Source organism: Anas platyrhynchos, chromosome Z (genome assembly GCF_047663525.1).
Source record: "Anas platyrhynchos isolate ZD024472 breed Pekin duck chromosome Z, IASCAAS_PekinDuck_T2T, whole genome shotgun sequence".
NCBI lineage: Eukaryota > Metazoa > Chordata > Aves > Anseriformes > Anatidae > Anas > Anas platyrhynchos.
Genome location: NC_092621.1, coordinates 34,748,492 through 35,315,000, shown reverse-complemented (window position 1 = coordinate 35,315,000; position 566,509 = coordinate 34,748,492). Strand labels below are relative to the sequence as shown.

The window sequence follows — 566,509 nt, the reverse complement described above, 5'->3', positions numbered from 1 at the left end:
AGCTCCTACTGAATTTGTGGCTGAAAATGTGACCTGCATGACCTGAGTATCTCAACTATTTTCCAGAGAAGAGAGAATCCTGCCATTAGCTTTGGAGCTGGAGACAGAGGTGGGCAGGGCAATGAGATTGACCTACTCAGAAATGGTTCTAGGATATCCAGTTGATGCTTGTGAGGCTAACATTTGCAGAGAAGGTTAGCACCACGATGTGATCCCAGTGCAAAAATGGTGGTTTGCAATATGTTGTACAGGACCCTGTCCCCACTCTCCCTTCCTCATGTAACACTAGTCTTTACCAACATCCTTTTCCCATTTTCATCAGTGCTAAATATTTGCCAACCTCTAACAAAATAAAAGCACACACAAAAATGAGGTGAGTGGAGCTGTTAGTTCAAATGCTGCTATTTGAGAGCTCACATAGCTCTGGGGAAATAAGTACTGAGTATGTAATCCCAGCAATGACACTAAAGGTAAATGGATTTGGGGATTTTTGTCATGTACAGAGGTAGCAATAACAGCAGTGACAGGGCATTTGTATCCCCCCATCACATCTGGTGAAAATAATTCATCTGGGAAGCATGGCTTTTATCACATAATTTGGTCCCATTGTTTTAGTGGCTAATGTTTCACACAGCTTGTGATCCTCACCTGAATCCTGGCTTCAAGGTGTCACTTCACTCCAGATTCGGGAAGCTTGGGATATAAATTGAAGCCAATACATCCACTATTGGAGAAACATGTATTATTATTAAAGCTCATTCATCACACACTGAAGTAAATACCTTGCATGGGGGAATTGGAATCATTCTCAGTGAACTAGATCCATCACCTTCTAAATCAGGTACATCAGCTAGTGAATCAAATGCATCACCTTTGAATTAGATGGACTCCCGGTTGAATTAGATGCATCACCTATTGAATCAAATACATTACTATTGAATCAAAAATGGTACGTCACCCAGTAAATCATGTAAATATTACCCACACTGCACGTTGAACAGCTGCATCACCAATAAGTTTAACAGATGACATGTTAAAGCTGCTATAACATTTAAACAATTACTGTAAGGGCCAAATTCAATATATCAGTCACTAGTCCTGGTAGATCAACATTTCAGAGCCAGCAAAAACACCATAAAGAAGTTTTGCATTTTTTTGTAACATGTTAAACCAATAAATGAATGGTGAAAATCAGAAGGAAAAAGAAAAAAAAAAAGAAAAAAAAAAAGGAGGAAAACAAAATTAACTTCAACTATTGCCAGTATAGCTTACAGCAACTGTGAGATGCTAATGTGTCAAGACCGAAAGCACCAGGATTGTTTCACAGCATCTTTAACCACTGTGTCATGTGGCTTAGAGAGTACTGAGAGCATTGTTTAAAGTGATAATCACCTTCCACCTCTTACAAGATTTCCAGCCTTGACAGCATCATAGGGTTTAAGCAGTGACCACCAAAGGTGGGAGTTTATTTGTTTTATTTATTATACATTCAAAAAACCCCTACCCCTAGGGTAGGCAAGGATACCAAAGGTAGTATCAGGTAAAAATGGGCAACATAAGAGAAGATGTGCCTTGATGTGTGGTCAAATTCAGACCTCAGAAGATATGATCTTCTATGAATTACGATGTCTGAGAAAGTCCAGCAAACTTTAAAAAAATGGACCTATTAACGGATGCTTTACCTAATTTGTATTGCTCCCTGTCTGGAATTCCAAGCACAGTGATGACATCAAGATATAACATCTCATGTAATCTCACTCTGAACTCAACCTAGATAGGTTGGAATAATCAAGAAGGGAGCCTTTTAGTGAACCCCTTCTTTCACTTTCTACCCTCCTTTACGTTGCACCAGTCAAACAATGAATGCATTAGTTAGATGGAGGAGCTTTTGATTATGCCACTGACTGGCATGTTTTTGGCAGAAGATCATACCTTCTTATCTGTCCCAGGTTATCTGAAGTGCTGGAACTCTGGCTAGACCTTGCAGAAACACGATTAAGATGCAGCCGTAGTTGTGTCTGATATAGTGAAGCACAGATGACAAATAAGCTCAAAAGCACTGCAGCAGCATTGCTCTAAATGAGTGAGAGCTGAGTCTGTGTTGTGCTTTCCTCCTGAATTAGAGGAATTTCTTTATGTTTCCCTTTTGCTCACAAACCAATGAAGGAGAAGCATAGAAGACCAGAATTAGTAGTGAAGACAGATAAAGGCTTGGTGCAGCCTGGATCTATAAAAAAGAGAGGGAAGAAGGGGAAGGACATTTCAGTAAGGACAGAAGTACAGGGAGTTACTGGAATATTAAAATCCTTCAGTAATGGTCAGCAAGACCAGTAGCTCCTTTGTTCATGCTCAGGAAGAGGATGAAGGAAACAAATAAATGAAGGGTGATGAGCTGGAGAAAAGTTGATCTGCAAATCTTGTGGCACCTAATCTGCGGTGGACATTTTTAGCCAATAAGGGTATCACTACCACTTCAGACTTTCTGACGGTGAGGCATGGAGAGCATTTCCTTACCACTGCAAGCAACACCAAGGAAAATGGTAGAAAGACTACTTGACAAAGGGACATGTAGGTGTGTGTGTGTTTCCTGAATTTGCACAATATTTAGTATTTCACAGACAGCTTAAGCTGGGCTCACTGTATCTTATTTTCCCAAGCACTGTCATACTTCAGAAAAAGGAAAGCATAATACTAGCCTCACAAAAATCCCCCTGATAAGTCCTTAATGAGAATGGCTTGCCTTTCCCATCCTTTGTCATCCTTGTGACAATCATAGTAAGGAAGCATTGGGAACAAGACATCTGAATTGCAATGCCCAGTCATCTGTAACAGACAGAAGTTGCATGCTCTACTCCTTAACCTTTGAAATAGTCTGGGGTTTTTTGAGTGGCTGGTTGTTCCACCTTTTTTCTCCTAGGTTCCCAGAGCTGCACAAGGGGAGAACAGGAATCAGTCAGCCAGTCAGACCAATTACAGCACATGGAGTCTACTGCTGTCTTTCACGGAGGGCATGAGTGAAGAATGAAAAAAAAACAAAAAAACACCTCATTTGTGCAACAAGGGTTGCAGAGATAAGAGAGAATGGGACTATGGGACTATAGCAGCACATGTTTCTGAAAGTAGCTAGAAGCAGACAGGAAAATAGTTTGAGCTTCTATCCATTACTTCTGGATAGAGGAAAGCGTATCTTTATATTCCTCTTTTGATGTATGTTATGCAAATGTCTTCCCTGGATAAAATTTTTTTGCTCTTTGTGCCTTTAGGGTACAGTGCCCTGACAGGCATTCCCTGGCAAATCAAGTTCCAGCAGCTTACAATGGTACCGCCCTGGCTGTCTGTGCCATCCCCGCCACTGGGGTTATGGTCTTTCTGCAGAGTCAGCAAAATGGACAAAGTGGAGGGTGTGCCGATGCCTCAGCTGCTTCATTTCACATCTTGGCAGTTTAAATTAATACTCCAGACATGGACTGGAGCACCTGAGGTATGGGCACACATCCCTGCAGCTGGAGGGGGTGATTATCTTTCAAACTGCTGCAAGTAGGTTTATGAGATAGTATCTGTCAGAGTGATTACCGTAGTGCTTGATGAGTCTCATTGTCTACACAGGCAGGCCACCAGCAACCTGCCTGGGTATTGTCTGTGCCCAGCCCTTGAAGCAATAACCCATGGGAGATACTGTAGTACTTCCTCCATGTAATAGTTGGTTTGTAGAGCTGTTCACTTTGCCGTGTACTGTATTCGATTCAATATGGAGATGATTTAGTAGATGATCTGCCGATCTAATTTATGAGGAAAGCCATCTGTTTCAAAGGGTGACTTACAGCACAGGAGTCAATAGATGATGTATCTGATTTAGAAGGCAAGCTTGACACTTCAGTATGAAATACTGTATATCCATTGCAATTCCTTGTGCAATGCATTTACTTCAGTGCATGAACATATATGTTTGCATGCTTTTGGGTGTGAGAAGGAGAGGCAAGGGGGGAAGATATTCAGTTTGAATAGTGAAAAGATGTAGCAGCCTTTATGACTGTTCTGTATAGATGCTTTGTTAAGAAAAGCAAACTAGTAAGCATGATGCTGAAAGGGAGCCTAGGCTCAGGGAAACACAGTGCTTTACCCTCTCAGGGACTCATATCACTTAAAGTAGACATTGAACCGAAGAGAGCCTCAGACGGATGATGGCTGAGGTTCTCAGCATTGAGTCCATTTCACTGTGGCAAGCGTGGGTTCAACTTTCAGCTCAGAAGTCAGATTATCCAGAACTCAACTGTATCTGAAGATACTCTCAGAGAGAGTATCTCTCTCAGTGAGACTTAGCATGGACTCAGACTCTTGAGTAAGAGTGATCAGTAGGAATAATTCCTGTTTCCAACGACATATGCATGCTGGGGCTGTTCCTGGGTGGATCACATGCTGTTGCTGATTTGCATGCAGAAGAAAGTTAAGCACAGCTAGTAAAGACATGCTCTGCCAGCAGCAACACTGTGGATTGTGGTGGACATTCAGAAAAAAAGAAGGAGCCACAGGATTTTTTATTTATTTGTTTATTTTTAACCAGTGCAGAACAGGTCTAGACTTTGAAATGGGATCAAGCAAAGACTAATGTACACATGATTTTTAGGAATTGGCAGCTCTTTTCAGATAATAATTCTTTTTGGGGCTGTGGGCAACTCATTTTTTTCTGCGTTGTTTTATTCTCTTCTGTCTGTGAAATAACACATGGACCAAAATTTACTAGGGCTTTATGGTCTCTTATGGAATAAAGACATTGTAACATGATTCATTGTCAGGGAGAAGACAAAGCTAACAATGTTTAAAACAGTGATGTAAATCAAGAAGGATTTGGCCTCCAGCAAAATGCCTGTAAATGCAGTGGCAAGATTTGCATGCTAATCACCTTTTACCAATGAGATCCATGTACTTAGTCCAGCTTTACATGGGAGCAAATTGGAGAACCCTTTCCTTTAGCTGAACTTCTCTGAGTTTATCCTAGGAGAGTTAGGCAAAGACTATCATCCCCAATGTGCTATGGAAGACCTCCTAATTAAAGATGAAACACAAGGTTCCTCTAATTAACCTACAGAATTTTTCATTCTTTCATCCTCCTTTCTTGCTACACACCTTTCCTGTTTTTATTGAGTGATTATATGATTTATAGGACAAATGCAACTGCATTTGCAGCACAGTACTTAGTGATTACCAAAAAATAATAATAATAAAAAAGTAAACATTTACTTTCCTTGTCTACTTCTTTATCTGAAGGCGCCCCCAGGAGAAGAGATGTGGAAATCTAAAAGTCCTCTTGATATTATACCCCTTGCTGCTTCTCAGAAATATGTCTCTAAATGGGATCAGCTATCACTTCCTATTAGTACAACCAGCCTTTTCAGTGATGACATTACACAACGGGCAAGACTGTGATTACTTAGAGTCATAAGACTGGTCTTGTGAATATACTCCCATGTCCTACTGTGTTCTGACAGGAGAGTGTTTTGCTTTGCAAAACTACTGCAAAGATTTTAAATCTCAAGTGAATGTGGAATGGTATACAGCTGCTTTCAGATCTTTTCTAGCCTCTTTGGCATTATGCACCACATCTTAGTCTCTTCCACACAGTTGTTTTTTTTTTGTTTTTTTTTTTTTTTGTAAACACTACCTAGTTCACTGCACCCTTCCTGCTGGATAGGAGAAAATGATCAGATTGTCATGCTGCTGTGAAGACTAAGAAGCCTTTGGAGGAACTATTTCAGGGCTATGGGAACAGGTATCAGGTGGTGCAGTTCAGTGTTATTCCAATGACAAGGGTGTGACCTAAATGGTAGGCCATATGTGTTTGGTCTGTGGTATTTCCTTTCAATGCTTTTAGTACTCTACCATACCCTTTTTGAAATACTAAGGATGTTTTTCATCACTCACACATCCCCAGCTTGGGTAATGATTACCAAGGAGTGTCTCTCTGGGAGATGTTTCAGAGAGAGAGGATATTGGAAAAGGAACAGGAGATGCAACCAGGTGGATGAGGTGGAGATGTGAATTCATTTCAACACATAGACAAAAAAAAAAAAAAAAAAAAAAAAGTAAGTCTAGATGTAGGATTGAATGAAAGATGTGATGGTTATCTCTCAGATGAATACTAAAACATGGGCCACCTCATTTGCCAAGAGGCCAGGAGGAAACAGAATGCCTCTTCTGCTCCTACTGTCCTAGAAATTATTCCCTTAAGCTAGCTGCTGACTTCCATGACATTCTTCAGAAGTTAGATGACAATCCACCCCTCTCCCACCACTCACAAAGTGTATTTCCTTCCATCATGCATGCTGTTCTAAGAAGAAGGGCTGGCGTGGCCAGTGGAAGACCTCCCTTCAACATTTGGGTTGTTCATATACCAAGTACATGTATTGGGAAAACTGCAGAAAACCTGAGGATATTCAGGCTACTGGCTAGAACTGAGCAGTATTCACTTTAAAACTTTACATCATTATAAAGCACTAGCCAGGGCAGGAGTTTCTTAAAATCCCTATGTGCCTAAGCTGTCTTAGTGGATTAGTGGCCAGGTATTACCAGTGAAGCAGATGCCCTCAGTTTGACTTTTTGTCTGGTCTCCTTTTCTTCCAACTGGATAGAAGTAGGGAATGCTACAGAGGAGAGAACAATGTGCTTGCTACCTTTTATGGGAGAACGGACACAGATTTGCAAGTCACTAAGAAGTATTTATTCCCTCCAGCAGCATTCAAATGCAGTTCTGCATTGTGCTGGCTCTCTGCCCCAAAGGAAATTTTACTCTGGGCAGAGCTATAGCAGGGGATTTCAGGGAGTCCTTGGACAACAGAACAGTATGTATGACTGGCTCTGGGAAGAGAGGGTGCACTAAAGTGGGCTCATAAACACCATGTAGTAAGACCTCTGTCAAGAATATGGAAGAAGATTTCCTTCCAGGAAAACAAACCTATGCCTTTAAGTTCTTCACTCTTAATGAAACTGAACTATTCCAATTTTTAGCAAGAGCAGTTTTTAGATTTTGAGTTTTCTCATGCTATATAGGCCTTATTTAAAAATGAAAAAGCAGCCTCCTCCAGCAAAGCCCCATTCTGATCTCACTATACAAATCTGGGATAGATCGAAGGAAGTCAGTGACCTAATGTGGGCGTAAAGTCAGTTTGAGTGAAATAACAGACAGTCCAGCAGCAGTTAGCTCAGCTGTGTAGGTGCTTGTGTACACAGTTATTATTGAGACCCCAAAAGGAAGCATATATGATGAGGCAATCATTTCACAGAATATCTGTGAAACCTTCCTCATAAATGTTTAAATAGTCAGCATTGTGGTGCAGTCCCTTAAGAAAAAAGAAAAGAAAAGGGGAAAAAAGAAAAAAAAAAAAAAAAAAAAAAAAAAAGGCATTAACACAGAGGAGAATTGCTTGTAGATGAGGTAGGGTATTGTAGAGTGTTCCCACCTTCCCTCAGTTCTTGTCCATTACCATGGCTGTGATAACCCTTCACCCCTTCATTCCTTTTGTGTTAATTTCTTTCTTAAGGAGACCAAGTGCTGCAAGAAAAATAAGCAGTTAGTTTAAGTCATCGACAACAATAAGAATGTGGAAAAATTAACCCTAAAAATATTGTTAAAAGCCCAGAGATCATAAGCCTTCTGGTGGACCCAGAGCAGGAGACTTCACCCACAGTAGTGAATTTCCAGAGAAACAAGTTTGCCAGGGGGCCAAAATGTGGGTGCCAGTGGTAGAGGAGTCAGGGAACCGTTGGTCAAAAACTGCAGTAGTCCTCCAATGATTCAAATCTCTCCCTAGAAGCCCCAGAAATGTTGGCCACAGTGTCTGTGATTTGGCCCCTTTCTCGGATGAGCCTGAGCAAACCACAGGGAGTAAATCCAGGAGAGTGCTGCCCAGGGTAGCATATACAGTCCCCCGTGCTATCCCACAGAGCATTCTTGCTTGAGGTCTTAAAAGCAGGATAACTGTATCAGAAGAACACACCCTGCATCCAGCATAGTTTATTAGTTTGGGCTGAGTAACCCACCAACCTAGATTATTATTTCCCCTTCCAGACCTGGGTATGACCACAATAGCTTGCATCTCCCTGTACTGTGTTCCACTGTCTCATTAAACCTCATTTTCCTGTGTGTGTAACGGGCACAACTCTTGCTGGTTCTGTTTTCTTGAAAGGTCTTCTTTGTCTTGCATAAGTGGTACAGATATGCAGAAAGCTACTTGGACTGTAATAACAGGGTATGCATTGGCAACTTTGATAAATTCAAAATGTTCTCTGTGCTTTATCATCAACCATCTTATAATAATGGCAGAGACTATTTTCTAGAATAAGTGCATGCTCTTTCCATACCAATTCAGGTAACGCTATATGATATCCTCAGTAATTCTGGAAGAGTGTGCACTGGGTTTCCCTGAGCTGCAGTATTTCAAGCTGTCTGTCCCTCACTCCTGTGGGGTAAGATCAGGAACTTTGGAGCTTCTGCACCAAGCAATACTGTGCAACAGCTCATGCTGCTCCTCAGGTCAGCAGTGTTGAAACATGCATACTTCACTTCTGTTGCCAAAACATAGATGTCTCGTGAGTGTCATTTCAGATATTGTCTGTCATTGTCTGGCTTTGCAGCTGCTGCTTTGGAAAGTCATACACGTAGGTCTCCCATAGTCCCTGTGTCAGATCTGCCAGCTCCCTGTGGATGTCACGGGTATACCAGCATGGGTACACCAAAGACCCGTGTTAAGCAACTGAACTGTGTCAACGGTGCTAGGGCAATTGAGGAGGCAGGAAACAGGTGGTAGCTACAAAAGAGTCTGAGAAAAGTAGAAATGACGAAGGTAACTGTAAGACTGCAGAGGAACAACCTCTGGCCTAAGACAATCGTTTGAGTCAGGTGGCTTTCATGCAGTACACTGTCATGAACTACTGAATAATTGAAGCAAATTAAATTGTTAAATAATTCTTAAGTAATTTTTCTCTGTCTTGCTTTTGCCCTCTGTAAGACAAGAGATAGTAATTCTCCTTTTTCAACAAATTTGTTTAGCGTGGGGCTCAAAACATTATAATAAAACTGCACAGTACAACATGGATCCTCCTGTTCCATTCTTCTGTTCATTTTCTCACAAACAACAGAGGGAGAGGGAAGAGAGATAGGACGGTTACCTCCTAGTCTACCTCCATGTCTTCAGTCTTCATCTGGGGCTGACTCTCAGGAAACATACCATAGCACAATGGAAGCATGGCTGTTCTCCATTACAGTTAAGGTTCTATAGTTGTATTTGAACCATTAGGATAGTCCTTTATCACAGGCACCAACACCACACTGAGTTTCACTTTTTAATTTCTCCCTTGATTAGCTGATTTATATATTTTTTTAATCTTAAACTAGAACACACTTCTCTCTTTCTCTAATACATCTTCCCACTTTTAAAAGTGTATCTGTTGCCCCAAGTGCAGCTGAAATGAGCAAACACGTTATGTGGTGCTTCAGGGAATTCCTGACGAATTGATTCAATTCTTCTGGGATCTGCATTCTCAGAACTGAGAGCATAAGTGCTGCAAAACCTGTTTGTGAATCAAACCCAGACACTAATATATATTAATGTGTGTGTGTGTGTGTGTGTGTGTGTGTATGTGCATGCGTGTGTTAAAGAAAAAATAAAGGTTGGCACAAAGGAAGAAAAGAGAGGAAGGAAGAAAGAAAGAAAGAGAGGAAGAAAGAAAGAGAGGAAGAGAGGAAGAGAGGAAGAAAGAAAGGAAGGAAGGAAGGAAGGAAGGAAGGAAGGAAGGAAGGAAGGAAGGAAGGAAGGAAGGAAGGAAGAAAAAAGAAAAGAAAGAAAGAAAGAAAGAAAGAAAGAAAGAAAGAAAGAAAGAAAGAAAGAAAGAAAGAAAGAAAGAAAGAAAGAAAGAAAGAAAGAAAGAAAGAAAGAAAGAAAGAAAGAAAGAAAAAGAAAGAAAGAAAGAAAGAAAGAAAGAAAGAAAGAAAGAAAGAAAGAAAGAAAGAAAGAAAGAAAGAAAGAAAGAAAGAAAGAAAGAAAGAAAAAGAAAGAAAGAAAGAAAGAAAGAAAGAAAGAGAGAAAGAGAGAAAGAAAGAGAAAGAAAGAGAGAAAGAAAGAGAGAAAGAAAGAGAGAAAGAAAGAGAGAAAGAAAGAGAGAGAGAGAGAAAGAGAGAAAGAAAGAGAAAGAAAGAGAGAAAGAGAGAAAGAGAGAAAGAAAGAAAGAAAGAAAGAAAGAAAGAAAGAAAGAAAGAAAGAAAGAAAGAAAGAAAGAAAGAAAGAAAGAAAGAAAGAAAGAAAGAAAGAAAGAAAGAAAGAAAGAAAGAAAGAAAGAAAGAAAGAAAGAAAGAAAGAAAGAAAGAAAGAAGCCAGGATCCTCAGGGTTTTGGGGTATGTCTTTTTTAAGTGAAAGCTTAATGGAATCCAATATAACTGCTGAAACCTTGTCATCCTTGCTATCAGTGAGAGCCTTTGAATAAGCTAAATCCTTAATCAGTATACCCTAAGACCCCAATGACTATGTGTAGAAGTGTTAGTCCAGATAAATCCTTGAAGGTTTCAAAGATTTGAAGAGCACTGGCACTTTTCTGTGTAGTGCCTGCCCTTTGTCCTTTTCTCCATGATGTCATTATTGAAGTTTTACACTCACTATGCATGGTGTAAGTTGACATTGACAGTTTCAACACTTTCACACTGACTCTGGAGGATTGTTAGCTTTGAAGCTATTTGGCCTTGAGCAGTGAATTCTTTTTTTGAGCTCATACTGGCTTATAATATCTGAGAAGGTTTGCATCAGTATAGCCCCAGCTTGAATTATGAGAGGAGGCTCATTTCCAAGTTGGAACTGATACCCACATGATAGGAATAGAGAACATTATCCCATTTCAGATGGGCAACAAAGTCAGTGTTCCTGAATTCCCCTGGGATGCAACAATGAGTTTCATTTAAACATCACAGTTAAAGCAACATCGGCAGCATGTTTTTTTTGTAATCAGAATTCTGAAGAGCAGTTAGGCTTGGAAGTGACTATAAGAATAAGCACTCTTCTGCCCTGTGATCTGTTTGTTATTAGGCTTTTTGGAAACATCTGTATGGGGCCAGAGGCATAATTCATATGAGTGTAATTCAAGTATTTTATGAAAATAAAAATAAAAATGCTGTGTGGTGATTTAGACACATTGCATATCAAAGCACACAAGCACTGACAAGCAACACAAAGAAAGTGAGCTGTTCAGATGCTTACATATGTGAGTTGTCCTATGCAGCTTGATCAGGATGACAAACATGAGCAAAGACTTAAAGACTGGGTCCAAGGCCTCAGGCGCTATTGGACCCATTTGTGGTAGGTTTTGAGATTCCTTCAGCTGCAGCAAACCTACTTTTCTATGTACTTACTTATCTGTGAGGAGTTAGGCCCTGGCACCCTTGAGGATGAGGGGTTGGTGTAACAAGGAGGGTTGTGGGAGAGAAAGTCTGCCAGGAACTGTGAGATGAGTCTGTGCCTGTACTTAAAATTTCCAGCTTTCTTTGGAAATTCCTGGTGGAGGTAAAACAGGATGGTGGGACATACAGATACCTGAAAACTTACTAGGTCAGCAGGTAAAATGTCATCAGCTGATAGCTTCATTGAATACAAATGGCAACATAGAGTTCGAAATAAAGTTTTCCTTTTTCCAGCTCTCAACAGACCATGTCAAGATTAAATTCAGATAAAAGTGGAAAGAGTAAGGAACTTAAAACTGATTGTTTCAGAAACCTTATTCAGCCTTTAAAGTAAGTCACTGAATCCAGATAAAAAGTATTTTCTATAACCGCATGTGTATTTAAATGTAATCCTTCAGCCAGATATTGTGAGCAGTCACAACACTTATTTAAACAGCCTTGAATCTCTGCTATAGCCACAAACATGGCTATCTTGAGCCCTTCTCCAGAATTCTTATGAATCGGTCAAAACTTTTGTTGGATATCCTAATTTTCCCCATTGAAAATCCCATGGAAAACTTCAGCTTTTGAGGAGACACCAAAATCTCAACACAGAAACAGCACAGTTGTATGAATGATAAATAAATGTCTCCTCTGAAGAAACTCTGGTGGTTGTTCATGCTCTCTGCCTGCACATCCCAACAGCTGCCCTATCCATGAGCCTGTCCTGAGTTGCCCTTACTTGACCACACTCAGTTCACATTGATTAATTACTACAGTGCTTAGGAGGAAAAAAAAAAAAAAAAAAAAAAGTCGTCTGAGTAAGGAGAGATAAAATGGTAGTTCCCAAAACACAAACTTCAGTCCTCTAAAAGAAAAGGTCCTTTCATTTTCTTCCCTAGTCATTTCCACTAACAAGAAGTTACGTAGGATGCATTCTTAGATGAATCTGTTTCTGTAGCCTGCTCCAGGAGGTGCAGAGTTTCTTCCTCTCCTGAGCTCCTGCCTCTGGAGCTTTGCCATCTATCGTTTCTTCTGTCTGAAGGTCAATCTTCCCATATATTATTTATACATATAAAATAGGGGATTCAACCTTAATGATCAGTCATAATGGGCAAATCCATTTTCTTGTATACTATTTTTGAAAATAAACACATTTCCAAATGTTTCCTGTTTCACCATATGCAGTCTTGCTAGGACAAATAAATGAATAATGTCAGCAAACATGTCAGTTAAGGTATTTTACTACTTTTGGTCATGACAATCCACACTCAAAGCAATGACCTCACATTGGTATAAAATCTTCCTGAGGTGTAACAATCTTACTAATTGTATTATAACTTTGACCAGCTTCAGTGCTGAAATTACTTCAAACTTCTATGACTGCAAGTAGAACAGAACTCAATTCACTGGTTATTCTGGACTCTCTTCCACTAAAGCTAGAAACTCCTGCACACATAAGGGAATGGGTTGACTGTTTCTGAAGGATGGAGAGAATATTAAGGTCTTAGAGGTACAAGGAAAAATGACCATCTGAAGCAAGTATAAACTTGCTAAAATTCTGTAAAATGACAGCGTGCATTTCATTATTTAACTTTTTTACTTGAATACTGGGTAAAATAAAATGAAGTCTGCTCCTTAAAGTATTTCAGGCCAGATCTTCCGCCAGTGTAAATCACCATAATTCCACTGAAATTAAAGGGCTTACACTGAATTTCACCCACATAGGGTAAGGTTAAGGAATTGCACTGAATTATCCTTGCATCCTCTGTGACCTATGGCACTTCAGTACCAGTGCTCTGGAGTCTGTTAGTGTTACTGTACTTATAAATTGCTTCTGGCTATCTTCTCAGTAAGTCACGAGAAATGTAACAAAAATCAATACAGGGGAAAAAAAGTCTTCCTGCTGCTATGATTTTCTTCTACTTATATACAACCTAGGAAGACTGTATATAGCACATTCATATGAATACTACCTCTGAAGCTTCAAATCATCATTTTTTCTTTTCAGTAACTTAGTTTCTCAATACCTAATTCCTTTTACTTTTCAACTGCATCATTCCAAGGCACAGTTTTTGCCTGTTTGGTTTAGTGATGTTTTTGTGGGCATGGAAATAATCTCATTTCTTTGTTCAGAAGGCCACCGCTCTGTAGTAAAAGGCAAGAAACTCTTAGAGAGGTTGGTTCAAAATGTTTTTGAAAGCGGCTTGACTTGGCCCTGTGTGACTTCAGTCCAGAACCTGGCTCATGGTTAGGGAAGTTTAGATAAGGCAGCATAATGTGTCAAAATCTCTGCTCAGAGCAAATTTCCTTCTCTTGTTAAGTTAAAGATAAAAGTATTTGCTAGATAAGAACTTAGGAATATGTATATGCTGCCGGTGAGAGCTATGATAAAATTCCTATTGACTTTCCATGACAGCTACTGTATCATTTATTACAAAAACTCTCATTCAATTTCTCAACATTTTCTCTTGTCTCTTGACCAAATAATTCTGTACAGAACTTCATTCCCAGTTCCTTTATAACTACTGTTTCCACTCAGTGTTGCATTTCCACAGATGCAGGGTGGGCAAATGGTTGACAACAAGCAGTAATGAACATTTCCCAAACAGTAGTGTGGACTAGCATCTACTCAGACATGCAAAAAAAAAGTGCTTTTTCTCTGAAGTGCCAATCTTTCCCCAGAAGAAATTCCCATTTATTTATTTATTATTTTTTTTCCCACAGTGCATTTTTGAATGGTAAAACATCATGAAATGTAACATGGAGCAAACACTGACTGGTCCAACATCCCCCTGTATGAGCTGTATGACTATTATTTGAGTGCCAGTGCATATCTGGGGGTCAGAAGAGCAACCTGAGGTGAACTTTTAACAGTGAGATACCTTTGACTATGAACACGAAAAGGGAATGAGACTTAATTACCTTAGAGACAAAGAAGGACCTGGATCAGATTTGGGGTTTTCATCATCATGCCATTTTTAACAGGGCCAAGTGGTGGGGGAGTGGAGCAGAAGACATCTGAAATATTTAGAGTTTGGGAATAGTAAGGGGAGAAGATAGGATAGAAGGTTAATGCCATATTTAATACGGAAAAACGACTCCTTTCCTGTGACATATGCCTATGGGATAATCTTGATATATGCACGAGTGTGTTCAAAATGTCAGCCAGACTTTTATTAGTTTTTGCCTCCCCCTTGAATGCTCTCCTACAGTCTAGAAGTTGCCTGCAAGAGTCTAGAAGTGGAGATTATTCACATTATACAGCCACCAGGTCAGTTTTTGGAAGGAAGCAAGAGATTTTTCATAGAATTCTTTTACCCCTGTAACACTAACAAATGTGAGTCTCCCACTCTCTGAATGTGCACACGTTCCAAAGCTTGTCTCAGGGCCATGCTGCACAGGATGCATCTTGTTGCATCAACCTACTGACTGCAGGGCTTGGCAAAGCTGAAGTTTTGGCTAGAAACAAAAGGGATACTTTGCTGTTTTTTGTTGTTGTTGTTCTTGATGGTTTCATTCTTCCTTTTTTTTTTTTTTTTTTTTAATACCAGAACTGTAAATAACGTCTACAACTTTACTTCTTTCACTGTTCCTAGTTAGGAAACTTGCCAGTTTATTCCATTCTGTAGTATGATAGCATAAGGATGTTTAAGGATACCTTAAAGTGATCGATGTTACAAAGTAAAAGGCAACCCCAAGAAGTACTCAGGACTTTTCCAGAGAGACTTGAGTGTCCTTAGCTGACAGTTTTCAAATGTTAGTGACTTTTCTGGGAGAAGAGCTTCTTCTCCTGAGATCAAGAAGCCTCTTACTGTATTTGGCCTGTAAAGACCCTCTGTGTTTTACTTTGTGCAAATCCACCTGCCTTGTTTGGACAGGATTTATCTCATCATATACTAATTTCTCTGAACTCTGGGGTTATGCTTGAGGGGCATCTGAAAGAACAAGAGAAAACTTTTAAATCAGGCTTCTTGTTAATACTATAGCAGTGGGATTTGGTTGCCATCTGCTTGCTGAACACTGATAAGTCACATGCAGCCTTGCTGGGATACCTGAGAAGTCATCCCTGTTGCTTTCCTGTCTCTCTGCATGGAAGGCTCCATTGATTACCCACAAAGGAGCTGGTGCTAGATAAACAAATAAATGTAAGGCTGTCTTTCAAAGCTTTGTAATATTTATAGTGCCAAATTCCTGAGGCTGCCTTATCACAGACCTGTACAGCCACTTACAGTAAAATGAGGGTCTCCTGATGTTTTATCTATTCCAGAACCTAAACTCTCTCCAAATCCACATTGCAAATGTCAGCATTAACTTGTCAGTGGAGAAGGGAAGTGCAGTTGGGACCGTCTTGTAGCTACCTCAGGAATCAGTGAGAATTGTGTGGTGGTTTTATAACCATTATAGTTATTAATAATAATAGTAGTGATTATTACAGTAGTATATATTGATGCTTTACATACTAGGTCAGCTGGCCCCTGCCTCAGTGAAATCACTGTATCAGTTACATTGCAGAGAGATTTTTAGAAAGCTTTGGAAGACACAGAGATGAAGTGTGTGAGTGAGAGAACCTCAGTGGCAAGAGAAAAGGAAGAGGTACTAGGTTTGGTGGGCACACAGCAGACATAATATTATCAGGGCAGAAGGGTAGAGGTTCATGGGGGAGAAAAAAAAATTGATTCTTCTCACCCCACACAGAGCAGTTTGGTGTGTGCCCAGTACAGTTTCCCCAGAGCACAAAGGACTTGCAAAAGCAAAGGAAGGGGAGAAGATACCTGGAGAAGAACATGGAGGCTGAATTTGCTGTAAGATTATGTCACAGGTTTTTAACATTTTGCATAATGGAACATAAGATGTAGAGCATTAAAAAAAAAAAATAAAAATGTGGACACAAATCTTGGAGTAAAGTGGAGAACAAGAAGGGACGAAAGATAAAGAGTGTTGATAATAAAAGTGACCAAAGCATAGTGGAATAGTAGTCTCTGAGGGAAAGTGAGAAATGACAAGGAATGGAATGAAGGAATTGCATGAGCAAAACATAGTGAGTACCTGCATACATCGGTGTATACTAAGCAAAGGAGCACATCTCTTCCCTATTAGTGTATGTACAAAAGCCAAGCCATGGTTTGCTATCAACACAGTATTATAAACAAGAAGGAATGGGAGAGTAGGACACAAAAGTTACAGTGCATTAGAAGAAGAATATAGGGTGATCTCTTAAAGCCTGGGATCACGTATTTCTCACAATAAAGCAAACAAGGCAACTGGCAGAGTTCTATAGGGAAAATGACATCACTGCAGATTTTTAGGGATAATCATTTAACTGGATTAGCCCCAAAGTGCTGTGTCTAAAATCAGCATCCCTGTCTCTTTATGTACTCCAGATGAAACACATTAGCAGAAATATGGCAAGGGACATTCACAATGCACTGTTCTACATTATCAGCATTTTTTGCAAATCTGCAATTAGTCTAAAGGGCCTGGGTAAATTAGGCCTCTTGATAAATGAAGCACCTAGACAGGTCTCAGATTTATTGGATCTAGCTGTCCTGCTGTCCAGAGCCTGTCGGCTAGGCTGTGGAACAGAGAGGGTACAGTGGGAAAGTCTATGAAGCCAACATAACCATGAACTGCTGAGCAAATGGTGAAAAGCCCCAACTGGGGCAGCTGACTGATTAGCTTTGAAAGTTTCTGCCAGGAATAGTGTTAGGTATAGGGATAAAACAAAGCATGGAGGAATTAAGGGGTCTTCTTCTAACTTCAGTATATATATGTGAAATCCTTTGTTAATGTAGTGAGAAGGACATATAGTTCCTGAGACATAGATGCATGCTTATGAACACTATGCATGTGAATGTAAATGTGTCTGGGGGCAGGGGTGGGGAGAGGAACACTTACTGGAGACAAAGCTAGTAATTTCATGTTGCATGAAAATTGGGAAAGATATATGCAATATCATTAACACTTCTCCTTCCTGACCCCTGTTTCAGAGGTGATTATTTGTACCCCTGAAAGGAAGACTGGTGATTTCTGTTATTTTTTATCCCCTGAGCCACTTTAAAGAAAGCTGTAAACTACAGTAGGACATCTTTGAAAATACAGCTATTTAAGCACATGCACACCCCTGCTCCCAGCTATCGTCATACCTCCCACAGCTATCCAGCATACAATGCAGTTGTTGTCTCCTGGGAAGGAGAAATAGTCTAGAAAAGCACGGGAGGTGGAGGGACTGTCCAGATTATTCTCATTTATATCTTGAGATCATCTGCTGCAATTTCCAACTAAAGTGTGGCGACACCTGCCAACTCTTCTGCTGTTGCTGTTGCTCTTGCTGAACTCAGCTGAACAAACCAGTTAGGATTTTCCAGCAGATGTTCAGATGTTTCTCTTCTCTCCCTCTCTTTCTTTCTTGCCTTCTGTTTATAAAAGCCCTGTAGGACCCCAGAAAAGGCTTGCAACCGTCCCTAGCTTCTCTAAACCAGCCCACATCCAAAGTTCCAGCTTCCTATTAGTTACTGCAGTGCTCAGATCAGCAGAGCTAGTAATTGAGCATACAGACACGCTATACTGGTTTTGGGAGGAGAGAACAGCAGTGGAAGGATCTGAAATACCTGGACCCAGTTGTTTCTGAAGGAAGTGTGGTATGCTGCCACTTCTCTCTAACTGCTTCCCTGCTCCCTGATCACTTGCTGTTCTTTAGTAAACCCAGATTGATTTTCCTGTCAATAGCATTCCCGCCAATCACAAAGAAAAACATCAGTGCCAAACAAACAGCCTGTGCTTCTCTGCACCACTCTTAGCTCTTCCTCCTTGTAAAAGGCTTACTTCACTGCTGCATCTCTCCTTTCAAGTGAGTACTCTGTATGTGATCTTAGAAGAAAGAAAGAGAGAAATCTCTTGTGCCTACCAGGGACCCAAATTCACCCTGGAAGTGCACAGTGTATCCAATTACGCTGCAGTTTGATCCTGCTACTTTTCAAGGCCTTCTAAATTATGGAATTAAAATGGTTTAGTGGAAAAAAGGACTGGTGACACTAGCAGTGTTAAGAATTTAGAATGTGCCTTCTCATATATTAAAAAAGGCTCTTTGAATATCATCAAAGAGATTTAAGAATTTTTATTCCTTTTTAAAGTTGTTTTAAAACTGATTAGACTTTTTAGAATAGGCTTCATCTTATGTCTATCTGTCGCTCTCTCTCTTTTCCACTCCCTTTTCCCCCATGTCTTCCCTCCTGCTGATTAATCAAACTTTTCTTTGTTAACGTAAGGCACTTCTGCCAAAATATTATCATTTTGCCAAAGACTGAAGCAGGCAGCCCAGCACTAAGACCTGGAATTGTTTTGTGTTGTCTCCTAAACACTGTAGATATAAAAGACTAGGGAGAATCAGCACTTTTCCAACCACTTACTTTTTCCAACAACAAAAATCCCTGACATTAGTTTTGTACCGGTACTAAAATAAGTACAATAAGAAAACAACAAAAAAAAAAAAAGAAGAAAACAAACAACAAAAAAAAAACAACAACAACAACAACAACAACAAACACCACCAACAACAAAAAACCTGTAAGTTTTGGTGTCCTGTGCACCTGAAGATGATAAAGGATCCTACTTGGAAAATGTCTGTGGGTTCATCGGTGGGAAGGTGAGACCAGATGAATGTGTGTTTGTCTGTTCACAAATGTGCATTTACCTATGTTGAGGCTGAGGGCATCTGTGTCCATGAAGCTTAGCCTATAGAGCAACACCTTGAAAATGTTGACATTCACCATTTGAAAGTAATTAGCTGTGCTGTTGTCTTTAAAGTATTCCCTATGTTGAAAATGCTTACAATAATAAACACTAATTGCTTTCAAATGGTAAATTGGAAGCACAGCATCTGGGTGGTGTTCCACTCATGCGTGTGAAGGCATGCATATATGTGAGTGCATGTGTAAATGTATGTGCACGCATGTGCATGCATGTGTGTATGTACGAGCCTAACATTTAATGCCCAGCCGTGCCTGCCAGAAACAGCAACCTTCTGCATACATTATTCCCAACCAGGAAAGAAAACAAAAGATAAAGTGACTTGCAAAAGGTTGAAGAGAGAGAAAAGCTGGCAGGCTCTCCTGCAGTATTTAGAGGGGAGAAAGCACAGTCTTGTGGTTCAGGCACAGAACTGCATATGGCCTAAACCGAGCTCTGGGCCCACTCCTGCCAGAGAGGGACGTTTGGCAGCTGCCCCCGGCACTCCGGGGGCCCCAACAGGGGTTTTCAGCAAACGTGATTTTCAGGAGGAGGAGAGGTGAAGGGGAGCCTGCCTTTTTCCAAACTGCAGGAAACCAAGGTGGACAATGAAAAAAATGTAGTCTCCAAACTTGGTAGGTGCTTCTTAACAGTCTAGCTGATGACCTTTATCCACTGTAGAGGACCTCCTGGGGCTAGTCCTGAGGCTTTGTTCATAAATGCTTATCAAATATATTGACATTCTCTGCTGCTCTGAGCTAAGTTACAAAGTATTCTCACTCCATGAGGGACAGGTTGCTAACAAGCCTGAGTCTCTTCTCACACCGGTGTAAATCAGAAGTAACACCAAAATAGCCAACCTAAGCCATGCTGTCATCAAATTAGAATGAGCGAGGGGAAAATCATGCCTCATTCTGCTTGTCAGTTTACAGCTAAGTTGGAAATCACATGCTTGGCCCTAATTAAACCGTTTTAAGTGAAACAGAAGTTCAGCTCAGCTCCTTCAAACCCCCCAGTAAAAATGAACCTACCCCACACTGCCAGCAATAATTAAGTAAAGTCCTGTGGGCCTGTAAAGTTCTTGGTGAAAAAAAAAAAATTCCTCCCAGCAAAGATGGCATTACCCTTACCAAGACCAGCAGAAGCTGAAATCAGAATATGCCCTCAGGAGCAGGGCTTCCAGAAATGCCAAGCTTTGTAGACACCAAAGGTGGAGATACCGCCGCCTGCCATGGCAGCTGTGGTGGGCCAGACAGTGAGCGCTTCAAGAGGAGTGCTTGAGACAGCCACCCACACATCTGTCAACAGTAATCTGGAAGGCAGATTGGGGTTGGATCTCCAACACGTTGTCATGGGCCTACTGTCACCCTGAGATAGGCGCTGCTCTGGTACGGACTCACGTGAGGTCTTTGGGTGGCAGCAGAGGGCCTGTGTTGCCCTTCTCTGTTTCAGTGTGTGGGTACCCATTCAACTGCCTTTGGGGTGTAACTGGTTGAGAAAAGGGTCCTTATAGAGAGGTACAGCTAACTTTTTTGGTCAGCAGGAATCCTCAGAAGCAGTAAGGCTTACAGTAGCATGTCACTGCTTTACCTTCCTCTGAGAGGGGGAGAACCAGGTGTCCCAGCTTGTCACACTCCCCATAAAAGCATACCTGTCTCCCTGCTGGTGTCCGCACCTTTGCTGGCTGCTGGCATTGCCTTTAGACACCAGCACCAGCAAAGGCTTTGTATCTTCCCATCTGAAGTGCTGTAAAACATGACCGAACAGGGAGTATCAGAGGCCATTAAACATGCTTTAAAAGTTCTTTAATTTGTTGTACCATGATAACTGCACTTTAATAAAAGCAATCTCTGGTCTTAATAGCCATACAATAAACTGTTATTTATATGAGTCAATGTGCCAGGCAGAGCCTTCCAGGTGTGCCCCAGATTTTGAATCATCGGAGCGATCCAGAGGGAGGAAGCTGTCTGACAGAACCCAAACAAGGCTTATAAACAGGTGCCATTTTGCCTAGTCGCATCTAGGGGTATGCTAGCTATATTAAGCGCCTGGCACAACATGGCACTTTCAGTGCTTTGATTTATTTCAGTATTACATTTAATTGTTTCCTTCTTGCCGAAGCTTTAACATGCAATGCTTGTAAATATAACCTGCGCCCTCCATATGGCACTCTGGTTTTCCATTTTCAAATGCAATCGTCCTGGAATAATGACTGTGGTATAACTCAATTTGAGTTCTGCTGCTGGGGACTTTATTACATAATGCTTTCTAATTGACCCTCATAGTTTAATAAGACAGAACATTTCGCCAGAACATTGACAAAAGTTATTAATTTTCACTTCAGCAGAGACCAGTGTCCCAATTAAATCCCATGATAATGCCTGACTGACTGACTGACCTCATTATGGCTAATGCTTATTAGTCCTGCAGAGAGGATAACATCACACACTGTTAAAATGCCTAAATGAGCACATACAACTATTCAGCATGATTATAATTTACATACATGACTAATTTTACTCCACCAGTCCTTGTCTGGTGAAACTAATGCCATAAACTCCTGTCACACAACAAGATAGCTGTTGAGAATTTTGAATGTATCGTAAAAAGAGTCCTGATGTGTTTTAGAAGGAAACAACACCCAGTTAAATTCTACCTGCTGTCTTGAAAAACGATTATAAGTACACATGCTATGTGTACTTGAACTAGTAATGTGCTTGTGCATGTTTCTTTCTAAAAAGTAATTACTTCATTTTCTTTAATGAACTAAAATAATGGCTGAGATCAAGCCTCTGCGCAAGCATTTTTACATGCCTTACGGTTTAACTGTTGTTCTTCACACAGGGCTGTGTTTTTACATTTTCTTAGAAGCTTTTCTAATGTACTGTAGGTAGCAGTTTCAGAACTCTTCCCCCTGTCACCCTTCCCTCTGCCTCTTTTAATAGTTCCTCTCTAGGAAAGCATTTAACACAAAAATCTTTATTAATATATGGTATACTATAGCAAGCACATGTTTAACACATCACTTGCCTTGACAGAGCCCTTCTGAAAGTTGAGCCAGAATGGCTGTATTTTTCATGTGCTTTTAGAAAGCAGTAGGGTAGGAGAGTATATGGTGTATTTTTATGGGGCATAAGAAGTTCGCAGAACTTTTTGCTACATTTCTAAGTTACTTTAAATATGTACAGTTTACAGTATGATGCATGTACCAATACTCTATCCTCAGGATTTTCTTCAGGTTTGTTTTATCCTTTTCCCATAAGATCACAGTACTGCCTATTTGACAAAGGATAACAGCAAAACAGTCTGTCTCCCAGACTTTGGTTCACTCAGACACAGGGTGATGGGAAGTTTCAGGAGAGGAATTTACAAGACACAACAAGCTGCTCGTAGATCAAGATAAATATCAACACCCACTACCACACAAACATATGCAACTCCACCAGGGCCAGGCAAAGGCATGGATTTTAAGGTTAACTTTTTCAGACATACACCAGTGACGCCAGATTCTAAGTCCCATTGCCTTCCTTTGAGATTTATCCTCTAATAGTGTATGCCTCTTTGAAAAGAGGACTTCAGAGCCTGGTGGCATGGACCTAGAGTTCATTCTTCTTCAAAACAACCATGAGAGCACAGCCAAGGTCAGCCGCAGTAGCTGCTGCTGCTGCATAAATGCTGGATGCATGAAAAAGACTGTCAGGGAGCAGTCCCTTTCCTTGTACCCATCCCTTCAGACACGTTACTTTTTCATTCATAAATCCCTTAAGCCATGAGACTGTGTTGAGTCTTTCAGCCTCATTTTCAACCACATTTTCTGCTTTCATTGCTTCCAGTCACATACCTCACAGTGATGCCTTCAATATACCTACCTCTTAGTCCCCATCTTAATCACATTTCATCTTCTGCCATCACACTTTGGAAATGAATATGGCAGACATTGTCTACAACACTGAAGTGCAAACACAGCAGAAAATTAATTCTCAGACAGCACAATAGACACTTGCATGGCTACAACTGAGCAAAGAATTTGGCCCAGCATATTTGTATATAAACCTGGAAAGTGCTGAGAGGTGCTAATTAAGTTGATAGCATACTCTTGATTTGAGAATAATTATTTGTCTTTTGCCATTTAGCTGTCACCTTTAATTTCCAGTATTGTGTCATGTTTGATAACAACATGATGAGACATAGCAGAGACAACATCCTTCACTATGTAAAATAAGCCAAGCAATTGTGAATGTATTAAAGAAACATCTGATCACACCGTGCACAATATAAACAATGCCTCCAAAGAAACATAAGGTACTGTAAAACAAATCTTCAGTTCTGGTAGAAATCTTCTCCATAGCCTCTTTTGCTGCTACTTTTAAGAGTTGCTTTTAGTTCAGAGAGGAAAAGAAAAAGAGAAGAGGAAAGGTGGGCAGAGGAGGGGAGGAGAGGACAGGACAGGACAGGACAGGACAGGGAAAGGAAAAAGGAGCTACCTGCATGAGTCTGGAATTTGTTTAAAAGTCTTCATGAAAGTTGCTGATTTCTGTGTGAGCATTAGATAGCTCTGTCAAGGAAATCTGAGAATATGCGAACAAAAATGGCCAAAGGGACTCCAGCTCACTAAATGAAGGATCACAGGGACTGTCAATGAATCACTTTTCTTTAACTGAGCCTTGTTAGGAGGAGAAATAATGGGATTTTAAGCCACCTGTGGTCCTGTGTGCTAATGTTTTTATTGTGTTTTGTTGTTGTTGTTGTTTTCCAACTAGCAGTCTTTCTGAAATCATTCATAAAGGGATCTACCACAGTTTAAGCATATTGTAACAATACAAAATCAGTACAGGTAGAGGGGTAAGTCCGATAGCTACAGTGAAGAACAGAAGCAACTATAAAACTGCATTCAGGGTAGCAGAAAGGAGAGTCCAAAGATGTCTGTGATATGTAAGTGGTCCCAGTCACACAACAGCAGAAGGCAAGAAATAAACAATATGGGTGAGCAGGTGCAAACCAGTGAAACAGGTAATATATAGAGAAACACATACAGAGATATATTGAGAGATATATAGAGAGAGATAGTATAGAGAGATAATACATAGAGAAAGGGAGGAAGGCAAATGAAAGTTCATGAACAGTGGTTAGGCAAAGGCCCTGCATCTTCTCTTGGTTTCTGAAGATAATGCTGCAGAGGGCAAGCAAACCAGAATATGAGTTCAGCAAGGCTTGCAACAAAGGAGGGAATAGTATTATTTTTTTTATTTTTATTTTTTACAACACCTCAGAAGTCAGAATCCTACACAGTGAAAGAAAGTAAAAAAGCGGTCAAGGAACTTGTGATAGAGGACTTCTTCTGGGGTGAGTCAAATGTTGCCCTCCAGTCATTTCTTGGCAGAAGCCATGTGGGCAGGATGTGGCTCCTAGTAACAATAGGAATTCAAAAAAGAACAGTTTTGTCCATTTATTTCAGAAAAATAAAGAAGAGCATAAAGGTCACAAACCAGTCATGGGAGTTGAACCCAAATAAACTGCTGCCTTATTAGTTCACTCTCAATCTTAAGGGATGCTTTCAGCACTCTTAGAAATGTTTTCTTTCTGGCTCTTGTCACTCACACAGTCTTTCTCCTACACATATTTTGAAGAAACAGACTGCTGCTTTCATTTATGCTATATGGACCAACGGTGTGAGCTTTACACCTTACTGTGCTTTCCATCTCCTCTTCACTGACCTCCCCAGGCACTTCCTATGCATGAAGTCATGGGAAGAATCTTTGGGTTGGAAGCCCTTTTATGAGCGCTGCATCTCTTCTTAAAGATCTATACTACTGAAGACTATTACATGAAGTGCTATATGAGGCTGCTTTTGTGTTGTTTGATGTAAACAGTCTGATCAGAGCAGGCAATAACAGTGTAAACAATGAGGATGCTGCATGTCACTGTTAAGCAGTACATTCCACATGGGAATGGAAAAGGGAGAGGAGAAGGGGGATCAAGAATTGCCTGCAGGTAGAACACTGGCTGTGCAAAAATTAAGAAAAAATTCTGGCTATAAGTCACTGGTAAGAAACATGGAACAATAAAGATTATCAGTACCTTTCTTCATAAAATGTTTTCACTGTGAGATTAGAAAAGAACTTTCTGTAGCAGACAAAGAACCTCAATCCAGTCACCTTTGGTGTAGAAAGTGGTATGTGCTGATAGCAGTGCTCTTCTACAGGTTGAAATTCCAAAGTAAAGATTAATCTATCCCATCGCAACAACACAGGGAGCCCAGGCAGGCAGAAAGTAATCACTCCATTTGGAATTGGGCCAGGATGCAGGGGTTAATGCTCCTGTTCTTGCAAAATGTATCGTAAGACCTTTAACAAGCAGAGTGGACAGAATCACATCTTAGAAAGGTGTCTAAGTGCTCTCCTGACATCATTCTGGGCTGTGCTTCACCATGGGCTAGGGATAAGGGAAGGGAGAGAAAAAGGGAAAATGCCACCTACAGTACTGCATTGCCAACACCTAATAAAGAACAAGGAAATGAAAAACTAATCAAAGGTGAAGAAAGGACATGTGAAAAATTTAAAACATCAAGTCCAGAGTGGACTGTAGAAAGGGCTGCATGGACAAAATAAACCAAAACAAGAAAGGAAAACTGAAGAATGGAAAGTAACTTGCTACCTAGATAAAAATTAATAAGATGTTATTTTAAATTATAAGAAATATAGGGGTCAAAGGAAGAGACAGTGGGACCCTAGGATGTGGCAAGAGTAATTTATTGACAGAAGAAGACTTTGCTGAGGTAAAATAAATAAATAAATAAATAAAATAGAGGCAGGAGAGAGGAGAGAGAGAGAGAGAGAGAGAGAGAGAGAAAGAAAGAAATGAAATGAATTTTTCCCTTCTGTGTTCACAAAGGAAGATGGGAGACAAATGCCAGGAACAGACATAAATTTCCCAGGGGTGGAAGATGAAATATTGAAGAAAATCAGGATCATGTCAAACCAGGTGATTGAGAAATTAGAACATCTGAGGACTGACAAACCTTTACAGTCAGATTAGTTCCGGCAAAGAACTGTGAATGAAGGACAGGGTAAAGAAATGAAGGGAATCTTCAGTTTGCAGTTTGGTATAGCAAACGTGGGCTAAAATGGTTCATGGAAAGTTTAGGAACTGTTGGGCCAAATATCTAAGGAATGGCAGTATCTGTGTTTAGTATTGACTGTGACTCTAGCCTGGAGGGGCAGAAAGCAGGAGAGCCTTCAAAAGATTTGCTCATAGCCAGAGAGCCCACCATCTGCTTGTTTTCTGAGTTTTAAATACCTGGCATTCGGGATCTACTGGCAGCCATTTCAGTGTGGCTGCAGTGATAGGGTGGGCCAGTAACTTTACATTTGCAGTGTCAGGAAGAACTATGTTCCCCCTGCCCTTTAAATCAACATTGTAAATGTGTCAACATCACCCGTAGGAAGCATTAGAAAGTGTTATTTTAAAGTGTTTAGAAGGGAGCTTGGATTTTTTCCATTTGAGCTTTGTGTAAGCAAGGGCTTTCTACTACCTGGGGTTCCTGTGAGAGGCACCCAGCCATCACAAAGAGAAAGTACATGTTGGAAAAAACAGAGCAAAGCCAGATCCAGTGAAGACAGCTGTATGTGCCATGGATGCCTCTAGGTCAAATTCAGCAGAGAAGTAAACAGGGGCCAAAGCTTGCTTGAAAATGTAAAGGGGTACATTTCATGCTATAGTTTGGCGTTTAGTGTTTGTAATATTCTGTGCTGAAGGGAAAGAAAGGTATGGAACAGACTACATGCATGTGAGGGAATCAGATTAACACAGGACATGGAGCAAATTAGAGAATGTTATGTGGTTTTGCTACTCACAACTTCTCCTCAGCAATTTACATGCTAGCTATTTGTTCAGTTGCTGCTTTTGTCACCAGTGTATTTGCTCTGGGGGGCAACAGTCCCAAGACTCACATGCAAAAAAACACACACTGAAGTTAATGGGACAGATATGCTGCAAGAGAAGGGATAATTAGGACCGGGGGGTGGGGTGGAGAAGGACAGGATTGCTTTGCTCATTTATTTTGTCTTGCTCATTTATTACCCATTGTATGAAACAGCTGTAATTCTTTAGCTACATATAAACTACAAATCTGCCGATTACTAGCACAGAGCCTTACACCATGGACTGTTGCTCTGTGCCTTGGACTGCTAGATCTGCCTCAGACATTAGTTTAAGGAATAGATGCTGTTAATGGCTTTGCTTGGCAGTAAGCAGATGTCCTGACATTAAGGTCTGAGTAACTGTGAAGTTTCCATTTTGCCAAAGCAGTCAAAATTCCTGGTATTATAAAATTTCAGTAAATTCTTTCAGCACATTTTTTAATTTTTTTTTTTTCTTTTTAATGTAAAAGGCAATATAAGTGTAGTTTGTTCATAGCATTGCAAAGTCTTCATGCACTGGATTCCCATTGCAATTACAACAGCCTATTTATGGTTTGGCTCATTTCAATAGACTTATTATAAAATGTCTACAGTCTGTTAGAATGACAATGTCCAAGTATTTAACAGTCTCTTAAGAACATATTTTTCTAACCTGGATTATTGTATCAAGCTTCAATCTTGCACACAGAAGTAGTCATCTATTGTCCAAATTTCCTTATGTAAATCTGCAAATAGCCAGCTAGCTTCTCTGTTTTCATCAAATTACAAAAAGTTTGATCAAATAACAGAAGTTAATGAGATTGATATAATTTTATTTTCAAAGACACTGAGGTTTGCATATTAGTATATTGCTGTATATCACTTTCAGTAAAAGCAGGAAGCTTCAAAAGGAACTGCTGCCAACAGGACAACAGAGCTTGTGATTTTAACCTTTGCCCTGTAGTCTGTAAGTCAAAGATCAAAGTTACTTAGTTCCAAAATTGTTTGCATACAACCACTCAACACAACATATGCTTTCAAGGAATTTCTTTGGAGGTATGACTAAAATGCACACACACACACACAAATAAAATAAAATAAATAAAAAAGCAATCACCTATTTTCGTTTTGACTGAGGGTTAAAGCAGTAGAATGCAGTAGGTCATTCACAGCTGCAGTTTCCTGGGATTTTTGTTATGTCAGATGATAAAAACTGCACTTTGCAGCAGAAAGCATGTAATAACTAAATTTAGGAAGAAGTTTAATTGGTAGTTCTCAGGATTAACAGCATAAGTGTGAATATGTATGTGAAGTGTGTTAACTTAAAAAAAAAAAGTTACTAAAAAAAAAAAAAAAAGAGTTACTCAAACAATGCACAAACTTAATATGATTGTAGTAGTGCCTGCACAAAAGGAAAGGTATTGTCACTTTTAGCTATGGTGGGAAAGTGTTTTTCCACAACAGTATTATGTGGGAAAATATTTCATTAGCTATTAACTAGCATCTTTCATACTCATGAAGCTTTGTGTGAATTCTTTTAAAATAATCATTTTAATTACTTAATGCTTGTCATGTACTGCTACCTAGGTGCAGACAAATGTGGTACACAGTTTTTTTCACCCATCACCTTGAAAAGTGGATTGCATATAACGTGTGGTATGACCAGAGAGCACAATGCTGGCAAGGACCCTAAGCTGCTGCCAGTATTTTTACTGCTTGATTATCAGCAGATCTATGTGGAGCCTGGTGCCTCTTCTAAAGAACAGCAGCTCTAAAAGCGCACTACATCCTTCATGATGACATAGACAGTGAATGTCTATTGCCAAAGCTAGGTCCTTAAGGAGGACACAAAACACCAATTCTTTTTTGTCCCTTTGGTGTCAATGAGCAGATTGTGCTGCTCGATGATGTTAATCTAATTTGAGAAAACAGATTGTTCAAAACCTCTTGTCATTGCTTATAGTGCTGTACGCATAAATGTGCTATACTCTTAGAATGCAATTTGCAAGAACCTTTGCTTGTGTGTTTAAAATTGTGTAAGATCTGCAATGAAGTGCACAGACAGTTGTTTTGCACTTTTTCTAGTGCCAGAGGGACTGGCAAAAAATAAATATACACATATATATAGCCCAAGTCCTAAATTCATACACTGACTTTCACTGAAAGCTGAGCTTTTTTTTTTCTTTTTAATAAAGCATTTTTTCTATGCCTTCATTTAATATATACATATATGTATGAAAGATTTGCTTGTGTCATAGAATAGATTACATTTTATCATTCAAATGAATTAAAAACTATGCACTTTCTATTTTTTCCTTTGTTTCAGAAATCACTTGTGGAGTATTTCTGTTGCTCACGTTGTCTGCTCACTAGATCTGCATCTTTGTGAAGTTTTAAAATTCTTGCATATCCCACCCACTCATTAAATGTAACCTACACATTCCTAGTTATCACTGGAATAAAAGTGCTCAAATACCAAAAGAAGCTCTGGTATTTCTGGCCACAAGTTCAGCTATGAAGTCTATGAAATCCTGCAGGAAAACATATTCCAGCTAAATTTCCAGCCTAGTTTTGAAGACTCCGCAGATGTAGATGGTTTAACTAAGCATCTGGATGTTTGATGTTTGCATAAAATCGGGTGCTGGCTTTCTGAGGTTCCACAGTTCTGGAGACCTCCCTGCATCTGTTTACAAATTCTGACCCAAATCTAAAGCAACATGTGCAACTGACAGGTATCAGTTGGTTGAACCAAACCCATGGACAAAAAAAAAAAAAAAAAAAAAAAAAAAAAAAAAAAAAAAAAACATATCTAAAAAATACTAAAAGCTTTTTAGGGTGTTCAAGTCTAGAGGCAAGCCTGGCATCTCTGATTGGTATCAGGGGCCAAGGCTTCAGCTGTGGTAAATGACCATTACACCATTGACTTCCTAGAATTTCTGGATGGCTTTGAAGTGAATTTATTGCTTGCTGAAAATACATATATATATACCCACAAGTAAATTTTGGGAGGAAAAAAAGAAAAAAAAATAAAAAGAGAACTCCTTAGTTGTATTACCAGTCTCTGGATTCAATTAATTTGTAAGAGTGGAGAAAAGCCCTTTTCTTTTTTAAACCAGACGTTTATTTTTAACAAGGGATGAAATCATTGGAGAACAAAAACTGAGACATCTGTTGTTTTATATCTGTTTATTGTAAGTGCTTAAATGTGAGTTTGGTTTCACACAGTTTTGACATTGTTGCTTCATTAATAATGATTACGTAATTGCAACCACAAAACAAGCTGTAAGGCTGTAACATTTTCATTACTTATTAGCAAAGAATTCAAAACAAAAGACAGGATCAGCAAGGAGGTAGCAAAGATTTGCATGTTGAACGTTGGTCATATATAGAATTTCGTAGCAACTATGTTCTGGATCAAACTGGTGAAAATAATTATTATAAATTTCTGTCAAGGAATGTGGTTAAAGTAAAAAAAAAAAAATCAAAACTCCTTCCAAGAACAAGTTAACTCAGTGACATAAAGGAAGTATTTCACTCTTACTGTTTGCTAATGTTGACAAACAGTATGCTGATCAAGTAAAAATATTTTGTGGTGTTTTCTGTTTAATTTTTGATTAATTTGGGTTCACTTTATGTTCATACAAATAAGTAATAAAATAGTAAGTCTAATCTACTACTGAGGTGAAATTTAAAGCAAATCACTTGATTTATGTAAGATATTGTGGAATTTGACATTTTTGGAGTAAAACACTCATTAATATTTTTAATTAAAAATACTGCATTAGAAAATTTGGAAAATTTCAATTTTCTGAAAGTTTAAATTTTGAATTAGAATTAAAAACTACTTTCAGATTTTTTCAGGAGTTTGAGTAAACTCAAGTTTTTTACTACCTGCCTTGACATAACCTCACCTGCGTAGACTACATGGCACAGACCATTTTCTTTCATATATTTCCTAGACAGGAATAATTAGCTATGTGGTAAAGACAAACTGTGGTGGCATCAAGCAACAGGGTTGTGAATGAGGGAAGCCAATGTCTGACAAGTGTTATATCACATCCACACAGGCAGCAGAGACGCCACTTACCAGAGCAGTAACTGACCACAGTGTATGGTATATTAACCACACTCTATTTTTACATATGGGATGAACGCATTCTGGTTTTAACTTAGAATTTATACAGATACATAAATTTTCTGCTCTGCAGGAGCCATGCCAGTGCAGACAGTTGCTATGGTGTTCTGAATCAAAGTAGCAGCCACATGTTTTTCCCCACATGCTTTGCAGGTTTCACCATATGCTGACCTCTGCTCTGCTGGCACCCCCTAAGTTGCCACCCCAAACTGTCAATACTCTGGGCACATAAGCTTTCCTAAGCAGCAGCAAGCTTATGAGAAATAGAAGTGCTCAGTGTTCAGCACATCTGTAATTGCAAACACAAAGTTTAAACCAAATGAAAGCCAAGATGCTGTGGTGTTATATCATCAAAACTTTGCAGGCTCAGATGGAAGGACTAGGGAGGATTGGCAGGCATTTTGAAACAGAGCTATAATAGAGAGAAACAGGGAGTCTTAAAACTGAGGATGGAGAGCAATTGACTCTGCTAATGGAAACACAAGCAGTATTAAATGAAAGTGTTCTACACCTTCTTCATAAGGTGGCACTTGGGATCCCAGTCTGTGCGTCCTGTAGGGTATGTTTCTATCACAGCATGAGGGGAAAATCAGCCATGTGATTCCAGCTCCAGTTAATGGGAGCTGTGCTCCTAATCCACAGTGCACAGTGTAAAATATTTACCTATGCCTTCCTAGTGAGGCTACTTGTGTAATTTCAAGGGAGGAAGTAGCCAAGGGGAAGCTGCTTTATACCAATTAAATGGAGAAGAACTGGATGGAGGGCAATTCAAGGTATTCACCCTTACAGGGAGATCTGTGTTTAAACATCTCAATGGGACATTTTTTAATGAAGAACTAAACTGCACACTCCGTGTATGTCAGAAAGGGATAGCTGGGGCCCTCAACGCTGAATTTCTCTCTGAGGAAGACTCATGTGCAATGTAGCCTCCTGCTGGGTGATATATTTACCTTATCAAGATGCTCACAGAGAAATGTGTAAGCATGTGTATTCATAAATCACTTCACCTCTGGACTATTGATGGAAAAATGTTACAAGGCTAGAAGGTTCAGAAAATACCTCGAAGTATGTTGAGGCTTTTGTCAAAGTCTATCAGATTTTGTCTGACCCTGTGGCACTTTCCTATGCCTCCTCTTCACCATGCCTTTAAACTTTTCTCCACACTCCTCCCATTCCTTTCATTCTCTATTTGCTCTTCTCTAGACCCTTCTTCAGTTTACTACAGTGCTGCAGCTTTTCTGTCTCCAAACATAAACAACTCTTATAATGATCTTCAATCTGAGTCTGACCTGAAGGAGCCAAATCAGAAAATGGTAGAAGATAGTTGTATAAAATGCCAATATCTTAAGCCACTTTGACCCATTTTGCTAAGGTACAACTAAGTCTAACCTGGAACCAGCCAGTTTGGATTTGTCTTTGGTTAACCTGGTCTAGTGAAAGGTAAGGTCTCACAAAGTTCGGGTGAGCATGAAAGTACTTTGTTTGCCAACTATTCTTGGTTCATCATACAAAGTTCACTGTAGGAAACAGTTTGGATGCATCTCTTCCTCATGCAGGGCATTAATGAAACTCCAGCTCAGGCCACAGGTAGACAGCTTTTAGGTTCACACTTTGGCATCTGTGAAGTTACTCTGCATTGGCAAAGGTGTAAATAAGGTCAGAATCTGGCTTGTGCTGTACCACTGCAATCATACTTGAGAGCTGAGCTAAGACTCACAGACAAGAATGTATGTTTATCTGCCAAGCCTATCAGCTTGTTGAACCTTGGGTTACATATGTTTGCAGATTTTCTACATGAGCTGTAACAGAGATGATCATCTGGTGTAGGACAACTGCAAAAGATAATCACTTATACTGAGTTCTGCTACACAGTTTCAGCTACATCTGATTTTGCAGCTATGAATGCATTGTCTCTTTTTTTTTTTTTTCTTTTCCAGTGTCCCTATAGTTTTCCCAGTCAGCAACAGTCAGCCAGACTGAGCCTGAACTGCCAGATGCTTCCATCCAACTCACTAGAGTAAATTCAATTTATGCAGAAGTGGTAAAGAATGACCACTCATGCCTGCCATACTTCCAGGCAAGAGAGGGCTTCTGTTGTTCCCACAGAGTAAGAGAGGCTACAGCTGCTGGGTGGGCAAAGAGAAGACAGCTGTGCAGAGCTTGGGGCAAAAGAAAAGGGTACAACCCCTGATCCTAGTTCTGAATTTGCCAAAACTAGCTCTACCCAGTGACCTGCCTTCATGCAGAGATCCGCAATGGGTTGCCTAGGGCACCCCCATGGCCTACTCTCTTATGCAGGCTTTCTTTTCTTCTTTTGCTTTCAAACTCTTTTATTTCTTTTCTGCATCTCAAAATAGGTCGTTCAGAGAGACACTATACACTAAGAAATATTGTGTGCTCTTTCTCACATGAAATGATAGATCCTTCTGTACATTCCGTAGCTTAGGACCAGTATCTACTATTTCCTAGAAAAGCTGGGACACCTGAAGAAGCTAGACTAGCATGCACTTTTGCACACTACTGGACTGACAAGAAGATGGAGAATTTGAGACACGACTGCCTTACTCTCCTTCCCAAGTCCTTTTCTCAGCTGTAGTCACCTCCTTCAAGAGGGCAGACAGCAGTAAAGACAATGAAATGGTAGGTCTGTGAGTGTTGCAACACATAGATGTCCCAGCATGTTTCTGATCAATTGCTTAATTTAGGACCTTTGACTACTGATGCAACGCAGTCTGGATCCCATGCAAATAAATAGAGTGACGTGTGAAAAAAAAAAATAATCATCATCATAAAAAAATTCTTTGGCTTTTTAAGTAGAGAATAGCTTTTTTTTTTTTTTTTTTTTTTTTTTTTTTTGTATCTATGTATTCAAGATGCCAGGAGATCACAAGGATAATGATGGTTTGGGAGGCAAATCTTACTATCAAAACCCTTCTGCATTTTGGAACATTGAAATATGCTGAAATGTGAACAGAGGTATCTTCACAAAGCCCAACAAGAATAGCACTTCCACTGAAAATTCAAAGTACTTTTTATTATTTTTTATATATAACAATTATATTATATTATTATATATTATATATAATTATTATATAATTAATATATATATATATTATATAATTAATATATATAAATAATATATTATATAATATATATATTATATTATATTATATTATTATATATTATATATAATAACAATTATATTATTGTTAACATATTTGTTAACACAAACTATTTCAGTTTTAAATATTACACTTTATTATCCTATCTTCATGAGCTCATTCCTACTACTGTCCAGCTTTAGACAGCTGTCCTTTAACTTTACATCTCTTTTAAGCTGTTTGGGCAGCTGGGAGAGAATTTGTTCCCTCTATATATCCACTCCCATTCAGCTAGGACCCATATTGAAAAGGCTCAGCTTGTGAACCACTTTCCGTCTGCTGCAGAACACAAGGCCATGGAAAATGAAAAGGGGTGATTCAGTTCAATGGCAGAGAGACAGAACTCAGGCAGCAAGGAAAGGCTCAGAAATGTCTTCTCAATATAAGTGACAATAATAAAGTCTGCAATCTCTATGCAAGTATAGAGAAAAGTCAGAGAGAAGGCAGATGGCTGGTCACCTTTGGGTTCAAGAGTACTGGGCTGTACTGGGGCCATCGGGAAAACCCATGTTGCTACCCCACTTCCACTCAAGACTGCAGCAGTTATTCTGGTAACAAGAAACAGTCTCTGTAACACAAGGACATACCAACGCACTTGAAGAAATGCACAGCCAGCCACATTAGCCATGCCTACAGTGGCCACCTTAGCATTCTTGTGCTGAGCCACACTCCTGTGCAAGTGACAGTGGCCCTTTGGGCTCTGCAGTACCACCCATGGCAAGCATACATGTAAGAGGGGAAAAACTACAGGTAGTTCATTACATCCTCTTGTTCAGGCCTGCATGCTCACCTGGGTCAGATTTCCCTGCTCTCTTACAACAAAAACACCTCTACTCCTCATTTGGAATAATAATTAAAAAAAAAAAAAAAAAAAAGTAATGGCTTTATGCATTTATTAGCACTCAGCTGTGGTGTGGTAGAACAGTGGATGATTCCCTTCTCTCCTCAAAATAGCAATTGCTTCAGAAAATGTTCCTCCAGGAAGAATGGGCAACCACTCTATGTACACCCAAATGCAAGATGTACCTGAGCACATCAAGTAGCCAGTCTTTTCTCCCTCCCTTCTCTAACTTCCTTGTCTTCTGCCCTGTTCTGTATATACCTTGTTCTTATATACCAATATATATTCTTTATGCAACAACCCCACCAGCCTTGTGTTCTTGAAGTGCCATGTCTCCCTATAGAAACTAACAAAGAGTAGAACAGGCACAGGACATGGGCCTCCCAAGCTCCATGTGGAGAGATGGGAAGGAGAAAAGAGAGAAATGAGAGAAATAAAGACCTTCCCCACGGATCTGCAGATATATGCTATAAAGTGCAAAAATATTGTCATGTGCAGAAACCTCTTCCCGTTGTCAAGTGCAAGCAAGCTGAATTGGCTTCACAGAAACAGGCTGCTAGCCAGGAGTAAGCCCTGAAAGCCAGCCCATGCTTAACAGCTCTCAAGAGGCTGCCTGCCCTATTGGGAGACCAAAAAAACAAGAGAAAACATTTAAAAGCAGCCCATCCCTTCTCACTGGGAGCTGGCTCAAGTAAGCTAAAGTGCAGTCACAGTGCTCAAGGAAAGCCCCCGCCCCTTGTTTATTGGGCCATCTTCAACCTGGCAGAGGCCCACGAGGGAGAAGGGAGACAGCTTCCCACCCACTGTCTCTTGTTTATGGGGCCCAGCTCAGATTCAGGCAGTTGTGTCAGAGGACAGAGGGGCAGACCACCCCTGCCTGCATGGGCCAGCTGGAATCCCTCCGAGTCCACCGAGAGAGACACAATGCACCCAGGGACCCTGCTTGGGCTATGGCCTACAGTGGATTACTTAGAGAAAGACAGGGAACATAAACACTGGCTTTGTTCTGGTAAGAGGCATGTGAGAAACAAAGAGAATTTCCTTGCAGCATAGTCCTTCTATGTCTGCTGAAGCAGAGTAAGCAAAAAATGAGGGCCATAAACTGGCTGTGCCATACACTTTTGGGCCACCAGTCTGTTTGCCAGGTTTCTGTCTGTGAACTTGTTAGGAGAGTGTTCATTATCATGGTCTGGAAGAGAAGATGCAGAGCATGTTTTGCCTTATGTAAAAATAAATAAATAAATAAATAAATAAATTAAGAACCTCCAGAGAGTCACAGCACTGACAGAAAACCTCTTCATAGTAGGCCACAGCCCCACCAAAGCATTTACTTTCTTCACCCTCCACTGGTAGGTTAGCCGTTAGTGCAGGTTCATGCACCACAGTGATGGAGTACTCTGGGTGAGATCAGACTTCATGCAGTTATGTGCACATGCACAAAGCTGTGCAGCATGCTGCCTGGATGTTCTTGCTCACTGGTACCTGCCAAATGGTATTATTTGTAAAGGTGCTTGGTGACAGTACAGTGGTGGCTGGCAGTGGCAAATGGTCATAAGAGGGAGCAAGTGGTAGAGCTCATTTTGTTTGTCCCACCCTCGTAAGGATTCACTCTGGAGATGTCTCTGCGCTCTTGTGAACTAACCTCCTGTTGAAGGGCTTCAAACTGTGCCCAGGAGACTTACAGCTGCTCCTTGGCACACCATCCTGGTTGTGCTACCACCTCTCAGTGATACCTTTAACTGCCTGGGTGAAATGCCTCAAAGGCCTTTCTGTAGCACTCAGAAAGCTCTGCAGACCCCCAGTAAAGTGGGCAGTATCTTCTCTCTTGCCCATGTGCCTTGAGCTGCAGCTGGCTCAGACTGCCCAGAGGAACAGCAAAGTCCCTCTGGGTTTGACAAGAAGGGCACAGAAGGGGCTACACTCTTGAATGGGTTACTGTGCTCACTCTGTGAGACAGTGCAAGGCTTTTCTAGACATGCCTGCAAGGCAGATGTATCTGCCTGTCTCGTCTGAGCCCTACACGTGGCCATCAAATACAATTCCCAGGCAGGTCTGAATCCCTTCTCATACCTGTAAAATCATAGTGACATGGAGGAGGTGCATAGCAATAAATTGTTGTCTCTCTTTTTCAAGTTAAAAACTAGGGAGTGGCAAGTGGAGTTAGTGGGAGGTAGGTTCAAAACAAACAGAAGTCGATCACACAGGGAGTACGGAGACTTCTTATGGAGCAGGACCAAGCCCAGGGTATTCTGTGATCAGATGAGCTTTTGATCATACGTTGCTCTCCACAAAATTCAGGAATTTCTTCTAAAGAAAAGCACCAAACCAGACTAACTCTACTGATCTACTAGTGCAACATGAATACCATGCATGAATGTAACTGGGGTAACTTAGACATTTTATAATTGGCTAACTCAGAGCTTTACTTCCTGCAGGAAAGAATCTGAGAAAGTCTTGACAGGCACATTAGTGATCCCCCCAACACTCCCCTCCCCCCCACCACACACACACACTCTTCCCCCACCCCCACCCCCACCCCTTTAACCTATAGGCACTTAGCAAAAAATAGTAACCATTTTCCATAGTTCCACAGCAGATGTGGGTACCTCTAAACAGTATTTTCCAGGAATATGTGAACAAGTTATTATCACCTAAAGCACAAACACTTCGCATTTCTTAGTTGTTCCTTTTTAGCTCAGGCTCGTCCTATGGCCCTCCATGGAGGAATAATTTCAAAAGGTGGCAGAGCAAGCTCACATCCTCTTTCAGCTCAGCTGTGAAGTGCAGGACCCAGGAAATTATTCCAGTAACATATTCTCATTGCTGTATTGTTGATGCCCAACTTTGAATTATATTGCTGGCAGGTACAAGGTTTTTATTCCCCCAATATAAATAGGCCTCCTTCTGTGCTAAGTTGTAGGCAATTGATTTGCTGTGAGGTCTGACTTTAAATAGAAAACAGAAAGAAAGGGAAAGGAGGGAGGGACACAGAGAAGGAGAGACAGAGAGGGAAGGAGAAGGGGAGAAGGAAGGGGAGAAACAAAGGAGAGAGGGAGGGATAGAAGGGAAGGAGGAAAGGAAGAGAGGAAACAAATAAGAGAGGGAAGAGAGGAGAGAGGGAGGGAGGGAGGAAGGGGGGAAGGAAGGGGGGAAGAAGGGAAGAGGGGAAGGAAGGAAGGGGGGAAGGAAGGGGGGAAGGGGGGAAGGGGGGAAGGGGGGAAGGAAGGAAGGAAGGAAGGAAGGAAGGAAGGAAGGAAGGAAGGAAGGAAGGAAGGAAGGAAGGAAGGAAGGAAGGAAGGAAGGAAGGAAGGAAGGAAGGAAGGAAGGAAGGAAGGAAGGAAGGAAGGAAGGAAGGAAGGAAGGAAGGAAGGAAGGAAGGAAGGAAGGAAGGAAGGAAGGAAGGAAGGAAGGAAGGAAGGAAGGAAGGAAGGAAGGAAGGAAGGAGAGAGCAGGAAAAAAAAAAAAAAAGTTCTTTCAGCCTCCCCAGGAGGTCTACAAGGTCTTATTGCCAGTGATAATTTAGCTAACAAACATCTGACCTGAATCAGCTTTTGCAGCTATTTGGGTCCTTTCTTTACTTTAAAAATAAATCCTCGAGCCCCAGTTGGGAAAGCTTGCATGGCAAGGGAGATTTAATCCATACCAAGATTTTGGTCAGATATTTTTCAAACACTGGCATAAATTTTTAATTTGGACTTTGATATCCAAACAGGCCCAGCTGTAGTCCTCCTGGGGATACTTCCAGAGGCCTGGACTTTGAACAGGCTCTGAAGCAAACAGCAGAGACTACTGAAAATTCTGACGGCTGGTGCTGAACTACTGAACACTACAATAAACTGGAAATCAACACATCCTCTCACTTGGAGGGACTGTTTAGAAAGAGTTTCTCAGAGGAGAACAAATGGAAATATAGTACATAGAGGCAGGAAATGCTGGTGCATTTGTGTCTCCATCTGGGAAACATTCTGGGAGTGTACTCAGTAACACAGGATTAACACCTTGAAATGAGAAAAAGCAAATAAACATGACTGGATACGATTTCACTATTTGCTTCATTCTGTTTTGATTTCCTCTTCACATTGCATGTGTCATGAACACTTTTTTTTTCCTTGATGTGGCCCTAGATAACCATATGTTAACTCTTTGGATGCTGACCAACAAAACAACCTAAAAATTGATTTCTCCTCTTTATAGCAAGTCTTTTTAGATCTTCTGAGATCTTCGCTTAACTGCAAGTTGTGGCCAGCTGTGCCTTTGTGAGATGTCCACATTTTAAAGATGTTTTCCTACTGCTTGATGTCCAATACCCATTAGAAGTAGAAGGCTTGGATATGCTAATATCCGATCTTACCAGCAGAAATTAATTGTACAGACACCGCTCCAGGTACTGTCATTATGATATGTTGAACACAACCTAGCCTAAAGTTTCACTAGAAAACTGCACTTTGGATAAATATTGAATGCAATGTCATTACGACTTAGTTAACTATGAAAATTTGGATCACCTGGGCTTGAAACGGGGATATTCAACAGTGCTGTGACATTCCAAAATTGAGCTGATTTGTGTCAGTATTTGATTATCACACTCTGAAGCTATGTGGTCTCTGCCACCTCTAGAAGATGGCAGATTTGGCCTTCTTTCCCAATATTATAATAGACTGAGTCCTTTATGTAACCATGTTACTGTGTTTCAGAGAAGATTCCTTAACCTTTTCACTCCATAATGGAAATATATTTTCCTAATAGTAAATTTATACGCCATGGAAACACAATATGTCACTGTGAATACAGAAAGTGATATTGTAAGATAGAACGGAAATACAAAAAGAATCTCAGAAAGATGTCCACCCTCTTTTTTTTTTGTATTGTGCCTGGCTTTAATCAACCATTACATGTCTTCTGTTTCATGAACACAAAATTCACTAATACAAATAAGATGTAGTAAGTAGATATGTCCGCACCGAAATAAATAAATAAATAAATAAATAAATAAATAAATAAATAAATAAATGTACAAAGGCAGCCAGATAGGAGAGTACTTTATTTTTAAAGACTCTGATAATAAGAAGAAGCTCTAGAGTGGAAGCTTGGGAGAACGAAGTTCTTTTTACTGCAGATTAAAACACGTTACAGCAACAATGCCAGCTTTCTCAGCAAAATGACAACTAACCTTCTGCAGAGAGGCTACAAGGACCTTCTTACTAAGATTCTGCTGGTCTGCTTTTGTGATATCAACTTACATCATCAGGAGCTGTACTGTATCCATCAACTCACTTCAGGGGATCTGAATTGACAAGAAATTTCAATAATTATTAGCTTGAACTGATCTGAAACAGTAAAAGTTTTCCCTGTCCATGATTGAGCATACTGGTGGTATAGTCCACTGACAGTCTGTTTCTGTGGATCCTGAGTTTAAAAAGTGGACGGTCCCAAAATACTCTAAATCACTTGAATTTAATCTTTGCTTATTAAGCCCACCAACCATATTTCACTGAAGATCCTGATTGTCTCATGAAACTAGGGGGAAATGAAAGAAATGTCAGGTCTGTGCAATACAGGAAATTCCCTTGAAGCAAGCCAGAGTTCTTCAAAATCTTGTATTGTGGAGAGGGCCAAGAAAATACTGTAAATGGAAATCGGGCTTTCCAAAGTAGCTGACTTTATGCAAAGCAGGCAAGTGCAGTCAAAACACTTACAGCAATCAATTGAAGTTGTTGGGTAAAGTTTTTTTCCATGTCCCATAAATTATTGAACAGTTAATTTCGTCTTTGTGCCTGCAAGACATTCTAGCTTTAGGATGACAGCTTTATCCATTAAAGGGAGTGTGGTGACAGCAGTACAGAGAGTGCTGAGAACGCAGGGAGAGGAGGCCCATTCTCAGCTGCATTACCACTGAGAAATACTGGGACACATCAACATCTTAATCAATATGCGAGAGTCAATTACCGGGGAAGCACAAGGCTTAAGCAGGATCTGATTATTAGGTTCATGTTTAGTCTACCAAATGGGTGAAATCGATATGATGCTGAGTATCATATAGAAAATACATAACCATCCACTCCTCTCCAACATTTCTACCCTCCTTCATTCCTCCTGGGCCAGATTCACACATGCCACTTCCCTCTTTTTTTTTTTTTTTTTTTTTTTCATTGTGCAAGGATGTATCTTAAGGCAGGCAGCAAAAAGGACAGGAACAGAAGAGACTGCAAAGGGTCAAGCTCTGTCTACAGAGCTAGGGACACAACCCCTGAGTTGTTCCAAAGGTACAGTTCTGTGGAGGAATATCCATTACGAAGAAGTGTGTAATTCTTCAGAAACCTGTGTTTCTATTTTTCCCCCTTCAGAGGATTCAGCAGATCAAGACCCTGAGTACTGGCAATGCAAGCAGTACAGAGAGCTGTTTTTTTTACAGATGGGAGCTAGGATGCTATCTAGGTCACTCTGTTTCTTGATTTATATTCTGCGTAGCTCCATGGGTTTGAAAGTGGTGAGGATGCATGAATGAAAACAAGAATAACATTTGATGACTTAACTTTAATGTAGACTTCAGATATTTTGTCTGCTCCCTTTGCTTGTTGGTTTGATTATTTTTGGTAGCAAAATCATTAGAGCTGAATCACTCTTTTTGCAGGCACAGCATGAATACATTGGTCTTACCAATTGCCAGGCATTGTATGCCTTTTTTTTTGCCCAGGTGTGGTGGTCTGTTTTAAGAGGAAGGACCTGAAGTTGAAAGCAGTAACATTACCTTGGAAAGTGAATCCTTCACTTGCTGAAGAGGCTCAGTTTACAGTGGAAGCAACTCAGCCTTAAGCCCTTGAAGATTCAGAAATGTATGGAAAATATAACAATTAACAAAGGTGATTTTTGTAAAGTGTGAAAAGAATGAATAGTATAATCTGAGCAGCCAGTACAAAAGACTGTCTATGGCAGGTGCTTGTTACACTAAGGTAAAGACCTAAGTTTGGAAAAAAAAAGAACAGAGACAATCTTTAGAACAGGCACTATGGACCTGCACTGGACTTAGCTGTAATGCTAGGGTTCACATTCATGGTGCAAGGTCGGACTGTCTACTTAGTCTTTAAAGTCATTTTCAGGTGTGACTGTACTCTCAGTGACGACCCTTCAGAGCAGGGGAAATAAAAAGACTCAGTCTTTCCTGCACTAGGGAGGCCTCGGCACAGGGAACCCCCTGAATTTAGATTAAAATCCCCAGTCTTCAGGTGACAGAGAATGGCATGGGAAAAGCAGAAAAAGGGTAAGGTGTGGCTGGAATGCAAGCTCCACTTGATATCTGGTGTTAGGAGGAGCACAGCTGACTGACCCTGCTGCAGTGCAGTTGTAGCCTGCACCATGTGCAGCTTGAACAAGCCACTTGATCTGGAGATTTGAGGTGAGAGCCTGAGAAACCTCCTATTTCTAGTTATGTGGAGTGGAAAACTTGCTGTGGTGTGCTGAGGAAATGCATATACCTGGCAGGTACTGTGCTCTTCCTCTTTTTTTTGCTACCAAGTGTTACAAAAACAGTATAGAGCAACAGTTTAAGGGTGGAAAAGGTGTGTCCCAGAAATTTGAAAAGCAAACAAAAATAGGCTGATGTCAGCCGCTGCTTGGAACTTTCTCACCTTTGTTTTTATCAGAGAAAAAATGTGAGAAAAAATTGGCCATGTAAAGGGATATTGAAAGCATGACTTATTTGTCCGTTAAGTATAAATATGAACAGCTATGGAGATCTGGTGCTATGGTGCTAGGTTTTAACTCCAGTAACATTCATCTAGTGCCAGGAAACACTAGATTTAGTACCTGAGGGATTGCAGTCTCAAATACCTTCTACATTTTTTTTAATATGCTGCCAAGAATTTAAATTGGTAAAAGCTGGGGACTGACAAAAACTTGATCCCCAAGAGCTTTTCTGGCACTGGTTTATCAGGGAATATGGTACCATTATTTTTATTATAATTATTTTTTTTTTGGTGGTGGTCAGGGAGCTCATTTATAACTCTGTGACTTCTAATCCCACATGTATTTTTTAAAATCCTAAATAAACAAAGGGTTTGATTTTCCTGGTGGTGCTAGGAGCTGTCATTCATTTTATATACAATACGCCGTCTTGGATTGTAGTCATTTTAACATATTTCTTGAAAGGTCAAGAGCAGGCAACAGGAAAAAAAAAAAAAAAAAAAAAAAAAAAAAAAGACTGCAGGGTACACATTCCCTCCAAACCACTGCCACCCATCTGTTGCCTCTCCATTCCAGGGAGGGATGGTCCTATGTTATATAGCAAAGTAAGCTAGGTAATTCTCTCAGGCCCAGTCCTGCTTTCACTGAAGCCAACAACCACCATGTTTTGCTGTACATGGGTAAGGGGCGCAGACGTTTTTCAGCAAAATGTGGACTTGCAAAGGAAAGACTTCTGTTGGAGACAGGCATCTAATGAAATGACACTTACCCTTTATAGGATTAATAGCACACTTTTTATTCTTTCACTAGATAGAAGGTGCTTCTAATGCCTGACTGAAAAGGGAAACCAGGAATCCCGCCCTTACATTGCAGTCATGACAGTAGGACACGAGTTAGTTGATGTGAAGTCTATATTCATCTTACAATTTGGGGTAGGAAAATGAAGGGGGTTTTAACTTGCACGTTGATTGTGTTGTCTGTATGACAGGCCCAGGAAACTGCCTTGGCCTATGCAGTGGAGACTGCTAGGGTAGTCTCAATGCCAGCTCTGTGAAGATGAGGAGTGGTTTCAGCCTTCTGTTGCCTCCTTCAAGCTTTATGCATCTTCCATGCAACCCTGTACATGTATCAAACAGGCAACTACAAATAAGACCTTTGCTGAAAACATTTAGTCTCTTACTCAAGGTGATATAGCAAATAAATAGAATAGAGAGTAAAACCAAAAAAGTTTCTAATTCCTAGATTTAAGCTCATTTCTTCAGGTCAGGTTGCAGCCAACAACAGCACATATGAAATACGATGTTTATATATAGAGTACTATCTTTATGGTCCCACATTGCTCTCAAATGCCATAACCAGATCTCCTTAAATTTACTTTCAAGTTCACTAACAATTTACAGGGTCTGGTGGATTTTTTTTGTGTGAAAAGAATTTGTCATGTTGTCTCCCGAACAGAGTGGCATGGCTTGTACTGCTTGGAACACCTTCAGTTTTACTGCACAATTAAGTTAGATCTCCTAGGATTTGTACTCCTTCTGATACCTATGGATAAACTATCCATTGGATTATATTTTCCCCTTTAGCTCAAAGTACCAGATAAAATTTCTCCCACCTGTTGGAGAGTAATAAAAAAATTCTGGTATACAGAAAGAAGGGCAGCTTTTGGTCTTCCCTTGCATTTTGCTGTTAAAAGAACAAGCACAATAGTTTTCTTATTAAAAGAATTATTGCTTAGGTTTATAGTATGCCTTTTACCTTGAAGGAACACAAAACACTTTTCAAATTGCTGCTTGGACCTGGCAAGCTTCTGTGCCCTCACAGCGTCCCGTTGACTTGAATGATGTTCCCAACACATAAAGATTTCTCCATATGGATCCACTTGCAGATCTGGCCCTCAAGGCACAATTTGTCCCTGTGCCAAGAGAATAAAAGCACTTTGAAGAAAAGAAACTTTATACATTTCAGCTCAGAGTTTCCACCTGGGCTTTGTTCCTTGTGGAAAGAGAGGGGTTATGAGCTTCCAAGAGCGATGGGTGTTCTCAGATCTGCTGAAGAGCCCAATGCCAGAGCCCCATTTCTTTCTGGCCTTGCCATAACGCCACTTTCTGAGTAGCCATGATGCCTTTTCTGCATCCTGCAGCACATGAATGTTACTTCTTTTCCATCCTCCTTTTATTCACCTAAGGGAATGTGCACATCCACATGGGTACATGGCATTCACCATCCATAGTGGTGAGGAACACCGGATTATTCCCTGAGCACAAGGGGACACTGGCAGTGCTATAGATGACAGTACTGCAGCAGGGAGTTTGTCCCCAAAGCAGGAAGAATGCCTCAATAGATGACTGACCAGAATCTCAGCCAGGGCCCCAAGCAGTCTTCAGCAGAACTGAGTGACAGTGAGGATGCAACTGCAGAGTCAGTACCTTCCCCAGTCTCCTTCCCAGAGGTGTAACATATGGATGCGTTTCTCCGGCTCTCCAAAACCAGAAATAATTCCCAGGCCACTTGTAAACTGTGCTCAGTCTGTGTGACACCCTGCAGAAATTCAGCCACCTTTTGAGAGAGTGATTTGATAAGGAAGAATTGTCCTTTCTTGCTGTCATGGGTGGAATAAAATAGACTGAATACACAGAAAAGTTTATTTTTGATGCCAAATTAGCATTCCTACTCATTAAAAAGATGTGCAAGATATCTGGAGACTTTAAGGACAAACACTTTTACTTTGAGCTAGCTTCCAGCTATGGTCTGCATAAAACCCTCAGACATTTGTTCATTTCTTTCTCTGTGTAATGGTTATACATAGCTGTTAGTTTATGTAATTGGTCATACCCTAAATATGCAATTGTATAAACTGGTGGCATAATTTCCTGCAGAGTCTTCATTTACACTGAGAGTTTCTATTGCAAGCAGGAAGCAGGTATGTCTACCTCAGCATCTGGGCATCTGAAGAGGTCTCAGATATAAGAAATATGCCTTTAAAACAGAAGAGTTAAAATCTTACTAAACAAGTTGCAAATTAGCAACATGGGGAATAAATCCTCAAATTTTGGCTTCTGAAAATTGTTTGCAGGCATGACATAGTGCAGCTTGTCCCCACCCTAAGTGTATAGTGAATTTGTGGTAACTTGAAGCATAGCTCCTTTTACATAAAATTATCTAACAAATAGCTTCACAGTGTTTTATAAATAGCAAAAATATACTTTTGCCAATTAATATGGGCCTTTTGTTACTCTGGATAGGTAATATATCTAAACAAACATACATAAAAATGTATTCTTTCAGAATACATTTAGTCTGCGAAACATGCACATCCAGTTAAATCCCTTGTTCAGTCTTTCTACTTGAAGCATGTGTTCATTAATTGCTTGAATGTTTCACATTGTCATAACTAGCTAGAAGCATCCTAACTGAATATGCTCCACACAATCACCTCAGATCAATGCGGTGGTAGGTCTCCTTTCATCCCTAGTCCAATAACCCCCCTCCAACAACAGAGGTCCTTTGCAGACACAGGGCCCTGATTTATGTTTAATGCAGCAGTGTTTTTACTGCTTTTGGCACAAGATGTTTGAAAGAGGTGAAAAAGACACACAGGCAAAAAGTCTGTTTAGAAAACAATTCCAACATAAGCACCATATGCCTTCAACTCATAGGTTCATTTCTAGGCAAGCCACCACAGCAAGCACAACAATTTAGCTCCCCTTTTAATTTTTTCCCTTTTTAAAGGGGGTGGAGAGGTGGGGGATGTGGGGTGTGTGTGTGTGGTGGTGGGGGTGTCATTTCCTTCCTATAGGATTTTTTATTAGTTTATTTTAACTGTTTTTCTTTCCCTCTGCTGGTTTACTGCCTTGTATCTATCTACCCCTCAGGAGTTTAAAAGCCTCAAGTAAGTATTATTAGATTTTTAAAGTGTATTTTCTGATTGCATGTGTGTGTTGGAGAAAGTCGAACCCTCATACACTAAGGAGCAGACCAGCTTAAATTGTCATTGGTCCACTGGCTTCGGTGTGGGGATGGCAATTTACCTCATCTGGGAACATGCCTCCATGGTGTCTCATTGATTCCTGGAAGTGCAGAGACCAAAATAATGTTGCACATAACTTTCTTATTCCATTGAATGTTTTGATGTGTACATAAACTAGATTTCTCTGGATTGGGAAAAGAAACCCCATATTGCTAAAATAAAGGTAAACGCCATAAGAGAGAAAAACAGAACTAACTAATAAAACTCATTAGTTCCCTTACCCCTTTGTTCTGTGTTGGTGGTGGTCAGAATTAATAATTTCACCAGAACAAGGCATTTTTGTTAAGAAGGTTTTGTCAATGCACAAAGGGGATATGGCTTTACACAGGAGTGTTGCTACTATCTCTGCATGAGCTGTGAAGTTAAAGACTCCACAACTTTTAAGAATTAAAGTTGATTTTATTTTTCCAGGAATTCAAAGTCCTGTGCTCTCTTGAGCTGTACAGCACCAGGGAGTAAAAAAAGTCTACTATGTGTTTCACACAAAGGGAAGGAGGTGCTTAACTCTGAGTAATAGTGATCACCAGATACCTGGAAAAAACACAAGGTTTAAAATTTATACATTATCTAATGTGGTATGTACAGACACAGGTTATCCGTTCCTCTAGCACAATATGTTTATCACTGTCATTTGAACAATAATGGTTGAATAGCTGTTTGTAACCTACATAATTCAATGAAAAATATACAATGCTGTTTGTCTATTTTCATAATATGGTCAAAGCCCGTGTGTGGAATAATATTCACTGGCTACTTTTTTTTTTTTATTGAGTCACAATAAATGATTAGCAAATAATTAAATATTTTTTAAAGTTTCTTGGTCAGTTCCATTGCCTGTGGACTGCAGAGCTCTCACTGGGTATCCATGTTCTTACAACAGCACCTTTCTAGGTCTGAGGAATACCCACTTCTAAGAGCATGTGGAGCCATGTTAAAGTTGCTGTTGGATCTGCAGAAAATAGCAAGGTTTATATTATGAATGGAGGGACTTAAATGTGAATTACAGCTGTTTATCACTTCTGCCATTATTTGTACTTAGTAATCATCAGATATTTCTACCTTCTTATTACAGGAAGCGTCTTTTCTTTTTCAAAATAAGTTATGATAAAAATCAGGAGAATTGAAAAGGGGGGGGAGGAGGAGCAGTGGGGAGGGAAGAGCAACATGCTTTTTCCATTTTTGTTGAAACTTGATTTGAAACCCCAAAAGCTAATGCCAGTGACACCATCTGCCCAAAGCTCCCAGAGCACTGTACAAACACCAGCAGACATATCTGGTGCAGACTGAGCATCACAAGCCAGGCAGGAGTTAGCTCTGGATTAATGAAGTGCTGGAAGGTTAGTTGGCACATTGAGGATCAAGGCTGCCACACTGAATGAGTGGTCGTTTAAGGAACAGAGCCCGATGAGTTTTCTGCACTAACGCTATCAGCCCTTCCAATGCCCTCCACTAAATTCCTACCTGACAGCACACACACTGAAAACAACCTGTTTAAAAGCAAGGTTTTCTTTTGTGTAAAAGGCAGCAATCTTTTTGTGCAGACTCTCCTTCTCTTTCACTGTGACAGAGATGTCAACCCAGGGTAAAAGATGACAGGGTGATCCTGAGAGATCGTCCAGTCACATCCACCAGTGTGCAATGACTGTGCTGGAGTACTGTGCTGCACCAGCAACTGCAAGCAGAAAACATATGTGAGGTTAATAATATGACACCAGGAGAGAGGGGAGTTGGGGACAGAGAGAAAATTTCTGGAATCAAGGGGGTTAGCTGGGGGCCAAGGGGTAGGACCAGAAATGGTGAGGTGGAGTGATACAAAGAAATACAGCTGGGCAAGACATTTTCTCTGACCTGTTTTGTTTGGTTGGTTGTTTTTTGTTTGTTTGTTTTCTTGTTGGTTTGTATTGCTTTGTCTTTAAATTTTAACTTTGGGTTTGTTGGGATAGTTTTTTTGTTTTGTTTTGTTGTTGTTTTTGTTTTGTCTGCCACTTCTTGCCTGGAAGCTGGAGATCGGCAACTCAGGTTTTGAACTTCCCACTAAAAAATACACAAGATGCAGATCCAAACAATACAGTGCTGCTATTGAAAAATCAAATTTTCCTATCTCTGGACTCCATGCCTGCCTTGACTTTTGCAGCCTCTGCCCCTTCTTACCCAATCTGCCTTTCAGTCTGTATCTGGACAATACTTCATGTTGGATCATGAAATCCTATCAACCCTTATTTTTTTCTTTCCAAAGTATCATGCTAGCAATCACGTGCCTGCCCCATTGACCACAAACTCATATATCCTCCATCCTCCTCCTTTTTCTTTTTTTTTTCTTTTTTTTTTTTTTTTCCTGGCAATTAAAAAAGTAAAATCTAAGACCAAACAAATCAATGTTTACGGATTTGTAATAAGTTTCTTTCTACTTATTTATTTATTTCCTCTTTAGTCACTAAAGAAGCAGCAGCAACTTGCAAGGAGCAGTTGTTGCCAGAGGGTGAATCATAGCTATATTGATTTGATTATGTAAAAGCTCAGAGGAACCTAAAGCCAGATACAGAAATATCTCATAGTCCAAACCCTGTGGGACACACACTAGTAAAAAAGCAATCTTTATATTGTTCCTGATAAAAGCATCATTAGTTTCCTCACAGTGAAACCATTTCTCTGCTGATACAGTATATGGTTTTCCTTTTCTCTAGAATCCACTCAGACATAATTAACACTCAGTTACGAGACTTCAGCTTCCCTCTGGAGTGCGTGCTTTGAGGCCGGCAAGAGCGCGGGCGCACAAGCTGGAGCGCCTCTGAATCACTCGCTCGCCCCTCTGCCATCACTCTGCCGGCTCCTCTGCCTCTCCCTCCCTCCTTCTCTCCCTCTCTACTTCCCTCCCTCCCTCCTTCCCTTCCAGGCTTTACACCACAACAAAGGCACGGAATCACACAAACACAGGCACACAGACCTGCACAGGCAGACAGCTTTCCAGCTTGTCACAACAAAGCGCTCACATGTGTGGTTTTCTGCGGCAGCTCCTTGCAGGCTCCCAGCACAGGGGGGAGCACCTTGCTGCCACTGCCACATTGGAGGTAGGGTGGAAAACGGTAGGGGCAAAGGGGCTCAGTCAGAACACTACAGAGAGCTAAGATAATGCAGTCTTACTCAAGCTTCGCTTTCCCCGTCTCGCAGGTAATATCCGGACAGGCTGAAACCAACATAGGCACACTCATTAACTTCATGTTTTTCAGCGTACCATGAGGGGATAATATAATACTGCCATTCAGAGACCTATCCTACGTGGATAGAATGGACTTTGTGATAGGGAGAAGACGTATTGTGAGTCAATTTACTTCATTCACCTCTGTTTGTTTGGTTTTGTTTGGTTGGTTGGTTTTGTTTGTTTGTTTGTTTGTTTGTTTGTTTTCCAATTTCCATCTTCTTTTGGCCCAAGCAAAGAAAAGTGTCCATGAACTTGATTATGCCTGATTTGAATCTGCAGCACCGGACTTTGCTGTAAGATAATGTAAAGTGTTACCATGGTTGTTGAGAAGATACTAGATAGACATGGCACAGCTATGCTACTTTCTAAAAGACTAATTGCTTTAGAGAGGAAACCTTACGTAGGTGAGAGAGGGAGAAAGAAAGAGTCATTTCAGTCCTTGCACCTGTCTTCTCTTCAAATCAATGTGAAGACTCCTTAAGGAAACTTTAAGGCATCTGGGAGTTTCACCGACAACTCTGAAGGATTCACACACACACGATTTGAAACAATGCCAGAAAACTCTAAATGTCTAAATGTGATGATTTTGGGGGGTCAGTTTACTCAACTGCAAAGGCCTTTAACCTTAGTGCAGCATCACTAACATGACAGTGGTTAACATATCATCCTTTCAAAATGCCCCAAGACTGGGATTACTATTAAAAAGAAAAATATTTTTTTTCTTTCTGTCTGGGACCAATTCTTTTGTTTGTTCATTTTATTATTATTAATTTCTCAGAACTGTTCAGTGGCTGCAATCCTGTCTAGCATACCCCTCGAACTCTTCAGAAATTGCCACATAACTGCATGCAGGCTCAAGCACAATATTTAGTAGACTTGTAAGATCAAGACTGCTGAGCACTGAATTGCAGAGCCACTGCTTAAGAGGAAAGGCTGTTCAGATTAATAATTTATTGACTACCATTTGCAGTGATTTTTTGCATTATCAACATAGGAATAACTCCAGCGGTTTCAGATCTCTTCACCTGCTTCTGCAGCACCCACAAAGGTAGATGTGAGACTATGTAGTACAGTGAGTGTAGGATAGCAACCTGACTGCCTGATTGACCTGTTCAAGTAGGCTGGAGTGTCGCTGGGCACAACCTCACCTGTCTTCCAGTGTTACACTGTGCTGAATCCAAAAGAGTGCTGGGTGGGTGCCTTCAGACACATGAAAGCTATAAAATACTGTCATCAGCAACTGGAGATCAGTTCACTGCATTTCTCCCATGAATCTGGAGACCTGGTGCATAGTGTCTGAGTATCTTTCAACACAAAGGTGAGAACAGATCTCATTAAAAGAGTGCTTTAGTTACTGGATAGATGATGCTCCAATCTTTTACTTATTAAAAAAGTGAAGTTTTTAAGTAAATATTACTTACAGCATGATAGGTTATTTTTTTTATTCTGTATACAAAAACAAGTATGTGAATGAACCATGTGAATTAAGAGCTGTCTCCTGATCCATATATGGCTTTTGGTGATTTTAATGGTAACTTAAGAGAAGAGTCAGCCTTTTGCTATTTAATTGAGGTGTTAACATGGCCTACAGCACTACAAGTCTGTCCAAAACATCAGTAGATATCTGTCCCTTCAGTTCTCTAAGCATCAGAAACAGATGAACTTGCCACCTCACTTGTGGCCAGGAAGAAGTGCTCACATTTTATGGATAGTGTGTGTGATCTGAACAACTTTGTGCTAGAAGTCCCAAGAGCCTTCCTGGGTCCATCCTACCTGAGGTAGTCCTCAAAAAAAAAAAAAAAAAAAAAAAAAAAAAAAAAAGACCCAAGAGAGCAGCTGAAATATTCAGAAATCAGTCATGTAGGAGAACTTTGTGTGAGAGACAGTAAAAGAAACAAATGTTTTTTTAAGCGAATGTTGCAGTTTTGAAGTAGCTGACACACAATTTTGTTTTTAATAGATTTACTTACTGAAATACTAATTAGAACAGTTTTAATTAGAAATCACTTCCATAAATTATTAGCCACAAAGCCAGATTCCACTTTAACATATCTGAAAATATCAGCATTTCTATTTTTGAGAATATTTGTGTTACTGGAATTAAGTTACTCCAATCGTCTTTCTTCTGTAAAACAATCCGTGACTTTATATCTACATAAATCAGGCATCAATGAGAGCATCAAGAAAAACCTGGGACAAAAATCATGAACATCAGTGGGATTATATGATTGCTAAATGTAAGCTTTCATACTGGGAAGTCTTTGCAACTGAGAAGGTGGCTAAACACAACTGGTTAAATTCATACAACACCCATATGTTTTGTTTTGTGCTGTCTATATCTATTCATCAAAAAAACCTTCCTCTTACAAAAGGTGTTCTCACACTGAAAAATGTTCAGTTCATTGGCTTATTCTCTATAAGAATTAATAAACCCCTGAAAAATTGCTGTGTGTAACAGCTTTAATAGCTCTGTCCGGCTGCTTCCTAGTCTCTACCCCTTGAAAATAAAACAAACTCTAACTATAAATCAAGGGCACTGAAATGAAGGCCAGTCTCACATCACAGAGAATGGTTTTATAGGTGGAACGTGGGCTTGCTAATTTCTAGAATAAATTATTGTGCTTTATTGGATGCAGTTCCATTTACACACTTTGGGTTACAAAGACTTAAAAACAAGATCACAAACCCTGTAACAGGCTGATTCTAATATGTTTAATTCTTTTCCAGGCAGTTCCCAGTCTAAAAAACATTTAGCTGACAATGTGCCAGGAAATCCCTTTCATTAAAATAAACAGTGATGCACACATTGAGAAGTTATCTCTCTTATAATATCAATGATCTTTAATAGAGTTGTTTTATTACCAGAATAACATTTCTGCCTGACAGGTCTGGAGTCAATATTTAACAGATTTAGGTCATATTTAGCAATAGGATTTTGCAAAAACCTGGCAAGACTAAATTCTGACTGCAAACTCATAAAGTAGGTTTACAGATTACAAAATGAGCATTTTCATAAATATGCATGTCTCATAAATATTTGAGAAAAAAATGAAATGCGATCCAATATCTAAATGATTCTCTAATTAATAATTCTTTTGATAGGACAGTCTTGAATACATATTAAATACATTAGAAGAAAGAGAGAAAAAGAGAGAAAGAAAGATTGAATGAAGGGGGGAAGGAAAGAAAGAAGGAGGGGGAGAAGCAGAAAGAAAAGAAAAGGAAAAGGAAAAGGAAAAGGAAATGGAAATGGAAATGGAAATGGAAATGGAAATGGAAATGGAAATGGAAATGGAAATGGAAGTGAAAATGGAAAGGGAGAGAGAGGGAGAGGGAGACAGAGAAGGAGAAAGAGAGGGAGAGGCAGAAGAAGAGGGGGAAGGAGAAGGGGAAGGGGAAGGGGAAGGGGAAGAGGAAGGAGGAAGAGAGAAGGAGGGAGGGAGGGAGGGAGGGAGGGAGGAAGGAAGGAAGGAAGGAAGGAAGGAAGGAAGGAAGGAAGGAAGGAAGGAAGGAAGGAAGGAAGGAAGGGAGGGAGGGAGGGAGGGAGGGAGGGAGGGAGGGAGGGAGGGAGAGAGGGAGGGAGGGAGGGAAAACATCTTGAAATGGTAGCAAGATTTTTAAATCATACTTGTCCATTTTAAAGTTTGAAAATCAGTGAAGAAGACCCTTTAATCTTGTCAATATTATACAAAGGTCCTCACATGTACAGCCTGTTGCACATGAAAGATTGCTGTTTGATTCCCAGCACAGCTGGGGTCCAGGGCTTCAGGCAGCAGGGCTGCATGAATTTAAGAACACTATCTACTTCAGGATGTGAAAATCCTGAGGAAGAGGAGGTCAGAAGAGCATGCTGATGATCAGACACTGCTGAGGTGCAGTTTTGAGAATCTTTTTGGATGGGCAATTTACATTGGTTGCTCCAACTATAAAGGTCAAATTGACTTACAATATTTAAAAGGTATAAAAAGTGATTCACAATTGATTTCAAAAATACAAGTGACAAGTTCACTCTGAGGTTAATTCTGGAGCTCTAGCTTCCATACTTTGTAAGTATTTTGATAGTTGGTTGGCAAAGAATTGAGAAATCCCTCTCTTATGAATAGGTGATCATTCCCTCAAGAATTTAAGGGATATAGTAATTATTATATTTATGTTGTTGTCCCACTGAAAATTTTTTATCATCTACATAGACAGCAGTAACAAGGATGTCGAATTACCACACATAGTGAGTGTTCTATGAAGTCATTCATCTGACTTATTAAGCACCCAAGCAGATTTAAGGAGAGTTAAAGAGAGGAGCTACCTCAGCATCCTGTACACAGCTTTTACACTGAAGATTTGTTGGTTCTGCCTCTCTTGGCTGGCACGGCTGAGCCACAGATATACCTGTGAAAAGCCTGGCTAAAATTTATTTTCCTCAGTGCAAGCAGCAGAAATGTGATTCATAAACTGGCAGTCTGGCTCCTGCCCCATTCCTGAAGTTGAAGTAAGTCTTCATAGTCCCTTGCCTCACACCCATAGATCCCATATCTAAGGAATTTCACCAGCAATGCAAAATCCAAAAAAAAAAACCAATGGATAGACAGGTTTGTATAAGTCTGACTCACCTTCCTTAGCTTGTGGTTTTCAACTAAGCTGAAGAACTTTTGTTGACATTCACCAGTACTGCTGTTTGTGAAGTTGATGTTCACCTGTGCAATTATTGGCTACAAGAAATTTTTGCCTTTTACACATACCACATAACCATACTCTTTCATTCCCTGGTGGAAAAAGAATCTGCAGTTTTACTTAGAGCCACTCAACAATTACAGCTTCTGCTGCATTTTTCAAAATAGTTAAGAGAATGGGTTTCTTTCCAAAGGAGTGGCGTTAAAGATTCAAGAAATGATATTAAATCTCTGTTCCACATACAGAACAACATGCCTAGCAAAATGCAGCCAAGGTGCATTAAAAATAAACAAGAGATAAGAGAGGAATTCAGCTATTACTCTTTCAGGGAATTCTAGTTAAGAAGTTGAGAAAAAGAACTCCTACCTTCGTGGTTTGTGAAGTAAGAAAAAAAAATATTTCCAAGTTACTGAGGTTAAGAAAGTTTGCATTTATCTGTCATATATTACATGCAGGGACATTGAGGCTGCTGAACACATCAAAGTGGCCAAGTATTTGCCACCTACAAGGCTCAGGCCTGAACCCCTTCTTTATTATGAAATATGTATCCAGCCTTTCAAACTATAGCCAGGATATTTTTTCCTGTGAATTGTGTAAATGCGAAGATCACATTTGCTCACCTTCCAAGGAGTTTGTACGTGAAATGTTAGTGGTTAGCTCAGAAATAGTTTCATCTAAAAACTAAAGAGGACAGGTTTTGTGAACACAAATATGCATTTGCATAATTTTAGAGATGGAAAGTTAGAGTGCAGTTTTGATCATTTGGTCTATGGCTGTAACCATTGTTTTTCTAAAGTCCTTACAGCAGCAGAAATATTTTTTTTTTCTTCCAGACAAAATTGAATAAAGTTTGAACTTCTTGAAAATGCACTCCATTCTTCCTAATTTTCCCTAATTAGAAGACAAAAATGTATATTTTTTTTGGTCTCACATCCACAGGAACTGAAAAATTGACCTCCCAACAGTATTCCTAGTAATAAAGTGACAGATAACCAGCACTTACACACTACAATGAATGACATTCTACAAGTGCTTAGGTATAATATTTACATATTAGCAAAATAAATGAAATACTAGAAGCACCTCTAGATGTGTTACAGTGCTAAAGAATGGATGTTCAGGATTAGAAGAGGCAAGAATGGCTGGGATCAGAAGAAAAAAAATGATAAAGAAAGAACAATAAGCTGGACATAGAACACTGCTAAAGAAACTACTACAAATGCTAAAGCAGTGATGAAAACAGGGCACTGACAGCTGGAAGAAGGAAGAAAATCAAAAAGCATATTGTAAGAAAAGTTTCTGGGAGAATGGGACAAGGGAGTCACTATCTTCTCCATTAACCGAACAGAAAATGTGGGTATTAAGATGAGCAAAGTGCTAACTTTCCCACTTGGAACTTCTGTTGAGAAGATATTTTACCTGTTCACAGATATGTATTTATACACATTGTTTAGCCTCAGTGCAACATAATGATTAAGCAAATCATTCACTGCAATGAACAAAGTAATGTCCTCAAAGTATCTGCAAATTTTGCAGTGGAAATAAATCATAGCACCTCACATTATTGTAGCCACTAGTGTCAAATGGAGGAAAGATATCAAAAGAATCCCAGAGTTTCTTTTCTCCACTAATATTTCTCAAAGGGGTGAGGAGTGGGGAGGGGAGGGGGGGGAGAAGACAAACCATAATCAAATTGTGAATGAAATTTTGTTCAGCAACTTCAAGGGAAGGCATGGAGTCTGAAGTACTGGCATGAAAAGCAGCACTTTGACTGGGGCAGCAAAACTGCTCTTACATTTGTGAGGTTAAATTGAGGACCTTCCATAAGTTACCACCTTTGACTAATATAAAATCCATATGAAAAAAAATATTCAATATTTACAGAAAGAAATGGAAAAAGGGCAATATACCATATACTTGCATGTTCCTTACTATCACAGATTGAAAACATCAGTGTCCCTCCTCCACTTCATTAGTGGAACTGTGAAGTTGATAAAAGACTAAGATCACAAAAAATGTTAGGTGCCTGAAGAATGAGCAAACATTTGTCAGGATCTTTTACTTACATGTACATACAAACATGCAAAAACAGAAAGCTAAAATAATTTGTACAAATGAGATGCCCACCCAGTATCATTTTCTGATCAACTTCTGGTTTTACAAGGGTTTCATTATTATATGTCCTTGAAAATTCAGAGTCTGGGGAGCTGCAGAGGGCATGCAATATTACTTAATAACACCTGAATTGTATATTAGTGTATTGATCTGCCACGTATGCCGTTTGTACAGTCTGGTGCTCAGTTTAAAGAAAAAGCAGACAGATTTCTGTTCCAAATTCTGATGCTCACTTGCTATGCGACATAAGGACAATTCCTTACTTATCTATGATAGGGCTGAAATTAAAAAGACTTACTTGACTCAACAGATTTCAAGCAGTCTAAAGCAGTGTGACGATTATTGGGTGAAATCTTCAATACTTTCTGATCTTGATAGATATTCAAATAGCTCCCAAAGATATGCTATGTGAGTGTCTACAATGCATAGATGCTATTTTATCTGTACTGATAAGGAATTTATATTCAAGCCAATTGAAGAAGCAAACCCTAAAACAAACAAAAAAGTACATTCTGCATAATAGAAAAGGACATGAAGAAATCCAAGCCAAATGAAAATTAACTTTAAATGTTCACACTCTGCAGTATATCGTGTTCACACAACCAATTAAAAGAAATGCCATCTCGTTTGGAAAATATCTATTGATTTCTCAGTTCATCAGATCAGCTTGATGTGTCCGGCAATGGCTCCTATGACATCATCAATATTTTTCTATTTAGAATAATGACTTATTTTATATGCCAAGAGCTATAAAAAAGACCATATACATATATTTCTAAGGACATCAGCTTAAAAACCATCTCGATTTCCCCCTTTAACACACAATATTTTTTATCCACCTTTAAAGAAAAAAATTTGGATCTTGCCATGAGATTCATTTATGGAACTCGGTAAATTTGTTTAGTTTATAAACCGAGCACTAAATCATGTTTCCCCTATTAGATGCTGTCGCTTTGGCCTGCATTTGGGGTCCAAATTACACACATTTTTCTTTTAGAGTATGCAGAATACATTTCAGAGAAATCCTCCCAGCCCTGCTGCCCCCCTCCCCTTTTCTTCTCTTGCAGCCTCCTGTATCTTTTAACTGTCTGGATTCCAACTGCTTCATATTATCTCTAAATCTTTATACAGAGTCTAAAAGGCATCCATTTAGCTACATGATTATTCTGTTCAATTCACTCATGTATGTTTTTCAAGCTAGACTTACAGCTGAATCTCAGCCCAGTTTCCAGCAATGGGAAGGAATATTTATATGCCCTGGACATAGATGTGCCCTTAATCAGAAGTCCCTATACGACCAATTGGCATTAAAAAAAAAAAAAAATCAAGCAAGATCTGAGCCAGGAACCAGAAATGAGACAATGAGACAGTTTTGACATCTAACCCCATGTAATTCTTTCTTCTAAGAGTTGCAGTCTGGGAATGGAGAGGGCAGAAAGAATTCCTTGCCTTTCCCCCTCCTTTCCAGCCTACTCCACATGGAGGGCTCCCAGACTCCACTGGGACATCATTTTGCCATGGACATAAGACCTTTCAGAGATCCTGGAAATCTCCTTGCAGAGAGCAAGGAGAGCTAATGGAAAGGAGAGCTAAAGGAAAGTACAGCAAATGGGGTTGTATTGCTACTTTCAATTATTCCTGGTTTTCTTTAATAAAATTCTGTCTGTTTTAAAGGATGCTGCCCACGTGGCTCTGCACTAAACAGAGTAAAGCAGAGAGTTTCTACTCTCTCCATAGGGTTGAGTGACACAGAACTTGCTCTTCACCAGGGGCAATGCTGTCACCTTCTCAGACTCTGAACTAGGGGTGATTACAACACTCTGAATAAACAAAGCAAAACACACGGCCCCAAATCCCCTAATTCACCATACCACTTCAGTAGTTACTGGAATGTGGTTTGCTGACCTCTGGTGGTTATCAAAGCTACGAGAGTTCACTTGCCAGCCGGACCTGGAAAGTCTAAATGAGAAATACATAAATGTTTAAAGCCTGTGCAGCTGTGGTGTTAGACAGTGGGAAAAGCTTAATATTTAGATCCCAAAGTTCACGAGCCACTGTACTATGCTACATGAAGACTAAATCACTGCACTTTTTATTGTAAAACATTATCTTGGTATCATTTTACTTAACAAAAAGATCTGAAGTAAAATATAGAGCAGCAGCTTCTGCCTCACATGGGCTCTCACCTAACACGTCTCCCTTACTCTTCCTGCCTGTGTGACCCTTCAGTCCAATCCCTGATATGTCCCTCTGTCTCCTGAAGAAAATTCATCTCTCCTTTGGCACCAGGCTCAGAAGGGAAGCCTGTGCGGGCAGGTGTTTTAAGGTGTTGAGGCAGGAAGAGCATAGACAGGTGATGTCCTCTGAAGGGTCACATGGAGAGCCTCTGGAAAAATCTGGATAAGGCTCATTGTTATCTCTACTTTTTTTTTTTGGCTTAACCCTCTGGTTTGGATTTCCCTTTGAAAGCAAGTCCAAGGTGAAACTGAGCCTGTGGCACTGTGCAAAATGTTTGCGGAGGGCCAAAGCCCTGGACCTGCACTCAGTCCATGTAGTTACACTAATTCCCGGTCTGTCCCATTTTACCCATCACACAATGTTCAGCAAGTCAGAGAATGGACCAGGATGGCACTGAACTCATCCTCTGAAAATTAAAAAAGTAAAAAAGGCAAGCCTTCCATCTCAGACATTAATAAAGTCTGCTATGAGTCATCCTTGTCCTTGGTTATATTCCTTCCAAGGAAGTGTTTTCCTTTGCCCATGGAAATGTACACTAAATATAAACACAGCTTTCACAGTGACGTTTCACCAGTTTAATGACTATACCATCTTCAAGGACACTTTCTGTTGCTACGTACTGTATCCATATTGTTCCTATTTGCCTTTCTTTGACAGAATAGTGGCTAAAACAGACCACAGTCTATTTGAGCCTGAAATTGTTTCTGGCTACATGACTGCCTGAAATTTTGCATTTAGTAAGTGACAAACATTCTCTTTGTCTTCATGTTACCAATCAGATGCATTACTCTGTTCAACACTGTGCTGTCTTATCCATTCTTCCAGCTTTGTCACTGATCCCCTGAGCCATCTAACTGTGAGCACTGGTCCACGTGATTTGTTGAAATTATGTTGAATTAGTTGATAGAGATATACCAAAAGGGATTCAAATAACTTTCCTCTTAAGACCAACCTGCTGTGGAAAGCTTGCTCGAAATGTCTCTTCCTGACCCAGTCTTGAGTTAGTTAGACATGACTCTCTTCAGTGTTAGAAAATAAGGTAACAGATGTTCAAGATTACGTCTGGTTAGCATGCTTCTGGAAAATGAAAAACCACATCCACACTAACCATGCTACAAATGAGATTAAATGCAGGTTATGTTAAAGCAATGTAAAAACATTGTGTGAATATGGCTTCAGGGTGACTGCCCTGACTTCCTTTAGACTGAGTGTGTAAAGAATCAATAAAATACAACACTTACAAAGGACTCTTGGGACAAATGATCATCACAAGCTGTTGGTTCTCAATTCTCTTGTGTAAGCAGGTGTAGGCTGGCATTTCCAGTATCTGCTTGGTGAAACAATAGTTTCTTTATTAAGGGCTAAAATTTGTCCTCTGATATGTGTGAATGACTCCCATTGAAGTAAATGAAAATGTCAATTAATTATTTAGCTTAGTTACAGGGGTATAACTACAGCAATAATGAGAAGAAATTAAAAGAAGAAAAATGTAGATTGACTATCAGAAGAAAATCCCAGGCAGTAAGACTGTTTCTAGCACTGAAGCACGTGTGATTTTAAAAATGTGATTGATACTGTTTTTTTTCCTAAGGTTGTATACATGTATATTTCAGTTCTTAAACTGGATCCAGACTACACTTTTCCCATCATCAAAACATTACAGGGTGAAATAATTTCTCAAGGGAAAAGAACACTTGGGAACATTTAAATTAGGTTGGAGAAACATCAGGAAATATAGCACAGAAATCAATTCCACATTAACAGGAAGATGTAGTGGTTGATCTTTATCATCCCTGCATTCCACGTAATATTTATAATTTGGATCTTATAGCTTATTTACAACTGCAGGATACAGAGGTCTGAGGCATTTGTAGGTCACTTCATTACACATGTAGGCCAGGTATATGCCATTGTTTGGATAACTGATCCTGCTCCTTACCACATCCTGTACTCTTGTGTGCAAAGTACATGAAGCCTACAGAAGGTGGTTTGCCATGTGCCCTGTCTTTCTCAGCAACAAGAACAAGCAGACTGATCACACCTGATCAAGTACATTTGTATTGTACAGCCTGGACTGTCCCTTACCTGTAGGACACACAGTATTTACAGCTATTGTTGGTGAAGTCTAACACTGAGTGACAGTGTCTGTGTGTGTTTCCGTGCTGTGTCCATGGATGAAGACATGCATTGCCCTTCCTATTGGAGTCAGTCGGAGTGAGCTTGCTGATCATTTGGGTCATCCTATGATGTTTAAGCCAGTGACAAGACACATTAAAAAGCAAAGCAGCAACCCCACAATTGTATTATGGAGCTCCACAAATTTTTCAACCTGTTTTCTTGAGACAGAAAAAGCACAAGCTTCACTTGTGCAGTCTATGAAACCAGAATATCATCCAAAAAAGTACCGCTAACCTTGCCTTCAACAGAAAATCTGTAAAAAGAGAGAAAGAGAGAAAGAGAGGGGGGGGGGGGGGGGGGAGAGAGAGGGAGAGAGAGAGAGAGAGAGAGAGAGAGAAAGAGAGAGAGAGAGAGAGAGAGAGAGAGAGAGAAAGAAAGAAAAAGAAAGAAAGAAAGAAAGAAAAAGAAAGAAAGAAAGAAAGAAAGAAAGAAAGAAAGAAAGAAAGAAAGAAAGAAAGAAAGAAAGAAAGAAAGAAAGAAAGAAAGAAAGAAAGAAAGAAAGAAAGAAAGAAAGAAAGAAAGAAAGAAAGAAAGAAAGAAAGAAAGAAAGAAAGAAAGAAAGAAAGAAAGAAAGAAAGAAAGAAAGAAAGAAAGGAAGGAAGGAAGGAAGGAAGGAAGGAAGGAAGGAAGGAAGGAAGGAAGGAAGGAAGGAAGGAAGGAAGGAAGGAAGGAAGGAAGGAAGGAAGGAAGGAAGGAAGGAAGGAAGGAAGGAAGGAAGGAAGGAAGGAAGGAAGGAAGGAAGGAAGGAAGGAAAAGAGAGAAAAAAAGAGAGAAAGAGAGAGAGAGAAAGAAAGAAAGCTCAAATGATATGCCCTTAGTATACGGAAGGTGAAAATCACAGATACAGAGAGTAATATGTGAATCGTAGTAAAAACTGTTCAGCAAATGCACTGGCAGCAGAAATGATGGCAAAGCCTTTATGTTTTCTGATAATGCAGCTCTTTGAAACACTGTGAGCACACTCTCTCTCTCTGCATCATGTCACCCAGGACACGGAATGGGACAGGGCCTCTGTGCTTCTCAGTTCGTAGATGTGCCATACAATACAACAAACCAGCTATATAAAAGCATACTGAATGAGGCTCTGTGCCTGCAAGGGAAATTTAATTGGATTTCTTTATAGGTTGCAACAATCCAATGAAAGATTATGTAAGAATAGCATGATTCAATTTCAGCATGCACTTGAATAATAATATTTTTTTAATAAAAAAAAAAAAAAAGAGAATTCTTCATGTACATAGGAAAAAAAAAAGGGGGGGAGCTGGTGCGGGAAAGGGGGGTAAAGATGAAAGCAACCTAAGACAGAAGTTTTCAACCCAAATAGGCTACATGGTCCAACTTTATTCACAGTAGTATGGATATTGTGTGTGTCGTTGTCCCAACTTAGGATATAAAAGCACAAATTATAATCCATTTAATGTGAATATATAGGCTTTCATGGCTCTGGCTTTGACTTTTTGGAAGAATAATGGTGTCTTTCATTCTGTCCCCATACTCTGAATCAAAGTGACTGAGAAAAGAAAACAAAATATTGCTTCATGCAGCTATCAGATCCACCTCAATGAATAATGATGAGTTCAAGCATTACAGGTTTGAGTTGCTTGGGTGTAACTTAAACATTTCTGTGCCTTTCTTCATATTTTACATATATTTTCACATTAGGTAGCAGCCACATAAAATCATATATTATTTGGATTTTTTAAGGATACATAAGGTGCAAGTGTGCATTTGTATGTGTTTGTGTATATAGCATATATACCTGTAGATACATGCTGTATACCTGTAGATATATAGCATATATGCCCATCAGTCAAACTTAAATACTTGGTGAGAAGTGGCACCTAACTTGAATACAGCCTGTTGATTTCTGTTACAGTCAGATACAGCAATTATATACCCTTTGTTAACTTCAAATAAACTTGTAAGGAAAGCTTTTATTGTGTTTAATGTGAAAATGAAGAATATAACTCAAAAAAATAATCTGTGTTACTTTATTTCACAGTAAGTCTAACCTATTTATGATCTTAGTTATTAGTGCAACACAAAGTTTCAGACTGGGGACGTAAAAGTACTCTGTATGATTTTCAGGGACTTTAAAATAAAAAGTAAGGGACAAATGAGTCTTAAGGCTCCCAGAAAAGAGCAAAGAGGAGTCTGAAATTGTAGAATAAACATGTTAGTTTTATACTTCTGCCAAAATTATCAGCAATCAAAACAAGATCAATATTGATATTAAAGATTTATCATTACTTTTAAAAAAGAACACTGTATTTCATACTCAACTGGGTTCTTGTTTTAGAAATTATGGTTTGAAAGGTAATGACTCTAAAATAAAATGTTATATACCAAGCACATAATTTACCAGGAAAGGGTAAATTTCATGACCAAGTACCTAACAGGGACTTGCAAAATACACAGCCTAGTCAGTATTACAGCAGAGGTCTACCTGTGCTATAGCTAACCTCTTATTAATGGGATTTTTAAATTTCTTCTAAGTTTTCTTTAACCATATCACAAGAGTCATATCATGTAAGCCAGAAGTTCATAGTATTTGGCCTGCTTTGGATTGGTGCCAGGATGGTTTGTTGTCCTGAATTAGTTGATACTTGAAGGAAGGTTTCCTTCGACAGCATGACCCCACCTTCTCAGGTACAAAGGCTGTCATAGGTTTGACAAATTCCTCCGGCAATTTTTGATGGCTAATCAGAGGATTCAGGCCCCAAGGTGCCTGATGTTTTTCCCATAAAAATAACTTTTTCTCCTTCTAATGCTCAATGTTCTGCCCCTTTGCTTTGGAGAAACTATATGAAAATTAATTATCCTAAAAGAGTTTAAGTTTCAGAAAAAACACAAATCAGAGTTACAGGCAAAGTGGGTTAAATGAGCCCATGCACCATCCAAGCAACTGAAAAGCTTTCAGGCTGGTAGCTCAGCTGCTGAAAGCACCATATAACTGCTACGGGTTATTTTGCATTTGTCATTAAGCAGGTCCTTGAAAATAAAAATGAAAAATAACTAAACTAAACTAATTAAAATACAATACAATACAATACAATACGATACAATAAAAATGTTAAATTAAATTAAATTAAAAACAAGGAGGTCCATTGTTGCAAATTCCTGCTGTGATAAGGTGAATTTCTTATTTTGGGGGAAAACTAACCTGAGTACAATATAGACTTCTGAAGGGGCTCAGGCTGTTTCATCAAAGAAAATAATTGACACATTGATGTGTAGGGGAAAGGGGGTTAAGGGAAGTATGAGGAGAGATGATTTTGAAGATAATCTCTTCTTAATCTCTTCTGGTAAGAGAAGGAAATGGCTATGCATGGATAAAAAGGATGGAGGAAAGAGGCTAAAGGAAAGGATGTTGATTAATGCAAAGTGGGAATAACAGGACCACTGTGATAAATGACATGGGAAAGAGTAGGTGCTGGGGACTTAGAGTCTAGAGCAACTGCTGTTGCAGGGGTCTAGACAGGATGGAGGAAAAAGGAGAAATAGAAGTCTGCAAGAGGCATAAGACCTTTGCCTTCTGTTTCCTGCCTCATCTGAATTAAGGAGCCTCTTCACACATAGACTGCTCCTGGGAAGACCTGATCATCTAGGAAAAATATAATAATATAGCAATTTTAATAGCAATGCCAACCTGAGACATTCCTGGTATTTCCTGCCACTGGTCATTTTCCTGCCATTTTTACCCGGTGTTTTGTGGACCTATTCTATAATATATCATGGGGCTGTCACAGAACTTAAAAGATGCTTGCAAAGTAAAGGCTTATTCTTAAGCTGGATCTACTCATTGATTTTTTCTTACTGTAAAATGATGTCCTTGGTCCCTCTCTGATGATATCCTGTCCCTCATGCATAGGAAGAGCTGCAAAGGAAGTATGTATCACATGCACAGGTACCAGACTGAGGCCAAAAACTGAGAGCAGATGTATTTCACACATATCAGAATCTCTCAGCCTTTCTAGATAGAAGGCAGTGAGAGGAGAACACACACCAGCATGTATAAAGCATTTCACAGTTCTCTAAGATGTTCCCTGACAGCATTCCCATCCACACAAGAAATTCAGAAAAGTATGGGAAAGCCTTTTCACAACTCTCTGAATGCCCTTGTTTTATGTAAAAAACATTTCTTTCAGCTGTTTTAAAATTACTGACATTCTTGAATTCCCCTTGCATTTGACATGTTGCATTGTACATGGTGTTTGTTTAGGTCTGGCCTTGCCATGCGAGGGAGTTTAGGTGGGAGAGCAGTGAGTGGATCAGGGACTCTTCCAGTTTATCACCAAGTGAACTGTCCAAGCCATGAGCAAACAGTTTCTCCAGGAGAATACTGAAGAAAACAGTGTCAAATGTTTTACTAGAATGCAGGTAAAAAGCATCCACAACGGAATTTTAAATACTGTAGTATTTTAAATACTATATAGTTTCTTATTACACCCATCTTCATATTTTTGATAAAATATTTGCCTATTTGGAAAAGTAATCTAGAAGGTTTTTCCTATTTTATTAGTTTACTAGTTTATTAAAGTAAAAGAAGGTAAAGAACAACTGTCCTTTAAACATTTACATCTCCCCACAGATATGAATTAAACTTTTGCCACAAAAACTCATAAGTCAACATTGGTTATGAATTTCAGAGCCTTCTAGCTTTTAAATCTATGATCATTTGTTTTTTTATTTCTTACTGCTTTTTATTTAGAAAATGATGGACAAATTCAGGTTCTTTCCTGATCTAATTCTGTCTTCAGGAACATTTATCTGCAAGCAGGGATCTCTGATGATATTAACATCCATCTGCCCCAACCTTCCATCCACAGTATCACTCTCAAAGTTGCTGTTTGTTACAAAGCACACATGTTATCCTATTAATGTCAAAGAATAATTCACTTACGCCCTTTCCCTCTGCAAGGAATGTAGAATACGGGTTTCCATTTGTCTTTGTTTGGCATGGCAGCCACAATCTGATTGGAGGGTAGATGTGTAGGTTGATAATATAATTGTTTTCTGTATAAATACTGTCATGAAAGCAAAGCGTGCAAGAGCAATAGTCTATGTCTGATGATTGGACAGATCTAACTTGTACAAATAGAGCATTTAGTAAGTAATTACACTTGAGAAAGATTTCTTCAACATCAACTTAAAAGCAGACTCCTTCTATTGAATCTGCACTCATCTTTGTGTTATTTTGATAGCATAGACCTTGTTACGCTAGTTTGTATTGCACCAATATTTCCAGCATAACTAATATTCATTCTTTAGATGTTTAACTCTAAGAGTTAACTCTAAAATAAAATAAAATAAAAAAGTTCTTTGATGATGCTTGCAATACATTTAGTAGCAGAAACAAACAGCACAGCCTTACAGTTACCTGTTTGTGTACTTGAACTGTCCCATGTTATGAGATATAATTTTGAAGATATAGATTGTTCCTCTGTATTTAGAAATCCAGAGCACAAAACATTCACCTAGCAGCCATTTCTTTTCCTTTGTCAAAATATTAGTGAAGCTGGTTTCATGTTAGGCAAATATACTTCACCCAACACGTACTTTAGCCAGAACTGGTGATTAAAGATTAATGGAACAGTTCAGCTTTTTTTCTTTTCTGTCAACACAGAAGTCTTCCTTGGGCAACTGCTTTAGCTTTCTTGACACCTTTCCTTTTTGCTTCAACAGCAGAGGAAAAGAAATAGAATTAGAGTAGGTTGGGGGAAAAATGCTGAAATATTTCAGCCCTTCAATCTCAGCAGCTTCACAGAATAAAAATATCAGGGGTGGGAGTGGGAAGCTCTGATGGACTATCAGCATCTGCTGGAGATGGAAATGTACACCCAATTAGAGGTCAGACCATGCTCCCTGGCTGGGATATTTGGGGAAAACTGAAAAGATATTTAGCAGTTCCACATCAATCTTTGCTCGGTGTTCAAGCTGGGGAAAGCTGAACCAAAGTGAACAGGCAAGCCTGTGACTCCAAATGGAGAGCTAGTAGACACAAATGTCTTGAGCATTACAGTAAGAATGTCTATTACTAGTAGCACTGATTACAGTTCAACAAACCCTGAGATAGATGGAACACCTTGTAAAATGTATTCACATTAGAATGGAGGCTACAGTATAAAGATAATTCGAGCAGTGTTAAATTGTTTCTGAGGCCAACTGACCACAAACTTAACACTGAACTCTCCTAACATACAGGATAAAGTGACTCAGTTTGTGCTAGCTCCTGACATCTCTGGTAACCTCCAGAGAGAGAAATGCTTACCATGGACCAGGGACCACTCACTGTCGCAGTTTATCAGAAAGGGCACCACTATTCCAATGCATAGAAATGTTTCCTGACACTGTTAAATCAACTAATGAAGATTTGCTAATAAAATCCATGCCTCAAGGATAGATAAGTCCCTGTGTCTTAAAACCTTCTGTTTGAATGACTGAAATACTGATGTTGTCTGCTATATAATCTACTTGGCAGTAGGTTGTTTTTCCTTACCCTTGAACAGGTCAACATATTCTAGGGAAACTTCTCCCACCCAATTTGCAACAATGCTCCAAAAAATAAGCAACATAGGAGAAATATCTGTATTCACAGAACACAGTTTCACAGTGTAGGATGAGCTAATCTACCATTTCGGTGTTGAGAAAGGAGAAGATAATGCTCTCCCTCTGCCTTTTTCATTGACAACCTCACACTGCAGCTGCGCACCTTGCATCAGCTCAGTCATCCATGCCTCTGTGCAAGCCAGTACCAGCCATGAGTTTGGAAGATGAGCAGAAGAGGAAATGAAGAAGACTTCCTTTGTCAACGGTGGTAAGCTGCTGTCTTGCATGACCATTTTGATACATTGATGTATCTTGTACTTTCTTTACTAACAGCATCCATAAATACATCTTTTGGGGGGAAAATATGAAATAAATAATGGACTGAGAAAATATGTCACACATTAAATATCACAGAGTGCCTTGGGTTGGAAGGGACCTTAGAGATCATCTTTCTCCTTAATGAGGCAACATAGTACAGGTGATTTCAGACTATAAGTTATCCACGTATTAACCAGACAGTGATTCTAACTTTACTGTTTGCTTACCACAATAGATGAAACTCAACTGTGTTGTGTAAAGTACTTCTGTGAAACAAAAGGAAGAGAACAGTTATCAGAACTATTGGGAATCATCACAAGCTTTTATTCTGGTGGATGTCACTGAGAAAGAGATATTTCACAATGCAATCAGCTCAAGCTGCATCAGCTAGGTCAGCTAATTATTTAAGAATAAACAGGCAGAAAGAAACCTGAATCAAATATCTTACTAATAAAAAGGACTAGATCCTTGGCTAATTTTGGTAATCACAGATCCACATGAATCAGTAAAGATATCCCAAATAATACTAACAAAACTATTTAAATCTAGGAAGTTCTTGCTGATGAGGCTGACTTTCTTGCTTCTCCGTTCAATCTTTGTGCCGTGTTATCATCATTCACAGGACAAAAGTGTTTTGTTTTGTTTTGTTTTAATTTCTGGCTTGTTGTACTCTGATTTGTCATACTTTCACAGCATAGGTCTGGAATCTGTTAATAGAGAAATGTTTATCATCTCAAAACTGATTTACATGGAATAGATCCTGAAAACTGTAGAGTTAATAGGACTTAGGGAAAAGGACTCTGAACAGCTTGCAGAAGCCAAATGACCAGACACTGGGCTTTTCTGAAGCAAATTGTGTGACCTAGGTACTCAATTTCCATTAAACTCCTGCAAGACTTTATCTCTGAAGGCTGTTTTCCTTAAGAAGACTCCATTGCCCTGGTCTCTGAAGTTTTCAGCAGGAGCTAGTGGTTGCTGACTGCTTTTAGAAATAGCTCTGTCTGCCACCTGAACCTCTTTTTAGAGAAATCTGAGTTAATTTCTTGACAGCTATTGTTAACGATCCTAAAATTCTATGATAAATGAGGTAACTGTTTCATAAACTGTTCTACAGAAAACATCTTACAGGGTTTTACTTGACTAATTTGTTATAGTTTATTTCTGGAATGTAAAGAAGGTTCTGTTGTGCTCTGGTCTCCCTAGTTTGTGCTCTGGTCTCCCTAGTTCTCATGTAGGCTGCTTTAAGCATCCACCATAAATGTTCACAGTAGTGAGGAAGAGCTTTAGAACCTCCTGAACCCAATAGACTATGTGTGTTACTCTGAGCAGAGGGATAATAACCTCCTCTGTGCTTGGTAAATCTCTGTTGGACTCCAGGAGATAACATCATCAACAAGTGGTCTTTACAGACTTTAACACAAATCTCATACATTGTCACATGAATAGTTATTTACTTAAGTCAATCCTGTACCCTCAGATTTCCATTCAGAATTGTAATGGCAAAATAATAATAATAACAACAATAACTTTTGTAATTCTTGTTATAAATTTGATTCATCCTCTGATTAAGCTCAAACCCTTCTAACCCTTCAAACCCTTCAAAACAAACTTCGAAGTGATTCCCTACAATCAAATCCATCACCCTCTGAACACAACTTTTTAAATGTGCAGAACATTCCAGATGCTGACACATTTAAAACAGGTACATTTTCTTTAACGAGAAACACCCTGAGTATCATACTGTCTCCAGCAGAAAACAAAATCCTTTGCTATTTTCTTAGCTTTCTTGATGGCAAGATAATTGCAAGAGAGAGCATGTTCTTTGCAGCAGCTGTGATTATTGGAAACACTATAGGAAGCAAACACATATGTATAAGTTTTTTTTAATGTACTGGAATAACAGAACAAAATGTGTGTGATCCAGCCAAGTCAGGTCCTTATAGGCTGTCCAACACTGATGTGTAAGGGCCAGACAGTCCTCAGTGGATCACTACAGTAGGAGTGTGACCAATAGATGGAAGATGCTCCAAGACAAATCATGTCTGTAGCTGACAACCCCTCCCAGGGCATCGCATGGCAGGGAGATTTTCATGCCACCGTGAATCATGGAGAGTAGCAATGGACTTCTTCTTCTGTTTGTGTCCTTTAACCTCAGTGTGAAAGGCAGATGGAGAGCATACCTCCTCCTCTTCAGCTTCTGGCTAAAGTGTCCCCTCATGGGATGGCTGGCAAGGGACAATTGTTGCAGCCTCCACAGGTGCAAGAGCTCTCACAGTAGCAATTCATTGCCAATACTTGACGTGCTGCTGATGCAGTGGGACATGGGATCGTATAACTGCATATTATGTGTATCTTCTCTTCAACAGAAAGAGACAAACAGGGAACTGTCCTCTCTTCAAGCTGCTGAAAGAGACAGAACAGAAAACAGGTTGATTTGTAATAAATCCCTAAGTTCCTGGGTACCGAACATACTTACATGGCAGACACAAAGTTGAATCTTTGCTGTTTAAATCTCCTAGGCTATAACTAGGCTCTAAATTGCAACTCAGAATTTGTTTATACTTGGTGTCTGAGTTGGTTTTGGTTAATTACTTGCTTCTTTTTTTTTTTTTTAAAAACAACCTTTTTAATGAATATCATTTCGGTGTTATACAGATTTTTGTTCAGGCATTAATGTGCTCTTATTTTTCTTGAAGAGTAAAGGTAGCTACTCAAAGTGTATTCTCAGAATCTAATTCAGGATTTCAAAAGCTGTTTTGTACTATTAGAAAAAAGATGGAGAAGTAAGAATTGATATCAGTGATAATTGCAATCAGAGACCTTTCACTTTCCTCCAACTCTCTTCCAACTTACAGGCTAGAGAAATCTTCACTCCTGAACACCTTTGCCACCATACAGAATCAGCCTCTGTTTATGCTTTTGTATACCAACATTCAGTGACTCCTGTAAGGAAAGTTGGAAAAGGGCAAGTAAACCTCATAAGTCCCCAACACATGACCTATTTGCAGTTTCACAAACCCAAATAGAATTAATGTGCATTGTGGAGCCATAGTCCCTGGAAAACATCAACACTCTGACAGTTTCTTCCAGTCAGCCGTTCTAAACATAACAGTTTCTTCCAGTCATCTAATCAGAAATTAAGTGTCTACAAACCAGAGCACAGAATCTCTTAATCTCATTTAGCAGAGCAATTGTACGTCAGGACATCAGTATTTAGGCTAATATTGTCCTGTGATTTTTTCTAATCTATCCATTTCAAAATGATGACCTAGAATAGGATAATAATAATATTTTTGGCAGTTACTGTCAGTGGATGATCATTGCTAGTTGGCATTTCATTCTTTTATATTACCATAGCAGAAAGTTCTTGTCTGTATCTGTCTATACCAAAATGTTACAAGCAAGTTGTTTTCTGTTAAGTTAGGCATTCTTCTTTGCTATCATGAACATTGTATTTTAGCAAAACAGTAAATATTCTTAATGATGTTTATATGTACAGATACAGTACAGGGAACTGTCTTGAAAACAAACATTAATTTAAAAGTAATGTAGTGCTTAGATTCTGTCAAAACTGTTTGATGGACTTTCATTCTTCAGCTTCACTTTTTCCACCAGCACAATCCAAAATGGATGTGAGTGAAAGCCTTTATGAAAAGTGAGGGGAAATTTAATGTCACAGGATTACATGAACTTTTGTCTAAGAAGAATGCTCTGCAGGAAAAAGAATGAAGAAAGTAGTTCTCTACATGGAATTACTTTTCAGGAATTAAGCAGTACGGAAGAGTGTGAATAGATAATTTCTGCTTCTTCAGAGACATTAATAATAATAATAATAATAACAATAAATTGTCATCATCAGAAGAAATAAGACTCCTGTCCCAGTTTCAAATACCTTGATAGGTATTTGAGGCATGCAAGAGATACACAACTGGGTCCCATGTTTTCAGAGCCACTACAGTAAGATTTATATACTCTCCAGCACAATAAATAATCACAAAACTTGAGGAGTATAGGAAGAGAAGGGAAGGGAAGGCCATTTTTTTTTTTTTTTTTTTTTTTTTTTTTTTTTTTTTTTTTGGTTTTAAAGAGTATGGCTCTTTAGACAAGGCAGGTACTTTATTTCATTATTTTTTATTTTTTTATTTTTTTTTTTATCCTGATGCTGTTATCATAATGGATGGGAAGAAGTGTGTTATTTACAGTTTGGGTTATTCTTGCAGAGAACTAAAAGCTTTGTTCCAGCTAATGTTTTTTACACTACAATGATGGGTGGCCACTGTGTATATTCTTCAGTAGAGGTTGTCATTGATAAAATTTATCTTCACTAATAATAGTTTCCTCTAGTTTTCTAATAGTTAGCACTAGTTTTCTAAAAGAAATAAACTGTCCTGGCAGAGTAAAATTAGAGGATGGTTTTTACTCTTTCACTATTTAACACATTGAAGTGATGCATGTGCATCATTTTTGGTGTGAAAGAACTTGGAGTATACTGAATGAACTTCAACAAGCCATGTAAATATTTTGCATCTTTTTTCATTCATGATTAAATAATTATCTCCCATTTTAACTCTAAATTTTCTGAGTTTCAATAGGAAAATCTGAATGGATATAAAATAAATAAATAAAAAGATATAACCATAGATATATATACATATTTGTGTGTGTATGTGTTTGTAAAACAAAGTTGCTTTGCTAGATTTCAGGCTTATTCCCTACTACATATAATACAGCTGATGTATTGCTGTAACTGTTAAGAATTACTACAACTATATGAAAAAAAAATAGATACTCTTTTAGCATATATTTTTAAGAAGGGACTTGCCTGGAAACACAGGTAAAATGTTCATTCGGGCTTTTCATGGAAAGACAGGAAGGTTAGAAGAAAGTTAGGAATGTGAATTTGCTTTTCTACAGAAAATCAGAAATATTGTTACTCTGAGAAAAGAGAATAACATCATGCTGTCATTTAGTGATGGGTCATGCTGGAGGGAGTGTCTGACTTATTAAAATGCTCCCTATGGATTCAATGGATAGAAACATTTCCTTAAGGAAATATCTATGGGAACATAGCCAGAACATTTCTGTATCACTCCTCATTGGGAAAATTTAACAGCTCCTTAGAGACAGTTTGGAGTGTGAAAATTGTGAGTCTTTTGGTGTGCTTTGCATACTGTTCTAACATTTACTAAGTACTTAGAAAAAGTTCCATGAAATGCCTTCAGAAAACTGGCTTATTATTCCTCAACTGCTCTCTAGTGTTTCTGTCAGATTGAAAAGCTACTGATTACAGAATGATCCCAACTTAAGAGAAGATCTAGTAGTGGGATAAAAAGTCCATAAAATCCCTTAATACAGATATGGGAAGTGAAACCAAAAAGCATGTATCAAAAAGGAAAATATAGTTATTGTTATCACATCCGTCAAAGGAATTACTCTGTTTCAGTGAAACTCTTTTGCAGTAGTTCCTGTGATAAAGGATCTAAAGGATGGCTCCAGGAAGAGATCAACTTGTTAACAGAACACCATGTATTGACTGTGTTCAAAAAGTCTGTATATTCAGCAAATCTCCATTGTAACACACCCTCTGCTATTGTAAGAACAGTAGTTCCTGTGGTGAGTATTTGACTTCACAGTGAACTGTATCTTTTGCACTACAAAACTTCAAAGTTAGACACTTCAGAGAAAAGAGATGGAAATGCTTTCCCTTTAACTTTGTGCTTAACTGTTTAATGAAGAGTTCTGTCTTTAATAGGTCAGTGAAGCTATAGTGGTAAAAAGTGGCAGCTTTGTCTAACAGGGTAGAGGCTTTCCTTTAAATATTTAAGGTTATTTAAAAAGTTTATTTCAGTTATATTGCAAATATAATCCAATCTGTCCATAAGTAAGACAGGTTCAAGCCTTTCATCACCTGTATTGTGTTGGAATTTGAGCAACTCTGCTGAAGGCCACAATTAGGCGGAACTACCTGATACTAGATTTAAACCTGGGCTTCCACTACCTGAAGTATTTTTCTAAAACTACGGAAGAAAAAGAGGTGCTTCATTTGCTCCTTCATGCTCTTCCCCTACAATAGAAAGGATTAAGTAAACTAACTAAACCCAGTTTGCTTTAGTTCAACAGTCAGCAAAAGCAGTCATTTTCTGGGTACTTGACCTTTGCTTTGTCACTTTCTAATAAAAAAATAAAAAAGGAAACATAAGGAGGACATTTATGCAGGAGCTGTAAACCGTTGACTTGTGCTTTTTATGCATGTACTTAATGTTCTTGTTTTACAACCTTAACTCTCCCAGAAGAATTTATAACAGTCACTAGACACATGCGGTTGACATGTGCCATTTGTGATGCTAACATGAAAATGGCTACAGCAAAATGTTCTGGTGAATAAAGGATGAACTCTAAGCTCTGCGTCAACAAATATGTCTGGGGCAAGTTTGACAATTCTTTTTACAAAACCAAAGCTCTAAAATTATAGGTAAGATATATGATTCTGTCCTTGCTTCTGTATTTTTTATGCTGGACTTAGTGAAAAACTTAGGAAAAGAAGGATCAGTCAGAGATCTGGTATGTATTTATGTATGTGTGTGTATGTACATATGCATATATAGAGATGTGTGTTTCCTGATCACGTACAAGATCCATTATTATTCTTGGTTCTGATTAAATGAAATTTTAAAATGACAGGTGAAGTCCTATCTTTATCAAGAATTACTTTAAAGAAAAACAGAGCCTTTGTTTTTATGGTAATTCTTTACTTTTCCTCTCTTTACAGTAGGCAGGAATTAGTTATCATAACTACATCAATGTATCATTATAGAGATTACCATACTGTTTACGTATTGGAGATCTAGAGTGCAGCATGTATGACATAGGACTGCAAGGTCCTAACCCCCTGAAATCAATGTAAAGCCTTATAAATTTATATATATGTATATGCCATGTATGTATTTTTACCATAGCAAGTAATGCAAAATATTGAAACAATATCTGCAGAGGCCAAATGTTTAGCTGCTGTAAAGCATGATAGCCTCCTTCCAGTTAAGAGAGCTATGCTAATTGGCCCCAGCTGGTAATCAAGATGTCTTTAGTCTTGAGGATACAGCTCAGTGTGCACTTGTTATTCAAAGCAAAAGGACTGGGCCAAACATATAAGTTGTGCAAATGAACATAGGTTAGCTGACTTCAGTGGAGCTTTACCAGTGTGTGTCAGCTAAGGGTTTTGTACAAAGATTTCAGGCGAAGAAGATACATTCCTTTCAGAAGATTAATTATGTTTTATACACACTTACTGGATACTCTTGGAGTATGTTGGCTACATAATAAAAAGCAAGTAATGAAAAGAAAAAAAAAAAAAAGAATTTGCAGGTGGTCCATTTTATTGGACTGAAAACAAAGGGCAAGCATTTGAGATTCACAATTCCTTAAGAGCTAGGGAGGAGGGCAAGTTGGGGCAGCAGAAATGAGAGCGTGGTTCTGATTCAGGTTTCATAATTATATTCAGAGACAGAGATCAAAGCAGGAGCTGAGCAGGAAACAGCAGAGGGGAAAGTCAGGTGTAGATATCACACCCTGCTCCATCACCATCATCAGCCAAAATCTGGGAGTCAATCCAGTGTGGTGAACGAATGTGTTTGTTTAAAATAATTGCCTTGACTGAAGCTCATTATTGTTTTCTTCAGACGATTTTAGTTCAGCTACTGCCAGCTTATTTCTGATGGTGCAGTTAGCCAGGCTAAAACAGTTGCCATCATTAACACTATAAATATCCTGGAGTTTTTTTCAGCTTTTACTCAGTCTTTACCAGTAAAAGTGGTGCAGAAATGGGAAAAAAGTGGACCCGAAGTCAATGAAGACATAACTCCATCTTCCAGAATATCCTAGCAGATAGCAAAAATACCATACAGAGGTTTCAGCAAATTGACTCAGAGTGAAGCATCAGCCTGTAGGAATTCAATAACTATGGGGAGGGTCTTTTTTTTTTTTTTTTTTTACCTATCCAACATTGTGTAGTATGTTGGATTAAGATGCCATTTTGGCAACATAATAGTGAAATAGATCAGTTTTGCATACCTGCAATTTTCTAATTGGTAAGAAATCTATCAAAAGAACACTGTGGTTGCATTCCAGACTTAACAAGTATCAGTGCAAAGACTACTAGTTTTCCTAGTCTTCATTCTAACCTACGCTGTTTTTTCCATGGGGTGTTTGCCCTACCAAATGCAGTGGGTGGACATGTCTAAGTAAATGCGTTGTTTCTATCTTGGAAGATTAAATGCAAAATTTTGACTTTGTATTGGTTGAAAACGCAGCAAAAACTATTGAACTTTGGCATCCACAATTTTTAAATCCCATCCTCAGATATATAAGCATATTAAATATATATATTTCAAACATCCAAATTTGAACAACTTAGTTTTATTTGCTTTGGTGTCACATTAGTTTTTACATTAACTTTTATATTAATTAAATTTATATTTAATAATATATTAAATATAATAATATATTAAATATATTTATATTAATTTTATATTAACTACATTAAATCTGAATTTGTGATCCTGGCACCAGACAAGTGAGTAGGTCATTTGCTGGGAAGGAGCAAATAACTGGTTTAGGGATACTATCTGACCTGCGCTATCTGTTTTGAAGCTAACCTGCTCAGGCAAAAGTCCCAGCTAAAGACTACAGACTTAGCGAAGCCTCTGCTTTGGTTCTCCCCATTAAGGTTTCCTTCATGAAGACAGCTATCCAGAAACTCTTTCTATGGGTTCACAAGGGGTTTTGAACAAACCCAAAAGACTGTGAGAACACAGCAGCTGCTCTTTGAAGAGGAAGCAGGGGTAGTAGTCACTGCATTGAAGAAAGTATGATGAATGATACGAAGAGAAAGCCCAGACAAAATCAGAGAAAGTCTGACAGTGAATGCAAGAGAAGAATATTTAAAGATAGGTAGTATTTAGCTTATAGAATAGGGTAATTTTATGAATGATCAGAGCATGGGTAATCACATTTTCTCACATACAAGTTTCAATCTTGATCTTATAAGAACATAAAACTTTCAGAATCTTTTGTGAATGGTCTTAGAGCAGGTTTCATTCCCATTCCACTTTTAAGCACAGTCCATACAAAGCTGTAGAGTCCAAACTGAACCCTTCAAGGGAACCTGGTTCTGCTCACACATTAATTACAGAAATACAGAGATCTTGTTTGAGTTTTCCTCCTTGGCTTCCCTAAAGCCAGAGCTATTCTGAAATGCTTCTTCCTGCTCAGTCTGTTCCTCAGATTTTCTCCCTTTCTTTCTGCCATTCGTGGCAGGTAGTCCACAACAATTATGAAAAGGACAAAGGAGTCATTTGGTTCATTATGTCAAAAGGTGCATTTCTCATCCATCACTGGGAGCAACGTCTACTGTTTGGAGAATAATGTCAGACATGCAACTACGTAATTGTACCAGAGGAAGAGCAGCAGCCAGGAGGCAGGTTACTGTTTATTGAAAGTAATCTGGCACTGACACCCGTCAGGAACCAAGTTTGGTCTCCTGAGAGGAGAGTTACCTGAGAGCTGTATCAGTTTGCCTGGACTTTCGCCAGCTCCTGTGCCAGCTGAAGATTTTTCCTGCTGGCAGCTCTCCAAAAATGAGCATACAGTATGCCTAGTAGTCAGTTGACTCACTTATCTTTCTCTTTGGTGTAAATATATAAATCACAACACAAATAGTTGCTTCAAGTCATTCCAAAATACATGCTGAATTGTATTTAAACTGTCCAGTTTTTGAATACAGAGCCAGCTATCTATTTGAGTACCTATGACCCAGAACTTTGGTGTCCAACAGATAGAACAACATATAAAATTATTCATGTTCATTAACAAAATGATATAACTCAAACTACATACAGAATAGAATACTGAAAGTTATTGTCTAGGATCATTGTGGCCTCATCTCTGAAGATATTTATTCTATAATTTTTCCAACCAGTAAGTTCCAGGCTTGAAAAGTATTGTTGTGATAAACTTTTAATTTCTTCTTTCCTGTTACTTCAAGAAAAGACATGCCAAGTTCTAGGACACTGACCTTGTTCTTTCTTTCTTGTTCTTTTTTTTTTTTTTTCCTGCATAAGAAAAAATTGTGTACATTTCAGTAATCACTCCTGAATCCAAATAAAATTTCCTAAAGGAAATTCCTATCACATATAACAGATGTATCACAGAATCACAGAATCACAGAATTTCTAGGTTGGAAGAGACCTCAAGATCATCAAGTCCAACCTCTGACCTAACACTAACAGTCCTCACTAAACCGTATCCCTAAGCTCTACATCTAAACGTCTTTTAAAGACTTCCAGGGATGGTGACTCCACCACTTCCCTGGGCATCCTGTTCCAATGTCTAACAACCCTTTTGGTAAAGAAGTTCTTCCTAACATCCAACCTAAAACTCCCCTGGTGCAACTTAAGCCTGGTGCAACTCGTCCTGTCACCAGGCACGTGGGAGAACAGACCAACCCCCACCTCGCTACAGCCTCCTTTGAGGTATCTGTAGAGAGCAATAAGGTCGCCCCTGAACCTCCTTTTCTCCAGGCTGAACAAACCCAGCTCCCTCAGCCGCTCCTCGTAGGACTTGCTCTCCAGGCCCCTCACCAGCTTCGTTGCCCTTCTCTGGAACCGCTCAAGCACCTCGATGTCCTTCTTGTAGCGAGGGGCCCAAAACTGAACACAGTTCTAGAGGTGCGGCCTCACCAGAGCCAAGTACAGGGGGACAATCACCTCCCTAGCCCTGCTGGTCACACTGTTTCTGATACAAGCCAGGATGCTGTTGGCCTTCTTGGCCACCTGAGCACACTGCTGGCTCATATTCAGCCGACTGTCCACCATCACTCCCAGGTCCTTCTCTGCCTGGCAGCTCTCCAACCACTCATCTCCCAGCCTGTAGCTCTGCTTGGGGTTATTGCGCACCAGGTGCAGGACCCGGCACTTGGCCTTGTTGAACTTCATGCAGTTGACCTCAGCCCATCGGTGCAGCCTATCCAGTAGGAAGGCTCCTGCAGAGCCTTCCTACCCTCAAGCAGATCGACACACATGCACCTAACTTGGTGTCATCTGCAAACTTACTGAGGGTGCTCTCAATCCCCTCATCCAGATCATCGATGAAGATATTAAAGAGGACCGGCCCCAGCACCGAGCCCTGGGGAACGCCACTAGTGGCTGGCCTCCAACTGTACTTGACTCCATTCACCACGACTCTCTCTTCTACGTGCACAGTTGTACTGGGTCTGGCTGGAGTGTTAACTTTCCCTGCCCACACAGTGCTGTGCTCTGCACTTGTAGCTGGAACAGCAGTGTTATCACACCAGTGTTGTGTTTACTGCTGAGCAGTGCTGGCACAGCATCGGGCCTCTCTCTAACCCTCCTGGGGGGTGGGCAAAAAGTGAGAAGAGAAACATCACCAGGGCAGCTGACCTAAACCAGCCAAAGGGATATTCCATACCATGTGATGGAATAAAAGGTGAAAACAGGAAGAAGAGGGGAGGGGTGGGCTCTCGTTGTGAAAACGTTGGTCCTCCTCCCGAACACCGGTTACATGTGTTGAGGCCCTGCTTCAAGGACGTGGTCGATCATCACTCATTTGTGGGAAGCAGAGAGTAATTTCTTTCCTCTGCACTTCCACATAGCCTTCATTTGTTTTATTTGTTTGTTTTCCTCCTTTTTTTTCCTTTCCCCCTCCCTTTTCCCCTTTCCCTTTCTTTTTCCCTTTAGTTAAATTGTTTAGTTCATAATAATCTTTCTTTAATTATTATTATTATTATTATTATTATTTCACTTTAATTAAATTATCCTTATCTCAACCCGTGAGTCGTTCTTTGCTTTACTTCTTCCCCTCCTCATCTAAGGAGGGGGAGTGAGAGAGCGGTTGTGGTGTTTAGCTGCCCAGCATGGTAAAACCACCACAACAGTTAATGCAGAAACTTAAAGGATGACAGCGAAATGTAATCCTGTAAAATTCATAATCACAATTATTGAAGGGCTTATAAAATGTGCAACAAGAGCACAGTTTTCAAAAGGTAGTAATTTCATGATACATCCTTACTAAACCTAATTTTTAAAGAGGTTATGCAACTTGCAGTATCCAACAGATAATGGGACATGTACCTACATTTATTACTAATATTTTGATTAAATATTGCTTGCAAGAAATACATGCACTTTCTTCATTATCCCTTGCAGCTGTGTAAACTGTAGCAAAATCAGTGTAAACTAAGTGTAAGAGATACATTTTTGGGACCCGGAGAATTCATGCAAGCCCAAGATCCATCTGGTGAAGGTGTCAACCTACTGCTGCTGAGGAGATTGTGCCAAATATGCATTTATTCTCACAAAAAACACTCTGGAGCATTATTGTGAACATTCAATCCAGCCAGCTGGTGAGAATAAGCTGAGTCTGGATTGCACCGCTCAGTGGCAAGTGAATGAAATGGGCATCCAGATCCTAGCACCTATTCAGAATCCACGAAGACCTACAGGATTGACAGTAATGCTTTTGTTCTTGGTAGAAATTACCTCAATTTGTGCTTTCAGAATCAAACAACATTGAATTCAGAGAACCTAAAGCCTGTCAACAACCCACATATTTGACAACCAAATCTTGGGAATGTCATGTATCTCTAGCCTTTACCTCTGCTCTCATTTGGCTTTCACCTGACTTATCATACATTTCTGCTGTTCATTGAACTCAAGTGTTTCTCAGAGTTTCTGTTTTTGTTTTCATGTTCTTTTCCCTGTGAATGTCAGAATTATGCCTTTTCTCTAATAAATGGTACATTTGAATCACTCAGACAGAATAGTTGCTCTTCTTTTCAGGTTCACTGGCAGTGGCAGAAAGGGACAGTATGTCTTGCCACCGTTTACTTTTGCAGATGTTTTCTCCTGGCCTCTATGGTTTTAGTCCTTGTTTCTCTCACTAACTGAAATTCCCAATGAACCTTTTATTAGTGTCCCAAAAATACCATTTTTCCTCACAGTCTTTCAATCCTTCATCACTACTAAATCATCCAAACCATTGGATTAATTTAACAGTTGTACTAACAGACAGGATAAAGCAGGGAAATCCCTTCTTCTGCCACATGGCTATTACAGCAGTAACATATATACAAAAAAAAAAAAAAAAAAAAAAAAAAAAAGAGAGAGAGAGAAGAAAGAAAGACAAGAAACAGAGAAAGAAATAAAGAGAAGGAAGAAGGAAGGAAGGAAGGAAGGAAGGAAGGAAGGCAGGAAGGCAGGAAGGAAGGAAGGAAGGAAGGAAGGAAGGAAGGAAGGAAGGAAAGAAGACATGAGTGTTAACATCCCATTCAGTTCATGTTTTCCCTTCCTGGTCTTCAGCAAGAGCAGAGTGCCTAGTGTTTGTGTCCACTTTCTCTCTGCAGTGGAGATCTGGCAGATGCCACTTAAATTATTTCACTTTCTTTTTCCCTAGTAAAATCATTAATATTTTCCTAGCTTTTACATAGTCATCAAAGCATCCTTTGCTGACACTATTCTTCTTTCTTCCTTCTTTACTTTTGATCGCCTGGAGACCTGGGAGGAAAAGGGAGATGAGAGAAAGGCTACCAGAGAATATAGTGATGGGAACCATTTTTATGGACAACAAAGAAAGGAGCAGATCCTTGGCCACTTTTAAATCTCACTTATTTACCTGTGTTTTATTTGTGCTTTTTCCCTTAATTTAGACTTTTTTTCTGTTCTGCAGAGCAATATCTCTTTTTCCCTTAATTTAAACTTTTTGTCTGTTCTGCAGAGCAAGATCAGTCATATCTGTCTACATCAGAATTCTCAGTATTATTAACCTGATGCCCGCCCATGCTGTAGGATAGATGCACGATAAGTAAAAAAAGACAAGTCCCCACACCAAAGATTTTGCATTCTCTATTCCCCATGCTGCAGACATTTGAGACTAGATGTATGTGAAGGCCAGTATTTTCATTCCTAAATGAGCAGAGTCAAGGGACTTCCTTTGGAATTAAGGGCTATGCATTTGGAAGTAATAGTGGAAACACGGGCATGGAGGGCTTGAAGGAAGCTCCTAAATCACCAAAACTGGTCCACTGCATCCACACAAGAAGTTGTTTTCCCTGAAAGGATCACAAGACAGCTGCTGTTCATATCAGCAGTAAAATATGCCTCAACACATCACAGCAGACTTCCGAGCTACCAAATAGACAAAAAGCCATGTTGTACCACCAGAGAAAGACAATAGTAGGGATAATATGAACCCCAAAATCTTTGCAGTAGCAGGCAGCTAGCTGAACAAAACACACAAGTGTTTTTAGGCTGCAGGCTACATTCACTTTCTCCACAAATACTGAATACTGAGAAGTCCCTCTCAGTCTGATATAGAAAATAAAAATCTAATTTGATGCTAATCCTGCTAGGTGATGAACCTGAAGGGTCAGGCAAGTCACTTTCATCAGGAACTGGGTTGCCAACAGAAGCAGCAGCACAACTCAAAATCAAATTAAAAAATAATATATTGACTTTGTATAAACCTCATAATGCTGTTTACTTTTGATTTCATTTTATATATTTACTTCATGCAAACTCTATTGAGGGATGTTATCATAGTTATTTAGTCATTTTCAAGAGACAGAAAGAAATTACAGAAATCTCTAAATACAAACATAAATAAATACTATGTGTAAAATCTCTGATTTCATGGTCCTGGGATAAAATAAAATTTAAATATTTTTAATAAAATAGCCCTTCATATATGTATTAAGGGACACCTTTCTGCTTGCCCTGTTCACCTCCTAAAATGGAAGACACTGCTATGAATGGAGGCCTTCTCTATATTTTAGATGAAGAAGAAAAACTAAATCTATTTCTTTATTCACACTGAGTTTTTTCTAAACCCACCCATACAGAAAACTTTCATATTTGCATAATTTCTCTGCACACATGCTTAAAATAGTACAAAATTGGCCACTGTTCAGATGAGTCAAAATAAATGATAGCGCCAGCAATAAAATGATATTAATATGTCTAAATAGTGACTTTCCCCAAGCTCTGCAATCTGTGAGTTCAAGCCAACAGACCACCACCCATCTCCCTGCTGTACGATATGTTCAGATCAAACTCTTCATTGCAATGCTTGAAAGGCTCCTGATCCCCTAGGAAAAACATAGATGGTCAGGAAACTGTGTGCTAAGTTCAGATACTATTTCAGATGTAGTGTACTGTGCCTGAAAAGAAAGCAAACTTATTACTCACAGCTGCATTGCAACAAATTCAGAGATGAAGCTAGTGAGGGCCCCTTTGTATTTTTTTTGGCCTCCACACAAATTGTTGACATCATTTCAGTCTTCACCATTCATCTACTGCTGTTCTGAGTTTAAAGCAGTATTTCAAAGTTGGGAGAAGTACTGGTCAGTCAGTGGGGAAATTCCTGTGAGAACTCCTGCACCTTTTGCTATTGCCTGAAGAAATAGACCCCATGCAAAAACTGCTTCCAGTAGCCATGTATACCTTTAAAATTTTCACTCATTTAATTCAGGACTTTGAGAATTCAAATAAATCTACAAATAAAATAAATAAACAAACTCTAAAGTAGAAACAGAATTCCACAATAACTGTGAGTATATTTACACTCTTCATGTTGCCTCACTGTATCACAGAATAGTTGAAGCTGGAATGGACCTCCAGAGGTCATCTGGCCCAAACCCTTTGCTCAAGCAGGACCACCCAGAGCTGTTTGTCCAGGACCCTGTCCAGACTGCTTTTGAAGATCTCCAAGGAGGAACACTTCACAACCTCTCTGAGAAATCTGTGACAGGGCTCAGTGTCACCCACACAGTAAAGAAGTGCTTCCTGATGTTCTGATGGAACCTCCTGCATTGCAGTTTGTGCCCTTTACTTAGCCATGTAGAATCCTTGGTTTTCTTAAATTTGAGCAATCAAGATTTCATGGATGAAATTCTAGGCGAGCTGAAACACAGCTACTCACACTGACATTCATAATGCACCACACAGAGAAAGAGAGAGAAATCAGAGAGCAGCAGACACGAGGAGAAAAAACCTCTGAATGTATGGCTCTGACATTGATTCAAACAAACCATTTACCACAAACTCTTGTGTGACCACTTTACAGAAAAGTGAGGGCTCAGATATAGGTTGGTTTAGTTATGCTGTAACTTTCACCACCTCACCTGTGGCTCTCAGTTAAGTGCTTGAAGGATGCTGAAAGTATTGATTTAGCTGGTTAAATTGCTGCTTATTTTAAACTTAAGGAGTAATGATTACTCCTTATGCTACAGTGGTTCAGCTGGTTACTGGTTCCTTTTTGGGGAGAGTGAGATTTCACCTCTCATAGGGGTGAAATTTACCTTGGTGTGGAGGAAGAGGACAAACTTCATTCAGTCTGTGGCAGTGCCTGCGTTCAAACCCGCCTTTGAACGAGCTTCACTGGGAGAGTGCCAGTGCTTCACTTGAGATTACACAAAAGAATACTCAAAGAAGGGTGGAAGTGGTTCACCAGTCTGCACAAATATAGATTTCAGTCGCAGTGAAATAGCAGCAGCATCAGAAATACAGCTCTTGGCTTCTGCCATTTCCAGAGGTACATCTGAAACTCTCTCCCCCTTTCCATTTTGGCAAAATTTTCTAAGGTGCTGCCTTTTGCAAAGTCTCTTTTTCATTCAAATGTAGCCTTTTTCTAATAGATGTATATGTGTTTGCAGTAATTACAGAAGATGTTGTCCTTTTCATTTATGCCTGCGTGATCCAGTTTGACATCATGTCATAAAAGTTTATGTGTTGTGTTCTCTGAGCTCCTTACTAATATCCTTGGCATTCTCCCTGGCTATCCAAAATCAATACCATTGCTCCTCTCTCAATAAAAAATGGAGTGTTGAACAGAGTCCAAATGTGCACACTGACAATTTGCAGCAATTAGATGCTGTGCTAACAAATGGCCATCCCGCAGGTGATAAAGCGGGACCAGAAGGATCACTGACATCTTTCACAGGGGTGCCTACAAATAGCTGGGATGTTTAAAAAGTGGGTTAACTTTCCATCCCTGTGTCTCTCATTGGATAGCCACAGAAACAGAGAAACTAGGAAGAGAGGCATTCAAATTAGGAACCTTGGCGATCAATTTTTACTTGCAGACGGCTGATTGTAATCAATGTTAATTAACCAGACTCCTTTTCAGACCAAGCTACACCAAGACAGTAACTGCATATATTTTTGCCCGAGACAACTGATTTCGCTGGTCTTCAGAAAAGGATAGAGTGATGGTTTTGTGAGCTGCAACAGAATACAAGATTGGGGGGGGGGGGGTTGGGGAGGGGGCAGGGAGTGGAGTGAATTAAAGTTCTTAGGAGCACATACCTTTAAGGATAGAGAGTACAGCAGCAAATTTGTCATTTGTGGAGCTGCCAGTGGGATGGTGCACCACAGGCCTTGTAGCTCCTAGTGTTAATTCAATTTTCATTGTGGAGACCAGAAATTCAGGGGTTTTTCAACTAGCTATGTAAAATAGACATTAGCTCTGAGGTTAAGTTCAGGAGAAGAAGTGCTGAGTCAGAAATGGCATCCACGGTGTTAGTTTTCACAGGTTTTTCTTATGGATTTGATACTGTTAGTTAAAACATATTTCTTTTAAGGCTGCAATTAAAAGAGATTTTAAATTCTAGCCTATTAAAAACTACAAAAAAATATTTCAATTTTCATTGTTTTAGAAAGTTTGTGAATGTGACTAAAATGTACTCCATAGGTTAGAAACTGGAAGATGATTGTAAGCATATCACAGAATCATAGATGGTTTGGGTTCTGTGGGACCTTAAAAAACATGTGATTCCAACCCCTCTGCCATAGACAGGGACACCAACCACTAGTTCAGATTCCCCTAACCCCATCCAGGCTGGCCTTGAACACTTCCAGGGATGGGGCATCCACAGCTTCTATGGGCAACCTGTTCCAGTGCCTCACTGCCCTCTGAGTAATGAGTTTCCTCCTTATACCTAATCTAAACCTACCCTTGTTTAGTTTAAAGTCATTCCCCCTTGTCCTATCACTCCATCCCCCCAACAAGGAGTCCCTCCCCAGTTTTCCTGTAGGCCCCCTTTAGGTACTGGCAGGCCAGTACAACATCTCCCTGGAGCCTTCTCTTCTCCGGTCCGAGCAGCCCCAACTCCCTCAGACTGTCTCCATAAGAGAGAAGCTTCCCTTTGATCATTTTCATGACCTCTTCTGGACTTGCTCTAAAAGGTCCATGTCCTTCTTGTGCTGGGGGCTTCAGAGCTGAACGCAGGGCTCTAGTTGGGGTATCACAAGAGCAGAGCAGAGGGGGAGAATCACCTTCCTCAACTTCCTGGCCTCGCTGCTGTTGATGCAGCCCAGGATATGGTTGGATCTGAGAGCTGCAAGTGCACACATCCCCCTTTTTATTTTCAAAAAGGGTGTGAGAATGTTGGAGAAGGATTGCATCCAGCTATTTGGACCCATGGTTGACAGCACTGAACTCCTGGGGAAAAATAATAAATAAATAAATACATGTAAATAAAGCTAATGACTAAACAAACATACAGGCTCAGTAGTCTTCTGAAATGCTTGCTGAAGTGCCCACCCCAGATTGGTGGGCACAGTCAGAGAAAGCTGATACTACTCCTGAATGGGCTTTACCTGTACCTCAGATAAACAAAGGAGTTCATTTTCTAGTACTGTCAGACTATTGCCTCTTCCTGACGCAAGACTCTTTAAAAATTCAGACTGCAAGAGAAGGAAAATATACTGGTGAGGCAGGATTTATATACTTGCCTATATGCAAATCTTGCTGCATTGATCTGTGAATTTAGTGAATAAAGCTGTCTTTCCAGGGATCTTTGACTAGAATAAAAATTGAGGTTTTCAGTGAACCCTGAATGCCACAAGAATAAACTCTAAACATCAAAAATACTGTTGTTCCTCAGGCTTAGAGGTGCCTTGATTGTAAGCTAACTGTGTCAGGGACTTTTTTGTTCTTCATCTGTATCCTGGAAGTGAGTAGGACATGGTTTCCAAATAGTTCTTCTAAGCATGGCAGTGATACATAAGCATTAATGCAAAATTAGTAAGACTTACTCGGGCAAATAAAAATACAAAAATGCTGTTATGATTTGCTGTGCTATATGGATGGTAGCACGTAAAGCTCTGATTTGCTTGTTGCAGTTATTGCAGACAAGTCAGTAAAACAACTGTTGCCCAGTTCCCCCTATGTGCAATTTGAATACTAACTCCTTCTTTCTGTTCTTCCTCTTGTCATTTAAGATGCTATCTTGCAGAAAAGGATACATACTTGTATGTACAGCATCTATGACAGCCAGCAGTGAAGGTGTACAGGGACGGATGTGTCTTGACTCCAGGAGGAGTTGTTTGGATTGTTTAGACTACATATGAAACTATTAGATGAAAGAAAGAAAAAAAAAATACAAACAAACAAACAAAAACCTTTTAACTAATCTGTGAGTTTTATAAAACACAGAATTACTAACTCAAGCTTTGTAGGTAATTTCTTTTTCTAGGACATTAAAGGGAATATGGAGACCACATGCCAGGACTGTAATTTAATCCAGCTTTATTGAAGACATAGCCTACCACCACCAAGAGAAAAAGGTAGTCTCTGTGCAATCCTACTGTTACAGAAGATAGCAGGGACATCCCCTGTGCTTCATGGAGTATGGCTGCCCAAACTGATGGTGGAACAAATCAGTACAGAGCTCAGAAGTACAGGAGCAATAATGACTGCAGATGGCCTTCCAGTGCAAAGTTCTGGAAACCATTCCTGCTTCAGCAGAAGGATAAATAAATCAATAAATAAATAAACAAATAAATAAATGGAATCTCATTTTCCCCACTTATACATGTATGTTCTGACAATAAATATCATGTTCCAGGTACTCCTGTAGCAGTCAGTATACAAACCATGCAGAAGAAAGCAAGCTTCCTTTTCTCTTTCTGTTGTTTAAATGAGCTGGTTTTCAGCTTTCCATAAAACAGAAATTTCAGTCCTAACTGAGCACATAGATCATAAGCTGTGGTAAAATAGGTGTAACCACAATGCACAGACATAGTTTTTACTAAGGAGAAAACAAACTTAAGTGATCTGCAATAGGGAACTTTTAGTCTCTATTTTACAATACACAACAAAAAAAAAGGTTTCAAAGAACGTATTACTGTAAAAGCCTTAGATATCATCAACCTTCACTTAATCCTTGACCTTAAACATATGGTCTCTAACTGGCATAAGTTGATCAACAGGGGCAACAGTGAAACTTTTAGTGTAAGAGAAATGATCTTTCATAGCTTTTCTGTATGGTTTGCTTCTTAATGTGAGTTTTAGTAAGCACTCTAAGCAACTCTTCAGTTGACAATGCATCAGCTAGTGCATATAATGCCCACTGCATCACCACAAAGACTTCTCTAAGCCACAAGTTGTTTGTTAAATGTCACATCAGCTGAAGTGCAACTTGCAACAGCCATTTAAATTGACGACAGCACAGAATGTCCTAGTGTAAGTGAATGTCCTGTGCCTAATGTAAACAAATAAGATCACGGTTGTTTGGACAGCAGAACAAATGTCTACTGACAATAAGATTTGAAAAAGTCTGGCTTGTTCCAAGCTCAACACTGAAGCTAGGTTCATTTGTAAAGTTTGAATCTTGAATTATTTCCAAACAAATTTAAACCAGCTTCTACATCTGAGATTCAAGAAAGGCATTCAGATCCTCCATTTAGGATTTGCTTCAAGATTTTGTATGCATTTGAGAACAGCAGTAGTCAGTGCATGCCAAATTCCAGCACATGCCAAATTCCAGCAGTAGAAGGACAGTTTCACATGTGAGCCATCCAATGATATGCAATTCTAGTAGTCAGATAAGCAGAAAAGTGAAAAAGCAGAAAAACACCATTAATTTCATCAGTGCAACTGGGATTTGCCCCATAAAGAAAAAAAAAAAAAAAAAAAGATTTAATTTTAACCAATGTCTAGAGAGAAGAAACTGTCACTGATGACTCAGTTTATCATAAATTGTGAATTGATTACACAATGATAATAATAATCTTAGGTTGAATTCATTTCACATGTCTTTTGATTTTACAATACTTCATTTTTTTACTAACTGACAGGTGCCAAAATTTAAAGTTTTAAGTCAGTGAAGGTTATATGCACTCCCAGGTATTTCAGACTTGTGAGCATTGCCAATTTTCAGACTTCTCCTGGATTCCCCAGAAACACAGCAGTGTAGGGGATGAAAACTTTTCTCATTTCTGCAGTCACGTTATCCATGAGAGTTCACTGATGGAACATTTTACTGAACTGAACTCAGAAGACTGTCCCCTATTCTCCCCCAAATACATGTACACACATACACACACACACACTCCCACACAGTAACATCCCATTTCTTCCAGCACAGCTGAAATCTATACCCAAATATTAGTGAAGGATTAAAAAACTCTGCAGTGAAACATGCATTCAGAGCTGTCCTAGAATATGTCAAGTATTTAAGAGACACTTGCAAAATTAATTAATTAATTAATTAATTTAAAAAAAAATCATTTTTTATTCACCAAAGACAGAACATTCAGCACCTTGCAAAATCTAGCCTTTTCAGTGAGTAACATTCTGCATAGGCATCACTGCAGAGCATCCCAGAGATTCAACCTATACTGAAGACCACCTTGTCTAAGCAACTGATACACATCTTGGTCCCTCAAATGGTTCTTCAAGATATTTGTGCAAAGAGATCCAACACTGAGTGTGACATAACTTGGCTACTATTTAATGACATAGAGTGATGCTGTATGAGAGGTTAAAAATGGAAAGTGAAGGCCATGAGACAACCACCTTCTATTAACAGCAAACCTAGACCTAGACCTAGACATTTTCATGCTTATACTAGAAAGCATTCATTTTCAGTCGAGTATAACTCATCATGGTGGGTCAGACATCACAGCTATGTTGATGAAATTAATATTAAAACACAAGGAACAAATGAGGATTGACTATATACATTCATTCTTTAGCATTTGTTTTTCTTATTTTCTGTGCACAAAATATTTCTAGAGTTTGTCACACAGGAAATGCACTTTGCTGAGGAGCAGAGTCAATGTATATTTGGAAGCCAAGGACTGTTTTTTGAAAGGATACCAACAGGTATACCAAGATATTATTCGTTTTTTTCATTAAAGTGGACTGTCCTAATTCTTTTCAGAACAGTCCTAATTTTCTAATGCCTTCAGCAAGAAAAATCCTTTTGGCACAAATGCCTGTCAGGTTTGCCATTGGATGAGCTCATTACCATGCATTTATCCAAGCAATATTCCAGTGATATTTTCAAAGAAGGCAATGAAAGTGAGTTTTCACTTTGCTCACACAGAGTCTGGTGTTAACTGCAGGCTCTGTGGAACGGCAAACTTAATTCAAATTAAAAAAAAAAAAAAGTTTGGATTGCATGACAACTTTTTGCTAGGGCTCACATGACAGACAGACCTACTTGCAAGCCAGTTTTCTGCTGGTGAACTCATTTAACATTTGCTGGAGGAGAATAAATTGTCAGAGCCAGATGTTCTCCACTTTCATTCCCTTCATGTTGCTCCTTCAGGTGTCTCAGACTTTGAACAGTGCTGATGGCCAGTTTGGGATGTAAACTCTGTTATCAACCATCTGACTTTCAGAGAATTCAGAAAATTCAGGAAAGGCATCTTAAGGGCTCTTTACAGTTGATGAAGTGGATCAGGCATTTTCAGGGGCAATTTGGACCAGAAAGAAATGTAGCTATCCTTGCCATCAGGGCCAACCTGAGGTGACAAAGCCCCTTAATTAGATGCTTCTACCTGAGTGTCTGAAATTGGGTAGGATGAACATGGACCAAGACATAGATTACCATTTCAGAACATACATTTTGCTTCCAGCAACTCAGAAGTTAGCTTTCCATCTACAAATGTAATATCACCAATCATTGTAAAGAAGTCAATTTCCCAACACAATCAACATCTCATTAAAGCATATATTTGTTATACTTTTGCTATTGCATTATGTTATACATAAAAAACTGTGAAAGCAGACAGGGAAACATATTCAAATATAGTTTCATACACAATACATACATGATGGCAGAACAGTCTGCAGTGGTGAATGGAAGCAATGAAGGAGATACAAAATAAAAAGTGTCCCCAGCACCAGTTGTCTGAAAGAAAATGAACAACATGAAAAATAAAATCTGTAAAAACTTTGGATTCAGATCTGATGGAGGAAAGAAATGGAAATGGAGTTTTTCTGGGAAAGGAAAGGAAAGGAAAGGAAAGGAAAGGAAAGGAAAGGAAAGGAAAGGAAAGGAAAGGAAAGGAAAGGAAAGGAAAGGAAAGGAAAGGAAAGGAAAGGAAAGGAAAGGAAAGGAAAGGAAAGGAAAGGAAAGGAAAGGAAAGGAAAGGAAAGGAAAGGAAAGGAAAGGAAAGGAAAGGAAAGGAAAGGAAAGGAAAGGAAAGGAAAGGAAAGGAAAGGAAAGGAAAGGAAAGGAAAGGAAAGGAAAGGAAAGGAAAGGAAAGGAAAGGAAAGGAAAGGAAAGGAAAGGAAAGGAAAGGAAAGGAAAGGAAAGGAAAGGAAAGGAAAGGAAAGGAAGGTGGGTGAGTGGAGCCTGGTCGTGATGAAAACAAAAGCAAAGAGACATGCTAGAATTGACAATGACAAAAAATATATATCTGTAGAAAGAAACTAAATTCAAAATAGAGTTAAGCAAAAGTACCTCATAAAGCCATCGACTCTGAATATTTTGAGGCTGAAATTTCATTTTCTCTGTATTTTGCCAGCGGTGAAATTAACTTTCTTTTAGAAAGCATTGCTATTAAATAACTTCTTCCTAAAAGGAATAGTCTCCTTATTAAAAATGCAGTGAATACACTGAACAGTGGGTTCACAGCGTCCAGAAGATATCCTTGGTTAAGATTCTGGTTTGTTATTTTCTTTTTCTTTCTTTCTTTCTTTCTTTCTTTCTTCCTTTCTTTCTTTCTTTCTTTCTTTCTTTCTTTCTCTCTCTCTCTCTCTCTCTCTCTCTCTCTCTCTCTCTCTCTCTCTCTCTTCCTTCCTTCCTTCCTTCCTTCCTTCCTTCCTTCCTTCCTTCCTTCCTTCCTTCCTTCCTTCCTTCCTTCCTTCCTTCCTTCCTTCCTTCCTTCCTTCCTTCCTCCCTCCCTCCCTCCCTCCCTCCCTCCCTCCCTCCCTCCCTTCCTTCCTCCCCCCCTCCCTCCCTCCCTCTCTCCCTTCCTCCCTTTCTTCTTTGTGTGGGGGGATGTTTTTCTGTTGTTTTTGTTTAATTTTTATTGTTTTTCATGATCTCACTTTCTAATAAGGAGTATATTCTGACCTTTTATCCACAAAACAAATCTTGTTATATACATACAGTCCTGTGCAAGGTAATCAGGGATTGTTCTGCTTGATATATCTAGAAATTAAAATGCAGCTGTTGCAAAATTTGTATAAACTAACTACAGTAGACTGGAGTTAAATATTTATGTAATAAAAACTGGACTAACTTTTGAGTTCCTCGAAGATCAGAGTTAGCTTTTAGTTTGTGATCAAGTGTAAAACAGTGCCGTTTTCTATTCTTAAGCCAGCAGACAGCTCAAGACACCCCTGGGGAGACATGGTGCTTTTAATGAAATATTCTTCACTGAGTCTTAAGTCTGAAAGTTTCGTATGACTTTGTGTGAGTCCTTATTGTTATTTATTTCACCACCAGATGAAGGAAGATGAGGGAAAACGTTATAGAATCCTAGAATGGTTTAGGTTGGAAGGGACCCTAAAGATCATCCAGTTCCAACTCCCCTGCCATGGGCAGGGACACCTTCCCCCATACCAGATTGCCCAAAGCCCCATCCAGCCTGGCCTTGAACATTTCCAGGGATGGGGCATCCACAGCTTCTCTGCACAACCTGTGCCTCACCACCCTTTGATTTAAGAATTTCTTCATAATATCGAATACCTTCCAGCTTAAAGATCTCACCCCTTGTCCTGTCACTACTCTTCCTGATAAAGCATTTTAGCATATTAAAAAAGGCCTCTTCTTTAAGTACTGGAAAGCCATTATAAGGTCTCTCTGAAGCCTTATCTCCTCTAGACTGTAAAAAAAATAAAAGAGCAAGAGTGAGAAAAAGAGGAAAGAGAGAGAGAAAAAAAGAATGAAAAGAAAGGAATGAACGAGTGAATGAACAAATGAACAAAGGAAAAGAAGAAAAACATCTTAACAAGACCAAGGGAACTATGATGCTTAAGCAACATAAAGCACAAAGAAACAATAAAAACTGAAATGGACAAGCAGATTTGGATTTCTCTCTCCCCATTTAAATAATAATTTAAATAATGAAATTGCAGTAATTTTTGGTAATCCAAAGCACCGATATGCTTGCAAAATTAAAATGTTATTTTCATCAGGAAAGCTGAGTTTTTTATAACATAGCTGCTGCTGGACAAGAGTCAATATAAGGAATAAATGCTGAAAGAGGTATTGCGAAGTTTGATACAAACATCTACTTTATTTACACTCTCACAGATAATTTAGGAAAAAAAAAAAAAAGAAAGAAAAAAAGAAAGAAAGAAAGAAAAAAAAAAGATCTTGAGTATTCTATCAATAGGAAAGATGCCATCAAACTTTCCTGAAAACAGAGCAAAAATTAAAAGCCATGTCAACTTTGAACCACATTTAACAGAAATTAGTGACTAAATATTCTTTGTTTGGAAAGGTCTTAGTCAGACCTTTAAGCTGTTAAATATACAGACTGCAAATATAACAAGGAGGCTCAAATTGGTAACATGTTTAGCCAGCATAAATTGAGAAAACAAAAGTTGACATGAACAGGGGACAAGTTTGGCACAAGGCTGCATTTACCAGGATGGCACACATTGGCTAAGGGCTTGTCTGGAATCCACAGCTTCTGGGTACAGAATAGAACTGCAAATGCTGCTCTTCATAGTCAGTGTTCATTAGTTCCTTTCAGGCTGGTGCATGCCCTGAATTTTATTTATTTTTCAAATCCCAGTGAAAGGCAAAGCAGGAGTTATTTTCAAACCAGAATATTTGTTTAATGTTTTTTGTTTGTTTGTTTGTTTGTTTGTTGTTTGTTTGTTTGTTTCAGTATTAAGCCTATTTGAGGATGAACACTTGGCTATTTTTAAATGAAATTCACAGAATCTTGGGAAGTTTGTGTTTAATTATTTTAGATGTGAGATGTGCTAGGAAGGATAAAATTTTAGGTTTTGTGAGCCCCAAATAAAACCAGCTTCATCTATTTCTTTCTTTTTCGTAGAAAATTGTATCCACAAAGTTCTTCAAGCATACTTTTTGGGAAACACTTATGATGGGTTTGCCATTTAATGACCTCACTCCCAGAAATCTCTTTGTAATGAGTAATAATAATGAAGATGTCATCAAGCAGTAAAATATTCTGGAGAACTGGAGGCTGTGCTCAGCTCACAGTGTATGTAAACAGTGAAAATATATGTAGCGTTGCAATATCCTATGGTCCTGCCTGCAAAAATACAGCAGTGTAAGATTTTTCTCCTCACAGAACTGCATTAAATTGTGAGAAGAAAACTGTGCTTGAAATTCTGTTATCCTTCTTACTCTGCTGCATAGGAAATACTGGGCTAATGTCTAATCCTTCAGGTTACAGGCAGTGTCCCTTGTCCATTTCAACAGGAGGACATGCTCTCTTAGACAACATTTGTTGAGGCTGCAAGTCAAAACCACTGATGAAAGCCAAGCTTCCTGTCTGTTGTGCGGTAAGCAGTAGTCTCGCCCTGTCTTATCTGACTTTTTGTAGACGTTTACGACTTCTGCAAGGGAACAGAATTTCTGAGTTTTCATTCCTCGTCAGCTTTAATTTCACAGCACATGTGTTCTCTGTTTATAGACCTGTCTACAAGAGTTCTAGAAACAAATTTCCTGATCACCCATAACATCTATCTTTGGAAGTAACTCTTTGCCTAGAACCATGTTATCATCACAGTGTTCTCAGACTAGCTGTTGTCTAACAGATGTATATGGGGTGCAGAACAACGGGACCAACAAAAACTCCTGCTAGGCTCTAAGATAAGATAAGAAAGCTTATTCATATTTTCCCAACAAAGACTGGAGTAACTGTTCTGGAGGGAAATTAAATCCTGTTTAGGAGTGAATATTCATATCATTATCCATGAGTGATCTTGCAAGACTGACAGGCCTCCATCAGTCACAGAAAGGGAAAAAAAAAACACACACACCAAAAAAAAAAAAAAAAAAAAAAAAAAAAAAAAAAAAAAAACAGTGCTAAGAACCTCCAAGTTTGAAGATATCTATAGGAAGAAGAGTAGTAAAGTATTTTGGTTAAGATGTTTAGCTCCACTGAACTTCCAGTGGGGGAAATCAGGCAGGAGGCTTGAATTTTGAGATGACTGTGACCATCCTGGTGGTGCCTGGAGGCACCTGGAGGGCTGAGCTAACCCAGCTGGCAGATGAGGAGATGAGTAGGCAATCCTCAGCAGCAGCAGGATTCCTTGGAATTTTCCACACTGGTTTCCATACTTCAATTTGCCACATGCAAATTGAGATGTCTTGTTTATTTCCCTACAGAATGGTCAGATCTGGCTTTTTGTTTGCTTGTTTCTTTGTTTGACTCTTTGTTTTGAGAGAAAGAGAAAGAGAAAGAGAAAGAGAAAGAGAAAGAGAAAGAGAAAGAGAAAGAGAAAGAGAAAGAGAAAGAGAAAGAGAAAGAGAAAGAGAAAGAGAAAGAGAAAGAGAAAGAGAAAGAGAAAGAGAAAGAGAAAGAGAAAGAGAAAGAGAAAGAGAAAGAGAAAGAGAAAGGAAGGAAGGAAGGAAGGAAGGAAAAGGAAGGAAGGAAGGAAGGAAGGAAGGAAGGAAGGAAAAGGAAGGAAGGAAGGAAGGAAGGAAGGAAGGAAGGAAGGAAGGAAGGAAGGAAGGAAGGAAGGAAGGAAGGAAGGAAGGAAGGAAGGAAGGAAGGAAGGGAAGGAAGGAAGGAAGGAAGGAAGGAAGGAAGGAAGGAAGGAAGGAAGGAAGGAAGGAAGGAAGGAAGGAAGGAAGGAAGGAAGGAAGGAAGGAAGGAAGGAAGGTGTCTCTCAGCCAGACTCTGGGAACCAGAAAAATGGTTTGATGTGGTCTCAGGTCAGAATAAAGTTTAAGAACTGAATAGAAAGCAACTTCCAGACTGGTCCTGGGAAGGGTGTTCCTTGGTGGAGATAGGGAACAGGTTTGGTTTAAGATGAGCTCTGAACTCTTTACACTAATCAAGACCTTCTGGAAGGAGAGGATGACACCTCCAAAACTGGAAGTGATACGCCTTCCAAGACTCGTGTCAGCTGCCTACACCAAGCTGAAAAAGTTACATGCATTTGTACAGCTTACTAGTCACCCTACATCTGGGGAGATTAAGTGTCTGTGAGTGACACCAGCAGGGTGGAGAGAGCCAGGGAACCAGGCAGTGGAAACACCAGGAATCCAGCTGCTCTGCTGCCCACTTATCAGTGTGCCATGGTGATGCCGGCCTACTGCTTATGGCAGTCTCCATTCCTGGGCCCCTGACCACAGAATGTAACTGAGGGGGGAGGTTCACCTCCTCCCTTGTCTGGGATCTCTTGGTCCTTCTTTTACTGCTTCCTAGACACATAAATCTTAGTTTCCTGTAAGTGGTGATACAGTAAAAGTGATGTCAGTCCCTGGGGTGGCAGGACACTCTAGGGAGGACAAGGAGGAGGACCTTTTAGGAAGGGTTTCCTCTTGCTGTGCAGTGTGGCCAGAGCCAGGGTGCTGCAAACTGAGATTGGACCCTTCCAAGGCTGCAGACTTGAGCTGGGAGCAGCACTGCCTTTAACAGGCAGAGCCAGGTGGCCACTATGGTGTCTGACTTCGTATCATACAGCCTGAACAAAAAGTCAGACCTCCAGCTCCTGCAACCTATTGTATTTGTCTGTCAATCAATGATCTGAAACCAATAGGAAATTATTCAAAGCCAACATACATCTTCTTACCTCTTTGGCTTGCCACCCCAAGATGGGAATAACACTGAACTGAAGGATTGAGTCAGGTATATGCCAACATTTTTTAGGAAGTTCCTCCATCATGCCTGAATCTCCAGTGACACTCCTTGTGTTAATTTCTAAATCACAGCTAACACATTCAGTTTGTGCCTTCAGAAACTTAGAGTAGGTGATGAATTTACATCCTATATTTATGTTTTTCATATAAGAAAATAGATTTCCATGTAAACATTCTCAAGGAAACACCATTATGACTGCACAGCACAGAAAGCTTAGAGGAGAATGCAAAAATACTGTCCCTCTGTAGATTTGTCACAAACCATTTCACACAACCTGGCAATTACTATGGGAAAATATTTTCTACATGTAAATACACGAATGATTTCCAGGGGTAAGACCTCTGATGAAGAAGATGAGTGAGCAGGGAGGGAAAAAAAAAATCCCTTTAACATGGATTAAAGAGGGGAGAAGGTTTGTGGTTTGTGGGGGCAAGGGATTGTATGTTTTTGGGGGAGTTTTGTTTTTGGTGTAAGATGAGAATTCAGTAAAGCAACCCTAGTAGCCCCTGGATTGGTTTAATGCAAGTGCAAAAACAGGGAACACCGGTCATGGTGGTGAAACACCTGCTATCTTACATAAACCTCACAGAGTCCTTATGCTGCAGAGCAAGGTGCAATCACCATCTAACTGGCTAACCTAGGGTAGTCTGACCTCCAGTGAAGCTTGTTCCCACCCACCTGTCCCTCATACTCCTCACCTTCCCCCAATTAACAAGCGATTTTTTGCTTTAGAGCATTAGGGTTTATAAGATTTGCATTTGTTTTTGCTCACCTAATAAAGATGGATCTTCTAATTATCTGTGTGCTGTCTGACGCTTTAATAGAGCTCATTATGCTCTTAATCTTGTGTTTTACGGAGTGGAAATAAGAATTCCACCTCCCCACACACCCCCAGGAAGGTTACACTAATGGCACAAACCCTGAAATAGGCTATTTCCTCCAGCCCTGAAATCTTCCCTCCCCTCAGCTCCCTCATGCTACACCCCATGGGCTCCCCCATCCTTCCTTCCTTTAGGGCAGGAGGCTGCTCAAAGCCCAGCCAGGCACTCTGGGAGGGATGCCCAGGTCCACAGCATAGCCTGTAAATATGGGAAGGATTTTTTCAAGGCTTCCTATCTGGGAAGAGGAAAGAAAACTGACCTGAACAAATAACCAGCGATAGTTAAAAAGAATGTTACCAATATAGCAGTAACTTCCACCACATAAAAAGGTATTCACCACTCTCTCACTTTTCAGCTTCTCTGAAACGTCCTTTTTCTTTTAAGGAAAAGTGTAAGCAGAAACCGACAATTTACTTTCTTCAATCTTTAAAGATTTTGCTTGTGTTCTTGCACTGTGGACTACTTTGAGGCCTCTGCCCTGGCCTTCTGCTGCTCTTCACAAAGCGGATTTCTTCGTGCAAGTTGGCAGGTGTTATTCACACGCTCTGCAGATAACGTGCTGATCACACAGAACTGCTTTAATTCCTTGCTTCCAGCTGCTTGGTTGTGTTAAACAGCAAAAGGTACATTTCTGAATACTCATTGCCCATGTAAGCAAACACTGCAGTTGCTACAAGGATCTGCTGCAGCTCAAGAACAGAAAACAAACTGAGCAATGAAACATGCTATTTAAAGTGTGATGTGCCATATACTAAAATAATAATAGTAATAATAATAAAATCTTTGAACATATTACATAAAATAAAAGTACAAGTAGAAAAGGAAATCTATTTGTTTTTATTAAATGTTTGCTAATCTGGAAATAGCTTTTTAAGAATTTTCAGCGTTTGTCTGCTAGCAAGTTATTTGGAATGATATTGTTAAATGTAGTTTAGAACCATCATATCAATTTTGGAAGACTTATGAAACATGCCTCACTGCTGTCTCACCAGAAAAATTTCTTCTGCTCATCATTTATCATAGTGGTCACACATGTTGCTGAAAGGCCACAACCTCCTGTTGCAGCTTGGGGTGCATTATCAGGACCTTAACATGATGTGGAGGATGGTGAGTTATTGAAAGGTAACTTTTTGAAGCAGACAAATGTTATTGATCTGTGGGGGAAGAAAATCTATTTAAACTTTTTTGGTACAATCTCAGAGTTAATACAGTATTCTCAAAGCAATGCAATCAACGTAGGACCAATGATTTTTTAATTGAAGCTGGTACTCTCAGATTTGTTTAGGTCTATAATCTCAGTGATCTTTTTCCTCAGCAAGTCATGAAACCCTTAAAAATGTCTAGCAGATTACCAATGAGTTCTTATTTTATGAAGAACAGCTACAACCTCATAAGAACTGTTTGCATCTCTAATTCTGAATCCAGTCATGCTATCAGCAGATAAAAGGCCATAATTTTCATTCCCTTTGTTATTTGTTTATTTATTGTTAATTTTGGCACTTTTTATTTTCATTGCTAGTTTGTTTTGCATTACTCCACATCACACTGCTCTAAAACTAGTTTTAATTTTAGTACATACTATATATTTTACCACTATATCCTGGGAACGATCAATGACCTTTCTTAATAATGTATCACTTTACCGAACGTTACATGTAATTAAAAAAAATGAACACATGCTATATTTATATTTGGTAGTAAAAATTCCTTCTCAAATAATGCTGCTATCAACACAATCATATAGACAGACATTGCTATTAATGGTAAAGTATGAACAAAACCACAAATGTCAAGATTTAGAGGTACTGATCTCTCAGTGGTGTAATCATAACAACATGTGTTTTTTGTTGTTTTTTTTTTTTTAGTTGATAGACTCCAACTTGCAGCATTTCTACTGCTTTGGGTTTAACCTATCTCATTGCCCTGTCTCCACTGCTTTGAACTGAATATTGTCAGTCTGGAGACAGAAGGATGTTAAGAATAGTCACTAGTAAATTAGCTTATGTATTGTTACAGAATTGGAAAAGTAGTGGAGGAACTCTTGTGATAAAATAAAGAGAATAGAATCATCCTCCATGTAAGAGATAGGACAATTTATTGTCAGGACTGAAGGTGCCCTCAGATCCTTCCACTTTTTCGACACAGATTATTTTAGCATTTCTAAATATATTCTGTCTCATACTAGCACATGGAGATGATCATCATCAGTCCTTCCTAAAGTTTATTACCCCTTTATGTCCCATTTTCCCTAAAAAAAAATAAATCAAGAGAGAGATTACAGAAGTCCATGAGATCTGGTTAGTTGTTTTCCTACACTCCTGGCTGCAAACTGATGTGAAGACCTGCTATCTCCACTACAGCGTCAGTACTGCCCACCTTCCTGTTCTTTAACAAGATTTCCATGAACCCAAGCCCCTTGGTTCCCATCACTGTGAATGCAGTCTCCAGTCACCTGTGACTTTGCTGGGTAAAGTGTTTGTGGCCAGGCACCTTCTGCACTGAACTGTGGGCTGGGGAATTTGTTCTTCCTTTGTTTCAGGAAAGCCTTGCTGTTTTGTTTCCCCTGGTATAAGATAGGGACTCTTTATTTGGAAAGGTTTGATAGTTATTCTTTTATACATATTTTGTAGATATATTAACATCTTAAAACATTTGGCATTTTAGACAGATTTTAGTTGTATTGCAATACAGTAAAATGTGAAAGGAAAGGAAGAAACACTATCCTTGCCTTTACAGGTTTGTTTTCCTTTTTATGATTATTATAATGCTAAATGAAAAGAAACTGGATTTTTTTTTCTTTTCTTTTCTTTTTTTTTTTTTAAGGGGACCCTTTTCTTCCATTGTTTATTAGCCATGCGTAACTGCTTAAATGGCAGGGTCACCTTTCCAGGTCAGGCATTTCACATAGTCCCTCTTTGTGTATAAATATGACTTTAGCCTTCAAACTCCAGCACACACTAACTCATGCTACAAGTAGTGTTTGTTTCCTTTCTGCAGGCATTCCATTTTAGACTGTGATGCCAAAGTTTACATTTTAGAAACAGCAAACTGCCTCCTCTACTTAGTGTAGGAAAGGCCCCATGACAGCCTCGAAGTAAACTGAATTAAGAAAATAATCGGGTCTTTGTAAGAGCTAGCCTCCATTTTCTACAGTTTCTTTCCAGTGTTTATGCTAGGTTACAAACCAGGCAGGAAACGATGTTGTGAGCAGTAGGTGACAGCCAACGCGATGGGTCCTTGCCACAGCAGAGTGGATGACTGCACACTCCTGCATTTACCACGAACTGCCAGAGCTCCCTGATACCTTATGGACTCACCTAGAGACATGCAGATTGCTGTATCTAGCAGCAATCACCCCTCTCTTGTGATGCGCAGGCTGCATGCAGAGTTGTCTTGTACTACCAGAACACTGTCTGAACAGAGGCTCCAGACATCTTTTAAAGATAACCAGCTCCTATGACCTCTGTGTCTACAGCCTCTTTTTTCTTCTCTGGTGTGTCACACTTCTGTCATCTGGTCAGTTGAGAGGGTACACCTCATTCAATATGCAGTGCAAAGAAAATTTAATGATATTGTGTAGACTCAGTGTGTTCCTGGGGAAAGGACAGCATCTAGAACTTTATGTGTTTGTCTGTGTAAATATTTTTTTGTTCAATACTTAGGGTTATTTTTTTGCAAATAAACAGCAGCTTGCAATGACAGTTGGTGCTTTGCAATTAAATAATTTACCATCTGTATGATCTCCTTCCTTATTGCTGATACTCTTATTCGAGCCACTGCCATTGAATATGTGCTGTGTAACACTAAGCACAGTGACTGGGCTCACTACCGAATAGATGATAATAAGAGGTTTGCTTGGTCACTTTCAGACCATAAGAATAATCTCAAGCTGATCGGCGAGTGTATTATTTCATCTCCCCCTCTATTTATTTTTGTACAGGTGGGAGTGATCCATTGTCTCTAAAATCAAGCTGCCCTTTGCAGTTGACTTCCCACTGACATGAAGAGCAGGCAGTGATTTTGCTTCCAGATGAAACCTGAGGAGATCAAACATCTGTGAAGAAGGGAGGATGGTGGCAACCCAGTGAAGTGCCTGAGAGCAAAGTGTTCAACATGCTCACTAATAAGTGTCAGCTTGATTTGAATCACTTGCTAAAGTGCAGCCTGGCTGAAGCCAAAAGAACATACCTTTCTTCAATGAAATGGAATCCCAACACATAAATAAAAGATTTCACCTGGGAAGAGTGATTTATTATCTCCATCCCAAGAAAGATGCCTGTGATTTACCACACCTCCTTGCTTTAAAGCAAAAGCAAAAACAATCCCTCCCAACAAAATAACCCCAAACCAGCAACCAACATCATTACCTCCATTAGTTGGCAGAGAAGTCTGAGATACTTTTATACAAGTGATTTAGCTGAAGTCAACAAAGTCATACAGATGGGAGAATAAGTGAGAGACATACTTGGTTCCTGATTCCAAACATCATGAGAAATTCACTGATATTCATTAAAAAATAAGAAAAGGAGGAGAAAAAAAAAAAAAAAAAAAAAAAAAAAAGACCATATCACAGTGGGCTTCTGTCCAATCTAAAATTCTGATCCCATATCCCACTGAAAGGAGCCAGCTAATTTATTCCTGACCATATGGATGTTGTAAAGTTGTAGAGATCAAAACCCTCTCTGACAGAACCTTGGATCAACCAAAGAATACATTTCTGTTCCCTCCTGAGCAGCCATTTCAGGTTTTACAGGGAGCCTGATCCATGTTGGGACAATGCTTTGGACAGCTTAGTCAATGCTAAAGAACGCTCATGTAGCAGACACAATCAATAGAGCTTATAATTTATTTACTTCATTCCTGAGTCTGAGGGGTTTGATTTAAGGAGCTGACACAGGATGTCAAAGTGAGGAGGGGCTTTGAGGGGTGAATGGCAGGTTTAAAATACTGTCTAGGTCTTAGGTAGATTCTCCATAACCTCTTGCTCAGGATTACATTGAAAACAAGACACTATTCATAGACACCCTTGGCAAATCACTACACCTCGTCTGCTGCTAGCTGCTGCCATAAATTACACATACAAAATTCAAAACCACTGGACAGTGATGACTGGGCCTCTCTCTAACTCTACTTGCTCTTGAAGTCTGAGCTCCTGTGAGTTGTGGGAGATGCAGGTAGAATAAAAGATATTTACATATATTTGCTAATTACATCTTCCCTACCACTACTGCTTGAAGTTAGAAAAAAAAAAAAAAAAAGAATGATTGGGAATTCAGGGTTGTCACAAGTCAGGAAAAACTGACGGTACTTGTCACTTATTTTGGCTGAGTACTCTTGCTTATTCCTAACCTGAAAATTTCAGGGAAGATGCTAAGTAAGTGGCTGTCTGGGTCAGCATACTTATCTTGATCAGGCAAATTTACTGAGTTCCTCTGCAACTTTGCCTTTCCTTGCAGTATGAAATAAATTATCTGTAGTGCTTACAGTGTTGCTTGGAATGAAGAGTACTTGCTGAGACAGTAGAATATTTGCAGGTGAAACAGTCCCATACTGGAAAAAATCTTTGCTTCAACCTACCCAAGCTTTTAGCCAAAAACAGGAAGCCACTTCTGCCACAGGAACTGGTTAGTGTCTTTTTCTTTTCAGTCCACAGCAAAGCATCAGCCAGATTTCACATGAACTTATCACTGGTAGGGACATGTCTGAGTGCATGACCAGCCTTGAAAATTCTCATGCAGCAATGAATATGTTGAAGACACCACATGAAAAGACAATTGAGTTACTTGCCTCATTTGCTCCTTCCAGGGTTTTATGGTCTCTAATAAAGGTGAAAATATGATATGAGTATGACATACATGTATCTTCTATTTACAAGATGCAAAATATTGCCTAAGCCTATAGTCCCGCTTATATTATGAAATATAAGCATAAATTCAGGGAGATAACAAAATGTAAGCTTTTGCAAGTGCTGTACTTATACCACTTCTGCCTTAATTTAATTTCTCGGGATTTCCTCCTGATGGGAGGGGTTTACAGAGTAATAACATCACAGGAATGGAAACCTTTCTTGGTTCAGAAATAGAGTGATGGGCACTGGCACAAAGCAATGCCCTCATCCTCTGAGGCTACATCCTTTTAGACAGGAGTACACTGCCAGCATTTGGCTAGAGGGCGCCTGCACAGGGGGAACTAGAGCAGGAAGACAAGTAAATCAATGTTTGTCACCCCTGTTTTCTGTCTCAGAGCAGGAGTTACAACACTGCACAGCAAGGAAGTGGAGCTGAGGCTTCTCTGAGATCCCCTCTAAGTTTTGTCAGAAACAATTGCAGCAGGTTTTGCAATACAGGGCAAGTAATGTACTGTATGGTAGTACAAGAATATCAAACCATAAGTGATTTTCTCTGTAAGGAAGAGAAGTTAGAGCTAGATGTTGTACAAAAGGAAATACAAAAAGACACAAAGGGAAGAAAAGACCACTTGAGATATTCCATGCATTCAGAAATACAAATGGCAGGGGCAAGATATATAAAATATCAGACCAAATATATCAAATGTATCAGACCAAAGTATACTTCTTTCCTGTTCATAAAATTATACTTAAAAGGTACTGTTTTGTGTTTCACAACTCAGGCACACGTTAATAAACTCCCACCTCTCAGCCATCTCTGTCTGAAAGGTGCTCCTTGGTCCTGTCTGTGTGAGAAGAAGAATGATTTGTTTGTCAGGGAACGTTCTGGGGAAAAAAGGGAAGGGAAGGGAAGGGAAGGGAAGGGAAGGGAAGGGAAGGGAAGGGAAGGGAAGGGAAGGGAAGGGAAGGGAAGGGAAGGGAAGGGAAGGGAAGGGAAGGGAAGGGAAGGGAAGGGAAGGGAAGGGAAGGGAAGGGAAGGGAAGGGAAGGGAAGGGAAGGGAAGGGAAGGGAAGGGAAGGGAAGGGAAGGGAAGGGAAGGGAAGGGAAGGGAAGGGAAGGGAAGGGAAGGGAAGGGAAGGGAAGGGAAGGGAAGGGAAGGGAAGGGAAGGGAAGGGAAGGGAAGGGAAGGGAAGGGAAGGGAAGGGAAGGGAAGGGAAGAAAGATAATAAGAAAAATGAGAAATAAGAAATAAAAGAAAATAAATTGTGCTTCTACTTTTTCTTCTATAGAGCTAGGAAAAGTACAACTGCACAACATGATCACCAGTCATCACCACCATTTCTGGCAACTTCAGAGCTGCTGGTATTTTAGAAAGAACTGGAAAATTGTAGTGAATTTCTAACTTCTGGTATTAATGTAGCAGGAAAAAAGACACTGCAAGTCTGCATCACCCAGTGCTGATTCTGTCTGGAAATACTGTTGTTGGTTTTAACAACATATATTACATTTTTTAAGAATGCTTCTGCCTGCTAATGGAATCCAAGTAGAATGACAGCCATTCCGTGCTTGAGTGAGATTTTATTTTACCCTTGACAAGAAGTCTCCTGTTTATCTGAGGGGGAATTAAACGTCTGTTTACAGAATTGGGGAGTGGTCGGGGGAGGGCGGGGTGAGGGAGGAGGGAGGAGGGGAAGCGGGGGGAGCAGATACTCTTTTGTGTCCAGATTCAGAGCTTTTACAACTGTTTTACGTTGGAGAAAAGTTCTGGAAATCCCACCTCCATGTAAGATGATGTACTAATATAATTCAGGTCTGCTTGCTTTTACTCATTGTATTGCCTGTCTGCTACATTACGGCTGGATTATTTCCAAAAGTCATCATCATCATCATCATAAAAGAACTTGTTCAGAAGATGTTTATCCAAATATCTAAACATTTTTTTTGAGGAACGACTCCATATTGAGGAGAGATATCGTTTGCAGCAATAATGTCTGGAAGAAAAGAAAAATGAAAAGTGTCAGTCAAAGTAAACAGATTCTATATTGCAGCCCCCAGGAGGCCGTGCTACGGTGTATAATATATTCAGTTGCTCACACCTAGACCTATTTTCAAAGTCATAAACTGGTGTGGATTTGTCAGAGTTTCAACAATATAATTGTTTAGCTGTAAATTTTCCTGCTGGCAAGTTCCAGAGTTTTCAGAAAATCCCAGGGATTCAGGCTTGCAGTCACATACACAATAGATGGTTCACAGGTAGCGTGTGGAGCTCGCAAACCATGCTGCCACAGAAGTTTGCAGGGGATCATGAGCTCCCTCAAGCACAGAGTGTAATTTGAATATATGATACATGGATACTTTCATCATGCAGCACAAAGACAGTGACATTGTTGTGGATTGTGTATGATTAATGGTGGATGTGCAGCGTAGGTTTAGAACTGTGTAAATCACTCAAATTTTTTAGCATCTTGAGCAATAAGACACATTCCCACTTGAAGCTATGTGGAGAGGGCTTGGCTCAGGCCTCATTTTGAAATAGTCAAGGGAAACACCTGTGTCTCTGTTAGCATGAGGCATGGCCCATAGCTTCTTACTTTGGCTATTTTTCTCCTGACTGCACAACTTATGTCCTGGCAGCAAGATCTCCTGAGGTCTTTTGTTTCATTTGAATGCTTATTTAGCTTCCATCTGAGTTATACAACAGGGCTTGAAGTGTTTATAGTAAAAGCTACAAAGATAGCAGTCATACTGAAACCACTTCGCAGGTAAACATGATGAGAGCTGATGTACATAAACTAATGAACAGGAAGGGAGAGAGAAGAGCATTTCCATTTCTCACTGGATTAGTAAGTCAAAGACTATATCCCTGATTGAGCCAGTTTTCTCTCTCAAAGCACCATACACAGAGGCTTTTACTTATCCTTAGATGGAAAAAAAACAATGCTGGAAGACTCCAGAGCACAGTGCTGTGTCCCATTTCTCACACAGCTTTTCCCTTCTATTGTTTGAAGAAGAGCACAAATCCTACCAACTTATTCTTTCCTCCCCCAGAATTCACTGCTAATAACCTTCACAGCCTAACTCTTACAATAATTAATAATAATAATAATAATAATAATAATAATAATAATAATAATAAATATTACAGTAAGTACTACCTTCTGAATTCCAAAAATGGTGAAAAAGCAAGAGAGTGGTTCTTCCACAGCTGATCCATCAGAAAGGGTCTCCTAACACCACCATTCACTCATACTGTTTGGGCCAAATACTGCAGACTCTGTGGTGGGATCTACTTTTTCATCTTGAAGGGCTGCCTGCTGTGTCAGTTGGCCCTATTGTGCAATGGCAAATTATACAGCCCCTTTATATTCATGACCGTTCTCTTCCTCACCATTTCAGCTTGCTGGAGTTTAAAAGACATAGCTGGAAGGAGCTCATCTAGAACATCCTGGTGAGCAACTCATTCTGAAATCACTAATGCTGTTTGCCCATCTCAGTATTATTTAAAAAATAGAAACAAAAATATTTTCTCAGCTTTTTGAATAGCAAAACTATGTCAGATATTATCCCTCCACCCTTAAAAATTTGTGGCAAGGCAGTAGGCAGAACTCAGGAGAAAAACTGAGGAAACTGGTTAGCTCAGAGGGCCAAAACAGGGCTAGACTGGGAAAAAAACATCTGGGGTCAAGTCAAAGTAGCAAGCACTTTCCTCAGGTGGTCCAGAATTTTCACAGATCTTGCAGCGTGAGCCTTGCTGGAGACCTCAGTGGTGCATGGAGATATAGCACCGCTGGCCCACACCCAGGGCCTACAGTGTTGTTTATCCTGCCCTTTACAGCTTCTGCCTTGTTTAAGTGCAACAGGGCAGTTTGTGAACTCCTAGCAGATCACCACAGTTCAACCTTCAGGATTTGTTGGAGGAAGTGGACAGAATATTGAATGCATGCAGTTTTTCTTCTGGAAAGTTACATGCTTCTTCAAAAATAATTGGGAGTAGAGCACAATTTTAGAGCATAATACTGAGTGCTAGAGAGAGAAACAGATATAAGCATTTGCTGCCTCCTTTTCCTCCCCTATTGAAAACACACAGAAAGAATTGCCTTATCTCCATCTTCCTTGAATATCCCTGAAGATCAAGAGGCTGATAGTCAAAGGTATTATAAATTCCTCTGTAACTCAGCTTTCTGGCTGGTATCTGTAACTGTGTGCTTGCCTCAAGCTTTATCCAATAATTAATCAGATTGCCTTGGTCACACATACTTGGACTGTAAAATTCCTCTGCAAGAGACACTCACAACCAGCCCTGACTCCATACACACAAGGGTCTGATTTATTCATCACTTTGGCCTGAGTAGAAGCAAAGCTATTGTTTTTCACCTGGGGTCTGAGCCGGCACTCATTGATGTCAAAGGCAGCGCTCCCATTGACTTCCATGGGACGCAGGATCAAGGCTTTCGCCCACCAGCAACTGACAGTAAGTCGTGCTAGTAGGGAGGGCAAGTCTCCCAAAGGCAATTTAGAGTGAAACAAATTTACCATTGTGTGCTATGTTACAGGAGATGCTCTTTATAATCAAACCATCCAGCCTCAGTATTAAGGTACCTATGCTGAACAACTGTGCCACAGTGGCTAAGTTCCCAAACATCCAATACAGCCTCTGTTAAATTCAGTATAAAACCCTGAGGTCATTTCCATCTTTTCTTTCTCTTTTTCTCTCCTTTCTTTCTTTTACCTTCCTTCCTTCCTTCCTTCCTTCCTTCCTTCCTTCCTTCCTTCCTTCCTTCCTTCCTTCCTCCCTTCCTCCCTTCCTCCCTTCCTCCCTCCCTCCCTCCCTCCCTCCCTCCCTCCCTCCCTTCTTTCCTTCCTTCCTTCCTTCCTTCCTTCCTTCCTTCCTTCCTTCCTTCCTTCCTTCCTTCCTTCCTTCCTTCCTTCCTTCCTTCCTTCCTTCCTTCCTCCATTCTTCCCTTCCTCCCTTCCTTACCTCTTTCCTCTCTCCCTTCCTTTCTTCCATCTTTCCTTCCTTCGTTCCCCTCCTTCCTTCCAGTCTCTCTGCTGTCTGTATCCTGCCAGCCCCTCTACCACTTCCTCTCTCTTCCTTTCCTGCTTTCTTTCATAGGGAAATTGTTCTGGTTTTGCTTCAAAATGCAAGACAACAATTCAGAATTTCATAATTTTGATTATTAGTCAAATACCTTTTCTTTAGTCACAATGTGAGATTCTGCTTTCTTCCACATGTTCAATAGGGCTAGCTATCCTTGTGGTTTAATTCTGCTTTTTTCCTCTCTTTGCTTGGCTCCAATGTACTAAAATGTCCCATCTCCCATCATTTGAAGGTTAGAGGTGACTGGTTTATCTGGAGTTCACTTCAGTTATATTGACGCACACACGCTGAAGCTGGCATGCTTGGGCCTCCGATCTCCAGCTCTGAAAGCTGTTTCCACACCATAAGAGGAGGGGAGGTAGGCTGTGACCCATCATAGGCTGTCTATACTCTAAAATAATGGAGAATGTGATAAACTGTCACCAGAAGACAGTCTCAGCTCCCTGACTCTTAATGGTAGGATAACACAATAGGGTCAGACTAAAAAGGTTTCCTTATGAAAATTTTATCAGCAACTTTGGTAAATTGCTGTGGGAAAGGTGCTTTGCTCTCAGGCAGACCTGGAACCTGTTTTTACAAGGTACAGCTCGCATGCATTGCCTCACCCCCGCAAGATATTAAGGGCACTCAAATTGAATTAACACCAAATCAGGCCGGTGCACTTAACAATACAAATGCACTTAAGGGATGCCTCAGAATGATTTGTGACTAAAGAAAGCAAAGAAGAAATCAGCCTTCAAGACCACAGGGGTGGTGTTGTGTGTCATATACAGGAAAAGCCATAAGCAGAACTTAGAATACCGGAAAACCATGAACTTCAAGGGCTCTCAGATACCTTAGACCCAGCCATAAAGTAGATGGTCTCTTTTGTGGTATGCAGAAACAATTGATAAATAAATTACAGCCAATTTTCTTAGTGGGACAGTCTCCATTACCTCTGACAGCAGCATAACTGCTTTGCTAAAATGATAAGAGGTGAATAATGGTGTATCAGGTAACAGCAAAGGAAATTCTCCTAGTTGCCTGTTCTCTCCGTAAGAGCAATGACACAATGCAGGAGTGAATGGGATGGGATGTGGCAGCTGACGGGGAGTTCTATGTGAACTGCTGCTAAGGTCAAAGCAGACGGAACTATAATTCTGGTAAAAGAAGGGAAGCAGTGGTGTTTTGTTTATCTGTTGAAGTGTCATTCATTTTTTCAGGAAGCCAGCTTTGTTTGCCACCATTTTCCATCAGGTTATTTAATTACTTCTGTCTCTGAGCTTGCGGGCCATATTCTCCCTTAAGTTAGGGCATGACACCACAAAGTTTAGACTACAGCCAAAGAAAAGACTCCAGATAAGTTTCTGAGGCCAGAATCTCTGTCTTGTGACTAAAGTGGTGTTCGTTCTGGTGGGGTTTCTGCTGTTTTCTTTTGCTGTTGTTGGAAAAATAAAAATAAAAATGGCTGACTCAGCACAACCCTCAGATTTTCCTTGGATTAGAAGGAGGTTTAATACCGACTATTTCAGCAATCCATTTGTAAAATCTTGAGGATGATGTGAAAAGCAGGATGAAGTTTGACTTGATATTTACACAGAATACAACTGGAAGTTCTGAAACAAGGAAGGATTTGTGAAAACTACACGACTGTTGAACAAGACACATACCTATTGTAGCATTCGGCATCAAGGAAAACATGAGGAAGTGCCATTTGTCTGAGCCTGAAATGGCAGGATGGCTCACAGACTGAGGGCTGCATATACCCACTTCATCTGCTGAGTGCTAAGAGGTAAGAGAGGGGTATCCCACATACCTACAAAATCCAGCAAGGATCCTAGCATCCTGTGGACAGAGGAAGAAAGAAAACATGACATTGAGCATTCAGGCCCTGGGTGGTGGGTCATCACTGGAGAGGACTCTCCGCACACACCTTCCCCCCACACTTGGTGCTGCCAGCCCACAGTGTATGTACCTCATCCCTTCAGGAGAAAGCCAGTCCAGCATGGCAGGGAGTCTGCTATGGAGCAAACACAGCCTGTTCCTTTTGCACAGCCTGAAAAACAAGTCCTAGAGAGGAGTCAGCTGGAGGCATTCAGGACAGAACAGACCTTTTTCCCATTCCTGCATCCCATGGGAAAGCAGAGTAGCCAGGACACAGGCTGATGGTCTCAGGGAGCCAGACTCCCAGCACAGGAGGGCAATCCCTTACAGAGGCGAGAAAGGCAGACACTTCTCCAAATATTCATCCAGGCCTTACCCTTACTAGGGTAAAAAACATGCTGTGGCTGCTGAACCGTATGACCCACTAGATGTCCTTCTTAACAAATGTTTTTATGAAATTAAAAAAAAAAAAAAAAGACTGTGAAAAAGGACTGTGCAGCAGTTTCCCTTTAATTCAGACCCAGCTTCATCTTCTACTCGTGGTATGCTTATTAATACCTCTCAGAATATTAATCAAATATGTCCCTTAATTTTTATTTTTATTTTTATTTTTTTGTTAACACTCGAGAGATATTTGAATTAACATCTAAAAGAAAAGGATCAAAACCAGAATTTCACTTGTGGTTGGTTTTTTTTGTTTGTCCCTGGAGAAAATTCAATGCTTTTTTTTTTAACTTGGGTTTTTGAAACATTTCTGGTGACAAACTAAGCTTTATAAATTGGCAGACTGAAATACGATTGTACACGTAATAAATAATCCGTGTGAGTCAAAACTAATCAAACTAACAGATACAATATAGAAAGACTAATGCACAAAAAATAATCATTAAAACTCAATGTTTTCTTATATAAGTCAGATTCCAATGATCTGCTTTAACTTCGGTTTCTTTATTTTCATTTGAGGCACACTTTTATATCAAGTTTCTCTGTAAAACCAGTGAATGGAAACTTACTAAATGATTAATAACAATAAATGATTAATAGGTGTTGAAATAAATGATCAATTGTTTTAAAATTGAGTCAGTCAATAGGCTGCTAACCATTATTAAAAACTATGCATTACACCTCCTGGCATAACCTTCATATCACTTGTTACTACAAGGCTTGTAGCTTTTTTTCAACTCTAGAAAAAGTTTATTAACCATTTACAAACTAGATAGGAATTAAAGCATATAGAATGTAACAGGAGCACCATGTGATCAAGTGATCAGTGGCAGCTGAACTGGATTCTCTGATGATGCAAGAAATAAAAGTCCAGAAATCTCACGTGTGTAAGAGAACCACAGAACCTCAGCTGAGGTCAGATGGGGCTTTTGAAGGCTGTCTGATCCAACAACCCTGCTCAAGCCAGGGCCACACAGAGCAAGCTGCCCAGGACCATGTCCAGATGGCTTCTGAATATCTCCAGGAAGGGAGACTCCACAACCTCTCTGGGAAACCTGTTTAGTTCTCAATCACCGGCACTGTGCAGAAGTGTTTCCTGATCCTGATCTTTCAGTTTGTGCCCGTTGCCTCTTGTCCTGTCACTGGACACCAATAAAAGGAGCCTGACTCTATCTTCTTTGCACTTCAGGTACTTGTACACATTAATGAGATCCTCCTTGAGCCTCCTCTTCTCTAGGCTGAACAGTCTCAGCTCTCTCAATATTTCCTCATACGAGGGATGTTTCTTCCATTCTGTTCTCCATTTTGAGGCCCTTTACTGGACTCTCTTGAGTAGTTGCATCTCTCGCTTGTACTGGGGAGCCCAGAACTAAGCAAAGCACTCCAAGTGTGTCACCACCAGTGCTAAGCAAAGGGGAATGCAATACTTATGCTTAATGCAGCCCAGGGTACCATTCACCTTCTTTGCAGTGAGGGCACGGTGCTTGCCCATATTCAGTTCTTTGTCCACTAGGACCCCCAAGACATTTTCTGCAAAGTTGATCAACACACAGGTTTATCAAACACCTGACCAAAGTTCTATAAAATACTACCTATTCTACAGTACATTTCAGATTAACTTGAATTAACAGTGAAAAGGCATCCATTGAACTCAGAAAGTTCAAACTTTGTTCAAGAGAAAACTAATGAGAACTTCAAGATTCTAGTCTACTCCCTTGGAACTGTCACTTAAGTGAAAGTTGCTTAACTTTGTCTAAACACATTTTTATTAAGTATTCAATGGGCCATTAGAATATGACAATAGATCCCAGCAACTTTATCCTCCAGGACCAATTTAAATAACCACAACTGAGGGGAAAAATTAATGTGTTGCTCACCCTAAGAGTTAACAAAAGTTAGTAATACTAAAAGTTAATAACTGCGAAACAAGGAGACAAAACATTGTTTGGTTTGGAATAAATCCTGTCCCATATTCTGTGGCACTTTAAATTAGCTCATTGTATTTTATGAGCATTGAAGCTTCCCCCTCCATCAGTCAACCCCTTCTATTGGTTTAATTTTAATACATGCTGTGAAGTTATATCCCTTGAAATCGTTGGCTTGTCTGAAGGTCCCCAGACACTCCGTCCTCAGTTCTCTCTCACAGTAACATTTGCTCTTCTCCACTCACGTCTTAAGTCATTACTTAGCTGTTTCTAGACCACAGAAACTTATCAGTCACAACAGGAGAGTTTTCTCTCTCTTGTATTCATACTCAGCAGGAGAACACAGAATAAATTTCCTCTAATGTGCATCTGTGTATGTGTACATATAACCTACACACTCTGGTGAATGTAACAATCTAATTTAGGACTTACATTGGCTCATGAGGTGGTTTGCTCTTTTTTTTTTTTTTTTTCTTTTTTTTTTATTGCCTGTAAGTTCTCCCTCCAACCAAGAAACAGGGAATATAGTTTCTCCCCCATCTCTGACCACAAAGCTGGGCAAGAGTTTCACATTATATTTATCACATTACATATGGAGGTAAATTTCACATTACATCCAAAATGTATTCAGCAACTGGGTAAATTTGCATGGACTGCTACACTTCCATAAACCCCCCTGATATTAAAATATAAATATCTGTGTCACTGGAAATTCTTGTGGTTGCAATAGTCAGTGTCAGTGTCACCACCTAACTGTTAGGCAGATCAGTCAAAATCCTATTATGACAAGAGAGAAGATATATTAATCTTTCTACCATGCACAAAGTTTCTGAGAGCATAGGCCAATGGACAGTGGTGAGCTACATTTAGTTAACCAGTTCTCATGTTGAAAGGAGATGGCACATGTATACAAAACTATGTGAAAGACTAGATTTCCAACTCCATTTCAGAAAAGAAAACATTTGAATATTTTTGTGTTTTTAGACTGGGGAGGAAATAAAAGGAATAGAAAAAATGGAAAAAAATACACTCTTACATTGACTAAGTCATTGCTAAAGCTACATTTTTTGTCATTGTTCCTGAGTCAGACAAGGAGTTCATGTTTTTCAGAAAATTATCCATGAGTGCTGACACTTTGGGACTTTTTGGATGTGGGTGGGTGGCTGCAATGCTAACCAGTGGAATCCATTTCAGAGAAACCCTTTGCTGCTGCTGTCAAGTCCTAGTCTGCAATGGAATATGACAAAGAACAGGAGCCCAGCACAACCAACACAATGACAAAGTGTCCTGGAACTGTGAACTCTCCCTGAGATTGCCTGGAGCTTTCTCCCTCCCATGAAGAAAACAAAAGGTCTATTTCTTTTTTTCTTTTTTTTTTTCTTTTTTTTTTCTTTTTCCCTCTCTCCCATATTTAGAACCATAGCTTGTTTCAAAGGTTGGGTCTGCATGGTGGTCAATGCAGTCTCCATATGGTATTTATTTATTTATTCCTTGTCTAAAATGTTTTTGGCGCAACATATTTGCATGAGTTAGATGGTGTTTATAGAAAACCTGAATATTGGAGTTCATAGAGAAGATCATTGGCTTATTCTTTCTCACTTTTTATTGAATTTTCCTCACTTGTTTCTGCTGCTACTCATTTAATTTGCTTATAGGTATTGATTTCTTTGGTAATTTTTTTTTTGGGGGGGGAGGGTGTTTGTTTTGTGCTTTATTTTGCTTTCTGTTTTTTTTTTTCTTTTTCTTTTTCTTCCTCACTCTCTCTCTCTCTCTTTTTTTTTTTTTTAACATGACTGTTCATGTCTTCTCTATAAAAGCTTCAGACAACCCTATTATTAAAAAGTATGAGGGTGATTTTGCCTGTAGAAGAGTCTCCTGGAGCTAGAGCCCATTCCTCCTCTGGGTGCAAAACTTTCCTTCATTCTCTGAAAGAGGAAATTTGATTTTGTTTGAGTTTTCTTATAAAGCACAACACCATCAGAGGCTGCACATCCCACTCACAGACTTAAACACCATATTTACTACCTTTAGCAAACAACTGTCTTACCTACTTGCAGTATTTGTGGAAAACCTCAGTTAACACATCCTCCAGTTTAATATAGGTCTGTGGAAAAGCTCCAATTCAGAAAAAGCACTGGCTCCCTGTTTCTTCCCCAAATGACTCAGCCTACCTTCAACACTGTAGGAAGCCTTTCATCATACTCATTTCTGAATTATGCCAAATGACACAAAGGTTAGGTTGCTCTGCAGTTGAATATTCGTGGTTCTCAGCAGAGTATATGAAGAAGTACTTTTTACTGGTCATCTTTTAGGTCATCTTCAAATGGTTAAGATTCTGGTAAGGAAAATTTTTTTGACTTTTTATGTATATCATAGAATCATAAAATCATAGAATGGTTTGGGTAGGAAGGGACCTTAAAAATCATCTAGTTCCTACTCCCTGGCATAGGTAGGGATGCCACCCACTATGACTTCATCCAGGCTGGACTTGAACATCCCCAGAGATGGGGCATCCACAGCTTCTCTTGGCAAGCAGTTCCAGGGCGCCACCACCCTCTGAGTGAAGAATTTCCTCCTAACATCCAAATTAAATATCCCTTCTTTTAGTTTAAACCCATTTCCCCTTGTCCTGTCATTGTCTGATTGAGCAAAAAGTTGCTTTCCATCTTTTTTATAAGTCCTTTTTAAGAACTGAAAGGCTGTGTGTGATAAGGCAGAACCTGTCTGAACAACGGCAGATCTCTCAGCCTGTCTTCATATGAGAGGTGCTCCAGCCCTCTGATCAGCTTCACGGCCCTCCTCTGGACCCACTCTGACACCCCCACATCCTTCCAGTGCTGGGAGCCCCAGACCTGGATGCAGCACTCCAGGTGGGGCCTCACAAGGGCAGAGTAGAAGGGGACAGTCCCCTCCCTCCACCTGCTGCCCACCCCTCTACTGATGCAGCCCAGGATGCAGTTGGCCTGCTGGGCTGCAAGCATGCACTGCTGGCTCACGTCGAGCTTTTCAATCCACCAGAACCCCCATGTCCTTCTCTGCAGGGCTGTTCTCAGTGAGCTCTTTTCCCAGTCTGTGCTTGTGTCTGGGATTTATATGTAAATATATATGTGTGTATATATATATATATATATTTATACATATATAATATTTTACACAGTTTGTACCTAGATTTGTGTTATTGCTGGTTAATCACAGAATCATAGAACAGCTTAGGATGGAAGGGACCCTAAATATCATCTACTCCCACTCACTCTGCCTTGGGCAGGGACACCTCCCACTAGACCAGTTTGCTCAAAGCCCCATCAAGTGGCCTTGAACACTTGCAGGGATCTACAGCTTTCTAGGGTAACCAGTTCCACTGCCTCACCATCCTCACAGTGAAGAATTCCTTCCTAATACCTAATCTAAATCTGCCCTATTTCAGTTTCAAACCACTAGATGTCAGATGACAAGTTCTACCAGTTACACAACCTGTAAAACTTTTCCGAGCCCAGCCTTAACAGAGAACTGTTTTCAAATGGTTCAAAATTACCCCTGGTCTCAAACCCACATCCCAAGACCAAGGCAAATCATGATGCCCTGAACAATGGAATTGGCTCTAACCCCTTTTGAATCAGAATTATTAATTTATTTTTTTTTTTCTAGCTAAGTTCCTTTGCAGTAACAAAAGGTTTGTTGAGATCAAAGTGGTCACTTTGGCTGAAATGAAAACCCTGTGGTGCCTCCTCCTAACCTGAGTGTTTTACACTGATGACATAGTCATCTATGAGCTTCTTATATCTGACTATAACTCACAATAAAATCACAGTTTCTTCATGATGTTAGTTTCAATGTAAACAATCTACATTAAGAAAGAAAGTCCTGCTTTTGCTTTGTTGTGGATGTTCCATTCCACTGGCTGTAAAGCACCACTAGGTACAGTTAACATCTAAGTTGCATCTTCATTAACATCTAAGAGTTAACAATAGGTAGAGTCCACATATAAGTTGCAAACTATTTTGCTGTATCTGGAATTGTAAACTAAAACCCAAATAGCAACAATTTACCAGTCTAGCTAAATTTTGCCTTATTTACAGGCAACACAAAGAATGTCATGGAGACTTCCAGAACATAATGATGGACAAAATGATTGACAAAATCACTAGATGTCTCTGAACTTGTTTTTCAATAAGTCGTGTATTAGATTGTCAAGGCATTACATGTACCTACCACTACAGTATATAACACTTGCAGAGAATTTCTCTTGTAGCTTACTTTAATATAAATATATACATCTACATTTAAAATATCTGTACGTGTAGTATCTGTACATACCTGTCATTCTCTATAATTCATTACTTCTGTGTTGGTTTTTTTACCAGTCAGTTTTTGTAATGATTTATAGAAACGAACCGTAAGTATAAAGATCAGCAAATTTAAAAAAAAAAAAAAAAAAAAAAAAAAAAAAAGTTTTAGTAAGTTAAAAAGTAAGTTAAAAACAGAAAACACTCTTGGTGTTTTCATCTGAGTCAACAACATTAGTAAAAATGTATAAAATATGACTTAAAGTTTCCCTTTTGTGTGCATTAAGCTTTAAATAAAACATATTTTGTAATTGTACATTAAAAAATACTGCTACGCTGTATTCAAACAGGATTGTTGAAGCAGTCTGCATATCCCAATCTGGTCCCTGGGACATTTAACAACAACAACAACAACAAAAATCAGAAAAACTAACTAAATGAGAACCCTACTCTGTGAACTCCAAGCCTGCTATTCTGCTATTTACAGTAATGTCTACAAGGCACGCATATGAACACTTAATTACTTGTATGGTCCTATTAAATTCAGTGGGAACTGTTGCAGGCATGGGTCTCTTCAGGACTGCCATAAGTGTACCTTCTCCTGGAACTGTCTGATTATTAATTTTAGCAACATCTGAGGATACCTACCAGTATCCTGCAGGCACATATCACATATTTGAGCTATAAATGTAAGCAGTCTCTCTTCCTTAACTTAGCATACATATCCAAAACATATAAACTTAATCTTAACCAGTGTTGTAGCTACATTCCTGAGAAAGAAGCTCAACAGAAGAAGCAAAGTTACAGAAAAAATCTAGGGGCATTTTATCTGGACAACAAAGTTCCTCTCAATTTTTTCATGAGATGAGCAACTTTAATCTCCATGTTGACTGTGGCAGACAGAAAGCTTCAAGCAAAGTGATGGAAATAGGTCTTAGCATCAGAGATCTGATGGTTTTTAAAGCCTGTGTCTGAAATGAAAACAATAATGTAAGTTACTTTAACACAGCAGTAAAAGCAACTTCCTTGCAATCCACATTATCCCATTGCTTCCACTGGAAAAATAAGCAACACTTAGTATATCAAAACATCTGCTCTAGATTTACGGGCCTAACTCATCAGAGGAAAGAAAGATCCTCTGCCAATATCTTCTTTTGCTAAAAGTGGGTAAATTACAATACTGTTATCTACAAAAACATGACAACATTTGAAATTTTTTATCTCCATGATGACGACACAGATAATAATTTTTCAGTAGTCAAAATCACTACTTTATCTTTATTTGTTATATATCTACAAGTAATCAATTGGAAATAGTATAACAAACAGAAGTTAAGGTTAATTAAATCAAATGAATAATTTTGAAAAGTGAGACCTGTTATTGATATACCTAAATATTGACTTTAGCCCCTATGAATAGATCAATAAGGTTTAATGTCAGAATGGACTCATCATAACAAAAGACAATGAAATTCCATTCCCTTAAGAAGTACCTGATTCTGGGGAAGGGAAGGAAGGGAAGGGAAGGGAAGGGAAGGGAAGGGAAGGGAAGGGAAGGGAAGGGAAGGGAAGGGAAGGGAAGGGAAGGGAAGGGAAGGGAAGGGAAGGGAAGGGAAGGGAAGGGAAGGGAAGGGAAGGGAAGGGAAGGGAAGGGAAGGGAAGGGAAGGGAAGGGAAGGGAAGGGAAGGGAAGGGAAGGGAAGGGAAGGGAAGGGAAGGGAAGGGAAGGGAAGGGAAGGGAAGGGAAGGGAAGGGAAGGGAAGGGAAGGGAAGGGAAGGGAAGGGAAGGGAAAGAATTATGCACTGAAGTAACTCCCACTAGATATAAATAATGAACCCTATCGTTTCTGTGACTGTCACCTTTACGAACTGTCATTATCTTAAGCACAACTTGTCCAGCTCCCATTTTTGTCTCTGTCCTGTTAGGTGCTTGGCTAATACAGAAAATAGTTCTCCAGCATAATCTGCATGCCACCCTACACTGCAGCTCACCCACACCACTCCCGGGCCTCTTCCTGAACCCTTTCAATTTCTCAGCTTCTCTTGGTCTGTGGGACAATGGTGGGCAGTTTTACAGTAGGCTCAGTGTCAGGCTTACTGGCATAGACAGCACAACTCTCTTTGCTCATAACAACCACAATCCAGTGTTGTTTTTTCTTTTTCCATTATTGAGTCCTTCAACTATGAGACCACCTTTAACAAACAGTCATGGAAATGTATATTGTTTTCATCCATCCTGGCTATACCAAATGACAAACTCCACTATTTACTATTCCTCCATTCCAGCAGAATGAGCAGTCATTTGTCAGGAACAGTAATGATCATTGCTTGGGGAAACACTAAACAGTATAAAGCCAGGTCAAACATCTGCAGCCTGAGAAAAAGAGGCATTTATAATTACCTTTCTGAGACCTGTCCCTTATCTCTTATCTGAGTGCAATGTTGATTTGATACTAGGCTTTCAACCAAATAGAATGTTAATACAAAACAAAATGTAGCAGATTTTCAAGCTTATTGCCTCAACATGCTTGTTTTATCAAAGAACATTTTTAAATGTCACAAATGCACTAGTTATTTCCCCACACCTATTCCCCTAACCCATGCTGACTGCTGTTAACAGAACCACCACCCTTTTATTTAGGGCCTATGCTGATTTTCCATTATTTTTTGTGTCACTGGTATTCAAAACAGCAGGCTTGTGGCCCCTCTGTATTCTGGCCCAGTATCTGCTTTACTTAAGTCTCTTGGAATGGTTATGAGATGTGTTAGGGAAAGATGTCAATGCTGGTGCCTCAGAGAACTTCTTGTTCATTTTTTTTAGAATTCTCTGGTGTAAGTTCCTTTAATCAGGCAATTAAACAGTTTGATTTTCAAATGTTTCTTAACATCATCTTTCATTACCTCTGGAACTGAAAAGTATTTAGCATTGCATGGCAGAAGCCGGGACTTACATCAGATATGTGACAAAGATCGTTATTGAATTGTCATGTCTTCCTCAATATCAATAGTCACTGTACCAACTCGTAATGGGTCACTGTTGACTTGCTTTGTTTCTCCATAGACTTTATCTATGGACTTCTCTTTGTGGACTTTTGTTTTCCTCATCAAATTTCTGTGGTGTTTTTGTTTTTGTTTTCCTGCCTTTTAACTCGTGTTCACCACTGCTATTTTCTATTTTTCTCCTAATTTTTATATCTTTGGCAAAAAAAAAAAAAAAAGAAATATTTGCTTTCAACTCTATGCCTGATGTTTAAGGAAAAAAAAAAAAAAAAAAAAAAAAAAAAAAAAAAAAGGAAAAAACAAGGAAAAAAAATAAAGTAATAATTTCAAAACCTTAATGATTCCACTCAGAACTGTTTTCAGCTTTGTAAAACAGGTCCTTTAACATCTTTTTGTATATCTATTGCTGGTTCAGGCTATGTTATGTTTGTAACAAATGTACTTAGGTCAAGACAATTCAGATTTAAAAAACTACTAGTTACAAGTTCTAAGGTCAGCTTCTCTTTTTACAAGGTGAAGTCTAGCTTAATGCGCTTGGGAGTTGGATGTAGCATACACCAAGTTAGAAAATCATTATGTACAATTTTAAGAAATTACAAAAGCAGGCTGTGGGACATAGGCAGCATGTGTCACTTGGACTGAAGTCCTGCACAAGGTACTCATCTATTGAAAACTATGAGTTACTCTGCTGACATGCATTTTCAGCTGCTGGGGTAGTGAGTGTGCAACGCAGCTGGTGGCTGTGCTGTGGCATGGTAGCTGCAGAACACAGTGAGAACAGTGAAGACAGCAGAAGCTCTAAAAATAAAAGAAAAATAACAAAATTGTAATAAAATGTAATTAGAAAATGAATGAGATTTTATTAAAAACTTCTTGACAAAATGGTTTTCAACAGGAAAACAGATTCTGAATTACTTTTAAAATTCTGCCTAGCAATATTATTCACCTGAGCTGGTATGTTCATCTGTCTAAAGATGTAAATATACATATCACTCTACAGCTACTCTGAAAACAGTGGAAAGCATTTCAAGCTTATAAGCTCTACTTATCTGGGGGGGAAAGAGAAGGGGATACAGATTTTCAAATGCGAAAATGCAGTGCATAGTGCTGTTCTTATATACCCAAGAAGAACTGCCAACAGCTGAGAAAATCTGGCTGACTTTTTTTTCTTTCCATGGGGAAAAAAGAGCATGGATTCTTACTTAATGGATTTAGCCTTCTGAAAACATGCTTTGAAATATGGGAGATACTGGGGACTGACAGTGATGACATCCTTCATTGGCTACAAAATTAACAAAAACTTGAACACCTAATTCAAACACCTTAACTAGATATTAGCAATTAAATGAAACATCAGAAGTGTTCTGAAATAAAAAGTCTCTCAAGTTAAGGCCTAGTGAATCCCAAACACAAATTTTGCTGGACACTGAACATTCGCTAACACAGAAGAGTTAAAGGTCTAGGTATGTTTTTAAGTCAATTTGTGCTGAAATTTGATAATTAGATGAGAACAGATCATAGAATCATGTAATAATAGAATCACAGAGTGCCTTGAATTGGAAGGGATCTTAAAGATCACCTGGTTCCAACTCCCCTGCCATTAGCAGGTATGCCACCCACCAGATCAGGTTGCTCAAAGCCCCATCCAACCTGGCCTTGAACACTTCCAAGGGTGGGAAATCCACAGCTTCCTTGGGCAGCCTGTGCCAGTGCCTCACTACCCTCTGAGTGAAGAATTTCCTGTTAATATCTAGTCTAAATCTCCTCTCTTTTAACCATTCCCCCTTGTCCTATCACTATCTGTCTGTGTATAAAGTCACCTTCCATCTTTGTTATTAGTCCCCTTTAAGTACTGAAAGGCTGCAATGACCACCCTCTGAAGCCTTCTCTTCTCCAGGCTTAACATTCTCAGCTCTCTTCATATGAAAGGTGCTCCAAGACTTCTGATCATCTTTCTGGCCTCCTCTGTGCATATCCTTCCAGTGCTGGGGGCCCCTGACTTGATGCAGCACTAAAAATGTGGCCTCACAAGGGCAGAGCAGAGAGGCACAATCCCCTCCCTCCACCTGCTGCCCACCCCTCTGTTGATGCAGTCCAGGATGCAACTGGCCTTCTGGGCTGCAGGTGTGCACTGCTGGCTCACATCAAGCTTCTTGCCCATCAGAATCCTCAAGTCCTTCTCTGCAGGGCTGCTGTCAGAGTTCTTCTCCCAGTCTGCACTCATGTCTGGAAATGCCCTGATCCAAGTTGCAGCACCTGACACTTGGACTTGGTACGCTCATGAGGTTCATGTGGTCTCACTTCTCAAGCTTGTCCACATCCCCTTGAATGGCATCCTGTTCCTCTGTTGTATCAACTGCACCACTCAGCTCGGTGTCCACTGCAAACTTGCTGAGCGTGCAATCAGTCCCATTGTCTATGTCATTGATAAAGTTATTAAACAGCACCAGTCCCAGGACAGGCCCCTGAGGGACACCGCTTGTTACCAGTCCCCACCTGGACATAGAGACATTGACCACAATGCTGTGGGTGCAATCATCCAGTCAATTCCTTATCCACTGAATGGTCCACCATTAAAATCCATCTCTCTCCATTTGGAGATCAGGATATCATGTGGGACCATGTCAAAGGCCCCACAGAAGTCCAGGTGGATGACATTGGTTGCTCTTTCCTTGTCTGCTGATGTTTTCACTCCATCAGAGAAGGCCACCAAATTGGTCAGGCACAATTTGCCCTTGGTGAAGCCATGCTGACTGTCTTGGATCATTTCCTGGTCTTGCATGTGCCTTGATGTTGCTTCTAGGAAGAGCTGTTCCTTGATCAAACAAATGCAATTGCATAAGGAATTTCTTGTACCTATGGGTGATTGATGAACTACAACAACCAGGAAATAAAGAGCTACAGCAAACTCAAAAAAAAAAAAAAAAAAAAAAAAAGAGGAATATTAATCGCAATTACTGTAAATGCTTGATCAGACACCAATTCAAACTTGGAAAAAAGAATCAAGGTAGTCTCCTCTTCTTCAAGCTGGTTTACCATTTTTAGTAGAAAATAAACAGATATGTCAGCTTTAACTGTTATGTGTTCCATATCCATACACATGTGCAAGGCACAAAACAGCTCTTTTGAGAACACAAAAATAATTGTCAAACTGTTAATTGGAGTCATACAATCATATGCAAAGTATGTAAGATTAAAAAAAAAAAAAAAAAAAGTAAATGAGGAAAGCCAAGATACAGTGAGGTTAAATTACTTCCACACAGTGCCATGAAAAGCTGACAACAGGTCAGGACTGGAATATAGTTCCTTGTGGGATGAATGGCAAATTTATGTTGTAATTGACACTGCAGGTTGAGTTTGTTAATTTTTCAGTGCATACTTATGTAATAAATATATAATCAAAAAGCCTTTTTTTTTTTTTTTTGACTGGGAATTGTCACCTAATTTAACAATACTTAGTATCCTCTTTTTAGAAGCCTGCTTAGTCTGTAGCATTGTTGGTGTCCGCAGGATGCAGGGAAAGAGAATACATCCATCCTCACATCTCTCATAACAATTACAAATATGATTAATCTTACTGGTTGTGGGTTAGCCCAGAAGCTGAAGGCAATGCACCTGAAAGATCAGCTCTAGAGCCATGAGCAGCTTAATTTGTAAATGTGCTATTCAAACCATGACGTTAATCAAAACAAGAGTTATAAATTCACATAGGTCACCCCAATTCTTGAAGACAACAGTCCTGTTTCTAGCCACTGACATGGTGCCAATGATAAACTGGCAGATGAAAAACAAGCATACCATATCCATAAAAGCTGCAAAAGCAGCCCTGCTGCATGAAAATCACTGAATTAATCTACAGGCAGACAATGTCAACACTTTTCCAAAACTCCTTTTGTATTTTATAAGTGGAAATGACAAAGGGAAGGCTTCTTTAGTGACCTAGCAGTTAGAAGCAGAGCAAGGTTTGAGGGAGATGAAATCCCACATGCATATGTTACAGGCAATGAGTAGAGGTGCACTGTTGGCAAAAAAGGCCTGTTCTCAGCAGGCACATTGATGCACCTCATTGCTTCTGCTGAAAAAAAAAAAAAAAAAAAAAAAAAAAAACAGCTGTTATCACCATAAGGCATGATCACAGAATCACAGAATTTCTAGGTTGGAAGAGACCTCAAGATCATCGAGTCCAACCTCTAACCTAACACTAACAGTCCCCACTAAACCATATCCCTAAGCTCTACATCTAAACGTCTTTTGAAGACTTCCAGGGATGGTGACTCCACCACCTCCCTGGGCAGCCCGTTCCAGTGCCTAACAACCCTTTCAGTAAAGAAATTCTTCCTAAGATCTAACCTAAAACTCCCCTGGCGCAACTTTAGCCCATTCCCCCTCGTCCTGTCACCAGGCACGTGGGAGAACAGGCCAACCCCCACCCCACTACAGCCTCCTTTAAGGTACCTGTAGAGAGCGATAAGGTCACCCCTGAGCCTCCTCTTCTCCAGGCTGAACAAGCCCAGCTCCCTCAGCCGCTCCTCGTAGGACTTGTTCTCCAGGCCCCTCACCAGCTTCGTCGCCCTTCTCTGGAACCGCTCAAGCACCTCGATGTCCTTCTTGTAGCGAGGGGCCCAAAACTGAACACAGTACTCGAGGTGCGGCCTCACCAGAGCCGAGTACAGGGGGACAATCACCTCCCTAGCCCTGCTGGCCACACTGTTTCTGATACAAGCCAGGATGCCGTTGGCCTTCTTGGCCACCTGAGCACACTGCTGCCTCATATTCAGCCGACTGTCCACCATCACTCCCAGCTCCTTCTCTGCCTGGCAGCTCTCCAACCACTCATCTCCCAGCCTGTAGCTCTGCTTGGGGTTGTTGCGCCCCAGGTGCAGGACCCGGCACTTGGCCTTGTTGAACTTCATACAGTTGACCTCAGCCCATCGGTGCAGTCTATCCAGATCCTCCTGCAGAGCCTTCCTACCCTCCAGCAGATCGACACACGCACCTAGCGTGGTGTCATCTGCAAACTTACTGAGGGTGCACTCAATGCCGTCATCCAGATCATTGATGAAGATGTTAAAGAGGACCGGCCCCAGCACCGAGCCCTGGGGGACGCCACTAGTGACTGGCCTCCAACTGGACTTGGCTCCATTTACCACAACTCTTTGGGCCCGGCTATCCAGCCAGTTTCTAACCCAACGAAGCGTGCGCCAGTCCAAGCCAAGAGCAGCCAGTTTCTTGAGGAGAATACTGTGGGAGACGGTGTCAAAAGCCTTGCTGAAGTCAAGGTAGACCACATCCACAGCCTTTCCATCATCCACCCAGCGCGTCACTTTGTCGTAGAAGGAGATCAGGTTCATCAAGCAGGACCTGCCTTCCATAAACCCATGCTGGCTGGGCCTGATCGCCTGCTTGCCCTTCAAGTGCCGCATGATGACTCCCAAGAGGATCTGCTCCATGAGCTTCCCTGGTACTGAGGTCAAACTGACCGGCCTGTAGTTCCCCGGGTCTGCCCTCCGGCCCTTCTTGTAGATGGGCGTCACATTCGCTAGCCGCCAGTCAACTGGGACCTCCCCCGATAGCCAGGACTGCTGATAAATGATGGATAGGGGCTTGGCCAGCTCCTCTGCCAGTTCTCTCAGTACCCTTGGGTGGATCCCATCCGGCCCCATCGATTTGTGCACATCCAAGTGCCGTAGCAGGTCACCAACCAGTTCTTCGTGGATGGTGAGGGCCACATCCTGCTCCCCGTCCCTTTCCACCAGTTCTGGGTACTGGGTATCCAGAGAGCAACCGGTTTTGCCGCTAAAGACTGAGGCAAAGAAGGCATTAAGCACCTCCGCCTTTTCCTCATCTCTTGTAACTAAGTTTCCCCCCACATCCAGTAAAGGATGGAGATTCTCCCTAGTCCTCCTTTTTGTGTTGATGTATTTATAAAAGCGTTTTTTGTTATCTTTAACAGCAGTAGCCAGATTGAGCTCCAGATGAGCTTTGGCCTTCCTAATCTTGTCCCTGCACAGCCTCGCTACATCCTTATAGTCCTCCTTAGTGGCCTGCCCAATTTTCCAAAGATTATAAACCCTCTTTTTTCTCCTAAGCTCAAGCCACAATTCTCTGTTGAGCCAGGCTGGTCTTCTTCCTCGCTGGCTCATCTTTGGGCGCATGGGAATGGACCGCTCCTGCGCCATTAGGATTTGCCTCTTAAAGAGCGCCCAGCCTTTCTGGACCCCTCTGCCCTTCAGAACCACCTCCCATGGGACTCCACCAACTAGTGTCCTGAGCAGCCCAAAGTCAGCCCTCCGAAAGTCCAATACAGCGGTTTTACTGGTTCCCTTCCTGGCCCCGCCAAGAATAGTGAACTCCACCATTTCGTGGTCACTCTGCCCAAGACTGTTCCCGACAATCACATCCTCCACCAGTCCTTCTCTGTTTGTGAAGAGAAGGTCTAGCAGGGCACCACCCCTGGTAGGTTCACTAATCAGCTGCGTCAGGAAGCTATCTTCCACTCTCTCCAGAAACCTCCTAGACTGCTTCCTCTGGGCTGTGTTGTGCTTCCAGGATATGTCAGGGAAGTTGAAGTCCCCCACGAGTACAAGCGCTGACGATTTCGCAACTTCTGTCAGCTGCCTGTAGAACTCCTCATCCGTCTCCTCATCCTGGTTCGGCGGTCTATAGCAGACCCCGACCAGGACACTAGCCTGATGATGATGGTGTTCTGGTTTGCCAGTATTGTTTCAGTGGTTTCAGGCTAGTCTCCCTCCAGTTTTTGGGTTTAGAACAAGGCATCCTGTTCCCATGGATATTGAGTAGAGAGCATATGCTTTTCACATTAAAAATATAAAGACATTACCATGAAGAGAGTATGATGACCATAAAACAGAATCACAGAATCACAGAATTGTAGGGGTTGGAAGGGTCCTCAAAAGATCATTGGGTCCAACCACCCTGCCAAAGCAGGTTCCTTAGAGCAGGTTCCTCAGAGCAGGCTGCCCAGGTAGGCGTGCAGATGGGCCTTGAATATATCCAGAGAAGGAGACTCCACAACCTCCCTGGGCAGCCTGTTCCAGTGCCCCGTCACCCTGACCGTGAAGTTCGTTCGCATGTTGGTGTGTCTTCAGCCTTCTGGCGTGTCAGCCACTCCACCCAGCTTTGTGTCATCAGCGTACTTGCTGAGGGCAGACACTATTCCCTCATCAAGGTCATCGATGAAGATGTTGAACAAGACTGGACCCAGCACCAACCCCTGGGGAACACCGCTAGTCACAGGTCTCCAGCCGGACTCTGTACCACCTATCACCACCCTCTGAGCTCGGCCAGTCAGCCAGTTCTCAACCCACCTTACTGTCACCCAGCCAGGAACATCACCAAGATTTTGCTCAGGACTGAGCTCTGGGGGATGCTGTAGAGCCAGGAGGGTGCAGGGATGAGCTCCTGATACCAGATCAGCCATGTAGAGGTTCGGTACCTGTAACTTCACACAAAGAAACTTCACATGATGCCCCAGCATCAGGTGTGGGCCTGGAGCTGCTGAGCTTGCTTGAAGATCTATTCCTTCCTGAGATCCCCATAAATCTTAAGACATCCTGGGTTTAGATCAAGGGAGACCCTTCTCTGGCGTAGCTTCAGTATTCTAAGATATATATTACAATGAATTTTCCAACAAACCTGTCACCTGCTATCTGTCTTAAGAAGACAAACATAGGAAAGGCTTTGCTGTAGAAAACCCCTAAATGATTCACCATTTCAAGGCAGGTGTTATCTGTGCTGTAATACTTAAATCCTCCTGTATGGTCCCTCAGGAGAGTGGAACACTTAGCAAAACAAACAAAGAACAATTTCTTATCTGGTAAGAACTCTTTGATGTCACACTCAAGAACTTGTTACAGGGCAAAAAGGGCAGCATGCTTTATATGGGAAACCAAGAATTTCTTGTTAGTGTAATTAAAATCCTACAGAATAGCTAAGCAACAACAAAGCATCTAGGACAGTACTAATACTCATCTTCCAAATGATCTGATTAATATAGAGCAAATCTCCTTAAAAATAGGGTTTAATATCATTATGTAAAACTTCCAACTATCTTCCCCTTACTCTCATTTTATGCTTGCCCTTCCATGGCAGCACTGGTGTAACACACTTCTACAGTTCACCACCAGCTTCTTTACTGGTCTGGAAATCATGTTATGTCCTAATTTGCTCTATAGGGTATATTTTACACTTGTTGAATACTTGTTGCTTGTTACCCTTGTGGCTAGTTTTGCTCAAGTCCCATATTGGTGTCTCTCTAAGCTGGTGGTGATAAATTGTTTACAGCCCTGCAGTCTCCAGTGCCAGCTGGCTCCCTCTCATATCACCACATGCCCCTACACCTTTGTGCTGCATTCCACATTCCCTTTTTCAAGGCCTCTGCTGTCACACCATGCCTGCATTTCCCTGCGTGATGTCATTATGGTACGGTCATAAATTCTGCATTCTGCAAAGAATAGCTATACTGTCTGTATAAAATTCTGGCTATTCCATGATTGTACAAAGATAAGCAAAAGTAAAACAAATTAGGCAACAGTCACCTGATCATTGGAAGATTTGCTGTTACAGCTAAATTAACTAAAACAAAGCTCCAGGCAGGCCAAGGAGACCCCACACAAAGCCTGGCAAGCTTCTATCCTGAAACCATACACAGTTATTGCAAAGTCTACAGACTTTACTGGGCTACACAAGACTACTGAGAGTTTCTTGTCAAGAAAGGAAAAAAAAAATATCCCAGAGGAAGAGGAATCGTTCCAACAAAATGTTCCATATTAGTGTAACAGGAAAAGTAAACACATGAATGCGTTATCAGGAAAATAAAATCTGAACTGATGCTGACCTGGTTGCCATTCATGCTCTCCATGATGTGAACAAGCTTATTTGCAACAGGCAGCCGTCCTTCCACCCCAAGACACACATTCACACCCCACACTTCAGGTTTTACTGCTATGCTTCCTGTGGCATATTAATGAGCAAAGTCAGAAATGCCTATAAACACATTTCTGAAATAGTGTTTATAGTGCAAGAGCATTCAATTTCTACTGTACAAACACATTATGAAATAGATACCTCTTGAATGTGCTGCATATCGATCTGCAGTGATGAAAATACTTAACACCTTTATAAAAGCCTCCTTTGGCTTAGAGGAGAAAGTGTCCATGTACAGTAGCCCTTGTTATCCCCCAATTTTATTTTGTTCTGCTCCAGGCTTTGCAATGGCACTTGTCTTTTTCAGGGTTGAACAGATGCAGAATGTAATGTCATACATTAGCATATGTACAGCTTCAGAGATCACTGGTAGATAAGTATTTGCATTCCCATAACTTAAAAATGCATACAGTGTTATTTTTCTCCATTTTTTTTGGAAAGTTCTATATAATATTGAGTATAAATGGGATTGAACTCATGTACACATAAGCAAATAAAAGTATCTTCGATGGAGATCTTTATAAGGTGGATTTTAGCCCAAAGCAAATTGTTGTAGTCAGGTTTAAAAGCCTTCAGAATTGTAGATTTTAATGGAAATAGTGTAGCAGAGCACCTGATAGCATCACTGCTAGAACTCCTCTGTGGAGCAGAAGAAACAGTTACAGAGAGACCACAATGCTGCTGCAATACTCCACAACCCCTTGTTCATAATTTTAACAACAGTTTTACAGTGAAAAATGAAAACAGTAAACAGCAGCTCAAAATTTCTACCAGCAGTATTAATACTGATGATGGTTGTAAAACCAATAGCATAAATCTTGCTCTTAGCACCGTAGCACATGTTTAATTAATCAGGCCTACCATCCTCATTTGCCCTTCACTGGGTTTCACTGATGATTACCCGGTGGAAAATTCAGCCCCTTAATGCAAACAATATCCTTTTTAACACTTTATTTCCAGAGACCAGCTGTGGGATGGCTGAGGCATTATCAGTGACAGGGCCTGAGCTCTGCTCTGGTGCCCCAGCAACCCTTCCACTACTTAACCCTTCTTATTTGTTACAAACCTGCTTGCAAGGGCTTGCTTTCCTTCCTCTGTCACAGCAGCATTTCCTTCAAGCCTTTTCTTTTCCTTTCAGCTTTAGCGATAGGATTACAGCCAAATATTTGTGCATTCTGCAAATGTGAGGCAAGAGAGGTATTAAGTGCTAAGTTATTCTAATTTATTCTGCTAAAGGAATCATGTGAGGTAGCACAAAGCTGGCCCTGGTTTTGAATTTCAGGCCAGTCACAAATTTTTCTTTTAAAGGACATCAGAATTTTATTTTCCTGTTGGTAGTCCTACCCAAGAACGAGAGACAAAAATCACCTAAGAAATGAAACCCTTGTAAATAAAATATAATTCAGAGACAGGAGCAGAATTTTCCTCTGGGTCATTATTAGTGAAACCCAGCGAGGGGATAACAAGGACACGAGACCTGATTAATTAAACATTTGCACTTACTGTGTGCAATTACAGATTCGGGAATCCTCCCATGGACATCTGCTTGCGCAGGGCTGGAGAAGCCACTGCAGCAGGCTCCGCGGGCACCTCAGGCAGAGCCCAGCACAGCAGTCCTGCAGTCCCATCATCACACCATGCACTCGAGGCCTGCCCACTCACCCACTGCCAAGGCCTACAAACAGGCCCGGGGTAATAGATACCAGCCCACCGTCCTTGGCAATGACACCTTGGAGTTTTCCTGTCAGGGGTGAGGAGAGGTGTTTGAAACATTTTTGGAAGGGCCTTTGATGCTTTATCTGCAACTTAAAGCCTTTTTTAGCCTTTTTTTTTTTTTTTTTTTTTTTTTACTGTTGTGGTTTTCATTTTGTTTTGTCTTTGTTGTTGTTGTTGTTTTGTTACTAATTAACTTAACTTATCTTGGGTTTTGCAACATTCTGACCAAAAAAAAAAAAAAAAAAAAAAATTTAAAAAAAAAAAAAGCCCTGAATTGTGAAGCACAGCAAAACCTTGGTGTCAGCACTATTGGCTGGATGCTGTGGAGTTACTAATAGAGATGGTGACAGTCTGCCTAAAATCTACTGTAGTAGAAACATTAAATTGTCACAGCTCACATACAGCTCTGCAGTTCTCTAAGTCACAGCATGTTTCCACCCTGGAAGGTGATGGTAAAAATTTACTTTTTGGGGATCCACTTCTCGAAGTGGGCTGGGACTGGTAGCACCCAAGCAGCCCTTTTGCTGCAACCTGATCTCTCAGGCAGAGACTCAGAACAGCTCTGCCTGCCTCTTGGAGGTGCTGCATCTAGCTCACCTGGGATTGTAAAGAGCACCTATCACTCTGGCCATTTCTTGAGCATCTCTGTAGAAATCGTGGTATTTGTGAGACAAAGATCAATATTTTAGTTCATTCCTCAGCTTCCATTTATTGATGTAGTTTGAGGTGTTTGGAAACTTCCTATGTTACTAGAAGTGTCGCTGCTAGCCACAGTACCCCTGGGGGAAAGAAAGAAACTGAGGAAGTAACATGGAGAAATAAAATACAATTTTATATTTTCATACTTTTATTATTATGATAGTGAATTTCAACTGATAATTATCTTTGGGGTGTTTTACAGCACTTGTAGTTCTCCTTCCCCCACATGTGTAAGAACAAATATTAAATCAGAACATTTCTGAAAAACCTAGACAAAGTATACAGCATGAATAGCCTAGTTACACAGGCTACTTCTTACATGATAGCTTAAAGGTGCGAGACATTTAACAGCAACAGAGACCTACAAGTACATGACAAGAAGGGAAAGAGAGAAAAAGAGTTGTACTGTTGAAAACTTCTGCTGCATTTTCTGTTGTAAGAAGAATGGGTGTAAAACCATGCTAGTGAAATCCTGCCAGGCACTGTGGGAGTCATCATCTTGTGCATGCAGCCACTTGAGTTGTGTTCAGTGCTACAGAAATCTGACTGTCATAAGTCAAAAAGATGTGCTGTGTTCACTCAACGCAATTCTACAAACTTTTTGCTGTTGGTTTCCCTTGCAGTAAAATACTCTCTGCCCCAGTACCACTTATTCCTGCATTAAAAGGTAATGCCAAGCTTCCTTTTGGTATGTCTTCTTAAGCCCTTACTCCACATGGCCAGTCCTGTCATCCTGCCACAAAAGGAACATGCTTTAAAAACCCATCATGTCTGCCTACCAATGTGGCTGATTTCTGTGTGGGAATAATAGACAGCAAAATATATCTTCCAACCCTTAGAAGATAGAAACTGGCTGGACTGACAGTCCAGCACTGAAAGCCAAAAACAGAGCTGGATCTTTGAGTCAAATCTTTAGACAAACAATGAATAGGTGTCCTGCATATCTGCAGGGACCCATAGTACCCATGAGCAAACCTGCAGGTCACCACCGTCTTTCCCTATTCTTCTCCCAGGCAATAGCATCTATTCCTACGGGTCTTTTCTTTCAAACTGCATGATATTCAGTAAAGAAATTCACCATTTGTGATCACTGTTTTTTGTTTGGTATGTTTTTTGTTTGTTTCTAAACCTCTTGTTTGGTTTTAGTGATTTGCTAGATTTCATTCTAAATACTCCTAATTATTCATTGCATTAGCCTGATGAGCTGCAGGTATGTATCTTCAGCAAAAGTAAGATTTGAATACAGTATGCCTGAGTTTCTCCAATGGGATAAGTTGCAGTATGTTTCCAGTACAGGAGGGAGTTTGACAGATACTAGCAGCACAGGTCACTCCTTAACATGACAGAATGAGGAAACCAAACAAAAAGGAAAACTGGTGCCAATTCTGTAAGTGGATTTAAAGGGCAAGTAAATGCACTTTGCTCACTTTCAAAAATATTTATTCAGTCATCATTTTCAGGCAGTTTATCATAAAAGTCAGATTGCACATGTGTTTTCCACCCATGCCTCCAGACAGTCTTCACAAGAAACTAACTGAACTGATTCACTAGAAAGGATACAAGAGGAATGATGTTAGTCCTTTACACAACTTTTTTTTTTTTTCTTTTTTTTTTAAGGGTGGAGAATTAACACATATTACAAATTTTAACAAGTCTATGCCAGGAATGTGTCTCTCTGAACATGGCACCACTAAACAAAAAGGGACTGTTTTCATGAATAGAGTTGCCAGAACTAGGCTGTGCATTTAATTTAGCTGTTAGTTTGCAATATTAATCTCTAAGGCCAGTTACAATTCATTTTTGATTGAAGCTGTCTTAGAAGAAAATGTTGAATTTTCTTAGTTTGAAGGTCTCAACCATACATTACCACTGAAATAGGTGTGGTATTTTTTAATGAGTGGAAAGCATGTGAAGTAACAACACACACAAAAACCAAAAACAAACAAACAAATTAAAGTGATTTGGTGTTTTGAAATGAGAGCTAAGAACCTGGATCCCATAATTTTATTTTAAAATTTGTTCTTGAGCAGACCAGTATGTGAGGCCAAACATTTACTTAATTCCTCTGCTTCTCAGCTTATTTCTGTAAATAACAGGTTTTAACATTTCACTGCCTCCAGTGAAGTAGTAGGCTCTTTAGATGAAAAGTACCAGATGATATAAGTTTCTATGATAACAAAAATACAGTAAACTTTCTCAATCATCTCATGAGGTGGGATTGATAATTTGTTAATTGATGCCTTTGGAAATAGATGTCTGAGCATAGACAGTATGAAGCTTCCCAGCCTGATACAACTTGACATAATACAGAGCAGTGCTAAGTACTGAAAACAGTGTGATAATCAACTTCCTCACTTTTTCAAGGAGCTTGGGCAAGAGAAACAGACAGAAATCTCCATAGTGATCCTACCACTGCAACTTCGTTATTGAGATCATTGGCTTTACCAGAAACCATGCTGAATCTTATGTGAAAACAAACAGCAGGGAATACTGAACAGCTTATAGACAGCCCACATAGGAACCACGGCAGCATTTTTTTTTTTCTTAAACCTTGCACTGCACAGAGTTGCAATTGACTGGGTGACGCAGTAGCAGAAATCAATTGAAAACTCTAATAAGGGCGTCAGATAAGAATGAAGGGAAGTAAATGAAAAGATTGTGGATGACATAGCAGTGCTGTCTGAATAGTGATAGAAATAAAAGAAGCAGCTAGCAGTTCTCAGTGGTGTCAGTCCATTTCAGCTTCACCAATTCTAGAGCAATATTACCCTGTAGAGGAAAGCCAGCACTTCAGAGGAGATGGGCAAGACAATAGCTAGCCAAGAAAGCCACCACCTCCTATCTGCAAAAGACTCTGAATGCAAAAATGCATAAGGCTTAACTAGCAAAGTGAATGGTTGAAGAAAGGATGATTTTGGCAAAAACCCGTCACAAATGTCAGTCAATGCCTGTAGTGGCAACTACACTTCTGCTGCCCGCTCAGGGCCTATGCTGTGGAGACAGCCAAGCTGCAGCTCATTTACTAATATTCTGGGACACATCATTTTTGTTTACATTCAAAAATAACCAACCAAACTAGCTAATAAGTAAAGCTGAGTCAATCTGACTTATGCAGGTTGAGTTTCAATTAAATCTTTTTACTTAAGGAAACTGCTAAACTATAGACATCCTTCTATGTCTTCAGCTGATGGCAAGGAGTGACCCATTCTCTCCTACTTTCTTTGCTAGTTGTGCTGCTGACCTTTTCTGGTTGGGCAACACTTGATGACAGGATAGCCTTTCAGTGTTAGTAAAAAAGTATAGAGAATACATGACAGACAATGGGGATTTATATATAAAATTCATACAAGCTGGGGACACTAATTAGTCACAAGACAGCCACTTTCTTCTAAATTTTAAAATTTACTTAAAGAAACATGTTGCAGAACCACTGATAAGGGCAATGGGACCCATAATATTAAGGAGGCAGAATAGTTGGGGTCTATTTATCTCAGTGTAGGGAGTTTTTTATCTTAGACAAGTCCTTTAAAACTTCTTTGGGCCATGCTTGCAACAGTCTTAAAATGAGCATGGAGCACTAACTTTCAAAGTCTCAGAGAAAAGAAAAGCAGTACTGAGTATCATTACTATTTTCAGTAGCAAAAAAAGATCTACAGTACCTATTCAACCAAGGAGAGGAGAAAAAATGAGAATCGTTTGTTGCCTCAGTAACATTTCTTAAAGCACTGGGGAGACTAGTAGGTTCTTGTGCGTCTGCCTTGGGTGTAATATAGGTCTTGGTGAAACAAAAGGGCAAAAATAACTGCTGATTTCAATACGGCAGGATTTCACAGAAGTGGTATACAACCTTAGTCTCTGTACAGTTTACTAGTCTTTTTTGCAAAGCACCACCCTTATTGTCCGTTCTCAGAAAGACCATGCTATCTCCATGTTTGCAGGTTTAATCCAAGTATTTTTTAGCTGTGTCACATCTGGTTATCATCAGCTGATCAAGTTGACACTTTTTCTTCTTTGACCGACTCCACAGCAGTCATTTATTAGTGAACAGGACCTATCTTACCAGTCAACCCACCATGTGTTGCCTACTAAATCAGTAGGAAAAAATCAGAACAAAAATCATGTAGCAGAAAACATTGTTTATTGCAGCACCTCTGAGCTGCAGAAATAGAACCTTCTGAAGGTGATTTCTGGATTACAAGACATCATACCTTTGAAGTACACTCAGTTTGAAATCAATTCAGGAATTTACAGATATGGGGTATCAGGCCTGTTTATTCACAGTGATGAGAAGAGTTTAATTAATACAATGTATATTAGTCAATTCTTTGCTTTTAAACCTTACCTTTTGCCCATCAGCTAATCAATATATATTTTAATCTTCTCCCCTTTTCAGACGTGGTTTTAACATCTCACAGAACAGAGTAGTGGACTTCACAATCATTAGTTGCTATTACCAGCCCTTTCATTTTCTGAGCATCAGCAGTTTCTATAAATTCCACTTTTATCCATGTGTTATATTATCTGTTCTTACTCACCACCTATTTCAGAAGTATTCGTTTAAAAAAAAAAAAAAAAAAAAAAAAAAAACTAGAGAGAGGTTCTATTAACCACTCGAAATAAATGTTTTAGACAATTTCCTTACTACTCTGAGAATTTCTCATATTTGACACGGCAAAAATAAATAAATAAATAAATAAATAAATAAATAAATAAATAAATAAACTTGAGTTGCAGAGATGCAGAGATACTTCCATACCTGTGTGCAAAACCTAAACTCTGGATGAGGAAAATATGGTAATTTTCTGTGGTGATGATGACACCAAGCTGAGTGATGTGGTTGACACAACAGAAGGAAGGGATGCCATCCAAAGGGACGTGGAAAAGTTGTAGAAGTGGGACTATGTGAACCTGTTGAGGTTCAACAAGTCCAAGTGCAAGGTGGTGCACCTGGGCTGGGGCAATCCCAGACATAAGCACAGACTGGGAGAAGCTGAGACGGGGAGAACTTGAGAGCTGCCCTACAGAGGGGGATTTAGTGGATGAAAAGCTCGACATGAGGCAGCAGTGTGTGCTTGCAGCCCAGAAGGTCAACTGCATCCTGGGCTGCATCAACAGAGGGGTGGCCAGCAGGTGGAGGGCAGGGATTGTCTCCCCTCTGCTCTGCCCTTGTGAGGCCCCACCAGGAGTGCTGCACCCAGGTCTGGGTAACCCAAAAAAAGAAAAGTGTGGACCTTTTAGAGCAAGTTCAGAGGACAGCTACAAAGATGATCAGAAGGCTGGAGCATCTCTCCACCTCTCACTGGAGCACCAGTGATGAGTGGTGTTCCTCAGGGGTCAGTACTGGTACGAGCACTGCTTAACATCTTTGTCAGTGACATGGACAGTGAGGTTGCGTGCACTCTCAGCAAGTTCACGAATGAAACCTAGCTGTGTGGTTTAGTTGACACTCTGGAGGGAAGGGATGCCATCCAGAGGGACCTTGACGGACTTGAGAGCTTGGCCTGTGTGAACCTCATGCAATTCAACAAGGCATAATGCAAGGTCCAGTATCTGGGTAGGGACAATCCAAAGCATGAAAACAGGCTGGATGGAGAATGGATTAAGAGCAGCCCTGAGGAGAAGGACCTGGGGCTGTTAGTTGATGAGAACCTCAACATGAACCAGCAACGTGTGCTTGCAGCCCAGAAAGTCAACCATATCCTGGGCTTTATCAGAAGAAGCATGCCCAGCAGGGTGAGGGAGGTGATTCTCCCTCTCTGCTCTGCTCTTGTGATATGCCACCTGGAACACTTTGTTCAGCTGTGGGGCCCCAACACAAGAAGGACACAGAAGCATGAGTGTAGAGGAGGGCCATGAGGATGATCAGAGGGCTGGAGCACCTCTCCCATGAAGACGAGTGAGTTGGGGATATTTAGCCTGGAGAAGAGAAGGATCCAGGTGGATCCTAAAGGTGGAGTACAAGAAAGCTGAAGAGGGACTCTTTGTTAGGGAGTGTAAGAATAGAACAAGGGGGAATGGCTTTAAACTAAAAGAGGGGAGCTTTAGGTTAGATATAAGACTGATATTCTTTACACAAAGGGTGGTGAGGCACTGGAACAGGTTGCCCTGAGAAGCTGTGGATGCCCCATCCCTGGAAGTGTTCAAAGCCAGGCTGGATGGGGCTTTGAGGAATCTGGTGTACTGGGAGATGTCCCTATAGGTAAAAATACTATTTTTTTGTTAACAGTACAGGTGGTGAAACACTGGTATATGTTGCCTCAAGAGGAAGCTGAGTCTTCATTGTGGGAGACTTTTCAAAACCCAACACAGTGCTGGACAACCTGCTCTAGCAGACCCTGCTCTGAGCTAGGTAACATCAAGACTAGGTAACATCAAGAGGTTCCTTCCAACTTAGGTGATTCTGTGTTTCGCGAGTTGTAAAATCTTTCAGCCAGTGGCTTGCTTGCAGGAATTTATTGCAATGTTTTATAAATTAGACAACTTTCTTGTGTGCTGTGAGAATGACCACATCACTGGTGTGGTGCCATCATGGAAGCAATTATCATAAACAAGGAACAGCCAAACACATGAATAAGCAGGGCAAAGAAAATGTGTTAAAATGTTGGTATTTGGAACACAAAATAGTATCAGAGATAGCGTGGCAAACAGGATTATATACATCTTTGTTCCACTGTCCTCAGCTCTGGTGAGGCCACACCTTGAATACTGTGTTTAGTTTTGGGCCCCTCACTGCCAGAAAAACATTGAGGTGCTGAAGCATGTCCAAAGAATGGCAATGAAACTGGTGAAATGTCTAGAGAATAAGTCTTATGCAGAGTGGCTGAGGGAGCTGGGGTTGTTCAGTCTAGAGAAAAGGAGGACTGGGAAGACTTCATCACTCTCTACAACTACCTCAAAGGAGGATGTAGCAGGTTGCAGGTCAGTCTCTTCTCCCAAGAACCCAGTGATAGAACAAGAGGAAATGGCCAAGAGTTGCTCCAGGGGAAATTAGGTTGGATGTTAGGACAAATTTCTTCACTGAAAGGGTTGTGTGGCATTGGAACAGGCTGCCCAGGGAAGTGATTAAGTCACTATCCCCAGAGGTCTTCAGAAAACATGTAGATGTGGAGCTCAGGGACATGGTTTAGTAGTACATGGACATGGACTTGGTAGTACTAGGTTAACAGTTGGACTTGATGATCATGTAGGTCTTTTCCAACCTAAGTGAGTCTATGATTCTAAGAAAACTGAGGTATCAGGTTTACAACCTAGTTCAGTTACCCTGTATTTCTAACAATAATTAAACTCTTTCCTAACACAAGACAATCCTAGAAACAATCAAAGTTGCACTATTTGGAACTACTTTCTTTCTTCCTTCTTTCTCACAGAGAACTCCTTCATTCTGGAAAAATGGATTTTAACTGCGATATATATATATACATACATAGTATTATCACATGCATATATAATAAGAGGAACCAAGCAGACATAAAGGAAAATGAAAAGTTAAATAGAAAAAAAAAAAAAAATATATATATATATATATATATATATATATATATATATATATATTAAAAAAAAAAAGCTCGTGGTGCCATGAAGAAAATTTGATCAGAACTGTTTCCTCAGGACTGCAACCTAGATTCCAGTCTAAAGTCAACCCAAGTAGCTCCACATATTTCAATTTCATGTCCTTCAGATTTATATGTTTCTGAGAGCATCAGGTTTATAGTCTCTAAATTGGGTGTGGATTAGCCAGCAGACAATGAACAAAAATGACTAGCAGCTGCTTAGAGAAATAAGTTTGTATTTGAGTAGCTCACACGGTGAACTGTAACTACTCTGTGAACTTTGTAAGAGGTTCTTGCAGACTCAGACAGAGGTAGAAACCATTTCAGTTATTAAAAGAAACTAAGGCTTTTTGTGCAACACCAAAAAGAGGAAACTCCTCCCTTCCAAATTATAAATCTTTATAGTGCAGTTCTTTCTGGCTAGGAGGAGGACTTCAGACACTTTTTCAAATAACCCCAACTGTTTAATCTGTACCCTTCAGGAAGTCAAGCTGTGTGTGTACGTGAGACAGAAATATTTTTGCTGAAATAGGAAGAATCTTATCTTCCTGCTCAGCCCACTGTTAAGCTAGTTGCTACTGATAGGTAAAGGAACCTAATTTTCTTTTGCAAAGAATGGCATCATAGGGCTTGTGAATCTTTATTCTTTTGCAGTCTGGTCAGGACCTGTGACCACAGAAGACTACTGTAGGCAAATTCTCCTGAAAAGTAAATGGATAATAAATCCTTTAGCATAGTTATTTAATTTTATGTAAAAAAAAAAAAAAAAAGGCAATTTTTGTTGCAGGAAAACAGGTCTCAGCCATTCATAAGAAGTCCTATTTATCACTTCCTTTTAAATTTAAAATTAGTGACAGTCCAAAGTCCAAAGTCAGGGTGTTCTCTCTTGGGTTTTAAGCAATTTGTTGAAACTCTGGCAAATCCAATATCCCAGTAGTAATGTTTATTGATTTCCCTACCTTTCCCCATGCAGTAATCAGCCAATCAACTAGGTACAGAAGTGCAAATTCAAACAGTGTAAGTATTTCACATATACTTAGTAAGGACATTTAATGTAGTAAGCATAGTGGAGATGAATGTTTCACATTGGAGAAAATATGCATTTTCAGTAAATTAGGATATCTTCATGGACTTCAAGTTATTAATACAGTAGAGATGACAATGAAATAACTGCAGATAGGAAACATTTTTCATCTGAGGAATTTTTAAAGTACCGTAGTAAAAATAGTTAAAAGTTTTCACTTAGGAGAATTTACATTCAGGCTCTTAGAGAAAGGGATTACATGGAAAGTTTATTTGTTTCTCTGTGTTTGTTTTTTTTTGTTGTTTTTTGTTTGTTTGTTTGTTTGTTTTTTTAAGGAGCAGTAGACATAAGAGATGACCTTTTTTTTGACCTTTTTTTTTTTTTTCTCTCTCTTTCTGACACACAGACACAGACAGGATTTTCTGCCCAAATACTAATCTATGGGACCTTAAAGATCATCTAACACTAGCCTCCCTGACATAGGTAGGGATGACACCCACTAGATCAGGTTGGCCAAGGCCCCATCCAGCCTGACCTTGAGAACCTCCAGGGATGGGACATCCATAGCTTCTCTGGGCAACCTGTTCCAGTGCCTCACTACCCTTACAGTGAAGAAGTTCCTCCTTATGTCTGATCTAAATCTATCCTCTTTTAGTTTAAGACCATTCTCCCTTGTCCTATCATTATCTAACTGAGTGAAGAGGCCTTCTCCATCTTTTTTGTAAGACCACTTTAAGTACTGAAAGGCAGAAATGAGGTCTCCCCAGAGCCTTCTCTTCTCCAGGCTGAACAGCCCCAACTCTCTCAACCTTTCTTCATAGGAGAGGTGTGTGGTGTGCCAGCCCTCTCACCATCTTTGTAGCCCTCCTGTGGATTTGCTCTAATAGATCCACATCTTTCTTGTGCTGGGGGCCCCAGACACAGCACTCCAGGTGGGGCCTCGTGAAGGCAGAAAAGAGGGAGATGATCACCTCCCTCAACCTGCTGGCCACACTCTTGTTGGTGCAGCTCAGTTGGCCTTTTGGGCTGCAAGCACACACTGTTGGCTTATGTCAAGCTTTTCATCCACCAGAACCACCAAGTCCATCTCAGCAGGGCAGCTCTCAGTGTGTTCTTCTCCCAGTCTGTGTTCATGTCTGGGATTGCCCCAAGCCAGGTGCAACTGGACTTTTTGATCATTATGCAGTTCCCATGGGCCCACTTTTCAAGCTTGTCCATGTCCCTTTGGATGGCATCTCTTCCTTCTGTTGTATTGACTGCACCACTCAGCTTGGTGTCATCTGCAAACTTGCTGAGGGTGCACTCAATTCTCATGCACTCAGTATCTATGTCATTGATGAAGATATTGTAAAGCACCAGTCCCAATACAGACCCCTGAGGGATATCATTCATCACCAGCCTCCACCTGGACGTAGAACCATTGACTACTACCCTCTGGGTACAGCTATTGAGCCAATTCCTTATCCACCAGATGGTCCACCCTTCAAAGCCACATTTTTCCAATCTAGGGATTAGAATGTTATGTTGGACCTTGCCAAACATCTTACAGAATTCCAAGTAGATGACATCGATTGGTCTGCCATTGTTGACTGATACAGTCACTCCATCACAGAAGGCCACCAGATTGGTCAGGCACAAGTTGTCCTTGATGAAGCCATGCTGGCTGTACCATATCAACTCCTTGTTCTGTGTGTGCCTTGACATTGCTTCCAGGAGGATCTGTTCCATGATCTTGCCAGACACAGAGGTGAGGCTCACTGATCTGTAGTTCCTTGGATCTTCCTTTCTTCTCTTTTTAAAAATGGGAGTGATGTTTCCCTTTTTCCAGTCACTGGGGACTTCACCTGACTGCCAGAACTTTTTTAATATGATGGAGACTGGCTTGGCAACTGCATCAGCCAGTTCCTTCAGAACCCTGGGATGCATGTCATCAGGGCCCATAGACTTGTAGTTGTTGTGTGTCCTCTGAAGGTATCAAGGATGTGCAAGTCTTCTTTTCTTTCTGGTCTTCCACAATTAAAGCTGTTTCTCAGTGATCTCCATTTTTATCTTATTTCCCTAAATTAGGATGTCTACTAGAAAAATATTAACACAGTTTTTTTCCAATTGTTTATTTTTTGTGCCTTCCTCCTTGGAGCTTTTTCATGAACTGACTAGAACTGCTTTGCAGTTAGCCTAAGAATATGATATTTTGCTCAGTCTTTCAGAAATGGGTTTATCTACAATGCCAAAGAAAACTTCTTAGCTTGCTGGTAATCACTGAGTTTCCCCTTCTCTCATACTAATAATTTAACACATTCTGCCTTAGAGACTCAAGAGTTCACCAAGCCTCTTGGTTCTACTTGCTTGTTTCTGGGTAAAATAGGAAGTTCAGTACAATACGTGCAATACATAGCAGCATATAAACCACAAAGTGATAAAGAATACATTAAGTAACATAAAGTATAGTGCCTTATTAATATGTTCAAAAAGCTAACACCCAGATGAAATATTCATATACAAACAAATTGCATGTATAATTAGACTTAGCTACACAAGGTTCCTGCAAGTCTCTTTATGACTTCACCTCTCTGTATTGGTCAGTGTTCTTTGCTGCCCAGCTTTAAATTTCTGGAAGATGGAAGGACTCCTTTTTGTTTTGTTTTGTTTTGTTTTGTTTTGTTGGTTGGTTGGTTGGTTGGCTTGTGTTTATTTTTTTTCCCTTGAGTCAGTGGCAGATATAAGAATTGAGTTCTCCAGGTCAGAGCAGGCCCTGACTGCTGAACTACACTGCTCTCCATAATATACAACAGGCTTAGTGTAGATCCTGGAAGAAGACATAGGTCTGCAAAAACACTAGTAATTCCTACTGTGAAATAGCTAATCTGGTTCCAAACACTTGATACCTTAGACACCAGGAAGGAAGCTAAATACATTTACTTAAAGCCATAAAGACATGTACTTAAATGATCTGATGCTTCAACAAGCACTATTATAACTTGCTATGGAAACTCTTTGTGATCTACCTCTCATAAAAGATTCAAATGCTTAGCTACAACTTTTCCACTCACATAAGATTCAAACTCTCAGTTATACCTTTAGGAACTCAAGTGTGTTGTCCTGATGTCACCTAATAAGATAGCATCAGAATCAGTAAATTCACACAATAAAGTTCCACATAAGCTAGATCTATTTGCAGTTGCAGGCTTCAACCAGGCTGGCTGATATCAAGTTGAAAAATGACATTTGCTTGCAAATATATATATATATATATATATAAAAAAAAAAAAAAAAGCCAAGACACGTGCATTTGCAAACTCGCTTCCAGGATGCAGAATTCTAATGACTTCCAGAAAGTATCCTGAAGTCATAAGAAAAATCCTGGAAAACACAGAGCCCAAAACACGGAGCCCAAAAGCATAGCAAAAACCCTATGGGACTAAACAAGCAGCATGCAGAATATTTCAGCTGGAATAGAGAAGTTTATAGCAGTTGTCCATGTGAGGGTGTTATTTTGGAAGAGTTACTCTACCATGCAAAAGCACAGTTTGAAATTACACCACCCTTGTGCACACAAGCTCTTGTAAGCTCAGCAATATATATTGCTTCCCATACTCTGCTTCAAAAGCTCTTGCTTGATTGTGACTCCACAATTTACAGTATTTTCTATACCTTGTGTACCATGCCAGTGTCTATTTCCCCTTGATGGTTTTAGACTGGCATGCAAACTTAACATTGAAAAGTATACAGAGGTATAACATCATGTTATTTTTTCTAAACTTAGACAAAGACAAGATGAAAAGCCACTGGTTTGTCCTCAGGCCAGCTTACAAAAACTATCCAAAAGTGTTCCTATAACAATCTTTCTGAAGTTGGCTTTGTACTCTTCAAGGTACATTTACTAATGTATGTAACACGCATCAAAAGTCTTCAGATGAATTTATATATCTAAAGACCCAATAGTTCTGTCTTATCAGTCCTCTCAGGAGGCAGCCTGAAAACATGTATGAGAGAAAGAAAAAAAAAAAAAATCTAGTTCACATTTTCTGTCAGTGTATAATGAAAGTTGCCACCATTTAGACAGTATAGGATTTCTGCTCCAGACTGTTCTGCCTTCTGAACTATTCTTCTATAGTAGCACGATATGTCAGTGTATACTTTGCTGAAGAGAACTTTCTGTCAACAATCAGTGTTTCATTGGCATTAATGTGCAGTAAAAGACAACGAAGCATGACTCAATTAAACCACCAAATACTGCATTTAAATAACATTAACCCCTGACATTTTAAAAGAACTGTGCAGGATTTTAACTGCATGACTCTCGTTAAGGTCAGTGCTTTAATACATACAGCTTCCCAACCCAAACATCTGACATAAACTTGTATCAGTAAGCCAATTGAGAATAAAGCCTGAAACCAGAATGTATCTTTTACAGCAAACACATATTGCAAAGAAGATTTTTCCCATGCAATTGTTTATGGGAACAAATTTTATTAACCTTCACATGGCACAGACGTAGGAAAGCACTTCATGCTCAGTTCCTAATGCCCTTGTTTTTTGGACAACTACCTTGTGAAGGATTTTGAAATAATGTAAAACAATTTTTTGTTCATTAAAAATCTCAAATGCCATGAAGATGTTATGTAATGAAGTATACCCTTGGGTCTACGCCTGTGTGCACCAGAAGAATCCTCCTCATTAGAAACATTAGAAAGACATTATGTACAGAGTCATGATGGTCTGGCAAATCAACACAGCATGCACTGGGAGCTACTGAAAAGTTTTGCTTGATTCATACAAATGTATCACTGCTATGCACGTGCCATATTCTTCCATCTAATGGCATTTTACCAGAAAAGTGTAAAAGTGCTTAAGCCTCACATAAAAGACTATTGTTCACAAGTACACAGTCTATGCCACTTGTCACCAGGACTTTTAGTACCAGACCACTTCTGTAAATTGAACCATTCAGGCATCAACGAGTCAACAGTTAGTGTAGCTACTACGGGTTAGCTATGTGCCATGCAAAAAGAAATGTAAATATGTTTATGTATTAAACATAATTGGCACGGCTGCCTTCATTTTGAACAACTTGTCCTGTTGCCATTATGCACTTAAAAGTTATAAATCTGTTTATCAAGAAAAAGAAAGGATACTTATGTAGTAATGTGCACAATACTTGCACTTAAAAATAATCTAATGTTCTTTATTTTTAATTAATTATTCTTATTTAATTAGTCAAAACAAAATCCAGCAACCTCTGAAGCTTTAATCAGGCACTGTAGAGCCATGAGAAGGCAATCTAATATCAGTAATGATTATTAGTAGTGTTATGCTATGAAGAGACAGGAAGTAAAGCAGCGGTAGAAGTAGTGAACAAGGAAGTGAAGAAAAATTGTTTAGTGAGTTTCCCTGCTTACTGCTGAATATCCACTGGAAACAATTTAGTTTTCAGACAGTTCTTTATATTTTTCTCTGTCCTTGTTCAATTTTATTTATCAGGTCACTGGACATCAGAAATGGCAGACAAATATTCAGTTTCTTGTGTGTTGCTGAATGACTTGTTCATAAAGTAAGAAACTCTTTTTTTTAAACATTAGCATCCAACTACAATACATTAAATTATATAAACTGCACAAAATCCCTACATGATGCTCCGCATGACAGCAATCAGATCTACATTAGCATGACAAAGAGCATGTCACCTTCCATCTCACATTCATATGGAAGGTCCATTTGCAGAGACCAAATTGAAAAACAAGTTACATCTGTAAAATTAAAGTCAAAGCAGAGGTAGGTATCTACCAGGGTATGTATATATACCATTTTTAATCCAAAAATGTCATATATAAAGGAGAGAAAAGGAGATTTTGTTTTAATACATGCTAAGATCACTTCAAATTCCACTGGTTTAGGTGAATATTCAGCACAGAGGAAAGAAGACACTTAAATACTTTCTGAATAAATACTGAAGTGAATTTTTGGGCATACAAAGAGCATAATGTGAAAGGATTGTCCAAAAAATATCATCTTCTGAAAACTAAAGTAAAGCTGAATTAGGCAAAATCTGCTAACTTTATACTGGGCAAGACGAAACCTGAAAAGATAGGAAAACCTGAAAGATCCTCATTGTGAGTTTAAATTTCAAGGCCAATTAACAACGGCAAGAGAAACAATGATAAAGCTTGATGTTCATTACCAGCAATGGAAGAAAGCTATTCTTCACACAAAGACTTGGATCAAATTGTGATACTGCCAAAGGATTCTTGGTATTTTTTCACCAAAGAATAGACAAAAAAAAAACAACAGAAAACATCATGATGTGATATATGGAATGGTAATTTGTGTCGAGAAGATGGTTGATATTAATAAAGAAGGGGCAGTGTGGCCATGGGGGTCGGCAAGCCCTGTGGTTGCTGATAGCATTAGACTCTTAACGATGAGGTCATCAGGAATGTAAAGAGTTTAGAGGGCACAAAGAAGGGAGATTCAGGAAACTCCATGCAGTTTGCTTGTTCTCCAGCCATTAAGGCATGGAAATTGCTGGGTGTTTGCTGTTGTTGTTATATGCAAAGTTGTTTGATCAATGAAAAGTTGTTTTTGAAAAGGACTGCTGTGGGGAGAAGGGTATAAGAGGGGAGCCTGCCCTCAAGATTTAAAAAAAAAAAAAAGGTGGCACGATGAAATTATGTCATCAATTAAGAATTAGAAAGAAGGAACGAAAAGCGACAGGCTAGCAGAACAGGGACCAGGACGGGAACAGGCACATTGATCGCCTCATGAAGATAGGTTCAGCCAAACTCAGCAAACTGCTCAGAGAAGCTCGTACAGAAAGTCGCCGGAAATTGCACACTGGAGCTGGGAAGAAGCTCAAGCTGAGAGAAGCGGAGCCGTGCACACAACTGCCCCTCACTGGTAAGCAGCTGCGCATTATGGGGAATCATACGTCCTTAGAAACAAAGACTGTCCTGGTACCCTTACAGCTTATTCTCCTTATTAACAATCAGGCAGTTTATGAGCCTGACATATGGGACCAAATTGAGGTCAAGGTGTGGGACTCTGCAACTGAAACCGACAAGGTTGCAGTGGGATTGCTCGGCACCTGGCGAGCAGTCTCTGAGGCCTTAAAGAGCCGTGTGGGGCCACAACCAGAAACGTGTGGTTTGCCAGGCAGTGAGGGAGCTGCGGGCTCCTTTACTGATCCTTCTGCTATGCCATGGGCCCCTCTGCTGCTACAGCCATCGCAGGCCTTTGCTGTTGCGCCCCCTGGTGACCTGGACGTGCCTTTTGACCCAGGCCTATTGGCCTTGAAAAGGAGACAGAAATGTTTCCCTTCGATCCGGGAAGAGTGGGATGCATGAGGCCCGAAGGCCAAGTTGCTTGACAACTTAAAGCAAGACATATTGTTCCCACGACTAGCCCTGGAATTCTTCAGTGTTTGTAATCAAGAAAAGAAATGGAAAATAGAGACTGTTATAAGTCATGGAAGATGTGGGAGCATTTCAACCAGGCCAACCTATGCTCCCCCAGTCATGGACATTGATAGTAATAGACTTAAAGGATTGTTTATTACCTTTTCTGATTTTACATATGTATAGATGTACTTGGGTTTAGTGTGTAAAAGCAATGTTCTGTATATTTAGAAAGTTCGATCTTCATGTGTGCTTGTTGGTAGAGCGTAGAACTGCACACCCAGTGCTGTTTACTTGCCTTTTATAAATATTCCTTTTATAAATATTACTAAATTCAGATTGAGCTGAGACTTCATTTGTAACAATGAGAAAAATGTTTCTAAAGAAAGTTTAAATAGTTTTTAGGTGCTAAATTATACCACTGAATAAGTGCACTTTGGTAAAAAAAAAAAAAAAAAAAAAAAAATGATATCCTTTCAGGTAGAATGACAGCAGTATGATCAGATGTGCTATAAGTGATCAAATGATCCAAATGATCAAAGTGACATAAACATATTATATAAAATAATGCATTTCATTTAATACAGGGCTTTCATGGTGTTTGAGAGTTTCAAGAGGCCTTCAGGCAGCAAAATATCCCACTACAATGTAAGGAAATATGAACAAGGTAAGTGAACAGCAAGGTGGATTCACATCTGTCTGCACAGTTGGGCTCAAATGGTTGTGGCACCAGGTTCACCTCTAGGATAGTCATTAGCGGCATACTGCAGGGTCAGTACTGACCTGGCAAACTGGATGCAGTGCAGCCTGCATGAGTTTGCTGTTGACATAGAACTGGGAGGAGTGGTTGAGATGATTGTTCAAGGCAGATTGAGGACCAAGTGACAGTGCAGCAGCTTGGCAGAAAAGGACCTGGAGGTCCTTATGGGCTCCACGTTGATCATGAGACAGAAATGTGCCCTTGCCACAAAGGCCAACAGCCTCCTTGGGCTGCATTAAAAGGAAAGTTGCCAGTAGGTTAAGAGAGATGATCCTTCCCCTCTGTTCAACCCTGATGAGGCCACACCTGGGTGTTAGCTCCAGCCCTGGGCTCCCCATGATGAGAGAGACATGGACATACAGGAGTCCAGTGAAGGGCTGCAAAGATGATGGATGAAAGGGCTAGAGCACCCATAATATGATGAGAACTTGAAGGAGCTGTGATTTTTTTAGCCTGTAGAACAGAAGACTCAGGGGGAATCTTACCAATGTGTACAAATACCTGTGAAGAAAATAAGATGGAGATAGACTCTTCTCTGTTGTGTTCTGTGATAGAACAAGCATCAATGGACAAAAACTGAAACATATGAAATTCCACTTCAGCATAAGGAGGAAAAAAAATGTACTTTGCAGGTGATTTTAAAATGGAACAAGTTGTTGAGAGAGATTGTGAAATCTCCATCCTTGCAGATATGCAAACCTGGCTGGACATGGCCTTAAGCAACCTGTTGTAGCTAGCCATGTTCTGAGACTACATGATCTCCAGAGGTGCCTTCCAAACACAAATGTACTCAATTAACTTGGTAAAGAGACCCAAAGTCCTTTCAAGCGGGGTGTGTGTGTGTGTGTGTGTGTGTGTGTGTGTGTAAGTGAGAGCTGAAAAGCTTTTCTGTGCTACTGCTCTAATACTACTTGCTTACAGCATGTAGAGTGATAATGCAGTTAGTTCCAAACTCGTTCCTAATATCCACACACCGAGTTGTAGTAACAACTGCAGAAGGGAGGAAATCATATACTTTGCAGTCTCTTTTTAGAGATGAGTTGCTTGTTGGGAAAATAAATACATACAAAATAAATACAAATAAATACAGATTTTATTCTTAGACCTACCAGAAGGCAGATGTGTGGTCAATTATTTATCTCATGACCTTCCAATTGCAATAAATAACAATAAACGGAGAATATTTTAATCCCATCAAACACAGGTCTTCTGAGGAAACGTGTTTGGTTGTTCTCACAGAATAATGTTAATGATGGAGTTGAGGTTCCTTAAACGGAAGCAGTTCACCTGAATTTCCAGGCCCAAACCATGCAGAGCTTTGAAAGTAAGGATCAAGGTCTGATGCTTTGCTTTTATTGAAGCAAGCCAAAGAGAACAGATGGTATAAAAAAATCATGATGTTCTTTTGGCAGCTACTGTTACCAAACTGTGCTGCCACATTCAGCACAAGCAACATAATTTTCATTGTGTCCCCAAAAAAGGGAACAAAATGCTTTGGTGGGATCATTTGTAGGCTACTCACGGGAGATCTTGCCAGCTGGATTTCGTCTATTCATTTGGAGTTTATCACAAACTCCAATTTACCTGAAAAGCAACTAGGAGTATTTGACTAACAATAATCCAGTTTACTACTCAAAAACTTCTTTCCAACATGGGAAAGAGGAGCTTCCATTTACAAATGAGACATCTGACATCCAAACAACACATATTTCAAAGTCTCTTCAAATCAGATGGGTTTAAGAAGTCTGTAACTTGCAGTTGGTCAATATTTAAACAGAATGAATTAGGTAGATGTCCTCCTGTTCATGAAACATATGAACTAGTTCTTGTGAGAAAAGATAGCTCACTAGATTATTCCTATTAATTGCATTCAGTTAACCATAGCTGTGGACTGTGTAAAATCATATGAACTTTATGTTTGGAGCAGTTAAAGTAACTTCAGGAAATCAGTCCTACTGTCAGTAAGATACTGATTTCGGAAAGAAAAACAAATTTCATAAATAAATCCTTCCTCTGTTTCTACATGTACAATATCACACTTACTGGCAATGATGGGGAAGGGACAAATAAATATGTTGCAAATTTTCTTCAGTAGCTTAAGGTCATGCAGGAAAGAACAGGCACTGTCAAACTGTAGAACACCTTGAGATTATATTTTTAAAATAAAACATATACACAGTTCTATACACAGTAGAGAGACAACTGCTCACATACTATTTCATTCTTCATGCAAATATTGAAGACTTTTGACATTATATTTGTGGGAGAAGAATACAGTTCTTAGAGTACTTTTACCAGGAACAGTCACTATCAGGAAAGAGGTGAGCCAAGACTTTTGTAGGGAAACAAAACTTCTGTTTTCAGTGTTCAAGACTAAATGCACCAGCATAAAGAAAAGGAATGTTCTTCCTATATCAGCCAACTCTTACGTGTGAGAGTTCTGGAGGATATATTAGTTGTTTTTTCCTTAACCTATATTAGTATCCATACACACATGCACATCATGGCTGTGAGCAATGGACTTGCAAAAGAGAATACATGAAAACATGAAAATTTGATTAAAGTTCTTTGGGTGTATATTTGAGATTTACATCAGCCTTTTTGGCATCTGAAAACAAGGACATTTGGAAGATTTTGGTCATCATAAGTGGTGTATTATCTATGCAAAAATTGTTTTCCAGACAAAATGGAGTTTCAGTATTCAGGACTCTAAAATCAAATCCTGTCTTTGACATATTAGAAAAAATTACAAATTCCATAATGCATAATATTATTTTTCTAATGTATCACTGGTCCATAATGAGAAACAATCTATTATATAGATTTTGTGTTCAATCTTTTTGTCAAAAACTACATAGCACATCAAAAGTTAATAGCACCGGGGAGTTCAGTGATTAATATGAAAACAAATGGTATATTACAAATTTTCTTTTGTTCTTCATTCACAATGATGAAACTGCTACGATTTAACCTTTAAGGGTTAAAGAGTTTAATCAATGTCAATGTCTGATCTTCTGAAGGCGATAAAGAACAGTCTGTCTAGCGATACCCAACAGAACATCACTTTGTCAAGCCACAAAGCGCCCAAAAGCTTGTCAAGTAAGTTACCAGAAACCTCTTTGTGGTTAGAACTCAGCTCCTTCCTGCTTGACCTATTATTTGATATTTGACCACTTGGTTGCAAGACACTTGCTCTTTCCAGCTGAAATGTCACTGGGGCATCTTGTCAGCTCCCCGACATCTCGGCCTGACATACAATTTTACTTTTGTGTGCTACAAGGCAGAAAATGCAGGGCAATGGCCTTGCTTTAAATTCTGTCAGCATCAAAGATGGGCGTCACTCTTGGGTCCTACCAACAACAACAAAAAAGGAGTCTATTTGAAGGTCAAAACAGCCATTACTTTAAAGTCTTTCAGCTTAAACTAAATATATTACCTGCAACACTGGTTTGGGAACTGTCCTTATAAAGTACATAAACATATCATCAGAAATCCTCCCTGCACAATTGTTCTTCTTTCTTATGAAATGCAGACTTGATAAAAGGGTGAGTTTTCAACGCCTGCAGGGACCAGATTCAGCAGTTAACTTAACTTGTTCAAATAGGCAAGTGGTATCATGTAGCTTTACAAGGAGCAACCTGACCTTCTCACATTGACCAGCAGTGACATTATTGTGCAGGAAGAGAAGCAGTCACATCATTTCTGTTTTGCACAACCTGCTTAAAGTTTGCAACTAAATGCTTGTCTTCAGTTGAGCTGACAAGAGAAAAGAGGGGGCTCAGTGAACCATGGCAGGGCTGCCATGAAATGACAGGAATCATTGGCATACATTTCAAATAGCTCTCTCAATCCTATTAAAGTATTGCAGTCCTGCTTTAAAATAGACAAGTATGAAACAACTTTGATAGATAGAGACTAAAATGGCTTATTGATTTTTTTTTTTTAAGACTGAGGAAAATTACCCAAAATGTGTCATTCTTTAACATTTAAAAATATATTACATAAGAAATGAGCAACTGCAATAAATAAAAGTTAAAAAAAAAAAAACTGTTACCGTATGCAAAGAACAGGAAGCATAGAAATGTGAACATATGAATGCACATTTTCATAAAAACGTAAAATTAATGTCAAAAAATACAAACGCTGAACTACAATTCAAAGGTAGCAACAAAATTGCACTTTAATTGCATCATTTTACATTAATGCAATTTTTTCCTTCTAAAAGATTATTGATACAAAGAACCTGAAAATCCATTTTCCATTGTTCTTTTGGGACTGGATGTGACATTCAGGCTGAAGGAATAGACTGAAGACTGTGAATTGGCTCTATTGTGCATAAAACTGTTGTAGGATGTGTCAGGTTCAGCTTGCAATGCCAAAAAATCTGGGATTCTACTCTGGTCAGGCGGAATTGCTAGCTTGAAGACATTGTGATGTTTGAACTCCCTCTTGATTCCTGGAGTAAAATAAAATAATAATAAAAAACAAATCCAAAAAGAATCTACATGCAATGTTAAACAAGCAAGAGAAATAATTTCATTGTACCTTTCACAAATATATATATATGAAGTATCTGTGTTTGTACCTTGTTTCAACCATTTCTGTAATATATACAATACCTGCATATATACATGTATATTAATCTTTAATAAGCAGGAGTGAAGGATATTACATACAATATTCTGCACTAATAAATGTTAAGAAACTACAGTCTATGTTATTTAAAGCACTAAAGATATGTACAGACAGCATTTACCCCTCTTCATTATCATTGTTAGGTGAGGTTTTTTTTATCAAGTAAACAAACTTCATCTACAGTTTCCCTGTCACTGTTATTAGGAAAAATATGCTGTGCTATCCATGAAAGATAATAAATTACATTTAAATATATTTTATCATAATTTGAAATCAAATACTCTTTGCATGTTAGCCTGTTAGAAGATGGTAGAGAATATACACTGAATGTACATTGCTGGGGAATACAATTCATCTTTCAATGAGTCTCGACATTCAGTTGAACAGTTACAAAGGTTAGACCAGTTAAAATTCAACATTATATAACTCACATAACCAAAACATTGTGCATTCTACTTTGAAAGATTATGGATAATACCAGTTTATCAACGTTAATAGTTTTTTTAGTGCTAAAGAGACACATTGTGTATTCCCTTAAATATTTGTGATAAAAAAAAAAATAAAAAATTTAACAATGTGATGTCATATTGCTCTTCTGCCTATTACCAAGGTATTTTAACCAAGGTACTATATAGCTGCGGAAATAACAATCAATCAGGCCATAAAGTATGTGAAAAACTCACATACATGCAAAGTATTACTATGGAAAAGACATAAGGTAAGATAATGAAAGACTGTGCTTCTGTATTTTAGTTTTTAAACACCCACCCTCGGCATTTGAGGGAGACTGTACATGCATATGCACACACATGCACATGCATACACACACACACATATACACAGAAGAAGAAATACATGTATATGAAGGCACACAGGTTTCAATACACTGACTCACTGATACACAGAAAGAGGCAGTGGTGAGGGTGTATATTCATATTTCAACAAATCCAGACTCAGTCATAGGTATAAAGACACATTCATGAAAGATTCCCCTTTCCTCTGTTACTATTGCAGAAGAAAAATCAATGGTTGCCTCTAACACCTACTTCAACAGTTCCCTTTGATATGGACTCTTTTGATTTCCTGGTTCACCACAAGCCATACTGCAGCTACTGTAAACAGCCAGGTTATGCTACATGTTCATTAAGAACCCATATGGTAGCAAGTTTAGATGACTACTTCAAGGACGTAGTTAAAATGAGGTAGTGCCTCAAGTTTTTCTGAACTATGCTGGTTACGGGGATCAGATAACCAGCAGAACTGTCAGGTACTGATCTGTAACACTCTACCTTTTCAGTCCTACTGTGCTCAACACTATGCAGGATGGGAACCATTAAAGAGCAAAAGCACAAACTAGCTTCACTGCATTTGTATCAGCATATCTGAAATAAGATCTCAGTGAAAGCATCCACCTATTACACCGATTAACAGTTTGTTATTTATACACTTTAATTAGCTGGCTTAAATTCTCTCTAAAGAAAGAGACATTCATAAGAAAATATTAAGAAAATATTGAAATGCACCATAAAAAAACAACAGTGATGTTCTAGAAACAATTATGTGTGTAAATGAATGAAATCACTAAGATATAACCTACTAACAGGTTTCACTCTGGATAACAAATCCTGAAGACAAATGTAAACATGATGGTTTGTACTGCTTTCAATATCTCACTTAATTGGCATATCAGAACGATTAAATATCACATGCTACAATTACTATCTCATAATACCTTTTCCAGATATAGTGAGGTTTGGGACTTTTTTTGAGGAATATGGCATCAAAATCCCAGTAAGGAGACAGGAAATCAGATTTCCTTTGAGAGTTGCAAAAAAAAAAAAAGTATGAAACTTAATGATTGGCAGCAAGTCAATAGACTATGTTACAGTAAAAGCTTCACTGCTGGGGGAAAAAAGCTCTGCTTTAGTTATCCAGATCCTGTGCTGTACCTCTTACGCAGAACAGAATACTATTCATTGAGTAGAATGGAAATCAGATTTAATAACAACGTGATTGATGTAAAAAAATATCTTGGCTGTTACTCTAAGAACTGTTTTGATCCAGTATCATTATATACACTCATGATGAATAAGAAAACAATATTCTTTCTATAGGTTACTAGAAAAAAACACTCAGAACTGTTACAATACGCATTGTTTGAACACATACCTGTACAAAGAAATTTTAAAGGCAGTGATAATTTCCTCAACACAGCTCTTTCAACATAATTGTATTTAGACACCTTTCTAAAATATGTATTAAACTGGCAAACTCAAACAATATACAAGGGTTGTGATAATAATCCATCATATAAAAATGCATTTAGATAATTTTTAAAAGAGGAATTATGTATCTTAAATAAATTATGTATCTTAAATAAATTATGTATCTTAAATAAAGTGCCTGTTTGGGTAAATCTTTAGCATAGCACTTTTATTTACCTGATTTAGATGATTCCATCTAGACTGTTGCACTTCATCAGCTAAATAAATATTTAGGACACAACAGGTCTAAATGTTTATGGAATACAGTAATTGGTCACACATCCTGTGGCCATTTTTTCAGAATTTGGTAGCCTAACTTTATAAAATATGTTTTCCCCCCCAAAAAATAATAATAATAATAATAAAAGATTAGTCTATATTATGAAATAAGTGCTTTCTAAACTACAGTTAACAACATTTTACTATTAGACATGGAAAAAAGATTTCTAAAACAACTATTCCCTACTGGTTCTCTTTTGTGGCTAACCTCTGATCACATTTAGGATCTAGTTTACAGGATGTCTCATAATATATGCATTGTTTTACCAAAGTTAAAACTGACTTCTAAAGGGTTGCTTTATTATGTATGACATTGTGAGTGATTATTATAATACCACCATGTATTATATTCTTATGTATGTTTTTATTGCGCTGTCAGCCTATTCAAAACCGTCATGTTGTGATCAAAGACACCCTATTTTGCTTTTATATATCAATACTTGTGAAGTAATGTCAGACGTTTGGAATTAGAAAACTGTGCATAAGTTTTGACACTGGTGCAAACAGATAACTACATGAAGAAACACACTGTTGGAAGAATATTGTTTATCTTCAATTGTAGCACTAAAATCTATACCCAGAGTGGAAGCCACAAATCAGTCAGAATGGTTTCAGCCTGCAAAGTCAACGCAAGGATAATTTTACTGGACCACAATTTTCACTATAATACCACAACTTTTCAATTGCCTTCTATTATTTGTATGTTACAGTAATTCCTTCCAATTTGGCGATTTCCCACCACAAATTTTAGTCACTTTAAACTGCTTTCAAATACTCAATTTCAAAACACAAATTTCCCCTCCGCTTTTTTATGACATAAATTAAATTATAAATAAAAAATCAGAATAATAAAAAATTGTAAGATTTTTTTTTGTGAGTTACGGCTTGTGGATTGTGAAAAACAAGCTTGCATATATCTCTTTGACTTAGGTAAGAAAGAAATTAAGCCACTTAGAACAGAAAACTACCAAGAAAGGGATGAAAAGAAAGGGCAGAAAGAATAACACTGAAGTTGCGACAAAAAAAAGACTCAGTTATAGATGTTCCTGTGTGATGATGCAGATACAGTAGTAAGCTCAGTGTTATATCACTTGGCAAATTAAAGGTGACTATTGTATTATAAGGCCGAAGTGTTATCTATAGGAAATCACCAGACTACAGGAGACCTAGGTGTGTGAGGATTCCTGACAGCAAACAGAAGTATAGAAGGAGGAGCAAGCTGCAGTTTCTTCTGAATTCCAGCAACCTCTAAAATCTCGGAGGAAGCTGCAGCACAGCCATCCAAGAGCAGAAAGAAATGCAAGGGGTAAGCACAGAGCAGACAGCAATGGAGGAGAAGTAGGAAACAGTCAATATACATCTCCGCAATTGATTTCTGGTACTGATTTTTTCTCATCTCTTTCCCTTACCCTGAATCTAGAACATACATATACACAGTAATACCAGTAGACAGCATATCAAATGGCCAATAATACTTTTTCCAGCTTCTTTTGTCTATGTTGTCATTGTGTGTTACATCATTTCACTGTAGCAATAGAACTTCCAGTAAGTGTTAAAGAAACGAGAACCATCTTTGATACCATTTTTCAGCACTTATGTGGAAAACCTATTTCTCTGTAAAAAGATGAAAATTTTCAAATAATTTACAACCTCCTTCTTAGACTGATATTCCCAAAACTGGTAATAGTTGGCTTTTGCCCCATAACAACAATGGACTTCAGCATGCTGCTCATTCATTTGCTGTTAAAAGTAGCTCAAACAGTCATTTCTCACTCTCAGTGAAATAAATAAAACATCAGACTGATGAAAATGCTAAAAACTGCTACTTAAAATGGAAAGTATTACTAGTGGTGTCAGTTTAATACTGCAATAGTTAACAAATTTCTTCAAAGGAGGAATGTATACTGGCCAAAACCAGAAAGTTTGCTTCCCATGTCAATGATTTTGCAATTCGGTATTCTGAGGCAGTAAGACTAAATTTATCCCTGACATAAAGTAGGAAAATTGTAACATTCAGTATAAATTCTAATTGTCAGCACTCCTGCCTGGATTCTGGAAACAATTTACTATCAGAGAATAATTCAATGGACTGCCAACTCATTACACATTAAGTCAGCAAGTTAAACACACAACACACTTTCTTCCTTGGGTGCTGCTAGCCAATGGCATTTTTCATTTTCAAAGAATTCCCTTTTCACTTTCCAGAAGTTACTGAAAAAATACACAATTCTGAAATATCTGGAAATCATTTTTTTTCTGCTTTTATAACGCTTTAGCGTTTAATGCATTCAGTGAAATCACACTCCAGAGACTCTATTATGAGCAATTAAAGAAAGATATTTTTTTCTAGAAGAAATCCTGTTTTATTCAAATGTTTTTAAACCTGGTATGTTTGAAGAAATGCACAGGATTACCACATCAGACCACCATATCGTCAATGTTTTGATGGCTTAAAGACAAGGAATTTGACTTTGCATTGCTAATTGTGATGATTTCTAAATATTTTAGCCAAAAATCTGCCATGCAGCATATATAGTAATTCTTTCAGAATTTTGTCTCTATTCAGTGGAATACACATGGACGTCTCTCATTTTCAGGTCAAGTTGTTTGCACTACACTGTAATAATACCAAAACACTACACAAACTATGTAGTGCACTATTTTCATGGAGAAATGCTCAGTCTTCATTGACTTCAACTGAAGTTTTCAAGTTCTTTAACACAGGAACATGACTTCATGAGCCAGACTTCTTACCCAACATTGCCTACCACTGTCCTTCCACTTTCTCAAGAATAGAAGCAACTTCTGTTTATTTTTAATCTTAATAACCAACCTGAATGACTATTGCTTTATTTTGTACTGTGCAACCAACATTGAAAGATACACTGTACTCTTACTAAACGGTTGTAACAACTCTCCACATTTTGCATCAGTGTATTGTGAGGTTGTTGTTGCCTTTAACTGATGCTCCTGTTGCTTCCCAGTAACCCTCTCTACTGTCTGAGTTTTCCTGCAGTTTTTATTGTCTCTAATTAGTATTTCTCTCTGATGGTTACCTTCACAGCTCTTTGCTTCCTTCCAACAAGAAGAGAAGAAGGTAACTACAGCTGGAGACTAACATGCTTGTGACACCATGCTGAGGCACAAGTGGCTCATGAAATAGTTCTCACTGCTTACTGCTTAGCTTTTTCTTCTGTCATTGCTAGAGGGAAAACAGTCCCTATCCAACAATTTAAAGTGTCAAGCTTCATATTCTCTTGAGAAATGTATTCAGTCATCATCTGAACTCCTAGGCAGTGTGACTGTCTGATGTAAGCCTTCAAAGTTTCTTTTGAGTTGCATGCATACTGCCACTCTAGCAGAAAAAGGAAAAAAGGTGTATTTACATTCATTTTACCAAACATTAGCATCTTCTGTCCAATCATTTGAATGCAGAAGTGTTAGGAGAAAACAGCTTAGAGAACAAGGGTTGACACATCCAGTGTGAAATCTTAAGGTGCTTGAATGCAATGAGGGAGAAAGTGAGACAGAACCACATTTCATCTTCCTAACTGTGCTATAGTCCACATGAACTTTGTGACAGGTCTCTGTCTCTCAGCCACACTTGACTAGCTTCTGCTGACATTCAGCTGTCAGACAGCAACCCTTTACCATGCCCCTAACATGCTCTACAGCTTCACCCAATTAACTCGCTTTCACTTGACATTGCAGCAAAAAGCTTCATAATAGGTGGTCAAGGTGCATGGTGTCTGCTTGCCCTCTAACTGCTCACGCACAGCAAAATGCTTAGCTACCTTCCTTTTTGTCTGTTTGCTCAGAAATGGTGCGACTACAATTTAGGAATTTCATTACTAAACAGGACAAGGAAAGCTAAGCTTTGCCGGTGGTGCATTAATATATCTTTTACTAGAGACTAATTTTAATGCAGAATCCTAGAGCTAATCAACATAAACATTTTGGAAAATGAAAAAAAAAAAAAAAAAAAGGAATTACACTGATTCAGTAAAATAATTCACTCACTTTATAATTAATAAAGATATACTGTATCAGCAATACAGGTAAAAGTTGAAAAGATGGAATACATAATTATTTCTGACAGCAACATTTAACAACCTAGAGGAGAAAAGTCTACAAACAATTAAAGTACCTTTATGATTCAGCTGTCTTGCATTAAAAATACTGAGAAGATGATTTTTGGCTGTGTATTCCTACCAAATATGCAATATTTTAAGGAATAATGATCAGAACTATGCAGAGCTAGCAAAACAAATGAAAATGGAAATTAACATTTTAGCACTCTACTGATAGCTTATTTAAAAATGAGAACAAACATGGAACTTACTGTTACTTTGCAGCCAGATGCCTTGAAAATACTCATTTGATTACTACTTCTCTCAAATGTATTTGACTTGAATATGTGGACTAAGCCCAAAAGTGCCTTCAAAGAGCCAATGTTTAGTAAGCACTGATGATGTTCAAGTGCCCTTTGATGAAGAGGCTTCTTAACCAAAGCCGGAACAGACTGTATGAGTACAGATGTCTGGGCAGTGGAACTAAGAGAACAGCCACTGTGAATGCCTTGTGGTAGCCTTATGGATTTCAACTATTAGAACTTCAGTAAGGCATGACCCAAAAGCCTATCTATTGAGTTATTTCAGATTCTGTTGTTTGCTTAACTACAGCAAGTTTGGATAGATTGTGTTACCTATTTGATTTACCAGCATATCTACAGGGACTGGTCACCTTAAGTTCTCTCTAAAAAGCATTGAAAGAGCATTTTTCCTGTAAGAAACTTGCTTTTTTTATAAAGAGAAGCAGACACACCGCTTGTAGAAATCAGAAACTCAAGAGAAGCCAAAAGCGTGAAGGAAGGAAACAAAAAATAAAATATATTGATTGAGGTGTAAAGCAGACACCTCTCACAACAGGAATTTACAGAAAGGACATAGAACCAACTTATCATTATAAAAGGTGGTGAAAAAGAAGCAAGTCATAAGGACCTGGAACTTGTACAACTCTGGCAGAGGTTGCTGATGCTAAAATGGGTAACTTTCAGCAATGAAAAAAAATGTGATGAACATCTGAGTGAGATTTCAAATAGGAAAATAGTATTTTTCAGACTTGAAGTAACAGCGATACAGAAAGCATTTTAGTGGAGAAAATAACTGCAGATCATGTAGTGAGAAGGGAGATGCTGATCTCGTGAATTGACAGCCTCCCGTAACAAACAGCAGATTGAAGGTAGGTAGCTCTTAGGAGACAACAGAACTAGGAAGATAAACTGGATACAGACATAATAAATGCAACCTATCTGCATTTGAAAGACAGACTTTTGTCTGTTGTTGTTGTAGGGTTTTGTTTGTTTGTTTGTTTGTTTTTAACAACAGGTTGTAATGCTGAGCAAGAACATGAGCATTTGCATGAGACTCTAGGCCTGTAACTCAGCTCATCTAAATAACTATATTAAACTGAAAGGCCTCTTAAAAAAAAATCCTCTAACGACAAAGCAAAAAATGACAGAATTATGTCATTAGAATTATGCCATCAACTGTTACTGCTGTCAGCTTTATGTTCTCAACAGGAATGTTTATTATTAAAATCATCAACGTATTAGGAGGACAAAGGGTTCCACCCTCTTAGCACTGGCCAACGCAGCGTGCGTTTTCTTGGTCACCCAGTGCAATTGTGTAGACTGCCACCTCCCTGTCAAAATCCTCATTAGGGTTTGATCCCTTGAAACAGCACAGAGAAAGATACACCAGGAAGAGATACCTTTAGATCCCTATAGGTTTGCAACATTTTTCAAGCTTTTGTTTGCTTATCCAAACCAAGCATTTTAATGTTCATTCATCCCCAGTAAAACTTGATTCAAGTAACTTCAGGAGGGAATTACTCCTTCTCCCACAAATTGCATATAATATCTCAAGCAGTTTATATTCAATAGAGTTCTAAAGGGTAGTTTTATAACAGTAATGGTTGGGGAATGCAGTTGGCTTTCCTGCAGTGTTGCTTATAAAATATCAGTTGATATCTGAATGGCCTAAAAAAAAAAAAAAAAATTAGGCTCAATTTCAGTTGACAGCTAACATGTAGGTCTTTTGTAAATGCGAGATCCAAATTACACTAACTGGGCAAGGAATCAAGCTTATCAGTTATAAACAACTTGAGTGTGGGTGAGCTAGGGTTACTGTCTCTATTGGTTTTGGCCCAATTTATATATACAGTTATATTTCAGACTGAGATTAAATAAAAATCTAATAATTACTTCAACAGAACTTTTTATACTCACTAAATTCAAGAGTACAATCAGCCTCTAAGAACTGCTTTTAGTTTAGTCAGGTACTAGATCATCACTTTCTGGGAGGCTGAACATGTAGTGTGAGTGAGGCAAATGGAACTAGTATTTCCTGCATACCAACCATATTTTATGCAAATGGACATTAAAAAATTGCTAATGGAATTTCATCCTTTGGTATACATATGCCAAATGCATGTTCTGAAAGCAAAGAAGAGTTGGGAAAAAAAAAAAAAAAAAAAAAAAAAAAAAAAAAAAAAAAAAAAACACCACATACGACACTGCAAACTTTCATCAGGCACACAGGCTTTTTATCGAAAGTTCATGAGGAACATAGAAAGAGAGTTGGAGAGAGGTTCCTTAAGCTTTTTGGTTTGTATAGCAAGAAAACTGTAACATAACATTAAAAATACATAGTGATATCTCAGTAATTTGGTGGTCCTTCTATGCTTCAGAATGATACCTTAAAATTCTTTTACTCAGAACTCCTGATTAGATTATGTTCTCCTAAAAAATCTTTTACTTAAAGCACAGTAAACTTCAGTAAGTTATTAAATTCAACTAGAAATTCCTAAAGGAATGAGATGTTTTGACATGCGCAAATTAAAATGAAACTGGATGACTGGTAATGTCAAAAAGCTTTGCAAAGTCCTGGTTAACTTGCAGGATATGCTCAGGCTCCCAGAGGAGTGCCGTGCATTTACAAGACCCTGTGAAAGAAAGCTTGGTGTCACACAGAGTCTGAAAGACTGTCAGGGATCCTGATCATAGGCCTATAGTCACCATATGAGCCAATCATTCTGTGATCAAATGAGACACTCACTGGTACTTAACAAAACCTGAAAAATCAGTGAACTATTCCATGACTGTGGATCTGGACTTTCTTTGTCAAACTACATGTAATGCCTAGATAGAACAAAAGGTTTCCTAAAATACTGGTGAACATATAAATTTATCAGAGGCAAGTATTGCAATATCAGTTTTATGGTGACATTTCCTGACTAAACCATGGCTCTGTGGGTCAATTTCAGTTCAGGCACAGATTCAGAAGTGTGGTGTCTAAAAGTAATGTGTCTTTAAAGGTTCCAGGGATCCCTCTCCAAAAAAAATGTAAGAATTGAAACAATTACAGCATCTGAAAATGAGAGAACGGAATCATTACATCATCACCATATTACTTTGCTTTCTTAATATCAAACATAACATGGAAACTGCTGGTGGTTTACCACAGTAAGTATTCTTGTCTATATTTTTTGTAAATTTCCCCTTCCAAAACGTAGAATTTCTGCAACAAGTCAACAGAAGACAAAATGCTTGTAAAATAGGAAGGATATGGCTTAAGAAGCACACTGTGGTTCTAAATGCCTTTGATTGTACTGAATCATTACAGAAACTAAAGAAAACAAAGGTTATTTGAAAAATAATTATTTTTATCATGATATCATGATTTCCACGAAAGGCTGTTACATGTAATTTAGAAACAACAACAATAAATAAATAAATATATGCTGGGTAAATATTAAGTAGTGTGACTTAAATATGTAAAACCCAATAAAAATAAACATTAAGATGTAACTTGCTGACTGTATGCCCTTAAATCATGTCAACATTATAGGAATAGAATTATGAGTTAAGAGCAGTGTTATGCTTCATGCCCTAACTTTGAATTTCCTGTCTTTTTATCTGTGTAAGTCACACACTCTAATATATTTTAAAGGTGTTTTTGTGTTGTTGTTTGTTTTTTTTTTTCATTTCTTGCATTAACTTTTATCCTTAAAGTACAAAATGCAAACATTCAGGCAATGGAAATAGGTAAACAGATGTATTTCTACAAAAACATGTTACTCTACAGCAAAAATGTCACAGAAGGCTTGTCCTTTTTTTCCCAAGTGAAAAGGATGCAAGCATACACAATTACAGGAGAAGGCAAGAGCAAAAGAGTATGAGCGAAACAGCAGAGAGTAATTTGATTTTACAAATTCCAGAAAGACACAAAGTAAAGGAGGCTGCTGTGGTTTACAGCTACCCTTCTTTATCACTCTCATTATCTCTCTTTGGCCTGCAGAGGATCCTCTCCTCCTCTGCTTGGTCTCTGACAGCTGAGAAATCTGCTGTGGGACCTAGGGTGGAGATGATACCCAGCCCTGTGCTCCCATGACCTTTCTTCCAAACCAGTGCACCAGGAGCTGAGATTAGGAGCCGAAAGAGCCATCGGAGAAGGTTGTCTCCTTTGAATGAAGGTTTACCAGCTAGGTGACACTGAATTCTCTAGGCTGTGTATTGTCTCCCTGCCACCTAGAGGGGAATACAAACACGTAAATATGTGATTTTCCTTTACAAACACCTAAAAATTCATCTTTTGAGAGGAATACTTACTTACACTGTTTAAAAAATGTGTTTTTTATGGTTAGATTCTCCAGACTAATCCTGTTAAATGCCAACACAAACTTTTTTTTTTTTTTTTTTTGTAATGAGTAAATGTAGCATAATACATGCTACACTTGGGGCATGCTGCATATGTATGCATTTCTGAGGCTGGCAGAGAAACAGGCTGACTCCCGGAAACACTGGTTCTTCCTCTCTGGTCCTTTCTCCCTGTGCACTGGACAGGGGTAGTACTACAAAATAACAAAAAACACTTTGAAAGACATCAAAAATCCTTCTATCTATTATACTACTCAATTTAATCACAACTCACAGGTATCATCTACACATTCATCAAAGATAATGAATGAAGATCAGCACCAAATTTTCTCCTTATAAACAGTGCCTTAAATACTTAGCTTGAAACACACAGAAATGCAAAATCAAACAGGTGTCAGAATAAGAAAATCATTATTCACAACTGTATACCTTAAGTGATCTAAATTTAAAATGATAAGACAATATCAGGCAGATGACAACCTGGATTCCATGGATTCACACACCATTTAAGTATCTGAGCTAGACTCATTCAGGCACAGCTATGCTTTAATCCCCTCCAAAAATTTCTCAGTGAATTCACAGTCACAGAACAGAGAGACATTCCCTTTATGTTTAACCCACAGTTTAACGGAGAATAATAGAAGCTTCCCAGCTCCCTTTCTTGAAATAACTTCTTCAAAAGGGAGGAGGAAGCACCTTCTGGCCTGAGTAAAAGTCCTTGAGTCTGGAAAGAAGTGAATTTGTCTGCCTTTGTAGAGAATATTCTTTTTCTTCTACAAAGCCAGTAAAATTTTGTCCTTGGCTCTGTTCTTTTGTAAAAACTTTTTCCTGGGGTTAAATGTCCTGGTCTATAATATCCAGTTCTCAAAATAACAGCCTGTCTAGCACTCCCAATACTTTTATTTCTACTACGGAATTAGCAGGTCATGTAATCATATAGAAAAGTTTCTCTTATTTTGATATGCTGAGAATTTCACTTCACAAGGTGTGGGAGGAAGGCAAAAAAAAACAAAGGCATGTAGCAAACATGAAGCAAACATATGCAGCTGGTGAATAAAATTCACCGTATATTACCGAAGAAACAGATTTTGAAAGACCACATATATGTCTGACACACAGCTGTCTTCTGACACAAAGTTGCTTTCTGCATCCACTGCGGCCTTTCAGAAACATTCAGTTCCTCAAAACCCCACATACCATTTTGCAAATGAAACGGAAGACTTCTTTCTCCTTCAAACCTTGAACAAAATGAAACATAGGCATTCACTTTTCTCTGTTAATCTGGTGGAAGCCATGAATGAAAGCATGATGTTCTCCTAAAAGGCAAACTTGAATTTATGCTTTAGACTTGTCTCCTTGTCCAAATCATGAGTCTCTCCAAACTAATTTCCAGTTAGTTACTGTAGGAGGTACAATTGTTGCTCTGGCCTAAGCACTTAGGGTAAGAGACGAATACAGTAATAACTTCCAAGTATCTCATTTTCAGTCCTGGGAAACACTGCAGACCCTTGCTTGTGAGGTAGTAGTTCCAGCACCTCAGCAGAAACACATTTCTAATGCCATAGAAATGTAAACCATGAACGAAAAAAGGAAAGGAGATTAGCTTCCTGAAAATATGACCCTCCTTTTCTGCTACTCAGCCAATGACATGAAAGATTTGTTTTGTGCTTAACATTGGAATAAACCTGCGGTCATTTAGGAACTTCATGGTTTCCATTAAACTGCACAGCATGGACATTTGGAATTTCATGGCAACTGTGAAGTGAGAACGTGGACCTTGCTTTTCCAAAGCACAGGCCTCTGCCGAGAGCTAACACCCACACACATTCACTCATGTTCCCTCGCCAATTCTTGTCATTAAGGAGACTTTCAAAACAGACCAAAAGAAAAAAAAAATAAAAAAACACTTAAAGCTTAAATCTCTTTCTTGAGCACATGAAAGCAAAATACTACCAGTGGAAATGTAATGTTTAAATGTAGTGAATGCATTGCGTCCATCTACAGTATTCATGGTATTAACTCTGCCACTACACTGAAAAGCTGAAGTATTGGAAACCACCTAATTACCCAAACATTTACCTCTCTGCAGGTGTAAATACATGGGCCTAATAAGCTTTCCCACTGTGAAAGCAGTTACTTAAATTATATTAAAATATTAAAAACTATTTAATGAGCTTTTTTCCCCTAAAGTAAATTGACTGTGTGCCTTAACCTGCTTCAGGCAAAGGAAGTTTCAAACATATTGGTTTTGAAACTAGCCATTATTTCCCATGTTGCAAAAATGGCAATTTTATTTCCCAACAGCAAATGAAACTGTCAGGAAAATTTAGATGCAATAAAATTGGGTGGTTAAACCAACATGCTGGATTTGGAATAAAACTGAATTAAAGGAATTAAAATTAAGCATTATGTCAGTCAAACTTTATAAGAACTATTTTAAACAGGGTTTAGGGTTTTATTTTTGCAAAAGTTAGGCTTTGGACTTGGTGAAGTCCAGCCATAACTACCCATTTTATGTCCATCAACAGTGTCACATTTGAAATTTGCACAATGAAAAATATTTTGCATAAAATGTGTTGCTTCTGGCAACATTTCTGCCTAAATAAAAAGTTGTCAGGCAGTGTGTGACTTTAGTGGTACAGAGTTTTAAAATGGTGGCTTCAGTCCAAGGCTAGCTAATAACGGCTGACATGCACTGGAATCTTGAGGCCTAAATCAACATTGTTTTCACAGCTGTAATTAAGCCACCTAATCAGAAGCACATTTTGACGGGACAGTTTCTGGAAGCCAGACATTACAATTTCTTATGCCTGGAGCGCAGTGGCTCATGAGAGGTCCTCATTTAATTTCAGGTTTAAAAAAAAAAAAAAAAAAAAAAAAAAAGGCTGTAAAATGAAAAGACTATAAAAAAAGCAGTGTACGACTGTTGAAATGAAGCAGGCCTATGTGTTCATGCCTTGACCAACCCCGTATCCCACCCTCCTTCGGCTCTCTGCCGAGTCCCCAGCTCTCAAGTGGCAGCTGCACACAGTGAGATTAAGGGCTTCTGCCAAAGTCAACAGATGAGCTGGTCTGAACTGGCTCTCTGTGTGTTCTGATTGTAAATTGTGCTGGTGATGATTAGAGAACTCTAACACAGGATGTCGACTCTTAAAACTGTCCAGAGAAAATAATTTTTTTTTTTTTTTAAGTTCAGGAAATTTTTTTAAACTTCTTTTGTGGGTTGGTACATAGTGTTGTGTCTATAACTTTCAGATGATTCAAATGCGAATTCACACAAATGAAGTGACTATGTTATTAAAAAAAATACACCCTTAGATGCTCACAGCAGGATCCTTCATTTAGGGATGTTTATACAATAGTGTTGCTGCTGAATGCAATTCTCGAACTAGTGTACTAGTGCAGTTCTTGTGTTTCTACCACCTGCCAGTGGAAGATACCCCTAAAATTCAGAGTATCAACTTCTTGTATTGTATGACTGTTGCTTCAGCATGTTGTCATACTTGAAATGGCTAAATTGTCTTGCTCATTTTCTGGAGCACAGCTACATTAGTAACTTTAACATAAACTTTCAACCCCAGAGGCCATTGTAAAACTATCAATATGAAGGCACCAGTCACTGGGGTCTGATTACATTTAGTTCTGCATTTTAATTACATATGGATTCTATTAACTGAACCTTTTGCCTTATAGGCAACATTTTAATCAAATTACTATAATTTTCAAATATGTTACAATAGTCTGACAAGTTAAAAGTTCACATACCTAGAATATTGAGTATCAAAAAACTTTTGCATAGAAAAGGAAGTATTCTTTACCAAACAGCAAACGTGTTGTTGGATTGCTGTAACTCTTTTTGAACACCTTGCCCCAAGTCACAGAATGTGATTTATAATATTGGTTTCATATTATTATATTTTTATTTGTACTACATAATAAGCAAATAGTTTAAACTATATGATTTATACCGCTCGGTTACAACTACGACTTATGTAAGCAATACCACATAACAAGGTGAGCATTTATACCAGGATACCTGCATTCCTTGGCTATGCAGTTAAGTTGGCAACTGATGGTCAGTTGCTTACAGTCAGGTAAGAAATTCAAATACTCCAGTAAAAAAATGAGTCCCTGGTAGATACTACTGCTTTCCAGATTTATCCTGATAAAAGACATCAAGCTTAGTAAATAGAATAGGTTTTTATTATTATTATTATTTGCTTATTCTGGTATTTCTGCATATTCATGTCTATTATTATTTCAATAGTGGAGAAATTCTCCTTAAAGGGCTGCTGTATTTTCCTTTACTTCTACCACTTTAAGAATATTTGTATGTTTCACAATAAATAAACCATGCACTGGTAATTAACAGTACTGAGCAAAATTACTGTTATTTGAGGTCTACCTCTTACTGAATTCTGCCCTGGATTATTGCCAAGAAAATGCTACAAGACAAAGGTAACAATGAAAATATTAAATTTTAAAAGTCTGCTTAATTCTTTGCATGGAAAATTAAAAGCTAGTGTCTTCAAATCTTTTACAAAACCAGTTCGATTCCAAATCTTTTAAAAAATCTTTTTGGTTGAACTGTGCATCAGGCTAGCATGAAGTAGTGGAAAAGCCAAGCAAAGTTTTCATCCAGAACCTATCTGCTTCTTGCAACATCTGGGAAGAATTCCCCCAGCTACATCAGTCATTCCATGTTCTAACACAAGAGATATGGCTCTGGCCCATGAAAGACTTTCTCTGACATTTAACACTACACTGATGGAGTTCAAGACTTTCTCCTCTGCAGCAAGTGAAAAGGCAGTGGTCTATTTCTTCCTCTCCAGTTCCTTTCTCATAATTCTAAATGTAAGATGTTGCATCCCTGTTAGAGGCAGGTCCCAGCCTTGAAATGCTGATTGAACCAGTGACATGGAAACAAAGGGTATGGGGAAGGACATGCACTGACCAGACCAGTCTGGCTAAGTAGGAAGAGAGTGTCAGTGGTGTAGTTAACTGGTAAGTCTGAGTTTCAAGCATTTATTTTCTCTCTCCCTCCCATCAAAAAGATGCAAGTAGGTCATGAGAAACGAGAGCTGACTGCTTTGAGTATGAAGTATACTTTCTGCTTAATCCTGTTTTCAATAAAATATATAAAATATACATATTCTCACATGTAGGTTCATTGTGGTTGCTTCTCTCACTGTACCGAAACTTGTAATCCTTACATTCGCAGTACTTTACAAGATAAAATTTACTAGGAATTTTCAGACAAAAGACAGACAAAGACACAACTGTGGGGGGAAAAAAAAAGGAAGGATGATGCAAAGCCACATAAAGCAATGAGTGATTTGATTTTCAACCCGAGTTAGGAGAAACATCCAAAGACAACAGTTATTTTCATGGCTCATTGCATGAGAACTCTGCTCTTCTTACAGACTTTCTCTACATCTGAAACTTGCCTTCTCTACCTTTACAATTGAAGTTATCCTTTTGACTCCCCAAATTTAATTTTATCCAGAACAGCACAGAAAGCATTCTTCATCAGCTTTGTAGGTTACTATCTTTTCCCCTTCATTCATTTATTTTCTATCCTTTGATTCTGATGTGAAAGCCAAAAAAAAAAAAAAAAAAAAAAAAGTCACTAACTAGATCATCTGCATGCTTCTGGGTGACTATTAAATATAGTGCCCCATTTCCCTCCTATGCTGATTTACCCTACACACACATGCCACCGAGTGGAATGGGCCACAAAGTACACTCAGGATCAGAGAGACACCTGACTGCTTGGATTAGCGTTACAAGGGCTTCTTTCGTTTGCCAAAACTGATGGCAGAATATTTCACATCCTTAAAACTCTGACAGTAGTACTGGCACCGGGCACAAAATCTCAGGGCTGAAAGCCACGAGAACACCTTCTGGAGCACAATTATATTGGACTGAATTCTGTCACTTCCTGATACATGTCAGGAACTGGAAAATACAGTGTCACTGCACCCACTCCCCACAGCACTGCTTGTAGCAACACATTCCCTTAGCCATGGACTCATGCTTGCCATGTGATTAACGTGATGCCACATTTTTCCTCACAGCACCCACAAAATAATTGCTTATGACTATACTACTGTACAGTACTGCACTTAAAAGCTCCCCGTTCAAAGCCTACTTGCTACTACAACTCTGAATGAAAGTGCAAGCATAGTAAAAAGTTCAGGCATTTGAAAAAGTAAAATGGATCAAAGGAGTAGAGTCCAGTTCTGTGAAAATATTGGCAAGTGTTCCCTTAATAGGAAACCCATAAGCACAGTCCAGTTTGTGATGTTTACATTACTAACTGTTGCTGAACAAAAAATAAGCAGGAAAAAAATAAGGAATATTGTAACATTTTAGCTGGTATCTTCTCTCCTTATATGTACAGTTCCTACTTGTGAAGAACTTCCACTAAGACCACCTTACAAGAACACTAAGCTTTCCTAAGGCAAGTTGTAAGAGGGCATAAGGGCATAGACACATAAAGGGAAGGCCACTGAGAAGTTTATAACTGGAAAAGAGTTTCTTAAAGTTCATGGAGAAAATGGCAGTGCCAGTCCTGTACTGAACTGAGTGCTCAATGAAATTCTCCATCTTATTTCATGCTAGAGGCTGACTGCTGGCTTCTCTGTTCTTCCTCTGGAGCCTAAATCCTCATAGACAAGTGTATATATATGGCCATACCAATGTCACATTATTAGCTGAACTATTATTACTATTATTACTAGCTCTACCAATTATAGATACGGCCCTAAATGTGGTATGCAGCAAGTTACAGAGGACAGAATTGTGACTGCAGCAGTTGCACTTCAGAAAAAGTAAATTTAAAAACATAAGGAAATACAGAAAACTGAAACTTATGGTTGCAAAGACTTTTACAATGTGTTAATGGTTTGATAACAGAAATACAGGAAAAAAAAGACATTTTAGAAATGTAGGGGAAGTTGCATAAGCATTTGGTAGTGGAAAAAAGCAGAAAAGTAATTAAAAAAGAAAAAACAAAAAGAGAGAGAAAACAGATACAGAAACAGGGAACAACAGGAAAAAAAGGTTTAGCTATAAAAATAATGGTCTATATTTTAGCCATACTGAATTTTAAAGAGTTGCAAGAATGAAATCTGCACGGGGCCTTCATCTGCACAGAGGAAGAATCAGCGGAGATGAGTACAACAGACAGGTGGACTCTAACAAAGAGCACACATATATTCTGCTCTTGACATCCTTTCACGCCACATCCTCTTTTCTGTAAACTGTGTTTCCAGCATTTATTTCACCTCTGTCCATCATAATCATATCCCTTTATATTTCTCTCTGTTGGCATTAGCATGAGCACACATAACAACCTCAGAATCTAAAATTTATTGACTAGAAGGAAAGTGGTTGGCCTGGAACTAGACTGGAGGATGGAGATGTCAATTCAAACACTTAGAATAAGACAAAAAGTCAGAATCACTGATGTTGCCTTATTGAATCAGATTTGTTCAATTATTAGCAGGAGGAAAAAAAAAAAAAGAAAAAAAAAAAAAAGCAACAGAAGAGAAGTGGTGTGAATAGAAAGAAAGATGATGCAGTTAGAAAATTTCAATACAAAAAAGTCAATTCGGAAGGCAACACCTTCTCAACATGCAAAAGACACTGCTGATAAATGGCCCAAACTTGCAACAGACAGCTGGGAGGTCATATAATGTTATACAACCAGTGTATAAGACACCAAGAGACAGTCATGACACAGTGATATAAAAATTGGTCTTTTAAGCTAGGTGCCCACTCACTTGGCATGCACCTGAAAAACTTTTCAAAAATTTGATTCAGCACTGAGCAATAGCTCACTGTTCTAGGAACACAGGCATATGTCAGAAGAAGTTCTGCAAAATAAAATACAGCCTAAACCGATTAAGACACCACATCCACTTGCTGTGTTTCTTACATGAAAAAGTTTTGTTTGCATTGTTATTTGAATTGGGTATGTGATTAAACAATGATTGAAAACAACTAAGTGTGTTATAATTATGAAACCCAACAGATGGCTGAGAAAAGGCATTATTCTGTTTCACTGAAAATAATCAACCAAAAAGTCAGCTGTACTTTAATACAAAAGGAAACTTAGTGCAAACTTCCTCAAAATCAGAATTGGAGCTTGTCATCTGAATCTTAAAAATATAAGCCATGCTGGAAAGCCGTGGTGCCTGAAGTTACTAAAACTCATGTTTCATGCAATGTTTGTGAATATTAGGAACAAATTTTACAGAAAATACAAATATTAAACAATGCCCTATAAACACATATAATTCTTTTCAAAGAAGTTTGAGAAACTATCATTCTGATTTTTTTTTCCCCTTTACATACAAATTTTAGAACACTTTCGATTAACACTTATGCTGAACCTTGTCTCTAGAACTGTTTGTCTCCTCAGCGGGTTGTATAGAAGGGCCCACAGACAGTACTAAACTACAAACAGTATCATCTGTACATTGATACTGTAGGCAGACACCAATTACTTATGAAAAGATTACATTTAATCACAGGCATCATAGAGCTGGGGGGGGAGGCAGTTTGTTTGTTTTCACTGTAACAAATCAAGCCACTGCATAGACCTCCATAGACAGGACTAGTAGAATCTTTGCTAAAAGCTCTCTCAATCCAAATGAAAGCAAACCTCGCTGCAGCAAGTTTGGCACACTTCCCAATCCTTACTATACAAGTGGTCATCTTGATTTAAACAACAAAAACAATCATAACAAGCAAAGGAGCAACCCAATTACACTGGGCACAGGCTCAGCAGGACACATGTAAACCTAGTAGAAACATAAAGAAAGGCTGGTTGGAGGAGAAATGAAGCAATTTCCATGAAGCAATTTCATTGAGTTTTCAGAAAGGTTGCACAGCCACAAATAAAACAATGCTTTCATTCAACAATTATTATCTCAAGATCTTAAAAGTGAAATTCAGCACTGATGAATATATTTTCTATTTGTGCTAATTTTGTATCGTGTTGATTTAATTTAGAAGCATCATAATAAATTAATGCAATTATTTTGGAAACAACAAAAGTGATAGTCACAATCTTTGGATATATATTTGCTGAGGTGTCTGTGCCATTTGCTTTGACTGCTCTCTTCTTCAGGATTTTATGTTTCAAACAGAAAATCGAACAATCCTGATTTTCCTTATGGTCCTTTGCTTCACAAGAATAAAAGATGAGGAGGATGAGGAGAACAACAACAACAAAACAAAACAAAACAAAACAAAAAGAAAAAAAATAGGCAAAAAAAAAAAAAAAAGCTCACCTCCTAAAGCTTTCTCCTTAATCCTGTGTGCAAAAGTGAAGAAAGATGGAGAATAAATCTATCAAGTGTCTGCAAGTTGCACAACTTAAACAGTCTCATTCTAGACATACTTGACTATATATCTTTGATAGTTAATGTGTCTGGCCCGTGTGACAAATACATCTGCATTCAACAATCCCCTAAAGACACTTCTCAGATCTGAAGAATCACATTATTAGCCTTAAACAAGTTCAAGTGTCTTTGTGGACAACAAGATTTTAGACAAGAAATGATCTCTAAAATTGGATTTTAACCTTATAATGGGATCACAGTGTTTTCCTTTAGTGAGATGCCTTTTCATCACCATCTACAAAAAAAAAAAAAAATCATGCATCCTAATTAACACTGTCTTTACACGCATAATTAATAACAGTTTCTTTTCATAAGCTGCTGTATCTTTGGATGGTTAAATTCCTCAGGTCCAAAATTCAACTGGTTGTTGTACTGCCAAAGACAGAAATCACAATGTGTACTTTTCCAGTGACAGCAACAAAGAGCAGGTTCTCCCAGAAGATACGGTAGTAACGTTAATCCTTGTGTTAACTTTTATCACCCCTTCTCCTCTGAAAAAGTCTCAAGAGGTTTCTCTTGCCACTGCAGAAACTGTACAGCATGAAGGGAGATGCTCAGGAACTACATCCAAACGACAAAAATTAGTTGAAAAGCAGACTTACCAATTGTAAGTTCTCACTTTCATGAAGACAAGCTGTTTGGAGCTCGGACTTTAGCACTGCAGTGTGAAGCTGATGAGATGTTGTTTTTCTCACTAACATGTCAACTCTGGACCTTGCAAGTTGGTAGACATCCACAAAACTTTTAATCATGGCCTTTAAAAAGTAAAATAAATAATCAGTGCCAGGCAGGATATACTTTAATGCCAAATAGCATATGCCCAAATTCATTACACAAGAGCTAACTTTTATTAATCAAAGAAATCAAACAAAAGGTTAGAAGGCAAGCTAAATTTCAGTCTCAGGGCAAACATTTAAAAGTCTTAAATGGGTCTTTGTTTTCCTTCTGTTATCTTAAACATTAATAGCATTAAAGAAAATTGCTGTGCACCCTAACTAGAAGGTGTTGATGAACTATTTTCAAACATGCCATGAGCAGCTGATATTACTTTTCACTCTCTGTACGTGTAAGACAGTGCAAGTTCAATTTCTTTTCACAAAGAATCAGTACAGTGTTTCCGCTTAAAGTTCATATCTTCTCCAAAGAATCACTACACAGCTTAGGTTAATGTTCATACTATCAAAACGACTTGAGTTACTAATCCTCCCACTCCACGTTTAAAAAAAAATTAATTTTGAAGAAACAAAAGAAACAGAGTAAACCTACAGAACCCTGGAAGTAAATAATCTGATTACAATATAGCTGGGAAAATACAATTGTTTTCATGTATATAGTAGAAGAATGTCCCAACCGTGTAATATTGATCAGATTGATAATAAAGTTAGCAGCACAAGAGAGTACAAATGATTTGGCAGTATTGGTAACTTTATATTTACCCTAAATAGTATAACACTGTTGAGATTATTGGACTTCCTTACAACTGGTTAATCACATTTTATAGGTTACAGTTTTCCCTTCTGAAATGACCTGTAGCAAGTTTCTACTGTATGAACATATTACGGATAATATGAAATTGGTCTTTTGAATGTAATTCTGTGGTATAGGCAAAAATAAACTTAGTACCACAAACAGGCATTCACAAAGATTTTTACTATTTTCCTTTCTTTGTTTTCAAACATGCTACTGCTTTTGAGAAAAAAAAGTTGATGCATCTGGAGTCAAACACATTTTTTCATTGTTAAATGTAGAAAACAGTGGTAAATTAATACCATCATATCTTTTCTCATCAGAAAGAATATCCAAAATATTTTCCATTCCACCGTGCTAGTCCTAGAAGTAGATTGACATAGTTTTATAAATCTGCCTCTGTGAGCTCTGATTCTGATTTTAAGGTTATTTCATTTACATTCTACTTCACGAAAATGCTGCAGCCCTTGACAAACAATACCAAACAACAATGTGAATACAACTTACACTCCATACAAAACTGCATGAGAGCCTTCATATAGCAACAACTGTCCATATGTTAAAAATCAGATACGAAGAAATATCTCCATGGAGTGGGCCTGCGACTCATAAGCAAGGAGTATAACAATATGTCACAAGAAGCTGTGTCTCACAGGAAAAAAAAAATTTTGTGTGTTCCTTTGATTACTTCCCACATGATACTTAAAGGTATCACTAAGTTAGAATGCACAAAGAGGATTCCTTCCACCCCCACTACCTCAAAGTTAGTGAAGCCACTAATCTACATAGCCCTACATTTCCAAATGTAGCCCATATATAATCCAAATCCAAATTCAAAATCCGAAATCAAAATCAAAAATCAAAGCCAAATCCAGCCCATACATAACCTTACATTTCCAAAGCCACTATAAGCCCATTCAGTTATCTGAAACAGCAGTATCATTTCCTTCATAGCTGAAATTCAGCTTTTTTTTTTTTTGTCTTGTCTAAAAAGTCCAAAAATCAATGGAATCAATGTAGAGAAAACATATTAATTCTCCAGCTTTTATTTTCAGGTATAGCAAACTTTTTTCTAAAACATCTAGATTTTTTTAGCCCAGAAGGAAGCAATTTCTCAGTTATTTACAATTCTTTAGCAATGTGCAAAGTAGCACTTTTGCACCATAGGTATGCATTCTTTTCTGCATATTCCAGCACCCTAGCAAAGCATCAGGGTCAGCTTGGATTTCTCTCACGCAGGGTCAGGTTAGGGAAAACAATGTTTTGGGGTCTTCCAGTGGGTGACATGAAATCCTTGAGAATGAGTGCGCAGAACAGTTGTTTTAAATGCCATGGGAAGGAAAATACATTGGGTTTTTAGATGTGCCATTGGAAGGCGTTCATTTATGTATGATTTTCTATAGCTCATGTCAGTTGCACATTGAGTCACAAACCTGTTTTCCACAGTAAAAGTTTCACTTACTAGGAAACTCGATACACATGGAATGGGGATAGAGTCTGGTCACTGACATATTATAAGATCTATCAAATAATTATTAAACAAGTTCGTGAAGGAGTCTAACAGCTTAATTTAGATTCCTGTTTTTGGCTTACAGATACAAATATATCTGCAGTTCTGGAAATTGTTCAACAACCAACAATACCTGTTAATAGAATTTCAGAGAAGGGTCATCTTGCTCTGCAGAATTCTGTTGCTCTCCTGCTAAGGAGTGCTTTCTTTTGTTAAGTATACATAGCAATAAGATGTAAGATACTCAGCAATCCTCCTGATCAGTTTTTAAAAGAACAAAACTTGACATGTATACATATCTGCAGGATCTGCACTTAAGCGAGCACTTCCTGTTTTGAATGTATTGGCAATACTGAGACATGCAAACTGGGAACAGAACATCTGAAACAATAAAAATTTGCCTTCTATTACAAATATAAACATTTTTAAAATATACATCAGAACATGACTTCTATTCAGAGAAGTCAGATGAAGTGATCCCTGAACATTACTTTTAAAGTTAACAACTTTTCAGATAGATGAGTAGTGGAGAGAAGACTTAACCAAGGAGGGCATGGTAATTCTGAGGCTGGATAATATGAATTTTAAACATTACTGACTCTAGGTGGGCCTGCCTAAACAGGAGGGTTAGACCAGATGACCCCTTCCAACCTTAGCAGTCCTGTGATTCTGTGATTATGAAGTCATTCTAAGGATGGAACAGAGGATACAAGTTAACAGTGGTTAAAATTACTTAAGTTTTTACAATTTTAACAGCAATAATTATAATGAATTACTCTTCATTAATCAAAGAAAAAGAAGCAGTCAGCTGAACTTGGTTTTTACAGTGACCTTTCACTCCACCCCATGTTTTATGTTGTAAAAGACTTCACTATTACATAAAGTTCTACATCATATGCTACTGAAATAGGCGAAGCAAGTCGTAATGGTAGAAGTGCTTTCAGTGTCAGAATTGTAGTGCTCCAATACTAAGTCAGGACTTCCCTAAAAAAAAAAAAAAAAAAAGCATGACTTTACCAGGTAACTGACTGCAACTCACAGGATAAAAATGTATTCCTAAGGTTGGCATGGAGTACCTACAGCGCAAACTGGACAGACGTACATCCGTGGACCCTGGTGCACCCGCGAGTGCTGGGGGAGCTAGTAGATGTCATTGTGAAGCCACTCTATAATCTCTGTTCAGTCATGATGATTGGAAGAAACACATGAATATTAATGGCAAGCAAATGCCTCTCCAGTCTTTAAGAAGGGTAGGAAGAAGGACTGAGAGAACTACAGGATGGTCATCCTTGTCTCAGTCCCTGGGTAGGTGATGGAATACCTAATCCTGGAAACCATTTCCAGGTACATGAAGGACAAGAAAATCATCAGGAGTAGTCAGCATGAGTTCACCAATGGGAAGTCATGCTTGACCAACCCATTAAGTTTCTACAGTAAAATGACCAGCCTGACGGATCAGAGAAGAGCAGTAGATATTGTTTATGTGGACTACAGTAAAGCCTTTGACATGGTCCCCTGTAAGATCCTCATGTACAAGCTGTTGATGTATGGGCTGGGTGGGCAGACAGTGACCTGAAAACTGGTTGAATGGCAGAGCCCAGAGGGCAGTGATCAGTGGTGCAAAGTTTTCTTGGAAAGCCAGTAACTAGAGGTTTACCCCACAGTGGGTCCAGTCCTATTTAACATCTTAATTAATGGTCAGGATGATGAGGAAATAATGTACCCTCAATAACTTATGACACAAAACTTGGAGGAGTGTCAAATAGATCAGAGGGGCATGCTGCCATCCAGAGGGACTTCAACATGATGTAGAAATGAGCTGAAATGAACTTCATGATGTGTTAGAAGGCAAAGTGAGAAGTCCTGAATGGGGGGAGGAAAAATCCCATGTACAAATACGTGTGTATGGGACCACCCAACTCATAAAAAGCAGCTTGGCAGAAAAGGCACTGGGAACTCTGGTGGACAACAAACTGAGCATTAGCCAGCAGTGTGGCCTTGTGGCAAAGAAGGCTAATAATGTCCTGAGATGCATTACAGAAAGTATTGCCAAGAAGTTGAGGGAAGTAATCCTTCCCCTATATTCAGCATTGGCACAGCCACACCTGGAGCAGTGAGTCCAGTTGTGCACGCTCCCAGTACAAGAGAGACATGAACATATCAGAGAGAGTCCAGAAAAGGGCCACAAAGATGACTGAGGGCCTGGAGCACCCTTTCTTCTTATGAGGAAAGGCTGAGAGAGCTGGGACGGTTCAGCCTGGAGGACAGAAGGCTCAGGGGAAATCTCATCAGTGTATGTAAATACCTGAAGAATGGGTGCAGAGGATGGAGCCAGGCTCTTTTCAGTGGTGGCCAGGGACGGAACAAGAGGCAATGGACACAAAATGGAAAGCAGAGGTTCTGTCTGAACACCAGGAAATGCCTCTTTACTATGCACATGATCGAGCATGAGAACAAGGTTGCATAGGGAATGTGTGGAGTATCCTTCCTTGGAGGTGGTTAAAAGCCATCTAGATATGGTCTTGGGCAACTGGCTCTAGGTAGCCCTGCTTGACTGGAGTGACTAAATGGCCTCCAGATGTCCCTTCCAACTTCAACCGCTCTGTGATTCTGTGAGAAAGCATGCTTTTCTCTTGAAAATTGCAATTTTCTCCTGAAATTTTCATGAAATTTGCAAGAGTGACAAAATTCTATTTTCAAGTGTAGTTTTCAATGGACAAGTTACATTAAGCCTCAGTACATCTAAGGAACTTTTTTGTTGTTGTTTAAGACATCATCCTAGTCTAGAAATTCCAATAAACACTTTAACTATCTTTGAACTGAATCAGTACATTTTGAAAAATCGAAGAAAGTGATATTCCCTTGGTAAAGGAACAAAGTATTCTAAATTTCAAATCCTGATTTCTTAGGAAATGGAACTGTGAAGATTCTGAACATTTCACACTTAGTCCTTTTGCCTGATTCCTCAACTTGTTAGAAAAAGGCCACAAGACAAGAGCATTGCAAAGCCATATGCATAGCCACCTATTGGTGCTCCATTCTCTGAAGACAGGCAGATAAGCATGTAAACAGATAAAAGAAAACATATGAAACTCAACAAAAAATAAACATATTTTAAGTGAAATTAACAGATGATGTTTATCAAAGCAGACATAAGGAAGAAGGTTCTTATGACCTTTTCACAGATGTTTCATCTTTAATATGAAGGTACTCATAGGGCTACAAAGATGGTGAAGGATCTAGAGGGGAAGATGTATGAGAAGCAGCTGAGGTCCCTGGGTTTGTTCAGCCCCGAGCAGAGCAGGCTGAGGGGAGGCCTCATGGCGGCCTGCAGCTCCCTCACGAGGGGAGCGGAGGGGCAGGTGCTGAGCTCTGCTCTCTGGGGACAGCGACAGGACCCGAGGGAACGGCATGGAGCTGGGACAGGGGAGGGTCAGGCTGGATATCAGGAAAAGGATCTACACTAAAAGGGTGATCGGGCACTGGTAGAGGCTCCCAAAGGGAAGTCGTCAAAGCACCAAGCCTGTAAGAATTTAAGAAGTGTTTGGACTGTACTCTTAGTCATATGGTCTGAATTTTTGGATAGACCTGTGTGGTACCAGGAGTCAGACTCAATGATGCTTGTGGGTCCCTTCCAACTTGGGTTATTCTACGGTTCTATGATTCATACATACTTCTGGCTTATGCTACAGGTTGGTGAAGCTGACAAACTTGAGTTGAGAGTACAAATGAGACAAACTAATTTAATGCTGTTCACATACTACAAACTAGTGAACTGCAGAGCAAAATTGCAAAATTTAAGCTGTGCTTTATTTCTTCAGATTAATCTTAAAATGGATTGAGGACACTTAACATTAGAGATAGTCGTCCAGAAGACCCAGAAAAAAAGAATGAATATTCCCTGTTTACTTTTGAATAACTTGTCATCTCCTTCTGTTGTACACCACTTCTAGAACCATAAATTTTAAGGCACACAGTGCTTTACAATGCCATTAAAACAGCTTTTTCACATACAAATTTACCAGACTGGAAGACTCCAATATTTAGAAAAACTAAAGTTAAAAATAGCATTGTACTAACTTGTATACAACAACCTTTAAGAAACATGAAACGCGACATATGAAGAAAATTCATCTTATTTTTTTAATTAATTTATGAAATTCAGAGGTTACTCAAACTTCAGTTGTTATCAGTTCCGTCATAATAGAAACGTTACAGGAAATATACAGATCAGCATATGCAAACTAGCAGATCTCTCATCAAAGTTTTAATGTTTATTATACATTATAAAAATTGTATTTTTTATTCCAAATTAAAACACCATACCTGTTGTCGTCCTTACCCTCAGTACTTCTCTAATGAGAATGAACACAGTTCAAAACAAGCCATTTTTATACATATTACGAATTCTAAATAATTGCAAATGGAAGTATGCATTTAAGGTTTTAGACTATTCTACAGCTACGAATAAAATACCCAGTGATTAAGAACCAATTTCTATATTTTAACTTCCATACAGTATGATTGACACAGGATCATTCAGGACTTGCTGTTATCCCAGAACTGTATCTCCTGTTTAGAGGGAATAAAGCTAAAGGAGACCTGGTGTGAAATGATGCTTACAAAAAGGTATCACACAGACTAACAGCCTGACAATGAAAGCATTTCATTTGTAACATCACATACAGCAGCCAGAATAACAAGATCATCTACTTTGCACAATGTGCTTAAAAGAAGTATTAAAAAAAAGTCAAAATTAACATTTGCCTGTTAGGTTCTCCCTTCAGGAAATTCTTGAACTAGAAAGAATATTAGTAGGTAGTAAATTTACCTAAGGGCAACATATACAAAAAGATGAAAAAGAACAAGAGAAGGAATAATGAATGGGCTTCAGAAGAATGAAAGATTAACTTCACTATAACAAGGTGCTTAGATGAGAATCTGAAAAGGCAGAATTCTTTTTAGGGTACAGAATTTGGCTGAAGTGCAGTGCAGGCAAAGGCAACTGGTGTGAAAATAAAACTCCACAGATTGGAGTTCTATATGATTAATAGATAACCTATACAATGCCTGTCATTGCTGCCTTGCTTCAAACTGACATAAATAAGATTAGTTTAAAATGTCCACAAGTTAAAACATACCCCAATTAATTTTCATTCTTAGAAGCAAGATTTCAGATTAATAGACATTTAAGTTTTCTGTATTTGGGGAAAAAGGATTAAAATTCATTTCCCTCATATACTTAAACATTTGAAATCCCATTCGGTCTGCCTTGACCCATAGTCCAAAATGTCTAGTGGCAACATCAGTGGAGGATGTAAATACAGCAGCTTCTCAGGAATCAGGAAAAAAACTCAAGGGAATCAGCATTCAGCAAAATTGCACTTTTGCAGCTGTTTGGCACTTCTTTAATGATCTATTCTCCTTGTATCTCATTTCGACACTAAACTTTTTGTTGGGTTCCATTCGAGCGTGGCATGCACAATTTAAATGTGCCAAAAAGCAGGTCAGCTCTGTTACAACTTTTTTTTTTTTTTTTCCAACCCAACATGATTCAGTGCCACACACGGGGCCTAACTCTATCCCCTTTGCTTCAATAACAATTACTTTACCCCAAAGTTCTCAGAAGATAGCCCAAGGGAATGAAGCTCTAAATAAAAGGCAAGATTCTCTACAAGAGGTAATGACATGACTTCCTACCAGAAAATTGAAAAGGGAGCTTTGAAATAGAGACTGAAAGGAAAGTACCTCTACTGGAAACCACAGTGGATGGGCATAACAACAATTCCCAACAAAATTATTACAAAGTAGAAGAGTTTCAGAAATAACATTGATTTGGAAACTGACAGATTAAGACTATCAAGCAATGGGTTTGTTGGTATAATCGCGTAGAAAGAATCCTGATAATTTTACAGCAAAGCAGCTATCTGTACCCTTTACTACTCAGTAATGGACCGTGCAAGCAAATTACCACTTCACAGGATTAACAAAATGCATATTTTTATAGGCTGACGACACTTTGTCATGGTTTAACCCGGCCGGCAGCTAAACACCACACAGCCGTTCGCTCACCCTCCCCCCTCCCTCTGTGGGTTGAGGGAGAGAAACGGGAAAGTGAAGCCCGTGAGTTGAGATAAAAACAGTTTAATAAGACAGGAAAATAATAATAACAACAACAATAATAATAATAATAATACAATGATGATAATAGTACTACTAATAATAATGTGTACAAACAAGTGATGCACAATGCAATTGCTCACCACCCGCTGACCAATGCCCAGCCTAACCCCGAGCAGTCCAGCCCCCTTCCCCCCAGCTAGCCACCCCTATCTATTGTTCAGCATGACCCCAGGTGGTATGGAATACCCCTTTGGCTAGTTTGGGTCAGCTGTCCTGGGTCTGTCCCCTCCCAGCTCTTGCTGCACCCCCAGCCTGCCCACTGGCAGGACAGAGCAAAAGGCTGAGATGTCCTTGGCTTGGTGTAAGCACTGCCCTGCAACAATTAAAACATCAGGGTGTTATCAGCACTTTTCTCATCCTAAGCCAAAACATAGCATTCTACCAGCTACTAGGAAGAAAATTAACTCTGTCCTAACTGAAACCAGGACACACTTACATGCAAAATATCATTCTCACTGTCTGTTGCACAAAGCCAAGCATACCTGCATGTAATATGTAAAAGAAAAACAATTGCTGTCCCAAAGAACACACTGTTTAAGCTACAGCTAAGGGAATATGCTACCAATATATTATACCCCTACTATACTGATACAAAAAGAATGTTTTAGTCTGTCAGGAGGGAAAATAATTTTCAAAAAAAATGGTTTGGGCAAGAAAAAAATGAAAAGTGAAAGAAGTTCCACACTGATATATTTCTTTCAGCTTTCTCTTCCCACATATATTCTAGGCAGGGAACAAAGAGGGACAGGTAGTCACTGAAAATAATAGCAAACTCTAAGTGTGAGATGTCCCCAGAATGAGCACAACATTCCACTAATAAGAGGAACTAAACAGCAGCAGTTGTATTTTATTCTACTAAAAGGTAGCATAAAGGTTCAAAAACCTGCAGTGTCCTATCAAGCATATTAAGGTGACACTAGATTAAAACATTGTCAAAATCCATGTAAATATCAAGAGGAGGTAGAAGCTGCTTGTAACTGGATCATGTTGCTTTTGGTCTATTGGAGTGACATCTTGCAACTAGAAGATGTGTAAAAGTTTAAGTACAGAATTCTATTTTTACAACAAAGTCTATAGAAACAGAATCAATAAACATAAGCTTATTCCTTCTCATTGTATGGCACTCCTACATACCAGTAAGATATCTGGTACAAAACAAACAAACAAAAAAACAGTGAATGTTTTTTTCTAAATAAAAATTACCTAAACAGTAAGTCATAACTGTCTGAAGTCTAATAGATTAATTGGATTTGTATGTGTATGAGAACAGCATAAGGCATGGAGAGAAGCACACGTTAATCTATGAGGTTATTAAACAGGAAAATCTGAAACAACCTCACACTGAATGTGAGTACTAGATCTGAGTGACTGTTTTTCTTCTGAAATGGTATGCACGAACTATCTAAACAAAACAACTAACTCAATGACTATTTGTCAAAATGCTAGTAAAACCAAATTTACTGAAAATTAAAATACAGTTCCTTCACTGGCTTTAAAAGGTACTCCATTAAGACCAATTTCAATTACTTTTAGTAAAGAAAATGCTCTAAAGGAAAATAGACACTATTGAGACATATATTTTTTTAGGACTCTTGAAAAAAATATCAGTTTAGTTTTAACCCTTGTAGAAAAGGTCTGTTGCTGACTCCAACAAATGAATATGATCATCCTCCAAAAGCTAGGCTCAGTACAGAGATTTCCTTAAATATTTTGACTAGAGCTATGAAGGAAACTAGTTTATTCCTTTCTGGACACAGGAAGCAGCTTGTCAACCACAGAATATCCCAATTTGGAAGGGACTAATATAGATCACCTAGTCTAACCCTAGTCTAACCCCTAGTTTTAGATTAAAACATCTTCAAACTGAATTAAGACAAAAAATAAAATAAAATAATGCAATCAGAGGGAAATCTGTCCATCTCATATTTTCCATGCAAAAAGATGAAGATAATCTGCTGTAGTTGCCATTTTCAGGAGTGACAAAGGTCCCTTTGAGTAGATAGAGTGGATATGAGAACTGCTATTATGTGGTTATAAACAATCATTACTATGTCTATCTTCATATCAGGTTGTAGGTGAATGCCCTGGTCTAATGGAACCCAGGGACTAGAATGCTACAAAGTTTTGTGATATAGTCAATTTCTCCTGCTTTTCTTATGAAGTGCTCATGGTAGTACTGCATTCTAATTCAACAAAAATATTTCATCCTACTTAATGCAATGTTTCCTCATTTTGTCAGGAGGCCTGAAAGTATACTTGTTACCTTGGATAGCAAACCAATCTTTCACTTCTGCCTCTCACCCAAAAATCAGTTATGTGCATAAATTCATTATGCCAGCATACGAAAAAGCATCAGTCAGTCTCAGACACACTAAGTAATGATGAAGTAATGATCTAGAAAAACTTAACTGCAGTGTTCAGATAAGTGAACAAACTCTAATGTCCATAGCCACATACAGAATGGACAAGTGTTCTCTATTCATTCTGTCTAAACTCAGTGATGTAACTTATTTGCTTCATACCAGATTTTGTATTAAAATGAAACAAAACAAAACAGAACAAAACAAAACAAACAAACAAAAACAAAACAAAACATCAACAACAACAAACATAGCTTGGCTTCAATCAGACTTGATTTCAAGACCAGATTCCTGATTTATACCATGAAAATGTTGTATTACAAACTGCAGGGACAATGTCTCTTGTAAAATCTGAAGAGTCAAGGAAATTGTATGAGCACAGTACATCTACTACTGACCTTCATAATGAACAAACACATTAGCATTCTTTGTTCCAAAACAAAAGTTGGAAAATATTGACAATATCTGCCAAATGTGGTACAAACACCAAGGCTGATAATTGACTATCCTTAAGCTTAGTATGAAATAAATATTTTCCTTCGAAGTCTTGCTTTCATCATAGTCTGAAGAAGAATGGAAAAATGGTCCTTGTCATCCCTGAATGTCTAGTTCTACCAACAACCCATGCATAGCTGAAGAAAACCCTTGTCAAGAAAAACTCATTCTGTTTGCCTACCTTTTTGGTATTGGTCATATAGAAGATGGGTTACATCAACTCAGAAGGGTAAATCCCAATCAACACATGATAAAAACTTGTGGATGAGTAAGAGACACCACAATACAAGAGTCTGGTTTTAAGCCCGTTCTCTGCAATGGTCTGCAAGCTAAGTGAGGAAGTTGCTCACTTGGAACGGCTTGTAAGACGAAGACAAGAGACAACTCTTACATTGAAAAAGCTCCAGTTGTCTTCATTCAGACAAACAATTTAAATACTTGTTATCTGATGAGCTTTTTTAGATAAAATTTTAGAAGACACTGATTTTCTGATTTGTCTTCAGCAAATGCACCAAATGATTCTGTATTACATGGAAAAATAGCATCAGATTGCAGAATAGAATTTAAATAATTAGGTTGGGATTCTGGCAAATAAAGTCCGTTCCCTTGTCTGACCAATAGGCAACAACTGGATCCAACTCCTTAGAAGAATATCAGGAAAAGATATAGTGACATTTGGAATTATGTCTATAAAGCTGGATGTTTATAGGACCACTGAAAGAAGAAAACTAAGGAGGACTGTCCTTGGTGAGATTAATTTGGCTACAGAGCCTAAAGTATTATTTAATAGTAGGATGAGAATTAAAATACCCCAGGGCAAAGTGTTAAAATACACTAGAGCAAAGTACTATAACTAGATGGAGAAAGTCCTTTTTAAGTCACTGTTTGTGGCTCTCCTCTGGATTTGCTCTAACACATCCACATCTTTCTTGTGCTGGGGGCCCCAGATCTGTACACAGCGCTCCAGGTGGGGCCTCACAAGGGCAGAGCAAAGAGGGACAATCACCTCCCTCCACCTGCTGACCACCCCTCTGTTGATGCAGTCCAGGATGCAGTTGATCTTCTGGGCTGCAAGCACGCACTGCTAGCTCATGTCGAGCTTTTTGTTCACCAAAACCCCCAAGTCCTTCTCTGCAGGGCTGCTCTCAATGAGTTCCTCTCCCAGTCTGCTCATGCCTGGGGTTGTCCCAATCCAGGTGCAGCACCTTGCACTTGGACTTGTTGATCATTATGCAGGTCCCATGGGCCCACTTTTCAAGCTTGTCCATTTCCCTTTGGATGCCATCTCTTTCTTCTGTTTTATTGACTGCACCACTCAGTTGAGGTCATCTGCAAACTTGCTGAGGGTGCACTCAAACCCATCGTCTATGTCACTGAAGATACTGAAAAGCACCAGTCCCAATACAGACCCCCAAGGGACACCGCTTGTCACCAACCCCACCTGACCACTAATCTCTGGGTACAGCCATTGAGCCAATAGCTTCTCCACCCTTCAAAGCCACATCTTTCCAATTTAGAGATTAGGATGTCATGTGAAATCATGTCAAAAGCCTTACAAAAGTCCAAGTAGATAACATCAGTCTGTCTTGCGATGCCGACTGATACAGTCACTTTATCATAGAAGGCCACCAGACCAGTCAGGCACAATTAGTCCTTGGTGTAGCCATGCTGGCTGTCCTGGATCACCTCCTTATCCTGCGTGTGCCTTGACATTGCTTCCAGGAGGATCTGTTCCATGATCTTGCCAGGCACAGAGGTGAGGCTCACTGGTCTGTATTTCCTCAGGTCTTCCTTTCTTCCTTTTTTAAAAATGGGAGTGATGTTTCCCTTTTTCCAGCCACTGGGGACTTTGCCTGACTGCCATGAATTTTCAAATATGATGGAGAGTAGCTTGGCAACTGCATCAATCAGTTCCCTCAGGACCCTGAGATAAATGTCATCAAGCCCCACAGACCTGTAGTTGTTAAGTTGCATCAGGCCCAGCTCCTGCCTAGAAGTCTTGAGTCTTCTTCAAAGAAGACTCAAAGAGTTGTAGGAAGCCTAACCACCAATGAAGACTGAGGCAAAGAAGTTGTTAAGCTGTCTGCCTTCTCCACATCTGTTGTTACCAGTTCACCGTCTTCATTTGTCAGACGCAGTATGCTCTCCTTAGTCTTTTTTTTTGCAGCCAATGTACCTGTAGAACCCCTTCTTATTATTCTTTGCATCCCTCACCATGTTTAGTTCTGTCAGTGCCTTGGCTTTCCTGATCCCTTCCCTGCATATCCGGACAGCATTTCTGTATCCTTCCCAGGGCACATGGCCCTTTTTCCATCTGTGCATTTCCTTCTTTTGCCTAAGTTTGACCAGCAGGTCCTTGTTCAACCATGCTGGTTTCCTACCATCTCTGCTTGATTTATTACACATGGGAATAGAGAGCTCATGCTCTCCAAGGAAAACATCCTTAAAGAGTTGCCAGCTCTGATCAGATCCTCTGTCCCTAAGGACTGTGTCCCATGGGAACTCGTCCACTAATTCTTTGAACAGCTGGAAGTTGGCTTCCAGTTCAGGAGTCCTGAAGTTCAGGATCCTGACTTTACTCTTAGCCAGGCCCATATCCGTCAAGATCACAAACTCAGCCAGGGCATAGTCACTGCAACCCAGGCTTCCTCCAGTCTTAACCTCTTTAATGAGCATTTCTGCATTGGTGAGCAAACCAGTTCCATTAAGTCTTCTCTGGACGGTCTGTCTTATACGCGGACAAGGAATTTGTTCTCAGTGGACTCCAGGAGTCTTCTGGATTGCTTACTGCCTGACACATGGATTTCCCAGGAAACACATGGGTAGTTGACGTCCACCAGGAGGATGAGAGCCTGTGAGCACATTTCTTGTAGTTGGAGCAAGGAGGCCTCATCCACAGGCTCCCCTTGGTTGGGTGACCTGTAGTAAACCCCAACCACAAGGTGTCCTTTGTTGGTCCAATCCTTGATTTTTACCCACAGGCTCTCAACCTGCTCTGGGCTGTTTCTTAGAGGATAATATGACAGATGATGCCAAAGCACAGGTAGTATAAAGAAGGTGACCTGGGGATAATTATGCACTCTTTCTTTTAATACAAGAATGAGAGAACATTAAATGAAGTAGCAGAAGCCATCTGCAAAACAAACAGATAACATATTTTTTCAGAAAGTACATAGTTAAGCCATGGTAGTCCTTTCCACAAGTCATATGAATGCTTAACTTTATATAGATTCAAAAAGCAATGGAACAATAAATGGAGAAGAATTAAAAATGAAAACATTGAAGGCCACTGAATACAGAAGCATGACCTTTGTTTCAGGAGGTCCTTGAGCTAAAATGTTGGAGAATGGGAGAGATTTTAGAGACATTGTTGTCCTGTTTCTTATACTTTTTCCTTTGTTTACCCCTGTCTAACCAGTTTATAAGCAGGGACAACCAGACTTACTGTTATTCTATGTGCCCTCTAGGCGTTAAATGTTTACTCAGTCCCACAACCTATTCCCCAAAGGACTAAAATCTTCAGCAAGTCTCACACAGAATAAATGCAGAACAAATCAAGCATCTAGAGTAGTGACCTTTGCCAAGGTACAGACAAACATCACATTTTGACATGTAGAAGACTCACTGCTCAAAATTCACTCTCATGGTCTTTGCAAGCAGTTGTAAAAACTTCAGAATTTAAACTTCAACTTGTAACCTTTAGCTTTGCACAATATTAAATTTATTTTAAAAAGGGGATGATTGCTTTGTGAATGGGAAGCTGGCTGGAAAGAAACTCTGGCACTGTAGACAGTAGCAAAGGCATCATGCTCTCTAATCTTTCCCTTTAGTGTTATGACCAGGAAGAGGAGGACACACAAATACATCCCATTCTAAAATAATCTGCCTCTGAAGAGAAAGAACTCCAAACTAAATTATAGTCTTCAAGAATTAAGTGGGCATTGAGAGTTTGCCCCACAATGGGAGTGGGCAACTGCTTCCTCCTCATCTTTAATTTAGAACTGTATTTTGTCAAAACTGACTGTGATGTGGAAGCCATTCAAAGGACTCTGAGTGTGAGTTCTATCAATGTTCCAGGACAATAAATAAATGGTGGTCTTTCCATGGACATTGTCTTTTCAAAAGCCATGAAAGACTCGATCCTTTTCAGGTGAACTTGCCAACATGCAAGCTGTGTATCCCTATTGTTCAGGTTTACAAAACAGTTCTCCACTCATCTTTCCATTAATTTAGCACTCTCTAGTCCTCACCCTTTTCTCTCTAGCCCTTAATTTCTTTCCACCATTTGGCTTCTGTGGAAGAGACTATAGCAAGGTAAGGGTTAAGGAAGATTACAATAAAATTGGGTTCTACAGTGGACAGTATTCAATAAAATATGAGTGCCCTATTTCAGATGCTTTTGTCTTGGAACACTTACAGCAATAGTACTTACCAATTCTAAAAAATGAACACTTTTCACAGTCTAATGAAAGTGTTGGAATTTGTAACCTTAGGATGCTAGCAGTACCTATCACTAGACCGTCAACCAATTCAGCAACTGAAAAATCAGGACAATAGTTTCAAAGTACTTCGTTAGCATTGCTGCAAGATACATGTAAGTACATAAAAGAGAAAACTCATAGGTAACAAGATATGTGAATTTATGAGACAAAGTTTACTAATACATATATATAGGTTATATGTATTTAATTAATGACAAATTGGAAGAATTTGGGATGAAAAAAAAATGTTAGCTTTTAATCCTTTCATAACTCATCCTCTTGGAATTTCACTTGAGTGGTATACCACTTAAGATGTTATCCTGGCCTATTTCTTAAATATAAGACAATTGTGAAATTAACACAACATACAGTTTTTTATACCTAGTTTTATATTCTGAAAGGTTTACTGTGTTTTTCTAATCCTTAAGTTGCATATTCATTGCTATATTTTCCTCTAACTGCTGTCACTTATATTGTCATGCAGAAGGGCAAATCAGGGTCAGTTTATGTAAGCGGCATCAATCTGAAAAACTTCATCAGTCTTTATTTCAAGGCATTATGCAAAGAAAACTGACATTAAGAGAGCCTTAACTGACAGCAAATGAAATCAATCAGCAAATCACTAAGCCATAATAAACTCGCTCAAGTTGTAGATAACCCTTCCTTTTCCAGGTCTTCAACTACAAGGCCCACCAAATGCAGTATCTGGGCAGAAATGTCTCCCTCGATGCCAATACAAGATTCTTGCACTAATATAGTGTTGTTTGTTTTTTTTTCTCTGTAAGTGATCAGTAAGAATAACAAATGTTTGAGGAGATGCTTTATAATGATGGAATACTAAGCAGTTAAGTGAAAAAGACTAAAAAGATTTAGCATTTTAGAGGGTTTTTTAGTTTAAATGTAATTAATATAAAATGTTTTGATTCTGTGCTTGCTACTAAGATATTTGTGTAATTAAGTTTGTTTTATTAAATCCTATTGTATAGGCTCACTTGCCTAGCACTTGTTAGTTTTTGAAATTAAAACAACCAGCACAAAAAGAAAGGCTCCAGACAATTCCTAATCTTTCATGATATTCACTTCATGAATTCCTTTTGCAACCCACATGATTATTGGCAGTTTAACAGCTGTGCTTCTGAATGGGCTTATCTGTGTTACAACAGCACACAATGCAGACAATATCAAACAATACAGTCACATCCAACCTATGGAGTGGTTATCTGATACAATGACTCCTTTTTCTAAGATACTGCATGGAGATAACCTCATGAGTATCTGAGAAAAAAAAATCAAACAAACAAGGTACCGTGATAACTATTTTTTATTTTCTGTTATCTTTTTGTAATTACAGCATTTAGGAGTCTGCACTCATTGACTGAGCCAGCTTTGGCATCATGCCTACTGAGTGAACCTTCTTACATATTAGCACAGGTTTCATCTTAACAGATTACCCACCTACCACAGATAGAAATGTATGAAAAATTCTAAGTGGACAAAGGCAGATATTTACACAATTGCTTGAAAGGGTCAAGAAAGAAATTTCTCCATTAAGAAAGGTTACTGAAAGGTTAAATGATTATACACTGACTTTGGCATTCAAGATAAACAGCAGCAGATCTTGACTGTAAGTTTTTACAAAATTAATAATGCTTACAAAACAGGCTGGATAAAAGTTAGCGCATTCATAGTCATAAAGATACAGCTTTCAGTATTTGATTAATTGGTGATTACAGATACTGACTTTGATATTTACTGTCCCTAAGTATCAAAGACTTAACAGGACTGAGGTGTAATCAATGTATCAGCTACTACAAAGCCTTCTGACAAGGGTTCTTCATTTAGTCTCTAGCTGTTTATTAGAATGAAGTAAGGCAAGGTGAGAAACAAAAAAGTGAAAGTAGGCTGAGAAACTGATGGAAAGACACTAATGATAAGGAGGGGGGAAACTGGGGAAAGGAGAGAGAGTAATAGAATGCCCACTGAGGACAGGAAGCAAAAAACTGCTAAAAGAAATGAGGTGAGGAGTAAATTGGGAACACAATCGGCAGAAAGAAAAAGTGATATGAAACCCAAACCATAAGTCAGATTTCCAGCATCATTGATGCTTTGAAGATGCTTCACTTATTTATGTTGTATGTTGTGTTGGGCAAACATACATTAATGTTATGTTTCATTAACAAATGTGTAACAAATGTAGTAATCTAAACAGTAACAAATACAGACTTTCAACTCCTCAGATTTTCAAGGTTGCATTATTTAGTAAGGTTATTATTAAAACCAGCCTTTCCCAAAGAGAAGCTTCCACCACTGCCCTCACAGAAACATCCTGGAACAATTCAGGGGAGATTCTGGGCATCTGTGGTTATGTTACACTAATGAGAAACCTCATAAGGTGGTTTATCCTTGTGCCAGAAGCAATCTCTCTTGTAACGGAATTTGGATCCAAGGAGCATATAATTCATTTGAATACCACAGAATACAATGCAGGATTCTCATAATATCAGACCATCACCACCAGCACCTTAATAATCCAAAAAAGTTTATGTATACTTTACAAGGAGTGCTTTCTGCCAGGTCAGGTGCATGAATACATCCAAAATACATACTGTGCAGTCATAGCACATACATGCTCACAAGGAACACTGTCTTTAAAGGAGTTACAGTTAAAATAAATTATGCTAAAATGGCTTCTAAATACTTAGAGTCACAATGCAACGTATCTGGAGACACGACTCCAGATAACAGCTGAACACATTCAAGGAGATGCTAGAATCCTTCATGTTAAATCTCTTCAATCTGGTCGTTTAGATTTTAATTAGATGTTAATTATTGTTCCTTAAGCCTTGCATCAACTTTATTTTTAGTACAATGGAATTTGCAAAAGATCAGCGTTGCAGGAGGTGTAATCCCACTCTCACGAGTTTAGTGCACTTATTTCTAAACATTTCAACTCACAGTACAAGTGCAAAATATTATATTAATAAATAATCTTTTTTTTTTTCTTTAAACAATATATTAGAAGGCAGGCTGGTCAGTCCAGAAGCAACACATTTTGACAGTAGATAGGAAATGAGTTCTTTTGGAGAGGAGAAGAAAAGGTGAGGAGGGCAGCCCAGGTTCTGTTGACAGCATATGTTGAACTCCAGGGGAACGAAGACACAGTTTTACCCAGTAATAAGCTGAGCAGTCAGATTCCAGAAGAAGCACCATTCTGGCCTCTGTAATAAAGTGAATAGTTCCTTCTATGGGTGAAATGGAGGAAATAAAAAGAAAGCAATAGAAGTGTTTGCATGTTACGTGCATGCGTATATAAACACGCTGTCTTCAAGATTCCATCGAAAAGGTTTCTCCTCCTCAAGATATTAACAAGTAGAAAAACACCATTATTTGTTCACAGACATGCCATGAAAAAAAAAAAAGAAAAAGGCTCCAAAAGAAGATTTACAAAATCTTTACAAGATTTACAACTACACAATTAAAATACTAGCAACTCCACAATTAATTCATGCCATTAAGCCCTCATATCAGAGCTAGATGTAATGTTTGAAAGATTTGGCCTATGCAGATGATGAAATCTGATGACAGAATTATAACGACACTTCTGAAATCACTTGCTTCCTCAATTTGGAAAGAAATTTTTAGTTGACAAGTAAACATAGGAATGGAAGTGTTTTTTATTTTAAGAAAAAACACCACCAGAACTCTGTATTATCTTTTAAGTTCTAATGTTTCATGCATGTCTAACATTAATGAACAAGTGAAAATACATACAAATGACGACACGCCTTAAATTTTAAACTACATTTACGTTTGCCTGATTAATTAGAAGACCTACAACACCATCAGATAAGGCATGTCAACATCACATTTGAATATATAATTTACATAAAATAAATGGTAGGAACCTATGCTTCATAAATTTATAATTATGTGTTAACACTAATGATAGGTCAGTACTTGACTACATTACTACCACCACTATAAGCTGTAATGTTATTACTGCACTTTTCATTTCAAATTACCTCAAAACACCTGAGAAACCGAAAGAAATATATATAAATCCCCAGGTGGACTTCCTAAACCTGTATGAACAGACTAACACATGCTGAAAACAGAGGGAGAACAAGACAGGGAGGGAAAATGAGGAACCCGTTAAGAGTGAGGGGGGCAGAGCAGGGACATAGAGGGGAACAGAGGGATAGCAAACAAGACAGAATGAGGGAGACAGAGACAGAACGGTCAAAACAGGCACAGAGTGGAGACAGGCAGAGAATCTGAGACGGAGCGACAGGCAGAAACGGAGGAAGGGAGAGAAGGAAAGAGAAGAATGGAGGCAGCAAGCATGTGCATGCAGCAAAGAGCATGCATGCAGCAGAGAGCGCACACAGCAGAGAGAGCACGCATGCAGCAGAGAACATGCACACACGGTGAGAGAGACAGAGACACAAAAGAGGGAGACAAAGAGAGAGGCAGGCAGGCAGAGCACAAGAAAACTTATCTGTCTCAAACGCACCTGGAGGAGAGAAAGCAAACCACAAGTATATAGTAACTATTTCAAAATTAAGGGAGAGCTTAGTAATGAAAAATAAATATATTTACTCAAATCACTCATAGTCCAGGTTTATAACAAAGAACAATTTTATTAAAATGCAGGAGATTTCCTACAACCAGATCAATTGTCAATCTCACACCTCAGGTAAAGGGCAGTACACATAGAAATGTTTTCTAATAAGACCTATAACAGCTGACAAATACAGACATAGGTATGTGCATCCCTTCTACACAAGAAGCCCGCTAATAGTCTTGTCCTCCCGTCTACTTTGCTGTAGATAAATACACCAAGTATGCAAATTCTCATTAAATTCACTGACAAAACTCACATATTTTGGAGTCTCTAATTCATATAAATCCTGCAAAACAGCAACATCAATTCATCTCTGAACATCAACTCTATCCTAAAACAACACCCAGAATCTGTATCATATCTTTTAACAACCAGACATTAGAGGAGGAAGAAGACCCTCCCCGTGCCAAATACTGACCAAAAGCAACCACCACAAATTAAAAGGGCCAATTAATAAAATGTGCAAATAGAGACATTTTAGATAGAGGTTAAGGTAGTTCCCATGACACGGAAAATGATTACGGTTTCTCTAATTGCACATCTGCAGGCAGCTACCACGTGTGAACACCAGTGGTTGTCTGATCACATATCCATACACATGTGCTCTAAATGGTATCTTTTGGACAAGCTGTGGATATGATTCTTACAACTGTACTTAGTTTCTAGTTGTCACCATTTTTTAGCATCAATGCCTGGATAAATCTGTATTACTTCTGTCTAACAAAATATCTGGGACATCCTCCTTAAAAGCAGTTCTGCTCCTAAATCTCTTGTAAAAGCAACCTACAACAGTGGTTTTTTTTTTTTCTACACGAGGCAAAGCTGCTGATCTGTGTATTGTCAGCCTTTCTCTGGTTGGGAATCAAACACAAAAATATTTTGAAGTGTAAAGTTCTTTATACATTGGTATTGTGAAATTGGTCTGAGGTACCTAAATTTGCTTCAATAGTTTCTTTGATACCAGTTCTTATCCTTCTGCATCTACATCCATGAATAGAACAGAACTACTTTATACCAATGTTTTATAATACATGATGAATATTTACATTAACTTAGGTTTATTTTGGGACTATATACATTGTTTTTACTTCAAATTGCTTGCCATGAATATTCATTACATAAATGATGTAAAAATACTTAAGACAAATTAGAATGAATCTTCTGAATTACCACTTTTTAGGTGATCCAACAATCTCTTTCAGAATAGAGCTAGAAAACATTATCTTCCTCCTAAAGGTGTAGCACAACTCAATTTTGTATTTTATAAAGAGCCGGTAATCTTTAATTTAAAGATTAATTTAAATTAATTTAAACAGTTATCTGGTTAATAAACCAGTTAAAATTAACCGGTTAATTTAAATAGTTATCTGAAAAGTACAATTACTAAAGAATTCCATGTTATTTCAGTCACTCTTTTTCATCCTGTATGCTGTATTTATTGAAGGTTTCACATACTGTTTCACTTTTTGTCTTCATGGGTATATTCAGGCATGGCCTGAACAGCACACTAAATCCTGTTCTAATGTGTTTCAGTAGCTCAAAAAGAACACTTTATTTTGCACTTTCAAACTTAGCAAAGTAAAAAACAGTATGACTTCGTGACATATCTTCCACAGCAATTAAATATCAGATGAGGGTATTTCAAAGCTATAGCCATCACATATTTTTATTCATGGAGATATTGCAGTTTTTTCATTATTTATCCATCTCAAGTGACACTTTCAAACTATTATACTAATTCTTGTTACAGTTTCCAAGAATTTAACAACTGTCTATAAATTAAGTCATTACTTATCACTAGGTATTAATTTCACTATTTGCATGGAGTTTCAGAAGACATTCAGTGAAAGGACTTTCTTGTTGAATAACTTACATTTCAATTCATTATCTAATTTTGCAATTCAATAAAGTGCAGAGTTTGGAGAAGATTCACAGAATTTTGCATCCCAAGTGTTTCATTACCCAAAGGTCTATCGCCAGAGCGTACAACACATTCTTTATAAAATGCAAGTCACTTTCTATACAGGGACTTCATTTGTCTGTTTGTTTGATCAGCCCTGTAAGTATTAATACTATTTGGAATGTTGGATCCACTTGATAGAAGAAAAAAAAAAGGCACTGATAATTAAGTATGCCAGAAAAAAAAAAATCTGATAGCTTAGTTCACAGTAAAGCAACTTAGGTTCATTATGCCAATCTTCTGTGCACTTGTTTTCTGTAGCAAAAGCATACCTTGCCCAAGAAACACTCATATGGAGATAACAGCAATTTAAAAATTCCAATACTTCCCATATTCCCACTGACAAGGTAAATTAGGAATAGCAGATTTCATCCTGTCAGATGCTTTTAAGTACCACTTTTCTGAAAAATTTGGAAGAAAGATAACCTATCTAGATGTGTATCCACAAACAAGCTTTTTGTCTTCCTCTCATATGAGGAAAAGGTGAGACACTCTGAAACACTGGATATAAAATTAAGATTAATTACTGATTCCAACCAGCTGCTATGAGCTGGATGTATGAAAAACAAAAATAAAATAATGTGTTCTGTATTCAAGTATTCAAGAGCTCTGATAGCTAAATGCTTAATCCCTAGCATAATGTCTAATTTAGAATCTTAATTTCTCTGCAATTTTTTCAAACAGCAATAGATTTAGACTTGGAAAAGAACTCCTTATGTCTAACATTCACAGAGAATAAGGCCTTTAAGTGAAATGTACTCATTGTAGACTAACTATAAAACACACATATATCAGTTAGATAGACCAATCATATCTTTCTACTGTCTTTTCATTTTCATCCTCTATTTTTAATAAGAAGTACCATAAATTGACTATTAACTCCTTACATCAATCAAGACTGCAGGATTACACTTAATATTGTTTTGCATACAGTGGTGAAACGAAAACAAGTTTGCTGACTCCCAGCTTAAAAAGGAAATTTTAAAACAAAGTCTATATAATATACTTAGAAAGTCATCAAACAAGGACTGAGTAACTAATCAGGAAAAAGAAAAACTTCAAAAAAAACTTCACTAGGAAATAGACTGTGGATCATTGATGCTGTTCATGTACCTACAGAGTAACCATGTATAATCTGAGCTGTCAGATGAACACGAAGTATGTTTATAATACATACATTGCCACCAGTAAGCTAGCCAGAGCACATCTTGCTATGTGTTACTTCCTATATCACAAGCACTCTATGCAAACATGAGTTATGTTTTTTTAGACTCCTATTTTTCTTCATCTTTTTAGAAAGGAAGAAGAAATGGGTTGTCTTGCAAATGCTTCTGTAATACTCCAGATGTCAAAAAAAATAGGAGTTGGGGTGGAAGGTAGCTAAACACATAGTAAGTCACTGATTTAGAAAAGCAGAATTTAAAAGATGGTGATTCCTACGATCACCATCCTCAAAAATATGTCACCTGTGGAACTTTCTGCATAGCCATAAAAGTGATCATCACTGTGGGGAAACAGTTGCAACTCCACCCTCTGCTAGAGACATACAGCTGCATTAACTAAAGTTCATGGGAATTTCAGGTGTTACACTTCACTACAATTTTATAAAAGCATGATAAAAAAAGACAATTTAAATCTTTATCACACTGAAACATGTGCATGCAAGAGGGAAATAGTATGAAGTATGTGCAGATTAGGATATACCTCTCTTGAATATTTGATTTTTGTGACCCTGTTCCTGCAATTACATACTGCATCTAGAACAGAGTATCTACAATAAATTAGAAAGGATTACTACAGAAATGAATGCACACTATGCAATATTTGCGGTGTCTAAGTTCTTTGCACGTTACACGACTAGCTTTCCTCTCTCAGATTCACACAGGACAGCACAATGAAAGAAGTAAGCAGTCACTTTGCTTTTCGTTCTTCCATTGAGAAAACTAAATGTTCTGACTTTAGTAATAATGTAACAGAAAAAAAATAATTAGTTATTCTGCAGAGCTACAGGGACTAAGGGATAGTTTATGTATAAGATGACACAACAAACTTTGGAAAAAAAAAAATAAGACATTACACAAAATCCGTTTTCAGAGTTGCAAATATGTACATCTTTTAGTTCATTTCGCTTTCTTGCCCATTGTTTCCTCTTTACCAAATTAGTATTTTTAAACATACAAGTGCTTAAGCCTATGTGAAGAAAACAGCCTCTATATTTGAGTATTTCTAGTTGTGGTTTATTTTAAATAAGGAATGCTCAAAAATCACTACTGCTACTAAAACTGTAAGTGTGATACTGACCAGAAGAAGCATAAAAATGCTGTGTTTGTTTTCCTACTTTGCCTTACCTAAATCAAGAAGAAAGAAAAAAAAAAAAAAGAGAGAGAGAGAGAGAGAGAGAGAGAGTAAGAAAGAAAGAAAGAAAGAAAGAAAGAAAGAAAGAAAGAAAGAAAGAAAGAAAGAAAAAAGTAGAATAAACTGGTATTATTTTTCAAAGATAATATTTGACTTTTCTACAGTCATACTCCTGCCAGTTATTTAACATTATAACTGCAAAATTAAAAGTTCACATCACCTCTGAAATACAATATTCATGAGCATATATGGAAATTATTTCTCTTTCAACTGTTGACTGCAATAGTTTTGTTCTTCACACATTCTAAGCATCCCAGCTTCTCATTCTGTCTCAGATGCCAAAAAAAAGGGGGAAAGAAGAAACAGGATTGTTTTAGACTCTAACCTGAAATGCTACAACCTCTGGCCCGCCCTTCAGCCCTTCCACTGCAAAGGTCTCTAGGTGCAGTTTGGGTAACTGCAGGGTGAAGTCATTCCTGGTTGCCGCAGTCTGTGACAGCAAGGTCTGATCTCTGACCTAAAGGGAAAAAAACAGCATCAATGGTAATTCCCCTTCAGACACATTAACTGGGATGAACTGGGTCCCCCTGAGCCCACTGAGTGGACTTGCATTGATCGCTGGACCTGAAATCCATGAATAAATTTAGGACTAATTGATTTTTCGTTGCAAATAAATCTCTAATTCAGAGTGCTGGGAGAGAATGTTAAGAAGAAAAAGCATCTTCCCCTGGTCTGAAATGAGAAGGAAAGACACTAAGGGCTCACAAGCCCACCTGATATATACATTTTACAGACCTATCCCCTGTAAAAACCTTGTAAGAAAATAAATAGTAATTGTACTTCTGACTCAAAAAAAGACACACTAGCTACGAAATTTAAAAGTTCATGCAATCATACAAACAATAAACTGTTACGTGAGTTCTGCCTACTGTGTGGAGATCATATAATTCCTTCACAATTAGGTTCCTTTAATATTAATTCATTTAGAGCCCTGACTACATTGAAAAATCCTCAAACAAAACAAACAAACAAAAAACAACCTGTAGTACTTCAATTAACAGAAGGAGAAAAAAAAATCAACTACTACTAGTTTTCATATTGTGGACTCATATACAAAAAATAGTGCACTAACTGGTTTTAATCAACTTTTATACAGTTCCTAACTGTGACATTTCAGGGGTGGGAAACACTACAACTTGTACAAAATTCAAACAGTTTGATATTTATTTATTTAGTTTTGCAGGCAGTCTGAAACGAAAGGATAAAACAAAAACCCCAAATACTATCAATGTGATTTCTACATATGGCCACAAGCATAACCAAATGCAGTTGGTGTCACAGTGCCACCTACTGACTAAGAGAGAAACTGTTTTCAGTTTGGAGACCAGAGTGACAAAAATACGTAGTAAAAACTGAGCGATGTAAAGCGATTAACACTGTTCTCTTTACAAACAACCAGACTTAATAGTCTTGCGCAAGAGACTTTTTTTTTTTTTTTTGCCATTATTTACAATGCACATTTTTCCATATACTACAAAACTTAATTAGGCTATCAGCATGGATGGGAAATAGGTTATATCTAAGATATAACTTCCATGGACACATCACTCATATACATCATCACACCATATACTGCCACAAACCCACTTTTCATTGTATTTAATATAAAAATTGTCATGTCCACCTTCAAAAGATCCCAGTAGTCAGGTATGATTCTAATACAGAAGGACATGCATGCATACAAACATACATTACTATAAATGAAAAGATGAAACATATTCATGTGGCATAGATTTTATCTGGTGAGTAATAATAGCTAGTACTGCAAAAATAATTGACTCTTTTACAACAATAGACGTTCTGATATTAAAACATACTAAACATACACTAAACACATATATATTAGTATATAAATCATTTACTAAATAGTATTTAAGATAAATTTGAGTCTTTTAACCCTTGGTTGAAAGAACTCACCATTAATTAACTCTCATTTATTTTAAATCCCACATTGCTTTTTTGTAGTAACTTACAAAATTAAATTTTGTAAAATGTTGATGAGTGAACGTATTTCAAATAGTACTGCAGGCTTTGAAATCTGCTCTGAATGAAAGAAGCATGCATGTGTAAATCTACTGATACAAAAAAGAAAAGATTTTATTTTATTCGTTTCTCTGTTCTGTGGGAATAGGGAGCCCTACATTTCCCAAGTTGACCTAAAGAATTCCTGTCAATACCTGTGGCTGCCAAACATATGCACTATGATGCAATTTTTATAACAGGAAAGGTCCTCTACACATTTTTTGCACACATAGTGCACCAGGTTCAGGATATACAGTCCTGTGGAACAAACATACTCTCTAGAGTCTTCTGTCAGCATGTGTAATTCCGGTCAGATGTTAACCTTGCTGAATATAACAAAATGCATTACTTTAAATACATATATATAATATTTATATAAACTCACACATACATACACTTGATTTACATTTTTATAGATATAGATATATATATATATATCACAACATTTCAGTTTCTTTGCTGCCAGTATGCACATAGATAAAAGAAAACATTAATGTGGATTAAGGTACTAAGAATTTATCAACATCAAACCACCAGTGTTTTGCCTTCTACCCTTCTGAACCGTAGTCAATAGATCTAAATATTTTACTGCACCCTGGCCAATTCATTGTTTGATGTTTAAAAACTCACCCAGAATCAAAGAAAATTTATTAAATTTGAGCCCCCAAATGAGATACTATTAGCTTTGAAAGTCAAGTTTAACTGCGATATTGATAATTCTCTTTTTTCTGTGACAATATTCACAAGGGAAATCCCTATGTCAAAGTACAAAAGCAGATTGCTAATACTAGGGGGAAAAAAACAATGTATAAGCAATGGAGGTATAATACACACACAATACAGACAGTGGAAGTCCTTTTAACCCTATTAGTTTCAAACTCTCCATTTTAGTATTGGGGCCTGACACTCAATGAAAAATAAAATACAAAAGACATTTTTTAAAATGGCTGAATTGAGGTAAGCATATGTAATTAATACCACAGCATCAGAAAAGTACATATTAGTTCATTAAAGAGCATGATTTTTGAAAAGGAGCTTCACAATTAAAATAAATAAATAAATAAATAAATAAACTTTTTTGCGTTTTTAAATAGGCAGTAAAGAGTAAATCTCATTATGAATACACATGCTAAGAAACAGAAAAGGAAGCTAGAGCTTTCTTTTGAAAAATACTCATAAAGGTTCAGGAAAAATAACAAGAACAAAAGACTGAAGACAGGTTGTGCAAAAAAATTACATGACTTCACTAGAAGTGGAAACAGTCTTCCGTGTGGCTACCTTATTCAAGGAATGGAAAGTTGTAAAGGCCATGCCCACGTGGATAGTCCATATCTACAGGTTATCTTAGTTAATATCTAATTTCATCTCTTCATTGGTATTTACTTTTTGAAAGCTAAAAATATAAATACAGGAGTTGGGAGATCATGATTAATTTGTTATTCCCTAAGGAAATAAATACAGTATTTACACACATTATAGAACTATCAGGCAAAGGTAAAACTGTTAGGGTAGATACTTTATATATAAAAGACTAACCAAACAAACAAACAACAAAAAAAAACATTTTCTTTGCCAATTGTCAGGAAGAAAAACTATTCCATATAGTAGTTAGGCTTTATAAAGCAAGTTTCAGAGCTTTTTTGCACTTAACAACACTTTTTTTTTCTTCTCATGAAATCTAAAGCAAGAATATTTTATCTAAAAGTGCTCTTAGGCTTGAGACTTATAATCTAAAAAAACTAATCAGGCCTATTGCAATGATGAAGAATTTCTAAAAAACAGTTCCACTTCCCTATACTCAAAAATGAATATAGAGAAAACACGTATAAATCTACCTACATGCAATGTTTGCAAAGGTTTTGTCTATTCCTAGTTTAGTTAAATACATTTTCGGCTGGGACAATGAGAAGTTACAAAAGTTATTTTATACGGAGTATAGTAAGTACTATGACAGTGGGCTGCTAGGTATGACCATTACATTTTTCAGTTTAGGCTTATATGAATACAGTGTGAAAATGGGGAAAATCACAAATGGGCTCAAACAACTCTACAGTGCTCAAAGCATTTTAAAACAAAGGAGCAAAGTGACTTATGACTGTGTTTAACTTTTTAATTAATTAAGAAAGCAACACAGAATACAGCACCATAGCCACTCAATTTAAAATCAATAAAGTACTGATGAATTCAGATCAAAGCTGAAACTGAATAATAAACTGAAGTTACATTATTGACTGAATCAAAGGTGTAGAATTTGATGAACTAATTCTACATGTCCAACAATGATGTTAAAAATTCTCTGCTGATCAGAGGTAAAAGTAATTTCCTCTGCAGACTACTTCCATGCTCACTTCTTTGTTTTCCCTCTGTACACTTTGAGCTAGTATGTCCAGTTATGCCAACTGAGACACAGTACAAAATGCTAGCAAGCTGTGAAAGGTGTCAAGATGTGCTTACCCCTTCCTAAAGCATTGCCCACTTATGGTCTGATTGGTACAACAAACCAGAGATTTTAATCTCTCAGTTTGGGCCTAATTCATCGCTTTCTCATGTTGAACAGAAAATACTTGGATATAAACTTCACAAGGTAAGCAATACAGCAGAACCTTTTATAAGTCAAAGTTCACCAATTATAACTAAAAAGTAGTTCTTTTTACTACTAAAAGTAGTTCTTCAAAAGTGAAGGCCTTTGGACTTAACTACGCTTCCATTTCCTATCACTATGCTAATTGCATACTATCTGCAATTTAAAAACTACAAAAAACTACAATGATACAGTGATATGATGATAGTGAATGACAAACAATTGAGACTTCCTGACTTTGAGATGCCCACGTTGCTGAGACAACAAAAGCTATAAATATGTTATGCAAATCATTCTAAAAGAGTGATAGCAAAATGGTTTCTACCACATATATGTACTCTGCATGTGACATATAATTAACAAAAATGTTTTTAGAATATGTATTTCTTAAAGCAATGAGACAGTTAGAAAGCAAGGTGCATCTAAGTCTTAACCACAGTCTTTCAAATACATGTACATGGCTGGTTCAGCTGCATAATGTCCATACCTTCTGGACAACATGTAGAATGCAGGTCATACTGCAGAAAACAAAGAAATGCAAGTTGCTGTTGCAAAGATGATCTTTCATGGCAAAATACATATAAAATGTATAAAAATATTTTTATATACTTTGTATATGGATACTCGTCCATGAAACATCTTTATCCGTGAGTAGGTTTCAGGAATCAAGGATTGCTCCAGAAGCCCAGACACTGCCTGAGACAAGACTGTGCTGCTTAAACTCAAGGCACTTTAAATCAAACATAGCAAAATCACTGATTTGAAGTAAAAATTATATTTTTTATTTTATTTTTAATAAAGCCAACCCATAGCAAAGCACAACGTACCTCTGTGAGACAAAATAGTGCCACATACAAAGGAAAGGGCTACATGGTACTGCTTAAATGTCAAACAGAGTTAGGTTTGAGTACTTACTAAAACTCAACAGATTGTGTATAGTTTTCCATCAGAAGAAGAAATGCATCCCCAATTCCAAGTGTCCAACCATTGATAGTGGAAGATTTGGACAGCATCTCTACATATCCTGCTACAGGTAGCCATACATTAATCTAATCAGATAGACCACTTAATTAAAATCTACTACAAATTTCCGTATTAGCATACAGATTTACTTGGTCCCCTTTTTGATTACTGCCATACAAATCTGTATTTAATTATAATTTAAGTCCTTTCATGCGTGGTGTTTAAAAGAACACTAATTACCACAAAAACCCCATGTATGTAAGGAAGCGTGTATGTTAAAACTGAAGTTTGGGGCATGCTAGTTTTGTTGTTGTTGTTGTTGTTTTGCCCTCTGAAATTCCAGTCAAGCTTCTGGAAATTAATTTTCAGAGTAGAAAAATACCATCCAAAGCTTACCTAGAAGTTTAATTCAAGCTTTCTCATATTACTACAGACAGACACTACATGCTCTGTTGAGCAAGATGTTAATTTGATCCAGAGTTGTTTTTTGCAAACATTGACCACTGCACCTAAGCTTCGCTGTAGTTGCAGGATGTGCACTATAATACATCCCCTATGAATAGATTTGCAATGACCTTGGGCTGAAAATGAACCTATGTTTGGAGAAAATAACAGTTAATGTATTCAGTAATTCAACAATTCTCCAAACAAGGATTTTTCCTTACTAAAGGCAAACTACACAAAAGTATTCAGCCTATTCAGCCTTCAAAAAACAAAAAAAAGGTGAAAAAAAACAGGGGGGAGTGATGAAGATAAATACACTTTGAAATTAGTTATTTAGATATGTTGAAAGTGAAAACAGTTAGGCACATAGATATGACATTCGACAATGTCTTATCTTCAGTTTGTCAAGGATTTTAAATCCCTCTTGAGCTGGAGTACCATTTTTAGCTTGGCTAGGTCAGAATGACACTGAACAATATGAGTGATGACACACTAGACAGCTATATGGACAGAGTTGTCATCAGCAAGCCAGCTGTGCTAACACCTGTATGTCCTGCACAACTGAGCTTTAGGAACAAGGATCAAGTAAGTCAGATTACTAGGGAGGGGGAACAAAAGTACTTCATAAAACATTTATACGAAAAGGTGCTAATTTGAGATGGAGAAGAAAAATTCATCTTTTTATTGTTTTTTTTTTTCTTGTCAGGGAAAAATAACAGCTAGTTTCCTACTATAAACTTCCTAGAGCAATCTTCAGAGTTTTAATATTCTAGTTGGGTTTTCTTTGTGATTTTATTGCATGAATACATACCATGGTTTCAATAGGCTTGTGATACAACATGCCTTGTTGACAACTGACATCCACAGTGATAAACAGACCCTGAACGCACAAACACACACAAGCAGGCTTCACTCTGTTAATGTATCTAAACACATTAGAAGAACCAGCTCTGGGAATAAAGTTAGGCTAGGGAAAAAAAAAAAATCAAATTTAGATCTCAAAAAAAGAGTTCTTAAATCTTTATAGAGATACCTAAATAATAATCATAGACACTTAAAGATCCCAGTTAACTCAGAAATAAATGGAGCTAAAGGCATCTAAATGGGATCTAGAAGTATTGGGCAACATCTATTAAGCCTGATTGTGGAAGCCAGCTTTAGCCCCATAACTGTTCCATTTTTTCAAGGCCCAATCAGTTTGTGGTCTTCTTGCTGAAACTAACAACTAATGCTGTTTATCAGTGTTATCACTGATGTATTCATGTGTATATGGACTTAAAACTTCTATAAATTAATTTCTTACAGGCTATAAAACAAACATCATGAGGAGATGTATTTTATTGCTATGGACCACATCAAAAATGGCAATCTAATGCTACCATGTCACTAATTCTCAAGTGTTTCAACATTTCACCTCATCTCCAACTGTCTCTTATCCTTTATTTTTTAATACATCATACTTTTGCATAAAGAAAGATGATTTTGTCTTTGTATTTTACAAGGATAACAGAATGGATGAATGGACTGCATAGTATTCTTTTTTTTTTTTTTTTTTTTTTTTTTTAACTGATTGCACTGTGGGACCCAAATCTCATGTACAGCCATTTTATAGACATCTCAGAGAAGACACCAGGGTGGGTGGGAGGAAAGCAGCAGTGAGGCAACATAACACAATGACTGTGTGGAAGCACTTCTGCCAACTGGCATACAAACCTTCCAATCAGCAGAAACAAAGTGCATTACAGAAGTGAACGAAAAGGAATTTACTAACCAGGTCCCAAAAGGAAAGGAACACACTGGATAGGTGCTTTGATCTCTGGACTCTGCCAAAATTTCAGAGCAAGTGGGCTGCCAGCAGGTATTGGGAAAAATATTTTGGGGAGGTTTTTTTGTTTTTTTCTTTTACCAACTCATTATCACAGTTCATCAACCTCACATAGGATAGCGGTAACAGTCTAAGCTTGAGAAGACATGGTATTTTATTAACCTGCTAAAAAGGCCAAATCCTAAGCATCTGGTGTTTTGGGCAGACCGAAAACTTTGCCAGCCCATAAAGCTCGTCAAGACCTTACTAGTTAAAGAGTACAAGGGGAAACACAAACAATTTCCTGGCTCTGTACAGGCTGACTCACTGGGATGACTTCCCATGACAGTGTTTTGCACAGGCAGAAATTTAGAGAAGAGGGATTTAAGGAGCCTGAAGAAAAGGGAATTACAGCACTGTATGAAGAGTAGCTGTCAAGGTGTTAGCAGCAGTGGGGAGGGCTGCAGGAGGGTACCTCTGTGAAAGAGTTTGTGGCTGTCCAGTTCTGGACACTGCCACATCCAGCTCACTCCAATGGCCCTACAGCCAGGCATGGCTGAGTCCAGCAGCCAAAATGGCAGCACCTCTGCTGAGATGTACTCAAGAAAGAGCAAAGAACACAGGCATAGGGAAAGTAAAGAAAACAAGTACAAAACAGCAGTGCGACCACCACAGTCGCTGAAGGATGGGGGGGGAGCTGCTCCAGGCACCAAGGCAGATTCCACAGCAGCCTATGGAGAACACCATGGTGAAGCAGGCTCCATCCACCTGTAGTCCTTGGAGAAATACACTGTAGCAGATGTCCCTGCTGCAGCCATTGAAGGACACACCAGAGCAGGTAGATATTTGATGAGAGAACCTCTGTCCATGAAGATTCTGTGATGAACCATGCTTTTCCTGAAGGACTGCAGCCCATGGAGAGGAAACACACACTGAAGCTAGGGAAAAGAGTGAGGAGCAAGAAGTGACACAGAACTGATATGGACTAACCACAGCTCCCAGCACCACCTCCCCTGTGCCTCAGGGCAGGGGTTGAAGAGCTGAGAGTGAAATGAACTTGAACCTGACAATTTAAAGGAAAGGTGATGAGTGTGGTGTGCCTTTAATTTTTTGTGTGTCTTCATTTTTTTTTCCACTACCCAAATCTGTTTTAATTAATAGATTAATTTTCCCCAAGACAACCCTTCTGCCTGTGATGGTAAGCAGTAAGCAATCTCTCTGCCTTTATCTTGACCTGAAAGCTTTCTCACCCCATGGGGAGAGAAAGCTTGCATGGCTGGGAGGGTGTCTGGTTGCTAGCCAAGAGTAAGCCACCACTGACACTCAAACTGGGACACAGTACTCATGGAAGGCTGAAGATTTTAGCAGAGATAGCATTAAACAATTTCTTCCACTGATTGGACTAACTTGACTAACAAGTCATTAACTACATATGTTAAAGAATCTAATTGGATAAAATTAACAGATCTAATGTTCTTTACTGTGTTTTAAGCAAACATGATATTGATAGGAAGAAGTACAGAATAAGCTAATAATGACATAATCAAAAAGCAGTCTGTATACTTACACCAAAAAACAAACAAACGAACAAACAAACAAACAAAAAAACACTTCTCACCATTGTTTTTTGAGAAGAAAGCTTCCAGAAATCATTTATTTTTCACACATAAAAAGGACTGGAATTGGGTATTAAAACAAGACACTTTTTTTTTTCTCTTGATGACAACTTTGAGAAAATCTGTGTTTGAACTTCAAGCAGATGAAATTTCTTCTAAGAACTCTTCCAGTAAAAATTCACTGCTTGCCATTTTGCTTTCTTAGTGTTATTTTTTTAAGGGAATTTGTCAAGTTACAGGCACAAGTTCTCTCAGTAGCCAGTGTTTAAATCTGTGTTCTATTTTGCTCAGCTTTTCAGTTTAAGGCAATTTAAGAGATTCTAGTGAAAAAAAAAAGGCATGTTTTCCACACCAAAATTTTCAAAAAATCAGCTAGTACCTTTTGGTCATCTTTAACATTATGAGAATAAAATTTTACCAGAACAAAATCCTCTTGAGGGCCCTTGTTTGCCCCAGTGGTTTTTGTTTGTTTATTGTTTTTGTTTTGTTTTGTAAATTTGGAAAAGCATTCACTTCCCACTTTGACATTTTTCTTCAATACTTAGATATAAAACAAAAAAGCTTCTCTGATTTTAATGGTATCATGAGAATTCTTGTGCAAATAATCCAGCTCCATGTGTCAGATGAAGATAGCTACCATGTCAAGACTGGGGTTAAGGCAAAAATTAAGCTTCTAAAGAATATCTTACAGGTTAAAAAGGATATGGAACTAGTTGCTAGAATTACTCTCTCTCTCTTATGATAGAAAATGCTCAGACTCTTTAATGTCTCTGCTTCACAAATATCATGATGATTTAAAAAAACAAAACAAAACAAAACAAGTCTTTTCAGAAGGCAGCTCTGGAACAGTCTTAGAACAATCATTATAAGCATCAGAGCCTTTAGCAGGCACAAGCAAACCCAAGAATTTGTTGACAAAGCCAAATGTATGATACCAGATTTTCCATTCAGTCACAGGGGGGCAGTAAATATTGTAAATGATTCCTCATCTAGAGCTGTATTAAAACCCTGCACAGAAACCCTTATGCCCCGATTCTTTCTGCTTTGTTGGGTGTAAGTTACACACAAGTTTACCCAAAGGCAGATGAACTGCACCTACACTGCTGCATTCTGGAATTCTTGCAGTGGCTACAGTACAGGAAAGAATGAGGTTGCCTTAATGGATATCGGTGTATACCCTCTAGACTAAGTAAGATTTCTGAGGATGTCTGTAAAATCCCTCTGAGCTCTACAGACAAAAATTTAGTATTATGCATTGATAACACAGATCCTGCAGGTGATGCAGTGGAATTTTGTGGATATTTGCTCATGAATACATCAATGTAGAAATACCACATTGTTTAGTGTCAAGCTCCCATAAACATATTTGCAGCTAATAGAAATACTTTTTCAGCTCCAGATGATTCAGAACTTTATCCCTTTTCTTTTGATACCTTTTTGGAAAACAATTCAATTCACAGAATTTCCATAGGGAAAAAAGAAAGGCTTGTTGTTCCTCTACTAGTATTTCATCTACTTGATCAAGTTCTCATAGAACAACAATGTAAACTTCATAGTCTACACATAAGCCATGCTCATTAATGTTAGATAATTAGATACTATTATGATGTCAGGGGTCTACATTTCAGATATTTCCCAAACAAAGATCAATATTTTCCCTTTGTTCTTCAAGAAGAAATAATATGTCAAATTATAAATGATTTACAATCAATTCTCTTATTTCCTGCTGCAAAGCTCATCCTGACATTTCTAATTCTTATGTTTTCTTCATTCTTTAGGTTGACAAACCAGAAAGGATAAATTACTCTGCTATTCAGTAATGAGCTATTTCGGCCTAACTGTGTGCAATTCTAACAAGCATCAAGAAATAAAAAAGCATATGTGGTAACTAAAATTCTCAAAGAAAAATGACAGTTTCTTTACTCATTCACTGCATCACTAAAAACATTACTAAGTATGTGAACTTCCTATAACCTTACCCCAAACATTTCAATGCCTGTGCATATGCAGCTCTGCTTTCAAAATCCAGAATAATAAATAATATCCAGAATAATAAATTCTCAAGGCCAACAACACGACATGTACATGTCAGTGTAAAAACACAGCACTTTCTGCATTACATAGATTTTCCAAACTTAAAAGAATATGGGGACAAAAAGGAAAAAATTACCTTTCAGCATGGTTTGCTGCAGCTAAAACACAAAAGCAGTTTAGGTACTGTCACTTTTTGTGAACATTAAAGGAAAGAAAAGCTAGAAAATGGTATCTGAAAATTAAATTAACAGCAGTTTTGGTGGACACAGAAACTAAAATAAGGAATAGATTCCCATGTTGCTGGGAATTCAAGATGTGATAAGGGAAATGAACACTCCAAGGTAATAAAAACTCTTTTTTTTTTTTTTTTTTCTCTGTGTTGATCTGGACTGAAAACAGTTATAAAACAATCAGCCACTAGAGCTACAGTTAGAAACAGCTCTGTCTACCAAATAATTACATATTCAGCTTTGTTGAACCTTCAAAGAATACTACACCAGAGTAAAATAAGTCCAAGAGAAAACTTTAGATTATAATTCAATTTAAAAAGGTTTTAGAAGAAATTATTTCTAATGTTTTTGGTTAATACGCACCATCTTTTTCTTATTTTATCATCTTATTTGTATCAAAGTTTAAGGTAGCATGCACAGCACCAAATGTCTTATGAGCATCATGAATTTGATGAACTCCACCTGACTCAGTAGAGATAAATCAGCAGCAATTCTGAATTATTTGAAGGATCAATATTCTTCACTTAGTTAAACAGAAATAGTACTCAGTGATGGAAAGAAGGGAAGTGAATTACGTAATGATAATAACTACATAATAAGTTATATATTAAAAATAAGTCCATATACTATGTAATTGTAATTTATCTTGCTAAAACTGAATACTTTTTCAAGGTAAGAAAAGTTGAAGGTGAAAACTTATATGCCATTGAAACAAAGTTGTTTTTCAACTTCTACCCTCCTGCTTCCCTGAGAACAAGCAGTTTTAAATGCTTTATGTGACTGTAAATAAAATACAGACAGAACATTTCAAATTCTTACCTTATTAAGAGTGGCTTCCACAGATTTCATGTGACTAATGATCAATTCTTTATGTCTATTGTAAGAGCAAAAAACAGAGTAATTAATAAAACTGAAGCTCTACTGATGTACAAATTACTACTATGTTTGTCTTTCTCCTTTTTTATTTCCAGTGCAAACATTACAAAAATAGTTCATGGACAATATGCAGCGTATTTCCATATGAAAGTTTAAAAGTTTGCTTACAATAGATACATCTAATATTTAAGGGCATTTCAGGATCAAGGTATATTTATACCAATGAGATATATACACCAAAGGTGTATATATCAAGGTGTATTTATATCAATTAATAATCCCTGTATTCCTGGAGAGGAAATCTGTAATCCTGGGTAAGAAAAGGCACGTTGAATGGACTCTAGGCTCTAGTGGATTGAGATTACATTCTTATACTGGAGTGGAGAATACTTACAGACTATGTTTTTCATGAAGTCTTCTTTGTACACAGAGAAAACTGTCTTCTATAAACCTGAACATTCCCTTATGTGTTCCAATGGACTTTTCAAACAGAAGTCCAGTCAAGGATCCTATTTTTATGAAACTGAAGTTCAGAGAATGCAATACTACTCATGCCCTTTTGTAGACCAGGGCTTCATTAAGGCAGACAGCTTTGAACAGTTATGCTGCTATAAATAACTTTGGTCTCATCTTCCATTTACAGAAATATAATTACAGTTGCACAACATTAAGGGGAGTGGGCCACAGTGACCATCAAAACACAACAGGAAATCAAATGTAATTTATGCCAAGCAAGTGATACTTGAGTATTCCAGGGCAGTCTGTTACCTTGCCAGCTATGTGAACATTTTGTTCTAGCTTTCAGAGTTCCTAAAGCTGAATTACAAAACATGGTGGTGTTCTGCCTAGAAGAACCACCACTTCCTCATTTTCTTGATTCATACTATTCTAACAGCCAAAAAATAAAGGTGGATAGAAAAATATGATTGGCTATCACACTCTTACTAAAGCTGTCATGTAGATTTTTGTCTTTTCAGGATCTTCAGGTTCTTCTTTCAATTGGATTGCCAGGGACACGCTTTTCCTACTCCGTTTGCCTCACTTATGTAGCAACTGCTTTTTGTCTGTGTAAAATCAGTTCTAGAGAGCCAGTCCAAAAGCATTAATTTTTAAGTTAGTTAATGATATGGAATTCAGATTTTTCCTTGAATATTCTCAGGTGTTGATCATAAAAGATCTTTAGATGGAATTTTGGACCTAGATTGACAGGTGATCCACAGGTAACAAAAAGCCCTGTGACTGTGGTTGACATATCTTGCTTTTTGGGAGTAGTTAAATAACATCTTTAAATAAAGTTCTGATCATATTTGTTTACAGCACCTAGAAAAAAAGTTTTCAAAATGGAGACAGAGGGATTTGACCACCTCTTTTCAGTGGTTTGCAGGGACAGGACAAAGAGTAATGGCCACAAGATGGAGCACAGGAAGTTCCACACCAACATGCGAAAGAACTTCTTGATGGTGAGGGTGACCGAGCACTGGGACAGGCCGCCCAGGGAGGTTGTGGAGTCTCCTGCTCTGGAGATATTCAAGGCCGATCTGGATGCCTACCTGGGCAGCCTGCTCTAAGGAACCTGCTTTGCCAGGGGTGTTGGACCCAATGATCTTTCGAAGTCCCTTCCAACCCCTACAGTTCTGTGATTATGTGAATCTATTTTTTTTTTCTTTTTCAACTGCTATATACAGCAATAAAACAGTTTTAAAATTGGTTTTATTAAAAACAAACAAACAAACAAAAAAAACTTACTGAACTTAATAAATATATGTGTCATAGGGAATGCTCTTTAATAAAGTACACAAAATAGGTTGAGGCCAGGTGAAAAGGGGCAACCCTTCACGAACAAATCCTTCTTCGGGTCACACCTCCTTTAATACATTCACACTAAATAACATTTTTAATTTTCATTATGTTGTTAAACATTTCACTGAAAACTATTATAATCATGATTTTACTTGTGCATAAAGCACTTAAAGCTTCTAAGCTCTTGTTTTTCAGAAGTCAAACATATCTCAGGTATAATGGAAATTTTAAATGCTTAGATGTTATCTTCTTATATGTCTTTATGGTTCTAGGAGGTTAGAAATAATCTTGTAAAAGTCAAATGAATACCAAAATCCTGAAATGAGGTGAAACTGCCCCGCTCCACCCTTCTGACGTGCCACGCCCTGTTTGCCCATCCTGGCCGCCACACTCCCTAGGGGCAGCTTTTGAACGGCCGGGGAGGAGGTGCTGCTGGCTCTGCCTACAGCTTGTCAGCCTCCCTCTTGAAGGCTGCCGGGCCGAGCCCTAGTGGCTCCCTCGGTTCCGTCAAGTGGCCTTGATGCTGAAAAAAAGCCCTGCCTGTCCCCATCCCCCGCTCCACTGCAGAACACGTCTGCCCCAGAGCCAATCACCTCAGCAAGGGCTCTGCCAAAGAGATGTTGTCAAATCAGTAACATAATTGCCAAACAAAAATGCCTGTGCTATTTCAGGACCCAGAATTTGGAGTACTTTTGTGGGCTAACTACAGAAAACATACATCTAGTATGTTGAACTAACAGTTTTCTTCTTAGAAGACTATCATTGAATTTCAAAGGGAGACAGATGCACTTTTGTTTTCAAGCATTACATTAGCTAGGGCTAAAACCCTGTGCATGAAAGTAAGAATTGATCTTTTGTCTGTTTTAAGTGATCTCCCCAAGGTCCCAGCGCTCACTTTGCTGCCATGCAGAGGGCACTCTCTGCATCATGGACGCTCTCTTTCAGTTGACGCTTCTCCTGCTCCAGCTGGGTAAGAAGTCTATTGAGCTGACGCAGAGATTGATCTTTTCTTCTCAGCTCCATCTTTGCCTCGAAGAGTCTCTGCAAGCAGACAGAAAGCAGAGTTACTTGTCAGCCCAAATAATTAACTTCAATTTATGCCATAGGCTATTAAACAAAGCGGAAAACAGACTGACTGTGTGAAGTAGATTTGGACCATTACATACTACCGTTTTAGAAATTCTCCAGCAGAAACATTACTAACTCACAACACCCCAATTTTTAATACATTGCCTGTGTACAATTATGTTTTATACAATAAAGTGATGTGTTGATCGAACAGGTACATATACTATGCTACAGGTACCATATTTACAAATAACACAGTGGAAAGAATCCAGAGTACAGCATTAAAGGGAACAAAATATTCTCAAGCCTTAATTTAAAAGAAGCATTAAGAAAAAACATTCACAATGAAAGGAAAGAAACAAAGCTGTATTTATTTAAATATTATGCATGAATCAGACAATTCAAGATAAAAAAAAATACTAATGTTCTCTGTTAGTGCACAAAGTACAACATTGCTGCAATACTTCTTAAATCACTACTTTACAGTGCTTTCGATGTGCTAACAAGAGTTTTCCAATATGCAAAATATTTTTATTTTTTATTTTGCTCCCTGGGTTAGAATTAACACAACGTGCTTTAAATCAATTCAGATTAATCCAACAGATGACAAATAGCACACCAAACTAATTAATACAGAACCTGGCTAGTTACTACTTCTTTCAGCTGAGATAAATCAATAGTTTTTGAGACTGCAGTATTAATAATGTGATTTAATTTTGCTAAATGTTACATTTCACTTACAGTATTTAATTATTATTTTTTTTTGAAAAAAATACAATAGGCAGCTCTAAACATTCTTTTAAAAATGCAAATTTCCTGATAGATTCTAAAGCAATATAAAAAGATAAAGAAGGCTGAAAAGCTGCCTTTGCACCCTGTGTTCTTACACCATGTATTCAAAATTTAGGAATCTGTTTCTGCTTAAGTTTTAAGAATATTTTGCATAATATTACTCAGTAGATACAAAAGACTGATAAAAATTTGTAGGGCACTGAAAACGTCACTAATCCTCATAGAATCATAGCATATCACGAGTTGGAAGGGACCCAAAAGGACCCAAGTCTAACTCCTGGCTCCACACAGGTCTACACAAAAGTTTAGACCATGTGGCTAAGTGCACAGTCCAATTGCTTCTTAAATTCAGACAGGCTTGGTGCAATGTCCCTGGGGAGCCTGTTCCAGTGTGCAACCACCCTCTTGGTGAAGAACCTCTTCCTGATGTCCAGCCTAAACTTCCCCTGCCTCAGCTTAACACCATTCCCGCAGGTCCTATCACTGGTGTTTACAGAGAATAGGTCACCTGCCTCTCCACTCCCCCTCGTGAGGAAGCTGTAGACTGCGATGAGGTCCCCCCTCAGCATCCTCTTTTTCAGGCTGAACAGGCCCAGTGCCCTCAGCTGTTCCTCATGCGTCTTCCCCTCTAGGCCCTTCACCACCTTTGTTGCCCTCCTCTGGACACTCTCCAACAGTTTAATGTCCTTCTTGTACTGTGGTGCCCAGAACTGCACACAGTACTCGAGGTGAGGCCACACCAGTGCAGAGTAGAGCGGGACAATCACTTCCTTCAACCGACTAGCAGTGCTGTGCTTGATGCACACCAAGATACGGTTGACCCTCCTGGCTGCCAGGGCACACTGCTAGCTCATATTCAATTTGCTGTCAACCACAACCCCAAGATCCCTCTCTGTGGGGCTGCTCTCCAGGATCTTTCAAGGTCCCTTCCAATCCCTACAGTTCTGTGATTCTGTGATCTCATTGCCCAGTCTGTACGTATACCCAGGGCTGCCCTGTCCCAGATGCGGGATCCGGCACATGCTTTTGTTAAACTTCATGCAGCTGGTGATCGCCCAGTAAGGCCTTTCCACCCTCATCAGGGCCCACAACTTCTCCAAGGTTGCTGTCGTCAGCAAGTATGTTCAAAACACCTTCTAGTCCTACATCCTAATCATTTATAAACACATTGAAGAGGACTGGCTCTAAAATGGAGCCTTGAGGGACCCCACTAGTGACCATCTGCCAGCTTCATGTGGCCCCATTTACCACAACCCTTTGAGCCCTGCCCATCAGCCAATTGCTCACCCATCACATGCTGCTTTTATGAAGTTGTATGCTGGACATTTTGTCCAGTAGGATCCAATGAGAAACTGTGTCAAAAGGCTTGCTGTAGTCCAAAAAGATCACGTCAGCTCATTTCCCTTGGTTGACTAGATGGGTGATGTTATCGTAAAAGGAGATCAAATTTGTTAGGCAGGACCTACTCCTCATGAACCCATGTTGGCTGGGACCAATGACTGCATTGCCTCCCAGGTGTACTGCAATAACTTCAAGAATCATCTTCTCCATAATTTTACGAGGCACTGACATGAGACTGATAGGCCCGTAAATGCTATTGAAAAGAAGGGTCGGTTGGGAGTTTATCATTCCCACCGTCATGGTCCTCCAGCTCAGGGCACCCAAGGTCCCAAAGGCCCATCATCAGTGTTGAATATGGAGGCAAAGAAGGCATTAAATGTCTCTGTCCTATGTCCTTTTCTGTGAGGTGACCTTCCCCATCAAGTAACAGACCTATGTTTTCTTGGGTTCTCCTTTTTCTGTTCACAAATCTAAAAAAAACTTTTTTATTGTCTCCCAATACTGATGGATGCCAATGCCTTCAAAAGCAGTTTCTCAGGGGACCTTGCTGACTAGTTCCCTGAGCAGCCTGAAGTCTGCTTTTCCCATATCCAGGCCTGAAGTTTTGGTGGCAGTTTTCCTTCTGTCACCATAAATTCTAAACTCAACCACTTTATGGTCACTATGACTGAGATGGCCGCCACTTGCCATGTCTCCCACAAGACCCTCTCAGTTCTCCAGCAACAGATCTAGCAGGGCACCTTTCCTAATTGGCTCCCTTAGTACCTGCACCAAGAAGTTTTCATCGAGGTGCTTTATGAGCCTCCTGGACCTGCTCATGTCAGCCATGTGGCATCATCACCAGTTGATGTCTGGCAAGCTGAAATCCCCCATAAGGACAAGGGCAGTTGATCTCGAGGCATCTCTTAGTTCTGCAAAGAATAATTCATTGGCATTGTCGTCCTGGACAGGTGGTCTGTAATAGACTCCCACAATGACATCCCCTTTATTTGTTCATCCCTTAATCCTTACCCAGAGGCTCTCAGCTTTGCCATTGCCAACTTGAAGTTCCAGGCAGTCCGGCTCATGCTTCACATACATCGCCACCTCGCCTACCCTGCCTGTTCCTCCTGAAGAGCCTGTAACCATCTATTGCAGCGCACCAGCCACAAGACTCATCCCACCAGGTTTCGCTTATGCCAATGATGTTGTAGCTGTGGGACTGGGCCAAGACTTCTAGCTCATCCATTTTATTCCTCATACAGCGTGCATTTGTGTAGAAGCACTTCAAATGCGTCTCCCTACACGTAGCACCTTGTGGAGCTGACCAAAGGACCTCACAGGCATACAGTCCCTCTGATTCTAGCACACCATCCCTTAGCTCATCACCAGCATGCCTGGTTTTATCCACTTCTCCCTTCAACTCTAGCTTAAAGCCCTATCTATCAGCTCTGCCAACTCCTGAGCAAAAATCCTTACCCCTCTCTGAGAGAGGTGCATCCCATCTGGTGCCAGCAGGCCCAGTGTCACTTAGACCTTCCCTGTGATCAAAGAACCCGATCAAAGTTCTGCCGGTTGCACCAGTCCCGAAGCCGCATGTTAATGTGGTGAGCCCACTTGTCAGCATCGGTCCCCCCTATTGGAAGGACAGAGGCAAACACAACCTGTACCCCTGACCCTTTAAGTAGTTACCCCAAAGCCCTAAAGTTCATTTTGATCGCTCCCAGACTTCTCATTTCTACCTCTTCATTACCTGCCTGAAAGACCAGTAGTGGGCAGTAGTTGTTGGGCCATACCAGGCACTTGACTTTCTTAGCAAAGTCTCTCTCACCTGAGCTCCAGGGGGCAACAGATTTCCCTGTGGGTTGGGTCTGGTCAGAATATTGGGCCTTCTGTCCGTTTCAGAAGGGAGTCCCCCATGACAGTAACCCTTCTTTCTCTTTTGACAGAAGATGTAGCAATGCGGGGGTAGGTTGCCTTGCCTTAGGCACCATCTCCAACTGGGACGGGCTTTCATCTTCATTGTTGTTCTGACTGTTGTGTTCTAGACCCTCATACCTGTTATGTAAGGGTAGATGGGAAAGCGAGGTGGGCAGATAGGGCTCGCCTACCACCCCAAACAGGAACCTGCCTCCATTCCCCTCCTTGGCCTAGGTCTCCTCCTGCTGCCTCGTGGGATGAGGGAACTTTTGTCTTCTGCGTAGCAAGAGACACTTGTGCTGCGGCAGGCTCATGACTCTGTCTCAGAGAGGGTAGAGTACACCTCCACCAGTCAATTTCCCTCTCTGACTTCCTGATGCTCCTGAGCCTGCTCACCTCCTCCCGAAGCTCCGCCACCAGGCTGAGCAGCTCTTCAACCTGGGCACACCTCCCACAGGCATACCCCTCGCTGCTGCTGTCAGATATTGCCAGAAGACTCGGGACACACCCTGCAGCCCAAGATCTGGACGGCAGTGAGTTTCCCCGAGCCCTCCATCTGAGTAGCCACATTGGTGACTGTGGCTGGAGAGGCTGCAAGAGATGCGGAGGCCATGGTTTTCTGCCTGGTTGATGCCATGGCCAGGTTCCTCGCAAGCAGGTTACAAGCACGGAAGGGAAACACTGCTGCAAAAGAGCAGCCCTCCCTGCTCACCCTGCCTGCACAAACTGCACCACCACACCCTGTTTGCCCATCCTGGTCGCCACACTTCCTAGGGGCAGCTTTTGAAGGGCTGGGGAGGGGGTGCTGCCAGCTCCACCTATGCCTCGTCAGCCTCCCTCTTGAGGGCGGCTGGACCCTGGGCCCTGGTGGCTCCCTCGGCTCCCTCGAGTGGCCTCGATGCTGAAAAAAAACCCCGCCTGTCCCAATCCCCCACTCCACTACAGAACGCATCTGTCCCGGAGCCGATTGCCTCGGCAAGTCAATCCAAAAAAGCTCCAAACCTAGCTAAGAGTCAAAAGCACTTCAAAAAAAGTTAGACAATATTTCTATAAAATAAAGAGGTACAGCACCAAGCAGTATAATCCTGTGAAACAAACTGAAATCTATGGATTGCCTATTTAAAAATAAAAAATAAAAAAATCTCAAGACAATAAAAGCAATCAGGTATTTTAACAGCATACTTTAAAGTACAGTACTACTACCAGAACTCTCTGTTTGGCAATTTACAAAATCCAGGTTGAGGTTAATCACTACTGTAAAAATCAATTGTAAATCTACTGTATATCAATAATTTAGACTGAATATGATATTTTTACCTGGAAAAGAAAGATAAATAAAATCAAAACACAGATTTCCTCATTCCACATGCCCAAAACCAGAAACATTGCTTTCAGAAATTACTCTGATGCCACCAGCAACTATCAAAATCTTGTCTGTACAGCTTAATTTATGGATAATAGGAATTTCAGAAAAATTATGTCCAAATTACTAGAAATGTATTGGCAGGGATAAAAGGAGCCGTCTATCATTTAAGAACAAAGAACATTGCCTTCTTCCATTTATCGTGCTTACTGTTTGTTTATATTAGGCTAAGTCGGTATTGAGGAAACACAGCTAAGAAAGCAGAGTGATGTTCCTCCCATGCATATTCTCATCTTTTGACAAAGAAAATGTATTGAGCACCTGTGGTGCAACGCTCTGGATACCGTAATTTTCCCAACCTACTTGAAAAAAGTGTTTTACAGATGCAATCACAGGACTGAGCTCTGGCCTACGAAGAAGATTAATCCTCCTAATTTTGATGTAAGCAGCTGGAGTCTTGCTCCAAGATACTAGTGGTCTAAGTGACCAGAGAAACACAGGCTAATATGAACACCCTGGTAAAAAGGGATGCATATTTATTTAACTTTTATTAGATAGCTATCCTCCTACAAAGACTAAAGAGTAGGCTGTTCCACTATACAGCTTTCATCATTGACCACAGATGGTGAAGAGACTCAGTAAGTGTCAAAAGCTTGTTTGAGCTTCTAATTGATAATGCTTATCAATTGCAAGCACACGCCTATTAATAACAGGCCTATTAATAACAGGCCTAAGCAATAACAGGGATGAAAGCATGAAGCCCAACTCTTGGAGAAGTATGGTCAGCAATCCATAGTAGCTAACAACAAAGCAATACAGAAATGGTTACATCAAAAATCTTAATGTTTTATCATTTTGACAACTTTCACCATTCTCTGGAGAAATCTCCAAAGGATTCAGACTTTTCCAATCAATCACATTGCAATACCTATGCAAACTGTAAACAAAACAGCTCCCTAAAAACAATTTCAGCATTCATTTGAAGATCCTTGCTACTTTGGGTTAAAGTCAAGCCTTGAAAATTGCTCAAATACAGTATGGAATGTTCTACAGTAATGCCTGCTACGCCTCTCTTTTTTTTTCTTTTCTTTCTGCAGATTGATCTAATTAAAACCCTTGATAAACTTTATGGACTCTAATATTTCCAGCTGAGTGACTGAAACCAAGAGGGTGTGCCTCAAGGCAGCAAGGCAACAATGATAAGCAGCAGGTTAGCCACTAATTTCTCAGCCAGGGTAGATTGTGAAAGTGTGATGTTCTGATATCCAAGAAAGTGTTCAGGAGAGAATAGGATAAATCAAGTTTAATAACTCTGCTCCTAATTGTTCCCTCAATGCTCCACTCTAATTACTTGGAGAACTCTCCTGACTGTCACCTGATATTAAGTTGTTGGAGGCTGAGTGTGGAGCAGTGAGATAATCAATAAACATTTAGTGGGGAGAAGAATGAAGATCCCGTTAAGCAGTGGGAACCGGCAGCACCCAAAGCCCTTCTGCTCATGAGAAAACCTATGGGAGAGCCATAGTGATTGCAAAGCAATAATCCAAAGCACTGTTTTTAGGCCTTGAGGCCTTTAGGCAACAGTACATTTGAGAAAAAAAGGTTAACACGGTCACCCTAATTACAGCCCATTTTCACATACTTCATATATAAGCGAAGACAAGCCAATTAGGTAGAAAGGAAGATAAGGGAAGTTTTATTTGTATACTAATTAAACCCCTGATGAAATTAAAGGAAAAACATACAGCTCTGTAATTGTGTCTGAGAAAGGTCACTTCAGGTTCAGTTATCAGAAAAGCACAGCCTTGAGATATTTCACTTAATCCACAATATAGCCCTTATTTTGCTCCCCAGGTCTTACTATTTACAAAAATAAGAAAATTTCAAAACCTGATAGTGCATTTATCTTGAAATGTTTCCTGTGGACAATTACAATTGTTAGAAAGTTAAGGCTGAATGTGATAACAGGGATGGAGGTTTTAAAAACCTACTATGTCTGCACATAGTTTTGTGAAGATGCTGAGCTTTCACTTTCAAGCATAAGTGATTCTGAAACAACTTAGAAGCCAAACTCCAATTTATAGACATTTCATAAAATGACAGTTATTCATATAATTCAGATGTTTAGGCATTCAGGTACTCCTTCAGACTTCACTGCATTTCCTCTACAGTCCACCAAAATCCCATAGTTGGTTGAGTTTTCATCAGCATCCATAAAGAGAGTTCCCTCTAGACATATTTTAGATTTGGACTTCTTTTTCTCCATAAACAGAGTGAAAAAACACTTGTTGGTGAGAACAGCATGTAACTGATAGCACTGAAGAAAAATCTAATTGGGTGTACAAAGGATGAGTTCAAACTTCTAAAATAATTTTAACAATTTTTGTTTTTTCGTTAAAACCAGTTACAAAAAGAAACAAAAGCTCAGCATGGTCATTCTTTACCACTCTATTCAACAGAACAGAGGGACAATCATTCTAGATGAATGATGACAGTCATACAGTTTAAATTCATGCAAAGCATGTGCAACACATTTATACTGAGAGCATGTTTTCCAAGATCAGCAAAGCCAGATCAAACTGCTTACTAAATTCGATATAAACTACACAGAAACAAGAACACAGCACTACAAAATACTGAAGTATCTGTGTTATAAACAGATCCGTGAAATTAAAGATTTTGTCTTCAGGATGAAATTTGGTATGTGCATTTTCAATCTAGATACAAAATACTATTTTTAAAGAACTGTACATTGAATACCCCTTGTAAAGGTGTTTTAGGTAAATACCAAATAACTGTCCACAGAAAAAGAATAGAAAGTTCAGACAGAATCCATTAATCCACCAGCTAAAATATACAAGTACTTCTCCATTGTCTCATTTTTTGTAAAACATAGGTCATACAAAGCATACATGACAACTGTCTTTTTTTAGCTCTCTTTTCTATATTACATCATCCAATCTGCCTAAATGATGAAGTTAAAACTTGACTTTTCAGTTGGTGAGTGAGAAATAATAGGCTGATAAAAGCACATCCAAAAAAAAAAAAATGCAAACACACCCTCACTGGTTAGGAAGGCAGAAGAGTGTTTGAAAATGAAAGAGCAAAACTGAACATTTAAATACTTTCTTTCACACAGTTTGCTTTTGAACTTGGTGTATAAAACATTTAACAATGTGCATCATGACTACATATGAATTATGACTCTTATGGAGTCCAAAATGCTTGTTTAAATGGCTGTTCACTAAATGAAACTAAGAGGGAGTAAAAGAATCCTCTTGCCAAGGAATAACAGCTACTGCGCATACCCTTCTGTCACAATGTACAGAAACTACAGATCTGATTGGAAAACTGACTGCTTTATCAAGCTCTACATAGGTATACTTTTTCTGTGGTGTTTTTTGTTTTATTTTCTTTCTTTTTTCATCTAGGATATTGTGTGTGTGTGTGTGTGTGTGTTCTTGCTTGCTTTTTGTTTTGTCTTGTGTTTGTGTTTTTTTTTTTTTAAAGATTAGCAGTGACAATCAATGTAGAAACTGACAATGTCTGGGCTGGACAAGCAAACAGTGAGGCAGGTCAAAAACTGAATTGCTGGGCTCAGCGGGTGGTGATCACTGGAATGAACAGCCAGGAATTAACAGTGTACCCCAGCAATCATTATCGAGTCTGGTCACATTTAACATCTTCATTAATGATCTGGATGATAGGGCAGAGTGCACCTTCAGCAAGTGTGTTGATGACAAAAGACTGGGAGGAGTAGCTGATATGCCAGAGGTTCACTGCTATCCCGAGGGACCTCAACATGCTGGAGAAATAGTCAGACTGACAGAAAGATGTAGCTGAACGAGGAGAAGTGCAAATTTCTGTTCCTCGTGAGGAACAACCCCAGCCACTAAAGTATGCTGGGGGGCCCCCAGCTGGAAAGCAGCTTGGCCGAGAAGTGCCTGGGGGTCCTGGTGGACACCAAGCTGAATATGCATCAGAACCATGTCCCTGTGACACAGAAGGATGCATGCAGCATCATATTGAAGGAGGTGATCTTTCCCCTCTTCTCAGCACTGATGAGGCCACATCTGGAGCTCTGAACTCCCTGGTGCAACAGAGATGCAGCTACTGGAGGGAGCCAGTGAAGGGCCACAATGACCAAGAAAGGACTGGAGTTTCTCTCCTATGTGGAAATGCTGAGAGAGCATGGACTCTTCAGCTTGGAGTAGAGACGCTTTTAATGCTACAAAGAGGTAAGAGAAGAAGTAGTAGTATCTTGCAAAAGCTTCCCAAGAGTTCGGGGTAAATAGCTGCTCAGGATAACAGGCAGAAAAAAAGTTGGAAGCCTACAAAAGTTTCTAGCCAAGAGAAGGTCCAATTATTAGTGAGCAGCATTGGATCAATATGCTGGCCTTTAAGAGAAAGTTTAAACTAGTCTAATTTGGTTATGTTCAGTTATCAGTTCAGAAGCTATCAGCATTCAGCTGATCAGTTACCAGTTATCAGCATTCAGAAGGCATGCATTACTGACTTAAACTAAATTTTTTTAAGTGGCTTTCTTCCAATGATTTATTTTGCTTTTTATATTCAAGTAAAACTAACATTCACTATTGTTATTAGTATAACGCACTGCTCTTCATGAATGTCTTATTTTCTTTATTAGTATATCTTATTATTCTTTATCAGATAAGAAGACACCTTTAGAAATAACTGTATATGTTTTTTCACCCTAAAAGCAAACATTATCATGTAGTTATTACTTTAGGAAAATAACATCAGTTTCAAGAACAAAAATGAGAACTATGTTTATATGTTTATGTTTCAATGGCCACAAGCATTGAAACCTCCATTATTCCCTTGGTTTCTAGCCATACGAGAGCACCACGGGGAATTTTGGTTGCAAATAGACAGTCTGTTAAGGTGTCTAGTGGGGCTCCCTGAAAAAGTTGACATCTAATCTGCTTTTTGATCATTCTTGTAAATTCAATGCTGTCAGCAAATGCAATCTTCAGGATAGCCTCTGAGCGCCCCTCAAAAGATAGTCTACAGATAACCTAGAGAAATCTTGGATCTTTCAAAGGTCTAAACACAAACCATACAAATGTAGCAACAGTTAATAGTAAATACACATATTTAATGTCAACTGTATTCTCAGTGTGCATATCTGCAATGACAATCAAATTACAATAATTCCAACTACACAGTTGAATTTCCACAGTTTGTTTGTTTTAAATTCTTCATTATCAAGAACAAATCAAAACAAAATATTTGGATGAAAAATCTTAGGGAAAGAAGTTCCGTGGCAAAGAAAAATAATCATAGCAGAGATTTCTCATCAATACATGAAAAAGAACATCTAAGGCATACATTTAGAAATGTAACAACAAACAAGATGGATTTAGACTTCTCAACTGGAAACCAAACTTTGCAATATCAACATACTATATCTGGATTCACAGTGTGTTTCAGAGTGGCTGCAGTAGGGTCTTAAAACAGTTTGAAATGAACTCCATGTGGCTGTTGTGCTCTTGCAAAACAGAACTAACCTGAGGCTGACCACCCATGACATGTTTTCACATGCCCTTTAAACTCCTCTAGAAAAAGAAACATGACCGTATTCAAAAAGACATTTGAATGAGATGTATCTGCTTTACAGAAAAAGCAGCGATTTATTTATATTTTTTTTAACCTCTTTGCTGCCGGACCTTCAGTCTTAAAACAGCAGTCTTTTCACATGCTGGCATTCTGAGAAATGACATATATGACAACTGTTCTCTTAAGTATGTGGTGTAGCACAGAAGCAGTTAAACATACCTTACAGATCACAGTTTATCTAACAAAGTACTAAATGGCTTGTCTTTGGAAGTGCCTCATATAACGAGATAACAGAAGGTAAGTGGAGCTACTAAGCAAAACATTAACACTAATCAGCAAAATAATTTTAACAGATAACCAACAAAGCACTGGTTAATTAAGGAATACTTTCAGGCATGTCTTCACATTTCTGATACGGTATTGGGTACAATTGTCTGTGATTGCTCTGTGTAAGAAAATCCCATAAAATTAGAACACAAACTATACAACTATACAACATGACTAAAGCTTTACCAAATCACTATCATAAAGTCAAGTAGTCATGTAAAGAAAACTAGAAGTAAATGATTGTGCACATGGCTCAAAAAGCACTTGTAATACACAGTTACTTTAAAAGATCTAGAACCTAAACATTAAGAAAAATCTCAATTAAAAAAAAAAAAAATACATTGCGGATGGCCACTCAATTGATGGGAAAATGTATACATTTTCACCTTGCAAGAGATTTTTCTTAGACAAATTATCAGAAGTTGTAAGCACTCACATTCTGAAAGTGAATATCCCTTCCTATATGTATCTAGACAGTCCATTTGTTAACTGAAGCACCACGCAGACATCCAAGCAAGTTTAGGTACCAAAAGCACTTTACCTGCATTAGTTCAGGATAGATTACAGTACCTCAAAGATGTAAAGATAAGTTAATTTTTTTTTTTTTTTTTGCTACTATGCAGACTTATTTCTCAAGAGAATGTAGTTTCTGATCAACTAGAAAGGGATGCATTTTTCAATTGCATTAACTCAAAATGTTTAGAACAGAATGACTGAAAATGTTTTTTGAAGTCAATGAGCTGTGGATGTTTTAAAGTTACTATGAACTTAAAAAAGCTTATTAATTTAAACACTGCAGCTATTCCTGAATAATTTCACATCATGACACTTATTCCAGAATAGACATACTATTCACATCTCTCTTGGTTCCAAAGTAAGTGAAACTAAACAAAACTTTTGAAGTTTTTATGTGATGTAATGGCAAAATACAAAATGGCCACACATAGAATCGCAGAATGGTTTACACTGGAAGGCACTAAGGTAGATTCTCCTGGGCTGTTAGTACTAACAAGTAGTAACAAGTAACACATCAGTGTTAAGATGTTTGTAGTCCTAAAGCCTAAGGACAGCATGTTAGCTAGGTACATCAATGCATTTGAGCAGAAATGTAAGTTGAAAAGCCATTTCAAATGATGGATGCCCTTGTGAATACTAAGATGAACTGGGCAAGTCAGACATATCCTAATTCAATCGAAGATAATAATGAAACCCTACTTCTAAACAACATTTTGGAAAATGTTAATAAGCATAACAAATTTATGCACGTGACAATCTAGAAATTTATATTGTCTTGTGAGCTAAGTGAATTATGTTAGTATTAGTAGAAGGCTGCAGAGAAGAAGAATACCACCATAACAAAACATAATCAAAGACAATTTTAGAAAAGCTTAGGCTTAATCATTCTGAGATTTAATTGGATTGAAAAAAGAAAAAAGAAAAAAGAAAAAAGAAAAAAGAAAAAAGAAAAAAGAAAAAAGAAAAAAGAAAAAAAAAAGAAAAAAAAACAGAAAAAAAGAAAAAAAAAAGAAAAAAGAAAACAATGGTGAGATGGTGACTACAAACATTTGAATTCATATGCTAGGTGGTACAACTATAAGATCATTCATTTCTTTTTCATCTCTGATGTGCTACCTCCTCTCCTGCCACTGATTGCATTGCACTTTTTTTTCTTTTTTTTTTTTAAATTTCAGAAACCCGAATCACTACAAATGATGAAGGTGGGTTTCTTTGTTGTTAAAAAAAAAAAAAAAAAAAAAAAAAAGGACAGATGTTTCTTCATTGTCTTTAGAAAAAGTGAATTCCTCTGCTACCATAAAAGCTAACCCTTTGCAGTTGCAGGCTAGACAGCCCTGCAGCAGCAGCAACAGCTTTTCCATGCTCTGGCAGTGTCATGCTGTCAAATTAGTTACTTACATGCCACAGAAAAGACAATTCTATTTTTTGCTATTGTTACATTTTTTACTCTGACAAAGCCCCTGCCTTAGAGTTCTTACAGTGCAAGGCTATAAAAAAGATGGTAGATACTTGATACTATGAAAGAGGGCTTCTCAAAATTTTCTCATGTTCCTGTATAGAAGTAAGGTAACAAACTTTACACGTGCAATTGTCATACTGCTAACACCACTTTCTGCTATATACAAGCATCTGCAATACTTTTGCTTAATTGTGCTTCTTATTATCTAACTGTGCACCTTTATAAACAGTGTACAATATAAGGTATACATGATCCTTACCCTTTGTTATGGTTTACAAGTGTTACTGTATGGCACTGTACATATACAGAAATACTTAGTTGGATATAGAAGCACTGAATAACCTGGCACTGCCAAGTCTACCACTAGACAAGGCCTCTAAGCTCCACATCTACACGTTTCTTGAAGACCTCCAGAGATGGTGACTCAACTATTTCCCTGGGCAGCCTGTTATAATATCACACAACCCCTTCAGTGAAGAAACTTTCTTCATCATATCCATGATGACACAACATACTCCACTGACTTGAGCTTCACCGTAGGTAAACTGATTCCAAACCATCTGTCTCTGACTATGTCATATTGGTCTTAATAAATCTTCTTTTATCAGTAAGATTTCTAAGTCCAGGAACAGAGTATTGCAAGTTCTAAAAAAAAAAAAAAAAAAATTCTTCCATTGCATCTGCACCACTGAATTTGTTTGGAATATTTTTAAGCCATAACAGCTATTTAAGATAATTCAGGAGCAGGGAGAAAAAGATCATCAATGACAAAGGAATATTACCTACAGTTTAAATAATCACAATTTCATTCCCATTGTTTATTTAAAAAGGCATACACAGTGTGAAGTCAGTAGGAATGTGGACACAGACTAAAAAGGCATCAGGGACCCAGTAAGTGACACAGCACTCTGTTTCAGAACTAAATTGAAGAAACAAATGTTATGGGATACTAGGGCTACTAGTATCTACTAGGATACTGGATACTAGGGATACCAGTCTTAACTTCAGACATTGGTTCAACAGAGAGAACCCTAAAAATCTTGATTATAGTTTCAAGGTATCACCTAAACAGAACTTAATGTTTGATTCTGAGAAAGAAATTACACTTACCCTGAGTCCAATAGACTCGTTGTCCCTGCTGGGTCACTTAACTTTTCCTCCTGGAAGAGGCTGCTACACAACTCACCCGACAGTGGTGTGTTAGAGTGGGCCATCACATCAGGTACTTATGGACAACACCAAGAACACCAATTTACACTGGCTAAAGTTTTGATATTGCTTCAGCAAAAGTTTTTCTTTTTCTTTAACTAAAAGAATTGGTCAAATCCATTATTTTATTTTTTTTAACAGGAAACATTAAAGTAGGCTTAGGCAGATTTATCAGTTTTTATACAGCTTACATTCAAAGACTGTGTTCCCTTTCAGTAGAAGAGTTCTAACCACACTGCACACATTTGTATTCAGATAGATGTGTGTTTCTGCAGACAGTCCCAAATGCTGTTTAGTGATTGTATGCATACTTAATTTTAATATCATGCCACCCACACTCTACTGCATGAAGCATCTGCAGGGGGAAAACACACATACATGACACACGCACATACAAACTTTATCCCTTTTACTCTTTAAACCTCAATAAAACAGAAATGAATTTACATTACTATATATCATTATATATATATATTATATATTATATTATATTATATTATATACATATTATATTATATACATATTATATTGCTTATATATTATATAAGCAATATATAACTGATATTATATATATATATTATATTGCTTATATATATTATATTACTTACATATATACACACAATATATCATTTCATACTAAAAAGATCTGTATTTTTTTAATGCAGGTCACCACTGTCCCTCTTCATTAAAAACTGGAGAGTGGTCGGTCTTCTCAGCAGTGTTATAAATGGCTCGGTCTTCAAAATAGGATTATAATCAAAGTTTACAATTTATTAAAGGAATAGAGGTAAGCAAACAGCGCATATATATATATACATATATATATATGAACATATGTAACAGCAGAAAGAACATATATAACAGCAGAAAGAACAGATAGAGTAAAACAATATTTAACAAATACAAAAGGCAAATTTAAATCGTTCCATTGAAAAAGCTTCAAAGATTATCACAGCCCAATATTCAACAAGAAGATCAAAGTACTATAAAGGCATATTGATTGGGTGTCTCCCTTCCCTCTGGATACACTTTGTGGTGTATCAAGTGCCTACAGAGAACACAAACTCTAAATGAGGAATACATTTCTCTGAGCATGGTGCCCACAGATCCTGAAGCCAACATGATACTCACTGACAGCAATAAATCACTACAACTATTAAATTGAATCACTATTTGCATTTTTCACAGTAATAAATGTGGGTTATTATCAAATACATTGGATACCATAAAAAAACAATAACTTTATTGAATTTTTTTTTCCCTTTTTTCAAAAGAACACATTTTTTTGTTCTCTCAGCTAAGAAATGTTCTTGTACAACAGCTAACTTGGAAAAATCATGAGACTTACCTTAGAACTGAGAAGCTTAAATTAGTCAGTTTTAATCACTTAACTACTTATTTTATAGTCTACAGACAAAAATAAAATAAATAAGGTGGGTTTACTTCAGCTGAAAACTTTTAAATACTGTTTTATTAAGACAGCAATAAGATTCAAGACCTTCAACAGGTTTCCCATAATGCATACTGTAAGCTGCTTTGAATTAGTTATCCTACTACACTCTTGAAGAGATTCCACACTTACCCTGATAAAAAGATATCATAGGTATAGGTATTGGAAGCTGACAGTGGTAGAAAATTTGAGGGGATAAAAAAAACCACCAGCAACTTGCCCTTGAAAATCAACCAATACCTAAAAAACATACAACCCAATTAAATTCAAAATCCATCTTACGAGAAAGTTAGACATAACTGCTTTCACTGTACGTAGCTAAGAAAGGGGGAAAATACAAAGGAATGCATCTCTAAGTTTAGTCTAAACCTAGATATACCTCGTTATATTTAAACAGGTGTTTAAGAGTTAGTTACTTAATGTTTCACAAGAAGATATAAAAGATCTCTGGACAGTTAACTTCACACAAACAGCAAGGGAGATCATGGGAAAACCTGACTAAGGTGAAAAAATAAAGGGGCCCTAGAGACAGCCTAGTTAAGCAGCAGCAAGAAGCAAATCTTCGTATAAAGGGCTTGTATATCAAGAACTTTACAGCAGAAAGTCCTACATGTTGATATCTAAATGACCAGCAAAAAATGGGTTTAGAACATTAAAAAAAAAAATCAAATGGTGTTTTAAAGATCTATTGATTTCCACTGCACATCTCAAGGTAACAAAGTTACTTTGTAGTTGAGCCAATAAAATAACAGATCTGCCAGGAGCTGGATTTCGACATGAAGTTTTTCTGTACTCTTGAATGAAAACTGAAAGATAGTTGAAGGTCTCGAAATAACAGGAATAAGTGGTATGTAAGTACATACACTTAATAACCACACACTGTAATTATGCAATAATCCCATTTTTCTTCCGAATTACATGTCAATAAATCTCTCACTGCATTATAAATTCCAAGGTCATGGACAGAGGTGTTTATTATTATAATTAAAATTCAGCAATAAAACCATTAAGCCTTTAGATTCTGATATTTTTCCACTTATTTTCCCCTTCACCAAAGGGAGAAATAGTTCCTAAAGACAGAATGCATGGAAAATATTGGACTATTACTTTTAAAGGACTACAAAAACACTCCGCCTCATTCAATTACTTTCTAAATAAAGGAAAAATAAATAAATTTTGACAGAATATCAGATTTTTTCTATTATTTTTAGCAAACAGACTTCAAGAAAAAGTACTCCCTGAAATGGGCAACATTACTACACTGTAAAGATATAAATAAAGGCATTCTAGATTTCACTGTGTATCAGTCATTAATAAATTTAACCCAAAACCACAAGGTCTCAGCCATCTGATCAAGTACTCAGAAGTAATTTGCAGACGAAACTATTGTTACTTGCAATTCTTGTTTCCACATTAGTTGCATTAGTTCTAGGCAAAATTCTACCTGTCTTGGTCACTTGCCTTAGTGGAAGGGTGCTTATGTGCGTAATTAATAAAAATGACTGTTGAAATCAGAATGCTGAATCAGACCAGCATGATCAAACTAATTCCATAATTTTCTATAAAAAGAAAAACCTATTTTCCTTCTTATTGAATGGAAAAATATATATATATTCTTAATTGGAAATTAACTCCTATTCTTAATTAGCTCCTTAAAGATTACCTAAAGTGATCTTACATAGTCATTACTTACTTCAGAGTTCTTTTTCAGTGCCTAAGTTACACCATAATTGTCATAATGGTGAGAGCATCTACCTCAGTTATCTTCAACTGTTTTGACACATTAAAAGTAAAATACAACATAAGAGTTTGGTGTTTTTTTTATTAGATAAATAATCTTTTTTATCTTATGAATTTTAGCATAACTGGCAATTCTTTTCACTGTTCTGTCATTGTAAAATAGATGTCATTTTTGAGATTATTTTCTTTAAGGGTAATACAGAATTGCCAAACAGATGCTTAATATTCTTACTGTTAACCAATAAACATTTTCTAGTAGAACAATATAAAAATAACAAAACACTCACTTGATATGAAGTAAGTATTCCAACTGCAATGTAAAGTCTTAAAATGTCAGTAAATTATTACTGGCATATTCAACTCACAAAACTGGACAAAAGGGGGAACTGCTGAAGAATGAAACAGTAAAAAAAAAATGCAATGCCAATATCATTTTAAAATAGGAGCATCTAAGTGAATTATGTTTGATGCAAAAATTTTAATTGTATTGAACTTCATGTTCAGTAATACACGTCCTACCACATAACTGCAAACCTTGTTATTTCTCATGTTCTGCTCATTAGTTATGTATCTTCCAGAAAGCCTGACTCAGAAAAGCTAAGGCAGACCTTCAAGAACTTAGTTGCTGGATTGTTTCATTGATGACTCCAGAGCAAGAACGGTACTTTTCTACCCACCATGTACTGACCTCAGTCCCTCCAGACTTGTGCATACTGATGAATGTTCTAGGCACACAACAAAGGAAATACACCAATGTAACAATCCGACTGTAAAGTCAGCTCAGTGAGGAAATGCAGAGGATCAATATTTTTAGTAAGGTGATTCCCTAAGTGGAAAAAGAACAGGGCAATCCTTCAATCTTGAACGTTAAAGGAAGGATGGCTGTGCAATAGAACATGTAGACTTGCTTTCAAAATGCTAAACATAGTATATTTATCTCTAAGAGAAAAATCAATTTACAAATTACTGATATTAAAAAGAAAAAAAGCAATCAGAAAGACAGTAAGATGGACAAACATGTCGACATGATGGACAGTAACATGGACAAACATCATGGAGAGATATATCAGAACTGTAGATTGAGAAATAGAATGCAGGTTTCAACATCTTTGGTGTCTTTTTCTTGACTGTCAAGTGAAGCTCTCAGGTACAGTCCACAACAGGATGCTCTCTGTTTGACTCATCTGTTGTGTAAGGACAGTACCTCCTAGGAGGAGGCCTGGGAAGACTGTGCCTTCCCACATTCCTGTGTTCCATGCGCAATGCAGTACAATCTTTAAACAAGAAACCACATAGGGCCAGCTTCAGGGAAGGATTTTAGTAGACCTAACTCTTTGAACACTGTCTACCTAAGTAGTTATCAGTAGTGGAAGTTATGTAACAGAGCAGGAGAATGAGCAAGCTCATGTATTTTACAAATACTGTTAATGCAAATTGAAATATACGACAAAACTGTTTAACCTGTAAGTTATTATAATAAAACATATGACCTCTTTTGACTACGAATAGGGCAGATGGCAATGCTAATCCATTCTTAGCTACTTTATCATTTATTCCAACGTTCAGAACAGATTATGGAAACTAAAAATAATAAAAAATAATGAATCATGAATTTTAGTTGCTAACCTGTTTAGAAGAGACCTTGCTTCTCTTCAACATACTAAATTTGATTAATACTAAGTTTCTAGTAAGTTAGACACAAACAGTAATGAGCCACATTGCTTTCTTTAAAGAACAGCCTTAATTTGATTCAATTGAGCAACGCACAGAAACACACTTTCTTGCCAAAGTGGCAAACAAGTTCCTGGGAATCAAAAGTACAGCTCAGTAAAGCCAAATCCTAACAGCCTTTCAAATTCAGATGCCAGAGAGTTTTAAAAAATCCCCCAAATATTGCTCTTTTTACAGTGACTGCAATCTTCACTGTTCTATTTGAAAAGCAAGAAAATCACTTACAGTACAGAGCTGCAGTTTACATCTGCAGGGAGAAAACAAGAAAAGCCAAAGATCAACCTGAGTTGACACTGGACAGTGTGGTGTCAAGCAATGAAAAAGGCTTCTTCAAGTCTTTCAATGTCAACAGCAAGAGAAGGTCAAAACATTGGACTGATAACTTGAAGTATATGATCACCTAATAAGTAAGGAGGAGGAAAAAGCAGAGGCATTTAATGCTTTTTTCACCCCAGTATTTAACAGCAACAACAGATCTTGGGCTGCCCTGACCTTGGAGTTGGAGGACCATAACTGGGGGAGCAGTGACTTTCTTTTACAGTGGTCACTGACACTGTAAAGGAACAGTTGTATCTGCTCAATGTTCGTAAGTCCATAGGGCCTCACAGGATTCACCCCAGGGCACTGAAGGCATTAGAGGATGTTAGAGCAGGAATCCTCTCAACCATTTACCTGCTGACTGCAAGCTAGTCAGTGTTATACCCTACAGCTACAGGAAGGGCATAAGAGAAGATGCAGAAAACTACAGACCTGTTGGTCTAACTTCAGTCCATGGAAAACATGGACTTGTTTGTTATGGAGAACATTATCAGGTATGGTCAACATGGGTTCATTAACAGAAAGACCTGCCTTACTAATACGATTTCCTTCCATGGTAAGGTCACCTGCTGGTGGATGAAGGGAAGACAGTGGATTTCCAACAGTAGAGTTCAAAGGGTTGTAATGAGTGGGGCTGCATCAGGCTGGCAGATGGGCACTTGTGGTGTTCCTCAGGGCTCAGCTCTAGGGCTGGTTCTGTTCAGTGTTTGTATCAGTGATTTGGATACAGGGATGGAGTGCATCCTTAGCAAGTTTGCTGATGATACTTAAATGGGAGCTCCTGTTGGCTCACAGCAGGAACAAGAGGTCTTCCAGAGGGATCAATATACACTGGAGCATTGGGCAATCATCAAAGGCATGAAATTTCCCAAGGTTAAACATCAGGTACTGCACCTGGTACAGAGTAATGCTGGACACTGGCACAGTTTTGGAGACCAGTGGATGGAGACCACCCCTGCAGAAAGGAACTTGAGGGTGTTAGTCAACAGCAGGTTCAACACGAGCTGGCTGTGTGCCCTGACAGCCAGGAGAGCAAGCTGCATTGGGGTGTACAGCATGTTTAGAGGTGATCCTCCCTCTATATTTAGCATTGGTGCAGCCTCGCCTTGAATACTGTGTGCAGGTCTGTGCAGGGAGGTGCTGGTCCCTGCTCGTGGTCACTGATAGCAGGGCACAAGGGCATGGCATGGAGCTGCACCAGGGGAGGGCCAGGCTGGGCATTAGAATCACAGAATCACAGAATTTCTAGGTTGGAAGAGACCTCAAGATCATTAGGAAACATTTCTGTGCCGTGAGGGTGGTCAGGCACTGGCACAGGCTTCCTAGCCGGGTGGTTGGTGCCCTGTGCCTCTCAGTGTTCACGAGGCATTTGGACAATGCCCTCACTAACATGCTTTGGCTGTTAAAGAGCCCTGAGGAGGTCAGGAAGTTGGACTACAGGGTCTTTGAGGGGTTCTTCCAACTGAACCTCTCTATTCTATTACTCACATAAGTTAAGCCTTTCTGTAAGTGGGAATGTGGCAATCATTTACAGAAACTGACAACTATAAAACTGATTTTCAAAGCATGTGCAATGGTATTAATTAAATAAATTGTATAGATAGTTGGAATTATTCTTCAGGAAAAATATGTCTATAAATATTTGAAGAGAAAAGGCAGAAAACCCCAGCAAATTATGTATCATTTTCACCTCAAATCCACACCAAGCCTGCTCAGGAAAAACATCCACTTGAACAAATCTAGAAATCCCTCTCTCCATCAGAATCTAATTTATCTGGATGAATCTCTTCAGCAAGAGATTCTACACCTTCTGAACACAGAATATGTATATAATGTTTTAAATGAAATAGCTAGTGAAAGCAAACACTCCAAATCTTCCCATCAGAAAATGCTTTTTTGTGGTGATATCAAAGCACTTGAATGAGACTACTTTCTCACACTGTCATAAATCAACAGTAGCTTCACTAAATTCAACATAGTAAATGAAACAAAAATTTAGTCAGGGTACAATCTTCTTCTGAAATATGTGTTTCAGACTATTTTCAGGCAGATCAGTAGCAAGTTACATGATTTAGCATATATTGCTGTTGAAACCTGAAATGAACAGAGTTATTCATTAACAATTTACAGGACATGCTCCATAAATTAAAGCTCAAAAATATATTGCTTTTGTTACATGTACTAACATCCCTAAAAGGAAGTAAATCTAAATATACACAGTTCCTGCCAATAGGAAGAAAAAGTATTTTACTGGAATTAAGACATGCTTGTATAAGGAGTAAAAATTATGTCTGCTTTACAAGCCTGTTTGGCATTTGTATAAAAAGTCTCTTCAAAGAAAAGGGAATTGGAGCTAGTAATTTAACTCATCTAATAAAAAAAAAAAAAAAGTGGTATAAAAGAGTTGCTTAGTTCCAGCTGACCTTGAAATGTAATTGGCTACCTCAGATGTCTCTATGGTATATGCCATTAAGAAGATAAAAATATACGGGATTAAAATCTGAACCGATAAAGCTAAGAAATTAAGTATTACTCCTTTAATAAGGCTACTTTGTGAAAGTACATGAATACCAAAATATCTCCTTACTGATTTCTATTGAAGTGTGGATAAGTTTCAAAATAAGTTATCAAAAGTACAAATGTCAAATATTTTATTTTTCCCCTTCTTACCACTATATAAATTACAAATGAAGACTTCAAGGTTATTTTTTTTTTTTACTCCAGGATTCTATACTCCACAAGAAATCATTTGTACACCACTGTATTATCCAGATTTTTGTATGTGCTTAGTCCAGATTGAAAGATTATTTCATATCTTAAAATGAAAGCATATTTTTCTATTTTTTATTCAGTGCAGCACCACTTCTTTCTATACTTCAATACTACTGAAGAGATTAAATTGTAAAAGCACCAAGTTTTACACAGTCAGTTTTATAAGCAACAATTACCAGAGATTAGATTATTCCTCTGTACTGTAAAATAAGAGCTACAAAAAAAACAACTTCAAGTCACAAAAAAAGATGAGCCAAGACAAACGACGTGCCACTTAAAACATCACGGCAGAGGCAGAGACCATTCATGCCTATCCTGAATACAGCTATGAATAAAGAGGGATTGTGGTAAACTGTAGCACAAAAAAAGTTTAAAGACATTTTCATAAATTAGGAAAAGAAAAAAGAAAAAAAAAAAAAAACACGTAGCATGCACAGCTCTGTCCTGGTTTCAGTTGGCACAGACTTAATTTTCTTCACAGAAGCTCATATGGTGCTATATTTTGGATTTGTGACCAAAACAGCCTTGGTATCACTAATGTTTTGTCTGTTGCTGAGCACTGCTTCCACAAAGACTCCTGCTTCTCACGCTGCCCTATCACTGAGGAGGATGGTGGTTCACAAGAAGCTGGGAGGGGACACAGCCAGGACAGCTGACCCCACCTAAGCAAAGGAAAACCCTGTACCATATGAAGTGTACAGCAACGAAAGCTGGGGAGAAAGATGGAGGGAGGGCACATTTAGAGTTGTATTTGTAAAGTAACCATAACTTATTATGGAGCCCTGCTTTCCCGGAAATGGCTCAGCATCTGCTTGCCAACAGGAAGTTGTGAATGAATTCGTTATTTTGCTTTACATGTGTGCACTGTTTGTTTTTTGTTTGTTTGTTTTTAGCTAACCTGTCTTTATCTCAGCCCGCGAGTTTTCTCATTTTTACTGTTCCACTTCCCTTTTCTGCAGGAGTGTGAGCCAGAGGCTGTGTGAGGCTCAACTGACTACTGGGGTTAAACCACAGAAAGCTCAAAGTAAAAAAAACTGTTTTTATCCCTTGGTAAGTAGTTTGTGTTAGACTGTCACTTGACGTTAGGAGTTACATATTTAGCACAGGTTTGGAACTGGTTTTTGGGTTAACACAGAGACTGTAGAAAAACAACGATAAAAATTAAATGGTGATGATTTAGGAAGTATGCATTATAAGATCAATATGCATGATAAGAGGTCAAAAAATAACAGATCTTGAATCTAGGTTGTCATATTACTACAACAGATTTTGTTTCCTTTTTTTATACAGTGATAAGCCTTTACAACCACAGTGCAATTTTATGCTGACTAGGGTAGCCAACGTCAGGAAAGAATTAAGAGACAATCAATAAACTTTCTAATACCTACACAGAAGTTAGTTACACACTAATTTTAATTGCTACAGTTACTATGGGGCAAGTATGGTAAGTTCATTTAGTTAGTTTAAATTCATCCATGGAAAAAATTGAGAATTACAGGGTAATACATCTAGAAAAACAAAGCAGCGTAACTGTAAGTGGTCAAAGTTGCAGTTTTAAGGCTTATTTTGTCAACTTTTGTAGCCTTTATTCTATCACTACAGCTACATGTATATTGTTACATTGTACTGTATCTTTACAAGCTCTGGTAAGTTATTATCAAGCATTAAATCAAGTTGTTCCAGTAGCCAACAACTGCTGGGGGTTGCAGAAATACGGTGCATTTCTGGACAAGCACTGTCTAAAACATAAAATATCTATCTTTTAATTAATAAAGCCAAAAAGCTGTTAAATCTTATTCAGTAACCAATAATCCATTTAATAGATTTGTTTAAAACTCGATCATATATTTTAAATGCTTACAATTGACTTCGCCTCATCTCTTCCGAACAAATTCAAAGGAAGGATTTGCATATCAAGTTTAATATGGTGGAGTACCATACAGCAATGTATAAAGAGTAGAACCTAATGAAGATTTCATGTAGCACCTGTGTTTTATTCCTTCCCTTCTTTATGATCCTAATATTCATTTTAAAAATTTTAATCAAGTATTTCCCAAATAAGCCTAATGGCTTATACATACTTCAGTTGCATCTGAAACAAACAAACAAACAAACAAACAAAAAAAAAAAAAAAAGCAATAGTATTAAGAAGTAAACTGACTTGAACAGACAAATTTAATAGACTCTTACATTGAAATGAAACACCCCCAGCTAGGGGCCTAGGAGGGGGGCAAACCATAAAAAATAAATGTTAAACTGAAAGTATCATTGCCTTTCCCTTTTAACGAGATGCAGCATTTTAGTAAGTAATACTGCTGATGAAAACCCTTTAATAACTTTAGCAATATCCTTCAGCTTTCTCCACTGTGTACCACTGCAGACTGTAACTCCATGTTGCAACTTATCCTCCTTGACATCCATATTCATTGTTGTATTTTCCAAAATCTTTTTTGACATTTAGGTTCTCTTTCTGCCTCTTGACCTTTCTTACCACTCCTGTCCTAAGTCTTCCTAAGAATCGTAACCGCTTCTATTTCTCTAAATACCAGTGAGGCACTCTCTTCTGCTTTACTATCATTTCACAGAAGAATACTGGGAGGTGGATAGTAGTAGTGGTGAAGAAGAGGAAGAAGCAGCAGAACTTGCTTTAAATAAAAAATAAGCAAAAGCTGCAGAGCTAAACTCACCACACATTACTGGCCTGTCAACACAATGTTTCTTCTGTTTCGTATTAGATATGCACCTTTTCTCAAAGCTCTTAGTCCCTTTCTGCTCCTTGATTTTTTATCAAAGATTCTGATAAGTTCCTTTTCCTCATTACTCATTATGTCAGGGGAAAAATTAAATTCTGATGAAAAAAAGAACCTCTTTCTCTACTGTCATCTACCACATTCCAAACTGGCAAATGTGTTCTTTGCACTAAGATTACAGTCAGGAAACAACTAATCAAGGTTTTAAAATATTATAAGGACCTTTAACCCCCAAAAAATGAAAAAAAGTATCCTTGTATTTCTTCATTCATTTTTTCTTCAGCCTGCTAACACCTCATGACAGCTATAACTGCTGTCTCTTAAGTATCACGTAAACTTGAAATACTTCAGAGGTTACTGATGTACACTCTCCACTCCCAAAAACAGAAAAGGGAAATTATATTTGAAGTTTCATCTTTAAAGTCTTTTCTGAGTACTATAAAACTCCAATGGCATACATTCATCTCCTCCTAACATTTTATGTGCACAAAACACAAAAGATTTGGTTTATTCACCAAAAGGAAAATTTCTGATGCCTGTTTCATAAGAATAATCATCTTACCTTTACAGTTTCACTTAAGACTTGGTTTTTATCTGCTTCTTCACTGGAGTGCAATTCTAGTTTATTATTTAATTCCTGTAGCTGCTGTGCCTGTTCATTCAAAAGCACTTGTGCCTGATGCTCCCGATGTAATGCATTATTTAATTCTTCACATGCACTTTCAAACCTCTCATGAGTGATCAATTTCTGATAAGGGAAATAAATTGTGTTTGATTGTGTAACCATATTCATTTGTTTACAAGGTTGACTTCCAGAATTCTACTTGCTAGCATATAAAATTCTAAAACAAAAGCATGCTTGTGATGAGTACTTAGGTTTTTGAACATGAAGAGAGATCACTAAACACTAAACGGTAGCCAACATTCACTGTATTTTTTTCTGAAAAATATTCAGGGTACCGTAAACACTATGCATTAATTATTCTATCCAAATTAATATACCCAGGTTGTAAAAAATTAATATTAAGAAGGAAATATGCAGATCAATGTCCTACATTTTAGTGTGCATCTTATTAACCCTTGCAAACACCTGCCTGGAACCTTCTTCCCACACCCACTACAGTCCAGAGGAACAAATAACTCCTTGTGAAAAATCATTTACATCTGAATGACAAACTAAAAGGTGACAATTTCATGTAGCTCTCCCAGAACTGTAAGGAGACAAAACCCATTAAAAATGAAACCGAAGATGATTAGATAGCTTTGCTAAGTTAAATAATAATAATAATAATAATAATAATAATAATAATAATAATAATAATAATAATAATAATAATAATTTAAACCTTGGAACAGAAAGGAGAATGGATGTGAAATCATCTATTAAATATTCTCATTGGAAGTGTTCTGACTGGGTCATACTGACAGATCTACCAGCTATGCTTCAGGATCAACTTTGGGCACTGTTATAGATAAGAGTTCCCACCCATTTACTTTCTCATATTGCTCAAACATGAATTCAATTTTTAATGTAACCTACAGAAGATAAGCATAGGAAGAAACATGTCCAGTCAATCTCCAGTATGCAAAAGCAGGACAGATTTCTTCCCTCCAATAAGGGCCAAAGGCACAGATGCATCAGGATGATGGAGAACATACCAGCAACAGACCAAATGGAGTACTGGGGACAGAGAACTCACATTGCAGGGCAGTAATGACCTGAGAAGGATAGATCCCTCACACACCTGGTTTAAAGTTGTTAAGGAACCTTTTTCTTGTTTCTTCTCATTCCTGCCAGACAGTGCTATGTACAGGTTAGTGGACCCATAGTGCTCAGTTAACTCATCTAGCTACTGCAAAGGTTCAGAGGAATTTGATGCATAAGTGCTATTTAGAGTGCAGCAAGGATTTTGTTTTGTTTTTGTTTTTTTTTTTTTTTTCTTTCCCATAAACTCACTCCTTCAAGGAAACAGACAAACTAAAATTTGCACTGACTAGCTCACAATACTACTCCATACTCAAAGGCAGAGTAAAAAATATATCATAATGTTGAACAGTATCAGTATAGAATTTAAAATATTACATTTATACTTTATGAGCTTGTCATGAACATTCATATTAAATACTCTTAAGTTTACTGTTTTGACATGATAACTATTAATCATTTTAGAGCATAAAAATCACACCAACATTTTCAACACATGGAAGAAAACCGGAGCTGCTGAAACCCAAATGTGTAATTTACAAAGAGTATCTCATTCTGCAAACCAAAGAGAAACTTGTATGGGAAGAATTCTAAATACATCCGGGTTGAAGTTTAGTGACATTTATGCACCAATTTTTCTGGAAAATTTCTGGAAAATAGCATATTGGCTTTGTAGATTTACTTGTTTTTCAAAAGAACACAAAACAAAAAATGTGCAAAAAGAAGGTCTCTCTTGTAAGCAGTCTTACCTAAATCAAATGTACTTACAGATTGCTTAAACATGTTTAATTGCTCTTGCAGGCTCTGAGCTTTGTCAGCCTCTTTTTTCATCTCACTGAAATTCCCTTTGAATTCTACAAGTTCTAGGCGCAATGAGCGTCGTTCCACTTCTGCCTTATGAAGTCTTTGTGTAAACTCAAATATTTGCTTCTGCAAGGATGCTATGCTTTTCTGTTAGTAAACAGAAACAATATTACACACTTTAAAAATGTGCCATTTTATATCCGTATGGAGAAATCACAGAATCATAGAATATCCCAAGTTGGAAGGGACCCATAAGGATCATTCGAGTCCAATTCCTGGCACCACACAGGTCTACCCAAAATTTTAGACCATGTGACTAAGTGCACAGTCCAAACGCTTCTTAATGTGATTTTAAAAAATTAGTTATATTGAGTACCCAAGCAAAACTGTCATCTTGTCCTCGATCTCTAGAAGATGCACACAAGTGCTAAAACATGAACCCATTTCACCTTCTTTTGAGGGTTATTGCAAATTTTGTTTTCAGAAAGTATCTGCTTTCATGTAAGACCCACAGAGGAAGACAGGCTCTATGAGAGAATCATATCCTTTAATTTTCGTTAAAGGGGAGAAAATTATCTTTTCCTACTGAAAGGCAACCCAAACAAATTTAAAACAAACAAAACAAACAAACAAAAAACATTGTACAAGTGAGAAATAGGTTTCTTTTTCTAAAGTATATATAATTTTGATAGAACTTCCCCTCCCCCCCCTTTTTATTTGCATATATCAATTTTTAGACGACAACAGAAAACATCCAGTCAGTGCATAATGCTTTGGGGTATTTCACGTCAAGTTCTGATCCCCTATGAAGCTGACTTCAACTGAGTCATAAAAAATCTGAAACAAAAGTAATGGTGCTATGAAGAGAGTTTCACTGTAACACTTTTACTGTGAACCTAGGGTTTACATGAAGTAGCACATGCATACCATAATGGGTAGTCTGTCACAAAATCCAGCTTCCACAGCCTGGGCGTTTATTTTATGAAGTCCACGAGCCAGCCTCTGCACCAAGGAGTCCTTCTCCGTATAGGAAATGCTCATGCTGCTGTCTAATGGAATAGTCTCCATTATTACATTAAGCTTGTCCATAAGTTTTGAAAAGGAGTTCCTGGCTGCACTTACAAGTAAGTGTCCAGAAAGCCAGGAATTTGGATCTTCAAGACACAAAAACAACAACAAAACATTATGTAGATCATTAGTGGTTTTTGTTTTTTTAAGAGAGAGAAAAAAATAAATAAATAAATAAATAAATAAATAGCACCTATAAAATACTCAGTAGGAAATTTCCATTAGAGAATGGAGATTGAGGTCAAGGGAATTTCTCAGAGAAAATCTGGGACAAATTCTGTATTGAGCATTGAACATTCTACTCCTATCAATCTGTGGATAGGCAGGGTAAGATAGGATAAGATTCTGGAGAATAGGATTTGTTTTTCAAAGAATATTTGTTCATGTTCACCTCCAACAGTATACATTCTTAAGTCTTTCTTGGATGTTCTATTTTTGTAATTTATGAAACATATAAGACAAATGCAAGCAAAATGCCAGACAGGTCGAATGTGTCAGATGTGAGAACACATGGTAAAACACTTTATCGCGGTATTTACATGTACAATGCAAATTTCTGAGCTTTTTCTGATTCCTCTTCCCTCCCCTCCATAGATGTCTAAATCATTTGCTGTTCAAAATTAGTGAGGCTTGGTACCTTAATGCCATACTATTTATATTCTGAGACAAGAGAATATAATTTACCTTATTCCAAGGCAATTAAAATTTTACAGCTACAATTACTTATTTCCCCACAGGATTTTGGTAATCATCCTTCTCATATAATGGACTTAAGGCCCCAGCACACCCAACATGTCCTGCTTACTGCTAGATTCGTCAGGTCTGTAATTAATAATTGTGTTTAATGTTGATAAATAAAATTGTCAGTGCTCCTTCCACTAATTGGTATTCCAGATAAGAGTTAATAGGTTTATTTATGCCTTAATAAAAGTCTTGTAATTTAGTTTTCCCTCTGCTAGGCAGGTCTTAATCTGTCATTACTTGTCTTATGATACTATCAGTGTAAGATGACAAGCATGGAAGAGCTTATTTACATTCAGTAGTACAGATCTCCTGTTGCTGTAGTGAATTAAAATATTTACTTATAAGTATAAACAGAGAAAATAACAATGATAGCTTCTTTTTTTTTAAAGTAAAATACTTTTTTATATATTGCAAGGATAAAGCCAAAGGTTGTAAGTAAACAAAAGATTATTTTTATCAGATTTCCACTCTCAAAATAAAGAGTTTATCATTTACATTAGATCAAATTTATCTATAAGCAAACAAAATAGCACCTGATAAAGTCAGCACTCTATTCCTGATCACATCCAAGATAAACTACTTTCATCATTTTAACTCTTAAAAAGTTTATTCTTGTCCTACCTTTCAGTTTCAAAGGCCATCTCTTTTCTCCAAAAATAATGACATCACTTTGAATGTTTAATTAACATAAAACTAGACTGTGTGCACTGCCTTCCATGTAAGATGACATTGAAAATATTTTAAAAACCTCTCCTTTCTAGTGATTACTGGTAAATATCAAAAAGAGAAAAGGGAAAGGAGAAAAAACACCTGTCAATGACCTTTTTCTTCCTTTTCCCTAGTTTTTCCATCTACATCTCATTTTATATGAGACAGTTTGCCTGTCAGAAGAAGTAGTATTTCTTCATGTGTTCATTACCAAGGATGGCACACTGTTCCTTACTGCTATAATACCCCCAGTTTAACCATATGAAAAGTAATTTAATAATAGTTTGGGGAATTGTACTGTAACACTGTATTTCACAACCAGTATTCCAGCTGAGGGCCCAATAACTAAAGACACTTTCCTGGGATGGAAAAGAAAAAAAAAAAAAAGCCTCATCTCTGTTTAATTTTCAATGAAGAGTGATTTAGAGTAACCATGAAGAAATATGTCGATGCAAGTTACTGTTTTGAAAGACAAAATAAGAATATAATGCAATTCCACACGGAACTGGATCTATAATCATTGGGAAGAAAATAAAGGATTTAACCATAATCATTTTACATACATGCCCTCAAAGGATCAAGGATACAATAAAAGCATTCAGTTTTGGATATTATAATGTGTGTAACACAGGATTAACACTAGTGCAGGTAAAAGAGAATTTAATTCTTACATTAAGCAAATTTAGAAAAAAAAATCTTCATTTACTGACAGGTGAAGAAAATTCTCCTTTTATTTGTTTTGGTGAAACAGAACTGGCAGAAAGATGAACTCAGTAGTACTACACTAGACTAAAACATTCATGCTTCAAAACCTTTGTGTATGTTACAGTTCATGATATTTGTATTCAAACAACTGGATTTGCATTTTTTCTGATTTACTGCAGTACAGATTCTGTTCAAACAAACCTACAAACACAACCTTACAAAAAAAAAAAAAAAAAAAAACTACAAAAAATAACAAACTTTTATTCAAATTGAAGCTAAGAGACCATTCCAAAACATGCTAGAATGAGAACCAAACTAACACACAGTGTGAAGGGAAATGATCATGATTGTTAAATCAAAATCACTTTTTAAAACTAAAATGTCAAGAAATGAGCCTTAAAACAACAGAGTGCACAAGTCCAGAAGTTCCAGTTCTGAGTGATACAGATTCAGTTTCTTTGGTTTCTCCCTCAGATATGGCCATCTTTAAAACTCCTTTCAAGACACCGAGCCACTCCATGCTGCAGATCCACACAGCACTTTCTTGTGCCTACTGTCTCCTGTTACATGCAGTCTCATCTAGAACTGCTGTAATTTCACGACATGAAGAGAGAAGATGCCTCTCAGATTGCCTATTTACATTAAATAATTTTTTAATTTTTTTTTTTTAAATTAAAAACTGACTTAAGTCAGTTTGCAGGTTTAAATCTTACTTGAAATATGACTTACAAAACATAAAAGGGCTTCCCAAGTATGCAAGCCTTTCTTTCAAATATATTCACAGCCTTATCACTTTGGTACTTCAGGAAGTTTAATTTCCACCTTTAAATTAGTATTTTTTTGAGCCAAAGGTTATTTGGAGACTTTTAATCTCATGAGCAACAGAATCCCAAGTAATACATGTGCAGTAAGATCTTGAGGTTCTGTAAAAATACGACTTAAATACAGATGACCTATAAAAAAAAAATCACCAAACTGACTATGATTATCACATTCTCAGCATGGTTCTTGCTAACTCTAAACATCAAAACTGCTATGTACAGAGCAGTTTTCAACAGAATTCTTATCTACTTCAACATAAACGAAATATTATGATGTTTAGGGTATTCTAACTAGACACTTCAGCATGTTGATGCTGCTGTAGAGTTTATCTTTGATTCCCATTCAATTTGCTTCTCTTATTCAGTACTCTATACACAGGAACATTTGCAGTATATACTGCAAGTCCATGCATGTCCTGAAACACAGTACAAACTTTGTTTCATATGGATGCAAATTTAAATTGCTGAAAACTGAGCCAAGAGGGCACCTGAAACTCAAAGAAAACACTTTTGATTTAATGGCTAACCTCTGGTCTCAGTTCACTGTTTGTGGTCTGTAAGCTGTATCACCGTCTTTCCATCCTGCTACTTCCCTTTACTCTTATAAATTATCCTTCGTTTCTTTTAATACCCTTTATTCGATGACAGAATACAGATGGCAGAATTCTTAGAACTTGGAAATTACAATGAACAACTAAGGATAACAGCAACATAGAAGGAACAAGTGAGATCTTGTATCAATCCTCATTGCAAAGAAATTAAAGAAGACAGTTAATAGCTGGGAATCAAGAGATGACATATCCAGGAACTAGCATTAAAATTTTCTACAGTCATATATAACATAACACATATATAATACTTATGTGAGGAGAGACTGACAAAATTAGGTAATCTAGACAGAAGGCTCATTAAGGATCTACTTAAAGAGGGAACACAACAGGTACATAAAATTAAGATTGCTACAGTGTGTCCTAATTGAGAGCATTTTCTTTCTCTGTCAGAAACCACAAGATAGCAACTAAAATAGATGAAAAACTCAGTTGTTTTCCAGATGCCTGTAATTCTGGAAATTATAGGTCTATATCTGGAATTCTAGATTCGTATCATATAAAAGGCAGAAATTACATTCAGTCAGTCAGCAGCAGTAAAATCCCAGGTTAAATGCATCAGCTTTAGGGCCTTACTTAAGACAGTAATAGACTTTATTAAAAAAAAATAGTTTGATCTTCAGTAAAATATTTTGTAACAGTGGAACAAGATAACTAGGAATTTTTAAATCTTATGTCATTGGACGCTTTTAAGAACAAGTTAATCTTTTATCTATTGGCATGGTATAGAAATGGTTTTTCTAACTCACAACAAAGCAGTTCAGACGATTTCTAGAAACATTCCTGAACCTTCTATTTCCATGACTCCATGTACTGAAATGATAGACGTATCATATTGCAATTAAAGAAAATTGATATGTTCTACGAAGGCAGTTCTCCAAGAATTTGATACAGAATAGTATCAAATAGCATAAAAATAGCAATCATGTAAATATTGAAGTTTATAACTTTTTTTTTCTTCTACTACAATAACGTATTTCTAAGTTTACCTGTTTTGTTAACAACATCCTGTAATTCTGTGACAGAACTGATTATTGCAGCATGGAGCTTAGAACTAGTAAACCAGCTGAGTGCTTCAACGCAATCAATTTGTTCCTCTTTGTGTCCTGTGAAACAAAATTGGAACTAGCAATAAAACCAGGTGACACAAGTAAGGCACAATACTATCTTCAGCTCTTTCAGAAAATGACCAAAGTACATAACCTACAAAACAATTCTTTCAGAACATTTTAGACTATATTAAGTACTCTTCAACAACTACTGAAACAGAAAAGTAAATGGATCTTTGTCTTTGTGAAACATTTTTGAAGCAATCTTGTAAAAGAAAGGAACAGAAAGACTAAATAATTCTTAGAAGAAAAATTTAGAAATCTTATACTAATATTTTATCTAAATTAAAATGAAATCTTTTTGCATTTTTAGTATAAAAATAATTAAAGTGATTAATAAAAAAAGGGGAATCATCTTTTTAGAAAAAGATATGACACAAAAGATATGTTAGCATTTAATTAATTCTAAAACAGGTTAACACAAATGTCGGAGATATGAAATAGTATGAGTTCACATGTGAAGCACTGAAAGAAAAGCTACAGCTAAACATAGTAAGTAGTTCCTTTTAGTGGAAATCACATTTGTCAAGAAATGTAGAAACCTCAAATCCAGAAATGACATTTGTCATGTCACATCAGTCTTTTCACTTTATTATTAACATTATTATCTGCTATTCGCTAACCATTTAATTTGACATAAGACTTATAAAACAAGAAAACAATTAGCTTACTTGACAGATTATGCTTGCCTTTGGAGTCCCCTACACAAACTAGAATTCCAATGCCTTCTTTGAAGCCATTTACCCAGGAGAAGAGAGAACTAGAAGACTGAGCTAAAACTTTAAGCCTGTTGGCTGCCAGAACTGCAATCACACCTCTTCGGAACACACGTATCAGGCCTTTGAATTTTCTTTTCTTCATTTTAGATTCTTGCTTCTTTTCCTCCACACCAGAGAGAGCATGAACTAGAGTCCTAATCTCCTGGTTAACTGACTCATAGATGTTGACCTGATCCTGCAGAAGATGTCTTTGTGTAGACAGAGCACATGATCGGCCATAGAGAGGATACAGGGCACCTGCCAATAGTGCACATGCTGCCAGGAGAGATGAATGTTCCTTCTGAATCTGTGTTAATGTATTTTTCACACAAATATTTTCAAGGGCCAACTTCTCCCATCTTTTTTCAAGGTCATAGATTGTTTCCTTGTTTTTCTCTGCTGTTTCTTGGTATTCCTGGGATAATAGGGGCAGGGGGAGAAGAAACATTAGCTGAAAATTATTATTTAAATTTAAAAAAAATCAAAATCATTTTACCTAAATTAGTTGGTTTTCGTCTTCTTCTTCTTTTTTTTTTTTTTATGGAATTATAACAAATTGAAGGAACAAAAATTATCAGTCATGATTGTCAAAGCATGTCTCCTAGAAAAAAGTTACAGTACCAGATACATGCAAAAACTAACCAATAACATGCCAAAAATTTGCACAATCTTCAACTACAAACTCTAGATTTCTGAAGCTAATCCACTTCTGCAACAATACACAGAGGTTTCAACAGTACCTGGCTATCCACAATACATTTTCATGAGTTCACTTAATAATAAGCAATTACATGCTCTAATTTCAGAAAAAAAAATATTTTTCTTCAAAGCAGAAAAGAAATTTAGTGTAAGAGATAGGAAAAAAAAATAAGGAAAACTCTGGAAGATAAAACTAGACAGATTGGCAGCAGCTGGGAAAGGGGAATTAAAGGTGATCTCTTAATTACTTTGTAATCAACCCCCTACTTATATATTCACAGATTAATTAGGTCTCATACAGAACAGAGTTTTGAAAAAAATGGTGTAATACATATATTTTTATGTTGACTGCAGCCATCACAGATTTTTTCAACTTGCAGAACTGTTGGTGTTTTTTTTTTTCTCCCTTCTCTAAGCCCTAAAATAGGGAAAGAGGGAGGTTTGAAACAGTAAACCCAAACAGCTAAATGAAGACTCCAAAAAGCTAGGGAATACGAGGACCATGCAGATTAGGTGCTATTGATGACGGGCGTGTTCTTATATATATTCAAGACAATATGCCATTGCCTCAGATGCTTAGACTAGCTCCCTGATACATCAGGGTCCTCTGTGACTGAGCCACTCAAAGCTATGTTTACCAGGATTCAGTGGAGGTAATAATTTTTAGACACTTCACAAAAAAAACAGAAGCTCAAGTTAAACTTTTATGCCCCTGTTACAATAAATAAACACATAAAGGTAGAACAAGTGTAATGCTAAGTAATATGACAAATTAAAGAGAGGATTATTATCAAGTCTCAGCTGCCTCTCTTATAGCTCTAAGCAGTTTTGTCAGAAATGGAGCAGAGGTTATTCCTGTTAGCAGTGGACAAGAGAGAAATGAAGTGACATTTACCAGTCACATTCCCATGTATCAACTTTGGTACTGGTCTTAAGAAAATGGGGATGGGGGCATCCTAATTCCTTCCTCCTTCACACAATAAACACAAAAAGGGGAAAAATACATAAACTATCCCTAAGAAGGAAATAAAAAGATTCTGCAGTTCTGTAAAAAGGTAACCTATGTCAGTTCAGAATGTCTTTGACCAAATAAATATTTAATTATTTTTGGAAAGAAAGCATTTTAACTGGACTAGGAAGACAAACAGAGTAACAGCTCTCTCATGACCAAACTTACACATATTGCTCTTTAAGACAAAGAAATAAAATACCAACAGGTAGACTTTACAGATGGTTTGACAATATTGATGTTGAAAGAAAAACATACTACAGTGTTTTGCATACAACCAGGTTATGTGTGTTATTAAAATATTTCCAGTGATAAAGAAATATAGTAGGTAACTAAAATACTTAATTGTAAAACGAAACTTACAGGCCTCATATGTCACTTAACTGCTCTAAAATTAAGTATGCACAAGTACAAATACTTTCAGAGCTACTGCATTATTTAGAATGCTTCATTTTAACAGAAAATAAAAAAAAAGAAGAAGAAGAAAAACTGATAGCATGACTGGAAGGAACTGAAAAGGTAAGCTGAATTTAGAAAACAACTTATGGTTTCTGGCCATTACAGGTGAAAGGCCAATATCTGAGTAAACAAACAAAGCGTGATCCCTACAGGGTTGTTGGGCAACAATACTAACATCCAGTATTCTGGCTAATTAAAGTTTATAAAAAAATAAAAAATTTTAAAAAAAAAAAAATGTAGTGTTTAAATGTTTCAGGTTATATGGGAATATGCAGAAATGAACAAGACAGTGACTACAGAAATTAAAAAATAAATTGTAAGGAAATGTACCCTCTTATTTTTAGGGACTGATAATTACTTCTGTATTTCTCTTCATCATTTCTAATGTTTTCTTCAAAGCTTAAAAGCACAATTTTGAAAGGGAGAGAATTCTCCTCCTAAATGTTGGTAGTTTGACTTCTTTGGGTGCTTGAGTTTTGAGAGATTCCTCACTGGGCTACAGAACTTGGTAGATTATGACACTCATTGACAAAAGAACGGATGTTACTAGTAACACAGTTTTATCCTACTTCTTTCACTTTATTTTGGCAAGAAAACAGAACTAGAAGCTAGAAATATCATGATGCTAACTTCAAAAGGTTTTCCTGTATTTCAGTTGGTTTCTTTTTTGTGTAAAACACCAATTTTTGATACAATTACAATATAACCACAGTCGTTAAGTAGTTCACTCACCTTGAAGTAAAAGCAAAGATTCTTTACAAAAAAAAGCAAGCAAAAGAAAAGCCATTTTTCTCCCTCAGGGATTTTTTTTTTCCATTTTCTATTTAGTAAACCTTTTATTTTTCTGTTGAAAATAATAATTTAAAAGTGGTTACAGGAATTTTCTCTCACATGTATTTGCCAGAACAAAACGCTACTATATAAGTGGTTGCCACAAAAATAGGGACAGATTAATAAATGTCTACATAATAAACAAACAACAACTCATAGTTAAGGTTCAGAGGACTTTTGCTATGAGACTGTGTACAGACTAAATAAATAATTTGTGTAAGGCTAAGGAATAGGCACTGTAACAAAATGGTACATCATAAAATAAAGGGGACTATGCTTCTTCTGCTACAAAAGGCAAGGAAAAAGGATATTCATTTTAAGGCTATATATAGAAACTAGGAACAAAGAGCGGTATCTGTAGAGAGGCTTGTTTACTGTTGGCCTGCAATAAGGCCACTGTGGGAATTTCTGCCCCATAGAAAAACTGCTTTCCAGTTAACATTGTCCACCTGATCAACAGTAACAGCTGTGAAGTAGAATCTGTTAATATCCATAGATCCCATCTTGGAGACCGGGACCCTGAACAGACAGGGACAGAAGCAGTGGCAGTTGTCATTGCTACTAAAACCTCCACATTGCAATGTCACATTTAACAACTAGGAAGCCATTCAGAAAAGCCCTGTTTCTCCAATTCACTTCTAAGAAACAAAAATAACAATCTCCACAATCCATTACTCATATTGCTGTGCAGGTAGAGCTCTAAGTTAACGGGATAAAGTCATCGGCATAGATCTAAGACATGCCTGAACTGAAAGCCTTCTCTTTGCCTTCACATATGTTTCCTGTGGAAACAAGGCTACAGCATTAGTGTGTCTGCATAGCCCTGATCCATCACAGCAGTGAGCTTGCAGATTAATATGGCCAACAGACCCAAAATGCATGATGGAAAAATCAGTCTAGTCTTACAAGAAACAAGCAGTCAGGATTAGAACAGCCCTAAGAGCAGACGTCCATGGAGCTTATGGACCTCAGAAAGGTAAAAGCTTAATCTGGTATTTGTAGGTTCAACATCCGTCATAAGGTAGAAATCCAGAGGAAATGAGACTGTCTTCTTCCAAGACTGACACTAAATGCTAAGGCAGACAAGCTGGAACGTGAGAAAGAACAAAGATAAGACCAGATTTTGTTGAATGAACTCCTGTTTGAAGTTCAAAGTGTATACAGATGCTGCACCACCTAGTTTCTACCACTATCAGCTTGTAATCCTACATAACTTGTTTCAGAAAACATGCCCAGATATTTCTAAGGGAAAGCACTTCCATTTTAGAAAACTTGTAGTCTTTTACAGCACATTGATGTAAAAAGTCTTTTCCAGAAGACATGCCTGATGCACAGGCTGCAAAAGAGAGTGGTATTTTCAGTGCATGCGCGTGCCAGCTACAGTTGAGAAGAATGACATACTCAGCACTGTCCCAAAGCATGGTACAGTACTACACAGAATAAATTCTCCACAACACATTACGGTCTGAAAGAGATTATGCAGACCTTTGTTTCACACGGTATCCATAGCAGATAGAAATCTAAACTGCATAACCCCACTACTTCTTTTTAAAAGGTCATTTTCAAAATTAATCTTCCTTATTTCATCATTCTTTTTGTTGATAATGATCTCATAACATGAAAGTACAGCATGCTGGAGGAAGTCACTATGAGTCTGGATGCCCCTTACAGGCACTCATGGGGATATTTTTAGCATTGTCAATATCCAATGGGAAATGTAAATCTTGAGCAGAAAACGTTTAAGATTTTAGCCCATTTCCAAAAAAATCACAATAAACTGCTTTGCCTAAAGAATACTTCATAAATATGATTGTCAGAGAGCAGACTTCAAAGCTTAAAATCCGAGACAAAAGCAGTCTTCATCTGACAAAGCATGTTTCAGATGGTAGTCACAAATAGCAAGTCATACGTTATTTCTTGTATTTCACAACAATTTTAATTGAAACATTTCTAAAGAGATGTGATTGTAAAGACTATGAATTGCAGTTGTAGAGTAACAGTAAAAATTTTAGATGGTAAATAACTTTACTAACAATGACTGATGACAGCTTTACACTTTTGAACCATTGCTCACCAAAGTATTTGTATAAAAAGTACTTTAACACTGCTGAAATCTACCACTGTAACTGCTAATTAGTTCTCAGGGTCAGAACAAATACACCTAAATTCATCCCCAGATGACACCAAACTGCTGTTATTCTACAAAGTCTTTGCAAAGCATGACACTAAAAACTAACTGCTGAACTACATAATTCCTAAACAAGCAATTTCAATCTTAAAGCTTTAGCATTCTCAAAATATAATATATATATATTAGCAACTGCTGGACAACATTAAGCACTTAATTTCTGGAACATTTTAACAAGCAGTCACTTGTTTCCTATCCTAAGTGAATTCAATACTAGCACAGTTGTTTTAGTAGTGGTGATTTTTAAAATTTTATTTTAACGATATACTAAAGGTCCCTTCCAACGTCAACCACTCCGTGATTCTGTGTAAAATTCCCAAACAACCTGAAATTGGTTAGGAGCTCAAACTACTGAAATAGTCCGTTAAATATTTACAAGGAAAAGAAATTCAGAAGTTCACAGCACCATACCTGTGCCCTTGCATGAACTTCCCCAAGGAGACCTGAGTACTGCTGCTCCAGATACTTTTTTTGTTTCTGCCAACAGCTTTCCTGTGCTTTCATCTGTTTGGCCATTTTGCTAAAAGCTTCTTCCTGGCTTTGCTGAAGCTCCTTCATAGTATCGTACTTGTTCTTATAAACATATTCTAGGTGAGATATCTGCGTGACAAGCATTTAAAAAGAAATTCTTTTATCTCTTGATACACTTTTGGATTTTAACTGTACATATTAATTTAATTACAGAGTCTTCCCCAGCATAAAATCTAAATTTTAACTTCTTCAACTTATTTATTAAAAATAAAAAGCCTTTCATTACAAATGGTTTTCTTCAATCTTGCAAGGCATATGTTGGAATAATGGCTTTTCTCTATTTTCAGTTTGTTCATCCCTATACCCCCTTGAATATAACTGTTGCCTTCTGAAACTTAACTAGACATCCCTTACTCATTTTGAAAGAAGCGCATTACATCTTACACTGCTAAATTAGTAATCCAAGTATACCAGTCCTCTAGCAGTCTGCAAGGACTTAGGGTAATAATGAAAAAACAGTCCTTAATTTTACTTTTTGTTTGATTGGAAAGCCAAGACATTCCATATATTATTGAGTATGAAAACAATTGCAAGAAGCTTTAGTGTACAGGATGTTTTTCTCAAAAGAAGCTCATCAGTTTATAACGTGATTTCAGTGAAGATGAATGAAGTGATTCACTCTGTGATTTAACTTTGCAGCTCCTATGCAAACCAAATGGAATAATGAATCAAGCTAGCAACAATCTCTAATACACGTATATGCACTTTGTTGTGAAAGAGTATCAGCAATATACCTTCCAAATATATCACATCAAACTGCAGGAGAAAAACTTTTTTCTTAAGAAGTGGGTACACCACAGGTAACAACACTGCCCAAATCCATGAAACACTGGTAAGTACATGAGAAGAGCCCTACAGACCTCACAATCAATCTCAATAACCATACTAAATTAAACCATACAAAAGAGTTAGGCGCACATAAACCCAAAAACACTGCCAACAATGTTCATTCCCATCTCCTCCCTTACATTCTCCTTCTTCCTCTACATTTAATCAAAAATAGAAATGTTGTCTTTCTGTATAATCCAGAATTTATTCTAATATATCCCTCTTTAGTAATTTTGATGGACTGATGAGGTTTTTTTACTAAATGATGGAAGGAATCAAAATGATTCAGTGTAACTAGCCCTGTCCCTTACACAAGCTAGAAAAGTGGTTACAATTCCAGCAGATGAGAAAGTTCTGAAAGAGCTTTTCTCTTCCTGTGCTCAGTAACAAAATGTCAGGGCAGCCAAGATCTGGAATCATTCTAGTAGACCATGTCAGCACAGGAGTGACCTGATCAATGGAGTCAGAACATGAACTGAATGAAATTAAAGGGTGGTATATGTTAGTCAGTGGAACCAGTCTCAGTCTCTTCTTCCTAAAAAGTAGGGATTTCTGGGAAGAAGGGCCATGCAAGCTTATTAACATTACGATCACTCAGAAAAGTACAGTTTCTCCCTAGAACAAATATTAACATACGTTGACATGATTTATAAAAATAACTATTTTCTATCGTATTTCTGAATACAAATATGGTAATCAAGAAATCATAATTAAACAAAAAATACATTGGCATTTTTTTCAAATAGTGTATCTGAATCTTAAACCCATAATTTAAAGATGATGTTCCTGAAGCAAGTGCATTTTGTTTCTGTTTTATGCTAAAATAAAGACTTGCTTTATTAGTGTAAATGACTAAGTTCTTTGAATTGCTTCATCAGTAAGATTAATTTATTTTCTTTTAATTAGGTCCCTGTGGCTAATATTGGCTAGTACTATTAGCATGTCCTGCACAGAAAGCGGAGCTTAGAGACTTCATACAGACTTCAGTCACATTTACATGCCCACAGCAATGGCATCAAACTGAGTTGTAGACAAGCCATAATTAATGGTATTGAATTATTAACGTCCAAATTCTTTTTGAAATAAGATGAATGTCAGTCCTTTTTAATGATACTGTGATGTGGACAAATGTCACTGAATTTAATAGAGGTAGCTGGTGCCTAAGGACACTTACCTTCTCATTAGCCCTGTTGAGGTCTAAGATCAGGGCATCAACATTCTCCTGCAAGACTGCACAAAGCTCAGACCAAGAGAATCTATCTAGGATGCCTTCTGGTTGTTTTATAAGCACACAGCCAGCTACCAACCGCTGGTACAAGCCATGGAGGAAGGTTAGCTTCTCCTGAGACAAAAGAAAATGTAACTGTTATATATGAACAGTGTTAGAATCTAAAGAGGTACATCACACTTGCAGTAATATGAGCTGCACACAACTGGGAGGAAAAAAAAACTCACCAAGCTCACTGCTAATATTTGTGGTCAAATATATTAAAGCCAGAGTAAGAATACAATTTTTACAAAACTTGTCTGGCTATACACAGCATACAAATACATAAAATTTGATCTTGCAGTGCTCATGACCAGTACCTAATACAGATGCAATTTTCAGTGCTATTAGTAAATACAATTTAATTATTCATGTTAACACTTCCAGGTACATTGAAACCGTACCCACCCCAGTATCTGCACAGCATACAGAAAAGAGCCTGACTGGCTTTGCAGCACAAACCACTGTTCAAACAACTGACACTTTAAATTCCTTCAAAAATTTCTTCAGCATGGAATATGTATAACCAAATAGCTAGACAAAACAGGCTTATGGCTTCATCAGCTAAATTTCATGAACCGCATCTCATTCATTTACAGTGACTTTAGGCAGTGGTATAATAAATTGATGTAAATTGTACATAATCTTTAGCAACAATTGCATGCAAAGGAAATTCCAGACTTCATCATTCTAGTACAGATATGCAACTTAGTAGCTTTCATTAAGAAAACAACAGAAAGCTGTACCTCAATAACCGCCAGAAACGGAGCCTTTATTCAAAGTCAATAAACCAGTGGAAAGGTTCCCACTGTTTGCCAGGGGCCCCAGTGAAGCTTTAAATCAAGAAATTGTGGATGACTAAGTTGAGGAACTATGGTCTTCCTGAGACCTTTCCATTGCACTTAGGTGCGTTTTCTCACAATTATTTAATGGTATTTTAACTTAAAAAAAAAAAAAAAAAAAAAGTAGTTCAGTTTGTTTTTACTTCATTTTTGGCAGATCTTCTATTTCCCCAAGGAAAATGCAGTGTGCCACCATCATAGCATTTTTGCTTGAGCTGTGATAAACCGAGGATGATAATTATCCATTTGGCATGAAAATAAGGGATCCCAAGACCCCAAATCAATTCACACATGTTGAATGCAACCACAGTGCTGTAGACATGCTGACTTTACAATATAACCAGGCTTCTAGTTTCCTTCACTTTAATCATTATCTGATGTGTGTATAACAATTCCAGCTGCTTCATGTGGACACTATTTAAATACCAGACTGCTAGGGAGGTGGAAAGAATGTTCCCTTTTTACTCAGTTGGCATCCAAATTTAAATTTGTGGAAGTAATGAGCTCAATATGCACAACAACAATGATAAAGAAAATCATTGCTATTGCTAATACAGAACTACTTTACTGGGGGGAAATAATAAAGCAACAAAATTAACATCTGTAAACAAATACAAGGAGAGAGAGAGAGAACAGTTCTGAGATAAGATTTTTTTTAAGCAATTCCCACTTGTAGCACACCACAATGAGCTAAAAGGTCACAAATAAGAATTTTTTAGTTTTTTTTGTCAGGCATGCAAAATTACCTCAATTCCACATTTGCTATCTATCAATTGCTATGTGAATCTGTAATTAACAACATGTGAAGATGATACTGTTGTAGGTTCCAACCGTAGAACACTCCTGTTAACTTTCAGTTTGAAAGAAAGAAAAAATGTTCATTGAGCGTATCCGTTTAAATAATTTCAGTTGTTCAAACGCTCAAAATACTGGAAGAGTTAAGATATTAGTTCCAACACAGACGGAAGCAGAAACAATATATCCTGAGATCTTGTAGATATTAAATACATTTTTAAAAATACATATCTTAAAATCATATTTTGGGGATAAATGTTAAGTCTAAAGGTAACCATCTGATGTATGTAAATGTACAAAGTAGAGATTAAATAAAGACTCTTTTTGACAGTCATCTTGTCTCTGGTAATACCTCCATATCCTTCTGGTAAGCCCTGGTAAGCTTCTGGATTTCATTTTCAGATTCTGTGGCACATACTTTCTCCTTCTCCCAGCACTGCTGTACATTCTGTAGCTCCATTTTTAAAGCTCCTATTAAAATCTCTTTGTCTGCACACTTAGTATGCAGATGATTTAACTCTTTATTGGCATCAGCCAGGTTATCCTGTGCTTCCTGTAGAACAGACACAGAACAGAAAAGTTGGTACCTTACTGCAGACCTCTGCATCTGAGGAAGTAAACATTCACATTGCCACGTGTTCAGAAGACTCCAGGCTAATCTGACTACATCTTGCCAATAATGGATTCTCAAAATTGACAACAGTCCTTTTCTGCATCTTAGAACTAGACAGCATCAGAAATCCATCTCAGAAAGTTAAAAACTCCATGGTACACTGACTTATCTTTTTGAATTCAAAATCCAGGTTATCTCCCCAAATGAGAATTCAGAAGTCATGAATGCAAATTATCCTCCGCAGAGTGAATTGGTCTTTGAGACAGTGAAAGATTTTTTTCATAAGTAAATCTTTGATCCATTACAGCCAGGTTGGTGGACAACAGAGCTACTGTGAACCACTATATTCTTTATCTGCATGGAAAAAAATAATAATTTGAGGACTCCCTTTGGAGGTTTGACCATGAATTGAAATTAATCATCAGAAATGGTCGTAAAGATCATGTTACCAATACCAAATCTCACAAGATAAAGAATTTATTAAACTATCCCTTATAAGACAAAAGATTGCTGACATATACATGCTTACCCTTCCTACAAGTACTGGACTTCCAGAACTGCTAAAGTTTGTTAAAGGTCAAAATAAAAGCATTGTTTCTTTTTCATACAACCATAGCTGCTTATATGGAAAATATAATAGTAAAGATGCTTCCAACTCATTAGACAATGACTTTTCTTCCTCTTAATGAAAATATTACAATATTAAAGCACCAGTAAGTTTCTAACAAATGTTTTCAGGGTGGATCTAGTTTTCAATCATTTATTAAATCTTATCACTCAAGATTTAAAGTGACTGTGTGCATACACAATCACTTAGTATGTACTACATACAAAGCAGCACCATCTGTGTGCAGAAAAAGCATTTTTGCTTGAAGAGTAGACGTATCTGTTGCAATAGGGTCTGCAAATAATAAAGCACCTAAGCTTTAAAAAGACCTTGTAACAGAAGCAGAAACCATAAGTGTCCTGAACATAAACTAGTTAGTAAAGAAAATTCACATCAGATGAAAGGATACGATGTTCAAGTATAAACGAATACGAAGATTTAATGAATGTTGCAGAAATATCTCTGACTAAATTGAAGTGATGAAGCAGTATATCGCCTGCAAAACAATCTGAGAAACATTGGGAGTAGAGACATTCTATTTTGGCAGTAATATAATACACTGCCAGTTGGAACATTTAAGTTTAACCATGACCTCAGGACTTCCTCACTCTCTTGGCCACTGATGTAACCAGACAGGACATTACAAAAGTGGTATGTTAGCCAAAAAAAAAAAAATCTCTTTATTCAAAAAGGTTTCTGAAATGTCTTTACTGGTATATCTTACTTTACCGGTAAAGTAATACAACTTTACCAGTAAGATATACCAGTTCCCAGGTATATCTTACTGGTATACCTACTGCACCTAATGCTTCATACATATATTGTCTGTTTTGATAAACAAAAACTAAGGATGGACATCTTTAGTAAAATCTCCGTTCACATAAACAGAGATAACGTTCTTTCCTAATTCTTAGTTTTCTTGATAAAAGTAGATGCAGTTAGTTAAGAAAAAAACTACTGAAAGTCTTCTCAATATAAAACAATACTTTGCAAATTGAAAAACAGATTTCAAATTATTTCAGAAGTGCAATCATTGAAATGTTCAGTTATGTAGACTCAGGTGGTAACCAGAATGAGATAGAATGACTTCACACAAGCTTCCAGAGTAACTAGTCTGCTCAACAGAATACAATGATTCAGAGACTTATTCAGATACGATGAAAAGATAACTTAAATCCAGATGGATACGTTTTGAAGAACTTTCAAATTTGATGTTAAGTTCATGAAACCATACCTTAAGGTCTTGACTTAAAGCATACATTTTCTCTTTGGATATCTCAAGTTCTTTTGTCATCTTTTCACACAAAGCCGTCATTTTCCCAAGCTGTAAAAAACACGGAGGTCAAAAACACTCTTACGGAAGACCTATATAATCACTTGAATATAAAGGAAGAATTTTGTATAATAAATTTGTTTTCAATTCCTTTGACAATATTTATACTCTCCACTATCTGAATAATGTGCTATTAAAAAAAAAAAAAAAAGAAGAAGAAGCCCTAAAAACTGTTTTATAGTGATTTACGATAAATAAATAGCAGTGACTAAATCCCAAACAGAGCCCATCATTAACTTTCCCATCAACTCTCAAAATATCTGACAAAAACATAGACTTTGAAGTGTGTTTAAAATGCAGTAAGTTCAAATTATGATTCGGGGAGTGGTTTGAGAAAACAAGCTTGCAAAGTCACTGGCCTTTTGCACAAAGTGTCCAGCTAAGAGAATAGTCTCTTGCTTTTTACTGAGTGCTGCCCAGCAGTCAGATACCAAGAAGCAGCAGTAATGATCCCAAGAGAGACGTGTGGACTTGTCAACTTTTTTGATTTTAGAAGCAACCACCTTAGTGCTCCATAATGACCACTAGCTTAACTTTCAGGAAAAAAAAAGATAATAACACATCGCTATAATCTTTGTTGTTGGTTACCTGATGATAAGGTTAGTTACACATTCATCTGAAATAAACCATCAAATAGATATGTACTACACTGAAGGCTACTGCTCACACCTGAACATTCAGGAACAACTCCTAAGTAAAATATCCCATTTACAAAATTTACAAATTACTCTGAATTTTTTGTTGTTGTTCAAATTCAGATCAGAAGACCTGGCAGAACCCTCAGAAATAATTATGGTAAATTGCAGACTGCAGTTGGAATATTTCCAGTCTTTTTATGGTTAGTAATGGTTTAGTAGCTGTTTCTCTCTCCCCAAGCATATTCTAGCCTCTGCACTAGAGCCTCTGCACATTCTGCACAGAAAGTCAAAAGCTTATTCTCCATCAAAAACAAAACACGCATACAACTTTCAGTCACACAAACAAACTGTATCACTTAATCTAGTCATTAACACAGTAAATTAAAGGTGACAAATTACAAGTTTACCAGTATATTTCACATGCCCACACAGGTGTACATGTATATTAATAATTCCATCAGTATGTGCAGTATTGTTGGAAATCTCACTACAAAAATAACCACTACATAATTACTCAAAACTAAACCGTTACTGCTGTGTATTAAAACATCCTATTTTTATTGCACAGTGCCCTTCATAGTCCCTTTGAGTTTTACTGTATTATTACAAACGGTTTTATTACTATACATATATAATATACAAAAAACAAAAGCAGTGTTATCTTTGGGGATGGGGTAATCAAGAAGGACAGAGCACTGCCCTTTCTGTGCACCATGAAGGTGCTCGGTGATCTCTGGCTCTGTATGACAACTTCAGGGTCAGTCACATGCAGTCCTACTGGGAAGTCTTGTGGCAGGTCATCAGTTGGTCCTGCTCTGCTTGCGATTTATTTTTCTTGACAGTTCATTCTTCTTTCTGTCAGAATACTCTCTTTGCTTTCTTAGCAGCCACCCCCTTGGTCTCCCCACTGCTGTCTCTGGCACGGTTTCACAACAAAGCACATCACTAAGCCAAAGCCTGCTGAGTCGACTTTTCAACTGTGCTGCACACCACGTGACACTCCTCCTCCCAAATAACAATTCGCTGTGGGTAATATGTTCCTAGTTACTCTGCAGCTTCCAGACTTGGGTCTCAGAAGAGTTTCATAATGACTATACACATCGGCTCTCTTATCTCACTGGGAGAGACCTAACAGTGCTTGCTGTTTACAAAAGTATAATTGTTTCCATGGTCACTTATTTTTGCGCCCACTGAACAAACTCAAAGGTCTTCCAGGAGACCATGCATTTTCCTGTAAGAGGGGCAAAGCTGATATACTTTTTTTTTTTTTTTTTTTTTTAATATTGTGAATGCCTAGCTAGACTATGCATTTATCAAAACAGAAGACAAAACCTAGAAATGAAAAACCAGTACTGGCATTTTTACAGTCTTACTACACCTTGGTCTTCTGTATTTGCCAATGTTATCCAAAGATAAGCTAATTAAAATTTTGTACAGAAAAGCTTTAACAAAGTGTAGTTAACTTCTCTCTACAGCCTTTAAAGCTACAAATTCATAAAACATTTAAACCCAAGAGGATTAATTTAATCACATTAGCAATACAAATGAGAAAATAAATGCAAGATTGTGACTTTTCAGACAGTAAAATAAAAGGTCAGTAGAACTGCATGAAAAGCTTTTCTTTTTTTTCATGGGTAAGACTCCAAAATTGAAATGTATCAATTGCCATCTTAGGTATCTTAAGGAAAGTACTGTCAAGGTACTATTTTACTTCAAAGACTGCAAAACACCATCAAAAAGTAGAGACTTCATCATAAACACACTCATCTCAGAAAATTATGCCACTTTTTAAATATACAAGGGAAATCATATTTGCATATCTGATACAAATGACTGTTGAGTCTTAAGTGGTATTTAGGAGTACTGTAGTATACACTGCCCGAACTCTTACATCTTGTCTTCTTTTAACTGAAATCCTAGATATGGAAGACCTATTTCCATGAATGATTATTGAAAATAATAAGCCCAAAAAATTAAAAAAAAAAAAAAAAGTGGGAAAAAAAAACTCTTTTCCCCGCCCCCCCAAATATAAGTGAAACTTTACCATAGGGCAAGCTTAGAGAAATAGTAGTGACAGAGGCTATTTCTTTTCGTATATGTGAAGCTGTCAGCTCAACATTCCCTCTCTTCTGACCTTTGTTACAAGCAAAGCGTATGTACTGCTGCAGGCTGAAGGCAATACATATAGAGCCAAACAGTGCAAGTGTTACCTCATTAGACGTATCTTCCAGCTTGTTCTGGTAAGCTGTCAAGGTACAACTCAAAGTCTCAAGGACAGAGAAGCTTGAAGGTTTATCTTTGTCCTTACAAGTGCCTAAAGAAAAATAGAGAATGAAAATTAAGCCCATAAAGCCACAGAGAGAAAACTACTCGCACTGGATGAGAAATATTAAAATTAGTTAGGGCTTCAGTGACAATACAAAACACTGAAGCCTTGCTTTCCACAAAAGATAAAGCTGAATAGCCATACTTTCATAGCAAATACAGCTGAAAGACATTTGTATAAAAGTTTTAATACAAGATACAGGACTGTAAATTCTGGATTACATTTTTACCTAATGTATTTGGTATGCAGTCTCATATATAATTTCTACAGTGGTCAAAACTGTGTCATTCAGTCAGACCAGCCAACATTAAAACCACACAATAACACACTTTGAAAAACACATTGCCTGAAAGTTAAGTATGTTACACTTTTCTTGACATTATTTTGCTGTTGTGACTAAGCATGCAAATTATAATGTAGTACTTCATTTACTCAAAGCTTTACTGAGCCAAAGATCACATGACTATATTATGCTTGGAGAGGTCTTAAAAACCTTTTAAATGATCTTGAATTTCATTCCAAAGGAAATAATAAAAAAAAAAAAATATTATCTGTCTGCAGAGTCCTACATAATGTTTCAATTATAAATCTTCAAGCTGATATATCCATTATATACACACTATACTTATTTATTAAACTTTTAGATAGAGACTTCTGATCTGGTTGCCTTAATTAGGGACATATGAACAAGTCTGAACATTCCAAAGCCTGTAGTACAATGTGCTAAGAAAGCAAAACAACCCTATATTGATCAAGAGGTCACAAGATGTCAGCTGATATTAAATTTCCCAGAAAAACGTACTCGTTTTTTCTGGTGTTACAGCAAAATAGCAAGTTATTGACAGATTCCTCTTCTCAGCTTTGTTTATATTAGTATGCAACTTTTATAAATCCATTTTGTAACAAATGATAACATCACCTTTTCCTCAAGCCTTAGAGATAAGAATGTACAGGGCTTTTCCCTATTACCCACTGCATGAATATTTTGAAGCGATCCTATTGTACAGAAAAAAAGAAAAAAAAAAAAAAGTACTATTCTTCTACACTTCTAGCTCCAAGAAAGCTGTTATGAGTAATGTGCAATTATCATCAGTTTTCCCAGAATGGCTCATAAAGTCAAATCAGATACTAAATACTAAGTCTTTTAATTGGGACAGTCTCAGTCCTGAATGAAATTTTGTCAGTCAGAGAAGGTGTCCTTACAGACTTCCAAGTTGTTACATTTTTATTTTTTTTATATAATTCTATGGTTAGTATTATCTAATTAGTATGACATTCTAAAAAATGAGACATCCTGTATGCCACACATAACACTATTGTTAGTGGAAAACCTGCACACACATGCAAGTTAGAAAATACTGCCAACATCCATTCTGAAAATTTAAGTTTTAAATTAATACTGCCAACATCCATTCTGAAAATTTAAGTTTTAAATTAATTACTGACTTCTTTCCCAGCCCTTCAATGCCAGAAAGCATAGAGTATGGCTGAGTACTATTCAGATTGGACACTAACTTTTCTATTCAACTTGCTGGCCGGCTGTTTCTGTCAAAGTTATGCCTAGAAAAACCAATTACAGTTTTGTAAATTTGTTTTCAGTCTCAGGAGCATAATCTGCCCTACAGCATAAAAGTGAACTTAGAAAGAATGCACGTAAAAGTGAATTTAAAAATAAGGCACATCTCTAGGACAGAATGCTGCTCTGTCTTATCAGGTACCTCCAGTGGACAGCTACATGTATTTTCCACAGGTTCTAACCATCTACAGAGTCAGGGAAAAGCAACATCTTCTCAATGGGAGTCCAGTGCCCTGACTCAAAACTCAGAGTCTTAGAACTGTCCCAGATGGCAATTTAATACACTTACAATCATTCTGAGAAAAAAATCATAAAATCTGACCTTTTGTGAGAAGTTCAGATTTTAGACATAAGTAACAGATCTGTAACACCTTACAGTACTGCCGTTTTACCATAGCTAAAGTTAAGGATGCACAGGACTCCAGGGCTGTCTTTTCAATTACAAAAGCAATTTTATTTTTTGTAGGAACACTTAGCAGTGAACCTGCACAGAAAAAAAATAAATAAATAAATAAAATAAAAATACTGTTATTCCCTACTTCTAGCTCCAAAGAAGCTGTAACATGGAGTTATCATCAATTTAAAATAATAGCCATTAAGTCAATCTAGCAGTTGTCTTCCAATCCATATTTTTCATCAAGCTGTCTAAAAAATGTATCTTCATTTCTGAAGTCCCAACCTCCAGTGCTGTCCCTAAAACATGCCTTTGAACTTAATTTACATCATGGTTGCCAAGAACAGACTTTTGCCAGTAAACTTTCCATCCTGGCATTCTTTGCCTTTGCTGCAACCTTATTTTCTAGGCAGCCCAGCTTGCCAACAGAAATACCAGATTCCACCTTCCTGCATTAGCTGAAAACAAGCCTACAGCTTTAATACTGGCCAAATGTTGTCTGTTTCCATACAGCTATGCAGGAGACATGCAACATAATCCAAACGGCACTCTCTTGCTGGAGAGGCCCTACTTAGCAACAAGGGGGAAAACAATACTTGAAGCATTTGCCCAGTATCACCTAAGAGTTTTGGGGAAAAATCTGGGGAAAATGCCAGGTTCAACATGACTCTGACAGAAGGTAAAAAGATGAGTAAACTACTCTTTCAGTCTTTCAGCTTATTCAAACAGCTAAAACTCTTATCTCTTTATACTTAATTCACAATTTTCTTTTTTTTTTTTTCAGATTACTGCAACTTTTTTTTTTCTTTTTTGCTTAAAATGAAGACAAATTTCCCTGAGCTCACATCCTACAGGTGAAAAACTGCAAAATATGACAAACTGAATATGAACAAACTGAAATCATGCAAATTGGCCAGTAACAGTAACAATGCTGTGGAATATTTATAAAGGTCACTTAAAAAGAGGAAGATGTAGATTGTGCTTCTTAGTTTGGAATCTATAAAGATTTATTTTGTTTTAATTTCTTTCAATCTGACAAATATAAAGTCTTCTTCTCTTCCTGGATAGCTCCAAAAGCACAGCAACTATCAGCACTTAAATGAAGGGTCTGGAGCCTTTATATTGACAGATTTTTAAGGCCACTTTTTTGACCACTGGAATTGAAAGTTTAAAGAAAAAAAATCAAAACAAGGAAGATTGTCCAGTCAACTGTAGCTCATGTAGCATCAATTCCCCACTTCTGCTAATTAAACTATGAAAATTTACCAATGATTTTGACTTTTACTGGCATCAAGGTGTATCCATTTCAAATAAGACATTTTTCTTGAAAAATGATATTGTTACATAATAAATTCCTAAGAGTAACACATTAAGCTGAGAGCATTAAAAATGTTAAGTTTCACACTTTAAAAGCATACTGAACATGTAGAACAAATATATTCGTCAACATCCACTTCAGTATTAAAGACTCAATCTACAGCAGTGCTAAATTTGACTTTCTTCCACAACTAAGCCTCTACAGAGACACTGAAGCTTAAAAAAAGATCCCTTTAAATAAGATCTTTGGAAGTTTACCTCAAACAACAAAAGCAAATTAATACTGAAGTTACCAAATCCCTAATAAGATAGAAACAGGTTAAAGCTGTTCTCTGTGAAGTTTATCACAAGGGAGAACAGAAAACCTACCCAAAAGACAATTACTGCTTTGGAACTGCACTTTGGCAGCAGCATCCAGCTCCCTCCAGAATTGCAGTATCCCCTCTGGGCATGTGGAACTTTTCAAGATTGAGGAAAACATACAGATTTGAAGAGCTTTTCAGTCTGACATATCTGCAGTAAACCTATAGGTATTACCCACAGGAATTACACTTACAATTACAGAATAAGACTGATACCAGCTCCCAAATAAAAGTTATATAGCCCATATGAAGAAATCAATTTATCACATACGCAAGGCTAGGCCTTTGAGAACAACAGAATTTCTAGGAAGTTCCTTTACTCTATTTTAACAGTACTAGGCCTTAAAAAAATCTTAATTTATATGTGTATCTTTCCCTAAAGATGTTATACCACCTTTTATGTCTACTGGTGCTAAACATTGCAGAAACTTGTCATCACAATTTAAATCAAATAAATTAATTTGCCCTTTAAGAAACTTTTGATCTGTTTTTGTTTTGTTTCGTTTGTTGTTGTTGTTGTTGTTGTTTCCAGTTTATTTGCTCTGTAAACTGGAAGCTTTTTGTGTCTAGCATATGACTTTCTAACAGAAATCACATGGAGAATTTTTCATATACATAGCGTTAAATGAACATTTCAAATGAGAAAAGTGTATTGTTTTCACCCTTTAAAAAAGATCACAAGCTTTTATGTTAAAATTCTGTTTGTTAGCCACAATTTCAAATGTTTATGCACGCAGCAGTTTGTTGACTGACAACTACTAACTTGCAATTCATTATAATTAGAAGAGAAAAATAATTGTATTAGATCAAATGAATGCAATGAATGCAATACAATACTAGTGCACACTCAACAGCAAAAAGTATTGTGTTATATCATGTGTCCTACACAACCTTTTTGAATATATGACCTTTAAGTTGCTGAAGGTTGCCTGAGAATTTGGCTCAGTTCAGGCAAAACATCTGTTCCCTTTGCAGGTATACTGTAAGGACTTTTTTCTCAGTTGGATTTAGAGCACAGCAAGTGAGCCCTTTTCTGACCGATCATATACACCCCAGCATTTGTAAATCAAGCTCTGGGCTGACAACAGCAGGTCCACATTCCGTCACCCTTTCTCAGCTAGGAAGGCCATTTGACTGCTGTGAGAACTGCTCTTATCATGTCATCAAATCAAAGCATGTTGAGAAGAGGGAATGCAAGAGGCATCTGCAGAATTCCCACAATGTAGTGACTTTGGAACATTGACAGATGCATCTGTCATTTTATACCTTCAACTAACCTGCTGTCCGCTGGCCTGACATAGCAAAGCTGTCCAAGAGTAACTCCAGCTCTCTCATGTTGTTTTCATACGTCTCTGTTAGAAAGACCTGGTGTTTCTTGGCCTTTATTTGACAGGAGAGACAGACAGGAGAAGAGGGGGAAAAAGAAATCCATTAAAATAGTAAACATAAGCAATACAGATCATGGTATTTTTATTGTCTTTTACATTTAGATTCATGTTATACTTTTAACACTTCTTTTCCTGAGTCAAATGAGCTAATACCACAAATAATTAACAGGGTTTCATGGAAACTTGAAACACATTTAAAATAGAAGATAAGGCTTCAGGTAATCAAAATAAAAATAAGAATTGGTCTAGAAGATCTTCTGCTTTAAAAATATCTTAATGAATGATGCTGCCCATGAAGCAATATGCAAGCAATGAAATCTATTGTTATACCCTACAAGGGCATCCAGAAAGACACCAAACTACTGGCAGACAGTCTAGAAATTCATGATTTGGCACTCTGTCAAATCCCACACCTATTCTCATTGCAAACCTGCCTACTTCAATTGTTAATATTTTCCAAGCTTGATAGTTATTTCCTCAACCTCAGAAACTTCTCCCTATGAATGGAATGTAAAGCAGCAGAGCCTTTCAGCTTCTAGCATTGAATTTTCTTAAAGAAAGCTGTTAAGTGCAGCTTATGTTCAAATTAAAACACTTTTTATATTGAGGGTAGAACGGTATTATAGCAGAGTTTTTAATCAATGCAATAATATAGACTGTATCATATAATTCTTTCAATTTATATCCAATATTAAAACTTGCAGGTTTCAAAGACTGCTATTACAGATGCTTCTGTAAATCCAGACAAGACCAACATCCTGTTGGACATACGTAGCTTTGACTTCTAAAAAGAAAAGTATAGTTTTAGATGATCATTGACAAAGTGTGTTACAACTCACAAGTTTAAAAAAAAAAAAGAGTAAACTAGATTTAAATTTTTTTCATAATTTTCTTATAACTAGGTTTATGTTCAAAGATGTCAAAGGTTATGTTCAAAGATGTTATGTTCAAACTAATTATTTTTAATTATTCAGTTTTATTCTAAATTCTAATACTTATTTGACTGATTTCCACTTCTACTTTGTTATGGACGTTTACCCTCTTTGCACTGAGAAAAATCCTACTGTTTTGTATCATATCTATAAACTATTGCTTTAATTATGCTTCACTGCACATGTAAAGACCCAGTCAATTTCTTAAGTGTGGGAAACATCCTCCCTAAGAAAACTGCTACTGCTACATACTGGTAGTGTATAACTGGCAGGCAAAAAAAAAAAAAAAAAAGAAAGACTTATTTAATTCTCTGCAGTGTTCTTCACTACTCAGTTTAAATATTTTATAAATTTGCTTTGCTCTTTCAATTTTAATTATATGTACTGTATATCAACTAATATATTATTCATGTGTGTATTTCAATGTTAGGTCCCCTGTAGCATTTACACGCCTTTCCTTGTGTGAGTTTGTACTACACTTCATAAAGAATTTCCAAACCACTTCTATATATTTAAAAATAAGAAAGTTTTAATTTTTAGTCTATAAAATTTTCTATGTAGAGAGAGATTGTATTTGCTGAAATCCAGTAAAAATAGTTTACAGGATGCAAATATAGTAAATTCATTACTGTCCTGTACTGATATAATCTCAGAGACCTCAGTTATTACAGATAAGTTAACAACATGATCAGATCATTGTAGAATAAACATTCTTTTTTATATAAAGCACTCCAGCACAGACAAAAGCAAACTAAATCTTCCCAGAAAAACCCTTTCCCATGAAAAATTCAAATGTGAGAATTCTTTTTCTCTATCCTAATCCAATTTTTTCATTTGGTTTAGTTAATTTACCACAATTTAAACAGTATATTGCAGTTTATTTAGTCTTCACTACTGTTCTGTGCTTTATTTGCTAACTGCATCCATACTCTCTAAACCAATTTCAGTCTCTGTTTTTCAACAGCAATAAAGATCAAAGCAAAATTCTTTAGACTAGCCAGTTTCTCCACACTTCTGCTGCAAAAAGAACTGTATCCTTCCTTTCTAACTCCCATTTTCAATCACTCTCTCCCATTATTAGAAATGAATACTGTGAACTACAGCGTAGGAAATCCAGCCACTGGATAAGAGTACAAAAGGGTCTGAACATATCGATCTAACTTCTTATGTCTCACTGACAGGTACCTAATAAGAATGCGTAGAGTCATAAAATCATGGAATAATTTAAACTGACAGGATCTCTGGAGGTCACCTGGACCCACTCCCCACTCAAAGCAGGGCCATGCTTGAAGTCAGGTTAGGTTGCTCAGAGCACTGTCCAGTCAAGTTTGGAGTATCCTCAAGGACAGAGATTCGACAACCCCTCCAGGCAACCTGTTCCAATAGCTCACAATCCTCACTGTGAAGTGTTTTTTGTTGTGTGTGTTTTTTGTTTTGTTTTTTTTTTCCCCTTACAGGTAGTTAGAATTTCCCTTTCTAAAACTTCTGTTTGCTCTCATACTTGCACTGCACAAATCTAACGAGAGCATAGCTCAGTCTTCTCCAAAAGCACCCATCTGATAGTTCATGGCAGTAGCTGTAACTTCCTTAGTTTTCTTTTCTTCAAGACGAACAAACACAGAGAGCATATATAACTCTGCTTTGAAAGGGGAAATGGAGTCCACTAGAGTGTAGAAGTCAAATATAATCAGTTGCAGCTGCTGAAAGATCTCTGCCAGATCCAACTATTCGAGCAGATGAGATTACTTCTCTTCCAGCACCTCCATCCATCATCACGTTTGCGTTAGGGGATGTCATGCCTGTGTGAATACTTGTATGAACGTTCCCTAGATTACTTCAAAAGGGAAATTAGGTGACAAAGTGCTAAAGCCTTTACATAAGGATGGTTTGCTTCCCAGTCCTTATGAGGTGAAAGACCACTTGTAAAGTAAGCCTTTTGCTGACTTTTCTTCACTTCATGCTGATCAGGAGTGACCATCCTTGAGCTTGGAGGTGATCTTTGAAAATCAAAGGCAACAGAAAACCTCCAAGAACGAACAAGGACCTCCCAGGTAAATTCAAATACATAAAGAAAGCACACAAAAGGTGGAAGTGGGGACGGGTGACCTGGAAGAAATACAGAGACACTGTCAAAGCATAGAGGACTGAGCTTAGAAAAGCTAAAATCCACCTAGACTTGAATCTAGCAAGGCATAAAAAAGGCAGAAGTAAAGGTATCTTCACACAAATCCCTAGCAAAAGGAACACTGGGCAAAATGTGGGCCTGCTACTGACTGGGGAAGGAGATCTGGTGATGAGGACCCAAGAAAGGCCTTCTCGACGCCTTGTTCACCTCGGTGCACAAGACCTGCCTTCATGAATCTCAGTTCCCCGAGATCAGTTGTAAAGCCTGGACCAAGATGATTTACACTCAGTGGTGGAAGACCAGGTTAGGAAACGTTTGAACAAACTGAATGCACACATACCTGTGGGACCAGATGGCATGAGAGATGGCAAGAGCTGAGCAAGTAGGCCAATGTTATTGTCAGGCCACTTTAAACTGTCTTTGAAATACCTTGGTGATCATGGGAGGTTCCCAAGGACTGCAAGAAAGCAAAGATCACTCCTGTACTCAGAAAGGGCAGGACAGAGGATCCAGGGAACTTCAGGCAAGTTGGCCTCACACTGATCCTTGAGAAGGTGATAAATAAGTAATTCGGGAAACCATTTCCATATACATGAAGGACAAGAAGGTGATCAGTAGTACTGAACATGGACATACAAAGACGAAATCCAGCTTAACTAACCTGACAGCCTTCGACAGTGAGACAAATGTCTTCAAGGTTGAGGGGAAACGTCATGTCATTTATATTGACTTTAGTAAGTCTTTAGACATTGCCTCCCATAACATCATCATAGACAAAGTGATGAAATATTGGATAGATAACTGTACAATGAGAAAGATTTTAAACCGTCTTGTGGGGCTGTAAGCAGGCAAAGGGTTGTGAGCAGTGGCACAAAGCTGGTGTGGCTGGTATCCCAGTGGAGTCAGAAGTAGAGCTGATGCTGTCTAACATCTTCATTAATGACTGGGATGATGGTCAGAGTGCACCCTCAGCAGGTTTTCAGTAGAAAAGTGGAAGAATTGACTGAATCACCAGATGAATTTTGCTACCATTTAAAAGGCCCTGCAGCTACTGGAGAAATGGGCCAACAGGAACATTAGGAAGTGCAAGAAAAGGTTAAGTGCAAAGTCCTGCACCTGGGGAAGATGCACTTCCACATGGCAGCACAGACTGGAAACCAACTTGTGGTCAAGTGACCATGAGATAGCAATGTGTGTTCGAGGCAAAGAAGGCCACCAGTATCCTGGGCTGCACTACAAAGCCGTCACCAGCAAGTTGAGGGGAAGTGATACCTTCCCCTCTACTCAGCCCTGAGTCTGAGTAGAAAAAGACAAAGGGCCAAAGATGACACAGGGACTGGTAAAACTGTAATACAAGGAGAGGCAAAGAGAGCTGGGACTGTTTATCCTAGAGAGGAGAAGGCTCAGGTGGACTTACAATGTATGTAAGCACCTGACGAGAAGATGTGGAGAAAAGGAAGCCAGACTCCTCTGTGGCGCTCAGTCACTGGACAAGAGGCAATATACACAAACTAAACTACAAGAAATTCCATTTATATACAATAAAAAAAAAATTTACTGTGAGGATGGTCATACACTAGAACAGACTGTCCAAAGTCATTGTGTAGCTTCAGTCCTTGGAGATATTCAAAATCCAGCTGGATACAGTACTGAAAAACCTATTGTAGCTGACCTTGCTCTGAACAGGGGGTGGATTAGATGATCTCCAGTGATGCCTGCCAGCATCAGTGACTCTGCCATTCTGTGTGATTATTCTGAAAGGAAGGTACCCACAGGGAAAAATGAAAGGATAGTCTGGTTGAAGCAAATAATACTTCCACTATCATGCCTAATTTCAAAAAGCCCAAGTGCATGCATGAAAATCACTTGAGAATTTTAAATTCTCCAAACTTATATTGAGTATTTCCTATCCCTCCCAAACACAATTCTCCCCCTCCAAAATATTCAGATTGGGAGGCTAGAAACCAAATAATATGGCAGCAAAATCACACTTACTGAACTCAGAATATATGCTGGATTATAGCCCCTTTCCCAAGTCAAACCTCATATCATTAAGAAGGCTCTTAGTATTGCACAACATCTCTTGAGAACAGAAGAGGTTCTGGCAGAAGAATGTATTTCACTATATATTTACATAAACATCTAAAAACACAAGTGCGTTTTTCAAGACATTAAATAGAAGCCAAGTATTTTTTATTACAAGTATTGTAGGCTCCAACCAGGGGAAAATTCTTCCAAATGCTACAAATCTTTAAGTAAGAATAACTGGAACTATTAGGAAAACCTACTACTTGTATAAATTATTTCACCCACCAACAGAATTACAATAACCTTTCAGAGGCAGGCTATTTGCACTTATCTGGGCAACTCCCTACCACCACGGTTGCAGAGGTACTCTCATCTACAGTCTCCTATTTTGGTATCATTCCATCACCTGCTCCAGAACCAAAATTAAGTCCCATTGTTTGTTTGTTTGTTTGTTTTTGTTTGTTTTCTTTTTTGATTTATGTTGTGGTCTTTGTTTTTAGGATTTTCTAAGAGTGAACTCTGATGTTGAACAAAGTAAACATAAACCCTATTATACACGGTTCAAGAAGAGCCCATGTGACCTGATTCTGCAAATGTGTGCATATCAAGCTCAATACTACTTAAGAATAAACATGTAGGCAGGAGTCTGAGGCTCTTTCAAAAATAACTAAACAAAAACTCCAGATTATCAAACAAGGAACTGGGGTCCTGCCCTGCAATCTATTGCCATTATTCCATGAGGGATCTTCTCAGGAGCACTGCCTGTTTTATTTCCAGTTGCAGGGATTTTCTGTGTGGCTCTACTGCAAACAGACTAATTCAGTCACTTAGTGAGCAGTCCAAGTGAAATCCATTGATGTCAGAGCATGTGCCAAAGCTAGACATAGCAACACAGTCACTAAGAAGCAGCGTGTTCAGCTACTCCTTGAAAAGCATTTGGGTAAATGCTTTATAAAATAATCAGAATGCAGTGACCAAGCATGACCAAAGCAAATCAGTTACAGAACTAGCTCCAGAAGGCTGCTCCACAGTAAACAAAAAATTGGTTTTACCTGAGTGATGTTCTGTGTTGCAGGACAGTGGCACAATTTTTTTAGCAACCAAGCATGAACTATATCAAAAACAAAACAATTCCTCCAATCCCCAACAATATAGTTCTTTAGGCTACTCTTTATTTTTGTTCAAGTTAAGTAGCTATTAAATACTTCACATTTTATTTATTTTCTCGTATTAGCTAAAATTTTTGAAAGTTTGTAGAGCAGTCTTTAAAACATGCCTGGCCATGGGTAAATTAAATACAATTTCTCAAGAGATTTTGTGCCTCAGTTTTAATAACCTAATAAATAACCTAATAGTTTTAATAAGTTTTAATAACCTAATTAATAAATTCATCAAAAATGCTCAAGTTTTAAAAAGAACAATTGTAGTTTTCTAAAGAGAAGTTTGCAACAACCTTTTGGTAGAAGAGAATTTTGTAAGAGTTTCTCTTCAGGCTTTTTTGGTTGTTTAAGTCAGGTGTGTTTTTTTCAAAAATTGGCAACTTCAAAAGCACTTCTCAGATGCCTGTCTTCAAACACTGGGACATCACAGTTTGAGTGACATCTCCAGAATAACTTATGAAATTGATTTCTTTGTAGAAGATCATTTAAACATATGCTTGTCATCAATGGGATTTATCAAACTGATTGGTCTTCTTAAACTGGGACAACAACAGAAGAAGGAACACTTGAGTTAAGGCAAGTAAAACAAGAACACAAAAGAAGGTGATACAGCATTTAACAATCCTTAGCACAAAATTAATGAAGACTGGGCCTCTGTCTTCTGTGTTGCTTTTTTTGTTTGTTTGTGTTTAATTGAAACAAAAAACTGTTCACAGTTAATCTTTGCCACTGAGTACGAGATCCTATTCCACAGAATTTGTAGAACAATCATAATATTTAGGGTGTTTTATTGTCTGTTCAATAGATAGTTGAGAGACTACTACTAAACAACAACAGTTATTGCCAATGTACATGAACTAGATTCTCAAATACTCCTGTCCTGACTTTCAGCTTGCAATAACCTACAGGGCTATTACAGACAGCCTAAATATATACACCACATGACTGCATGCATGACTGGAAGGGAAAGATTTATATGCCACAAGGCAAAAGAGTCTGGGTGTAATCTATTACACTACTTATACACTAATTATACAATTATACTACTCCTGATAGTGTCTATACAAGGGGGAGGAAATGAATACACAATACATCCAGATTAAAGAAATTTACACTAAAATACACTATTCTTAATGACTGCAATTTCCTAATATACATTCTGGTGAATTGGCAAGTTCCCCAAATTTCAATATACATTTCTCATAAAATAAAGGTTCAACATCTCCCTCTTGTCTGGTACTAAGAATTAGTACTCATCCACTACTAGGTGCCAGAAATGTAAATACCCTGAGTAACTTTAAAACCTATTCAAGACACCGCTTATTCTTTCCATGGGGCAGGAATACAGCTGGGACTGTTTCAATTTAAAACAAGATCTGAATCACAATGGCCATTCTTCCAAATTCCTGTTCTTCAAGCTAAAATTTTTAAAAACCCTAGCTGGAAATAATGACAAGCTTGAGACCAATTTCCTCAGTAAAAACACAATGGAAATCTTGAGAGCCTGCTCATGCTGAACACTCATAAGCAGTTTTGTTTGATACCAACAGATTCTATCACATTTGATCCATGCAAATTTCTGGCAAACTTCTGCCACATGCTGATATTTAAAATTAAAAGCAGTGTAACTACTTTACTATACATTCAACTGAGCCATAAAAAAAAAAAAAATGTTCTTTTTGATATAAAAAGTTTCCAAAGAATGTATTTGGTCCCTTCGTTAAGTCTGTTTCTCTAAAAACAAACAGCCTTCACTGGTTTGATTATATTTCCCAAAACATTTTACAAACAAAAATGTTAACCTGTATTATAGCAGTATAGTGAGAAACAAATATAAGATTATGAGACTGGAGTGGAAAGGACAGGATGTCTAACGGTAGTATAAAACATAGGAAAGTAATGAACAGATCAAGACAGCAGGATCGGAAAATGAAGGGATGAGAACACATTTCAACACAATTTTAGTATGTGTCTGATAATGTGAATGCATGTGAAATGCTATCTACATGTATACTCAGTTTTTGCTAGAGACTTCTGCTTTTACATTTCTGGGAAAAAAAAAAAAAAAAAAAAAAAAAGTTGCCCAGACTGAATAAACAAGACCACACACAGCCACTCCTGCTTCTCAAACAAATACAGCAAGTCTTCAGGAAAAATACAAAGCCATCCAAGGTGATAAAAACCTAAACCCAGAGGGAACCATTAATGCAACTCCACAGAAAATGAGTGTTTTTATTACCTGTTCAAGACAGTCCTCTGGTTTGAAATCACTCCTTTGTAAAAATTAAAACAACCAGCTCTATGAACAAGACCCTTCTTTTAACCAAGACAATCTATTCTACTTTTTACCTTTCTATAATGTTCATTTTGAATACACTATTTAATAATTTTGCCATTACCAGAAACCTTAAATAAAACTAGAATTTTGTCCTGAATTTTTGTCTAATACAGCATAAATTTTACTACATAAAACACAAAAAGGAAAACTTGTATCACAGAGACAGCTAAGAAGTCTCTAATGTTCACAGTAGAAATATGTGATATTGAACATATATTTCATATGAATGCATACTAATCATTATTGACAGTAGTAAAGGGAGACAGTTGCTTTTCTAACTTCTTACTCCTTTGGTGCCATGTAAGATGACTTTTCCAGGTTGACTAGGCCAGCAAATGTCTGTTAATACACTTCTTCTTGCAGGGAAGAAGCTGTGATTCTCCCAGAAGGAAGAAGGGTTTTTTAATTTGTTTATCATTTATTGGTTACCAATCTGCATGAGAACTGAATGTTAAGCCAATGTATGGAATAATTCCAAAATAAAAAGTAAGATTAATCATTTGGCATGAATCAATTGAAACTAGTAATCAGCTCTATGACAAAACCTAAATTCACTGAAGAGGTGAATGCTTTGCCATTCATACACACTAATTTTGTAGTTACTGGAAGAATGGCCAATCAATGTAATTTTGAAATGATAATCCAAATACACTAAAACATTGGCAAGAGCAAAGACTGACATACAAAAGATCTATCATCTGTCAGAGGACAGTGTCATCTGATGCCAGTTACTTAAAACGGATTTCAGTTATAAATGCACACTACAGATCTCTATGAACTAATTCCTGTCTGAACTAAAGCGCATACAATTTTTACAGAAATCACACCCAATACTGACTTTAACATTCATGATGGATAACCCTTCAGCAATTTCACTCCAAAAGGCAGTTACACTTACAGGTTTCTTCTCCAATTCAGTTCTTACTTACAATTTTCACCTATTTGATTATCCATAGTCAAGGAAACTATAATTCAAGTCTACTTGTTCATGTTTTTATTTACAGACTGTGAACATGTAACCTTTTAAAATATCTTTGGTTTTCATATAAGCTGAACAGACGACAGCAGTAAGTCTGCAGATCCTCTCTGCTGCAGGCCTCTGCTCCTGTTCACTGCTGCTGTAACTGCCAGCAGCAGGGAATTGACTGCATTTACATTAACTCACAGCTCCAGGAGATGGAAAAGGAAGAAATTTGCAGCCCAGTATTAAAAAAAAGTTTACATTGGATTGCAAATGCTACACAGTTGAAAGAGAGAAGGTTTTATAGATAATGCCTAAGATAAGTGTTTTGTCCCTGCTGCTATGCAACAGGATGGGAAAATCGTTATTCAGACTTGGGGTGAGTAGAAACAGAGGGAAGGCCCCAGTTGGTCACATAAAAAAGAAAGATTTCAGAAAGTAACACAGTAAAATACATCCCACATGCCAAATCCACATCAAAGGAAAAAAAAAAAATCCCCTCTGCTTTGTCACCTTCAAACAAGCATATTTATAGTCAAATTTTGCAGTAAAAACAAGATGTGTGAAATAAATGTGTGTACATACAATGGTACCTAATGAAGCTTGTATATGAAAAAGGGCTAGGTACAAAGATATAATATTCCCTACAAGGAACCATAATCTGTTTCTACAAATTGCTGCCTTCTCTAGGAATGTAAACACAAGTTAAATTCGTATAGCTACTCTTTTAAAATAGCTGTTTTCTGCAAAAGCTCTTCAGTTAAATACACAGCAGAACACTTGGGGTACATTTTCAATTTAGCTTCTCCAGTGTATTAGCTACATTTATTCATGTTTTACAAAAAAAAAAAAAAAAAGTAAAAGTAATATGAGCAAGATTAGAGTAACAATGGAGTTCTTGCACTGCTCAGCAAAGCAAATGCATTTTTACAGTATGTTGAAAAACCCCTAAGAAACAAGTGCCACAGGCCTTTTGTCTTACCATTGCAAGTTCCTCTTGTAATTCTCTGCGAGTTTTTTCATTATCCTGTAGTCTCTCAGAGAGATCTTTAATTACCTTTTTCTTTTCCTCAATCTTCTCATTCATTTGCTTGTTTGTGGAGAAATACTCTCTTTTTAATCTGGAAAGTTTCAGCATTAGAACATTTATTAATCAAAAATACTTTTGTGAACGACACTATATACTTTTAAATATAATCAACAGATGTGGCACATATGATGTTTACACATTGTAAGGCTTCTGAAGCCACACACTATTCTTTCAACTGAAAAAGTCCTACTTTTTTTTTTTCAGGGAAGTTTTTTCAATTACTACTGTTTCTACTAAGCTTCCAGCCATAACTTTACTTGATCATTTTGATATGGACTCCAAACTACACGTAATAAACATGATTCATCAAAATTTAATTAGCACGGTAGCCCTCTTCAGAAACACCATGCCAAGTCTTGCTTAATCAACAAGTTTGTTTTCATGTAAAAACCTCACTTCTAATGTTTCCACATTCCTGACTATATTCTACTCAGAATGGCATGACTTTAGATTTTTCCACCAGCAGATTCATCCAAAGCTTTAAAACGTTCTTCTGCTAGAACTGTCCTTCCCGGTACTCATGAAAACAAACATACAAACAGATTGTGGCATGGCTAAGCAGGCAGCTCGTAAGAGCTGCAAGGCCAAACAACATGCAGGAGACAGAAGCAGGAATACAAATGCAAGGAGGAATTTAGAAAGATTGCTTACGCATGTGTGCAAGGTGTCAGAAGAGCCAAAGCTCACTTGGAACTTACGTTTGTAGAGGATGACAAGGAGAAAAAGAGATTTTACCATTGCATTGTGGTAGGAAAGGAAACATGCCTGTCCACAGGGTTCAAACAACTGCTAGCAGCAGATGAGGATTGAGTCCGGGATTACTTGTGAGAACTGAACACATAGAAATTGAAGACATCAGCACATCTACATTCAGATGTGTTGACAGAGCTGGCCAGTGTCATAGTTAGGCTTCTCATCATTACCCTTGAAAGGTCATGGAGATCAGGGAGGTCAGGGAGGTCCCTGGCAACTGGAGAAAGGCAAGTATCACACCTCTACTCAGATAAGTGCAAAAGAACCAGCCATGAAACTACAGACCAGTTAGCCTCACATGTAAAAGGAAGATCACAGACCAATTCCTCCCGAAACAAATTTCTGGGCTCATGAAAGAGAAAAAGATGACCAGGAATCAGTCACTGAGGATTTACCATGGTCAAATCATGTCTGACCAATCCAGTTACATTCCGTAATAGAACAAATTGAGTTGTTTACAAAAGGAGAATAGTGGATGATGTTTAACTCAACTCTAGCAAAACTTTTGACACTGCCTCATAGTATTTTTATAGCCAAATTAGGAATTCATAGTCTAGACACACAGACTGCCACATAGATTAAAAATAAAAATAAAAAAGGTTAGATAGTAGTGGCTGGTAACTACTGTTGGATACTGTAGGAGTGTATACTACAGTCTGTTTAACATCTTCATCAATCACGTGGATTAGGCCAAGAGTGCCACTTCATCAATTTTGCAGATAACACTGAACTCGGCTGGGGGGACACAACACAACAAAACTGATACACTAGGAAGAACCTATACAGGCAGGAGGAGCACAACAACATGAAGCTTCTGAAATTCAACAGTAGCACATGGAAGTTCAGAGTTTGGGACAGAAGAGCCCCCGTGAAGCAATGTGGCTGATAACCAGTTTGGGAGCAGCTCTGCCCAAAAAGACCTGTCAGACAGCAAGCTAGCCACAAATCAGCAGCATAGCATTTTAGTAGAGAACTAATAGCAGCACAAGAAAAAAAGTTAATAATAAACTGGAATGAGCTCCAATGAATACCACCAGAATGATCAGGGGCTGGAGAACATGCCATGTAAGAACTGAGGGAACTTGATATATTCATCCTGGAGAAAAGATGACTTCAGGGTGCATAACAGACCCCTACAATATCTTTAGGTTATCAAGAAGACTGAGACATTACAGTCTCATCACTGTAATGTATGGCTGGAGGTCAAGAGACAGCAGTCACAAATTGCATCAGAAAAGGTTCATAGGAGAAAGTAGGAGAAACTTTTTTCTACCATAATGGCAGTCAAGAAATGTAGCAGACTCCCAGAAAGCTTGTGCAATCTCCATTCTTGGAGGTGTTCAAGACTTTACTGGTTGAAGCCCTTAACAACCTGATTTCATATCTGATCCTGATTTGAGAAGAAGGTTGAAGTAAAGATCTTCTATGATGCCTTCCAATCTGAATTATTCTGTGACATAACAGCGGCAACAACAAGGTGTCTCTCTTCCTTGTCTTTCCTCCCACCACTTCAGTCTCATTAGAATTTTAAGTAATCCAAAAGGCCCTAAATTCTTCCAAATTTTAAAGTTTTGAATAAATATCGTCACTTCCTGGCTTTGACTTATTTCTTACATACGTCCTATAGACTTATCTCTTATATAAAGATATAACATATATTTTAGCTAAATGAATACTTAATAAGTCCTCCTAATACCTATGTGCTTCTGCTTCAGCCTGGCTGATTTTTTTTTTTCTTTTAGCTGTAGATGTTTACTTTTTATCCTTAAAGATGGCATTTGTCTATTTCAGTCCTCCAAAGTCACTCCTACTCTCATAGCTTTCAGAAACACAGTAAGAGAAGTTCCAATTTATTCTATGTCATGCCCTCACTCTTCAAGAAAAGTAAATTCACACAGAGAGCCAGATCCCTTGTTGCTTCCAATTTACATAGTGCTACTGGGTTCAGAGCTAATTAATAAATTATGCAACCCAGAAAAGTCTGTTTGCTTGGGATCAGTTACTACAAACATCTTTTTCTGAGAAAATAATTTCTCACAGTTTTAGATAGCTTCCAACTTTGGTATCATTTATTACACATCAAGTCCAACTAAAAAAATTTCAAGTGTTCTATCACAATAAATGAAAGTAGCCAACACTTTCCAACATGTAAGACTTCAAGACAATCTTGTGGGACTCCTCCAGAAAAAGGGAAAATACATTAGGATGCCAAACTATGGCTTAAAATAAAATGTCAAGCTCCTGATGTTGTCATTAGTCCAAGGACCACAACCCTCAAAGGTAAGTAGATCAGAAGTTCTAATGATGGGATCCAGTGAAAGCAATCACTGATACTCATCAGTTTAACTGATACTTGTTTGCCTCAAAACATAAAAAAGGCAGGAGACAAAAGAGGCAGTACATGCCCACTGCATGCAAGTATCCAAAGCATACTAGTATACTGGTCCACCTGAGACCATCAGGTGGATGCCTGTTCTTTAAGCTCTGTTGACACAACCACCAAGTGTTACACTGTGCTGGCTTCCACGGAAAGGTTTGCATTGTCTAAAATCATGGAAAATCTTCTCAGTAGGCAGAAGCTGCTAGAAATAATTGCTTGAATCAACAAATAATTGAAAGTAGTTAAAGTACTGTCTGGATATTATACAAAGTTTATACTGATATCCAATTAACTAACAAAGCCAATGCCTTATGCATGTATGAACTGCTCATACAATTCAAGGGCAACGTTTTGAGCTTACACAGAAAAAAAAATAATAATAATAAAATAGTTCCAAAAGTTTCTAGACGGAAGGAGTAACTGCTACCTAGAGAGTGTTGGAAGACTAACGGTTCCGTGATTCATTACAGAAAGTCATACCATGTTGACAAGACATTAGAAGTTTTTCTAGGCTGAACACTACTCCAGCTTCACTGACATTAGCCAAGAAACCCCCCAAATTCATCTGTTTCATTTGATGATGCTGATTTTGTCTGCTCTAGCTGTAAATACAAATATGGACCTTGGAAAATCTGACCTTGGAATATTGGACCTTGGAAGGACTGAAGAAACAGTCCAAGAATGAGTGGGGTAGATAAGATATTATCTGTGAATTTATCTGTGAAAAAATGAATTATCCATATTTTCTGGACCACTTGAATATGGCAACCTACCAGAAGATAAAAAATGAATCATATTCTGTATAAGAACAAGAAGTTACATACATGAAGAACACATGAAATGCAAATTGCCTCTTATGTAAAGCCAGTGATCCAACAATCTTCAAGTAAGGCTGTTTTGAGCACAAAAGAACTTTTTAAATTAAAAAAAAAAAAAGTCATTTCACTGATGCAGGCTCTCTACTTCAAGGAAACACAAATAACTTAGTTAAGTTTAAAGCCATTTATGTTGCTAATACAGATTCATGTTCAAAGCAAGAACCACCAGGCAGGATGTTCTTTTTGGACCACAGAGACTCTCAAAATGTATTCAGTCAGTTTCCCAGCTGTTAAGACTGCAATCACGAAGAATCGTAATGTATTTCACAAATTGTCACAACTTTTTTTACATGAAAATTATTTCATTTTCTTAGGGAAGAAAAAAAAAAAAGATTTATTTCTTTTAATATGACTCTGGTTTACCTAAATGCATAATCTCACATTCAGACTTATTTTGTCCTTATTTTTATGAATAATAACACAGCAGATGTTTCAAATGTTACTAAAAACAGCTCTGTAACCATGTACATAGTAAGGATGAATTCAGTGCTCAAAGGTCCACAAAATTCCTTACCTGTACAAAATCCAGTTTCTTCTGTTTTCTGCTATTGTTTGTTTAAGTCAACATAAATACCTATGTGTACAGACCCATATAATCCTAGAGTGAAGGAAGTTCCACTTCTGCCTTTCTCTTACACATTCTAGCAGCTTCAATCTCCTTCCACGACCCCACTGTGCACCACCAACTTTAAGTCCTCTTAAACCTCTTCCTTCCCTAAACTTCACCTATTACTGTCCTTCACTTTACTTAATATTTTGCTTAGTTATCTGCCTTCCAACACCATTCTTTTGGTTGACAGTTTCTTACCCCACTATATACTTGATTCAGCCAAAGAAGACAATACAGAACTATGAATCCTCCTATCTGCCTGGGGAACGAAACAAAGCCATTTTTCCAAAAACTACCTGTTACCAGACAAAACAGATTATGCTAAGTGGGACAGGAATTCCAGGTAATTTTGTCAGTCTGGTAATGATGAAGCAGCAAGGGAAGTCCAAAAGCAATCAAAAGGGACTTTAGAGCTTTGGGGCGACTACTTAAAGGATCAGGGGTACAGGTTGTGTTTGCCTCTGTCCTTCCAATAGGGGGGACCGATGCTGACAAGTGGGCTCACCACATTAACATGCGGCTTCGGGACTGGTGCAACCGGCAGAACTTTGATCGGGTTCTTTGATCACAGGGAAGGTCTAAGTGACACTGGGCCTGCTGGCACCAGATGGGATGCACCTCTCTCAGAGAGGGGTAAGGATTTTTGCTCAGGAGTTGGCAGAGCTGATAGATAGGACTTTAAGCTAGAGTTGAATGGAGAAGTGGATAAAACCAGGCATGCTGGTGATGAGCTAAGGGATGGTGTGCTAGAATCAGAGGGACTGTGTGCCTGTGAGGTCCTTTGGTCAGCTCCACAAGATGCTACGTGTAGGGAGATGCATTTGAAGTGCTTCTACACAAATGCACGACGTATGAGGAATAAAATGGATGAGCTAGAAGTCTTGGCCCCGTCCCACAGCTACAACATCATTGGCATAAGCGAAACCTGATGGGATGAGTCTTGTGGCTGGTGCGCTGCAATAGATGGTTACAGGCTCTTCAGGAGGAACAGGCAGGGTAGGCGAGGTGGAGACGAATGTGAAGCATGAGCCGGACTGCCTGGAACTTCAAGTTGGCAATGGCAAAGCTGAGAGCTTCTGGGTAAGGATTAAGGGATGAACAAATAAAGGGGATGTCATTGTGGGAGTCTATTACAGACCACCTGGCCAGGACGACAATGCCAATGAATTATTCTTTGCAGAACTAAGAAATGCCTCGAGATCAACTGCCCTTGTCCTTATGGGGGATTTCAGCTTGCCAGACATCAACTGGTGATGATGCCACATGGCTGACATGAGCAGGTCCAGGAGGCTCATAAAGCACCTCGATGAAAACTTCTTGGTGCAGGTACTAAGGGAGCCAATTAGGAAAGGTGCCCGGCTAGATCTGTTGCTGGAGAACTGAGAGGGTCTTGTGGGAGACATGGCAAGTGGCGGCCATCTCAGTCATAGTGACCATAAAGTGGTTGAGTTTAGAATTTATGGTGACAGAAGGAAAACTGCCACCAAAACTTCAGGCCTGGATATGGGAAAAGCAGACTTCAGGCTGCTCAGGGAACTAGTCAGCAAGGTCCCCTGGGAAACTGCTTTTGAAGGCACTGGCATCCATCAGTGCTGGTCAGTCTTTAAGCACTGCCTCCTAAAAGCACAAGATCAGGCGATTCCAAAATACCAGAAGGCAGGCAGGCAAGGCAGAAGGCCAGCCTGGCTGACCAGGGATCTTCTACTGGAGCTTAGGCAGAAAAAGAAAGTGTACGGCTGCTGAAAGGAGGGTGAGGCGACATGGAAGGAATACAGGGATGCTGTTCGTGTTCATAGGTAGGAAATTCATGTGGCCAAAGCCCAAGTACAGTTAAAGCTCGCCAGATCTCTAGGAGACAATAAAAAGTTTTTTTGTTTTTTTGTTTTTTTTTTTTAATATGTGAATAGAAAAAGGAGGACCAAAGAAAACATAGGTCTACTACTTGATGAGGAAGGTCACCTCACAGACAAGGAAACAGGCAGAGCAGAGACGTTTAATGACTTCTTTGCCTCCATCTTCAATGCTGATGATGGGCTTCAGGACCCTGGGTGCCCTGAGCTGGAGGACCATGATGGTGGGAATGATAAACTCCCAGCTGACCCTGAACATGTGCCGGAATTGTTGCTCCAGTTGGATCCATTTAAGTCCATGGATCCAGACGGGATTCATCCCAGGGTGCTTAAAGAGGTGGCTGATGCCACTGTGGGACTTCTCTCAATTATTTTTCAATGGTCATGGGAATCCAGAGAGGTCCCAGTAGACTGGAAGCTGGCAAATGTTGTGCCAATTTTCAAGAAGTGCAACAAAGAAGAGCCTGACACCTACTGGCCTGTCAGTCTCACATCAGTGCCTGGTAAAATTATGGAGAAAATGATTCTTGAAGTTATTGCAGCACACCTGGGAGGCAATGCAGTCATTGGTCCCAGCCAACATGGGTTCATGAGGAGTAGGTCCTGCCTAACAAATTTTATCTCCTTTTATGATAAGATCACCCATCTAGTCAACCAAGGGAAATGAGCTGACGTGATCTTTTTGCTTTCAGCAAGCCTTTTGACACAGTTTCTCATTGGATCCTACTGGACAAAATGTCCAGCATACAACTTCATAAAAGCAGCATGTGATGGTTGAGCAATTGGCTGATGGGCAGGGCTCAAAGGGTTGTGGTAAATGGGGCCACATGAAGCTGGCAGATGGTCACTAGTGGGGTCCCTCAAGGCTCCATTTTAGAGCCAGTCCTCTTCAATGTGTTTATAAATGATTAGGATGTAGGACTAGAAGGTGTTCTGAGCAAATTTGCTAACACCAAACTTGGAGGAGTTGTGGACTCCGCTGAGGATGGAAAGGCCTTGCAGAGGGCTCTGGGCAGACTGAAGAGATGGGTGATCACCAAGCACATGAAGTTTAACAAGAGCAAGTGCCAGGTCCTGCACTAGGAACAGGGCAACCCTGGCTATCAGTACAGACTCGGCAACGAGACGCTGGAAAGCAGCCCTGCAGAGAGGGAACTGGGGGTTCTGGTTGACAGCCAGCTGAATATGAGCTGGCAGTGTGCCCTGGCAGCCAGGAGGGCCAACCGTATCTTGGGGTGCATCAAGCACGGCACTGCTAGTCCGTCAAGGGAAGTGATGGTCTCACTCTATTCCGTGCTGGTCCGGCCTCACCTTGAGTACTGTGTGCAGTTCTGGGCACCACAGTACAAAAAGGACATGAAACTGTTGGAAAGTGTCCAGAGGAGGGTTACAAAGATGGTGAAGGGCCTAGAGGGGAAGATGTATGAGGAACGGCTGAGGTCACCTGGTGGCTCAGCCTGGACAAGGGGAGACTAAAGGAAGACCTTATCACGTTCTACAGCTTCCTCTCGAGGGGGAGTGGAGGGGAAGGTGCTGATCTCTTCTCTTTAGCGACCAGCAATAGGACCCGAGGGAATGGTGTTAAGCTGTAACTGGGGAAGTTCAGATTGGATATCAGGAAAAGGTTCTTCACTGAGAGGGTGGTTGCACACTGGAACGGGCTCCCCAGGGATGTAGTCACGGCACCAAACCTGTCAGAGTTTAAGAAGCATTTGGACTGTGCACTTAATCTGAATTTTTGGGTACACGGGTACACCTGTGTGGAGCCAGGAGTTGGACTCAATGAACCTTATGGGTCCTTTCCAACTTGGGATATTCTATGATTGTCTACTCTCACACACTTCACACCTTTTCCTGTCATCTTCTTACTATGCCAAAACTTTCCACGTGAATTCAAAACCTGTAAATGAAGACTACTCACTATAAACAAACAACTTCAAGACAGAAATCTTAAAGATTCATCTAGCTCCACAAGGTCAATCATTTTCATAATAATTCAAGTGTATAGTGAAAAAAATCTGCGAAAAGCCTGTCATGTATGTTTTCCTACACCTCTCCCACACACTGCAGGAGACAGAACCCTACTATAACTACCATTTTCAGTATTTTGCTTTGACAAATAATCTGCATAACAGATTGTTTATTTTCTCCACCTTCCCACGATACGTATGCTCCCAGTATGAACCCATTATTAACAGACTGCCAGGTACTTAGCCTTGGTTTGGCAAAGCGCATAGGATGGGTTTGTTTTCTACTGACAGAATACTATAGATAATGTAAACTGTAAGTGCTACTCAAGCTGCCTACTGCCATTTTGCAGTAAATTTAGAAGATAACTTACATACTGAGTTTTTCCAGGTTCTCTTGGGCATTCTGTTTTTCTCTCTCATATGCATTTTCTACCTCTTTGAACTCCTTCCTGATCATTTCTAAATCCGAAAGAGTTTCTGCTTGACTGACTTTTTCTACCTGCAAAGCTCCTTCAAGGTCTCGAATTCTTAGCTGCAAAGTGATAAAAACAAACAAACAAACAAACAAACAATGAAAGCAATGTTCAGACAATGTAGACAATTATATTCTATTAATTCTATATTAATGCATTTATAGAAAAAGCACTGAAAATACACAAAAGTGTATCAATACAAACAGTCCAAACAGAAACAAACACATAAGCTGAGGAAAAGTGCCTTTTAAAGTCCTTCAGTAGCGTCTGAGTATTTTGTCTTTTAGGCTTTAGGTACGGTTTTCAGAGAAATTCTGTTTTTTAAGTTAGATGCATGGAAGCGGGGGAATAACAGCAAAGGCTACACTTCTCAGCACAAAACACACTTGTAAAGTCCACGTACATGAACATGGAACAAAACCTTACCAGTCATTAACTCATAAAAGAGAAGTTCCTAACTTTAAGGAATGTTGCCCTCCCAGTTCCTTTGAAGATGGTAAAGTAGGGAAAGTAAACGAAGAAAATTGAATACCTCCTTTTTAGCACATTAATCATCACTTTAAAAAAAAAAAAAAAGTGCCTGTTGAGATCATGAGACTAGGAAAATAACTATCTCAGGAATGGCAGTACTTATTTTTGTTACTCAGAAAATAAAAAAAAAAAAAAATATTTTTGTCTTTTTTTTTTAAGATTTTTTTTTTTAAGAAGTGGGTTTTGGAGTTTTTTTAATACATTGTAAAGGGTGTGAAGGTATAAGATTACTGAAGAATTGCTATTTAAATTTTTCTTGTTTGCTTTTTAAAATAAGCCATAACTTTCTTACTTGGTCATACCCCATATCATTTAAAGATTTAATATTCAAGTATATATATGCTACTTTTCCTCATACAATTAACCTTTCCTGGTAATTGCTGATACTATAATTTTGTTTGAAGCTGAAATCTACTCTGAAAAATCATATTTGGAACAGCAGTTTCAGGGTGCATTGATTATCCCATTCCTAAAGAAGTTAGATGTAGCCACTGGGTGTTCTAGTAAGCATCCATCAAAAAGATATAAGGCAGGATATTTAACTAGTATTATGGTGTTTAACTCCAGTGAAATATTTCCTTTTCCCACACTGTTTAAATGCTAGGAAAAATTATTCTCTCAAACTTACAAATGTAACTAAAATATTAATATAAAAAATGATGGTCCCTCAAAAATAGGGATGTTTCTATTCTTCTCTTTATGTATCAGTTATTATAGTTTTGACACAGTACAAAAAATATATATTTAATGTTCTTGTTGAGTAAAGTAAGTGGTCTTATCATTTTGGGAAGATTTTTTCTTTACATCTTTATCAACTCTTTTACTGTACACTTCCACAAAGTATTTAACAAACAGCTTACCTGGATGATTTCTGAATTGAACTTGGATTCCAAATGCGCTGCTCTCTCTGCTTCAGTGTTTTCTTCCAATTTCTTTATTCTCACTGTAGCTGCCTAGAAATACAGTTTGAAGAAATTTAAGTCCATACAGTAAATAGCACACAAAGATTATTCTGTTCATTCAGTATATTAGGACTCTGTATACCAACCTGGTAGATCTGAACTTGGAACTTGTACTTGGAAATGTGATATATCGAGAAATGATGTAAGAACTGTGATGTACCAAGAAATACATATCCAGATAATAATTTGCTATTTTAGGCATGTAAAAAATGTTTTCTGTTTAGTTAAAGAAATTAACATAACACTATGTTATTGCTGCATTGTTTTAGAATGAACAAAACTGTGGCTGAAATGAGAAAGTAAAAACATTAAACTTAAATGTTCTACTCGTTACCTTGCTATTTGTTTGTTCATCAAGGTTGTCACCTGAGGTAACACAACCCCATCCTATATGTTTCAAAATACAATGAGTATTTATCAACAGAGTACCTGCAATTTCAGTATTAAGACAGACAAAGCATCAAGAATATAGAGAATTCCTTAAACAAATATTGGTTTTGGCACGCAATTTCCAATTAATGTGACAAAAATAGGGCTTTGCAGCTCTAGACTTGTCAGTTTCTCTGCATCAAAAATTCCAGTCTGTAATGCTTCAAAGAACTAACTTCGTATTCTTTATTGTGTTCCCTGACCTATAACTATTTTATGTTTTAGTCTAGCAGACAGTATGCGTATGATCTTTTACCAAATATCTAAATTAGTCAGTTAGCACATGTCATTATACAAAAGAAAATACAGATGTAAGCATAGTTTAAGCAATATGTCTGAATTAGACTTGTGAATCTTTCATGCCCATTCTTTCAAAATTGAGAAAAGCAGAAGAATGCAAATAACTATGCTAAAAATCTACTGTGAAATTTGGATTGGCCACCAAAAGTTCAAACGGTAGGTTTGAACTTCAAGTCTTCAAGTGTTTCAAGCTGAAGAAAAATCGTCCAAGTTACATTAAACACAAAAGTGATCACCAGACACATACATACAGATAAAGGTCTGAACAGAGTTTCATCTGGAAAAATACTTTTATCAAAAGCAGTAACCAAAGATCTGATACAACAGGAACTTGCATGTAAATTTAACTACATTGTTTTCTATCAATAAAATCTTTTCACTGTGATGGATGACTGAATTGAGAAGAAAAATATATCCCAAATTGTCTCTTGGTTTCAAGTTAAATTAGGAAGACCAAGAAAAAGGAATTAATATCAAGAAGCCATTTAACATGAGCACATTTCAGGTTACACAAATACTATCAAAGTTATTGATTTTGGAAATGTAAAATAAAGTAATAAGCATGTGAGACTGCATCTTGATTCCAAACATTTAAGAGGAGAAACATTAACAGATGTTAAAACAAAAGTTCTTGGCAATAAACTGAAACTTCATTTGTATAATCACATACACACAAAAAAAAAAGGAAAGATTTTTAAAACTGATGTCCATAGAAGGCCTATTAAAAAGAAAAGCAGCAACAGCACAGAGCTTACCAAACCTACTCCACAGTAAGATCTATCAGAAGGTTTAGACTTTTTGTCTTCTCGGGAATTTTATCTGCTTACCATAATTATTAAATAAATATGTAAGTCCACAAATCCTGCACAAACACTCCCCCTGTACTTCTGTTTTTCTAAGACTATTCTCAGAAACAATTTGGTTTAGACTCTTAACAACCTCATTCTTTCCACACATCAGCTCTTGCTCCCCTTTAGCCTTAATGCAGAACTAGCAAACTACCTCCTGGATCAGTTTGGAAGGACTCCCTTAGCATTCTCCAACAGATCAACATCTATCAACAGAATGGTTTTACTAAAGAATACTGCCACCCTAGTAAAAGTAGTCAGTAAACAATATATATAAGTGAGGTGGATTTCATTTCTTCAGTAGTAACTCACAAAAAGTCAATCTTTGATTAGAAGAGTATAGGGAAGAGCAAGATAGGTACTTATCACAACATTTAGCATGAGAAGTAAAATTATTTTAAAAAATTAAGAAGTAAAAACTTCACTGGGAACATTTCATGACATACACTCAAGGGCAAAAATGTTCTATTTATATATCAAAGGGTTAATTGACTTTCACAAATAGAGGCCCCCTAGGACAATGAGATTTCATCAGTCCCAAGAACAAAAGTGGAAACAGAGAGAACAAATAACAGCTTGATTGAGGGCATCTGCAAGAATGCAAAACTGGAGCAACCCTCATCTCCAAAACAGATCGCATATGTATCAGTTCTTGGTATAGTTCTTTAAAACTAGAGCACACTTCTTTAAGCTGACATGACAGACACTAACTGCAAGGGAAAAGTAAAAATCCAAAGGAAACAAACTGTCAAAAAATACAGAACTTCAGTGCTAAAAAATGTGAAACAATGAAGAAAGAGAGGCTGGAGCAATCATACACCTTAAGAAGTACCAACACATCACTCTTTTACTCTTTGAATTAAGAGCAAATCCATTTAAAAAGACATGTTTGCAGATGGTTCATTTGCTTGAACCATCACAGTTACTGAAGAATTAACTTGCATAACTAGCAAGCCTAAAAAGGGAAGTACTGGGAAAACTACTTTTTCATCTACAGAGATTCTTAATAATCTCTGGAACGTGACAAACAGGCTTCTAATTAGAGCTTGGAACAAAAGACAACATGTCTAGGCTGTAGTTAAGAGGTATGAATCCTAGACACCAATCAAAGACGACCAAATGCACATTGGATACATTGGCATGTATCCAATGGAAAGCATTCAAAAGATACTCAAGACAGTGAATACAGGAATATTATATTATATAATAGGAATCAAAAATAGGTGGGAAAATAATAGAATCTTACAGATAATCTCCCCATATAAAGACCTGAGCAAGTGAATTGTTCAAAATAGGGGTTTCTTTGCAAGGTTAGGAATCTCAATTCCTCTCCTTATTTTTGAAGTTCACCATCTAGAGTATGATTCTTCAAAGTCTTGAGTCATAGCAGTGGTTTGTTACCACTCTGATTTTTAAAATCTTGCTTAAATGAGTTTACTGAAGCTTCAAAAAACACGGACCTAGGGAGAGGACTGAAATGTATTTTCAATCAAGTCAAGTCACTGTCAGGGACCAGACAAGAAGTGCCACTACTTTCTTGGATTGGTAGAAACCAAAGATGATGATTGAACTATATTCTTCTCAAATGTCTTGAAAGATTATTCTGGTAAAACCCAACCTTAGTTTATCAGTATTAGCAGCTCTCTTATCCAGAATAGCTTCACATGTTTAAAAGAGCTTGCAGAAAAGTTACACACGTAAATTGGGTAAATAACATAGATGTTGTCTGTGTCTGGTACAACAATGAATATTCTTTTTCGAGAGGTCTGTGACTTGATTGCTACAGCTTCTGGTTCACCATACATTTAGCAAATTTATGCAGTCATGTGCCAGATAATTAAATGGAAAATCTGTGGGAAAACAGAAACTGCAAGAGATGTATTTCCAGCAATTAGCACATACACCTTGCTAAACAATTGAAAGACTTATCAAATACAGAGAAGTTCACATATGCTTAGACTGCTATACAAAAAAGAATTTGGGAATTACTGTTTATCTAAGTGCACATCAGACAGAAAAACTGTACCTGGATTCCAAACGGAGACTGACGATCTATTTGGGAACAAGAGAACCAAAAACTAAAACTAAAAATACACCATACTGTCTATTTTGCTAGTAAAGTTTTAAACAGGCTCTATTGATCTTTATAAACACTTTTCTCCACACTGAGAAGCTGCATACTCTGCCAGAGTGAATGATGCATTATGCACTCCATGAGGGAAAGAAAGAGATGTCAGGGATGAATCTAACCTGTAACACTATATGAACAATTCCAGAAGGAGAAGTAACAAACAGGAAAAAAAAAAATCTGCTGGTACCAGAATCACATTAGCCAAACCTCTTTGAATCTCGCAGAAGATGAGGATCACCCTCCTTGCAGAACCATGTATCCAAAAACTTTACACAATGCCTTCATACAAAGAATATGCTTGAAAACAACCTGCAGGTCTCAGACATACAGATCACAGTCTCTCAGTTGGGAATCAAGTGGGAATACGTTCTATTTTAGCTTGGAATGCCTCTTTTCAGGTCCAAGCCAGCCAGAGAGGTATATCTCAAGGATGGATCCAAAAAAGTGTATTCTCCAGTGGTTACAAGGTGTTTGCATATCCAACATTGATATAAAATTGGTTATCCAGTAAGATGCAGTAGTTGAAGAGCTCATCTGTGACTTCCATGTGCACCTGCAGGATATCTGAAGACAGGCATCTTAAGAAAGGTACTACACAGAAACTCGTGGAATCTCCAGTTTCCTCGGATATTCAAACTGAGCCAAATTAGGTCTTAATTTAAAGGACAAAGTATCTCACATCTGTTTCCACAAGAGCACAGACACAATCGTGTCTTTTGAGAAATGGCAAATAAAAATTACTACAGAAACTTCACTGCAAGCCTTACAATTCATGGGTGCAACTATGCTTTATGGTTAGACTATTTCCTTTAATCCCTGAAGGTTCAGCCACATTTTCCACTGGCCTGTTGCATGCCAATGCTAATGTGGTTTCTAGGAGACATTTTGCACATGCTAACAGTTTGCAGTACCATTTTCCATGCTGGCCTGTGTGGCTTCCACTTTTCTCAGCCTCTCACCCTTCTTTTAAGCACTGCAATTTTTGTGAATACTGGGGAAGTGCATACGGAAAGAGTAATTCAATATCTTACACTTGTACAATGCCACAGCCATGAAAATGGAATCCTTTGATACTTACATTTACATCAAAATACCTGTTATCAGAGAAAAGAAAAACAAAGAAAACAAAAATATGAATGTATGTTTACAACAGTTACTAAGTTTAGATACTGTAACAGAAATAATTTTTATCTTCTCTGCTTCTATTTAGATCACTTCCGCATGATTTTTCAGTTTCATTTTTACTAACAAGCTCTCAGGATACTTACACATCCCATGGCTGAGATCCAGCCCCTAAGGGCAATGCTCAGCCAAGATACTGTTTTCAGTGAAGATAGATGTGTCAAATCAGCATCATCATCCACACACTCTATTTGTGTGCTTCCATATTCAGATTAAGATCTTAATTTCTTCCAACTTAAAAGCATTTCCCTATGAATCCTAATTGAAATCAGGAGGTCAGGTCTAAGCACATCTTTGGGAAATGTACTGACCATTTCCACCTAGTGTTAGAAAGGCTAGTGCTTCTTGATCATGGTAAGGTGGAGCCATCTCCTGTCCAGATAATAAACAACTTCTTAGTAACTATAAAAGTACATAACTACAAGCGTAAGGGAGTGCAGCTAATCCTCACTGAACATCTCCTATATATGAAGTCTAGAGTAACAAACGTCATTGACAGAAGAGCCATATTTGACCTGTGCAACACTGGATCAACAACTGCATTGGCATGGGAGCTCCAAGATCACCCTTGTACTTGGCTGTAAGAAAAAAAAAAAAGAAAAAAAAAAAGAAAAAACTAGGACTGTTAAAATGATACAGTTTGGTTGACTTTGATTACAAAGTCCAAGTTCATTCTATTCTACAACTGATTTGCAGCTGCTCTCCCTTTCTACCGTACCTTGAGGGGAAAAGGATGTCCCTTCTGGTTCCATGCTCCATAACCCATAAACCCTGTAAGAGCACATTAGCTGACACTGTTACTTTATATATGCACACAGACAAGATTTACATGTGCCTTATTGCTAGCTCCTGTTAAGGTCTACAGAAGACAGTATTCGGTTTCGGTCTGATAGCAAGTTAAGAGTGAACAGCCTTCCACCTCAACTTGAGTAATACAATGAAGTATGAGATGATAAAGGGGAATATCCTCTCAGAGATGAATTCCATTATATCAGTGAACTTGTCACTGAAGAAGCCTAAACTTCAGAGCCACCACACAGGTATCATAATGAAAACAGCAGCTCTTAGAGGGGATACAAGACAGCCACAATAGCTAGACTTCCAAGATAGGAGGTATGCATTATGGACACATGAAAAAGCCATTGAGTGTGTAGGCATAGAAGACAAGAAGGAGTTTAAATTTCAAGCAGTGACACTGTTAACTAGTGAGGAATGTGTTCTCTGTCACACTCCTTGGGGCTTTTTCAAGTTTTTCCTATGAGACCTATCTGAATTACTTTACACTGTAATTCACAGTGAATTTACTAGTAATACATAAAATTAAAAAGCAGGTCTTTTTTTCTTTTTTTTTTTCTTTGGTTGGTTGGTTATTGTTTTGTTGGTGGTGGGGTGTGTGTTGTTGCTTGTTTTTTTTCTCCACTCTTACTTTGATTTTAGCTGGGACCTCAATTTCTTGATTCTCTGACTTGGATACAGTAAGAAATTTAGTGCACCTACAACCCTGAATTATTACATGTGCCTACACCTTCTGTAAGTACAGAGGTGGACATCACTCCAACAAGTTTTCTTTGCAGTCACCTTCCCACCACAGGAGCATTACCAAGTTATTGCAAGACGATGCATTTAGCAGGACATGAAAAGGTCAATATACTTAATGGAGGGGGATGGGGAAAGGCATTAGGAAAGCTAAGGGACTCATCTTTAAATGGCAACATATTCAAAGTCTCCAAAATAAAATGCACAAAGTTATAGGACATATTTCAGGACTCATGAGAAAGGCTTTAAAACCTTGAGAGACACTGAGCTTCAGCTTACTAAAAGTTGGCAACCCCAAACACAAAACAAACAACAGAAAATCATTGCATTTCTGTGAACAAGACAAAGAGACTGAAATTTATGAACTAATAATTCTGTTTCTCATGATAAAAATCCAGATTCTCCTCTCCTCACTGTTCATCAAACAGATTTCCCTCCCAGCTTTTTGGCAGCTAAACACATCACAAAGAACACTGTTTATAAATACAAATTTCTTTGTATTTCCCAAGAAATCATCTTTCCAGAGCACTAGAGCAAAGGGCTAAAATAATAGACTCTGCTTCCAGAATACTTATATTTGTAACTTGTAGAATCTTGATGAGTTCAATACAAATATATCAATAATTTGTTTGACTGCTGTATCTTTGGCTAAAGATGAAGAACACTGACAGGGTTTCCACTTCAATTTCTTCTGGTACAGTATGTGCTCAGAAGGACTCCAAGTCCATGCAGTGGGCACCACATTCGGTACTGTTGCAAGCTATAAAACTAGCAGGTTAGACATGATACCAATAGCTATCTTGCAGCAGAATAAAGGCAAGTTTCTGTAGAATTGCCAAGAATGAATAGTCTAATTCTGGAAACTAGAGATGGGCTCCAGAAACTAGAAATGTGCTCCTTTAGACCATGTTCAGGATAATAGGAAGTATAAAACCTGAGTAACATTTCAATAATAATAAGGGGGGGGGGGGGGGGGGGGGGGGGAAGAGACTTGGGTGGACTGGCAGGCAAGACTTTTTTTCCTCCTTTCTTTCTTTATAATCTAATGCATTAGAATTAATCATCTCCAAGAGTGTCAAAGTACAAGAAGAAAGATTCTAAATTTACCATTTCTATTCATTTCTGTAACCTGCATTTTTTCATGGACTTCTCCCTTACATCCAGCAGAGGGTAGTAAACGAACAGCTTTGTGAACTCCAAAAAATCATTCTGACTGAATATCAAGAAATACTGTATAGCATAAAATTAAAGGGCTGACTTGTAATTAGAATTATCCTACTCACTACACAAATCACCTTAAGATATTTACTACCATCATGAAAAACACATTTTAAATTTAATGCCCATTAAAACGAGGTATTCTGCATGGATACTGAAATAAGAACATCCCACGAGCCCATTTTCCCATTAAAAATAAACAAAAATAGAGATATTAAAAAAAAAAAAATCAATCTATAAGGTAAATATTCCATGAAGATAAATAAAGAAATACAGGCAACTACTTGAATAAATGCACTGCCTTCTAACTGGGGTTTTACTTTCAGGCTTCTATATCTGAAAGGAAATCTGTCTCAAATACTAACACTACAGGCAAAAATAATGTTTGTATTTTAACCACAGCATGAAGAAAAGGTTGTCAGAACTTTATCTGTATTTCTAATAGTTAGTACTTACTCGCATAGACTGAGGACCTTTAAATTGACAGCTTTAAAAAGAAAAGCACAGAACCTTGCAAGAGTAGCACTAGGTGGGCAGAACCGCACAGACCTCAACATTTTGGCACACGGTGAGAACTACTGCCCAGACTTTGTTGCCCTCCTTTAATGCCTTTTCCACAATGCACAGGAAGAATCTGGCAACTAAGAATGTGATCCATAGGTGCTTTCACGCTAGTGAGGAGGCTGCTTAATTTAGGGAGGAAGAAATTCCACTGACAGCACAGCAGGTTATATCCAGGCAATCTGTATTGCTCATATCCCAGCAATCTCCAGGCTTCACAGAAGCACTTCTTTCTATGTGGGAATGCATCATGCCCATTTAAAAGAGCACCGTCCTTTATTTCAAACAATTGGGAGGGAAGGCTGTGCTCAGTTCCCCTCCTTTATCCAGCAGGGCTGTCCTCGAATACTTCAACGTTTACTCTCCTTACAATCTCCAATGAGAAAGTTCCAGTAACCATACTACAGAGTTGAAGAAGAGTTTATCTGGTCTCTTTGGCTGAGGTTCTTCCACTCTCTTTCAGCATGAAGAACATATATTATGTCTGCCTGACCATGTTCCAGAATGTCAGAGAAGCAGAATGACAAATTTGTAAGCCAAAGTGAGGTTTTGAACAAGAAAGGTAGCAAATTAATTTTCATGCTCTGCTAATACTAAAATGCTCCTCTCTGTAAAGTTTCTGGGAGAGAAATAAAAGTGAGAGGGCAGTTTAAAACAGATTTTATGATCCTGAATTTTGAAGTTCAGAACCCTGAGGAGGCAGCTTTTCATAACCACAGAAAAGGCAAAAACAAACTTCTGTAAAACAGAGGTGCAGAGTACAGTCACCTTGTACATTGCAGACAACACTGTCACAAACCCTGGAATCTGAGTCCATTCAGTATGAAGTCTACAGCGAGCAATACTATGAGCTGAAAATATTTAGTGCTTCTGCTTCTTATAGTAAAGGCATTTTCAAAATATGCTTATTAGTTAATCTCTCTGACTTCAGGATACCACTATAGGCCCTTTCAGACATTTGCATACATGCAATTTACTTTTTAGATGGCAGTGAAATGCAAGCTGACTACAGCATACCTGCTGCAGTTTAACTTGGGCTTTTTCTTTTATTATTATTCATGTGGACTTGCACTTATTTGCTTAAACCTTCCTATTCAAGAGCATTTATCACAAACTCCTTCATCACTGATTAAACACCTACACTTACAAGTACTACAAGACTTTCTTCTATGGCATGAATATGTTGTTTTCTCACTAGAGAGTATTGAGAGATCAGTACATTAACGTAATTCTAATAAAAATTAAGCAATAATTAAAATATCTTCATTGATTGTCGTTAATAGATAGTATTCTCTGATAAAACCATCTCCAGGGCACAGTTACATCTTTAATGTAAAAAGATGTAACTGAAAGTTACATCTTTAATGTAAACTGAAGTCTAAGCGCTTCCTTTTCAAATTTATGGAGGGTAAATACACCCAATCAAATTATTTAAACAGAGAAATCATTGCTTGCCTTGCTCTTCTTCCTTTCATCTCATAATTCCTATGTTAATAAGCCACTATGTCACAAAAAGAAAGAAACAAACAAAAACAAGCAAACAAACAAAAACTTGTGAAAGTATTTTGAAGCAAAAAAAAATCTTTGTTTTAAAAGGGCTATTCATGCTTCCCAGTACATAGCACTTTCCATCTGAAGGCAATTCTGCCTAGACCAATATACACAGCTTGCAATACCTGACAATAGATTTCCTGTAGATCTCTTTGAGGGCACAAATGTCTACCTTGTTGGTCAATAATCAGTGTTTTGAGTTGATGAGCTTTGATGTTCCCTGTAGGAATTTTCTTTTGTACTTCATCTTTAATGCAGTGCTCTAACTTCCTAGCAATCAATGCTTTAAACACTTCTGCCTTTCAGGGGAAAAATAAGAGAACACAGCTAAAAATTGTATGTCACTTACTCCTTTAAGGACCCCTATTATCCTGCAAGTACCAATTCTTTAAAGTTGGTTGCAGAAAATATTTAAAAACACCTTTGACAGAAAACTTACAACAAAGTAAAGAATCATTGGGTCACCATACTTCTCTGCAGTGACAAGGGTTCTACCAAGAATGTCTTCGTTCAGACCACACGCTCAGACAAGGTGGTGTATTGGGTTTATGTGGGAAGGTTTTGGTAGCTGGAGAGCCACAGGAGTGGCCTCTGTGAGCAGAGCCCAGCAGCTGCCCCGTATCAGACCAGAGCCAGGTTCAAACAGCTCCGAAAAGGATCTGCTGTTGGACAGAGCTGAGCCAGCAAGCAACACTGGTGGAGCCTCTTGGAGAGCAGATTGAAGAAAGGGAGAAAGAAACCTGTTGCACAACACCAGCTGGGAGAGAGGAATGAGAAGCAACCCTGCAGACCCCAGGGTCAGTACAGAAGGAGGGCAGGATGTGCTCCAGGCAGGCAGCAGCAGTTCCCCTGGGGCCTGTGGAGAGGCCCCTGGTGGAACAGGCTGTCCCCCTGCAGCCCATGGGTACCAAATGGAGCAGATCTCCACGCTACAGCCTGTGCAGGAGCCCCCACTGGAGCTTTTAGAACAGTCTATGGGTTACTCCCATAGACTAATGCTCTTTGGTTTTGCTAACCTTAGAAAGACTCCCTTTTGTTTAGAAACTGAATTATGTTAAACAGTTATGTATAAGAACTACTAGGTAGTTCTTAATAGTAAAAAATAATCAAGCTATGCCCAACTTTGATTTCTGAATTCAGAAGTTGAGATAAGCTACAGGCTGGGATAATTACTAGTGCTACTGGACTCAGTAGCTCTGTGGAGTCACAGCTGCAAAATCCACATTCATACCACACCTGGCTGGGAGGAAAGTAGCCAAATAATGAACCCCCAGTAGTCTAGCATATACTTAAGCTGGAGATCCCAGAAGTCTCAGAAAGAATAGCTTTGGTCTAGTGGACAGGAATAAGCTTTCCCATAACTGGGATCAGGAACAAGCCATAAATCCAGCGATTTAGTTGGAGAGCCTTTGGAGACCCAATTTGTTAAAATGGCTTCCTGTGAAAAATGCAGAAAGATCACAGTAAGTCTTCCTGCTCATTTAATCCTATTCAATATCATGGCAAGAGACATTTTGTAAAAATAAACCAAAGCTATTCAGCTGGTCTGCAAATTCTGCTATTACGCTTACATCACATATTCTTGTTCCTAGAAATTACTAATCATAAGGCATCTCCCAAGCAGGGAGGAAAAGGAGGAAGAAATGAATTATTCATATAAAATGATTCTTTGGAAGACTGAAGTCTGACAGAACCATGTTTATACATGAAGATCAAAGAAATGCAAGTCCCCTCCTAAGTCTGGAAAGGGATTTTATACGTTCCTCTGGTTTGAAGGCAGAGAGTTTTGACCACTCAAACATGACAGTAAGGGAATCATGACTACTCTTAAGATGCGAAGTATTACCAATTGCTAACTGAAAATGTAAGCTTATTTTCCTCTCTTCTTTCATGTTGCTATAATTGAAGATACAACTCAATCTGAATTTAGTAATATTTATAAAAGGCAAGCAGCAGCACTGGGTGCACGGGGAGTCTACACTCTACCAACACGCACACACGAACATTGAACTTTCTAAATATAGAGAACGTTGCTTTTACATACTAAACCCGAGTACACCTATATGTATGTACCCATATGTATGTACCCTATCTTCATGAGGCGATCAATGTGCCTGTTCCCGTCCTGGTCCCTGTTCTGCTATCCTGTCCCTATTCATTCCTTTTTCCTACTTCTTTAGTGATGACATAACTTCATTACATCCTGTTGCCTTTTTTATCTCGAGGACAGGCTCCCCTCTCATACCCTTCTCCCCACAGCAGTCCTTTTCAAGCAACTTTTAATTGCTCAAGCAACTTTGCCCAATATCCAGCAAACACCCAGCAACTTCCATGCCTTAATGGGCGGAGAACAAGCAACCCCAGACTGCATGGAGTCTCCTGAATCACCCTTCTTTGTGCCCTCTAAACTCTTTTACATTCCTGATGGCCTCATCGTTAAGACTCTGATATTATTACCAACCATGTGGCTTGCTGAACCCCACGGCCACACTCCCACATCTCCCCCTTCTTTATTAATATCAACCATCTTCTTGACACAAATTATTAATCCATGTATCACAATGTGCAGGCACTATGGTATGATTTTTTTCATCTGAAAAATTAACAAGGACCATGTGAATTTAGAATGGGAACCTAAAGGAAACCACAATATTGTAAAAACAATACACACAGAAACAAACTATATTTAAACTAATCCCCTAACGTCTCCTGTTGTATCACACACAGAATTTCTAGGTTGGAAGAGACCTCAAGATCATCGAGTCCAACCTCTAACCTAACACTAACAGTCCCCACTAAACCATATCCCTAAGCTCTACATCTAAACGTCTTTTGAAGACTTCCAGGGATGGTGACTCCACCACCTCCCTGGGCAGCCCGTTCCAGTGCCTCACAACCCTTTCAGTAAAGAAATTCTTCCTAACATCTAACCTAAAACTCCCCTGGCGTAACTTTAGCCCATTCCCCCTCGTCCTGTCACCAGGCACATGGGAGAACAGGCCAACCCCCACCTCTCTACAGCCTCCTTTAATGTACTTATACATAGCAATAAGGTCACCCCTGAGCCTCCTCTTCTCTAGGCTGAACAAGCCCAGCTCCTTCAGCCGCTCCTCATAGGACTTGCTCTCCAGGCCCCTCACCAGCTTCGTCGCCCTTCTTTGGACCCGCTCAAGCACCTCGATGTCCTTCTTGTAGCGAGAGGCCCAAAACTGAACACAGTACTCGAGGTGCGGCCTCACCAGAGCCGAGTACAGGGGGACGATCACCTCCCTAGCCCTGCTGGTCACAGTGTTTCTGATACAAGCCAGGATGCCGTTGGCCTTCTTGGCCACCTGAGCACACTGCTGGCTCATATTCAGCCGACTGTCCACCATCACTCCCAGGTCCTTCTCTGCCTGGCAGCTCTCCAACCATTCCTCTCCCAGCCTGTAGTTCTGCTTGGGGTTATTGCGCCCGAGGTGCAGGACCCGGCACTTGGCCTTGTTGAACTTCATACAGTTGACCTCAGCCCATCGGTGCAGCCTATCCAGATCCTCCTGCAGAGCCTTCCTACCCTCGAGCAGATCGACACACGCACCTAGCTTGGTGTCATCTGCGAACTTACTGAGGGTGCACTCAATGCCGTCATCCAGATCATTGATGAAGATGTTAAAGAGGACCGGCCCCAGCACCGAGCCCTGGGGGACGCCACTAGTGACTGGCCTCCAACTGGACTTGGCTCCATTTACCACAACTCTTTGGGCCCGGCTATCCAGCCAGTTTCTAACCCAACGAAGTGTGCGCCAGTCCAAGCCAAGAGCAGCCAGTTTCTTGAGGAGAATGCTGTGGGAGACGGTGTCAAAAGCCTTGCTGAAGTCAAGGTAGACCACATCCACAGCCTTTCCCTCGTCCACCCAGCGCGTCACTTTGTCGTAGAAGGAGATCAGGTTCGTCAAGCAGGACCTGCCTTCCATAAACCCATGCTGGCTGGGCCTGATCGCCTGCTTGCCCTTCAAGTGCCGCATGATGACTCCCAAGAGGATCTGCTCCATGAGCTTCCCTGGTACTGAGGTCAAACTGACCGGCCTGTAGTTCCCCGGGTCTGCCCTCCGGCCCTTCTTGTAGATGGGCGTCACATTTGCTAGTCGCCAGTCAGCTGGGACCTCCCCCGATAGCCAGGACTGCTGATAAATGATGGATAGGGGCTTGGCCAGCTCCTCTGCCAGTTCTCTCAGTACCCTCGGGTGGATCCCATCCGGCCCCATCGACTTGTGCACATCCAAGTGCCGTAGCAGGTCACCAACCAGTTCTTCGTGGATGGTGAGGGCCACATCCTGCTCCCCGTCCCCTTCCACCAGTTCTGGGTACTGGGTATCCAGAGAGCAACCGGTTTTGCCGCTAAAGACTGAGGCAAAGAAGGCATTAAGCACCTCCGCCTTTTCCTCATCTCTTGTAACTAAGTTTCCCCCCGCATCCAGTAAAGGATGGAGATTCTCCCTACTCCTCCTTTTGGTGTTGATGTATTTATAAAAGCGTTTTTTGTTATCTTTAACAGCAGTAGCCAGATTGAGCTCCAGATGAGCTTTGGCCTTCCTAATCTTGTCCCTGCACAGCCTCGCTACATCCTTATAGTCCTCCTTAGTGGCCTGCCCAATTTTCCAAAGATTATAAACCCTCTTTTTTCTCCTTAGCTCAAGCCACAATTCTCTGTTGAGCCAGGCTGGTCTTCTTCCCCGCTGGCTCATCTTTGGGCGCATGGGAATAGACCGCTCCTGCGCCATTAGGATTTGCCTCTTAAAGAGCGCCCAGCCTTTCTGGACCCCTCTGCCCTTCAGAACCGCCTCCCATGGGACTCCACCAACCAGTGTCCTGAGCAGCCCAAAGTCAGCCCTCCGGAAGTCCAATACAGTGGTTTTACTGGTTCCCTTCCTGGCCCCGCCAAGAATAGTGAACTCCACCATTTCGTGGTCACTCTGCCCAAGACTGTTCCCGACAATCACATCCTCCACCAGTCCTTCTCTGTTTGTGAAGAGAAGGTCTAGCAGGGCACCACCCCTGGTAGGTTCACTAACCAGCTGCGTCAGGAAGCTATCTTCCACGCTCTCCAGAAACCTCCTAGACTGCTTCCTCTGGGCTGTGTTGTGCTTCCAGGATATATCTGGGAAGTTGAAGTCCCCCACGAGTACAAGCGCCGACGATTTCGCAACTTCTGTCAGCTGCCTGTAGAACTCCTCATCCGTCTCCTCATCCTGGTTCGGCGGTCTATAGCAGACCCCGACCAGGACACTAGCCTTGTTGTCCCTGCCGATCCTAACCCAAAGGGACTCGATCTTGTCATTCCTAGCCTCGAGTTCTACAACATCGAAAGACTCTCTAATATAGAGAGCCACACCGCCACCCCTTCTGTGCTGCCTGTCCCTTCTGAAGAGCCTATAGCCAGGCATCGCAGCACTCCAGTCGTGGGACTGGTCCCACCACGTTTCCGTGATGGCAACCAAGTCGTAGCCTGCCCGCTGCACGATGGCTTCCAGCTCCTCCTGTTTGTTACCCATGCTGCGTGCATTGGTGTAGATGCACTTCATCTGGGCCATTGCCTTATCCTCCGGCCTTGCCATTGCTCCCCCTGGCACAGCCCCAACAGTCCTTGCTTCAACCCCATCCCCCTTCTTACCTAGTTTAAAGCCCTATCAATGAGCCCTATCAATGCAATACAAGAGTTTCCTCCAATGACATAAAAAAAAATTATAATAATGTAATACATAACTATTCACACTCTTCCCACACTGAAAAAATTGAGGTATTTATCTCTTCAGGTACATCTTCCAGAACTTAAAAAAATAAACTGGGAAAAGCATGTGCAAGGAAAGTAATGACTAGTTTGTTGGAAAACAGTACATCAAAACTTAAAATCATTTTATACTGGAAAGTAGTTAACATCAGTCAGACTGCAACTGACTAGAATACATCGAGCCAGTTATACATGTCAAAATCAGTTGTAGGATTTCAGAATCTTAGAGAAGTCTCGGAGCTTTTCCAACTCCTATGCATATGAAACTTTGCCAGAGTAACACCTTGGTCACCTGCACTTAAAAGGTACAAAGACAAACATATTTCACTATGTTTCTATATTTCACTATATATACATCTATGTGTGCATATATGCGCACTTACTATATATATATATATGCCTATAAAAAAATTGCTGATGCAAAATAGTTTATTAATTTTATATATATATATATAAATGTGTGTATAAACAATGTAATTGCACAAGTAGTTTAAGAAAAAAACTCTGAAGTGCTTCTGGGAAGGAATATTATCTTCTGGCTAACCACAGGGTGATGCTATTGCACTTATTGTTGAACTCCAAAGCTTTCTTCTATTATGGAACAGATGGCATACAAAGCACGCACTATAAAGCACACTACAGAACCTGTTAGAAATAAAAGGGATTACTTTCCCTCCGGTTCATGTAAACTTTTTGGATTTCAGCAAAGTTTTCAATACTGTATTTCAAAGTATCCTTCTGGGCAAAATGTCCAGCCAGCACACAACTCGACAAACACATAATATGATGGGTGAACAACTGGTTGATGGGTCAGGCTCAAAGGGTTTATTTAGTAAATGGGGTGAGGTCAGACTGGTGCCCAGTCACTGGTGGGGTTTTGCAGGGTTCCATTTTAGCCTCTTCTCTTTAATGTTTTCATAAATGACTTGGAACCAGGACTTAAAGGTCTGCTAATTAAGTTGGATGATGATGTGAAACTCAGGGGAGTTGTTGACTCCCTTGAGGGTAGAGAGGCTTTACAGAGATGTTGACAAACGAGAGGGCTGGGCAATCACCAACTGCATGAAATTCAACAAGAGCAAATGCCAGATTCTGCACCTGACACGTGGCAACCCTGGCTGTACGCACAGTCTGAGGGGACCAGAGGTTGGGGAACAGCCCCACAGGAAGGGATCTGGGAGTTCTTGTCAATGTTGAACATGAGCCAGCAGTGTGCCCTGGCAGCCAGAAGGGCCACTGTGCCCTGGGGTGCATCAGGCACAGCATCGCTAGCTGGTCAAGGGAAGGGATTGTCCTGCCGTGCTCTGTGCTGGTGCAGCCTCACGTTGAGTAAGTGCAATTTACGCAACACAGTGTGTAAATTAAATTAAATTATTAGAAAGCATCTAAAGATGGTGAAGGGCCTAGAGGGCAAGACGTATGAGGTGCAGCTGAGGTCCCTTGGTTTGCTCAGCCCTGAGCCTCATCGTGGCCTGCAGCTCCCTCAGGAGGGGAGCGGAGGGGCAGGCGCTGAGCTCTGCTCTCTGGGGACAGCGACAGGACCCGAGGGAACAGCGTGGAGCTGGGACAGGGGAGGGTCAGGCTGGGGATTAGGGAAAGGGTCTGCACCCAGAGGGTGCTTGGGCACTGGGACAGGCTGCCCAGGGTAGCAGTCAAGGCACTGAGCCTGCTGGAGTTCAAGAAGTGTTTGGACAACGCTCTCAAGACACATGGCCTGATTTTTAGGTGGTCCTGTGTAGACTCAAGTACTGTAGTCAATGATCCTTGCGGGTCCCTTCCAACTCAGGATATTATTTGAATCTATGGTGACATATCTGAGGGACACATTTCAATAGGTTAACCTGACTTCATTTCCATGCTTACCTTAGGATGTTCATAGCCAAGTTCACAGTTACAGCTCTTGAAGTGCAGCTTTTCCAAATGGGATTTGTGTACCTACTCAGAATCTCACTTCTTTGTATGTACTACAACCAATATTAAACTTCATCTAGTTTTCATTTCATAGCTTGGAATATCTTGGAAATATCTTTACAACTTAAAACAGTTTACCTTTGGAGTGAACAATTTTCTAGCTTTACTACATTTACAAACCAAATACCTGCCTCTGCAGATCACCTTTACTTCTGCATACGCATCCCCTGACACAGAATACAATGTCCCTCTTTCAACCCTGGGCCAAACGTCACTTAAGAATCCTGTCACCACAGTGGGCTCCACAACACTGTTTTGTCTCCTTACTATACAAGTGATATTCATGTTTAGAGGCTACTGTGCATCAGGCTAGGGAAGTCAAAAGGGAAATGGACTCATGAACTGGGTCTTGGGCTTCCCTGATTCTGCTGCCTCAGCTGTGAACCACAGTACAAGTGGGCCTCAACACCATAGTACACTGGTAGCTTGGTTTAGTTTCTAACATTAAGCCAGCTATAACGCGTTCCATCAAAGCAAGCAAGACTGCAAAACAGTAAGCATAACTTTATACAGCTTTATATATTCTTCAGAAACATGCTGCAATATTTATCTATTTGTGAGACTCGTTTTTTCCTCTACCAGAAGAAAACCCAACATACCACATAGACTTGTTCACCAAAAAAAGTTCCAAGTATCATCTAATGCAATTCATCTTTCCAACTATTAATACACCATACCTGCAAAACACTTTCCAGTTTGGTTCTCTCCTTAAGAAGCAATTCATATTCATCCTTGCATTTTCTGAGAATATCATCCTTTTCATTTGCAAGTCTTTGCTGTTGTTCTTTCCACTTTTGTTGAGCAATATGAAATGCTTTCTCAGTCTCTACCACTTTCTGCTGAAGTTTTTCATTCGATGCTATTGTTTACAGAAAAAGAGAAAGACAAGTACTACTGCTAAGCATGTTCAGAAGAAAAAGGTATAACATATGCTGGTTTATCTGTGTATTGTGATATTCTGTGGAACATGAGAACATTAACATTTTGAGCACTGGAGAACACCACTTCCTCAATAATGAAACAATAAAATTTTGAGTTTCTGTAGTACCTTTCACACAAGGACATAAGGATGCTTCAGAGGTTTTTATAAACTGAAACCCTTCTCCTCTCGTAAAAGACTAAAAACCTGAGATAACTCTTTCAAGTGAGGTGTTTATAACACAGAGGACAATTTCAGATTTCTACAGTACTTGGCCAGCTAATTTCCATATTTCTATCTGATAGATGCTGGTCTCTAGCATTTAACTTTGAGCTCAGTTAAAGACAATTAAAGACTTTAAAGGCATGCACCTGCCTAATAAAAGGAACTATAAGAAAACCATGCTGAGTGATGCTGTTGAGATGCTGGAAGAAAAAGATGACATTCAGAAGAACATAGATGGCCTTGGGTGCTGGGCCTATATGAGCCTTATGAAGTTCAACAAGGCCAAGTGCAATGTCCTGCACCTGAGTCAGGGCAATCCTAGGCGTGAATACAGGCTGGGTGATGAGTAGGTAGACAGCAGCCACGCAGAGAAGGACTCGGGGCAGTGGTGGATAAAAAACTGAACACAAACCGGCAAACCATATCCTGGGCTGCATCAATAGAAGCTTGGCAAGCAGGCTGAAGGAAGTGATTCTCCCCCTCTGCTCTGCTCTTGAGACCCCACCTGGAGCACTGCATTCAGCTCTGGGGCTCCCAACATAAGAAGGACATGGACCTATTAGAACAGGTCCAGAGGAGGGCCACAGAGATGACCGAAGGGCTGGAGCACCTCTCCTGTGAAGACATGTTGAGTTGGGATTGTTTAGTGTGGAGAAGAGAAGGCTACAGGGAGATCTTGTTGCAGCTTCCAGTATTTAAAGGGGGCCTACAGGAAAGCTGGGGAGGGAGGGACTCTGTCAGAGTGTTGTAATAGGACGAGGGGTAATGGCTTTAAACTAGAAGAGGGGAGATTTAAAACTAAAAGAGGGGAGATTTAGATCAGATGGTAGGAAGAAATCCTTCACTCAGAGGGTGGCGAGGCACTGGAACAGGTTGCCCAGAAGCTGTGGATGCCCTGTCCCTGGAGGGACGTTCAATGGGGTTTTGAGAAACCTGGTCTAGAGGGTGGTGTCCCTGCCATATGGGCAGGGATGGATCCAGATGGTGTTTAAACTCCATTCCAGCCCAAGCCATTCAATGATTCTACAACCCAAAGCAGGTTAGGCTAGTGAAAAAAGGCTTGGCTTTTCCAATGAAACTTCATGCTGCCCCAAAGATTTAAACCTTCAACCCTGCAAATGCCCTGAGATAGGGGAATATTGTATATGCTCTTCTGCAAAACCTTAAATGCTGTAGAAACCTTCATTACCTATCCCTATTAATAGTTTGACTAGGAACATTGTTGTATTTCACAAGCTGGCTTTTGGATGGAAGTATTTTCTATCAGGTTCTCACTTCTATGAACACAACTAAATGCACTGGCATTTCAGTGATCACCACTTTCTAACAGGTTTTTATTTCAAATTCATATGAGTTTTCTGAAAATTCTTCCCACCTGAAGAAGAGCAAAACGAACAAAAGAGGCACATTAAGACAAGACAGAGAATCAGTGGACAAAACAATGAGAAAGGACTGCAAGATGGCAGAAAATCAAGACTCACTGAGAACAGCAGAAGAACAATTTGGAGGAAATACTGAGGAGGGCTATAGGCCACAAACAAGCCCTTCTGTCCAAGCTGCTAAAAAATCTAAAAAATCTAAATCAAGAACCACAGAAGTGTAGGGGTTGGAAGGGACCTCAGAAGATCATCGGGTCCAACCCCCTGCCAAAGCAGGTTCCTCAGAGCAGGCTGCCCAGGTAGGCGCCCAGATGGGCCTTGAATATCTCCAGGGAAGGAGACTCCACAACCTCCCTGGGCAGCCTGTTCCAGTGCTCCGTCACCCTCACCGTGAAGAAGTTCTTTCGCATGTTGGTGTAGAACTTCCTGCGCTCCATCTTGTGGCCATTACTCCTTGTCCTGTCCCCATAAACCACTGAAAAGAGGTTGGCCAAATCCCTCTGTCTCCCACACCTCAGGTATTTATACACATTGATGAGATCCCCTCTCAGTCTTCTCGTCTCCAGGCTGAACAGACCCAGGTCTCTCAGCCTTTCTTCATAGGGAAGATGCTCCAGTCCCTATATCATCTTTGTGGCCCTCTGCTGGACTCTTTCCAGGAGATCCCTGTCTTTTTGTACCAGGGAGCCCAGAACTGGACATAGTACTCCAGGTGAGGCCTGACCAGGGCAGACTAGAGGGGGAGGATCACCCCCAGTGACCTGCTGGCCACGCTCCTTTTAATGCACGCCAGGATCCCATTGGCCCTCTTGGCCACCAGGGCACGGTGCTGGCTCATGGCCAACCTGTCATCCACCAGGACCCCCAGGTCCTTCTCCTCAGAGCTCCTCTCCAGCAGGTCATCCCCCAGCCTGTACTGATACATGCTTTTGTTCCTTCCCAGGTGCAGGACTCTACAATTGCTCTTATTAAATCTCACTCGGTTTCTTCCTGCCCATCTCTCCAGCTGGTCCAGGTCTCACTGAATGGCAGCACAGCCTTCTGGCATGTCAGCCACTCCTCCCAGCTTTGTGTCATCGGCGTACTTGCCGAGGGCAGACACTATTCCCTCATCAAGGTCGTCGATGAAGATGTTGAACAAGACAAAACCCAGCACAGACCCCTTCTTGAAGACTGGAGTGACACTGGCTATCCTCCAGTCTTCATGCACCTCACCCGTTCTCCAGGACCTTTCAAAGATGATAGAGAGTGGTTTGGCAATCGCCTCTGCCAACTCCCTTAGCACACATGGATGCATCCCATCGGGGCCAATGAATTTGTGTGCATTGATCCCACTCAGATGCTCCCAAACCACTCCCTTGTCAACAAGGGGGGAGCTCTCCATTTCCCGGACTCTTTCTCCTCCCTCCCAGTGTACAGGAGTCCTGGGGGGAGTCCTTGAAGCAAAGACTGAAGCAAAGAAGGCATTCAGTATCTCTGCCTTCTCAGCGTCTCCCATTACCAGGACACCCCCCTCGTTCAGCAAGGGACCCACATTATCCCTAGTCTTCCTTTTACCATTTACATATTAAAAAAAATAAATAAATATTATCCTTTATCTCTTTTGCAAGCCTCATCTCTAGTGGGCTTTAGCCTTCCTCGTCACGTCCCTGCAGGCCCTGACAACACATCTGTACTCCTCCCAAGAGGACAGGCCCTTTTTATGCATTTCATAAACCTTCCTCTTCCTTTTGATCTTGCCAATGAGATCCTTGCTCATCCACGCAGGTTTCCTGCCCCCCTTCCCTGATTTTCTTACTCTTAGCTTGCAAGAAGTGCTGTTTAAATGTAGCCCAGCTCCCACATGCACCCTTGCCTTCTAGCAACCTATCCCATGAGATACTCCCAAGCAGGTCCCGGAAGAGGTCAAAGTTGGCTCTCCGAAAGTCCAGGGTAGCAATGCTGCTTTTAGCCTTACTTCTTCCACCAAGTTCCATCTGGAACTCCACCATCTCATGGTCGCTGTATCCCAAGCTGCCTCCGACCTTCACATCCCTAACAAGCCCATCCCTGTTGGTAAGGATAAGGTCCAGAACTACCCCCTGCCTCGTTGGCTCCTCCACCACCTGCGTCAGAAAATTATCTTCAACACATCGTAGGAACCGTTCGGACTGCACATGCCTGGCTGAGTTGCTTACCCAAAAGATGTTTGGATAATTTAAGTCCCCCATGAGAACCAGTGCCTGGGACTGTGAGGCTACTTCCAGCTGCTTGTAGAAGGCCTCATTGACCTCCTCCTCCTGATCTGGTGACCTGTAGTACAGCCCCACAGCAGCGTCCCCCATACCAGCCCACCCCTTAATTCTTACCCACAAGCTCTCCACTTGTCCTTCACCCTCCCCCAGCTGGAGCTGGGTACACTCTAATTGCTCCCTCACATAAAGGGCAACCCCACCCCCTCGCTTCCCCAGCCTGTCTTCCCTATAAAGGACATAGCCCTCCATGACTGCGTTCCAGTCGTGCGAGCTGTCCCACCACGTCTCAGTGATCGCAACAAGATCGTGGCCCCATGACCGAACACAGATCTCAAGCTCATCCTGTTTATTTCCCATGCTTTGCACATTGGTATACAGAATGCCAGGTGGGGTTACATCACAGCACCAAATAACTGAATAAAGCTCCAAGTGACCAAGGAAAACAAGCAGTAAAACACAAACAGCAAAAGAGCTGTGAAGCAACTTCATAATTATTTGACTTCTTCAGTGGCTGTTGCAAAGGAAAAAAAAAAACAGTTTGGGGATTAAATTTCAACCAATTTAATTCATTGCCAATTAATAGATGACTAAACACTGTTTCTTCCAACATGAGAAACAAACTAATACACTGACACACACGGAAAACACCCCTCATTTCTGCAAAATCTCTCTGATCTCCTTTTTGCTCTCCAGTCCTCTCACTGCATATTGCAATCAGTTCATCTGCTGAGGTGACGGGCAGTGCAGGAGATCAGGGGCAATGCACTGTGGTTCCTCCACCAATGGTAGTCCCTTTTGAGTCCTACCTCTGTCTCTGCTCAGGCCATTACTGCTTTGGCCCCAGCCCTACTCTGTTCCTGCCTCTCCTTTCTTCTCTAGCCACCTCTCCCTCCTGCTGCTCTGGTGATGTTTCTGTTTTCTTCTTTTTGCTTCATCTCAGCATTTACCACCCTTTCTGGGCTACTTTTCTACAGAAGTACCACATACTTGCTGGTGGGCACACTTTCATGCTTGCTGGGTTCATCAGCTGTGGAGCTGACTACAACATACCTCCTCCTGCAGAGGTAACCAACAGCCCCATGCCCCCCATAGCAGCCAACAAATACAGCTTTTTCTAAATCATGAAGTATATAACAACATGAGATTTTAACTGTTTTAAAATGCACATGCATACTGATCACTTCTAAAGCAGAACAAAAACTGTCATGCAAATTAGCAATAATATGAACATGTAAAGAAAGACAGCCTTCCTTTATGTAAGAAAATAACACTTCTTGCAGTAGCAGGGGAATCCTTAAAAAAAGTATTTAAAAAGCCTTCTTCCATTTTGCAATCCCCAAAAAAATATGTTTTACTTTCCCTTTTATTCTCCAAAGCAGTGGAAAAAAGGGAGTAAAAACTTCAGCTTTCTAATTATCTTAGAAATACCTGGTACAATATGCATTTCCAAGTTTCCAAGTCTCCTTCACACCTTGGAAGAAGAAGATCTACACTAGCAGCACTCTGAACTCTTCACTGAAAATAAAAGATTCAGCAAACTCACAATTGTATCACAGAATCGTCTAGGTTGGAAGAGACCTCCAAGATCACTTAGTCCAACCTCTGACCCAACACTAACAAGTCTTCCACTAAACCATATCCCTAAGCTCAACATCTAAACATCTTCTGAAGACCTCCAGGGATAGTGATTCCACCACTTCCCTGGGCAGCCCATTCCAATGCCTAACAAATCTCTCAGGAAAGAAGTTCTTCCTAATATCCAACTTAAACCTCCCCTGGCACAATTTGAGCCCGTTCCCTCTCATCCTGTCACCAGGTACGTGGGAGAACAGACCAACCCCCACCTTGCTACAGCCTCATTTAAGGTACCTGTAGAGAGCGATAAGGTCGCCCCTGAGCCTCCTCTTCTCCAGGCTGAACAAGCCCAGCTCCTTCAGCCTCTCCTCGTAGGACTTGTTCTCCAGGCCCCTCACCAGCTTCGTCGCCCTTCTCTGGACCCGCTCAAGCACCTCGATGTCCTTCTTGTAGCGAGAGGCCCAAAACTGAACACAGTACTCGAGGTGCGGCCTCACCAGAGCCGAGTACAGGGGGACGATCACCTCCCTAGCCCTGCTGGCCACACTGTTTCTTACACAAGCCAGGATGCTGTTGGCCTTCTTGGCCACCTGAGCACACTGCTGGCTCATATTCAGCCGACTGTCCACCATCACTCCCAGGTCCTTCTCTGCCTGGCAGCTCTCCAACCACTCCTCTCCCAGCCTGTAGCTCTGCTTGGGGTTATTGTGTCCCAGGTGCAGGACCCGGCACTTGGCCTTGTTGAACTTCATACAGTTGACCTCAGCCCATTGGTGCAGCCTATCCAGATCCTCCTGCAGAGCCTTCCTACCCTCAAGCAGATCGACACACGCACCTAACTTGGTGTAATCTGTGAACTAACTGAGGGTGCACTCGATCCCCTCATCCAAATCATCGATAAAGATATTAAAGAGGACTGGCCCCAGCACTGAGTCCTGAGGGATGCCACTAGTGACCGGCCTCCAGCTGGATTTGACTCCATTCACCACAGCTCTTTGGGCCCAACTATCCAGCCAGTTTCTAACCCAACGAAGCATACACCAGTCCAAGCCATGAGCAGACGGTTTCTTGAGGAGAATGCTCTGGGAAACGGTGTCAAAAGCCTTGCTGAAGTCAAGGTAGACCACATCCACAGCCTTTCCCTCGTCCACCCAGCGCGTCACTTTGTCATAGAAGGAGAGCAGGTTCATCAAGCAGGACCTGCCTTTCATAAACCCATGCTGGCTGGGCCTGATCGCCTGCTTGCCCTGCAAGTGCTGCATGATGACTCTCAAGAGAATCTGCTCCATGAGCTTCCCTGGCACTGAGGTCAAACTGACAGGCCTGTAGTTCCCCAGGTCTACCCTCTGGCCTTTCCTGTAGATGGGCGTCACGTTTGCTAGCCACCAGTTTCGACCTCCCCTAATAGCCAGGACTACCGATAAATGATGGAAAGAGGCTTGGCCAGCTCCTCCACAAGTTCTCTCAGTACCCTTGGGTGGATCCCATCTGGCCCCATCGACTTGCGTACATCCAAGTGCCATAGCAGGTCACCAACCATTTCCTCGTGGATTATGAGGGCCACACCCTGCTCCCCATCCGCTTCCACCAGCTCAGGGTACTGAGTATCCAGAGAACAACTGGTTTTGCTGCTAAAAACTGAGGCAAAGAAGGGATTAAGCACCTCAGCCTTTTCCTCATCTCTTATAACTAAGTTTCCCCGCACATCCAGTGAAGGATGGAGATTCTCCTTAGTCTTCCTTTTTGTGTTGATGTATTTATAAAAACATTTTTTGTTGTCTTTAATGGCAGTAGCCAGATTGAGCTGCAGATGAGCTTTGGCCTTTCTAATTTTTCCTAATTTTTCCGGCATCAAGCCTACTTGAGGGAGCCGCCAGGACCTGGCAGCCCTCGTGAGGGAGGCTGACGAGGAGTAGGCAGAGTCAGCAGTGCCAGCGGCGGGCTATTTAAATCGGGCGCCACCGCCATTTCACCGCCACTTGCCGAGGCGATCGGCTCTGGGGCAGATGCACTCTGCAGCGGAGCGGGGGATCAGGCCAGGCAGGGCCCACCCTCTTTTCCAAAGATTGTAAACCCTCTTTTTTCTCCTAAGCTCTAGCCACAACTCTCTGTTCAGCCAGGCCGGTCTTCTTCTGCACCAGCTCGTCTTTGGGCACGTGGGGACAGACCGCTCCTCAGCCATTAAGATTTCCTTCTTGAAGAGCGCCAAGCCTTCCTGGACTCCTCTGCCCTTCAGAACCGCCTCCCAAGGGACTCTGCCAACCAGTGTCCTGAGCAGCTCAAAGTTGGCCCTCCAGAAGTCCAGTACAATGGTTTTATTGATCCCACTCCTGACTTCGCCAAAAATAGAGAACGCTACCATTTCACAGTCATTCTGCCCAAGACAGTTTCCAACCACCACATCCTCCACCAGTCCTTCTCTGTTTGTGAACAGAAGGTCTAGCGGGGCACCTCCCCTGGTAGGCTCAATAACCAGCTGCGTCAGGAAGCTATCTTCCATGCTTTCCAGAAACTTCCTAGACTGCCTTCTCTGGGCTGTTTTGTGCTTCCAGGATATATCTGGGAAGTTGAAGTCCCCCACAAGAACAAGTGCTGACGATTTCACAACTTCTGCCAGCTGCCTGTAGAACTCCTCATCAGTCTCCTCATCCTGGTTCGGCGGTCTATAACAGACCCCCACCAGGATGCTTACCTTGTTGGCCTTCTCGCCGATCCTAACCCACAGGGACTCAACCTTATCATTCCCAGCCTCAAGTTCCACGACATCAACACTCTCTCTGATATAGAGAGCCACACCACCACCCCTTCTGTGCTGCCTGTCCCTTCTGAAGAGCCTATAGCCTGTCACTGCAGCACTCCAGTCATGGGAGTGGTCCCACCACATTTCCGTGATGGCAACCAAGTCGTAGCCTGCCGATGGCTTCCAGCTCCTCCTGTTTGTTACCCATGCTGCATGCATTGGTGTAGATGCACTTCAGTTGGGCCATTGCCTTCTACCCCAGCCTTGTCATTGTGCCCCCTGGCACACTTCCAACAAGCCTTATTTCAGCCCCATCCCACTTCTTACCTAGTTTAAAGCCCTCTCAATGAGCCCCGCCAGCTCCTGGCCTAGGATCTGTTTTCCCCTTAGAGATAGGGACCCGTCTGCGGCCATCAGGCCGGGTGCCAAGTAAAGTGCCCCATTGTCAAAAAAAAAAAATTTCTGTTGGCACCAGCCTCTGAGCCCACGTGTGATCAGGTGGGCTTTCCGTGTCCTCTCTGTACCCCTCTCTGCCACCGTAGGGATGGACGAAAACACCACCTGTACTCCCGCTCCATCCACTAACCGTCCCAGTCCCCTAAAGTCTCATTTGATGGCCTTCAGGCTTTTCTCTTTAATATTGTCACTGCCAGCCTGGACTATCAAAAGAGGATAGTAATCAGAGGGGCAAACCAGGTTGAGAAGCTTTCTGGCAACATCCCTGACCCTGGCCCCAGGGAGGCAGCAGACTTCCCTACGGGTAGGGTCAGGCTGACAAATATGGCCCTCTGTTCCCCTGAGAAGGGAGTCGCCTACAACAATCACCCTTCTTTCTGTCTTGGTGGTGGCAGTCTTGAGGCGTGGAGTTGACTTCCTCGCCCTAGGCATCCTCCTGGGTAGACTTTCTACCTCTTCCTCACCCACCAGTCTCTCAAGCTCCAGGGCCTCAAACCTGTTGTGTAAGGGCACCTGGGAAGATGGGGCTGGTAGGGCCGGTAGGAGGGGGCGCTGCTTGCAAGGTCAAGCAGGGACCTGTCTCCATTTCTCCCCAACTCCCAGGTCCCCTCTCTCTGCCCAGCTGTGACAGGGCAGGGGGTCCACCCCATTTGGGGTGTCTCACCCTGGTACCCCTCCTTCAGGCCCTGAAGGGAGTTGCTCCACCAGTCTATCTCCTGCTCACACTCCCTGATGGCCCTCAGCCTCTCCACCTCCTCCCTGAGCTCTGCCACCAGGCCGACCAGGTCACCCACCTGCTCGCACCTCACACACATGGTGTCTCTGCTGCCCTCAGAGGGCGGCAACGGGCTCAGGCACTCCGTGCATCCAGAGCTCAAACTGCTGCATTTTTGAGCGGGCAGTCAGTCTGGGTGGTTACTGACTTTCTAGGGAGAGCACTGTGCTTGGTGTAGACCACTGCAGCCTAGCTAGTGGAAGACGGCCATTAGATGAGTTGTTCTGATGGGCGGGGGGATCGCTCTGCCCTGTCTGAGCGCAAACTGCCGCGCCCCACCCTGTTTGCCCACCCCTAGGGGTTGCTTTTGAATGGCTGGGGAGGGGGCACTGCCAGCTCCACCTATGACTCGTTCACCTCCCTCTCGAGGGCTGCCGAGCCCTGGCGGCTCCCACACCTGCCCCAAGTGGCCTCGATGCCGGAAAAAAGCCCTGCCTGTCCCAGTTCCCCGCTCCGCTGCAGAACATGTCTACCCCGGAGCCGATCGCCTCGGCAAGTACCTCATGTACTAGGTTAAAAAGGTGTAATATTATATTGCCTCACCTCAAGTACTGTGCGCAGTTCTGGGCACCACAGTACAGAAAGGACGTGAAACTATTGGAGAGTGTCCAGAGACGAGCTACGACGATGGCAGAGGCCCTAGAGGAGAAGATATATGAGGAGTGGCTGAGGTCACTGGGCCTGTTCAGCCTGGAAAAGAGGAGGCTGAGGGAAGACCTCATCACAGCGTACAGCTTCCTCACAAGGGGGAGTGGAGGGGAAGGCGCTGATCTATTCTCTTTAGTGACCAACAATAGGACCCACGGGAACAGTGTTAAGCTGAGGCAGGGGAGGTTTAGGCTGGACATCAGAAAGAGGTTCTTCACCGAGATGGTTGTCGCACACTGGAACAGGCTCCCCAGGGATGTAGTCATGGCACCAAGCCTGTCTGAATTTAAGAAGCGATTGGACTGTGCACTTAGTCACATGGTCTGAAATTTTGGGTAGACCTGTGTGGAGGCTGGAGTTGGACTCAATGATCCTTATGAGTCCCTTTGAACTCGGGATATTCTATGATTCTAGGATTCTATTCTCACTTAGTTAATTAAAGATGGACCTCACTAACTTGTAAGAATGAGAAATTTCACATAATCTGTTGAGGAGGATCAAGGAAATCTGAATTTCTGAATATAACTCTGGTAGGAAAAAATGTCTAGGTAAAAACCTTCCCCTCCACATACTAATGTCATACCCCCTTCTGCAGAATAGAATTACTCCACAACATACATGTTCTATTACCTATAAAAAGAGAAACGAGGAGGATGAGAAGAATAGGAACTAGACATGAATAATTAAATACTTGGAGCCTTTGAAGAGATGAAAGACAGAAGCTGCATGATGAGAAGTGCTGGAAAAAAGTTGTTGGAAATAGCGCAAACAAATGAAATGGAGTGGATTTTTTTTTTTTCCCAAAATGGAAATTCAGAACTGCTGGACATTGCAACAACCAGGACAGGTTAGACATGGGTTAACCATGATTAAAATTCTGTACAAGGACAGCAGCAAAAGAAATGGAAGACAAGGAGAAAAAATAAAAAGGGATGATAGGCTTAGTAGGTTAGTTTTAATTCACACAGGAACCAACAAGCATACCGGCTTACAAAAACAGATAGGTAAGAGAGATTAAAGAAAAACAGCAATAAGTAGAAAATTTAATCAAGTTCCTGCACCTCATCTGTCTGCCCGACCTGGAACAGATTTCACCGCTTATCAGCATTTGCTCTTCTGAAACTTACCTTGCAGCTCCACAAGCCTGGTTTTTACATCACTTAATTCCTCTTCTGCATCACACATTCTCAAATGAGCATCTTTTCTGGCAACTGCCAATTCATACTCCAGACTTTGTCGCACTGCCTCTCCTTTCTCAACTTCACACCGTAATTTGACAATCTGGATTTTACAGTTAGACAGCTAGAAAATAAAATTTGTTTCAGAAAACTGGCAATAATGCTCCTTTAAATAAGCAGTATGTTACAAAAATATGCCTGCAGAGTATTTTCAGAAGATATCTTGAGTTGCATCCTTCTTATTACAGCTACCTTCTTATTACACTTAAAAACTAGTCTTGCAAATGACAAAATCTGCATAAATATACTGTCATTCTTTTATATGCAAACTGGTCATATTCCTAGATCAAGTTCAGGTACTTAAAAGAAACACCTTCATTTTTTCAAAGCTATTCTACCTTAAGAAAATAAGTCATAATAGTGTCATCTTCTTTCACCTCAAAATTCCAAACTGCAGCTACCAAAACATTCTATTCAACAGGCAATTTTCTATTAATTTTCTTAAAATTTAACACTTTGAAGAACAGTCATGTTGGGATGCTAGACTACCAAACCTCTAATAAGTGACAAGCACGTGTATGAACATAAAGTTTAGTTCAATAAAGATTCTCAGTACTAAAACAGAATACAGTTATATTTAACAAACAACAAATTAAGCACAGAAAACCTTTCAAAAAGTGACTTCATCTGGATTAAGAAACACAGTCCCATCATTGTAAAATACAGATTTCTTCAGAATGTCTACAGAGTAGCCTCTTGACTGGAATGATACTGGCTGTAGGTAACTTGAGCACTCCCATTATATGTAACTATACTGTAAACAGAGAGACTGTAAAGAAACAGTCTCTCAAGTAGTTCATCTACTTAAAAAGCAATCTGACTGTGCAGTACAAACAATGGCAACATGGTACAGCACATTAATTTTGCTATGCACACCCAGTTTACAAATTCTCAATTTAAGAGGTTATTCTTCAGATAACTTCCGGTACCCGTTTCTATAGAATAACACCACAGTTGATGGGACAATGGAAGAAGAATGCAGCACAAGAGCAAGTTAACTGTGGGAAAAGCAGAAATCTCTCATCTATGTATACACCCCAATAATAAATGAACGTGGAAAAGCAAACTTGGTTTCCTGCCTAGATTTAACCCCAACAAAACCATCGAGAACCTGCATCCATCACCCCCAGAAAACTGCTAAGAACAGAATTGCCATCCATAGTAGTAATACTTCCACACAAGCACAGTTTAAAGCAGCACATCACTCCTCAGACTGGCATTAGTAAGTGTGCAAAGTATTCCTAGTATCAAAACCACTGCAGTTGATTACAACTACCGCTGTACTCAGTGCTCAACTTATCTTATCTATACAAATGCAAAAATTTTCAATCTACCTTAATTTGAGTATCAAATATTTTCTTGGTATTGCCACTTCATTTCAATACTAATCTGCTACAACACCATCAGGAAAAATCTTTGTAATGCTAGTAAAGCAATCTCCCTGTGAATGAAGCTTTCATTAAAAAGTGCCAAGTGTTTGACAAACACGTCCACTGGAAGAGGCTCCCCACGGAATTAAGTGGTCATGGCCCCGGACCTGCCAAGGTTCCAGAAGCATTTGGCCAATGCAGCGGGTCTGATATTTGGGTGGTCTGTGAGACCCAGGAGCAGGACTAGATGATCCTGGTGGGTCTCCTACAACTCAGGACATTTTATGATTATATTCCACAACATTTGCACTTTATACATTTTGCTACAAATTCTGCAAAATAGCAAATTTGTACAAGGTAAGACAGTGCAAGACCATCAATGGATACCCTAGCTAGATTTGATGTACACAAAGAAAAACAACCATAAAGCTAGCAAGAATTAAAATGCTACCCTAATATTCTGAAAAAAAAAAAATAGAATAAAGAACATTATTTTTATCAAGCTAGTTTCAAGCTGTGGCATCTATCTTTTTGTGCCATTAGGCAATTTTATCTAACAAACTACTGGGTAGGCAGAAATTTTCCTTGCAGAATATTTGCACCAAGGTTGGAATGACTTTATTAACAATGACAGAAGAGCCACTAAAACAGGTATGAGAGGTCTGTAGAGTGACACCTTTATTATTAGTTTTCAGCTAATGACTGCACTTTCAACACATCATGCAAGAACATGACTTTAATGAAACAAGATTACATTTCTTAAAAGAGCAAAATAAACCAAACAAAAAAAAACTTACTTCTTGATGGTGTTTAACGGCTATGTCTAATTTTTCTTTTTCGGCTTCATAGAGTTGCCATGCCAGATCTTCATCAGTGTCCAATTCTGATTCATCGCTATTTTGTAGTAACTGTGACTCATTCTTGTCACTATCTAGGCTGCAAAATATGAATGTTTTCAAAATACATGAATACTCCTTATAAATTTTAGTGGTCCCTTAATTCAATATTAGTTTGTGAGGCAAAAATTCAAAACATTCACAAATTATGCCATGTAGGTGTTATCATACTATTGCTTTTTGAAAAAGGAGTTGCATATAATTGCTTGTTATTCAGGATACAGGATGTAGTTGTAGGCACTGAAAACAGATCCGTGTTTTGTGTTTCCTAACATTGATTTTAAAACGTGTTCTCTTATTGTTTCTCATTGTCTTTGTTATTGATTCAATAATCTTTCAGGACACTTTCAGAACATCATTCCATCTCTTGTTTATCTCCTGCAGTAGGGTTCTTTTTTTAAAATAAAAAAAAAAAAATGGCTTATGATCTCAAAACCACCCCTATCATGTAACAAATGCACATATTTGGAATCAAAATAATCTTTACATATTTTTGAAAGATGCATGCATTTGCATTTCACATAAGCAACTGATTACTAACATAATACCTATTAAAGGTCTAGTCCTCTAAAATAGCTAGTATATTCATTTCAATTAGAATTTAACAGAAAAACTACTTGACAGCAGGATTGGTCCTTAGGAACCACAAGTAATATTAAAATAATAGAAACAAGTTTTTATACATAGACTGGAAATTGAGTACAAAAATCAACATTTCATTAAAATATGCTAGTTTAATAATCTTGTGTGCAATTACTGTAACTTCAGGTTGGCCATTTTTAAATTTATTTCAAGCATTAAAACTCAAGTCTTCACATTTTATATATATATATATATAATAAATATGTATAGTAAATATATATATATATATACACTACACTATATTTACTATATATATAATAAAAAAGTCTGGCTGGAGTAACTAGTTGCTCCATACAAAAGCAAAAGTTTTCAGAATCACTAGGAAACATACCATAAAGAGAAACATAATCAGATTAGCCAACAAGGTGCTATCATCTCACACTGAATTAAAAATGATAAATCATTATCTTACCTTTGTCTTAAGAGTCATAAGTATTAATTGCAAAACAACAGAATCCACTGGGATTTAATTATTTTTTTTCTAAGCCCTCTTCACCCTTGTGTTTGTGCAGAGGCACAACTAATATTTGCTATGTCTCAGAACCCTACGTGATGATACACGTAACAGAAAAAAAAAAAAAAAGACAAGAACATTGTCAAAAACGAGAACAATAGCATAGATTTTTGACTGTTACCCTTAGTGAGACATCACTAGTAATGAAGGATGAAATTCTAGTTCTTAGAAAAGGTCAAAAAGCATTTTGATGAAATAAATGTTAAGTCTATTTTCATTTAAAACCAAGGCAGACTTTACCTATGAGACCAATATAACTGTATGTCATAAGTATTTGTTTCATGGGGTGCTGTGTATTTAACACATTTTAATGTTTAATAATTGTAGGAGATAAAGATCATGTGTTAACCTGTGCGCACTGAGAGAAAACCATAGGTGCATTACTAGCTTTCGGGGTTACTGTGGTAGCCATATCCAAAGGAATCAACATCACTCAAAGGGCAAAAGATCAACAACAAAGTAAGCAATATCACGGACTGCTATTTTATATGACTCTTAACTATAGCAGTAAGAAGATGTGGCAAATTAAGCAGGAAACAAGAAGGATCTGAACAGCTGGAGCTTCTAGAAACTGTGTAAAAGCTTGTTTGTGGACATCGTGTTTAAGTGTCCACAGAGACTTATTTTCCCCTCCCCTCTTCTCCATGGCTGGAGAAAACCGATGAAAGACACACATGTCATTATTCAGGGATGATACAAAAAGTATCAATCTCATTTTTAGGCAGCTAAAAGAAGGCCAGAGTTAGCAAAGCACAGGTTAGGGAGAAAATCAGAATCCAAATTGCCCCTCTCCTCTCTCTGCAGTCTTCAAGGAAAAATAGGCTATGCAATGATTATGTTACTTTTTGGCTGTGGGGTGGGGTTAGTGTGCATGTGTCATTTTTCTTCTTTAAATATAGTAATTCTCTGCATAATTAATAATCAGTAATTCAATGCATGCAGTATTTTCATGCCACGTATTGTAGGAGATTCTTCCTTCCACGTTCATATGTAGAGCAAAAGGGTTAGTGTACAAAGCTCAGTGAAGCTTAAATCAAAGACAAAACCACACAAAATTGCTGGAAAGTTTCACATGTGATTTGCAATCTAATAGAAACTCAGAGAAAACATTGCATTTCCATTTTCATACATTCGTAGTTCATCAGTAATAGGTTTTGAACAAAAACATCTATTTTACCAGCTACAGCTTTTATCTAAGGCACTATTTTAGTAACTTTTTCAAATTTCTTCAAGACATAGGCAGGTGAAACAGCTTTTGAGTTCTACACTGCAAAATGCCTTTCTGTAACTCAAAAGCTTTAAATTCACATTCACTTCCTAAGTCAGCTAGCTACAGTGGACACAAAACATTATAGGAAAAGGTTTTTGCTATCTTTTCTTCTATTTCTAGCAGAAAGTGTAAACTTTGTAACAGTGATTATTTTATTATTATTATTTCTTAATATTCCTTTTAGTATAATCTTCCTAAATTCCTCTACATCAAGGAGCAGTCTGCAGTCTGACTGCCTAACCAAAGTTAGTAATCATGGATTTTCTTATTCTTGCCTACATCATTGCCAGCTCAGTATAATGAGGCTTTAAATAGTGGCAAATAGCTGTTACAGCTAAGATAAACAGAATTAACTAAAGCTTACTTTAATTGTGCTAAGTATCAAACATGCCAGGTTGTAAAAAATACAACCTGCCTGTAAGACTTAAAGCTGACCTCCACCACCTCACTTAATGCAGATCTTTCTGTCACTCCAGGTCAGCATTCCTGACTGCAGTCAGGAACTCCTTCTATATCTAAGTCACGTCTTTGGAATTCTCCTGTGAGAATTCCAGCACATCAGATGGTCATGACATGTATCTTCAAACAACACTTTTTATATGGGGACTAGATCAGCATGGCACGGCTTTGATGAATCACATCTTGTTCTTCCTCAGTCTGAATTACACAGTTTCAGGGACCTTGAAAATTAGCCACAAAGAGATGAACCATAGTCCAGAACCACAAAATATAGAAGCAAAGCTCACCAATTAGCTTCCTGGACTGCAGGAATGACTGTAGAAGACGAACTCCTAATATCCATTATGCAGCTTTTTACGTCTATGAACTCTGAAAAATCAACATCACCTTCGACTATAAATATCTGTAGTTGAGGAGCTTCAAAGATTACTGTTTTCCATACGATAAAAACATTAAAGCCTGTAACAGAGACATACTTTAGTTTTCTTAGCAACATAATGAAAGAATCGTTTGTCAACACTCACAAAGAGTTACCAAACAGCGCTACTGTGTCATGTGAACAATCACCACCAACTGGAGTTTGAAATCAGCCTTACCCAACAAAAAGAACTGTACAGCGAGTCCTCTAAGCTTGAATGCTGTAGATGAAAAAAAATAAACATATGCATTTTGTAGAATATCTGCTGCCAGAATTTTCAGAAAAAACTCTAACACAAAATCTTTTCTGGTCTGTATATGCTGTTCCATTCCTTACAGTCTCAATTCTCTTAAGAGGATAACAACTGGCTGACAGGCAGGGCTCAAAGGGTTGTGGTAAATGGGGCCACATCATGCTGGCGGATGGTCACAAGTGGGGCCCCTCAAGGCTCCATTTTAGGGCCAGTCTTCTTCAATGTTTTTATAAATGATTTGGATGTAGGACTAGAAGGTGTTTTGAGCAAATTTGCTGATGACACCAAACTTAAAGGAGTTGTTGACCCTGCCGAGTGTGGCAAGGCCTTGCAGAGAGATCTGGGCAGACTGGAGAGCTGGGCGATCACCAACAGCACGAAGTTTAACAAGAGCAAGTGCCAGGTCCTGCACCTGGGATGGGGCAACCCTGGCTATACATACAGACTGGGCGACGAGACGCTGGAAAGCAGTCCTGCAGAGAGGGACCTGGGAGTTTTGGTTGACAGTAAGTTGAATACGAGCCAGCAGTGTGCCCTGGCAGCCAGGAGGGCCAACCGTATCTTGGGGTGCATCAAGCACGGCACTGCTAGTCCGTCAAGGGAGGTGATTGTCCCGCTCTACTCTGCGCTGGTGTGGCCTCACCTCGAGTACTGTGTGCAGTTCTGGGCACCACAGTATAAAAAGGACATGAAACTGTTGGAGAGTGTCCAGAGGAGGGCAACAAAGGTGGTGAAGGGCCTAGAGGGGAAGACATATGAGGAGTGGCTGAGGTCACTTGGCCTGTTCAGCCTGGAGAAGAGGAGGCTGAGGGGGGACCTCATCGCAGTCTACAACTTCCTCGCAAGGGGGAGTGGAGAGGCAGGGGAATAAAATAGGACCCGCGGGAATGGTGTTAAGCTGAGGCAGGGGAAGTTTAGGCTGGACATCAGGAAGAGGTTCTTCACCAAGAGGGTGGTTGCACACTGGAACAGGCTCCCCAGGGATGTAGTCATGGCACCAAGCCTGTCTGAATTTAAGAAGCGATTGGACTGTGCACTTAGCCACATGGTCTAAACTTTTGGGAGACCTGTGTGGTGCCAGGAGTTGGACTTGATGATCCTTATGGGTCCCTTCCAACTCAGGATATTCTGTGACTCTAGGATCCCAGTATTCTATGAAATTCAATTCATCTCCGAAATACTAAGGGAGATATTTTGTATCTCCCTTAGTACTAGTACTTACTGCTAATAATACTGGAGTATTGTTTTATTACTAATACTTAAAACACTGGAGGAGGGTGAGAGGGAGTGGGGGGGGGGGGATATCTTTTCCAGTCAGTAGCCAAGTTTAGGTGAACACAGTAACACACCTAGCCTTCCACTCCATAAATCTGCTATTTTGTGCTTAAAGATATCTGTGTTGTATCAGGCACATCAGCAGTATCTGAGGGCAGAAAGGAGAAGCATTAAACTACAGCCGCGACCATCTTCAGAGGAAACTTTTTAAGTCGGTGCTCGTGACAGGAAAAAAAAAAAATCAGTATAAGGCACATGCTGGTAACATAGATTGTACTAACACGAGCGCATTTACTGCTAGCCAACTGACCCAGGGGTCCCCCCCGTTAATTGCAGCCAGACACCACGGGGCAGCCGCTTCCAGGCTGGGGAAGGAAAAAATAAAATAAAAGGGGGGGAGGGAAGTTGGTAGCCCGAAGCGCAACTCACCGAGAGCCCACGGTGCCGGGAAGCTCTGCCTCGACGCTGGGCTATCGCCGGGCGGGCGGCGATACCCTGTGTGTGTGGGGGTAGCGATGGCGCAGGGCAGCGCGGCGCGGTGCGACCCCCCCGCTCCGGTCCCGCCCCTCCGCACCTCTGGGCTGCCGGCGCTGCCGCTCGGTCGTTAAGGGCCCGGCGGGGAAGACGCGGCCGCGGCGCGTCACAGGGACGCTGCGCATGCGCGGGGCGGGACGGGGGCGCTCGCCGCGGGCTACCGCCTCGGCCGGCGGTGGGGGGGGGTTCGGCCGGGTGTGAAGGGGAACGGGGCCGTGGGGGGGTGGGGGGACCCACAGCCCACAGCCCACCCAAGGTGTGCCACAGAGCAGGCACCGTGTGCTTCTGGGAAGCGTGGCACGGGCTGAAGAGAGTTAAAACTGCATCAAAGTGTTCCGTAAGTGCCGCTAACGTCACACGCAGATGCACAGTGAGGCTGTGGTAGCCAGCAGTCGGAAATGGGTTATTTTCCTATTCCTGTGGCGAACTTCTGCAGACCCCGAGAAAGCTGGGTCCCCTGCAGGGAGTGCGCCTCAGCAAGGTCACCTCACAGCTGTCACCAGCCCCGCTCGGCAAAACACGGGGCTCTTCACAGAACATCTCTGAATAGGCGCTCCCCTGCACCTGAAGGAAAAATACACTATGGTGTATCTATCACCCGTAACTGTGATTAGAAGGAGATCTGAGGGAATGCATGATCCACAAGCGGGCAGGTTAATCTCAGCAAATACCCAGCCCAGTGTTATAAATGAAGATACAACTCAATCTGAATTTAGTAATATTTATAAAAGGCAAGTAAACAGCGCTGGGTGCACAGGGAATCTACTCTCTACCAACACACACACACGAACATTAAACTTCCTAAATATACAGAACATTGCTTTTACATACTAAACCCAAGTACGCCTATACATACGTATAATCAGAAAAAGTATCAATTGAAACATAAACATGGCAAAGTTTTAAAAGTCAACTGTTTAACAAACAATGCTTTAAGCCTATTACTGTTAATGTCCATGACTGGGGGAGCATAGCTGGAGTTGGTAATCCTGGTTGAAGTGCTCCCCAATCTTCCATGACTTTGTTAATTTCTCTCAGACCATGTAACAGCCTCCATTTTCCACTCCTTTTCTCGATTACAAACACCGGAGAATTCCAGGGCTAGTCATGAGAACAATATGTCTTGCTTTAAGTTGTTAAGCAACTCGGCCTTCAGGCCCTATATATCCTATTCTTCCCAGATCGAAGGGAAACATTTCTGTCTCCTTTTCCAGGCCAATAGGGCCTGGGTCAAAAGGCACATCCAGGTCACCAGTGGGCATAAAAGCAAAGGCCTGCGATGGGGCAAAGTAGCGGCGGGGGGCCCATGGCATAGCAGAAGGATCAGTAAACGAGCCCGCAGCTCCCTCACTGCCTGGCAAACCACACGTTTCTGGTTGTGGCCCCACACGGCTCCTTAAGGCCTCAGAGACTGCTCGCCAGGTGCCGAGCAATCCCACCGCAGCCTTGTCATTTTTAGTAGTAGAGTCCCACACCTTGACCTCAATTTGGTCCCATATTTCAGGCTCATAAACTGTCTGATTGTTAATAAGGAGAATAAGCTGTAAGGTTACCAGGACAGTCTTTGTTTCTAAGGACGTATGATTCCCCATAATGCGCAGCTGCTGACCAGCGAGGGCAGTTGTGTTGCTTCTCTCAGCTTGAGCTTCTTCCCAGCTCTGGTGTGCAATTTCCAGCGACTTTCTGTACGAGCTTCTCTGAGCGGTTTGCTGAGTTTGGCCAAACCTATCTTCATGAGGCGATCAATGTGCCTGTTCCCATCCTGGTCCCTGTTCTGCTAGCCTGTCCCTATTCATTCCTTTTTCCTACTTCTTTAGTGATGACATAACTTCATTACATCCTGTTGCCTTTTTTATCTCGAGGACAGGCTCCCCTCTCATACCCTTCTCCCCACAGCAGTCCTTTTCAAGCAACTCTTCATTTGTCAAGCAACTTTGCCCAATATCCAGCAAACACCCAGCAACTTCCATGCCTTAATGACTGGAGAACAAGCAACCCAAGACTGCATGGAGTCTCCTGAATCACCCTTCTTTGTGCTCTCTAAACTCTTTTACATTCCTGATGGCCTCATCATTAAGACTCTGATGGTATCACCAACCATGGGGCTTGTTGACCCCCATGGCCACAATCCCACATCACCCCTTTGATATTATTAATATCAACCATCTTCTTGATACGAAGTATTAATCCATATTTCACAATCCCGCTTCTTCTTTTGAATGCCATTAATTCGTGTCTTGGCTTTGAATTTGGCCAATTCAGCCATAAGAGAGACTGTCTTGAGGACTTTCCACCAAGATTGTGGTAAACTGCATTCCTTAGATTATTATTTTCTGTAAAAGTGTAATACAAGGAATTAAGCACAGCACCTCATATTTAGAATATTTCACCCAACTCGTTGTTCCACAGGGTGTATAATAATTATCACTAACAGCATCACACACATCCAATTCGACTGGTAAGGGCTTACTAAGGTTTGTAGTGATGTGACTTTTCCCAATTAACCTTCCTCCTTCATTATTAGTTCTTACCTCTATCCACCATTGATAGGGGACCTCTTTGGGATCATAACAGGTTATCTTATTACTTTCATTACATGTAGCATACTCTGGTTCACATAGCATGGGTTTAATTCTTCCCCTTTACAGGCACAGATAGTATGATATACTAGTGTTCATTCCTGAATTCTTCCTCTCCGGGTGTTAACAATATATTCACTACAATTCTGAGAATGCCCCTGGACCAATAGAATTATGCATGTAATTAGAAGAGGTCTGGTAAAGGCCATGTTACCTGGTGGTTATTACCCTGAGGGGTTGCAGCCCTTGGTAAACCTTCTTGAGCCGCGGCACTGGTCCCTCCTCTGGTCTTGCCCTCTCCCTGATGCTTCTTAGGAAATGGTCCAGGTTTACACACCCAATGGCTCTTCTACCTGTGTTCAACTTTTCCATGAGTTAGTGGGAGCTCGATTCAAAGCAGATAACCAATCCTCTAGGTATATTTCCCGATTATTCCACTTATTATTTTAAAATTTTGGGACTATGGTAATTCAAGATGTTTTGGGTATAACACACATACAATTAGCATCCAAAGGGTAGCTATGCCCCGATGTACTTCAAGTTCTTTTACGCTTAACTTTATTCAACCTTCCAGGTTCCTGTTCAAATTATTACTCCATATATCACACCAGATAGGGGCAGGTTATCTGAGAACGCGCAGTCCGGGCTGCCACTGTCACAGCCCTGGCAGGTCACTGAAGAGACTGGATATCCTGACAGACAGAGCACAGAATGGGCACTTATTAAAAACACAGAAAACAACAATCTTCTTTGGACAACTCAGTTATCATTCTAGAAGGGATCACCTCATTTAACTGTAATCGAAGCTGGCCCCAATTACCAGCTTAGGTGCGCGTGAAGGCTGGGTATACAAGCGTCCAGCAAGCCCCACGGAGTTTGTATAGGTGCCATGTTCAGCACTGGATACGCAGGAATGATCCATCTGCTTGCCTGCGCTGTCCTGTGGCGTAGGTAAATACCGTCCTCTGAACACTAAGGGGAGCTTTGTTGCATCGTCTCCTCTGAGGCTTTCTCGGCAGCGTTTGGTCTGGCGGCTCCGTCTCCAGATACGGTGCGACTGTTTAGTCTGGATGTAACAAGTGGAAGCAAACAGAATCGAGTCCTAATCTTTTCTTTAACTCAGTCTTTTGAATCTAAAGGTTTCCGATTATGTAGTTTCAAAAATCTCTCAGGAAATACTATTAGTGATTGAAAGGAAGACATGGTATCTGTTTTGTGTATATAAATTTATTACACTTATTAAATAAATACATAAGCAAATACAAAATCGTTTATTCTTTTTTCTAGTTGGAATTCCCCAACAGGACAGAAATTACGCTAAGGACAGTTATCTGTAAAGTCAAAATCAGCCTATACTAACCACAGCACTGCAGTTGGTCCCCACTCAGGAAAACACTCATACTGAATTCAAAGTACAGCTAATTGCTTTAGATTACAGGTCAACATGATTTACTTCATTATCACAAGTACTGTAGTAGTTGAGGTCCCCTATGACTTTAGCCTGCAGTTGTTTCCCGTCGCTTTTAACTGCAAAAATGTCACTTTGGGCTGAGATTTCCTAAAATGCATGGTGAAATATTAAGTTGATACCAATATCTTTCAGCATAGACTGAAGTTTAAATTGCAAGAGACAAAAAGCTCCATATTATTTCACACCCTCCAAGGGGTCTCGAAACTTGATCTCTAGTTTGTGATCTGATCTGTATAATCTGTTTTTAGATGTGCTTTTTTCTACATCTGCATTATGTGGTTGATTTGTCTTGTAAACAAGCCAATGAAGTTCTTTGTCCAGGTGTGTAACAGTAACAAAAAAAATAATAAAATCATTATGTTACAATTATTTTAATACCAGCATTTCCTTGCTGATCGAAAACATGGTAGTGAGTGAGGACTCCTCTGCTGTTGTCTGATGGTACTTGAAAATTGAAGCAGGTGGAAAAGGCATAGAATACTAAAGGAATATAAATTATAGGATAACATGGAAGGAATTGGGGAGATTTACATCATGTGTACAAATTCTCACAGGTTTTCTAACCATAAAAGCTTCCCAGATATAGAACCAATAAGCAATTATTTTGTCTGCCCAAGAGAATGCACATCTTTTCTTTTTTTTTTTTGACCTTGATTCACAAGCCACATTAGACAAAGCAATGCTGACATATGCATGTAGCAAAGAAAACATCCCTCCTTCCAGCACTACTGAAAAATTCATGTCCCACATAAAATGCTTTAGAAGTTTCTTCACTCTTTAAGGAGTATTTCAGTCTACAACCAATGGATACTCAGGATAAATGTGCTTTTTTTTTAGGAAGATAGCAACAAAACCGCATTAGAGATTGAATTCAATGTTAACTTTTAAGTGCGGAATAGATTCTTTAGAGAGACATATTCACAGCGTGTGTAGAAGCAGCACTTGAAGTTTTGGAAAAAGAAGGGGAAAACCTGTTACGTCTGTATGGTTCTCACCTTAGCAGAGTACAACCAACTGCTTCACTTGCAGACAGGATGACAGCCTGCTGCTTTGCAGAGCAAGCTAACCCACACCTGCAGGAAATAACTTGGAAATAACGTTTCAAACAGACAAGCTCAAGAAATGCAACTCCTCACAAGAAGGTTTTGTTGGTTTTTTTTTTTTTTCACCTGTGAAAAAGTTATCACAGCTTGTGATAGCTTGCTGCCTATCAGTGCACTGACCTCTTACTTTAGCACCAGCTGGCAGGTCTGGCTCTGCAGATTCTGTCATTTAAAATGAAACCATTTGCTAAAAATTGGTGATGCTACCCTTCTTAAAGCTTAATAGCATCAGTATGACCTGCTACTCTCTTCCGAGCACAGTGTCTGCAGTGCAACATACACATCTTTTCATTCCATGTTAGTCTATATTTGAACAGTTTGTCTACAGTCTTCTGTTTACTTAACACTTTAGTCCATATTTGAACAGTTTGTCTTTAGTCTCTTTACTTAACGTACAAATGAGCCTGATCACATGCAAAATATAACTTGCTCAAACAATTTTATTTTTTCATTCTTTAAATCATATTTACTTTTGTATTCTTTACCTTTTAAAAATGTATTAGTCTCATTAGCCTCTTCTGAAGAACACCCTACTTTTTGATAAAACCAAGTAATCTTGAATTGCTTCCTTAATTAGGAAAAATCAAAAAATTTTTTTCAGCAGCTCTCCACTGAATTAAATACAATGTGCAAGGCTTCTGGTTTCTGAGAAATAGCAGATTCAAAAGAATGTTTCCAAAGGCTGAGAAAATTGGAATGTCCTCAAGAGGTTCCGAAAGCACTGCTTCAAAACTAAAAGACGAACATATTTAATCTGATATGGAAGACAAATGTAATCATATGACTAAACAGTGTAATGATTTAGCTAAGGGAATCCCTGCAGATTGTCAATTCCTGCCTAGCAAAATATTAATATATGTTTGTTTGTTTGTTTGTTTCCCAGTACTCAACTCTGTCACATTTATGAAAAATTAGGAAACTTTACCTAGTGCTGAAATTGGAATGACTCGATGTACCAAAATGAAGAGCTCAGTAACTACCAATGCAGTTACAGTTTTCTGCTCGTCAGACCGGTGCCTTCTGCTAAACAATTCCAGATGTACAACCTACCTTAGTCTTATTTTTTAAACAACTTCTGCCCCAAATATGTAAAGAGTTAACATTTATAAATTACTTTTTTTTTTTTTTTTTTTTTTTTTTTTTTTTTGCTTAAGAGGAGAAGGGAGCCTAGAACAAAACAGGACTTTCTCTGTGGCAACTGTAGTGGGTGTCTTGGGTCTGCCTTCAGTTTCAGTATGGAAACTAACAGCAGTATGCTGTGCCTTCTTACGAGGACGCCTCCTCCTACACCAGTGCCACAGAGGAGAGGCGACAGAAACTGGCCCCTAAACCTTGTGCGCGAGGCCCCATGGCGAGGATGGCTGCTGGAGCGCGGCGTGGTTTCATCTGCCAGCGCCCGATAAATGCAATTGCGCGGGGAGCAAGAAGTAACTGCGTGTGCTACGCCTCTTCCTCACACCTCTCCTTCCCGGGGCTGGCCGCAGTGCTGTGTGGGACCACGGGGAAGGGGCAGCACGGCAGCCGAGCTGCTGGGCTCGGTGCTTTTCAGTGCAGCAGGGGAAGCGCCAGCCCCCACAGGGCAGCCAGGGGGGCAGCCGCCGTTTCGGGAGAGGGCGAAGCGGTGCGAGGGGAGCGGTTTTGGTCCTGTCAGGTCCGCGAGCCGGCGCAGAGCTGTGAGCACCGCGCCGTGACACCTCCAGGCAGGCAGCAGGGACTGAGCCCGAGGGCACCAGCGCCGGGGGCAGCGCAGAAGTTGAGGGGACAAACGGGGCGAGGAGCACGTGGGGAGCGGCAGCGGGGTACGGGCTGCGAGGGGCAGGAGCGGGGCGAGCTTCAACGGGGCTGGAAAGCGGAACAAAGGCAGCGCCGGGGCAGCGCTGAGGCAGCCGCCACCCGCTCGGCTCCGGGGGCACCGCGCTCCGCGCCGCCTCCCTCAGCGCCAACGGCAGCGCCGTGCCCCCCCCCCCCACCCCCCCCGCCCCGCCTCCTCCGCGCCTCCGCGCCCCCGCCCCTCAGGCGGCGGAAGGCGCCACTCGCCGGGCCGTGAGGGGGGGGGGCCGGGCCCGACCGAGCCCGTTCGCCCGCTCTCCGCCCGCACCGGCGCTGCCGCCCGGCCCCCCCGCGTCGCGTCCCGTGGCGGCGCGGGGCGGGAGGCTGGCGGCTGGCGGCCGCCCCTCCTCGGCTGTGCCCGTGAGGGTTCCCCCCTGCCCCCCCCCATCCGCCGCCGCGTGGTAGCGCCCGGCTCGGCGGGAGGAGGGCGCGCGGCGGCGGCGGCTAAAAGCGGAGGTGGGCGGCGGGCCGGGCACAGCGCGGCGCGGCGCGGCGGGGCGGGGGCAGCGCGGCGGGGCCGAGGTGCCGCGGGCGGGCAGGGCCGGGCTGGGGCGGGCAGGGCCGGGCTGGGGGACGGCGGAGGGCGCGGGGCGGCCGCTGTGGGAGCGGGGCGGGCGCTGGGCGCGGGGCCGGGGCGCGGGGCCTGCGGCGGGAGCGGCGCGGCCCGGAGCGTCCCGGCGCGTAGCGAGCCCCGCGCTGTGCTGCGCAGCCCCCGGCAGCGGCACCTGGCGGGGCTGTGGCTGGCGGCTGGGAGCAGCGGCAGCAGCAGCAGCAGCAGGGAGCCCTCGTCTCGGCCCCGGCCGCGTCGCGTCGCGCAGGACGAGGAGAAGCCATGAGCCGCGACTTCAAGCCCGGAGACCTCATCTTCGCCAAGATGAAAGGGTACCCGCACTGGCCGGCCAGGGTAAGGCGCCCGCTCCCTCCTCCTCCTCCTCCTCCTCCTCGCAGCCCAGCACCTGCATCCTATCCCCCCCCCCCCCCCCCCCCCTTGAAGCCCCGCAGGGCCCCTTGCCGCCTTGCCCCGCGCCTCTCCTTGAACTCGGCGCCTTCTCCCGACGGCAGCAGCCCCGGGCTCCCAGCCTCGCTGCGCTCATTTGCATAGCCTGGCTGGCAGCAGCGCTGCCGTGCTCAGCCCGCTGCGTGGTAGCGTTAACAAAGGCTGGGGCTGTGCGAAAACACGGCCCCCGAGGAGCTGCTCCCCTCTGGCAAAGGGAAGGGGAGCGCGAACTTAACGGCGGCGTTTTGCGCCTCGCTGTTGAAGTCGGGCATCCCTGTAGCTTTTTCCTGTAAAAGAAGCTGGGTGCAAGCGGGAAGTTGCCCGGGCGTTTCTTTCTCCTGTTCCCGCTCCTTCCCTGGAAGTGCCGTGGCAAATGCTGTGACTGCCTTCGGGCATTTAATGGCTGTGGAAATGCAGCTAAAAGGCTAACTGTGCACTATCTAGATGACAGGCGGCATCGAAAATTATTTGTGTGCTTTCCTGTTTTGTTTCATTGTTAAACGTGGTGACTGTTTTCATAGTACTTGACATCTGGGCTTGGACCAATTATCGGCTACAGCATAAGGGGAGGATGTGGCGTTGTGGCTTATGGTGAAGGAGAGATGTTTTTTTGGATGGAATCAAATCGTGCTTCTACCTGCAGCCCATCATGTACATCCTTTTAGAAAAACAATGTCCTATGTTGCTGTAATACCAGAAGTGTTTTCACTTCCTATTGTTGTTTAATTGGTTTTATTTCTGACATTGTATGCTTTTGACATTGTTTACTTCTCTGTAGCATTTTTTTTCCATGTTTCTAACAGCTCTAGATGTCTCCCTTTAGACCGTTATTAACTGTTACTTGATTTCAGTTGTGGTCTTTGTTTTCCTTAGGTGGATGAAGTTCCTGAGGGAGCAGTAAAGCCTCCTGCAAACAAAATGCCTATATTCTTTTTTGGCACCCATGAGACGTAAGTCCTTCTTATTTAAGAGACACATACTTTTTTATTTCATTAGCATGCTGTAATAGGAACTTAATGACTTACCTGAAAGTTGTTTTTTAAAATTACACTGTTCAGTAGCGTGTCATCTTCTGAATTATTTTCTTTTGTCAAGACATGTTACTTTCACACTTGCTTAAGCTATTAAAGAAAATAGAAATGGTAGACTGTGACTATACTATGTACTTTTTCAATGCCAGTAGAAAAATCCTACCCAAAGTGATATGAGCAGTGAGTTTTTCTTCTGTAATAGACATTAATTAAGCTCTGTATGTAGGCAAAATTCTCAAAAATACATTGTTAAAGAAAGTGAAATATTGCTGAGAACAATGAAATAAGAAAAAAAAAAAAAGGAAATAGTTAGATTATCCTGCATTAGTCATCCCTACCCCCCTCCCTTCCAAGATGTTTGGGGGCATGGGTATTGTGTTTTGTAAGATTTTGAGGAAAAAAAAATCAGAAGGTGCAGTTATTCTATACCTGTTATTCTGCAAAACATCTGTCTCTAGGTACTTTCAACAGTGCTACCTTTTTGCAATCATAAACTCATTTTGAGGGTGTTTCTGCTGCTAACTTTTCTTGTCGATACAGTGCTTTTTATGTAGGTCTCTGTCTTGTTAAAATCATCATGTTACTTTTTAGTAGGAGTTTGTTGTAGTGTGGATATTTAAGATTTCAAATTCAGTGCTGCCTTTGCCTCATTTATTTTTAAAAATAAATATATATATTTTCCCCTCTGTTTTCTCTTTATAAAGTGTCAATTGCTATATATAAGCAGGTCACAAATAGAAGTTAGGTATAAAAGTACTCAGTTTCTTGCATTGTGTGGGAAGGTTTTATCTTCCTCTCACTAAATATTTATTCAAATCTCTTTTATCTGTTACTTTGCGTATGTCTTTAAAATAATTTATGTTGAGAGAATATGCAGTGCTTGTTGAAATAAAAAGCAAGCATCCTCTATGCTTCTTGAGATTACTTTTTACTTTTTTTTTTGAGAAGCAGTTTCCCTATGAGAAAGCTTTTTGTGTGCTTGGCTTATATACCTTCTTTCCATTGATCTTGTCAATAGATCAGTTATTGGTTTATTTTTAGCATGTGTGTTTTTGTGGGTGAACAGAGTTGTGGAATTCAATTCAAGGTTGCAAAGTTTGCATATTGTCCCTTTGCTTAATGATGCACTTCTCCTAACAATAAGTTTAAACAGTACATTTGGTTATCTTTTTTTTTTTCCCAGAATGTTTTGGCAGTTAAAAATATAATATTGCTTTGTTTTTTCCCCTTTGATGTATGTCATTCTGGATTGAACTTGGGTTTTGTGTAGTTTTATGTAGGTTTACAGGCACAAATTGAATATAAGGGAGAAAGAAACAACTCCTTACCTAAAAGGTTCAGAAATACCTTGCAAATTTTAAGCATCATGGTGCATTTTAAACTTCAGTTAAGTTCCTAGCTCATGCTTGGCTTTGAATTTTTATTTTCTTTCTCATTTGCATGGGTAAACTTGAAATAATCTGTTCTTCACTCATTGACACTCTTAGTAAAGTTTTACTGCAGTCTAGTTCTTTGTTTTGCAGGCTGTAGTTTAAGGATTACTGCCTTTCAGTATCCTATGCTCCTATATTCCATGAACATAGGAGAAACATAGTTTCTACTATGAATATAAGAGAAACTTCTGTGTCAGACACCCACCTGTCTTGTTCTTTAAACATGTAATTTATGTAGTGCTCCTTAGAGTGGTAACAGGTGAAACTCTCCTGCTTTTCAATCATACTTTTGCTTACAGCATATACCTGTGAATAACAATCACGTTACTACCTATGTTCAGTGAATGGGTATTTGCTTCTTACAATAGGCTTTGGGGATTTGGGTGACATATCTTTATTTCTGTCTTTGTCTTAATGTAGCAACATTCTGAAAGAGTAAAAAATAAGAAGTTATTTTAATGAGAGCTTCATTTGGGTCCGTTGTGCTAGTGTATGACATCATTGCAGATGGCCACACTGAAAATGTAGTTTCTAGAACCTGTGTCTTAGGGTAATGCCTCTACACTAAGTTTTCTCTTTCATTTTTGGTGCATGGGGTTTTAAATATACCAGCCCAGTATGCTACGTGACCTCTTCTTCATGGTTGAGAGTTCCTGATGGTTTTCAAAGCTTGAGCAATACGTATAGTAAAGCCATACAAATCTTGGAAAAACATTTCTTCTTAGGGAATAGGGAAGAAAGGAGGCAATGATTCCTATTTTTGTACTGTCCAGTTTCCATTTGTTTGTCTCCCCAGTATTTTTTTTCTGGTTGATCTGGTTTAACCTGGCAGGCAGCTAAGCACCACACAGCTGTTTGCTCACCCTACCCCATCCCTCTCTGAGATGGGGGAGAGAAATGGAAAAATGAAAGACTGTGAGTTGAGATAAAGACAGTTTATTAGGACATAAAATAATATGTACAAAACAGGTGATGTACAGTGTAATTGCTCACCACCCGCTGACTGATGCCCAGCCTAACCCCAAGCAGTCCGTCCCTCCTTCCCCCAGCTAGCCACCCCTGTCTATTGTTTAGCATGACCCCATATGGTATGGAATACCCCTTTGGCCAGTTTGGGTCTGTCCTGGGTCTGTTCCCTCCCAGCTCATGTTGCCCACTGGCAGGCAGAGTGAGAAGGTGAAAAGTCCCTGGCTTGGTGTAAGCACTGCTCTGCAACAATTAAAACATCAACATGTTATCAGCACTCTTCTCATCCTAATCCAAAACGTAGCACCCTACTAGCTACTAGGAGGAAAATTAACTCTGTCCTAACTGAAACCAGGACACTGGTTAAGGCGACTCTGCAGATGTGTGTTTTCCATGCTGGCTGAACTGACTATAACCATCTCTTGAAAAGGGGTGGGTAATTTGCAGTCTGATCTCTCAGTGGTTTACATAATGCTTTGTGCACATAGGTAAGTATTCTACTGCTGGAGCAGGAGATGCTTAAGCTTCCTAGATAACATTTTGTCTTTTAGTGTAGTAGGGTGTAGGTCTCAATTAGATCTTTTTAAAGATGACGAAGAAAATAGAGTGAGGATTAAAGGTATCTATATCATTTCCATTGAGCCATTACTTTAGAAAGCAGGTACCTGCAACTTTTCAGATTAGAGTCTCATGTCAGACAACTGCATCCAGACACATAGCAAAAAGAATGAAACTAAAAGTGGCATCTTTGTTTTAGCGGTGTATGGGTTGCTACATTGAAGTTCGAACTTTAAAAGTATTGGGAGTAGAGCAGTAACTATACAGGCTTTGATGGTCTTCAGCATAAACCAGAATGTTTGTCCTCAGTAATTTGTTACCCCGTTCTCCTAAGCCTAGCTTAGAGAAAATAGTGTGGATACTGTGACTTTGACATACAAGAAAAGCTAGGCTGATAGCTTTAGTTACACAGACTACAGTAGGGGTAGTGTTGTGCAGGGATGTTGTCAGTTTGTGTGAAAAAGACGCACAAGCTATCTGAAGGCCTCTTCTAAGAGTAAATTAAATTAAAAAAATGTAAACTCCAATATTTACTTCCCCAAGAATGGGGTTGAGGAAGAATCTTATGGAAAGGCTTAAAGTTTTATTCAATTCAGTAAATAAAGTGATGAAGACTTATCTTGAGAAACTGAGAAGTTACTGAAGTAATGCTTAATTCACAGTATTCTTAAGGACCTGGGCAGTCAAATACATTCAGGTGTGACTAGGCACTGCCTTCCAGTGCTCTTCATGCCTGATACACTTAACGTTCTTCTTGAATTTTGTCTTTTAACTACATTGTTTCTAATTTAGTAAATTCAAAAGATTTTCTTTGTTAGTTTGGAACTACTTCTGCTTTGTTGTTGTTCTCTTGTATTACATAGTCAGGATATAAGAATTCTTTACTCTTAACACTTAAGCCTGTTTTTCTAAAGAAAGCATGTGCTCTCTCTGTTCATTCACAAGATAACAACTAAAAAATTGTTCTGGTTTACAGTAGTTGGTTGTCTTCCGCTATCTGTTAAGAAGCATTGTCTGTTTCTTGCCCAGACACTCAGCACCTTAGGAAGGAGAGGGGCCATATATGTGGTGGTAGTAATGGAAAACTTGGGCTGTTTAAGGTTAAATTGGGAAAACTATAAAGTTGCTTATGTAACAGAATTGATTGTCTGCAATGCTGAGTTGTGCTTCTTAATGATATCTGATGCTTATTTCTCCTTTGAAAAAAAAATATTTAAAACATGAGTACCTTTTTTCCTGGTAACTTTTTCTTTCTCTTCTGAAGGGCGTTTTTGGGACCAAAGGACATATTCCCTTACTCTGAAAATAAAGAGAAATATGGAAAACCAAATAAAAGAAAGGGCTTTAATGAAGGCTTGTGGGAAATTGACAATAATCCCAGAGTGAAGTTCTCTCATCAGCAGGTAAGTTATGCAAAGTCTGCAACTAGCTGTTATTGTACTGTTGGGGGAAAAAAAAGGCAATGAATATTTACTGTTCTAGGATAAAGAATCATTGACACTCAATTGTAGGTTACACTTTTTTTTTAAATTTATCTCTAGTTTTATAGCATGAGAGACTTTCATATAAGTGGAAATTTTATTTTTCTACAGTAAGCTCATGAAGCTCATGTTGACAGTTTCAGAGCATAAGTCTATCACTATTGAAAGTTGAACATATTTTTGCAATGTTGCTCTATCACAGCAGATGTCAAGTCATATTCAGAACCGTACAACTGTACTTAAAAAATAGTGATTTTTATCAGTTTTTACTCAGTCATTAGTAATCTCAGTCATTTTACTTCTTCCTGTCATCTAAGCCCAAGTGGTTTTCTCCACAAATACCTGTGTAAGATTTCATTACATGCTTTTGTAGTACACTGTATTTTCATTATAGTGGCTGGAAGTAATGTGATTCTTGGTTTTTGCCCCTTTGTTATGTGACTCTCAATTAAGTTTTCATTTGTCAGTAGTTCTGTTTCTTAACATCTTGGTAGATGTCCCAAGCTTAAACTGGAGCTAAGCAGCTCTACTTATAAAAAGGCCTAAACTTCTTCTTAAAAGAAAAAAAATGTCTTGATCCTTTTTGTCTGTTGTCTTCTCTGAACATTCTATAGCTTCTTGGTTTTGGTACGTACAGTGGGCCCTGATCACATACTGGGGCCTCTAGACATTACTGTGGTAATAATAAAAAAACAATTGGTGTCTGTATTTTTTTCTGCTCCTACTTGACATACCAGACTGCCATTTCTGCACCAGTTAACTCCTGCTCCTAAAGATATCCCAAGCTACTGCGTCTCTAGTTTGAAGGATGGATCAAGAGTTAATCTGAGCAAGAGTCAGCAGAAAAGAGGTTGTACTCTGGATGTACACTTTTTCTGCCCCTGGATGCTAATCCCCTTACAACAGAGAAACATTGTATTAATAAGACAGTTTCTTTTTTTCTCCTACTGAAAAATGAGTCCTTAGCCCCTCTGCTGTTTCATTTGTGGCAGCTTAGGAGAGGTTCTGCCTGGGTGGCTGAGGAAATAGTGAACCATAGCTTAGTTTTATGTTATCAGTCACTTCTAACAACCTGAAAATATATGTGGGTATAAACAACCAATGACAGCAACGCCTTCCAGTGTTTTATTTCATAGTGGGGATCAATAACTTCAGCTAAGCAGTACTTTGAGTTGCCTTCTTAACATCTCAGGCATTTCTAAATACTTTTCCAACTGGAGGCAGAAAAAACATTGCGAACAGATGTATACAGACTAGTTTCTTAGTCTAGCAACTTTGCTATGGGGAAAGTCCATTATACCTTTTCAGTATCATTCAAACACTTCAGTCCAGCTTCTGTAACAGTTCTTTAACAGGCTCTGTGAACTACTCAGGTTCTGTCTAGAGCTACTGGATTGTTTTTTTGCCACTGCCTTTTTGTTTAGAAACACACAAGAAAAAATGTTTAGAAACACACAGTTTTTGCACAAGTAGTATTTAAATTCTGTTTCTATAAGTGATCTTTAAAAATGCTGAAAGAAGAAACTGTTCTTGGGGATGTCTTAAGTGTTAAAGTAAATGAATTACAGGGCCATGGTTACTAATTTGCTTACATATATTCAGTTTTACAGAATGAATGAAGGAATTGAAGGACAGGCAGGACGGGGCCCTGGCAAATGTGATATAGTGGGTGGCATCCCTGCCTATGGCAGGGGGGTTGGAACTAGATGATCTTTAAGATCCCATCTAACCCAAGCCATTCTATGGTTCTATGAATGGGGTAAATAAAGGCTCAAAGTGTTTTGTAAATGGGGTTACATCAGGCTGATGCCCAGTCACTGGTGGGGTTTTGCAGGGCTCCATTTTAGCCTCTTCTCTTTAATGTTTTCATAAATGACTTGGAACCAGGACTTAAAGGTCTGCTAATTAAGTTGGATGATGATGTGAAACTCAGGGGAGTTGTTGACTCCCTTGAGGGTAGAGAGGCTTTACAGAGATGTTGACAAACGAGAGGGCTGGGCAATCACCAACTGCATGAAATTCAACAAGAGCAAATGCCAGATTCTGCACCTGACATGTGGCAACCCTGGCTGTACGCACAGTCTGGGGGGACCAGAGGTTGGGGAACAGCCCCACAGGAAGGGATCTGGGAGTTCTTGTCAGTGTCAAGTTGAACATGAGCCAGCAGCGTGCCCTGGCAGCCAGGAGGGTCACTGTGCCCTGGGGTGCATCAGGTACAGCATCGCTAGCTGGTCGAGAGAAGGGATTGTCCTGCCGTGCTCTGTGCTGGTGCAGCCTCACATTGAGTAAGTGCAATTTAGGCATCACACAGAATCACACACAATTGTCTAGGTTGGAAGAGACCTCAAGATTAGCGAGTCCAACCTCTGACCTAACACTAACAAGCCCTCCACAAGTGTAAGAAGTAAATCAAATTATTAGAAAGCATCTAAAGATGGTGAAGGGCCTAGAGGGCAAGACGTATGAGGTGCAGCTGAGGTCCCTTGGTTTGCTCAGCCCTGAGCCTCATCGTGGCCTGCAGCTCCCTCAGGAGGGGAGCGGAGGGGCAGGTGCTGAGCTCTGCTCTCTGGGGACAGCGACAGGACCCGAGGGAACAGCGTGGAGCTGGGACAGGGGAGGGTCAGGCTGGGGGTTAGGGAAAGGGTCTGCACCCAGAGGGTGCTTGGGCACTGGGACAGGCTGCCCAGGGTAGCAGTCAAGACACTGAGCCTGCTGGAGATCAAGAAGTGTTCAGACAATGCTCTCAGACATGTGGTTTGACTTTCTTGGGTGGTCGTGGGGAGCATCCTTAATGATACTTGTGGGTCCTTTCTAACTCAGGATATTCTGTGATTTATGAAATTTTCCTCTGAATTTTCACCTTAATTTTAGAAAGCATTTTGTTTTGATAGCTTTCTCTTTGTTATCCATTCTTAAAAGGAACCTTTACTTGGAGCAAATCAAGTCCATAGGATTCAGTGAGCTCTTTTTTTTTTTTTTTTACATGGATGCAATTCTTGTTGCCGAAGGAGAACACCTGCAAATAGCTGTATTCTGTAAAAGAAATCTGAATGTAAAACAGGCAGAGTAAGGGTTACTTGAGATGAAATAAAGCCAGCAAAGGGCCTGCTTTAAAGGAATTTTTTTGGCAATATTTGATGCTTTCAAGTAAACGAGTCGTATGTCTTCCATGGCTTTTCACAAAACACCATCTTTGGTGTTTAATTTGCAGAATGGAGTATTATGTCACTGTCCCTCAGAGATCCATAGCTAAGATGGAAGAATATCCCGTTTTATCCTATAATAAGAGAATTGTAGTGTGATATTATTTTGTTTCAGTTTTATTTATTTTCAGCTTGTATGCTGAAATGAGCTTTATTTTTTTTCAATACTTTGCAGGTAATGTACAGTTCACAAAGATGAGACTAAGTGGTACCTTGTTTTATTTTGTTGTTAGTTCCCTGCTATTTGACTAGGTGACGGCTCTCCTGTTTGTGAGGATGTTGCCTTAGCATCATACTCTATAAGCTGAAGAAATGAGTACACGCAGAATTCTCCCTTCAAGTAGTAAGAGGAAGATGCTCATCTGTCTGATAGGCAAAATCTCTGTGGCTGTCACAGTTAACAACTGACGTCTTTTTAAGTTAAGTAGGCATTGTAATCCAGGGAGGAAAGCAAGCATGTGAGTTTGATTTAGTTACCTATGCAGTTTTATGGAAGTTTATAGGAAACTAGTATTAATAGTAGCAGAGTTGTTGAAATTGGCAAAATGGGAGGGGGGGGCCTTAGAGATCAAAAAGGGCTATGTCACAGGCCACAAAACACTAACAAGTAAGGTAATTCTGCACAATTTAGGCAATTAACACAAGCTTTTTGTTACAGATCTGTGCAATGAGAAACAAAGACAAACAGGTTAGAGAAAAATGCCTCAGCCTTCCCTCTGTATGCTTCTGCTCCACCCTTGCTGGTGTCAAGTCCCCTTGCCACACGTTACAGTCAGTCCCTGTGGTGAGGTGATGTAGGTGCAGTTACTAGGTGTACCTCCTCGCCCCTGCTCAGGCAGCTCCTCTGGGCTCTGAGCCTGGCTCGGGGGACACCTCTTGTGCCTTTGTTCTTTCCCCAGCATCCCTCCAGCCCTGGCATCTCTTTTGCCCTGGTGTCCCTCCTGCCCAGTGCAGGCGTAATGTCACTGAGCAGGACATTGTCATTGAGCAGGTGTCATGTCATTGACAGGACAGGACAGCCTGTGAGAGAAGGTCAGTGCTGGCAGCGAGCTGGCCTGGAGTTGAGGGCAGTGGTGGTAGGCTGTGAAGATTTAGAGGGAAGGTAACATTAGTAAACTGGTAAGTGAGGCCCTCTTTTTCCGATGATGCTTTGAAGCAGGGCGATACGTTATGGCCTACTGATAACATTGCAGTTTACGTAGGTGACGTCTGCATGTGATACACGTACAGCCTTTTGGCTTAAAACAAACATTCTTTGAGTTAAATGAAGAACAAGTACTGGACAGTAGCCGTAAAGATGGCTCAGTTGTCAGAGTCTAAATATTAAGTGCGAGGAGGGAGTGTTTTGTCTGGCCTCAGAACAGAAAGCTGGAGGGGGTAGTCACATGGAGATGTTGGCAAAATCAAGCTTTTATTTTGACTACAAGACAATATTGAAGTGACAGACTTGTTAGCTATTCCTAGAGGGAAATTAACTCCCCCCCCCCCCCCTTTTTTTTTATATCTCTTTATTGAGTATATTTTGTTTTGATAAGTCCTTCTGAGAGCTGCCGATTCTGTTCAACTGCCAGAGCTGGCTGGAATGTTCTGAAAGCAGTGTTTATACTTCACAGATGTTGCTTGTAACTGCTAGTGAGGAAGGTAGAGGGTAGAAAGGAGCTTGTGGCTTGGGCTTAAATCCAAAACCACTTCCTCAGAGGGGGAAATACTAAGAGTCAGAGGAGTTCTGCCAGCGTTGTTCGAAGGAGCTGATATTCAAGAGTGAGAATGCTATCCACAAAGTAATGGAATTTAAAAGAGTAATTCTGACTTTACCTTGTCAATTACCATGTCCTTGACTTTCAGTTTTAGCTTTTGTTTTTTTCTGCTCGTGTTTTCAGGAATTGGTAGCTGACTCTTGCTCATTTAGGATTGACAGCTCTTTTAAATAAGTGTTTCTTGACAGGAGCCGTGCAAGTTATGTTTAAGCAAAATCTTGCTCTTTCGCATTGCAGTAGTTTTATTATCAGGATAGCATTAGAACTTGAAAGTTTGATAATGAAAATATAATTTAAATTTATATGCTTGAAAATTAAAGAAATAGATAAATTTCGATATTCTTGTAGATTCCCATAAAGGATTCCATAGGCTAATGTTTTCGTTGGTAACTTACAGGTGGCAGAACACCTCTCAGTGTAGTTATTCGGTAATTCAGAAAGTGATTTTTGTTTCAATTGCCATGTTTTTCTATTGAAGTCCCATCCATCTGTTAGCACTTCTATCAAAGAAACTCTTCAAGAAAGCGGTCAGGATTCTGCTGGGGGAAATGAAGAAAAATCAGGAGCCAAAAGGAGAAAGTCTTCTCTCCTAAAAGTAAGTGATAGAATTTGTGTTTTGTTTTACTATCAACCTTTCAAGTCAAAACTTATTGTCAAATTTTTATATAAATACTTGAACTGTACTTTCCTGTCATAACTACTTCACGTTTGGTTATTATGAGACTTAATATATGTATTAGTATTTCCTAGGTACGTTAAATTCAAAATGATTGCCAACATGTAACTTTAAGATTACCTTATTCTCTTTGAAGACTTGGTAATATCATTGTCTGGTACAACTGTCTATTCAGTTACAATATTTTCCCCTGAAAAGCCTAAGAGAACTAAGAAAAGCTGAAGAGAAGTTAAGTTCTTTTGGGACTGAAAGAGTTTTTCAGTGTATTTGCCTGAACAGTCGAGTCAGTTTGAATTACGCCACACACTGCGATGGGAACAGATAGAAAAGGCAATATATAACCGATAAAAAGATAGTTGTATCAACTGAATTCAGGGTCAGGGAAGTGCCTTGTGAGTAATTGGTAATTTATACAGACAAGGTTTAGCTTCTTTGCCTTGTCAACGTGTGCACACATTGAAATTTTCTGAAACAAATTATGTTCTTAAATATATTGTATTCATACTTAGAAAATGCATTTCTGTCTGAAATACCATTTTTTCAAGCCTCTTGCTGCTGTACAGAGTCTGCTTTTTAAGAGGGGAATCTTTGTAGCTTACTGCTTTCTTAATGATAACAGAGTGTAGCACATTGCTTTGAACTTTCTCTATTCTTGAATGTTTTGTTTTGTTCATGTCTTTTATTTTCCATACAGTGTGGAAGAATTGTTGTCATCTCCTTTTTCCTTGAAAGAGACTAGAATCCTAAAATGACAAAAAATGTGATGCAGTTGATATTGATAAGTTTATGGCATCTCATTTATTTTTAAGTCACTTCTGGAAATTAATACACTACAGAACAGTCAGTGCCCTTAAAACAAGTGTCTAACTCTTGAATAGACTTGTCTCAATTATGCTAGATTTCTTGTTGATTATTTGTCAAGCTTTCTTGTAGTTTTACTGTAGGTGTAGGTGGCTGTCCTTTAGCATTGAAACTGAAGAATTTCCAGTGTACTTAATACATAGTTGAATATACCTCCTGGAGGATTGTCTAGGAGCTCTAAGCTTGTTTTTCAAGAGGAAAAAAGACTTTCCATTTAAAAATAGGTGTCAGAAGTTGTTGTGTTGAGTTGGAAACTGTGGAGGCATTTGAGTTATTTCTCCCAACTTGTTGCTGCTTTGAGTGTTCGTAATTTTGTACCAGCACATTTGGAAGGTCCGTCTAATTTGGGTTCTGTCAAGTATACTTCAGGAACACTTCTCAATATGTAATTTCCTCATAGAATTAGTAAACCAGTTGTTATTCTTCTTCCTTGCCTAAGAACAACGTTGATAAAAGCATTTTTCTCCCAGCATTTGCTACTGCGAAGGGAAAACTTTATTATTTTTTTTTTTGTGCTGGACCAGTTCATCAGTTCGCTTCATTGTCAATGTATGCAGCAAGCACCTTGTGTGAGTGAATATGTCAATGTCATCGTGTTTCCACTGAGGAGTGCTTCCTGGCTGTCCTGATCTAGCTCTCTGAAAGAAAAATACAAAGACCCTACGTAGCCCTTTGAACACCAAAATGGAATGGAATGTCTTGAAGGGATAGATTTATGTAATGAGTCTCAATCATTTTACCAGTTTAAGACAATGTCTGTAGCAGATTTAGTCCTTTGCTATTGATATTGATGTAGTTATAATATGCTTCTAACCATTGTACTCTGACTTCTTGTGGTTTTAATGTACTTAAAGTTGCACTCTGAAAAAAGTGAACAAAAACACAACAAAGCCTTCTGTTATATAATATGGCAGTAAGTGATTATCAACATTATGTGATAGCCCCCTGCCTGTGATACTTCGTTCAATTTTGAAATTTTAAGACCTGTAGCTACTATTAAAGGGAATTTCATAATAGGTGCTTGAAAGTTGGGCAAAGCAATAGCATTAGAGTAGAGAATGTGAAAAGAAATTTAAAAGAAGAAAAAGAAAAATGCGCATACCTAGACCACAAGAAAAATGTTGATTATCTCCAAGTAATTTATTACAAACTTGATGTTCAAATCTACCTGCTTGTCTAAAATGAAAATTAGTATTTTAAGGTGTAAAAAAAGAAGAAAAATGCACAGGTTAGGTGAGACCATTTATCACTAATTACTGTCTCACATGATTAAACAACTTGTTTGTGGTCTACATGAAGTCTTTGTTTAATAGTGATAGTCTTTGATAGATGTCTGTGACTGCAATCCATCTGTATGCCTGAGCTGATTCAGTTGAATCTTGGCATGAACATTTAGAAATACTCACGTAAAGGTGATGCAGTGAAAAAGTAGTTACATTATCATAATAACAAAATGGTCTTGAATTTCCATCATAATACGTAGTTATCAGAATACATCAATCTGCAATATGTTTGAAAGTGGTCCTGCCTTATACTTTCAAAGTGTACATAAGAAAGAAGCGTGTATACAGGGAGGCTGAAAAGAGAAAAGCAGCATGATGGTTATTAGCCATGTGCTCATTTAACTTTTGTTTCTTCAAAGTACTTTTCCATTGACTCTGTGTTGTTTCTGTTTGCAGTTGCCCACTAAGAGGGATAACAGCTTAAGTACAATAATGGAAGAAGAGGAAAAAGAGATGAATACTTTGAAGGAAGATGATGTACCTTCTGAAAGAAACAATAAAGAAGTATGTGAAAGCTCATCTTTTCCTGCATAGTAAAGAACATCTTAATGTTATGTCAGTTAATTAAAAACTATTTTTATGTACTGGGAAGTTACATACAGTTACTGCTAGTGTGACAGTCTCAGAACTGCAGTTTAAGCTGTAAAACTTCATATCTGTTGACGCAGATTAAAACTTCTCATTGAAATTAACAGGAATTTAAGCTTTTGGCAGAGAGCAAACTTTAATCTGGCTTGTCTGAGTTCAATTAAAAATCAGGGGAACAGTGTGTTTTTATCACTTCATAAGATTTCTTTCTTCTGTTAAAACTCAGCACCATTTTCAATTTACACAGGATGTGGTGAAAACAGGTGATGCGTCTATTCCTAAAGCTGCTAGAAGAGGAAGAAAAAGAAAGGTAACAGTATGGCTAATTATTTATATTTGGATGTGATAATACTGGTATCACTCTTTTTGTGACAGATTATGCATAAGTTGCTTGACTTTTGTTTTGTTTTCACTCTCCCATCCCTTCCAAATAGCTGGAAGACTTGCAGGAATGGCAGTTTTCTCATGAATGTTTTAAAAGCCATAATTCTGTTTGAACTCAGCGCAGAGTAGGGAGTTTCCCTTTTTTTCCCAAATAGTCCAGTGTAAATAAGAAAAACTAACATAAATTATTTTGTCTTGAAGCTCTGAAAAAAATGTTTAATGTCATCTACACATTGAACCAACACCTGAAATACTTCCCACTTTTGTGAGCTTGTGCTTTTGCACTTTCTTCTACCTGGGAAAAATTGGTGTTCTTATGAAAGAAGCAGTTCCAACTGCTAGCTTAGTGTACTCCAGCATCAGCATTCATGTGGTCACATAGCAAGCTAGATCGGGGCAATGATCCAAATAAAAAATAGATTAAAGTGAGGCAAAGTTTTAATTTTAATTTGAAACTATTTCCTGATTTTTAACATGATACATTAGTGCTGACAGCAGGGATGAGTGCAAAGGTGTACTTGTGGACCTTAGTGTGTTTGCCATAGGTAGGTAACATACTAAGTATCATTTGCTTCATGAAAAAGAAAGATAGCCATTTATATATTCTTATAAAAACAATTAAAAGAATTGAAAGAGTACTTTATCAAAAAATCTTAAAAATAAATCTAAAATAATATTCAATGAAGGAAAGTCTGAAACAGCAAGGAATTGACAGTATATCTGTGAGTGTGCATATATTTGATATCAGCTTCTAAATGGGAGAGAAGCCTTTCAGGTGACATTAAAACAGAGATCTCATTCTGTACTCTTTCATAATGCACTCAAACCTTCCGGCTGTGGTGTCTTTTGGTTTGTTTGGCATTGTTGTTTTCTTAGTGTCATAACACATTTCAGGCCCCGGATGGTTTCTTCTGTCACACTTAGCAGCTTCAGTTTTGTGTTTGGCACGTGCTGCTTGTTGTAGGTGGTTTAACCAGAAGTTGGAATTACTGCGGACCATTGCTGAGTCACCGAATGGGTGAGCTGGGAAGGGACATCTGCAGGCCATCTGGTCCAACCCTCTGCTCAAGCAGGGCCTCCTAGAGCAGGTTGCCCAGGGTGATGTCCAGGTGGCTTTTGAAGATTTCCACTCCATCACCCACTGAAAAGAACTGCTTCTTGATGATGGAACTTCTTGTGCTTCGGTTTGTGTCTGTTGCCTCCTGTGTTGCCACGGGACATTGCTGAAAGGAACTTGGCTCCATCTTTGCACTCTCCCTTCAGATATTTATACACAAGATAAGATCCACTCCAAGGCTCCTTTCTCAGTGGAGATGTGCTCCAGTCCCTTGATAATCTTAGTGGCCCTCCATTGGACTCTTTTCAGTACGTCCATGTGTCTCTTGTACTGGAGAGCCCAGAACTGGACACAGTACTCCAAGTGCAGCTTCACCAATGCAGAGTAGAGCTGAAGGATCTCCTCTCTCAACCTGCTGGTGATACTTCGCCTAATGCAGCCCAGAATACTTTTAGCATTCTCAGTAGCGAGGGCACACATCTGACTCGTGTTCAACCTGGTGTCTACCTGGACTCCAGGGTCCTTCTCTACACAGCTGCTTTCCATCTGGGTGGCCCCCGGTATGGTTGTTCCTACCCAGGTGCAGGACTCCGCACTTCTCATTGTTCAACTTCATGAGGTTTGTTGTCAGCCCACCTCTTCAGCCTGTCCATGTCCCTCTGGATGGCTGGTTACTTCAGCCTCCTCACAGTCTGGTTTCATATGTGAATTTACAGAGGATGCACTCTACTCCTTCTGGTTGCCATGACCAAGTAAAGACTGTAGAGTGGCCTTGCAATCACATCTGCCAGCTCCCTCAGCACTCATGGGTGTATCCCATCAGGATTCACCGTGTACTGGTGAACGTCTAGTTTGCTGAAGTATTCCATGACCTGCTTCTTTTCCACCAGAGGTACATCTTCCTTGCTCCAGTCTTACAGCCTGTCCTCTGGAATCTGGGATTTCTGAAGGCCAGCCCTGCTGGGAAAGACTGTGCTCTTTGGCACATGGGCCTTTCTGTTGTCCTGAGTAACCAGGCCTTTTGTTTCCTTCAGCAAAGGGGCTATGTTTTCCCTAATCTTCCTTTTGTCACTGAGTACTTAAAAAAGCCCTTCTTGTTGTATCTGGCCAGAAACAATTCCATTTGGGCTTTAGGTTTCCTAACTTGATCCTTGACTGCTCAGACAGCATCTCTACATTTCTCTTAGGTCATCTGTCCTTGCTTCCTCCCTCTGTAGGCTTCCTTTTTCTGCTGGAGTTGGGCCAGGAGGGCCACCTGGCATTTTTGCCTGACTTCCTCTTTGTTGGGATGCATTGCTCCTGAGCTTGAATAGTTATTCCAAGGGATGTGGTGAATGTTCACAGATCAGATAAGTGTTGTCTATGCAGTTACATGGCTTTGAATGCATTCCTTATATGCCTTTGAAAGAAACAAGGTGTTCTCTCATCTTGGAATTGTTTTAAAAAAAATCAGTTGTTTTTCTGTCTTACTTAAACAATCTGTCTATGTGAGATGTACCTCTGCTTCAGCCTTGATTTAAGTATGTCTCATTCTTTCTAAATAGCTCGTTATTACTTGTTTCTAAAGACAATATGAAGATAAATGTGTTTGTAACTAACTTTTCTGTTTCTGCAAGCTGATGCTTCTGTATCCACTACACTAAATTCTGTGAATATTTTCTCAAACATTTTTCTATGTTCTTTTTATGGAATGTTTCTGTGGGGAGATGCATATCATTTTTCTTTTTCATAGATTCTCTCTCTCTTTACAACCCAGCCCCTCTAAGATGACTGTATGGATGAAGTTTATTATGTCTGGTTAGTGCAGCTCATCAATTTTTCCATTGTGGATAATTAGCTACAGAGCAGGTGTTTTTCTGAGTAGCTCCATCTACTGATCAGATGCTGTGATACTGCTAGGGAAGATGATGGCATCTAAGAATATTTCTGTATGGGCAAAAAATGAACTTACCTGCTTAAAACTTGGTTTTGACATGCTGTTACGGTGATATTAAGGATTCTTGTAAATCATTCTTTTATTTCCTTGTACCAAGATAGTTCTATTTTTCTGAAGATGAATGATGAATAGCTGAAATTATTTGAAACATTACTGTATGAGGTAATCATGGTATGGAGCACATAAAACAAGTGATGTCTTTTTAAGATTTACTGTTACTAAATTTGATTTTTTTCACATAGAGAAACAATACAGTAGTATGATATATTAATATATAATAGTATAGTAATGCTAACATTTAAAACTGTTGTTTGAAGAAGCAACAGTTGGTGCTGTTCTTCACTTGGGTAATGCATTCCTTAAATTAGGCTGAAAAACAAGCTGAAGCTGAGGAACCAGCAGTAGTGGCAACAGCAGCGGTTGCAGCAGCAACTCCTGTGACAGGGTCTCCAAAAGTAAGCCCCAAAAGAGGAAGACCAGCAGGTAACCTTAAAGGATTTTTTTTTTTCTGTTACAGAAATACCTTTGTATAATTAGAGAGGTTGTACTGCCTCTTTCCTCCTGAACTACTGCAAAGTATTTTCTTACGCTAAGGACAGTGCTTGATAATAGATTGTTATGAGAAAATATATCATATCTCAAACTGGAGCCTTTAGGACATAAATGGATTTAAATTGTTAGCATTAATGCTCAGTCCTCTGAATAAGTGTAATTGTTTCGGGGGGTACAAGTGTCCCCTTCAGAAAAGCATTCTTTGTAGAACACTGCTAAACTATGGACTATGCAATAAGATTTCTTCGTGCACTGTTGCTCTGCAAAGGTTTAAAAACATCCTTAAAGCATGAGTAAGAGAGCTGTGGGGAGATGATGCCTGTAGATGGAGCTCAGAGAACAATAAAAACAAGCAAAGAGTAGGAGAGACTCATTTAAAAATATTTAAAACAATAAAACGATCTGTGTAGATTGACAGGGAAGTGAAGTGAAAGTAAAACGACTTTATTTAAAATATATAATTTGAAACATTTGCTGCAAATCCAGTAGTGCTTGTTTTTTTTTGAAGGTAGCTATGATCCGATTTGTTGGAAGCTTTGTGGTAAGCTTGCAGATATTCTTGAATTGGTTATTAACTACTTCACTAGCAAACAGTTCTTGGAGCAGTAAAGTACATTGTATGACCATACAGTCTGGGAAACAGATAGGTAATACTTTATACTCATCTGTATTGTCTGTTGACAATATGAAAATAACTTAGAGAAAGTGCAACCAGTTAACTAGACTCAGTTGCTTTTGCCTTGGAAGCTGCGAGGAAATTAAATCTACATTGTCCTCCACAATTTCATTATATTTACTAAATGTACATTTGTAATAGTCATATGTGCTTTTGTCTTTAAAATGTATTTTGTTTCCACTAACTACTGTCTGTAAGAGCAGGAAAGGATCTGTATGAGATGCTTTTGCCCTTTACATAAAATACCTTTTTGTAAGATGTACTATGCAGCATTTTCTAGTGCCAATATGATGCATGCATCTCTTGCTTAACAGTGCTCTACACTAATACCAACAGAAATTTAAACACTATTACGTCACCTGATACCACAGTGAACATGTGGTGAGACAAGCACATTCTGAAAATCTGTAAATGCAGTGCACTGAGTGTTTTTGTTTGACAGTTCCATGGGTTTAAATGCCAAGAAGGCAGATATACTGTCTTGCAACAATATGGCAAATGTGAGGAAATGCCAAGCTTTTCTATATACCTTGGTATGGTGGTAGAACTTAAGTGGTTTGCTACCAAGTTAAGGAAGCTCCATGGTGTACCGAAAGCTACTGGCATTAAACAGGCTCCATGTAAATGTGGACACTAAACGACTTCTTTACACTTATTTCTGATTCTCTGATTTCAGGCTTGTTTATATCAGTTATGCAACATTTAAAACAAACTGTAATTGCACAGAGTGCAGAAAATACGAGAGTTGGTAGTTTGAGCCTGTGGTTAGCAAATAACCGAAGTATGAAATAGCACTAATATTTCAAAGAGATCTTGATTTAAGGCTGGTACTCACTTAACACTTGAATTTTGTATAAAAACAGTTATTTTGGTTTAAGTGTAACATCTCTTGAGTAAGAATCTTTCTTCAGAGACAAGGAATTAGATGGTAGCTGTGGACTAACCTGTTATTTCCGTATAAAAACTAGCTTCTGAAGTGAAGAGTCCAAAACCAAGAGGGAGACCCAAGTTGGTGAAAACACCTTGTATTTCCGAGAGTGACCTGTGAGTTGTTTATTGTAATATAAAACTTCTTCATTGTTAACATTGTCCTGTATGTGAAGACATCATATTTAGTTCCTGATTGTTTTTTTTCCCCTCCACTGTTCAATATGAGTTACTGTTTGTTTTGATGTTGTTTATGATTCTATATTAACTCTTGAGTTACTATTATATAGTATTGTGTATGAATACTATTACATAACTCAAGGTATATAATTATATAAATCAAGACAGAAGATCCTAACCTTCCTGATTTGTGAAGTCTGTGCAAAAATCCTTATTAACTTAGTAACTGCATGCTGTGTGAAAAGATACTTGATAAGAGGAAGGCAAGATCATACAAAAGGAAAATGTCAATTTGTTACATTTTGTTTCAAAATTCTCTTCTGATGGTATGACCAAATTCCAACACTGTCAGCAACCTAAATTTTATACTTACCCTCCATTGTCCTTGGGCCAGGCCTCAAGTTTTTCCTATAACTGAAAGAAAGTTCAGCATTAGCATAATATTTTGTAGGTTAGCAAATGCACAGTTTTGGTGTATGTACACCTTAAATAATTATAACATAAGAATTACTTTAGTGTTTGCACTCTGGAATAGTCTTTGGTCCTGCAGATACATATGCATGTGGAGAACTTCTGAGCGTTAACTTCTTGACTTTACATCTATGCATGCACAATATGTTTGCTTTATTAAGGCCTCTGTACTATTAATAATTATTATCTTCATTTATTATTATTTGTATTCAATAATAACATTCTTTTTTTAGCATAGGTAATGGACAATAATTCTAGAAAAAGACCTTACATTTTTTGACCACAGTCATTAGATTAACTGAGAGTTCATTAATTTCATAATTTTTAAGATTCTGTATTTTCAAAAAAAAACACACCTTCCTGAATTGAGGGAATTTACGTGCTTTAAGTTCACTGTTACTAATGATGATGCCTAAGTACTGTTCATGTTTCAGTGTTACTGAGGAGGAGAAAGCAAAGAAAAAAGGACCAGAAGAAAAGTCTAAAAAACAAGGGAAGAAGGATGAAGAAGGTCAGAAGGAAGAGGAAAAACCAAAGAAAGAATTTGACAAAAAAGAAGGAAAAAAAGAGGCTGAACCAAAAAGGAAGAACGCTACAAAAATCATTTTTACATCAACTTCTGATTCTGAAGATGATGGAGAAGAGCAAGAGTGTGACAAGGTATAATTTCGCTGTACTGATCTATTTATTATAAAGGAAAGTAGTATCACTGAAGATACTTTTTTTTTTTTTTTTTTCCGGATGAAAGGGACCTTGGAGTTCATCTAACTCCAGCCCCCCTGCCATAGGCAGGGATATCACCCACTAGATCAGGTTGGCCAAGGCCCCATCCAGCCTGGCTTTGAACACCTCCAGGGACAGGGCATTAACTGAAGTTTATGCCAGATCTCAATGTTGGAACCTTGTGGTTGGCTAATACAGAGATGCAGAATAAAAGTTGCAGAATATTATTCTGTCAAATAGTTCTTTCAGATTTTTTTTCAGTGGCTTTTTTTTGTTGTTATAGCTATGGTATTTACTTTATTTCGATTGTTGTGTTTGTTTGGGTCTTTTTTGCTTGAATGCTTCTAAGAGAATATTTGGCTTGAAATAAGCTTTTGAAAGATATAAGGCTTTCCCAGTCATTTGCAATTTCTTCATTTTTGTGGTGGTCAGAATATTTTCTTCCAATTGGAAAAGGAAGAAGGGGGGAAAGGACTAAAAAAAATCAGAGTTTATCATCATATGGAAGTCTTGTATTTAGTTGCAGGGAAAGCCAACTGTTGTCAGGTTGTTCCATGAACCAGAGTTGCTTCAGAGATATAGTGTAGGTAGGTTCACCTGTTTATTGAGACAAGGATTCAATCATCTTGCTTTACAGTAACCTAAAGATTTATTTTCTCTTTCCAATCCTAAAATCCCAAATTAAACCAGAAGAAAAAAGGAGGAAGAAGCTTGCAGGGAGCTCATAGAAGAAACATTATGAGAGGCCAACAGGAGAGAGAGGTGACAGAACGAAAGCGTAAGCAAGAGGAGCAGACAGACTGTGAACCGTGAGTATTGTCTAACATGCAATGTCTACAAATCATAGGAGCACTTTGAAACTAGCAGGAGAAGACAGTATATGAAAAAATGCCAAGCTGGTTTGTACCGTGTTCTATTTTTCTCTCCCCCCCGCCTTTTTTTTGTCTATTTTACATTCTTTTTAAGGGGAGAGTAAAAAGCTCCTTTAAATCAGTATGTACTATTATGGGAGGATGAGAAGAACTGAACCTAGAAATGAAGTGATATCAGTCTTCCAGTGAGTTGGAATTTCTAGCAGAGAACAGATCATGGAGTGTGTTTAGAAGTATCCTTAGACTACGCATTTGAGAATGGAAATGATATTCTGGACAGCCCTGTATTTTACTTTATCTTGAAGGCATTTTATTGAGACTGGTAGGACCTATTAATCCATGGTAACGGATATTTTTGGTCAGGTTGTGGAATGCATAGGGTTTCCTGGAAAACATTTCCTTCTGTCTGGCAGCTGGAACTGAGCACACTGTCAGATGGAACAACATAAAAAATAAGAAATACTCTGGCAGTGCAAGGACAGTTGACTGATACCAAGAGCAGTCCACGTTCAGAAAATAAATTATGACAAATGAATCAAGCATAAGACTCTGGAGAGACGAGCCCCCCAGAAACCTGGGGGGCCAATAGGAAAAAAAATTTACTCCTTCTCAAGAGCTATTCTGCAAATGGGTGTAAAAGCCACCACCACAAGAACGTGATGTTCCCATCCCCACAGTTGGTGGGAGGGCAGAAGAAAGGGAGAATAAGGAGGAGGATAATGGTCCCCCTTATTTTTAACTAAAACTCTACTTTTTTCACATCCATTAACAACGTTGTAGTTTGTCTGGGGTTTTATCCTCTACCCCTTTCTTCTCTTCTCTGTCACTCCTTCTCTGGAAAGCTAGCACAGTTATTCTGCCTGCCAGTAGCAAACCTAAGTGTTTCCAACTCCAGAGATAACAAACTGTCCTTAGAATTTTTGCAGCTTTTAATATATCACTGTTTAAATCTGACATACACTGACTGATTTCTGCAGTTAAGTGTTATATATTGATTTGGTTATAGTAATCAGATTTCCTCTACTTTTAAATGGCTTTTGTATTGTATTTGCTTGAAGGTATATAGAGCTTTGTTTCAGGAAGATAAGGGAGGAATAGTTAATGAATGTATAATGAATTTCATTGTAGCTTATTATTAATGGCACAAGACTTCAAGGTACTTTATTAGTACACCAAATGTAAGCTGATCCTGTTTTTTGGTTATCTTCCTCATCAGTTTAATCCACATTTTCTTGGCTGTAACTACTTCATTAATATTTACATAAATGTACTAATAGTGCTTTGTATGAAATTTGAGGAAATCTTAGTGTTTAAAGGGCATGAACCTGTGCTACCAGTTGTAGTAAAATAGCCTTATGTACTTGAAAATTGTTGTCTGTAATTGGATGGAGTATGGAAGGACCATGGAAGATGACAGACATGAAAGCCTGAATGTTTTATGGATGCATATTACTAAATACTTAGTCATGACATGCTGAAATATGATTCTATCAATCTGCCTATAAACCTATAGTGTTTGGGTTCGAAGAGGCCTTAAGGAATACCCAGTTTCAACCCCCTGCCATGGGCAGGGACACCTCCCACCAGACCAGGTTGCCCAAAGCCCCATCCAGCCTGGCCTTGAGCACCTCCAGGGATGGGGCAGCCACAGCTTCTCTGGGCAACCTGTACCAGGGCCTCACTACCCTGAGTGAAAAATTTCCTCCTTATGTCTAATCTAAACCTACCCGCTTTTAGTTTAAAGCCGTTCCCCCTTGTCTTACCACTCCACTCCCTGCCTGCCAGAGTCCCTCTCCTGCCCCCATTAGGTACTGGAAGGGTGTGGCAATGTCTCCCCATAGTCTTCTCTTCTCCAGGCTGAACAGCCCCAGCTTCTACAGCCTTCATAGGAGAGGTGCTCCAGCCCTCTGAACATCCTCATGGCACTCCTCTGTACTCATACTTCTGAAATCCTTCTTGCACTGGGGGCCCCAGAGCTGAACGCAGGGCTCCAGGTGGGGTCCCATGAGAGCAGAGCAGAGGGGGACACTCACCTCCCTCGCCCTGCTGGCCATGCTTCTTTCAGTGCAGCCCAGGATACAGCTGGCTTTCTGGGCTGCATGCGCACATTGCCAGCTCATACTGAGCTTCTCATCAAGCAGACCCCAGCTTCTTCTCATCAGGGCTGATTATAATTATAAAATAAGGCTTTGGAACCCCTCAGTAAGACAAGAATGAGGAATTGTAAAACAGTTTAATGATCTTCTCTGAAAAAAGTTAATCTGGTTTGAAAGGTTTTTGCTTGCCTTCCTCTTCTAAGACAGATGAAGGTATTTTTTTTGTTTTGTTTTCTTGAGTTCCAGCTTTACTTTAGAAAGGCAATTAGAAAGAGGCAGGAGATTTTGGTTAATTCATAATTATCTTAATCATAATTCATAATTATCTTAATCATAAATCATAATTTGGTTAAATCACAATTTTCTTTAGTAGTATTTATGTCCAGGAGATTTAAGTTATCATTGATACGTTACAGGTCAGTTGTAGGATAAATATGATGTAATAACCAGATCAGGACTGAAATCACATACTAACTGATTATTATTAACTTATCTTTCCATAATTCCCTATGGTAACGTTAAATAGTAGTATTGCTCTTTTTTTTGGTTCACTTTTTCTGTCATCATAAAGCATTTTTTCCCTACAAAATTAGCTTTGTACAATGCCATTTTTCAAATTTGCACATGCAATCAAAACAGAGTATAGTTCACAAATGTGACTTGTCTTTATAAACCTGTAATTTTCTTTTCTGGGGGAAAACAGTCTGTCAGTGTGTGATTTATCAGCAATATCACAGCTAAGTAAGTAACTTTTATTTATTTTTTTTTCAGTCTGTGAAAACCAGGGCTTAGTTCATTGTGGTTTTTGCATGCTAATATTTTACAGAAATAGTATGTCAAAACATGACATCTCATCTAAAAACTAGAGGGAAAAAAGACTGAAAAACATATTTTACAATTTTGTAAATACACTTCAATGTTTTTAATAGGCAGAGTAAAGAAGAAGGCAAGAAAACAGAAGTTAAGAAGATGGAGAAAAAAAGAGGTTAGTTTAAAGAAGCTGACAGAATATTTTGGGTCACCTTAAACTTTGAACAGAATTAACTGCCTGGATAAGATAATCTACTGTGAAGGGTGGTGTTGGGATCTTAGTCCAAGTTGTTTGATCCATGACTGCATTCTTCTGTGAAACAGGACATTCTTGTGCTTATGTGTTTATTCTTCTGTGTTCCTTCTTCAGTGCATTATAACAGTTCTCTGCTATTCTTGTTTTACTGTCATTCAAGACTTTGAACCTTTTCTGATGATCCCTTCTAATGGTGAAAAAGAAACAAAAGTTTCTATTCTTTGAATCAAATCATTCTAGTTTTCCCTTTCTTTTTTCCCTTTGTTTTCTCATAACACAAGATAATCTGGGGGACCTCTTGAAAATATTTAGATATTACCTTTTACTGAGCAAGAGGCTTCGCTAAGCAAGAGGCTTGTTCTTCCTAAGCAAGAGGCTTAGATTCAGATTATTGTGGTCTTGCCTACTAACCCAGAGTTGCAAACTGACCTTCACAGGGATAAGTCATTCCTTTTTTAGTACTCCTGTCTTTAAGAGCAATCCAAACCACTGGCTGTTATTTGTAATATAGTAAAGATCCACTGGCATGGACTGCAAGAAAATCCACTGCTGGCAGGGGAAAATAATTTATCCAAACCCATCCAAGATGACTAGACTTACATTCTGTTTGTGTGCAATATTCTTTATGCTCAATTTACTGAAAACAAAACAATCAATATCCAGGTGTCCTGTCACTTAAGGGTTTCCAAGTTTGTAGCTGTTAGTATTTATTGAAACTTCTCTTTTAACGTAGTTGTGAAGCAGGTGATGACAGGTAGATATTGAAACTGAAAATTATTTTCAGCTTAAAATTCCTAAGGAGAAAACTTTGCAGGCTGCTAATACTGTCCAGTTTAAACAAAGTGTGTACTTCACTTCAGGTCATAACCCCTGTGGCATGCTTGAGTGTGCTTGAAAGGTTATCTGAATTGGGCTGCCTGTCCATTTTTTTCTTTGTGTTCAGATTTGTGTAATGGTTTCTACAAAACTGAACCTCATGTGATTACCAAATATTAATACATAGTATTTTTAATCTTCAGAAACATCAATGGATTCCAGGCTTCAAAGAATACACGCAGAAATTAAGAACTCCCTAAAAATTGATAATTTTGTAAGTATATGTATCTTTTGTAGAATTCCAGCAAGAAATACATACATGTTTGTTGTTAATTAATATTCTGAGAATGAAAAGATTTTTTTTCATTTTGAAAGGTAATGATGATGTTTAAATGGGGTTACTATAGACATTAAAATATTGATGTCAGCAGGTAAAATTGGTTTTGCTTAAACATACTTCAGAATAAATTACCTATCAGAAACATTGAAATGAGATGAGCCTTACAGGAACACGAGAAGGAAGCAATGAGTCAGGAAGTGGCAGAATATCTGTTGTAGGGGATGGAGACCTCTATCTGCTGTCTCAGCTCATTGTTGAAGAAGGCTTGCTGCCTTCTGAGGGCTCAAATTCTTAACACTGCTGACAGGTGGCTGAGGCTTGTGTGGCCTTCAGGCTTTTTATTAACTGCTGCTGTTTTTCCAGTGATACAGTCAGGGGAGACCTGCAAAGTACTGAATATGACTCTGTGGCTCTGAGAGTGATGTTCAGATGCAGTATGGACCTGGGTGGTGGTCTCAATCTTCCCAATGAGAGGAAAGGGCTTGTGAAGGAATGGATGGATCCTGTGGGTCAACAATTGTTGACAATTGTGGGTCAACAGTTGAACTGATGTGAGCAACAGGATTTGGCTTCCAAATGATGGAAACTCTGAGGATCAAGGACTGCAAGGAGACAACAGGATCCACCTGACCAACTGGGTAAAGGTATCACTGACAAGAAGCTGGTCAACCTGGTTAAATAGCTTTAAACCAAGAGCAACAGTGAACAAAAAAGTGAGGAAATGGTGGACCAGAATGGCATGCAGGGTGATAAGAACAGAAGCAACTTTGTTATCAACAAAACAGGGCTGAAGTGGAGTCGCTACAAGTGCATGCACAAAAATGAGGAACTGCCGACAGCACAGCATTACAAGGAAATCTCCCAGCCTTTCTAGAAAGTACAACCGAGTGCCTCTCTGAAGTGCATGTACACCAATGCACACTTTGTGGGGAATTGGACAGAAATTAGACATCTATTTGCAATTGCAGGTCTGTGGTGTCACAGGGATCATAGATTTGGTAGAACAGTTCATGGAAGGTTGATACAGATGGGTGCTTCCATCCTTTAGGAAGGACGGGTGCCATGTAGGCAAGGCAGGAAATAACTATATGAGAGACCAGTGGGAGTGCTTGGATCTTTGCATTGGGACAGATTGTTACCCAACTGAGAATTTACAGTCCGGATTAGCAGGCAGATAGACAACGGTGATATTGATGAGAACATCTGCTGCAGATCACCCAATTAGGAGGTAGATCATCTTAAGGCAGATGAGAGACACCTTCGATTCAAATGTTCCGGTCCTAGGCGGACCACCCTGCTATCTGCTGGAGGACAGCATGGAGATTACATGACAATCCAGGAAGTTCCTGGAGTGCGAGAGATTTATAACAGATGATCACAGAGCTGACAAGAGAAGACCTCCTGTTGGACTTGATTCTTAGGAAAGAGCTGGTCAGGGATAGTAAAGGCAGGGGCAATCTTGGCTGCAGTGACTGTGAGATGGTAAGAGTTCAGGACCCTAGGAAGAGGGAGCAGGAGAAAAGTCATCACAGCTTTGGACACAGGAGAGCAGACTTGGGCCTTTAAAGGCATCTGCTTGGAAGAATCCCTTGGGAGATAATTCTGGACATAAAGGGGGAACAGGAGATCTGGTTTGCCTGAATTACCTCCTTAAGATTGGTCCATCTTGACAAGTAGGAACGTAAGCAAACATGTCAGCAGGTCTGCATGGATGAACAAGAAGCTCCTGACTAAATTTGGACATGAGAAGCAAGCACACAGGAAGTGGGAACAGACCGGTGAGCTGGGAGGAGTAAGCAGACGCTGTCCAAATGTGGATGGATGAACTTTGAGGAAAACCAAAACCCACCTAGAATTCTTCAAATGAGAGTAATGGAGCAAATATCTTACAACACTGCGAAGAACATTGGTTACAGAGCTACAGCAAGGATACCTAGCTTATCATAATTGCATGTATTAATTATTAAAAGAAAAAAAAATACTAATTTCTATTGAGAACAGGAGCTACAGCTTTATTCAAGATGTAAAATACTATTGTGACCTGTGCTGGAGACTAACCTTAGTTCTAAATAGGAAGTAAAAGTAAGAGAAGCTGACAGTAAGGGAATTGAGAACTAAGTATTACAGAAGGAAGAATTTAACACAATGGTTCTGAGACATGGACCAGAAAATCACAATTGATTCTGGGTTCCCTCCACAATGTGTCACTCACCAAAGTTGTAACTGAAAGCTCTACACAAATACAGTTCTGTGTATCAGACAGCTGCTTAATTTGTTTAGCTGCCTTCTCAGTGGCAGGTCACATGGAAAAAATTGTATATCGAAAAGGCCGAGTATTTGCAGAACAGCTGTAGGTAACAAACTACTAGAATTGTGAGAGCAGCACAAAGCTTGGGTTGGTATAATGAAGGTATGAAGTTGTTTCTTGGTTTTTGTTTTTTATTTTATGTCACTCAAATAACATGTACCTCTTGGTATGTGTTTGTATGGATTGTATAGATTGTTATAATGTGAAGTACATCATCAAATTAAGGACATTTTAGGAATGTATCATCAAGTGTGGAAATGAATTCAATATGGCTATTTAAGGAGTATTAACATTTAAGTGACGTCATCAAACTAACTTCTTGTTTATCTACAGGATGTGAACAGGTGTATTGAGGCTCTTGATGAGCTTGCATCCCTTCAAATCACAATGCAACAAGCTCAGAAACATACAGAGATGATTCTAACTCTCAAGAAGGTGAGATCAGCAATGTTATTCAAAATACTGTGTTCTTAAACTTACATGGGTGTTATTTATCCCTTCGGAGAGTGAATATACTAAGATATTTCATATTTACTTAAGAATGTCATCTACCACTTGATGAAATTACATAGGTATTTACATGCAGAAGTGGAACCGCCTATTTTATCACTTCAATTTCAGATACGGAAATTCAAAGTTAGCCAAGTTATCGTGGAGAAATCTACTATGCTTTATAACAAGTTCAAGACCATGTTTCTGGTCGGGGAAGGAGACTCTGTTCTTTCCCAAGTTCTAAATAAATCACTTGCTGAGCAGAAGCAGCACGAGGAAGCCAATAAAACCAAAGAACAGTGGAAGAAAGGAAGTAACAAAAAAATGGAAAAAGAGAAGGACCAAACAGGTAAATCATTGTGGTTTTAATTTCTTGTAATATAAAAGACTTAGTCTCCACCCACTTCTGAGCCAGCTTCCAGAAACACTTGATGTATGAATTCAACTCATCTATACCTTCGCATACCATTTATATACCATTTATACCTTCGCATATCTGAAATAGTCAAGGATAATGCTCCTGTAACTAAGTTTAAAATCCATTGGTAAAACTTATGACTGTTTTCCACAGTTATTTTGCCTTTACTACATGAGTGTAAGGGCTTTTGCAAGAAATTAATTCAGTGTTTTTTACTTCGTAAATCTTTTAGCTCCATTACTTTGTGGGGAAAAAAAAAACAAACATTAAGCTTTAGATAGAACAACATCCTACTTCCGTTCTTCAAGGAGCTTTTTGGTGCCTACATTGTTTTTCGTTTCCACCTTGCTTTTTACCAGCCTCTTCCTATGTCATGCATACTACTATATGTAGCAGCAGCTTCTAACCACTTACATGCTACTTAGTAGCATAGTTCAGTCTAATAATAAAGAAGTAGTTGTCATGAAGGCAGAAGAAGCCTTTATGCCTTAGCATAAAGCAGTACTATTCCAGATTAATTCTGGGTGCTTATAAAAGTATTAGACAACATTGAAAGCCTCCTGTGGCAAGGAGGCTCTTCAGTAACTTAAAAAAAAGGAGTGAAATGCAGTAAAGAGTCTTATTTGTGTTTTGAAATAGAACAAAATGAGAGAGACATTCGGAAGCTGGGTTGCAATCAAATTTAAATCCTTGACCGTGTAAGAGTTCTACCCATCCCTTAATATTATGTAGGTTCTTGATGCCCACAAGTATTGGAAAAAAGCTGAATTGGAACTTGAATCCTGGGAGCAAAACTATTTAATCAAAACTGAAACTTTTATCACTTGGATCTGGAAAAAAGCAAGTAACTGTAACTGAGGCGACTGAGGATGCCAAGGATTCAGAATAACTGTAGTTGTGTTTGCAACTACTAAGGAAGAAAGATGACCTTGAAATCCTGCTGTTTATTGCAAGAGAAGTATGTCTGATGTAGTGGGGGCTCTACACAGATCGTTCCCCAGCCCCGTGACAGGCACAGGGCGGTAGGCTGACCTTGGCTGACGGCTGGGTGCCCACCACACAGCTCTCATTCCCTTTTCTCAGCCAAACAGGAGGCGAAAGTAAGATGAGATGAGGTTTGTGGGTTGAGATATGGATAGCAAGATTGCTCGTCAGTTGCTGTCATGTGTAAAACTGATTCAACTTGAGGATTATTCTACTCTGTTCTAATAGGGAAAAAATACTGGAAACAAAAGCAAAATGAAAAAATGGGGCATCTACAGCTCCTCTGGGCAACCTGTTCCAGTGCCTCACCACCCAAATAGCGAAGAATTTCCACCTTGTATCTAAGCTAAACCTACCCTCTTCAAAGTTTAAAACCATTAAAACCATTCCCCCTTGTCCCATCACTGCACACACTGACAAAGAGCCCCTCCCCAGCTCTTCTGTAGTCCCCTTTAGGTACTGGAAGGATGCTGTAAGGTTTCTCCCTGTAGCCTTCTCTTCAGGCTGAACAACTCAAACTCCATCAGCCTTTGTAGGAGAGGTGCTCTCCAGCCCTCTCATCATCCTAATGGCCCTCCTCTGGACTCACTCCAACAGGACCATGTCCTTGTGTCAGTGGCCTGTTGTGGTTTAACCCCGGCAGGCAGCTCAGCCCCACACAGCTGCTCACACACTGTCCCCAGGTGGGATGGGGGAGAGAATCAGAGAGGTGAGAGTGTGAGAACTCCTGGGCTGAGATAAGGACAGTTCACCAAACAAAGCAAAAGCCGCGTATGCAAGCAAAGCCAAACCAGGAAGCTATTCACCACTCCCTCATAGCAGGCAGGTGTTCAGCCACTTCCAGGAAAGCAGGGCTCAGCACATGGAATGGCTTCTTGGGAATACAAATGCCATCACTCTGAATGTCCCCCCTTCCCCTTCTCCTCTCTTACCCCAGCTGTTGTTGCTGAGCATGATGCCACATGGTGTGGGACACCTCTGGCCAGCCTGGGCCAGCTGTCCTGGCTGTGTCCCCTCCTGGAGCACCCCCAGGCTCCTCACTGGTAGGGCAGCATGAGGAACTCGAAAGGCCTTGGCTCTGTGTGATCACTGCTCTGCAGCAACTAGAAACACGTGTGTTAGCACACCTATTTTCATCAAAAATCCAAATCATAGCTTAATACAAACTTCTGTGAAAAAAATTAACTCTCTCCCAGCCAAAGCCACGTCAGGGACCCAGAGTTGAACACAGTGTGCCAGGTGGGGTCTCTTGAACTGTCCATCTGGCTTAGAGTGGTAAGCAGAATTCATGATCAAGTGTATGCTCAGAATGCGTACACGCTCATGCGTGCTCAGTCTCTTACTGCTCAGGATATAGGTATGCATTAGTCCTATTATTTGTAGCCTGGCAAAAACAAGAGGAACCTGAAATCTTGAGAAATGTTTTAATTTCCCATCATAAAAATTAGGGGATGAGGCTCAGTACATTGCATTTTCAGAAGTTAAAACACTATCAGTTCTTGCTTTTTGTGTTATTTCAGCTGCTAAGCATCAAGATGATGGGAAAACATATTGTTGGAGCTAACATTATTTGTAACATTATTTGGGGTTTCTTATAGCACAGTTTTTTTGCCTACTGTACTTTTTTTTTCTTCATCTGCCCTTTCATTGTTAAGGTTCAAAAGTTCTGAACGGAGGGTCTGAAACTCAAGACACCACCCAATCACAACACAATGGAGACAACACTGATGAAAACAAAGACAAGCCAGAAGTTGGGAGTAAGAAAAAGTGAGTTAGTAACTTTAATGAATTAAAGATTTGTTTTGTTACAGTAAAGTGATGTAAACAGAACATGAATAGATTGAAGTTACTTAATTGTGTTGAGTTACTGTTTTATTTACAGGTGTCTTTTTTCTCAGCTTCAGAGAATAATAATGGCATACTTTTTTTAAAAAGATTTTAAATGAGCATTTTAAAAATTACTTCCTTCACTGCTGTAGTGGAAATTAAAATTAAAAAAAAAAGATGTCTTTTTAGGAGAAAAACAGCTTGTAGGGAGGTAGGGTAAAGTACATGCTTTCCACTGTATTTTAGACTACTTAAAGCAAATGATGTCCGAACCAAATTTTACAGAAACTAACAGGATTTGTAAATTTTTTTTTTTTTTTTTTTGTAAAACCAATTTATCCTGATCAATAGCCAAACTACTTCAACTAGTGTTCTGTAATTATAATTCTGGTATCCCCCAAATGCAGATTAACTGCAGACTAGAACTTCCACCTGTGAAATTTTAGGACTCTATAAAATGTGATGGTATGTAATAATGCCAGAGGTTGATGCATTTATGTTTTCCAAACATGCATATGAATGCTTAAGGGTAGTATTTAAACCTTGGTCTCGCTGAAAATGCAGTTTTGTAAAAATAAATAAATAATAATAAAAACGTAAGCAACATAGAACATGAGGAATATGTAACAGAATTTAGTGAAAAATGAGGGAAGGGTCTAAAATTATCCTTGAGCAAAACTGGTTGGTTGAAATACCAACTTGTTTTTTTTCTGAGCAGTTCTGCTCTTGTGTTGCGTGATTCTTTTTGTCCAGCAGTATGTATTACTGCAAGCTTCCCTTTCATTACCATCTTCATACAGTCCAGGAGGACTGTATGCGAGAGTTGCCTGGCATTCTTTTGGCTGCATAACAAATTAAAGATATGAGGGTGTGTATATTAACCATTATTTACAGTAGGGGAAGCTTAAAAAAAAAACAAAACACCTTAAGATGACTATGAATTTGATTTTTGCTGGGAGGTAGCCTTAGAATTACCGCTTTCTTACTATTGAACTTTCAGAAATGACACTTGAGAATTTTCAGCCAGTGGTGAGGATGCCAGACCCTCATCTGCCTTCAAAAAGTAGCATGTTAAGGGAGCATAATTAAGGCATGAGTGTAGATTACCAGCATGAGTTATAGAGCATAGCACATTCCTTAAATGGGAGATGTGGTGAAAACACAGTACAGTACTCATAAAGTGCAACACCCAAGCTACTTGAAATCCACAGCAAAGGAGATCAGCATTAAATGTATTGGTCTAAGTATTTAAAAATAAACAACTTAACTGGTTGACTAAGGCATCATTTTTCATGGCCTGCTCCTTTCTTCTTTTCTGCATAACCTAACACAAATTTTCCAGTGGCAAAAAGAAAACCTCAGTCAAATTTCCCTTTATATTTACTGTTAAAAGAAAAAGTTTAAGAACATTTGGGTGCATGCATGACACTGTAGTGGACATTGGTGAAAAGAAACCTAAGGTGGATGCTCCAGATACATAAATGACATGCCTACAACAGGCAGGTGAATATAAACAGTCTCAAATAAGCTACTTTTAGGCAATGTAATTTATATTTTTAACATTTCAATAATTGTGATTGTGTGTGTAAAACTTGTAAATATATAGTCCATGAAGGAGCTAGGTGGGGGTGTCATCTTATGCTAATAAACATTTATCTTTTTATGTGTTTGTGGTTTTTGGTGTGGCCTTGAACTCTACACCCTCCAGCACTTCTTCTGACCTAGCTAAACAAGGAAATCAGCTCCACGCCATATAAAACCTTGTACAGCTGCTTGGGAGCAGTTTCTCTGGACTTAACATCCAAGATATTCATAAGAGGTTTTGCAAGTTGTTTTATATTCATTGCTTGCTAACAGATATAAGTTAAGTAATCTATCCACATACCTGTTTAAATTCAAGCAAGCTACAGACTGATGTCTCTCCATCATGTAAAATTCCTTACAGTCAGTATTTTTTATGTATATATATGTTTGTTTATTTCTGGTGCTCTGGTTTTTGCAAGCGAACAATTGGTGAGCAAAATGACTGTGAAAAAATCATGAATGTTAAAAACTGTTCCTACAGTTTCCACTGCTGAATCTAAGCAAATAATTTCTAAACTTCAAGTGCAAAGCTACCTATTACATTCTGGAATTTTACTTCCAGAATGTAAGGGAACAAAGGGAATTTTACTCCCTTTGTTACTTAGAGGCAAGACATTAATTGCCCTTCTGAAAAGCTAATTCAGAAATTTTAAAGACAGAAATTGTCTAATACTTCTGTAGTTATTTGTACTTTCTGTTTTCAGCTGGTAGAGATTTCTGTTGCTTCCTGAGGTTACTTAGTGTTTTGAACACAGTGCATTATTTGTGGCTACAAAGAAAAGTATTATAGTTAAGTGAAATGAGCATATTCCACGCAGGAAAAAAGCCACAGTGCTTTTCCACTTGAGTTGACATTACTAGCAGCAGACTGGGAGGATGACCTGAATGGAACAGAAACCAACCTCTGAATGACTGCCACTCATGTCTGGACGCACATGGTCATGTGGTGACAGTCACTGCTGGCTTCATCTAGTGTTTGGGGGTAGTCCACTTCGGAGAGAAAGCTAACAGGTAGCATTGGTTCCTGCCTCAGTTCTCCAGATTTCTCCACTGCTGAATGCATATCAGTATCATTTAACTCTAGTCTGTGTAAAAACATTCATCAGAAGTAAGACTCCCTTCAGTGCTTTTACATTGTCATTAATGTTAATTTATTATATTTCTAGGACATGTGGTGAAGAGAGAGCTTGAAAAAACAGCAAAAGAGTCTGCCTTCAAAAACAAATGACACCACTGGAGTCTTTTTATAAAGGGGATTGAAGAGGATTGCTAAGTTTTACATTTGAAATCTATACACTGCTAAAAGTTTAAATAATTTTATAAGCATAGTATTTTGAAGTTAAATTTTGTGGAATTAAACCCCCTTTAATCTTGGTTTAAAAGTATTTAAACACTTTTGCCAATAGTTTTGTCCAGTATTAACAGGTAACACATTTCAAAAGATTAAAATTCCATTTAGAGAAAAAATGCTTATATGTTACAAGACTTAGAGTTGTAGTATATTTTTCTCTGACTACTGTATGTTTGTCTAGTTAATAGCAGGAAAAAGTGTAAATACTTTTAACTGCCTAATTGCTTCATTTGTATAAAATCTCTTCCTATGATACTTACCTCTGTGCATAGTTTTTCAACTCTCGTGGGGATGTCTTTTCACTGTGTTTTGTAGGAGCTGGAAGCAGCATTTTTATAGTTAAAATGTTTACGTGTGAGTTTACTTAATCACTTTCTTAAACAAGCTAAGTTTGTTCTTGCAAAACTTATTGTGCCAATTTACTGCAATGTGACTTCATGGTATGCATTTGGTATGATAAGTTTCCTGAAAGATACCTGGTGTTTTCACCAAAGCTGCTGATGCACACTGGTTGGAAAACAGTCTTGAACAATTTTTAAAATAAAAGAATTTTAAGTGCTAAAGAGAGACTGGTTCTTAATAAAAACTAAAACAGTCCTAGGAACTACATATACTTCATTTTAGTACTATTTCAGTGTTGAGAGCTTTGTCTTGGCATGAACTTGGGGATTTTTAACCTGAATTTAAAAAAAAAAAGAATTACAGTGAACTCCTTATGAAAAATTCCTAAAGGCATGAAAGGGAATGAGACATGCTTAAGCTTCTTGAAAAACACTTCTTCAAACAATTCCTGTGTGTTTCCCTAAGAAACACATCTTTAAACACTTACTTTGTCTAACATCAGACCTAGGAAGACCTTGTTTGTGAACAGAAAAGGGTATTTGACAGAGAATGGACAGGTTAGAAATTAATTTTAATAGTTCTAAGAATCTTCTTTGAGTACTTCCAGAGAAGATGACAGTGTTCCAGGTGTTTGTATCACCTTGTATTGTCTTGCCTTCAAGGAAGCACCAGAAAAACATGATTTGAGCCTGCTGTGGAGACCACTGCTTCTCAATGGGGTCAGAAGCACCTATAAACCAGGAAGAATTTTTAGTACTCTACTATGACCAAAGCAGCATAGTATGTCATAGTGAAAAATCAAATTATTTCTTGCTCACATGCCTATAATTGACATAGTTGCTTCAGTCAGCCCACCCCTTTTTGTTGCTGCTGTTTAGTTTATCTCTGCTTATACATAAAATGAGTTATTTTTCCCCACTTAAAGTTCAATAAATTGGCACTTCTTATCTGTTTGCAGTTCTGCTCACACAGTAGTGCCAAACAGCCAGCTATTCAGTAACAGGAAAAAAAGCAGCTTCACCAGGCACTATGGTGAATTTGCAACTGCAAACTAGTTGACATTATAGTAACTTGAAACGCTGGCTTCAGGTTTCCCTGTTTTCCCTAATCTGAACTGTGACAGATTTGTTTTAATAATAATGCTTCCTTGCACTGAAGTCTTGCCTTACTCACAGTTATTACTCTGCATCTCCTAATTCTTGAGAGAAAATTGTTTCTTCCTAGCACCACCACCTTGCCTTTTCCTTTCTAATAGGATAGAAAACTAAACTGCATACATTAATCTTAATTCAGGATCACAGTCTTAGCCTCCTCTTCTCTCCACTTGCATGCTTTAAGTAATAACAAAAACTCAATAGTGACCGGAGGCACATGTTAGCTTATACTCAATTCACAAGCAGTCCAAGGTCTACTGTGTAGTTTGCACTAGCTTTTACTATTGTGATGTAACTTTGCCAGAATCTGCCATAAAAAAAAAAGAACATTTGCTTTGTCTTTTTCTGCAAAATATGCTACTCCTTCAGAGACTGCATGTGCAACATGAAGTTACTATATACATGGTTAGCTGCTAATGCCTGTCTGAAGTAGTTTGACCACGGCTTACCTGCCCACTTACACAGTGGTACACCTGGATGCTCTTCCTGCTTCTGTATGTTGACCTTATTAGAATCTGTTACAAATATTTAAACTTTCATTACTCTGTAATATTACGACTAGGCCAGGTAACAGTTAATGTGGAAGATCCAACAGAATGTGTCTGCGTTCAACCGCATTGCTCACCCGCAGTTGGATTTATGCAGTCTGTTTTATGCATTTGTACAGCTGAATCCATAGTATCAGAATACCCTGCATGCCTTATAAAGATACATTCACTATATTGATCTGTTGCAAGTTTTGTAGATGCAAGGATATTTTTACCCCAACATTCTTTATTACACCACTTTCGCCTTCTTACTGTCAATTGATAGAAGCATGCATCTGTAGTGACCTTAACAAAAAGATGATTTGTGCTTCAGTGTGTATTTACAGAATGGTACCGTTTCCCTTCAACCTTCCTGCCTTAAGTTGTGAGCAGCTGCTCTCTTCACAGCTGTCTTAACAGAGAGAGACGTGAAGAGTGCCTGGGGTAAGGCCTCCATCCTGAGATGCATGCTAGTAAATTACTTATTGTTGAAACAAATAAATAAACAGCAAAGATATTCCTAATAAATGAGGTTCCGCACTCTTCCTCTACTGATTTGCATACTCCAAGAATGGTGTCAGCCCTCAAGTGTTAACTGTAAGGCCTAGTGCTTTTCTTCTTTGGTATGTTTCATGGAGTTTGTCAATAGACCCAGATGCTGCAAGCCTTGGGGATAAGGGAAGAAAGCAGCAAAGATCTGTGGTATATAACTAAATCTAATAGACAAAATCCCGTTGTTATCATCTATCACTAGTCATCCAAGCAGGTTTTAAAGCATTATTCCACACTACAAACTGTAAAGCCTCCTGGATGCACGTTGATTAAAAGACTGACTGATAACGCTGTTGTGTGCCTCAACCACTTCACATGTAATAAAACATGATTGTTTTTTAAGCTCGAGAAAGTAAACCTTTAGAGCTGAATCATAGTATCACACTAGCTAATGCAGAGTATGTTGTTCAGGCCTTTATCCTGCTAATTACCTTGTACAAGAGTTTTAAATACGAACTTGCAGGACTTACACTTAATACTGCTGCAGCTACACTGCACTGCACTCAATTATAACAGTACTTTATAGTAAGAAGCTGGCTGTCTTGGGAAATTAAAGTCTCAAGCTGCAGGCTTTTAGAAAGGTTAATGATTAAATATTGAAGCCTGTATTTACAGAGCAGAATCCACTTACTTGATTACCGCAAGTTAAACCTCAGCATGGAAAGAAGTCTTAGGTTGCAACAATTGTGTGATTTTGAGCACAGGAATCTCCTTCCCCAAGGAAAGGCATAAACATGCAAGGAGTCTCAGAACTAAATGCTGAAACTGCTTGCAAAGCTTCTCATGGGTAGAATGGGTATGCATTTGTCTAACAAAATGGAAGGTTTTGGTATAACAAAACTGAATACCTTTCAGATCGTGATGTTGCAGGTTTGATTTAAGGTACCATCTTCAACAGCCATGGCAGGTCCCAGCATGAAGTTGCTTTTAGTAGATGGTCATGATGTTTGGCTGCTGTAGATCTTAAGTTTCAATGATCCTTAGTACTTAGTGACAGACTGCGGAAAACGGGGGCAAACTGACAAGGCCCTAGAGGTAGGTCAAAAGACAACAGCATTGTCCTTCAGCTTCCAAGCACAGGTAGCTGCTGCAGATCAGAGTTTGTGTATTTCTACAAGCCGTCACCCTTAGATTGTCACCCTCAGAAGTCTTTATAGAAATACATTAACCCAAAATAAACAGGAATTCTCTCACAGGCACTTCCTGATTTTGATCATTCCTTTGTATCAAAACCATTTCACCAAAAAAAAAAAAAAAAGGCACTGTATTTCACGACTATGCCAAATCCACCTTGTTTTCACACACGTTAGGAAGTAAGGTCAATGAGCTAACGCACATCTGTGCTTCACAACTGCTGAAGATACGAAGGGTCAACCATGCCACCACTTCCAGAGGGTAACGGAGCGCTACCAGCTGTATGCTGCTGCAAGTAACTCACGTCCACTGCTACCTACTCAGCTGCTTGAGTTTATTGCCCACCTACAAACCAGACGTAACGTGAATTCACAGAATCTCACTGATTCTAGAATGATTATCTCACTTCCCAGGGTGTTTAAGTATTCTGAGTAGCTTTCTGTGAGTTGTGCCCCTTTACAAGTACTTCTGAGAGGTGAGGACTAGGCTGTCCAACTCTAAGTCTCCTGAGGAATAAGGCTCATCCCTTTTGCAGGAGAGACACAACCAACGCACGTAACTGAGAGCAGAGCTGGTTCTGACAGCAGCACCTCTACATCCACAGAACAGCACCTACACGGCTTTTGAAGACCTCCAGGGATGCTGGCTCAGCTACTTTGCTGGGCAGCCTCTTCCAGTGCTGCACAACCCTTTTAGTGAAGAAACCTTTCCTAATATCCAACCTAAACCTCATCTGACACAGCGTCCTAGAGTCTTGTTCCAGAGTCAAGTTTACTGTAACAAAACACCGCACAGCCACCTTGGTTTGCTTCTTCCTCCAGGTGCACAGGGGGCCACTGTGCTGATGTTACAAGCGCTCTGCTAGCACTGGACAGTGACGCTGTCTACACACGCTACATTTTGCTTCTGTACTTCATGCCCACAGTAAAATCAGAGGGACCTCTCCCCTCCTCACCACGAGGACAGCATCCTGTGTCGTCACCTCACTAGCAAAGCAAAAACTTTAGGAGCGAACCTCCAAGACCTTTTGGAAATTTCAGTTGAGTTGTAAAGGTTCACACTGCCAATCACTAAGTCTTTAAAAAGATCAAAGCAAAAAGGCAAACAGAAATTCAGATTAATGCCTTTAATTTAAGAATGCTTTCTAGCTTGTACTTAGTGTGGTGACTCCATGCTTTTAAGTCTGAAATGCACTGTAAAGTTAAAGAAGAAAGTTTTCTGTATTTTTCCCCTAAGATAAAAATTTGTCTATGCAAACAGATTGAAAAAAAAAAAAGTTTTAAAAAGGTGGATAAAAAGCAAGATCATTCTAAGAGCCTTCTACTAATCTTTAATGCTATTAATACACAGTCATGCCTGGACTCAACTGCAATTTTTAATTCTCTAGCCTTTTTGCTTCCCCTGGTAAGTGCAGACATAAGTCTTCACATGTCAGCAGGCAGGACTATTAAAATTTCATTTGAATTTAATTCTAAACATATTCTAATTCCATCCATACCTTTGTACCTAATTTAACACAATAAGGAATTTGTAAGAAACAAACTGATTGCCTTGCTTTTAAAAAAACATAAAAAACAAACACATAGACAGGATTATTACAAATAATTATTTTCTCATTTTTCATTGTGAAATAATAAACTTACTTTGAAGCTGTGATCACTTACATTCTAAGAACATTTAACAATTAGCCAAAACACAACTATCCAGCTGGTGTCATAGCAAGTTAATTATGAATAGGCAGCCGGGTCTGATGTTGGATTTCACTCAGAGGAATCGCTCACAAACATTAAATTAAGGTCAGAACCGGCTGTCCTGTGACAACACCTGGGAATTAAAAGCATCTTTAAAAACTATGATTTATTGTAACCTTTCTGTTTTGTCATTTAAGATAAAACTGAATATCAAATAGGACCAGAACACACCACACTGTAACTTCTACTATGAGTTCTCCATTTTGTAGTTCAGCATAGATGCACTCACTTCTTGCACCCAGACTGTGGCCAGATTCTCATTCCTTATTAGAAGTATGGGACTGGCCCTAACAAAATTTCTTAACCTGTCAAAAGAACAGCTGTTGTAACCAATTTGACCGTAACTTTTTACTGGAAAGAAGGTAAATAGGTTAGGTGGAAAACATTTATACTGAGGCAGAATTAGTTTAATGAAAGAATAAATTCACATAATTCTCTTCCTGTTGCTTCTTTTAAAAGAATAAATAAAATAAAAATACACACTGTGGTGCAAGAGGAGTCCAGAAGCTGTCAGGTAAGAGCCACCTCCAGCTGGCTACAAAAGGGACCTGCTGCTGGACAGAGCCGAGCCAGGGAGCAATCTGTGCCTCTGTGGTAACATACTTAGAAACAGGGGAAAAAAAAAAAAACAAAAAAACAACAGCAGCCCATGGAGAGGCCCCTGGTGGAGCAGGCTGTCCCCCTACAGCCCGTGGGTCCCACATGGAGCAGATCTCCACGCTGCAGCCCCCCCATGGGTGGAGGAGCCCCCGGTGGAGCAGGTGGATGTGGCCTGGAGGAGGCTGAGGCCCATGGTGAGCCCCCGCAGGAGCAGGCCCCGGGCCAGAGCTGCAGCCCGTGGAGAGGAACCCATGCAGGAGCAGGGGTCTGGGGGGAGCTGCTGCTTGTGGGGGACCCGTGCTGGAGCAGTTTGCTCCTGGGGAATGGATGGACCCCATGGTACGGAGCCGTGTGGGAGCAGTGCTTGGAGAGCTGCTGCCTGTGGGCAGCCCCCGCAGGTTCAGTTTGGGAAGGACGGCATCCCGTGGGAGGGACCCCATGGGGAGCAGGGGCAGAGTGACCGTGAAGGAGCAGAGGAGACAAAGTGACAGGGACTGACTGCAGCCCCCATTCTCCTGCTCCCCTCCACCCCCTGGGGGGAGGAGGTAGAAAAGGGTGGATGTGGGGAAGGTGTTTTTAGTTTGGTTTTAGCTTCTCACTGCTCTAGTCTGTTATTAATAGGCAATACATTACACTAGTCTCCCTTATGCTGAGTCTGTTTTGCCCATGATGATAGTTGGTGAGCAATCGTCCTGTCCTTACCTCAACCCACAAGCTTTCTTTTTTTCATCATATTTTCTCCCTCTGACCTTCTGAGGATGGGGAGTGAGAGCAGTGTGGTGTAGCTTAGCTGCCCATCAGTGTGATACCACCACACTACTGCTAAAGAAAAGCAAAACAGAAAAACAAATTAAGACTACACAAGCACAAAAATTTACAGATTGCCTCCTTAAAATTCACCACAATAAGGCATCAAAGAACTAAACAATAGGCAGGTGATAGAATTTCTAAAGCTACGTGATCTCAGCTCCAATACTGAAGAGGACTGGGAAGCTGGCGTGTTATCAGGAGGCGGCTGACAGAGGACAGGGTTGGAGAAAAGATGAAGATGAGGAAAAAAAAACACAGAAGTTGCAGCCAGGAGTGCATTGCAGGGGATTTCAAATCAGCTGTTACAGCACAGCCAAGCAGTTGTGCCCTAACAGGTTGACTTGGGGCAGTGTTGAGGGCAGGGCAGTTCCTCTTCTGCAGATTCCTGCAGGATAAGAACTATCAAACCATCGCACTTCCCAACACCTGACAGCAGGGCTAGGTTCACTACTCCATTTTAAAAATGAATAGACCAACAGTGGGCTGACTTAGAAGACAAACAAAGAGTCACGTCCTTTTTTTGGTCCTGAAAAAACACTGGTTTACATTCACACAAACTAGTGCGCCACCGGAAAGCAGCCAGGTATCTGCGTGATGGAGTTTCAAGGCATCCATGATAATCAAGCAAGCACGTGCATAATTCAGGCCACAGGATCTGAACAGCAGTTCAGTTCATCCAACGCATTACTGTATGCAGGTTATGAGGAGGCAGTCTTTTACACCAACCAGAAGGAGATTTTCTTAGGAACTGGCTGAAACTTTCAAAAGAAAAGCAGTTACTTTACTAGCTTTCCTAAAAGCATGACTAGCTTTCCTGAACAGCCAGATCTCCACTGAAATCCCCTGAATTCCAGATTAAAAATTTAAAAAGCAAGACACTAAATAGGTATATTCTGCCTCAGCAAGCAGAGTTTCAACTTAACACAAGACTAGTAAGTACAAATCGCTCACATTTTAATAGAAACAACAAAAATATAAAAAATTGCACAACAGACACTGATTTTGAACATTCACAACTACATACACTGTAAACATAGTTAATTGAGTTATTTGAAAGGCAGACTACAGTTCAGTATTTGGCAAAATGTGTTTTCCTCTTCAAAAAACAAGCCCTCAGCGTCAACATGCAAGGACAGCAGGAGCTTACGGATACAAGCACCCTCTTTTTGATGGAAAGACCTAGAAGATAACCAGCACTATGAGCTGTCTCCTGGGGAGCATCCTCATCCCAGCAAATTCAATGCACCAATTTCCAACCTTGTTCAGAGATGACAACTGCCAGTTTTCCAGGTAAGATGCCCAAAGACCATTTTGTCATCCTTTGAGGTTAACAGAGTGTTGGATGCAAAAGATTTCCCAAACAAAAACAAACAAAAACCCTAGCAGCTTTTACACAGGCATTCTCAGGGTATTATCTCTTCAAAACATCCAGATTTTGAGAGTCTAATCTCCAAGCTACTGTACTGTAGTAAAAGCATATTAAAAATGCACTGTATTAATACACCTGAGCATATTTTTCCATGCTAACTTATTCTCTGTGGATGTATATGGTATACCAAAAAAGATTTCAAGTGCAAAGAGCTCCTTCATCCTCAGAGGAATTAAAAATTTAACCAAAAATCCTATAGTGTGCTCAACGCTCAAGTTGTTTGGTGGTTTTAGCAGTTAGAGCAACAGATTCATTGATGTAGTCCACTGAATCATGCAAGTTTTAGTTGAAAATCCCAGGATCGACATAAGGATATGCAAGAAACTCCCCCAGTTTACTGCCTTCTGCATCATAGTGGAGCATTCGAAAACAAACATCACAGAAGAAGCAAGGATCCTCTGGTGCCAGACTGTCATTGTTGGTTACCCACCTGCAAGTTACAAAACACAAGTGTTTTCCATGCAAGCCAAACACACGACAAACATCTCAATGTTTCACTCAGAGGTGGGGATGGCATCAACAAACATCAGTATGGTTACACTGAACAGGTACTACGTACATTGCGTGTTTACCATCCCAGGCCTACAGCCATTTCCTAACCCCTCTGCCTGTTCTGTGTCAATCCCAGCTGACATCTGCCACTGATGCCACTGCCTGTCCTGTGGAACCCTCAGACCCGTGGAGCTCACACAGTGCACAACAACAACAAAAAATGAGTCAGGAATCTTCTGCCCAGCCTCTGGACATTTAGGTCATAAAAGATAAATCTGTTTTACCTTACAGCGAGAAACCTTGATACAGAGCATGCACACGACTGACCTCGAACTACTCTTGGGATAACCAAATCCATTTACAAGTCTGCAAGAGAGGCCTGGGTGATGCAGACAGGGCAAGGAAGGACTGCTGCACACCCCAGCGAACACAAAAATTAACATGAACACAGCTGCCAGCACAAGGAGGGGCTGTCATGTCACTGAGCAATTAATTTATGGTAGCCCTGACAGCTCAAGGCCTCTGGTGATTAAAGATGCTATCTGCACAGATTACAACATACAGGACAGACAGCCAAAGCAGCTCTGGCATCCATGGTTTAGCATCTCCCCACTTAAGCTTAGTGCTTAATCCTCGTTTTAATTTAATGCATTTACATCACCTCTGGTAATGCCCTCCCTATCCCATCTTTCCCCCAAACTGACCCTTTGGCTCCACCCCCCCTTCTGGCCAAATGCCTCACAGATTATAGCCACTTGTGAAGGCATTCTGGGGGCTCTGCTAGGAACCCTACAAGAGGCTCCTGTCATGATGGAAAATTGGCTCTTTGCCTAATTCCAGGCAAAATCTAAGGCCAAACTAGCAAGGTAACAGAACACAGCTCTGGTGTCAAACGGGGGCAGAGTTTAAGCGTGTTGGGGGGAGGGGGAGGCAGGGGATGGTGCAGGGAACACAAGGGAGGCAGTAAGGGTTTTTGTAAAGAAACCATTCAGGTCTGTAAAACCAAGGAGCCTAGTTTAGTGCACAGAACTCCTTGAGAGAACTTTCTACCATGACTACTGACAGGCTTTCTCATGTCTAAGAAAACAGCACTAAACCCTGCAGTAGCAAGTTCACGTTCTGCTCTTCTATCTGAAGAAAATCCGTGCATCACAAGAAGTTCCTTCAAGTGCACCAGCACAGTACAGAGCTTTCAGGCAGAGGTCTGAAGTTTATCCGTGGGGGAGCTACATGCCTTCTTCTTCTGAAAATCTCCAGATTTGTATACACTGAAGTCAGACTTAAATGCTGGATTTAGCAAAAGCTATGTAAGAGAATTTATATCCCGCATCTTTTGTCATAAGGTAAAAATGCATCGCACTCCCCCAACGCTGAGATTTTCAAAAGTAAGTAAACGATCAAGAGCCCAGCTGTATGTATGCAAAAGAACCTGAGCCAAAGAATTAACCTCTGCACCATTACAATTCTTCGATCATCCTGAATCATCTCCTCCCATTGACTACACCTGCAGGAAGCCTTTTCAAGGGACACCTGCCTGAAATATAGAATCTCAGAGCACTTAACGGATTTTTGGATGGAGATTATTCACATCGTGTACCAAAAACATACAGAGCTCTGATTATTTTTGGAAAGTTAGTAAAAACATCTATAAAGATTTGTTTAAGAAGACACCTTAAAAAGATAAATTATGTAGCATACCTGGCTGTATACATTTTGCATACAAAGCATTTTCTGGTACATAACCAGTGTTTCTTGATTAACAAGGGATAGAGGCTCCTGTCCAGGCAATCATCATGATGAATAAGCCTTGAAGGAAATAAATAAATACACAAAATACAATAAAAACTCAGACACATTGGAGCTGATCTGAACATAAGCATGGATGCAGGACTTCAATTCCAGTACAAACTATGACTTTACTTCTGCTTAGCGTTTCTCCAAGTCTTCATCTGTATTCAGATGAGACTACTCGTTGCACCATCTGTGGCTTTTATCATCAGAAGTAAATTTAGTTTGTGTTACTAACTCAGAAATTCTCAGAGCATCTACTCTAGTCATTCAAGCAAATAATTCAAAATTACAGTTTAAAGCTTATACCTCCTGCGTAGACTAATAGGCACAAGCATAACTAGGAGAATATTCAGAGGTTCACAACCCTGAGATCATCATCGTGTGACATCCAGACCCTTCTTTGGGCTGTGTTCCTCTGAGAGATATCGTTTATTAACAATACTTAGATATATCAGGCTTCTAGGAGGAAAAAATGATCTACAGACACTCAGAGGAGTGCTCTCTCTACCCTTTATATGTTGAGCAGAGCATACGTAACAGTTCTATTCCTGATGTGGTTGCCACTTCACAGCCACTGTCACCTTCTCCCTCCTGTGCTTTGCCCATCCATGTTACCCCACTATTTCCATTCCTCCATCCCCTTTTCAGTTTCTGCTGCCTGGCACTAAGTCTAAACTACCAAGTCTAGTTAACTGCAGCCAGAGCTGCTATCCGCAGTGTGCTGCCCAGTGCCCCAGAATTATTTTGTAAATTTGGCACGCACTGGCTTTGCATAGAAAAGGCTCTTCACTGTGGGTGCCATTCCTCCCATATCACAAGTCATGTCATTCTAGTAAGAAACCACATTTTTTATGCAGAACAAACTATTACAAAAAGATGCAAGGGAGATCACTTTCCTCCTTTCTAAGGTGGTATATGTAATAAATCTTAAATAAATCCTAGAGAAAGACACATGAGTGATCTTCAAGTTAGTCTAAGGGATATTTAGCACTTAACTGTCTGAAGTTTGTCCACTGAAGGCTTGCTTTTAATTGCCTGGCAACTCCCAAACAGCAGAAACTTACCTTATATCCGTGACGATAACGATGTGCTCACAGTTCCCTTGGTGGCAGAAAAGGTATGGAAAGCCAATTTTGAGGGACAAATCATTAAATGTGTAGTCCTCCATTTTAACTGACTGAAGATTTCCATAGCCTCTGTCATGGGCTTCTGACCACTCAATGACTGTTCTGAAAATAGAAAGGTCATCAGCACAGCAAGGCTATAAGCTGCAAACATGCAGAAAGGAAGAATACTCCTTTTCCTTACTTTTTGGGGAACATGCAATGCTCTTCAGTGGGATACAGTTTAACAGGTTGAAAAGAAAAGAGTTCACAACAGGTTGTAATGAGGTAACTTCACAGCAGTAACACAGCTCTGCAGAACTGCGCGCTGTTCTTGTAGAAGACCTGCATTTAAATCCCTACCAGGTAGCTTGATGAGGAGGTCTAGTCAGAGTGCACACTACTGATGGAAGGCACCCCATCCAGGTCAGGTCATTTGCAGCCTGACACTTCTAAAGCATTCCAATTATTCAGGTGATCATCGTTCCTTTGGCCTATGACTTTGTTTTAAAGCTGTTGGTTTCATTTTTTATTTTTATTTTTTTCCCCAAGAAGAAACAAGGGTGACAACTGCACAGCTATTTAGGATTGGAAGGGCACTGTTACAATTATTTTCAGTATACTCCTACATACGTGCCATTTCACAATAAACTATATATTCACTATGAACTGTGTATGTCATCACAGCCTTTTCCATAAAAATCACTGTTGCTCATGGACAGAAAGAGAAGCAGCAGCAAAATAATTAATTTATTTGAAATCACATACCGAGTTTGGCACAACAGGAACACAGTTCAAACACAAAGCTCTTTCATACCATTCTAACAACTTCATCTCCTAAGTCTCACTACTGTGTCATTAAGTCCCCACTTCCTCAAAATAACGGCGTATTGCTTAAATGGTACATATAGTTCCAAGTAAGAGATACCCGAGACTTTGGGAATGCTGTCTTGCATTTCTTTTCCTAACGGTCTCTTTTCTGGTTTAACCATGAAGGCATTCAGCACAATTTCAAGATGGAGCAGAACAACTGATTCCCACACAGTTGAGCCTGCTGTCCTTCTAACCCATCTTCCACCTCAAAGACAAGTCTTTTGGGTGGTCATCATAACTAAGGAGGGCACTGAAAAAGAATGTTTTCCCTTTCACAGCATTCCAACACATCAAAACAGAATTTGTGAGACACAACTGCATTCTTTCTTTTTATAAGTGGTATGAGTAGAAATGAAAAGTCCATTCTAGATTTACACATTAACCATTCCAGTCTTAAAAACACCACAAATCATAATAAAAATTTAGTAAATTTCCTGTCCTTTAAGGTTTTCGATAGCCTACGTCTATGAATGCTGTACCTGCTCAGATCTCTGCACTCTGGATATCTTTTATCGTTATAAAAGATGCCTTCGAAATAAAAGAAAGCAGATTTGTAGAGATCCTGAGAAAGAAAGAGAAGTCTGCATTAGTGTTACAAGATATTTAACACCTTCAACATTACAACATTTCTGAGATAAACCTTGCTCCGGTTTTAGATGTTGACAAGAAGGCTCATGCAGTTGTTCTGCTGATATTATTCTCAAGGCAATATACGTTATTTTAATTCTCTTATTCCTATCCCCATCACTGCAGTTATGGATTTCTATAAAACACAAAACATCACAAGGAGCACTTGGGATGACAGAGAATAATTGCAATCCTGTCGCCTGCATGTGCACACACACACAACAGAGACAAGATAGCTACACAGGAGCAGTCCCTAGTCACATCTACATAAACAAGACAGACATGCAATTTGGGAAGGTCCAATCCCCTTACCTCTGGGGAAATCAGAAGAAAATCAAGCTTCCTTCAAAATGCTTCCTTAATTACAAAGTTTGTCACATGCAGACAGGCATGCCTGGTACCAACCTTCTCTATCAAATACTATTAACAAGTTGTGGCATTCATATCAGCAGTGCAAGCATTGTCACTTTCCAAATCATGAAACTGAGCTAACCTATGAGCTGTCCTCACATACATAACAAATTATGTATGTCCTCACATACATAACAAATTCTGCAGAAGAACTACATAACTATTTAAGGTAAAGTCATATCCAGCCATAAAAATAGCTCCTGCAGCATGCATGTTCTTGAGAAGGAACAAAATATGGAGAAAATATCCTACTCGAATAACACAGTTAAGTATTGTTATGTTTACCTATCCAGATTGCTTGCACAGCAATATTCAGAGAGCTGTCCTTTCCCAAAACTAAAGTTAGAGCCATACTTTATTTCTACAAAATAGTAACTACGTGTGCGGTTTTGTAACTAATAAAGCTATTACAATAGGAGAAAGAAATGGAATAGAATATCATTATATATATATACACAGACAAAAGTAAGATGGGGAAGAACATACATACTTTTTATTTCAATACTTACATCATTGATACCTAAGAAAAAAGTAATTGCTTAATTAAAGCACACATCTGCTTTCTGTAATTCCTTTTTCCGTAATTTCCTATTGTTGGTTTCAAAACAGTCTTTATACAAACAAGCAGTCTGAGCAGAGAGATGACCACAAAATCTGTGCTTTTTTATCCATCACATTTAAATTGTGTTCTTCCAAGTTCTTTTGGAACAAGTCTATCCTGGAGCTGGGGCTGCAGAAAAAGGCCAGCTTTGCACTGCATTTATTGTTAGAGATGAGGGGAGGTTGAAGGGCACAGACTGAAGGGCACAGGCTGCTCCGAGCTTCAGAAGGCAGCCGTTTTCCATCTCCCTTGACAAAAGGTCAAGATTCTGGGGAATCTGAGTCAGGTCTTTCCTGATTAACGCTAGCAAGAGATATGACTCACACATTCCTTCTGCTCAGACTTTGCATTATCCTTCAGCATGCAAGGAGGAATGTCTCATCACATTTCTCCAAGGGATCCCCATAATAATAATATTCACGCAAAAGATCAAGATCCTTGTTCTGTGGAATAAAGCACCTCCATATTGACTAGTTTTCTTAAACATCCCCCTTATGTTGCTTTGACTCAAATGCTCGTTTACAAAAAAATTAAAATGGCACAGATGCAAAGAGTAAAATCACAAAACCCAAGATGAAATAAATTCTGCCTACTTACACCAACAAAATCCAGAAAGTCTCCTGCCCTCTGCATCAGCTGAACAGCTACAGATGTTTCCCTAACCAATGAGAGCAGGAACTTGATCTTTCTGCTCAGCTTATGTACCCCAACTTCATTTCAAGAGAAGAAAAAGCTGGCATCAACAGCTACCTTGCATACAACAGCCTCTTTTCTGTAGCTTCTCATAGTGCCACTATGATTTAAATTAGCTTCTAGGATCCTACTAACTGTCAAGAATTTGGAAAAGCTAACACACTTCTAGTAAGTATTGCTACTACTTTCTTTCTAGACCAAAATAAGATAATTCTACCCCAATGACAGCTGATTACCTGCCTGTTGAAGGAACACACACATTTTGTTGTAATCATGCAACTTTACTGACATGCACTCAGCCTATACTCTGCTGTTTGTTGCGATTCCTAGTCATGCTTCAGGAAAAGAAACAGATGGAAGCAAAGCACACCTCTCACAAACAACTCCTGCTGGGAGGCCAGGCATAGCATTCATTTACTTTGTAGAAGTTATTTGTGTTAGGAAGCCACATCTCAACCCTGTCTTCTAGGAATGCTTTGGTAGTCTCAGATGACTCCTCTGCATGCACAGGAAGGGAGTTTACCCTCTAGTCTCGGAATCAATCAGCTACTGCTTTAGTAGCTAGGTAGAAAGATTATTCTACTTAATTTATATAACTGAAAAGATGGAGGACATCTTTCAGTTGTCTTAAACGGGAATGTGCAAAATTTTCAGTTTTATATATACAACAATACAAGCAGAGTTATAACTAATATACTATCAGTGTAATATAAGTTATGCAATATATAATAGACGATAATATACGAACTGACAAGAAACCAGAGCATACTGTTTCCAGAATGCAGAGTACACTGTGGTTTCTCTTCAGATTGCACAGAAAAAAGCAGAATGTGCAGGTTCCAGAGTACAGAGTTCACTATGGTTTCTCTTCAGATTATGCATTATCACACACCATATAAATTATACTACTTTGATAATATGCTATACTATTAATTTACAACATTGGCCAAACAGCTGAGCCTAGAGGGTGGGATCTGTGTCACAAAATCTAGTTGGAAGCCAGTAACTAGCAGTGTACCCCAGGGGTCTACACTGGGTCCAGTCCTTTTTAACACCTTCATTAATGATCCAGAGGATAGGGTGAAATATACCCTCTGCAGGTCTAGAGATGACACAAAACTTGAAGGGCTGGCTGAGAAGTCATAGGGTCATGCTGCCACGCAGAGGAACCTCAACAGCTTAGAGAAAAGGACCGTCAGGAACCTGATGAAGTTCTGCAAGGAGAAGTGCAAAGATAGATACAGCTACTGGATAGAGTCCATTGAAGGGCCGTGAGGATGAAGGGACCAAAGCATCTTTCATATGAGGAAATACTGAGAGAGCTGGAACTGCTCAGCCTGTAGAAGGCTCAGAGGAAATCTCATCACCATGGGTACACAGAGGATGGAACCAGGCTATTTTCAGTGGTGCCCAGTGACAGGGTAAGTGGTAACAGGTACAGACTGAAACACAGGAGGTTCTGTCTATACCTCGAGAAACATTTTACGGTGACAGAGCACTGGCACACACTGCCCAGAGGCTGTGGACCACTTTCCATCACCTACCAGCAGTCGTGGTCATCCACAGAGGTCCCAGATGACTGGAGACTTGCTAATGTAACTCCCACCTATAGAGAAGGAGGACCCGGGGAACTACAGGCCTGTCAGCCTCACCTCGGTGCCAGCAAAGGTGACGGAACAGGGCATCTTGAATGCAGTTACGCAGTGTATACAGGACAACCAGGGGATCAGGCCCAGTCAGCATTGGTTCATGAAAGCCAAGTCCTGCCTGACCAACCTCATCTCCTTCTATAACCAGGTGACCTGCCTGGTGGATGAGGGAAAGGCCACTGATGTAGTCTACCTAGACTTCAGCAAGGCCTTTCTCACGGTCTCCCACAGTATTCTCCTGGAGAAGCTGGCAGCCCATGGCTTGGACACAGACACTCTTCACTGGGCTAAAAATTGGCTGGAGGGCTGGGCCCAGAGGGTGGTGGTGGTGAATGGGGTGGAATCCAGCTGGTGACCGGTCACCAATGGTGGTCCCAGAGGTCAGTGTTGGGGCCCATCCTCTTTAATACCTGTATTGGTGACTTGGATGAGGGAATTGAGTGCTCCCTCAGTAAGTTTGTAGATGACACCAAGCTGGGGGGGAAGTGTTGATCTGCTGGAGGGTAGGAAGGCTCTGCAGAGGGACCTGGACAGGTTGGGTTGATGGGCAGAGGTCAATGGGATGAGGTTCAACATGGCTAAGTGCCAGGTCCTGCACTTTGGCCACAACAACACCATGCAGTGCTATAGGCTTGGGGCAGAGTGGCTGGAAAGCTGTGCAGAGGAAAAGGACCTGAGGGTGCTGGTCAATGCTCACCTGAACATGAAGTGGCAGTGTGCCCAGGCGGCCAAGAAGGCCAATGGCATCCTGGCTTGTATCAGGAATAGTGCAGCCAGCAGGAGCAGGGAGGTGATCGTTCCCCTGTACTCTGCTCTGGTGAGGCTGCACCTTGAATGCTGTGTTCAGCTTTGGGCCCCTCACTACAAGAAGGACTTTGAGGGCCTGAAGCATACCATACAAGGGCTACAAAGCTGGTGAAGGGCCTGGAACACACGTCCTGTGAGGAGTGGCTGAGGGAACTGGGGGTGTTTAGTCTGGAAACAAGGAAGCTCAGGGAAGACTTTATTGCTCTCTACAACTACCTGAAAGGAAGGTGTGGGGAGCTGGGGATCGGCCTCTTCTTGCAGATAACTAGAGGGTATGGCCTTGAGTTGCATGAGGGGAGATTCAGGTTGGAAATGAGGAGACATTTCTTCTCAGAAAGAGCAGTCAGGCATTGGAATGGGCTTCCCAGGGAGGTGGTGGAGTCACCATCCCTGGAGGTGTTCAAGGAAAGGCTGGACCTGGTGCTTAGGGGCGTGGTTTACTGGGTGACATTGGTGGTAGGGGGATGGTTGGACCAGATGATCTTGGAGGTCTTTTCCAACCTTAATGATTCTATGAGTTGTGTTCAGAGATGTAAAGTCCATCTTTAGCTTTCCATTACCTCTGGTGTTTCAGAATATTGCTCAGTGTAAAAAACAGTCCACATGGACATCTCTCCACAAGAAGTCACTGTTAGGGTTACTACTTTCCAGCAATAGCACTAATGACATTTCTCTTGACACGCCATCAAAAACGTACGTCAGCTTGGCAATGCCACCAGGAAGTATTTACTTGTGGCACAAACCCCACTCAGAACCAATCTAGCTAAATATAGTACTGGAGGGACAAAAATAAAAAAACAACGAACAAGCCCCTCCCTACTGTGTTTTCCAAGTTCTTACACGTAAGTGCTCCAAGCAGAAGGTTTTACCTTGCTGATGTGCTCTGGTGCTTGATCTGGCTGACTGCTGAACTCTCCACCTATCTGGAGGTCACTGACGCAGGAAATGGAGTCTCTCAGTTCAGTAAGCTTCTGGCTGCCCAGTACAAGGACTGTCTGATAGGGTTTGTGATCTTTGTGCTACAAAGAAAACAGCATACAAGGTTCAAGTGAAAACTACTTCAGTATAAGAACTGCTCTTGACTTGACAGCTTGAGGTATTTAATAGCAGCACACAGAACAACACCTTCCTATTTAAGATTTAAACTTGCCTCAGCCTATTTTACAGATGGAAATTACCAGTTTTATGTAGAAATGTCTTTGTGTATACCAGTACCGTAAGGAAAAACATGTTCTGTAAAAGCCTTGAGAAGTTACCACAGTTGAAGAATTTATCATGCTTCCTCAGTGGTGTCACTGATTTTAAATGCTTGGGAAAGCAGTACATTACCCAAGCAGAGGTATTAGAATATAGCTTAGAGGATTTAGTACCAACCTTCTGAAATATGACAGGATAGAAAATGTTCAGAGTTAAAATCAGTTCTCCCTCTTCTACTAGATCTGCTGGATTGTCTGGCCTCTTTCCAATTGCATGTGACTCCTGAAATAAAAAAAAAGATACAAATAGATATTATATTGGCAAACTCTTATATACCACGATCCCTGGATAAAAGTCTGACAAACTCTGTTCTAACCGTAACTTGTTTTCGACTGTCTTTCTGCAGCCTTCTGAATTAACAGCCTCGTTCCTTCAACATGGGAAAGTGAAAAATTGTGGTTTCAAACATTTCCCTTTATTCCTCAGCTCTGGAGAAACTGAGGTACTTATGCCAATTAGAGACAGCCAGCTACTGCGGCAAACCAGAATGGCTGAGAAACACGGGTTATGAAGCTCAGACCTAGGGACTTCGCCTCTACTGTTTTCCTCTTTCAGCTCTACAGAAACCAGCTGACAACTATTTATACATGAAAGCTTAGATATCAACACGGGGCTCCGCAAGCAACAATGCTATGCATTTTGTCTAGCTCTACAGTAAGCTCGTACAATGCTCAGTACACTTGACACCCTACACAATGCTTTAGTAGCAGCCAAGTAAAAGCACTCATACAGCAGTAAGGGGCTGGAGTTCCTCCTTACCATGTTTGGTATCAACAGAACAAGAGAAGAGTTGCTGTGTTATCTTTCCATAAAATGTCTTTAATCTCAGTCATTATCTGCAGATTCAGATCTGCAAACATTTACAGTGTACACAGGTTCAGAGTAATGGGGAAAAAAAAAAAAGCAACCAGTAGTCGGATTTTGGTTGTGCTAGGCAGCACTGAAATCCTGTGAGACGACAGGGAAATCTTACCATCTCATAGGCAAGAGTTTCTTGCCTGCAAGCCCGATCCACAATGATTCTTTCTTCTCTCCTCTCTAGTACCTTCTTTCTAATTCTGATGGACATAAACACAGGACAAAAACTTCATTAAACAACTTCTGTACACAATCTGTAGACATATTTCAAATAACACAGGGCACTACAGCGCAGCTTTCAAAGAGCAAGATTTCTGGCCATCTTAGTACAAACAACATTTGCAATAATCCTGTCTGCCAATTACCCATACATCATCCCAGGTTGTGGATTTTAGCTTCCTCCCCCCCAGTACTCAAATTACAGCTTGTTTGTGGGCAGTTTTTTAACATGAGAGAAAACAAAATGTTGACCCCGCAGAGACCCTACAGACCCTTGCTACCTTTGAGGAAGCTGTTTTTTCTAGTCCTCACGCTTTAGAAAAATCCAATTCATACTCAAGCAAAGAAAAGAAAAAAAAAACAAAACACTAATATTATCAACCCCTGGACATACTTTCCTAAAAAGAACTTCTAAAAAAAAAAAACAAAAACCAAAAGAGCACAACACCTAGAATATCTACTACAATACACATATTTAACCACTGTGTGAATAACAAACCCATTTTAACTTCCAGGACAAGTCTATTCACCCCTTCCTGAAGGTTCCTGAAGGTTTTCAGGAAGATTTTAAAGAACTATATGGCCATAATTTCAGTAGTAACACTTCAGATGTTACAATGGGACTGTGGGTTGCTAGAGATAAGAACTAAAGATGTATTTTTTTATTTTTTATAGTAACCTTCTTCACATGCTCTCAGGAAGTTTCCTGTGTGCTCAAAATGCACTAATTCAGAAGCACCTAGGTTCAGGAATCCTCAATTCCTCCAGGAAGAAAGATGGTGTGTTTTGTGTCATACCTTCATTAAAAAAATAAAAAAAATCCAAAGTAACATTCAAGCAGAAGGCTCATACCAACTAGCTTGTCCTAAAGTGGTGTTTCTGCCCTTAGAGTATTTCTAGACACTGCTTCAGAAAGTACACCATGGCCTAGAAAATGAACATGCAGCTAACCTCGCTGTTGTGTTTGTTTGGTCTTCTTCCCTTCCCTCAAATGAGGATACAGACAATATATGGTAGCAACATACCGAAGAGTTAGCAAACTGCTATCTTCAGGAATAACTTCCGCGTCCTTGTCTTTATCGGAAGACATTAACATATCAACACTAGGACAACAAAGAAAACAATTATTGCACACTTTTTCATACTTAACAAAAATCTCTAAGTTGTTCTTAAAAGGAACAAAGACAGTAAAATGCAAATAAACAAGGCACATGAGGGCTCTACTGCCCTCATGCCCTGGTAGGACAGAGAACCAGAAGTAAAAGACTCCTTGAATTTATTCCTGGCTTTCACAGACACTGGGCAAGTTTTCTCTGTTTCGCGTTCTTCCTAACAAAGCACAGCTGCCTACAGAGGTGTAACAAGCCCCAGTAGAGATGTGTGTCCAACACTTTTTATAAAATAAAAACGTCACTTGACTTTTTAAAATCCCCACCCACCTGCTCCAATTTTCTGATGATATATGGCAAAACAGATTCAACCAAAAAGAACCATCAGACTCAACCCATATGGCAAAGCTAACAACTCACCCAAGCACATAAAGGCAAGCCACCACATTCATACAAGTACTGACTGCTGTATTAAGGCATTAATTTGCACCACACTTCTTCCAGTGGGAATTAAACAACATTTCTGCCGAAAGTGGTAGGTCCACCCTTCCTTGCATCCTTCTTTCCATCCTCAGACCCTTTTAACACTCTCTCTTTTTGTGCCCATACAGTATCCAAAGTACAGCTAACAGGAATTTTTTGCTATAGTGCAAATCACTGCAGGATGTAGGATGGAAGAGCAGAACTGGTTTGGCTGCAGTACTGATTTAAACAGATTACACAAATGTCATGCTTTCATACCATAAACAAGGATGAAATTTCTCACAAAACCACAGAATGGCCGAGGTTGGAAGGGACCTCTGGAGATCATCTAGTCCAACTCCTCTGCCAAGCAGGATCACCCAGAGCACGTTGCACAGGATGGCATCCAGGCAGGTTTTGAGTATCTCCAGAGAAGGAGACTCCACAACCTCACAACCTGTGCCATTGCTCTATCACCCTCAGAGTAAAGAAGTGCCTTCTCATCAATACATTAAAAAAATAAAATAAAAAAAGTCCTTCAGAACACCACATCTGCATCCTGTCACAGTTTTATAATATAAAGTTATTCCACATCACACCACAAACAGACCCAACTATCCATGTGTAGGCTTCAGATTAGACACTATTATACTAGCATCACCTACCTTTTTTTTATCTAAAAACAGACAGAAAAATGCTGATTCAAAAAACAGGTTTTTTTATTATTATTATTTTATTATTAATCAAGGCAAATTTTATCCAACATGAAAACAGTCTGGAAAAAAAATACCATTTAAAATAGAGAAGTATCACCCACTTTGAATCAGACTTGATCTGTCTCCCCACTGCTTGCAGACTATATAAAGTCAGGGCTTATATCGCTGCTTATGTCATTGTTCAGGTTGAATCCCAACAAAGCTAAGCAAATCTCTCCATATGGAGAAGGAGAGCACTGGTGGAATCCAGGAGGAAAAAAAAGATTGTACTATCTATTCTCAATGTAATGCATGATTTGGTTATATTCTTTTTCATTACCATCTTCTAATGTCCTCCATGTCAACAATACTAAGCTCGGGAAGTCTATAATTGCAGTAATGGATAAGTCATTAGAGCAGGACTGCACAGGAGTATACAGCAATTGAGAAACAGAAGTCTGGAACCAGCTGCTATCAGCTGACAGTAAGTAAACGTCAGAGATAAGGTTTCGGTTCAGGGTAGGTGGCCTACTTCTGATGACCCGATACATTTATTCTGCACTGACGATTACTTGTATTTACTACTGTTTAGACACTTTCACACCATCCAGATGTACTCTAAAAGAAAAATAAGAATTTTTCTGTGTATTTCAAGTTACTGAGAAGATTCGTTCAGATCTATTATTTTTAAATACAAATAAAAACAATGCAGCAATTACTTGCAGCCCCTTAGAAAAAGAACCAACCTTATCCTTAGATTCCCGCCAGAGGAACTACAGGCAGAGACAATTAAGTCAGCCCTGTATTGAATGCAGACTGCTGCTAAAGAACAGTCATTGTAAGCAACATAAAGAGTACTTTGGAGCATATACAGCAGGCATCAGCTTTAGATAGGGTTGTTCTCCATTCAGCACAGGTCACTGGTATGAACAGCCCACCCATTGAAGTAAATATAGCCCCTGGCAGGTAAAGCAATTCACAAATAACCCTTCTGTGGCCAATAAACACAATCTACATCCCACCAACTTGCCTAGGCTGTTTGTTGAAGTCTTCCTGCACTTGCATCAGTGACCCTATTTACCTAAAAGCCCTGAATTTCTTGAGGTCCTGCCATTTTGTAAACATGCCTAGGCCCTTCGCTCTTTAAGCAACACGTAGGTTGTTTGCAAGATTTGAAACCTACTGTTGTAAAATTCTACCTACATCAAAGGCAACAAAATCCCATTTTGAGAGAGGGAGTTAGGAGAATCTTATCAAGTAGAGTTGGAGTGCTGACAGCATTAAACTGGTGGATGCTACTTACTGTCTTTGCTAACTGTTGTGCACTGTGCAAATTAATTAAAGCAAGAAGCCTTGGGCCCCTTACCAAGATCAGTCTCTTGATGGGAGCATGAGCCTGTCTTAAGAAACTTGCAGAAACTGGTTCTGTGGATAGACAAGAGCCAAGGAGCTCTTGTCAAGATGAGGATTTTGTGGTTTTGAGTCTGCACAAACACAAGTGGTCAACTAGTGGTGGCAAGGAAGAGTCACCAACCTTCACACCCAAAAACCCCGGCGACCACCACCAGGAGACACTGCACAAGTGCAGATGTGAGGAGGTTATGAAAATGACTTCTTGAACTAATTTTAATATGAAGCAGGGACAGGTTATGTGTATGAATAAGTGCATTGTGAAACTCCATGCATATGCAACTCTTTACTGCACATAACCATGGCAAGTTGCCATGTCACGTGCACATGATTTTGGTGGGACTACTCCCTGTGCTGCATAAACATACCTACTTTACAATCTTACTGACTGTGGAGTCTGTTTTCCACAAGTCAGTTTCCCTTCTACACAAGCATACAGTGTCAAGCTCACCAATACTTAACATATGCTTTCCTTCCCACCCATAGCATTAGACAGCAATCTCTGGCTGTGGCATCTGCTGAATGCCCACTAATCATCCACACCAGGAAACAACTCACATTCCCTAGAAAGCAGCTTCAAGAAAACACAATGAAAAACACCTGTCATGCAAGCTGTTTCCTCATTTTCCATGTAAGGTTGGGATGGTGGCTAGCACAAAGAGAAAATGACACTGGATTCCTAGGAGGCTGCGTGGACCTTTGTGAGCCTTGATACTGCCATTTCAAACTCCTCAAAGCCAGAAACCTTTGATTTCTAAAGGAATGTTACATGCAGAATACCTTTTTCAGGCTTTTGAATCAGTCTCACTGTATCACAGGCATTTAAGTCCTGAGAGACTTTGCTACACAGCCTCTTCTGTAGGCCACACTAGAGTAACTCCACTGCAGTGGAACCACACTTGGTCCACAGTCTTAGGAAAATCTGCCTTGGTAAGGTGTATGGCTACTCCCTAGGGGAATTAAGCCCAGGTAGTGGGTGTCCCGTGCCTAACTTACCAAACTGCACAGCAGAAAGCTTGCGCCAGGCGCACCTCACTCCCAGGGCAAGCTGCTTCAAGACAAAGAGCGGTCATACACACAACAGTGCACTCAGCTATGGCAGGGGGGAAATAATTACAGCAGATGCCCAAATTGCTTAACGGGCATTGAGATGAACTGTAGGATAGTGACAGGGAACAACAGGCAAAGGTCGCACTTAAATAAAGCAAGCAAAGTGCTACACAAAATTCACGTCCCCTTGGAAGAAGGCTAAAAATAAGAAGGCTAAGGCCAGGCCTGTGGTAATTTGGACATGGAAACAGAACATCAGCAAAGCCCTTAATCACCACGGCCTCACTTTTCTCAGAATATTCTGGCAACACAAAAATCTTCCTCAGTTTTAGAAATTAAAAACTTTGAAGATTGCTTAGTATTTTGCCTGATGCTTTTCTGCTAAATCAGATACCGTGTTTATACTACTCTCTGCATTGCACATATTTTGAGGGCTGTACTTTCATCACCTTTGAGACACTAATGCTACGAGATGCTAAATACTAATACGATAAGACACTAATGCTAGCTTAATGCAGCTTTATAACACATCCCTAGAGATATTTACAACTACCCCTTCTAATAAAACAAGAAGGTGAATCGGGGCTGAAGAGAAATAAGGTACCTGTAAGCCTCACCTCCCTTGACCTACCTAAAATCCACACTGATCTGAGCCTAAGCCTGTCCTACACCTACCCAACAAACCACTCTGAAGGCAAAACGGAGTAACACAGCCAAGCACCTCCAGCATTAAAACACTTCAGTCTCTCAAACATCACTACTGAAACCCAGTGTAAATCTCTGTGCTGACTGACGGAACAAGGGGCAAAACCTGACTCTCCCAACATCTTGGTTATTTAAGAGAAGAGCTGACAGGATCTCCTAGCTGGGGACTGCATTTTATACCTGCACACAACCCGTACAACCGTGGTTTGCACACAAGTTGAACAGCATGCAAACTGTTCTTACTGAGTCAAATTCAAGTAAAGTGAAGGTGCAATTATTCTCCTGCAAATGGAAAAATACACAGGTGCAAAAAAAGGAGAGATTCAACCACAATACACTGGGATGCACAGCAAGTTAAACAGCATTTAAATATTATTCCATTTCTTCTCATCAGAAGAGTCCTAAACCATGAGGAATATTTGAAGATATACTATATCACAAATATTGCGAAAAAGACTCCACTATGGGTTTTGAAAAACTTTATCCTGAGTCTAGGAAAGATTCCCTTACTCCTGCTGTACCTGTGTTTACAAAAAAATAGGTACAGCAGGAGTATCCACATCTTGCCATTTCTCTTCTAACCAAAGCAAAACAGCTTAGCTTGCCAGAGCTTCAGTCACAAGTAGCTCACTCAAGAAAATGTGTTTATATCCAACACGCCTTCATGTCAGTGCCTAGGAAACTATATTTAGGCCAACAACAAGTGTGACCAGCAGACTGCACAAAACAGGTCTTGGTGCAGTCCACAGTTGTCAACTCTTCTCAAGGGACGAGTACAAACAGCTCAGGGCAGGCAAGTGAAAGTGATTGGAGGTGGTTACTTGAGGTTGGCCAATGTTAAGGAGAGATTCAAGAGGCTAGGACTATTTAATTTAAAAGCAAAAGCACGTAGAGATTAGGGATTGGGATTCCAGCCTGCATGAGGGAAAAGGTCACATCAGGATGTGCAGGTTTATCTTCGTTCTCCTGCAAAGCCAACAGGCAGCTGCCAGATGATCTGTTCTTTCTCCCTCATAGACCCTCTCTCCCTTTTCGCCTCCCTTTTCCAAAATTTCTTGCTCACAGCATCACTTTCCACTTTTTACTCAGCAGCAAATGGTCAGCACTGCTCCGTAACACCAGCAAATGCAGACAGCAGATGAAATGTAGCAGTCATAGATGGAAGGAGACAGAAGAGAAGAGCATGGAATAAAGGAAGGGAAATATAAAGCACAGAAAATCTGCTTGAAATTTAAGCAAAAGTAGCAGCATCAAAGATCAAGAAACAGGGTCACTGCAGAGAGTCAGCCACAGCACAGGAACAGAAACTATACCTATAGAGGGAGAATTTAAAAAGTCATTCACAAGTGCTGCCACACCAGAACACATGACCTGTTTTTAATGCTAGCCTCTAGCATTAGCCTCTATAATGCTAGCATCAGCCTCTATTTTTCCTAAGCCTAGTAATGCTAAAAAAATCCCAATCACCAAAACTATGACAGCTGAAGTAAAGCACTGGGTTAGTTAAGTTAGCACTAAAAAATGTGAGAACACTTAGCAAGCTTCTCCTCCATAGACAAGGCAAAATATAACTCACTGTCCTGATTTCTTCCTGCACTACAACTGTCCCTAAAGGGCCTGATTTCCGATTGGCTTCCCAAACTTTCACCATCACACACAACATACACACAGGTATGTTTTGGCTCCAACTTTGAACTCGGTGCTCCTGGGTTCCAATTCTGCATGTTTCTTGCCTTTTACTGAAGCAGTGTGGTACGTTCCTACACCTCCTCCTCCCTCTCAAGCACCATCACCATTTAAACAAACAGTAATTACCAGTTAATGAACATCTCAAAAAACGTTGCTGATGTTGGCTTTGCTGTCATGTTATCACCACAATTTGAAGTAAAAGCGTGGAAATATTTAGCAAGACACTCACCACACAACTTGTCCGATTTCATATGCACCTTGCACTTAGTGTACCCATATGGATCGCAGCTTCAGCTACATTACCAACCTTTGCCTTCTTGTTCACATCTGAGACTGTCCTGGTTTGGCTGGGATAGCTGATTTTATTTACAGCAGCTCCTTTGGTGCTGTGTTTTAGATTTATGATGAAAACAGCGCTTACATCACGCTGGCATTTTACTTATTGCAGAGCAGTGCTTGCATAGCAGCAGGGTCTTTGCTTCATACACTGCCCTGACAGCCAGAAGGCTGGGGATGCACCAGGAGCTGGGAGGGAACACAGCCAGGAAAGTTGGCCCTGAGGAACAGGGGAATGTCCTGTACTATGCAACAGTGTGCTCAGAAGTAAAAAGAGGGGAGGATGACTGGGGAAGGCACCATACTCAGCAACTAGCTAAATATCAGTCAGCTGGTGGTAAGCAACCACCCTTCTGTCACTCTCTTAATTTGTGTCATCCCCCCTCTTATTATTTTTTTTTCCTTTTTTCTTTCCTTCTTTCTTGTTACACTTTCATCTTTCTAAGTGTTCCCCCTCCATCCAGCTGGGGGGAGTGAGTGAGCAGCTGTGTGGGGTTCAGCTGCTTGCTGGGGTTAAAGCACTACAGAGACTAAGTTCATTCTACTCCATGCATGAAAGAGAGCCACCTCCACCTTGCTTTTACAAAAACTAGTACATGCTTCTCCCTCCTTTGAGGAAACAACCATCAAGGGACCTGCACAAAGCCATACATGTAGCAACAGAGCTCTGGTGCATCTTTGTAACTGATGAGCTGCAGGCAAACCACCAGCTGCGACGCTTTCTGCAGCAATTGCTGTGTGAAATCCAGCCTTTCCTAGAGATCGGGTAAGAGCAGGTGATTCTCACTACTTATCTGATCTGGAAGCCTGATGCCTCTCAGCTTTAACATGTTAGATCCTGCTGATCTAGCACCGGGACGGTTCTCCCCTTCCCGTGCTAGCACAACTTTGCAATTCACCGGTCTGCAAAAAGGAGCAGAGCTACATGGGAGCCAGTGCACAACAACATGAGAACCTTTTTTCTTTCCCAGACCCAGTGCCGGCTGGGCAGCTCAGCAAAACAGCACTGTCCCTGCACCAAGCGTCAGGAGCCCAGCCTTGCACAGCCAGCCCCGACAGGGAAAGCAGGCAGAGGCTGAGGATGCACAGGGTCAGAAGTTACCGTAGGGTGCCAGGGCCCATCTAGGCAGTGTTAAGACTGATGTCTGGTTGCTTTCTTCACCTGAATTCCACCTCTGCAACCAGAGCACATACACACACACCCATACACCCTCAGCGCTCTGCAGGGACGCTGTTACCTGCAGCGCGCTGCGTCTTTACCCGGTTCATCACCACGACAAGCCCACACAGTAAGGAAAAGCACAGCACTGCTCTATGCAGAAACGTTTTCCTTCTCCACTATTTATTCCAGCAGAAAATAGAGGGGGGGGGGGGGGGAGGAGGAACCCACCCACCCCCGCAGTCCCCCCCTCCCGCGGCCACCTGCAGACTGCCCGCAGCTCGGCCGCCGTCTCCAAGCCGCAGCCCAGCTCCTCCGCCACGGCCATGTCCTCCTCCTCCTCCTCATCTTTCTCCTCCTCCTCCTTCGCCGCCAGAGAGAGGTCGGGGGGCCCCAGCTGCTGCCGCCAGGCGCGGCCCAGAGCGCCGACACTGAAGGCACGGCTGTGCAGCTCCCCCACCTCGTACTCGGGGGCGGCCGCCGCCGACATGGCCGGCACCGGCACGGGCACGGACATGGCCGCCGCCCCGCGGCGCCCCCTGGGGCCTGTAGTCCGCCATCTGCAAACGCGTCACCTCCTCAGGGACACACCCGCCCCTTCCGCTCCTGGAGGAACGCGGGGGGCTGCGTGGCAAACATTAATAATAATAAATAAAGTCCTTAAAAGCGTGCGGCGCTGGGGTGTGATGGGGGCGTGCGGTCTTTCATCGCGCCTGACTGAAAATTTCTGCTACGGAACCAGCGAGGTGGGGAAGGACACCGGCCCCAGCCATCCTCCTGCTGAAACGCAAGCGTGGTGCTGGCTGAGCCTTTTTTACAGCATTAGGGTGTGCAGAAATACGATGAGTGAGGTTCTAGAGATACGTATGTATATATATACATTGTGTATGTATGTGTGTGTATGTATGTGTATGTATGTATATCTCCAGAACCTCACATATATATACATATATATATATATATATAGGCTTCACACACACACACACACACATATATATATATATATATATAGTCCCCCCCGGCCACGCAGGATTAATGATGCTTTCAGTTGCTTCAGGAGCAGCATTTTAGAGAAGGTGCAAAGAACCCCGCAGTGCACAGGCGCAGCATATTCTCCTGTTAGAGAATTTGGAAATTAGCCATAGGAACAGTGTGACAAGGCTGCTGTTATCACCACCTGTTAAGAAAGAGGCACAAATAATCCTGGGGTGATCTAACCTGATACACCTTTTTCAAGTACCAATTAAACAACAGCGTTCTCACTCGCTTCAAGTCAAAATACCCTATTACTTCTTTAAGTAGTAATGGAATAGTACTCAGAAAGGAGGGGCAGAGGGTGAGGTTGAGACCAGAAAAGTTTGTGATCAGAGGTCATGTCTCTGAAAGCTACGTGGAAGGGGCAGAATGCCAAGTGCAGACGGTGGTCACAGCATTTACCTGCAGCTTTTGCAAGAGAAAGTCGTTGAGAGGAGTGTGTAAGTACTTAGGAGTGGTTAGAATGTAATAGCACAGCCTATGATGAAGGACCATATTTTGCTTCACTTAGCAATAACAGAGTGATCTACAGCCATGTTCCCTCCCCAGTTATATTTAGACTTGCACTGCATTTCAGTGCTAAATTCTTTCATCAGCTCTCACTCACCTTTGCCTCTTAATTACAGTTATTATTCCTCATTATGGAAGTTTTGCTAAGCTTCAGTCCATTTTTCCTGCACTCATTGACACTGTTTGTTTCCTTTTCAGCTACACCCTCTGCTTTCTTCATCCATCACGTTTGTGCATCATGACACTCCCAAGCTCTGGAGGAAGCTCTTGATTAGGGACTGCTGCCTTCACTTCCTGCTGTATCCTCCCCGAAACCGTGTTGTTCCATGTTGTTCCATGAGGGGTTCTTATTCCAGTTTCCAATGCCACACCTGCCTTTTTATATGTTTGTTGTGATCTCCCATGATGGGCATGTTCTGTTTATGTTATGAACATACCTTTCCCCTTTGTGCACTTGCAACACTACCTGAAATTTGAAAACACCCTATCATGTATCTGTTGTAGCCACAGATGAGAGTAGGCTGTATTGATCTAAATGTTGGCATAAACATTTAGAAACACTTTGGGCCAAAAGTAGTAGGATTAAATCCTATTCTTCCAGAAAACAGTTGTGTAATGTTCAGAGAAGGATATTGGTTTCAAAAACCTTCTTTGGAATACCAAGCACACTAAACAATGTGGAAATCAGTGAGCTGGATTTTGTCCCAAAACCACATGAAAATGACTACAGAATTCTACAACACAAGCCAACCACAGAGCTATCACAGAGGTCTGTGCTGCTGAGGAGCATGTCTGGAAGGCTCTAGAAACTGCTGTGCTCTATTCATACTTCTTGGAATGATCAGTAAGATGTATGAATTTCGTTCACTGCCTCTCTTCCTTCTCCCCATGACAGGTTTGATTTTTTGAGTTCTTCTGTATTTTAGGGGTCTGTACTGTATTACTTAAAAAAAAAAAAAAAGAGAAAAGAAAAAAAAAGTAGTACATAAACTTCCTGCAGCACAATTGGGTAAGTAAGCTCCCGGAGTAGCTAGTACACGCTCAAGGAGTAGCTAAGGTGAACATACCTGAAAATACCATAGCCAAACACATTGAGTGGTGAGTGGATGATATGTTTTCTCTTTCATTTCCCAACTTCAATACTAAGAAGTTACATACCTATAAAGCAACTTCACTCAACCTAAATCTTTTTAAGAACAAACAGACCTGTTTATATTTATGGCTTGGAACCAGTCTGCCCTTTATACACTAGGCACAAGGAAAATGGGCATGTTAAAGTTTCCAATAGTTACTTTTCTCTGATGAAGAGACTTCAGTGTTAAAAGAAATTAAGGATGTATGAAGATTTCAAGCAATATAAATTCAGGCAGGTAGAAAACTGAATTCTCTAAGATGGGAAATGCTGAAACCCAAACAGCATTGAAAGACTATCAGAGCTAGATGAGAAGTGGAGATGGTATGCAAGAGGGATGGAAAACAAGCTGGAAAAAGCACGTTATGTGCAAAGGAGAATAAAGAGAAATTGTAACTAATGTGCTTCTGAAGCAATCAGGTTGTCTGTATTTTGTAACGCTGTGGTACCCTGAGGGCTTAAGAGACAGATTTTTAGAGTTCACATATGCACAACTCCAGTTACAGTCAATAAACATTGTGGATACATAACCTCAGAAAGCCTAAATGATCAAGGAAGTCTAAGGCAAAGATACTAATTAAACTCCTTAGTTCACCACAAGAAACACCCTTCATTCGTTTCTTGATGGGCACATCCTCAGGAATACATAACTAGTTGTGATAGCTTATTACATTCCACAGCAGTACTCAATGTAATAGATGTAGCCTTTATATAATACCTTGGTAATGGTTATGAAAGGGTAGTTCTGTGGCTTAGTCATAAATCATTGTTTTATGTTATTCTCAGTCCTAGTTCACATAACTAAATTTAGGTCATTTAAGAAAAAAGTGATTTAAAATACTCTGGGCTTCTGCTTCATCCAGGAAATAACCACAAAAACACTAACAGGTATGTCATGAAGCTAAGAAAATTAATGTTTGCAGGCAGTTTGAAAAAAAAAAACAAACTTCTGAGAATTGGTGTTGGACATTATTTTTATTTGGTGTTTTAGTCTAGATTCCGTCTTTGTTTACTAGCTCAGTCTGGAGTTCTGTGATACCTCTGTACCTTGACAGACAGAGCATTGTCTGTCACTGTTTTGTAAGCAGTGACTGCCTCAGTACAGCAATACAGAGATACAGAAATGGTTTGGGGCTGTAATTTTTTGAGACAGGGCTTCAACACTTATGAGGCTTAAATAGTTTTTCTTTGCCACACACAGTACTGCACTCCTTCATTGTGAAGATGCATAATCTGCATTCTTGGACTACAGCACCCAAAGCATTGAACAAACCCAGCTGAAAGTATTTTCTGGTTCCATCTGGGGGATTGTTTTGTAGCTTGACCCAAGTTAAGCCACAGTGTTTATACTAGGATCTTACAGAGTGCTGCATCAGTACAATCAACCTGGTGTTCACCAGGAATGGGAGTAAATGGAACTGCTTAGGAGTGTCTTGTCTGTCACTGCTTCCAAAATTCCCATGCTGATGAACAGTGATTCGGGGATGTAAAAGTCTTTGCATCAGACTTTGCATACCTTTACTCTTCTAAAGGCAGCCACTAACATTTTCACATCTTTTTCATGTCTCCCGTCAGCTTGCTCTGCCCTGGGCTGAACAAACCAAGGGACCTCAGCCACTCCTCATACATCTTGCCTTTTAGGCCCTTCACCATCTTTGTTGCCCTCCTTTGGACACTCTCTAATAGATTTATGTCCTTCTCATGTTGTGGTGCCCAAAACTGCACACAGTACTCAAGGTGAGACCGCACCACTGCAGAGTTTAGAACTGAATTTGAGTATATGACTGAAATAAGGAACAAACAGAAGTCAGACACAAAGCAGAAATGGTATCATAGACCAGACAGCATCTAAGGCCGCTAAGTATATTATGTTTTAGTTACAGCCAGGAGCAAACAACTGTAAATAAAGTAGAATTCAAGCTGCTGCAATTGTTCCAAACATTTATGTCAGCTGTCATGAACACTGTTTTCACTGGTACCTTCTTTGGAATTTTATCATAAATATCATGCTTGGATTCAGGCACAAGTTGGAAAGAAAAGCTGCAGGAATTCATGTTTGGACTTGAAACCGTATCAGTGAAACACACAGCTGGAAAGCATAACTTAATTTTCTAAGGCCAAACTACAGGTTTCCTAAGGTGTAGGAGCTTTTTGCCAGACTAGCTATATTATATATCTGACAAAAGACAAAGAAGATGTTTACCGGTACAGTTTTACACAAGGAGGTGAAATAGCATTGAAAAGGCTAGTATTTGCAGAGGTATGTTGTGATGGTAACCCTCTCACAGAATTACTTAGCATTTCGGCAGTGTAAATTGACAGTATAATTGTGCTAAACCCTAAGAAGCTATTAACCACATTTTTAAAGCACACAGGCACTTTTTTCCTTCTCTTACAAATATTTTGTAGCTAGAACATGCAAAGATTTTATGAAACACCAAGCAGAACTATAGCCAAGCTTCTGCAAGATGTCTCATCTGATCCATCATTTCCCTTTGGATGAAGACCCAGTAGGGAATCTCTTGTTTGTGCTGTGTATAACTGTCCTATATGTTTTAGAATTTTGTTTTACAGAGTATGAAGGAAACCTTGTCACACAACATTATAAGTCATTGCCCAAATATGTCATTTCTGTTTTATAGTCTTGGAGGACTAATCATAAGAGTACTCTGTACTTCTATGGGAAAAAGAAGTGTTGTATTTTTTGATGAATATTTTTCAAAGAAAAGTCAAATGTATTTGATGTCACTGTGAGCTTCAGTGCTTGGAAATATGCAAGATGATATCTATCTAAAAACATTTTGAGTTAGTTGTGAAACCCAAAGCGAAGGAGCTAGCTTTCATCCAGCTTTGCTTGAAATTGGTATTAGTAAATAATTCCAGTGATTAGCTAGCAGTTAATTAATTAAATAAATCACTATGAATTAATTACTTAAATTAGTAAATTATTCCAATTAACAGGGCCTGGCATAAAGCAAAGTCAGGGCCCTGAAGTTTAGAAGAGCAAAATTACAGCTATTTAAAGAACTAGAGAATGAGATCCTCTGGGACATTCTACTTATTGACAGAAGAACTGATCAGAGCTGGCAACTCTTTCAGAACTTAGAGTTCAAGAGGTCTCCATCCCCATGCATAAGAAGTTGAGCAAGGAAGGCAGGAAGCTGGTCTGTCTGAGCAAGGACCTGCTAGTCAAACTGAGATATAAGAAAGAAATGCACAGGCAGTGGAAGCAGGGACACACGGCCTGGGAAGAGTAAAGGGTTGTTGTCTGTATGTGCAGGGATGGGATCAGAAAAGCCAAAGCACAGATGGAGCTGAGCTTGTCAAAGGATGTAAAGAATAACAAGAAGGGATTCTAAAGGTACATTGGTACCATTTGAAATAAAGTCCAGGAAGAGTATAGTCCCTCTGATAAATCAGAAGAGAGAACTGGTAATAACAGAAATGGAGAAGGCTGAGATACTGAACATTTTCTTTGCCTCATTTTTTATTGCCAGTCAGGCTTTCCAGATCTCTCAAGTCCCTGAACTTCTAGGCATGGTTTGAGGGAGTAAAGTCCTTCCCACTGTAAGTGAAGAGCAGGTGTGAGACCACCTGATGAAATTGAACAGGTACAAGTCTATGGGGCCTGATGACATGCACCCCAGGGTCCTGAGGGAACTGGCTGATGTAGTTGCCAAGCCTCTCTCTATTATATTTGAAAAGTCATTACAGTCAGGTGAAGTCCCTGGTGATTGGAAAAAGGGAAGCATCACTCCAATTTTTAAAAGAGGTAGGAAGGAAGACCCAAGGAACTACAGATGGGTGACCCTCAGCTTTGTGCCTGGCAAGATCACAGAACAGGTCCTCCTGGAAGCAATGTCAAGGCACATTCAAGACAACCTGGTGATCCGAGACAGCCAGGATGGCTTCACCAAGGGTAAATCATTCCTGACCAATCTGGTGGTCTTCGATGATGGAGTGACTGCATTAATTGACAAGGGAAGGCCAATCAATGTCATCTACTTGGATTTCTATAGGGCCTTTGACACAGTCTCATGCAATATCCTTATATCTATATTGGAGAGGTGTGGATTTGTAGAGCGAACCATTCAGTGAATAAGGAATTGGCTGGATGGCTGCACCCAGAGAGTGGTGGTCAATGGTTGTATGTCTAGGTGGAGGCTGGTGATGAATGGTGTCCCTCTGGGGTCCGATGTGGGATCGGTGCTGTTTAATATCTTTGTCAATGGGGTAGACAGTGGGATTGAGTGTGGCCTCAGCGAGTCTGCAGAGGACACCAAGCTAAGCAGTACAGATGATACAACAGAAGGAAGGGATGCCATCCTAAGGGACCTGGACAAGCTTGAGAACTGGGACCACATGAGCTTCATGAGGTTCAATGAGTCTAAGTGCAAGGTGCTGCACCTGGGTTGGGACAATCCCTGACATGACTGGGCAAAGAACTCCTTGAGAGCAGTCAAGTCAGTCTATGATACTCTATCAATAAAATCTTTGTGAAACATTTTGGCTTCAGAAAGATATTTCAATGTCAGGTTTTAATCATAGAAAGGTTGTCAGGGACCTTAAAGATCATCGAATTCCAACCCCTCTGCCATGGATGGGGATGCCTCCCCCTACACCAGGTTACTCAGATCCCCATTAAGCCTGGTCTTGAATACCTCCAGAAAGAGGGCATCTGCAGCTTCTCTGGGCAACCTGTTCCAGTGCCTCACCATTCTCTGAGGAAATAATTTCTTGCTAACATCTATTCTAATTTTCCCCTCTTTTAGTTTTAAATCACTACTCCTTGTTCTATCACTACATCCATCCCCTGACAGAGTCCCTCTCCTGCTTTCCTGTAGGCCCCCATTAGGTACCTGAAGGCTGCTATAAGGCCTCCCTTAGATATTAGACAGCACTGGTCCCAATACTGACTCCCAAGGAACACCACTTGTTACTAATCTCCACTTGGACATTGACCTATTGTCTACAGTTCTCTGAGTGTGACCATCCAGCCTATTCTTTACCAAATCCATATTCTTTGGTATCATATAAAAGAGAGAGAGAAAAAAAGAGAGAGAGGAAGACGAAGAAAGAAGTGGTTCCAGAGACTGACCTGGAAACTTGTGAGTGTTTGTTAGCTGCCTTTTGAAGTGAGAGGTGAGTGAACTAGAGGAGATATGCTCATCAATCCAGAAGGGTTGTAACATCATGGATTTGTTATTCTTTTATGGGCAGCATGTCCACTCAAAGAGTTGGATTTAGCCTATATATTATACCATGTTTATTCTATTTCTGATTCTCTAATCTACCTTTATAGAAATACTTATTTATATTTTAGGGTATGTTCTTCACCTGACAGATAACCAACTGTTATTTCTTTCTTCTTATTATTTATTTATTTATTTTTCCCAAGAGCCTTAGTCATGAACAAGAATCCCATTTTGCCATTTGCACAGAACAAAAATACAGCACAGAGGAAAGAGGACAGGATTAACACAGCCACCAGCATTTGGCTGAGTAGGCAGCTCTGAGGCATTGCTCTGACCAGGGTGCCACCAGTGACACCCTGCTCAGGAGTCCCTCCCTATTCCAGCCCCATTCCTGCCCAACATTGATTGTTCTTATAAGCACCTGAGGGTCTTGTCCTCATCTTACCCATTGTACCATCATCACTGATGACCTCTAGCAACATTTTTTTGCTACCTTAAGGGATTTCTAGCATACCAAATAGTGATATATTCTTTTTGTTGAAAACAAAATATTTGTTGAAAGCAGGCTGTTTCTGTATCTTGGGAAACTAAGTATGGTATGCTGACTTTTGCCAAAGTGAAATCCTTATGTGAGTGACAGAAACTGTCCATGTACCGTCCTTCTCCTCTCACCAAATGCCAGTGAACACAATATTTACTGGATGGCCTTTTTGCAACAAATGCCTACATCCATTTACTTTGCAGAGGAACACTTTTGGTTCCTGGTGTGTGTCTGGTAGTCTCTTACAGCAATATTGTTCCTGGAGCGGAGAAATGCTGTGTTTTCTTTTCATGAATGTTACTCATCAAGGCATCGTGAACAAGGAGACTATGAGGTAATGCACGACTGCTTAGATGACAAAGCTGGCTGGGTGGATGCTTGGTTCCTGGAGCTGGCTTGAAGAGTTGTGTTTCAGGAGGGTTCAGGTAACAGCATTTTCGCATAGACTGTATTTTAACCAGATGCTTAGTAAATTCTGCTGAGGCTGTTGGTCTCTCCAGCTGTGTCAGTGACAGTCTTTCCAGCTATCAAACATCTTGCACAAAGCCTTGGAGATGCTGAAAATTTACACTGATTAAAGAGAAGTCCAGGAAAAAGTTATGAAAGAATAATCTGGTGAGGATTCTTATGTACCTGCACAAGAAATTTGAGCTGCAAAATAATGCAATTTGGGAAACAATTATACGTACTAACAATATTATCATTGTCTTTGCTTTTTCCATTGACAGAGACAGGATACAATAGATCTGAATGGACACTTGGACTCTTTTTATGTTCTTACTGCAAACAGCTTACTGCCTTTTCATTCTTAAAGAGAAAAAGGTGCAGAAAAGTCCCATCCTAACTAAACCTGTTGCACCATCATTGATACTCCCCAGCTCAGATCAATTAGCAGGGATTAATTAGGCAATGAGTCTTCTCAGGAAATATTTCACTGAATGTCTAAGGGATGGAGACAATAGTAGGAAATTGTGTCTGAGTTTTTGGAAGTCTTTTTCTGACACTTGCTAATTTTTCTCTTAGGTAAATAATTTATTCTGATGATACCTTAATAGGTATGATATAGACTTCAATCCTATACAGCATCCAAAATTCCAACATACAGACAAGTTACCTTTAAGGACTGCTGCCCACAAGTGAGCTGCTTTCTATGCCACTGATAAAGAGTACGTGAAGTCAGAGGGCTTGGGAAAAAAATAAAATCAGTAAATTTTCTGAAAAGTCAGGGGTAGCACAGATTACAATGCTAGTAATATGCAAGCTAATGTAGGCTAACTTTTCATTTAACAGAAAGAGTAACCCTAATCCTCTGAGATTTTTGCAAAGGCCTTTAGGTTAGGTTAAAAGTGCGTGCTGCAAAGAGATGATGCTGATGGAGCAGGAAGCATACCACTCTCCACCCTATCACATTCTATGGAGAGGATCTGCCCTCTGATCCTGAGGGATCTGCTAAGAACAATGGTAGTGTTTAACAGAGCTTTTCATATTTTATAGCAACCGTATAATCAAGGACAGAATAAAAACTCACCTGTGGATTCCCAATGGATCCACATAGCTTCCTGCAAGACCCAGTATCACTGCATGGACCTATGAGCATGTAGTCTTCCTTGCTAATTATTCTATTATTTTACACAAAGTGGTTGCAAAACAAACAAACATACAACAACAACAAAATCCTGAGTGCTTTTTTACACTTTGTGGTTGAAAATCCACAGGCATAAAAACAGGTCTTGAAAAACTCTGGGATTTTGTTCAGCTACCAATACATTACCTCATCTTTGGCTTTCTTTGAAATTCTAGGTTGAATTCAGCATTCCAGTCATCATTGTCGCATCATGCTATAGTCCAAGTTACTGGAGAGATTACCTCACTTCATCTCGTTATGGTATGACAGTGACATTCCACTTCATTAGTAGCAATATCATCTGCATGAGTCAAATAGACTGTTCATGCTGACAAGCAAGATAATTTGCAGTTTAAGATTAGGATAAAAGCACACCTTGATGTCTTCAGAACAAAATATATGGTAACCTCCTTCAGCCTGGGCTTCCCACTCCATCACCAAAAGAATAATCTTCCATCTTCTAAATAAAGCCCAGCTGTCAGTGACAAGAGTGACAAGAATAACACACATTTCTTATTCTGCAGGCATAATTAAGGGAGGAACACTACACTGAGAAATTGGAAGCTCTTCCTCTAAACAAATCTGTTGAATGCCAGTGATGATAATTACTAGTGATTATTCACTGATTGCTAATGCAGCCTAGATTTAGACATTCCAAAATAGGGAAAGCCTGGCAGTTTTTCATGTTGGTACATATTCAGGATCAATTTTTTATTTTTAATGCCTAACAATAAATCCCTGTAAGAAAAAAGCTAGTATTTATACTGAAATCTGTACTAAGCTTCGTACGGTTACAGACTTAAATTACAGACATAATATTTCCACTTGAAAATAAATTGAAATCTAGGAAACAGAGGAAGGTATAGTGCCTAAAGCATGTTAAAATAAAGGATGTCAGAAGAAAGATGAAATCATCTTTCTAGTAGAAGAGAGATAGACTAGGTCAAAGGAAAAAGGAAGGTTGTTATAATTCATTTGCACCCTGGAAACCATGCTGCATGAGATTTGTTGGAAGAAATCAGATCTTTTGTGAGACCAGATGGTACAGCTGGAGAAAGATGACAAGCTTTCAAGCACACAGAGCATTCATTAACTGACAACAAAGATGTAGCAAACTTACAGCTAACTACAGAACAATACTGCATGTGTGCAGTAGATCTCCCAAACCTCTTTTGAAAAAGACTGCCTAATCCAAAACTCCATAGTCCTCTCTCTATAGGGGTTTTAGGCATTCATCTAAATCTTATAAATTGGTTTTCCAACACTGAAAAAGAAGAGCATTTACTCAGAGTCTGAAAAAGCAGCTCATGTGAACCATTTGAAAACTGATTGTTTTCTTGTGTGATTTGTTACTGTTTTTGCTGCCTTCTTTTTGCCTGGAACAAAGAACTGATCTTACTGCATAACCAGATCAGCAGCAGTGTCCGTGAAAGGGAGAGAGAAGTACATAATGAGAGGCACTGCAGTTTTAGGTGACCTGAAGTCCTCAAGAACCTAGTAAAAGATTCAAGGAAAGCATCCTCTGTGTCCCTACTTTCACTGATCATGCAGATAGACTTTATAAGTGTAATAGAAAATTTTGAACATTTAAATGCTGTGCTGAAATTTTTATTTTATTTTATTTTATTTTTTATTTTATTTTATTTTTTATTTTATTTTATTTTATTTTTTACTAATGGGATTATAAATACATACAATTCTTAAATTCATGACATCCCCTTTAATAAAATTAAAGTAGTATCTATTAATATTGTGCTAATAAATCAGCATTCTGTTACATAGACAATTTCAGCTGATCTGAATCTTTGGGGAATTACTCTATATAATTAGATTTTCTAGTTAAGATGAGTACCAAAATGTGCATGGTTGCAGATGGTTTGTTCTCTCAGAGAATGGTTCCCGCTTGGCCTTCAAAATACTATTCTCCCTGGATGAAATTTTGTTGCTTCTTCTGTGGACCCCAGGCTGTCTGTTCTCTCTGTGTTCCCAGTGGCAATGCGTCCTCTGTACAGCAGCTGGCTGAGCCTGGTGCTATGTCACATGGGGCTTCTTATCTTATCTGAAGATGTTCTCCACATCCTCCTCTAAGCTATTGACCAATGCAGCCATACAGGGGTAGTTTAACACCATTAAACTACCACTATCTTGTTGTTTGACACCCTACATTCTCCTTTGTTTCTCATTATGAAAAAACACTGCTGGAGAGCAGACCCATGGAAGGAGATCGGGCATTCTGGTTGATGGCAAGTCAATAGTGTGCCCTGGCAGCCAGGAGGGCCAACCATGCCCTGGGGTGCATCGGGCACGGCATCACTAGCTGGTCAAGGGAAGGGATTGTCCCGCTCTGCTGTGTGCTGGTGCAGCCTCATCTCAAGTACTGTGTGCAGTTTTGGGCACCACAATATGAGAAGGACATAAAACTATTCCAGGGTGTCCAAAGAAGGGCAACAAAGGTGGTGAAGGGTCTAGAGGGCAAGATGTACAAGGAGCAGCTGAGGTCCCTTGGTTTGTCCAGCCCCGAGCAGAGCAGGCTGAGGGGAGGCCTCATGGCGGCCTGCAGCTCCCTCAGGAGGGGAGCGGAGGGGCAGGCGCTGAGCTCTGCTCTCTGGGGACAGCGACAGGACCCGAGGGAACGGCATGGAGCTGGGACAGGGGAGGGTCAGGCTGGGGGTTAGGGAAAGGGTCTGCACCCAGAGGAACAGAGGGGCACTGGGACAGGCTCCCTAGGGCAGTGGTCACAGCACTGAGCCTGCTGGAGTTCAAGAAGTGTTTGGACAATGCTCACAGACACGGTCTGATTTTTGGGTGGTCCTGAGTAGAGGCAGGAGTTGGACTCAATGATCCTTGTGGGTCCCTTCCAATTCAGGATATTCTATGTTTCTATGAAAATAACTTCCTGCTGCAGGAAAGCTCAGGTGATGTCTCCTTACCTTGGGTTGCCAGTGTATGGGGTGATTCTTACAAAGTAAATAAACTGGTGTCATCTCAGCTGTTATAGGCATTTTTTGCATGGGGACACAGGTTTAAGTACTTCAGCTGCACCGTAGGAGATGAGCCGATCTTTTTAGACTCCTGTTGGTTACTACTTACTACTAGCGCTACTGGCGTGGCTTGGCTGACTGAGGGAGAGACTGTGGATCAAACAAAGCAGTTACTGTGATTCTCCTCCCAGCTCCCAGTGAGAGGAATATGTATTTATAAGCCAAGATAAGCACATTGACCACTATAGTTTGGGCTGTTGGCACACAGACCTCTTACAGGTAGGCAACATTTAGGTAATTATAGAGTCAAGAGGGTTATGCAAATATCTATTAGAGTGACACCCTACCGATGGAAGGCAGTATTGTTATAGGACTGTGGCATGGAAAGACAAGGTGTCTAGCACAGTGTCGTCTAGCCAGTATGTGCCAGGGCAGGCAGTAGAACTAGTTACTCAAGCTCCAGACTTGTTTTCTAACCACTGTCTTGTTCTTCCTATCTATGTCTTTGCATGTGGCTGCATCCCAGTGCTCTGTCTTATTTTCCATGATTTATGACCTTGTATGTTGTCTCAAACAGTCATAAAATCTTGTGAAAATATGAACTGTGACAATGTATCTATTCCATCTTTATAAGAAAATTTCAAAACCTAAATCTGCAGCCCTTATTTGCATTCAGACACACCATTTTTAAGCTTCTACTTGATGCACCTATAATGCATTTTAAATCAAATCTGTCCAATTCAAAAGATTTTATTTTAAGAACTACAAATATATGATTTCTGTCAAGTAATCCTTCTTTCAGTGGGAAATAGGAAACCCACAAATAAATGTCTGGCTTCTCAACATGACCTACTGTGGCTCACAGCCATCTGTATTTACAGGAAGAGATCGCCCACATGCATTAGTCTGTAAACTATATTAAAAAAAAAAAAAAGCTTTTTTTTTTTTTTTTTCTTCTTCTTCTTTCAATCTCCATCTATTGCAATTGCAGGGTGTTCACCTCTAGATAGAAGTGTCTGCACAGTTTTCATTATAGGTTTTGCTGTCAGTAGTAAGGGACGATTTATTAGCTGATTCAAATCCTTCCTGATCATTTAGCAATGGTTTTGTGTTCAGATAATCGCTGCATAATGAGTAGACAGTCAAACTGTAACTAACAAAAGCTAGAACCATGAATTTCCCCAATGCATGGGATTGTTGGGGATAAATTAGTTTGCCATTTGGAAACTCTCCATTTCTCCATGTTAGCTGACTTCAGACTGTCAGCCAGCTGGCAGTCAGAAGACCAGCACTGGAGTCAGTGATTGCCACAAAATTTATTTTGCCACCCTATAATATTTTTTTTCTATGAATATAGCTGTGAATGCGATCAGGAAAGAAGACTTAAAATCCAAAATTTCACATAAATGTCATTGATGAAAAACAGAATTAAGATCAGATTAGGACTACTTCTAAACATTTTCAGGATCAGATTAGGACTAATAACAGTTTTTATAATATGTTACTGAAAAACACACTTGCATTTCAAGTAACAAACAGGAACAGACTAGTGGAACATGTAAAGCACAGCTGTTCTTATGACCTTATGATTTCTGGGACAATAAAATCCTCTTACGTATATCTGTGTTCAGAAAATTCATCATGCCTGTGTCTGACAAAGGTAAACTGACTCAACTCAAGGAGAAGTTCTGTGGTTGTTCCAAAGATAAAGAAATCCCTGCGGATCCTTGCATAATAGAAGACAGCTTGCAACTTCTGAAGCAGCCTTGGGATTGTCTTGAACTACTAGTCATAGCACAACCATTTATATTACCAGAAGGCTGAGAATGTGAAGTGCTGCTGTAATGGAAGCTGCAGAGTTTGGTGCCAAGGAGCCCAAATGAAATGCAATTCAAACATTTGGAAATGCATGCTAGCATGGAGAGTGCTACCTTGGCTGTTGTCAGCCTGTCTTTTCCATTTTTTTTTTTACGATGTTTTTCATGACTTCTGGGTATTTACTGATGTTATTCAAAAGATCAAATATATGGACAGTACTTGGTTTCTGTTCCCTGCTTTGCCACATATTTCCTTTGCATCCTGTATGAATAAATATAATGTCATTTCTCTACTTAAGCTTTGCATATTGATTGTCCTCAAGTTGTACTGAGAATAAAGCTTTATGAACCTAATGAAATATGATAAATTTTCAGAAATTACCTGCAGTGCTTGGTTAAATAAAGCAAACTTTGTAATAAGTTTTGGGCAGATGCAGGGATACTAGATAGATAGATAGATAGATAGACAGACAGACAGATAGATAGATAGACAGATAGATAGGCAGACAGGGAAAAGAAAAACGAGGGGAGGGGAGGGGAGGGGAGGGGAGGGGAGGGGAGGGGAGGGGAGGGAAGGGAAGGGAAGGGAGGGGAAGGGAAGGGAAGGGAAGGGAAGGGAAGGGAAGGGAAGGGAAGGGAAGGGAAGGGAAGGGAAGGGAAGGGAAGGGAAGGGAAGGGAAGGGAAGGGAAGGGAAGGGAAGGGAAGGGAAGGGAAGGGAAGGGAAGGGAAGGGAAGGGAAGGGAAGGGAAGGGAAGGGAAGGGAAGGGAAGGGAAGGGAAGGGAAGGGAAGGGAAGGGAAGGGAAGGGAAGGGAAGGGAAGGGAAGGGAAGGGAAGGGAAGGGAAGGGAAGGGAAGGGGTGTGCATTAGACACACCAATGTGAGTAAATTATGGTAAAGACAATTGTGACAATTCACAACACTTTAGCTAATAATAATTTGGGCAATGCTGAATGAGAATGAGTTTATTCCAATGCCTTTCACAGGAAAATTACCTTGCAGTTGTCACAAGACAGGGTATTTGGATGGTAGTCATGCGTAGTAGTTAATTCAGTGTGCATTCACATCTCCTGGTATCTTGTTCGTGTACCCATACTCTGAAACTGCATTTGGCACTTCATGTGCCGGAGCTGAAAAGGCTCAATCTGTTTTTGTTATGTGATGACAAAATGTCTTTGAGTGAGCATACTGAAGATGTACTGGTTTTTAAAAATCCAAAATTTAAATTGGGATTTTTTTTTTTTTGGTGGGAAATGAGAATGGAAAAGCGCATACAAAAAATGCAAATATTTATAATCTTAACCTTGAAACATTTGAGAGCAGAAAATAAATTGAAATAAAAAGTTGTTTGTTTGTTTGTTTGTTTTTCTTACTGACTTCAACATGTGTGGTATTTTGTATGTACACAGACATTTCCTTTTGGTTATATGTGACTAATAAAGGAAATTGTTACTCAGCAAATACCTACTCTTAATTCGATGTTTTAACATCTCCTGAACTTTAGCCACACAGTACTGAGTACACTAATCAAGCCAGGATTACTTCTGAGAATTTATTTTTATTGCATACAGAAACATCTATCTGAAATCCACCCATCCAATATATTTTTTTACTTGTTTTATCACAAAAATCAAATCAAATCAAATGCATGCCATTAATACACTGCTTTCCCTGTCAGGCTCTGGATTTGGCCTACAGTCAGGATAAGGCTGACACAAATATTTTCACAATTTATCTATAGGACAGCCTTCTACTAACTCCAGTCACTAGGGAGCCCGAATTTGCTACAATTTACAGATTAGCATCTGATAAATTCACCACATGCTTTTTCTGCATAGTCCTCCACAAATCCACTCACCCTCTGGAAGTTGTTATCTTTGTTTCTCAGTTCCTTCAGTCTGCAAATCTTTGGCCAAATTAGCTGCCACAAAGTACATTACGAAGTTTTTGATACAGAACGTATACTTCCAGTTCTAGTGGAGGAACATTTGAAAACTGCTGCAGAACAATCTGGTATGAAAGTGTATTACTTTGGGCACCACTTCAAGCTAACATGCCTGCTGGGGTTTTGATTAAGAGCTAGATCAGATGTAAAGTATGTAAAGTATGGACAAGGCAAGCTTGGATTTATCTACACCTGCCCTTCCTCTAGATTTATTTATTACATATTGAATAATAAATAGAAGCATTTTAGAGAAATTGGTTGTTTAAATCCTGTGGTTTTAGGACTTCTTAAATAACAGATGGCTTGAATGAACAAATTAAATCATAAATACAGCTAAAGTTCAGAGTTAATTCTAGAAATAGCACTTGAGACTTACAGTAGTTGTACTTAACAAGTTAATAATGAGTACTGTTTGCTCTAAAAATACTAGTAGGAGAGCATAACAGCTCTTATTGTTCTTGATAAGTATCTTTCCATAACATGGAATTTCATGAAGAGTCACATTCAGGCCTCAAGAGGTCTAACTAATCAAGATACTCTCAGGTCATTTGGCACACATGCCAAGTGTCATGGAGTCATAATGCATCAAATGGGGTTACTGTCCTCAGATGAGACAGCCTTTTCCCAGCCACGTGTGTGACTGGAATTCAGTCAGAGGCTGCAAAGCAGACACAGTCCCTACCCAATCAGCAGCGAAACCTCTTTTCTGAGTAAGAGGAGCACAGACCTGCCATTACAGTAGGAGCTTCTGAATATGGTGTCTTCCAGAGAAAGGAACCCCATGCATCTGTTTTGCAGGTCTTTAATTTGTTTAAAAACTTTTACCCTCGAAGTGGATAAATGTATCAAGCATTAAAGGAGCTAAAAGACAAGTAAATAAACAAACAAAAAATGAAGCCACGTATTTTCCTGCAATGTGAAGGGAAGTTTTTTGGATACAATTTACCAACTATAAATTGCTGTCCTGCTGTTAAGTCATATGATCTGTACTCAGAGATAAAATTATTGCTTCCTTGTGGGAAGAAGAACATGTTTGTGTACACATGACATTTTGGGTTTGGTTTTGGGGATTTTTTTGGTGGGGGAAGGACGGGGTTGCATTCAGGCATCTTTATTCTCTGGTGACTTGGACACATTACAACCATCTGTTCAGATGGTTCAAACCAGAACATGCTGTTTCGAGAGCAATGAAAGAATAACAAAATGAATAGACAAAAGATGTAGTAGATGTTTTCTGGCAAATACGACTTTGAGAACTTTTGCTAGTAAGGCAAAGAGAATTTCTGTAAGGTGAAGTTGGACCTTTTGCTTTGCCTTTTCTTGTAAAAATACTATAGGATGTGAAGAAAAGGCACTTGAACAAGATTAAGCTGAATACATATATCGTTTCAAAGATGTTGTTTGCTCTAATTACTGAAGAATTTATGAGCAAACTTTCTGAAGCTCAATTTCTTGAAGTTAATAAAAGGCCGACATGACAAAATACAGTTTGAATTATTAATGGAACCAAAGATTTCATAAGGTTTCAAAATAAACCAATAAAAAATCAACCCTATTAAATTGCAACAATTCACCAACATCTTTAAGGGTTTATTTAGCAAGAGATGATCAGTCATTCACAATATACCATGCAAACAATAAGCATCATACTAGTAGCAATGAAAGTGAGGACATATTCATTTATTTTATTTTATAAATAATTACCATGATTTAATCTGGCTTTTTACATTATAAATAAAATGTAGGGTTGACTAGAACACTTTCAGAAGTCCTTTCCACCCTCATTACTACATTATTCTCTGAAAAAAAAAAACTTCCACAAGAGGCTGGGAAAAGGAACATTGGTATCCTTCCAACGAAAATAAGTGGGATGAAAGTTAAACACGGAGAAGCATGGAGAAAAGACTGGGAGAAACAGAGATAAAATATCTTGCTGAAGTAGCAGTAAACTCCTTAGCTGTAAAGGAGTGGAGAGAAACATACAAACCTGCAGAGATGAGACAGAACATACCAAAAGACACAAACGTACCGCTTGCTGCAGGACAGGAAAGGCCTAATCACCTGGCCTGCTGACAGAAGTTATAGGTGGGTCCCTTGAACACCTGCTAGAAAATGCTCTAGCTTGGATGAGTGAGCAGAGAAGGGAATACACACTAAAATAAAACATAAAAATATATTAAAAAACCACATCTGATTTAGGAGAAATATTATAAACAACACTCCTTTCCCCCAGAAAATTTTTTGGAGAAAATACAGGCAATGGTCTTTCATATTTGTGCACTGCAAAATAAACTAAATCAAAACATATGTTTCTGTGGCTTGTAGTTTACTGAAGATTTTCCCATGTGTTGAAAGTATTTAGACTAAAATGTACAGTTTACTTCCGTGTCATCTTCAAAGTTATTCAGTTTCTTTGCTGCTTTCTGAGCTTAAGCTGTGCCAAATGCTGTTACACGTCACCTTTTTCCTTTCTCATGGTCAGTGTGTTCTCTTTTCTCCCGTAAATTGCTCTCTTTGGAAGAAGTCAGTTTTATGGTTCTCCAGGACACAATTGCATGAGTTATTATTACATTTACTTCTCAATAGGCACAAACAGTTCTTCATCTGCTAAAGTTGTTGTAAACCAAGCTCTTCTCAGTTTCTGTTGTGACCTAACTTTAATGGTAAAGTATAACAGACTACAAAATTTCCTCTCATACTTTCGTTGCCACTTTTTTTCTTTCCCCCTAATTGAAGTTGCTGGTTTGATTCGATTTTCACTATCCAACCTGAGAAAATTAATTCTGAATAAGATGACATTCAGTTGACTTGAGTCTGAAACAGATGAGAGAAAGCATATTTATTCTTGTGGGGCAGATGGCTACTTTTGAATGTTAAATAGAATTATCCTTAGTCCTCAGTAATGTTGTTGTTCTCTAAGCCTGCTAAGTCTTAGACAGTAATACTAGATTTTGCTTGGGTGTGATTCTTACTCTTGGATTTCTAGGTATCTGAGTAGGTTGGAATTTTAACAAAGAAAAACATTTGTTGAGAAACACCACATTTGTTGAGTCAGAACCAAGCTCTGTTTTAACCCAGAAATTTCCAGGTCTGTCAATTTTTTAGCCATTCTAGATCAGGATGCCTATTTGTATATTGGAGTTGTGTTGGTCTGTCTGAAGGATGAATGTGAATGACCAAGATAGAAAAAAAAATGTATTGAAGCTCCTAATTTCCTATTGATTATCATAGTGTTTTGTTAGATTTAAACCAATATGCCTATTGTTTTGCTTTTGGTGGGAAATAACATTAACATTCCTGAAGTGTCTGACGAAGGGGTTATAAGGAGTTTGCACAGGCTTGTTCTATTTCTTTATTTATTTTTATTATTATTATTTTTAATACCCTTATTCTACATTTATATTTATCAAAAAGAAGAAGGGGGGGAAAAGGTGTTGGCATATGGATTCTGTAAGTACTTTGCCTGAAATTACTCTAGTGGAGGAGATGAAATAAGGATGTTTGGGAAGCAGTAGGTCCTGCTGACCTGTCCCTGACCATGGCAGTGGAGTTGGAATTAGATGATCTTTAAGGGCCCTTCCAACCCAAACCATTCTGTGATTCTGTAACTTTTACTTGTTTAGAGGGGAGGAAATGGGGAAGGGGAAAGAAATAAGGGAAAATGAAAAAGGGGAGGAAATGCCATAAAAGTGTGATGGGATACATGAGGTTTGAAGAGAGAATGCTGATCATTGAAGATACCATGAGGAGAAAGAGTTTTGGTGATGGGACGCTGACCTGGTCTTCCAGATGAAGTGGAATATCAGGCAGGTCTGTAGCTTTGCTGTCTAGGATCACAGAAATTGGGGGTGACTTTTAAACCTCCTCAGATGTAATAAAGACCTTGCAGTTTTCTGGTTCTTCCCTAGAGATACAGTAAGGAGATGCACAAAATAATGCCATAGCCCGTAAGTCACAGGTGGCACCTGTAGAAGTGTTGCTAGAAACTAGCATGCAAACAGCATTTGTGTAGATACATCGGTAAGAGTGTTAGTGGGTGGCTGAAAGCTAGGCGCATTGATTGTACTATGCTTTCACCGAGGATAGCTTATACAACCTGCTTCATGTTCACAGAAACAAAGCATGGTAACTGAGAAAAAACACTGAGCTTTATCCAAAGCACATTATTGTCCTTGACCTGGCATTGGGAAGGAGGCAGGGCTTCCCTTAGTAGAGGAAAATTTCTTTTGGATATTTTTCCAGACCGTGTTTATGCTGGACTTTCTGGTAACTGCTTGACCACCCCTCTTCTAATCATGGACATGGTGAAATAACAGTTCTTTATGACTTCTCACCAAATGCTTCATTGCGATGTGCTAGTACAGTAACTGAAGGGAAACATGGCTGTCAGATCGAAAGAACTGGTGGCTCTACTTCGACTTTAATATGGCTACCGCTTTTAATTACGGAAATACAATGTGGGAGTTCGAAATGACTGCGGATCTTTAAAAGTGCCTAATGGAAGATGAAACTCTAAGTATTTAAAACCAAAACCCAAACCAAAGCCACTGCATTGATATATTCATGAAAGAAGTAATGCCAAGATGCTTATCTTCCAGAGAAAATTCTTGATGAGTCTAGCAAAAAGGATTGAGATGAAGCAACTAATTAAGGGCAGAAAACATTTAACTGTAACAGCCCTATACTTTAAGCTTTATTTGATGACTGTATGTAGTCTTTGCAGAGTACTTGAATACTACATGTATATGACACAGTGCTGCCTCCATGGCAAAAGGTGTCTTGGAGAGCCTGCTATCTCTGACATCTTTTAGAAAAAGTATATGCTGCTTTGGTTGGTCCATCTCCTTATACCATTCTGTTGGGGCTTGATGCCAGAGAACATATTCTGAGGACACTGGCTTTCCTGGTGATTATAATTATTGCATTGACAAGGTGGGCTACTTTATGGCTTGCTAAACTCTCCCTGCGGCTGCCTGTGGGAAAGCAGCTGCTTTCCAGCAACTGGAGTTGATATTCTTTCTAGAGACTAAGGGAAAACATGAGACTTCTTGTTCCAGATCTGTCTGGTAGCAGCCGAGTGTGTGTGTGGTTGGGAGGGGAAGGAGGGGGAGGACACAAGAAAACAACCTGATTATCAATCTCAGCCTTCTCGTACAATGCTACGTACACACCAGTGCACTCTCATGTGTCTTAACTTTAAAGAGATCACTACTGCTTCTACAGTAATCTCCAAAATACTGTTCACAAGCCACAGACTAGTTCAGCTTGTGGAAATAAACAATATTTTGAATCTGGAGGAGATCTTCATCTTAATTGACATAACTATGATGATTTAAAAATAAAATTGCTTAGAGGTTACAGCATGGCTATTAACAGTCCACAGGAAAATCCACCATCATCTATTTTTCTGTCTTGGCTATTCTTTCTTGCTTTTGCTGAAGGTCTTTATGGCATGTCTGCTAAGTTGCTGCAAATATATACTAAAAAAATATACGTCAAGTATTTATATATATACTTGCTTAGCTGGCTTCTAACGCCATACCTCAGTACAGAAATGTAGTCTCTTGATCTTGAAAGGTATTCCTTAAACTCGGTGATTCTTATTCCTGTCAGCAAGTCTTTTGTGGCATGTTTATATGAATAGACTCACATGCAGTTTGCACTGCTAAGAGTACTCATTGCTTTAATTGGTAGTTTATGAAATAATTCTTCTGGAACTAGGTGGGACTTAGTTTCTGTCTTGCTCACCTGCCCCACCTCCATCAGTGAAACAGCTAATTGTTTAATGATTGGTATCTACAGTTCTTATACTTGTGAGAGTCTGAGACAGTCTAATCCTACTGGAAAGTAGCCTCAGAAGTACTAAGGCAACTTCATATGCTCTTTTTTGGCAGGCCTGTTCTCAAGCACCGACCTCCGTAAAACTAGATCTGTACCAAATGTTTACATTGAAATTGTTTTTACCCTTCTATGTTCACTATCTGATCATGAGAAGCAGAATAGGATTTTTCATCCTTGTTGAACCTTAGTATTTGATTACAGAAGCTTAAGAAAAATCTTTTTCCCCCCTCATTGTCCTGTGAATTTTTATAATCAGGCAAATTTCCAGTGAATAGGTATACTGCAAAAGGAAAGACTAGCAGAGCTATTAAATATCTAAATCACGTTAACACAGCAGCCTGCAGGTGCTAGATCAGAAAATGAAGGAAAATACAGGCAGGCTTCCGTTGGGTGGGAACTCTATACAGCTGTGCTATGCAGAGGGGAATGGTGTCTCAAGGTGTCTCATATCTCAGTTAAATCCTTTCAACCAATTCACTGGAATGCTCTATGGAAGATTAGTAATCAGCTCATAATCTTCCTAATTCTTGCTGTGGAGGTATCTACATTCAAATGGACGGAAACCCAAGCTGTCTGGGAACTGCCACAGGTTTCTCATCTCAGGAGATTCAGACCTGTTAGCTCTTGTAAACAACTGCTTCAGAAGTGTTATTTATTTATTTATTTACAAGTGGAAAACTACAAGCAAAAGGAATGTGCTAGGTCTTTCTTCAATGACTAAATTTCAATGGACAAGGGGAAGGATGATTAAACCCATTAAAGCCTATTGGAGGGCTTTGAGATACCCTTTTGACTACTATTACAGTGACCTAAATGGAAATATGGCCTGTGATAGCCTGTCAAAAAAAACAAGCAAAATTCAGTCATTGCTCTGCCTTTCACAGAGCCTGTGTTCAGACTTCAGAAGTATTTTTTGTGGTTTTGCTACCTGGGTCAGGAATGATATGATGCAGTTCTCTCTACCATGATCATTTTAGCATACATCTTTGTTCTGACCAGAGAAAGACCACTAACAGATATAGCTTTAATTTGTCCAAAAGCATATAAATGATCTAAAGGACTTGGCAGGGAGGAAAGAATACAACAATATAACTGCAACTTATCAAGAGCTGATCATGACAAAGTGATGTTGACCTAAAACTTAGCCTTGAACTTGCAGAGTATGTTATTTTAAAAACGCCGACTCAAATGCAGTTGTCTCCTGCACATGCAGTACTACTCATGACTACAAACTCCGTAATTAGTGTAATTTCTCCAACCTAATTTCATGAGTGTTGGTGCTATAGTCCTTTACCAGTTTCTACAAGAACACAAGGGACCACGCTAAGTTTTTATTTGTTCTAGATAGAACTGTTAGTGAGTAATTGCCTACATGAGTAGGTGCTACATAGTGGTATATCTGGTTCTCATCTTCAAGGACCACGTTCCCAGAACTTGGAGAACTTACATATAAGCTACCTTACCCATACACTATGTAACACATAGTATTCTGTTACAGAGGAATACTAGTTGAAAATTAGTTTTGAAATGGAGGTAGTCTGCTACTCCAAGCAAAAAGATGTCTAGAAGGGATTGCTTTTGCAGCTGAAGGATAAAAGTAGTCATGTCTTCAACAGAAGATGATAACCTGTGTAATGGAGCTACTGGAGCAAGTCTAGCAGAGCGCTTGGATGATTAGGGGATTGGAGCACCTCCCATATGAGGAGAGGCTGAGAGAGCTGGGCCTGTTTAGCTTGGAGGAAAAAAGACTGATAGTGAGAGGATCTTATCAGTGTGTATAGATACCTGAAGGGAAGATGTCAAGAGGATGGGCCAGACTCTTTTCAGTGTTGCCTAGTGACAGGACAAGAGGCAAACAAACTGAAACATGGGAGGTCCCATCTGAACTTGAGAAAACACTTCTTTACTGTGAGGGTGATGGAGCACTGGAACAGGTTGCCTAGAGAGGTTGTGGACTCTTCTTCTCTGGAGATATTCAAAACCTGCCTGGATACCACCCTGCACAATGTGCTCTGGGTGATCCTGCTGTGCAGGGGGGGGTTGGACCAGGCAGTTTTCAGAGGTCTATTCCAACCTCGGCCATTCTGTGACTCTGTGATTGTGATTCTGTGAACAGCGTAGGATTATGATGTAATGGTAATATGAATTTCAGGTAGAGCTGTGTGGGCTGTCCTGAATTAAATACAAGGCATGTGTGGGCCTATCAACTGCATTTGCACTACAAGCATGTTTCATGTACTGCAGATCAGTCCTGGATATATAACATCCCTGAAGTATCTTCCAGGAAGTTGCCACTGAAGAAACTTACTCCAGTGCAATAGAAGTATGAGAGAACAGAGTGTCTGCATCACCTTGATTGACAAGGACGCTGCCTTGCAGTACAGAGGAATGCATTTAAGTCAGGTTTCCTTCCTGCTAAGCAGTGTAAAAATAGTAGTGCAGATAAAACAGAGCAGTCTAGATAAGACCTGAGGAACATTTAAGTTGCAAGCCTATATTGAAAGCTTGTACTTTGGCCTCAGGCTGAGGAACCTTGCCTATATCTAGACTGTAATCCCCAATGTTGCAAAAAGCCCTGACACTGCATCTACCTCCTGGTTAGCTGAATCTGCTCAGCTCCCTTTCCCTCTTCATCTGACTCTGCTTCTATCGAAAGTGTTTATTTTTTTAACAGGGGCTGTGGCAGATGTAACTTGTAGGACGTGGTGACGTGATGGTCTCTAAATGGTCTTTTAGTAGAACTTGACATCAGCTTGCTGAATAGGTAGAAGTGGAAACTGGCATATTTTTAGAGAACATTACGGTGCTGCGAACTACATCCATGCCTCAGGAGAAGGCAGAGCGAGGGAACTGGAGAGCGCTCCTCTCCGCCAGCCAGCCGCTTTCCAAACTCTCTCCTCTACCGCCAGCCACTGTGGTGATCCAACAGCCCTTCCACAGGCTGCTGAACGACTCCAAGGTCCTACGGGACCACAGGTGGCGGCCACCTGCCCCATCCCCTGCGGGAGGCAAGCCTGCTGTGTCCCCTGCGGCCCCGCAGCGCTGCCCCGGGACGAGACCCGAAGCCCAGAGCGCAGCAGAGGCCTCGCCGGCTCCCCCGGCCCGCCGCTGCCCGGGCTGAGGGCCCGAGCCCGCGGGGCCAGGGCGGGGCCAGCGATGCAAAGCAGGGGGCGCGGACAGCGGAGCTGTCGGGCGGCCGGCGGGGGGCGGCGGGGCCGGGCAGGGCCGGGCCGGGCCGGGCCGGGCCGAGCGGGGGCGGGCAGGAGGCGTGCACCGGGCGGCGGGGAGCGGTGAGCGGGGAGCGGGACCGGCGGCCGCCGTCAGCCCAGCGGGAACATGGCGAGCGTCGGCAACGGCGCTGAGGAGAACGGCGGCGAGGAGGCGAGTGCGGGGCAACGGGAAGGGAAGGGAGGGAAGGGAAGGGAGGGCAGGGGGCGGCCCGGGAGCGGGGAGGGGGCGAGTTGGGGAAAGTTGTGCCGGGGGCGGCCGCTGCCCCTCCCGCGCAGCCTGCTGCCGCCGGGCCGCCCTGCTCTGCTCCTCTTTCTTTATCGCCTCTGTTTTTTTTTTTTTTTTTTTTTTTTTTTTTCCTGCTCGTTTACCTGCCCTCGTTCCCTTCCCTTCCCTCTTTCTTTCCCTTTCAGCCCAGCGCGCTGCCGGTAGGCCCCGTGCCGGTGGGGCTCCGCCGTGGGGCGGCCGGGCAGCGGCTCCCCAGCCGTGCTGCGGCTCCCCCGGCTGCCGGTGCTGCCGCCAGGGCCCCGGCCTCAGCCCTCCCCGCTGCCGTGCTGCGCGCCCGGGGCCGGGCAGGTGCGGCAGCACAGCCCCTGCAGGTTGCTGCGAGCAGGCTCGGGGGTGTCATGGGTGTCCCAGGCTGGCTTTGAAGGAGCAGGACCGCGGAAGCAAGGCAGACGGAAAGGCTTGTAAAAAGGCTTCTAGGAGCAGTAGCTCAAAGTCCTGGCGAGCTCGGGTGGGGATAACCCCACCTGGCTCCTAAGTGCAGGCTGTAAGAGCAGTGACTTTCGCGTTGCTTACGCTCAGCAGCTTTTTCGGGACGGTTCACAAGGCGTAGCTCCAGCAGGACTTTGCGGAACAACACTTGTGAATCACGGCGTTGCATAATAGTTTTTGTCTCCTTTCTTTTCAAAGACCTTGCTGGTGTGAATTTCAGAAACAGGCACGCAGCCGGTGCCCTGTTTCTGAGGTGAGCTAGTGTAGGGTATAACAGAGCAGCTGACAAACGGCCATATAGGATGGGGATGCTGTCTGGCTGTCTTGAATACTCATGTTTTGTATTTGGAAGTTGCAAAAGTTGCTTTTGGATGAGATGATTTAAAACAAACAAACAAATTTCTCACTTGGAAGGTGGGGATATACTACCCTGTATTTCAGGGCATGCTAAAAAAGTTGTTACTGCCCAAGGCTGTAGCATAGAAGCATAATGTGAAGAGGATGTGAAAAGCTATATTGCTTTGTGTATTTGAGTCGACTGCTGCAAAATCTTAATGCACCAAGTAGGGGCAGTGATCTCTGTGGGGCTAAGGTTTGTTTCTGACATAGGGAGTGAGTAAATACCAGTGGGAACAAGTTATTAATGAACTCCCGCTGCACGTAAGCGAGTAGTTCAGATTCACAATTGGTAACAGGTATTTAGCAACCTCCCTGTAATCCAGCTGTCCTGTATAAAAAAAACACAAAAGGGTTGCTTTCTGTCAGGTGTCAGTGCTGTATCTCTTAGAGGAAAAGATGATTCCATACAAATGGACAGGTGGACATAAAAACACCTGGAAAAGGTTTTACCTAAGCAATAGCATGCCAGAAGCAAAAAAGCTTTTTTTTCCCATGAGCTCACAGACTGTGTAGAGACTTGTACTTGATTCTCTAGAGTGTTGGTTTTGAGTGGACCAGAATAAGTAATAGCACAAGTAGTCGACTTTTTCCTGATAAGAACAGAGAGTTCAGAGAGGAATGGCAGATGCTGGCTTGATCCTGGAGAAAGTGACTGCATGCATATCAGAAGTTGTCCCGACCGCTGGCATCCTTTGCCTGCAAGTTCATCACACTCTTTACTAATCTAGATGTGATTTCAGCACTTCAGACATGAACTAGTTGTTTTGAAGTGCCTTAGCTGTTATTTAAGTATTTAAGCTTGGGAACGTTGCTGTTAGTTTTCTTCTTAGGAGCTGTGTGCTTCCGAGTAACGTTTACATGTAACATGAAAGATATGAGCTGTTTATTTCCTTGTTTAAGTGTACATCCTTAGTATGAACGTAGCTTTTAGCACAGGATTTTGCTTTGTAGGGACTTGTTCATCCCTGAAGCTTTGAAAAAGGATGTGCTGAGCTAAACAACCTTGAAGTCATAGTCTACTTGATGGGACCTTAACTAGCAAGAAGACTTCTGCAGTCCTTGCTGATGGTGCAGGCAGCAGCTCTCTACTGTAGTCTGTGATGAAGAAAATGTGTGGTTTTCCTTATGCTTTTTTGTAGCTCGAGAAAGTACAAGATAGTATATTCATCTTTACTTGTGTTTTTTTTTTTTTTTTTGTCTTGTCCTACAGCTGTGGATTTGAAGCAGACATTTCAAGGAAGTAGTATGAAGTGTAACTCTTTGTTTTGTTCCCCAGCTGATGCAAGTGTAGTAGTTTTGGTGTTTTTTAATGAACACCAACTGGAACTGGAGACCTAAGTCTAAGAGGCCATATTAACGTGAGAATGTTCATCTGGAAAAAAAAAATCACAAACGGTTATTAAACTCAGGATTTTTTCCATGTGATGTTGCTTCCTGGGTGTTGAAGTGTGCGTAGGAGGATGTTGCTCCTGTACTAGGAGGAAGTTTGTTGGCTGTTAAGTGATCAGAGTGAGCGTCCACCTGTGATGTGTCTACCTGTGAACTTAGAACCTGATATCTCTTAGGCCCTTAAACATCGATATAGCATTGTATTTCTATACTGAAAGTGCTCATGTTAGTGTTCTTTTGAAACAAGTTATAAATATAGGACAGATAATGTTTAGGGGCAAAATTACATTCCCAGCCACTGCAGTCTTCAAGCAAAACTTTAAGCCTTCCCCTTCTCCCCCCTCTACTGTCTAAAGATTACTTAAAATAGTGGGCCAGATCTGCTTCCCATTAAGTTCACTCTGTGCTGCCCTGGTTTTTCAAAGTCTTAAAGCCAGCTTAATTGGTTACTTGGGGATTCCCTATCCATTAAAAAAAAAAAAAAAAAAAAAGCAACAAACCCAACCTTGGCCTTTGTGCTTGTGAGGCTTGTGGCCAGACAAAAAGGATCATGATCTAGAAGTATCTAGATGCTATAAAAATGTCCTGTTTGCCCACAGCCGGCTAGGCTAAGGATTATATAGAGATCTGAAAGTGATTTCGTGCCCTTGCTGTGGTTAACTCTAAGTCTTGTATTAAGGGCAGGTTGGCCGATTCAGCTAATCTGTGCCTCAGCTCTAAACTAACCTGTTAAGGAAAATTTGTTTAATGATCTGATGATGCACACTGTACTCCTTTGAACTGCCCAAGCAAGGACAAATAGTATGTAGGGTGGCTTTACGAGCCTGAGCAGTTTATCTTCTGAACTAATTTCAGTATGAAACCAGTGTCTTCAGGACAGGCGTTCTTTAATTCAGGAACTGTTTAGTGCTGCTTAGTACTCCGTTAAAGTACTCAGAGCTCTTTATTCACTGCTGCTGCAGCTACTGTGCTTAAAATCAAAGAACCTACCAGAGTGCTTGCTTTCACCAGTAACAATATAATAATGCGCTTTAGACTATAATAGAGAGAAAATGGCCAGTAATGCTGGCTCCTTTAATGTTTACTCTGAGGACTTTCTTTCCACTGGTTTTGGCTGGTATTTCTAACACAGAAAAATGTCAATGGGGAGAAACTGTTGTAGTTGTGCTCCCCCTGGGGACTTCGGGAAGCTGGAACAAGCTGATTAGCACCTGTTTTTTTTTTTTTTAAACCTTAAAAATGAACACTTGGTGCAGATGGTGTTGGGAAGGGGCAGTAAGAGTACTTTTCCCCGTTAGAGGTATTATTTTTTTTCATTGTATCAAGATGAGGATGCATACTCACATTTTCTGTTACCTGTATTGTTCTGAAATGGTGAATTTTTATTGTTTGTGTTTTTCCATTTCTTAGCTGCCTCTCTGAAGTTTGTTTCAATAATCTGTTTGAGCTTCTTGGTTAAACTGTGAACAAATTTGAGAAAGAATGGCTTTAAGTCTTTGTTAATTTCCTGGAGAAGCAAAGAAAGTGAATGTAACTAAATGTCCAATTAAATGTTCTTAGTTAATGCTCCCTTTGGTTGGTCAGCTTGGTTCCCTCTTCAAAGAGAGGGAAGAAAGACACGGGGGTTACAGGAAAAGGTGGGGCTATTGTGGTTAATGAATTACAAGATGGTGCAAACCGAAAGAAAGCCTGGTTTATGGCTCCGTGTGTGTGCACACTTTCTAGAAGTGGTAAAGTCCACTGAGGGGACAGACATGATGGAACCTGAGATTACTGAAAGCTGTGGTTATTTTGAAAGCCGAAGACTTCTTCAGTGAGAACACTAATGAAAATATATAAAGGCTGCCAGGATGTGAGAAGCACAAGATGCCTCTTACAACGGCAGAGCTGACAGAGGAACTCCTGGAATAGCTAAGTACCTGTGAAGCCAATCTATTTCAATCTGTTATAATTTGCCTGTACATCTGTGTAATTTTTTTTTTAATGGTGTAATATTTACCTATAGAGATGGAAAAAAAGTTGAAAATGGAAACAGCTTTTTCTGAAGACTTTTCTTCATATATCAAACTGTGGCTATACTGTTGTGGAAAACAACATCTGAGATCTTTTAATGAAGACTTTACACTGAACAGTGGAAGTTACTGTCCTTAACAGGTACAGCAGTCTTGGTTACTGTAGTTAAAGGCTTGCTGCCATCCACTATATTAGACTGTTCTACTTTGTACAAAGTCTTCAAAGGGGATAGATAAAAAAAAAAAAAGCACAGGGATGAGGTTTAGAGGTTGAAGAGTAGAAAGGAGCTTAGTTATTTTCCTCTGAATGGCTTAAGAGTTGCAAGTACGGCATGTTGTAGGTTGGAAATTACCTTACAGACCACCGCATTCCAACACCCCTGCCATGTGCAGGGACACCTCCCACCAGTCCAGGTTGCCCAAAGCCCCATCCAGCTTGGTCTTGAAATCCTCTGGGGATGGGGCACCCACAGCTTCTCTGGGCAACCTGTGCCAATGCCTCATCACCCTCTGAATGAAGGTTTTCCTTCTAACATCTAATCTCAATATCCCCTCTTTTAGTTTAAAGCCATTCCCCTTGTCCTGTCAGTATCTGCCCAAATAAAAAGTTGTTCTTCATATGTTTTATAAGCCCCCTTTAGATACTGGAAGGCTGCGGTGAGGTCTTCCCAGAGCCTTCCCTTCTCCAGGCTGAACAACCCTGACTCCCTCAGCCTGTCTTCATAGGAGAGGTGCTCCAGCCCTCTGATCATCTTTGTAGCCTTCCTCTCAACTTGTTCCAACAGGTCCATATCCTTCCCCTGTCCTTCTTGTGCTGGGTGCCTCAGAGCTGAACGCAGGGCTCCAGGTAGGTTTTCATGAGAGCAGAGCAGAGGGGGACACTCACCTCCCCAGCCCTGCTGGCCCCACTGCCTTTTATGCAACCTGGGACATGGTTGGCATTCTGGGCTGCAAGCTCACAGTGCTGGCTCACGTTGAGCTTCTCATCAGCCAACACCCTCAGGACTGCTCTCAATCTCATAGCCCATCCATCATAAGCAAACACAGTTATATCACATAATCACAGAGCTGTAGGGGTTGGAAGGGACTTGGAAAGATCATTGGGTCCAACTCCCCTGCCAAAGCAGGTTCCTCAGAGCAGGCTGCCCAGGTAGGCGTCCAGACAGGCCTTGAATATCTCCAGAGGAGACTCCACAGCCTCCCTGGACAGCCTGTTCCAATGCTCCGTCACCCTCACTGTGAAGAAGTTCTTTCGCATGTCAGTGCGGAACTTCCCGTGCTCTAACTTGCAGCCATTACCCCTTGTCCTATCCCCACCAACCACTGAGAAGAGGTTGGCTACATCCTTCTGTCCCCCACCCCTCAGATATTTATATACACTGAGGAGATCCCCTCTCAGTCTTCTCTTCTCCAGGCTGAACAGACCCAGGTCTCTCAGCCTTTCCTCATAGGGAAGATGCTCCAGGCCCTATATCATCTTTGTGGCTCTCTGCTGGACTCTTTCCAGGAGATCCCTGTCTTTTTGTACCAGGGAGCCCAGAAATTGACACAGTACTCCAGGTGAGGCCTGAGCAGGGCAGAGTAGAGGGGGAGGATCACCTCCCTTGACCTGCTGGCCACGCTCCTTTTAATGCACGCCAGGATCCCATTGGCCCTCTTGGCCACCAGGGCACGGTGCTGGCTCATGACCAACCTGTCGTCCACCAGGACCCCCAGGTCCTTCTCCTCAGAGCTCCTCTCCAGCAAGTCATCCCCCAGCCTGTACTGATAGATGTGGTTGTTCCTTCCCAGGTGCAGGACTCTACACTTGCTTTTATTAAATCTTATTAAATATATAGTGCTCTTATTAAATATATACATGTAGTGTTGTTTTGTGCTATACTGGCAATAGAGCATGCAGCTTTATGCTATCCAGGTAAATACCAGTAGATTTTTGTCATTTATCTGTTCAGATCATACCTTATTTTATAAGTTGGTCTCTTTAAATTGTGCAGGTGAGTTAACCAAAATGTCACGAGTTAAAGAAATGGTGTGAAAATCTCCACAGATTAATAAAAACTCTCATGTATGTAATGACCATGGGCTAAAGTGAAAATGAATATAGATATTGGCAATGGGTGGAGGTCAGAAAGACATAAATAGTTCACTGCCAGCCTTTTATTGTTTGGCTGCTGCCTCTCCTTTCATAGTTGAAAGAAGTTTACTACACCAGTATACTACACCTTGAGTACTGTGCCTGTCTTTTCTGTTTTTATATCCCTTGGTGCTGAAGGGAGGAAGTGGCATTTAGAGAGGTTCAGTGTTTTAGATTTAACAGTGCAGTCATGTGGGATTTCCTTTTCCGTAGCATGAGTCATCGCAGCCAGTTCACCAGCCATTTTGCAGTGTGAACGTGGTGCAAAGGAGTCAGCGTTTTGATTGCCTGTGAGTATGTGCTCCATACTACAGTGCAATTCAACGTAATAGCACCGAAGGAGGGACTACGCACATGAGCAGTGACCTAGACACACTGACATACTGTAAACGTAACCTTACACTTACGGTGAAATGTTAATGATCCTTTGGGCAGAAGTGACAAATCCAGCAACAACTGTGTATTTTTTCTGTCATTATTACACTCCTAGTGAAATGTCCTAAGGCTACAGATTGGTCATGCATCAGTAAGCTGCATGACATCTGTGTGTGAGGAGGGAAACTGCACATCTCTACCTTTTTGACAAGCCTCAGCGCACAAATTGATGATGTGACTTCTCTGTAGGGAAATGCATTCTGAATTCAGTGCATCTTTTCTGGATCCTGCAGGTTTCAGTCAATGGTTGAGGAAACAGCAAGCTCTGGATGTAGTGGATGAATAGTTAAAGTAGAGGGAATCTTTACTGAAGAAGGTAGTAGCCTCGTGACACGTGAGGAAAACTTAAAGGGGGACCTTAGTAGGTCAACTCTAACTTTATGTTAATGAAATTTGAAGGTGCATGTTACTTGTGATATTTGTTGGTAAAGAGTTACCCTCATAACTTCAGAAGAGAACGTGTTTTGTTTGTACTTGCCTTTAAGTAGCCTAGAAAGAACTAACACTTTAGCTTACTGTCAAGTTAAGTCAAGATCTGATTCTGCTCAGTGTAATTTAATGTGACACTTGTTCTGGTTGTGACACTATATTTTTGTTAGGCTTTTGTCTGTCTCACTCTGATTCTGGTAGAAACACAATGAGCTCTTCAGAACACATTTATAAATCAGCTAATAATTAGTTAATTTTGTACTAATGAGGACATCAAGTGACTGCTTATTGAAGAGGATGCTTTTCTACTTTAATGAAAAAAATCTGTTTCTAGGAGAGATGGAAGGTGGCCTCTCTAGCACTGGGGAAACAGGTTGTGCTCTGGACAAAAGTCATTGCTTTAATCCTGTATAGATCTCTTCAACTGTACATAATGTTGGTTTCTAAAGCTCTGCTGTTTTGTTACTGCACTTAATGCTGCTGGTGGATTAGAAGATATCCACAGAGACTGTCAAGTTCTGTAATGAGAAAAACATTATCACAAATAGGTTGTTGCAATTACTGTTACTGCAGCAAGGCATTCTTTAAAAGGAAATAAAGCACTTAAGGAAAATCAGTTCAGTAGTTTTACACAATAAAATAGAACATTTGGGTGCTACCCATGCAGCAGCTGCTGCTGTGTTCTGTACAAAGCAGTGTTCAGCCATGTAGTCCAGGAAAAACTTAACCTGAGGGGAACGAGGAGGTTAATATCAAAGATGCTTGTACTAGTTTCTCCTTCATATAACTAATAAAATAAAGAATGGCAAAGCGGGCACTGAGTCATCTTTAATACAACGTAAACATGTTTGTTCTCCAGCTTGGCGTCATCTCTGAAAAGTATTAGTATTAGCAGATCCAAAGCAGTGTCTCTATAATGAGACTTATTGAGGATTGTTGACTGCATTGAAATTGATGAGTATTCTGGAATGCTATAAAGATATTCTTCCAGGGGAAGAGTAATTGGAAAGAGGTGATACTTTTGTCTTGGTAAGTCTGTAATATGTACACAGTGACCCTGCTATGTAAATAGGATTTTTCTTTGAATCTTTAGAAAGCCAAAAAAGCAGCGAGGACCTTTATTTGAAATTGCCTAGTAAAGTCCAGGGTAACATGATGTGTTCTTTTTCTTAGCTATTTCTATCTTACCCTTTTTGCTTTACTATGATGTAGTCTCCACTGTGTCTACTTTTGTATCCTGAATCAAGACTGATTTTTTTTAAAAATGTATAATTGCAGCTTGACTTATACAAATACTGTGTCTTTGTTTTATGCTTCCAGAAATGTGTGAGATTTTTCTGTTTTTATTTTTTTTTGTGACTATTTGTCATGGCTGAAGACAGATTTTGTAGGGTAAGGACAGAGACACAGAATTGCAGTTCTGCTCCTTCCTGCTCTAAGCTACCAATCTTAATATGAACTATATTATGCAAGTAGAGACCTCACCAGAGTTTGGTAACTTGTGACATAACACGATCTTTACTGGAGAAGGTCTGGGAAATTTAATAAGTGCACTTAAATCTCAGCCATAAATACTTACTTAGCGTAGATTAAAAACAAACCCCAAACAAACAAGTGGCAAACCTCTTATATCCAGGACTGACAGAACTGGATGTCTTAATGAGAACATACACTATTATTAGTAACTCTGATACACTTTTCAAGTTTCTTTTGATGACAGACTGCCGGAAAGCACTGATACTCCTCTTGCTTGCACTTTCAGAAATAGTTATTTCTGTTTATGTTACAAGCGCAGTTGATGTTACACTTGAGACACCTTGCATTCTATTCAGACATACGGTTGGAGTCTCGTGGTACTAAGATAAAACTGCAGGTTTACTACTATTATTATTTAAAATGGAATTATTTGAGCTCTGTTCTTTAAACTGCTTCCAGTTGTACCAAATGCCAAGCTATGATAATAGATTACCTCTATGAAGCATGTGAACTCTGTAGCAACAGCACTTCCTTATGATTACCACACAGTCATTTTTTGCAATGGATTGTAATTTAGCTGTGACTTGAGTTGTTCTTATTTATCTCTGTGTGTGTTTAAACCATAAAATGAATTGCTCTGTGAAGGAGGTGCAGAAGTCTGTAGAATTACGACACCTGAGGATGCATTTAAATGAGGTCTTTGGAAGGCTTCCTTGCATAGGCTATGAAATTCTTTGTGGTAGGCAAGACACCAGTTGTCCTGGGAAAAAAATTATTCTGGAAGTGTTCCCAAGTTTATAGCTGTGGCATCCAGCATTACAAGATCAGAGAATATCTGATACTATTGCATCTAGTGAAGGTGACGGCATTCACTTCAACGTCTGAACACTGATAATGGGAGAAAATGAGTGATTAATTCCTTGCTGTGATAGCCAGATAGTTTGGGAAGATGGTTTTCAATTCAGGATAATTCTCCAGTTGGTTCATGGCTTTCACAAAACAAAAGGTACCATATAAATATGTATTTTGAGTCTTTTTGATTGCCCATGCTGTTTAGTTCAAGATTAAGCCCCGTATATCGAGAGTTGTTCATGTTTTTGCATTGCATGAAGGGTACAGCTCTTTCCTACTATGTATTTTGACTGATAGCTTAAGAAATTCGAAAGGGTCTTGATTTGTAATCCATATTAGAGATAGTGTCTTTACCACTCTGTCAGTGCTTCTCGTTTTACCTCTGTTCTTTAGTTCCTGTTCTTGAAAACTACTAATTGGTGATGGGTTTTTACTATCTTCAATGTTGATTATATGAATCAACAGCTAGGTTCAGTTGCAGCTAATAGTAGTCCCACTAAAAAACATGTAATTTGGAGGAAGGGGAGACTTTTTTTTTCTGTGGTCTGAAGAAACCTGTTCTCGACAACAGTGGATTTCAAGTTTTTGAGAAGTTGTTTTACTAGCAAATAGTTACACAAGTTAGCAGCACAAAAAATGATGTAGCACTCAAATTATAAAACAGTAATGAAAGGAATTTTTATTCACCACAAAATAACTTTGTCAAATGGTTTGGTAAAAGATCATGGTGGAAATAAATCCCAAATGGAAATAGGAAGAGGTTCAAGTTAGTTATAACCTTTCTTTCCCATCAAGGCAGTTTGAAACAAGCGATTTAAGGAATTCTCCTTTCCCATTCTATTCCTTGCTTTTTCAGCTGATGAGGAATCATTTTGGTCAGCAAAATGAAAATCTTCTAAAAGTAAAATAAACACCTTGTTACATTGGCTGCTGTTGCTTCCAATTTTTCTATGCTTTTTTAATTTTACTTTGAGCATCCTGTGATAACATGGTGAGAACTGTTAGGTTTTGCTTCATGTTCTGCATCAAGCATACTGAAATATGGAAATACAAGTAGGAAGGTTATGTGAGGCAGCTGGGCAGATCTACCCTTGTGAGAGAGGAAGAGTGGAGATTCTGCAATTTCAAAGTGCATGCAGATGTGTCATCTGGTGTTTGTCAGATGGATCTTCCAGCTTCCCTTTTCATGATGGCTTTTATCTTGTTTGGTGTGTTTGGCTGAGTAAAGTGAGTGCAACCTTAACTTCTTGTGCACTAGAATTGTACGTTTTGGGGTAATACCTGTTCTGTTAGCAGCAGATTATCTAATGATCATTTGCCTAGACTGAGCTAAAGTTTCTGTGAAGTTTTGCCACTTGTGGAAAGCTAAACTTCATGAGGGACAGACAAATCTGAACGAGAGTGGGTGAAATTTCCCTAGGTGTGAAACTTTGCCAGAATTAGTAAGACCATGCTTCTTTCTTTGTGTCACAGATTGGTGACATTGGTTGCTGATACCTTGACTGCATGCAGACAAATCAAGAGAATAAATGCTTGTTATGTCTGTCAAGTGCCAGCTGATGACTTGCTTCCGGTTAGTTTTTCCCTCTGATTTTCTTTCTGTAAAACATCTCACAATGTTTTGCATTTTCTAATTAATTTAAGAATGACCTCTCAACAGTCTTTGGAAACCGATTAGAGAAGGTTGGTTGGACTGACAGTAGAAAAGTCTCCACCAGCTTTGTCCTGGAAGATGTAGATACACCTAATTATTAATGCATATGGCTATGCATCAGAAGAATTAGGTCTGGAAAAATGTGAAGATGGTCTTACCAGCTTACAGACATGATAAATAGCACGCTATGGTTCCTTTTGACTTTAATAGGGCTTCGTTCAATCATTTCATAGAAATTACATGATACTCAAGCTTGTAATAAATCTTGATGAGCTTGGAACAAAGTTTTGCAAGACTCTCAGGCATGTCTAATTAAAGAAGAACTAAGCTGACAGAACTATCATCCTTACCTGCTAGAGAGGACAAACTTCTGGTGTCTTCTGGAGTATCTCCTTTGAGGAGAATGATTTTGCGTAGTCCCTACTTTCTCAGTCTGTTTAGTCACCTTCCCGTTCTTCTCAAGTCACTTTTCTGATGGTATTGAAAGGCAGATGTATCCAGTCAAAGTGCATCTAAATACGTGTATTTATCTTTGACTGTAGAATTGCTTGGCAGGCAGTTTTGTCCAATAAAAATGAGTAAGAATAGTGACATATTTGCAAATCGCTTTAGGAGCATACTCTGTATTTGTACTGGACTAGCAACTCCCAATGTGTGATTTTTTTTATTTTTTTTATTTCCTGGTGCTGTTAACAAACATATGCCTAACTGATATTTCTTTGAACTTGGGGCTGTTTGTTGGGATGTGGAAAGATGGCTAACTAATTGTTTATATATGTATATATAAACTTTATTATAGCAATGATGGTCTGTTGCTACCCTACTCCTTTGACTCTTAAAAATGCTCTTTGTGCAAAAGCAACTGCAGGTCAAACTGACAAATAACAGGTCAAATAGCGGGAAGGTGCCAGTGTAAACTGTAAGAGAATCCAGACTGGTGTTCAGCCAACTTTAACTTCAGTTATATTCTCACTTTTATGTGCAAAATGTCAGATATGAATGCAAATACAAATAACTGTTGACAGCAGCCATTTGCATGTCAATTATAATGAAGTATTTTGTGATCCTTGCTGATGGTGTAACTGATTCTGCTTATTTCCACTTCTCAGTCATAGGGGAGAGCTGCTTAAAACAGTGCAAGCTCAGCCAGCTGCAGTCACAACAGGCAAGACTGATGCTAATGTACTAACGTGAGACTGCCTTAAGCTTGGTGTTTAGAAGTAGATTCAGAAAAGGTTTCATCTTGATGCTCACTCTAGTATGTAGATAGTCTGACCCACAAAGACTGATATCACTGAGTATAATCATTCCCAGTCCTGACCTCGTTTATATGAAGTGGCTGGTATGCTGCTTTATAAATGTCCTGCTTACATGCAGCTGAGTGCAAATCAAGAGTTGTCTGCTTTTTAGAACATGTTAATAATTAACACTGAACTACAGCAGGTACTTTCATTGAAAGCATCTGTTTTCTGTTAAAATTGAGTATGGAACTTTTAAGACTGCATTTTTGTATGTCTTTTGGTAAATTTGAGGTAACCAGCTCTGCATGGAAAGGTCACTGCTTTCCAGGCTGTAATGGAGACACCTTTGTTCTTATGGGTACTGATATCTAATCATTGAGCTAAATGACAGTGAACTTTGTATTTAGCTACAGTTTATTTAGCCAAATTTACAGTAGAGCTGGGTTCTACCTTATCAACTCCTGTTTTCTCTTTGTGTGTGGAATGTTGTGTTTTTTATTTTTTCTTAGCACGTGACCCCTGTTTTTTATATATATATATATATATATATAGTTTATATATACATATATAAAAATCATATCACCCATATTAGTAAAGATCGTGAATATGACATGATGTTCCATGTGGATGAGACTGCATAAAATACCAGTGTTTTTCCAAAGAGGCAAGTGGAGGGTTTGGTGTCTGTTTTGGAGGAGCTGTGTTATCCTAAAAGTTTTCCACAGCAGATGAAAAACTTGAGCTCTCAGAAGCCAAAGATCAAGCTCAGTAGTTCAGACTTACTCTTCAAAATACTTGGAATAAATAACTTTGAAGAAGCAGATGGATCATATTTAGAGTTCAAGCCAATGAACTTGAAATACTGCGTAAGCACAAAAATACATGTTTTTTTCCTTCAGAGAAGGAGTTATTTTCATGTAAAAAAAAAAAAAAAAAGTTGCATTGAGTAGAAACAGAACTTGTGTGTTTCAGTTCAGTTCTTGCTTTCTAATGCCACAGCCCACTTAAGTGACAATTGAATTCTGTCCGTAGGTGACACCATCATCTGATTGTTAGCATGCAAGAAAGGTGTCCGCAACAGATTGTTTTATAAGTCAAGTTCTCGGTTACTTTTTTCTAGTTTATACAGCTTCTACCTAACGTTTTGAAGCGTGTGTAGGCATGTTACACTTCTCTTACTTCAGATGAATCAAATGAGTTTGCTTAGGTGAATTTATTTTTAACCGAGCAGTATTATAAAGTGAACTTTCACAACTTTAAATCAGTAAAGCTTGCAGTATTGTTCATCTCCGTCGTTTTTTTTTTTCTTGAAGTAGTCATTTCTGATATATGATTCTTTGAGAGTAATTTTTGAGGGGAGGAGAAGCAGCAAAATAATGCTCATATAATCCATTATGAAGGTATTTTATGTTATGTGGAGAATATGCACGCTTCTGGGAAAAAGGGGAAAGAGCGGTATTCAGAAACTACCTAAAACTACCTCAATATCCTTTTGATCCTATGCAGTGAAATTCTGACAGTAAATTCTGTAGTGGAATACTGTCTGTGGCTCAAGTTTCAGGCTATGAGTTAATTTGAACAAAGTATTGTCAGAACTACAGATAATTGCTCCTTGTGTAACAAAAGCAATCAGTTTTCATGAAACTTGGCTGATGTTGAACCTAGTAATTTGTGCTTAGCTGAGCCATAGTGTTATGTACTTTTCAGACTTCATCTGGAGCCACGAAAGATGGCATCCATTGTTACTCTTACTTAACACTCTGCCTGAAGAAATGTGAATTTGACTCAGCAGGAAAAAAAGACATGATGAAAACCAATGTTTACAAGAAAGAGGTTTTACTTCGTACTGATTTTGTGCTTGTGTGATACTGTGTTTGTGTGTGATTTTTTTAAAGCTTTTTCAATGAGCAAGATATATTAAATATTTCTGCTTGGTAAATTGAAGTGATTAAACTTTTAAATAGCTTTTACATTAAGTCATGTGTTCTAGCTCTTGGACTATTTTGGGGAATCTTCTGTATTTGTACATATTAACCAACCTTCAGGATGGTTGAACTCTAAGGAAGTAAAACGTTTTTCTGTTTTCATCCTCTCAGTGTTGCATGCTAAAACTTTTTTCTACTGTTTTCAGATTAGTTTAAGGATCACAATAACAACAGGAATTCATATTGAATTACTTGTCAAAATGACCTTCTAGCCTTATTCCAGGTTGTTACTTCCCATAATACAAACCCAGCCAGCATGTATGATTTCTTTCATTGTTTTTACATTTACAGCTCTTCACTTGAGACTGTGTTATATTCATTGATGCTAGTCTATTAAAGGCAGTGTTTTCTTGTTATGATTTGTGTTCCTCTAACTCTAATATAATTCTTCACAGCTGGAGATTTCGTTCACATCTAGGATATTGATTAAAAATCGTTTTGAATGAAGCCATGAGGGTATTTTATTAGAAAAAATGTAATGATGGTATTCCACTGACAACTGTATTTCCTTATGTTTAGTTGGCTGGTTGTTGATATAAAGTATGTTTTATGGGAGACTGCTTAAACTAGACCAGCCTGCAATATGAAAGAAGGTTTGTCAGATCTGAAGCGTCTGTTTTTATACAAGAAATGTTTAGTAGTCTCAAATCATTTTTTATATAAAAAAGTCTTTCATAATTATACGTTAATTCTTTATTAATGGTAACTGTGACAGTAGCTCTGCGGTACTGTAGCAGTTCTTTGGCTAAAATTATTTCAGTGTACTTGACAGAGTAAGAACCCCTCAATATTCTTACGTAAATGCAAAATAAGTGAGTAGACAACTGACAGTGGATTATGCAGTGGATTTGTATTTCATTAAATGCCGAGTACACTGTTGCCCTAAAGGAGAACACCAAAGTACAGAGCATGATAAATGGAAAGAAAAAAGTTGGCAGAAAAATGTCTCTGATATGTCCTGTCTTTAGCATTAAAAACAAACAAAACCAAATAAAATATCAACAACAACAAACAGAAAAACAAGCCTAAAATGAGAACCAGTGTATTGCTGAGATTTGAAGGTGCAATCCCACTGAAATGGGATTGTCCCAGTTATTTTCTTGCTTTAGGGTCAGTCGTACTCCTGTGCTGCATGTCTCAGAATGTACCCAATTTCACTGATGTTTCTCATCAGAGCTCTCTTCATTGTTCTCAGCTTAGTCATAGAACAGAATCACATAATCATAGAATAACTAGGATTGGAAAAGACCTCCAAGATTATCTAGTCCACCCATCCCCCTGCCACCAATGTCACCCACTAAACCATGTCCCTAAGCACTGGGTCCAACCTTTCCTTAAGCACCCCCAGGGACGGCGACTCCACAACCTCCCTGGGCAACCCATCGAAATGCCAAACCACTCCTTCTGAGAAGAAATGTCTCCTAATTTCCAACCTGAACCTCCCCTGTCACAACTCAAGGCCATTTCTTCTAGTCCTATCCCTAGTTACCTCTGAGAACCCCCAGCTCCCTACAGCTTCCTTTCAGGTGGCCGCAGAGAGCAATAAGGTCTCCCCTGAGCTCCGCTTCTCCAGACTAAAACAACATCAGTTCCCTCAGCTGCTCCTCATAGGGCTTGTGCTCCAGGCCCTTCACCAGCTTCGTAGCCCTTCTCTGGACACGCTCCAGGGCCTTGACGTCTTTCTTGTAGTGAGGGGCCCAAAGCTGAACATGGTACACGAGGTGCAGCCTCACCAGAGCAGAGTACAGGGGGACGGTCACCTCCCTGGTCCTGCTGGCTGCACTATTCCTGATACAAGCCACTCAAGTCAACTGAATGGAGGTATGTTGTCCTCTTGTATCCTTGAGCAAGGTGCAAGCTCCACTGTCTGCTCATTTTAAGGGGCCTTTCTGGGGCTATGGAATTTGAAACGTGTGGCCACCAGTTTCTTTGAATTTATTATGAATGTACTCCTGACTCGGGCTAAAAAGGAACGAATACATACAAAGTCGCATAACAAGTAATAATAAAAATGTATATTTTCTGTATTTACTTGGATTCTCTTCAAAGTACATTTTTAATATTTTATTCCATTTGCTAATAAAACTGTGGTGATTACTGTTTTCTACAAACTGGCTCTGGTCAGAAATTAAGATTATCGGGAAGGCTTCTCTTTGATAGTCCCAGTCCATAGTGTGGATATTTCAGTTCAGTGTTTTTTCCCTATCTTCTCATAGTCACACTTTTCTCCTGTACTGAGTATTGATCATTAAAAAGAAAAAATGATATAGCCCATGTTCCACCAAGACAATACTTACCCCTACATGCTATGTGCATGTTAGTACCATTTCAGCTTGGTCTGCACCGTTTTAGTTAGAGGGAATAGGGTGGATCTCTCTGGATTTTAGAAAATGGCTGCTGAGTGTGTCAACTAAATCTTGTTTAAACTCCATAGAGTCCTATGGGACAAATTCCTCTGCAGAATGATAGTTGCTCTGTGATTGCAGTGCAAGCTCTGTTGTTCTTCCTATTGCGGTATTTTAGACCTCTCTCTCTGTGTATGGGGAATCCAGCAACTGACATCCAAAAAGGCAAATTCTTATGGACAAGTAGAGGTATGAAGTGTTCTTGGCTTTCGACAAAGGCCTGATTCTCTATGCATCCTTTTCGCTCAGCCTTGATCTTGAGGGGAGGAGCAGCACTGAGGTGAATTACAGAAGGTAGAAGAAGACAAAAATAATTAGATGTACCCATACTTGAATATAAGTTTGGAAAAAAGCATCAGGACAAAAAGAATCTTGAAGTGTACGTGCTTACTAAATATACTACTTTTTATAGATTGCCATTACTATTTACTTTCTGGGGAGGGGAGTTACTACTGCGGTTTTCCACAGCTTGACTTAAAGCAGTCCTCCAATTAATACCTAAAAATAAAGCTGTAAATAGACAACTAACTGTCTTACATCAACAGCTTTTAATGTTGGCTAGTATTATTTCACCACTATCTTACGTTGTCTCATTTGTCTGTCTCCGAGAAAAAGTGACTATGTGATTCAAGAAAAGTTTTTTTTTTTTTTTTTTCCCAGACAGCTTTATTTTTGAGGTGTTGTGCCAATTTCTTTTCCAGATTTGTGGGAAAATCTAAATCAGTTTTCGTCATGCCATCTAGTGGCACTTTAATTTACATTCACGTGTTAAGTTATTAGGTTTTCTGGAAAAGGTGCAATAAAAATTGTTACTCAGTGTTATGTACTGAGAAACATTACTAAACTGTTTCACTTAGTACTGAATAAAGTGTTAATGTATTTTTTTTCCTGAGTAGAATCATGAAAAAAGAGATTGTTTTTTATTGTGGACCCATCTGCAAATTCTATTTCCTGAATATTTATGCTGAATGTTTGTGGCTGTTGTAATAAGGATATACTTTAGGACTTGCTGCAGAATGGACCCAAGTCAGCAGAAAGAAATGGATGAGGGACTGTATTATCCTAAGTCTATGGCAAGTCTCTCTAGCCATGCAAACAAAGGAAATTATATTCATCCAATAACACTCGTAAAATGTTGAGGTCACAAATATGTCTGATTTAGTTACACATGGCATTAGGTTTGAAGGAACTTGTTTGCAGACCATCATCTGTGCTTTGTAAAATCATCTATCTTGAATTAAGTAATCTTCTTTACTGTAGACTGACTTGAATAAGCACCTCCTGAAGTTAGTTATGGCATTTCAATTGTATCTGTTGTCTGTAGGCTGCGGTGCTGTGATGAGCAACTAAAGATGGAATCTTCGCTAGGCTTTAATCAAATGTGCAAGAATGTCTGTCCTTGTCTTTGGGCAGCCCAAAAGATTCTGTACTTTGAGGGATTGATAAACATTACAAACCACTTGATTTTTTTTTTTTTTTGAAACATATGTAGGTATGCATGAAATATATAACTTCATGTGTTCAAAATGTACTTGATGTAACAACTTGATGTTTTCTTTCATAGAACAGGTTTAATTCACAAGTTAATTGTAACAGGCTACCTGGAGAAAAGTGATTGTACCCTGAATACTTCTGAAATCTTTTATGTTTTTGTAGGAACATGACGAATATCATAACTTGATTTGGGAAGAGCTGTTTTGGGTACCTCAGTTGCAGTCCTTCCATTTACACTTTTTTTGTGATGACTTTTTTCCTCCCTGTAGGAGACATGGAATGGAGTAGAAAATGGCCACGTTTCTCACTTAATGCCTTCAACTTTCTTCACTATATACAGAATCATTGAGATACTATAAAGTCAACTACGAACTTGCCTGAGACTGTTTAAGACAGAACAAGATGTCTTACTTGAATACATTTTAATTCCCCTTCTGTATCCAGTGGGACAGTGAGGGCGCATAGAACAAATGCAATGTTTTTAACCCCTTCTGCGATGTTTTTAAACCCTATGAGGAATCTTGAGAGGCCATGACTGTGACCTGTACTTTGGAATTGGGAAAAGATATTGTTGTTCTTCACCTTCTAAATGTTTAGACATGCATTTAACTGGTATGAATAGTAAGGAACAAAAATCAGCAGGAGCTGGACAGAGAAGGTCCACCTAGATACAATGTGTGAGTTATCTCTTTCTGCTTGTACATAGCTGGTCCTCTCAGGTTTAAAAGAGCTTTATGTGCTAGGAGCAGGCAAGAGGTTGACATCAAAAGTTTTATCATGTCAGTATAAACTTCTGATTATTACTGTTATTTGTAAATATCTGACAATTGAATCTATTTTTTGCATGTAAAGTTGTCCTCATAGGAAAAACGGAAACATGCTCAAAAACTGTCAGTATGTTTTATTTATTTTGCTGAATTTCTCCTCTTGTTTCTGGAAATAGCTCAGGGAGGCAAACAGTCTTCAGAGAGGCAAGTTATTAGAAGGCTGATGACTTTTATCAGTGTGTGGGTGAGACATGGGTAACACAGTTTTTATTTAAGATGTTTGTTCCTGTTGGCATCTCTTCAGCTTTTACAAACTCAGTTCATCTTTCCTCAGATCACACATCGTTTTACTGTCTTCTGTGTTGACTACTGTACTCTTCAGAGTATCCCTTATCCTGTCTACTATACTATTGTCAGCCAGAAAATTTAGCTTGAAAGAGAGCATTTGGGCCGTCTGTTAATAACATATCTTTAAGTATATTTATGGCACTCCTTGGCAGTGGCAGCTGCAGACAATAAAGAACGTGCTATTACACTCTTTCAAGCTACTGCAATTGCATGTTCTACCTGTAAAGAATGTTAAAAGTCATGTCCTTTTGCAACGGTTATTATGAATAGAAATTTTCCTGTAGATAAAATAAGTATTATTTTCAGGAAAGTAGATCACAGTATCACAGTATATTGCTGAATTAGCAGAGAAATTGTTACAATGTTTGATTATTTATTAGCTGTTTTCTGCTGGTAAGTTTGCCTAGAAATACAGAATTCACGGAGCATTGGTGTGTCTTCTGAAGTATTTACTGAATGGTAGATTCAATCTCATGTTATGTTTAAGGTGAGTTCTCTTCCTGACTGCCTGGTGGAAGAAGGGACAGGCAACTTGGGGAGAGTACAAGGAAGTTGCCAGCATACACAGAGAAAGTCAGGAAGGTTAAAGTCCAGCACGAGCTCAACCTGGCCACTATGGTTAAAGATGACAAAAAATGTTTTTACAAATTATATTAATGATAAGAGGAGGGACAAGGAGAATCTCTATTCTTTACTGGACTGGGGGGAACATGAGGATAAGGAAAAGGCTGAGGTTCTTAATGCCATCTTTATATCTGTCTTTAATAATCAGACCAGTTATCCTTGGGGTAGTCAGCTTCCCAGACTGGAAATCTGGGATGGGGAGCGGAAGAAACTCCCCACAGCTCAGGTGGAAATAGAGATCTGCTGCTCCACCTGGACTGTCACAAGTCCATGGAGCCAGATGGGATCCACCCAAGGGTGCTGAGGGAGTTGGCGAATGTGATTGCTGGGCCACTTTCCATCATCTATCACTGGTCATGGTCATTGGGAGAGGTTCCGAATGACTGGAGATGTGCTAATGTGACGCCCATCTATGAGAAGGGCTGCAAGGAGATCCCAGGGAACTACAGACCTGTCAGCTTCACCTCGGTGCCAGCAAAGGTAATGGAACAGGGCATCTTGAATGCAGTTATGCGGCGTATGTGGGACCACTGGGAGATCAGGCCCAGTCAGCATGGGTTCATGAAAGCCAAGTCCTGCCTGACCAACCTCATCTCCTTCTATAACCAGGTGACCTGCCTGGTGGATGAGGGAAAGGCCACCGATGTAGTCTACGTAGACTTCAGCAAGGCCTTTCTCATGGTCTCCCATAGTATTCTCCTGGAGAAGCTGGCAGCCCATGGCTTGGACACAGACACTCTTCACTGGGCTAAAAATTGGCTGGAGGGCTGGGCCCAGAGGGTGGTGGTGGTGAATGGAGTGGAATCCAGCTGGTGACCGGTCACCAGTGGTGTTCCCAGAGGTCAGTGTTGGGGCCCATCCTCTTTAATACCTGTATTGGTGTCTTGGATGAGGGAATTAAGTGCTCCCTCAGTAAGTTTGTAGATGACACCAAGCTGGGGGGGAAGTGTTGATCTGCTGGAGGGTAGGAAGGCTCTGCAGAGGGACCTGGACAGGTTGGGTTGATCGCCTAATTGACCCAATGGGATGAGGTTAAACATAGCCAAGTGCTGTGTCTCACACTTTGGCCACAACAGTGTGAGCTGTTTAAGGAAAGGTTGGATCTGGTGTTTAGAGATATGGTTTAGTGGGTGACACTGGTGGTTGGAGCAGACGATCTTGGAGGTTATTTCCAACCTTAATGATTCTGTGATTCTAAGGTAAGTATCATGCAAGGATGTTGAATTCCTTAATGAGGTTATGGCATAATGAATTTTAAATGAACAAGGAAGGACTGGATCAGTATATGGAACAGAGAGATCCTGAAAATTACCAGATGGACAAACCACAACGAGGTCAGGAAATTGCCTGAGCTGTTAATGGCTGGAAAACGTGTGGTGGGTGGAAGAATGTAGACATTTACTCTGTTCTTTGTTTGCTACACGACTGTGAAGTCTAGTTTTGGAAACTGGATATAGAAGTAGGTGTCCTTTGATCTGAATCATTCTGACCATTTTATGTTCATGCATCTCTTCCTCTATTTTAATTTGAACTAAAAGAAGAAGAGACATCATCCTGATGTCTGTACTAAGTAATTCGCGTAAGTCCTACTAATGCCTGAGTTGGCTGTGTATGCACACTATCTGTTATGCATTTTGGACTTGACATATATAATCTGGTCCATCTGCATATCAGCTATATGCTCAGAATACTTTACATGCTGTTTTTTCTGTGTAAGTAAGCTGGTGCATCCTGAATGCATTAGATGTGCTGCAGAAATTACTGAGGTGTAAGCCTGTATTCCTCTTAGAAGTTTACATGGTAGAAGTTCGTGAGTCTGAAGAAGTCGTCGTCTGTGTTTAACTTGAGACTATAGTGTGTTAACTTGAGACTGTAGTGTGATATGGTAGGCCAATAGGAAATGTATATGTTTGGGTGATGATTTGTAGTGAAACCATAAGGGAAAGCCAGTAGGCCGTGAATATTCTGAGTATTACTGTATGTTGCATAATAAATGCTACCTGGTAAACGTAACTTTCTGCCGTGTTACAGAAAGAGTCCCAAAATACACATGCACATTTAATTAAAACAGCTTTTTTCTTTTCCAGGAAAATTTTGAAGATGCCTTTGAAAACATCCCTGTGTAAGTAACATTTTTAATAAAAATAAATATTTTAAAAGCTACTTATACAGCAATAAAGTACTATACGCATATCTTCTCAGGGCACTGTAGCTTTTTTATGCACTGACCGTGTTCGTGTTTTCAGAGCAGTTGAAGTCTCAAGAGTTGGGAAAAGTGAGTGTAATTAGGTTGATGGATATGATAAAGTACTTGTCAACAAATGTGAAAGTTGTAAAGAAAAAGAAATAGTAACTTGGTTGCATACTGATAGCTATAGGCAAATATTTGTATGGTGAAAAATCATAACCTAGTATTAGTGGAAAAACTTCAGATGATAGGACCATCAAAACAAGACTTTTGAATGCAGATTGCTACACCAATTGCTGCACAGGTATTTTTTTCCTGATGAAGTTAGGTATAGTCACTTCTTGAGCGTTACATTTAATGCTGAAGCATTTGTATAATACCTAGAGTAGTAAGGTATGCCCTCTATATGAAAAATGTAATGTAACTTCCTGTAGTCAGAAATAAATGAAGAAGAATCTTGTACATTAGTGTCAAGAACTTTTTCATGTTAATGACCACTCTTTCTTCCTTAGGCTCACTAGCAGGTGCTGTAAGATTAGATAACTTCTTTCTTTGGCCCTTGCTTCCCCTGGGTGAGGGGAGAAAGTGACTCGAATATTTACTTTAAGGATATTTATCCAACACTCACTCAATTCTGTGAGAACGTTATTTCATTGTTTTTGTTGATGTTAGACATGGGCATGGATATTTATTATGCAAAAGTATGCAAAACTCTGGTAATCTTTTGTGTTTATGTCTTCAGTGCTCATAGCTGCCATATAGAAGCTTGTTACTTGTTACAGCTATAGAAGTTAGGCTGATAACAGTTTCTGCTTGCTAGTATTACTTCTGCCTGTATTAAACTGTTATGTAAAAGAATACATGTCCTCCTGTAGGGTGGTAGAGAGAATATTAGCAGTCTGTAGCAGAAGCAGTCTTCTACTTCTAATACTGTCCCTGTGCTTTTACATTGTTGATTGATTCTGGTGAATGTGTATTCTAAAACAGTTTTTGCATTTGTTCAGATTTCACAGCCTTTAGTTCACTGTGTTTCAGTAGCATAGGACCACCTGCAGTTCTTGTGGGGTACCATTAGAGAGATCATAAAATGAGACTTATTATCTATCTTAAATGGGTTATTAGGAAAGGAAAACAGCTGGCAAGTCTGTGTTGTATTAAAACAGCTTCTATTTTTCAACCCTAGGAGAAGTCACAGTGTGACTAACTGCATTCACCGAGCTCTTATTCGTTTTTCTAAAAGATAATGTCATTATAATGAATCTGATTATTCCAGTATTGTCTTTGTAGAAAATGAATTCATCTTCACATCTCAAGAACTGTTTCAGTTTAGGGAATAGCTACATCAAAAAACTTGGGTTATATAGGCTGTGTAAAAGTGGCATTTGAACAGACTCTGAAAGTATCCTGCTGGATTTGAGTTGATTGCATTGGCTGTTAAAATAAGCTGAACTAGATGTAGTAAAACTTCCATAGATGATGAGGGCAGTATATGTTATTATTTGGAAGCCTAGCTCATTGACCTGTTATGAGATGTGCATTTATGTGCTAAATGTTCTTCATGGAATATGTCTTTTATTTCTTTGGTTGGTTGATTAACGTGATTATAAGTCACCAACTTTAACCTTGAAATAATGCAGGGATTAACCTGTCTCACTGATTGGCAGGCTACTGAACTAGTAAAGACCTCACTTTCTATATCTACTAAAATGCACTATGCTTTAATCTTATATTGAATGTTTGGACTCATAAATGTTGCTCAGGTGTGTCCCCAGATAGACAGCTTTTAAATAATACTGTAAAAGAAGCGTGTACTTTCATATTAGTTGATTGAAGGTAAAGAAGCAATAGGACTCTGAAACCCAACAGGATGTACAGATGATCAAACAAGTATGTGAGTTTCCAGCATCAGATTCTGAATGCCTTTATTTTTTGAGTACATTTTTAGACTGACAGATAGTATAAGTGAAAGTACTAGTAATCTTTGAGAGAAGAAATATTTCTAGTTTTCCATGTTTTTTTCTAAATTCTTTACAATTTTTCCAACTTTACAATTTGTGTTTTAAAATTGTTATGAAATCCTGTAGTGTTTTTTTTTTTTAATTTTAATTCTTCGTCTTTGGAAGAAAAATTTGAAGCTCCATTTTAGTAGTTTCGATATGCAGTTTATTCCATTGGAGTTGTCTGGTGATGGTTAACTGACAGAGGATGTCAAGAATAAATGTTTGAACAGCACTGTTCTTCCAAACCGCTAAGACTATTATTTTTTTTCAGTCTGGCTTAGAAATTTTAATTCAGCTGCTGTAATATTAATGGAAAACAGAATTTGATGTGTTTCTGTATCAGAGGACTGTAGGGGCCTGTGATATATGGAAAGGCTTTTGTTACTTTCACACAATATTACTGACCTTGAATTGCTTTCATCAAACTTTTGCAGGTGGGGAAGTTGTTGTAGGCTTTGGTTAGTGAAAGTGTAAAAGGCCTGTAAAATCTTAACCATAAAACATAGAAGAAGGAAAAGTAAACTGATTAAAGCTTCGCAAGATTTTTGAGAAGTATTAGCTTTAGTAAGCATTTAGTAAGTCATTAAAATGACTTAGTGTCAGCTTTTATTTTACACTTAAATGTTCCATTGATTGCTAATGGCCACAGTAAGTCTTGAGCATTTCTGTTGTTATTTTCTTCTGGATTCTGTGTTCATTGTAGGTGACAGTGCTCATGGCCAATTTCTCTGAACTGAGCCTTATGTCTTACGAACCTATACCTTCCCCTACCAGATGACTCAAGCTTTCTCTGCACACATCCTACATACCTCTCCTTTCCCCAGCTGCATCTGAATCTTCCTTGCTCCTGGGTGGTGGTTTCATTTTTCAGCCGGCCAACAAAACAGTTAACTATGGTTCTGTAGCTTTTCTGTCAGTAGGTACGTATTTCAGGTATTTCTGTACTATCTAGGTGTTGATTTTAATTATCTCTTGGATTTACAGTTTCTTTGTTAAATGCAATTGACTGAAACTGCGAATAGGCTAAGATATTAAGAGCATGACCAGGCAGTTGGCATAACCATGTACATTATTTCTGTAGAAAATGAAGCTTGTTGAGAAGACTGCTCAGCTTATGAGATTTAAGCAATAAGAATAGGACAATCTCATTTGAAATAATTGCTGCTGATGACTTGCTCGGTGTTTAGATAATTAGCTGCTTCGCAGTTCTGGGGATTATGTAGAAAATACATATATTCTGTATCCGGGCAGCATTCACCACTTAGACTCTTTCCATTCTCAAATTTTTCAAAAGGTACAGCTATTTAAACAATGTGCATAAGGACTACAAAAAGCAAGCCTTCAGACTTTTTCTGAAAGTTTTAATCTTGTATACCTTGAAATTTTTTTATTGTTTTAGTTTTCAAATAATACTGATAAGTTGCCTAAGGGAAGCTTTTCCTGAATCTGGACCCATTCTCGTTATTTTTCACCTTAATCAGTCTAGAATTAATGGTATTTCTTTCTGTTACTAATACAGTAATAGAAGTTTGAAAGCATTACTGCATTGAAACAGCACTGAATGCTTGTTCACTTCATTGTACTGGAGGCTCAACATTTTGGGAAGCTGTATCTAGTTTTTTTGATTTTGCTGTTGATAAAATTCCTTTTGGAATTTTCTAATGTATCTATGTTTCAATCTCTTCTAATCAGATAAGAAAGTTAAATTGTTATATCTCTTACAGTATATCTGGCATTTATTTGAATGGTTTATTGCAGTTTGATCATACTCAGTTGAATTCAGCTAAAATTAACCCTTTTATTGGGTAGAATCTTTTTTATATATAAGGGCTTTTTCTGTTTACTTACAAGGAAAGAGCTTATTCAAATTATATCAGATCAACTTATTCTTTTAGAATTCTCTAAATCAACAAGTGGGACCTGTCATCATAATATTTTGTGTATCAGTAACATAAAATATTTATAAAGGAACAGTACTGTGTATATTGCTCCAGTAAATAACACACAATTTTACTAATTTAACTTCTCTTTAACTGGCTGTCTTCCATATTATTATTATTATTATTATTGCTTAACTACAGGTAGGTTGTGTAGGTTAGATGCTAAAAGACCAATGAGTTATCTTAAGAGGTTAAAATCCTTCCCTAAATCTCTAGTGCTGGCTGCTGTAACTGAGGACCAGTCCAGGAGGCAATCAGTCTTTGCTCCGATTGTCTAAATGGATTAGATTATTTATCTAGACTCTTTTGTGATCTTGTGTTAGGTACTGTATGCATACTCAGCAACTCTGACAATTTTTGGAATGATCACAAATTTCATGGTTCTATTAGAAGTGTGGAGGGATCGTTAAGTGTAAATATAATTCTTTACTTACTGTCGTTAAAGTCAAAGTATGGCTGTTACAGGCAGTCTGCTGTTTTGCTTAAAACAAGCCATAGAATTTCACATGTTATTTACTCTGTCAAATCTAGCTATTAAATTTTTGTAAGTACTTTGGCTTGGCCATAATTTTTGATGTAGCATGTTCAACCTTATGAAAAGGATAGCTGGGATCAGTGTGAAACTAAATTTTGCCATTACGTGGTACAGTTAATTCTACATCTGCACTGGTATCCCCTGTGGTAAAATAACTCAATAGCTGTAAATAAATCTTTCTGTTTTTGAAGTTCAAGCCTTTGACAATAATTAAGTTTTGTGGTGCTCAGCTGCTGCTTACCAAATGTATCAGCATGTTTCCACCTGAGTGTTGGCTTACTTTAAGTGTTGTACAAGTCTGTTTCATAAGGTAGCTTAGATTCTTGGCGGGTAATAGAATTATGAGCTCAAAAAGATGTATAGATAGAAAAGATTGGTTTTATCCTTTAATTCTTCCTAAAATGTTTCATGAGCATCTGAATTTTATTATGTAAAAACTCAAATACAATTCTAACCTTAGCGACCAAGGTAATTACCAAATTCTGCAATTTGTTCCTTATGTATTTCTGCTACATTAATTTTCCCCTGAATTACTCCGAAATTCTTTCTATTAAATATGGAGACCCATGTTTTCTGTTGTCAGAGTATTATTTTGGAAGTTATTTTGTCTTTGTTTTTACAAGATGACTAAAAAGTAAGGTATGTGCTCTTTCTACTTCTTAACCATATTATGCTTAATCTTGTATTAATCTTGTCATTGCTGTGTTTTTTTTTAATGTCTTCTCTGAAGCTTTAAACTTGTTAAGAACTTAAATGCTCTTTCAATTATATTTTAATTTTCTCCTGTTTCATTTTACTAATTTTTCCTTAAAATTTCATTAGTATGTGACAGGAATGGGTTACCATCAGATTATCATACTTTCCTGTAGTCTACTCGGTGTGCAGTCTTTTTCTTTGAAAACACCATCTTGCCTTTACATTAAGTAGTGGTGTCATTGCCATTCCTGGGGAAATGAAGGTTGGTCAAGGTTTAGTGGGTGACATTGGTAGTAGGGTGATGGTTGGACCGGATGATCTTGAATGTCTTTTCCAACCTTAATGATTCTTTTAATAACATTCACAGTGATTATACTATGGTAACTGGCTGGGTATGTTTTATAGAGGATTACTGGTAGTTGTCTTTGGAAAGAAATGCAATTGTCTGCCTGGCTGATCAAAACCGTTCATACACAGGGGCAACCTTTGTGTTGCTCTATTTGTACAGAAAATTCTGACGCCAGACCTCCAGTTCTGGCGTCGGTGGAAGAGCTGGAAAGATAGTGAAATCTCCTGTGAATACAGTTCAAAAATGAAATAGGGGAAAGATCTAAGCCACAATTTCAAAGAGAAGCAGACAAACGAGTTTTGATGAATAATGGAATTCATAGGATTTTCTATATTTTTTTGCAGCAGAAATGCTGATATTTTGCTGCTATATTACCATTCCTCTTCTGCATTTCCTTTTCCTACCCAAAGCTGGATTTTGTTAATCCTTGATCCTACCAAAGCAGCTCTGTGTGGTATTACTGGGGTGATAGATTAAGTGCCAGAAGTGTTTAAGGAAGTTAGAGCAGGTTATCCTTGTAATCTCAGAAGTGTAGTTAAGATTTCGGTTATACCTGCACATGTGTGTGTTTTGTCAGTTAAGGAAACTGAACAGCTGAGGAAGTGACCCTAAATTCAAATTTGAGTTCTGGGAGCCAGAAGCTTGTAAGAACAATCTTGATCTCCATATGCTTGAATTCATATTCGCACATTGTCTCAAGATGGTGAGAAACAGCGATGACAACTTGTGATCAAAGTTGTATTTTCTTATGCTTGGTCCTCAAGGCAGGGAAAAAAGTGGTCCTGTAAAGGTGATTTTTGTATCCAGTAAATAAGATTTTCATAGCTATGCACATATGACACACTACTTTCTGTCGTCAGTATCAAGATTTGGAACAGCAGTAGTCAAGAAAGCAGCCTAATCTGACCCCTAATCTCTAACCCCAACAGTTCTGTAAATTTGAGGGGTTTTGAGTGGGCAATAGTTATATTATTGTTAAATCTTCTGTATTTATTGCAACTAAAACTTTTGCCTCTAGCGTAAGACTTGTTTGTTGTATTTCAGTAGATGCTTTCAGGATACATCTTACAAATTTTTGTTGTGGTGTCTTCTGGTGACTTTGAAACGTGCAATTCCATGTGTCCATAGCTGCTTAAAACGCATGTGTGGGGGAAACCAGTGACAGACAGATAGACAGACAAACAAAAAAATCCCTCAAACCGAACTCTACAGTCTGAATTGTCATGGCTTGAAGGGGAAGCCTGATGCTGGAGCACACTGGGACATTCTGCACAGAACTTCCCAAAGCTCTGCATCTCTCCCATGCCATTTTTCCTTGCAAGCCTTCACTGAAAGGGTCCTGTGCAGGATAGAACAGCCTATTTTATATGACCCAGTGCTGGCCAAGAGAAGCTTGTCTTCATTGAGGGTAAATGTTTGGGTAGCTGCTTGTGGTTAGCTCTTCTATGAAAGACAAATTAACACCATAGTAGTAAACACAGATACTATGTTTAGGTCAGGGGTTCCTGGTGTCTTCAGGGTAGTAATAGACTTCTGGAGCCTATTGTGTTAGTTTTGATGTTAGAGAGTTAGAATGTGTGATCTGCTGATCACATCCATATGTTATCTCTTTAAATTGCTTTTGGGAAATTAGCGTTTGTCTTATCCTGTGCTTTAATGAAGAATGCTGTGATAATTTGCAGTCATCCAGTTCAAGAGCTTTCTTCTTTGAATATTTCAGGGACTTTGAAAGGGATGTAGATTGTTACCACAGACAGTTCTGTGGTAAAGGATTTATACTGAAATTTTTCTTATGTTTATTTTTTTATATTTTGCTGGAATGAGGAATGTGAATATTCTTTCCTCATTTTTTACAGTTACGTGATCAATCTGTGATCTCAGAGTACTTAGTTGTGTTCACAAACTGATGTCACAATTTTTGAATCATGAGTACTTTGAATAAGGAAATGAAAAAATGAGCTCTGACTTGTAAACAGATGAAAAAATAAAAACTTGTAGGTTATAACTTCTTCAAATATTGAGAAGGATGATCCTTCTTAGGAAATGGGAACTGAAAACCAGTTCTGCCACATGCTTTATTTTAAACTATTAAAAACCACTTTCTGATCTCTCTTCTTTTGACAGATAATTGAAAACTGTCTTGGAAAATTTTGGGAAACAGTTGTGAAGGTGGCTTGTGTGAGCAGCTCGTGTGTGTCTGTGCTTTTTTTCTTAGGTAATCTCAGGAAAACATTTTTTGATATCTGCAGGTGGAAGGCTCATTTTTATCAGTTAAAGGAAGTTGCTGCATTTTTGTGGAAATTGGCTCCTGTCTCTCTCAGCTTTTACAGGGTGGTGTTTTCTGAGGTCTCAAACATGGCCTAAATTTAAGACAGGACATGGTTTGTGTTCTTTGTGAACTGGGTAGGTTTTTATGCGGCTATTCAACGTTGATTCAAGACTGTCTTGTCTCTAGCGTGCAGTTGAGGTGAGAGAATTCCTGTCAAGTCCTCTCTCCCTGCCTCAGATAATGGTAATGGAATTATTGACAGTACACATAAATGCTATTTCCAAGTTGTGTGGTGGAGAGCTCAGAGATCCTTGGTCTTTAATGGTATCAGGAGCAACTTCAAGGAGAAGGTGGAAACATTCTGATTTCAAGGTTGCTGTTGTCAGTAAGTTGTATTAGTCAAGGCAGCTGTCAGTTTCATCTCTGCCTTTCAAACCCTAGAGTAGCACACGTATGTACAAGTGGTTGTGTCTGTTTTGGTGCAGCCCAATGAACAGTTTGACATCTTTAGGATACTGTTGTTATGCAGGGAAGCAGTATTTGAACTCTATAAATGGTTTCAGTCACTTAAAACTTTTGGAAATTTGACTTATTTTAGAAATGGTGTTTACATGGAAGTTTTAGGTGTGAAAGTGCTTAATCAGCCACAGCATGTAAGATTACTCTAGTTTAACTTGTGTTTACTTCAGAAACGAAACACCACATTCCCTCTGCTGTTGCTTTGTGTGACTAGGGAGAACAGAGGGCTGGTGTTGCATCGTGTCATTCAGATTTGTAGAACAGAAGAGATGTGAAACTGGGCTGGCAACAGAATTGTATTTGGTTGGAGAACCTGACCTGCTAAGGTCCTGAAACAGTTAAATTAGCACATGGTTATGCTGTGGGTTAGTTAGGCAGGCAATGGCATGTTGTGACCCTCTGGGTGTTTTAGGGTAGCTTGATGGTGAGCTTGTGGAATTGCTCATAACTGTGGTGGGATCAGGTGATCAGAAGAAACTATAAACTAGCCATTGCTGGCTTGGAAGTTAATGTCAGGGTGGTATGTATTAAAACAATTTCTATTTTTTTCATCGTGGATGCTTGGCATGAGTGACTTCATTCACTGCCTTTGCTTCACTGAGCCAAAACTCCTGTTTTTTCTTTTTTCTTCTGGTTGAGAAAGCCCTATTACTTACACATATTACTAAAGTCCTTTGTGTTGTCTGACATTTCTTTCTGTTCACAGTCCTTGGTTGCCTCCAGTGTTTTAGGAAATACTGTGCACCTCTATGTCTGTGATGCATATATATATTTGTGTGCCAATATATGTGTGATGCAAAATGCATTACTTTTTGTATTTTGAAAAGTAAATTGTTTAAGTAGATAGCCTTGAAGTACGACTTAATTAGCACCCATCTGAAATGGTAAACTTTAGTAAATGCAAACCTATGGTTTCCTGCATTGTTTTACAGGCTTTTCCTGATGTTTTTTTTTTTTTTTTTTTTTTTTTTTTTTTGTTATTTAAGCTCAGTTTGTGACTGTAGGCATAATTATGAACACATACCCTTAGCCTAGGTGTTCTAGCATTAAAGAGCAATTTTAGAAGGTAACAAAAGAGGACGTATTTTAATTTGCTGCTGCTTAGCTCCCATGTGCTGAGCTTTCCCTTTCTCTCTTATCTAGAGAGATTAGACCAAGGGGATGAAACTATTCCTGTTGGAGCCGTTTTGCTTCTGACTCTTACTTTCTCCCATTGGTACTAATGTTCATGAATATAACCAATCCATGTAAACTGCCTCTCTGTGCTATTTTATTTTGCTCACAAGATTTTAAGTAAAACAAAACAAAACAAAAAACAAAACAAAACAAAAAACAAAAAAACACTTGAATTTACAGGGAGAAAGTGTCAAAGGGTTAATAAAAACCATGCTCATTTGCTTGAGGACTACATAAATAATGAAAATCAAACACGAGACAGTTACTTTTCTTCAGTGCTGTTTGCTATCAATTCCTATGTGTTTGCTCTATTTTTGCTGTGGTTGCATTAGTATACTTGTCTGTTTCTGTCTGACTTAAAAGAAAAGATGGTATAATTATTCAGGGAATGCTGTGGCAACTCCCTTTTTGTCTTTAAATATAAATCACTTTGCGTTCCTCCTGTCTCCATTTTCTCCTTGCAGTTAGGAGTGATGGATTAGAATTAGGCTGCAGCACAGATTGGGAAAATCTCCCAGCATCCTCTTCCTGCAGAGACATCAGCTTCCAGCGTTGACTGTAGCTGCTGCCACTCTGACATTTCTTTTAAATTCAGCAATGGAGAGTGCCTGCGATGCCGGCTGCTGGCTTGTGAACTTTTATTCTCTTATTCTTTTTGCTTGATAACTCATTAATGAAACCTCATGGATGCTGAAGAGTGAAATAGTCTGTTTTCTCTGTATGCTTTTCTCCTGTCTTTTTGTTGTGCGGTGGAAAAAGAAGAGTGAAAGAAGAAGCAATTATTTTTGTATAAGGAATATATTTACTTACCTGAAGTTAACCAAATTAACCCTGTGAGTACATTATCTCTGCCTATTAGTCCCTGAAACTGTGATTGTGTTAGACAGATTTATGGAGTTTTATCTGTGAAAATGTACTTTAGCAGGTATGCTGAACATTTAATAAAAAACATTTTGTAGTTCAGATGGAGTTCTCTGGAGAGGAGGGAAAAAATTGTATTTGGAACGGATTTAAGAAGTAATTGTTTCTCCTCTGCACTTTGCTGTGGTGAACAATGCTTCTAGCAAGCAGCAGCATCTATGCTGATGTCAGTGCTTAATCAGCTAGGATGCTGTAGGTTGTAGAACACCGCAAGGTATGTGTTTTGGATGCTGTTTTTTAATATGTGGTAATTTAAGGATAGTATCTGACTTGTAATCATTTCCTGCATTTATAATACACCTATCAAGAGAAGAAGATATACTCTAATTAACCATTTGAGGTTATATGATTTTTTGACTTTAATGTAATGCAGTTCTATGCTTTATAAGTACAAAATGCTAAGTATAATGCAGTGTGTTTTGAGAGATTTTTAGCAATTTAAGGTCTCCAAATTCAGCTATAAGTTCACTGTGTGATAAATTCCAATAAATTATTGTGAAGTTAGGTAGAACACTCTTATTGGTAGAACTACTCTGTCCTAATTTTCTGTTTTGGATCAGAGCCAATATTTGTGTGACGCAGTGCAAGTCCCATAAACATCTGGCCTGATCTGGTGTCCTACTTGCTGAATGATTTATTTCTTGTCCTTTCCATAGCAAGATAAGTGGAATTTTTATTCATTTTGTGTAAAACTGTCAGTAAGCTGTGGTTATTACTTACATATGCTAGCTCAGTTCAGGAGGATCTCTTTCAACGTAATTCCTTGTCAGTGTGTCCTATGCCCTACACCTTATGAGAAACGTTAAACAATCAGAAATTTGGAATACAAACAAAAAATAATTTTATTTTTATATACATGTTGTATGTTAAGTTCTGACTGTATTGTTCTCCAGCACATTCAGATGCTCATTTTTATAATCACCATAGCCTATATTGACCTCAGATGGAGTAATTCATAAAAACTGTTAGTCTGATATGGGGTTTTCAAACATAGGAAATTCTCAGTTTACCTGCAAAGATTGCATATTAAAATATACATCTGAAAATACTGTTGAATCACTGAATTCTTTTAATAAATCTGATAACAATTAACATTTAATAGTGGTATATATTTCCCATAGTGTCCAACAGAACAGTGTAAAGCAAATTTTTTTAACCTGCAGACCATCATGGTGCCTTTTTTTTTTTCTTTCCCCTTAGTCAAACTGTGGTCACTTTTAAATACCTATGATCTAACTGTTTTACTCATGGCGTTTAGGATTACATGTTTTTCAAGGTTGTGTCAAAGTCATGCTGTAGGGGCTTGATTTGCTTGACTAGGATTATTTCACAGTCATTCTCCTGATAAATTGTATGTGCATATTCAGATAGGTAGAAGCTCAGGTAGTTGCAGTGTGCCTTGTTCTCACAATATGGCTGATGCAAATTTTCCGTAATGAATCTTGCGTACTGTGCATGTGCAGTACCATTTGCAGTTGAACTTGAACAAGTAAAGAACTTGGTGTCAGATAAAGCTGCTGATGTTCATTTTCTTTTTAAATTGTAAAAACACCTGAAAATAATTTGATTATTGGGATACCAAATTTGGTTAATGATGAATCCAAATATGACCTTCTAATTTTCTTAAAAAAAAAAAAAAAAAAAAGTGACTACAACAGTAGCCTTTTTTTTTTTTCAGAAGGGTGGACTGGTGGCATTGGCAGTGGTGGATGCTCATCAGCCAATAAGATGAGTTTAGTGTTGGCCCTTTTATTTTCTGTGCTATTTGAGACTTAGTGGGATGAAGAATTTTACCTCAGTTTTCTTTGTGTTGACCCAGTTTTGTTGCATCTGTAGAGCATACATGAGGACAGAGCAATTGATATTTTTTGTGCTGTACAGATGCAGTATCTGTCTAGATATTTATTATTAATGCAGTGTTTCTGATATGAAACACCATCAGATAACCTTTTATCTGCCTCCCCCACCCCTTCAAGTTGTGGAGGTAAAATAGAGCAAATATTCGCATGCAAAATCTTTTGACAGCTTTGTTGCGTTCTGTTACCAGGTTCTCATGAAGCAGTGCTGTAGGCACTGAGTTTATTTTTTTTTTTTAACTAGAACAAACACAGTTCTAGTCGTATCCCGAAATATTTGCATTGTTTCAATGCAAATAGTAAACAACACACCTACACTTCGCATGTTTTCCATATTTTTGCTGTAAGAAAATGACAATTCCTTAATTGTTTTCAGTGAATGCACTTGCCCAAGCCTGGCTGCCAGATGGCCTCATGCTCACTGTCCTTCTCCCTGCCTCTCTTCAAAGAGCTGCAAAATTTTTTTGATTAAATACTAATTTTAATCTATTATTCATCTATTACTATTGAGAAGGCTAAATAGCAGTATGGTACGTGAGATTCTGGGGGGGGTGGAGGTGGAGATCACTGAAGACATGATGTACATACAAAGCAGGGGAGAATTCTGAAGTATTAGATCTTCAAGGTAGCATTAATATCCTGTTGAAAATTTTAGTAGAGTTGCTTACAATTTTCAGAGAAGAAAAGGAAAAAAAGCCTCCTACTTTAGTAAACCTCTAGTCCTCAGTTAAACAACTGTTGTTTCTTTTGGAAAAGCCACAAGTGCAGCACCTGCTTTTTCAAATCTGACAAATAAGACTCAGTTGAAGAATGTAAAGCAAAGGCACATTAATGGTCTTCTGAAAGGTGGTGGTCTGACACCTAAAATGTGATGTCAGATAAGAATTATGAGAAGGAATTTTTATTTGACATTTTTTGTTTTATTTGAATGTTTGAACACACTTGATTCGTAAGACAATATTAAAAATATTTCTACCAATGTGAACAGTAGTAATTCCTAAAATAAAGCAGTGTTCTACTGTAGCATGTATCTAATTTTAGCTTTCCAGAACTTCCTAGAACTTCCTCTTTTAAAGAGGAATAGAGGGTGAACACCCTCTTAAAATGCTGTCACTTCACCCTAACTTTTGGTCTTCTCTTGCTTCTGTCTATCTCATTGTTTAATCATATGTATCTGATCAGTTGTGAAGTTTAATGAAAACTATTTTTTTTTTTTTAACATAGCTAATGGTCTCATTTGTACGAATTCTCCAGTGTCTAAATAAAACAATTTAGTGAAACTGAAGCTTTGCTTGCAAGAATACTCTTCTGGATCCCTTTTCTCTCCCTAAGTCCCGTTTTCACTCTATTGAACTTTTTTGAAACTGATGAGTTTTAAACGCTTCAGGAGAGGTATGTTTGAGAGAAGTCATTTGAACTCATTTGTTTCCTAGTCCCTTCACCAGCTTTGCTGCTCTTCTCTGAATGTGTTTCAGCAACTCTGTACCCTTCTTGTAGTGAGGGTCTCAAAACTGAGACCAGTATTTGAGGTCTGGTCTTACCAGTGCCAAGGAGACAGTCACTTCCCTTGTCATGCTAGCCCCACTGTCTCTGATGCTGTCATTTCAGCCAGTTGTTGACCAACACCCCCAGGTCCTTTGCTGCCAGGCAAAATTTATCCTAACCTATAATCTAAATCCCCCTTCCTTTAGTTAAAAACCGTTGTCCCTTTGTCCTGTTGTTAACTGATTGAGGAAGAGTGGCTCTCCATCTATTTTTTTTTTTTTTTAAGTCCCTTTTAAGTACTGGAAGGTTGCAATGGGGTCCCCCTGAAACCTTCTCTTCTGTAGACTGAGCATCCACATCCTTCTTGGGCCGGGGACCCCAGACCTGGACACAGCACTACATGTGGGGCCTCACAAGGGCAGAACAGAGGGGGACAATCACCTCCCTCCCCTGCTGACCATTCCTCTGCTGATTCAGCCCAGGACACAGTTGGCCTCCTAGGCTGCAAGCACGCACTGCTGGCTCATGTCGAGCCTTTCATCCACCAGAATCCCCAGGCCCCTCTCTGCAGGGCTGCTCTCAGTGAGCTCTTCTCCCAGTCTGTGCTCATGTCTGGGGTTGCCCCAACCCAGGGGCAGCACCTTGCACTTGGACTTGTTGAACCTCATGTAGTTCACATGGGCCCACTTCTCCAGCCTGTCCAGGTGCTGGCATCTCTTCTTTCTGTTGTATCAACTGCACCACTCAGCTTGGTGTCATCTGTAAATTTGCTGTGTGCACTCGATTCCACTGTCTGTCACTGATAAAGATACTAAACAGTACTGGTCTCAGGACAGACCCCTGAGGTACATTATTGTCCTTCACTTATACACATAGAGCCACTCTCTGGGTGCAATCATCCAGCCATTTCCTTATCCACTGAATGGTCCGCTCTTCAAATCCACATCTCCTCAATGTGGAGATCTGGATGTCACATGGGACTGTGTCAAAGGCCTTACAGAAGTCCAAGTAGATGACATTGGTTGGTCTTCCCTTCTCAACTGATGCAGCCACTCCATCATAGAGGGCCACCAGATCGGTCAGGTGCAATTTGCCCTTGGTGAAGCCATCTTTGGCTGTCTTGGATCACCTCTTTGTCTTGCATGTGCCTTGACATTGCTTCCTGGAGGACCTGTTCCATGATCTTGCCAAGACAGAGCTGAGGGTCACCGATCTGTAGTTCCCCAGGTCCTCCTTTCTACTTTTCAAAAATGGGAGTGATGTTTCCCTTATTTCAGTCAGCAGGGACTTCCTCTGACTGCCAGGACTTATCAAGTATGATGAAAAGAGGTGACTACATCAACCAGTTCCCTCAGGACCCTGGGGTGCATGTCATCAGGCCCCATAGACTTGTACCTGTTCAATTTCATCAGGTGGTCTCAAACCTGCTCTTCTCTTACAGTGGGTGGGACTTTGCTCCCCCAGTCTCCATCTGTGGGTTCAGGGAAACAAAAGACTTGGGAAGTCTGACTGGCAGTGAAGACTGAGGTGAAGAAGCTGTTGAGTACCTCAGCCTTCTCCACGTCCGTCGTTACCAGTTCATCCTTCTCATCCATCAGTGGGGCTGCGCTTTCCTAGGACTTTCTTTTCTGAGTAACTTACCTATATAATCCCTTCCTGTTCTTTGCATCCCTTGCCAAGCTCAATTCCATCCGTGCCTTGGCTTTCCTGATCCCATCCCTGCAAATCTGGACTGCATCCCTGTACTCTTCCCAGGCCATATGTCCCTGCTTCTGGTGCCTGCAAATTTCCTTCTTGTGCCTCAGTTTGACCAGCAGGTCCTTCCTCAGCTATCCTGGTTGTCTGCCCTCCCTGCCCGCTTTTTTACGCAAGGGGATGGAGAGTTCTTGTGCTCTAAGGAAAGCATCTTTAAAGAGCTGCCAGCTCTTCTTGGCTCCGTTGTCTCTAAGGACAGTGTTCCGGGGATCTCATCCATTAGGTCTTTGAATAGCCTGAAGTTTGCTCTTCAGAAGTTCAGGGTTCTGACTTTGCTCGTTGCCAGGCTCATACTCCTTGAGATCAAAAACTCAATCAGGGCATGGTCACTGCAGCCCAGACTGCCTCCAGTCTTCACCTCTTTAATGAGCTCTTCTGTGTTGTTGAGCACCAGGACCAGTAATGTTTCTTCTCTCATTGGTTTGTCTAATACCTGGACCTGGAGTTATCCTCAAAGTACTCTAGGAATCTCCTAGATTGCTTACGGCAGGCTGTTCAGTATTCCAAACAGACACCTGGGGTTAGTGTGTTTGTCCTGTGTGCATTGTGTGGTCTTTTTATTTATTTGTGTTTGTTTCAGAAATCCATGCATTGTAGAATAGATCACAGTGTAGTAAGCGTTCAGACTAATTCGTCTGTTCGTTGGCTAAAACAGCACTGGGTAGTTTTGCTGCCCGTGGGGTTTCCTTAAATGAATGTTTAGCATACAGACTACAAGCATGCGTTGGTGAAGTTCTGAAACAGCGAATACACTACGCCTTCAAAGAAATTACTTTATCAAGTCTGTCTTGCATCAGAATGAAATGTTTGTGAATGTTTCCCATAAGCTGATAACATTTCCATTGAATATGTAAACTGCAGACATTTTGTGTATGCAAAATTCATGCTTCTCATAAAAAGGATGTGTGCAGAATGAATGTAGCATTTGCTGTGGAGATAAACTCGATAGTGGATTTATTTTATGGGCTAAAAAAGAAGTTTGTGTCCTTGCTATACTGGTCAGATAGTTGCAGTTTGCAGAATTTTTATATTAGTAGTGATAATAGCCTAGGATAGGAAGTGACTTATGTTAATTGGAAATCATTTCAAGTATCTAACCTTTTTCTGGTGTGTGATTGTAAGTGGTGTGCAGTTTGGATTTTAGAGGAAATCTTAAAACAGTTTTCAATAAGCTTTTTGTCTACTGTAAAAAGAACTGTTCTTCATATGGTCTTACATCCTTCCTTGCTGATTTTTTAAATTAGCACATTGGGTTAAGAGTCCTTCTTGTTTGTGAATTGGAAGTGATTGACAACTTAATAATGTTCAGATCTCTTACAATGTAAATGATTTAAGCTACTTCCATTTGTTAGCTGTGAGAAACATCTAAATGTGAGAAAGCTTACACAATTTGATTCTACGTTTGTGCATTGTTCTCCAAATGTGAATAACACCTAGCATATGTAGAAAGATAAAATTAAGCTGTATGGAGGTTTGCCTGATAAACCTTGCTTTTTCACATGCCAAAAGAGGTTTACCAACACTAGCAAAGTTTGTGGTGGTGAAGGGTGTGTGTGGTTACTTATAGAGGAATAAGTAGTTCTCAGTGAGGGAGTTGCATGCACTTAATATGCTCAAGCGCGATGCACAAAAGATTCTTTGAAGTACAGGTTTGTGTTTTTCTTTTTTTTTTGAGAAACAAAAAAACAACAACAACAAAAAAATCCCACACTTCGGAGTGTTTAGGAGTACTCTCCTGCAATAAGAAAAAAAAAATCAAACATAACTAGAAAGCTTTGCTTTTGCTTTCATTAAAAGAAAGCTAGTCTTTGCTTTTATGAACATTTTCTAATGTTCACAGTATGTGAATCTAAACTGTACTTACCAAGGAGACTTCAAACCTTCAACTACACTTAACAGAACAATCTGTGACATAAAACGTAGACCTAACACAATGTCTTTTTTAAAGAAGACAAGGTAAATGCCCAAACTCTTCTGTAGGCAGTGAGATTATTTTATGATAGACTTCATTTGAGAGATTTGTGTCAGTAAATAACATTGCCTATTAGGAAATTACCCGAACTAGGTTTTGGTATACCAAACTAGAAGAGCAGAGTATTACTATTGGCTCATATATAAGTGATGAATGAGAGGGATAAGGTGAAACAGGTTTTTCTTCTCAGTCGCTCTCTTAATAGTGAGGTCAACTGTGTTTTCAAAATGTGAAGGAAAATAACTTGAAAAAGATCTTCAGATCACAAAGACAATAAATGAGTTATTGGAATGCTTCTTCAGATGTAATAGACACATACACATAGAATACACACAGAATTGAAGGCGTTGGAAGAGACCTTGGAAGATCATCGGCTCCAACCCCCCTGTCAAAGCAGGTTCCTCAGAGCAGGCTGCCCAGGTAGGCGTCCAGACAGGCCTTGAATATCTCCAGGGAAGGAGACTCCACAACCTCCCTGGGCAGCCTGTTCCAGTGCTCCGTCACCCTCACTGTGAAGAAGTTCTTTTGCATGTCACTGTAGAACTTCCTGCGCTCCATCTTGTGGCCATTACTCCTTGTCCTGTCCCTGCAAACCACTGAAAAGAGATTGGCCAAATCCCTCTGTCTCCCACACTTCAGGTATTTATACACATTGATAAAATTCCCTCTCAGTCTTCTTTTCTCCAGGCTGAACAGACCCAGGTCTCTCAGCCTTTCTTCATAAGGGAGATGCTTCAGGCCCCGTATCATGTTTGTGCCCCTTAGCTGGACTCTTTCCAGGAAATCCCTGTCTTTTTGTACCAGGGAGCCCAGAACTGGACACAGTACTCCAGGTGAGGCCTGAGCAGGGCAGAGTAGAGGGGGAGGATCACCTCCCTTGACCTGCTGGCCACGCTCCTTTTAATGCACGCCAGGATCTCATTCGCCCTCTTGGCCACGAGGGTACGGTGCTGGCTCATGGTCAACCTGTTGTCTACCAGGACCCCCAGGTCCTTCTCCTCAGAGCTCCTCTCCAGCAGGTCATCCCCCAGCCTGTACTGATAGATGTGGTTGTTCCTTCCCAGGTGCAGGACTCTACACTTGCTCTTATTACATCTCATTTGGTTTCTTCCTGCCCATCTCTCCAGCCAGGCCAGGTCTCACTGAATGGCAGCACAGCCTTCTGGTGTGTCAGCCACTCCTCCCAGCTTTGTGTCATCGGCGTACCTGCTGAGGGCAGACACTATTCCCTCATCAAGGTTGTGAATGAAGATGTTAAACAAGACCGGACCCAGCACTGACCCCTGGGGAACACCACTAGTCACAGGTCTCCAGCCAGACTCTGCACTGCTGATCACCACCCTCTGGTGATTATATGGATCACCATGGGATGTATGGATCACCTCTGGTGGTGATCCATACATCCATACAGAGATGTATGTTACTGTCAATGTGAAAGCAATTACCACAGGCGATTGGAAATCTTTATAGTTGCTAGCTGCATCCATGAAACAAAGGCCAAATGCAGTCGTGTAATTCACTGCTGATCTGAGGCATAGCTCAGAATTAAAAACGTATCAAAGAGGATGCCAGGGACAGAAAGCCTTCCTGCTGCAATTACACAAAGTACCAGGGTCATTTAAGTTAAATAAGTTATGGGTTGATGTGCCAGTTTTAAAGTGTTTTGGATCCTTGCTAAATAGTAAAACCAGTGGAGACCATCAGGAATGTTCTGGAGTGTTAATACATAAAATAAAGAAGTTAACTGAGAGGAACTTAAAAAGATATGGAGTCCAACTGCCTGACTGCTTCAGGGCTCTGCAAAAGCCAAAGCATGTTACTGAAGGCATTGTCCAAACGCCTCGTGAACACCAGGAGGCACAGGGCACCAACCACCCGTCTAGGAAGCCTGTGCCAGTGCCTGACCACCCTCACGGCACAGAAATGTTTCCTAATGCCCAGCCTGGCCCTCCCCTGGCACAGCTCCGTGCCGTGCCCATGTGTCCTGCTATCGGTGACCAGGAGCAGAGACTGGCATCTTCCTGCACAGGCCTGCACACAATAGTCAAGGCAAGGCCACACCAGTGCTAAATCACCTCTATATGCTGTGCTGTGTTAATGCACCCCAAAATGCAGCTTGCCCTCCTGACTGCTGGGGCCTACAGCTGGCTCATGTTGAATCTGCTGTTCACCAGCATCCCCAGGTCTCTTTCTGCAGGGGTGCTCTCCATCCACTGGTCTCCAAAATGGTGCCTGTGAACAGCATTACTCCATACCAGGTGCTGTTTACCCTTGTTGAAATTCATGCCTTTGATGATTGCTCAATGCTGCAATACATATCTTGATGCCTCTGCAAGACCTTTTGTCCTTGCTGTGAGTCATCATCAGCTCCCAGTTAAATATCATCAGCAAACTTGCTAAGGATGCACTCCAACCCTACATTCAGATCACTGATAAAAATGCTGAACAAAACTGGCTGTAGATGTGAGTCCTGAGGAACAAGAATTGAGCCTTGGGGAACACATGTGAGATGTGAACATGAAATGATGATTTTATCGTCTCTCCATGAACTGTGACATTTGATGCTGTAGTGGCAGTACAACTTTTGATCTGGTCTCAGAGAAGTTCTTCCAGGGAGACACTGGATTCCAACACCCCGAGACTGGAAGGCTTGAGTTTACTTTTTTAAGTATGTATGGTAGTGCACACCAGCACAGAAATCTGTACCTCATGGAGGAAGCTCTGCACAGTAATCCTGTGCAGGTGGGAGGGGAAGAGGGATCCTATCAGCTAAAGGTGATAAAGGTCAGAATCACCACTGATCTTGGACGTTACAGAGGATGGATACGTTTAAAGTAAAGCGGTGTTCAAAAAGACCATGAGCTTGCTAGCCAAGAAAGAAAATGGAACATTTGAACAGATTCAAGTGAGGCTCATCTGCAATTTACCATCAAGAAATCATGCTCTGAGGCAGGAATGATGGCAATCAGTGCAAATGTAGGATTATTTATTTATTTATTTATTTTTAGAAAAGTAATTTATTTGAAATCTTTGAAAATAGCTAGCTATTTTCATTTGCTGGAAAGATAGAGCAAATAGAATGTGTAGTCTAAGCAGGCATGTACTGAATGAAATTAGTTTCCTAAAAAAACCACAAGTGTGAAACATGAACATAGAAGCATTGGTACACAGTGGTAGTAATGGTTTGTTACTGAGAGACTAACTCTTTTCCTTCCTCATATATCAGAAACAAAACTGAGCCTATTAACGTAGGCAAGTAAAAGTGAATTTTTGGCAGCGATCTATTTACAGATGCTGTTGGAATTAGCTGATAAAATTGAGTATTTTGCAAAACTTTCATTATGAATTACTCATATATTTCTTGCTGCTATTCTTTTGAGAGCATGTTTAAGACTTTTAAAGAAGACATGTAAACAGATGTACATTTATTAGTCATACAAATACTTTAATTTAGACAAATTTATTCATATATTCATACGCAGTCTAGATACAGTAAAATATATTTTCTTTGCTTATATTTAGGAAATTAAAATGTTTATCAAGAAAATATTGATTAACAATGATAGGATCACACACATACATATTTCTGATGATTTTTGTTAATGGGAAGCATTAATCCAGTTGAACAGATTTAAACGAAGTTTAAAGTCCACTGTTTTTCCAAATAGTCAGGGTGCTTCATAGCCTAGATTCAGTGGTTTTCTCCAGCCAGAATCTAGAAAGAATTTTACTTCAGCAGTATGAACAGTTATTAAGATCTCAGGCCTTAGCAGGTTCCTAAACTAAATACTCAAATGGGTTATTTTTTCTGGATTTAGAAGCTACAGTATGCAAAAATACAAAACAAGTTTGTGGTTGGCTTTGATACTTTTTTTTTCCTTAAAGATACAGAAAGTGTGAATGTGTGAAGAGATAAATACTTTGTATGTCTCCCTTAAGGGTTTCTTGGTCTGTGGGATGAATTTTTTTTCTCCTTCAGAAATGATTGTGGAAAGTGTCTTCAGTATAAGAATTGTAAGGCAAAGAAATTTACATTTAAGATTTTGTATTTGATGTTCTAACTCTTCACAGATTTTTTTTTTTCAAATTTAGATCTGAGAAGTCAAATCTCCTGTTAATATCAGTGCAAGTAGCCTCACAAAGATAAAAAAGTGTGTGTGCACTGAAACTTTGAGAAGAAAGTTCTTAAGCCTTGTGTGACCAATAGTAAATTGCTGTTTCCCAATTAAACACAAACAAACAAACCTGAATGCTTAATATACCACTTTCCATTTTCCCCTAGTCAAGGAGGAGCTGGTAGGAAGGATTAATCAGGGTGTTAAAGACTTAGAGGAGAGAGTCCGAAATCAAAGAGATTAAGCAAACCTTATTAAAAGGGGAAAACAGAAATTGTACGTGATCCTGTTGAAGTCATAAAGAAAATGGTGTCTAGTTTTGTAGCCATCTTGCAATAACGCTACTATGTTGGCTTTCCCCGCTCTCCCACCCCACCATTTTTCATGGAGAGGTGAGATTCAGAGATTTGTATGTATATATGTATATTTGTATGTATGTATGTAGCAGAGGGGGAACCAAAAAATAAATATATGGATTTACTCAAATACACTCCTATCATTGAGTAGCCTTTATTATCACCAGTCCAGTGAAGATAATTCATATAAACTTTTATACTGAAAGATTTAGGGCTTGGAAAATGAAGAAGAAAGAAGGCAAAACAACCATTTTTTTTTTTTTTACAGTACATTTGCAACACTTCAATTGAAGTAGTCCCAAGGCTATGGTTTATAATAAAACCAAAGAATTTACATGAAAGTGCACACTGTAAACTTTCTGAATAAAGATAAAATATCATAATATACTCCTGTAATTAATGTAACTAACATGTAAAAAATGAATGTCTAGGTAAAAGATTGGGTACAGTTAGCCAGCATAGTATGAATTGTGAATTGTACCCTTATATTCTGTATTTATATTCTATCTTACATGTATCTTCACATGTATATGTATCTTCATATCTTATATGAAGAACAGCATGCAAACAACAACAAAATGCTGACTCTTTTTCATCTGCATTTTGTTATTGTTACTTACACATTTTTATGTAGACCTAAATAAAGTTTCCATGCAACAACTTTCCTGAGTTTGTTTTTTTTTTTTTTTTTTTTTTAAATAGAAGGCAAGTTAGATGTCTAGCTTGAAGATAGCTAAGTAAGAGAACATAAATGAGTACAGGCAACAGGACACTGGGTCGTGTAGGCTAGAGATAAAAAGAACACATATGAACTAGATTTGCTTACCATATGTTACTAATAAGTACTGGCTAATAAAGACTTCAGTTACCTGTGCCTATACCGCAGGGCAGTCGTGAGCCACATTACAGTCCTTGTTCCCCAGGCTTTGGACAAGATGAAATCTGTGAGTCTGACCCTCTGGCAGTGAATCTTAAGCACCTGGGGAAGGAGAAAGCTTCTGTGCTCATAAGACTCTTGTTCTGTTTGCCTGGATCCCCAGCACGCCCCAAGGAGAATATCTGTACAGGAAGTTCAGTAAAGCTCAACCAGACGAAGAGCAGTGAAAAGACTGGAAAATGAGGAGTTTGCTGAAGTCTAGACTTTGCTGTCTGGTACAAGTAGCAAACTAAGAGTTACAAAAATACATCTCGACAATCAGTATTATATTTTGTGTCCTTTTGTCAGGACTTCTGTAGCTTAACTATGTTATGCCTTCTTTCATAAAGAGGACCTGCTGGAAAGTTGTAGTGTTGTCAGAAGATACTAGGAATATCAGAATCAGTGAGACATCTAATAAATATTGTAAATTTTCAGTTGAGGAGAAGCCTCTAGATGACCAGCAATAGAGTGCAAGGACTGATAACATATCACGACCATAGGTATCCCTAAAACCAAGCTGTCATGCATAAACAAAGACTGTCAAGCAAATAGAAACTGATGAGCTTTCTACTGGGCCTTAATTTTGTGAAATTATTCTTGAAATAATTGCATTAGGAAGCAAGTTAGAGCCAGGATGTAAAGAGGACCTGTACCTTTATCTCATCACTTAAATAAAAAAGGGCCTTTGAGGGTCATGAAACCATATGTTCTTAGACAAATGGCTAAAGTGGTATTAGTTCATCAAGGCCTTGTTACTTGCTTTGACTGTTCTGTAATATTTTGTCAATTTACGGGATTTATAAAAGACAAAAAGTAAAATAAACTGTAATATTATTAAAATATTTGAACAAGGGTTACTTTTCCTGTGTTGAGAAAAGCTACTGTAAAGTCACGGTAGTATGTGATTGTGTATATGTGATCTGTATTGTCAGTTGGCCAAAACCTTCTGTATTATTTCTTTAGGGATTGCTTCAATATTGTAATCAGCAGAGCACCATCAAATAAGAACAACAAAAAATCTGTCCCTAAATAGTAACTAGTATGAAGATTTCTACTCTTTTTTGGCCAAACTATACCATGGCTCAAGGCCCAGGATGTGTGGCACTTTTTTGTTTGTTTTTGTTTGTTTTTAAACAGTATCTTGAAGACAGATTGGGAAGGAAGTGATTTGTTGGGCAATTCACAATTTTGCAATTCATAGTTAAAAAGTGCAAAATTTGCCTCTTGGTAGGCTCAATAATATATCTTTAGTAGTTTCAAAGTACTCAGTTACAGATCTGGTATCTCTACAGAAGGATTCATTTTTCAAGTACTGCTCTAAAAAAAGAGCAGAAAGCTGAACTAGTGTTTTTGGAGGTCATTTAGTCTTAAGGTAATTTTCTACCCCTGAAGAAATACAGAAAGCATAACTAATAATTTAAAGCTTTTTTTTTTTTTTTTTTTTTTTTGGCGATGGAGAGTGCTAGAGGGGAGAGGAGTTTGATTATTCTATGTGAAAACCTGTCCAATCATATTCTGATATCTCCCTTTCCCCCCCTTTTTTTTCATGTGTGTGTTTTACATTTAGATTTAGAACAGATGCATTCACTGTTGTTTGTCTTTCATAAATTCCTCCTTCAGGATTCTTCTGTTCTGGTCAGCACTTAAATATTCATCTCATTGACATGATCTGTTGCTTACCACTGCTTAACCTTTCTTGAATAAAGCCCATTATAGAGCCTAAACCTTTTGTTTTAAAACTGTAGACAGATTATCTTTCCCAGATCCAGCTGTGCTGATTAAAGGCTATGTAGCTGCTAGCTGTTCTTTACTACCAAGAATGCCCAGTGTGTTACCTGTTCCACTCATGGAGCAATTTGTGAGTGCTCCCAATGTCAGGCAAAACTGGCTGAGATAACACTTGTTAGATGTTATGCTCTTAAGCAAGTGCAAGTGACTTTGCTTGAAGTGAATCAGGAAGAACAAAAGCTTTTTGCGTGGCTGCAAGCTTCTGACAGGTCTAGTTTTGGGCATAGCTGTTTACAGAGTGAATGTCTGTTTATTACCTTTCTCGAACAAGAGTATTACTGTGTCATCTCTCTCCAGACTCAGATCTGAATACAAAATCTGACATTACATTTGTGTTAATACTGACGTATGAGAGCTTAGGCACAATAACTTGTGTATTTGTTGTACAAGTAGTAGTAAAAATGACTCCATCGCATATTGACTGGTAAACAGAGGACGACAAAGCCATAAACATCATTTTAGTAAGAAAAGAGAGTATTCCTATGTAGCATGGGTGAAGTGATAAGAATCTGACTTGGTTTTGTAAGGTCAGATTTTAAAAATGAACAATAAAATTGCTATGTAAGACCCATGGAGTTATATAAGAAAAATATATATAAATATATAAAATACATTTACAGTTTGCCTAAATTAAGATTCTTTTTTTTAGGGCATCCAAAATGGATCTCAAGACTGCTCTGGAAGAATGTTCAATGGCACTGAATTTATTTCTAAACAATAAGTTCTCTGAAGCCCTGGAATTACTTCGTCCATGGTGAGATCATGTTATTTGCTTACGTTACTGTAAACAGATAGTGTGAAATGTGATAAGTGGTAGCTGAAGATTAATTTATAGCTCTGGAAATAATAGCTTTCATTTATTCCCTCATGTCCAAAAACATTTCTCAATATTCTGGGCCTTTAGCAGTGCACATATTTCTCCTTAAGTCCATCACAGACCTGTTAATGAAGCACTTAATTGGTTTGTTATAGTTTATCATTAAAGTTGTCTTTTCTAGTGCATAATGAAAAAATGGAAGAACAGGACCTTATCCAATGTATCTTTGATCAGAGAATTTGTGCAAAGGAGCTGCTTTTTGAGCATATTAGTAAAGCTAATTAGGAAAACTCTAAATTCTCTTTCGAATGCTTTTAAAATTACATCTGTGTGACAGTAGTGTTTACTTTTAAATCAAACCTTCCAATTTAACGACTGTCTATCTTCTGCCATGTTGCATTTGGTCAGTATAATTAAGTCTTCATAAATTGATGGACACAGTTATGTAGCATGTTCTAGAGAGCGTGTGTGCTTTTGCTTTCATACTATCACTGTAATAAGAACAGTACTGATAAACCTGTAAATAAACAATATCAGTGGTTTATCTGCTTGCTCTGTTTGTTCTGACTTTCAAGTTTTTGAAAGCACTCTCTTACCACTTCACTGAGATAAAATACAGATGGAGCAGATCCCTTAGTAGCAGTGCTGAAGCCTATAACAAACAGTACAAACTAATTTGTTCTGGAAGGTGTTGCTAATAGTCACGCCAAATCATCTGCTGGGACTCTTTCCATACCCACATCCATTACAAGTGTAGGTAGCTAGAAGATACTGAAAGGTTGATTGGGTGAAGGTAGATGACCTGTGACTGTGGGGAAAAGAAATACAGGCAGCTGGGATCAGACGCAAATTCATGGTCCTTTTCCTGTCTGCCTCCTGAAGAAGGTGCATTTTGTGGGTATTTCAGTGAGGGGGTTCTGTAGCACATGTAGGTAGTGGCATAAAGTTCTTGCTCTGTTGTTTGGTAATAGTAATATGGGGTAAAAATGATGTGTTGATGATTTTAAGAAGGTAGACTACAAAATTACATGTAGTAGAGCAACATTTTGAGAACTCCCAGCTGCGAATCTGTTTGCAAAAACTTTATTTTGGGGTATTATCACAAAATACTTAGTACCACATGCAAGGTTTGTGCTTGTGTGTATTAATAAAAGAACATACATATATTTCCAAAATTTTAATATATATATATATTTCCTTATATATATTATTTTGCCTTATAAAATAAAAAAGCCATGTAATTCATACCCCGTTTTATACTGCAGTTTTTTACATATAGTGAAGTGTTTGTTTTAGTTGATGTATTCTATGAAGAAAAATATTATAAACTCCATGGTTTCAGTACTTTGAGTCCCTGGCAGCTAATAGACTCTAAGCCTCTTATACAGCATATTCAGCTAATCTGCAAAGGAGGACTTAGCCCAGTGAAGAAACAGAAAGCCACCTTTTAAAAAGTAAAAGCCCAATTCTTTTACAGAAAAATAGCCTTTTAATGAAAGTTAGACTTGAGTCTTTAAAATACCTAAATAAAAATAAGCGAAAGAGTTGACATCTTTAAAAAATAAACATTCCAAGGATCTGTCTTCCTTTCATCTGCTGAAGTTTTCTGTCTTCAAAACTGTGCTTGTGGTGTGGCTCGTTGATTGAAAAAACATGTTGAGGAAACTGGAGAGGATCTAGCAAAGGGCTAGCAGGATAGCTAGAAAACTAATACATATGACTCCTGAGATTGCAAGTTGAGCTTGTTTCAGTTCGTCAAAAAAGACTTAGGGGATTAATCTAATAGTGGTTTGTAGCTATTGAGGGGAAGTTTCAAAGATAGAGACAGTCTTATCCATAGTGGCAGATGGTAAAACAAATGGCAGTTACCATAAGTTGAAGCTTAGGAGGTTCAAACTGGTCATTAGGAAAAAGTACATGTACATTGAATGACTAGTAGACAACCAGAGGAGTGGGCAGACTTCATTTTCCTGAAGCTTTCAAAACCCAGCTGGTAGGTTTCACTCCAGTTTCCCCTTTCCAACAGTTGCTTTGATGGTGTGAGAAATTTTTTTCAATGTTGTGAAAGCCAGGCTGATTCAAAGTAGCCTTTTATGCAGGACTGAGCACATGGGTACTGGCCTTTAACAGATGCAGATTGTTTTATCTCTGGATCAGTTAGTAATTTTATAAGGATGTCCCTACCTCTTATGTTAAGTGAAAGCAGAGCTGAAAGAGTATTTATGTCAAGGCTTAATTAGCTAAATTGAACAGATATGCCAGTGGACTATAAATGGGTGTATAATTAAGTGCAAATGTTTGTGTAACCCAGTTTGTATATTTTCTGGGACTTGCTGCAAATCCCTTGTGGAGGTAGACAAGTAGCACTGTGGGGAAAATACTGATTGTATTTACTAGGCTATGTCCCTAACTTTATTTTCATGCTTTATTCTTCTGTCCTTACACAAACTCATGTAGGTGTCTCAGACAGCATTTAATTTTGTCTTTTAATTTAAATTTTGGTTAAAATGCACAAGACTTGTATGTTTGCCATAGGTCTAAAGATAGTATGTACCATGCCCTTGGATACAGCACTATTTTAGTTATGCAAGCTGCTATGACCTTTGAACAACAGGATATACAAATGGGAATTTCTACAATGAAAGACGCTTTGCAAACCTGCCAAAGGTAAACTTGAGAAATTTACATTTTTGAGGTATTTTTTTTGAGGTTCCTCATTTATGATTAGTTATTTTTGCTATGCATCATGTTAAATTGTAATGTTGTAATTTCATTGATGGGGCCCTGCCCTTTTCAGTATGCAGAAGAGTGTAAACAGATAATAAGCAAATGTTTAATATTTGTGATGAATTACTTTCTGGCATGTAAAATGCATTCTTTTTCTGAATGTAGAGTTGTGTATTCGGCTTCTGCATAAGGCTGAGGTGTTTGTAAATAGCAGTGAATACGTTTTTATAATGGCATACCTTAAGATAAACCATCACCTTTATAATATGAATTATTGAGATTTGTTGAAACTAAGATGTGTGACTGATACGGGATGTCCAGTGTAAAATTCCATATCTGACATAAATACATCAGTATTTTATGACTTTTTATGTTCTCATTTTTGTTGAAAACGTAGCTCCTTGATTTTCATTGTAATTCTGAGACCAGGTTTGAGAACAAATGGAAGAATAACTTGACTTCAAATTTTTATTGTGGCTTGCCCAGCATCATAAAGAACTCTGCAGGAGTTTTGTTAATGTGTGTGACTTTTTCTCAAAAGTCTTGTTTTAAAAGCTAGAGGTCCAATGAGAAACATGTGATTCATTCCCCAGCAGTGTTCTTGCATGTGAGCTGAGTTAGGCGGGAACCCCATGGCTGGAACTGGGGAATGGTATGCTCTTGTATACTTAGCATAGATTAAATGCATACTTGAAAGGTATTTTAAGGTTGCATAGGCTTCTGGGCCTGTCAGCGGCCACGATTAGACTAAAAAAATTGTAGCTATTGACCTTCCTAAGAATGTCTACAATTTGTGGTTGGAAATAGTTAAGAATTATAAATAAGTTCAAGTTCTTGTTGAAATGTCACTTATGCTACATGGGTTTCTTTTCTTCCATGTATGACTGATTCAGATTCAGGAAAAGAAACACAGTGGTAGAGTCCTTGTCCAATCTAGTTTCTAAACAGTCAGTGGATCAGTTGAGTGAAGGTAAGTGGTTTATAATACAATTAAAATAACAAAATGAAAAAAGCTCAAGAACACCCAGCCAACGCACACTAATATGCTTAACTCTTTAATTTGACTTTAGTGTCTTACAGTTAAAACAAGAAGCAACCCCCTCCCCCCCTCAAAACCCTGCATGTTCCATCTTCAAATATTGCAGAGTCCTTTGGGAGCAATGTTGATTAGTGCGGACCAATCACTTATGTGTCCTTTTCAATGCATAGTTTCATGAAATGGTGTATACAGGCTTATTTGTTAGACTGAGCATGCATGATGAAGTAAGAGAGCAATGTGTTTGACAACCAGTTACAGGACTGAGGAGAGTTTTGTTTTTGTTTTTTTTTTTTTTTTAGCTTAAGACAATTGCCAAAAGGTTTAAGAATCATTGGTGCTGTGGAATAAGTCCTTATCCTTAGTTGTATTTGAATCTGAATATATTAACAAGTTTTGTGCTTGTCTGTTTTGCCTTAAGGTGTTTTGGGAAATGGTATCAGTACATTGTTCATGGCTCTGAAAATGCTGATCTACTATTTCCGATTCAGGCAGAATCAAGTATGCATTTTTTTCTAACCTGACACAAAAGAACCCTCTTTAATACTGGACACATCAAACTCACCATGTGTGCATTGTACATACAGCAGCCTTATGCATGTGGCTGGTCTTGCAGCATGCAGTTACTCTCACTGCAGAGTAACTTGTGTCATGTGTGTTAAGTCAAATGGTCTTTAGTGGTGCATGAGGACAGAAAGTCTGCCTGGGGCTTTCAGATTGCTTAGCATGACTCAGTAAAAACATGTTTGTAACATTCTACTGGACTTAGGAAACAGCTGAGCTGTTGTGAATGTTACTGTTCGTCTGTAGAAGTTTTCTAAGACAGTGTTTGAGGAACCGGTTGCTTTAGGCTCAGTTTTAAACGTAGTGTCAATGCAAAGTGCAGGAGATCATCCATCAGCATGGTAAGTAGCTTTTGCCTAAGGCTGAAGACAGCTCTGGCAAGATCAAGGTTTTTGTCTGAGGAGAGGTGAAACAGAAAACTGTTTTTAGCCAGCTTCTCAATTATTAGTTCTGATGGGATCTGTTTGTTACTGCTGTTATCCAGCAGTTACCAAAAGAGCAACAGCAGAATCTTACTTTTTTTCTTGGCAGCATTTTATTAGTTCCATTGAGCTTGAGAATATTAACAACAGCAATGTTGACAGTAGATAACTTTTCTTTCTTGTATAGAGGAAATGCATGCTGAAATCTGCTATGCTGAATGTTTACTGCAGAAAGCAGCTCTCACCTTTGTACAGGTAAAACCAACTGTTAATTTTGTATCTTTGTGTAACAGTTTAATGGAAGGATGTTCATGTTTGTAGAACATCATCCCCACAATAGATATGTTGTTTAAAAAACAAACTTCTTCCTCTTTGAATGAATATTACTTCATGACGGTGATTGAAAGTACAGCAAATGCTATGCTATCCAGCAAAACTCTTGCTTTTTGTTTTGTTTCTTTGAATAACCAAAGATGTTATTGTTACCCAGGAATGAAAAACCGAAGGTATCATACAGATGGTAGATTTAAATTAATGCCATCACTTCTAGAATAGTCTAGGACTTCAAAAAGACATTCAAATACGAGGAAATGTATAACAAAATGTCATTTTAAAATGCAGTTGGTTTTTTTTTCTTCTTTTCACGAAAAGGATGGAGTGTTTCCAACTTACAATATTATACCTGATATGTGCTTGTCTTTAATTTGGTATCACTCTCTCTACCCCTTTGAAATATCGTCATGAACAATATAGTAATGAATTATTATAAAATGGGCATGCCTTAGCATTGCTGAGGTAATCTTATGGTTCACATAAGGGTCTGCATTTTGCTGTTGTCTTACGCTTCTTGTTTAGCTTATGTTTCAGAGACTTAATGTTAGCGATCTAAAAATTGGTTAGAAAACAGTTGTTGTTTCCTCATACTTTCATTGCTTGTGTGTTGTTGTTCAACAAATGTTTAATTAATGTATTTTAGATAATTCCTTCAGATATAAGTTATGAAGAAGTAAAGCACAGAGACATATTAAGATCAGATGGGCCTAAAAGGTTAATTTGGCTCAGCTTTATAAACCACTTAATACAATACTTAGGCCAGAAGTGTCAGGAAATGTTAGTAGTGGAATGCCAGTCTTATAACTGCCTTTCTCTATTCCTAATAAAACAAGAGCAAACCACTTGTTGGTTGTTTATTTGCTTCTTGATTTTGTTTTTTAATTATTAAAGAATTTTTAAATACGTGTCTTCAATTATGGGACTGTATGAAATGAAATACCTTTAAGGGAAGTGTATCCTTTCTCTAGAGCAGCATCTGCCTGTCCATCATTTCAGTTCCACTGCAGTTTGCTGTAATACCCTACTCTGATGACTGCTGCCATACACCATATTTTTCATCCTTAATTGACCTTGATTCATCTGAGGATGATGATGATAATGAAAATGTAGTCAGTCAGAAAGAGGTAGAAAGAATGCTTGTACTAAAACATCTGCATTTGGTTGTCCAGTCTTACAGACAGAACAGTTGAGGTTTTTCAAAATGGTGATCCATTTATGGAAGCCAACGTTTCCTTCAGTTCCAGATTCTGATGCTCTTCTAAAACTTTTTTTTTTCTTTTTTTTTCTTTTTCATGTCATACATGCTGTACTTGGGTATTTAATCGGGATTTTTGAAATGCCGGTACACATTCCCCTTCTGTGCTAATTCTAAGAGAAAAAAAAATCTCCTGCTTAATTGTTAACCATCTTGCTATTCAGGAACTTATTTTTGATGGCTAATAGATTGTGGTTTTGATTTTCTAGAGGCGAATGAATACATGTTGGATAGTACGTGTAGTTGCTGTTATTAACGATGGGAATTCATCTGTTTAGGGGATTTTTCGGTATATCTTCTGCCAGGTCTCAGGCTTGCTTGTGTGTGTCAGAAACGGCTTTCCAAAATTTTTTGTGAAGATTCCTACAGCACCATCTGGTGGAGAGTTTTCTGTTTTTCACTTAGATGCATTAGAAATCTAGTTAATAGTAATGGTAGCTCTGACCACTCTGCTTCTTTTTAGGTTGTAAAACTTGTCACATGCAACAGAAAAATGTTTCCCTAACAACTTAATGCATTTTCTAACTTAGGCTTAGAGATCATTCTAATAACTGAAATGCATTTTTAAAATTTCCAATGTCTTTTTAAGTTCTAAATCAATTAAAATGTAGCTTGAAGTTTATGTCTGTTTATATGTAATAGCTAAAAACATATTTTGTATAATCAATATTTTTTGTTTCAGGATGAAAATATGATCAACTTTATCAAAGGTGGCCTCAAAATTAGGACGAGTTATCAAATATACAAGTAAGTCCTTAGAAAACACTGAGGTTTAATGTTGGTATAAGGAGGTGCATTAATGCCTCCAAATTTTATATATATATATATAAATAACATTACATTAAATTATATATATATATTATATTAAAATAATACAATGATTATACTTCATATAATTTCTAAGTCATGTTTCCCATCTCCTCCCTTTTTCCTGTATCAAAAGGGAATGTCATCAGGTGCTACAGATGACTCAGGGGAACAAAAGCAAAAATGAAACTTATCACCAATTTGAAGGAGGAGTAAAACTTGGAATCGGAGCATTCAATTTGGTATGACTCTTTCAGACTGTATAAAGTTGATTGTAGAAATTCTGTAGGATTCTTTGCAAATAGGGTACTGTAATCCTATTTTAAAAATATTTATAAAATGTTTCAGAAACAGAGATGCATGTTTTGTAGCTTTTATGCAACATAAAAAGTGCAGTGGCTTTTTGCATGCATGCCTTCTAGGGTCTTTCTACTAATTTATTTTAAATAATGTTTAATTTTATTTGACTAATTTATTTATGTATTGCTTGAGAGGAAAAGCTGCTACATGCTATGTGTAGTATGACATTTTAAGGTTCTTCTACAGTTGGTTACAGGATCCTCGAATGAACATTTTTATGGTAACCCACGTATACTGTTCTATGGCTTCCGTGGCATACTGTAGATTGGCGCTGTGAATTAATGTAGACCATGAGCAAGTTTGGGAGAATAAGCAGTAAGTTACTGGATTTGTACAAGAGACAACTGGATACATCTGCTAGTGTTTTTGTTTACAGTTTACTACATTGTCTTTTAGCATATGCCATGACAGCAGTGAGAGTTGATTTTTGCTGGTATTGTAATTTCTGTATCATTCCAGACTGGAGCTGGCCAGTTCTGTGTATGGTCAGAAGAACTCAGGTTTACCTGCACCTCTCAGTCTTTAAAACCCAAGCAGCTGGTAGATGTCTCTGTACACAAGTGCTCAGACTTATTCTTCGTGAATTTTCCTCAGCAGGAAGCCTAACAGAAAAAGTCTGTTCTGGGCAGTGACTAGAGTGACTAGAGCTTACAAAAGCTAACCTTGAAATAGACCTTCCAGTAATGTTTTCTGAAAAGGTGGTTGTGATCTTTAAAAGTTTTCTGTTGTGTTGAATGTGAAGATTGCAGCTTCAAGAGCAGAAAGTGCATGTAAAGGAGGGTAACAATAGCTAATACTTCTAAAAGAATAGCTTTCTGGTCTGCTAATTCCATGCCTCTAAAGAAGGAACAAGTAGAATTTTGTATACCATTGTATCATTCAACTGGGAGTCAAGGAAGATAACAATTGTGGATTGTAAGTGCTACCAAAATAGATAATACTTTCTTCTGATTCCATATGGCTCAAATTTTTTGAACAATTCTGATCAGATCTGAACAATTCCTCACAGAAGGATCATTATCTGAAAAAACACAGATGGACTTTTTCTTGCTGTTTCTATGCTGGCTGATCATAAAGAGTCTGAATTTTCCTTAAGCTGCAAACTGATTGCATATTGTTGATCATGCATGTCTATTTTTGAGTTCTTTTGTGTTTTACTTTTTCACTGATGTGTAGTGGCATTTGATATAGTAGTTTTTGGTTGAAGCTTATAGTGTTTTTACGCTTTTTTTGAATGTATATATTTTTGTTTGAAATGTATTACAGATGCTGTCATTGTTACCGGGAAGGATCCTCCGACTTTTAGAATTTATTGGATTTTCTGGCAACAGGGTATGGGATTTGGTATTTTATTTGCTTTTTCAAATTAGACTTTTCTCAGGTAATGATTGGGTGTGTTTATTGTTACATATTTCACACTAAATGTATAATGATCTACATAGCTGATTAATATTTTAGTGTTATTAAAAAGTTAAGTAGGCTAGATTATGCAGGCAAGAAAGCATATTTGATATTTGACTCTTGAGCAAGCAGAGGAGATGGCCAGTATGCTTCAGAGATGGTTCCCTTCCCATTTCCCCTTTCTGAATTCCTCCTCTCCCCTTCTCCCTTCTCCCATCCCCTTTCCCATTGTTCTGTATTTTGCAACCCTTTACAACTCCTTTTGCCGCCTACAAAAAACGAAAAAAAAACAAAACACAGAATTATATGTAACTAAATTTCAAGTTATTCGTGAACCAAAGAGTCACCTTATGGTCTTACTGCTCGTAGGTTGTTCACAAGTACATTTTGTTTATATAAAATTAGACTTCAATAGAGTCCTTTTCGTTCTGTTTATTCCGGTAAAAATTCTAGTTCACTGAGCTTCATGATGAAGCTCTTTGACAATACACATTAGTGTCCTGACTGAAAAGGTGATAAAAGCTGAAAGGAAAGCTGAACAATTTTGTAGTAACACCACATTTTTTGCATGGTGCTTGAATTCTCCTGTAACTCGACAAGTTGCTATACAGTAAAACTTCTTTTTTTTTTTTTTTAATCAAAACTGTTACAATCTGTTTCTGAAGAGCAACTGCTCTTAAGAAGGGAACCTCTGAACTCGTCTCGACAATCCTCAAATAGTCAAGCTGTAATTTAATGGGAATAAACTGGAATAGATAGGAAAATCTTTCTTATGTAAGAACAGAATAAATCTCCATGAATCTTTTTCAATAATCAGAAATTGAATTGTAATTTATGAAAACACTGTATAGAAGTTGGTGTGTTAGTAGAACTAATATTTTGACCAGAACCTCAAAATAGTGGCTGACTTGACAGGAGAAAATTAAGGATAACCAGTGATTTCTCCAAAGGAGGACTCTTGCCTAGAAGTAGCACTGAATAAGCTGAGAGAGTTCCCTACCAAATATAAAGACATTATTCTAAAAGGCTCATATCCAGAAAGTAGTGGAGAAAAGATTTAGACCCGTGTGGCTGCATGGTCTGTGACATTGATACTTCACCAAAGCAATTAAACGCATGGGTAATTTTATTCAGCATTGACTTAGTCTACTCCTTGCTGAGTGCTGTCAGCTGCGTCAGAACTGTTTTGGTAGAATATTGTGTTGGATCTGAGATAATGAAATGCTGAATTATGAAATACTTGTATTTAAAAGGATAAAACATGCAGGTGAGCTAGAAATGATTAAGAGTACTATAGTACTATACTCATAATTAATTCTTCATGTGTTTGTATTTTTTCTTAGGAGTTAGGCCTCCATCAACTACAGGAAGGTGCATCTGGCAGCAGTTTGAGGGCCATTCTGTGTACTTTCACCCTGCTGGTTTATCATACTTACGTCTCCTTAATCCTTGGTGAGTCCCACTGTGTTCAGTCATGCTACACATTTTGAAAGATATTCTGCTTTTTGAACTGAGTTTAAAAACTGTGGCTAGTAGTTTTGTAAGAGGAGTTTGCTGTGTACTTTGTTACGATCTGAAAGTCACGCCTCTAACAGAGCTATAATTGCAAAACCAGCAAGGTAGATATTGTTCTGTTGACAACCTATTTCATTTGAAGGGCTATCCTAACACGCAACAGCAAAATATTAGAAAACACTTCTCAAATGTGAGGAAACGATTGCTTTTGCCACATGAATGTTACTATTAATTCTGTATGCGTCTTTGACATACATGTTTATGTTCTTTAGTTTCAAAGTATTTCAGTCCTTGTCCCTTAGGCTCATCAGGAAATTAGGGATAACTTCATTTCTTTCAGGTTCACCCCTACTTTGTAACTGAGCTCAAAATTAGTAAAGGGGCAGCTGAAGAACGTTTTCATAACTTGACAGAGCAATTACAGGGACTTGAAAATGGAAAAGGAATTTATAATGGAATGGTTTAAAGAATATTAATGTATTTTAACCTTTGTCTACTTACAGGCATTTATTATCTTAAAAACTATTATTTCTTGCAAGACAAGAACTGATTTTTATAGAAACATAATATGATCAAATAATATTTCTGCTTTTGAGTAGAGGTGGTCATTCTTTAATTTATTCAAGCCATAAATAGGATTTTGAAACCACAATCTTAATCTGTTACACTTTTTTTTTAATTTATTTAAAGTAGACTAAGGTTGGTTTATTGTGATTTCTAGGTACAGGGGACACCAACCTCGAGGAAGCAGACAGTCTTCTTGAACCCTACCTCCAGAAGTTTCCAAATGTGTGTATTCTCAATACATTTTGTAATAGTAATGTATTTCCTTAAGCTTAAAGTAGTAACTAAGTATTTTTCTCCTTTCCTTTCAAGGGTTCCATTATTCTCTTTTATGCTGCCAGAATAGATATACTGAAAGGAAATTTTGAAAAGGTAAATCAATTGTTTTCTTTTTAAGATTTTTATTTGTACAGTGTTCAGCTTGGGGTGAAAAAATATGTATGATTCATCTTGGTAACTATTTAGTTGGACTGATAATTATGCTCATTTTCCTGTTTGTGTTTAGTGTTAATATTGATTCCAGCTTTTATTCTAAGATAAGCTGAGAGAGAAGATTATTTCATTTTTCTAGTCAAGAGTGTTCTCTGCTTGGGTGCTACGAAGGAATTTGCTCTGTAATTAAATGTGGCTCTATCATGGAGATTTAACCTGTAATTGAACCAATTTTCATTATTCTTACTTTTCTAAATCCTAGGCACAGTTAACGTTCCAGGAATGCATAGCAGCCCAGCAAGAATGGAAGCAGATTCATCATCTCTGTTACTGGGAACTAATGTGGTGCTACACATTCCAGCAAAACTGGCTTCAAGCGTATCGGTATGCAGACCTCCTCAGCAAAGAGAACAGGTGGTCTAAGGTAAATGAGCAGGCAGATATTACTGTGTTATACCAGTAGCCGTTCCACAGTTAAATATGCATTTCAGTGTGCGGAATCAGTGGAATTTTTCCTTTCTTATGAACTCAAAAGCAAAGGGACAATGGAACCAAATGGTATATTGTGTGGACAAGGGGGAATTTTTCTTATGGTACCATTACGAGAAATGCTTCAGTGTTGGGGTGCTTAATCAGAATTAAGAGAAAGAAGAGGGAGAGGAAAGTAGTTAACTTGCAGATGTAATTTCTAATATTTGCTAATAAAACTTGGCAGAAGAAACTGTGTGTGTTTGTTAATTATAAAAAGACAAAAGAAGGCATAGTCAGAACATGCTTTGTGACATGAAATAAAAGGCTGCTGGAGACATGCAGGGTAATCTACCTTCTCCTTGTAAAAACTGTTCTCACAGTATGACCCCAGCACAACAGACAAATGTACATCCTTTGTCTGTTCTTTTCTATGTTGTTCTTTTATGCTTAGTGGAAAAGGGAATATGGCCAGTTTTTGAAAAAAGAGGAAGTGTGAAGTGTAAATGTCTTGAACAGAGTTATAAAAGTTTCTTTTCTTTTCTGAAAAGTCCAGTTACTGAATTTCCCTTGATTCAGTTCTCAGATATGTTTTTGTTTGCTTGTTCGTTTGTTTTGTTTGTTTGTTTTTAGCTTATCTCTGCACATAACAGATCAGATGACATTTCTGGACTTCAGAAGACTTTTATCTGTCATTAACCTAATTTTTTTATCAGTTATTTAGGTAGTATATTGTCATATTCTTTGCAGAAAAGACCTTTAATATTGACTAACTTATTAAGAATATTAGCAAATATACTGAAAATAAAATTATAAATTATATGAAAAAAGAGATGCGTAGCTAAACTTCAGTAGTTCCACTTGCATGAGAACTACTGGAAACACTTCACTGTAACAATTGGGGTAAGATATTTCAGTCTTTATTGTATTGATTGAACAGAACAAATTAGATGCAGTAATATATGAACTTTTCGTTTGAAACAGGCAATATATGTATTCCAGAAAGCAGCAATTTTATGTATGCTTCCAGAGGAAGATTTGAAAAAGACTGGTGAGGACATTGTGTCTTTGTTCAGGTAAACATTTATAGAATAACTAAAAATGCAGTTGTCATGTCCCATCCCCATTCCTGCCCCGCAAATGTTTTTGACTTAAATATCTTTGTCTTGTATCATTTGCTCCCTACTTATAACCAGCACCTTTTTAGCTTTTCTCATTATTTTTTAGCATCACATTGTTTAAAACACTGCTTTTATTAGCAACATACATCCTGCATATGCAGGGTGTGTGGTGTGGAGAACGTAATAATGTACTAACTGAAATAAGAGCAAATATTTCATATTTTACTAATATTAAGGAAATTATGTATTTAGGCAATCACTAAGTATTTAGGAAATACTTAATATTTTACTAAATGAAATAAGAGGAAAAACTGCATAAAGTGAACTGTCATATCCATTTTTGTCTCCTTTTAGACAAGTGGAAGGTCTAAAACAGAGAATTGCAGGAAAATCTATCCCAACTGAGAAGTTTGCAGTAAGGAAAGCGCGGCGCTATGCATGTTCTCAACCAGTGAAGCTGATATTACCTGCCTTGGTACTTGCTTTCTTTTTGTCCTTTTTGAATGGGGAAAAATGACTATGATTTCTTACATAGTGAAAGAATATTATCGTTGGGTACTATGTGTCAGATAGTTGCATTTTTATTTATTTTTTCTTTTTAAAGAATTATTGGCATTCATGCAAATGGAATGGCCTTGGGATTTTTGTAAAATGGAGTTAGGGGCTGAGTAATGCTATCAACTAGCAGTACAAAACCAAGGCCAGATTTATGTGAAAATTCTATGTGAAAATTCAAACACATAGAGCATAATTTGTTGTTAGTACATGGGGCTGAAAGTCATCTTCAGATCTACATTGGTTTCTATCATGTGTAGGTACATGCTATTTACTGTGACAGGTTCTCAGTCAGTATCCCACAGGCTCGTTAGGAAATTGACAACAACTTCAGTTCTTTCTATATCATCATCTGTTCTTCTGGTGAAAATGAAAAGCCTTTTTTTTTGTGTTGAATCTGAGTAAAAGGTATAGAAATTGATACTATACAAATTCTGTTCTAATTTCATATGCTTTTCACTTCAGAAGGCATTAGTAGTGCACAACCTGTTTGTATGTACACCGTAATGATACTTCATATACACTTATGCTGAGATTTTGGAATATGGGTAATATAGCAACTACTGGAAGTGGAAAAAAACACATTTGAGAAGGAATTTCTTACGTTAAAGCTTATAGAAAGAGAAGTCCAAAGAAAGTTCATCCAACAGTTTAAAATTTAGTGGTTCATGTATATGATTTTGTTTACTCATTTATGTTTAAAGACCTAAGTAATAAGGTTGTCCTGGGCTTCTACAGCACAGTGCTATTCAGGTGTGAATATGTATTTTTGGTCTTGCTGTCAAATCTAGTATCTTTAAATATATGAGTTTTTCCACCGTGGGTTAAGTAAGAGAAAACACAGGGTATTACTATAATAAATGCAAATTAGACAGGACTAAAGAATTGAAATGAGTCCAGTGTAATGTAGTTAGTTGATAGTGTCAATAACACTTTCTTTTAGACTTCAATAGAACCATTTTTTTCTCTCTCTGAAACAACGAATAGCTACAGCAGAAACATTTCAGTGGTGTATTTGTTTCAGAATGACATCATTTCATATTTCATAGGTGCAATTACAATGCAAAATGATAAACAAAATTATACTATAGTGTTTGTGATGATTGAGTGGAGATATTAGCAAAGATTTTTCTTGTTTAGAATTAAATCTGCGTAAGTATTCTCATTCTCTTTGAATTTTATCACATAGTACATTAAGTAATACATTAAACAACTGCTTTGCTTACTATTGCACTAAAACATCTGGGAAGCTTTTTCTAGGATTTATCTTGATTTTTTTTTTAAATAAGATTTGGAGGAATATATTAGAAGCAGTTGGATGTATATGCTGGAAACATTTTTTATCTGGGAAGTTTTATCTACTTTACTGCTGTTCCACCTGGAATATAGAAGCCAATTAATTATAACATCTCTCTATATAAACACACGTATGTATGTGTGCGTGCACACACATATATACATTTATAATATATATTCCATCCTTTGTGAAAACCTTTTTTTCAGAATGGCCATTAAAACACACATTACTCAACATTCATCACACAATCTCCACAAACTTTGCTTATGTCAACAAAAATAATTCCCTACACCAAACTCAACATCATCACAACACTGACAAAGATGGACAATTTACACACCTTTACCCCTTACTCCTTCACCACATTACAAGAACACAAATTCACTGCAGTTATTACTCTCTCTAACAGCGTCCAGTCTGTATCTCCAATTCCTTGAGCCCCACATTAGGTGCCAAAAAGGACTGTGGTGGTTTCACATAGATGGGCAGCTAAACTAGACCACACCACTTCCTCTCCTCAGAAAGTTAGGGAGAGAAAATATGATGAAAAAAGTAAAGCATGCAGGTTGAGATAAGGACAGGGAGGTTGCTCACCAATTACCATCATGGGCAAAACAGACTTAGCGTAAGGAAGATTAATGTAATTTATCGCCTATTGCTAACAGACTAGAGCAGTGAAACTAAAAAAAAGCCTAAAAACACGTGACCAATGTTAATTTGCCTCTCCTATGCACAGGTATTCTACTGCAACTCTAATTAAATGACTTTAAAGACAAATGTGATTGTCTTTGTAAACTGCCATGTAACTGACTAAGTGTCCAGTACACATTGTGGGGTGGTTATTTGAAGTAACATGGATACTTTTGTTCTTGGGCTTCTTAACAGTGAGTGTTAAACTTTGAAACCCTTAATATTGTTTAAAACAAGTTTTTGTAGGCGGTATTTTTATTTACTCAAACTATTGAATAACAGCCTTCAAAGGGATACTGTTCAGTTAAATATTTATGCAATTCTATGGGTGTCTTTGCTTTTTTGTCAGGAAATGATGTATGTCTGGAATGGCTTTGCAATTGTGGGCAAAAGAGTGGACCTTACTGAAAATTTATTGGTAACAATTGAAAAAGAAGAAACTGCTCTGCAAAATGAAACTAGTAAGTAGTTGATCAAGATGGAAATAACAAGCTAGTAAGAAATGTTGACATTTTGCTTTGCTTCTGTCTTAGAAATGTTCTGTTGCTGACTTAGGCAATGTGCTGTTAAATCTGGTATGAAAATTTTGGAGCTGCTTAAACTTTAGTGCTGATTCCTTGGTATGCCCTTTATCAAACTTGATTAATGCTAGGGGCTAGATTATACAAAACTCAAGAATTTGAGACTATTGCTTACATAACTTAACTGAATCTTATTAAGACATTACTGTCTCAGAGAATGTCCTTAGACCATAACCCACTAATTTTATAAATGCCTGAAAAATGCTTTTGCTGAACCAGTTTATGCCATACTTCAGCTGTACTACAGAGGACACATACTGAGCAGAATATGAGTAAGTATGAAAGAGAAGACAAAGTATTATGCATGATGCTGGTTTTTTTTTTTTTTTAACGTCTGCCAAAATCTAATGTCTGGCAGCTCTAAAATACAATGTATTTTTAATTAGTAAGCTTTGACCATGGATTTAGATCTTGAAGTATAAGAAGCATAGATATTCAAGGTAATATGGAGTGTATCAGTCCATAACTTCATACTGGAACTTAATTTTCTTGAGGAATAAGAAAGTTGTGCTGGATAAGTACATGGCATTATTTACTGTTCCTTAAATCAGGCTTTATCAGGTTGCTCCTGTTATCTATTATGTGAGCTTCTCAGCATATTTCTCCTTTGAATTCTTCTAAAACGAATAATTATTAGCTTGTTAGTAATGGCAATTCACAAGAGCAGTTTCTATTGAACCCAGATTTTAGTCATACTTATCAATAATTTAGAAAGTTAGTTTACCCACATTATGAAAACATGTAATGAGTTTTGGAAACACTAAATATAGTATTAATTTCACCTGTTTACATTGATAAGAGCAATATTCATGACTGAGTATCAAAACTCATTCAGTTTGTTATTACCAAATAAAAATGTCCATTAAACATTTTTGCTGAAGTATAGCTTTCCCCAAAGCATAGTATTCCAGTATAAAAATTTTTTATTCCAGCCAAAGCAGTTGGAAATTGAATTTTGAACTGCAGAATTACAAATATTCCCCTGAGCTCTGTGCTGCAGGCCTGGTACAGTGTGAGGTGTTTTGTGCAAGGCAGGAAATAGAAGCAATGAAATGTGCTTGCTAGTAAAGAAAATGAGAAGTAAGCACACAACAAAACTGATAGTAATAGTAATCTTAAATGTTACAATTTTATTTTATTCCAAAGATATACAGGAAAAGAGAAGCATCTTTTAAGTAAATGACAAAATGGTGTGAAATATGCTACCATTGTCTCATAGCTAAATATGTAGTTTTCAGATAAAGCGAACATGACAACTGGATTGCAGTGGTAGGAGAGGTGCTCTGTTTTTTCTTTTTGTTGTTGCCACATTAAAACCAAGAGGTAGCAAAATGCAAGACACCAAATAAATTATGCTGCCATGGATGCAAAGAATGCTGACAGAAGCTGTAGGGAATCTGGAGATCTTTTATCCAGACGTTATTGTTATGACTATCTAATCAGTTAGAACAGTGAAGTAAATTTACTGTCCTAGGCAGAGATGCTCAAGATATCAACATAAAAGGAGTAGAATAAAGCAATTGCAAGAGCACTGAAATAGAAATAGGTAGATGATTGGAGAAGGTATAGAAGATATTTATTACTAAGGGAACAGGTAAATTCCTTTCAAAAGAGAAAGTAGCTGAAAAACACTTCAGGATCTACACATCCACAAAGGCAGAGGAGAAACTGAATGGTCTGTTCAGTTGTGGTCTCTTTGTTGCTTTAAAATTCTTGAAATCACTGGTGTGACTTATTTGTAAACAACTGGATGGTAGAGAATCACGGGTGACAATCCTTTTTATGAATATACCTCAAGTGAATAGGTCATTCGGGATGAGGTTGCTTTCTGTCAGTGAGATACATTCCTGCATGGCAAAATGAGCTTATTTACACTATCCAGACAAACAAACCAAGAAGTCCAAAGGAATCAGATTGTGTATTCGGAGCTGCTTTTCCGAGTTGCTGAGATATGTCTCTATAGCATTTAGGTGATGGTTTAATTTATTATAGAAAGCGTACGTTTTTATGTAGATAAAAATGAGTGTCTGTATTATAGTATTATGAGAATCTGAATTTCATTCTGCTTGGACTAAATGGTAGTATTTTGGCCTTAGATTGTGGTATGAAATATTTAATCAGCACTTGGAAATCTGTAGTTAACAGTGGCTAGAATAAGTAACTTATTAGTGCTTCAAAATAGTATTCCTTTTTAAAAACATTATGTTTTTCTTATGGAAACATGTAGATTACAGATACAATGTAATTCTGATACAAAGTTGTTTTTTATGCTTTTTTTGTAATAACTACAATGAAATACAGTTTTGTTCTGTACTTTCTATCTGTGAGCCTGGTTAACTTTTAAAGATGCAGAGTCAAACAAAATAAAGGCACCAGAATTGCTGCTGAATGTACACCCAAAGGCAAAATGAGGCAAGGATACAGTATTTTTTTAAAAGACAATTGTCAGTACTAGATAGCTTTAGAGGACTACTAAGGTGTCATCACAAAAAAAAAAAAAAAAAAAAAAAAGTAGGCTAATTATACACAGAGGTCATGTAGGGATTGAGACTTCTCAGAGAGAGCTGTTGATGCTACATTTGGTTCATGTAAACAGGCACAGCAAGGAATCTGTCAGGGACTGAAAATGGTTGTAGAGAATACTGAAAATATTGATGACAGAAGGAGCAGGATGAAACACTTTAGGAATAATCTTTTCCTCAGGATTTCTGTGTATTGTATTTTTCCACAGTTGTGTCATTTCCAAAATATAAAAAAGATTTTTAATGTTAAGAAAAAAATATTCCTATGATTATCTTGTGTGTTTCATCAACATGATATTATTTCCTGTGGTACAGGGTACTGCAGGAATATGTGTTTTACACATTTATTGCCAAGGATCTCTGTTTTAAGTTGGCCTGTTCATTTACTGTCATTGTTACAGTAATTTAGCTCACTGTCTTTTCTTCCTCTGGGACATGCCAGGGAGATACTATCAGTTCTTTCTTTTATTGACATCAATGCTTATCCCCAGTAATTTTGGGGAATGAGACTTTTAGGAGATAAACACATAAATCTAGTACCTTATCTAGTAAAATGGGCTAGAGGAATGCAAAATACTCATCCCTTCTGATTCTACCTGTCACTAAAAGCACAGTCTGTTAGTTGTTATCTGTAGAGAATTTCTGGGTTTAAACACAGACAGAAATATGCCTGAAAGTAGTGGGAAAGCACTTCATGGAGTCCTAAGATGCTCTTGTCTTGCATCTTTCAGAACTGTTTATGTAGGATTTTTTGGCAGACTATTAAGAAAAAAAAAAGTGACCATAGAGATCTGGTAATTAGTTGTAAACAACATGATCTGAAGGGAGGTTGTTTTGCTTCCTGAATTGTTAATGTATGTGCAGCCATCTGTCTATCCATATGTGTTTTCTTTCCTTTCTTTTTCTTCCCTACACCTAGCAAAGGATATAAACCGATGCTACAAAAAAGGACCACATTGGTTAAGGCTACATTTCTTAATTACTTTATAGAAGCCTTTTCATCACATATTTTCAGTCCTATTGAACATAAAACTTTCTTGAATTTTCCAAGTGAACATTCATAATTGTTAGAGATGATGCAAATACTAACAAAGATGGTTTCTTGAATTTCTGTTGTAGTATTATGTTTCCTAAGAGATATGTAGGAATGAATTGTCGGGTATTCTTGGGCTTTTCATATTACCGGTGCTGCTGGAGTTCTGCCAGTACTTTGGAACAGTGGAAGCTTTTGAGATGTAAAGGAGGTTTCAGTCTCAATCCAGGTTTTCTTTTCTGTTTTAGATGATAAATGTATAGAAGTCTTTAAATTGTGCCAGATTATGCCCACTTTGTACTGACTTCCTGATTTAGAATACTGGGGAACAACTAGATGTTTAGATTTCTTCTTTTCCTCAGTCTCTATCCTTAAAGAGAAAGATACAGAAGCTATGAACATATCCTCTCTAGTAAGCAATGTTTAAAACTGTGCCTGTGGATTATGTGTTGAGATACAGAACTCTGAGAAGCAAACCTCAGAGTCTGAGTATATATGTTCACTACTGAAAAATGTTACCTTTTCATGATGATGTCTTCAAATTGTTTGATGTATTTTGCTTTTGCCTTTAGACCGCAATGAATACTATATGGATGACATGTGCATGTTGCAGCTACTGAAGGGTCTCTGCCTTAAACACTTGGGAAGACTCATGCAAGCTGAACTGTGTTTCAATCAAGTAATTCAAAGGTAAGAATAATAGAAATAGACTTTTCGCTTTTATTTTGTAGGTTTGAGTGAAACTTATGATATTCTTGCAGAAGCCTTCACATTAGAATTTTAAATAATTAAACTTTAACATCCTGCTAGGGAGCTGGAATTAAAATAGTTCTGAAAATAGTTGCACAAAACTTTACCATTGTTTTTCTATAGTAATTTGACATTATATAGCTTTTATATAAATAGGATGTGTTTTAGACCACATAAGTAAGACTGATGGGTAATGCATTTATATATATACATTTGTAATTAGTATTTTTATATTTGCAGAACTATCAATAGAAGTGAAGGTAATTCATGTGGATTTATTGTTTGTTTCAGTATTTAGTGCTTCCTGAGTTAACACCACATTTAGATTAGAAATTATTGAAGTTGTTGCTATTTTCAGTTGAAAATTTTAGTTTCTTGTGTTATGGATTTATTAAACATTTTAGGTGTCAGGTCAATTTCTACTATAATATTTTTTTTCTGTAACTTTGAGTCATATATTGATTGTGAACTTGGAATTTTTAAAGTAGTTAGGCTGAAAAAGTGTTATTTTACAATGTTCATACAATTTTTCTAACCAATAATGATCTAAAAAAAATATTTTCTTTCAAAGGAATATGTTATCTATGATTCTAGTACCTGTTGCAGCTTTCCTGCCAGCAGGCCTTGTCTTGCCATTTCTAAGATTCCAGGAGAGTTTGGTCAAACACTTTGCAAGTTAGAGTATAGGTGCTTTTGATAGTTACATGTTTTCTGAAAATCTCTCTCCAAAGGCAGTTGACACTGTGGAAACTTCTAGGGTTGAGACACTTCAAAAACCATCAGAAAACAGTTCTTTTAAAAGATGTTTTGGATGGGGAGGAGGAGTTTTCTGGTAAATTAAAGATCTGAGTTTCAGTTAGCTTCAGTCTCTACATTTGTTGGGCTACTACAGCACATTAAGACTGTTTGTCATATAAGCAGTCTCCCTGCTTTAAAGACATGCTTTCTATGCATCAAAACTTGCCTTGGTGGATGAAATACCTCTAGAAGTGTTGTTCTCAAAATGTTGACACTTTTTCATTGCAAACTTTTTTGTTCTGAAGAATTGTTTGATATTATTTTATCTAGATAAGAATTGAAGAGTTGATTGTAAAGGACATAGGAAAGGCCAAGGTACTCAATGCCTTATTCACATTATTCTGTGAATCTTCCTCTTCCTCTTGGTGGAGAAAGGTCAGGTTAGGAAACATTAAACAAGCCGGACACGCATGTGACCATCTCAGCTGAATATACCCAATGGGATCTACTGGTACATATTCATGAGTGATGAGGGAATTGGCCAATGTTCGAAGAATCACAGAATGGTTGAGGTTAGAAGGGACCTACAAACATAATCTAGTCCAGCCCTCCTGCTCAAGCAGGGTAAATGTTATTCAAAGATATATATTATTTATGGCAACTGGGGGAGGTTCCTGAGGACCATAAGAAAGCAAAGGTCACCCCTATATTCAAGACGGCAAAGGAGGAAGCTTGGGGTAACTACAGACCAGTCAGTTTCACATCAGGCCCTGGAAAGCTGGAGAAGAAAATTCTGGAAACCATTTCAAATGCATGAAGGTGATCAGGAGTGGTCAGCAAAGGTTTATGAATCATGCTTAACCATCCTTATAGTCTTCTACAGTGCGATTACTGGCTCAGTAGATGAAGGGAAAGTAGTGCATGGTTATCTCCAGTTTAGAAAGGCTTTCAACACAGTCTACCGTAATAGCATCGTAGAGAAGCTGTTGAAGTCTGGATTAGACAAGGGAGCAGCAAGGTGGATTGAAAACTGGCTGAACTGCAATGAGAGGTGGATTGAAAAAAGGCTGCAAACAGCAGCATGAAGTCAGCTGGAGATGAGTCACCATTAGAATATTGCAGGGTTCAACACTGGAACCAGCACTGTTTAACATATTCCTTAAGGACCTGGATGATGGGACAGAGTGCACCCTCCGCAAATACGTAGATGATACAAAAGTATGCTGCCATTTTGAGCAACCTGGATAGGTGTACTGGGTCTGACTGGGATGTAGTTTCCTTTTCCAACAGCAGCCTATGTAGTGCTGTGCTTTGTGCTTACAGCTAGAACAGTGTTGATGCCGCACCAATGTTTTTATTGTTACTTAGCAGTGCTCCACAACATTAAGACTGGCTCTCCATTGCTGGCCCTACCAAAAGGCATTAGGCTGGAGGTGTTGGGAGGACATCACTGGGACAGCTGACCTAAAATGACCAAAGGGATGTTCCATAGTGTATGGCATCATGCCTAGCAATAAAAGCAGAGAAAACAGAAGGTGGGGCTCTTGTTGTGAAAACATTTGTGGCCTGAGCAACCACTACATTTACTGTTTCATTTACGGTTTCCCAAGGGACGGCAGAACAGTGCTAGCTGATGGAAATTAGAAAATAATTGTTTTCTCCCTTTGCTTTTGCCCTGCCTTTTTTTTTTTCCCTTCCTTCCATTAAACTGCTCCTTATCTCAACCCATAAGCCTTTTTTTCATCATATTTTCTCCCCGTTCTTTTGTGGAGGTGGAGTGAGAAAGCGATATAGCCAACTTGGCTGTCTACCAATGTGAAAACACAATGACAGGCTAGACAAATGGGCTGACAGCAACCTCATGAAGTTCAGCAAAGGGAAGTGACAAGCTCTGCCCCTGGTGAGGAATAACTCTATGACGGAGCTCAGGCTGGGGGCAGCATGACTGGAAAGCAGATTGTCAGAAAAAGCCCTATGGATCCTGCACATCATGGTCAACCCCAAGTTGACAGTGAGCCAGCAATGTGCCTTATCAATGGGCTGAATTAGGAGGAGTGTCATCAGCAGGTGATCCTTCCTTCCTGCTTAGTGCTGGTGAGGCCACATCTAGATTACTGAGTCCAGTTCAGGGCTTCCCAGTACAAGAGAGACATGATCATACCAGAGCAAGTCCAGCAAAGGACTACAAACACAGTTAAGAGATGGGAGCATCTGTCATATGAGAAGAGGCTGAAAGAGCTGAGACTGTTCAACCTGGAGAAGAGAAGGTGGAGAGCAGGGGCTTGGAAGGGTCATCTATATGAATCACATAATCATAGAATATCCTGAATTGGAAAGGACCTGTAAGGATCATTGAGTCCAATTCCTGCCTCCCCCCAGGACCACCCAAAAATCAGACCATGTGTCTAAGAGCATTGTCCAAACAGTTCTTGAACTCAGGCAGCTTGGTGCTGAGTCCACTGCCCTGGGGAGCCGGTGTACTAGGTCTGGCTGGGATGTTAACTTTCCCTGCCCACACAGTGCTGTGCTCTGCACTTGTAGCTGGAACAGCAGTGTTATCACACCAGTGTTGTGTCCACTGCTGAGCAGTGCTGGCTCAGCATCAGGACTCTCTTTAACCCTCCTAGGGGGTGGGCAAAAAGCGAGAAGAGAAACATCACCAGGGCAGCTGACTTAAACCAACCAAAGGGATATTGCGTACCATGTGGTGTTACACTCAGCAATAAAAGATGGAAACAGGAAGAAGAGGGGAGGGGTGGGCTCTCGTTGTGAAAACGTCGGTCCTCCTCCCGAACACTGGCTACGTGCGTTGAGGCCCTGCTTCAAGGACGTGGTCAAGCATCGCTCAGTTGTGGGAAGTAGAGAGTAATTTCTTTCCTCTGCACTTCCACATAGCCTTTATTATTTTTGTTTGTTTGTTTTTTATTTCCCTTTTTTCCCTTTCCCCCTCCCTTTTCCCCTTTCCCCCTTTTTTTCCTTTAATCAAATTGTTTAAATAATACTCTTTCCTTAATAATTATTTTTTTCCCTTTGATTAAATTAAACCTTATCTCAACCCATGAGTTGTTCTTTACTTTACTTTTTCCCCTCCTCATCTAAGGAGGGGGAGTGAGAGAGCAGTTGTGGAGTTTAGCTGCATAGCACAGTAAAACTACCACAGCCTGTCCCAGTGCCCAAGCACCCTCTGGGTGCAGACCCTTTCCCTAACCCCCAGCCTGACCCTCCCCTGTCCCAGCTCCATGCCGTCCCTCGGGTCCTGTCACTGTCCCCAGAGAGCAGAGCTCAGCGCCTGCCCCTCCGCTCCCCTCGTGAGGGAGCTGCAGGCCGCCATGAGGCCTCCCCTCAGCCTGCTCTGCTCGGCGCTGAGCAAACCAAGGGACCTCAGCTAGGCCTCATGCATCTTGCCCAGTAGACCATAAATTAATTAATTATCAATACCTGAAGCGAATGTGTTTTTATTTATTTATTTTATTTGTTTAAAAAAAAGAAAAAGGAACCAAACTTTTCCCAGTGGTACAGTGGCAGGAAGAGGTGTAATAGGTGTGAGCTGAAACACAGGAAATACTGTTTAAACATAAGAAGAATCTTCCTTTATTGTGAAGTTGGTCAATCACTGACCCAACTTGATTAGACAGTGGAGATATTTAGAACCTTACTGGACACAGTCCTGAGCAGGTTTCTGTTGTTGACCCTGCTTTGAGGACAGTATTGGACTAGATGATCTCCAGAGATGCCTTCCAGTCACCATGATTCTAAGTATTTCTAATATTGAAGAAAAACTGAATTTCTGTATTTCTTTGCCTGATTCTGTTCAGGCAAGCTTAGGAATGAAGATCTCAATTTTGTTTGCAGGGACAAAGCATTTGTATTACACTGCAAGACTTAACAATGTTTTTAATCTTGTGTCAGCTTTTTGTTCCTTTTTTTTTGAACTGTAAGTTACATAATAGGGCTCCTGTCCTGAGAATATGTTCATGGTAGCTTGGGTAACACAACACAGTACAAATAATAACTGGGAATGAATAAATCTTTGCTTGCATAACATCACATTGGTAGTATTTTATGCCCATGGCTTACAGGTTTAATTGATCTGCACAGTGTCAACTGGTAAAGAAGTTCCAGAGTGTTTTCTGTGATCATGTGCTTCTACAGGTAGCGATTGCATTTAAAAGTTAAATGTTCACTTGAGAAAATGTTGTAATTAACCTTTCTTTATTTTTATGATTTCCTAGTGAGAAACAAATAAAATATGATAGCTATTTGGTGCCATTCACCATGTACGAACTGGGTCTTCTGTACAAACAACAGGGTGAGAGAGAAAAAGCAGTAAGATACATAGAAACTGCAAAGTAAGTGGATTTTTTTGTTGTTGTTGTTGTTTCAACAATTAAGAATAACTGAGTAAGTTTAGCAATGAGGACTTTTTTTTTTTTTTTCCCTGCCAGCCCCTTGCCAAAATAAAATTAATTATAAATCTTTATTCTTGAGTTAAAAAAAAAAAAAGTTCAGTTTTACAGTCTATGGTACTACTTCAGGCATGGAGGAATAGACAATATCAAACAACAGAGACTATGAAAGGAAAATATTTTGTTTTATATTAGTGTTTGGAAATGCTGAGGCTCTTTGTATGACAGGAAAAGGCTGGGCTCCTTTGCAAGCATGGGATGGAGCTGGAGAATACAGAGAACGGATTAATAGCACCTGTGTGTCAGAGAGCAGCTGTGGGGCTTATATATGCTGCAATAAAAGTGTTGATGAGAATAGGTTAAAAGCTATTATAGTTCTGACCACCTCCCATTTTCCTTTTACATCCTGTTGCAGAAGAGTGGTAGAGAGCAAATTTTACTGTACTGCAGCATGTACATTGTAGTAGGAGATGTAATTTGACCCTTGTATGTATACAGAAATATACCAATCATGCAATAGAGAAATATACCAATCATGCAGTAATGTTCTAAATATAGATTAGAAAGAACAGCCTCCTAAAATGCTTTTTAGAAACATAATAGCTTTTTGCTTTTTTTGTTTGTTTGTTTGTCTCACATGCCTTAGTTTCTTTGTTGTTTTATTACACCAGCTGAGTTCTGTTCTGAAGTTGAGATTATATTTGGAGCTAACATTCTTTTCAATAGTTTTTTAGTTTGTCTTTTCACAGCAAACTTCTGAAAGGATTGTTGAAGGATCAAAATAAGTGAAAGAGACATTAAGACATGGTTGTAGTTTAGCAGGATATGTAATTGTTATTACTGGTATAGATCTCTGCTCTGTTGATGGAGAAGACTTTAAATGCCATCAGAACACTTTTAATTCATCTCTGTATCAACTTCTCTTTTCTGTAGAATGAGTAAAGACTGTTAACTCTGGTACTTCAGTGAATGTATGAAATAGAAATAGTCCAGGTCAAAAATGTTTTTCTTAGAGCTTTCTAGCTGATAAAGTAACTTTATTGTTTGCAGAAACAACTACAAAGAATACTCCATGGAGTCCAGGTTGCACTTCAGGATTCATGCAGCACTTGACAGCTTGAAAGTGTCGCCTGCTTCAACACCTTGAATGAGGAGGGATGCTTTTCATGCACACAATGCATACAATAGTCTACACAATGTTTTTGCAATCTTTTTTAAATCTTTGAAAAGAAACAATGATTATTTTCTGTCATCTCTGATTTGATGTATGTCATTCCTTTTGACTGTTCTTTTTCTGTATGGCTCATATACTATATCTACTTGATACTTTAAATAATACCTTATATTTTGTTTGATAAAAATAATTTAATATTTGACTTGATGGGGGATATTTAAAAAACAGTTGATGGTGCAATAAAGTTTAATTCAAACACTTTATTTTTTATATGAAAACAGATGCTGGCTATGCAGTGGAACTTGTGATAATTTCAGCCTTTTGTGAAGGTTTGATTTTCTGCAGTACACTTGAGACCTTTTTGCCTCTGGAACAAAAATGCAATGGCAGTGGATAACCTTCATCCATATTTGACATACCATATTCTGAAATTTGTGTTCCAGAGGAAAAAAAAAAATCATCATCTTTGACTTAATTTCATTTTGGGAACAAAATGAATTTGTCTGAAGTGCAATATTTTTATTGTATCTTTCAAGGTAATGTTAAGCAGGGCTACAGGTGTAAAATCTCTGCAGCTCTATTTCACTTGAAATAAGAGGTCACAGGGGACATGTCTCAGTCACAGAGAAGCAGGGCTACTAGGGACATTACAAGGTCATCTATTCTACATGTATGTTACTGCCCTAAGGCAGAATCAAGCCTTATGCTATTCCTCACAGGTACTTGTTTAAATTGTTTAATAACCAAAAAGCAAACAGACTAAAACAACCAAAAACCAAACCAAAACAAAAGCGTCCATTGAGAGGGGTTTTGTAACTTACACAAGCAGTGTTTCCCAGTGCTTTTATTATTTCTACTTGGATTTTTTTTTCTGGTACTACCCCAAATAATTCTTGGCACAACTGAAACCTACTTCCTATCTTCCCTGTCATGGATGTGGGGAATAGCTTGTTCTTTTCCTTTTTTGAAGCAGTCTTTTAATTTGAAGACTGTTAGTCATGTTAGTCATCTTGGTTCTTGGTGTCCAACCAAAACAAATTAAAACTTGCAGAATTTAACTATTTTCCTGATCTATAGGAGTAACTGATATTGATGCAAATTGTGTATCAAAACTGAATCCACTTTTAAACTTAAAAAATGTGTTAAAATATACTAAATGAGTTTAAAAAATGTGCATATTCGAACCATAGCTTTCTACCAAAAAGTATGTAGGAAGATACATATATTTATACATTTCTATATGTTCTGTTTTCCCATTAATATGTGGACAGCACTATCAGATTTAGTTTCCCAATTCATTATTAATACTTCTACAGGTTTTGCTAGTGATTTATTCATAACTAAGAATATGTTTGATATACCGAACACTTGAGAAGGTTTCCAGAGGTAGTTGATGCCCCATGCCTCTCAGTGTTCAAGAGGCATTTGGACAGTGCCCTTAAAAGTACGCTTTAACTTTTGGTTAGCCCTGAAGAGGTCAGGCCATTGGACTTGATGGTCTTTGTGTACATCCCTTCCAACCAAACTGGTTCGGTTCTATTCTGTTCTGTTCTGTTCAGTCACAAGTGTTTTGCAAAACCTGCTGATCTCCATACTTTAATAAATCTGTTATATTTGCTTCCCATGGTAAATTCATAGTAATTACACTCCTGTATGTGGTTCTCTGTCCTCAGCTGCCACCCCAGAGAAAATGGAACAAAAGAAATAGGTGTAAAGCCTATCTTCAGTAAATGAGTAACAGTAAAATTTCTAATCAATCAGTCAATCTAATGTAAATGCTATAGATGACTAAGAACACAGCCTTCTTTTATGTCTTTTATGACTTTATAAATGAGTGATTTAGTTGCATATAAGTGCAGGTAAAGTAAGAGTTATATTTTTTTTCAAAAAAAAAAAAACATCACCGAAGACTAACATATGCCACCACCTGACTTTTCTGACTCCTAGCCCTTTTATGCATACCTGATCATAAATGACAGGCAGCAAAAATAAATTTCTGTATGTTATATTTTCGGACAATGTTTTATTGGCCTATTTGTATATTTATGTGTTCATTTTAGGATTATTTGTGATTCAGTCTGATTATTGGATTACAAAAATCAAATGGGACCACTTCATTTTCTTCTGAAAGGTGGTGAAAACAGTAGCTGGTGGAACTTCTATAGTTTGTGTTTCATATAATAATTCACTCCACTAAAGGATTAGATCAGGGACTACTGACTCAGGATGGAGCATGAAATAGTCTCTGATATCTTGTCATTGTGTAGTGTCTTATATTTATTATTTTATGGGTCATTCAGAATAGCAATCAAAATTAGCAAAAAATAAAAAATGAGCTTTCTTAGAAACTAATTTTTTGAAAGTCTAGTAAAAAATGTAGCACTGTACTTTTTTCACTGCTAATAGTACTGACTACAAAGGTAAAAAAGAATTTTGTTTTCATCAGCTCAACCTTCCAAAGTCAATATCACACCCTGTGTATGTTAGTTTTCTTTGTCTCTTTCAGGATTTGCCTTTTTGCACTCATGCAGAGAACAGGCATATACACAAAAACCTGCAATATACTCTGTAGTGCTTTGATGCCCTGAGGTCCCCAGCCTAAGTTCTATTTACACTCTATGTCCCTTTCTTTGCTGCTATTCCAAACTTGTTTGTTAGAATCTTGAGCAATCAGATTTTCGTAGCTTTTTTCTGGGTATTTTTTTAAAAGCTAATGGTAGGAATATAAATGTGTGAGACTGACTTGTAACCTTTCATATAAGGTAGGTCTCAATAGATCTGTAAGAGATGCTTTGTCTTCCAAACACTGTGCATAGCTATGGTCTGCTCCTACTTCGTGCATCATTGATGCAATAATATTTAGTACATTGTGTCTGAGTTAGGGTAAGTGATTTGTGGATAAGAGTTTCAATGGAAAGTCTTACGTTATTATTTTTTTGATATCTGCTGCATACTGTACCAGGCCTTAAATACAACTATGATTTAGTTTTACTGTGCTTCAGAATCTTCACCTCACTTGCTCATGTTGTGTGGTAGTTTTGCATAATGTGGTGAAACCTTGAAACTGAACAAGGTTGAGCATTTACGTGAGACACTGTAACATCTATTGATAATAGTAGGAATTATATTCAAGAACAAAGCTAAGGCCTTAGTTTAAGCAACCAGGTCTGAACTTGCATAGTAATGTTATGACAAAGGTCATTCTGGACTTACTGGTGATAGACGGGTATATATTTTTTAAGGTGAGGAATAATAAAGCAGCTTGGCTATAAGACAAAGCTTCTCTTCAGTTAAGAATTGCCTACTTGGAAAATACTACAAAAATAACCTTGTCTGTGCATATCAGTCAAATGCTTAATCTATTGGGGAAAGATTATTATGTTATGATCTTTAAATACTAGTTCACCACTTTAACAAAAAATAAAAGAAAATACACATTAAAAGAAAGCTGATTAAAGGTTGTGTTTCATATCTGTTCTAAAAGGTTGTGTTTCATATCTGTTCTAAAATACATATGTAGCAGCTGTATTGAGCAAGAAAAATTTACAATAATTGGATCCTGCTATGTTTCCAAAATACCTTGACAACTAATGTATTAAAGAAGCCATTTCTTCTAACAAGTCCAGCTTAACTTTGCAATTATTTTATTACTAATCTTTGTGTTTAATGTCCTTTGTTTCTGTATGTTCTTATATTGCATAGTTCAACAAAGAATGTTTATATTTGCACTGGTGGTGCAGTTTATTTCCTTCTAAACTGTTGAGATTTGCACATGTTCATGTTTGTTACTTCAGTAAGGACAAGGTTAGAATAACGGACGATGAGTGATGAAGTGTTTTTGGTATTAAGAGCATGTAGAGATGTTCAGTTTGATGAGAGATTCTTTCTTCAGAGGAACAAATCACGTTTTGTGCTTTTGCTACTGAATGCAACATTTTGCACAGTATTCTTATTGTACATAACATTCAGCTGAGATTTGTAGACACAATATCAACAAAAAATGCATATACTTAAGTTTAAATATGCTATGATAGGCATATATCTCTAATACCTATCTTCTGATGTATCAAAGTGTAGTAGAAAATAAATAGTCTTTTAAAATATGTGTAGTAAATGTACAATAAAAAGCTACTTTAACTAGTCTTGACTTCTCACCAGAGACCGGATAATACCATTAAATTACAGGAGTGATTAATAATTAATTAGTTCTTTTACCAACTATGTCATTAAATTCAGTGAGAATGACACATAATATACCCACAGGAGCTTTTTAAAATCCCAGCATGAAAAATGGGGAGAATATAAATAAATAAATAAATATATATATATTATATTTTATATATAGGTGCAGGACTTGATTTTTGTAACATTCAGAAAGGTAAATGTTCAAAAAATTTTCTTTTCATTCAGTACATTTAAATGCTTCCACAGTTGTGTGTCATTTTAACTGATGCTTCTAACCAGTTAGGCCAACATTTTTATCATAGTTTGAATGATAAGAGTGGAGGTTATGGTTATCATAAGAACAGAGATAGTGGATGACTTACCTCAAAGAAAGGCAAAGAATGGAGATGTTCCTGCATATCTGTCGTTGTCTGAAAGGCACTAATCTACCCTCAATTTTTACATATACCATGGTACAGAATAAAGCCTTCATGGATAGATCAGAATGCTTGCAACATATTGAGTAAAGATAGCTTACTGAGTAGAAGAGGGAATAGAAGACACACTGAAGACTTGAGCACAAAGATAGGAACTACACTGGCATTTATGCAACCATTTTGCAGAAGCTATGTTACATTTTTACAGTCACCTGACAAATTCAATACTTGTACTTCCTGTACTCTAACTAGGAGAATATCTGTGGTGCTGGGTCCATAGCTCAGTTTGGTTGTTTTTTTTTGTGTGTGTGTTTTTTTTTTTTGTTTGTTTGTTTTTTGTATTTTTTTCTTTTTAGTCTCTGGTCTCATCATTTACTTTTTATTTTATTTGAAGGACAGCTTCAGAAAGAAATTTAAGCATTGCAACTCTGAGCTTTGCATTTTGTAGAAGAGTAGCCTCTAGGAAAAAATCAGGTCCTATGGTTAGCATAGTAAATTCAGGGTTTAATTAATGCAAGATTAAATGCTATGATTTCAGGGTAAGCAGGTAGTTCCACTGTACAGAGAAGCATGTGCCAGCTAGTAATCACAGTTAGGAATACCCTTCCAGATTTTGTCACTCATTTCAAGAGAACTTCTTCAAATGCGTTAGCAGTAGGAGGTGCCTGTTTTTTGTGCTGTGCCTTTGTACCATAAATACAGTAGTTGGAGCACTGAAGCTGTGTAGGCCACTTTCAATACCTACCTCATCTAAAGCTGTAGGTACTTAGTACTGATGACATGCCACTGTGTGGAAAAACTGGTAAGGTTGTCCTTAACAGCAAGGAAATCCCAGTTGAGATGTTAATATCCTTCTATACTTGAGCATATAAATGTGGATCTCAAAGCTTAATTTTCTTATTGTAAAATGAGTGTAAGAGTATCTTAATATACTTTTTTTGGGCATGCTTAAATGACCTGCTCTTGCTTCAGTATCTAAAATCAGGGTGGAGGGATATGTAAAAACAGGTTAATACTACTTATATAGCTTATGTGGTTGAGGCTTAGCTTGTTTCAGAGCATTAGGAGATCTTGAAGATGTAGAAAAGAGAGCAGTATGAATTTAAATTATTATTATTACTTTTAAATACTCTTTTTCTCAAGGGAACAGATATTTTATCCAAGCAAAACACAAAAATAAGCTAAATATGCTAAAATATGTCTAAATATGCTCAGGTATGGGTATAAAAGCACAAAAATTCCATCAAAAACAAACAAACAACAAACCCAATCCCATGGAAAATGCTCCTACTGTATTTCACATGAATTTTGCTAGAATACCCATATTCTGTTTCATTTATTCCAGTCAATACAAATACTATGGATAATGCTTGAGTTTATTCAATAGTGAATCTTTGAATAGTAGCTAGGTTAAATCAGTTTTGTGTTAGCTGAAAGAAAAGAGAGGTCTGAATGTGAAATTGTAGAATCATACGCTATTCCAAATTTGAAGGAATCCACAAGGATCATTGCATCAACTGGCTCCGCACAGGGCCATCCAGCAATCAGACCATATATCTGAGAGCATTGTCCAAATGCTTCTTGAACATGGCTTGGTGCCATGACCACTGCCCTGAGGAGCCTGTCCCAGTGCCCAACCTCCTTCTCAGTGAAGAACCCTTTCCTAATCTGTAGAGAGGCGCTTACAGTCTCTATAGAAGATGAACAGTCCAACAGGATGCTACCTAACACACAGTATACTCTGAAGTATAATGGCAATTCGTGACAATTCACTGTCTGAAACTGGTAGTGGAGCCATCCAAGGAAAATCTTTGCCCACCATTAGTATCTCTGCTCTGTGTTTTCCTGGAATAATACAAAGCCAAGATCGTTGCTCATGCTTGCTGGCTATAGCAGTAGCCCCCGTTCAGGTACGAAAGAGAGCATGTCAGTAAGAGATAGCCAACAGAGAAAATGCAGGGGAAACTGGGGAGTGGGACAGCAGTAGGGATATATTCAATAGGGATTTCCATAGCACCCCAACCATTAAACAAGGGAACATGAGACTGTGGAACCAAACAGTAAGGTGAGGGAATAAAGCAAATGCAATTGTGATAGAAAGGTGTTATGTAAGAAAAATTATGGAGTTTAGTTATCAGTTGCTGGGTAAGAGTAGATAATATCATCCAGAGGTAACACTGGAAGAAAACATTTTTTTCTGCTTAAGAAGTGATGAGGATAGACATCCCATCAAACCATATCAGGCACAAGTAAGTATGCTACCGAAGGGACTATGGAGAATGAATTCTGCTCCTCCAAGGAATGTATTCAAACAATGTACAACTGGCAAACCAAATTCAACCTTAAGTAGTTACTTTGAAGTCCTTAAATCCTTCTGGCTCCTGAAATCTAGACAGTGGCAGATTTCATGTAGCTTAATCATCACCTGTTGATGATTAAGGGCAGAGGGTATTTGAGTTCCAGTATGAAGACTTCATCTCTGTCATCAGCGCAGCCTCTGCCTGTCTGAAAATCTTGCAGAACTGTGGCTAAGGACAGATTCTTAGGGTGCCAGATGTCTAAAAAACATACTAAATATTGGACAAAAACATGGATATTTGAAATGACAACTTTTAAATGTTTGATGGTTTTAGTTACATTGAGAAAGTTTGCTTTTATTTTTATGAATTGTTGACTTAATTGTCAAGAATTTGTTTATAATTCATTGTGTTCATTCTGCGTTAGAACTAGACAGTTATCCACGTGCAATCTTGAAGTGGGATTCATATATCCATCTGAAATTTGGGCATCGTTTGTAGGTTTCCTCTGTGGACTTTCAGAAAGAAAAGTTTAGGGCGGGTGTCTCAAATGAGGATCAGTACTGGTTAGACAATGGCTAAATAAGATTAAATTGAATTGATTAATGTGGTAACAGTTGGTGTTAAGTTGTTGCTTGTGTTATCTTCCATGTAAAATTAGAGATTCATATGTGGGGATCACCTGTTCACTGCTCTTTAAGATGCTGAAGCTTCAGTAACATTTAACAGTAGTACGGATCCTAGTATAAATGACTGGCTGGCAGCTACAGATGCTCTTTGTGGTCTGAGAGATGGCTTGGCTGACACTAGTTGTGTTACGGATACCATCTGTAGCCAGGGTCAAGTGTACACTTTTCCCAGAAAAAACAGCTTTCCCAAGAACAGTGTTTGTAAAACAGGGCCTATGCAGACTTACGGCAACTGTCTCCACTATTGTGCAGTTTATTGACAGAATCACATAATCACAGAACTGTAGGGGTTGGAAGGGACCTCAAAAGATCATCGGGTCCAACCCCCCTGCCAAAGCAGGTTCCTCAGAGCAGGCTGCCCAGGTAGGCGTCCAGACAGGCCTTGAATATCTCCAGAGAAGGAGACTCCACTACCTCCCTGGGCAGCCTGTCCCAGTGCTCTTCACCCTCACCATGAAGAAGTTCTTTTGCATGTTGGTGCGGAACTTCCTGTGATCCATCCTGTGGCCGTTACTCCTTGTCCTGTTCCCGCAACCTCCTGAAAAGAGGTTGGCTACATCCCTCTGTCCCCCACCCCTCAGATATTTCACAGAATCACAGAATTTCTAGGTTGGAAGAGACCCCAAGATCATCGAGTCCAACCTCTGACCTAACGCTAACAGTCCCCACTAAACCATATCCCTAAGCTCTACATCTAAACGTCTTTTAAAGACTTCCAGGGATGGTGACTCCACCACTTCCCTGGGCAGCCTGTTCCAATGTCTAACAACCCTTTTGGTAAAGAAGCTCTTCCTAACATCCAACCTAAAACTCCCCTGGCACAACTTAAGTCCATTCCCCCTCATCCTGTCACCAGGCACGTGGGAGAACAGACCAACCCCCACCTCGCTAGAGCCTCCTTTAAGGTATCTGTAGAGAGCAATAAGGTCGCCCCTGAGCCTCCTTTTCTCCAGGCTGAACAAGCCCAGCTCCCTCAGCCGCTCCTCGTAGGACTTGTTCTCCAGGCCCCTCTCCAGCTTCGTCGCCCTTCTCTGGACTCTCTCGAGCACCTCGATGTCTTTCTTGTAGCGAGGGACCCAAAACTGAACACAGTACTCGAGGTGCAGCCTCACCAGAGCCGAGTACAGGGGGACGATCACCTCCCTAGCCCTGCTGGCCACACTGCTTCTTACACAAGCCAGGATGCTGTTGGCCTTCTTGGCCACCTGAGCACACTGCTGGCTCATATTCAGCCGACTGTCCACCATCACTCCCAGGTCCTTCTCTGCCTGGCAGCTCTCCAACCACTCCTCTCCCAGCCTGTAGCTCTGCTTGGGGTTATTGCGCCCCAGGTGCAGGATGAGATCCCCTCTGTCTTCTCATCTCCAGGCTGAACAGACCCAGGTCTCAGCCTTTCTTCATAGGGAACATGCTCCAGACCCTGTATCATCTTTGTGGCCCTCAAAAATAAATACAGGTATTAAAAAAAACCACAACACAACAAAACAAAAAAAACCACTCATCATAGTGAATTAATAGCAGCAACAATCTGAGTAGAGGACAGAGCCTAAAATTATAGTAGAAAAAGCCAGAAATGAGCTGATGTTAGAGTACAATTATTTTTCAGAACACCGATTAAATAATATTTTCCTAATTTTTGATTGTCAGTTTTAGTTACAGTTCTATCAATGTTTCTGTAAGCCCTTGCTGTTGAATTCCCTGTGAAATCTATACTATTTTGAAGCTTAACTTAATTTTGAAGCTGTTCTTCTGTGGCTTGTGGTCATTTTTGTTTGTTTGCTTGGGTGTTTTTTTTTTTTTTTTTTTTTTTTTTTTTTTTTTGGTGCATAATAAATAATTTCTATAAAAAATGTGTGGTCTTTGGAGGTGATTTTTGGGGACTTTGAGGGGGGAAGGTATATTAATCCAGTCCAACCAAAGAGATCTATTTTGCAGTCTGAGCAGGAATTCTAGTCCTTGTTGCATCCTGACTTGGGTACTTGGTCAAAGTTTAGGGAGGCCGGGATGCCTTCCATTAGTCTGGAATGAATTCAAACTCCTTTTATAAAGTTGTTTATGTTTTATCAGTTGACTGACATGACAGCAGTCTCTCATGCTAACACACTGCTGTCTTGGATGATTTTCCAACCAAGTTTATTGATTGTAAACCATCAATGAAACATGAGAGGGGTGGACAGACTTCTGTAAGCATTTCTGACATAAAAATTGTATTACAGACAGACTCTGTGTCCAACTAGAAAGCTATCACCAGTCTTCAGTGTTCAAACTACCCCCATACCCTGTGCTGCTGTGCTCAGGCAGCCCTGGCAGGGATGAGTATGCCCACAGAGGCAGCATGAGGGAGACCTTTGTAGTGTCCCCAGATGAAGTATTAGGGGATCGAGAGGAAAGCAGACTACTAATTTTCTACTCTGACCAGTGTGTGTGTGGTGGGGAAGGTGGGAGTTGGTTGGGGGTCTTCCATTCTGATTTCATCTGTTCAGTAAGGAAAGGCATTTGTTGAGTGGGCGGTAATACAGGTACAGCAGATGGAAATATATCATTTGTTTTACCTATCTTTTGTGTACATTAAAAGCAAGCAAACAAAATAAAACAAATAAAACCCACAGATGAACAGTGGTAACTTTGCATCAGAAACCCTAGAATGGGCAGAGATATTACCCAGTTTCAGAAATAACTGAGAATACTTTGTTACTGCTTCTCATTTAAAGAAAGCATGTATATCTTTAGTCAATCTTCAACATGAAATAATTTAACTGAATTTCAATTTCTGAAATAAATTTTCCAATCTAGCAATCATACACTAATAAACTACATGCAAGTTCCAAGGAACAGAGCCCCATGGATCACTTTATGAAACATCAATCACTACAAAAATGCGATGTGTCAGTGCAATGGCCATATGGCAGCCTTACATTGCAAGATTTCTAAAAACCATAAAGAAAATGCTGTTAAGGAGCAGAGTTCAAAACAGTAATGGAAGTAATTGTCACTTGATAGGTGACATAAAAGCTCATACTCATATTATTTTTTTTCATGGTATCCTCTTTGATGTGGCTGGAATGTCCATGCCCCCTCCTGAGAAATATTTTAAAACACAATATGGTGGTAAAAAAAAAGTACCTGTGAACAAGTACCCCTGGAGAGAGCAGCAGTATTAAATAGTAATGCCACAAGAGGAAATCTGAATGTCTTGCTGTAACTTACTGCCTTGTGAATTTGTTTCCATGAAGAATATATTGTATGCAAATTCACCTCATCCTATTCTAGGTTTTAATAGTAGTTTGTGGTGTTTTCATAAATAGTCTTTCACCACAAACATACATTACAAGATTGTTTTTGGAGCTTGAATCTGACAGCTGTGCCAATGGGTGCAAATTTTGAACTATTTGATTTGATTACATGATCAATTTTAAACTCATATCTTCTCAACTTGCCATCACAGGATCTGAATAAGAGCATTACATTAATAAAAGATTACTGCTGGCAATGCGGAGTAGACCTTCAGCAAAGTCCAAAGTAGGTTGTCCTTTGAGATGGAAAAACATTGTTTTGATCAATTTAAAGCATGCAGTTAAAATCGTATTGCTGAAACATCAGAGTAGGAGCAAGATTTTGGCTGGCAAGTGTTGCTGCAACACCAGCGAAGGAGCAAGGAGCATTCTTTTTTTTTTTTTTAATCTACAATTTTATATAATTTCTATATATAGGGCTGCTACCTCTGCTGGGCTACAAGCTTTGCCGTGATGCAGGCAGAGCTCCCGGAGGAGAGAAGTGTGTTCATCTGTAAAGCAAGCCTGTTTCCAGCATACTCCTCTTGCTCCCCCTGTCATGCACGCATTCTCACGCATTCTGCACTCAGTAACTTTTCCTGGCTTGAGGTTGTTATAAATGTCCAGTTCAGGCATTGTTTGAATAGGTTACCTAATCTGTGTTTGTCTACGGACAGGTCAAGTAATGCGTCTGACAATGCTTGTATGTTCAGCCAGTTTTCAAAAAAGCAAAAAACAAACACACACACACACCCCAACCAAGAAGCAGAAGTTGCTCCTATGTTCCAGTGCACTTTTCAGTGAGAAGTTAATGGGATTAGTATTAGGCTTTGTTAATCCCTTTTACTGCTGCTGTACAGCTAGGCTAGGTAGAAGTTGTAACTGCCTGTCTGGAAAGTGCAAGGACTGGGCTGATACGTCTCTGACCAGTTACAGGAGGCATGTACAGGAGTTTTGTGAGCATGTATCCATTGTATTCTTATTTATAATTTAAAACATTGTGTCTCAGAAGAATAAGCCACTTGGGCAAATGTAGCTTTAGGCTCTGTATTCCAGCTATTTCTGGGAGTACATTTAAATGACATTTAATTTGTCCTGTTCTACCTAAATATTGGCAGCTTCTACCCAAACTGTTTGACAGTAGCCTGCATTGTAAATCCTACTTGAAATGCCAGATACTGTATTTGGATGTAGCTACCCCACATGTCCACATCAATTCCAGTGTACTTGGTGAGATGGGACTCTCATTTTGCTAATTTGTTTTCTGTGGCCAGCTACTACTCCAGGGGTGAAAAACTTGTGTGATTTCCATTGCTGAAAAGACTCTGGAAGGATCTTGCACCACCTAGTGAAGATGCCAGGAGTTTCCAGTGCTGCACTGGAGCTGTCAAGAATTACACAGTGTCTTTCTTGCTGGAGGCTATGCCATTTAGCAGGGTTTCTTGGGAAAGGTAGGGTTTTGTTGTTAGTTTTTCCCACACAACCCATGTCTGAGAATTTTCTGGAGAACTGTGCTGCCAGGGACACTGGCAGCCTGTGACCTTGGAGGTGGTTTCATCCAGAGAAGGCTGACGTTTTTATGGCATAACCAGCTGCCAGTGGTTCAATAAACGCGGGCATCTTCTCACCCAAGTCTCTGCTTCCTCTAATGTTTCTGCAAGACACAAAGGGGCTGTGGACATTTCTGCTGTGGTGAAGCTGGGTGAAGTGGTGGCATTTCAGAGTGATGGCATTTGTCTTCCCAAGAAGCTGTTCCACGTGCTGAGCCCTGCTTTTGTGGAAGTGGCTGAACGCTTCCCTGTTGTGGGAAGTGACAAATGGATTCATGGTTTGGTTTTGCTTATACACACACCTTTTGCTTTGCCTGGTGAACTGTCCTTACCTCAGCCCATGAGTTCTCACACTTTCACCTCTCTGATTCTCTCCTCCATCCCACCCAGGGACAGTGAGCAAGTGGCTGTGTGGGGCTGAGCTGCCCGGCAGGGCTAAACCACAACACAAACAAACAAACTCTTGATATCTGAGCTCGAATTTATACTGCAGGCTTTTTGAAAGGCATGTTCCATCTCTTAACACTCCAAGTGGCCGATTTGTCAAAGGATAAGCTTTTGAAGAAAGCCACAGGGAACAGTGTTGAACTCCTCATTTTGCTTGAAAGAAAATGGACCGTTTCATTACAGCATGGGTGTTTTTTGCTGCTGACATTCTGGCAATCCAGCCAATTAAAGCACTATTATTTCATTTCTGTTCATGTTGCTAGTAGTTTGTTTGCAAAAGCTGCATTTTATTGAATTGTGATGCTATTAGATGAGGGAACATAATTACAAATTCTGAAGGTTGGATGCCTGAGAGCAGGCTGTGCCCTGTCCCCGTGACAGAAGCTGCCATGTGCTTGCCTTACACTAGGCTGATTGCTGGTTTCTCCCATCTCACTAGTTCAATGCAGTAGGAGTGTATCAGTAACTGCAAAATTCATAGAAAGGTCATACAAGATGCAGCTTGAACTAGAGAATACTTTCCTGAACTATGAAAAATGCATCCTATTCCTTCTTCTAATACATTTATTTTCTTTTTTCTTATTCATTCATTCATTCATTCACTCATACATTCACATACTCATTCATGCATTCGTCAATGTTATGTGTTTATAGATGAAGCACCTTTGAAATCCCACATATGATTTTGAGACTAATGATAGCTAGCATTGCTAGAAAAAGTATTTCTTGTTAACAGTCTCACTGATCCTGTCTTCTCCTGAATGTACCTTATGGTGCAGCTTTTCCTGTCATCTCACATTTGGCTTTTATTTTTTTTATCCCCATTTCCAACTCTATTAGCTCATGTTTAATATCTGTTTTGTTTAAGATGGTACCTCTTTGTCATCGTCCAGGGCCTTAGGATCTCAGAGTTCCACTTTTTTTTTTTTTTTTTTTTTTTTTTTTTTGCAATTGAAGGGCAGGCATGAAAACAGCTGTTTACGAACAGCTTTCATATTATGTCTGAGGCCTGTAAATAGGCTGGATCTCCACCTCAGATACATATATTTCAGTTCCTTAAAAACTGATGAAATTGGCTGTCATGGTCTCAGGAATGGACCTACCTCCAGACAAAATACAGAAAGCACCAGGGACTGTTTGTAGAGGATGAAAATATACAATCCACTTGTATTTCCTCCATCATTCTTGCCCAGGTTTGCTGTTGAAGCAAAGGCATTAAGCACATCTTGAAGAATGAGTGTAGATTATTTTTCATTCTTTTAAATTGGGAATTGTTTTTTTTTTGTTTGGGTAAAAAAGTTGGGTGTTAAGGAAGCTAAAGTCCAAGTTTACATTGGTGAATAGACTCACGGACTGGTGCAAGAGCCACATGTGTTGCTGGTAGCAAACAATAACATGAGTTCACATGCTGTGTGCAGGGCTGCCATTTAAACTGGGTGGAGGACACTCCCTGCTGGGTGCAGAAGCAGTTGTTTATTTTATTTTCTATGGCTTTACAGTGTGCAAGCTGCCAGTTGTCTTAAAACCTTCAACAATTTTTACAAGTCTTCTTACAATATATTGTACCTGTGAAGTGTCAGAAGCTCAGACCACTCAGTCCATTTGGCAGCTGAATTCTTTCATACAAGTAAAGGCCTTGATTTATTTCCTAGCCACACCAATCAATGCTTTCATTTCAGGACAGCATAACTTTTCTTTCAGGCCGTGTATAGGAGCAAAATGCAATAACAGGTGCTTTGTTATTTCTCACGTACTCATTTTTCATTGTTAACATTTCAGCTAAAAATGGACTTCAGTATGTATTATTTACATTTCATTCTGTAATGTTCTTGTTTTTGAACAGTAATAACATAGATGTCTGTAGAAATCACTTCAAAGTAGCAGAGATTCTGTTTGTGCTTTTATTTTTTCTATACTTACATGTGCGAATTTTTGGTTAATTCACCAAATAATTGTTACAATTTAAGCATCAATTTAAGAATGTAATTAATAAATTCTGGAATTGACTCTTGGTCCCTGAATCACTAAAACTTCTCTTGGTAAATGTCCATTGCCTTAAATTCCAGCTCTGAGCTCTTTTGCTTTGGCATGATATATTTCTGCATGGAGTGGAACGTAAATTGTGGTCAAATGCCTGGGGCAAATATTGACATCTGCACATTCAGCTTGCACTTTTCATGTCTACTGTGCAGTATTGACTGAAAACTGGAAGCTTTTGTGATTTTTCTTGGTAGGAACCATGATAACTGGAAGCTTCATCTTTCCAGAAAGGCACATACAGAGGAGAAAGGAAAGAATGAATGGAACACATATGTAAATAATTGGATTACCTTTTAAAGAAATTTTCCCAACTCCTAATGATTGGTCTCACCACTACTGCTTTTATGTATGTTTTCAAATTTTTGAACTATACATATAAGTCCAGGTGAAAATTCTGTAATCCCTTATGGAAGCCCTTGTTCATTTCAAAACATTGATATTCAATAACTAAACAAACCTTCAAGTTCCAAAATTTCTCTCATGTTAAACAAATGAGTGTAGGGAAATAATAACTTTTTAAGTGAGAGAAGTCATACGTGCGTACTGATCTAGGCCTGCTATTTGTCACAAACAATAATAAACCCCAAAATATTTCCAAATTTGCAGGGTTTAAACCTCTCTTCAAATACCTAGAACTTGGAAAAAGATGTCCTTTTGCTGTGACAAAGTGTAAGCCTTGGAAGCGTGTGTAATAGACACAGGGTATATTTGGAAGCAACTACAAATGTAAAGATAACATGGATAACTACAGAGGGGCATCAGATGGAAAATGCATGTGAAATATATTGGCTTGGATTACACACGTTGATACAATTGTGTTTACTTAATTTTAATTAAATGCAAACAAAATCCTTCTTGTGGTGGTTTGTCATAGTGAACTGGTTTTATTTGCTCTCTTTAGGCTGAGGGAGAGGAAAGGTCCAAGTGTGACAATGGAGACTACAGTGGCTTTCACCTGGAGGTGTTATGGCAGGTTTTGTGGGGTGTCCGTAATTCCCAATACCTTTGACTGTCAAGGATTAAGAAGTCCTCTTGTGCAAAGACGACCACAGCACTTTTGCAGGTTTCCCTCCCTGCATTGTTGAGGTACAATTTACTACAAATCAATTTTCAGAGGTGTTTTAGCTGAATCCCATTTGAACAAAATATGGAAGCATTTGTAAATTCTATCTATGGTTTTCTGAAAGACCCGACAGGTGAGTGATTTATAGGACACAGCTCCTGAAAAAGAAAAATAAATATGTTTAAATATTAAGTTGCTAATAAATAAGGTTAAGTAAGTAAGGAAAAAATATGGACTCAGATAGACTGGGTCAGCACTTCCCAGATGGTAAAAGCTCTGCTCCCCAGGGAGAGCAGTAGCTGCAAAAAGCTCTTTCTGCCCTTATCATCACAAATATCAAAGAAGGATTTTGAAACTGCAGAGAAGAAGGAGGCTGCTCTTTACAGGAGACAACTGGAATTAGGAGTACAAAAGACTGTGGGAGTAATTTCTCAGGATATGAACGAAATGCCCACAGCCATTGCATGATTAACAGAGGTTGAGAAATGTGTGCAGTGTTATTGAGGAACATGTTCTGATAATTGGAGAGGCAGCTGGAGGACTGAATCCAGAAGACTGCAGGTTACAGAGAAATGTTATTCACAGAGAAAACAGCATTCTCAAAAGCTGAATTAGAAGTTAAGATCTGGAGACTTAAGATGTAATGAAAATCCTATCGCCATCACCAAGATGAAGCATCTTTAAATACTTGTGTCGTGGGTTTAGGGGTACTGGTCTTTGTCTTGTTGGCTGCAGGTATGCAAGAACATGCAGGGTCATTGAGTGGGGACCAGGGGCAAGGGGTGTTAGGACAGTTGAAAACCAGCCTGATGTTCACACAGAGAGAAGCTGGGAAGCAGCTGCATTTGTACTGGGGGACAAAAAGCCATGGATGTTGTGAAAAAACACAGGCACTGAATGCAGCTTTTAGATGCTTTTGTACTAGTATATCCTTCATACACACACACACACACAAAAAAATCCTTATTACTTTAGGGAATGCTCATTAATTTAGGGAATACCAGTGGCAGATTTCCAGGTTTGAAAAATCAGCTTGGTGGGAGAGGTTCATCTGTAGGTCTGCAGCCCTGTAGACATGGGACCTAGCACATCCAAAGTGCAGAGCTGCCACGTGGGGCTGGCTGAACCTCTTTAAATCATTTGAGGTATGAAGGGCAACAAGATATCTGAATAACATCAGAAGGGGGTGAGTGAGACTGCAGGTGCCAAGCCTGATGCCAGTTCTGTGGTGAAGAGACCGCTACAGTGATGTCCCACTCCACACACAGAAGAGAAAGCAACTGCAGCAAAACTCTTTCGAAAATCTGTTAGTGGGGGATCTGAGGTAGGTGCACCAAATGAGAAAAGAACATAAAACAGGTGCTCATGCTTGTGCTGAGGTTGCAGCACCCATGCTAAAGCAGAGAGTGAGTTGTTACTGCAGGAGGGGTCTACAGCTGACCTGGGGACTCACTGACTGGGTGGCTGCAGAGTCATGGCTGCATGCTCCAGTGGAGGTACTCATCTGCTACTGGTGTAGTGCAATTTGCTTCCATGTCAAATGTAGCTCTGAGGGTTCATGGGCCTTCCGAAACTCAATTAGATGTCCAGCTGGGGTCGCCAGGGCAGACTATTTCTGCACCAAAGGGAAGGTGATGAGTTCTGCTGCAAAGATGTTGCTCTCTGCTGTGGTAGGAAGCAATCTCTTCTGAAGAAGGGGAGTATTTTTGTTGTGGTACTTTGTAAAACTCAGTGACCGGGTGCAGAGGAACATTTCATTGGACTCTAAGTCTTCTGAAGTGTTTACTTTCTGATATGTTATAATTATTCCTATTATTACTATTACTATTATTATTATTATTTTTTGTGGCTTCATTAAAGTTATTAACAACATTTTCAGTTTTACACATATTTTACCTAAGTAAATTTGAAATGAAAGCAACTCTGTCGCAGTCAGCAAAGTCTCCATGACCTGTGTAGGACTCTCTACCCTTCTCTGAGGCTATACATACGCCATGCATCTCACAGAAAAGCATACTAAAGAGAGATTTTCCTAAACCTTAACAAGTATTTCTAAACTTTAACAGGTAGAATTTTCTTGTATGCTACTCATAGAGACAGACTCTTAGTTTCTTAACAGTATTTCTTATAGGCTTTGGAGGTAAATAAAAATAACCAATACGATTTTAGAAATATCTACAGTAAGACTTTCTCTTATTTAGTAGTTTGTGACTTTGGACATCTCAACACCTTAAATCTCTAAGAGAATTATATATCAGATCTCAAATTTAGGACTGGTTTTGGTTAAAACACAGACGGTAAGGCATGGATTGCTCTGGAAAGATTTTTTCTTTTGTGTAAATGCAGAGAGAAGCATTTCTGTTGTTTATCGATCCATTGGCAGCAGCTGCCTAGAGCTGTTCAAAAGTCTTTATGAGCATTGTTTCCAAGAGTGAATATGACAATATCATACAAATCCAGTGTTTTTTCTTTTTTCCCCCTTTTTCTTTCTCTTTTTCCTTGGCATTGCTGTGCTGTGCTTTCCTCAGTAGGTGGCAAACTTCACAAGCTATACTTGGCTGGATATTTTTTGCACTCCTACATAATGCAATTAAAATAGCGTACGCCGGGAAAGCTTTTCTTGGACCTCATCCAAATAAAATTTGCTTTCTTTCACTTGCAAAAAGGAACCATTATTGCTCCTAATTCAATCATTTTCCTTTCTGGCCTGATCTGTGAAAAGGCTATAGCCACTGCAGTGGAGTATTTATTTTCTATGTGTAGTGCTCTTTGAGATTGTTGAGTAAACAACAGGGAAAATGCTCCCCCTCCCTCCCCCCCCTTTTTTCCCCCTTTGCCATTGAAACAAAATAAAACAACAACAAAAACAAATATAAACTCCATCCATAAAACACAGGCCTGGTTTGTTGATATTCCAGCATAATCATTGGCTTAAATAATAAAAAAACACTGCAATTTCTTTCTTTATAATTAATATGCTTTGCTGCTGCCATTTGTTTATTATACTTATTAAATCTGGGCATAACTCTTTGTATATTATTGAGAAAAGAGTGACCTTCTAGAAACCTAAGAGGCCCCTCCAGTATATAACTAAAATGATTCTTGTGTTTTAGCAACCATGTAATTTAATTTCAAGTAGGAAAAAAAAGTAGCTGAGTGGTACAGAGAGCAGGACTGGCCTTGGGATCCCAACAGATATTTCTTTTCTTCCTTGGGCCAGTGGCATTTCTACTAAATGTTGATCGGCTTTGCAGGAGAACTCACATTTCAGGAGGCATTTGGAAGGAAACAAACTGGATGTCTGATAGACCAAAGCATTAAGAAAAGAGTTTGAAACATAAAGAGCTGTGGGAGGTTGGTCTGACACTGATCAGAATCTGTAGAAAGATCTGTTATTACATTTACAGTATAAGATATTGTGTGCTTAATTTTCATAGTATTTCATATGGATGTTTGGTCTGTAGTGCTTCTCGCAGTAAAAAGACAAAGCGAAGAAAAGTGGAGAAACAAACATGAGGAACAACAGGGAGTTTTAAAAGAGGATCTGAAAAGAACTTGGGAACTTCAGTAGTTGGGATGACAATTCAGCTGTAACAGTTGCTGCAGCTGTTTGGTTTATTTTTAAAGATACTGAACTTAGACAAAGAACAAAGCCCCTCTATTGAACAGCTAGCAAGTCCTGTGGGGGAATGTTTCTGGGTATGTGAAGGAGAGATTGCATGCTCGTTAACAGGAATGAAGTGTGCTGGTGGGGAAGATTGAAACCAGTTGCACTGGTAAAGTCCTGTGGTTTAACTGGAATTTGCTCCTGAGTGGTTGTGACGGCAAGCTGTGCATCCAGGCACAGGTCGTTTCATTACTCTGTGTTTCTCTATTTGGACTGCCAGCCACGAGATCTGTAAACAATAATAGGAGTTGTTTTAATACCTGACATCTGTTTTTCTGAGCTGGAGGGTCCAATCCTGCAGGACTCATATAAACTGCTGAAAACATATGGGCTTGCTGAGGGAGAACTCTGCTAATCCTTTCCTCATCCTTGGACTAGGTCTTTACTCTCCTTTGCACCCACCTCCTCAGATTATTCACCTTCCCATATGCATCCCCTGTAAATCTGTTAATACAGTCACTTGGTTCAATCATTTTCATAATACAATACCCTGTTTCTTATCTTCTCACCTCTGCTGTCCATATCACCTTGCTCTGTGTGCTCCCCATAGAACCTGTTCAGCCAGTCCAAATTTGTGTTTGTCTTAAATGTGTTAGTCTCCAGGGTTTAAGATGGAATTACCTCTCCATATGCTGACCTTGTTGCTTCCTTATCTTTTTCTCCTGGTGTTTTCTACATGCATCTACCCTCTCAATTTTTTACTTACATCTCCCATTTATGATGTGACAGACATCTTTCTTGGGGGCAAACCTGCTCCTTACAAAGCAGTGAAAAAAAGGATGAGCTTGTAGCCTTTCTGAGTGGGCACAATCATAATGACTCCCAGGGTAAAATGGCAGGCTGAGGCTGAGACTTTCAGCAAGGAAAAAGGCATGACCTTGACTAGAGAAACATTACTGAGTGTGGGAAGAAAAGTCCAGGGTAGCACTGGGAGGAAAATATTCCTCCTAATCAACAAGAGGCTCACAATAAGAGGTTCTTAATAAGAGTGGAAAAAGGTCTTGAAAGGGTGGTCCTCCAGTTCTGCCTCTGACTATCCTGGTAAGAAGACGGGAAAAGCTTGAACTTATAACTGACCAGCTGAGGGAAAAGCAGAAAGCAAAGATTCCATGTCACGTTTTGTCATATCTGCAAATATCTGGGACACTAAACCAGACAAGAAAGTGTGTCCTTTAGGGTGACCCCTCGCAGCCTGCAGTGGAAGAAGATTGAAGAAGGGGAACGGAACCATCCCCCACTGACATGGCAAATACAGCCAGGTTGTGAGGGGCAATGATAAAGCTATCTAAAGGCATGAGGAAGACGGCCATCAAAGCCAGAGAGCTGAACAAAATGTTGGTTTGGCTGACATACAGGGAAGGGTGGAAGAAGAGTGAGGTGCATGTGCCCAAGTGAGTGCAGAGAGCTGCCAGGAAATGCATCTATTGCTGAGGAGAAATGTGTCCCTTGTGAAGCTGAACAGTGAGTATGAGGAGGTGCTGTGCACAGCGCAGACACCTCGGCCATGGCATGCTACCTGCCCTCTGGGACTCCAAGGTCTTGGCTTGCCTCCTGTCATGTCACAGCTGCTTAAAGGACCATAAAGGTCTAAGGAAGGGGAAAGAAAGTAAAAAGCCTCTTGGAAGATTATTGTCAGTAAAACTGGTGTTGTTTTTTCACTCCTTTGCTATACAGAAGGTGAATTTTTCTCTGTTACCCGAAGGAAAATGGCTGGTCTGAGACCAGCTCAGACATCGGCAGGCATACACCTTGTGCTTTTAGGAAATACCCAACTGAGTGACTCTTCCGGAGCAGGGCTTTAGAACAGGGCAACATGGTGTCCAAAACATCTAATTAATGAGGGAAAGAATTACTTTTCCCTATTACATCTAGCAAAAAAAAAAAAAAAAAAAAAAAAAAAAAAAAAAAAAAAAAAATTTTTAAAAAGTGATAAAAAATAACCAATGTAGGTAGGTAACAGTAAGGGATATGTGGTACCAATGACAAGGAAAAGAGGACCATAAAGGCTTGACCTGCTGTGCTGGCCAAGACAGACAGTAGTACACAGACTGACCAGACTGACTTGGCTGAGCTGAGGGCCTTCCATCCCATGTGGCACAGGCTCCGAGTGTACTTTTAACCCTGATGTTGATAGTGCAGTTCTGCCACCTCCCCAGCTTCTGCCCTGCAGTGGAAGAAGCTGAAGCACTCTGCTCTGCTCCCTTGGCCCTTCCTTTGTAGCCTGGCCCAGCTAAGCCGGGTTGTTTACCAGACACATGGTTTCAGATGTGCAGAGAGGTGTTTGACTGTGTTCTGCACAGCCTGGCAGGCTACCTGCCTCTGTGCTGAGAAAGAAAAAGCTGAGCCAGGGCTCTGCAGAGGTTAAGGGCAAAAACTAGAGGTAGCAGTGTGGTAGAGACTTTCTCTGACTCTTTGTGACCATGGAGTTTGCAGCATGTAATGCAATGCAGTAGAAATACACTGTGATCTCCGCTAAGGCAGCATGATCTGTACAGGTTTTGACACAATGTCACATGCACATTTTTTTTTTTTTTTTTTCAGAAGAGGTGGTCAGATTTTTTTTCTTCCAGAAATTTTCTTTACAGTCCTGTTGCAAGACTGTACACTTGAAATCATTAGAAATTGAACCTATTAAGGCCAAGGACTTCAGTGGAAGTATGAAGAACCAAAGCTTTATGAATTTACAAATTTACATTTCGTCACAAAAGGGGATTATTATTATTGTTTTTTTTTTGTAAAACTATTAATACTTCTGTTGTTTCACTGTCTTCATGGCCTCGTGCTTGCATCTGCTACGTTGTTTTATCAACAGAGCTTAGCAGAAGAATATGGACATTAAGTGGATGCAATATGAAACCAGGCTTTGTCTGTTTTTTAACTGCCATTTCTTCCAGTTGCTTATTTACTTATCAACTCACTTGGGCTTTGGCTTGTTCAGAAATGTCTTGGATTTGCAGTTCCTCCTGGGGATCAGTGATCTGGAGCAAGACCCTACTTCACTGCAAGAATGGCTATACAAAGTCTCCCATTTACTCGGGTCTTTGCAGAGAAATTAAAAACTTGGAAAGTTCTTGAAAACCCTTCCTTGGTCCTTCTACATAATGGAGGAGATAATTCAGTAAAATAGTGATTTTACGGGATTGTTTCTCTTACACAAAATCTTTTTGAATATATGCTAAAATTTGTAAGCATTCTGCAAAATATCCTTTTGGATATAATATTTAAGCAAGGTTGACTAGGATCTCTTCTGATTGTATGTGTGAAATTTCCCTGGCCCCTCACCCTGAGTTTCAGCTATCGCCTTCTCTTGTGACTGCCTGCATGGTGCAGCTGCTCTGCTGTGGAGAACATCATCAGTGATTTCAGGTTCAGTGCTGGCGGGAAAGATGTAGCATTTATCATACCAGGATTACTCATTGTCAACTATGGCAACTTCAAAAACAAACATTAAGGTTTAATACCAACTGCTATTTTGGAGCAATTAAGCTGTCACTACATCAGGGAGCTACAGAATAAGTAAGAATAGAGTCAAGCTGTGACTAGAAATAATGACGGTTACTTATCCAGGGACAATGCATTTTGTGCTTCTAGTTTTCTGTCAGGAAAACATACAGCTGTTGACTTTTTAAACCGCATTGCTCTGGAGGCAGTTGATATTCCAGCTATCCAGTTGCCTTCTTCTTGATGTGCAACTTGAGGTGAAAGAAATGGAAAAGATGAAAATACAAGGAAAAACATTAATTCATCCTGCAGTTTTACAAAGAAATGAGGGAGAAAAATCAGACTGCTGAAGACAGTCTAGCTAAGGCTTTTTTTTCGACAAAAACAGCCTGCCCTGGTAGGTAGATGGATCAGATCCCTGCAGTTCTTCTGCACAGCACAGCTGAGATTGAAACTTAGCTGAAGCCAATTCTGTTTTTTTTCTGTGCAGAATGATGAATTGTCCACAAGATGGATCTGAGGAAGGCATTTGAAGACTCCAGACAACTTCTGAGTTTTCAGTGCCCACAAGGGAGGAGCCTCTCACTCTGCAATGCAAAATGCAGTGGAAGTTGCAAAAAGTTTTTTTCTTAAAGACTCTGAAATCCCAGTGGTATGCAGGGAATATTATTGCTAATGAGTGCCTTTCTGTGAGATGAAGGCAAACTTGTGATAGCTCATTAGTTCCTCTCATCATTACATGCAAGCATTGAAGGAACAGCAAGTCACGTGAAAACAAGTGAAAAGACAAAAATAAAAAAATTAAAAAAAAGCATTGAGCATTGTTCCAATTTGTATGAAATGCAGAGAAAATTAAAGTGAGAACACACAGAGATCAGGCTGGATAACTCCATCATGAAAGCTTTCCCGTGAAGTCTGTTTTCATAACTGCATCTTTGCTGTCCCCCATTGAGTTATTCCATGGGCTGATTCAGACCATCATGACAACTGTTGGATTATTTCCCTTGGTCATTCTGGTGCATCAGCAGAACAGCAGCTGTGGTAGTTCTTTCCCTGGATAATCTGCATAGTTTTACATGTATTTCAGTTCTCAGAAATGAGGAAGAGAAGACTGGAATATACAATCTCATTCCCACAACAAAAAAGCAGCTTCTGGCATAAGCCACAGAAACTTTTTTTTTTTTCTCTCTCTCTCTTTCTTTTTTTTTTTTTTTTTTTTTTTTTTTTTTTTTCTTTTTTCTGGAGATCAAGAGACTCCTACTGATATTTTTAGACACTGTCTGTCCAATGTATAGGCCTTTCCTACTGAATTTTTCCTTCTTGCTGTTTTGTAGGAGCAAAGGTTAAGGTTTAGTAAAGTGCAGAGGGACTCAAGGGACTGGAATAAAAACCCTAAATACAAAAGAATCTGGAAGTCTTCCACCTCTCTCTACTTAGTGTTTGAACTTGGGCAAGTCAATGCTTGCATTTTTATTCCTCTGTGTGTCAAATGGGGATAATTTCACCATACAGAATGCAGATGAGTCCTCCTACTGTGAAATAATTAACTTAGGATGACCCAGTTTACAGTTTACTTTGTAGTAATAGAGCAATAAGAATGAGTTCCTTAAGAAAGTCTTAATTCAGTATATCATCCTAGGAACCCAGTTTCACCCACTTAACACCTTTTCCCCTGTTGTAGCTCCAGAATTAATCTTTTTCTAGTGACTTTTCTCCAGCTTCAATGCACTAGAAAAGGAGTCTATGGGAAAATGACCTGAATTGTCTAGGTGTTTATCTGCCTCCTCAAATTCCTGAAATTACTTCTGGTTGTATTGGACTTTCCCTCATATAAATATTCCATGCTTGCAGTAATGAGCAGATGTCTTACCTGTTCTTATGACAACAGATTCCTGGCATCAGTGAAGCAGAAAGCGCACACTCACTTGTTGCTGAGAACTCCTCTCTAAACCCCAAATTTTCGTGTACTGAAAACCCTGAGTTTTTGTGTACTTCACAAAAACTGCCCATTCTTCCCATCTGATCACTCCCTTTCAGAACTTACACTGAAGCCATTGTCTGCTGTTTGACCTTGTGTCTGTTTTTGATCCAAAAACTGAGCTAATATGCAGAAATCACAGTTCTTCCCTGCTCCCCCTGAAGCTGGTAGGTATGAAAAGGAGATGGTGGCTCAAAGGAGGGAGGATTGGCCACCTATTTTGTCCTTTGCAATGCCATGTCCCTTGGTGTGCCTGTTGCTTCTTGGTCAGTGAAGTGAGAGTTGCAAATGTCACCCTAATCACATTGCTGTACTTTTAATCTCCTTTCTTCACTAGTTTTCCTCTCCACTGCATCAAATAAAATTGTCCCTCAATTTTAATGCTCTCCAGCAGAGCTATCTGCTTTCTCTCAATGCCATCATCTCCTGACTTCCCTGGGTACCTCTTTCATATGCCTTTTTTTTTTTTTTTTTTTTTTTTTTTTTTTTTTTTTTAATACAGTTGTGTCTGCATGTTTAGAAAAGCCAGTCTTACGCAGACAAAGCCTCCTTATTTTAATTGTTAGTTATTGTTTCATCCTCCAAAAGCTCATTGATAAATACCATTACACATCATTGTCTTCATTAGTTAACAAAGGAATTAAAATGGAGTGAACACATTAAGGGAATCCCAGAGGTTTTCCTCTGCTTTGACAGCTCACTACTGAATTGCTGTGTAGTTTTTCAGCTTTTGCTTGACCCTCTTCTCATCCTTGACCCCTGACCGTTCTGTTTCAGCTTTTGTGGGCTTTAAAGTAACTGATAACAAAGGCTATGTGTCTGCTTTGTAAGAGGACTCTATTCCCCAGAGAAGAAAAAGGCTCAGATACCCTCTTTGCAGAGTTCATAAAATGTCTGATGCCTTTTTGTGGAACGCTTCATCAGGAATGCCTGAGCAAAACTCCCATGCTCCCGATATTTTTAAAACCTTTCCTATACTCTTTGGTTCATCACTATATTTTTTTTCCTTCTAGACTGCCTAGCACTTCAGTCCTATGAAATACCAGTTACTCTGACTCCTCTTTAAAATGCTCTTGCTGCTTGAGTAGAGCTTTCTCTTTTTATTGTTAATGAGCTACAGCACTACATAATGGTTCAATTTCCTTTAAATATGCTTTTGGTATGTATGTGGAAATAACAGTTTTCAATTAATAGAAGCAGATTATTTTCCCTAATTTTTGTAATATGTGATTTTATATACAATATCATATTTTCTGCCTTTTAATATATCTTAAATTCTTGATGCTAGTTCAAAAGGAAAAAAAAAGGGAACTTTTGCAGTTACCTTGTGTTCATCAAAGCCTTGCACAGATTCAGTAGAATGAACCATGTTGACTAAAAGCTCTAACGAACTCAGAGTGTGTTTAAGGCTTGGATCTGAGAAGACCACTCATTTTAACCTAACTTTGGGGTACTCAGTACCTATTTCATGATTTTTTAATTCCCATTTCCACTGTTGTGATGTTGACATTTGCTCCTGCATGGTTATCCTAGATGTGCACCACACACTCTCAGACCTGGATATTTTCCTTTCATCTAGGAAATCACTGTAACATCCACTCTTCCCCAAACCTTTCAAGGATGTAGCTAAGGGCATGCAAAAATAAACTCAAATGCTGCCATCTTGAAACATATTCTAGTTTACTTCTTTCACAGATTCTGCTGCCATTCCTGAATGCTAAAAATCTGGAAACATTGTCTTCTTTGGAGTCTCAAAATGTGATTAACACAGCTGTGATTTCAGCTTACTTCTTTCAAAGCTTGGCATGGGAGCCCAAAGAACAGGGCTATCTTTACTTTTTTTTTCTTTCTTTTTTTTTTTTTTTTTGTTCTTTTTTTTTTTTCTTTTTTTCACTTGTAAGTAGTTTAAACCAAAAAGGAAGACAGTAAGGCAATAGGGATAGGAATGTGCCACTTGAAAGGATTCATGCAATGAGATACAATCTTGTTTTCCAAAAAGCAACCTCTTAACAGCCTTGCTTTTATTTACTGTGTCTCACTGATAGCAGAAACTGTTGCAAGGCACCTGGTCAGTCACTCCTAAACTGACAGATTGCCAAACAATATCTTTAGTTTGTATTACTTACAAAGTAAGAATGTAGTGTTGACTGATTTTGTGTCCTTTCACCCACGTCCTCAGTTTCAATAAACACCTTCCAGTTAGTTTAGAATGAAAATAGACAACCAATGGCAAATACAATGCCCAAGATTTCGAAGAATGGCATGTGCTTTCCTCTTTTTTTAGATGGCAAAACATTACAGTTAAAAATATTACTCTTCTCATTTCACAGGTGGAGAAACTGAGGTAGCACAAGGACTGAGGTAAGCAGGCTAAGACTGACCAGCCAGCTTCACAGGACTACTTTATTGTCGTGTCTGCACCACCCAGAGGAGTTGAGGGCAGTCACAGTGGAAAGACAGAAGGTTCAGGGGCCTGGGCTGGACATTACTAGTTGAGCAAACCTAAGTTGTCTCTGGATTTTTGGCTTCTTGCAATGTACTATTTACACACTCTGTAGCCCTTCAGATTCATGCCCAAGAAACAACTTGCCAGCTTCAGAGCTCAACCACTTTTATAATTTCTCTCAGCTATGGAGAGGGGAATGGAGCACTTATCTTAAACTAGAGAGCAATTACACATACTTCGTTAAAATCCTTAGTGAATCCTCACTGCCTGAAAGTTGCTTTGTTTCAGCATCATGTAAGTGCAAATTCATTAAAAAATATGAAAAAGTCTGGCCTTTAACACTTCAAATTTTACACAAAAATGTTGGGAAGTGTCACTTTGTGTGTTCTTCTATATGTTCCACAGTATTTGTGAGCCAAAAACTGCTCCATAAATACATGTTCTTTAAAAACTAAATCTGGACATATTTTTTTAATCAAGAATCTAGCAGAGGACCACACAAAGAGCTGTGCACTGCAATTTAAAGGGCAAGCCCTCCATGATCGGGGCCCCCTAAAAGCTAATGTGACCTCAGAATGAGTGCTGGATGGAGGAAGGTCTGGAGACCCCTTAATTGCCAGAGAGTTCAGCTCTGGCCTACATTCCCCATCCTCTTCGGATGTGAAATCTGAAACTGTCTGAGCAAAACTTGCTGCTGTGCTGTGATCTTTTTGTAACAGCAACCCAAATGCATCATGGCACGGAGGATAGGAATGGAGCAGCAGTGGGATGAGAAACCCACACAGAGCGTGTGCATGGTGGCTGCAGTGACCTGTTCTGGTGTGCCCCCATTTGGTATCTGAATATTGTCTGTGATGCATGCCTGCAAATACTGAGACTGCATGCTTTTTTTCACGTATGTTGTAGTGGTATTCCAAGTATTGGACTCTTCTGCAATATTTATTACTGTCTGAGCAGACTAGCTGAAGTTAATGTTCTCATTAGGGTTCATCTGTAACTCTTTTTTTACTAACTGTGCTGTTGGACCAGGATCTAGTTGTGAATATCTATCAAAGTATCGTTCTTATTTTAGATGTCTTGAACAGGTTCTGATATGTTGTGTTTTGCTTCTTGTGTTTTTTAAATGGATAATCCTCATAATTTATGGATTAATGGAGGAATCTCCACAAATTCAGAGTACCAATTGGCAGATAGTCAATTTTCCCTGTGAAAATTTAGTGTGCTTTCTGTCTTTTTCTTTGGCATTTTAAGGACTTCATGAATCTGTTTCCTCTCAGTTGGATAGCTGATCTGGTCACATCACTAGAATGTAAAACATGAAAAAACAACTGCAAGCAACCTATTGTTTGGCTGAAATTTCTCTGCGCTTTATAGCTAGTATGCACAGATCAACTGGCTGTTCTGCATCCATTTGTGATCCATTTTTCCCTACCAGAAAATGAAACTATATACAAGGCCGGTCATTTATAAGCTAGAAGGCTGGAGAACAACATTTTAACTGCCTGAGGGACTCACTTACTGAATTATTTCCTCCAAAGACTAGGCAAAATTACTTTCTGGAAAACCTGTAGTGGAATCAAGAATGCTACAGAGATCTAGAAGGAATGCTGGGTCAGGAATCCTACAGAGATTTAGAAGACTTCATATTTGCATAAAATGTCAGTAGGTTCTCCAGTGACATGTTTTAACTGTTGACTTCAGCTTCTCTGGACTGTCTTTGCTCAGCATAGATTATATGAAGAAACTCAAATTTTCACTGCTGGGTTGCATTCTTCGGTGTTTTTCTTTTCAGGACTTCTGTTTACCATTTCTATATCCATCCTTAGTATTATTATAATTAGTGGTTTTACAAAAAATATATGCTTATTCAGGGAAGTACCTGAGGAACTAAGCCATTAGGGTGGCTCTACTTAAAAATCAGACCTGTACATGTTCTTTTACTGAAAGAAATTGCAAAACTTGTTGTTGGTACCTGCATTAAATAGTATTGATTTGTTGAACCAGCTTCACTTTCAACTCCAGAAAGGTATTGCAGAAAACAATATCACAACTGCAGTTTCACAGATAACTGTTTGTCAGATGAGGTCTGTGCTGAAGCTCTTAACCACCATATTTTAATGAGGTAAAACATTTCATACTAGCTGTCATCTTGATTTTGGCCAGAATATTTTACTGTGTACTTGCCATGGAGAAAAAACATGCACCCAGTTATCACAAAGTAAATGCAGGATTAAGACTGTAATTTTTGATTGTGTATAGTTTTGTGACCTCCATCCATTGTACTGTTTTGACACTTCCTGGGATCTGATATGAAAGCTAGAGTTTACAGGCGACAAGGCCTGTATTTAGTCAAGATTTGTCTGGAACAGTCTTCGGTTTCTTCTTGTCAGAATTGTGTTTTCTATCGAGTGGTGGTAGCTCAGTCTTTCAGGAAGATTGGAAACATCATCTTGCAGCATTCACTCCCTCTGCTCCCACTGCTTGATGGTCAGTTACTGGTTAGCTAATAAAATACCTTTTGGTGTGCAGAGTGGAGGAGGAGGTCACATCAGTGTTGTTCTTTCATTAGAGCATGTTGATTTAACATCGTCTCTCACATTTTCCCAATTCCAGTGTTAGAAGGAAATTGCTACACCCTCTGCGGGATTTCTCGCTTTGTTCATTGCATGTCTCTACAATTCACTGCAGCTGCACTGTAATCTCCTTTGGATTCATTCTTCAACTGATGGACTCTGTGCAGTGCAGCCTAGCCATCCAACGTCGGCGATGGCAAAGTTGAGAGCCTCTGGGTAAGGATCAAGGGACGAACGAATAAAGGGGATGTCGTTGTGGGAGTCTATTACAGACCGCCTGGCCAGGACGATAGCGCCGATAACTTATTCTTTACAGAACTAAGAGAGGCCTCGAGATTAACTCCCCTTGTCCTTATGGGGGACTTCAACCTGCCAGACGTTAACTGGGAGTGCCACACGGCTGACACGAGCAAGTCCAGGAGGTTCATGAAGCACCTAGATGATAACTTCTTGGTGCAGGTGCTAACGGAGCCAACTAGGAAAGGTGCCCTCCTAGACCTGTTGCTAGAAAACAGAGAGGGTCTGGTGGGAGATGTGGTGATTGGTGGCCGCCTCGGTCATAGCGACCATGAAGTGGTTGAGTTCAAAATTTACGGTGACAGAAGGAAAAGTGCCACCAAAACCTCATCCCTAGATATGGGGAAGGCGGACTTCAGGCTGCTCGGGGAACTAGTCAGCAAGGTCCCCTGGGAAGCTGCTCTTGAAGGCCTTGATGTCCACCAGTGCTGGTCATTCTTTAAGCGATGCCTCCTAGAAGCACAAGATCAGGCAATTCCTAAATATCGCAAGTCAGGCAGGCGGGGCAGGAGGCCGGCGTGGCTGACCAGGAACATTCTTATGGAGATTAGGCGGAAACAGAGAGTGTTTCGCTACTGGAAGGAGGGCCAGGTAACGTGGAAAGAATACAGGGATGCTGTTCGTGTTTGTAGGAAGAAAATTCGTGTGGCTAAAGCACACCTAGAGTTGAAGCTGGCTGTGTCTGTGAGAGAAAATAAAAAGGTTTTTTTTAGATATGTGAATGGAGAAAGGAGAACTAAAGAATACATAGGGCCGCTCCTTGATAGGGAAGGTCTCCTCACAGACGATGACATAGGCAAAGCAGAGACGCTTAACGCCTTCTTTGCCTCTGTCTTCAATGCCGATGATGGGCTTCGGGACCCAGGGTGCCCTGAGCTGGAGGACCGGGACGGTGGGGATGACAAACTCCCAACCGACCCTGAACGTGTGCGGGATTTGCTACTCCACCTGGATCCCTACAAGTCCATGGGTCCGGATGGGATTCATCCCCGGGTGCTGAAGGAGCTGGCGGACGTCATCGCGGAACCTCTCTCAATTATTTTTCAACGATCCTGGGAGTCTGGAGAGGTCCCGGTAGACTGGAAGCTGGCAAATGTTGTGCCGATTTTCAAGAAGGGTCAGAAAGAAGACCCTAGCAATTACAGGCCTGTCAGTCTCACGTCAGTGCCTGGTAAAATCATGGAGAAGATGGTTCTCGAACGTATTGAGGCGCACCTGGGGGACAATGCAGTCATTGGTCCCAGCCAGCATGGGTTTGTGAAGGGTAGGTCCTGCCTAACTAACCTGATTTCCTTTTATGATAAGATCACCCGTATGGTGGACCAAGGGAAACCAGCTGATGTGATTTTTTTGGACTTCAGCAAGGCTTTTGACACGGTTTCCCATAGGATCCTACTGGACAAAATGTCCAGCATACAGCTAAATAAAAACATCATACGATGGGTGAGCAATTGGCTAACGGGCAGGGCCCAAAGGGTTATGGTGAATGGCGCTGCGTCAGGCTGGCGGGCGGTCACTAGTGGGGTCCCTCAAGGCTCCATTTTAGGGCCGGTACTTTTCAATATTTTTATAAACGATCTGGATGTAGGAATAGAAGGTATTTTGAGCAAGTTTGCTGATGACACCAAACTTGGAGGAGTTGTGGACTCGAATGAGGGTGGAAAGGCCTTGCAGAGGGATCTGGATAGGTTGGAGAGCTGGGCGATCGCCAACCGCATGAAGTTCAATAAGAGCAAGTGCCGGGTCCTGCACCTGGGACGGGGAAACCCTGGCTGCACGTACAGACTGGGCGATGAGACGCTGGAGAGCAGCCTAGAAGAGAGGGATCTGGGGGTCGTGGTAGACAGCAAGTTGAATATGAGCCAGCAGTGTGCCCTGGCAGCCAGGAGGGCCAACCGTGTCCTGGGGTGCATCAAGCACGGCATCGCTAGTAGGTCGAGGGAGGTGATTGTCCCGCTCTACTCTGCGCTGGTGAGGCCTCACCTCGAGTACTGTGTGCAGTTCTGGGCACCACAGTACAAACAGGATGTGAAATTATCGGAGAGTGTCCAGAGGAGGCCTATGAAGATGGTGAAGGGCCTAGAGGCGAAGACATATGAGGAGTGGCTGAGGTCACTTGGCCTTTTCAGCCTGGAAAACAGGAGGCTGAGGGAAGACCTCGTTGCGGTCTACAGCTTCCTCACGAGGGCGAGTGGAGGAGCAGGCACTGATCTCTTCTCTTTAGTGACCAGCAACACGACCAGAGGGAATGGAGTCAAGCTGTGACAGGGGAGGTTCAGGCTGCGTATCAGGAAAAGATTGTTCAGCAAGAGGGTTGTCATGCACTGGAACAGGCTCCCCAGGGCCGTAGTCATGGCACCATGCCTGTAGAGTTCAAGAAGTGTTTGGACTATGCTCTTAGTCATGTGGTTTGAAGTTTTGGGTAGACCAGTGCGGTGCCAGGAGTTGGACTTGATGATCATTGTGGGTCCCTTCCAACTCAAGATATTCTATGATTCTGTGATTAAGTCTGCTCTGCTAAAGCCCTGTGTGGTTTTCCTGTTTTTTGCCTTGACACCTGCTTTCGGGGAACTCAAATCCACCATCTTAAGGTCACCGTATCTAAGGCATCCTCTGCCACCTCACTCGGCCTTCAGGCACTGGAAGGCCTGCCACATTCTGGAGTTCCCAGTAGCTGAGGGTCTGGGCAGCTCCTTCGGTCCTGGGGAGGTCCGTCTGGGTGGAGGTGTCTGTCTGGGGAGGGAGCTCTGGCCCCTCTGTCTGTGTTTCAGCTTGGCCTGGCACTTGCAGTGGCTGGATGCCATCTGGCTTCCAGCAGAAGGCTGGAAGGCTGGGCTATTAGGGGCAGTTATTAGGGGCTTCACCGAGGGGATGTGTCTGTGCTATTCCCCAGCTGATGTCCCCACAACACAGCAACCCCCTCATAGCCATTTCCAGTGAACTGGCTGGGACCTGCTTCCTCCACTGACTCGTCCTATGCAGCTCCTTTCTGTTGTGGGGCTCTCAGAATGCCTTGTGACCTAGAGGCGGCTGTCACATGAGACTAGGCTGATGGTCTGCCGCCTCTCCACAGACCAGAAGGCATTGACTTGAGGGATAGAGGTCAATGGAAACAAGCCTCTTCTTGGGGCAGCAGGAGAAGCTCCTCCCTGTGTCTCTAGCCTGTACCATAACCAACCTTCATGAGGAAAGAGCAGCAGGTTGTTGTCACAGGTGACTCCTTTCTGTGGAGAACCCATGGAAAGGGCCTGATCTGCCGACCTGCCCCAGCCTTCAGGGAAGCTTGCTGCCTCCCTGGCACTCAGGTAAAGTACGTTACCTGGAAACTCCCTAGCCTGGCATGGCCCTCAGATTATTATTTGCTCTTGCTTGTTCAAGTGGGTAGCAATAAAGTCACAACAAGAAGTCCAAGAACAATCAACACAGACTTCAGGGCCTTAGGGAAATCGGTAAAGAGATGGCTGAGGAGCACAGTTTGTATCCCTCCTCTATCCCTCCTACTGTAGGGAATGATATTGAAAGAAACCCAGCTTATTGATACCTGTCAGAGCAATACAGAGCCGGTCAATGTTACGGTGAGACCTCTCCCAGGATATTTATCGGCAGTCTTGGGAATCTGGGGAGTTCCCAGTTGACTGGAGAGTAGCAAATGTTATTGCAATTTTCTAGAAGGCCAAGAAAGAAGGGCCCAGTAGTTGCAGGCCTCTCAGTCTCTCTCTGTTGCGTTGTAAAACTAAGGAGAGGATTATTCTGGGAGTTAGTGCAAAACACTTGAAAGCCATTGCAGTTATTGGTCCAAACCAACATGAGTTCATGAAGGGAAAGTCATGCCTTATGAGCTTAATACCCATTTCTGACCAGGTTATGCACCTAGATGGATGAAGTTTAAGCAGTCGAGGTGTTGTTTGTTTGGTTCGTTGGTTGGTTTTGGCATAGCTTTTAATACCATCTCTCACAATATCCTTCAGGACAGCATGCTCAGCTTTGCAGCTGGACAAGTACGCATGCTCACTTATGGGCTGCCAGCTCCTGGTGTCTCCTCCTCACTCTGGGCTTTCCTTGCTGCAGAAACCCCTTGCCCTTCCACACACTGCTGTGGATCTGGGCTGACCACTCCAGGGGGTGACTGTTACTGGCGGCTATGCAGTGTTTAAATCTCCTGCTGCTGCAGACAGCCCAGCCCAAGGCCCATCAGCCCTACACCTCCACTCTCCTGCCCAGTTGCTGTTCGGCTCTGTGCTTGTTGCCATCATTATGCTTGTTACCATCATTATGCTTGTTGTTTAGAACCATTATCTTTGCTTAAAAAAATAAAATAAAAGCAAACATACTGGATAAAGCAAACATTGAATAGAAGTCCATAAAGAAAGGCTAATTTGGGGATGAACACACCAATTCCAATGCTGTATTTAGATGAGATTTTCGCTTTAGGAAGCTCAGAGTGGTGCTAATGGGGGGCTGGGGGGATCAAGCTTTTAATCTTTTTACAGCGGAACAGACCTTGTACATGGACAGAGTTATAAGTTTGTATTCAGAAAGCTGATGATATTTCAGTCATCTTTTTTGATTTAAAAATGTATACTTGTTGAAAAAAGTCATAGATAGGTAAGCGTGAAAATTTCCAGGTATGTATGAAAGGTATGTAGGAGGACCCACTGCTGACGGAAGATTGTATGTGCATTTTTCACCATATTGCAGAAAAGATGATGTGGCACTATCCTATATATTTGGAGTTTTGAGTCAGATTTACTGTTTTATAATGGTTATTTTCCATGTGTTGAAATTGTTTGGCTTGATAGCACATGCCTTTAGGAATCAAAGTAGGTTCCACTGAAACTGGTTCTTACTCAATGTTCCTTTTCATAGGCACTCAGTTGTAATTGCAAAGCATCTGAGTATATCATGCTTGTTGAGAGGTTTCTGGAAGTTGTGATCTTTAGGTATAACCTTTTCTAGCCTTCCCTTAGAAATGTAGCTACTGTTGATAATTTCCTTTCATTTTCCAAGCCTGTAAAGAACCTTAAGCAACAAAACCTTAATATTTAAATCACTGGAATATGTTAATTGTTCTTCTTTCCTAAGCTATTAGTATAAAACCAAGGTTATTATTCCTGACAGACACTTACTGTAACATGCTTGACCCAATGAACTTAGGGAAAGTGACAGTCCTCTGGTTAGGTCCAAGATTAATTACTAATTTGGAAGAGACCTTGTTATTTGCTTGAGTTATCTGAGTCACAGACTCACAGAATGTTAGGGATTGGAAGGGACCTTGAAAGATCCTATAGCCCAGCAGGAACAGCTAGATCAGGTCACACAGGAACATGTCCAGGTGGGTTCTGAATGTCTCCAGAGAAGGAGATTCCACAACTCCCCTGGGCAGCCTGCTCCAGGGTTCTCTCACACTCACTGTGGAAAAGTTTTGTCTTTTGTTTAAGTGGAACCTCCTATGTTCCAGCTTGCACCCATTGCCCCTTGTCCTCCTATCACTGGAGGTCACTGAGAACAGCCTGACTCCGTCCTCCTGACACTTACCCTTTAGTCTTCCTCTTCTCCAAACTAGAGACCCAGCTCCCTCAGCCTTTCCTCACAAGGGAGATGCTCTGCTCCCCTAATCATCATTGTGTCTCTGCGCTGGACTGAGGAGCCCAGAACTGGACACAATATTCTAGATGCGGTCTCAGCAAGGCAGAGTAGAGGGGGAGGAGAAGCTCTCTCCACCTAGTAACCACAACCCTTCCAATACACCCCAGGATGCCATTGGCCTTCTTGGCCACGAGGGCACAGTGCCAGCTTATAGCCATCCTGCTGTCCACCAAGACCACCAGGTCCCTCTCCCCTTCACTGCTCTCCAGCAGGGCAGTTCCCAACCTATACTGGTGTCTGGGGATGGTTTGGCCCATATGCAGGACTCTACACTTGCCCTTGCTATATTTAATTGAATTTCTCCCCACCCAGCTCTCCAGCCTGTCGAGGTGCCACTGGATGGTAGCACAGCCTTCCAGCATAACAGCCACTCCTCCCAGTTTTGTGTCATCAGCAAATTTGCTGACGGTGCACTCATTCATTGCCTCATACAAGTCATCGATGAATGTATTGAACAGTACTGCTCCCAGGACCGACGCTTGAGGGACTCCACTAGATACACGACTCCAACATGGCTCCATCTCCTTAACCACAACCATCTGGCTTCTTCCCGTCAGCCAATTCACAGTCCACCTCACTACCCGATTGTCCAGCCCACGCTTCCTCAGTTTAGTTGCAAGGATGCTGCAGGAGACAGTGTCAAAGGCTTTACTGAAATCAAGATAGACCGTGTCCACTGCCTTTCCATCATCCATCCACCTGGTTAGGTCCTCATAAAAGGCTATCGAGTTGGTCAGGCATGACTTCCCCTTGGTGCAGCCACCCGGCAGAAAGCAATGGCCTCTGCTTCCCTTGCAGCCTCTCCAGACATGGTTACTGATGTGGCTACCCAGACGGAGGTCTCCGGGGAACACACAGGCCTGCAAGTCTTGGCCTGCAGGGTGTGCCTGAGTCAGTGCAGTCATTGGTCCAGACCAACATGAGTTCATGAAGGGAAAGTCATGCCTTACGAGCTTAATACCCATTTCTGACCAGGTTATGCACCTAGATGGATGAAGTTTAAGCAGTCGAGGTGTTGTTTTTTTTTTTTTTTTTTTGTGTGTTTTATTTATTTATTTTTTAATTTTGGCATAGCTTTCAATACCGTCTCTCAGAATATTCTTCAGGACAAAATGCCCAGCTCTGTAGCTGGAGAAGAACACAATGCCAAGGGTGACCAACTGGCTGAAGGGTCAGGCTCAAAGAGTGGCAGTAAAGAGGGCAACATCAGGTTGGTGGACAGTCCCCAGCGGTGTTCCCACTAGGCGCTGCCCATCGTGGGCTCAGCCTGCAAAAGGGAAGAACTGGCCGCTTGGAGAGGGCCAGTGTGAAAACATCACCTTGCACCAGACTGACAAACCACATCCCTCGTCTAGGTTTTTGTTACTATTTTTTATTCTTATTGGCAGAAGACATGTCTCCTGGCCAACGACTGGTAGCCGTTCCTCTCCCATGCACCTGCACCCGGTAAATGCAGGTGTAATCTGGATTTCCCCAGTTGCTCTGTATGACGACCTTGATGACCTGAAAGGCTCTGGGGATCTCCTGCAAAGAAAAAGCACAAAAAGATGTGCCACCCCTGAGGTGGAAGGAGCCAGAGCTGCTTCCACTCCCCTTTCTCGGTCAGCCAGGCCCCTGCTCCAGGACCAGCTCCTGCTCTGGCCAAGGAGGCAGCTTCTGTAAGGACTTAAGGAGGTAACGAGGCTGTGCAGGGACAAAATTAGAAAGGCCAAAGCTCATCTGGAGCTCAGTCTGGCTACTGCCGTTAAGACAACAAAAAATCTTTTTACAAATACACCAACGCAAAACGGAGGACTAACGAGAATCTCCATCCTTTACTGGGTGCAGGGGGGAACCTTGTTACAAAAGATGAGGAAAAGGCAGAGGTGCCTAATGCCTTCCTTGCCTCAGTCTCTAGCGGCAATACCGGTTGTTCTAAGGATACCCAGTATCAGACGATTAGATGTAGAGCTTAGGGGTATGGTTTAGTGGGGACTGTTAGTGTGAGGTCAGAGGTTGGACTCGATGATCTTGAGGTCTCTTCCAACCTAGAAATTCTGTGATTCTGTGATTCTCGCTGCTTCTCCTCTCCCACCCAGGCCGCCAAGGCTCCCTGTGCCCGGGCAGGGCCAACAGCCAGCCTCTGAGGGTAAGGTGGGCAGCGGTGGAAGCCTGAGGCTCTCTGATCCTGGGGGAGATGGGCAAGGACCCTGGAGAAAGTCCCGAGGCCAGGGCAAGGTGCTGGCTGCCCTCTTTGCTACCAGTACCTGCCCAGCATGTGCAGCCTGGGATCTCCAGGCACACACAGCAACAGGGACAGCCCGACCTCCGCTCAGTGTCTGCTGTCCTGCTGCCTAGTGCCCACCCTCCCTGCCCACCCTGTCTCTCTCCCATGGGCTGGGACTGCTGCCCTGGGAGGGACCCTGCACACTGCTGCCACTGACTTGCTGCCAACACAGTGTTTCTGGACAGGCCTCCTGCCCACCACCTCTGACTGTACCTGCAGAGGGAAGGTCTGCACAGGCTTCTTCTGCACGGCATAGGTGAATGTCCCGAGCAGAGTTTCGGCTTCTGTTTCCTCATCCACTCCCTGTGGAGGTAAAGAACGGGGCAGCAGGTCAGGCTCATCCCTGTGACAGCTTCCCCCGGATGCATCCCAGCCCCTAGTGCCCAGCAGAGACTTACAGAGACGGTGAAATCTCGGGGAGCACTGCTGAATTTCCCAAGCGCCGAGTCCATGTCTGAGGTGTGGTGGACGGTGACCATGGTTGCCTGGATTTTTGCAGGCAACCTAATGACCACCTGGCCCCGAGACCCTTGGAAAGCCCAGCAGTTGCCCAGAGAAACGTCCGGCTGAAAGCAGAGGGCAACAACAGTGAATGGCTGGGCTGTGATGGGGCCCGTGCCACCACGCAAGCAGTACCTGTGCCTGTGGGGGTCTCTCTCCTCTCTCTCCTGAGGGGAAGTGCCCCACAGCTTGCCCCCAGCTTTACCAGGGGAACAAACTGTCACTGATGGTTTCTACTAGCGTACCTGCAGAATAGTGTCTGGAGGGTTTGGGGTACAAGGAAGCCAGAAGAGCCTGCACGACCGCATGCCATCCCATGAGTATGTCTTTGAAGATCTCTCCAGGTCAATGGTGGCCCCTGAAGGGAGAAGAGAGCAGCTGACGGCTGGCGGGAGGCTATTTCTAAGGCTGCCTGACAGCACTGCTACCTGGGAGGGGCCCCAGGAAAGGAAGGGATGCCCGTGTCCCGTGATGGCGGCGTCTCTCTCTCAGAGCTGCCTAAAGCCGAGGGCTGTGGGAGCAGGCAGCACGCCCTCACAGGCAGGGCAGCAGACTGCAGCCCAGGTGCCACCAATTGGCAATGGCAAAGGACGACCTGGCCACAGATTTTCGGTCCCCACAACAGCTTCATGCAGAGGAGAGGGTGGCGGGCCAGCTGGGGAATGGCAGGAGCAGCAGCAGGGAGTCCGCGGGCATTATAGGGTTGAGCCAAGGGAGCTGCTTGCCCATAGGCAGGCTATTGGGTCCCGTGATTTTGTCTCATCCCCTCCATATCAGAGGTCCGAGCCTGCAGTGCCTGTAGCTTTCTTTTGGGAGGGCCAAGCAGGAGCCTAGTGACAGGAGACCTGCCTGCCTGTGTCCATACCTGTGCTTTTCAGAGCCCAGTCAAGCAGCACTTCAGACTTTTTGCGAGAGTTAACAGACACAGCGTCTCGCAAGTCCTTAAGTTCCTGGGAGAGACAGAAGGGAACAAAGGAAACAACCACATCAGCACCACGCCAAGGAAGACGTCCATGTGCACTTAGTCACATGCCTCTGTAACTGTGCACGTAGCCACATGGTCTACACTTTTGGGCAGACCTGTGTGGTGCCAGGAGTTGGACTTGATGACCCTTATGGGTCCCTTCCAACTTGGGATATTCTATGATCCTATAATTCTATGTCAGAAAACCAAAACAAGACTTGTTCCGTGTCTGACAAGAGAGAACTTGGCAAGAACGCTGGTGTGCAAGGCCATCGTGTGGGTGTGCGTCCAGGCCCCACAGTGCGTTGTCTGGCAGTCCTCCCTGACCTGGCTGACATTGCCTGGACCAGCCTGGCCAGGAAAAGGGACTTTTGGGCAAACAAGCTGACTCTGGCAAGAGATGGGTAGCCGCAGGAAGCTGGAAAACCCCATCAGCAAACCCAGGAAGGGCTTTGTGGGGGGCCCTGCTCATCCAAACCCTCTTCCCCGAACTGTAGGATTACCTTTTTCAGGGTGCTGATCTCCTCACTCAGCTGAGCCGCCACACCACTGTGCTCCTGGAGCATCTTCTCATTCTGATCCCACAGCCCATCAAGCCTGTTCCTGCAGGTATCGGCAAAGCAGACCTTGTCAGGGAGCCTCCTAGAGCCTCCAAGCTTAGGGCTGAGCAGACAGACACAGGTGCTCAAGCCCTCTCTTCTGTTGCCAGCTTTCCAGTGCTTCCTTCCGATTCACCGCCACCATTAGCAAAAGAGAGGGAGGGAGGGGCCCGGGCCCTGGGTGCAAGGGAGTGCTGCCACAAGGCTGGCTGTCACAGCCCTACCACGAGGTTCAGGTGAGGAGAGGCCTCTTACCTTGTGGCCACTACTTCAGGCAAATACTGCTCCAGCAGCACCTGAAAGAGAAAGGCTCTCCGTTGGAGCACCAGAGCCGCTGTGGCTTTCCAGAGCCAGCAGCTCTAGCACGGCATGGCAGAAGCTGCTGCTTCTCTGGCTCACTGCTTGCAAATGGAGGGTGCAGCGGTTTGCCCAGCTGCCACCAGCCAAGCACTGCTCTGCTCTGGGATTTTCCTCTCATCAACAGCAGTCACTGACCTTTTGCTCCTGCCACTCCTGCCCCATCCTTGCCACACAAGCCCCAGAGAAGCCAACAACTGCAAACACATCACCCAGAGAGTTATTTCACTAGGGTTTCTAATGATCCCCGCAGCCTCCCACAGCAGTGGGGCGAGAAGCTGCCTGAGGACATGATGAACCGGTGCAGAGACAGGATGTGGCTCCAAGCAGGAACCCTCTCCCCGGGTTCTGCGCGGCGCTGGTCTGCGTGCTCAGCGCTCCACAGCTGCTCCCCATTTTCCCTCTCCTGTTTGCAGGGAGAAAGCCTCCCGCATCCCTCCCCCTCCACACACCCATATGAGAAACCCCGATTTAGACATGTTCTGATTCCCAGGCAATGGCCACGTCTGGCCCTGCCTCCTGCTGTCTCCGCTTCCCCCAGCACACCTCGGAGCAAGGCTCTGCTGAAGCAGCCATAGCACAGCAGTGCAGGAGCTGGGCGGTTTCCTGGCACGAGCCCCCAGCCTGGCACTAGTTTCCAGGAGACGCAAGGACTTTCTCCAGCCTCCCCCTTTCACAGCTGAAAAACTTTCCTCTCCCCCCATCTGTCTGTCTGTCTGTGTGCCTCTCTCTCACACACACTCTGATCATGCCAGCGAGGTGGGAAGGCCCTACAGGTTCCCCTCCACAGGCTTGTGGATGTCTGTACCAGCTGTGAGGCCAGGTGGGATCTGCGTGTAGCTGGTATCTGGGGAGCTCCCTGAACCATGGAGGTGCGAGGCTGGAAGGGCCCCGTGGACCTCCAGCACCTCTGCCTCACGCTGGGACACGCATCCTGTGGCTCTGTGCTACCGCTGGCAGTGCGGGAATACTCACTGAAAGCAGCCACGATTGTAAAGATAATTGTGAAGAGCCGCTGTTTCTGCAGGGTGTTGCTTTGCCTGAAAAACAGGGAGTCGTGGTGTTGCCAGTGCTCAACGTTTGGGGCAGATGCCTTCGTGGGGAATTTTCTCTTACGAGCTGAGAAGCCACAATCTTGGGGGTCAGCTGGTGACAGAGAGCTGCCGAAGCAGCCCCCCAGAGCAGCAGGGTTTCTGTCAGCCCCCGTCAGCACCACTGGCAGAACTGGCCAAGGAAAAGTGCTCCACAAGCACCCTCAGCAAAGGAGATGAGCCAACTCCGAGAACATACCTGAGCCTCTTTGCCACTTACGGTGGAGTTCGCAAGGCCCGGAGCCCTTGCTCTGCCCACAGCACTTGTGGACTTGTGCTCTGTGTCCCCCCAGCCCCACATGAGGCTCTGTCTGTGCTACCCCCCAGCTGATGTCCCCATGAGACTGCAACCCCCTCGTACCCATTCCTGGGGAGCTGGCTAAGCCCTGCTTCCTCCCCTGAGTGTTCCTCAGGGGTTCTTTGCTGTGGGGCTCTCAAACGCCCCTGCGATCTCATCTCCGTGGTGAAGCCTTCTGCTCGTCAAGTTCTTCCTGTTCAGGTCCAGGAGCGCTCTCTGCCCAGGGCAAGGGCAGTCAGCAAGAAGGCCAACACCAACTGGCCGGAGGAGCACGCCTGTCACAGGCACACGTCCACTAGGACACTGCGAGCGTCCTTCCAGCTGGGCAGTCACGCCCACAGTGCCAGGCGTTGGCCAGTGGAGCTCTGAATGGCAGCCAGCCGTGACCTCACAGAGGCCTTGTCTTGCATGGCGTGAGGCTGCTGTCACAGCCAGGACTACCAGGGGCAGGAGGTGGGGAGAAGCACCGTGGCTTTCCTTACACAGCCCATCCGTGGCTGTGCCAAAGCCCGAGCCAGGGAGCGCTGGGGACAGCCAAGAGGCACTGTGGTGCTGCTGGCAGTCGCCGCATCCGGGGCCTCGAGGCCCTGGGCATCGGCAAGAATTGCTGCTCCACCTACATCCACACAAGTCCACAAGTCTGGATGGGATTCATCCCAGGTGCCCAGAGAGCTGGCTAACGTCATCGCAGAAGCTGGCAAATGTTGTGCCAATTTTCAAGAAGGGCAAGAAAGAAGAGTCTTGGTAACCACAGTCCTGTCAGTCTCATGTCAGTGCCTGGAAAAATTGTGGAGAAGATTATCCTGGGAGCTACTGAAGCGCACCTGGAGTACGATCACAGAATCACAGAATCGTCTAGGTTGGAAGAGACCTCAATGGTCCAGACAACATGGTTCCTGAGTCGTAGGTCCCGTTTAACAAATTGGATTTCCTTTTATGAGAAGATCACGCATCCACTTGATCAAGGGAAGCCATCTGATGTGATCTTTTTGGATTTCAGTGAAGGGTTTGAAAGTTTTGACACAGTTTCCCGTAGCCTCCTCCTGGACAACATGTCCAGCACACAGCCAGTTACAGCTGGACAAAAACATCCTAACATGGGTGCCATGATGGGCAGGGCTCGAAGTGCTACAGTAAACAGGGCTACCCCAGGCTGGTGGCCAGTCACCAGTGGGGTTCCCCAGTGTTCCATTTCATAAACTATTTGGATGTAGGACTAGAAGGTGTTTGGAGTAAATCTGCTGATGATACTAAACTGGGAGGAGTTGTTGACCCTGCCAAGTGTGGCAAGGCCTTGCGGAGAGATCTGGGCAGACTGAAGAGCTGGGCAATCACCAAGCACGTGAAGTTTAACAAGAGCAAGTGCCGGGTCCTGCACCTGGGACAGGGCAACCCTGGCTATCAGTACAGACTGGGTGATGAGACACTGGAGAACAGCCCTGCAGAGAGGGACCTGGGTGTTTTGGTCGACAGCAAGCTGAATATGAGCTGGCAGTGTGCCCTGGGAGGCAGGAGGGCCAACCATATCTTGGGGTGTATCAAGCACGGCACTGCTAGTTTGCGGGAAGTGATTGCCCCGCTCTACTCTGCACTGGTGCGGCCTCACCTCGAGTACTGTGTGCAGTTCTGGGCACCACAGTACAAACAGGATGTGAAATTATCGGAGAGTGTCCAGAGGAGGCCTATGAAGATGGTGAAGGGCCTAGAGGCGAAGACATATGAGGAGTGGCTGAGGTCACTTGGCCTTTTCAGCCTGGAAAACAGGAGGCTGAGGGAAGACCTCGTCGCGGTCTACAGCTTCCTCACGAGGGCGAGTGGAGGAGCAGGCACTGATCTCTTCTCTTTAGTGACCAGCAACACGACCAGAGGGAATGGAGTCAAGCTGTGACAGGGGAGGTTCAGGCTGCGTATCAGGAAAAGATTGTTCAGCAAGAGGGTTTTCATGCACTGGAACAGGCTCCCCAGGGCCGTAGTCATGGCACCACGCCTGTAGAGTTCAAGAAGCGTTTGGACTATGCTCTTAGTCATGTGGTTTGAAGTTTTGGGTAGACCAGTGCGGTGCCAGGAGTTGGACTTGATGATCGTTTTCTCCATTAACACCAGCGACAGGACCCGCGGGAACAGGGTTAAGCTGAGGCAGGGGAAGTTTAGGCTTGACATCAGGAGGGGGTTCTTCACAGAGAGAGTGGTTGCACACTGGAACAGGCTCCCCAGGGAAGTGGTCACTGCACCGAGCCTGACTGAGTTTAAGAAGAGATTGGACTGTGCACTTAGTCACATGGTCTGAACTTTTGGGTAGACCTGTGCGGTGTCAAGAGTTGGACTTGATGATCCTTAAGGGTCCCTTCCAACTCAGGATATTCTATGATTCTATTATATTTACAGAAATTGTTTGTGGGCCTAACAAAGTTCATACTTTCTGTAAACAAAGTGAAATGCATCAGTTTCAAAGTCTGTCACAAATAGGTACCTGTTCCATGACAAATATTGCACATTAATGACTTAAGAAAAAAATATGACTAAGGGAGTTTGTACACAGAAACTTCCAGGAGAAAAGCATTTCCAGTGATAATTTCATACTTGTCTCTGAACAAATACGAGTTTGGACTCTTGGAGGTATTTTAGCACTACCTTTACTCACAGTCTGGACTATGATGACCATCTGGAAAAGCTCCAAAATATTAAAGGCATTGCCGTTTCTTCTTATTTCAAAAATTGGTGTAGTTTGGATCTATTCTGGGAAAAAAATCATCATTTGCTAGTACTTAGTTCTTTTTAAAGCCAACCTTGGACCTGCCCACAAAACAAAAGACAGCAGTGGTGTGGAGTTAATGTTTCAGGAATCTTCTCTAGCACTTGCCATCTGCACCCTTCATGTTTTAGACTAGTGTTGGTACAAAGTCCATGGCTCTGCCAGATGCACATGTCCTCAGAAACGTCATGTGATGGAAAGAGAAAATATATGATTGTCTGGGTGGTATGCAAAATCATGCTTTTCGTAATTATTTTATCTGTAATATCTGACTGCCAGTTTGATTTTGCTTATGACTATCCTTGATATCTATCTTTTGATGCTAAGTAGGAGCTGGAGTATGAAGGCAAGCAGATTAAGAAAAACTGGGGAAAGAAAATGTTTTTCTCCAAATGTAATTTGAAAATGGGGGCAACCAGGTGAACATTGCCAAGGACAGATTTTTTTTTCTTTCTTTTTTTTTTTTTTATTTTTTTTCTGTTCCAATCCAAAATGCAGTTTATTTGAGTTATTTTTACTTTTTAAAAATCATTTAATTCCAGAGATTAGAGAAGTCTCCTGATTGCTGTGGTGGAGCCTTCCTGCAACTGGACAATGATATATACCTATTTTTTTTTAATATTATCTCCATATATAAAATGTCTATGTAAAAATGAAAAGATTTATTCAAAAAACAAACAAACAGAAAGACAGGGAAAGCTGTTTTTTCCTATTCTAAAGAGAACACTGGCACCAATATAAAAACAAACTAAAACCTTTTATTCATGGTTTTATATTGAGCTACCTTTTCTTCTCATTTTCACCTTAAAACAATAGCTTGCAAAAGACTGCAAAAATGTAATAGGTCTGAGTTTAGTTCACTGTGAATTGTTTTAACAATGCTTCTTGCTTTGCAAAGGTCTAGTTGCTCTGTCCTTTGAGCAAAAAACACAGAAGAGGGGAATTGTTAGTGTGTGCAATCTCTGGTTATGGAGTAACTTTACAGTAGTGGGTTTTCTTGGGATTGATGCTTGTGTTTCAAACAAAAGATCCTTATTACCTATACTGTTTCTCTCTAAGACCAGAGAAGAGGTGGAGACTGGTTCCCACCTGAGTCTGTTTGCAGGCTATAAGTGGGCAATTGAAAACTGTGAATTCAAGTTCCAAACACATTGTGGCTACATGCTGTTTCCTAAACAGACAACTAGTGTATGCCCAGCAATTTTCCCAGATTCAGAAGGCTGGGGAAGTGTGCAGATGTGCTGAAGGGCTGTGGAGAGAGGTGGATAAGCAGATGGTGAGAAGCCAGCTGACTCTGGTTCTGCAATGGAGTTTGCATGTGGTGAGGGGAAGGGAAGAAGAAGAGAAAACCAGGATAAACCAGGTTGTGTGTGTGTGCTACCAGATCTACCAACATGGAGAAGCTGATGAAGGTTTATAAACCTCAGAAGGCTAGGCAGGAACTTCTGGACTGCAGTCTGCATTTTACACAGTTTCACTCAAATCTCATGGTAGGTAGTAAGTGTGTGCTTGTAAATATGGACTTCAGCCTTCTTTTGTCCCATCCTTCATCTTCAGGTTGCAAGCTCCTCAGGGCTGACACTTTCCCTTGGCACACTGAAAGGCTGGGGTGGTGCTGGCAGTAGAGCTTTCTGCTTGGTCAAACAAATACTCTGGTAAATCACAGACATCTCTGGAGCTGCTTCCTTCCCCCTCTCCACCTGTACAATGACCTTCATTTAGGTAGTGAGCTGCCTCTGTCCCACCCTCCTCTTCTCCCAGTTCCACTCTGGGCCACCTTGGTGACCCCATGGAAAAGGGGCCGTGGCCATACCTGATCCTGGCATTGGACATGGGGACGGGACAGGGTGCTCGATGGTAACATATCCTGCATGGTGCAGCTTTCCCATCCCTTTCTCATACTAACAGTATATTTGCTAACATACATACTAACAATGGAATATTTATTCCACTATGCGCTTAGGAGGTATAAAAAGGAGCAAGAAGGTTTAACCCCAGCTTGGCAGCTTTTGAGCATTTTGGAAAGATTGTTAGGATGATTGGTCCCTTGGATGACAAAACACTATTGCTCCAGACTTCGTGTAGTTGCACTCCATATCTCTTTGGCTCTGAGGTGATGCTTGTGTCTTGCTTCCCTGTGATGCTACAAAATATTCTGAAAGAGAAAGGCATAAAGAGAAACCTGAAGGAGGACTTGTTGGTTTTGTTGTTGCTGTTGTTTTTTTCTGTGAACAATTATGAATCTGGAAAAATTTCTCTATGGAAGGGTGTATATGGCTCATTACTAGACCATCTTTTTCATTAGCCGTATTTTTCAGATCCCAGATCCAGTAAGAATGTCTGGGATTGTTTTAGTGCTTTCCAGTTAAGATTCTGCCCTTTGCCCTTCACCAGATGAATTTACCTGAGGTTTAATGTTCCCTGTATGATATGTTTTTCCAAGAACTTTTTTAATTGTGAAAGCCATATGTTCTCTGTCACACAGAGGACTGTTAGCCAAGCCAAGCTGATTGCCAAATGTCCTGGAGCTTTTGAGGCGCTGTGTCCCTGGAGATATTTTCCTTTTTAATCTTTTCTGTATCTCCCTGCCTTTTGCAGGGACCTGGCCATAACTTACAGCTGTTTCCACAAAGAGGACATAATGCAGCTGGAATTTCATCTTCAGCTGCTCTGGGAATAAATCACATCCAGGGCCACCTTATCAGCACAGCCTCATGAATGCTGTTACTGACACAGAACAAATTATCTTGTGATTGCTCTACACAAGCAGTGGGCAGCAATGGGAACCTGATATGCCCTTGTATAGTTCATGAAATCTCTTGAGTATGTATATAGGTTTGTCTGAATGGGGAAGAAAACATAACACTTTAAGGTATTTTACCACCACTAGATCAGATGCATGCTGTGGTTTTGTTAAGAATTCATTTCTTCTAGGTTTGGGAAAAGGAGAAATGAAATGCAAATTCATTTAATGATCTTCATGATCTTCAGAATATGTAACAGGGTGGTAAGTGTTTCTCTGTTTTTGTTTTTTGTTGTTGTTGTTACTGAGAAGCCCGTGTCAAAACTTTTTAAGGGTGATGGGTTTCAGCATTAAAATAAGTTGCATTTGTTATTGTCCATTTTAGAAGTCTGGATCAGAGTTAACTGGATTACAAAAACTCCCTGACAACATTTAACTGGTTTGGTTCAAGAAGAATTACATTTCTGTACAGGCCAGTTATTCTCACCTTCCCTAACCATTTGACAAAAACTACCTGTAGTACTACATAAAACCCATGGACAGGATCTCTACTGAAGACAATGAGACCCCATGTGAATGGATTACTTTAGCAGCTTTTGGTGGAGCAACACAGCACCTATGCTTGATCTTGAATGGTGGTATCTTCAGGTGGTATCTTGAAGGTCTTTTAAGCTTTAGTGAACTAAAAATCCAATGTGTGGAGGTACAGTGCAAATATTTTCCATGTGAATGGACTTCTCCATTGGAAAGCAGATGTAGCCTCTGGAATCAACAGGAAGCTCTGAAGGAGAGAAGAGCCCCCAATTCATTTTCTTATGTGTGATTTTTCTGGAGCCGTGCCCTGAAATGTAGAGACTGCTGAGGAAAGCAAGTTCTCCAGGAGTTCTGACTCAGAATCTGGACCCCATGACATGGGCCTGTCACTGTGTGCCTGCAATTTCCACAAAAACAAAGTCCTAAGAATCACAATATGTCTGTATGCTCAAAATGTTAATGTTTCAGAATCATAGAATCATAGAATCACAGAGGTTTGGGTAGGAAGGGACCTTAAAGACTATCTAGTTCCAAACCTCCTGGCACAGGCAGGGACACCTCCCACCAGACCAGGTTGCTCAAAGCCCCGTCCAACCTGACCTTGAACACTTCCAGGGACGGGGCATTCACAGCTTCTCTGGGCAACCTGTGCCAGTGCCTCACCACCCTCTGAGTGAAGAATTTCTTCCTTATACCTAATACATATCTCCCCTATTTTGGTTTTAAGCCATTACCTCTTGTTCTGCATGCCCTTGCAAAAAGTCCCTCTCCAGCTTCCTTGCAGGCCCCATTTAAATAATGGAAGGCTGCTATAAGGTCACAGTATCACAGAATGGCTTTGTTTGGAAGGGACCTTAAAGATCATCTACTTCCAACCCCCTGCCATGGGGAGGGATGCTACCCACTAGATCAGGTTGCCCGGGGCCCCATCCCATAACAGCCTTCCAGTTCCTACAGGAAAGCTGGGGAGGGACTCATTGTCAGGGATTGTACTGACAGGACAAGGAGGAATGGTTTAAAACTAAAAGGTGGGAGATTTAGATTAGATATAAGGAAGAAATTGTTTCCTATGAGGGTGGTGAGGCACTAGCACAAGTTGCCCAGAGAAGCTGTGGATGCCCCATCCCTGGAGGTGTTCAAGGCCAGGCTGGATGGGGCTTTGGGCAACCTGGTCTGGTGGGAGGTGTCCCTGCCCATGGCAGGGGGGTGTTGGAAATTGGGAAATGACCTTTAGGGTCCCTTCCAACCAAAGCCAGTCTATGATTCTATGATCTGTTTACACAGGTGTGTGTTCTGTGTTAATGTATATGTGTCCCCAAGTGTATTCTGTAATCTGTAAGATATTTTCTCATATTTGTTTTCATTGGTGTTAGTAGTCTTTCCTTTTGGCAATTCATTAATATGGTATTAAAGATGCCTCCTTAATGGCTTGCTAAGAGCATGGAGTGTGAGTTACTTTAATACCTGTCAGGCCTATTTTACCTTCATTCTGTGTGCAAAGCTCAGAATAAATACCATTAGGCCCTGCAGGACATGGGACTTTTCAAAGCACTTAAGTGCTTGTCCAGGGCAGAACTTTAATTAAAAGTGCAATGCACTGGAAATGATTAATGGGGCCTTTACTCTTAATGTTTTTCTGGCTATTTTGAGAGCTTAAGCATCTGTTGTGGGAAACACAGGAATTTTTTTTTTTCCTTTTTCTTTTTTTTTCCCCTCTCCTAAGCCTCTGTACACTAAGATTCATACCAGAAGGACTAACACTGCTTCTTTGTCACTGCTACTTGATGCAGGCCTTTGAACGTACCTCTGGAGAACACGGTAAAGGAGCAGCATGATAGAAACGACTGAGGGAAGTAGTTTATGTGGGAAACCTGCAGTTCTGGCTACCCTGACTTTTGGCTACCCTGAGAAAGCAGTAAGCTTTTACTAAAACAACTAAAGTACATTAAGATATAATCTAAGGGAGACATACCTGATATTTTATGGTTATCTGTGACTTTGAAATAGTCAGGGACTGACCATGATTACGATCTACCAGCTGTCTGTGATGAGAGAATATCTCAGTGCAGTTCATATAAATCTAGCTGTCTCTGGCTACACTTATCCAAGATCTGTGTTTTAGCTCAGACAAGACAATGTGTTTTTTCATGGTTTAGACTTCTGGCAGCATAAGGCATATAGCATGTTTAGACTCCATTTCTTAGAAGAGAGGAGCTGGATATTACAACCAATACAATGTGTGGAGATCCTGTAGAGTACCACCTATGGCCATTACAACATCTGGGTGTGATTTGATTAATGGAAAGAGCCTTTAATACAACAGCAATCTAATGTTCTGGTCACAGAAAACCAATTGAAAAAATGCAGGGATTAATAGCATTGCTGCAAGTGAAATGTATATGCTTCTCTGCCTACAATTAGGTTTGTCCCCCTGCTTACTTTGCTGTAATCTCCAGGGGTACTGTAGAAATAATATACTAAATCTGGTGACTCTTCAATACTGAATGTAATCTATTACCAATTTTGAAAAAAAAGGAGACAAAACCATGATGATAATCTGTTGAATATTTAAAGATAAAGGATGGTTGGGACACTTGGTTGTGTGAAACATAAATTGCATGTTGTATTAACAAGAGCTTTTTCTTCTTATGGAAACTGTGCATCTGCATGAAATTAACAGACATATCAACCCTATTTTGTGGGAGGAGAGATCCATCCCCTATTCAGGAAAACAAAGGAGAACTATAAACATAGACTTTATTATGCCACATAAACAAGATGTCACTTTATCAATTTACTTCTTCTTTCTCCAAAACAATTATCTTCTAATAAAAGGGGTTGTGTATTCATGAGCAGAAAAATGATGCAGTGAAATTTGAGTAGTAAACATTTAATAGTATGAAGCAAAAGCTTTGATAACATCACTATTATGTTATTTCAAGGTGGACTGAAATGTTCATAATAAATAGTAATAATAAACAGTAAATAGTAATAATAAAATATAATAAAGGCATCCTAAAATCATGTTTTTCTCTGCTTTCCAACTTCCTGAGCTTTCAAGAGTTGACTACTCCTTCTCAACCCACCCCTCTGTTTTTAAGAAAGGTGTCTTTCATTTCATTTCTAAAGAAGCATCAAGAGTATTTGCTCTGTGTTTCATTTGTTGATGGACCTCCTAGCCTAGGAGGAAACCCACACATGTAGTCAGCTCATATTCTTTGACTGACAGGAAGATGTTTTAAAGTGTTTTCCAAACACTTATTATAAATCATAATAAAAAGCTGCTTAAAACAAAAACAAAAACAAACAAACAAACAAACAAAAACTTTAAGAAGTTGAAAAATTCTCAAAAGTCTAATTTTTCCATCCTTTTCCCTAAGGATTTTAACATCCTTGTTCTCTGTTTCTTGACTTTAATGAGAAAATCGCTTTACCAGTTCCCTATACATCTTAATTTGTAGCAACCAAGACTTGATGTTCTGTCCAAAGAGAAGTTTCTGCTGCAACAACCCCCCCTTTTAACCCCAGTTTTTGCTTCTCTTATATGTTTGCATCTGTGAAGATCACTTTAAAGGAAAACCAAAAAGTTGAGCTTCCTGTTCTTTTTTTTTTTTTTTTTTTTTTTTTTCCACATCCCCCTAAAGCAAATAGAGGTGGAAGGATGAGAAAGGATGAGAACAAAGAAGCAGAGAAAATAAGACTGCAAATTTACATATGAAACATTACTCTGGCATTTCTATAAAAATTCTGGGCTGGCTCTTGACCAGAGCTCCTTCTGCTTATGGCAGAAATTATGGAAATCACTTTTCATGTGGGGATGAACTATTTTTTTTCCAAAGTAAGCAAGTGCTTTAACAGTGTAAACATCACAAAATTATGAAGCTGTATTAGGAAAGAAATGTGTTTCTTTGCAGTAAGCAGAAGTAAATTTAATTTCCTAAAAATTGCTGTTAGATTATGAGTCTACAGGTGTCAACACTGCTGACACTTGCAGAGATTAGCAGTCTGTTTCCTTTAAAGAAATTTCCTGCTCTGCCCTTCCTAGCACCTCCCTCCTCCCTTCCCCAACTTTCAGAAATATACTTTTCAGTATTATAACATCTGTTTTGGCAAGATTGAGACTGGCATGCTTATTACTCATACGGATGGTAACACAGGCCTCTAATCTTATGTTTGCTACAGGGAGTGAAAGATTGTTCTCATTTTAGAATTAAAATACATTTTGCAAAGCCAGCATGAATAGTTACTCTGGCAGTTGCTTTGTTTATGGAGGGTGATATACATGCTCCACATCCTGTCATCTCCAGTATTTGGCAATGCTCTTAGCAAGAACTTGTTTGGTTAATCCAGCAGGATGCGAACTTGGGGCCCCTTGAACTGTATATTTTCAAGAAGTCATGCTCTCAGTTGCAGAGGAGTACTGAAATAAATGTGCTCCCTCTAATGGTATTTAAAGACATTTCTTATATGTAATTTACTCCTGTTTACATGAGATGTTATCTAGAGGATGCTAAGAATTTAAACATCACTGTTCATTTCTGCTTACCGGTAAAAGCTGATTGTAACCATCTGTTGTGAAACAGGCTCAGAAAGAGCTGAGCTGCAGCTCCTGTCTGCCTGAGCTCAGCCTAGCAGAATGAGTGAGTAGTGCAAACACTGTAGTGTTGTCGGGTTCCAAGCTGAATGCTGAGTATTGTGTGTGGGGGGTCCTCAACACTCAGTATAAAAGAGGAGTAGATGTTTCTGTTTGACAGGACAACATGGTTGCACCTCATTTTCTAATGCAATTAGTAATTCATTTGGCAGCTTTTGTAGCACTGGTAGGATTTCTGCTTTGTTTGCAAAACTAGATATTGTTAATGATATTTATGTTGAGCTTTCAATAAACAATGAGGCTTGGATCCCCTGACAAACTTTGAACATGGAGAGCCGCATTTACCTCAGTGGGGCTCCATGCATAGATCCTCTTAGGCAGTGTCAATTCAGACTACAGGTCTGACACTTGGTGTGGACTGTCCAGGAGAAGCAACTGTTTGGCTACTGTTTAGAATGAGGGCAATTTAAGTTTTCTAAACAAAAATATTTTAATTTTAATGCATATCAACAGGAAATGGCTTGAAAAGCACAGAAGACTAGGTCCTGGTGGCTGTGGTCCTGGTGGCAACTCTCTGTTGGTATGATATTGTCACCTAAACCCATAAACATCTGTCTCTGGAAGACTGGAGATGCCAGGTTCTCTGCACCTCCACAAATCAGAGTGTCTTGTGATGGCATCCAAGTGCAGGACTGAATCTTCATACTCATGGGAGTTCCATAGCCCTGCCTGGTGCCAACAAGACTGAGGATTCACTGTGTGAAGCTGCTGGAAAGAGGAAGGTGCTAAAAGTTAGCAAGAGATGGGGTCAGAATTAACAGGAATGAGACTCCAGAGGATTATATTGGTGATGCATAAGGAAATCAGGAATGAGAAAACTTGAGCTGAATGTGGTAATATGGAAGAGACAGAACATCATTTTGAGTTAAGATATTATTTAAAACAAACAAACAAACAAAAACACTTCAATGAGACCTTTCCACTTTTTTTTTTTTTTTTTTTCTTTTTCTAAAAACACAGTGACTTTCTGTTACTGGTGCTACCTGTTTGGCCCACTCAAACTAAAACTCTGGAAAAAGCATCTAAAATGTGTTTTGGCTGAAGCCTTTGGTTTATACATGGATTAAAAAACCACTATAGTGTCTTTGATCCATTTGATATTACTCTTCTCTATATTTATAGCGGGTTTCAGTCAAAATTTAGGAATCCTAAAGGGGTAAAACCTGATCCTCAAGGATAAAATCTCTAATGCCATTGTCACAGCTCTGACTGGATTTAGTGGAGAGGGGCTCTCACCCAAAACCTCAGGTCTGCAGACAGAAGGTCTGCATTTTCGTAGCTTGCCTATATCCCTATCTATAACATATCCTGTTAAGCATGTAAGCAGTCCTGCACATAACCCAGATCAGCCTTGGAAATAAAGGCACAATATTAGAAACATTAAAATTAACATTTTCACTCAGATGGACAATGTCTCTTGTCTGGCCTTGTCAGTGGTCCACATAGTGCTGGAGAGCAAAAGGGGCAGCAGGTGTGGGAAGTGATGGGGAATTTCTGGCCAGCTCCATTTTATGTCAAGCACTGGAGTCGCCATTTAGTTTACATTGAACACTAAGGCATGGTTAAAAACTTGCCCTTAAACTTTAGATGAGGCTCGGCTGTGCATGGGCTGCAAGTGCCCAAGTGCTGGCCCTGTAAACTGCCACTGTAACTCCCTGTAAAAGCACTGAGGCAGTGTTGTGAGTGATGAGGGCAGAAGAGCCTGGCAGAAGAAAAGAAGAATGTGCTTCCAGCTGCTTTCTCATCCATGCCCCCACCCCAATCACAACTATGGGTGTAACGCAGCCAGGCCGGTGCTGCCAAGTTCCGGGCAGGATCCTCCTGCTGTAGCATGGTATGGTCAGCACGGCGTCCATGGGGACAGCCTGTCACTGGCACTGGAGATGAGTGCTGTGCTAGCAGCAGCGATCTGCCCTTCAACAGGGTGTGTCCAGGGCATGAAGTGTCTTCCAGCGGTGGCACACAATGGTGGCGCTTTCTTCTGAAGTTGGTGCTGGGGGCAATTGAGCTACAGATGCATGCATTTGGTTCAAGCAGTCACTAAGACTAGGATGCCCAGGCTGTGTTTGGATAGCAGTTTTGCCTGTGAGCTTTCTCCCCATCTAAATGGCTGCAACTGGGGAAATCTCATTTACGGACATATCACCTCCTACCCCTTCCCCCACCCCCACCCCAACACAGCAGCCAGGCTCCAATCTTCCAATCTCTCATACTGCAAGCACAGAAATACAGAAATACAGAGCACAGAGAACATTAAAAAAAAAAAAAAAAAAAAAGCAAACCTCTCAGGTCATGCTTTCATTCTCATTTACTTTAATTACTTAATTACTTTTTTAGAAACTATTCTTTCTACCTTCTATTGGGATAAAAGAGCAGTTAGCAGAATACAAGAGCCTTGAAGCAGTGAAACTCAGTTTGTTATAAAGACTGCGAGCCAAGATCATATCCATCACCACAGGTAAGAGACCCTTGGTGCTGTCTGTGTAATTCCCTTCCATGTAATTACATATGTGACATAAGTCTGTGATTGAAAAGGATCAAACGACAACTTTTTGCTAGATGCTTACTAGGGTTTTTGTTGTTTGCATTGTTTGCTTTAATAAAGGCACTGGCTGGAAGACAAAATAATTCAGTAAATTCCACTGGTGAGGCTGTTGGCTTGCCTTGTTCAAGGTTTGAGCATCAGTGAAGAGGAGTTTGATGTGCTTTACATGGTGGCATTTAAATTCATGCTCTTCCCAAACAACCTCAAGTGCTACCTTGTGGTGTAATTGCCTGAAGTAACTAGGAAAATAAAACTAACATTCACATTTTTAAAGAAAATGTACAGCATTGAAGAGGCTTTCAGGGTAGGGCATAGCTGCATTACCTGAGCGTTCCCTGGGCTCCCAACCTTACATGCTATTGTGCTGGGGAAACTTGGTGTGCTCGCCCTAAGGTACAGTACGGAGCATAGAGTGCAGTGGAAACACCACAGCCAGGCGCTGTAACCAGGTAGGGACTCTATTGTTCTTGTGCACACTGAGACTGGTAAGCTGTACTTTTGCCACCCTGAGCCAAGGGGTCATGTTTTGACAAATTCTGTACCCTAGTGTACTTTTTGCTCATTATAATATCATTATAATACCAAAACACACCTTCATCCCAAAAGCTACCCGCCTCCAAGGTGCGACCACCCCTCACCGAGCATGCACCCTGAATTTCTCGGAGCCTATTACTTTAAATGGAGACGGGAGAACTTTACACCAATCATAACTAAGATATGCTTGACTAGAGCCACTCAAGCTCCACCTAAAAGACAGAAAATAATATAAATTGGCCCAAGAGAGAGGGGATGTCAGGGAAGATACCACCGTCAAGGGAGATACCATCCTGAGGAAATACAACATCCTTAGGACCTCCTGACTCCTGGGATCAGTCGACGGGCTGAGCCTCTCTTCCCCCCCCCCCCCCATTGGGACGCCTTTGGGTGAGATCTGAATACTTGCTTATAAATCTCTCTAGAGTCTTTGATCTTTTTAACACATTTATTTCTAGGCTGCGCACCTATAACACCTGTAACACCTGCAACACCTGAATATTTCATGCATGCTAGCTTGCTTTTGCAAACAGTCACTATCGCCGGCAATCCAAAAGAACCTGATTATCTGTTGCTGTAATAAACCATACTTAATTGCATTGTGATAGCTCTCATTAATGCAACTAGGGTGAGGGTGGTTATCCGTGATAGTTCAGTGTTCTGAATCCAACCAGACCCCAGACGGTTAACCTGTTGTTGGTGAATGTCCGACTGGTTCAGTACCCTGAATCCGACTGGGCCCATAACGGTTAATCAGCTACGCCCCTTAACATGACATACCTAAACCTTTATGAAATTAAAACTCTCTTTCTCTCTCTTAAAAAGAAAAAAAATGTTATTTGACAAAATGTCATTTTCAATTTTGGAAGTCTACTTAAATATCCAATGATGTTGCTACAAGTGATGATGGATTAAACTGCTAGGAAGTAAAAGTTCCATATTCTGACTTCTGCACAGGAAAAGACTCTTTCTTGTCAAAAGCTATAAAAAATTCAGTTTTACAGCACTTCCATCTCATTGGGCTCTATCTTCAGCTTAGATGAGTAAATAGCAAATCTCTCTGAAAATGAACCAACATTCCACCATTGGAAATCTCTGTATATGCTCACAAAACATTTTTATGGGTTGTAAAGGGTTTTATCTTGTCAAATCAGACCCCCCCCCCCCTTTTTTTTTTTTGTGGATTAGAGTTGCCTGCTTTGAATAAAAGCTTGTTTTATGCTGATTTTCAGTTCTAAACCCTCAGATGTTTTGGGCATGTCCTGAATAAAAACAGTTGCTGAGATTTGGGAAAAAGCCTGGTGGCTATTTCAGTACTTGTGATGAAGTAGCTGAGGAGCACCCAGCCCATCTCCTCTGCTCACTCTGCTTCAGGAACAGTGACCTCAGGACAAGGGTGATCACAAACTCCTTACTGGTGGAGACAAACAGATGCCACTGCAGCCTCAGTGACTGTAAGCATGGTTCCTTAGCTCATTATTTCTGCCAGAAGCAGGATGTATTCTTCAAGGCAAAGCCCTGTGCTGACTTGGCCTTGCAACAGCAAACGCCAAGCTGAATACATTCAGTATTTGCTCAGCACAGTGGTGCCCTGCAGGTGAAACTTCCTCTGGACTTGTGGACACAGAAACAAAAATAATTGAGCAGCTTTGACCTTCAGGTTGTTGTTTTGTTTGTTTGATTGTTTGATCAGTTTTACTCTGAATTCAGTCTCGAAAGTGCTTTCAACAGCATGAAGGACTGACACAGGCACAAATTTACATGCACACACCCTTTACTTTCATAATGGCATCCCTGCACATTGTACTGTTGTTAAAGCTGAATACATTCATCTAATCACCTAACACAGACTCTGGGGGAGATGCTTCCCCTTCCCTCTGTTTACATGACTGAATAAAGTAATTGGATTCTTTTAATCCAACACTGGCATTTAAGATGTGCCCCCAAGTCTCCCTGTGAACATAGACAAAGTTTGCTGGTGGCTTTGAAATTTCCCAGCTGGCTCCAGTCTCTGGGGGAGCCCAATTTCTGTGATGTTGGTATTTGAATCTAACATTAATCTTTAGAAGGGGAATATCAGAAAATGGGAGAATTTTCACAGTTAATTTTTTCATATTCCTGTGCCTCCACAATACCTCCCTCCCTCACGGAACACCAGTATTTCTGGTCAACACAGTGCAATTGTCAATTGACTTCCTTTGTGCTTTTTAACAGTACAAACTTTCAGGGGAATGGACTTCTCAGTATCATCCACTGGTACTCTGTAAAGAGTCTCAGTCTGGAAATAGGTTTTAAATTACATTGATTTTTTTTTTTTTTAACTGGACTTGTGCAGGGAGGGGGATGAATGACTTCTGACTAGTTATGTAGCTGAAAGTTTTAAATAGAAGAGCTAAAAAAGAAGACAAGACCAGCAGAAGATGCTGATTCAAGTCAAACAAAAAGTTTAGGTTGGCAGAACATTTGAGAGATCATACTTTAGCACAGAGGTCTAGGAAACCAAGATATTAGCTAACCAGATTACAAGGTAAAAAATTCAGATATGGCTCAGGAACCAAAATACATTGCAAAAAACAAATCCTGAGGATAAAAATAAACAGATCTAAGAGAAACTTAAATAGAGCTATGTCTTCTGGTCATTAAAAAACTTGGAAAAAGACTTCAAGAAAAAAACAAACAAACAAAAAAAACCCACTAGCTGGTAGTGAAAAAAGGGAAGGATTAGTGTTTTCTTTTTTTTTTTTTTTCTTTTTTTTTTTTTTTAAACAAAGCAAAACAAAACAAATGCTACCAGCTGTAAATGTGGCTATGAGGTCAACATGCTAGATTTTGGGAAAAGTCTCTGCTCTTTGTAACTTTTCCAGGTATTTCATGATGTGTATTTTATAATTTCCTTTTCTGTTAATGGGAGATCATGATGTTAACACAAAACATTTATTCAGGAGCATGTGTCAGGTTCTCAGAAGTTCTTATTTGGGAACTGTGAGAAAAATCTCAATAATTTTCTTTAGACAGGATCTTCTGTGAAGCTATTTTATTCGTAATTGCAATGGTGTGTGTCCTGCCAATTAGGAGCACATTATAGTAAACAAATCATAACCTTTTATTCCCTACTACCCAACACCTGATCACCTCCCCTGTTTCCTCATTGGCTGAATACTACAGGTTCACAAGCTACTCGATGCTCCTCTATATGATATATGTAAAATTTTTTTTGATCAACACTTTAATTTCTCCTTCCCCCCCCCCCCCTTTCTTTTTTTTTCCTCCTTTCTTCTGCTTTCTTCTGTTTAGATAACTGTTCTCACGCCGATCACCCTGTTTTTCTCAGTCTTCTATCTTATTTTGGAACTGTGAGGCCTTCTACTGTCCACTTACTTAGCATTTCTCTTTGTTATGACTACGCAACTACCTTTGAATACAGAAAGTTAGTTTTCTACTGCAAAAACACACTCTGTTTTGAAAACATGTTTGACTACAAAAACACAACTTAGTTTTTCACAGGAACTTTCTTCTCATATTACCTACTGCCATCTTCAGAGCTTCTTTAAAAAAAAAAAAAATTCTCCCACAAACCTGACTTAGCTGCATTATTTGCAGTTTTTGTAGTAATTTCTTACCTAATCCATGTTGTGTTTTATCTATCTGTACATCTGTGTCAGGCTGAGGAACTGCTTCTTTGGCTGATCATTGCAGATCATTGGTTAACGCTAGCATGTTATTCAATAAGAATAGCAGAACAAAGGCATGCCTTGAGACTGTGTGAGATGGAGCTGCAGGCCATATTTGGTGCCTGGGTTTCAGGTTCTCATTTTCTGATGTTGCCTTTGTTCTGCACTCTTCTCCTTTTCTCTTTGGCTTTATCTTCCAACCTGGCACCTCCCAGGTTGACTGTTGTCTCTTACCTTCCAGTGTATTTCTCATTCTCACGCCTGTACCTGCCCAGACAACACTGGTTAGGCCACAGCTGGAATTCAGTGTTTAAGTAGAAAAAACACAGGAATACCTGCAAGTGCAGGTATGGAGAAGTCTGAACGTCACTTTTCCAGTTGATATTTTCATTCATGGCTAGGGAAGATCAGATTTGACACTGTCATAATTAAAATAACACATCTTCCTAGATTTCCCCAAGCCCCCTCTAGGTGCATACAAGTGAGGTTTCCTTTCTTCCTGTATCTCAGAAAGCTCCTTCAATTTTGTCTAATTAAACTGTCACCTTAATAATATCTTGGCTGAATGCCAAGATATGAAAATTCTTCAGAAACTAATCTTTTTAGAGGATTATAGCAGATCATAGCTCCATCCTGTGCTTAACGACTTCAGCATACGTTCCAATAGGGATTGCAACAGTTTTAGAATATGCTTATTTATTAAAACATTGCTGTAAGTAAAAATTTAGACCAGAGGAAATGGAAGGTCTTTGTGACAATTAGCATTCTTGGTTTTCAGTCTGGATCCTATGCATAGCACACGCAAGCATAGATGACAGGTGATTTCACTGTACTAAATGTATTACTTTACTGGAGCTACTGGTTGAGATCAGGATTTGTACTGGTTACACATTAGTCTTGCCTGCTAGTGCTTCTGAGACATGCTCTGACTGCAGAACTTGCAACTTTCTGCAAAAAATGGTGTAAAATGCACCATGTTGTCTGGAAACTTTATTTTGCAGATCTTTCATCATCAGCGGCAGTGTGACCCAAACAAGGAAAGCTAGTGAAACTTCAGAGGCATTAAATGGATTAAAAATCCAGTTGTGCCAGTTGTGGTCTAAATCCATGTAAGCCAAAATTAATGGCCTGCCCCTCCAAAGGCTCCTTTTTCAAAGAGTCCAGGCACATGGTAAAAACGTTCAGACCCCATTAAGTTCACTTTGATTGATTTCAATTAAAATAACTAAGGAACATTTTCTGAGTGTATTGATATTAATTTAATGGCAATAAAGCAGTATTTCTAAAAGCCCATTTGTTTTAAATTGGGTAGTTTTCTAACACGGACAATAATCCTCCATCAGCATGACTGGGGCCATATGGTCTGGGGTTTTTGGGGGAAGGACTGGAGCAGGAACAAGACAATTTAAGGGAAGCGAGAGAAAACATGGGCATTTTGAACATGTATTTTGAAACCTAGCTGCGAGCATTGTTACAGGATGTGGGCAGACTGCCAACATGCAACAATCCTACACATGTTTTTTTTTAGTCTGTGGGGGTGACTAACTACAGTTTGAACATGTAGTCTTTACTCCAGGCCTCCTACACTTCTTGATCTTAAAAAAAAAAAAAAAAAAAAAGTTTTCTTTTTCTATCCCTTGCTATGTACATTAAAGAATAGGCCAGCTTTTCACAAGCTGTAATCTAATTATTTCTTCTATTATGCCAACATTTCTGCTTCTCCAGTGCTTTCAGTGAGTTCCTGTCTCCAACTGTGCCAAATTCATTAATTTTGTAGTGCTCAAGACCTGTCTTTACCCTCTTTGAGCACACTGGTTGTTTGAGAAAGGGATGGAAATAGGTTCATCCTGGGCCTCCTCTGTGACATCTGTGTGGCATTATAAGTCCATTCCCACCCTCAGAAGTTAGAGATGCTTGTGGTCATATTAGATGCTGCCAACCATTTCATACTATCCAATCTTTTTTTTTTTTTTTTTTTTTTTTCCTTCTCCTAGATATGCAGCTTACAGTGTTAGCCCGTTTCTCATCCTATAGCATGCCTCTACTGTCCCAGCCCAGCAAGGGTCAGGCATCTCTGATGGTCACATAGTTCCATGACCCTGACAGCCACACATCCCACTACTGAGTGCACAGAGAGAGGGCAATCTGCTGCTGTTATATGGCCAGCTGCATGTAGTCCCTCTCATGCAGCCACAAAGGGAAAGCCACGGCTACAAGGAAATGTTTTGATCATTTGCAGTATGGACATATAGACACAGCCCCTTATGGCTGGTATAACTTAAAGAAACCTTAGGAGCAGTGGTGCATGCTCAGGCCAAAGGACTTCAGGGACCACCAAAATGCTGGAGTCTTTATAGATCCATTCACCACTGCTATGAGTCAAGATACAAATAATTCTGGGAAAACCGAAACTGTTTGAAAATTGAGAGAATAGCATCAAGTGTGGATTTTTCAGTGAAGCTACAAGTCTTCCTGAAAATGCTGCTCACTCACTCTCAACTCAGACTTCTATTTCAGACACAACTCTGATTTTTGAATCTGCTGGCCACACAGCAAATGCATTATGGTGTCTTTTAAGGTTTTTCACTGGTTTGATTTTTGAGAATGCTGTTCCTAACCTTAAGTTTTGTTCTTCTTCTGTGGTTATTCACTTGAACAGTTCGAGTTCAGGGGCTGTGCTATTACACATTTGCTGCATGTACTGTCCAGTGAAACAGCTGGCATTTGATCTCCTGACAGCTGTGTACTATTTAAGATATTAATGCATTAGATTATTTTCTTTTGTGTGAGATTAATAAAGAGTGTAATACTAACACTGCGTTGCAATACTTCGTTTTACTCCCTGGAGTTGTATTCAGACCTGAAGTGGATTGTTGTCAGACTTACTGACTGACAGCATAATGAAAAACTGTAAAACATGTAGTTCCTGTAATGATCTCAGATGCTAAGGACATAGATATAGACAGTTTAGGAGAGGAAGGCTTTGCAGGTATGTCAGATTTTGCAGAAAAATTGACCTTATTCAAAGAAGGATTCATGTAGATCACCAGCTTGATAAACAAACAAACAAACAAAACCACCACCTTTTATTTGATGTAATAGTAGGCAAAAATAGCATCTTGTCTCTCTTTTTTTCCTTTGTTCTTTAACCAAAATACAACATTAACTTAGGGAGCTACCTTAGTAAACATAAATGAACCATTTGCCATGATACGTGAAATAAATAGCATTTTAATTGTGTCTAGTATATTCCAGCTGAGAATCTCAATGTTGTACAAGCACACACCTTGACTCTTTAAGACCAATAATGGCTTCAAATGGCCTTGATATGACTTAGGCTTCAACAAATCAAATCATTTAAGATGACTGAAGTAAGCAGAGTTTTCATTTGATAGGATAACTGAGTTAAAAAATGCTTTCCATGCAGCTGGACTAAAACTTCTGAGTTGAAATCAGTATCAAGAATATCTAACTGTAGTTGTCACACTCAATCTGGCAAGCATTTTAACATGCTGGTATGTCCTGCCCATGCTCATTACCTGTTAAAAATAAGTTGAAAGTCAGGGCAGTTGTGCTAGCAGAGAGATCCTCCCAGCTCTTTCCTCAAACAAAACTAGAACTGTAAATGTAACCTGAATGAACTAACAGTATATTCTGGTTTGAAGCTTTGCAGTAGGGTATATACAAGCTTCCTCATATTCAGTAAGTGACTGTTGTCAGTGGTTTGGGTCTATAGTAATTTCCTTCATTCCCTGAAGGTTAACAGCTTGCCTTTCTAGCAGTTTATTGGAAGTGTATGTGGGTTAAATCTGACTTTGGATCACAGCTACATGGTCTCTCTCTCTTTTTTTTTTTTTTTTTTTTTTTTTTCCAGACAACACAGCAATATCATGGTTCATAAATTAAGAGGTCAATTGTTTGTCACCAGAAATGAAAATATCATCTTAGGCACCTGAGAGATTCTTTAAAATACTGCCAAGTTCCTATTACAATGGTCTTTTTGAAAGGAATATTTTCTGATACTTATCAGTGAAGAAATGTCAACAGCATGATGTCTTATCCTTTTAGACTCATTAGCTGAGAAACCTTTGTCACGCTGTTTGTATAGAAGTCTGTGTTACTTGACACTCGTATTATTGATTATAGAGAGAGTTAAACCCTTCTATGCCACATCAGACTCAGTAATGCTGATGAAAAGTAATTTCCAGTCTTTTTGTTTATTAAGAACTTCCCAAGGAGGGGAAATGGGCATGGAGATGTTGGTCTCTTCTCTGTGATAACCTATGATAACCAATGATACAAGGGAACTGCACGAGTTTGCACCAGGGGAGGGTCAGGCTGGCATTAGGAAACATTAGGAAACACCCTTGAGGGTGGTCAGACAATGGGGCAGGCTTCCTAGCCAGGTGGCTGATGCTCTGTGCTTGTCAGTGTTCAAGAGACATTTGGATAATGCTCTCATTAACATGCTTTAACTTTCTGTTAGCCCTGAAGTGGTCAGGCAGTTGGACTTGATGGTCTTTGTAGGTCCCTTCCAACTAAACTATTCTAAATTCGAAATACTTAAGAATGGTTTTGTGGCATAGAGCCAGAAACAATGTTCATGTATCTGTGCTACTGAATCTCAAGAGCTGCCTTGTGGCATGCCCATGCTTACGTAAGGGGGTTGGTGTCACCCAGATCTTCTTCCTGCCAGGCTCTTTAAGAAAGTCACCAGAACTGTCCAGGACTATGTTCCAAATTCTGAGGATATGCTGGCTGTGTGTATGGGGTGTCTGCAGACTGTCATTAATCTGACTAGGCAGCGCTCTATTCAATTTGCTACTACAGCAACCTCTCCATCACTGCCGCTCAGAGACTGTGAGTGACAAGCAGAGAGGCTTTTTCTGGTCTTGGATGATGTATTTCTGTGTCTCAGAAGTGGAGGAGGAATTGGTTGCACTCCCTGAAGCAAGGACCATCTCCTCTGTTGTGATACACATGTTAATTCTTTTGTACCATGAAAAATGGGCATATTTCTTGCTTGGCCATACCTGATAACCAATAGACACTTAGTCTTCTATGAGAAAACTCAAAGGAGTATCTTGTATAGTATTTACTTAGTAGTGATCTACTAAATGCTTTAAATAAAGAGGGAAAATATCCAGCAGACAGTTGCATTACGAATTTCATTATTAACTTCTTGTCTGAATGCTGGGTTACTGTGGATGAAGACAAATGTTCCTTCCTTGTTGTGGTGATAGTGCCTGCTGTTGTAAAGAAGCCCCTGACAGGGGATCCAGCCACAGTCTGGTGGCAGCCCCAAATTATACTTGTTTGTTCTGTAGAAGCTGGTTTTTTTTTTTTTTTTTTTTTTTTTTTTTTTGTTTGTCTTTTTATTATTATTATTATTTATTTATTTTTATTAATTAATTCATTTATAATGTTCTTACAAATAAATTCAGCTTGGTCCTGGGAGCAAGTAGGCAAGTCCCCATTCAAGGCTACCTGATAGGCTCCTGTCAGAATCAGCTGTCTGTTAGTGTATCTTAATTTCCTGTTCATTGTCTCACTTTGCATTGTTGATCTTGTACTTTCATGTTTAGAAAGAAAATAATTCAGTGTACTTTGATTGAATCTTCCCACGTTTGTGGTAACCAGGAGTACAGTGAATCTTTATAGACAGAGGATATACAATCAGGAGAGGGAGAATAAGGTAGATTTAATGTTTGCCCTTTTAAACATGATCTTTCATTCTGTTCTCCGCATCCCTCAACAGAGTGAAGAGTGGGACAGAAGATACTGCTGCAGCCTGGTGGTGCTGCTCACAGAATAGAATTTCTGCCATGTTATAAATACCAGGAAATAGTCATTTCTGTTTTTCCCCCGCAGTTCAGCAGATCTTCCAGTGTGCAACCTTCAGGTTTCAGATAAGCATGAGACTTTCGTTGTTTTGAGAACCTCATCCTCCTGGCAGGAGTGTTGACTGTGCAGATCAGCATGTTCTTTACAGTTCTAGACATTGTTAATAGTTTAGGCTGTTGCTTAGTAATGTGAGGTGAAAGGAAAGAGAAGAGTTTGCTCTCTCTGTCTATGCATTCTTGCCTGTTTTGTGCCTCAGGTACACATGCTACTTTCCAGATAAAAGCCAGAAAAGAATGGTACTGATTATGAATATACCCTGTTACAGACAGTTTACAGACAACAGCTGAATGATTACCTTCATATCAACAGTTTGGGCTGTAAGATTTTATCTGTAAATTAAGGAGGGATATACACTGTGCTTAAGTTTAATTCACAGGAAACTGACCTATTCTTTTTCCCGTGTGGACAAATGTTGAAATAAGAAGTGAAAGTGTATATATAGAAGACGTGTATTCTTTTCAGTGCTGAGGCATTTCTCAAGAAAAACTTTGGTAATTTTAATCCGTTCTTTAGATAATGTGACATTGATAGACTGCAAAAATCAATCATAGTTAAGGATGACAATAAGAAATAGAAGGCCATGTTCATTGTTGGAGTAATCAATCTGTTTTGAAACGAGCTTCTGTAATTATGCTGTGGATTAATGGGTTAAAGAAGTTACAATTCAAAACAAGCCACCACTTTTTCTACCAGCCTGTAAGTATAGTTATGTTGTTGAACCCAACCAGACCAGTGTATGGAACAAACAAACCATCCATTCATCACAGTGAGTTAGAAGCCACACTTCAGTAAACACAAACACAAACATACAAATTATAGTCAGCTACATGGCTCACAGAAGCTAAATACTTGTTCCAAGTGAACGTTCTGAAACTTTATGAAATCCAAGGATTTCTACAAGGTCTGAAAACCTGGACATTATACCACTCTGATACTACTGTTGTTCCTGAAGGAGGCTTTTTTGTCTGGTATTTTTTCGTAAGTGACTATAGCCCATGTTGTAGCACATAACACATGGCGTAACTTTGAGTCTTAACTTTTAACAGTTGTCTGTTTTCTTCATTTGCCTTTACATCATGGCACAGGAACATCTGCTGGTTCTTTTCTTCTATACTGCTGCTGTTTTGTGTTTCTATACTGCAGTTTTGTTTCCATATGAAGGTTAAAGTCAGCCTGCAAGAGGAGGTGATTTTAGGCCTGTTACATTCGTGCTGGATTTGGCCCCTGCTTACACAGGGGAGTCAGCAATCCTTCCCCACATGCCCCTTTGACTTGTAGCAATGTTCCCATCACAGGGCTAAAAACATTTGTGACTCCTATGCTAAAAAATGGTTCTGGCTCAAGTGTTGCAATGGTAATAAGGTGGTCTGTCCCTGGCAATGCTGAGAAAGGTGACTTTGCAATGTAGCCTCTGCACTCAAAATGTGCACAGTTGAGCATACTTCTCAGGAACAAGCCAGAATGTGGTAGCACATTTTACAGACTTCCAGGAACAAGCCAGTCAAATCTACAAATCTGATGCAAAGCTGGTTTCAGAAAGCTGGAGGGATATCTTGAGGTATTAAATCATTGCTGGGATTTGGCCTGTACTGTGTTAATTTGAATACTTTATACTTTCTTATGCAAAAGGATTTTGAACCACAGTCAACTGAACAGTTGAGCTTCTAAGAAGTATCACACATGCAATACACTTCACAATCAAATAGATAATTTACTTATTTTAATTTCATCACCCAACCTCA

The 566,509-nt window shown here is 39.5% G+C and overlaps 5 protein-coding genes and 1 long non-coding RNA gene across 28 annotated transcripts; 3 read left to right on the top strand and 3 right to left on the bottom strand.

Moving 5' to 3' along the window:
* The first annotated feature begins 96,252 nt into the window (after positions 1-96,252).
* On the top strand, positions 96,253-102,625 carry LOC140000714 (uncharacterized). The gene is made up of 3 exons (XR_011805887.1): positions 96,253-98,758; positions 99,159-99,242; positions 102,076-102,625. It is a non-coding gene; the product is annotated as an uncharacterized lncRNA (long non-coding RNA).
* A 47,131-nt stretch (positions 102,626-149,756) lies between these two features.
* CCDC171 (coiled-coil domain containing 171) lies at positions 149,757-327,682 on the bottom strand. 16 transcript variants are annotated; one of them, XM_027446177.3, is made up of 25 exons: positions 327,455-327,680; positions 325,367-325,538; positions 322,096-322,234; positions 319,818-319,992; positions 308,417-308,598; positions 290,144-290,236; positions 288,651-288,811; positions 279,731-279,869; positions 269,094-269,196; positions 264,052-264,155; positions 261,105-261,194; positions 259,003-259,203; positions 256,921-257,088; positions 254,799-254,987; positions 249,115-249,616; positions 248,324-248,440; positions 243,608-243,834; positions 242,645-242,827; positions 240,734-240,919; positions 214,752-214,897; positions 212,000-212,054; positions 199,812-199,943; positions 174,594-174,746; positions 174,174-174,226; positions 152,836-153,137 (listed from the first exon to the last, which is right to left on the bottom strand). In XM_027446177.3, exons 2-25 carry the CDS (start codon positions 325,420-325,422, stop codon positions 153,083-153,085), a joined length of 3,609 nt encoding a protein of 1,202 aa, XP_027301978.3. In that variant the 5' UTR covers positions 325,423-325,538; positions 327,455-327,680; the 3' UTR covers positions 152,836-153,082. The 16 variants fall into 16 exon arrangements, 9 of the variants coding, with proteins under 9 accessions (XP_071886980.1, XP_027301978.3, XP_038026350.2 ...); XM_038170424.2 differs by lacking the exon at positions 174,174-174,226 and adding an exon at positions 173,881-173,903 and having other exon boundaries at positions 153,067-153,137; XR_005261632.2 differs by lacking the exons at positions 152,836-153,137; positions 174,174-174,226 and adding exons at positions 162,453-164,449; positions 164,535-164,772 and having other exon boundaries at positions 325,367-325,448; positions 327,455-327,681.
* A 7,165-nt stretch (positions 327,683-334,847) lies between these two features.
* Positions 334,848-370,999, top strand: PSIP1 (PC4 and SRSF1 interacting protein 1). 3 transcript variants are annotated; one of them, XM_038170185.2, is made up of 17 exons: positions 334,848-334,998; positions 335,252-335,446; positions 336,413-336,489; positions 340,792-340,930; positions 346,447-346,563; positions 349,185-349,292; positions 349,624-349,686; positions 353,122-353,236; positions 354,950-355,025; positions 355,994-356,219; positions 356,973-357,091; positions 360,180-360,235; positions 361,336-361,406; positions 364,114-364,215; positions 364,402-364,621; positions 367,330-367,441; positions 370,252-370,999. In XM_038170185.2, the coding sequence occupies exons 2-17, from the start codon at positions 335,375-335,377 to the stop codon at positions 370,274-370,276; spliced, it is 1,698 nt and encodes a 565-aa protein (XP_038026113.2). In that variant the 5' UTR covers positions 334,848-334,998; positions 335,252-335,374; the 3' UTR covers positions 370,277-370,999. The 3 variants fall into 3 exon arrangements, with proteins under 3 accessions (XP_038026113.2, XP_038026114.2, XP_038026112.2); XM_038170186.2 differs by having other exon boundaries at positions 334,988-335,064; positions 356,976-357,091; XM_038170184.2 differs by having other exon boundaries at positions 334,988-335,064.
* Positions 352,842-400,510, bottom strand: SNAPC3 (small nuclear RNA activating complex polypeptide 3). Of its 4 annotated transcripts, none has more exons than XM_038170188.2 (10): positions 398,995-399,277; positions 391,142-391,219; positions 390,013-390,097; positions 389,157-389,261; positions 388,652-388,801; positions 383,474-383,556; positions 382,083-382,247; positions 380,926-381,033; positions 355,462-355,502; positions 352,842-352,885 (listed from the first exon to the last, which is right to left on the bottom strand). In XM_038170188.2, the coding sequence occupies exons 1-10, from the start codon at positions 399,246-399,248 to the stop codon at positions 352,857-352,859; spliced, it is 1,098 nt and encodes a 365-aa protein (XP_038026116.2). In that variant the 5' UTR covers positions 399,249-399,277; the 3' UTR covers positions 352,842-352,856. The 4 variants fall into 4 exon arrangements, with proteins under 4 accessions (XP_038026116.2, XP_071886807.1, XP_071886808.1 ...); XM_072030706.1 differs by lacking the exon at positions 352,842-352,885 and adding an exon at positions 353,713-355,072; XM_072030707.1 differs by lacking the exons at positions 352,842-352,885; positions 355,462-355,502; positions 398,995-399,277 and adding exons at positions 378,244-379,165; positions 400,374-400,510.
* Positions 400,511-424,599: 24,089 nt separating this feature from the next.
* On the top strand, positions 424,600-502,794 carry TTC39B (tetratricopeptide repeat domain 39B). Of its 2 annotated transcripts, none has more exons than XM_038170572.2 (19): positions 424,600-424,732; positions 447,028-447,062; positions 472,429-472,533; positions 475,132-475,263; positions 476,217-476,293; positions 477,533-477,600; positions 479,616-479,680; positions 479,877-479,982; positions 481,367-481,432; positions 482,845-482,953; positions 483,738-483,805; positions 483,893-483,952; positions 484,275-484,436; positions 485,465-485,556; positions 485,956-486,076; positions 488,493-488,604; positions 492,852-492,969; positions 498,000-498,116; positions 499,224-502,794. In XM_038170572.2, exons 1-19 carry the CDS (start codon positions 424,688-424,690, stop codon positions 499,318-499,320), a joined length of 1,755 nt encoding a protein of 584 aa, XP_038026500.2. In that variant the 5' UTR covers positions 424,600-424,687; the 3' UTR covers positions 499,321-502,794. The 2 variants fall into 2 exon arrangements, with proteins under 2 accessions (XP_038026500.2, XP_038026503.2); XM_038170575.2 differs by lacking the exon at positions 424,600-424,732 and adding an exon at positions 429,141-429,238.
* Positions 502,795-536,369: 33,575 nt separating this feature from the next.
* Positions 536,370-543,735, bottom strand: LOC101800241 (sperm-associated antigen 4 protein). Of its 2 annotated transcripts, XM_072031593.1 has the most exons (10): positions 541,494-543,735; positions 541,017-541,081; positions 540,180-540,238; positions 539,940-539,980; positions 539,589-539,688; positions 538,987-539,071; positions 538,367-538,479; positions 538,019-538,186; positions 537,834-537,923; positions 536,370-536,878 (listed from the first exon to the last, which is right to left on the bottom strand). In XM_072031593.1, exons 1-10 carry the CDS (start codon positions 541,586-541,588, stop codon positions 536,720-536,722), a joined length of 975 nt encoding a protein of 324 aa, XP_071887694.1. In that variant the 5' UTR covers positions 541,589-543,735; the 3' UTR covers positions 536,370-536,719. The 2 variants fall into 2 exon arrangements, with proteins under 2 accessions (XP_071887694.1, XP_071887695.1); XM_072031594.1 differs by lacking the exon at positions 540,180-540,238 and having other exon boundaries at positions 541,494-543,733.
* Positions 543,736-566,509: the final 22,774 nt, after the last annotated feature.

Excerpts from the sequence above, each read along its gene's own strand:
- LOC101800241 (XM_072031593.1), bottom strand. The coding sequence starts at position 541,588 with ATGAGATCGCAGGGGCGTTTGAGAGCCCCACAGCAAAGAACCCCTGAG. Across the intron at positions 539,072-539,588 it reads AGATCAGCACCCTGAAAAAG|GAACTTAAGGACTTGCGAGA; the intron begins GTAATCCTACAG and ends TGTCTCTCCCAG. Across the intron at positions 537,924-538,018 it reads CCCGAGATTTCACCGTCTCT|GGAGTGGATGAGGAAACAGA; the intron begins GTAAGTCTCTGC and ends TTACCTCCACAG.
- SNAPC3 (XM_038170187.2), bottom strand. The coding sequence starts at position 399,248 with ATGTCCGTGCCCGTGCCGGTGCCGGCCATGTCGGCGGCGGCCGCCCCC. Across the intron at positions 390,098-391,141 it reads AGCAGTTTGCTAACTCTTCG|AATTAGAAAGAAGGTACTAG; the intron begins GTATGTTGCTAC and ends TATGTCCATCAG. Across the intron at positions 382,248-383,473 it reads GAGTGCAGAGATCTGAGCAG|AACAGTCATTGAGTGGTCAG; the intron begins GTACAGCATTCA and ends TTCTATTTTCAG.
- PSIP1 (XM_038170185.2), top strand. The coding sequence starts at position 335,375 with ATGAGCCGCGACTTCAAGCCCGGAGACCTCATCTTCGCCAAGATGAAA. Across the intron at positions 349,293-349,623 it reads CTGAAAGAAACAATAAAGAA|GATGTGGTGAAAACAGGTGA; the intron begins GTATGTGAAAGC and ends CAATTTACACAG. Across the intron at positions 349,687-353,121 it reads GAAGAGGAAGAAAAAGAAAG|GCTGAAAAACAAGCTGAAGC; the intron begins GTAACAGTATGG and ends TCCTTAAATTAG.
- CCDC171 (XM_027446177.3), bottom strand. The coding sequence starts at position 325,422 with ATGGATATTAGGAGTTCGTCTTCTACAGTCATTCCTGCAGTCCAGGAA. Across the intron at positions 308,599-319,817 it reads CAGGCTTGTGGAGCTGCAAG|CATCGAATGAAAAACTTCAG; the intron begins GTAAGTTTCAGA and ends TGTAAACAATAG. Across the intron at positions 248,441-249,114 it reads AGGCAAGCATAATCTGTCAA|GACACAAAGAGGAACAAATT; the intron begins GTAAGCTAATTG and ends TTTGTTTCACAG.
- TTC39B (XM_038170572.2), top strand. The coding sequence starts at position 424,688 with ATGGCGAGCGTCGGCAACGGCGCTGAGGAGAACGGCGGCGAGGAG. Across the intron at positions 472,534-475,131 it reads CTGGAATTACTTCGTCCATG|GTCTAAAGATAGTATGTACC; the intron begins GTGAGATCATGT and ends TGTTTGCCATAG. Across the intron at positions 488,605-492,851 it reads TGCTCTGCAAAATGAAACTA|ACCGCAATGAATACTATATG; the intron begins GTAAGTAGTTGA and ends TTTTGCCTTTAG.